We start from the raw sequence: 420898 nt of genomic DNA on the forward strand, positions 1-420898 counted from the left end.
CTCACCTGATGGTAATTGATGATGTAATCCAATATGGAAGCGGGTAACTTGTTAGGAGGAGGATGAAAATCCACACCCCTTTCGGTTTCTACACGACATCGTACTGGAACGCTAAATCGCTTGGCAGCAACGGCCGAAGCCTCCCATCAGCCAAACTAGGTTTTACCTGGTTTGAGTCCTCGGTCGGGCTTTTCTTTCTTCTAGGAAAGTCTGTCTTCAAGGAAGTTATTAATCATTTTCACTTTTTTCAAATTTTAACATTTTAGGTAGGTTCTATATTATTTACACGTATATCCCCCACATTTTCAGAAACTTCTCGCCTGCCTTCAGCCAAAATAGGGTCAGCCTAAAACAAAGTATTGTAAATATTTACAAAACATGAATTTGTATAACTGTGGTTGTATTCACACACAGGATATTCAAATGCGGAAAGCAGTCCGAGTAATCAAAACGATCTGAATAAGAGACAAATCATTGCCTTTATCTCGGCCCATTGAGATTTTGTTAAGGAAACTCATAGAAAACAATGTTCATTAAACGAATACCAAAGCGAGTTGCAGCAATAATTGCTTACCATTTAGATGTAGCATAAACCATTGAATGGGACAATTTGTCGGTGCTCCCTTTACGAGTCGCGTTTAAGAGACGTTTCCAAAGGCCCGCTTAGAATGCCCTGATACCTCGTTAGTTATCTTACCTTGCCTCTAAATAATTGTAGCAAACAACGCAACAATGTAAAATAAACTCTAAAACTGTTACAATAGAGTTAATTTTCATTCATCTGGACTATGTGGTTCTGCTGTTGAAAATGCTGACGTATCCATTTGTGATAGAATCGAAAATGGAAGCGAGGGATATTTTTTTTATTTCAGTGTGTAACTTTATCGATTTTTTATCTTAGTGTGATGGAATTAAGGTTGTAAATTATTTTTAAAAGGTGGTGAGAAGCCTTAATATGCCGCGTGGCACGGAAGCAGAGTAATTTAGCTGTCTGCAATCTTTATTTATCGGTACTGAGAGATAAATGTACAAACAAATGTGGTATACATTTTTTAGTTTTATTGCGGCTGGGCTAGCAATTTTTGCTTATTAACCAAGACAAGACAAAGTGATTCCTTATAACTGCCTCGATGAACCAATGGTTAGAGTAAGCAGCTACACGGAGTCCTCGGTTCAAGTATTGTTTGAGCTACGAAATGTTGAGCTTTTCTTCCATTTTAGAAGATGGTAGTGTTACCTGAGCCTGGATGAGTACCTATCAGCTTGTTCTGGTGACAGTAGTCGTTACAAAGTCAAAATTATCACCTTAAGCCTGCCAATCCACATTGGAGCAGTATGGTGAGCCTGAACATGGATTGTTATAGTTTAGTCATGATGACAATTAAATTTTATTCATTAGAAAATTTCTAGGAATGGTAGTTAGTATTGATCAATAATATAGGTTTAAATACTTCTATACTTAATATACTTAAATATGCTTAAACAATACACATTCACTATCTAGCCCCAAAGTAAGCATACAGAGTAGCTTGTGTTATGGGTACTAAGATAGTTGATATTATAATTTTCATATACGTTTATATTTATATTTTATATACTACATATAAATACTTATATAGTGTATTAATACAGACATACACTGGAAAACACCCATGCTCAACACACAAATATTTTCCAGTTGTGGGAATCGAACCCACGGCTGTGGATGCAGAAAGCAGGGTCACTACCCACTGCGCCACGCGGCCGTCAGATATCTCGTTCTATAAGCATTGTTGAATAGATAGTTTATAACTGTAAGGTCCTGACTTTGATATTCAGCTCTGCATGAAGAATTTATATTTTCTAAATTGTTAAGATAGTATTTAAGATAGATTTCTCAAGTTTGTTGTTCTTTAACAAAAAGGGGGTGGAAATTGTTAATCAATGATTTAACGTTGGCGTACGATCCAAGTATTAGAGATTTCTCTAATTTTGACATGATATATTAGGTATATTTCTGTTTTAGATTCTACAAAGAGAAACAATATTAGAATATATACAGATAATAGTTAATAGAACATTTCAACTCTTAAAAGAGCCATAAATCGTAATCAATATCTAAGACGTTAATGGTACCAATTAAATTACCGTAAAATACATCCGTAATTTTGTGTATAAAATATTTTGTAAGTCAGCTACGTAATTTATTGCCGACCAGCACATTATTCTTTCAACGGAAAAACATGGCCCTTCTTTGAATCGTTAAACGGCGTACTTTGATATTGTGATACGGACTTTTGTTAAAGTGTTGATGATTATGTAAATTTGTGTATTGTCTACGAAGTTTATCTAAAAATCACTATACACTTTATTCGAATTGACTTTTATTAGTTCTTTTGGATCGTTAAGGTTGAGTCTTTTGATAATAAATCTAAAGCCAGTTTTGAATTTTGGATCTCCGTGCTTTATCTTGTCGTAGGCAATTTGCATTTGAGCTGTCTTGTCCTGTCCATTTACAGGAGTTCTAAGATCTTCTATAGAACATATTTATTAAATTTGGAACTAAGACTTCCCATCATCATCATCATCTTCATTTTCAGCCGAAGGTCATCCACTGGTGGACATAGGCCTCTTGCATGGACTTCCAAGCACATCGGTCTCAAACCGTTAGCATCCAACGGCTTCCCGAAACCCGCTTGTTTGTTTCGGTCCACCTATTGGGTGGTTGACCAACACTGCGTTTTCCAGTCACCTTCCTTGGGACCCCAATGTCCGTTGGCTCTTCGAACTATGTGGCCTGCCCATTGCCACTTCAGCTTCGTGACTTGCTGCGCTATATCAGTGACTTTAATTCGTCTGCGGATCTCCTCATTTTTGACTTCCCATTCTAATAAATTATTGATTAATAATGACTGCTGATGTTCAAAACGCAATTTAACTATGACAAAATGTAGAACCAAGATCAAATATTTAAAAAAAAACTACATACGGTTCAAGGTTCTACTTATAGCAACATAATGGCTTCTTAAGGCTATACTAAGACTGGCAGAATCCCGCGTTTTCACGCATGTAGTCCTAATCCCGTAAAGATACGGAAATAAAATATGCAACAATGGCGAAAGAATAGTTAAAATCTATCGAATAGATTTGAGTTAAAATTGTAACAAAAATAAACAGAAAAGGGGAAATCTTACCTCTTCATAATATTAGTTTAGATCAGCACTGGTAAATTGCCGACGTTAACGAAATATAATAATAATGCAATTAACAACTAAATAATACTTATATAAAGTTTTAACATTGTTGCAGACGGAATGCGAAAACCATGGCACCGCATACCGTCAGACACTTATAAACAATCACATACAAATGACACTGCATGCTCCAAACACCTTTTTACTATAAAAACCACGAGTGTAGATTAACTTTTATAGGAACTATGCTCTGAATTTTCCATTAACGTCATATATACGTGGGGCGCGGACTAAACGAGCAGATATCACCACAAGATCTTGTAAACGCACGGGAGTCTTTTTAATGAGGATTTTTTACTTGAACAAGTCCTAGAGGAGGAAAAAGCCTCTTTGCCGGTATGCCATTGAGCTCTATGGGGTCACGATGCAAGCGATAAGAGTTAAGCGATTTTTGTATTTCAAAACCCATCAATATAAGATCATTATTATTATCTGAATATTTTAATGAGCTACTGCAGGGCTAGGGCCCTTTTATGCCAAAAGAGGGGCATTTGGAAAGATCCTCCATACTACTTAAGTACTGGCAGGATTAGAGTAATATATTTTGACTTGTTCGATTCTTTAGCAGTCACTACCAGAAGTTATTGGTAATATACCACGTTGACGTCTTAAAGTCCGTTTATATCTACAGACTGATTTGAGGTTATATTTTATATTATATTTAAAGATTATCTTAGATGAGAGCAATATCCCCACTACGACGACGGACTAAATCCTTGTTCTTATTTGTTCATACTGATTTATATGACTTTAACATCACCATTGTCACAACTACTATTGATGTCTGCCCATTGAGAGACAGTCTTATATAACCAAAAGCAAACATCACAGTCCTGGACCGCCTGCTTCGATTCCCGATGGATGCTCTTCTTCAACCTTGGGAGACGATGCACCTAGTGGAGGATCGACCAACACTGCGCTTTCCGGTGCGATATTTAAAGAACATCATCATTTTTATCAACCCATATTCGGCTCACTGCTGAGCTCGAGTCTCCTCTCAGAATGAGAGGGGTTAAGCCATTAGTCACAACCACGCTGGCCCAATTGGCAGACTTCACACACGCAGATAATTAAGAAAATTCTCCGATGTGCAGTTTTCCTCACGATGTTTTTCCTTCACCGTTTGAGACACGTGATATTTAATTTCTTAAAATGCACACAACTGAAAAATTAGAGATGCATGCCCCGGACCGGATTCGAACTCACACCCTCCGGAAACGAAGGCAGAGGCCATATCCACTGGGCTATCACGGCTCTATATTTAAAGATAGTCGTCTGTAACTTGGCCCACGACAATAATTCAATATACACAGACACGTCTACTGTGTAAAATGTCCCTAAGAACAAAGTGGTGTGAAGTATTTTCATTCACATAAAATTACACTGATATGTCAATTTGTTGTGTTTCACTTGGAGATTATAAACGATCGATTGACATCAACTATGTGGCTTATAAGTTTCGCTTGTTATTGTGGAGATGATGGAATCTTTATGGTATATTTTTTATGATAATAGTAATTGAAAGCTGGTTATAAAAAATATTACTTTACTTTTATGTTATTTTACAACAAATTAGCACTTATATGCGATCTCACTTGATATTTAATGATGATACAACTTAAAATGGAAGCAAGCTAACTTGCCAGGTATTTAAAGACTTAATTTAAAAATTATAAGTTTTTAAATTAATTTCAACTGGGTATCGAGCAAAAGCAACCACAAAAATATTTAAAAAGGCAGTCGCCACGCGGTTTCTTCCACGAAATTCCTGTTTCCGTAGGAAAAGGATAAAAATAATATAGCATATAGCGCCCGGGGATAGTGTTGCTTACTTATAGTGAAAGAGTTCAGTAGTTTTGGAGCCTATTCAAAACAAAAAAACAAACAATCAAATCTTTCCTCTTTGTAGTATTAGTATAGAAATTTTAGTAATAATAATAATAATTGGAAAACCATCAACTACAAACTGAGCAACACTTCAAAACATGCAAAGAATACTTACAGTAAAGTGCCGCCCTGTTTCTATCTACTTGAGACGTTAAAAATTTAACCATGCCCTTCAGGCCTGAACACAGTAACGCTTTCATTCCATTGAATTTTCATTATTATTACGTACAAATGCATTCTATTCATCTAGTGAAAATATTTAATAAAAAAATACAACCGACTTCAAAATCACAAAAATGTTTCTACTAAAATAAAAAGTGAAAAATAACATCGTATGTGCTACCTTCTGATCAGTATGAAGACGGTACCAAGTTAGTGCTGTGTTAATTAAAGCCGTTCCTGAAAATCCTAAATCCTTATGGTTTAAAAGGCTTAAATTTAAAGATTAATCACTCCACACTGTCCTACATTAGTATCTACATAGCACCTGTGCGAAGCCAGGGCGGGTCGCTAGTTTAGTATACAACATTTTTAAAACCTCAAATTAGGCCATCAGTATTGGAATTTATACCAATATTATAAAGCTGAAGAGTATGTTTGTTTGTTTGATTGAAAGCGCTAATCTCAGGAACTACTGGTCCGATTTGAAAAATTCTTTCAGTGTTATATAGCCCATTCATCGAGTAAGGCTAGGTTTTATTTTATCTCCGTATTCCTACAAAAAGGAAACCACACGGGTGAAACCGCGTGGCGTCTACTAGTATACAATAATTATGTACCTTTATAAATATACTAATGTAGTATACTATAAATAAATTACAATATCCGCAGGCTTTAATCAATTTAACTTCATCTATATAGAATTAATTTTGCTGTCTCATTATGTCTGTGGAATGATTGGGTGCGCGTGTGTCGTGAGTGCCCGAGGCTTTGATTATCAAAATACGTGATTTTGTTTTAGATGAGCCTCTGAGCTATACAAAATTGATGTGTAAAGTGTCAAGTGTATTTAAATAATCGTGGAAATATATTTAAAAAAACCGAAGCCGTAATATAATTAATGCTTCAACATTTTACATCAGACTATTTGCAAGACGTATCTACATCGTATGTTTTAGACATATATCGGTTTATGATTACCATAATTATTGAATTTTACCTACACATACAATTACATATGGTATCGTTAATAAAACATAAATTACAATATTTAAAAAGATATTTTTATAAATAAGCTTTATAAAGGTACATAATTATACATTATCTAGAAAAAACAATATTTTTATTATTACTTGAATGTCCGTACATATTTGACGCCCCGAAGTTTCACCTACGTAGTTCCCGTTCCCGAGAGGATATGGAAATAAAATATAACGAATGACACTCACAAAAAACGTGGCTTTCAAGTGGTAAAAGAGTTAAAATCGATTTAGTTTTACTTAGTACCAGTAGAATACCACAAACTTTACTTTCTACACAAACTTTCAATATTATTAGTATTGAGTTTAGATATAGACAAGTAGTAGCTAGTACCACAATGAAACAAAAAATTTAAATTCGTAAGGGGAACGTGACGTAGTACAAATTTAACTTCCAAGATTTGATTTTCAGGTGCCCATGACCTGTAAAGTTACAAGGTAACATTAATAAAAGCCTGTAAAAAACAAAAGATACACACACGAGCATAAATAATACTCTTTCAAAAATTATGATTGTGTCTGTACGTAATAGAAGCAGGTGTTTGTAAAATCCATTAGACCTACTCCAATATAACCCACCGTGAGATAGGTCAGGCGGCGTCGCACGAGGCCATTTGCGTCCAATTAAAGGCGAATAAATTGGCACCTCCCATGTGGATATCAATAATACCGCGCCCGTGAGATCAATTTGTGCGTACGATCAGGGTTGAGTCATAGAATATGTAATTATAACAGAGGTTTCGCAAAAATAGGTAACTTTGCAATTAAATATGACCAATATTCCTGTGTTCCCCTCCATTTAATCGGAAACATTGTGTTAGGAGTGGGTATGATAATAATCCCCAGTGCAGGAATCGATTCCATAACCTCTGTAATGAGTCCGATCCCGTTACTGAGGAGCTATTGAGGATTTGTGAAATCATTGTTAGTATAATTTGTCCAAAGAGGATGAATGAAATTCGTTGTAAATTTAATAATATTGTCGCAAATACATCCAACGCAGCCTTTTTATTAACATTAATATTACAACATAACATTTACATTTTGTAAAAAAAACTTATTTTAACTTTTAAAAAGTTAATTTATTTTAACATTTAAAGGAATTAGGCAGGAAGGTAGTTCATAGTTAGTAGACGTCTGCTAAGGACGGATTTTGCGAGAGAGCCGGATGAAGGAGATCTAAAGGCAGTCTTAAGTATAAAACTGAAATGCTGTTTTACTATTGCTTAACTCTATACAAAATAATCAATTTAAATAATTTATTGTTTTGTTTATTTATTTTTGTTAGTGTCAGATAATTTTAGGAAAAAAATATATATAGGTACAAATAAAGTCAAACATACAGCTTATCATAGAACCTCTACCATTTTGGAAATGGCTTTTCTGATAGGTGAAGTGTGTTACTTATTTATTTATTTATTTGGAAATGTCTGTAATGAAGAACTCGAACCCGCGGCTTGCGCGGCACATTTGATTGTTCTATTTTTCCGGATTGTTAACATTTTGTCACAAGTACAGCGTGATAAGCTTGTAAATAACTTTATTAGAAACACATCACAAATATGTCTGTATAACCCTTTCACATATAAATCACATTATTGTCCATGTTTGCACAAAGTTTTAATTCAAAATATTACGTAAAACTAATATTACTTATATATTTAAACGGAGTTGATGTTTACATGGCTGCAGCGCCATCTTTGTTACTTACAACTGAAAATGTTATATATATAGCTTGGCAAGCTCGTTGGTGACACTCTCATGATATGGAAAGGACTGCGCGAGTGTGAAGTCGTGCGCGCGGGGCATCTCTACCCCCCTCCTGGCCCGCGCGGACCATCGGAAGTGATACGAACGAATTTTCTAAGCTATAGCACATCTGTTTCCGAATGTTAATCTCTGACACAAATAATTTATGAGCTAAGAAATAGCTTCTGTTATTACACAGGCTAATAACACTAGCCGCTTCCCGCGACGCCGCACGCATTACGGTCCCGCACGCCCCCGGATATTTGCGCGACTTTTTACTTTGTACTTGTTTTACTTGTTACAAGAGCGTAGGTATGTAATTAGGTATTCCTTTATTCATTTTGCTGGTATTATCGAGCAAGCGACTTTAGGCGCTATTCCTTTGTGATAGATGCGGATCGCATTATTAAATAGACCATCTACGCTTAAAATGGAATATTTATTTTTGTTGTTCACAAATAGATAATTAATCGCGCTTACTCGTATATATCTTAGTGGAATATAATCGCTTAACACATAAATATCACCTTGCAGGGTCCAGTTTATGTTTTACAATGAGTACCCGGCAGCGCCGGATCTAGCGGGGGGCAAGCCGGGGCCTATGCCCCGGGCGGCAAGTTCAGGGGGCGGCCAAATTCACACTTTACCGACTAATGGACAACTCATCATTTACTTAACATGCCCACGGAGTAAATAATAGCACAAGTACAGATATTTCATGACCAAAAACACGACGGATACCCAAAGTGCGGAGTAAGACGTGCTACCCGAACATTACAGACACTTCGCGAGGCGCGTAGGCATGGTTATTGCATGCATTGCATGGCATTGGTTGGCATAGGCAAATAAAAGAAAGTTTCATTGGTTTCATAGAAGTTGCTGGAAAGACGGGAGAGGACATTTGTCAACAGATTTTAGAAAAATTGGCGGTAGATGATTTAGAAGTTGGACAATGTCAAGGCAAATTTTATGAAAATCGGCCAGCATTCATGAAGGAGTACAAGCCAGGATTGCAGAAAGGAATGAGCTGAGTTCGTACCGTGTTTAGCTCACTCCTTAAACCTTGTAGGTGTTCATTCTGCCTCATCATGCCAGGAAGATATTAACCTATTTGGACTAATTCAAAAAGTATAATTATTGCTGTTTTGTTGGCTCCAAAACTAGGTGGGACATTATAAATAAAATACGTTAAAACAAATTTAAAAGGAAGTAGTCAGACGAGGTGGTCTGCGAAACATGTTGCAGTGAATGCCCTATTAAATAATTTGCCAGAAATAGCGAAAGCCTTAGAAGAAGTTAAGCAAACTTCTCGTGCTCCAGAAGCTAAAGGATTTTAAATTTATTCTTAATTTAATTCTTGGGGGAATATTCTTCGCAAAATAAATCGAGTGAATATAGAAATTCAGGAAGCGGATATTATTCTTGTCCGTTCCGTTGCACTAATGGATGCATGAAAGAACATGAGACAAAATCCAATGGAATATTGGATAAAAGAGGCTGGAGAAGTTGCTGAAAAAAGTGCTGTTGACCCTGTTTTGCAAAACAAACGCATTCCAAAACGTAAAAAACATTTCGATGAGATGTGTAACGTCGAATTACAAACACTCCAAGTTGTTCAACTATTTTCTAAGGAAATAATGATGGTATTTGATAGAATCATATCAGAAATTAAAAAGAAATTAAAATTGTTTTTTATTTGTACATTCAAAAATTAAAAAAAATACCTTACCATTGGTTTCTCAAGCTCCGGTTCTTTCGCTCTGTTTTCCTTGGTTGAAAATAATGAATTATATCGAGGTGAAGCAATATCGCCAGTTTCACGATTGCTATTCGACTTTCATGGAAGAAAAGCTATTATTTAAAAAGTGACGTAACCTAAGAATCGATCCCCATATTGTCATATCTGAAAAGCCAAACTAGCTATGAGTTGTGTCCGTCTTTTATAAAAAAAGGGTCTATGTCAAAAAGGATCTATCTAAATATTAATTCTGTGAAGATAATATCCCTAAAATTGTTCCATAAAATGTAGTTATGTGTAACAAGGTGCTAATGTATGCAAAAAACAGGATAAAAATTATCTCAAGCAATAAAACATGTTGTATTGAAATTAGTCCTGTCAGATTTATCTTCCAATTTATTTATATAAGACTCTTCCAACACGGTTAGTACAATAATTTTCAAAGATAGTAAGCGTATGTTTACTTTGTCTTACGGCAAATTATCGGATGAGTGAAACAAATTCACGTAGCGCGAATTCCGTAAAACCACTACTTCTTCGTATGAAATATATATTGATAGTGCTTTTATGGACGTGTTTTGTTTTCTTTTCCTAACCTTTCCCAAAACCAATGGACATTAAACTGGTAGCGGTATTGTCACAATATTGATTCTGCACATCGGATTTTTTTTAAAATCTCCAAGTCAGTTTATTTTTTTTATATTCCACTTGATAAATATATTTCCGAGAGGAAACTCGAGCTCAGCAGTGTGACGAATATGGGTTGATAATGATGACTTGATAAAGCAATGAGATAGACCAACAGATTTTCAATGCTGCTTTAAGTGTATTGATCGGTGTAGTGTCTTTTTACAATACGTTAAATAATGCCGTGTCATTCAAAAACACACTCTTCGCACCAACAGCGATGCTAGCGCCAAAAATAAATAAGGCGGTAAAACTTACCAGGGGGAGCTTTTATGCTTGAAACTTAAAAGAAACTGTGATAACTGGCAGTTCTTGCATAACATAATTAATGAAATCATCAGGATGAGATTTATTGATATTATGAGTAATTACACATTTATTGAAAAATGAAGAGGTTTGTACTATACGAAAGACATCTACCAAAACCATTGTTATGTATAACCAGGCTATGATTTTCATACGGTGTTTATGGGTAGATTAAGCAAAGTGGGGCAAACATTAAATTAACTAGGTACTTTATTTATTATATTTTATTAATTTATTTTGAATAACCTTTTCTGACACCACAAATTAACGTCATTTTTGACGTATGCCGCAACAATGCGAACAGTGGGCTATGTAACACGGTGGAGCAGTGCAGTAAATTGAAATCCGATATAGTTATAAATATGCGACCCTACGTGACGACAACCGCCCGGTTTTACACGGCGGGTATTATTTATTGCTGTTTTAATTAGAGAATGTTACGCGAGCGGATCAGTGACATCTATCTGCGATCGGGGTTTTATGAGATAAAGATGATAAACTAACTCAAAACGCTGAACACGGGCATGTCTTGTTGACAATTCCAAGTTGACTGAAACTGCAACTGCCTTCCGCCGCCATTGGCTTATGTGCCTTCGGATTACAAGGTATTGCATTTGAGTCTTTGACTAACATTATAGCACATAATATGGCCTATCTTAGTTTATATAATCGGTAGGTATATCACCTTGCAGTGTCCACTTTCTGTTCTGCAATGAGTTACTATGTACCCGGAATCCTGGGGTATAACTGTATGTATAAGTCAACATAAAATTGTAAATACCGTTAGATTATGTTAAATTAATGTTATTTCCTTTTATTTTATTTTTATAATAAGTTTAGCCTGACTAAAAAAAAAAGTTAGATTATAATCTATCTCGCGAGATTGGATAGTTGTTCATAGTTATTATAGTATTTTTACTTCTAAGAAAATTTCAGTACAAATTTCAAGACCGGAGGGGAACTTGGGCCTCGGAGAGCACGCTATGTTTCCAGACTCAGTATATGTATGTATATATTATATCAGTGATACTTCAAGAATTTAACCAGACTTGCATGACATGACAGTCTGCTAATCCGCATTGGGCCAGCGTGGTGGACTATTGGCCTAATTCCTCTCATTCTGTGAGGAGACTCGAGCTCAGCAGTGAGCCGAATATAGGTTTATATGATGATGAGCCAACTTACCCTTAAGCTCTACCCGCCTTGGAGCGTGATAGGTCGAAGCTCCCAGTCCTCCCACCTACACGGAGGCCTGAACCTGTAGTAATTCAATAACATGGTTCTCTTACCGAATTCTAAGAGCTTTGAAATATTAGGTTTTTCTGCCTTCTTAGAAATTCGTAGTAGAAATCCAAAGAGAGCAGCTGGTGATGACGCAACATCATCACACTAAATTCTCCAAATGGAGCATGGATAATGCATTGGAGATGATGATCATGGTTATATTAACTGTTATAGTGTACAGCAACAATGTTGCTGTGAGGTATCATCATCATCTATTCAGCCGATGGACGTCCACTGCTGGACATAGACTTCCAAACAATACCGTCGTGAGCCGATAGCATCCAGCGGCTCCCTGTAACCCACATTTGATGTCAGGGGTCACCCAACACTGCGCTTACAGTTACGGGGTCGCCATTCTAGCATCTTGGGACACCAACGTCCAACGTTCGGATTAAACATAAAAATTATCTTATTAAAACGCACGTGTTTAAATCATGACATCATATAATGGCTTATAAGAGGCGTGTAAGATTAATTATGAAGAATTCCTGCATCTTGTCATTTTCCCAAAACGAAATTACAATGGCACTACAACATTTTAAACACTTGTTATCATGTTTAAGGCTGCTCGCACATTCACTATTTTATTATTTGGCTGAGTTTGTTGAGGGCAATTCAAATTAATATTCAAATTGATTTTATTAAACAGAAAATTCATTTGGTTCATGATTGTAAAGCCGTGATAGCCCTGTGGATATAACCTCTTCCTCCGATTCCGAAGGGTATGGGTTCGAACCCGGTCCGGAGTATGCACCTCCAACTTTTCAGTTGTGAACATTTTAAGAAATTAAATATCACGTGTCCTGCATACCAGAGAATTATCTTAATTCTCTGCGTGTGTGAAGTCTGTCAATCTGGATTGGGCCAGCGTGATGGACTATTGGCCGTTCCCCTCTCATTCTGAGAGGAGACTCGAACTCAGCAGTGAGCCGTATATGGGTTGATAACGACGACTGTACTTAGTTTATTTTATCTTTACAAAGTATTATTTATTTTTACAAAGTATTTTTTTTTTGCCATGATTTAATTTTAAATTTAGTTAAAAATGTAGGTAGTTTTGACACAAATTCAAGAGGAGAAATTACAATGGCACTACAACATTTTAAACACTTGTTATCATGTTTAAGGCTGCTCGCACATTCACTATTTTATTATTTGGCTGAGTTTGTTGAGGGCAATTCAAATTAATATTCAAATTGATTTTATTAAACAGAAAATTCATTTGGTTCATGATTGTAAAGCCGTGATAGCCCTGTGGATATAACCTCTTCCTCCGATTCCGAAGGGTATGGGTTCGAACCCGGTCCGGAGTATGCACCTCCAACTTTTCAGTTGTGAACATTTTAAGAAATTAAATATCACGTGTCCTGCATACCAGAGAATTATCTTAATTCTCTGCGTGTGTGAAGTCTGTCAATCTGGATTGGGCCAGCGTGATGGACTATTGGCCGTTCCCCTCTCATTCTGAGAGGAGACTCGAACTCAGCAGTGAGCCGTATATGGGTTGATAACGACGACTGTACTTAGTTTATTTTATCTTTACAAAGTATTATTTATTTTTACAAAGTATTTTTTTTTTGCCATGATTTAATTTTAAATTTAGTTAAAAATGTAGGTAGTTTTGACACAAATTCAAGAGGAGACTCTATAAGGATAAAAGCTGTTAGCTTTTTTTAGGAAAAATTTGGATGGAATGGCAATTTAAATGAACCGTAATTTTTTATGAAAATCTTTTGGACAGCCTTAAAACTATCAACTAAAAATGTTGCTAACTTAATAAATAATTCATAAATTATAATTGCGGGGAAGCGAAACGACGAAATTCTCACAGTTTTTAACACTGAAACGGCTCTTTAATCAAAATGTTTTGAGGCGGCACCTTATTGAGATAATTATAGGCAAATTGGTGAAGATGCTTTAACAAGGTATGAGGACATATTTTTAAATTAAAATCCTTTCGGGAACTTATGTCACACCGATAGACAAGGTATATTTTTTCTATATTAATTTGTACAAAACTTAGCAAACAGATTTAAATATTTCATCATCATCATTATTATCATATGAGCCGATGGACGTCCACTGCAGGACATAGGCCTTTTGTAGGGACTTCCAAACATTACGATACTGACCCACCTGCATTCAGCGAATCTCTGCGTCCCTTTAAATATTTACTAATAAAATAAAGTTTCCTGAATTGTTACATGAAATATCATTCTAAAATTTCTTTCAATGAAACACAAACTTTCTGAAAGTAACTAAATCTTATTGATAACTACTATTAACAGCTTTAATTAGTTTGAATGTACATATTTACCTTATATCCAGTTTATCTCACACTAGCTGACGACACGTGGTTTCACCCACGTGGTACCTGTTCTCGTAGGAATACGGAGATAATATATTATAGTCTAGAAGCTTTCTCGGTAAATGGGTTATCTAACACTGAAAGAATTTTTCAAATCGGACTAGTAGTTCATGAGATTAGCGCGTTCAAACAAACAAACTCTTCAGCTCTATAATATTAGTATAGATTATATTATTCTGAATGAATAAACGATTAAGCAAAAGTGTTACAGTACGGTGTAAAAGAGGCCCATACAAATTTGACCCTTAACATTCCGCTTGGTGTTAAAAATCGTAAGATATGCCGAATTGCTGATAACATGCAAAATTTAATGATATTTTCATCGTTAATAAACATGCATTAACAATTGGCTGATACTTAATTACAAAAATTAATAAAAATGAATTTACTACGGCATTAAAAGTCTCAATAAAAAATAAGATTTTGTTGATCAATGTAAACAAAGGAATTGCATTTTATATTAAAGACTGAGGCTACTTAAAGTCTTATTTTTTGTTTCACACGCAAACGCCAAGTGGTTCCATCCGTGTAGTTCCCGTTCTTAGGGAATATGGGGGGTAAGTATAGTCTGTAACACTCGCGAATAACGTGACTTTCTATTGGTAAAAGAATTTTTAAAATCGGTTTAGTAGATCCAGACATTAATTATTGCTACAATCTTTACTCATTACAATATCTGTTCTTTTTAATATAACCAATAATGCTTGAGTTTCTTGCTGGTTTTTTTTCAGTAGAATCTGATTTCCGAACCAGTGGTGGAGTCTACAAATAGACAAACTTAACATTTCAAAAGTGTTTTTTAAAAAAACCTACTGCCTGAAATAAACAATTTTTAAATTTAGAATGTTGAATTTAAGTTTCGTTTTTTTGGTAGGAAGGAAAATCAATATTTTATTATTGTAATTAATTTATTATATTAGTGCAAATACATTGGATGACTGGATTTTTAGATAATTTATTTTTGTTCTTTACAAGTTAACCCTTGACTACAGGCTCACCTGATGGTAAGTGATGATGCAATCTGAGATGGAAGCGGGCTAACTTATTAGGAGGAGGATGAAAATCCACACCACTCTTCGGTTTCTACACGATATCGTACCGGAACGCTAAATTGCTTGGCGGTACGCCTTTGTCGGTAGGGTGGTAGGCCACGGCCGAAGCCCCCCACCAGCCAGACCTGAACCAATTAAGAAAACCTAAATCAGCGCAGCCGGGAATCGAAACCAGGACCTCCTTGTGAATCCACCGCGCAATTTAAGTTTCACGATATTATGAGGGTAGATATTCTATGTTCAGCATGACTTCCAACCATCAGATTGCAGTGCAGCGTATCATTATTACACCAAGCACTCTCATTATTCCCTCTGAGCCCCACTTAGCGTAATTAACGACTGCGCGTACCCAAATTGTGGGGCAAAATAATAAATTTCCCCAGAACCATTATGACACTTAATTGAAAATTCGGTTATCGAGATCTCATGTAAGTACTTTCGTAGAAAAACTGTGTTTTATATGTCTAGGGCTGTCAACTTCAGTACAATTCCAATTATAAAAATGATTTCTTTCAATAAATTTTTAGTCATTAAGGTAAACAGCTGTCAAATTCACAGACACCTCTAGTAATTTGTAGGTATATTTTGGTAAATTATTATTTTTTTTTGTATTAAAAACATAACAATTATTAAGGTAAGGTAAGGTCGTATAAATGTAAATGGCAGTTTCACAGGAAACGGCTATAGAGAGGAGTTTCGTCCACTATGTTCTTCTAACTCTATGGCTCTACTCTAATACAAATGTTGCCCTCTGTTATGCAGATGCTGTAGCAAATACTATAAAAGTAGAGAAGCGTCCACACAACTTATTGTTTATTTATTTTTTTATGGGACGCGACTTGCGTAGATACCCTTGCGCCTTCACATCTTCTGGCACGATGGGCTGTGCGGGCGCTGCTGCTGCATCATCAGAGACCCTCAAGCGGCGCAAATATAGCAATCTCGTCGGAGATTACATATTTGAGCCGTTTGCGGTCGAAACACTAGGACTTTGGGGTCCGAGTACACGCTTTCTTTACAAAGAAATTGCAAAGCGTTTAATCGACACCTCCCGTGACCAGAAGGCGGGCCTATATTTAGGCAAAAGAATTAGTATTGCCATACAACGTATCAATACTGCCAGCCTTCTGGGCACTTTACCTATGATCGTCGATTCGGACGAACTCTACGACGCCTGAGCCTTTAGATATAATTTAAATTTAGAATATTTTCTTTTTAATTTTTATAATATGTAGTTATAGATATTTAGGTACGTAGTTTTAATATTATTGTAAAACTTTATTAAAATGCTTTCTTACACCTTTTTTAAAATAATAATAGATACACGTACTTCTAAGATTATTTGAATTAAATTTTCATGGTTTAAATTTAATTCAAAAACTTAATATTACCGATAGTGAACATTTAAACAAGTATAAATGATGTTAAGTGATTAAGTTAACTTTAAGTCTATGAGGCTTCTGAAAAAAATCAAGTAAACAAAGTGGTAACCCTATTCTACATTCCGTCGTCTAAGTTATGGGTAGTCAATACCTGCTTTTAACAACAAGAATAAATAAGAAAATTGATTTTGAAAAAGCCCCTTCAAGAACCAAGATTTCGGTTTTATGAGTTCAAGGAAATATTAACTGTCTGCTGATATGAAAAATCCAAGAATTGTTTTACTATTATGTAGGTCCACATTATTTCAGTACGGCCATAATAAGTGTCGGATTAGATCTTGATGCCTGTAGACCCCCTATCCTTATGTAAACTACATTATTAACGAATTAAAAAATATAGTAATACCTAAGTACCACAGGTAGAATATGTACAATGTCAATTAAAAGGTTCGGATTTTGAAATTGATTTATCTTTCTTATGCTTCTTTTTTCTTCAGTTGTGTCTGACATTGACGAGATGCCCTAAGCAATTGCTAAAATAACTCATATGCTAACCCAGAAAGTTTCTACATCCACAAAGTTTAACCCCTATTTGTTAAATAGGGTATCTTTGTATTTTTTAACATGTTTTATATATTTAACTTATGAAAGAAATTAAATTTTAGATGACTTCTTAATCTATTCAATTTCATTATATTTTTAGTCTATTCATTTAGGAGAGGAATTTTAAAAAATATTGATTAATAGCGGATCCGGCCAAGCTTCGCTTTGACTTATGCGCCTTTCTTCCCTACCCTACGTTACCTTACTCCTACCCCTACCGTGCTCCTAACCCTTCCCTTATTCTACCTTACACTACCTTACCCTATCCCTACCCTATGCTTATATTTTTTTTCCTTTTTCACCCCCATTATTAAGATGAAATAAATAATAGTTTAAACTTCATGTTGGTATTATATCAATGGTGTATACTGAATAATTTGAGACATAATATGGTTTGGAAATAAAAAAAACAACAATAATGACGGTCCACCGTGTCGACGCGACGATGTAATTACTATCAGTGGGTAATTCATTGGAATACGAACTTCGTACGCAATATCATATCACGCTGCTCCAGATTAAAAATCGCGAAATTGATGCGACCGAGTTGATAGGCTCGGGATACACTGATGTTTTAAAAAATATTTCAAAATATTAAAAATCGTTTACTTATTTTAAATCACCGTGATCAACGATTTTTTATACTATATTAGATATGTTACGTGCCTACAAAATCACCGCAAAAAGTGTTCCGAATTTAGCTTCTCCACTGAGCGCGCACATGCACAATTTTGTGTTTACTTACATTATATATTTATGTATATATAGTTTTTAAACTACCCAAATATACAATTCGACATTGTAGACAATATTTAGGTATTATTTTTTACAATAACTTTCGTTTTTTATTGAGCGACTAAATGAAATTAAGACAATTATGCACATTTGTCCGCCTTAGTTTTGATGCGCTTGTGCCATATTACTAGTATTAAACATTATTGGTCGCAATACTTTACTTTGTTTTGTTTTTTTTTTACATTTATAAATAGGTTACGGTGGTAAACACAGTCAACATTATTTTATAATTAAAGTTACGGGGTTCAAACGCTCCTCGGTTCTGGAGAGCCCACTACAAACTGGAATAATTATTATCACCATTTCACAATATAGGTTTTGAACTAAGTACCTACCCAGTGCATAATTCATTTTCACTTTTAATTTGGTCATACATATTATATTGGTCATAATATATTACTAGCCCAGGCTGTGGTTTACTTGGCCCATATTTATTACAAGTATTTTATTCTTTTCTTTTCTTTTAATTTTTTAATAAATCGCTATTGTGGGTTGGTATCTGCACTTTATTAAAAAAACAGCATAGCAGCAGTTGCTATTAAGATAATTATTTTATACATATTTTCATTTTCTGTTTTAACTATTTTGAGGTTAGGTATATGATATTTGTATATTCAGCCTTTACAGGGTAGTGGTGTTAGAATTTAGAGGATCACTCCCAACCCATCCATCGCCATTCGCTAACTCAACAAACTCCTCCTAATAAATGCTGTTCCTTTACCCTTTGGATGTTTGATGTTATAACACTGTCTTAGAATGCATCGTCGCATTACAGATGAAACGCAGTCAAGGGCTAACTTACTGTTTTTTAAAATCACGTTCGTATGTAACCAGCTTTACACAAGTGATTAAAACACAATAACAAAAAACCTTTGTATGTGTGTGTGTGCCTTAACTGCATTCAAAAATAATACAGCATTGCATCAAGTAATTACTTTACAATTACATTCGATTTTATTTAAACTACCGTGGTGGTCGACGTCTTGATTATTTATGAGTTTGTTCACATCGAAAACTGAATTAAAAATCGTAAAAACGTTATTATGTTCTTTAATTCGTTTTATTTTGACCTAAATATAATCTAAACTACAAATTTGCCGTACCTCTGAGGGTATTCGACCGATTTTAGTAGGTAGTTTATACTATTACTTTAATTTGTGTATGTACTTAAAATATGTAAATATTATTACACTTATCTTGATTTTAACTATTAATTTATTAATTGCGTTGTATTAATTAAATATAATAATTTACGTACCACTATAGCTAGTGGCTCAACGAGTAGCAAAGTTGAAGACGTAATGGGTGCGGCCAAAGATTTTCTACTATTAGATATGTTACGTGCCTACAAAATCACCGCAATAAGTGGTCCGAATCTAGCTACTCCACTGACAATGCATAATTTTACGTAGACAATATTTAGGTATTATTTGTTTAAACAACAAACAACACACATTGTATACAATACTACGAAATGAAATTAAGACAAATAGCCACATTTGATCGCCTCAGTTTAATCACGCACTAGTGACATATCTATAGTATAAAATCTTTGGGTGTGGCACATACTCGTAGTACGAATGCCGGTGAACGTTATTAGATTCTCAAGCGCTGGAATAGCGACCGTGCTCCGGAAAGCTCAATGTTGGTGGATTTTTTTTTTATTCTTTTACAAGATAGCCCTCAACTACAATCTCACCTGGTGCTAAGTGAATTACTATACTTAATTAGTATACTTAATTTATTAAAATGCACACAACTGAAAAGTTGGAGGTGCATGCCCCAGACCGGATTCGATCCCCCACCCTCCGGAATCTGAGGCAGAGGTCATATCCAATGGGCTATCACGGCTCTCAAGAACGTTAAATCCATACAACTATATCGCATAATCAAAGAGTAAGCTTCTCCAAATCACCATCTTAATTTAACAAGAGTCAATCAGAGTGAAATCACAATAAATAAAATAAAAATGATCAAACAAAAACGATTAGCTTCTGTTCATCAAAGATCAATTATCCCATCGATTTTTAATAACTCGATTAAAATAATCAACTCCGATACCGATATCTTTATTTTCGCATTCGAACCCGTGGGGCATTTTTCGATTTAGAAAATCGATCGTGACCAATCGATATCTCGAATTCTTGCCGGATTTATGAATAATTCGACGGTAAAAGAGCACAGACCGATCGTAACAAACCGGGACCCAATTCGATTCCACTATCGAGTAATCCACAAATTCACGATTTGATTTTTCTCACGGACCAAATAAGACAACGTTTGAACAAGTGTTATAAAACATCGATTCTAATTTGAATGGTCTAAATGAACCCATTCGTATGTAATTGCAAAACTTTTAACATGCTGATAAAAATGTTCAAGTTAGTGAAAACTTTTGACGAGCATAGTACTTTAGAATTTAGAAATAAGCGCCTGAGACTCTTGTCTGTGTGAAATTCTGTGTATCACAAATCCCATGGGAAACATGATCCGGGATAAAAAGTGACCTATATGTTAATCCAGGTTATAATCTATTTCCGTTCCAAATTTCAGCTAATCCGGATCAGTAGTCGAGGCGTGAAAGAGTAACAAATATTCATATCATCAAAATCATCAGTTTTGCAAATCTCGGGAAACCATGGATTTTTTCGGAAAAAAGGTAGCTTATGTGTAAATCCAGAGTTAAAATTATTTTCATTCCAAATTTCAGCCAAATCGCTTCAATAGTAACGGCTTTAAAGACTAACAAACATCCAAAAATCCATACTAACTTTCACGTTTATAATATGAGTAGGATATTAAACAAAATTGTGGAGAGAATAGGAATATTTCAGAATGATTAACGTGTTTTTATAGATGTTCAACGCCTGAACGGATCTAGAGAAAATTTGGCACAGGAAGTCTGGGTTATGCACATGAATGGAATGGGATGGGGATTTTTAGTTAGCCCTTGACTACAATCTCACCTGATGGTAAGTGATGATGTAGTCTTAGATGGAAGCGGGCTAACTTGTAAGGAGGAGGATGAAAATCCACACCCCTTTCGGTTTCTACACGGCATCGTACCGGAACGCTAAATCGCTTGGCGGTACGTCTTTGCCGGTAGGGTGGTAACTAGCCACGGCCGAAGCCTCCCACCAGCCAAAATAAATGCTATGGGATATGAAACAGCGGGGCACAACTAGTCTACACTAAATACAGACGAGTGGAAGAATAGTAAGAGAAGCCAATAAAAAATAAGTAAACAGTTAGTATTTCTATCTAACTCAAATCTCCCAAATCACAAGCTAGATTTAATCCAATTTATAAACTTTTTTCATCCAGACCGGTATAAAAAGCTATCTGCCAAAAACAAAATTGTTCCTTGACGAAGTCGCAGGCATAATGTTGTATTTAAAAGTAATAAATATTAAAGAAGTAGTCTACATAATAAACGTAAGCACAATTGACCTCTGGCAAGCTATTTGTTTAATCTGCCCCTTAAATTTCTGCCAATGACCATATTTAATGCTGTACAGAACAAGCGTGTCTTCCCAGAACGAAATTTCTCTTGTTTATTGACCATAACATTATTATAATAAGCTACAAGACTATAAAGAAAGATGAAAACTATTATATAAATATTAACAATAATGCTACACGGGTAACGACGTCACTTAAAAGCGAGGAAGGATTAAGAAGACATCGTATAAAGTACCGGTTTAAAAAAAATGTTATAGCTTCATTTCGGAAAAAAAGCGCAGAAGCGAATACAATTAATTATTTCCGAATCTTAACATGAACACGTTTTAAAGAAGTCTTATGTTATTTAAGAGACTATTGAAAAGGCTATAGGATCATATTTCGATTCGTAACGATCAAATTATGGACTTTCGACCTCAAGGGACGGGCTATCTGCGATCAACCTGAGAAATATTCATAAATACTTGTTAAGTGGGCCGCACACGATCCGGTTACAAATCAGAACAAATATTTATTCAGATCTTTAGAAAAATTTTTGTTCCTTTTCAGTTAACAACGAAATTTTCATAACAATAAAACCCAAAATTTAATATTGCCAAATCTTAAAACGTGATAGCCTAGTGGATATGACCTCTGCCTCCGATTCTAGAGGGTGTGGGTTCGAATCCGGCCCGGGGCATGCACCTCCAACTTTTCAGTTGTGTGCATTTTAAGAAATTAATTATCACGACGTGTCTCAAACGGTGAAGGTATTAGGTAAACATCGTGAGGAAACCTGCATTCCAGAGAATTTTCTTAATTTTCTGCGTGTGTGAAGTCTGCCAATCAGCATTGGGCCAGCGTGGCGGTCGGTAACCCCTCTTATTCTGAGAGGAGACTTGAGCTCAGCAGTGAGCCGAATATGGGTTGATAGCGAAATCTTAAAACTTGGCCATACTCTTATTTGTTTTATATCTTAGTGAAAAGATTGTACTAGTAGTGACTACGACAATATTCCAACATGTACATATTTAAGATTTCAACCTTCTTATTAATACCTTCAATTACATAAAATGTATTAATTTTCAACACATTTGAATGTAACCTAAAAGCTGATAGCTATTAATGTCCTGAATAAGGTCTTAGTATAAAATTATTTTTTTCAAGTAAAAGCTAGTTAGTTATGCCTACCTTAATTACTTTTAGGGTGACGAAAAAGCCCTAAACTCGACCATCGAAGTATTTTACAAAGTTTTCACTTCGGACGTGCACTGAGATGATTATTTCATCACCGTTCCGGTTTCATCAGACCGGGATCTGTAGGAGCGAGCTAATTGGAGCTCAAAATGAGACCGACAAGATGATGGGCCCTTTAAGAGAGTTATGCTCTCGCCTTGTTGACTTGTTCGACTTTTTGGTGCCACTCGCATTGTATAATTTGTTTTTATTATGCACACTGCCATAACGGCCGATTATCGCTGCAATTTATTTCGGTATTATTTTAAGTAATGAGCTATTTCGTTTGAGTCACCTACGAGACTTATGTGAGTCCACGGTAGTTGAGTTTGCATGGAATCTACTGGAATTACATTGGTATTTGTGTAATAGTTAACCGTATTTTAAGGTTAAGTATTTAATATTATAATTTACTTCTATGGCAAAGATACACGAAGGTACCTAATGGGTATGATTTCCATTTTGGAACTATAATTAACTGTATCGTTGATCTAGTGGTTAGCCTATATGGATTCGGGTTACAAGTACTTGCGTTCGATTCCTGGATCGGGCTTTGAAATACCGAGCTTTTCTGCCAGGAATTAATCGTCAGTAAAAAATTTCAGACTGGGGTTGGAAAACCCTGTGTTTTGGAGAGCACGTAAAAGCTGTTCGTGAATCATAAACATCTGATAGTTATCGTTACATAGTCAAATATTATCACCCGCCAACCCGCACTAATCCAACGTAGTGGGTCTAAGCTCCCCTCTTCAATAAGGCAGGTCTGCCCTTTAGTGAGCCTATAAAATATGCTGACAATGTTGATGATTGTAAAGCAATAAAGTTGAATTATAAACAAACATAAAATCTATAAAACACTCTTTGAAGTCGGTTTTAAACGTTGAAATAGTTAACCTAACTAACTTATATTAATGTCAATTGATTGTATATTGAAAAGGAAACTGTAAAGCTTACAAACAACATTCAAGTAACATGTCGGTTAAGAGTTGTGGTTAATTGTTCCTTAGCCAATAAAAGCCTTATGGGGCTATAATCGGGCCATTAAAAGTACCTTATTAGTTGGCTAGAATTTGTTTCGCTAGATCTATGAGGTTGGTGTTATATACAGGATCTTTAACTCACTTTGTTGTGGGTTTGTTCTTGGAAGGGACCCTCGTAGCTTAATAATTTTTAAGTTTTAAAAAGACCAAATTATAAACTTATTTAGCTAATGAGAGACGTCAGAATAATAGCCTGCTATAGGTTTCAAGACTGAAAGTTTGACTTATAATTTTTTTCACCCAGAAATGCTAAAATGGTAATTTACTAGGCGGCAGAAATATAAAGATAAAGATAATAAAACAAGGTATCGTGTTTTAAAGTGTTACGTTTGTTCCATTTCATTAGGTACGAGTACAAAAGGCCTATGTCCTGCAGTGGACGTCCATCGGCTGATGATGATGATGATACTGAAAAAGGCTTGCTGTCGATAGCTGCAAAGCATTTGAGGGTTTAAGAAAAATGCTTAAAATCTTTAATGCTAAAGTTCGAAAGAGCTAAGTGTAAACGTAGTTGTAATGAAAAAGAAAGTAGCATTTATCGGGCATCTACAAATAGGTTCCGACTACAACGCCTTGCACCTTGGGGACAGCGAAGGAAATAGATGGATGATGTCAAGGAATGGTTCAAGCTTAACAACAGACACCATAAACAGTGCCGTAGTGTGCTGGAGGGGCCCTGTATCAAAATTTGTTGAATGGGGGGGGGGGTTTGGCAGGGTAAGGATTTCTCACAAAAGACACAAAAAAGCTTGCTTAATATAAATATGACAGTGACTTAACCTATGTAGGATGTTTGCGTTTTTAGACTGTTCGCTGCACACCCGGGATTTTGTAATTTCTAAAGTGAAACTCTTGCTACGCTACGCCTCTTAAAACTATTTCACAAGACCGAAAAAGTTTTCTCCAGCAACTTCAATTTGAGGAAAGCACCCGATGATGATGATGATGATGAGAAATAAGGATGGATGTACTTATCCGGTGTCTATCGCAAAAAGCTCATAAAAGACTCGCGCTCTAAAAAAACTATCCTGAACTTACTTATGGTAACTGCATCTATTCACTATATACGTTATACATGTATATCAACACTCAGTTTAAAAACAAAACCCTCCCGTGCACCATTAACACCTAGTACGTCAATCACACGGCCCAAGTGCTCGGATTCCTCCACTTTTGTGTCAATCTCCAGGCGTTACTATCAGGCGCTAAGTGGTCTAAATCTTAGATTGTATCACGTCTTCAATGGGATAGGAAGGGCGCGAAGTCCTTAGTTGTTCACTTCGGCAAAGATGTTTGGTATTGTCATTTATACCTCACTATGGTATCATTCGTGATAGCCCAGTGGATATGACCTCTGCTTCCGATTCTGGAGGGTGTGTCCGCAATTTTTTGAGATGTAGACGAAATAGAAGTTGTTTTAGAAAGTCTACATCAAATCGAATTTAATCGAGTCTAGTCGATCTTCAAATGCTTAACGGTTTCAAGAGAATACACATTACATATTTTGTAAAAAACTTGAAAAGACTCGACCGATTTTAAATAATTGTTTTTGTATATTATTTGGTTGGTAGGTATGAAAATAAATCGAAAAATATTTTCCACACTCCAACACCCACCTCCCATTTTTGTATGAAAGAAATTAAATGAAAACTACCTTTGCTGAATTCTAAAGTTGACAACAAAACTGCCACGTTAATTAGTAGGTACTCTACATCGAATAGGATCATGATATCCTGAGCGCAAAGTGGGTCGGGCTATAAATTATTAGTCATTATTGTAAATTCATTATGTCATCATTAAAAATCCATATATTTGTTTTTTTTTTGTTAGAACAGATATGAGGCAAATAGTCTTTAGAATTGATTGTTTCAGTTATATTTGTTTAGTTTAATATATTTTTATTGCAAAAAAAAAAACAAACATATGAAACACAAAATCTTAAAACTAACGGATAAAACGTGATAAAAGGCGTCTTTTTCACTAATAGAAATCTCTTCCAGGCTAATTTGAATGAGTATACATAATGCATAAATAGTAATTAGTATATTTCTTTATTCATGCAAATTATAAAATCCGCTTGGGTGGGACTTCAAAGTTCATCGAAAATAATATTAGTCAAATACATTATTGCGTTCTCAAAAATCGAGTAAGAAAATTTACCGGAGCACCGATTTACAACAATGCCCTTAAAACCTTATGATTTCGAATCTCCAAATAACCGATGGACATATATTCAGTATACAACAAAAGAAACGACATTGACTACTTTTGGAGCACAATTGCATTGCCACTAATTTTAACAACTACATCCCTATATTCATAACATTAAAGTTCAAAATGATGATTGTGTGGTAAATTGAGGTGCATTGCTAAAGTTGTGTCACTATATTTATAGGTCCTTATGCCCGTATCGAGTGCTCGAAAATACTCAATGCATATAAGTTATTTTGTTTCAGATAAAAAAGGATCATATGCATGACGCTTTTGTTTCATTAACCGTATAGGGAGTGGCTGATTTACCCGCTTGCAACTCGTTTACAAGCTTTATAGCACTACTTAAATGTACTGTGACTAATTCAGATATTGATAAATTGTAATATCTACGAATTTTTAACCCCATGTGTGCAATGAATTTATGCTCGGAGTTATCTGCATGATTAACTCCGAGCATCTGCATGATTCCTGGGCGGCCTGCAAAGCTTCTGGAGCGAGCTCGGTTGGCTGGAGTGACTCCGGCGGGGACCAGCACCGAAGGGACCTACGTACAACGGCCAAACCTTAGTGGCCAAGTGCGGATAAGGCCCAGGAAGAAAAGAAGAAGAAGAAGATCTGCATGATTGAATCAGAAATGAGGATATCTATAAAAGATCCAAAGATACCAACGTAGCATAACAAATCGCAAAAGTATAGTAGCAATAGACAGGGCAAAAAAGTTCTGGACGGGGCTAGTAGTTCAAAGAGCTGATGGACGTTGGAGTCCTAAGGATTAATAATTCCAATTATAGGCACTACTTTCTTCTTCACATCAGGTAGGCTGCTTGTTCCACCAACTATTACAATAAATAATGACAAACACAATTCAACACAATAAGCTGCTGCAACGTATAATTTGAACACCTTCAAGGCAAGAGTGAATAGGCATCTTTTATGCAAACACTTTTCATGTTAGACCTCATCAATTTTGATTATTGCTTGCCATCAGGCATGATAGCAGCCAAGCGCAAACCTATACAACATGAAAAATATTCCACCAAATTAAAAAGCTACTCTGTGTTATGGTCTACATTGTAATCGATTTTATAAGAAGAATTAAAAGTTTTATCCACGTTCTCATAAATGGTAAGTATAGAAGATTGCTTACCTGCTTAGACAATACCTAATCACTCTCTTGTTTTAAACATACCAAGTTGTAGGAATTTTGAAAAACAGGAGGTCTGTTTTTCAAAATTCCTTTCCTTGTTTCTTCTATTTCCATCAAGCTTTTCACACGAGTTCTTCGGTTTGGGGTACTCTTGACTTAATCTTTTTTGAGGATGTCTTGAATTTGACACTGGAACGTCTTTGCCTCCCCGTGTTACATTTTCAGTCACCCTTGCTTGATAAATAGCCTTTTGTTGGATGAATGAAAGGTCATTCATCCATGCTATGATTGTAAGATTATCTGAACACTGTATTTAATATGATAATATTATATATCTTAAAATATCCATAACCTTTTGCTTAACATATTTATAAAACACAGCCGTCAAACCCACGAACTAGATTGTACTTTCAGAGCAGTTTATTTCGCCAGCCTATATAAACTATGTTGCGCTCGTAATATATAGTTATCAAGTCCCGATATAATTCTCCGAAAATTCCTCACTTGTCGCTGACAGCTGTCATTAAGAGCGCCGCCATCTTAGGCCGCCATTACGGTTTACGAATTTCACTTAACTTCTTTATAATTTTGATGCGATTTCGGAACGTGATCTCAACACCTACCGTGTACGTGGTTGCGACCAGCTATACAGAGTGCTCCATTTTTATGCTGAGTATAAATAATAAATAAATAAATATATTCAAAAATATAAGCAAAACACACATCGCCATTTAACCCTAAAGTAGACTTAAAATATATTTAGATAAGTTACTAAGATAGCTTGATGATTCTTCATCTATACTAATATTATAAAGTAATATTTTTTGTGGTGTTGTAGGCAGTAATTTTTGGATCTACTGAACCGATTGTGAAAATTTTCCTACCACTAGAAAGCCACAGCCGTTATTTGTATAGGCTATATTTTATCCTCGTACTCTTACGGTAACGGGAACTACGTGGTTGAAGCCGTCGCTTAGTATTTTATTTATATAAACCACCCCGACACTGGAAAAAACTCATGATCATCTCACAAATATGTTCCAGTTGTGGGAAACGAACCCAGGGCTTTGGATGCGGAATTATAGAAAGCAGGGACACAATCCACTACGCCACTTGGCCGTCGAGGTATTACCTAAATAAATTAGGAAACAAGGTTATAATTTAAAAAAAATAAAATAATCTGCCTGCCTAATCTGCTCTACCTAGTCTTGCTTATTTAGTATGCGATTAATAAATAACGTTTTACATTTAGTAAATTGTAGGTTTTTTTTTAAGTATAGCCATAATATATTATTTTGAAATTCTCTTGAGGAGCTCTTTAATTTGATACCCATATCGTAATATTTACAAAAAAAAAAATACCTCGAGTCTATAGCGTCTCAAAGTCGTGTTGGTTTTTTTAACTTCTCTTAACTGAGAACACTTGGGTTAATAAGACAAATCTAACGATATCTTAATTACGATAATCTGTTCAGCGGTTTGGAAGATGTGATGTAATAAAGAATATTACATACATACATAAAATACATACAAGATACGCGCGAAAAATATAACCCTTCTTGCATTCGGGTAAAAAGTGTAAAAGTAAAAGTGTTGGTTTGTGCCTATGCGTGTACCTATTGGAGTAAATATTATATTTGTTGTGAGTTTTTGGGTTTTAGTGTAACTATTATTTAATAAAAAACTATTTTAGTTACAAACTTTACATACCGTACCTAATTGAAATTAAAAAGCTGACCGACACATAATGAGCGATGCAAAATCGCGCGCCTTTTATAAAATCGCGTCATAATTTTATGAATTATACGATCGATACAGATTCCTGTGGCAAATGGCGGCGTGTGGGGAAAGGTGACTGGTGCTTTCTACTTGTGACCTCAGATATTTATTTATTAAAAAATCTTTTAATAAATAAATAAAAAACTACGTTTAAAGGGGTCTAAGAAGAACGAAATTATTTTTTTGCTTCTTAGTTACGATTTAACTCAAAAACTACACGACCGATTTCAAAACTTCTTTGACCATTAGACAGCTATATTTTCACCGAGTAACACAGGGTATATTGTATCCCCTCGTTTCCACGATAACGGGAACAATGCGGGTGAGACCGCGGTGCATCTGCTAGTTTTTTAATAAACAAAAACTAATCGTTTTGTACATACGTATTAACATAATGCCTCATTCCGATAGAGGTAGGTAGCTAGAGACCACGTCCTTCCAATGGAACGATCCTAGCTTCATACATTCTCATCCTTTATATAAATCCAATACTTTTATACAAGTTCGTCGATTTAAAAGAAAGAAGGACAAAAAGTTTGTTCATTTGACACACACTTGCACTTCTGTGTATTGTTCACAGAAGACACCAAAAAAAGATATAGGGTACTCTTAGCATGGCCGTTTAAAAACGGGTACAAATACACAAAGCGTAAGCGGAAAATAGCAAATTGACCGTCTCTGTGGGACGGTCATCAAGACTCATTAAGGTTAATATCGAGTTTTGAGCGAAAATCGATTTAAATGTATCGACGAAGTTCCGATTACGATACATTACATCGCACTCCGCGGGCTATGTTTATGGACGTTTAATTTATGGGTTATAAGTTTTTAAAAACCGATTCGCGTTGCTCTGATTGCACGTTGTTTTGTGTAAAAGGCCAATGTGCCGTTGCAAGGAAGTAAGGAGGTTATAATGCCTGAAAAAATATCTGTAATAAGCTGTGTAAAAAAATCAAAATTCGTTCATTTCAAGTAAGCTTACTTTACAAGCACTTTTTAAACGTTTAGTTTACCTATTCATAACGACTCTAGCAAAGGTCTGGAAGGCAGATTCTGCTGATAAGAGCCGACAATAAACTCAATAGTTAATCTAAAGGCGTGATAGCCCAGTGAATATGACCTCTGCCTCCGAATTAGAATGAATTCTGCCTCAGAATTTTCTTAATTCTCTGCGTGTGTAAAGTCTGCTAATCCGCATTGGGCCAGCGTGGTGGACTATTGGCCTAGCCCCTCTCATTCTGAGAGGAGACCCGAGCTCAGCAGTGAGCCGAATATGAGTTGATAACGACGAACACTAATGTCATTATATTTTATTTGATAAAAAAAAACTTTATGGGATATGAAGTCAAAGTCGGTCAAAGTCTCAAAAGTAGAAGATGTATTTTTGTTTAATATTACGAATTAATAACTTATTTTTTTTTTTACTTGTAGAACACACACATCGCTACTCAGTAAATGAATTGTGACCTAACAATGAATACATTTTCAGTTGTGTCAAATGGAATGTGTCTCTCCTACTTACAAAAAACTTAACAGTTTTTGATTGAGTTCATACAAGTTATTGTAACACGATCGCCCTTTACACGATTCGCAAACAAATCATACTATTAGTACAAGATCCGGCGTAAGAAGTATATATACTATATTAATTAATAGGGTTAATAAGAAATAAAATACGATAGAAAATATTACATTGAAACATTATAACTAAACCTTTTAAATTGCGGTCGGATATTAATAAGTGACTAAATTTTCAATAATATTTTATTAATGTACTTCTGACATTGGTAAATTAAAAAAAAAAAACGTGTTATCATCTAGCTAAGAGAACAGAATAGAAAATGTAAAGGTTGCCTGGTTCACCACTGCAACTGTGGGATTGCCCACCGTTGAATGAATGTCATTTATATACCCTCATCCAATGATATTATAAAAGTGCTTGTAAACTAAGCCTAATTGAAATAAATTAATTTTGAGTTAAGATTTTTGTTATTGTTCCTTCATCAGTTACCTATACGTCAAATGAAAGCTTATTTTATGCTTGATTTAACTATATTAAATTATTTTTGATCTATTTCAAGGTTGCCTAAATTTTCTATGAAAAATGTATCAGACCGCAATTTAACTGAGCAACCTATTTGTAATGTAACAATGTGAAAATTATGTATCATTTATTTTTTATCACTAATAAATAACAGATGAGGGTATATATTTCTAATGTCGGATCTTAGACTATAGATCCCGTTCGTATGGGCTCGTATCCGCTAGATATCATCTGCTATGAATGTATCGGTTAATTTAATGGCGAACTTCATGCTAATGCCTTCCGTTTGGTGTTGAATAAATCCTGCGATAATACGCCGCTTATGATCGAACGGAGTGCAATATGAGAATTAATCTTAAAATGATTTTCTATTAGCATACGCTCGCGACTTAGTCCGTTTGAAAATCGATTTAACTTTCAATGCCTATTTCACCCCTTACATTTACATTTCGCATAACTTTTAGATAGCAAACAGTCCACTAATCCACGAAGTCCACTTTCAAACTTTCATCAAAGTTTTCATAAAATGTGGTATGTCTGACTATCGCAGACCTTCCAGTTCTTCCAGGATACAAAGCATGTAATAACACTAAATAGGGCAAACATTACAAGGCTTTATACTTCTTTTAATACCCAGTAAATAAACCTAGTATAATTTATAACACTAATCGAGCCGATCTAACCATTAGAAGCGTTTAATTAAAATTTAATTATCGGCCCCGCATAATTCCATGTAGATTGGTAATTTATTATAGCTTTTAAGCTAATCAATATTACACATTAGCTCCAGATCGAATAAGCCAGTGTAATGGACTAAGTTACTCCGTATTAATAATATGCAAATGGAAGCAACTATGTATTTACTTACTTAGTGAATAGCATAAGATATTCACCTACTTTATTTTAACTTTACCACAGAGGGAAAGTTACAATGGAGTAACTATTGTTTATTTTAAAGTAAATTAAACAAGTTCCTCCTTTGCGCTGCGGCTACTAAAGCGATTTGGCTGAAATTTGGAATAGATTTTACTCTGGATTACTTTTCATCCCAGAAAAATGCATGTTTCCCGCGGGATTTGTGAAAAACTGAATACACACGGGCGTCCGGTTAGTAAGAAATAAAATTATTTTTTCTCATTTTCTCAAAGAGGGTAGGGGGGTACTACAAAGTGCCGCCTATGTCCATCACTATAGAGGTGTCTAATGCCCCGGTAAGCGCAGCTTAAGTGCTTTATGTTCTGTGGTATAGCCTCATCTGCCTCTAATAACAAAAATTCAAAATTCAAAATTCATTTATTTCAAGTAGGCTCAGTTTACTAGCACTTTTGACACGTCCGTTGACTATTTGTTTAGGTTTTACCACCAGCTCGGAAGGCAGGTTCTGCTGAGAAGATACCGGCAAGAAACTCAACAGTTGCTCTTTTGAAATGAAAAAGTCATACAATATTAAAATTTACAATTGATAACAATTACAATTTCTTACACACACATGGCCTTCAAAGAAAATAGCAATGTTTGAAAAATGGTCGGACTCCTTTCATAGAAGAATGAAAAGCTCAGTATGTCACAACTCGATCCAAGACTCGAACCCTAGACCTCGTGATCCTAAGTCACACAAGCTAACCACTGGACCAACGAGGCAATCGTTACCAAATCACTTGCTGTTAAAAATATCGGCTGCCACCAAATTATAAGAAATTCAATTAAAACAAAGGTGATGGATAACCCATGGCAAATGTGTAAGAGGTGCTTCCGTAACGCTCCATATACAAGTAATGATTGATCGCTCCGAACGAATTCATGATAAATGATTCCCGAATGAAAGCAATTAAGAGGATGTATGGTTCATTTATTTTTATTAATTTAAATCAGTCCCCCCAATAGTAGACCGAGTGACTCAACTGTTCGAATGTGAATTAGAATCGTCAACTGGAATTAGAAAAGGTTATAATTTGTATGGTACTGTACTGTAAATTTGCTTAAAACGCCTTTGCTCTTAAAGTATCGCTTATTTCACCAATTTCAATATCGTAATGTATCTCATTACGCACATGTGCGGTAAAGTAAAATTCACATGTATGTAATGTAATATAAAACCTTTATCATCCGTCTAAAAACGAACGGTACTTTATTAAATCTTGGCAAAGAGTTTTTATGCCAGAAAAGTGCTCAACATTTTGTGAATAAAATTTACTTTGTGAGATAAAATATAATAAAAAAACATTTAATTCTTTAATTTAAATAATTTTGTAAATAAATATCAACCATTTATCGGTATCAGAAACACAGAAATATTAATTTACTTTATTAGTTATACTGGCTGTTTTTTGTGCATTTGTCTTAAAAAAACAAACGCTGGTGTGCGCACTTCGTAATCTGTGCAAAAATGATTTTTTTTTAGTTTATGGAAAACAGGCAAAGATACAAATTAATTTTCAGAAAGTGTGTAAAAAGTGTGTTTCCCAGCAAATGTGTTATAAAACGTCGTATGATATACGAGCGCTTTGATAATTACAGTCTCTGCTTCCTTACTATAGCTCTCGCGAAGGCTCGAGCTGCAATATCGCCTCGGCTGTAATTTTCAACTTACCGCACTTATATCATAATGTACTATTATGTGTTTGTATGAATGTGTGTTTGCTGATTTCTGCCAAAACCAAACAATTAATTTGAGAACCATACCAACCTTGTATAACTTGTCTCCAATCGATTGTACGGCAGGGTTTGTGACTTAAAACAGTTCTTCTTGATAGTACATAGGATTGTTTTTTTTTTCTATATAAGTTGTGGTGTTTAGGCACCTTGTTTAGTTTAAGTTTAGCATGGCATAGGTTCCAGTAATGTACGTTGGACGTCGGTCCATTGTCAAATCGACCATGACATTGGATGACAATTGACAAAAAGTTATGACTCAATTTTTTCTAAAACTACCTTCAAGTAATGGCAATATCCAACACTTAGTTTAATGTCAAGTTCAACTTAAAGCCCACTAACACTTGACCTGATAATGATGATCGTCGTGCTCTAACACCGAACGATCATCCATTAGGTTTGTTGAAAAAGACGTCAATTTAAGTAAAACTAATGTCGTGCCTAGACCGACCTCAGTCGCTCGTGATCCCGCCGTTACAGTTGGGGTATTGTCACAGTATTAGCGGGGAAATATTTTGTTATGGTGCTTTCTTGTGATGGTTAGATTGAAGGGTAAAATATAAGACCTATCGTGTTGTATGTGTCAGAATGTTCGGCGGTGAAAGGGACGGATAGTAGAAGAATGCGCATGCTGTGGATTTCTGGTGTGATGTGATGGATAAAATACGGAGTGACTATTTATGAGAAACTAAAAAGTTGGAATTGTATGCTCCGGACCGGATTCGAACCTACGCTTTCTGAATTGAAGGCAGAGGTCGAATCCACTGGGCTTTCATGGCTTTCAACGTATCTTTACACCTTAACATTATCTAAAACGAAAATTTGATACAACTCTTTCAGTCTGTACCCGCTCGCTGTTTGCATGAAGGCTGTGTAAATAAATCAGCGGATGGACGTCCGAAGTATCGGATGATGATCATAAGCGCGCAGATAGGGCGGCGTGATCTCCCTAAACTGGATGCGCCAGTTGTCTGTTCCCACGGAGACAACGATGTTAGAAACTAAACTACGAACTAGACTTTTTACTTGAAAATTTTCAGCCGCTAAATCTTTTGCTAAAACCTCAGAATACAGAAAACCACCAGAAGCCACGTTTAGATGTCATTCTATAGTGCGCAGTGTGTCCAAAAGTTGTACACAACAGCCTGCACTCGTCGCACTTCTCACCCGCGTAATGTTGCTAGTACATGAGGCTGTTAAATTTTTCCCTAACTATGTTAACTTGTATGGTAAATAATAAAAACAGTGGGACCGGTTTTGTAGTGATTGCTAAGAGTCAGCAAGAAAATAAACTCTAAAAAATTTAAGACAAGGACAAATAAATAATAGATATAATATGACGGTTATTATAAAACTTATCAACTAACAAACTAAAGAAATACATATTTACAATAATAATTTTATATACTCCATATAATTATATTATATTATTATTATTATTATAAATATGTATTTCAATCGCGTGCACAGTTATTATTATCTCGTCTTATTTCTCTAATTTTTATGTCTCTTAAAATTCAAGTATAAATAAGGCCATTTAATTGGTTTAATATCTTTTCAGAATGTTTTTTGAAGATAAAAATATTTAATTTAATCCTCTTGCTCAAACAAACAAGCAAACAAGTAGGTACACAAACAAACAAAAGACCAAACAAGCACACGAAAACAAACAAATGTGCAAACAAACACACAAACAGACAAGAACGAACGAATTTATTATAATATAGCACGCCATTGTTATTTGTAAAATTTTAAAGCTTTAAGATTATTTTACACTTTCTTTATCTGCGCTGATTACCACAATTTTATTTCAACTTACTTGCCGGAACCTATGCCTACCTATTTAGTTGATTAATATTTTACATAAATAATAAATCCTTGAATTGAAATTAAAAGTAGGGAAAATCAAAACAATTACATTGGCAACACTTACAAAATGAAGGCATCGGTTTCTATGACAACTAAATTCACGTAAAAATTATTCATTATTATATCATAAGAATATTTATTTGTGCTACTTACACGTGAAATGTGATCCTATTCAGTTTCTTTTTTTTACCAACGGCATTTTTACACGAAGGAATAGCACAAGACGGCTTAATTTAATTAAATTTGTCACCTGTATAGCACGTCAAACAACACGACAAACACAGAGTGAGTAATCGTAAAATGTGTAGTTTAAATGGCTTCACTTCTTTGCGCTATCACTCCTTCTGGTGGTTTTCTGTATTCTGAGGCTAAAACGTTCGTTAATTAGTTTTTTGAAATATCTGTTTGGTTTAATTTGTTATAATGTCGATGATACTTTGTAAATGGCAAAATTTAAATTTATAATATAAATTACAATACATTTTATTTAATTCAAACCTGCCTCTGCTCTTTATTGACTTGATAAAGTCAAATACTATGAGCTTCAAGTCAAGTAGGTACTTTCGAAACGCCAATGGTGAAAATAATTAGTCGAAAACTTAAAATTAAAGTAACGAGGGTACAAACGCAAAGTCGTGCGATCTATAAAGATTTTTGTGTTCTACAGCTTTATTTTTACCGGCTCATATTATTTTTAAAAATTTAAAAAAAGGTTTTTATTCGACCTGTAAATGCTCTGTAATAAATTCTGTATTTGACCTGTAAAAAATAGTTTGGTTCCTTATTCCTTCTACGCACTGCAAAATACCTTTAGGTAACGCCCTTCCAGTTTGTCAGCTGACACTCAGTTACCTCTTTTATTAATAATACCTTTTTATTAATAATAATTTTATATACTCCATATAATTATATTATATTATTATTATTATTATAAATATGTATTTCAATCGCGTGCACAGTTATTATTATCTCGTCTTATTTCTCTAATTTTTATGTCTCTTAAAATTCAAGTATAAATAAGGCCATTTAATTGGTTTAATATCTTTTAAGAATGTTTTTTGAAGATAAAAATATTTAATTTAATCCTCTTGCTCAAACAAACAAGCAAACAAGTAGGTACACAAACAAACAAAAGACCAAACAAGCACACGAAAACAAACAAATGTGCAAACAAACACACAAACAGACAAGAACGAACGAATTTATTATAATATAGCACGCCATTGTTATTTGTAAAATTTTAAAGCTTTAAGATTATTTTACACTTTCTTTATCTGCGCTGATTACCACAATTTTATTTCAACTTACTTGCCGGAACCTATGCCTACCTATTTAGTTGATTAATATTTTACATAAATAATAAATCCTTGAATTGAAATTAAAAGTAGGGAAAATCAAAACAATTACATTGGCAACACTTACAAAATGAAGGCATCGGTTTCTATGACAACTAAATTCACGTAAAAATTATTCATTATTATATCATAAGAATATTTATTTGTGCTACTTACACGTGAAATGTGATCCTATTCAGTTTCTTTTTTTTACCAACGGCATTTTTACACGAAGGAATAGCACAAGACGGCTTAATTTAATTAAATTTGTCACCTGTATAGCACGTCAAACAACACGACAAACACAGAGTGAGTAATCGTAAAATGTGTAGTTTAAATGGCTTCACTTCTTTGCGCTATCACTCCTTCTGGTGGTTTTCTGTATTCTGAGGCTAAAACGTTCGTTAATTAGTTTTTTGAAATATCTGTTTGGTTTAATTTGTTATAATGTCGATGATACTTTGTAAATGGCAAAATTTAAATTTATAATATAAATTACAATACATTTTATTTAATTCAAACCTGCCTCTGCTCTTTATTGACTTGATAAAGTCAAATACTATGAGCTTCAAGTCAAGTAGGTACTTTCGAAACGCCAATGGTGAAAATAATTAGTCGAAAACTTAAAATTAAAGTAACGAGGGTACAAACGCAAAGTCGTGCGATCTATAAAGATTTTTGTGTTCTACAGCTTTATTTTTACCGGCTCATATTATTTTTAAAAATTTAAAAAAAGGTTTTTATTCGACCTGTAAATGCTCTGTAATAAATTCTGTATTTGACCTGTAAAAAATAGTTTGGTTCCTTATTCCTTCTACGCACTGCAAAATACCTTTAGGTAACGCCCTTCCAGTTTGTCAGCTGACACTCAGTTACCTCTTTTATTATACTAGTAGTATTCATTTTCTAAGCCTTTATTGTAGACTGGCTGATACCATACGGTTTCATCCGTAATATCTCATTCCCATGAAAATACGGAGATGAAATATATGCCAGAGTATGTTACTCTCTAATAATGTAGCATTCCACTGGTAAAAATTTCTGAAAGTTTCGTAAGTTTCATAAGGTTCGGTAAGTTTCGGAGCTTACTCGTAACAAACGAACAAAAAATCAAATCTTACCTCCTTAACTAGTTAGTTTTGTATTAAGATTAGATTTAAATTTATTGAATGAAACGTTTATAGTGCCGCATCCAAAATGAGATAAGTTTTCGCTGATCGCGTCGTGACCGCCGGAATATACATTTTAAATCGCTGCGAGGTTAATGTCAAAAGCTCTATTTATTGTCCGCTTACCTGACCCATATCCCAGAGATCGCAAAAACACGACACACCCGACTTTTTTTAAAAAAACTATCATGAGGTTTGTAAACAACAATAAATATATTCAAAATTACACAGACGACTGCATTTGTTTTTTTTTTCATTTTCATCAATCATCATGTCAGTCGATGGACGTCCACTGCAGGACGTAAGCCTTTTGCAGGGACTTCCAAACATCACATCAGGATCTCCTCATTTCTGATTCGATTACTCCGAGCATGGCTCGTTCCATCGCCCGCTGTGTGACTCTAAGCCTTCATAAGAGGCCCATAGTTAGCGACCAAATCTCGGAACCATAGATCATCACTGGCAACACGCACTGTTCGAAGACTTTTGTCTTCAGGCACTGAGGACTGTTTTTTTTAATTTTTTAATATTATTATATTCGTGACTATTTATTTATTTACCTACGAGTAGTTATATGGCCATACATTATGTAATCATCACCATCATTATCAACCCATATTTGGTTCATTGCTGAGTTCGAGTCTCCTCTCAGAATGAGAGGGGTTAAGCCAATAATCCACCACGCTGGCCCAATGCAGATTGGCAGACTTCACACACGCAGAGAATCAAGAAAATTCTCTGGTATGCAGGTTTCCTCACGCTGTTTTCCTTGACCGTTAGAGACACGTGATATTAAATTTCTTAAAATGCACACAACTGAAAAGTTAAACGTACATGACCCGGACCGGAGTCGAACTCACACCCTCCGGAATCGGAGTCAGAGGTCATATCCACTGGGCTATCACGATTTATGCTATTGTGATATCTACTAATAATTACTCTGATAAATTTAGTTTGTAAGGTTCATTACTATGGTAATGAAAAGGGCCATTTGAAAATAAAATGCTATTATAATTTAATAACTTTTAAAAATGAATAACATGTTATGGCAATCACAGCACATAAACGAATTTGAAGGAACCTCTTATCTTTAATATTGGAATAAAAGGTAAATTCAGGTCCAATAGCTTCATCAAGAGTGAAATGGTTATTTCACAATATTGTAATGTCTACTTTAAACGGTGCGAGAGGAGTTAACGTTTTAACTTTTATGGCAGTTAATTTGGTTAAGCATACGCGATCCTTCGGTAGCATGTTAATATCGAGTAACTACGCGGGCTTGGGGCTGTATGGTGTATGGTCTAAGATTTATTTCAAAGAACTTGTCAACACTCATGTTGACCGCTCGTGGAGTCTTTTCCGCCTTAGCCCATTGAAATGTTACATTTTTTAGGCCTTACCCTGCGTTTTTTAGAGGATACAATTTTATTGTTTTGGTGAGTAAGGGGGTCAGTGGAAAGCTAAAGCTTCTACGACAAAAAATTACAAGACCAAAGTCAAAAATAATCGGTAACATAAAATGTTACCGATTATTTTTGATCAGACAAATAGTTTAAGAGATATATCGTAAAAACCATTTCAACCCCTATTTTCAAGATGCCGGCCGTGGGACAAGGGTGGCGACCTCACAAACTTGGTTTTAGCTTTCCACCGACCTATACATCAAAAAAATAAAATTGCGTCCTCTAAAAAACGCAACCCCAAATGTAACTTTTTTAATTGGACTACTTAGATACTACCTAAGAATAAAGACACATTCATAAAGATCCGAAAATATAATCGATTGAATTGAACTGACCACTACAGGTATGTTTTCTATCGTTGAGGTATTTGTTCGTTTGCAAACAAACGTTCTCATTGGTCATTAGATTACGGCGCGAATGTTTTATCAGCGAATGAGATGAGAGCTGTCACTTCCATTTTACATAGATCGAAGAATCATTTCGAACGCCGTTCACAGAACAAAACTGCAACACCCAAAAATTATGACAGTCAAGTAAGTAAGCTTTTTTTTCTCGAAAAGAAAACATCCCTACGTCTTGCACTATAATAACTCCCAGAGTTGCCCGGTTAGCACGGAAGTGCTTGGCATTTGTTCATGCTGAATTTTCGTACCTACATATTCCTCTCTTTCCTTTTTTGCGGCCCGTTCTCTTTTCTCTCTTCTTATCATAATTGCTCTTAGCGTCTCTGAGTACTTTCTCCAGTCCTCTTTTAAAAGCATGCGTGTAATGAGGTTTTGCACATAACTTATCTCTTGGTCCCAACTAAGGGCCACTGTTCTTAGTTCAACGCCAGTGACTGATAATGGTTACAGAAACAACAGAAATATGTTGAAAAACGTAAAAACCTCGACACGTACAACCTATAGGCTATAGGTTATAGGTAACACTCCTGATGTACCACGGGGGTCGGGGGGCTAAGAATGAAAAAACCACAATTGCACGTCACTTCTCGGCACGCACGATTTCATACCCGCGTAGTTTTTCCCCCTGTCGCCCGCATATCACGAGAGTGTTATCAATGAACTTCCCAAACTATAGTTTAGGTTAAATTATAAGTAGGTACCTATCATACCACTCGTATCTGTCCTTCGGCAATCGGGTAAATCGGTATGCAATAGATGGATTCCACAATCCGTTCGTAGCCTAACACTCGTAACTTACGGCACTCACGCAGCAAAATATAAAATTTTATGTCCTCTTCGCGAGGAGATCGAATTGACCGTCTCAGTAAAAGTAAGTGTTATTGCTTAATTTGAGCATAACCGTATCAGTTTGTGATTTTTATCCGACACTCAGAAATAAGTGTGTTTAAAGGCAATGAAGTTAACGATGTCAAGTGTGCAGTGTCCTCCCAATTTGGGCTTGTTATGAGGATCTTAAATATTAACGTAATTATTACTGCCCTGTTGATCAGATCTTTTTTTATTTGAGAAGAGTTAGAGTTTTGAACTTACCGTAATGTTAGGCTAGTCGTTCTAAAATGATGTGATAATTAACAACTCGCTTACGGGTCAAAACCCAGATCTTCGTGTTGCATGTAACTTAAATAATTTTGTATTTTTTTTTAATCGTCGCTCTTAGTTACTTTTCACCGATAGCGAGAGATTGTTTTGTGTGAGTGTTGAGGAAGTGAATGGTGTCTATTAATCGTAGGCTATCAATATCAGGATTTTATGCTTCAGGTTAAATTATATATTAAAGAAAAAGAGAAATGTATGTGCCAAATCTAATTCAAATATGTTCAGCCATTTTCGCATAACTGTGTGTCAAATGCTTGCCGTGACAATGAGCGTTAATTTTAAAATTCTACCCATTATCTTAAATTCTATTAGATTTTGTGTTTATTAAATTATTGTTATATTTATCTTTTATTTAGACATCCTTTTAAGTTTACTTTAGATCGAGGCAGTACACACAATCAGTTATCGATAAACATGTATGAATGGTCACAAAAAAATCAATTTTATTATCCGAATTTTTAATTATGTGATTTCAGCACATAAATCGGCCCATAACGAATCGATACCGCAAGAGAAACCGAATGATGCCTTGATTGTGAAATGTTATACGGGGTATAACTCCCGAAAAATCGGCTATAACAATAATTTTTATTTATTTTTGATTAAAACCCATAAAGATGCAATGGCGGTAATCGATTTAAATTGATTTTGCAAATAATTGATAATTAATTCTTATACCCGACGCCGATGGTCTGTCGATACAATTTATTGTGTACACGTATGTGATTTCTTATTTATGTTTTGTAAAATAATATTATGTTCGGCCCTTTTCATATGACATCAGAAACACCGCTTATTGTGAAATTATTATCCATTCATACGAGAAAAGTCAAGAGCAAATGCTAGGAGTTTTGTCCTTGAGTTATTACGTGTGTGTTTCTCACTATTTCAATTTATATTATTTATTTTTAACCGACTTCAAAAATGGAGGAGCTCAATTCGTCGGAATCTTGCTCTCTCGTCAATTCAAGCCGTTAAAATTATAAAGATTTAGGATTTTCAGACAGTTCTATCAGAAACTGCTTTAATTAACACACTACTACCTACTACCACTACCTTGGTACCACCTTCAAACTGATCGCAATGAGCAATCTGAGAAGGTAGTTATACGATGTTATTTTTGCTTTTTAGTTTAGTAAAAACATTTTTATAATTTTGAAGTCGGTTGTATTTTTTTATTAACATTTTGTAACTGTATCTTTCAATTTTCTCCTAGTGTAGGTAAGAACTACCTCTTAATAACTCTACTCTTTACTGCTCTACTTAGTCCAGTCCAAATTCAAAATCATTTATTGCCCGAATGTGGTAATGTAGGTGCAAATATAAAATTACATGCTTTTTTAGCGTCCCGGTACGATGTTGGGTAGAAACCGAAAGGGAAAAATGTCTTCTAACACTCATTCATAAACACTAGACAGGCATTAAAATCTCGAGCTTTAATGTATTCTAAGTTCTATAATCTATAAAATTTAGCACCCACTTAGATATCATTTCTTTTGTTGACAAAATAGATAACGACATAAATTTTGTTATATTAAATTTGGCTCCCATTTTCTCATTTATGTTTTGATAGGATATTATTTTCAACAACAGCAGCTAATCAACTAAATAATTCCACTAAAATCACATGGAATATTCCACGGATAGCGCCGTATAGTTTACAGTTCTCATAAAATGGCTATACAACGTTAACAGTAAACAAAAGTCTATTCAGTAAAGTATAAAATACTCTGTCAATTTCATTCATTCGCTGGTTGGTACGTGGAACAAAAAATCTTTGTTCCGCCAATTCTGTGGGTATTAGTTAAAAACCGTGACATGGCAACATCGGTATAATGCTGTGGTCTCACGGTGTGTGGAATGACGAACCCTATAACTAATAGTAGTTTTTGTAACAAAGTTCGTTTGGGGAAATTTTACTGCCATGTTTATTTGTGTAACCAAGCAGCATTTCTGCCAGAGGCGTGCTCTTCACATTTGCAAAAATTCACTGCCTACTCTGAGAACTCATTGCGACCTTGTATTGGAGAGAGAGTTTTCCCCTTTATAAATAATTTGTTTGTAGTGCGTGCCGCAGATTGCTGTGTTCTGGTCTGATTGCCGTTGATATTATAGGCTCATGAGGCTTAACCCCTACGTCGCATTAGTAGGCAAATTTGATGTAAAAATATATGGTTGCCTTATTATTTGCCTCCCATGCTTCCTAGAGACAATAAGCATGGAAACAAGAAAAAAACTCATACAATCATTAACTAAACTTTAACTTCTTTACTTATTTCCAAAAAATATATTTGTAGATAAGTATAAAGAACAAACTAAACTCATTTCCCGATAATTTAATTACCCTTAAAAAAACATCTTTTATAATCTCATGTAACACTAGTAGACACCCGTGACTCCGTTCACAAATTCCACGGGAACGATTAAGCTGGAATCAAAATCAGTCTATGTTTTAATTCAGGGTACATTCTATTTTTTCAAATTCTTACAAATTTCAATCAGTTTAGTAGTTGGGGCGTGATAGAGAAACAAACATACTCACACATTAGTGTGATGATTATAAGACCAAATTATGGCTCGTATTTTATAAGCCCGTGAGAACTCAGCATACGAACAGGCTCATTGAAAACGTTTTGTTCCAAAGTATCACAAGTGCAATTCAAATCTTGTTCATTGTGCTCCACATATTTTTATTAAGAATTTTATAACTAGTTGTGGCCCATGGTTACACTCTGCGGTAGAATGTCGGGATAAAATGTAGCCTTTTTTTTATTCTCTACAAGTTAGCTCTTGACTACAATCTCACCTTATGGTAAATGATAAAGCAACCTAAGATGGATACGGGCTAACTTGTTAGGAGTAGGATGAAATCCACACTCCTTTCGGTGTCTACACGACATCGTACCGGAACGCTAAATCGCTTGGCGGTACGTCTTTGCCTATGTGTCCCAAACTAATATTTTTGCGTGTTACAATAGATGATCAAACGAACTTCTAAGCGAAGTTCGATCATTATTATATGAGTTGCATCCTTCGAATATATGACTAAGTAGTACTCTTCCTAGTTACATGGTAACACCGCACAGTTTTTAGAGAATTTTAAAACAGGTAACACAGATAATGTGCTACTGGTCTAACGCGTAGTGGTAACTCCATCTTGTATGACGCTCATTCTTTAAGAGACTGTATTGTAACTTGTACAAACTTTCTAGTATTTGGGAGAGCATCTGGGAGGGTGGGTGATCATATATTCGAAGGATGCAACTCATATAATAATGATCGAACTTCGCTTAGAAGTTCGTTTGATCATCTATTTTATTTCCTTGCATCCTTCTTCATATATGACTAAGTAGATGTTAAGAGCAGAAAGTTTTTTTTTTTTTTTAAATAAAAGCATAAATTAGTATAATTATGATTTTTATTACTTATAATCAAGTTACAATTCTCAAACAATCATATAAAATACAATAAATCAAAAGTTCGACAATATTAGGTTCTTAAGAATATTGATCTGGCGAATTCCGTTTCGTCCATGACCATTCTGTTATAGAATCGGGCGAAAGAGAGGGACGATCTTGACCAACCCGCAGTCTTTCGAATGGTTTCGATACTAACACCAGCGGCGCTCGCGGCTGAAGTAGAGGCGTGGCGGGTGCTGTGCGCACCGAATGCACTGATATCCACGCCACTCTCTGACAGTACTTGCTTAATCCATCTACTGATGGTCTGCGTTGTAGCCGCTGTATGGGGACGCTTGTACGTTATTAATAATCTACCAGTTCCCTCAGATCTTAAATCTCTAGTTTTAGAGATATAATCTGAGAGAACGGTAGCTGGGCATATGTTTAAGTTTTCTGAGAAGTATGGCAAAAATAGTACAGGCTGATCTCTCCCCGGAGCAGATGTTTTAATGATGTCTGTTATTATTATTTTGACACCGTTCTCTGAGAACGATATGTTATTTAATCTGATTAAGGATAGCGTCTGAACCCTGTGGGCGGTACAGAGTGCCAAAGAAATAGCAAGTTTTTTTTGTAATTTTTTCCAGGGAGAGATCAGTATTAGGAAACCATGTAGCAATTAGATTTAAAACCACTTGAGGGTCCCAGGTACTAGAATATTTTGGTCTAATGGGCCTTGATCTATATGCCCCTTTAAGAAGGCGTTTCACGCATTCGTCGGAACCAACATTATTGCCTATAAATGCTGATAAGGCTGACCGGTGAGAATTTAGACTGCCATACGCACAACCACTGTTAAATTGTGTTGTAAGGAAGCTAAGTATGGAAGTTTTAGGGGGGTCAAAAACATCAATTTTACGTACATTACAATATTGCCACCATAGCTTCAATGAAGTGTTATATTGTTTAATAGTACTGCCAGAGAGCGAGGCCAACATCAGTCTAGATGATTCCGTACAGGCGCCTTTCCGGATGAACGACAGCCGCAGAGCCTCGCGGCAGCCAGGGTAAGACTCTTGTGTAAGGGATGATGGTGTCTGAAATAGGAATGCAGAAGATTTTTATCTGGACTTAAGTAATAAACGTTTGATACTATCAAGGTTTGAAGTAGTGGAAACCAGGGTTGTGAAGGCCAGTGAGGATACACTAATATGCCATCGGCTTTGTCATCAATAATTTTTCTAAGGCATTTCAGTACTAAAGAAAATGGTGGGAATGCATAAAAATATTCTGTTTGCCAGTTTATTGTAAACGCATCTATGGACACCGCATCAGGATCCTGTTTCCATGAAACGAATCTGGAACATTTCGCATTATCCCGCGATGCGAATAAATCAATATCTGGTTGTCCAAAACACTGTGTAATGTCAAGAAAAGCTTTATCGGAAAGGGACCACTCAGTGTCTGGATTTACTATTCTAGAAGCAGCATCAGCGTGATTTTCCTTGGTATTCACATATGAAGCAAATACCCAAAGTTCGCGTTGCTCACACCATTTCCAAAGTAATCTAGATAAATCAGTGAGATGAGGATATTGTACGCCCCCCATACGGTTAATATGACTGATTGCAGTTGTGTTGTCTATGCGTAATAATATTTGTTAAATTGTTTAAGCAATTGGTTAAATTGTTAGCGAACGACTTAAGGCCTAAAATAGCTGCCATTAATTCCAAATAATTTATATGATTTGTTTTTTCTGTAGATTTCCATTTACCATGAATTTGCTCATTACCACAGACAGTTCCCCAGCCTATACTAGACGCGTCGGAATATATTTCGAGTTGAAATTTTGGTTGTCTCATGAAATTGTATGTGTTATCAATATTCGAAGACCACCAATGAAGATCATCTAATATGGTATGCGATAATTTAATTTTAATTTCGTAATTATCGTGATTAAGCAAGGCCAAGTATTTTTGTCGTTCTAAAGCCTTGGTGTACATCCACGAGTACTGTGCTGCTGGGCAGGCGGCGACTAAAGTTCCGATGAGTTGAGCAAACTCGCGAACGGAACATATTGGCAGTGTAATGAACTTTTTAACCAATTCTGCAATTTTACGACGCTTCTCAGAGGGCAGACAAATACTTAGTTTTTTGGAATCATATATGAATCCTAGGAACTTGCAGGACTGTCTCGCGTTAGATTACTTTTGTCGTAATTGACCACGAAACCCAAGCAATGTAGCAACTTTAAAGTTTCGTTAACATTATTAAGGCACTGTTCGTATGTGTCGCTAATACATAGAATGTCATCTAAATAACATACTGACTGAAAACCGCGGTATCTTAGATATGTCATAACTTCTTTCATTACTTTAGTAAATACCCGCGGTGCCACACATAAACCGAATGGAAGGCCATTAAAACCATAAGTAAATATCTTGCTGGAGTTAGGAGGCTGAAAATGAAATCTTAAATATTTACGATCAGAAGGTCGAACGGGAATTAGAAAATATGCATCTTTTAGGTCGATGGTCGCTAAGTATCCATCGCGTGGTATTAGTTTACAAGCCGTTCGGTAATCTTCCATTTTGAAATGATCATTAATAATAAATTTATTTAGGGACTTTAAATTTAGTATGAAACGTTTGTCACCATTTGGTTTTGGGGTGAGAAATATTTTAGATATGAATTGTCCCTTTGTCTCATTGCATTTAGATATTGACCCTAAGGAAATTAATTTATTAATAACTTGGAACATTTCTATGCTTTCAGTACGCGAAAAAGTATTGTGAGGTACTGAAGGCTGAATGATATTATCACGAAATGGTATAGTGTAGCCATGTTTGATCCAATCAAGTACAACGTTATTGTTAGTAATTTTTAACCAGCAATTATAAAAGTGGGTAAGTCTACCCGTATGAAGTACCTGTGCTAGTGGCGACTCTGCGCTAGGACACGAGGCTTGTCCAGGGCCGCAGTTCGCTGTGGCGGCTGCGCTGGTGTTGTGTAAGGGCGGCGAGCTGATAAGACCGTTGGTCTCCTGTATACTCCGCGCCCCCCCCTGTTCGCCTGGTAGCGGGGTGGCGCATGCCAGTTTCCCTGGTAGGAAGTTGAAGGCCGGTCGGTCCTAGATGTCTGGGCACGGGCAGTTAATTTAGGTGATTTAGCACGTTTTTTGATAGAAAGACCTTGCTTCTCGATAGCTTTAGCTGCCTTAATCTTTTCCGACAAGGTTGTGCCGAATAATGTCTCGTCTCGCTCTGACTCGTTTACTATTTGTAAAATAGATTTATCAAGACTAGAACTTAGCAATTTTATTCTACTTTGAGATGATCCATGATGCGAGTCGCACAGCAGCTGGCAAGCGTCGCTCAAATGTTTTAGGTCCTTCACTTTGTCGTCACTTTGTAGGAGCGACTGCATGCCCATATTGATGGCCGTGATACCCGAACCCAGCTGTTGCTGCGACATAAAGAGGATTTTATCACGAGATCGCACCATGTCCGGTACAGCAGCGGAAATCTCCGCATTCAGCTTGGGCGCTTGCAAGAGTATACAGTTGTCTGGAGCTAGGTAGTCTTTTAACAATTTGTCTTTAATGTCTTTGTGAATGCCTTTCTTTAACAAAGGAAGCCACAACTTCGCTAAATTGTCATGAATATTTTCACCGTAATCGGGAGCGTCGGACGTGGAGTCTCCGAGAGCAGCTATTATTTCCGGGTCCAAATCAGGCGTGGCATTAGCGGCGGCGACCTCTCGCAAGCTAGGTGCATCTAAATCTTGATTTTGATTGGGGTTGGCAGGTACCAGCCGCGCTTCTTGTATATAGCCTGATGTAATTTCTGGCGATTTCGAGTTTGAATCACGGCAGGATTGGTTCGGTCCGGTATCTAAAAATAAAATGCAATTTTATTATGGAAAATAAAATTTTGAGGGTAGATTTTTTATTTTTTGTCTTTATGGAACGTTTCATCTAATTTAGATCGTACGTATTTTGTGCTCAGGTAATCGTTGAGAACTCGCAGTAAACCCCGATACCTTCTTGCACATAAGTATATAATATATCGTTGGAGACTCGCAGTCAACTCCGATACATTTTTATGTATTCCTTTTGGAATATTAGCGCAAAGTTACTAACTCGCAGTTAATCCCAATGCATTTCCAACACCATAATTCACTTCACCGTGACTAAATTAATAATAATAACACTTCACTAACCATCTTCGTCGGACGACGAATCTATTGGAGATATGATTCTTCGCCGCACTTTTTCTTGACTTTCAATTTTCCGTATCTTGCTCTTGTATTTTGGCATTATGCTGAGCGCGCGTGCGACTGTTACCACGCACAAGAAAAGAATGAGCGTCATACAAGATGGAGTTACCACTACGCGTTAGACCAGTAGCACATTATCTGTGTTACCTGTTTTAAAATTCTCTAAAAACTGTGCGGTGTTACCATGTAACTAGGAAGAGTACTACTTAGTCATATATGAAGAAGGATGCAAGGAAATATAATAAGATTCATTCAACAGTCCTGACATTATAACCTCATCATCATCATTAGCAACCCATATTCGGCTGACTTTTGAGCACGAACACGAGTCTCCTCTCAGAATGAGAGGAGTTAGGCCTATAGTCTACCACGCTGGCCCTATGCAGATTGGCAAACTTCACCTCACGATGTTTTTCTTTACCGTTTGAGACACGTACATTTTAATTTCTTAAAATGCACATAACTGAAAAGTTGGAGGTGCATGCCCCGGACCGGATTAAAACCTACGCCCTCCATATCGAGAGAAACCCACTGGGCTATCACGGCTCATTATGACCTAACTTTGTTATAATAACGACTCTTACATGTATGCTGTTGGCTGATAATTGTTTTTTCATTACTTTATCAAATCGGCTCCAAACTTAATGTTTACACAAGAAAATTGCACGGAAATCGGAAATTACAAAATACAACTTGTAAATAGGACTACCATATAGGTCGTCGTCATCAACCCATATTCGGCTCACTGCTGAGCTCGAGTCTCCTCTCATACTGAGAGGGGTTAGGCCAATAGTCCACCACGCTGGCCCCATGCGGATTGGCAGACTTCACACACGCAGAGAATTAAGATAATTCTCTGGTATGCAGGTTTCCTCACGATGTTTTCCTTCACCGTTTGAGATACGTGAAATTTAAAATCCACACAACTGAAAAATTGGAGGTGCATCCCCGGACCGGATTCGAACCCACACCCTCCGGAATCAGAGGTCATATCCACTGGGCTATCACGGCTCTATATTATAGTGCCATATAGGTACTATATTATAAAAGTGCTACTACGGTAAGAAAACATTTATTATATAAACCAGTCGTTTCTCTCTGAGATTTTTATAAAAAGTTAATGGTGTATAATAATAATAATATTAATAAACAATGTCATCATAAATACGCGGATGACAGTCGCGCGATGACGCGACAACACGAAACACGAGTTAAAATTAACTTTAATCTTACACGCGTGTCGTCCCATAACTTTTGCATTATTTCATTTCCAACTGTTACGTTAATTCAGTTGAGGAGTACTAAAAAGTTATGACAGACCAACTTATGTTGGTCTTTTTTTGGGTAAAATGTCAACACTTCTGTCTTTACAGTTTGACCAGAGAAATTAAAACCTGGATTGGGGGCGCCACATGTATTAGCCACTTAGGAGTATATTTGCCGTCTGTGCTCAGTAATGTAATATTTATATAATAATTATAAAAAAAAATTGTTCGTTTTTTCCACAACAGGACGAGATTTTTTATTTTTTTGATCATATATACAAATAAGAAAGATTTTTTTAAACACATCTAGTAAAAACAAACAATAAAAAACCAAACAAGAACAAATTGTCAAAATTAGATCACCTCAATCTTTTGTCTACAACTAAAAAATGTAAATTGTTCGTTGTTATCAATGAATATATCGCCTCAATAGCTTAAAGTTTAAAGGAAAATTCAAAAGTCGTAGGTTTCGCTTCGTCGTCTCATCTAAGACTTGTATAGCTTGCATAGCTACCATGGTCCTTTGACGATGACCACAAAAACTGTAATGGTTTCTACCATTACCAGAAATCACTATATAAAATAATTATTTTAATTGTAATAATGTTTTACAAAAAAAAACGTTGCTTTATTTCTTTTAAAAAATCAAACACGCTTGATATATAAAAATATCAAGAAAACTATCGGTAGCCAACGTAAGAAGACCCGTTATAGTTAAACTTAAATTGTTTTTTGGACGAGATGCGGCAGTGAGATAACTCACAGGGAAACGGGTCACAATCGAGCTCTTAAATCGAATTACCCATACAAAAACGAAGCCGCCGTCGGGTGGTAACGTATGTACAATTATGTTCGCGTAATTTTTACGAGAAGATTCACTCATTCACAGGTTCGGGGAAACTGCAAAATACCATTTCTGTGTTCCAATAAAGAGGCAATATGTTAAACAATTTTTGTTCCTTTTTCGGAGGTTTTCACGCCGTTTTTGGTGTTTTGGGTTAATTTCAAACTATGACACTTTCTGATGAAGATCCATATAAGTAAGAGGTATGCATAATTTTAAAAAGTTGTACCTAGTATTACTACTAGTATAGATTACTAGTTGTTTTTCGTTTTATAAATTAACTATGTAGACAAAGAATATATATCCCACTTTATCTTCAACAAAAAAAATCATCGCTTGCAATCGAATATATTCACAGAAAACGCAATAGGCAGTCAGTTTATATATATGCGTATTGCGTATACACTGCACTGCTTATGCAGTGTAGTGCTCTTATCAAGTGCATCAGATAATAATTTTGTATGATTTTTTTTAAAAGAGCAATTGTTGAGTTCTCAACCGGTTCGGTTGAGAACTCAACAATTGCTCTTCAAACCAGTGGCAGAATCTTTACAAATAGTCAACTGACGTATCAACAGTGCTTGTAAACCGAGCCTACTTGAAATAAATTAATTTTTGAATCTATTTTATTTATGACAAAGACTAAGAATTGAACTTGGAGCGTTTAAAAATTAATTTCTATTTCTATTTGAACCTAAAGACAACAAAGGCGGGTACGTTGGCATTACGATTTTTTATAATTAAAAATGAACTGTTGTCCGTTACTCGCCAAAACTCAAAAACAGATTGACTGTTTTATCAATTTTTTTTTTCTGTATTTACAAGAAAATAAAATAAGAAACCCCATAGAAACAGCTAAAACCTTTTCAATTTTATATAAATCTAGTACGAAATCTGTCAAAGAAGAAAGTAAATAATATTTAAAAATTTTTAAAACGGATTCACGGTAACAATTCTTGTATAAAATGAAATAATCGTATTTCCTTTAAGTGAAGTCAGCCGAACAGTACGAAGCAGCAGTTTGAAATATACCCTCATTTACATGCAGGAGACGAGGTGCCGAGAGTTATGGCGCTGACCCGGTGACCGATGCACTTGCAGCTTTAGAACACTGCCACATTTTACCTACACACAAAATATCGTAAGATTCCTTATTTAAATACAAAACTATTACATAAAAATATCTGTATTTTGACGACCTCCGTGGCACAGTGGTATGCGCGGTGGATTTACTGGAGGTCCTGGGTTCGATTCCCGGCTGAGCCGATTGAGGTTTTCTTAATTGGTCCAGGTCTGGCTGGTGGGAGGCCTACCGACAAAGACGTACCGCCAAAGTTATTTAGCGTTCCGGTAAGATGTCATGTAGAAACCGAAAGTGGTGTGGATTTTCATCCTCCTCCTAACAAGTTAGTCCGCTTCCATCTTAGATTACGTCATCACTTACCATCAGGTGAGATTGTAGTCAAAAGCTAACATGTAAAGAATATAAAAATCTAGAATTAGATCTGCAATGTCCACACTTATTACATTATAAAAAGATTAGAAGTTTGTCAGCTCGTGCTCCAAACATAGGTAACCGTTTTGGACCTTGTTGGATTTGGGAGGTATCAAGTATTAAGAGTCCAGATCCACAATTGTCATAGTGAAGTTAGACACGTAAATCTTAAAAAAGAATTAAATTCAAATTGAACCGATTGAACTATTTGACAGAAAGTTATGGATATTTTTTTTGTCCCTATATCTTGAATTAAGTGTGTGCGTGCGTATCATTTTGTTTATTATTATTTTTTTATACAACGAAGTGCCCATATGTACAAAGTGTGATATCATTACCCCAAATGATTATGTGCCATTGAGTACAGATAGCTTTTTAAACGTGGGATATTAATCATCCTATGATTAATATCCCACGTTTTTTAACAAAAATTTTAATAAAATTATATAGTAAGGTTAGTGCAACATTTGGTAGACCACCTACCAAATGTTGCACTAACCTTACTATATAATTTTATTAAAATTTTTGTTTTAATTAAATTAATAATTAATTTTTGTTTTAATTTTTTTTTTGTTGGGTTAAAATATTAATCATCCCATGACTACCAACCAAATGTTGCACTACCTTTACGATAGAATTTTGTGTAATACTTTTGTATTGAAAATACGTATTTCTCTGAATGCTAAATATACACAACCGTGACACACAGTCGCTGTTCTATAATAGTATGCGAAACGTATTTCAAAAACAAAATCCTATATTTTTATTTTGTTTCTTTTTAATTTTCAATCCTATGTATAACGTAAGTTCAGTTAAGTAGTTTCTTGTCAAGAATCAATCCCTACTTACTATATATAATAGCTATTTACTGCGACTTTGTTATATTTGATTACTAGCGGACGCCCGCGATTTCGTTCGCGTGGAATTTAGTTTTTTACAAATCCCGCGGGAACAATGGATTTTTTCGGGTTGAAAAGCCTATGTGTTAATCTAGAGTAAAAATTTCAATCCAAATTTGTGTCCAAATCGGTGTAAATTGCGACGTTAAAGAGTATACAAACATCCATACAATCTTTCGCGTTTATAATATTATCAGTAGTAGGATTCCCTATTTGTGAAAGCTGCTTGTAAATCCATAACCCGTCAAGTCATCTTGCCCTATCTTCGAATACCCAGAGAGCTCCGTGGAATCGAGTAAGCTGGTTACATCAACGCATCGTTCTCCAAGCCAGTGGCGTTTTTAATATTGTATGTGGCACTACCTAAAAATAAAGATATTTCTTTCTTTTTTTTTTCACTCCATCAAAGTAAATCTATAAAAGTACGGAAAACCAACAACTTTCAGTGGTATACACATAATTTTACTTTAGCATTTTTTACAATGCTAAGTATGGAACAAGTACCTGATAATTAAAAAGTTGTAAAAGTAGTTCACTACTGTTACAAAACACAGAAATTCGTATGCAATATTCCGTGGTTAAAATAAGTTATTTTTAACCCGCCATCGGTGACGTCAATTTGACTTACACCAACGGTGACGTCGGTCTCACGCACCGGGTCTTTCAATGGATATTTTTTCAGAATGTTTTATATATTGCCCATTTATTTTTATTATTATCTATGTTATTAACTATCAAACAGATATATTAATTTAATCATAGCTCGTTTATTGAAATTCTACTACTATTGATAAACAAATTCGCTTATCACGGTAAGAAATACTAGGATTTTACATATAACATTAAAAAAATTAATCACACAAAAACAAATATATTTCTGGAATTACTTGAAACTTGTCGTTAATAAGTAACAGGTTCTTAAATAAAATGAACAAAAAATGTCATCTTACTAACAAAAAATATCATAAGTGAATAATCCATACTACAACTATTTACTTACGTAAACGGTGAACTTACTTACGTAACTACCAAAATTTACTTACCTAACTCTATAACTTGCGCCTACTTTGACTTTTCAGGTTAAGTAGATGATGGGGAAAGAGTAATGCGGCAGCTACTCGAAATCACAACGAAAATCGTTTTCGGTAGCAAAATTATACGAATTTTTAAAATCTCTTGGTCTCTTAGACCTATGCGTCACCGTTGGCGGGTTAATTACAAACAACTTTAATTACTCCAACGTTTAGATCACTTACTCCGATCATACTCCTAATGAGCTGCAAGTAAGACACCGCTTCTCTTAACAAGGAGACTTAATATGCTAACAAGCAACTTCCTACGTTTAATACAATTAAGGGGATTAAAGCAAAGTTCTAATCATAGAAAATATATGAAATAGCCTTCGTTATGAAAGTTATTAGTTAGATTCCGCACCATTCCTCGCAGTTCATTAGTAGTGTTCAGCGAGTTTTCACGTAGCGGATCACTGCTGTGGCTTGAAAAGTTTTTGTACCGCTCCGTTTTATCAACGACTTGTGGGTAGAGGAGAAAAAAATGAATGATGTTAAAGTCACACCAGACGACCGTCGTTTAAACCGCTTGCATTTTAGTTTTAGAAACTTTTAATTTACAAAACATTTATGCTACCCGTGGATCTGGTCAAGTTGCGTTTGACATAATCAACTTGACAACTTCACCCCATTGGCTAGTAAAACTATGCAAGCAATCAATAAGCTATCGGCGACAAATAGAAACTTTAGCTTTAGTTTTTAAGTTCCACGGGCCAGTTTTATATGCTATTTACAAGTTTACGGGTCTAGTTTTCAGCACTTCTTACTATCATTAGCTACAGTCGCGTGCATTTCATACCTGAATTCAATTACTGTCATAAAAAATAATGCTTATCAAATAAATATATTCTCAGTTTGGCTAATTTTCCTTACTAGTGCTTACCCCTGACATAAAGTCTGCGCACGACTTTTATTACATTATACATTTTTTGAACTTTTAACTGCGTTCTCACTGTATATTTACTGTTCTCTAGCTGTATGCAGTTTGCTTATCATTTGTGCTTTAGTTTCAATTTCTTACTAGGAATTAATGATTAAATGTATTGCAAACAGTGTTTCCTGTTTACACATTCATTGCATTTAGCGGTAATTATTATTTATTTGTGCTTTAACATGGAAACGGTAGGTACAGCTTATTTAAATTAATACCTACTTCGATCTATTTTCTTAATGTAGCATCGTATACAAAACTAAACCACATATAGGTAGACACGGCCGAAACTCACCCCTAGACAGCAGAAGTCGACGAAAGTTCACTTTTTTAGGTTTAACTTTTATTCTTATCTTCAATATCAATTAAACAAATCTTTAATCCTGCTTTAAATTTAACAAAATCTAACAAAATAATCATGAGGTTTGCAAATTAAACAGTCTAAGTAGAGTTTAAGCGTCTGGATGTTTTAAAAATATTAACAATGTGTCTGTTTTCGCGATCCTTTACTTTCCAAATAAGACGCAGGTGTCTCCAATGGATTTAAGTAGGTATTCTGAATAACCAGTGGGCTCCACATACCCGAGTGTAAGCTGCCCAATTTCCGACCGGAATGCGTAAAAGCAGTCCAGCTACTATCCTATGACTATTTTTTTTACAGACAAAATAATTTAAGTTTGTAATTTAAAGCGGCAATATGTAGGTAAACTTCTAAGGTTGTAAAAATTCCAAGTCTCACAAAAAAAACGACCATATCACTAATGATGTGAAACATTCTTTACCGCGTGGTGGCATGAAGATGACCCGTAACGCCGTTTCGACGTAATTGCAATCGATACAGATATTTTTTTATCAATTAAACCCCTTCTCAGAACCCTTAGAAAGCCAGTTTGTGCTTCTAACAAGCATTGTGGAGTCTTGAAGCGATAATTGTAGGTTGCATTCTGGTGACATAGCTGGATGCCTTTGCACCAGGGATGTGAGCTGTACTCATGATTGCTTAATTTTCGTAACATAGCATGCATTAACATCTGCAGTTGATCGTACAATGTAATTTGTTTCTCTTATTTATATGTCATTCTTTTATTCTTTGCAAGTTATCCCTTGACTATAATCTCACCTGATGGTAAATGATGATGCAATCTAAGATGTAGTCGGGCTAACGTTTTAGGAGTAGGAAATTCACATCCCTTTCGGTTTCTACACGACAGTACCGGAACGCTAAATAGCTTGGCGGTACGTCTTTGCCTAATGGATGGTAACTCCCACCAGCCAGACCTGGACCAATTAAGAAAACCACAATCGGTCAAGCCAGATTTTTCATTATCATCCTACGCTCTCCTTGCATTGCCTGCATTTGACCTGCATTTTAGTGGCTAGGTGAATTCAAGCCCCGAATCCCCTGTAAGAAGATAAACCAGGCACTGTGGTGAAATAAAACAACAATGATGAAGATATTAATTAACTTTATCAATAATAATAAATTTGGATTTTTTATCATCTATATCACTGCCTGTCTGTGTATCTGTCTGTTGAAATTGACCACGTTGAAATTGATGTAAAATACTCAGGTTTGTAATCCATAACAGCTGGGGAAAAATCAAACTTCTAAAACAACGCAGTTCTAAGGCACGGCAATTTTTACAATAAGCAAGAACTTAATCACCAGAAAATTAACCAATAGGTTATTAAGTTAGGTTAAAACTAACTAACTGCTTGATAAAAGTATATGTTATCAAGCAGTATAACCAAATAATCCAAAAATATTAATACCAATAGTTTAGTACTTGTACTAGAAAATTTGCAAGTATATGAAATAAGTAAGTGAAATAAGTTCTCTCTGTCACTGTTTCTTTGTTTAGACAACCCTAGTGGAAAAAACAGTTTTCAAGGCTTTTTCTAGGCAGCGAAAGTGCGTCAAGAAAATTTAAGTTATTTTTATATTATCTTAAGTAGAGGCACGCGACTTCATTACGGAATAAAATTAAAAGAAATATTTTTGAAAAATGTAAGCGGCTATTTTCTTGTCGGATCATCTAGCTAGCAACAGCATTCCGAACCATCATTCATTATCTACTATGTACCTATGCTTAGTGACATAAACACCATTTTGAAATATTAAAATTAAATTTTTAGCGCTATTTAACAAAGGTTTTGGAACTTAGTTAAATGCAGTATTTCTAAATTTAAATTAACTTAAACATTTAACAAACCAACAGGTGTTGTAATATTATGTAAAGAGCCACTAGATCTCTATAGATCTTTCAATCGTCCAATCATACAATTTTATTTCTTTAACACAACCTGGTTACCAATACCAAATCCTGGCATGGCATTTTACTCATTTATTCATTCGATCATTCTGTTCATCATTCGATTTTTCCATTTAAGAGTAGGTACTACCGCAGACGAACCAAAGTCACTGACATAGCTCAGCGAGTCGCGAAGCTGAAGTGGCAATGGGCGGGCCACATAGTTCGAAGAGCCGATGGACGTTGGGGTCCCAAGGTGCTGGAATGGCGACCCCGCACCGAAAGCGCAGTGTTGGGCGACCCCCCACTTTGTGGACCGAGGATATCAAGCGGGTTGCAGGGAGCCGCTGGATGCTGGTGGCTCGAGATCGTTGTGCTTGGAGGTCCATGCAAGAGGCCTATGTCCAGCAGTAGACGTCTATCGGCTGATAAGGTAAGGTAAGGACTACCGGAAGTTAAAATTAATTCAAATTAAATTAGTTTCTTTCAAATACTTTGATTACTAGTTTTAAAGTCTGAATCAATTTGCTAATTTCATCATCAACGAATACAACAAAGATTTTGTTGTAAATATTAGGCGAAAGGTATTTCTTTGTAGATTGAGAGGCTCTACTGCAAGGTTTTGCCGGATTTACTAAGAAAATTACTGACTAAAAAAAATAATACTTATTCAACTCGGGCAAAGCCAAAGCAGACTGCTAAAGTATATATTACAGAGATGCAATAATACTTCATGTACATACTCTCAGAGAAAGCCCTGTACTGATTTTTAACCTGTACCCGAAATGAGTTATGGCGATCAGCCGCAGTAAAACATAAAATTAAGTATCATCAATTTAAGCCCAATCATTCAGAGTAATCTGGTTCTGATACAAAGGAATCAATTGAGCTGCTTGCGAAAGTGGCGGACTTTTAACCGACTTCATCAAACGAGGATACAAAATATATATAAAACTTAAAGGTGACTGACTGACATAGTGATATATTAACGCATAGCCCAAACCAATGGACGGATCGGGCTGAATTTTGGCATGCAGGTAGATGTTATGACGTAGGCATCCGCTAATAAAGGATTTTGACCAATTCTACCCCGAAGGGGATAAAATAGGGGTTGAAAGTTTACATCGATTTCCATGCTGACGACGAAGATAAACCTGAAATAAATGAATTTTTATTTAATTTTGGATTTTTGGTTATCATTTAACTAAGGGAGGTCTGGCCCTTTGTTAAGAGGGTCAGGCCTCCCTTCTAAAAGGAGTGGATTTGAAGCCTAAACACACCATGTTGCTCAAAAGCGGGTTAGCGGGATTAGGTTGACAGGTTTTGACTCTTTAAGAATCATTATCAAATTTTATAGACATCGATTGGCAGGTTAATTCACCAAATTGGGATTATAAGCAACAAATTGTCATCTGGCGCCTACTGACAACCCTTCGTGGATATTATACAGTAGGCAGTGATGTTTATTGTAATAAGTTGTTATTATAGACCAAATTAGTGAATAGGCCAGCAGGACTGCGTAACGTGACACGAGACTGTAACACCACCTTTCCTTTCCTTTGGATGAATGAAAGTTCAATATTTTTAATCCAACCCTACTTAATACAACCTTAATCTTAGCCCCTGTAATCGTATGCTACAGCGATACACACACACACACAACAACTAAATAAACGAGATCATATTTAAAAATTGTAGTTAGTGAAGCCACTGCCTTATACCATCTTGTTCATTGACAACGAATTGTGTGATAATTTTGGACTTTAAATATTATTATGAGAAATAAATTAGTACTTTCATCTAGATGACCTATATGGCCCATTTTATTTTATGTAAAGCGAGTGCAGGAACTTCACGATCGTCAGCTTGACGCTATATTAGGCCGCGACTTGGGTAGCGACCGAAAAAGTAAGAAGAAACACTTTTTAGTATAAACATACTAACATTGTAAATGCGACAGTGAGTTAATTTGTTTGTTACACTTTGCATTTTTTAATAATGACCTGACCTTCCAGTAGTAACTTGGAAAAGCGTTGGATAGTCTTTTTTGGATCTCACTCAAAGTTTGCAATATTAAAGATTCAATTCGAGATGTACATATGTATATACGACCTTATATATCACTAGAAATAAAAAGACTTAAAGAAGCGGGAAAAGGAAAGAAAATATGCAATGGAGTCTTACCTTTTTTTTATCACAATTTCGTACCACCACATGCGACCATTGGCATAATATCTGTCTTCTATCTGAATAGAATTAGATAAATTAATATCAACCCATAGCGGGGCAGCCGCTATCTCTTTCATTACATTGGGACGAAAAGGATGAGACGACTCCACCGACATTGGTCCAAATTTATCTATTTCTTTTCACCATATCATTGGTTGTATGCTAGGCCTACAGAACGCGATATATTAATAAATTGTCTTTACTAATAGGATACCTAGCTACAAACAAAGCGTACCGACAACTATAAATAGACAAAAATTCATTTCTGATCGCTGTTATGTATGTCGCGAGTGAGGTCTTGCCCTAACGTAGCCCCGACCGTGATTCCTATCGGTAGTTTCGAGAAGGCATACAATTTCAGATTACTGATTTCGCGTCTGCGGCGTCTCGGAATTTATTGCATCAGTTATAGTTTACACAGGGCGGAGAAATTACACTTTAAATAAGCTTTCTTTTCATTTTTCCATTGACATCGGCAAACTTGTGCCTGACTCTTGAACTGCGTTCATCTATACCTATTATAGAACTGAGATTTTTGTCGCTGGTTATGGGCTTTATAAGGAGCTCAAGTCACTCAGCAGGTGATGAGCGAGCTATGCGTGATCGAATCTGCAGAAAAACCAAACCGACTATAAGCCTATTGCTTGGACTTCCAAGCACATCGGTCTGGAGTCGCCAGCATCCAGCGGCTCCCTGCAACCCGCTTGATGTCTTCGGTCCACCAAGGGATCGACCAACAATGCGGTTACGCGCGCGCGATAATGACATAGTGTATTTTTTATTCTTTACAAGTTAGCCCTTGACTACAATCTCACCTGATGGTTAATGATGTTGCATCTCAAGACGGAAGCAGGTTAACTTGTTGACGTTGAGTTCCCAAGGTGCTAGAAGGGCAACTACTTATATGCACCGGAAAACATGACATAAGCTTCCAAAACTACATATTACATACTCCAGAATTAGCTACCGTACCTACTTTCCTATGGTAGGAGCATGGTGCTGACAATATTTCAGCCTTCGTTAAATGAGGTATGTCTAACTGTCTCAGAAACATATTTAAAATCGAATCGAATTTTTCAGTTACAACACTTATTTCATACTTTAGTCATCTACTAAAGTAATTGTCAACCTGGCACAAAAACGCTACTCAGTGGCAAAAAATAAAATGAAAACTTTAAAACCCGTAAAAGTTCTTTTATCTTTAATTCACTGAGAATGAAAATGTTGGTTCTGAATGCTGTCCAAGGAATCATCGACAAACGTCTCCAACACCACATCTCCAGTGCGCCGATCTTGCGACGGTTTTGTAGACGCAAAGACCACGTTTCCTCATCGTAGAGAAAGATTGGAAAGACAAGACACTTCATAAGTAGAACTTTGGTGGTTTTCGTGATTCTCCTATCTTTCCAAATCTTGTTAATTTTGTCCACTGCCGATCTAGTAATGAAACAACGTTTCCGGATTTCAATTTCACAAACCCCAGTATTAGAAATAGTAGAACTCAGATAGATGAAGGTTGGAACAACCTCACAGTTCGCTATATGTCAATATCTGGTCTGTTCTGATTAGCGCGGTCCACGATCATTATTTTAGTCTTATCTATGTCAATGAAAAGTCCAAATTCAAGGCTAATGACTTCTAGACGGGTCTTCTATATGCTCTTTAGTTAGTGCAAAAAGCGCTTTACAACAGTTGATGATAAATACAATAATTACAATTTACCGTGGTGCAAAGTGGTGAAATCACATACTTCATCAAAAATAATGGAAGCATAATGCGATGATACCAAAAGAGATTCAATATTAATACAAAAACATTTATTTAAGTCGAAGATCGTTCCAGTGAACATTTTCTTTCACCTCAATAACCTTAATGCAAAAAGTTCAGGTCGAAAGTTATGACTTGCAAATAAGAATAGATGCACTGGCTAACGACATGAAAGTTAGGTAATTGCCGATTTATTTTAGGTCGAATACGCCCTTGTATTTCTGTTATACCTGAAAAAAAAAATTACATTTTACAACATTCTACAAAAATGTTTTATTTTAATTAAAACATACTTCGTACATTTCTTGCAGTTAATCATAAGAGTTTCTTATAAAAATAATATATATACGGATGTTTTTATGTTACTTCATTTGTAAAGTTCTCAGAAAAAGTGTTTTATACAAAAAATCACCTTTGACCATCCTGCCATCCACGTATGCCTGTCGTCTGACATATGTTTGGCCAAAATCTACATGGACAAGAAGCCACGAGGATAATTTGGTTAAGAATAAAAACTACCTTACCTGTTCTTTATGATAACAGAATGTATAAGTCTTCTGAATCGGATTTATGTGGAAATAAAATATATCTGATATTGTATTACTAATAAATACAAAACCACTACTTCAAGTTAAAGAACATATCGTTGAACTTACAAGTAAAATTACGTCCGTCTATTTATAGAACGTCTTAGCATAAGTGCCTATGAGATATATTTCAAAAATTATGAACATTTCCTCGTAATTTCAGCAAAACGTGGTAATCAAAGGGAGCCGATCGCGTGCCACGTTCACTGTCATTTGCCACAACTCCTTATTAAAGAGGCCATTTATAATGTGCGGTTTGCGAAAACTGCACTCCCGGATATATTAATCATCGAAAGGTTACTTGTATCGCTACATATAAATGACCCAAAAATTATGATAGCTTTTCGTAATCAAGTTGCTGTTAATAAGTACGTATCTAGAATTGATCAACTTGAAAACTGGACCACGGCTTCATCATTCAGCATTTCATCAAACTATTTTATATTGGTCACAAGGCTTAGCCTCACTTCTTAGGATATAGGGCCTTGAAAACAATCTCACCACACAGCTAATATGTGGGTTAGCGGGCATAAGGTGATAACAATGGGGTAGTTGACTCATATCAAATTTAATTTAAGCAATTTTAATTTCGTATAAGGATAAGGATCCGAAATGTATTGATATTAGTTAGTAAAAGTTAAGAATTTCGTAAAAAATGTAGTAACGTCTCAAAAAATTACAATATTTTTTTTCATTTAGTAGAACAATAATAAACAATTTAAGACCATTTAAAGAAGTTTTAACTATCCTATTGTCTCTATAACTATTACTAGCAAATATTAATGATTACGGTCTTGCTCGACAACTATAACGTGCTCTCCAGAGCACGTCTGACACCACCAACTTTCAACTCCGGGCTGAGTAATTTCACTAAAAATTTTTTAGATGACAGAAAAGCACAGTGTTATATATAGCATGGCCCAGGATTCGAACCCAAGACCTCGTGATACAAAGCCAAGCGAACCACTACAAATGTTGTGTTTTAAATTGGTAGTTTACATCTCTTGCCTCGGTGAGCAAACTAAGCCGTCGGTCCCGCTCATTATATTAAACTGAGAGGTATTGATAGTTACAAATTCTAACATTGTCACACTAAGCTCGTAAACCCTCATAAGCAGTAGTTGCTTAAACCTACTAAGTACTACTAGAATAGAAGGTAGACGCGTGGTGGATCTAAGCTTCCCTCTTCAATAGGGAGAAAGGCCTGTGATAGGCCATTAAAATAGGCTGATAATTATAGTACCTGAATGTATTAATCATGGAAAGGTCACTAGCGTCCACATAAGAAGCACTTTTATAAAGAGCCGTCCCCAATTGTTCTTGCGATATATATCGTTTGGCTGAACGCATTTTTCAGCATCGAAATAAGGTTATTATCTCGCAAGGGAGTTGGGACCCGGCTTAAGTGAATTTATCTGTTCATTCAATAATAAAGTAACTTGAGTTTTTTCTTATTTCGCCCGCTAATATACTGTACGTCGGTTTGTAAGTGTATCGGCGTGGAATTATGGAAGATGGAAGCGTTCTCAAATTTAAAAAATACAGAGTAAAAAATGCAGAGCTTATAGCGATTGAATCGGTATTACTCTGTCTAGTGAAAATGGCTGGTGCATATAGTTTAAAGAGCCGATGGACGTGGGGATCCCAAGGCGCTGATATGATGACCCCGCACCGCAAATAGCGACCTCGACCTCCCCCAGGTGGATAGACTTCAAACGTGTCTCAGGAAGTCGCTAGATGCAGGCGAGTCACGAACGCGGTGTTTAGATATATCTACCAAAGTTCTGTTTTCTGTAAACGTCCATCAGATGATGATGATGTGAAATGATGTGAGGATCATGAATTGAAGACTATCATCACATCGCTCAGTCGCTCAACAGTAAACGGGCCGGTCTCATTACCGCCAGGTTCAATCCCCGCCTGCAGCACTATTGTCTAAAAAAACTCAGAAAATGACTGATTTTTTGTTACTGAGAATTTCTTGGAAAAAAGAAAAGCTTAATGATTCACAGACCGACCCAAAGTTCAAAAGTCATGTAGTAATACACTGAGCTGAGGTTGCCATTTTCTAGGTTATGGTACCGCAGGGTATTGTCCTGGGAAATGTTATGGGAGATATTGTGATGCTTGCTAACGTCTGAGATCTCATCTAACGCTTGAGTTTCTTGCTGGTTTTTTCTTAGCAGAACCAGCCTTCCGAACCGATGGTAGAATTTTTACAAATAGTCAACTGACGTTTCAAAAGTGCTTGTAAACTGAGCCTACTTGAAATAAATGAATTTTGAATTTTTTAAATTCTGTATCAACGTTCCAGTAACAATCTACATCCGCGGTAATCTGGTCCGCATTATGCAACATATCTCGATCATATTTACGACGCGCCGCGAGGGCCCGCCGGTACGCTTCTGCGAATAATTGTATCTTGTTAAGATTTCTATTTATTTGGCCACTGGCCGACCGACAGGCGTTGGCTTGCCACAGACTGTATTCCATGTAGACCGCATTTTATGTAAAAAAAAATTAAAATTTAAACAACGTACAACTAGCTGTTTTAGTAAAATAGACGATATTCGAAATTACCAATCCACGTTTAAGTTTTGTGGTGTTGCATAAAATTGGCCGATGGGTTCTTAGTTCTTAGTTTTATGGTTCATAGCGATGGTTTACCAAAATCAGCTTAACTGCTTACAAAATATGGGGGATGTAAGTGGGGATTAAAATTCAAAGATTTTTAATTAGGTATATCCGAGTGGGGTATAAAATGAAAGACCGTAAGAGGGTAATCAAGTATTTAAGCATTCTACAATCGGTTAAATTCTTCAACTGATGAGAGAGGTGAACTACTAGTAGTAAAACATAAAAAAAAACTCTTTTCCCCTACTTATTTACCATAAGGACCACTCAGTAATGTTTTTATACCTATGCAATACTATACCATTTAATCATAATGATGGAAAGAACATCTGACATAAAAGTCGTTATTCTAGCTAAAAAAAAATAACTTGTTGAAATATAATACCGAACTAATAAGGCAGCAGATATCTGTTATAATAAGATCGAAACCTAAGTAGCGTTGATAAATAAATAAGCCCCTTAAATCGGATTTAAGCTAGCAATATTTTAAACTTGGTCTAAAGCGATTGTGGTCAAATAAAATATAAGATACCATCCTGCGTATAACTTAATCCACTGAACGAACAAACCAAAATGAACTTTATTCCAACGGAAGAAGGGTGACGCGCGAAACCCTTAACATTAATCAACGTTGAAGTAAACAGGTAATCTATTAGTTTTACAGGATTTGCGAATATACTTTAATATTATGAGTATATTCTATACTGTATAGTATGAGATACGATGTCATAAACACGGGCTTAGTTAAGGCAATACTACACATCCATATAATAATAATAAAAAGCCTTTATTCAGAGTTCGTATATACATTCTGTTTGTCCCCTAGGACAAAGGCCTCCTCCAAACTTTTCCACAACTCCCTATCCCTTGCAGATTTTGCCCAGTTGCCTCCTGCCACCTGTCTTATTTCGTCCGCCCATCTCTGTTTTGGTCTTCCTCTTCGCCTTTGCATATGACCTGTGTACCATTGCATGACCGTTTTGCTCCATTTTTCTTTGCCTCTGATTGTGTGGCTTGCCCACTTCCATTTAAGTCTTTTGATTGCAATAGCTACTTCCTTTGTTTTTGTATGTTTTCTTATTTTGGATAATTTTACTTTATCTGAGAGTTTTATACCCATCATACTTCTGTTAATAGAGTTTTGGCATCCATATATATAAATATATATACATATAGATAAACATACGATTTTGAGTCTTAGGCCAATTACCATAAGGCCTGCCTTGCTAGACGTTACCCCTTCTTGGCGCAGTGGTATGCGTGCTGGATATACAAGTCGGAGGTCCTGGGTTCGATCCCGGCTGGGCCAAGGTTTTCTTAATTAAATTTCAACAAAAGCCTCTCATCGTACATTTTAACCTGAATCGAGTGCATCATCAGGTGAACTTCATTGGCCTATTTTAATGACCCATGTCAGGTTTCCCCCTTCGTTGGCTTGGAAATTTGAACCAATGGCTTGAAACGCTCTCCCAGGCATGGGTATGTAACACCATCGAGTACTGGCTGACCCAGTTGCTACTTAGGATTTATTGGAAGATAAGCTCAACATTTCATAGCCCGATCTTAATTCGAACCTGGATCCTGTGATCTGAATATAGGCGAATTAGTATACCAAGTTGCAATGTAGAGATAGAGATAGATACCTAGTATTTTCTCAGATGTGACTTGTTCAAGTACCTTTGCAATTGCAAAGTAAAATTATTCATTGTTCATAGAGAACTCTTCCACATACTCCTGTTTCTAATAAATAATAATTTACTTACTGCAATTATCACTAATAATATCTATTTTGTGCTTTATGTTAGTATAATTAAAGTTTTAATTTGTATACACAACACATTGTTTGTTACCATGTCTAAGTTCACCTTATTTTCTCTAAACTAAACACGGTTTTCTGCTGGTGACGGTAAAATTATCGTAAAATGCACTAAGAATGGTCGTAGAACACATTCTAACGCTGAACGTCTCCATTGACGAACGCCAGGCGGCAATTTGCTTTGACCTCCCGGTTTGACGCCAATGACATGGAATTCACAAAATGGTAGCCGCAATGGATTACGTGTTTGTTTCCATTGCACCGATCTACTTTAGTGTGCCGGATGAAGTATATATGAGGACTGATTGAGAGAAAATGGTTTTCTTTTTAACTGCTTCATTTTGTAGTTGCTTCTTTCAGTGTTCACCATTCATCATTAACAACCCATATTCGGCTCAAAATTAAGCACGAGTCTCCTTAGAATGAGAGGGGTTAGGCCTTAATTCACCACTGGTCAAATGCAGATTGGCAGACTTCACACACTAGAGAATTAAGAAATTTCTGAAATATGCAGGTTTCCTCACGTTTTTCCTTCAACGTGAGGCACGTGATATTTAATTTCTTATATAAACATAACTGAAAAGTTTGAGGTGCATGCCTCGGACCGGATTCGCACCTACGCCCTCCGAATCGAAGGCACTGGTCTATCAGGTCTCTATAGATGAGTATAGTTTGGTAGCTTTGGAAGATAGCAGATTTTTTTCAATAGAACTTTAAGGGTTTCTAGCAAAGATTTGCGACAAAGCTAAATGTCATGATATTCCGAAGCAAATATCCAAAAATTGCGTTCTATACTAGGTTAAATTTATCTAGAAGTCACATTGTTTATATAGAACTTTTACGAAATTAAAATGTTCCCAAAATCAAAATGCAATGTGAAGTGGTATAAAGCGAACAGGTACAAACTCGATGTGTTCGAACGAACGAATCGATTCTACGTGTGACATAAACAACATTACCCGCTGTTGCGGCAGAGCGACCGTGAGAAACGATTCTAGAACCGATTCTGGAACAACTACCACGTTGGGATCGTTTAGCCATTGTTGAGGTAAGAGGTGCGGTACTGTTATGATGTTCTGTGCTAATCCACAGGTGCCTGGTACCAGTAGAATCAATGCAATTACTAAAAAAACTACATATATGAAGATAATATCCGAAATATATTTCGGGGAATGTGAACAGGAGCTATTTGAGCTTGTAACACCGTCGTTCTTACCATCGTACTGCAAGACAGCGGGTAGGTTTCCACCAATCATAAGTCATTGACATCCCTAGAATTCCTACGAAGCGATTTGCTTCTTCGTTTCTTGTACGCATGGTCAGGGCATGGAACTCTCTTCCGAAGTCAATTCACTCCTTTCACTCTCATCTTATAGATGCTCAGATCTTTAAGATGAGAGTGAATAGGTATCTTCTAGGCAAGCGCGTTTCACTTTAGACTACATCTACACTTACCAATGCTATCATCCATATTGCATTTATTTTACGTAATATATTCTTCTCCTGCCATTCCCAACTTTCACTTATTCAGAGTTGGCACTAATATTATTAAATTACTGTAACTAGGCAGCGTTTTGTAATCGTCTCTAGAGAAAAACTCTAGAAAGCATAAGCTTTCTAGTGTTTTTCTAATTTTTTTTAAGTTTTTGTTTTAAATATACATACTACGTTGAAAGTTCCAGTTTTCGTCGACCTTAGTTCTGTCAACGCGACCCACCTTCTGACGAGCGTCGACAAATGATTGAGGCCGTCGCTCGCCTCATCAGATATGGATCTGATCTTTATCAATTCAGATGTTTGACATCTAGTGAGCTCAAACTAAAACATATTGGTTATGGTTCTCGAAGGCTCCCACATAGATTTGAATTTTGATTTCCAACTTGTTTACGATCTGGTTCAATTTAAGTTACAAGAGTTTGTATGTTGTAGGAAATACCTGAATTTCGATAACATATTTTTATATAAATATATGATCAAAATAAGTAAGCGAAGTTTCATCAATAAGATATGACTTGCTTCATTCGTAGATACAAGGTATGTTTGGACAACCGAGTTAGGGTCGGTGATTTATTAGACCGTGATTTTATAATTTATTGGGAAATTATTTAACTTAAATAATTATTGAAGCGAAGTTTTTTGTACCTGCAAAAGTAACATATATAACTAATGAAGTGAAGTTTTTTTGATATGCGAAATACAAATTGCTCCTTATTTGTAAAAGAGTTACATTACTCTAGACTATTTGGTGTTTGATTTTGTTTTCTGTATCAAAATAGATACTATTCTTTAACTTTTGTTTTTCTAAAAATTTTTAAGTAAGTTTTTTTATCTTATTCATGTTTACAAAAAAAGGGATTTGAAGAAAACTCAAACGGACAGCTGAAAAATCCCAATAATTATACCAGGCATTTTTTCATGCAATATGCTATCGAATCACTTCCAATACATGGCGTTAGGTGGTTCTAAGTTCGCCGGGTCAACTAGTACTAATAAAATAATATAATATTTTAGTATGTAGCAATGTAATTAGTAGAATAATTTATCTAGCATATGAGATATAATATGAATAAAGGCCTAATATAACATTGACATTTACATTCCCTTTACCCAAGTTAACCGTTAAGCTATTAGGCTAAATAATTTATGCCACAGACGAAATTAATTTTGCTTAGAAAATTATTTATTACGTATCTTTTCTGCGCAGTAAAACGATTAGGCGCTGCGAGCGATCGCAGATCTTCCAATTAGTCATGAAGGTACAGTGGACTCGGGATGCCATGGGTCCTTGATGTATTTATGGCCAATATTTCATATGAGGGTAGGTGAGGCAGTGATTGATTGATGGAGTGTTTCTTTTGATAGCATAAGGACTTCTTCACCATCTAATAAAGAATAGAAAACATTTCCTACTAATATTATAAACCCGAAAGTTAAAGAGCAACAAACATCCATACAGGATGTTTGTTGCTCTTTAACGCCGCAACTACCAAACTGATTTGGCTGAAATTTGGAATGGAAATAGGTTATACTTTGGATTTATCTATAGGCTACTTTCATTTCAGAAAATCCATAGTTCCGGAGGGATTTGTGAAAAACTTAATTCCACGCAGACGAGGTAGCGAGCGTCCGCGAGTATTTTTATAAAGCTATTGTCATTTTCCTAGTACTTTTAAGACTGAACTTCCTTGTTAATCCAACTACCTCAACAAAAGTTAGCCTATGAAGATTTGCATCACGAGGGTTCTGTCTGGGTCAGACTGAGATCCTGAGTTTTTCCTGCGGTTTGATGGGTTTATGGAGATCTTTAATTGAATCAACTATTACTATGAAACATGTCGAAACTATAACAGTTCCTTGTGGGCTACGGAACCCTAAAAAGTATGTATAATAATACATACGTATTCAAGTCACATTTAATTGGCATTTCTCCTGTATTCAATAAAGAATTGATTCATTAAATTGCAAGTTATACTTAAGGTGTTAAAAAAATCAACTTTTTAACTTAGTTCCGTGGCAGTTCAATCTGCAAAACTGATTATAGTCACCTTTTTATATGAAAGCGATTTCAATTTTTTTAGGCTTACCAGTAGTTTATTTTAACTACGTTTTCACAGCATATGAAAGACAATTAGTTAATTTATTGTTAACAATGTGTGTCACTTAAACACCAGCAAAAAATCATTAACAGTTAAGTTTGATATCGCATATAAGTCAATTAAGAATTTACAAGTTAGTGCTTTACCACAATTTATAATTTTAATTAATAAAAAAATCAAGTACCTCATTGTATGGTAGGTTTATAATAATGAAGCAAAAATATACGTAAAACATGGTAACCCTAAACACCTCTCCTAGCGGAATATAATATAAATAACACAATAAAGCCGCCCTGTAACAACCAACACCGGTAGCGGGAGGCACGTTAATCTTGGATTACTAGTAGCTCCTTGCGGTATTGTACTGGACCTCCACTATACGTCATAGATTAAGCTATGGCAATAATGGAAGACAGTTTACATGTGGACGCATTACTACATTTTACTCTCTGAGTCTTGGAATAAATTATAATTTGATTTTGTTTGATCTTTATTGAATTAGTTTGGTCAGATTTGGTTGAAATTAACAGCTTCAATATAAGATAGAACTCTTAATCGAATCTAATAAGATAAGTTCAAAAGTTAAATCTGGGACTATAATAATGTAATAATCAGTATAGTTCAAAAACCGATAGACGTTAGGGTCTCAAAGTGCTGAAATGGCGACCCCGCAGTAAAAAGCGTAGTGTTGGTCGAGCCCCCACCAGTTGGACTGACGACATCAATAAGCCACAAGGATTCGCTGGATGCAGGCGGCTCGTAATCGTGATGTGTAGAAATCCCTACAAAAGTCCTATGCCCTGTAGTAGACGTCCATCGACTGATATGATAATGGTCACTCTTAAAAAAAAAATGTTGCGGTAAGTTTGATATTCTTTGTTAAAGGCTCTGTAATTTAATAACTAAAAATACTATGACTTCTCAGATTAGGACTTTACTATAAAACTACTAGAAAACTGTCACATAATTAAAAAATAATATTAAAATGCTCATGTAACATCAAGTTAGCAAATATTTTGTAAAAAGTAAATAGATTAATACTTTAAACTCTCACGAATAAAATCTAATAAGGAACAAAACAGAAAATAAAGAGGTCTGATTTAAGTAGGTATAATTCAAATGACGCGTCTAAGAATTTCCTCCAGGGTGAAATACTCTTTGACCATTATAATACTAATAATATATGAGATGATTCGTCATAACCGAATAACTGGCGTGCAATAAGTCAGCCGCTTTGTGCTTTACACTGGGAGCCTGGGCCACTTCCGGTCGTAATGCGCGTTATACTTTACCGGCCGACTGAGATATATTACCGTTGACTTATGGGCCTCTTTATGGTGGGCATTCAATATTTCACTCCAGAGGAATAAGTTATTTCGGAATATGTTTGACCTTTCCACAGGGCAACATACCTTTACATGTGAATATATTTTGGTTTATGAAGTCCGATTCGCGTTTTTAGTTTTTGGGAGGTTTATTTTTGGGGGGCAAATATTTGGGCATTTAATTTGTCAGTTTAGTGGAATAGGTTGTTCTGATAATATGTTTCACGTATTAAAGTAGCATGTGAATTTTATATTACAGCACATGTTTTTATAGCATTTTTGGGATTTTTTTTTATATTAATTTGATTTTATGGTGGGTAACCAATATTTCACTTCAGTTGTAGGTAGGTGTATTTTCAGAATATGCTTAAAACTTTCTTCAGGGCAATAAATACCTTCACATGTATGTAATTTAAAATTATTATTATTATTAGTTCTGTTCTTGTTATTTTAATCAAAGATATGGCAACCTTCAAAATAGCAGTACAAAAAAAAATAATTTTATTAATTATAGGAAAATAAATGTTTTCCTATAATTTTATTAATTATAGGAAAATAAATGTTTTCAATTGATAATTAGAGTATATGAAATCGTTAATATATTTCCTAACCACTGATCTGACCATACAGATATTCGATGCAATTTATAAAATAAAATTATTACAAAATTTCAATTAAAAATATCGTGTACAATGTTGCCATAAACAAAATAAATGACCTAAACTTTCCCATACGGATATCCCACAGACAATTTGGACCAAATCTAATTTAATACATTCCACACACTTCACGATTCACGTTGAAATGTATAATTGATTCAACCAAACCGTTAATTAGTTCAAACATAATTAATAATAACAGCTATATAATTAAAATCAGTACTCTAGGAGCAAGTGACTTTGTGCTGCCGCTGCTTCTGCAATTTTACACGTGACACACATCATTAGCATCATCATCATCATCTCAGAAAGAGAGGAGACTTGAGTCCACCACGCTGGCTGGCCAATATTCCACCACGCTGGCTGGCCAATAGTCCACCACGCTGGCTGGCCAATAGTTTACCAAGCTGGCCCAATGCGGATTGGCAGACTTCACACACGCAGAAAATTAAAAAAAATCTCTGATATGCAGGTTTCCTCACGATGTTTTTCCTGCACCGTTTGAGACACGTGATATTTAATTTCTTAAAATGCACACAACTGAAAAGTTGGAGGTGCATGCCCCGGATCGGATTAGAACCCACACCCTCCGGAATCGGAGGCAGAGGTCATATCCACTGGGCTCATATCACCGCTCGACACACACACTCGACGACACATATCTTGTAAAAAATATTTTATTCATTATTACTGATCATTCATTCATACTGAATTCCGCTACTTTTACTGATCATTCATTTTTACTCTCACGCTACTTTTACAGCCCAAATTTGGTGTCAAAGCTTATCGTTTGTGCCAAATATGCACCAGTTCTTGTGACTTCCTATTATTTGTTTATAATGACACCAAACCACAAAAAAAAACCACCAAAAAAAAAATACTTAGCCACACCTCCTAAGTCAACAATAAATCTCTACTGTAAACACTAGACAGATAGGTCGTAAGCTCTCAGACTATAATAATAACAGATGTATAATTAAAAGCAATGGGAATGTTCTCACGTTAACTACTATGGTAATTAATCTATATTTTGACATGTTTGTTACATTATTAGAATTGTTCGTTCAACCAAATTCAGTGCGACTTTGAAACTTTTAAAAATCTCGTTTGACTATCTTTGTGGTTGTACTCCTCTGAAACGGATCAACCGATTTTGATGAATTCTTTTGTATACCTACTTGGTTGGTATTAAAACAGATTATAAATTATTTTCACACTCTTACCCAAACCCCCTTTTGTATTTTAATATAAAAGTTAAGTTGTCAGAACAACGTTTGCCAAGTCTAGCTAGTTTGTCAAATATGACCAATATTCTCACTGCCTTCCAGCTAGTCGGAAAAGACTGCGTTAGGAGTGGGTACGACAATAGACCAGCCGCGGGCGGGGTTTGCAGGTCTCGGCGATGAGTCCGACCTTTTTACTGTTGAGCTATTGACCCTGTAAATATTGTAAATTATAACAATATTATGACATCATTATAGTAAGTGACGTGGTAGCCCAGTAAATGTGATCTCTGCCTGCGATTCGTCGACCTCCAAATTTTCAGTTAGGTGCATTTTAATAAAATTAAATATCACGTGTCTCAAACGGTGAAGGAAAACATCGTGAGGAAACCTGCATACCTCAGAAATTTTATAATTCTCTGCGTGTGTGAATTCTGCCAATCCGCATAAAAAGCGTGGTGGAATAAGGCCTAGCCCCTGTCATCCTGAGAGGAGACTCGTGCTAAACGCCGAACCAAATATGGGTTCTGATGATGATGATGAATGAATGATGACAGCGATGTGTAAATGTGTTAAATTAAAATTATGACAGGCAGTCAATATGCGAACAGGTACCTAGCATTAATTTAATAGCCATGGCCCATGACAGATCATTATTATGAACGTATAATGCAATGTATAAAAATTATAATGTCGATACGAATACAAATTTATTATTATAATTTGTGTCATTAAATGTCAAGCAGATGTTTATTGGAAAGTGATTAAAATGATAATAAACAATTAGGGGTCGTCATGTTGATGACAGATTGGTCATTTTTAAGATACCCTTTAGCCATGTTACGGATCAAGTTCGGAAAGTGTACAAAGCTCAAACTGTCCAGCATTAGCGTTAGCATAGCGCAAAGCGATGTAAAAATGCTCGAAATAAGTTTTAATTTTAGTATTTGTAGTACCTAGCCAACAATGTTGACTAGAACAAGATTAAATTTTCTTGTTTAAGTTTGATACGACACAGTTAATCAGTACAGCTTGACTTGACTCAACTCGAAAAAAATATACATTATTTAAAAAAAAGTCTTATTGGAGAAATGCATAATAGGTACGTGACAAAAGACATATTTGGAAGCGTCACAGTTACAAACTTTTATTGATATTTGTTTTGTCTTAATAAACGTAGTTTAAATTCAGGTTTGATTTTGATTTTATTAAAATATGTCTATCAAAGTAGTTATTCTCTAATCAGCAACAGCTCAAACACTTTCACAAAAAAGTACAGTAACTATAATATGCAAAAATAACAAAGCCAGATTAGTACAGAATATTATTTCATTGTTAACTGCCGGTTAAGGCTTACTTCGCGCAATTTTGATATTTTTCCGTAACAACCATATTTTTTTTTCATCGAAGACATATCGGTGCAATTAAATTAAGCGAATGAATTTTGCATAGAGGTCACGATACCAAATAAAGTATAGATAAACAATACTCTATATTCCGAGGCGGTACTAAGATATAAATCAATGGCGGAGCGTAGGTGGTCGGGCGCAATTACCAATTAAACGCCTCGTATCCGCATTCGAAATTCAAAATTCAAATTCATTTCACCGTCGCCCGCCAAATGAGATGCACGTCCAAAATGGTAGCGTGAAATTGGCGATGAATTTGTAATTGATTAAAATTGATAAAATCACTTTCGCATACCCGCCTACAATTGTAATCCAGAAAGTGATGATGGAATTTTTATTAATTTTAAAGAAATACTTGGTTAATAATTATGCACTTACAAGCAAGGCAATTTCTGGTTTGTTTACATCAAGAGCTGAGATATTTGAGAACCAAGACATTCCGATTACACACCAATTCAGAGCAGTTCAATTTGTCTATTTTTCTATTTGATAGGATACCTTAGCTCCTTCTTTGATGAAGAAGTTATGACTTGGAAGACCTGGAACTTGAATAGCATGTTTTGTTTGACTGACTAATCTCCAAAATCTACAAAAGACGGACGTGCTTTTGCTTTAAATATTAAAGTATTTTTTTTTCTAATTAATAGATTTGTTTCCTTGAGATAGGACTTCAGGGGCTTCATAAATCAAGGGTGGCTTGTCACATTAATAAAACAAAATGGTTTATCATTTTATTAAAATTTAATTCTTTTCTTCAAATTATTTCCCATATTTCGCTAATTAGTTATTGTACACTTTTGTTAGAGCCGACATTTTTTCATTTGTATACATCAAAGGTTAACGGTATTTATTTAATACTTATAATGTAAAGGTAATTACTATGAGATTCTCATTGCAACTAAGGTGTACTCGTAAGAACCGCAACCAACGTAACATAAAGCCGGAATCACATTCTTGCCAAACCTTTTTTTTGACCAATATTCCCATATCCCTCCAGAATACCTACATTCGCACGAGAGTTTTTTAACGGACGTTAAAAAAGTGTTCAAATACAATACTTTCAAGTATATGTTCACACAACAGCGTTTTTAAAAAACGGCGCTTTTTTCGAGCAGTGTTGCATTTTCACTATTGAATGTTGGAAATAGACCTTCATTTAACTTCATACTATATTTGGACGGTTTTTTAACATCTGTCAAAAAAAACTCTTGTGCGAATGAGGGTTGGTGGACGATGACATTTATTTTCTAAAATCAAGCCAAACTCTTGTATAGTGGTTTAGAGTTTAGGGCAAGTGCACACCATGTGGTTTCGGCATGATAAATAAATTGTCGAAACAGAAATGTTTCAGCAATTTAATCGCAAACATTTACGAGGATTGATATTTGCTGCTCCTGATACAGTCATCTTAACTTCTTAATTAAAGATATATGTACCTAACTTTACTATAATAATATTATTTCATAATATTATATTTTATTACAATAATGAGCAAATATTGATTACATTAACAATACAAAACATTAATATAATCGAAGAAAAATAAAAACGTTTACTTAAATAGTAATAAATAAAATAAAACCTAATAAAATATTTCCAACTAATTAAAAATTACAACAGATTAATCACCTAAAGTATTGTTTTTCATAGGCCTTTTATCTAAGAACACGTGATAGAAGTAAGTTATGAATTAAATAATTCTTAATGTTACTGTTAATAAATGCAAATTATTACGAGAATTATCGCCATGCGATTATTATAGCTCCAATAAATAATATTTAAATTTATTATTATTTAATAATCTTACAAAATATTAGAATTCTCTAAAAATATTTACAATATTTAATAATTACAAGTTATTTAAAAAAATAAAGTGGGTTTTAGATACTATAAATTTAAATAAAATAACCTTATTTAAAAATAATAGAGAGTTTATCATGTTACCTAGTAAAGTGTGTTATACACATACGCGGATTGACAAGAGTGAAAAAGTAACTTATAAAATCATAATTTATTAAAATAACTATACAGGATGCTCGGCAGTATTTCCCATAACTTCAAGGTCGACGAGTCCACTTAAAGGAGCCGAACTGTATACTAATTTTTTTTAACTGAAAAAAATTTTAATAAAAAAAATACAACCGACTTCAAAACCTAAAAACGTACCCACTAAACTAAAAAGTGAAAAATAACATCATAATATGTTCTACCTGATGATCAGTATGAAGGCGGTGCTCCTATGTTATATGACCTCTGCCTCCGATTCCGGAGGGTGTGGGTTCGAATCCAATCCCGGGCATGCACCTCCAACTTTTCAGTTGTGGGCATTTGAAGAAATTAAATATCACGTGTCTCAAATATAGATAGATAACGATACAAAGAAATTCAAATAATTCCGACTATCCATGTAACACACGCCTTTATCTATCCTTGCATTTTAAAATACGTCAAATTTGGCTATGTCATAATTATAAGGATGCGTATATTGGACACATTTTAAGATCTATTTACAAAAGAAATATTATTTACTCCGAAAATATTAATTTTAGACATGTTCTTTAAACAGTAAAGAATATAACCCCCTAGTTATGGAACAGACTCCCGAGCAACCTGTATAAAATGAAATATTTTTTGGTTCTTAAATATTTTTGTTAACTCGCTGGTTATTAAGGTTTACGCTATTTTATTTTCTAAACCACATGCTCCAGTCGCTTTATTATAAACTTAATATTTAACTTAACAAGGTTTAGAAAAAAATATGTCATTTGAGTTCTAGCAACACTAACGAACTGTAATTCTTTTTGTATACTTATAAAAGGCAAGCGAACATCCGCGACTAGGCTTGCCAGAAATCTTGTTTCCACAAATCCTGCAGGAACCAAGGATTTATCCGAAATAAAAAGTAGCCTATGTTCGACTCTAAGGTTCCATTTATCATTATACATAAAAAAATCATCTTAATCGGTTCAGTCGTTTAATCGTGAATCGTTTATATCTTTAGAGAAATACGTACGATTTTCCAAATACAATTGTTTTTCTCACTAAACTTATTACGTGAACAACTTGGGTCTGTTTATCGGAGGCAGAAGTATAAAGCCTCATAATTATTATAATGTAATAAATATAACAAATATGGAATTTTTGTTGATGGCCTAATTTAAACACGAACAACTCCGCCGAATTTAGCAATGGGAAGAGTTATAGCATTACTTCAAATGGCACCACTTAACCAAACATATTTTCTACTCATAGACTGATTTAATATAATATTACTCATAAATAATAATACCCATAAGATATATCAACCATAAAGTTACATGGTAAAAGTTTTAAAAATCTTTAAAAAAATTTTTTTGTTGATTTTAGTTCAGTGTTCCTTTAGGATGAGGTTGATGTACTTAATTATAATTTAAAATGTACCTAGTTGTTATGAATTAACAAATATTTGAAACTAATTATAGTTAGGCGTTTTTACGAAGTACGTGATGAGGGTCCCCTTGCCCTTCACATACGTAGGCCCTCTGCATTCACACGTGTATCCAGCATTCATCAGTACTCTGAAACAAAATAGTTTAACTTCTATATGTATGTTTATAAAACAGTTTCATCAGAAATAAGACGAAAATAATAGGTAACACTGAAAATTGGAAGACTCAAATGGAAATGGGCTGGTCATATGATACGAGGTCATGAGAAATGGAGTAGGAGAGTGTCAGGATGGTATCCCGAAGATGGTAAACGGGGAAGAGACAGACCGCAGAAGAGATGGGAGGAAGACATCAGGGAAGTAGCTGGAGTAACGTGGAACAGAGTGGCTCACGATAGAATGATAACTGAATGAAAACGGTTGGAGGAGGCTTTTGCCGATTGGCAACCAGATTATCAAAAATTGAACAAACTACAAATACTAGAATAAGCTAATACGAATCATATAATGTGTAAGAATAAGTTTTAAATATTAAGTTTGCTTTGAAATATTGATAATAGGCTAAGTTTTTAACTGAATAAAGGCAATTCTTATTATATTATTATTATTATATTTATGTAAGAAATTTGCAGCAATTACGCTTTGTAACTCTTTTGCTTTTAATTTTTGCAAGGACTTAAATCCACCTACGATAGAAAAATGTTTATGAGAAACGAAAAATTTTGAAAAGATGTAGGTAATAGAATATATCGACCAAGTACGTGTTGGGCCATGTGCAGAGTTGGGTTCTGTAGTACATCGATACTGAAAACTTTTTAGGTGATCCTGTCCTTAGTCCTAACAGATACTTCAGACTTCAGTCTTCAGTTAAAATACTAGCTTCCCTTTTTCCTCCATATAATAAGTCAAACATACTTAGCTGTATCCTCTGTGACGTGTATCCGCCCCATGAGGCCCGTGGAATCCATCCGTGAGGCAACATTCACGGTGTTCCCCCAGATGTCGTACTGAGGCTTTTGAGCACCCACCACTCCTGCTATTACCGGCCCGTGGCTCAAACCTATAACATAAATCAAATTCAAATTCGTTATTTAAAAACGGAATTGCTAATATTTTAATTGCTTTCATTGAGAATTAAGGCTTTACAACAAGGCTTAAAAATGTTGTCAAGAAAGATTGACATAATTTGCCGACCCCACATAATTGCGATAAGGGAAACGAGATGATGATAAAGTAATACATTCCCAGATCCACTGCTTGACATGGGCCTCCTGTAAGGACTTCCTGACATCGTGGTCTAGAGCCGCATGTATCAAGCAGCTTCCTGTTACCCATTTGTTGTCATCGGTTAAACTAATAGGGTGTCGACAAACACCGCGCTATCCGGAGAAGGTTGAAGGTTGCTCCAGCACCTTGATACCCCAAGGTCCATCGAGTCTTCGAATTATAATATGTCCCGCCCATTGAAACTTTGGCTTCGCAATTCATTGAGCTATGTCGATGACTTTGGTTCTTTTGCATTTCTGATCCGATCAGGCAGGAAAACTCTGAACATACGAGTAGCTCACTCAATCTCCCGCTGTGAGACTGAGCCTTCTTATGAGGCCCAATAGTTAGCGACCATGTCTCGGATCCTTAGGTCATCATTGGCACCATGTACTAATACATTTAATTTAATTTTCTGCAATAAGGAATTTATTACATAAAAAGTTCTTACCTATCCTCAATTTGAACCTCTGGAATGACTCCCTGTTGATCTGATCTAGTATAGTCATGAGAGCGATGGCGAACTCTACTAATATAGCCACTGTGTGCTCTTCTTTGCTGTTACCGTCCTGAAATTTAGAAACAATCAAAAAACTATCAGCTTAAAAGCGTCCATTAACCGTAGAGCATTGGCTTCGAAACTTCACAGCAGTATTAAAGGAGGCACATTACAGTAGGTTTCATTATAACTTTAGCCAAGTTTGGGTTCCTCGAGCCTTCGCTACAGCTATTAGGAAGGAACCGTCAACCGACTATCTCGTTCTATCATCCAAATAAATCGTATAGGTAACTTTTGAGGTATGACAACACAGTTCAATAGGTTTAAAATGAAGGAAAAACCATTGCTGTTGATGCTAAGTTCTTATAAAAAGCTGCTGAGGATATCTGATCTTTAACAAAGATATATTTTTTAGGTTTCATTGTAATCATTCGACAGACATCGCAATAGTGGTAGGAAAAAAATGGCGTTTAACGAAAGTTAAATAGTAAAATTGCTTACAATTTGTTCCTCTTTCCCAGGCCTTAAACCTGAAGCGATCATGTAAGTGCTGCCGATAGTTTTGATTTTCTCTATACCACTGAACTTTGGTTTCAATAATAGCTGCAAACAATATTATTTTATACGTGAATGCTGTTAACTTCTATAGATTTCCATATTAAGACATGTACTTTATAAAAAACCAAGACCTGTAACATTTTCATTTCATACTTCGCACATTCTAAACTTAACAATCTTACAAAAGTATTACTTATTATTACAATAGTTACCTTATCAAAGTCGCAAATAATCTCATTGAGCAATCGAAGGCACTCGAGGCCTTGCTTGTTGACGTCAGTCTCGTCATAGAACTCCTTGTAGTTGGGAATTGAAGCAAACATCACAGCGATGCTTGAATACCTCTCATGGTACAATTCTTCCTAGAAAAGATGTGACTTAATGACATGTTATAGATAAGGAGAATTTTAAGCACTAATAGAAAGGCATTTGAAGAAGAACAAGAAGATTCAATAAACAGGTAATTATGTTTAAGAGATTCTCCAATCCAATACCTATTTGGAGAATACACAAATACATCTCAAATATAATAGTATTGAAGTCTGACCTAGTATGAGTTATACTAGTCTGAACCAGAGAGAAAGTAAATAAGATTTGAGGAAGAAACAAGATTTGCGGAATAAATAAATTACCTTTGACGCAACTAAAGTCAAAAAATGTTGAGCCACGTGCGCAGGAAGGATGTTTTCGAGAAGAATCTGAAATAAATGCAAATAACAAACTGATAAGAGAATCAATAAACATATAAATACAAAGAAAAGATGTGTAAGATACTTATCCTAATTTAGCAATAAATTGATTTACTATAAAAGCTCCTTCTTAAGTATTTTTAAATTACATGCTGTGATTAGTAATTGCCAATAAATCAAAAATATTGCACACATTTTAACACACTTTTTCCATAGGGCTATGAAGATTAAAAATCATTCATCAGCACTTTCCCCACTAAAAAGATAAAGTGAATATTAAACAATATTGAAAAATTCCTTACTTTATTAATTCCCCTCATGGTCTCAACTTCCTCTTGCTCGAACTTCAGTTTATCTTTCCACAAGAAATCTGTTCTTGACGTGAATTCTATCTGTCTATCGAGAATGTGAAGTAAAGCCGCCAAAAACACCAAAACCAAACCAGCTTTAGCAGCGTACGGTAACATTGAGTACCTGAAAGCAGAAGTCAGCGAAATTACTAAAATTATAATAAATATAATGGAATAAATAAACACAAGAAATTGTTAATCAATATCTAACGTCTTAAGCCTCCGCTCTCATACAATGAATGGTATTAAGGTGAAAATGTAGGTTACAATAATTGAAATCAGACTGTAGTAATTTTAGGATCAGAAATTAGTTTGCCTAAAGACTTCAATTTTTTCGTTTTTCGTAAATTTTAAACATAGGATGTTTGCGGCACACTTTCGAGAAAAGTTACAGCATTTTCAAAAGTACAAAATAAAATACTAGGATTAACATGGTTTAGGATTTTGGCTGGTGGGAGGTTTCGGCCGTGGCTAGTTATCACCCTACCGGCAAAGACGTACCGCCAAGCGATTTAGCGTTCCGTTACGATGCCGTGTAGAAACCGAAAGGGGTATGGATTTTCATCGTCCTCCTTACAAGTTAGCCCGCTTCCATCCAAGACTACATCATCACTTACCATCAGATGAGATTGTAGTCAAGGGCTAACTTGTAAACAATAAAAAAAAACATGCTTTTAACCAAAACACATCAAAGCTGCTCAACGACGGAAATAGAAAGATGCTAGTTCAGTCACAAATAATGATTTAAAAAACTCGTAGAACTCTCTTAGAATTCCTATTTAGGTATATAAGTTCTAGATATTTGTTAGTTGAACTTACTCAGTACTGGAATCCTGTATCTGGAACCGGCTGAAGAGGTCAGCAGTTGCGAACAGCGATATGTGCAGGATCAGTGTGAGCAGCATCATTACTAGCTTCAGCACGAAGCTCATTTGCAGGAACACGGATATTGAGGCCAGGGTCAGCACTGAACTGTACAGGTAACTCTGAAATTATGCATGACAAATAATGGACTAACGGTCTGTCATGGACAGAGTTTCCACATTTTATAAAAGCTGAAATTTTGTCACCCATGCTTCTACTATACTCGTATTTATGTATGATCGGAAACTAAGAAGTGTGAAGCGTGGTGTCTTTGCAAGATTTTAAGAGACTTAATTGACTTATCAAACAAATTTTTTATCCCATTTTCATAGGATCAGTGCCTGTCGAACTTTTAGGATTAGGAACATCTGGCTATAACAAGATTTCGTTCTGTAACTGATTAAGCTACTTTTGGCTTGAATACGTTTATTTCGTATTGCAGGTATTGTCCTGAGGGTATATTGAAGATATTATGACTTTTTTATTTCCTTTATTTTTATTTCATCATCACTCTACATTATCTGCCGATTGACGTCCGCTACTACATTTAATATGACAATTGTAAAGAATTCCCACTAACATGGTCTTGAACCGCATTCATTAAGAGCTTGATCCCTAAGACCCGCTTGATATATTCCATCCACCAAATGGGAAGCCATTCCAGCATACTGGTCTTCTTATGAAGCCCATAGTTATCGCGGCACTTTGTAGGATGTGCTTACTTACCGGAGCATAATCCACGTCAATATGAATGGATGTTAACGAGATGATATCTGTATCGTTCCAACTGATGTTGCTACTTGCTCCGGCTGGTACGTCTTCGATCATGTAGGTTTGAAACTGGAATCATATTTAACTTTCATGAAAACTCCCACTTATCTAAACAGATAATTCTTGTGTGTTATTGGTGTATTCACCAAACTTATGTGGCTTCGGATCATGAAGTCCTGTGTTCGACTTTTGCAGGGCTATTCTGTAACAATGTTTGTATAACTCGCAAGTGCTAATTTCGAACTCACCGATATCTTTCCCTTTCTATAGTATCGTGTTAGTTACTCACATTTTCAAGAAAAAAACATTTTTACAGAATAGGGCTATGGAAACTTTTCTTTATTTTAACATGTTCTCAGATTTCACATCCCCGTGTCTTGTAAGTATATTTCCTATATTATTGTAGCCTTTTCTATAAACTTACCAAATTAATGATCGCACAAGCACTTATTAAGATGGCGGAGATCACGAACATTGTCAACCTGATATAGCAGTTGCTTGCTACAACCTGTAACACAAATTTTACACAATTAGGCACAAGTCTCTAACTGTCTCGTTAAAATGATCAATAACCTACCTACTTATTTCTTAGCGATTTTATTAATAGTTGAATAGGAAGAATAACGATTCAATTCGCTTTAACGATATGTTCATATCTATTCAGTTATAAGTATAACGTTAAATTTCTAGTTTATAGAGGAATGATATATTTATTCCCAACATAAACTTTTCTGTAAATGTATCCCTACTTCCCTTGGTTAAGTTTATGTTAACTCTACGATTAAGTCGCACTTAAGTTATGGCAAAAGATCTAACAATGCGTTATGAATTTTATGCCTGCTAAAAATTCATAGCAATGTATTTGTTGTGAACATTTACTTAATTTAGAATCATTGTTTGTTAAGGCAACATTATCAGTGCCTCCAATAATAAAGGGTAACATTAATCGAGTGATTAACTAATCCTTTGTTTTCTTAAGTGTTGTGGCCACAAAACTTTAAAATATGTATTATCCGAAATACACCTGTCCGGGCTTGGTGCAGTTGTCCGCGTAGAACTCCGGCACGTCAGACAGCATTGCCCCGGACTGTCCGTCCGACCAGGACAAGTACACGAACACCAGTAGAGTGACCAATGTCGGCCCAAACGACGCGTAGATTACAATGCCTCTGAAATGACACAAGTAACAAATTATGAAGACTATACAGGTTCGTACCGTTACTCCTGTGGTTAACGTACGTGGTTGCATGGACGTCCACTGTAGGACATAGGTCTTTTGTAGAAACTTTCAAAAATCACGATCTTGAGCCGCCTGCATCCAGCGAATCCCTGCGACTCGCTTGATGTCGTCAGTCCACCTGGTGGGGGTCAAGCAAACTGCGTTTATTAGTGCGGGCTCTTCATTCTATCACCTTGGAACCCCAACGGCCATCGGATCTTCGAAATATGTGCCCCGCCCATTGCCACTTCTGCTTGCTTGTGTTTGAGATTAGTCCTTCCAAGAATTTTTTCATTATGTGTGATCATGACAGGGTCAAATTTAACCCGCATGAGAGCAGTGTGTTGGTTCCGAGCTCTAAATCCCTATTCTTCTAAAAAGATCCTTAATTTCCTTTAATGATCGTTTAAACAGGCTGATAATTATGACCAAACAGCAAACTTCCATCGTGTTTTGGTCGCGATTTTTGCTTCAAGTCTAACCGTCATGCACATCGCGAACCAAACACGATAAGTTATACCCGATGTCATGCCAGCAGCGCCGCATGGATGTGGGTATATCAAGCCGTGGGTAGCTAGTATAAAGAGGCGCGAGGCCGTCAACAATTGCCAACATTTCCAAAGATTAAGGCCGCCTCTGGTTAACTGTTATTATAGTAGCTTCAGGATTGAAAATATGACGATAATCATTATCATCAACATTTTAGCCGATGGACAATTACTCTCATGTAAAGACTTCCACGTTTTAAACCGCAACATTCAGCAGCTTAAAACGCTTGATGCCCCGCTATTATCCACATGATATCGGTCTACCTAGGGGGTCGACCAACATTGCGCTTTTCATGCGGGGTCACCAGCAGAGATGCCCACTGAGAGACTCTGCTTATGAGGCCTACAGTTAGCGACCAAGCATCGGATCGTTAGCTAATCATTGGGCATGTAAAATATGACGATATTCAAAATCAAGTCTATCAATCAAACTAACTTGGGAACGGTCAGCAGTTGTATAGCGGCCAGGAGTAAGAACAGCGCGGTAGCACAAGCGACGTAGTACTTGAACTGCACGTCGGGTTGGTTGCGGTACTGCTTCTCTTGAGTGCCGTTCTTGAAGACTAACGTGATGCGATGTAGCCCTTCGGAGTTACTGCTGAAATTTCAAATTTTACAATGTTAATATGGATGTAAAATATGTTCCCAAATGTTATTTCATCATCATCATATCAACTCATATTTGGCTCACTGCTCCTCCTCTGTCTTTGTCCTCGGTTGTCTGTTGTTTTGTTGTATTAAAGGGGCCGGACTCCCAAAGATTACCAAAAGGTTGTGGTTTGATCTCAGCTCTCTGGACTATTCCTAACACTAGCCACTCCTTGTCACAGTCTTTTTCAAGTAATTGGAGGGGAATGGGATATAACAATTTTTTTTTTCAGATATTGTTAGTAATATTAATACTTGCTCTAAGATTAATATACAAATGTTGTTAAATTTACCTGCAATCACAACACGTTCGTTGTGGCAGAAGGTGTTGCTCAATCATTGCCAAACTCTGAAAAATTAAGTGATAACATAATTGCTAAAAATTCTAAATTTGAATGGTTAAAGAAAGAAAATCTATTAGTTGCATTTATCATAGTCATTAAATATCTATTTGAATAATTCAAATTCTATTGGGCTTAATAGTTAAATTATTAAAGTAGGTTTTAAAGCGACAATTGTGCTAAGATCTGAGATTTTCTGTAACTATTGCTAGAGCCTTATCTGAGCGAAGATTTTAGTTCAAATTAATAGCTATTGGTGTAAATTTAACTAATATCCACACAACCTTCTTCCAAGCTTTGTCCTTCCTACTCGTTTTTCTCGCCTAATGAAAATATTGTTTTTATTTTCATTACATTATGTAGCAATGTAATTTAAAAAAGTAAGGTAGGTAAGATATTAAAGCTTTAACGTCTAAAAATCTTTAGATTATTTACTTTGGCCAAACTAAATTATTTGATCAATAACGGAAAGTATCACTTACAGAAATGCCGATATTTTTAGCGAGGGTCGAATCAGTAATGTTTGCGAAAGGCTTATCCGCACCCCAACACTCCACGTATTTTGTCATCTTGCTTGAAGGACGCGATCTCGACGGTACTCCAGGAGTCGCTAAAAATATATAAAGAAATATTATCAAGAAAGTAAGAAGTCTAGGAAAATAAAATCACAAATAGAATCGACAATCGACAATTAAATTATAGAAATAACATGTTTGGAGCCAATCGTAGTAAAAGTAAAATCAAATATATAGAGGCTTATTTGGGACAGTTTATAAAGTTGTTGATAAGAATTTTTGAAATTCAAATTTTACCTTTTGACTTTCTCGTCTTCATTTTTCAGGGCTAGTATTCCAATACAAATAAACTTTGTCATAAATTGTTGAATCCGTTAATTGGTTTGGTAAATTTTGGTAAACTAAGCATCAGATCTGAGCTTGGCGAGCTTGTTGGTCTCGTAAGCTCGTAAGTTATAATGATACAGTAAGTGTATACATAAAAACTCTTACTGAAGGTAATGATAAAGTGCAAAATAACATGCTTAAATAAGGAATTTATTTCAGAATGTCTTGCAATGTGGACTACTCTAAAGTTAACTCACACTTACATAACACGTAGATAAAACTTGGACTAACAAACATTGTTATTAAGTATATGCATAAATTGTAATACGAGAGCTTGAAACTGTTAGGGGGACTCAAGTCTTTAGCTCAGGGATAAATAGGTTTCAAAAAATAAGGGAACTTAACCTAAATCTTTTTCATCTTTAGAGATTACATTTCTGATTTCAATTTAAATTTATTTAAACTTAATTCACAAAGAATAGTTGTATTTATAGCAAACACAGTTGGTAAAAATAGCAGGAATGAATTATCAACAAAGAAAAAAAATTGATTGACAATAATTTGGATCAATCAGCACAATATAAAATAGCATTCAACTATAGTTAGCATTAACAGAATAATAATGATAATATTAATAAACCTTTGCCATGGAAATCTAATCTATCTTGAATCCCAGGTGGTCATGCTGGTTTGAGAGGATTTAATTAGAACTAACTTAGGGATTCCACAGACATAGTACTTAACATTCGATGAAAAAATGTTGGTTGAAGATCCCGTAGCACGGGCGGTGATTCTGAATCACTTTCTGAAGAGACAATGCCGTAGGTATAGTGGTTTATTGATGGTTCACAAAATAATAAATTGTATAGATATTATCAGTAAAATAAGAAGTAATTGTTATGGTACATCAAAACATAGTCCTGAAATGAAAAATCTATACACATAAAAATAAAACCGATCCCTTAGTAACATCATAAGAAGGATTTGAGATTTTTTTTTAATACTTAGAAAAACGTTAAAACGGAATGAAATATTAAAAGAGTTGTGCGCAAATTGGAAATATTAGAAAACTTAACGACGTTTTTTTCAGTTACTCAATTATGTCTCAATGGGTAAACGGAACAGGATTAAATTTGAAATGGATAATAGGCTACTTTTGATTCCGATATTCCAACTTGGGATAAAATCTACGAGAGTGACCTGTGAGACACAAATACTACTTTATAAAGACAAAAATAATACCTCTCGTTAACTAAACTAATAAATTGAACTTATAAGTCATTTATTTAAAATAAAAATGTTTTGTTTTTGGAAATAAATGATTATTCGGCCGTAACGACATGGTCTAGGTCCACCAATTTCTATTTTCTCACCTGTGCCCATAATTGGACTAATGGCTCCAATGATGGATCCACTTCGACTCTTCGGCTTACTAACAACAGTTCCGTTACCCAGTGCTTCAGCAGGACTGGTAGCGTTGTTGTTCTCAAACGCAACCACCTTTACTGATGCCCGTCTACTGAGATCTGGAATTAAAAATAAAATCCCTGCTATTGATCCTCGGTAATATTTATTAATTATTAAGGTAGATGCTTTTTAACTAGACATTTAAGTCATTATCATCATCATTACCATGTGATGTCCACTATCGACTGATGATGTACCTACTCCCAAAGGCTTTTACAAGTCTTTCCAAATACCACAGTCCAGTGTCCTACGTTAAAGTAAAATTGTTGTGCAACTTTTTGGTGTCAGCAAATATTTCGATGAAGATTATAATAAAATATAAATATTTTATTTCATGACTTTGTCGGCATTTTAAAATGTGCATAATGATAATAATGAGGCCCTTTTAATTTTAATGTACTGTTGAGGGAAGGTAGTCGGAGAAAATGTGTTCGGCTAATTAACATAGCTTAGTTCTAGACTTATATTATGGCTATTTGCTAATCATGGAAAATATAATTCTAGAGGTAGTGATTCATCCTACTAATAATAAAAACGCGAAAGTTTGTATGGATATTTGTATGGATTTTGTATGGATGTGTATTTGGATGTTTGTTACTCTTTAATGCCGCTACTGCTGAACTGATTTGGCTGAAATTTGGAATGGAAATAGATTTTACTCTGTATAACACATGGACTACTTTCATCCCGGAAAAACCCATGATTCCCGAGTGATTTGTAAAAAACTAAATTTCACGCGGCCGAAGTCTATTCCGCTAGTAAAAATATACATTAACGTCGGACCCACCTCCGCCGTGTCGCATAGATTCAGCTCGAGTGATTTTAGGCATTTCAGGCTCAACAAAACTGTGCTGGGACGGCGCTGGGCTGATCTCCTTCTTCGTAGGCGATATGTCCTGGTACATTGAAGACACAATGCTCGCCTTGCGGTCCACTGTGCACACTGATAGCCGACCGTTTTCTGGTATGCCTGGTTTCTGAAAAGAGTACAAAAAATATGCTCAAATAAATAAATCAGTAAAAAATACGCACATCACTACTTGGCCCAAAAGTAAGCCAGTGCTATAGTTACTTATTACTATCACCATTATCACTGAACTCAAATCTCCGAATGAGAGGGCCAATTAGGCCAATAGTCCACCATGCTGGCCCAATGCGAGTTGGCAGACTTCACACACGCAAAGAATTGAAAGAAAAAATCTCTGGTATGCTGGTTTCCTCACGATGTTTCTCCTTCACGTTTGAGTGATAATTGATTTCTTAAAATGCACACAACTGAAAAGTTGGAGGTGCATGCCCCGAATCGGATTTGAACCACACCCTCCGGAATCGAAGGCACAGGTCATATTCACTGGTTTGAGTCTTGATAGCCCAGTGAATATGACCTTTTACTACTATACACTGTGTTATTATAGCAGATTTTATGATAAATATTTATAAACATCATATAGGCTGCTTTTAGATTGTTTCTACTTCACACAAAAGTAGCTGAAGTACAGACTGTTCGAGGTAAGTTTACCCCATTTTGATCCGAGATCCCACTGCTTTCTTTCGTTCATAGAGAACATGATGAAAATATTTTTTGAATTTGGTTGTAAAGTGACGATATGTATTGGCAGGATCGCTAGGTATTTTTAATAAATTAAAAAAACTCAGATCCTTAGTCAAAATTATTCTAAGAGATGAAAATCAAATGAAAAATTGTCTACAACTTCTTAGTTAGCAAAAAATACAAGCACGTAATTTCTTAGAGATTGTGAACTTTTCAACTTTTGAAGGGTAAAATTAACAAGACGACCAAAACAAATCTTGTTTTAAGAGTTCAAAAGCTTAATTACAATTTGTATTTTCGTCGGAATTTGATAAAAGCACTGTAATTAACGCCTCCAATAACCCTGTTTGAGTGTAGCCTTTGATATTTTATTTTCTGATAAAAAACCTTTGTGATGACGAAGCTCTTGCCCGTGGCGTTTTCCGGATAACAAAATGTGATAATGAATAATTATTATTTTCAAAAGATAACTCTATCAGAGTCAAAATTTTGCCAAAGCCCGAAATTACTTCCGTTCTGGATTATTATTTTTCATTTAATTTTTTTGTTCGGTTTCAATGAAATATACAGGATGTCCCGTAAATAGTACGACATCTCTACACTGTAGAGTATGTCTTACAAATAAAAGTTTAACTTTTTCTACTGCAAACACTTTTATGTGAAGTCTGCCAATCCGCATCGGGCCAGTGTGTTGGATTATTAGCCTAACCCCTTTCATTCTGAGAGAAGACTCGTGATCAACAGTGAGCCGAATATGGGTTGTTAATGATGATGATGATGATACATTTATTACTCGGTGGGTCCGACAACCCGCATTCGAGTAGCGTGGTGAATTGGTGAATTTAAGTTCCATATTGCTATACTGATGATAGGTCCAAATATTCTGAGAGATAAGCCAAAAGCGTTCGCTTTTAACCGACTTCCAAAACGGTAGAGGATATGCACCGCCTTCAAATCTATCAGTAAATAGCACTTACTCGTAGGTAAGACGGCATGTGCATTTTTACAGTAGCATAAATAGTTGTGATATGAATTCGCTTGAATAATTTGTTTTTTTATTATCGAACCCTGTTTGCAACTAGGTCATAATACGCGTCTCTGCTTCATCACAAAATGCGCATCCCTATAAAGGGATTAAAAAGCATTACCTCCATGTTTAATTATGCAAATGCTCTTAGGTTTAATGATATTGCAATATTGATGAAATTTGTCACATATTTCGAGACCTTAATATCTAGATATACTCTTTGATAAAAGATTAGAAACTGAGTCTTGTTTACGTTTATTTTGGAAACTATTCAACGAAATTTCAATATTTCAATGCATCAAAAACAATACTACTGCCGTTTCAATGACAAGGGGCCCCTCACGTGTGAAAGTAAAAAATAGTAAAAGGTAATCCACAATCTTAATTAATCTGGTGCTCCCTGGAAAATAAAACAAAAAAACTGCAGAGTTTTTCACTTCAGAAATTTCAAAAATATATTTTTTTCCTTGTCCTTGTGTTAAGTCACTGTCATACTCGTATTTATTGTTGAAACACAAGAAAAACAAACAACTCCTATTTCACATTTATGTTTTGTTTTTATTTTCATACTTATACTGCTACAATACTAGCAGTTTCACGCGGTTTCACCCGCAATTTTCCCGTTCCCGTAGAAATATCAGTAGTTCTGATTTACCTGTATAAAATGTTAGTCTAGATTTGGCTACACTTAACAAATAGAATAGCAAAAAGACTTATGGTGGGAAAATGTAGCAGAGGAACGCTTGTTAAAGCCAATCTTAGAGTAAGAATTATTATTATTCTAAGATTGGCTGTAATAAGCGTTTGGAGCATAAGTATCAAACTTAGTTATTTAGTGTTTTTATTGGGTTGGTACTTATATCACAATATACCTAAGTTATTGTGTTCTACATTGTCGCATGATTGATGAGTCGACGTCATTGAACAATGATGCTTTTAGCGTGACGTGACAAATGATGGCTACCCTGATGTTACAATAAAGTAATTGTTTAACATTGGGCCCGGATTATTATATCACCTTTGACCTGACCTTTCTGTTTAAGTACATATCACAATTTACTTGAATACTAGCGGACGATGACGTGTTCGTCCGATTGGTATTCTACAATTACGCGGGTTTCCAATCTCGATCCCGAAGAAATGCCGTGACAAAAAGTAGCATTTATATTGCTTAGTAAGCACTTCTATTTTATAGTGAATGTTCCATTAAAATTGGTTCAAATGTTTTGGGATTATCCCAGTTAGACCGACAGACAAATTTTCAAGTACCTATATAAGAAAACACAGACAAACAATTCAATTTATATTATGTACAAGATGATGTAGGTATTGATTTGGTACAATTATCTTAATCAACCCATATTCGGCTCACTGCTGAGCTCGAGTCTCCTCTTAGAATGAGAGGGGTTAGGCCAATAATCCACCACGCTGGCCCAATGAACTGACTGATGACTGAAGTAAAACTTCTTCTTCGCACTCTCAACGTCCGTTCTTGTCGCCCGATTATAATTTTCGTAACGCGTTCACCAGTTCCCAAGTCGTGCATAATAAAGTTCAACGTCTCACTAACCTTTGGCGGTACAATCAGGTAAGTTTCCACTTTGTGGTCAGCGAGGTACCCCTCCCTGGAGGCGCCGTCTCCTGGCTCAACCTCGAACTTGCCTCCCAGCTGCAGCATCGTGGCTTTTGTGATGTGCACCCGACTGAAATATAAAAGTTTTTTTTTTTTTTACTTTTTATAAAAAAAACGTTGGTCAACTTTTCTTTGACTTTGATCAATTCTTTTTTTTCTTTTCCAATTAGGTACTCATAGTTGCAAGTATTTGACCTTGATCCATTTTTTTTTTTTCTAATCAGTTTCAAAAGCGCTGGTGCGTGCGCGTTGCTAATTTGTGAAATAATAAAAAATATTCTGCGCGCTTTTCCTTTTCATTGTATTGTTTTTATTTGAAAATGGTACTGATTAATTTATAAATTCAACACCGCCAGAAGTCCCAGTCCTCTTGCCCAATAAATCAGTCGATAGATAGTTACAAGAGTACAAAAATATCGTCATAAGGAAAGCAAGCCAAAATGCATATTAATTATCAGAAAGTGTGTTTAAAGTATAGTTTCCTCGCCAATAAGTTATAAAACGCCGTATGACATACGTGCGTTTTGTTAATTACAGCCTCTGTTTTCTTGTAACCCTCGCCTACGGCTCGGGCGAGCAATATAACCGTATTTGAATAAAGAGAAATTAAATAGCATTTTATAACTTTGTGAAAGTTGTAAAAGATCCTAAGATGCTGGAACCTCGCAATGGAAAATGCAGTGTTGGTCGACCTCCCACTAGGTGGACCGACCGAGGACATCAAGCGGGTTGCAGGAAGCCGTTGGATGCTGGCGGCTCGAGACCGATTAGTTTGGAAATCTATGCAAGAGGCCTATGTCCAGCATTGGACGTTCATCGGCTGTAAATGATGATGATGAACTTTGTGAAGGTTGTCAAGATATTATAAAACTAGCGGACGCCCGCGACTTCGTCCGCGAGGAATTCAGTTATTCATGAATCCAGCGGGAACCATGGATTTTTCCGGGATAAAAAGTAGCCTATGTGTTAATCCAGAGTAAAATCTGTTTCCATTCAAAATTTCAGCAAAATCGCTTCAGTGGCCGCAGCGTAAAAGAGGAACAAACATACTTACACACTTACACACTTTCACACTTACGCACATACACACAAACTTTCGCATTTATAATATTAGTGTGATTAGTGTGATAAAACTACTATTTCCACTAATTCCTTCTAAAATAAAACGTCGGCTCGACGCGTTCACTAAACTTGATATCTATAGGTGCATAGGTATGTAAGGCATGATTTAAAGTAAACATTTCCACAGCTATCGATATATCGTGAATGTATACATTTTAAAATTGCTATTTGTCCATACAAACATGTTATTTGCTTAGTATTTAAAGTAACTGCGCTGCTTATGTAGGTATACGCAAATACTTCAAACTAAGCAAACACGGGCATTTTAGGCTCTAAGGAGAGAAAGCGTTTTAACACATACCATAGGTAAGTAATGAGAGAAAACTTAGTATTTTTGTTTGCTTCGCTGATCTGGTTTACTTGTTCGATTTAAGACTGAAAAGTTCAAGGTTCGAGTTCCGAGACAAAAAAGCTATTGCATTTTTTATCAAGAAACTCTCTGAGTAACTGACAAGAGTTAGTTATTTTTATTTTGTATTTTTGGCACCGTCTTCAAACATACGCGTCGAATTCTGAACCTGCTTTTCTTGGAGTCGGTTAAAAAACGAAATAAACTAAAATAAGCGAAAATCTTTTAATAACTTGTTCAATCGACTATGTCATGGCATAGCAATACCGTGCCATCAATTACCCATGGCAATCCAACAAGCCACTTACCCCGCAATCCCCCCGGACTCCATGTGGTTGGCCAGTGTGACGTCATCGCTCCACACATCAAACTGCCATTTCCGCAAACCGAGCACACCGCATAGTACATTTCCCGTGTGGATCCCAATCCGCATGTCCACGTTGAACCCGGTCGCCTCACGAACGAACCTATGAATAATATAACACAAAGCATAAATGATAACAATGTGTTAATAGTTATTTGTTATGCTATGCAGCAAAATTGATTTTTACAACGAATTTTGAATGCAAGCGAAGGATTCTAAGATTCCTGATTCTAATGAAGATATATATTATATAGATTGTAAAGAATTCTGAGTGTCGCGCAGTTTCAAGGATACGCGAGGTAAATAAATTTGCTGCCGTGCGCAATACCAAATTTTTCATCAAAAGTGTTTTCATGTAGCATGGGTACAGTGACAGTCACCTATATGACGTTCTTAATACGTAGTATTATCATGAATCGTGGCAAACTTTCAAGAGTGAAACGAACTGTCACCTGCACCATCCTACATGAAATAAACTGTAACTACAGCGAATGCTAAGTATAAGATATCTTAATTTAACGATACATACCCTGTAGATGTAATTTTTTTTTTATTTCAAGTACATTGGGTCAATCACAAAAATACAAAGAAGTAGAATTTATGTCACATGCTGCGTGCTAATTATTTTTTTTTATGCTGTATGAATATTACAGGCAAAGGTTTGTGACCATACAGCCTGTTCCTGTAAAACAACTCAAAGTAGTAAAATAATTGTACTATCAACTGCGCTGCAGAGGTGTGCAAAGGCGGTCTTATCTCTACGTGAAGATCACCTTATGGCATCGATCATCTGCAGGCCCATGTTGACACAGTTGTAGGCATGGTTGGGCCGCGACACCGGCAGGCCTGACACGCAGTAGTAGCAATCCCCAAGGATCTTGATCCTCATGCATTGGTTTTCCTAGGGACAGAGTATAAAAATATTTAGAATATTAGGTACTACAACAAATTCCAGGTGGAAGGCTTCAGCCATGGCTAGTTACCGTCCTACCGGCAAGTGATTAAGCGTTCCGGTACGATGTCGTGTAGAAACCGGAAGGGGTGAGGATTTTCATCTTCCTCCTAACAAGTTAGCCCGCTTCTATCTTAGATTGCATCATCACTTACCATCAGATGAGATTGTAGTCAAGGGCTAATATGTAAAGATTAAAAAAAAACTAGTTGATAATTTACCAAAGTATCAAATTTAAAATAGACTTAAACAAAACTGAATTTTTTTAAGAAATTTAATAATTTTAATTTTTTTTTTTTGAACTCTGAAACACTATCTGTTTAAATATAATGATTAATAGCGGACGCCCGTGACTCCGTCCGCGTGAAATTCAGTTTTTTCACAAATCGCTCAGGAACCATGGATTTTTTCCAGCCTATGTGTTAATCTAGAGTAAAATCTATTTCCATTCCAAATTTCAAAGAAATTTGTTCAGTAGTTGCGGCGTTAATGAGTAACAAACATCCATACAAAGTTGCACGTTTATAATATTAGTAATATTTAATATGATTCTATATATTTCAGTCCTTGAGCTTTTAAAATCTAGATTTTGTGATTTTTGATTGTCTGTTCTTTTAAAGGGATATGAAGCTGGAATATATCGAAAGAAATAGTTATGGTTTCGATATTATATTTTATCTCATCCCCAAACGCACTGTATACTTGATACTACCTTTATTATATATATTTTATATGTATATTATTTATAGTTTTTTTAACTTAATTTTAAATATAAATTGTTTATCAATCTGCATCATTGAAAATGGAAAGACACTACCTCCTGTAACACAGTATAATTAGTACAAGAGGCAGGGCTTCATCTTAATTTTTTATATGAAGTTTTCGTAAATAAAGATTTTGAAGATTTATAGTACCTATACATGACCGTGTGTGGCAGTCGTAAGGACGAAGGCCAATAATGTAAAAGTAATGGTAAGGAAAATGAACGCAAGTGGAAATGAATCCACTCCACGAATTGAGTCCTTTATGTTGGACACGCTACCTTAATCAATGGTGCGGCGTTTTCAGAAGGCACTTTTCAGATGTCCTTTTAAAATCACATTAAGCCGGCCATGTCGGTTCATGGGCTCGTAAAATCAGATATGAGATGAGAAGAAAAGATTATAATCTAATATATGTTTAAACAGGCAATTTATTTTGTGTATCATGTGAAATGTTTGACGATGTAAATCAAATTTTGTATTTAGGCACGATTTTCTTTTTAAATTTATTTTACACTAGCGGACGCCTGTGACTTCGTCTGCGTAGAATACAGTTTTTCACAAATCCCGCGGGATCCATGGATTTTTCCGGAATGAAAAGTAGCCAGTAGTAGTTAATCCAGAGTAAAATCTATTTCCATTCCAAATTTCAGCCAGCGTATAAGAGGAACAAACATACTTACACGCTACACGCAAGTGTAATACGTAATGATAGGATACAAAAAGATGAACTTTCAGTATTTTCTTTCTGTTTTTTACCTTTTTAGAAGATATATAATTGTATACACGAGACACTACGGTAAATTCCAAGTTCATCAATACGATGAACTTGGAATTTACTCTCCCAAATATTACAATGCAATATCATCATCATCAGCCTTCGTTTTGCTAACTTAAGCAGGGCTTTAAAGCTCGCCCAAGTCACACTGATACAGTATCTGATTAAGAAGTCACAGCAGGAAAACAATCAAAAAAACAGATTCACTCTTATCAAATCATTTATACACGCCACACATCACAGCAATTGGTGGATACTCTTTACGAATAAATAACATTACCCTAGAACTAATAATGGGTAAAACGTTCTTACTCAAATCACCTGATAAAAATTGGAAAAGCCTCCATCAACAGAAAGTGGCCTGTGTTCAAAGATAGACGAACAAAAGGGCATTGTGTGGGAAATGGAAATAGATGGCCGATACGCGATTCATTAGGCCTCGCTTTTAATTGAGACCAAATTTCTATTTGTATTGATGTAATTGCCTTTTAGTGGAAACAGGCCCAAAATAAGACAAAAGATCTTTATATTGTAATACTAAAAGAACCTCTCGGTTTGACCCTCGTAATTGCCATTCCCTTGGGAGTATGGAGATAAAATTTACTCTATGTTATTCCCTGATAATATATGTAGTATAATAATGTAGCTTTCAATTGGTGAAAGAATTTTCTAAATCTATCTAGTAGTTTTCGTTAGTGAAAAATACAAATATTTCCTCTTTTTAATATTAGTGTAAATATCAAGTCACTATCAATAACTGAAGTCGTGTATGTGTTTTATATCAAGAATACCTTATTACGTATCTAATGATTGAAGATGACAACACCAATTACATGAAATGTACCACCGTCTGTTGAAGAAATCACAGCGATCTTCTAAAAAATTGTGATAAAAGTGAAGATTGCAACTCAACAGCAAACTAGGTATAACCAATGATTATTTTATCCTACACATAATATGTTACGAGACGACAAAATCACCGAAAAAAGTGATCCGAATTTAGCGACGCCCCTTAGCACACACATGCAGAATTTTGTGTTTACTTACATTATATATTTATGTATATATACATATAATATAGTTTAACACTTCCAAAACACACAACTCGACACTGTAGACAATATTTAGGTGTGTTGTTGTATGTATGTCTTTAAATAACTTTCGATGTTTACTATGCGACTAACTTCACATATGTCAGCCTCAGTTTTGATGCGTTAGAGCTTATCTTTAGTATAAAATATCATTAGGTATAACTATATCTAATTAATTGAACAAATATAAAAACCCGACTGCATAAAGTATAAAAAAACTGAAAAGAAAAAAACAAGCTCAGTCCAGAAGTCCAGAAGCAATTAGAAAACAGTCGGGACCTATTAAATAATGTAGAAGAAAATCATTCTATCCAATATTTAAGGTCCCGACTGTTTTCTAATTGCTTTCTACACTTCTGGACTGAGGTTAAGCAAATATTGAAAAAATTCTACGGAACGCTCGGTGGGCGAATCCGACTCACACTTAGCCGATTTTTATAATCAATATATTTAATTTAGTCTATTTTATAACTTCACTTCCCAAACCTGCTCGCACCTATAGTCATCCGCCTCGCGTATTTTGTACTTATAGACAACTAATAAATAACGTTTTTCTAGTTGTAGTTTTTTTTAAACATGGCCATGTTATACCATTTTAGAATCCTCACAAAAAGTTCTTGAATTTAATACCCATATTGCAATATTAGAAAAAATAAAATTTTCACCTCGATTCTATAGCGTCTCACAGTCATCTTGTTACTTTTTTTAGTTCTATCTAAGAACACTTGGGTTATTGAGACAAATGTAACGATATCATAATTACGTAAATCCGTTCAGTGAATTAGAATGGTAATAAAGAATATTACATACATACATACATACAAGATACGCGCGAAAAAAAAAAACATAACCCTTCTTGCAGTCGGGTAAAAAGGAATTGCGTGGAATTTATAACTTCCGTGTTGAAGTGTAATTAAATAAACGAATATTAGCCGACTACAACACCAATTTTTTACAGTTCAATAAACATTGTTACGTTGTTTATATACCAACAGCACGACACAGTCGTTGAACTAATACTTTATTTGAGCTCACGCTATTTATGTTTTTGTAACCGTTGTGTTTGCCCCTGACATCGAGCTGTAATACCAATACGATGGCAAAAATACATGCACGATGTCACGTGTCATTATTATCAGCTCTTTATAATGAACCACTACACTACAGGATCAGGTCTCTCCTCTTATAGATGGGAGGGGATTGGGAGTGATTGTACATCATAGCATTGCATAGTACATCAATCACTCCTAGTGTTGTCAGGTGTCCGGAAAAAGCCGGACATAGTTAGGTTTTCTATTCCGCGTCCGGCTAAAATAAACAGTATCCGGCTTTTGTTAGGCTTTACGTTTAGCAAACGAGCGAATGGCTAGTGTGTGTGGGAACAAAATTTACGGTAATAATCATGAATGCTTGATTTTACATTAAAAAAAATTGTTGTACCTATGTACTGATGTACACAAAATCCTCAATAATGTAGGTTGTCTGGGCTTTTTACCCTAATGTCAGGCCAAACTGATTGGAGTGTCCGGCTTTTAGTTTCGGCGATCTGGCAACCCTAATCACTCCGAAGGTCTAATATAAGTTGACGAGTTTAGGGTAGTAATGATTGGCTCTGGATTGGTGCAACCAGCTGAATTATTCGGCAACTTTGGTCTATTAGCAACCCAATATAATTGACATCAAATCAATAACAATAGCATTTTGCATACTCCATAAAGCCATTACATTGTTAACGAAAATAATAATATAAAACAAGCCGGTTACTAATATTGATTAGTTGACAATAGATTAATATCGAATACGAAATGACGTGACTATAAATAAAGTAATGGTCATTTTCGTGTACATCCACCGCAGATACTACAAGTTAGCAGCTCGTTCAAAGTCTTCAAAAATAAAAAGTTTACGCTAACAGTTCGTCAATCACCAGTGCATACCTGAGCGATCTGATCGAATCGTCCAAACAGCTCGTTCAAAGTCTTCACCAGGTCGGACGCGCTGAGCCGCTCTGATAGCGGCGTGAAGTTGACAATGTCTGCATACAGGATACTGACGTTGTTGTGTCTCTGCACGTGCATCTCATGGAAGCGCGTCTGCTTTGAGCTGTCAGCACACGCGGACGCCATCTTGAGCATTATCGAACGCTTTACCTGAAACAATGGAAATATTTGGTTTAACTTATTAGAGTTTTTTGTGACAATGTTTGTCCATATGAGTATTACCGTCTTGCTTATTTTTTCAAGAGCTGCTGGTGAAATTAAAGGTACAGGATACTGGTCATGTGCCTCAGGTTAGAGACACTAGGCAGCACATTTTAGACTGTGTGCCTTGTATGCTATCCCTAAATTGACATCAAGTGTACCATCTGCTTGTTCTTTAACTTAACTTTACATTAATTCAGCTGATAGGTCTCAAAAATATTATCTACTTAATATGAATATGTAACGAACGTCAACCGGTGCCTACTGACAACCGTTTGTGGATATCATATAGTAGATAGATGACATTTCTCAGTTGATTTGATGTTTATTTTAATAGGTTGGTAATAAAGACCAAATTAGTGAACAGATCAGCTGATACTGAATACACTGAATTTGTAGCTTTCTGCTCTGGTGGTAAATTTTATGAAGGTAGGTGGAAAAGATGTCTTTGAAATGGGACTCAGCCGGAAAATAATAATTAATTACCAGCTTATTTCAGCCGCCAACACATTGCTGTGTTTCTGTTTTAATATAGAGTGAAGGGTTGTCAAGTTGAAAAGCGCAGAGTAGCGTATATTCCCAAAGCTTTCCATTTAAAATTAGATGAAACATTTGTTCTGTCAACTGGTATTATAAAACAAGGTTCATTAAGTAAAAAAAAATGATACATAAGGTTATAGTTATTCAAGTTTATTTTAACAAAGATATCATGCTACATTCTTAAAGGTTCTTTTCATTCGATGAATATTCAACAAAAATATTGAGTTAAATCAAGACAAATTGAAACAAAAGATGGCATCAGTTTATTACATTTTGTCCCCGAGATAGAAGTTTCGTCTCAAATGATTAAAACATAATCCACTGAACCGCACAATTTCGGAGTTCATGAAACTTTATTGCCCAATAATAATTTAAAATTTTCTTATTGACGCCACAAGTTATTTGAAATAAATATAGAATTATTAACATATTTTAGACAATTTTATTGTCCATAACAATCATGTCCAATTTAGGTCTTAGCTAGAATCAGTCCCCTGGTATTAAAGTTATAGCAATTATTTCAATTGGTAAAAAATACTGTCGCTGTTCTTCGGACTTGACTTTACTAGAAAACTAAAACCATTGTGTTGCATACAAAACTCTTGTTTTTCAACTGATGTAACGCATTATATTCACACAATCATTTTAATGTAAATACTTCTAAGTCAATGTCTGTCTTATTCTGGTGAAACCTACAAAGTCATAAATAAGAAATCCAAATAAATTCTCGCAATTATTACTTGAATGTTGGATTATTACAAAATCCGATTATTACTTAATCCTATTATTGACTTGTTAGTAAATTCTCGCGACTTTGTTCTATTATTAGAGTTCAATTGGTTTTGGAAATCTATTTATTTATGCCTGTTTTTTTAAACTTTTCCTTAATTTATTATTCAGTCTATATGAAAGTCTTCAGTCTATATGTCCAGTATTATATTTATGCATAAGCAAAACTGCATAAACATAAATTCAATAGTTTTGAAAATTACCAAGACCAGAGTATTAGGGTTGATGTACAAATAACAGGATCATGATTATTATTGGCATTGTTTTTAATATAAGCATCAGCACAAATAAAAATCGATCGACGATTGACAAAATTTAAACTGTTATGTTGTGTTCTACTGCTTTCTATTGTGTTACTCAGTCGTTTGGTAATTTCATTTTAATGTCCAAATATGTAGTCAGTTTTTCATATATTTAGATGACAGTACTTAAAATAATGCTTTATCATCAGATTGTTACTTTAAGTGTACATAAAATCGTGTAACATCTACCGGTACGTCCCACTTCTGATAAAGAACCAGCCATGCCTCATTACGCAAATAAACATTGCCACAAGGAACAAGTTGGTAAATCATGACGCAATAAACATGATTCAAGATCTGCGGAGAATCTTTGTCATGAATCAAGATTATTTAAGGTTAATAATCTTATAATTATATTTGCGAGCTTTGTATCGAGGCTGCGTGACTTGAGATCTGAATGACTTCCTTAACTACCCTTCAAACCATTCTCGTTGTCATCAATATAACTCGTTGATAAATTATTGTCAATAAATAGCGATTAAAATATCTACTTTAAAATATATAATCGATCGAGACTATTAATTTTTATTTATCTGATTTGAAAAGTTTTAATTTTATAGTATTAATTCTGTAAGAATTTTAAACAACTAGCAGACGCCCCTCGGTTTTACTCGCGTAGAGCCCGTTCCTGTTGAAATATAAAAAAATATAACCTATGACACTTACAAACCCAGAGATTACCTTCTACAACCGCACAAACTTTACCTCTTAATAATAGTAGTATATAATCTATATTATAGAGGATTACTGAAATCTATTGTTATTATTGATAAAATCTATATGATTTTCTTTTGATTTCCTAGTTTCCAATTTAAATCTAATATTTTTACTAAATAACAAATTTAGAAAAACTAAATTCATAAATCTGAAGCCCAAACCACGCTAACCTACGCTACAGGTTGAGGGGAATGTTTGAATTTGTAACGATCACTTATTACTTACAGATGTTACTGACAATTACCGATACCGAAGGCTACAAATCACTAAAGGAGTGTAGCTCCAGGTTTTTGTGAGAATTTCCCGGAAGAAAGAAAATCCAAAGTTATAGCCAGATTATGGACTTAATCATAATCCGTATCCACTAAACCAACGTGACGGAAAGCTAGCTCATAAATATCTTGAATTAAATGATTCGTGATTGGTACAAACCGGTGCGTTGACAATGACCTACATATGCACTGACTGACTGCGCACTGCGCTCACAAGATACATTGTATTGTATGTTTAACTACGTTTTAACGAAATCGATCTGTTATTTATATCCTACTTCAAATCCGGTATAAATTTATACTAATAATTTTCATCTATACTATAATACATATCTACAAAATGTAAATACACCACTAAGAAATTTTAATGTGGATATTAAAATAAAGGAGGATATAATTTTCACTAATAATATAAGTGATCATATAAATGTGAAAACATTCGTTACGTTATCATGCCAAAATAACTCAAAAATCATTAATTTTAAAACTTGCATGATTATGAGTTATGATAGAGTGATATTTGCCTTTTTATCCGATGTTGATGATTGTGACCAGGAACTACGGTTTAATGTGATACTAAAGGCAACAATCAGTTGCCTAACTTTACTAAGAAATATTTGGAAAACCAAATATTTCTAAGCTTGACCCAAGAATTGGCAGGAGAACATAATACGCGCAAACTAGTGGCTGAATCAACGAAATGTCTAAGTAAATATAAATAAGAGCTAAATTAAACATAAAGAAAATAAAAAACCGAATATAAAAACATAAAAACAAAGCTTTAAAAGTTTCCTTATTATCAAATTAATGTTAATAAGAGCGATCGTTGAGTTGTCCCTAATATAAAGATTGTTATCAGTAGGTACCTACATATTATGATAACAATAAGTATACACGTACTGTGACATACAATATACAGCGGTGACCCGGTTATCGGTATTTATTTTCAAGATTGCAACCTTTTTCGGTATTTAAGCAAGTTATAACGATAATAAACTTGACAAATACTTTGGTTTTATTCTTTATCTACATCTTTACTGATATTATATTAGGTATATGCGAATATAGTTACTTATGTTTGTATATCATCACGCCTAGGATAACAGAAATATTGTTATTTTTTCTATTTTAGTACACAGGTTGAGCGTTTAACTGAAAACGCCAACAACAATCCTACTACAACCATTTTTTTGAGACATGTATTTCAGGATGTCTGTGTCCGGTAAATAAAACTTAACTATTTTTCTGTTAAATGAAAAAATACATATTTTATTGTTAAAGTGAAACTTGAAGTGACAAGAAATTGCTCGAGAATAGTATTCAACTCGGACAAAGTCGTAGACGACGATTGCCAATAATACTTATCTTTAGGTAGGTATATCTTATTTTAATTGTTTAATCTGTCTAATTGTTATTATCTACGTCTTAGGACTTTCATTTTGTTTCATATGAATTAGCATAACATGACAAACTAAACAAATGGTAACTTGGGGATCTATGCTAAGCAAGTAGAGACAGTGATAATAAAGAAAATACAGAACTGGATATTTTTCTAATTGCTGTACTATAAGAACATAGAGATAGCGTTTTAGCAATCTGTACCTATCACCCTATGCGTGCCCTATTACGTTATCGGCTAATCATTGTTAATGTTGATAAATTGATAACACTTCTAGAGCACTTAGACGATCGATAAAGTGTAATAAAACTACAAAGGTACATTTTACAATACAATAAAGCAATTTATTATTATTAATGCGCAGATACACAAATCGTCTGCGCATTTGCAAGTAGGAAGAATAGAGATAATACAGACTTTAATTGATATTATGTAGTGATTTCAGTTATTCGTTTATTACGTAAGCTCTTTGACTTCAATGACTTTTGTACGTCACCAAGATTATTTTCTTTTACTGTATTTACATTATAACAGAATGTTCTGGAAAATCTATGTTTTTAAATGAAATAGGCTCACATGATTTCATTTCTCAAAAAATGACACTTTCTCTCTGTGAGTGAAGATGCGGACTTAGGTGAAACGCGTTTGACTAGAAGATTTAATTTGTCTTACCCAAGTTTTAAAAATTAAGAAAAATATTTCGAGTGGGAATTCCGCCAGCAAAACATTTAACAATTATTGATTCCCTGGATCCTATAAATTTAAAGATTTATGTTATGTTTACAACAATCTATGAACTGAAAAGGACCTAATGAGAGATTGTCGGTTCAACCTCAGGTCCACAGTTAAGGAGATGGATTCAACACAGAGAGGTCATAGGTTCAATTATTGTGCTCAGACATCCAAGAACATGGTATTCTGTCATATCTGTTAACGCTACAAATGTATATATATATGATTCTTTTAAATCATATTTTTTAGCTTTTAGCTAAATATTTTTAATTTAAATTACCACATAATTCACTTTATTTTAACAGCATATGTCTTATATATATTAAGTGGCTCCAACCACATTAATAATATATTCTTTACACTTATTCAGAAAATAAACAAATGTTTTTCCTCATTAAAATACCTAGCTAATATTGTTTTATCAAATGGATACCGACACTGAAGATTAGCTTCTTGTTTTTTTAACGTATCGATTATTGAATTTCTAAAAAAATATTTGTGTTAGACAAGCCAGAAAGTTTACCCATACCATGTACAAGTACTGTAACTGAAGCAGCTTTAGATAAAGGGACAACACTCTCCACTTCAGTAACACATGTGATTCATCTATATGCCGGCAATCGGCCTCGCGTACAGCAAACTGCAACCACAAAGTTACAACGCGTCGGCGCTGGCGCACGTGTATATTATAAACTGTACCGGCGCATAGAGTCCGAGTTACTCCTTGCGGCACTCCGCAACACTTTTTCTTTTTCTCGTTATTATGACATTCTGCGTTTCAACAGTGAGTGTTTCGAGTGATAACAGTTCGTTGTGCTACATTGTCGAGTTACAATAATTGTCGGTGAATTGTTTGTTGTATGTGTTAGTTATTGTGAGTTTTGATATAGAAAACATCATGTTTCCACGTATTCAAGGCCTGGTGAGTGTATTATAAATATATTATGCTACGCAACGTTTATTGATACGAAATGTATACGAATCCCATATTATTAAAATATACAAGTATTTACTTACCGGAACAAAACTTTTTCTACGAGTATTATCAAGGTAAATAAATAAGCATTTAAGATTGCTTAGTAGCTAGTAGAGTTGGAATTAGGCTTAGAGATTAACGTCACGGAAAACCATCATTCGTCGTAGGTTAGTTACACACAAGGCTTGACTAACGGCTTTGCCTTGCAACTCAAAGGTTTGTTATGATTTTCATTTGGCTTTGATTTAGTAAAAAGTTTGAATGGAAAGTCCTTCATTGTTCAAGTTATATTGTAAGTTATATTATATACTACCAGAAAAATACTAAAAATAATGTCGTTCAAGATTTTTCAAAATTATATCCCCAAAGAGTTAAAATCGTTCATGATTTAAGTTATATTTTTCTAAAATGATTGATATGAATGATGATATTTTATATAAAACAAGCTAAAATATAAATAGGGGTTGAAAAATTTTATCGATTTCCACGCAGACAAATTCGCGGACGTCCGTTAGTCTCTTTATACGAGTATATCTTAAAGAATAGAGTTATCATAAGGAATTATGACTCCAGCTGCCATTCTCTTCTCAATCCGAACTCTATAGTTTGCTACTGTACTTACGTTAGCCACACACCATCCGATCCCACAAGGGATGTCGCGATCTCACACAATAGGTACACGATCAGTTTTATCGGATGTCAATCCGTTAGCGCTGCAGGCATGTAAGCCTGGTGGGTGGCTAGGCATTGCTTTTATGGTAAGAGCATGGGTCATTCATAAAAAGTATGTGTGGCTATCACATGTTCTTGTTCTATAATATCACAATTATATCGAGTATTGATAAATTTGACACAAGTTACTTTCGAAACATCGGCAAAAGCCAGCAAGGCAAACGAGTCGACTCGATTAATGCAACAAGTTATAAGTCAGTTAGTGTAGTTTAGTTACGCGCTAATTTTCACGTTTTACATAATTATGTAACACATATACATTGAAACTTTATAGACCATACTGTAATATCTACTGATATTATGAAGAGGTAATAATTGTGAGGTTGTAGGAGGTAATCTCTGGAGCTAATGAACCGATTTTGAAAATTCTTTTACTAATAGAAAGGCAGGTTAATTGTAAGTATCATAGGTTATATTTCATCTCATCATGCGTTTAAGAAATTAAATATCACGTGTCTCAAAAGATATATTTTAATTCTCTACGTGCGTGAAGTCTGCCAAACCGCTTTGGGTTAGCGGGCTAGACTATTGGCCTAAGTCCTCTCATTCGGAGAGGAGACTCGTGCTCAACAGTGAGCCGAACATGGGTTGCTAATGATGATGATAAATTACTTACTAGCAAACTTCGATAACTCATTTGTCACAAGTGAACAACCTGCGGATGAATGGCCTCATTCAACGCTTTGAGTGAGGTACCGAGGTGTGAGGTGTGAGGTGAGGTGTGAGGTATGAGGTCAGATATTGTGAGGTATGAGGTGAGGTGCGTATTGTTACCCACTGCGGTTAGGTGTAAGTTTACTATTTCCCACCTTAAATGAGATCTATATAACTATTGCCTTCATCAACTTAATTAATATCAAAGGTGTCGGTTACAAACCTATCTTTTAGACTAAAGTTAAACTAGTATTAGAAATGCTAAAGTGTTTTGTATATTGGTTGGACTCAACGGCTTAACGAATATAGAAGAAATAGAATTGTTCATATATGGTTACAAAGATAGATTATATCTGGAAGCATGTAGAGTAGGCATTTTCAAATAATTTATATGAAGTATACCATGATTGATAATGATAAATAATAATCTAACATTACTGACATACTAAAAGGAGTTAGGAACCGAATCCAGGACTTCCCGATTATAAATCAATGCACGCAGAGCTACGTCTTAAAATTTACATAAAAGATTGTATAAACATACATACATCCAGTAACTAACGTTTTATTAGATGCAAACACAATAATTAAAGTAGATTTAATTATAATAATATTAAAATTAGTATCTACCTAATTAAAACTGTGGCTTTTCAATGTAACGAATTAGTTTATTTTTATATACGTACACTAAAAGTAATTAAGTCTGAGTATGTTTTTCTTTAAGTACAACAGCATTGTTGTACTTAATTCATAACTAACCCTTTCTTAGAACCTTTGTAACTTTAATTTTAAGTTTTCGACTGATTACTATCAGCATTATCATGTATTATTATTACCTGACGTTTCGAAAGTGATTGTAAACTACGCCTAATTAAAAATAAATGTATATTGAATATTTAATATTAAACAATAATACATCATTACTGTAAATTACTTGTTTTTGTACTCAGTAAAAGTAAACATACAAAACTGAGCTTTGAAATTCAAATGATCAGTACCGCAGATTTGTTTACTACTTGTAGTCTTCGTGGCAAATCTTTGCTAGAGATCTATCTAGAGAACAATTAAAATTCTCTAGAACAGTGTTTTACAAAACAAAATCAAAACTTATTTTGAAAACTACTACTACAAAAAAGTAGCCAACGTACGTCAAAGTCAGTGAATGCGTCTGCAGTTTTTTTATTATTTACAAGTTAGCCTTTGACTACAATCTCATCTGATGGTAAGTGATGATGCAATTTAAGATGGAAGCCGGCTTACATGTTAGGAGAAGGAGGAAAATCCTTTAGGGTGGTAACTATCAACTAGACCAAGTAAGAAAACCTCAATTGGCTCAGCCAGAAATCGAACCCAGGACCTCCGTCTTGTAAGGCCACTGAACCACGGTAGCCTTCGAGGTCGGTTCTTGAGGATTACTGAAATATAGGTACTAGGTAAATGTCCACTTATATACATCAATGTTTGTGAATTGGCCTGCTGCTCCCTTGAAATCCACCACCTGTTTTGTTTTACGCCACTTGCTAATGTCCTTAAGTTTTCCTAAACCGAAAATTGCCTGGAAGAAATCGCTACTTAGCGATAAGGGCGCCTTTGTATGCTGATCTCTTCTTAATATGTTTTTATTTCACTTGTATTTGTCTTTGTGGTGTGCAAATAAAGTATATCTATCTATATAATCTGCGACCTGCCATCACAGTCCAATCGTATGTATGACCTAATTAATATAATAAAGGTCAATATAGGGATAATTGTGACCTTTCTATTATCATTGTCATCATTTCACAGTTTCCTCAAACTCTGTAGTTAGGTAAGTTTAAAGGCGTAGATATTATTCATTCGTTTAAGTGAATGACACATTATTCACGCCATTTCAGCTAAAGCTAAAACAAAGATTTTAGGCTAGTTGGAAGGTTTCATTTACCTTACCTAAATGTCTTGGTAATACTTTGTAGTATTTTTTAATTACTACTACTACTATTTTTAACCTACATTCAACTTCAAACTATCATAAATTATTTACGAGAAAGTAAGGTTCCGATGTTTCTTTGATTGTTACGTTTTCACACCTTTTCTGTAGGTTCCAGTACACAGAGTATGTTGCATCGTTAATAGTTATTTCGTTTTTAATGGCCGGTCAGCTATGCTTCTATATACATATCATAAAAACTATAAAAACAATACATAGAAATAGTCATAATGACATGTTTAGAATTTAGATACAACGGCTATATTGCGATAAACGCCATGTTTGCCGTAATAATTTGCTTAACTCGCCGTCTGGCTATGCAATTTAATGCTGGTTTATGAAAGAATATCTGATTTTAACGCGCTTTAGGTAAAAACAGATTAACGACATGATACAAAAATTTAAATAGTTTTTAAAAAAATAAACTGTTAAATAAAATTAATTTCCCGACAGATTTCAGATAAATTACTGTTTTCAAAACCTAGACTCAAATAAAATTATTTCGTTCGCAATAATTTTATTTGAGTCTAGGTAAATAAAATAGATAATCTAATATGCAATTTAATTGCAAATAAGTAAATTAAGACTACATTGTTAAAGTAGTTTAGAATGACTATCAAGTATCTTGTTATTCCAGTTTCAAAATCATGACATCTGTCTTCTATTATCTGGAATCTGTAACAAAATAATTATTTGTATTGTCACGGAAAATTACATTGAGATACTATCGATCTGACATTGCGACAGAAATGATAAATAGGTGTCAAGACAAAATGTTTTATAAACAAAATGTCTTTACTGTACTTTTACATTTTCGTAATAGTCTTGTTAGCTATTTCCTCTGCTTTGAACGGTGGTTTACAACTAATTTGTACATTCCTCTAACGCTTCTCGGTATCGGCTTTTGCAATTTTCTTGGAACCATGATCTCTGCTCTGAATGAGTGAAACCATGAGTCATTATATTAACAGCATTATCAGTTAACGTGGGTGTGTAAAGAGTAACGGTCACTAATTTAGCAGAACTAAGGGAATTTTGTTTGACAATATTACTCGTATCTGTAGCAAGAATTTTAATGATCCGATTTTTATACGTGTAACCTATTTATGTCTGATTAAGTTACTCATCATTTTTAGCATTACAATGCATTGAATATTGTGATTAATGATATTAAATACTGTAAGATGTGTTACTAGCGCATGAAAAATGAGGCGCTCAAAAGAGAAAATTTATACACAGCTCAATATTAGTTGTGGTCAACAACGAACGTTATTTAAACGAATAATACCAAAAAATCGTCTACAATGTCGAGTTGTGTGTTCAGGAAGTTTTAAAACTATATATACGTAAATATATAATGGAATTAAAAACGATATTGTGCATGTGTGTGCTTTCTTTTTACGGTTATTTTGTAGGGACGTAAAAGTTATAATTTATTGTGATCTGCAAAGTCTAAGTTACTTTTTTTTATCTTGCCTGGCGTAGTTCATTTTAATTAAACAAAGAATCTATAGATTTATTTACTCGAAATAGTTTGTCTTGTACTACTTCCTTATTGTAGATTTAGGTTTGCCCTGAGCACCATTATGATCGTAACACTATGTTTTTGATTATTATGCAAGAGATTTCATATTATAAAATATTTATTCGGACTAAAATTAAACTCCAGAAAAATTTTGATGTTTACTCTACGAGGCAAAAACGCCCGCAGTGTACGCTACAAGTTTATTGTAATGTAAATTGTAAATTGTATGAATTAATAAATAATATAAAAATAATATCATTCAAAAATCAAATTATATTTTAATGAACAGGTTTTAAGGTTTTAGGTAACAGCACTCTGCTTTAAAAATGAATTTAAAATTCAAAATGGCGAAAAAATTGCTGAAATATTCATAACAATAAAAATGTACTCGTGTTAAAGTTCTTCATAATAATTCATTTATTGTAATTAATTAACCAATTTTAATATTATATGTACAATAAATATCTTGGCACCTTTTAGATAAAGCGAAAATTCGAGAATTATTTTCCGCATTTAGAAATTACTCAACGTTACTAAAAACATTACAATTATGCTTCTAAGTCTTTATAGCTCATTCAATAAAAGTATAAAATGACATGGAATAGGTACTCATAAGTCATAACCACTAAAGATATGCTGAAATTAGAAATTTTACTGTTTTATGGTTGACTGTTTTTAAGTGTTTAATTTTTTGTTTATATGTATAATACTACAAAGTACAAGAATAGATCGTAGATATTGTAACTTTATCGAGTTTAGTATAATTATTGCGAAAGAATTGATAACATTTTAAATAATTTATATATATATTTTTCAACCTATCTGTATTTTAGATTAAGTATCCTAATAGTTTAGTATAGTTGTTTAAGGTATAGAAATTAAATTGTATTAAATTAGTAAATTGTGTATTTCCGCACCAGTCATGATTTAAAATATTAATATTGTAAATAAATTTTAAACTTTAGTTTTAGACAGTTGCATGCGGTGTTTACCTATAAATAGATTTGCATCTTTCTGCTCCTTGCATTTATGTTTAATAATTGTATTATTTGTATGTCTGTTTGTAGACCAAATAAAGAGAAAAAAAAACATTAATCTATGTAGCGTGATGTCCACAGTGAGTTAGTGATTATCCATTGTCTAATGAGTCTTAGCTGCAGGCTAATTCACTATCTTTAACGTAGGTTTTAGGTTTAGGCAGTTTATGCTAGTTGACATGTATGAAATAGAGATTCTATGTAACAAATGTCATCCGGTGCCTACTGATAAATATCATACAGTAGGTAGATGACATTTCTCAATTAATTTTATGTTTATTAATAGGTTGGCAAATAAAGACTAGTAAATAGACCAGCTGTTCTATAGGCTATAGATCATCATTGACAACCCATATTCGGCACGAGTCGAGCACGAGTCTCATCTCAGAATGAGAGGGGTTAGGCCTTAGTCCACCACGCTGGCCCAATGCGGAATATCAGACTTCACACACCTAGAGAATTGAGAAAATTCTCAGGTTCGCAGGTTTCCTCACCTTCACATTTTGAGACACTTGATATTCAATTTCATAAAATGCACATAACTAAAAGTGCATGCCCCTAAGTGGATTCGAACCTACGCCCTCCGAATCGAAGGTCATATCCACTAAGCTATCATGTCTCTCACGGGCCATAGGTAAAAAGATATAAGTTTCGATAATAACGTGTCTGTTTTTAGCATTAATTGTTTGTTTATTTCGAGGTTTTCCTTATTCGGAAATAAAATTTTCCAGTTCACCTTTATGGTAAATCAAAAAAAAAAAGCAGACGTCGTGCAGTCTCGATAAACTAAAATTTAAATAATTAGTACCTATGTTAGTAACTTTGGTAAGGTATATTTATTTGTGTAGATATAAAAAAAATAAAAAATAACCACTTATTTTTTCAAATAAAAGTTTAATGTCGTAGTGATTTAGCTGACTCACATCTTTATTATGTACCTATACCGAATAAAATTCATCTACGTTTGTGTGGCAGAGAACTCTAAACAGTAGAGCTAAGTTAAGTTTCGAAATTATCTTTCTCTTTTTAACACGATACTATAGATAGAGGGCGAACTATGCTTGGAGTTTCTCTGCGTGATTAAATCAGAAATGAATCCACAGAAAAACCAAAGTCTCTGATATAGCTTAGCGAGTCGCGAAGCTGAAGTGGTAATGGGTGGGGCAAGTGCTGAAATGTCGACCCCGCACCGGAAAGCGCAGTGTTGGTCGACCGAGGAAATCAAACAGGTTGCAGGGAGCCGCTTGATGCTGGCGAATCGAGACCGTTTTGTGTAGAAGTACATGCAAGAGGCCTATGTCCAACAGTGGACGTCCATCGGCAGTTAATGATAATGAAGATAGATAGATAGAGAGATATATACAAGTATGAAACTTTTACCGTCTAGTTATGAAAACATGGTTACAAATAGCGCTAGAGATCCCAGGAACTTGTGTCGGTGACAGTGTAAAGGTCCTTTGACTCACTTGATTAGCACTCGTGTTGTTCTCCCTTAGCCAAATTTGGTAGGAGTCTACTACAGCAGCTTTTGCAATTTCGTTCGTAACTCTCCCGATGGACCGCGCGGGCCGGGGGGCGTGTAGCGATGAATGACAAACCCATGACTGATGCACCTCACTTCCCCGCAAGCACACCTGCGCAGACTTTCTCACTGTCGCCCGCATATCATGGGAGTGTTATCAATGAATTTCGCACACTATAATATAGTGTTTGCTTGCTAGGCTGTATTTATTTGTAAACAAATCGACATAAAAAGAACCTAACGATAAAAAGGCATTGCACTCTCACGGCCTTACACTTACATCACTCCACTCGTGTGTACCAAACACTCGTTACGCGCTTTTGCCTCAAGTGATAAGATTACTTTGTTAAAGAAACATAAATAATTTATGTTTACTCATAAAGGATAATAAACAAGTTTTGAGAATTAGGCATTTTATTTACAATACAATGAAATAACGAATGTTTTGCAATTTTCCACTAAATCCTGTGAAATACATCTACGAGTAGGTATATTTAGTGGCCTCGCTGAAATAATATAGTCATATTCTTCAAACTGAAATACACTGCTTGGTGAGAAAAGTATCTTATGATTCATGGCAAAAGTACTATTTGGTGGCAAAAGTACTGCATGGTGACAAAAGTACTGCATGGTGGCAAAGCAAAAGTAGGTACTGCATGGTAGCTAAAGCACTGCATGGTGGCAAAAGTAGCGCTGGGTGGCAAAAGTACTGCATGGTGGTAAAAGTAGCGCTGGATGGCAAAAGTACTGCATGGTGGCTAAAATACTGCATGGTGGCAAAGGCAGGCATGGCGATTAAACTTTCCCAGACGAGCTTTAACTCTGTCAGGAAGGTCTCTTATAATAGTAGAAGAGCCATTTGAGCCATAGCTCATCCATTTCTGCCGCCAAGCAAAGATGCTGCAATCAGATCTGAAGGGTATGTTTGCTAGTGTAAGTACAGACACCAACCAATCGCTCTGGATAAGGCGTGTTTGGATTGTTCGTAACTTTAATATATACTTACTGCATAACTTTTTGAATATAAGTAATAGGTACTTAATAAAACAACACCAAATGACAATACAAATATCAGACGTTCTAAATGATTAAAGAAATTTTGACTATAAAACAATATCAATACTCGTATAATCCGACCATGTTTTGCAATTTTGCGTTCTGTAAGACCCAATTTTCCACTTAACATTAGGTGGGTTATCAGCTTTCTCCGTCAAGTATTACTACAAAATATCTATAAAAGTATTGCTTATTAATAAAGGTATCTATCTTTAATGTTTACGACAGCCTAAAGCGCTGATTACTTCATAGCCACAGTCACAAACAGGATTAGCAGCACACGATAAGTACGAGTATATAGCACCTAGATTACATCAGTGTTACTAAACGCGTAATAGTTAAGCCGATTTGATCTGTTTAACATTCATTCAGTAAAAAAGTAGGTGTGGCATTAAGTGTAATACATACTAGTTTGTACGGGCGACTCGGTCTGTTAATTTATTAACTCGAACAAACTTTTCTTATTAAATAAACCTATTTTTAAATTAAACTTAAATATAACTACCAGGATAGTACTAACGCAACAGTATATTTTTTTATATAAAGTATGTTATTTATAACCAATACTCCATTCCCCCCTTCAATTAATCGGAAATACTATGCTAGGAGTCCTTAGTCCACTAGGTGGGGATCAAGCCTAAAGTCTCAGGCCTACCGTCAGGCAGGCATCAAGCCTAGAATTTAAGTCCATCTTTGATTGATCATTCTTCTTGTCTTCTTTTTATCTTTACACATTTTCACTTTTTTATTATTATTTACAAGTTAGACTACAATCAACCTTGACTACAATCTCACATGATGGTAAGTGATGATGCAATCTAAGATGGAAGCGGGCCAACTTGTTAGGAGGAAGATGAAAATCCACACCACTTTCGGTTTCTGTACACGACATCATACCGGAACACTTAACTAACTAGGCTGCTAACTAGCAACAGCCGAAGCCTTCCACCAGCCAAACTGACTTTACTTGAGGCTAAACACTAATTCATCAGACTTAGAGGCGTAGGATAGCGCATTGTAGAGCATATTCTTACCGATCGTGTCTTGCGTAGTCTTTATTTTTCTCTAGTTATTCCATCAAGTAACAAAATCAAATAAAAGATCTTCAAAGACATAGAAACATCAAATTACAAACAAAAAAGCAGGTACAATAGTCTCCATTTAGTAACATCTACCTGTTTTCAAATAACGTTAACAGGAAATTGGAGTCCACAAGCTCAAAAAAGCCACTATCAACCACAGACAGTTACACAAACAAAATATACACATTAATTATATTTACACACATAAACTTAATTAAGTATATACTTATTTTGTTAAAGTTTCTACGTCAAGCGTGGCTTACGTCAAAAACACGGAATGCGTGTGTAAAAAATTACACAACATATTCTCTTAATTTAAATATCTGAATTATAAAAACATATCAGATTTATCTTGGTTAGTTAATATTAACTTATGAAGTTCTCGTAAAGTAACACATGAAATACAGCTCTATAGCTTGGCAAGTTCGTTCGTAACACTCCCGATGGTCCGCGCGCACTACTTCATACCTCGCAGTCCTTCCCTCTGCCCCGTCGCCCGCAAGTCATGAACGAAGTTGCCAAGCTACTATATACTATACTAAACGTATAGTGCATTTGTCGGTGTGTCTTTCATATTAGGCGTATTCAAGCTTTGATTGTTGGATCAAGATTCAAGGATTGAATACGGAAGACAGTGAAAGACAGCACGGAGTAAGCAGAAAGGAGGTATTAGATATATTTTGTATTCTATAAGCATTGTTAAAAATTAAAAAAATTAATGAATGTAAAAAAAAATTGGTAGTAGGTTTTGTTTGTGGCCAGTTACATCTTACTGATGTTTGTATCTTAATGATCCTTATAGTTTGAGCCATTTTAGTAGTAAGTTCTAATATTTTTAGGCTACCGTAACCTTTATAAGATAAAAGCGTAATTGTTAAAAGATATCTTTTTTTATTTGTACGGAATCCTCGGTGCACATTTCCGACTCGTATTTGGCCAGTTTTTAATCGTCATTGAACATTTTGTTACAAGGTGAACACAAAATTGTACACAGACCACTTAGTTGTTTTACACAAATTCAAATGAACAATAAATAGTAAAACAAAACGTGAACAAAGAACAATCAGAATAGAGTAGTTTTAAAAATGCTAATCAACTAAAGGCACGTGCTTCATTACCGTCTTTTTTATCTATATAATTACAGAGGCAAAGTTTGTGTGGTTGTACGATAATCTCTGGATCTACTGAACCGATTTTAAAAATTATTTTACCAATAGAAAGCCACGTTACTTGCATGTTTCACAGGCTATGTTTTATTTTCGTATTTCCATGGGAACGGGAAACATGGATGAAATAATGGCGCGTCTACTAGTATTTTAAACGAAGGAAAAATATTACTAAATATTTTTTTAGATTAGAAGACTATTCTTTGAGTATTGTAAAATTGCTGTTTTTTTAAGAATTAATTAACGAAATACCATTAAATAGTTTAAAAATTCCAATCTAGATAATTATATCAAAATGAATTTGCCATATTATAAATAGTCTCCACAAACAGCCACATGCACCAACCAAAAAATATAAAAGGCATAGTAAGAGATAATTCCTATTATTCATTTATCTACTTTTAAATTCGAGTAGACATATCTATACTAATAATAAAAAGCTGAAGAGTTTGTTTGTTTGTTTGCCTGAACGCGCTAACCTCAGGAACTACTGGTCCGATTTGAAAAACACTTTCAGTGTTAAATAGCGCATTTATCGAAGAAGAATATAGGCTATAAATTATCCCCATATTCCTACAGTAACCACGTGAAACCGCGCGGCGTCAGATTATTAGATTTAAATACGCATATGTCATTAAAGGAGTTAAGTAAAACGAGAATTAAGGAAATTGTCATGGCTTTCTATTGGTATAAGAATTTTCAAAATTGGATCCAGAGATTACCCCCTACGACCTTACAAACTTTACCTATTTATAATACTATTAAAAGTATAATAATATTATACTCTTAGATAGATATTAATTTATATGATCGAAGTACTAATCCCCATTGCCTGGGCTGGCCGATAGAATGTTGAGTCTAATTAGCCTAGACAGACAATAGACAGGCTTGCAGCCTTGCATAAAGGATTAGCGTGGCTATTATTGAGGGAATCCTGCCCAGTTTATTACGAATATATGCCGTACATTTTGATAGAGTATTGCCGTACCTACACCTAATAATATCAACTAATTCTAGTAGAACGGGAACATTCGTCATTTTTAAAAAAATAAATGTATGATTTTTTACATTTTTGCAAGTTTATATTTAACTTGCCCTTTTTGTGTATGTAGTTTAAGATTTTGGAACTAAAATAACTAAACTACTTCCTAAAGTACGTTTGAACTCAAAATTGATATACTTTATTATGGTTTTTCGTTTTTTCGTACCGCCAAGTGATGTAGTAAGCCCTCTACTGTAACTGTATCGTCACTTAACATTAGGTAAGGTCGCAGTCAAAGGCTACCTTACCTTCATTATTATCAACCCACATTCGGGTCATGCTGAGCTCGAGTCTCCTCTCAGAATGAGAGGGCTAACCCCTCTCATTAGTCCACGCTACCACGGTGGCCCAATGCGGATTGGCAGACTACACACACGCAGAGAATTGAGAAAATTCTATGGTATGTAGGTTTTCTCACGATGTTTGTCCTTCACCGTTTGAGGCACGTGATATTAATTTCTTAAAATGCACACAACTGCAAAGTTGGAGGCGCATGCTCCGGACCGGATTCGAACTCATACCCTCTGGAATCGGAGGCAGAGGTCATATCCACTGGGCTATCATGGCTCACCTTACCTTATCATACAATACGGAATACTCGATGACAATACGAAAATATGTTACTTTGAAGCTGGTCTGATGATAGAGTCAGAAAGTAAGGTTTCTATATAAAATTATTAACTTTTAAAGATAAGCCCAATTTGACTTTTGGTTTGTTTTTGGTGGCCCAAAGAGCACACAGTAGAGCATTTTTTTTGGCTAATGGCAGGCTTCGGCCGTAGCTAGTTACTACCCTACCGACAAAGACGTACCGCCAAGCGTTTTAGCGTTCCGGTATGATGTCGTAAAGAAACCGAAAGGGGTGTGGATTTTTATCCTCCTCGTAACAAGTTAGCCCGCTTCCATCTTAGATTGCATTATCACTTACCATCAGGTGAGATTGTAGTCAAGGGCTAACTTGTAAAGAATAAAAAATAATAATAATAATAATAAAATTATATTCAAAATATTATATAAACTAGCCGACGCCCGCGACTTCGTCCGCGTGTAACTCGATGTAAACTTTCAACTACCCCTATCCTACCCCTACCCTACCCCTAGCCTACCCCTAGCCTACCCCTACCCCTACCCTACTTTTCTGGTTGATTTTTTACACCTTGTGTCCGAAAAACCCAAATATCTTACGGAACCCTACTTTTTTCCAAAATAAAATTTAGCCTATGTTACTTGTGGATAATGTAGCTTTCAAATGGTGAAAGAATTTTTTAAATCGGTCCAGTAGTTTTTGAGCCTATTCATTACAATCAAACAAACAAACAAACAAACATACAAACAAAGTTTTCCTCTTTATAATATTAGTATAGATAAATTATTACATTAATATTTACCTATCTTTAATCTAATACATCTAAAGTAAATTCTTAAGTAATTACAAGTATGCAACATAACATTTTGAAATAAGTAAATATGTTTTATACGATATAATATGATTTTTTTAAGTGGAGCAAAACAGAAACACCAATTAAATATGCCTAGATACACAGTTGAAGGCTTTATTCTTCATATTAAAGCATAAATAATATCATTATTTGTTCCGATGAAACTCGTTTTTACATGATTCCACAAAAATATACACGTGTATTTTTTTGTTAATTTTATTTCCCAAATCCGGAATTCGGAAGTGAATAAAACATATGACAGCCTATGATTATCTGCCTCCATGGCCAAATACGTCGTATTAACTAAGTATTTATTCACCAGTCTTTAGTTTTTTAGCGATTTATTTTGGGCCTGGTTTGTGACATATGACGTAATTACGCAAAAAGTGACGTACATGTATTGACATACATTTATCAAAAAGATCAGCTTGTTATTTGTGTGTCTACACGATCTTTGACACCACACTCACAACGACGTAGTGTGCAAATAAAGTTACTCAGAAAACAATTTGGATGTTCTCACAAATGACGCTATTTGTTCCGATCTAATATTGGATTTGTTCTATTATTGTATTGATTATTATTTTATTAGGTACTGTTTTTTTAAAACTAAGAGCTTTATTTCTCAATTTTTAACCAGGCAAGGCAAAAGAAAGACTTATTTTTGTTCTCATTTTCTAGTTTGCATAATTGTGTAAACCTATTTTTTATATATAAACTAGCTATAACCCGTGTTTGTCCTCGTCAAAAAATAAATTGTTTTTTTTTGAATTTCATTTGGTGAAAAGCTGTAAATTTTAAATTAAAAGTAGGTAGTATCAGAATTCTTTGAAGGGTTATCGCACGAGCAAAGTCTCGGTCGTCTGGTAGTATATTATTATGGAGATCTGAAACGACATAAGGATCTCTGAAAAGTTCAAACATGTCTCTACAGACCAAGTTGCCGAAGACAAAGTTATTAGATCTTTTTTTTTCAATCATTTTGCCCACGACTTCGGAATATTGTACGTGACCAACATTTCGTATCAAATTATTGTTCGTAAATAACTTTGTTCGAGATAACTTATTTAATACTTTGCTAAGCAGTGGATAAGTACAATACAAAATACAATGTTCCTTATAATTTACTAACGGACGGATTTCAGCTTTTCACAAATCCCGCGGGAACCATGGATGTTATTCTACACATAAACCTTCCTCTTTAATCACTCTATCTATTAAAAAAACCGCATCAAAGTTGCGTAGTTTTAAAGATTTAAGTATGCATAGGGATAGAGAATCCGACATTGTTTTATAATACGTAGTGAAGAGCCGAGACTCGAATATTACTTTACTACATACAAACCAGTTGATGACTCAAAGTCAAATATTTCTTTTAATTAGTGAGAACTTTTGTTAATTTTTGTCATCATGTCACTTATTATTTTATTGTTTTTTGAAATTATAATTAAAATATGGTGATAAGTCAATGCGCAAACTAAAGTCAACTTTTTTTACGTGGTTTTTGATTGAAGAACTATTGTTGTAACTATAATTGACTAGACTAAGAACCTATGGTTTGAACTCCATTGTTGTCTACTATACGTACCTATGGTATGGACTATAGACTGTCAAATGTTCAGATATAAACAATGATTAAGGTCTGTCTGACCATTGTGGGGATTTAAATCTTTGGCATTAGTTGAACTAGGATACCATTACAGTTAGTCTTCATCAATTGCCACTATTCTTTGAAAATAGTAAAAAAATTGTTAGGGTAATGGGTCCCAGAATAGAAGTCATAAACTGTAACGCGAGACATGCAGCCTAATTCACTTGACAGCGACACAGCCTCTACAAAGGCAACACTAATAGGTACGCTTCCTCTAACCTACGGAATATTCCTCTATGCTATAAAGGCTTTGATTTTGACCGGACAGGAAAGATAAATTTTACCGTAAATTAATTACGATGTTATTAACTTGAATAAGGCAAATACATAGGCAAGGCAATATCAGGGCTAATTAAATATGGCTAACTAATTTATTATATGATTTTTGTACCTATAATATGTGAATGTGTATAAAAATTGGTATTGATAAAGGCTGCACAATTTACCGCTGTATTAAAAGTTTTGTTTTGACGGCCTTTGTGGCGCAGTGGAACGCGTGGTGGATTTACAAGACTGAGGTCCTGGGTTCGATCCCTGGATTGGCCGATTTTATTAGATAAATTTTGTGACGTAGATTAAAAATGAGGGTATAAATCACTAGTCATTTGGCACCTAATTATAATTATAATTAACTTGATCCTAAATTAATGAAAATAAATTTGATTAATAAGCTTAGAACAATTAGATAATAAAATATTTTACGTAACATTTTATAAACAAACCATACATAATTTATAATAAATAAGTTATGAAATGACATGCGTTTTCTACCTTCATTTCTATTTTCTTATGTAGGTAAACAGTACTCATAAAGAAAGGCTGTAGTATAGAGATTTTAATTTTCATATTTCAAAGTACCTATTAGGTTTTTAGTTTCTGTTTGTCTTCCATACTCCATTTAAGTATTATATTTATCTTAATTATGTACCAATAGTCCGACTATATCAAGTAACAAAGTGCTTAAAAAAAAAATGATTTTGAATGAGAGGAATTCTCATCTATACTAATATTATAAAGCTGAACAGTTTGTTTGGTTGAACGCGCTAATCTCAGGAACTACTGGTCCGATTTGAAAAATTATTTTAGTGTTAGATAGCCCATTTATCGAGGAAGGCTATAAGCTATATATCATCCCCGTACTCTTACGGGAACGAGAACCACGCGGGTGCAACCGCGCGGCGTCCACTAGTACAAACATAAAAATGGATTACTATTCCCATTTAAAAAAGTCTTATTAAAAATACATCCTTTCGTAATAAACCAAAACCCGATTCTGTGACATAGAAAGGAAGTGTGACCGCTTCCTCAGAACACTTTCCTATAAAACTTGTTCGGGTAAGTTCTCACAAGTTTAAAATTTCAATGAGAAATATCATATTCTACTTCCGAGACCGGTATAGGGCGATTTTCAATTAAAGTTTTAAATATTTACGTGAGTTATGAGTTGCTTAACTGTCAAACTTCTGAAGTTAAAATTGAAAGTCTGTTTTTTTTAGTAAGTAAGTACCTACATGCAAAGTGAAAAACATAATTTACTTGATAAATAAATAATTAAATTAAATAAAAGTTATTTAACAAATAATAACAATAGATTAAGATAACACGTGGCAAAAACAATTTTAACTGTGGTAATTTAGTAAACTAGTTTTATCGTAAATTAGAGTAAAACCTTCATCACCTCACGTCAATATATTTTTTTGTCTTATTTCAAAATAAATAAGTACATATTTACCGTGATATAGCCCAGTACCGTGACAGTCCAGTGGATATGACCCCTGCCTTCAATTCGGAGGACGTAGGTTCGAATATTTGTATTTGTATATTTGTAATTTTTTAACTGTAGTGATTAGGTCTACTTTCAGGTTTAAATCTTAATCCATGTTTATGAATATGGTTATTGGTAATCGAACCAACAACCATTGAGATTGAGATTATCTTAAGCGGCGATTAAAAGTTTTATACACAAACAATAAAATCGATACCATTATCCGCATAAACCTTCAACGAGTTCCGTTTTATCGTAAAATAAAATTGCTTTCGAAGCATTTAGTTTTTATACTTCTTCTACTTATAACAATAAGAAGTTGTAATACGTCCTTAAAAAGTTGCTGTTCTCGAAATAAGGGTACAATAAATATCTTACAGTAGACTTGTAGCCTGCGATGATCACACATGCCTCTTATTGAAAGTTGCTCAGAATATTTTCTCTTACTATAGGTAAGTATAGTAAGTAGTAAGTATAGCAGCCAATAGTTGGGGCTGTTGTTTTTTTGGAAGTTAACAGATTTAAATAAATAAGGATGACTTTTTGTATCCTACTTTTTTCCTCTCCTATTTTTTGTTAAACTCTTTGTTTTCTTGTGGCGTGGTGTATAAATAGTGTATAAATAAATACTATGAGAAATAGTCCTCAGTCGCCAATCACTTAGCTTAGCGACAACCCTTGGAAAAACATAGTTAAATTTTAAAGGTCTATCTTCTTCTTCGTGATACCTCATAGAAAATATCAATCAAGTACGTTTTATACCGGGACAATTGAGAATCTGGAATCCTGACACCTGCTACTTTACAAACCACGGTCCAAGCTTCCGTAATTGAAAACCATACGTTTATCATATAGCACTTGTATAATAGGAGAATTCTTAAAATGAGGCATGTCTGTCTCGCTCTACTGGATTGCGATGACGACAGATGTTCGATATGTTTGCTACAAAACCTAATGAATTTAAAATATAAGAAAAAGTTCTTGAACTGTGTACATCATTATAGACAATAAAAATTCTACAAAGTTGCTTTGCCGTAATTTAATTTAGTTAGGAATTTTAATATAAAACTAAATACAGCGTGAATCTGTCTATGACATCTTAACTCACAAATGGATGGATGGATTATTAGGAGTTGATTTATATTCTTAACATAACTTATAATTATCTGCAATACCGCTATTTCCTATAATAAGTTTTATTGGAATTTCAACTTTATTTCTATGGGATGCCAAAATTATATGTTATAGATACACTAATACGAACTTTCCATGGAAAACACCGATGCCACAGCGCTGTAACGAGGCTAATGACATTAATCAACAATATTCTTTTACTTGTTACGTGGTCGGGATTTTATAAGTTGAATTTTATATTGTAAGTAAATCAATAAATAAATAAATAGTACGTAGGATACGTAAACCGTTTTATGTGTCCCGAAATGGGAGCCCATGACGCATCGCTACGCTACGATATATACGCTTGTGTGCGTGTCGGCGAGTGTAATTAGCTTAGGTCTTACGCTCACATAGTCACAAAAGTGGCTTACGTTTGGAGCAAAAAAAATGTTAGGTGTTGCAGGTCTATAAGTTATTAGTCTAAAGCTAATTCCCTTTTTTGTCTTTAAAACAATCATTTATAACTATTTTCTCGTACATTATCTAAAACTAAGTAAATGAAGTACCTACCTAAACATGCAATATAAATAAAAAAAAACAAAGGAAGTATAAAATAATAACTAAAGTCTTAGGCATCGTAGAATTCATCCGAATCTATGGTCATTGGGAGAGTGCCCAGACGGCTGGCAGTATTGTCACTTTGTACTCATCTTTTATATGTTTATCGCAACACTTTTACAATCTGGATCACTTTAAATCCCTTTTCAACTAGAGATTCAACATTCATAGCTATAACACTTTCATCTCCCGGTCCACAAAAATAAACAAAGCCGCAGCAGCCTTATTAATGCAGTTTTTTAGTCCGAGGCATATGTGAGCCGCGCGCGGTCGACTGGAAGCCAATTATAACATCCTGTGGGAGTGACCAGGTGCAGCGCTTATGATGTGTAAAAACTTGTAATTGAAACACCAACTTCGTCTACATACCTTTTATTATATGTGGAATGTAACTGGCTGTAGTTTGGAACTGCTGTTGTTTTAGTTTTTAAATTAACGGATTTTCTTCAGCTTTATAATCTATACTAATATTATAAAGCTGAAGAGTTTGATTGAACGCGCTAATCTCAGGAACTACTAGTCCGATTTAAAAAATTCTTTCAATGTAAGATAGCCGGTGTATTCCTACGAGAACGGGAACCACGTGGGTGAAACCGCGCGGCGTCAGCTAGTAACTCATATAGTTAAACAGAGCAACGACGGCTATTCTGGAACAATTTAATTAATTGGACAAAAATAAGAGTCTCGAATTTCGTCTCTAACACTGTCTGTCCAACACAATTCTATAAAAGAGAGAGTTAGATATTGAATTAGAGTCTCTAATTGTCAAATTATAAAAACATTGCAACAGTGCAGCACATTTTATGCTATGTTTCAGTCTTTAATGCCGATGAAATTTCTGAGACTAGAGGTTAACATTTTGCCTTTATTTTGGTATCTGACGTATGGTTTGCAAGGTTTTATATATACACAGCAGTTCTAAACCCCCTCGTTTAAGACGAAGGTTAAAAATATTGCCAAATTTCGAACAAGTTTCCAATTTGTTCATTAAATAATATTCCAAAAAATAACCGATGAGACAAAAAACTGTCGACAGTAATGGCGTGCGACACGTAACGCTGAGTAAGCGTTTTTTATATCGGCTGCCATCAGTGTTTTTGCTGATTAAAACAATCGCTAAAATACAAAAGAAGTCCCTTGCTTGAGTTACCTTGGCGAACTTTCGATTTAAGAATGAAAATATATATATATATATAAAACCAACCGGTTTTATTATTAAATTTTTACAAAATACATATTGAAATTTTCACAAAAATTAAATTAAAATAAATAAAGATTATGAATAAAACAATACCTAATTAAAAAGAAAATCTAAATTTATGGAACCATTATAAATAGTACCTACAGGTTAATTATGTTAGTCCAGGGACTGGCTTACGAATCTGAGTATTTCATATTATTCAGGTTTTGAGTTTTTAATGCGCTTGTGCCCCTCGTGAACTTAGTTTTCAACTTTACTTATCACCATAGTCCATATTATCCTAACAGGACGTGTTAAAATGCTAGTAAACTTTTGACGGTCGCGTCAAAGTACTAGGGTAACAAATCTATCATTATACCTATATATACCTACAATTACTATAATGATTATTTTAGGAAAAGGCAAATTAAACACACACACAAAATCTCAAAGTACTGCAAAGTGTTATTAAGGTAGTCTAGGTTTGTCACGAAACAGAAGTCACGGGCGTTTTTTAGTTTATGTATACACACGGCGAAGATAATGAATTTATCATTAAAATATACTATAGATAAACTAACAACTATTTCCAGTATCTAGGGTTGCCAAATCGCCAAATCTAATAACCGGACAGCCTAGCCAGGTTGAGGATTTTGTGTATCAGTTATTACGCTACAGGGTTGAGGATTTTGTGTATCAGTTATTACGAGAAAAAGTTGTATGTAAAATCAAGTATTTTGATTATTAGCACAAATATTGTTAAAAATTAATGAAATATAGATAAAATCGAATGCCAAATCAATCTACATATTATTAATTAGTCAAATAAAGTCATCAGTCCAATTTAAATTCTAAATGAATATTTATCAACCTTTTTGCGTTTGAGAAATGAAAAAAATGCCCAATAATTTGTTTATTTTGGCCGGACACGTAATCGCAAAGCCTATGTCCGGCTTTATCCGGACGCCTGGTAACCCTACCAGTATCTATGCGTTATGAAATGACTCATATTGTAAACAGAACAAGTTTAGACTGTAATAAACAGACGGAAACTGAAGGAAGTTGTATATAGATAAAGCTATCTTCGGCAACAGACAGACAGACGATATTTCGGGAGCGGCTGACTCACACGTGTCTCATGTTTACAACATAATAAACAGTTTGGTGCGTGCATTCCGATCGACTGTCGTGTTAAACTTAACTACTGGTTCAACCCGCATGCTGATGTTAACTTGTATTCATATTTTACAAGTTCCTGCGTGCCTCATATGTCATTTCTTCATATTCTTCACAAGTTACCCCTAGACTACAATCTCACCTAATGGTTAGTGATTTATACTAGCTAATATCCGTGTGGGTTTAGAATTTTTACTCCAGTCAAATTAGGATTTTACGTCTGTATGGGAGATTATGAACAATAAACTTCGATTTTACATTTTTTTTAATCTCGTGTCTACGCCGTACGTTATTTAAGGTCACAAAAATCTGTGTTTTTGCGAGTTTCTGTAAATTAGCTCAGTGTTTTCTGCTCTGTGTTCTATAACTTTATTTATTTAAAAAAAAAATGTTTAGTATAAAATTGGCGACGTATTCTGTGATAAAATATTCGTACCGTTTTCGAGATAGAGCCTGCAGTCATCCATACTCATTGCAATTAAACCTAAATAGTGTATTAAGTAATTCTAGCAGTGATAGTGTTAGGTAATTGGTGGAAGGCCGAATGGCAGGTACACCAGAGTTTTAAAGGTAGGAGTGCGGCACTATCCTAACTGGGTGTCCATGAGGATTTTCCGCTCTACAGAAAAAAAAACATCATGGACTTTAAATACTACGGTCTTGAGTCTCCAGCATCCAGCGGCTCCTTGCAACCCGCTTGTCCTCTTTCTACCTAACCTCGCATTACTGGCCGACCGCGCAGTGTTGGTTGACCCCCCACTAGGTGGTCATAGGACATAGTTGTTTTTGCCTCCTAAAATTCATTTGAATGAACTTTTTTGAAATATGCTAAGAAGATCCATGTTTTCCTGGCTGGATAGTACATACAGAGGGTGTCAGCCTTATGCAGGACATATGCCTTTTTTAGGGACTTCCAATCATCACGATCCTGACCCGCCTGCATTTGTAAATATTCTTCACCGAAAATTAATTAAAAATGTTCAAACAACATGTGTGTGGTAAATAACATTTCTTTTGTAAATAGATCTAAAAATGTGTCCCTTATACGCATCTTTATAAATATGACGCAGCAAAATTTTACGTATTTTAAAATGCAAGGAAAGTAAAAGGATTGTGTGAATATTCGGAATTATTTGAATTACTTCGTATGAAAACTTAAAAAGTTTTTCGGTTATTTAAAAAAAATATTAGTTATTCAGTTCGGCTCCTTTATGTGAACTCGTCAACACCTGGAAGTTATGGGAAATACTACCGAGCATCCTGTATATAAACTTCATATTTACATAATATAATTAAAGTCATACTTTTCTTTGTTCTCTTACCACCCTACCGGCAAAGACGTACCGCCAAGCGATTTAGCGTTCCGGTACGATGCCGTGTAGAAACCGAAAGGGGTGTGGATTTTCATCCTCCTCCTAACAAGTTAACCCGCTTCCATCTTAGACTGCATCATCACTTACCATCAGGTGAGATTGTAGTCAAGGGCTAACTTGTAAAGAATAGAAAAAAAAAAAAAAAAAACTATACATCCACACATGTAGAGACGCACGTAAGCTGCGCGTGCACGAGCACGTAAGCACGTAAGCACGCCTGATTTCCACCGCGTGGGGTGATGATGTGCCGCGTGAAGTGCCATGTGCGCCGGCCACAAAACCTTCACTACTACATGATCTTTCAACCACACAAACCGCAATTGTATTTAACAAAGTCTGTTATCTAATTTCATTTGCAATATAATAACTAGAACAACTCAAATGTCGGTATCAGTAGGTATGGTATAGTCTTACTCGTACCATGAATTAATTACCTATACAGCTACAGAATTTCTTGATGAGTACTGTTTACCAATAAACAAATTAAAAAATCAGTTGTCTGTAAAGTCGGTTTACTGACGATAGTTGAACGTGACAACGTCATAAGTAAATAAATATGGAATGGTTGCATTTTTCAAAAGAACACGTGTGTTTTTCTAAAATACTGTTAAATAATCTTCATAGACCAGAATATACTTTATTTCTTGTAAAAAAAAGTTGGCAACCCTAGAGCGAGGGAACGACGCATGACGTCATCTGTTTTCGAGTGTGCAGCCGGCTCCATCGAATTATAAGACGTTGCCACGTCAAAATGAGGTTGTACATCGATAGTTATTTCAAACCTAATAATAATTATAACTAACTTGTTCTTAAATTAGTGAAAATAAATTTGATTAATAAGCATAGAACAATAATTAGATATGGTTAATATATTTTATAACATTTTACAAACAAAGCATATAGTTTTCTACCTTCATTTCTAATTTCTTTATTGGTAAACAGTACTCATCAGAAAAGCTGTAGAATAGACAGCTTCGTCAGGTGCCATTTTTGAAGTGTAGGTACTCTTCTTAGCCCTCATTCGCACGAGAGTTTTTTTTAACGGACGTTAAAAAAGCGTTCAAATATAGTATAAAGATAAAGGAAGGTCTATTTCCAACGCCCAAAATTGAATATGCAGCACCGCTGGAAAAAAGGCGTCGTGATTAAAAAACGCTGTCGTGTGATTTACTGTTTTAAATGTGATGTACTTGGGAAAGCATTTGTTGTATTTGAACTCTTTTTTAACATCCGTTTAAAAACTCTCGTGCGATTGAGGGCTCGGCGTTGTGCACTTTTTTGGGATGGGTAAAAAATGTTACCTGATGGTAAGTGATGACGACCCGTGATCCGTATTATACTAAATGGTTGTTTTTTTAATATTGTGTGTGTGTGTATTTAATAATAGTGCAACCCGTTCTATTTTTTAAAAGATTACTTCATGAAAATAGTAAATATATCTAACTTAGTTTTAAATATAAAAAATAATATTTTTGTAGTTTTATGTCTACAATATTTGCTTATTCGAAATATTAGACCAGCGGACGTCCGCGGTTTCACCCGCGTATTTCTTGTTCCCGTGAGAGTTATTACAGGGATGAATTATTACTTTATTACTTGTTGATAATGTAATAATAATAATAATAATAATAAAATCCTTTATTCAGCTAAAAAATACAAATTAAAAAAGAAGAAGAAATTACAAACTAATACTAACAGAGCTTACAAACTACTTAAAGATACCTACTTAAATTACAAAGTTCCTCTGTCTGTACTTACTTATGTAGCTTTCTATTGATAATAAAACTTTTGAAATCGGTTCAAAGCTTGAAATGGTACTACAGAACATTCGCATTTACATTATGAGTAGTTAAGATTACTAAATGACCTGATGAACTTCGTAAGACCTAATAATGAATTATGTAGATAATAATTATTTTAATTACATTATCTGACGCACTTGTAAGCCTTGATATACAAGTTTGTATGGATGTCTGGCTGTTTGTTTGGATGTTTGTTACTCTTTAACGCTGCTATTACTAAAGCGATTTGGCTGAAAATTGAAATGTAAATAGATTTAACTTTGGATTAACACAAAGGCTACTTTATTCCGAAAAAATCCATGGTTTCTCGAGACTTGCGAAAACTAATAATTTTGATGATATGAATGTTTGTTACTCTTTCACGCCTCGACTACTGAACCGAATTAGCTGAAATTTGGTATTGAGATATATTATAGCATGGATTAACACATAGGCTACTTTTATCCCGGAAAAATCTATGGTACCCGAGGGATTTGTGAAAAACTAAATTCCAATCGGACGAAGTTGCGAGCGTCCGCTAGTAAAAAATAAATGATAATTTATATAAATTTCCTACAATATTTTGCGAGCAAATTTTAAACATATTAACAAAACGAGTTTTAATATAAATATGATAAAAGCAGTTATATCATCAAATAAGCAACAAACCTATTAATTCGCATAGTGATCAAAATTACAATGATACAATTTAATACCAATTAGAGCGGAAACTAACAGTAATTAAATGCAGACGTAATTATAGCTGTTATGAAAATATTCCACAAATCAGTTCATATTTATTCATATTGTGTAGAAATATAGGATTTTTCTAAAGTAACTGTTTAATCTTGGAAATAGTAAGAATTAATTAAAGTACTAAATGGAAAAATTTACGAACATACATCCCATCATCATCAGATCTTGACATGATGACAATGGGACCAAATGGCCGTATACCCTTTAAAACAAATAAAGAATTTTTGAAATCGGTCCAGGCGTCTTCGAGTAATCGGTACATACATAAAAAAATACCGAATAAATTGAGAACCTCCTCCTTTTTGAAGTCGGTTAAAAAATTAAATCACATTTATTTCAAGGAGGCTTAAAGTTCAACCGAGGAATCGAAAGTTGGACGTAGCGATTTTTATCCGAAATCCACGCGGAAAAGTATTAATCGTCCGCTAGTGATTTACTTACACCATTTTTTATATAATTTTCGTATGTTTTCAAGTTTCCGCATTTCCATCTTTAGACTACAAGATTAATTACCATCAAGTGAGTCAAAATTTTCTTAATTCTCTGCGTGTCTGAACTCTGCCAATCCGCATTGGGCCAGCGTGGTGGACTATTGGCCTAACCCTTCTCATTCTAAAAGGAGACTCGAGCTCAGCAGTAAGCCAAATATGGGTTGATAACGAGTCAAAATATCAATTTGTTATCAAAAAAAGAATATTGATATTTATCAATGCAGTCGAGTCGTTCGCCTTGATTGTATTACGAAACTTTATTACAAAAGAAAGGAAAGGTCGGCGATATCTTGAGTTCAATCTTTACCTATATAATAGAGTAGGAGACGCACGCGACTCTGACTGTCTATTTCTAATTGATAACCTTCGTCTTGACATAGGTATTATGATCTTGTTAAATATATTTTGTCCAATTTTGTCCAATCTTCGCTTTATCCAGCGCGTGAAAAGTAGTTCAAAAGATTAACTCAATCAGAATCAGAATCAGACAATTAAAACAGACGGAATAGTTTTATTTTGTTTCAATTGTAACTATGGTAAGCTACCCAAACCCCTTAGTTACCTATGGTACCTATGGTACTTAGGTAATTATCAAAAATCAAAATCAAAATCAAAAAGGACAGGAGCATATTGTAAAGAACTTTCAGTGTTTAACCCGGCATGTATGAGGTGAAAATAGTTACACCAGTTAGGTGGGTATGGAATACCCACATAAAGATTTGTCATTTTTTCAATTCACAGTGAGATTCCCGGCCTCACTCACGACGGGTTAAAAATGACGAAAAATGGCTCTTAGCCCTTAGAAGTAAAATAGTCTGTCGAATTAATACTATCTCGTATCTCGATCTCGAACCAAGGATCTCATTATCCTAAACTGAAGGTTAACGAGGTTAGCCCTTGACTACAATCTCACCTGACGGTAAGTGACGATGCAATCTAAGATTGAAGCGGGCTAAGTTTTTATAAGGAGGGTGAAAATCCACACCCCTTTCGGTTTCTAATTCACTTAGCAGTACGTCTTTGCCGGTAGGGTAACTGGCCACGGCCGAAGCGTCCCACCAGCCAGACCTGGACCAATTAAGAATCGCAGTCGGCACAGCTAGCGATCGAACCCAGGACCTCCGTGTTGTAAATCCACCGCGTACACTACTGCGCCACGGAGGCCGTCATATTTTAGTTATTTTTGTAAAAACATAAATTACGTTTACAAAAATAACAAAAATTACATAACCATCAAGAGGAAGTTTTATTTGAGACAAACTATTACATTCAAGGTCGAAGCTATATAGCCAAACATTTAACCAAACACATACACTTAAACCTAATTACTGTCATTAAGTGGTAATGAAGCCTTGCTGTCAAATATTATAAACTTGCTATTATTAGCTCTTCGATAACAAACACGTAAATAAAATTGGTTATTTTCCAGAAACAAGTTAGCGAGGTATTCGGTTAATTATCATCAAATACTTGATGACGATTTTGAACCAGCCAAACCGCACGTTTGTTTTAAAATTGTGAGAGAAAAAATTATTTATTTATACTTGTGAGATAGAATATATAAACGTATAGACCAAACCAAGACACGTTTCCAGAACCTCATCAATCGTACTCAAAAAAATTAACCACAAAAACCAAGGTAGAAAAACGACTATACTATACTAGCAGATGACCGACTTCGAAGACCTCCTTAATCCGGCCCTGTCGCAAATTCCGTTCTAACTGGATGTCTACTAACTATAAATTACCTACGTTCAAGCGGTTTTCGAGATTTTGTGATGAGTACCGACCTTTCGCTTTTATATGTTTAGATGAAAGAAAGAATCTTATCTATCAGCAATACAGAAACCTTAACAGCTCCACGGTAAAGACGCCGGACTTAACACTGAGACCCGAGAGGTACTAGGTTCGATCCCCACCCACTCGACTATTGTCGTATTTATTCCCAACACAATATATCCGACAAATTAGACTGGAGAAAAACGAGAACATTGGTCATAATTAAGAATATTTAAAAAAAAAAAAGTGTGTCAGCTCCGACACAGGAATGGACTTTACTAAATAGATTACTAAACCTAAGAATACACTATGTACGTCTCAATACCTACGCCTGAAAAGTGAATGGTGCGCAGAATAGGTTGCGTACAAAAAACGCAATGTCATTCGTTCATCGAATTTTACTGCATATATTTCTTTCATACCGGGGGCTATATATGAAAAATCGAATCTTAAGGAGTAAACTCCAAAAAGCAATCGACGTCTATTTTCTACTTGGAGTAAAACCAATACTCAATAGACAGAACCACTCGTTTTAACTGTAAATTGTCCGCAAACTCCCATTAAGCCGTATCAGCCTTCTACTGAATGGCAGACATTATCCACTTCAGTGTTATTAAGGAAATGCGCAGTATAATTTGCTATTGATAAAGATTTTAAGCCCAGAGAAATTGTAAGGAAATATATTATTCAAAATCTTTATTTTTCAATAATAATAAAAATATTGGGCTGTGTATGTCAATGGCAACGGCATGCAAGACTGGAGAAGCGTGGTGGGTTTAAGCTCCATATTCAAACTCCTGTAGTGAGATGATGATTCAAAATGTCGGCTCTACTTCTCTACCGGGCGTAATGCGTTTCAGTTCTGACTCAAAGTTGTAACTTTGAGTCAGGATAAAGTATAGGACAGGATTCTTCTTTAATCTTCTGTTTCAATGAGATGAGAAAAAATTGTCCCCTGTTATCAATACTTTACCGAATTGCCTCCAATTATGAAAGTTATTGTATTTTTTTTTTATTTAAGCAATGCCTTTCTTTCGTATTTCATTTTTTTTTTTTGTTTAGGAGAGTGTATATTTTGTTTTGTCTATTTATTATGTTATCCAACTTAAAAAAATATTATGCCTAGAGTTAGTGTATTTTGAATTTTTTTTTTTAATGTCCTACATTATTTTCATGAACGATGTTTTTTAATACAAGCTAAAGAGATATCTTGTAAATTCCATAAAGATTTTGTTACTGTACGAGCTAAACAGTTGTATTAAATTTGTTATTGAGAATAAAATATTATATTAACATATTTCCAAGAAAAAAACTTATATTATAAGTACCAAATTCATTTCGACCATTTAAGCCTCGGGTACCAAAAAAAGCAAATACGAATATAATAAATCCTCCAATATTTGAGCACACAAATAAATCTAATATTGAAATAAGCAGCAAGAAACTATAATATAGTTTATTACGTAATAAGATTAAAGCAAATAATATAATATTTATTTTTCCACTATCTTAATAGCAATATTATGTGATGTGCTGCGTACACAGGGAGATACGACCTAAATATTGAACTTAGATAAAATGAAGATGAATTATTATTATTTATTTTATACGTAAGTAATATTTTCAGTCAGTTCTTGAGATCATTATATCATCTACATTCTACATTCTTAAAGTACATTTTTTTTTTCTTTATTCTTTCCCGTAGGGAAAAGGCAAAGGTATCTTAAAGTACAAGTTAAAAGATACGTTGTTTTTTTTTATTTTTCTGGCGGCACTGTATTCCTTGCATGCTCTGTAAAGTTTTACTATGTTTATACGATGGTATTTCACTTAAAAAATTTGGTCCGTAAATAAAAAAAATTCCATCTGCGTCAAAGACGACAAATATGATATTTATGGTCTACTGTTCACTTTGTACCTACTTATTATGTGTTCATACATATTTATGTCTCTATTTTACGGGAAACGTAACGCGGATGTACGAGTATGTAGTGTCTGTACTACAACTCATTGACAACCGAAGTACGTACAAAGTATAGTGCAAACAAAGTCAGTTCATTGTCTCGGTAATACATTGTCTTTGTGTATAAGGGCACGTTTATAGTGACAATTTTGAAATACTTTCCGTAAAACCAATTAAAGGAATTAATTTAGGGGATGAAAATTGGTATAAAAGTTTACGAAAACTTAACAAACAACGAGCAATTATATAAACGAAATAAAAATTCATTAAAGTAGGTAATTATTGCTAGTTTTAATAGCAGTTTGTTACGTCGTTTTTTTATCACAGAATTAAAAATATTCACTGTTCATTAATACAGACACTGCTACGTGTTGTAATTAATTATGTTGTTTTATAGTCCTGTTCATATAAACAGCGTAGATATGTAATAAAACTCTACAATTTGTACTGTTTATGACGTCAACCGTTAATTTATAATATTAATTATCGTTTGCTAAAATTCCACGTCCTTATAGTGAATAATTTATTTTAATCTTAAATAATATAAGATATCTTATATAATACCCTCCCATAATGCGCAAAGATTGTTTGAATTTAAAAAAGAGACATACGAGATTTAAATGTCCAATATTTGGTAATTATGATCAAAAATATTAATTTAAATTAAAATTTTACAAAATGAATATGATTTATAAAGATCATAATTAATGTTTTTAAAAGAATATAAAACATAAATTAATTAAAAAGTTGTCAGCATAAATTATAAAATCAATACAATACAATATATGTATTACATTAGAAGTATTATTATTTTAATACAATGTAATTTATTTAATTAAAATTTGGTGTCTATTAGGTAATTAACATTAGATAAATTTATATGAATGAATATAATGATAATTCATTAATAGATAATGTTTATCATTACTTAAACATTTACGTTTAAGTAATGACAGTGAACGTTGATGACAGATTAAATGATAGGTTTTTTATCGCATTTTTACCATGGTGTGGACCCACCTTAATGTATTTATAGTAACTATTGTAAAATCTTTGATTCATTTCAGTTTACTATTAGTTTACTTTGGTGTCAGGTATCGTTTGGTCGTGCTGTGAAATAGTTAAAAGTCAAATTCGCGAACAAATCGTTTTTTTTTGGATCGTTTTTGTGCGTTTTCGAAACTTTTGATCGTTTCAAAGTCGATTGTTGTGCGTTTTTTGTTAAATTTTGTTTTCACTTGTGACCTCTAGATTGTGATCTGTGAGAGGTTCAATTGAGTTTGTGTGTTTGTTTTTTTAACTTATTAATCTGCTCGTCTGTTATAATTAGAGTAGTTTTATAATAGCTAATACTTTAAGAGTATTCCTGAATTTTATTGCAGTGACCATAGTAATTTTATGTTTAAAATCCCCTTTACACAAGCCTACTTGGCTTGGGTCAATTCAGACAAAATATAAAAATACCCGAACATCCTATTGGTCGCGATTCGCATTGGTTTACGTAATTACGGCCAAAAGGATACTCTAGCTTATTGTATTGAACCCATTCTAATAAAACTTCTTCCATTAAAAAACAAGTTTCTAGTTCTGTTTAATTTTTGATTTTCTATTTGTTAAACTTCTTTTTTATTATTGTAAATCAATAGAAAAAATATATAATTATTCATTATATGAGCAAAGTAATGTCTGTTTTTTTTATTAAACAGACATTACTTTGACAATTTTATTTATTTATCAGACGTTTACATATTTTATTCATTTATTGACTAGACACACAATGGCATAGTGTTTTTATTGAGTTTTTGCTTATAGTTCTATTGTCTCTCCTGTCGGTTAATTAGTATGCGTAGACACGTAATTTACAACCACATACACGGGTCGGACGAGGAAGAATGTTGTAACGCTCCGAGAGACTACAACAGCCTGAGGAGGGAATCCAAAATGCTATTGTTCAGAAGACCGGTAAGGTTTTTAACTGTACCATCTTTTGAATACATCTATAACTAGCCAACGCCCCGCTGTGAGGATACGAGGATATTATTTAGCATAAGACACTTTAAAACAATGGCCTTCTAGTGGTAAATGAATTTCCAAAATCGGTTCAGTAGATCCAGAGATAAAAAATAATTATTAACTTTGTCTCTAAACTCTAAAAGGACTCTTAACAACAAAAATACTGTGGTAATAAAACGATGTTACAAAATATAATTTATACATAAATAAACTGCGAACCGTGATAGCCCAGTGGATTTGACCTCTGCCTCCGATACCGGAGGGTGTGGGTTCGAATCCGGTCCGGGGCATGCACCTCCAACTTTTCAGTTGTGTGCATTTTATGAAATTAAAATATCACGTTACTCAAACGGTGAAGGAAAACATTGTGAGGAACCTGCTTAACAGAGAATTTTCTTAATTCTCTGCGTGTGTGAAGTCTGCCAATCCGCATTGGGCCAGCGTGGTGGACTATTGGCCTTACCCTTCTTATTCTGAGAGGAGCTCAGCAGTGAGCCGAATATGAGTTGATAACGGTATAAACTGCTAAAATCATAACCCTCTTTTTGTTAACGCTTTATTCACTTTCAATGAGAAGCAACAGTAGTAATTGCATAATCTTTCCTGACAAAAATATATCACGTTATATAATTTTGAAAAACAGTGCACTAACTTTTAGTTAGAATCGCAAAAACTACAATAAGAATAGAACAAGAGCATCTAGAAGTTTTAGGTCGCTCGTGATAACGAGTTACTTTTTACAGATTTTTATGCACGGATGGTCAAAATCTTCTCTTCCAACTAAATATATCAAAAAAATGCTATAATAATGAAAGAAAAAGGGTAACATTTTATCCTTTTTAAAAGATATATAATATAAATGACAAATACTTATTTATCACTCTCATTCTAATAGTAGGGGAGCCCGGGATGCTAAATTTGCAGTTACTCGAGCGTCATTGAGATCGATTACATTTGGTAGATTAAATTATAGGAAGAATAAATGGTTATTTACTTTTTCCGCTTTTAGCGGTGGAAAAAAACCACAGACTTTAAAAACAATTTTTATTACTTTGGCTTACTGAAATTGTAAGAAAATTATAGCGATTAGATTATTTCCTTAAAAATAAGTAAAAAATTAATCGCACTCGTACCTCGAGCACTAAAATATAAGGGTTTAATTTTGTAACTTTGAAACCCTCCCAGGGTTTCAAAGTTACAAAATTCCATTACGTTACGCTCAAATCGTCAGATTTTCGAAATGTACAGTTTTTAGCTATCAACTCACCTACCTTATCTTAATCTGACGTGCTGGTTGAGTATTTATGAAGTTAGTTTTTTTTTTGGTTGCCCTAAACGTACCCACCAATATTAAGGGCTCATACTCGGTGGAGGTACTCGACAAAGTGTAAGGTATAGTCCCTTATGTTTATCTACCGCGCTCGAGTAACTGCAAAAATCCCCTCTTCGGCTCCTCTACTATAATGAAAGATGACACTCGGTTTCTTTCCTTCACCATTTATTATGATATTAGAGGGTCTATTAATGCATTGCCTCAAATTTGTGATAGTTATTACCCTAATTAGACCCAAAGTACGCTAAGTATTAAAGACCACGCGATGGCTTCTCAATTAGCTAATGATACAACGCATCAACGTGTCAAAATTGGTGATATTCGCTATAAGCTCTAATGAAATGGCCTATTACCATCTATTATCAAATACTTACATGTGTTGTCATTATCTGACTAAAATAATAACACATAATTAAGCACTTAGTTCTTTATCTAATTTCTTAAACAATCTTTGCAGAACAAAGATGACAAAGTACCTATGAGCAGTTATCGTTGATTTTATTCCACTCCTATAAAGGTAGAAATATACATAGTTGAAATTAATTCAAAGTTCTTACATTTTTTTATTCTTTACAAGTTAGCCCACAATCTCACCTGATGGTATTGATATTTAAACAGATATAAAATTATAACAATAAAATTACGATTTGCATTCAACACACAAAATTTTATTTTACCCAAAAAAATTAAATAAATAAATCAACCCTAAAAATTTAAATTCAAAAGACCACCTTTTATTAATTACGATTAATTAATTATCTTTAAAATACGACGTCTGAGTGTAATCTTTATAATTTCAAGTTAGAATTAAATACAAGTATTATGTTACTAATTCAGTAATATTAACCAAGACACCTTTGTCTCGGGATAACTTCCAGACATATATAAATGACCCAATTTGCCAGCACGAGGGTACCTCGTGTTACGAGTGTCTAAATACAAAGTTCACAAACGTTATTAGACGCTAATGTTAAATTCACACATCCTAAATATCCAAATTACATGACGCACGTACATAATAACACCGAAACTGGAGAAAATCGGTACATTGCCTTACAAAGTGATGGATTATTCCAAAGTATCAAGGTAAATAACTTAATGCTAATTTACTAAGGGCCTGTAGCAGTCAGACCTTCGTTTTTTTATTCTTTAGAAGTTAGATGGTAAGTGTTGATGCAATCTAAGATGGAAGCGAGCTAACTTGTTAGGTGTAGTATGAAAATCCACATCCCTTTCCGTACCAAAACACTAAATCGCTAGGCGGTACGTCTTTGCTGTTAGGGTTGTAACTAGCCACGGTCGAAGCAAATCCATTCAGGGGTCAATCCAATCAGACCTGAACAAATTAAGAAAACCTTAATCGGTCCTGCCAAGGATCCCGGACCTCCGCCTTGTAAATCCACCATGTATACCACTGCGCCACGGAGGCAATAGCGTTCCGGTTCGATGTCGTGTAGAAACCGAAAGGGGTGCAGTTTTTTACCATATTCCTTATAAGTTAGCCCGCTTCCATCTTAGATTGCATCATCACTTACCATTAAGTGAGATTGTAGTCAAGGCAACTTGAAAAATTGGTTACCGTACTTTAACGTACCGTATCACGAAGGTCTTGCGGTCACAGGCTAAATCTATTAATACTAAGAAGGAATACAGTCTGCCAATTTAAGGCTTAAGTCACGCTCTTTCGATTCAGTATCTACACAGATGCGAGGCCAGTGCCATTTGTGTTTGGTGTTCGCATTTTATGTTAAAAACCTGTTTACATAGACAAAAACCTTAAGAAACTACATATTTCTACATAAATAAACTTAAAGTGTTTTAAAATTACGTGTTTAAATACTTTGCAGCGGTAAGTTTAGTGTTTATATAGTCTCCGTTTATCATGTGCTAGTCAAAAAGCAGTAGTTGTAATTTTTGATTGACTTTAATGTTTTGTATGTATTTTATAACAGACTAACTGACGCCGCGCTGTTTCACCTGCGTGATTCCCGCTCCCGTAGGAATACGGGGATAAAATATAGCCTATAGTCTTCCTCGATAAATGGATAGTCCATTTATCGAGGAAGACTATAGGCTTACACTGACAGAATGTTTCAAATCGGACCAGTAGTTTCTGAGATTAGCGCGTTCAATCAAACAAACAAACAAACAAACTCTTCAGCTTTATAATATTAGTATACATTGAACAGAACACGCCAACTTTAACTGACATTGAACTGTAGGTATTGTGTTATATTTTATTCACAAGGCTTACGCCTATTTGTCGTAATTGCCCTAATATATTTCCTGAAACTAACCTGTAGTTAAAGACATTTACATTTTTTTAAATAACAATTCTTGATTTACCCTATGTTGAGTTATCTTTTATGTTTTCTTTTCATTTGATATCCATATCATGGGGGTGGATTTCAAACAGCCAGTCCGCCTTCTTGGGGAGGCCGCCATATTGGATTTGTAATGACGTTTCTTAGCTTGTCATGTATTGTCATCAGAACTCAGAGCGTGTGCAAAATTTCATCCTATTCGAAGACCGGGAAGTAGGGCAAATTAAGATTCCAAGATTTTCTTACATACATAGTTACAACATACATAGTTACGAAACTGTTTCTATTTTTCTGATGAGAATCATATTTTGTAGTCAAACGAATTTGGTGATTTTCATTTTCTGAAAGCGACTAAAGTCAGAAAATAGGTTGCACCTGGTTGTTTTGTCAACCATTATTATAAAATATGAACCAACCATTTTGAAGCTCTACGTAGAGTTTAACGAACTTCAGTACAGTACACTCGAGGTTAGCGCGCTTTTATTTTATCTACAGTTTTTTATAGATACCAGTATCATAAGTATAAACTGTCATCGAATAAACAAGAAGAATTTTGTGACCTTGAAATTTGATTAAAATTTACTTAAAATTTTACCTAAAACGGAAATCGGTGGAGTAGACTTTTTACCTATTTATAATATTAGTATAGAAGTATGAAGGTTTCACGTGAAAACGGTACACACAAATACACACACACGGTAAACACGAAATATCACGTGTCTCAATCGGTGAATGAAAACATCGTGAGGAAACCTGCATACCAGAGAATTTCATAATTCTCTGCGTGTGTGAAGTTTGCCAATCCGCATTGGGCCAGCGTGTTGGACTATTGGGCTAACCCCTCTCATTCTGAGAGGAGACTCCAGCTCAGCAGTGAGCCGTATATGGGTTGATAACGACGACGACGATGAAGGTTTCGCCTGTGTGTAAATTCAAACTAACCATGTTAACACGAAATCAAATATAAAAGTTTAATTCAATGTTATTTTTTCCGCATTTTACTGGACAAAATGACCATGGTACGTTTCATGGTCAAGTCACATTGTTCGGTTGACTGGTTTTGATTAAACAAACTATATCGGGATTAGAAGGTTTAAGATTATTATGGTTTTCGAGGACGGTGATTCGATAATATTTGTATAGTTTTGAGATACTTATTTAATTAATTTAGTACCTAACACAAGCGTTGTGACTCATGTTATCCGGGAGAAAAACACATCTTTTTTCGCAGGCATTTAAAATTTATGCCTCCGGAGGTCAGAAGATAGCTGGGAGATAATATAATGGCTATAATCAGCCATCTTTAAAATATAGATAGGTATTTACCATCGAGGACTTTTTGTAGATCTACAAAAAAAAATATTCTACCACTAGCTGACGACTCGCGGTTTTATCGGCGTGGTTCCTGTTCCCGTAGGAATACAGGGATAATATATAGCCTATAGCCTTCCTCGATAAATGGGCTATTTAACACCGAAAGAATTTTTCAAATCGGAACAGTTGTTCCTAAGATTAGCGCGTTCAATCAAACAAACAAACAAACAAACAAACTCTTCAGCTTTATAATATTAGTATAGATTCATCGCATCAATTTAAATAGATTAGCCATTTCTATCAAATCTATTGACTTTTCCCGAAACTTCCAACAAATATACTCAGAGGCACAATTATCCGCCCACATCATATACCCACATCATACTCGCGTCATATTGAACTGGGGGGATAATTGTGCCTCTGAGTATATATTTCAATAAAAAAAACACAAAATAAACCTTCCATATATCTTCCATATAGATCACTATCTATTTAAAAAACCGCATGAAAATCCATTCAGTCGTCATCGAATTTATTAACAGACAGATGCTGTAGAAGACTTTGTTTTATAATATTATAACTAATTTCTTATTCTCTTTGTTCACAGTTTCAGTCCGTAACGGACAAGCGATCTCAGAACAACGACTGCGGAGAGAACAGCATGACCATCGTCACAGAGAAGAAGATAGAAGATGACGCGTCGGAGTCTTCTAGCGGAGAAAACGTAGATATAGAAGGTATGATCTTAAACTTTAGCTCACATTTTGCATGAATTAGCTCATGACTATGTCCGACTAATTTCGAACGCATGCTGTACCCTTACAGCATGCGTTCGAAACTAGTCGGACATAGTCCGACAATAATCAGTGAGTTTCAGTCCTGTTTAATATTTAATTAGCGGTCGCCTGCGACTTTCATAGCGTGACCCAAGACTCGAATCCAGGACTTCATGATCACATTTTAACCTTTTATTATTATTGTTATTATTAACGACAACAGTGCAACAACCTTATGAATGTCAGTAAACTGACCAAATAAAGGTAATACGAGGTAAAGATTTTTGTCATTTCCGGAAGGCCTGATGATTGAGATATTTAAATAGTAAGTGAATAAAAATGAGATTTTCTATTCAAGTTTTTTGATACTCTATACAAATACTATGTAATTGGCAGTATAATGTTTCAATCTGCTTATGAATCAAACACCAATGGGGTGGCACAAATAGTTTAACTAGAGTAGGCATTATTCGTACAAATTGTACAAAATCGAAAATTCCTTCTCCAAGGTTCATAATGTCTCCTCAGGGAACGCATTATAGCATCTATGAAGTGCATGCTGTCAATCACACTATGTCAAGTATTATGCGCCACAAACACACGCACGATGCATCTCAATAGACAGAATTACTCATAGATAACGCAGTTCAGCAGTGTTGCGGCAGGAGCATTTAATTATGCATCTGGCACTCATTCCTAGAATACTAAAGTGTTGAGTGTGCCTCTAGCATTAGCTATTTGAGCGAATATGGACTACAAGACTGCATGGCCAGATATACCTTACTTTTTGATGGCTTAAAATTGACCCCGACGTTAATCGGCTCTTCGAATGCCCCGCCTATTGCCACTTCACCTTCGCGACTCGTTGAGCGATATCGGTTGGTTCTCCTGCAGATCTCCTCATTTCTGATTCAATTACGCAGAGATTGAGAACGAGCTATGCTCGGAAGCTCGTTCCATCGCCCGCTGTGTGACTCTGAGCCTTCTTATGAAGCCCAGAGTTAGCGACGAGTCTCGGTACATCGGTCATCACTCGCAACACGCACTGTTCGAAGACTTCTGAAGACATGCACTGAGAAATTTTGGACGAAAAGATAACGTGAAGTTTCTCAAATGCTGCCCAGCCGAATTCGATTTAGCGATTCACCTCTTTCTCGAAATTGGGCCTACTTAACTGGACTCTATGTCCTGAATATATGTATTCGTCTACAATTTCAAGTGCAGCGTTCTCAACTATATCCTACAGAAAATATTGAAAAATTAGATTTTAAAGGCAATTGAGGATTTTATAGGAAACCTGCTATCTTCCAAAGTTACCACTTATGACATACTGACATACTTACCTATGGTAGCTTAGGCTGACAATTTTACAGCCCTCATAAAATGAGGAGGTGAGGTGTATCTGGCTATCATAGGCTCTCGCTGTTACAAATTAACAGCTATAAGCTCCCGTCGAGTCTGTCACGCTGTCAGTTAACTTGTTTGTCTCCGACATTAAATATGCGAATATGCTACCGCGTAGTACTATGTACTTAATTGTAATTAATACATTATTTTAGTAGTAGGTACTCCTACTTATATGTAATATTATAAATGTGTTTGTTCATTTGTTACACTTTACTAATTCTATTAATTATTTAATTTCAACGATTAACTAATTCGGTTAAAAAAATCTTTTATCATTGGAAAACTACATAATAGGCGAGTAACGAGGATTCGAAGCTGAAGCAAAATATTATATACTAGCGGACGCCGCGCGGCTTCACCCGCGTGGTTCCCGTTCCCGTAGGAATATGGGAATACTATATAGCCTATAGCCTTCCTCGCTATATGGGCTATCTAACACTGAAAGAATTTTTCAAATCGGACCTGTAGTTCCTGAGATTAGCGCGTTCAATCAAACAAACTCTTTAGCTTTATAATATTAGTATAGATTTTTATTTTTATAAATAACCTTATCCAAAAGTTTCGCATTACAAAAAATAAACAAGCAAAGCTTGGACACACTCATATAACTATTAACTAACTTTTATTTATGTCTCTTTGTTAGATTAGCATATCTCAGTAAATATTGGACATGGCAGTTATTAATAATAATAATTAATTATTCTATTAATCTGTATTACAATTTAGTTTATCTTATCTCCATTTTTTGTAAATAAATGTTGGATTGTTTAGGCAGGTTTATTTTTTGTTAGAATTATTTAAATTAATAAAAAAAATAAATAGGTGTCATACGAGTAGTAGAGCCATATGCCATATGTATAATCCGCGTAAATAATTTGATAAGACATGCTATAAACATAAACAAAATACTTGATTGACTGGCTAATAAAGACTACCGCATCGATACAGGAAGCATATTATGGACCTAATCTTGTACCGAAGAAGGTCAATGATATTTATGTTTATGCAATAGTAACTTGATTTACATAGAATACCAAAATATACAGGAGGTTATCAATTCTACTACATATTTTTTTATTTAGTTCAAATGCATTTCATGATTGATATAAGCTATTCAATATTCAAAATTCGTTTCGTTCGTTCGTTCGTTATCAACTCATATTACATACATACTCCTATAGCCCCTTTCGTTCTGAGAGGAGACTCGAGCTCAGCAGTGAGCCGTATATGGGTTGATAATGATGATGAATGATGACTCCATTAGCCCGCAATTTTTTTTCTTTGATTCTCTACTAAATGGTAAGCGACGATGCAATAGAAGCAGGCTAACCTGTCAGGAGTAGGTTGAAAATCCACATTCCTTTTGGTTTCTACACGACATCGTACCGGAACGCTAAATCGCTTGGCGATACTTTTTTGCCGATAGGGTGATAACTAGCCACGGCTGAAGTATCCCACCAGCCAGATCTGGACCAACTATCTATATAACTGTGTTCTTCATCTTTTCTTGTTATATTTTGGGCGCCAAGCATAACATATTATGACGTACAATATGCATAGTGACAATGAATCATTGTCGTAGCGAAAAAAAAAACAATGTCACACTTCCTAAAATGGTAATGATGAGTTACGTTTTCACTTTTCCTCTAACCCAAATAGATAGAATTTATACCTCATAGCGTGAGTTTAAATATGAATAATAAATATTATCACCATCAATTGTAACTTTGAAACTGTTAGTTAGTTCGTTGGCCTTCTAAAGTCCGTTATCCTTATGTGTCCATCACAACTACGAGTACTTCTTCGACTACAAATATGTGAGTGTAGGCTACGTCAGACTTTCGCCCTATAGTTTAATATTCAGTTCGAGCCTCAATACATCGATGAATGAAAGGCCGGATCCAAACCAAGAGTGGCCTAGGATTCGGTCCCTGGCAGTTAGAATATTGGTGAAGAACGCAAATATAGGCAAATGCCATTTTAACGATCTTCTGGCTTTTCCTTTCAGATATTTCTAATTGTCTTCCCCTATCCATTTCTATAAAATAAACAAAGAAATCATTTAAACTATTTTCCATTTTAATTCGTGATGTTTACGTAGATGCTATACTTGTATAGTTTTTATTTATATTCGGGATCCAATAATTCTTCGAATGGACGCAAATCAAGTGATTATTAGGTTTGGTTCCAGGCCGTGGTACTATCTATAGTCCTACCCACTTATAAAACAGACATTTTTGCCTTGGAATGAAAGGGAAATATTGGTCATATTTCAAGATACGGCAAACACCAAATTACTATAAATAACACGAAAGTAATTGCCAAAACAACATTATTTGCATTTAACCGATTTTCCAGCTTTTTCTTTGATATTTCTAATTTTCTTCTCTTCTTATCTACCCCAATATTTTCCATTTTAAACTATACTTTGACGGCCTCTGTGACGCAGTAGTATGCGCGGTGGATTTACAAGGCGGAGGTCCTGGGTTTGATTCCCGGCCGGGTCGATTGTGGTTTTCTTAATTGGTCCAGGCTGGTGGGAGGCTTCGGCCGTGACTAGTTACCACCCTATCAACAAAGAAGTACCACCAAGCGATTTAGCTTTCCGGTAGGATGTCGTGTAGAAACCGAAAGGAGTGTGGATTTCATCCTACTCCTAACAAGTTAGCCCGCTTACATCAGGTGAGATTGTAGTCAAGGGCTGACTTGTAGAGAATTAAAAAAAATAACCTAGATACTTATTAAGATTTAATATAAAGGATAAGAATATACAAGAATCAAATCAATAAATAGATAAATAATAGTTTCGCGGTATGACGTAAATATTGTTACGGTAAAACATGAGTAAGGCCGGATTCGAATGAATACCGTGATGCATCGGTCTAGAACCGTCGCCTCCATACCAATTGTATGAAGGCGTATTGTACGTACCCGTCATCACTTCGTCACAGACAACGAGGATTTCTATAGGATTTAGGTATAAAACATACCTTAGATATTTATTTATTTTTGTTATGAGCGAACGCCTATTAATATATATTACTAGAACCTCGCGGTTTTACCCGCATAGTTCCCGTTCCGGTGAGAATATAGACATAAAATATAGCCTATGACATTCACTAATAACAGGGCTTTTTAGAAATAAAATAATTTTCAAAATTGGTCCCCTAAAATACTACAAACTTCACATCTTTAAACTATTAAGTACAAGTATATATTACTAGCAGAACCTCGCGGAACCCGCGCAGTTTTCATTTATATGGAAACGCGGAGATAAAGTATAGCCTATGCGACTCCCAGACAATGTAGCTATCTATTGGTGAAAGAATTTTTCAAATCGGTCCAAGCAGTCTTTGAGTTTATTTGTTACACAAAAATAAAAGTTTTTAAAATATCAGTGTAGATCAAACAATAATGCAGAGTAGGGTGATATGTGTGAGTTTTGCTTTGGTGAAAATAGTGTGGTGGCAAACGGAAGCTGATGGGGTATTCCATATCTTTGCAGTGCGTATAAGGAAAGAGGAAATAACCTTATTTGTAGGTACGCGTCATAATATTTTTTTTTTATTCTTTACAAGTTAGCCCTTGACTACAATCTCACCTGATGGTAAGTGACGATGCAGTCTAAGATGAAAGCAGGCTAACTTGTAAGGAGGAAGATGAAAATCCACACTCCTTTTCGGTTTCTACACGACATCGTACCGGAGCGCTAAATCGTTTGGCGGTACGTCTTTGGCGGTAGAGTGATAACTAGCCACGGCCGAAGCCTCCCACCAGCCAGACCTAAACCAATTAAGAAAATCTCAATTTGTAGAAATCACGTTAAACGAAGCGTAGAATGTTTTAACAATATAAAGAAGTTTGTACCTGAATAGTAGCTGACCCGGTAAGCATTATACTGTCAAAAAAAACTAAAGGGCTGTTCGGATACATAATTACCGAAATCGATTTCAACAATAGAAAGCTCATCGTCAGGAAGTTACACAGGCTATATTTTATCCCCGTGTTCCCACGGGCACGTGAATTATAGGCTACGTACGTCTGCTACGACGTGTATACGTATAGTAGTAGTAATTAATATTGTCCGAATTGGTGGTAGACTCTCTACAAATAGTCAAACTTAATGTTTCAAAAGTGCTTGTAGACTAAGCCCCCATTAGCGCTAGAGTTTTTTTAATGGATTTTAATAAAGCATTCAAATTAAACGAAGGTCTATTTCCAACGCCCAAAATTGAAAATGCTCGAAAAACAGCGTCGTATTTTAAAAACGCTGTCATGTGAACATGTACTTGGAAAAGCTCAACGGTAAGAGCGATCAGACTCATCACCGAGGGGTGGTGGTTCGATTCCCGCCCCGTTGGTCTATTGTCGTACTCACCCCTAGCACAATCTTTCCCGACTAGTTGGAGGGGAATGGGAATATTGGTCATATTTAAAAAAGATATGGCAAATATTCTTTAAAAAAAAATGCGTTGGTTGTATTTAAACGCTTTTTTAACGTCCGTTAAAAAAGTGTTAAGCCTTAAGATACATGAATTTTGAATTTACTTTATATTTCATAAGCACTTAACAAAGTATCACACTAATATTATAAAGGCGAAAGTTTGTGTGTGTGAAAGTGTGTATGTATGTTTGTTCCTGCTTCACGCTGCGGCTACTGAAGCGATTTGGCTAAAATGTGGAATGGTGGATTATTACATAGGCTACTTTTCATCACAGAAAAAGCCATGGTTCCGCGGGAATTTTGAAAAACTGAATTCCACGCGAATGAAGTCGCGGGCATTCGCTAGTAAGTGATAAAATAGATAATACACTGATATGAGTAGGATTTCGACGATTTATCTATAGTGACCTACATAGCTTATCAAATCTATCGGCGGGTTGTTTGTTTATATCGATATTTTTAGATCTATTTAAATGCCAACTTTACTTTTATGATAAAAATAAATTACTCGTTTAACCGTGATATACAAAGCACTTAGTTTTAACGATACCTACTATTTTTCTTTTACTACCTCGGAAATAGTTTCCTCATTTAAAACAACACGAAAAGCGGGTCTTTGTTGTCCACCCAGAAAGCTGTAAAATCTAAACTATAAATACGAAATTAAGTTTATCTGTCTGACTGTCTGTTACCTTTTCACGGGAAACGGCTGAACCGATCAAGATGAATTTTGGTATAATGGCAAATGGGACCTTGGAGCAAAACATAAAGTAATATTTGACCATAAAAGGAAAAGAAGAAGGGGGTGAAATAGGGATTGAAAGTTTGTACGAAAAGTCCTTCATTTTTAGAGTTACAGTTTCAAAAAATTGTTCTAAAAAAATACGAAATAGAATGTGATTCAAGATTTTTTTAAATCATATTATAAGTGGTAAAATAGGGGTAGAAAGTTTACATTGATTTTCACGCGGACGAAGTCGCGGGCCTCCGCTAGTAATGCAATAAAATATTTTTTTTATTATTTATTCAAATTCTAATTATTAAATGTTAAACATCAATAACTTATTTCAATATTTTATTTCTTACATCATAATATTATGTATTCCAATGAGCATTGTGTAATTGGGACAAACTATAATTTAAATTAATAATAATTTAATTTTTGGAGGTTAAATTTTGATTGATTTCAAATCAACCATTATTCTTTCCATTATAATTCTTTTAAGTTTAATCCGATTCTTTTTAGTTTTAAATTTCAACTATGAAGCAACGTTGTATTTAAAGTAATTTCCGTGATCACGACAAACGTCACAGAATGTCGAAAGCGCATTTCAACGATTTACCACATTTTCTATTTTTTGCCACATCTGCAGTTTCCGTTTTGCGAATGACAGTTTTTGAAATTCGAATGAAATTTATTCTACATTTGAAAACTTGGAAAATCATGGTTTTCCTTTTTACAAACGTACTTTCATTAGCTCTTTTTAAAATGGACTTGCATAGAACTTCGAAGTTATTCAGTAGTAGTAGAGTTCTTTATTTGTGTATCCAAAGCAGTGGCATGAACAGAGTTTTTAATTAGGGTAGGTACTATACGTACAATTGTGATGGAGTCAGGGTAGGCAGTGTATTTTCGCATCTATAAAGTGCACGCTTATCTTAGGTAATAGCAATGCTTATTTCTGATGCTGCCAAACAGCATTGCTGTGTTCCTGATGATGTAATTAAATCAACTGCCTCGTTGGCCCTAGGGTCTATGAGGCTTAAGATCACGAGGTCCTGGGTTCGAATCCTTGGTCGGGTCATACCTACTGAGCTTTTCTTTCTTCCCGTTCCCGTGGGAATACGAGGATAAAATATAGCCTATGACAATCACAAATAACGAGGCTATTTATTAGTAATATTTTCAAGCAGTAAGTCCAAAGATAACCTCATACAACCTTACAATTTTTGCCTTTTGTAATATTAATATAGATATTATAGATAACAAAATTAAATTATTAGGTAAGTAGCAATTTCTTTGTCTCAATTGAATGTCTGTAGATAACACACTAATTAATTAATCCCGTACATGTACCCGACAATAACAATTAATCATTATAATATAATTAAATTAATATTACTCTTAATTATTTAGTTTTTATCATGAATAGTACATTTATTTATATTCCAATTGACACATCATGTAAGTAGTATAAAGTTGCACCAAATAAGCCTTTATAAAACTGCATCATCACGTAGCATCATCACGTAGCATCAGGTGAGACTGCAATCAAGGGCTAAGTTTTCATTGTATGAGAAATATTCCATATTATTTACTAGTATAATATTATTTATTAGTAACAAATACATTGTATTAATAGGTTTACAGCCATTTTGAGACATTTCTTGCAAGTTCTAATCGATACAAAAAATACCAAACTTTCGAAAGTATGGCCGTATTGACAGCCTTTTAATGACTGTAGAAAATGTAACTTCACAAAAAAACTAGACAAAGTAGTGTTAAACAAAAACCCGTAATTACCGGCTGAAATAATAATAAGCTTCCAGTTAAATACCGTGACAGCATGACGTGAATGCTACGAAAACAAAATGGAACAATTAAAAATGGAGGCAAGGACGTCCTCGGACTCGGGTATCGTATTTTCTTTAAATTAAGGGTATGCCTTTTTAGTAGCCTAAAGTTAAAACAATTTTATATGTAAATTGTTGTAGGTAGGCATTTTTTTTTTTAAAGAAACAATTTTTGAAATATTATGGAGTCACTTGTTTGTTCTCTACAATTTTTGACTTTATTGCCATATTTGAAAATCTCGTATTTAATCATTTTTGGCATAGTGATTTTTCCTGGAGTGCCTTAAATATTCAATTCTCTGCTGCCGTTTTGGAAGACAGAGTCTATTAGCAGAACCGATAACAAATTCAGCAGCTCTAGTTTTAAAAATTCATCATTTTCAATGATTTGCAACATTTGTGTTATACTTCTTGTGTGAAGGCGACATCGATTGAGTCGAACCATTTTGTCTTATTATAACCATAAGCATAGTTAGGATGATCTAAAGTTGTAGCATAGTTCATTCTTGATTATATCTTATTATTTATCATAGATGATGAGATAAGATTTGACGGCCTCCGTGGCGCAGTGGTAAGCGTGGTGGATTTACAAGATGGAGGTCCTGGGTTCGATTATCGGCTGGGCCGATTAAGGTTTTCTTAATTGGTCCAGGTCTGGCTGATGGGAGGCTTTGGCCGTGGCTAGTTACCACCCTACCGACAAAGACGTACCGCCAAGCGATTTAGCGTTCCGGTACGATGTCGTGTAGAAACCGAAAGGGGTGTGGATTTTCTTCCTCCTCTTAACAAGTTAGCCCGCTTCCAACTTAGATTGCATCGTCACTTACCATCAGGTGAGATTGCAGTCAAGGGCTAACTTGTAAAAAAGAAAAAAAAAGAAAAGATGACAACACTGTTTGATTGACTTATTACATAATCAAAGAAAATATAATCTTAATTCTAAATTGTTTATTTTTAAAACATAAAATTACTGTTAAAGCCAGTCATAATATCCACTAATTTTAATAGTATTCCTTAATGACGAAGTATCTCGAGTTCAAAACTAAATGACCTGTAAAACGTTTAACGACGTTTCTGACAATTCCATTGCACAATGTCTTGGTTTAAGCCGCGACATAATTATTATTTGATTTTGTAATGAATTGAACTTGTTACACAGTTTATTGTTTTTCCTTGTTTAATGAATTTTTCGTTAGCACTAAATCTATAATAAACTTCTACACTGTGGACTGCTATTATACTACGCTACCAATAGCCTCTGAAGTTAATTGATAAAATACCTTAAAAATCAACGTAGTTAATTATTTTATAAATAAGTGTACCTACCTACTAAATTTTCCCAAAATGGTCAGTTTATAATATTTTATTTTTAATCATCATCAAAATGAATCATTTCAGGGCAATGGCCAGAAAATGAATGACCACAAATTTCCAACGTAAACACTCAACATTGTAGTTTGTATGTAAAATATACATAATATGATATGATGAGAAATTATGAGTTACAATTTATAAAATAATAGGCTTAACCTACGCCTGTAACTTTCTTAAATTCAGCATATAAGTTTTTGGTGTTTTTTAGAGAAAAAGGTGTTTTTTTTTTGACATTTGGACGTTTTACATTGCGTTATATTGAGTGTTTAATAATTAATTTTAATATTATAAATTAGAAATAATGTTATGTTTTTTGTAAGAATATTCCATTACCAAGTTAAATATAGTAAAACGAGTTAAAAAGCGATTACTTTAAAGTGTGGTCTTTCATTAGAAATCAATCGAATTAACTAATAGCTCAACAAGTATTATAATCAAGGTCTAAGTTTTCGTTCGAAAATAATCAAATTTAACCTCCATTACAGTTCTTTCTTCCATGGTGGGAGTTTTATATGTTATTCTTGTTGCCGTATATTCTGTTTATTTATACAACATTCAAAAGTAAACATGTTACAAAAGACAAACCCGGCGCGAAGTCACTGAACCCATTATTTCTTTGTTATCTTTTTGTTATCTTTGCGTAATTAATATTATACTGTGACGGCGATTGGCCTTGTTTCTTTTTATCTAGTTCATTGGCACAGTTCACTTTTTTGCTGAAAACACAAAAAACTAGTTAATTTAACTCGTACTTTTAGATATATTTACGTAATACTTTGTACACGTGGATAATTTGGTATAGCTACATTATAAAGAGTATAAAGAGAAAGTATTTTTATTTTGTACTAGCGGACGCCCGCGACTTCATCCACGTGGGATTCAGTTTTTCACAAATCCCGCGGGAACCATGGATTTTCGGTGATAGATAGATATTCTTTATTTGCACACCGCAAAGACAAATACAAGTGAAATAAAAACATATTAAGAATAGCATACAAATGTGGTGATGAAAAGTAGCCTATGTGTTAATCCAGAGTAAAATCTATTTCCATTCCAAATTTCAGCCAAATCACTTCAATAGCCGTTGCACAAAGGAGAAACAAACATACACACTTACACACAAATTTTTGCATTTATATATGTGATAGTGTGATGAAGTGTGATGTAACGAATAAACTCCTAAATACTGCACCAATTTGAAAAATTCTTTCACCGATAGAATGCTTAGTTATTAGAGAGTAAAATAGACTACATTTTATCTTCGTATTTCCATGGGAATGAAATGGAAAAATAAAATGTTTCCGCAAGTGAAACTACACGAGTGAAACCGCGAGGTTCTGCTAATCTATAAATCATAGGTCTTTCTTCATTTGATGGCCACGTGGTGCATCGGGTATCACGGACCAATATTCCCTTTCAGGAATAACTGTGTTAGGGGTGGATACGAAAATAGTCTAGCGGGAGGGGTTGCTATGCTATTGAGATTTTAGTACAATGAGCCTATAATAGCTTAGTCAGGCTTAGTGTAAAGAAAGGTAGAACGAAAGAAGGAAAAACAATAGCAAAAACTTAAAGAATGCCGTAGTTGCATGTTCAGTTAATAACTCATTAAAACGAATGCCATGGGAAACCCCAAGAAGGTTAAAAATCAATATTTTTCTTAATTTATGCGCATGTAACACGCACATAATAAAAAAACGGTCAAGTGCGAATTCGACTTCCACAGCGTGGGTTCCGTACACAATTATTCTTATCATCAGCATATATTATTGACCTAATACCAAATTTACAATCTACCTATTGTTAGTAATTATTAAGTCACGTGCAATCGTATTCACTATTTATTTAAAACTAACTGCACAAAATTGAGATTATAGGTAAAAATATCATCCGGTACCTATTTCGTGGATATCATAGAGTAGGTAAATGTCATTGCCCATTTGACATTGTCAGTTTTGTGGAATGGGCTTTATGGAATAAGAAAAATGTGGTTGTTATTGTTAATTTAGCTCACCTATACATCACATATGTCAAAGTTAGTATATTGACCAGCCGGTGTAATCGCAGTCAAGGGCTTGTCATTGAATAAAAAAATGAAGATGTAAAAGACTCGTCTATGACAACGCAGACTCTGCCGTGATGATATTACACTGTATCTTGAGATATATTTTGTGGTAACATTTATATTAGAGGTCCTTGTACATGATTATATCATCATCATCATCATAATCATCATAGGCCTCTTGCAAAAACTCCCTAAAAATTAATTTATAAACACTGTTTCTAACAAAAATTGCAATTCCTCAAAATTGTATATCTTACAGTGTTTTGTCACGGTACGGCAGCTGTCTAAGATGTTAGCGCAGTTATCATAATGCCATAAAACTTCCACAAGTATCAAAATACCGATGGTAAGAACAGGTTACTCGCAACCTCGAAACCTTTCTCTCGGCGCAGCTGTTATGTAATACTTACATTACGAACGGTTGCGACATTGAAGTTTGTCATATACACGCATTTGTTAGTAGCACAGTGAAAAATCCTTACATTTAATTTATATTAAATGGACTTACGAAAGGGATGTGGATTTCCATCCTCCTCCTTTTAAGTTTGCTCTTAACATCACAGGTACTTACAGGTGAGCTGATAAGGGGCTAACTTATAAAGAATAAAAAAAAATACTCCCCTGATAGTAGGTGCAGATGTGACCAAAGATGTCGCGCTTGCCTAGAGTATGCCTATTTACTCTCATCATAAAGATGCCTAGGTTTAAAGAGATAGGAAACACTAACTTCGGAAGAGATTTCCATACCCTAGCTATTAGCTTTGCGTATAAGAAACAAAGAAAGTAAAACGCTTAGTACGAGTTCTAGGAATATCGGTGACATACGGATCGAAAATTTACCAGGTGTCTTGTAGTGCGATAGTAAGCTTAGAATTTAATCTACGTAGGCATAATTTGTATAACTACGAGTATTAGGCTAAGGATAGCTTAAGTTTCTTATTTTCTTGTAAAAATTCAACTGAAAAATATTATTATAAAAACAATAACCCCGACTGCTTTATTATAGGTTATATAAACATAATATAATATATATATTTTTTTTAAATTGTCCTTTCACGACCTTTCATTTGATACCCATATTAGGGTAAAGTAAAGAAAACTTACCAACTCACCTTTTTTTATTTACGGGCGCCATTTTGAAAAATTATATAGCCTATGTCACTATCACAACTCTAACGAACTCAATGACACCTCACATATCAAAATCCGTCCAGCCGTTTGGGATGTAGAGCGTGCCAAAGAAATGGACATACATACACACATATCCACATACACACTCGACAAACATTACCCTAGAAAGGGAAAAATCTGGAAAATCCGAATTACTTATAAACAGTACGCAAAACCCTCTTGGCTCTTGCATTCGTCGGATTTGATGAACAATAACAAATCAAATCATTCATTGCCCTTAAAGAACTTTCAAGATAACACGTGCAATTCAATCAAATCTAATTTTCAAAATGTATCTTACAGATAAGTCTCTACCGATAGTGGAGCCAGCACTCGAGTCATCAGAAGTCGGCCACGCCGCGCAGTGTTCCTGCCCGAACTGTGATGAAATACTCTCCAGGTTCTCTGAATGCAGCATATGCTTGGAGCCCTTACAGGTGAATTAAGTAGATACTTTATATTAAAAAAACGATATTTGAGCTTGACCTTCTGATAAAGCACCTCTAGTTATTTTACATATAGCGGACGCCCGCGACACTGTTCGTTCACAAATCCCGCGAGAATCGTGGATTGTTCCGAGATCAATATGTGATAGGTCCAGAGAATATTCTCTAGGAACACTATATTTATATACACTTAGGAATAAAAATGTTAAGACAATGCCATATCTGCTCAAAATTTCTGTAATGTATATTTTCAATTAAATCTGAATCAAAAAGCGTTATAACTTAAATGACATGTAATGAAGTCTGTTCAACTTTAATAACGACAAACGTTTGGGTTCTTTAAATTAACTTTGTCAGTTTTTTTTCTACAAAAGGATAATATAGTTTGTACGTAGTACTACCTACGCCGTATTAGACAAGTATCAAGATAATTATAATAACAGAAACATCTAGATATAAACTGTTCATTATAAAGTTTATGTGTCTGTTCTTGCGTATTAAATATTCATAAAGCAGTCAAAGGTTTAATGCAAATAATATTCACAGGCGGTGCAAATCCTTTGTGCTATGGCGGTTTTCACCAAAGCTATAGGTAGCTTGGCTTAGCTTGTTCCTGTAAAACGTTAATTCTACACATTAGTCGAATGAATTGTTTTATTTTACTAGTGTAAGCTAAAAACGACGAATCCAAAGACAGCGAAAGTCAAGCTCGACAACTACAACAATAGACGTAAGACATAAGACGATAATCTACTTTTATTTATTCAGAGCCTTTTTCGGTACGTAACCAAAGCCATGTGGCTCGTCAATTCTCTTTCTACAAACGCTAACGCTTCCAAAACAAACAAAAATGTATATGAATGACAGTTCCGATATCTTGATCACGGGATCACGTGATAGCAAATGTCATTCCCATAGATTTTTAAATTTCGAAGCGTCTGCGATTTTAAAAAGAGAATCGACGTGCCACATGGCTAAAAGCCTAGGTGATTGGCCGTTGTACGTAAAATTATGAAAACTATATCTTTGCTGTACTGCAGGATATATTCAAAGCGAAAGCACTCATCACCAAATCTCAAAAACCGCTCGACATACAAAGTTTAATTTCGGCAGGAGTTTATAGTTAATAGACTATCGCTATCAACGGATTTGCGAAATGGCCAGATTAAGGAAAACCTTATTGGGCGGACGAAGTCGCGGGCTTCCGCTGGTTCTCAATATTTTCACAATAATTATTTTCGTGGTGGAATATTTGAACAAGTGGACGACCTTAATAATTTTTTTAACCCTTAAGTATACATATGTGGGGTTGAACAAATCCCAGTGACATAATATAAATCCTTGGAAATCCTTAAAATTATTGTGATGTTGTTAAAGATATTGTTTTTTATAATAATTATGATGATGAATGACGAAAATAAAATTTATTTTTTTGTTTATGACGTTCAAGATAATTTAATTATTTTGTTGTTGATTATGCTTACCCTACTTCCTACTAATTTTATAAACGCGAAAGTTTGTATGGATGTTTGGATGTATGTTTGGATTTTTGTCACTCTTTAACGCCGCTACTACTAAAGCGATTTGGTAAAATTTAGAATGAAAATGGATTTTATTCTGGATTAACACATAGGCTACTTTTTATCCCGAAAAAATCCATGGTTTCCCGAGATTTGCGAAAACTGATGATTTTGATGATGATGATTGAATGATATGAATGTTTGCACTCTTTCACGCCTCGACTACTTAACCGAATTAGCTGAAATTTGGTATTGAGATATATTATAGCATGGATTAACACATAGGCTACTTTTTATGCCAGAAAAATCCATGGTTCCCGAGGGATTTGTAAAAAACTCAATTCCGTCCGCTAGTGATATTATATTGTTCATAATTCATAATTCTTTATTTGCAAATTGTTAAATACAGATCTTGATATAATAAATGTTGGCATACAATTTGCTACAAAATAGCATGCAAATTTTAAAAATAATCTTATAACTAAATTTCATTGTCAATACACTATAATCATTGAGATTTACTTAATGACTATGGCGTTAAAATTATTAATTTATTATTATGTCCGTTATACGTTAATTATTATTGTTTGTCAGTTAAATAGTCTTTGATAGTGTAATAACGTTTTTTTAACAATAGTTCTTTGATTTTAATTTTAAATAAAGCAACACTTAAATTTCTATCAGCTAATTTTGCTGGTAATTTGATGTAAATTGTATTCGTTGTTGTCCTTGTTGTTGTTGTTGTTGTTGTTGTTGTTGTTGTTGTTGTTGTTGTTGGTGATAATAATAATGCTAATGAATTCCCCAGTGCTGTGGCCCCTGCGTGTGCCCGTGGTGCGGCGGCGTGTGGTGCGCGCGCTGCTCGCGCCGCATGTCGCGCTGCGCGTGGTGTCGCGGCAGCTTGCGCGCGCCCGCCGCGCCCTGCCTCGCGCTGCAGCGGCTCATCAACGACCTCTTGCTGCCATGTCGGAACTATAGGTGACTGTTGTTTCTTTATTTTACACCGTCCTGACGCAGGGTAGCTACCGACTCTACCAGCGTGGGACAAACCAGAAAATACCACATCATTTATCACAGGAAAGCGAAATACGCAGTCCGTGCAGAGGCACAGAACAACATAAACTTAACTTAACGGCCAAGGAAACAGAACCTCGACCCTCATCAACTTACTCGGGAGGAAATGACCCAGTTCAGTCCTTGACCGCAAACTCATCTCTTAAACGACGATGCAGTCTAAGTTGGTCGCGGGCTTACTTGGAAGATGTAAAATTTTATTCTACACTAGCTGACGCAGCCACGCGACCCCGCGGAACCACGCGGGTGAAACCGCTTTCACCCGCGTGGTTCCCGTTTCCGTAGGAATACATAGATAATAATATTATATAGCCTACAGCCTTCCTCGAAAAATGGGCTATCTAACACTGAAATAATTTTTCAAATCGGACCAGTAGTTCAAGAGATTAGCGCGGACAATCAAACAAACAAACAAACTCTTCAGCTTTATAGTAAAGTTAAATACGCTGGATACAGGAAACTCATATACATTGTGTATGGCAATCTATACTTATAATAAGCTTATGTCCAGCAGCTTATGTCCAAAATGTCCATCCGCTATTAATTATAATACCTAATATACCCTAACGTAATTATTAATATCCTTAATTGTTAATTTTGAAGAATATCAATGTAGGTCACATTATTCACGCGCATAATAACTCATATTTACTAATGATTCACTTACGGGAAAAGATGAATAAAACTTATACAGGGAGGGAAAATAAAAAGGAAAATATTTGTAAATATGCACAGACGTGTTCTGAATGATACAACACTGATAACAGTACCTCGTAACCTACAGTGACTTGGTCAATCTTATCTGATCTAAAATACTCGAATAACCATAATAAAAATACAAAATATCTAATCTATTAACATATGTACCCAAATAGATTTCTATTTATATTATCAGATAAGATCAAAAAGTGGCTTACTCAATATATAAAGCGATATCGATGCATTTTATAGCTAACCCTCCCAAACCTCTATAATTGAAATTTCTCTAATTGACCCTTTGACCTTCTTGACCCAAACATTTAGAAGCACAATGTACAATTAATAATTTTGCGATTTCAACCTTTACTGCTTCGTAAATCTAACCTAGGTGTTACATTATTAACGTTAGCTCTAGGCCTCGAAATCTATTAAAATTTTCATAACACTGAAATACGTTTTCAAACTCTTTAACTTATTTTGTTGTTATTAATAGTTCCCGATAAAACTAAGTTAAATCTTTGACATCTGTCACAGTCGAAAGCAATAAACCCTCCTTTAGATCTAGAGCCTGCGATATTCAGATATACCTCATTTGAAAATGACTGAAAGACTGCTTATGTTCTTAATGGAATTGCGTGGAATTTAGTTTCTCACAAATCCCTCGAAAACCATGGATTTTTCCGGGATAAAAAGTAGCCTATGTGTTAATCTAGGCTATAATATATCTTAATACCAAAAAGTAAAAAAGTAACGTTACAGTTGACGTTCGCACGTTTGACACTTGCACTTGACAAAGTAAATTTCGGGCTGATTTTACGACCATAGATTATTTTAAAATTTCTATGTTGCTGCTGTCAACATGTTCTTCACACTTCTCCGACAATAGAGGATTCTTGATAGAATTCTAATTCTTAATCACTTTTTGTCTGGGACCACACACGTTTTTTTTTTATTTTCTATTGGATATCATGAGGATTCACTAAACCATTAGCTTCAAGGCAACACTTTGCTAGATATCCTTAAATAAGGAGGCGTCTGGGGGCAGTATTTCTCATATTATGTCGAAGATAATATTAAAAAATTATTATACTTAGATGGTTGATGGTCAGGACCCTTGAAACCTGCTTCCTTCCAGCCACAGCCAATACACAGTCTAAAGTCCATAAAATGCTACAAATATCTTATCTATGCTACGAGTAGGAAAGTAGACAGTCAAAGTTTCAGTATTCCTAAAACTAACTACCTCATTGGTCCCGTGGTAACTGGTTTGGCTACGGAAAATGAGGTCCAGTGTTCGGATCCTGGGACAGAGCAACAAAAAATAACAGCCTGGAGTTGGGAAGTTGGCGGTATTGGTACACCCCCTTGACTCGGAGAGCACGTAAAGCCGTCGGCCCTGCGCCTGATCTCTCAGAGCCTCCGCTCACTTACAACTTTTAGTTGGCCGACTTAGTCGATTATAGAACAGGTATAGCGATGACAGCCTGCACATCTGTCCAACTAAATCACACACAATTAAAAAGTCGGCCAACTAAAAATTGACAGTGAGCGGCCACCCTCACCAGTCGTGTCGGTCTGCCGTCCCATCGGACTATTAGAGTGAGGGAATAGAGAATGGACCTGTGCTTGCGCATACACTACTGCATTATAATATCTCCTATGTTTATTTCAACATGAGATTGGTCGAAAAAAATAAATCTGTCGGGAGCATATTATTATTCCTAAAATGAGGTCTGGCTACGCAAGCTCTTGGTCACAACATAAAATATCCCAATTTAATTTCTCAATGTGACGATAAAGTTTTATTGGGCCATATCCGAATTTCGTTGGAGAAAATTAATTCAAGGCCAAGGTTTTAGTTGGGGCTCATAAAATTTTTACTTCTACACTATTGGTTTCGAGTAAATAAGTCGTAAAGGCGCAATAAAGTCCTTGTTAAACGGTTTTACGCTTTCGGCTTCATTTGTTGAGATAATGAAGAGAGTAATAGACATTGGTTTGTGACTATCTATCATCATCATCATTATGAACCCATATTCGACTCACTGTTGAGCTCGAGTCTCCTCTCAGAATGAGAGGGGTTAGGCCAATAGTCCACCACGCTGGCCCAATGCGGATTGGCAGTCTTCACACACTCAGAGAATTAAGAAAATTCTCTGGTGTGCAGGTTTCCTTACAATGTTTTCCTTCACCGTTTGAGACACGTGATATTTTAGACTGAATGACAAGTTACCCCTTGACTACTTGTTAAATGACGATGCAGTCTAAGATGGAAGCGGGCTTACTTGAAAGAGGTCCAAATTTATGACTGACAATTAAAGCTAAATCGCTTGGGGGCTGTACCTTGCCGGTAGGGTGACTAGCAGTGGCGTGCATAAGGTTTTTAACTAGGGTATGCACTATACTATGTAAAATTGGAATCCTTGTCCAACTATGTATTCTGTGGTGGTGTGGCACAAACCTATGTTGGTGTGTATTGCATCTTCAGGGTAGGCAGTGCATTTTTGCATCTATGAAGTACACGTCACTGGTCTAGCTACGACCGATGCCTACTACCAGACTCCCAGCTAATTTAAAAAATATATAATTGGCTTAGGTCATATATAATCATATGATCTTAAATTGATCCAAGCATGGAATCGAACCCTGAACCTCATTGTTGAGAACCACCAACTGCGCCATAGACGTCGTCAGATCTGGATTTCATGTCACTGCTCTCTCCAATATTGGTTCCAACAAAAATATAAAGTTAAAACAATATACGAAATAACAAATCCCTTTATGGTCATTGGCTTCGATTCCAATTTATATCCAAATTGTTAAGAGCTATGTTTTGGTTTTCCTTTATAATCTTCTTTTCTTCTTTATTCTTATTTAATTTATATTCTTTGTGACTTTTTAGGTATTTATATTATTGCATTTTTCGATTAATTTTTAACCCCTGTAAGAAACAGGAGTTTAAATGTTTAATGTGAATGTGTGTTTGTGTCTCGGTAACATCGTAGCTTCTAAAGTAATGGAGCGATTGTGATGCAGTTTTATTTTTATGGAAACCAATCCGAATATTTTAATTATGACGGCTAAAATTTCTGCCCAAAAAGTATTCTACCTATTATAGTCGCATTATAGTCGGGGATTTTGAAAATTTCATTTTTAACCGACTTCTAAAAAGGAGGGGGTTCTACGTTCGGCTGTATGTATGTTTTTTTTTTAAACTTTTTCTTAACATCAGATACGTTGATAAAATAGTATTCTGCTCAATAAAATATTAATCCATAATACTTCCGACTTTACTCCGACTACTTTTGACTACGTGGCGCAGTGGTATGCGCGGTGGATTTACAAAACCGAGGTCCTGGGTTCGATCCCCGGTTGGGCAGATTGAGATTTTCTTAACTGGTCCAAGTCTGGCTGGTGGGAAGCTTCGGCCGTGGCTAGTTATCACCCTACCGGCAAAGACGTGCCGCCAGGCGATTTAGCGTTCCGGTATGATGTCGTGTAGAAACCGAAAGGAGTGTGGATTTTCATCCTCCTTCTAACAAGTTAGCCCGTTTCCATCTTAGACTGCATCATCACTTACCATCAGGTGAGATTGTAGTCAAGGGCTAACTTTTAAAGAATAATAAAAAAAACTTCCATTATGAAACACAAAGTACGGGTTTCATTAATTAACAAGTAATTCTATTTTTTGTTACTACCTCTTTAATGTGAGGATGAAAACGTATGTATTGTGTGTGATGCATGTGTGTGAAAAAGTACGTAATGTGGGAAAATTTATTTCTACATTTTAAGTCCTCTTCGTTGAACATTAGATAATTTTAGGAATACCTACGTATCTTCATCTTTTATATCTCGGGGATCACATTAACTACATTTTTATAGGTTTTGTTTATGTGAGATCTTATACAGACCTCTGTTACGCTAATAAACTAGTTTTAGTCTCTCTTGTGCTGGTTTGTGACAAAAACAGCCCGTGTAGCCAAGTGGCAAGTCGATTCTCTTTCTACGATCGCAAACGCTTCGAAAATTAGAAAAATGTATGGGAATGACAGATCTTGATCACGTGACCTGTCGATAGCAAATGTCATTCCCATACATTTTTCTAGTTTTCGAAGCGTTAGCGATCGTAGAAAGAGAATCGCCGTACCACTTGGCTACAAGGACAGCAGTTAGTTGATATTAAAAAAATATATTTTTGACTTACAGATTATAAAACGAAAACTTTGTTCTTCAGAAAATGAAGTTTTTTTTTAATTTTTAAGCTTTATTTTAAGAGATTTTTCGGTGAGTGAATATGACTCTATTATGATTCTTCCAATATAAACTTTATACAATTACTATACACTTATTCTTATAGAGGTTATAGATCAGATATTAGTATTTGTTTTCAAATATTCGGCTCAGAGTATTAGTCTTCAATGCGTTTTAAAGTTAAACGTATTTTCGCAATTCAGCTTTTGCAATCCCCGCAACAGACGATAGTGGAAGAGAAACTACGACTACTTACAACAAAACTAAACCCGAGGTCATTACTGTCATAACTTACTCTATTAGAACAAGAGCTTGCAGTACCCAGACATCCCTTATTTCATGAAAGCTGAGAGTTTTTCAGCACATGTTCCTATTTAGCCTGTAAACTAATAATTATAAGTTTGTGGTATTGCAGGGGATAATCTCTGGAACAAATCTAATAATAATCTCTGGATTTTATAAATTATTTTACTCTTAAAGTTCTATTTAAATTTAAAAAAAGCAGGCTAGATAACTGCCAATATATATTTTTTCTAAGAATATATTGGATAACTGCAAATATATTCTTAGAAAAACATTGCTTTAACAATGCACAGTCATGAGCATGTCGGTGACGCAAACCCATAGATTTTCCTTTACCAAAAAGTGCCCAATGTGGCCAAAGAAGTTTTCGCTTTAAAAAATATTAAAGGTGTTTTTGGAAGGTTGGGCTGGTTAGAATTCATGTACCTAATCGTACATGAATTCTTACATTGTGCTGAAGAAAAATTAAAACAAAAGCTTTATACTCTGATGGTTGAGTATTTGGAACCTGTTAACATTCAAAGCCACCACAGTCTAAAGTCCATAATTGGCTACCGTATTTACCTATAGCTAAGGTCCTACATATGGCCCATAGGTTGACAAACTTTCACCCTTCCCAAAACGAGGTAAGTCTGGCTATAGCAGACTTTCTGTCTATAACTTACTCTATCGGTCGATCCCTTGAGAATAGCGAGTGTGTCTGCCGTTTCAAAGTGAATGGTTCCGACGTGACGGTTGCAATCGGTCTAACGGCGTGACTTTCGTGCCCCGGGGAGTCTGTTGTGGGATATCTAGGCTGGCACGATTTTACTTCATATATTATTCGTTACTGACCCAATTTCATTACCAACTGTTGCCACTTTTCGCTGTAAATGAATCATTTACCTATTCGGATTGTTCCTTAATGTGTTCTTTTAAATGTTTGAGTTTGTTTGTTTTAATTAATTTTTAACAAATGAACTGTCCATTGTTAAGAACCTTGGACCATCATTATAATTATCAACCATGGACGTCCACTGCTGGACATAGGCCTCTTGTAAGTCCGTTGTGCTTAAAAGTCCATGCAAAAGGCCTAGAACCTTGGATATGATCAAACTTTTCGTCAATGTTAATGGTCTGTATTTTTTAGAGCAAGGGCAAGATTATTTGTTTTCTAGTTTTTCTATGATCTCGTTGACACGTACCAAATGTATAAAGATACATCGCCTACTCTGACATATTAGCCGTGAACGTGTGATTAATTCACTTAGATAACTGTATAAGGGGTCACCGACAGTGAACCTTAATAATAAACCTACCTCACCTTAATAACTCTAGTCTAAAATATCAAGAACTTCTAACTCTCGTTTTCACTAATAAACTATTATCAAAGTTCTGGAAACTAAACTGCGTCTGAATTCATAACTGTGTTGACAAATCTGAGAAGGGTTTTCATTTCAGTGATGATTTCAAAGTAAATTTTTATCAAGTTTTTAGTGTAATCATAAATAATCGTGGAAAAGTAAAAAAAAATATTCATTTAAAATTATTTGTCCACAGACGAGGATGCACAGAACTGTTGACAGCGACCATCAGAGCCAAACACGAAGAAGAATGCAAATATGACACAATGATTTGCCCAATCACACCAAACTGCTGCTCCGTACCCTTCGAGGAACTATCAGGTCACCTCCAGTCAAACCACAACATAATAGCCGTCTACTCACAGAAGATCAAGATATTAATAGAAAACTTCCAAACGAAACTAAAGAAAACTGCCTGCTGTAGAACCAAATACAAAATCGTATTGCTCTACCAAAAAAGCGCTTTCATAATCAAAGTTTGCATATACAACTATCACGTTAAAGTTGAAGTCATGAGACGGAAGCTAGGTTACATCGCTGATGTGAAATCAGAGTCAAAGAAAAGTGACTACTGTGCACTGATCGAGTTTCAAAGTAAGGCATTGTGCACTAAATCAGCAATACTTATTGAAAATGAAGCATATAGTAAAAAAGCTGAAGTGCAATGGAACGATGTTATTCTTAAATCGGAAAACGATGAAGCTATTACCATTCATGTTAATATTGGTAAAACTGATTCTGAACCTGTTAGGAAAGATCTACCTGAATCATGATAAGATCGAGGACAACATGTATTGAGTGTACACGGTGAACTAAAAGGCATGTGATAAGAGGACGCTTGCTTTTGAAGATGTTTTAAACTGGATAAATTTAAAACAATCTTCAAATATTAATAAGAGGCCAAAAGAACTTAATGGTTTAACAAAACCAGAGCTTGTATTATATTAACTCTTATGAAATCAACGATGAACTTAAAATAATTTTAAAATTGTTTACGAGGTGAACAGGAATTCCGTTTTATTCCTTTTCAATACGAGGCTTTTGTAAAGTTGATATTTTAAGAGTGTTCCTTAACATTACAGATATTTTCAAATATTTTAGATTATACATTCCAAATGTTTTTGGATCATATTTTTTGTGATTTTAATGTAAGATAGATAAATATGTGGATAGTCAGTTTTCAAGTTAGCTATACAATGACTGATATAGGCATACGAGTAAATTTTAGATATGTACTTACATATTAGGTACGATTGTATTTAAATATAAGATTTTAAATAAATAGTTTGAATTCCTATGTCTTTGTTTATTTTCACTTATATCTAGAACTTTACTGCAAATAATTTAGATAAACCAACTTATATACAATGACTTTTGGTAAGTCCGTATATAAGAAATGTTAATTGTCATAGACAAAATATCCGAAAGTATAGTCCGAGAAATATTACCATTATGCTTATTACTTTCGCCAATTAGCAACCTTTTACAAGGGTATTTATGGTTACCCTAGTACCTAATATCATCATCAATACATATAAATTAAATAAAAGTGCCTGTCTGTGACTGCAAGATAACTATGTTTTCTCAAGTGGATATTTTACACATTACCAACATACAAGTGTTTTTTAAATTTGTTGGCCAGGTCAATCTTTGGAACGGCTGAGCCGACTTTAACTGGAAGATAAGGAGCTTATGGAACAACTAAAAGGCTACTTTTTATCTAAAGTTTAAAGGATGTATGTAAAATCATTATAGGGCAATTTCCTATTACATCAAGGACTTTATAATACATTCTGCTATGGTATGTAACCATGCTATTTACCTGTAATGTGATATTTTTCTATTATAGGAGCTGGTTACCTACATACTCATTACTTATACTATAAGGACGTAGGATCATTAAATGGGCCACCAGTGTGAGTCAAAAGTAATTTTGACTAATTTTCAGTATTCCATATATACTTCTCAAAAATCTAGCCTAAAACATAAAACTGTTAAAATAAACAATTGTCTCTATATATTAATAGAGGTAATTAAAAATGTTCATACCACTGAGCTTTTCTATCGTGGATTTTCAGGAAATTCAACTTGTAACAGGATAAAATAAAAGAAAACTCGGCGTATGTCAGGGTTTTTTTTTAGACTGAAATATGCTCGGAACTTCGTATCTTTACAATTATGAAATAAATTTATCATAGTTATTTTAAAGGAAGTAGAGATAATTTTGTTTTAGTAGGTTTTTTAAGTAACCTTTTTACTTTATTTTAGCATTTTTATTGCAATTACAATTGATTATAAAAAAGCTACAACCACTGCAATATGATTTTGGTTTTGATCTTCTCTAAATCAAACTGGTGATAGAAGGGCTGGCTCATTTTTAGCGCTAAGGATCAGCCTGGCTGGCTGCCACTATTCTTGCCACTATTCCACGTGGGCATGATTTGTATAGTTATTAAGGACTAGCAGGTGCCCGCGAATTAGTCCGCGTGAAAATCGATGTACAATTTCAACCCCTTCACCCCTTCTGTTTATATTTTCACATGTTTCATGACAGGCCAGTGTAACACCGAGCCGTTATTTGCTTTGCTAAAGTGCCCAGCCGAAGCCACGGCCGTTTCAGAGGCCCTATCACTAGCCCAAAGGTCGGTGTACATATGAGTGCGCGGCCGGAGGAGCCGGAGTCTCAATAAAAAAAAACTCAGTCAAAGAAATTTAAATCCACGGAACCGTTTTATTATATGAATAGGATTTATCCGCATGATAATTAGATAAGTAAGTAGTTTAATTTTGAAATAAAGCTATTTCTAAGAGAATAAAATAGATAAATAAATAAGCCGTTTATTCCATATTTACATTTACATTTATAAATTACATTTCAAAAGTTGTTAGTAGTTTGTTAGCAAGTTTTCTTAAATTATGTTAGTAATATTAGTTAGTAAGTTCTTATTAAATATGGACCCCTGAAAGGGTAAAGGCCTCCTCCATCTTCTTCCACAACTCCCTGTCTTTGCCAGATTTCATCCATTCGTTTCCATTTCTAAGAGAATAAGGATAGTTTACTCATTTAGGAAAGTATTAATTTACCGTCACCATTGAACGTGATATCCTTGCTCTAAACCACTAAGGTCCACGCGTTGATACAATATGTCACGCATGTATCGTGTTAGAATATTAATTAGAGAGAAATGGGTTGAAAGTCGCTAAGGCAGCGCCGGCGAAGTAGATTGATGGCTCCTTTGAACTTCGGACGTGGCTTTGATCAATGATACGTGTTATTACATTAATATACTCGTATTAGGAGCCCTTAAGGTAGTGTTTCCGGTAAGAAAATTATACTACTATATGCATCGATATAAATCGTTAGATGGGATCCATACTAAAGAACGCACAATTTGATGTCATTACCCAAAGACGTGCACGCACATCTTTTCTTAGTACGCAACAAGCGCATGCGGTGAGTGGACGTGGACTTAAAAAAATATTGACTGTTTTTTTTTATTAAATCCCTTAATTATGCCTTCGTGTTCATTTTGGAAGTAGTAGTGTAAAAACACAAGCCTCAACATGAATAAAGATAAATGTGTTACGAGTGATGACGTACTCAATGTGCGAAACCAATAACAATTCCACGACGCTTTGAGGCCCATCTAACGATCTACGATCGATGACTATACGTAAACTTAAGTGACAGCTAGTTCAGTCGTTAGCCTTTGTAGTTTCGAATCACGAAGTCCTTCGTTTGAGGATAGTCGGTGTATGAAATACTGAGGTTTTCTTAGTTTTCTACCCTAGAAATTCTGATTTCCGGAGTTGAGAAGATTATGGTGTTACAACTCGCTGTTACCGTGATAGCCCAGTGGATATAACCTCTGCCTCCGTTTCCGGAGGGTGTTGGTTCGAAACCGGGGCATGCACTTCTAACTTTTCAGTTGTGTGCATTTTAAGAAATTAAGTATCATGTGTCTCAAACGGTGAAGAAAAAACATCGTGAGGAAACCTGCATACCAGAGAATTTTCTTAATTCTCTGCGTGTGTAATGTCGGCCTATCCGCATTGGGCCAGCGTGATGGACTATTGGCCTAACCCCTCTCATTCTGAGAGGAGACTCGAGCTCAGCAGTAAGCCGAATATGGGTTGATAATGATGATGATAAACTCGCTACCTCGGAGTGTACGTTAAGCTAAGTTAAGTCGTGCTCATGGTCATATCACTCCCAGTGATTGCTACAAAAATTAAACATTATCACTCTATAGACCCCCCACTAGGTGGACCGATGATATGAAGTGGGTTGCAGGGAGCCGCTGGATGCTAGCAGCTCGAGATCGTTGTGCTGGGAGGTCCATGCAAGAGGCCTATGTCCAGGAGTGGACGTCTTAAGGTAAGGTAAGGTACTCTATAGACCTGACAATTGTCATAAAAGCAACGTGGTTGTCTAAGCTCCGTAGCTAGTATCGTAAGGAGGGAGCCTGGTCGTTTTTAAAATAGTTTGATAATGATGATGATTATTTTGAAAAGGTAATAAGGTATTCTCTTTTGTTAAATCTCTACAATTTACGTAAAATAATTTCATTTATAAAACAAAAATAAAATGTACGTAAAAACGTTTAATTAGTCATTGTACACACGAGCCTGATAATTTATTTATCCCTCCGGAGCAAGTAACGGACCCAATTAGTGGATACAGAATGTTACATCGTCTATCTCTATGACAAAGGCAATATACTAGTCCGCTTTATCTAGATCTGGATAAAAACCAAGGCCTATGAGGATTTGGATCACGAGATTTTAGGTTTGAATCCTCGGTTGGGTCAAGGAATTCCTATTGAAATTTTCACTAGCTGACTCCGCGCGGTTTCACCCGCGTGGTTCCCGTTCCCGTAGGAATACGGAGATAATATATATCCTATAGCCTTCCTCGGTGAATGGGCTATCTAACACTGAGAGGATTTTGTATTATTTGCCAGTAACGCACTTTATCTAAAGTTATATTTCTTAGGCTAGGTACTATAGATATACTATAGCCATACAAAGCATTGCAATCATGCATACTGTACAAGTAACATCCCATTACGTCAAAGTGCAGTCTAGCGTAAAATCTTGACCTAGGTTCACGCATCATGGTTTAATACTTACTAATGTACCTATTACTATACTATATTACTATTTACTAGCGGACGTCCGCGATTTCGTCCGCGTGGAATTCACAAATCCCGCGGGAGCCATGGATTTTTCCGGGATGAAAAATAACCTATGTGTTAAAACAGGATATTATCTATTTTCGTTTTAAATTTCAGCCAAATCGGTTAAGTAGTTGAGATGTTAAAGATTAACAAACATCCATACAAACTTTCGCGTTTATAATATTAGTAGGATTATAGCGCCTCGTTGATCCACTGGTTAGACTATTTATGTGGCTTTAGATACTCGAGCTCGAGTTCAAGTCCTGGATGGGGCTAAAAAATATTGAGCTTGTATTCTTTACTAGTTGACGCTGCGCGGTTTCATCCGCGTGGTTCCCGTTCCCTTAGGAATATGGGAATAAAATATAGCCCATAGTCTTCCTTGATAAATGGGCTATCTAAGCTTGAAAGAATTTTTCAAATCGGACCAGTAGTTCCTGAGATTAGCGCGTTCAATCAAACAAACAAACTCTTCAGCTTTTTAGTACTAGTATTCCAAGAAATTCTCAGAAAAAATTCTCAACTCAGATTTAGGAAGTTAGTGGTGTCCACTGTACCTCGGAGAAAACGTTAGTGGTAGGCCACTGGTCCGCATCGTACGTATCGGACGCATCGCATCAAATATTTTTAATTGTACGGTATATAAAATCCGTACGATGCAATCCGTACGATACTGATCCGTATGAAATCCGTATGATTTTCTATACAAAGAATACTAAAATCCGTCTGATGCAACGCGTCCGATACGGACGATGCGGATCTATGGAAGTCCTTGTCATTGACATTACTCATTAGCTTCTGACATCTTGGAACTCAAAAGTGACGTCATCCATTCAAAACTAAATTCACAACTTTCAACTATTAATAATCATCAATATCCGCTTCCATCCGTTCAAAATATACACGGGATTCTAAGCCTTAGTTATATACAAAACAAGGCGCATTTTATGATATTTTTATAACTTTTACTATTATGGACTAATAGTTTTACTAAACAGAGTATATGGAGTAGGTCAGTAAGCAATAAATGGTCAGAAACTCAGAAATAACTTGACAGTAACGGTCAGCTGATTAGCATTCTTTGCGTTGCCTTGAACTTGTTTCCATTGGCTACTTATTTTCTACGGTACATCATTCCATTATGTACGATATTTCTACTAACTTTTCTACTAACTTTAAAAGTTGCAATAATTCAAGTAGAAAAATGAAAAAATAACTATTGGTAAGTAAATACTCATACAGGCACTTATAAAAAACACAGCTGCAGTATCTTTATATAAATGTAAAAAATTGAGAAGTCTTGGTAACATTATTTTTTACGGCCTCCGTGGTGCAGTGGTATGCGCGGTGGATTTACAAGACGGAGGTCCTGGGTTCGATCCCCATCTGGGCCGATTGAGGTTTTCTTAATTGGTCCAGGTCTGGCTGGTGGGAGGCTTTGGCCGTGGCTTGTTACCACCCTACCGATAAAGCCGTACCGCCAAGCGATTTAGCGTTCCGGTACGATGTCGTGTAGAAACCAAAAGGAGTGTGGATTTCATCATCTTAACAAGTTAGCCCGCTTCCATCTTAGATTGCATCATCACTTACCACCAGGTGGGATTGTAGTCAAGGGCTAACTTATAGAGAATAATAAAAAAAAAATTTGGACAGATCTCACAAATAATATTTAAAGTGAAGTACCTACCTTAACAAACAAACACAAAAAGATTACCTATACATATTTTTATGTCTATTACTATTTTTTTAAATTACTTCTGCTTATTCAATAAACTTTAACAAAGATACGTTTATTCAGGTATTACGCAATCCTGCGTTAACGACAATTTAACGTCTCGTAGAAGACAATGGGAAGGATTCCAAGATTAGTATTCACAAAAGTGAGTAGTAACCATTATATTTCACTCAAAACGGATAATCGCTTTTCATTTAACAAGGACGCTTTTCACAGGAAAATGAGGTGAAAATTTAGGTCAAATCAATGATTTCTTCTCATTGTTTCACTCTGTTTTTAATCGTTTTAAGAAAAGTTGTACTCTTGAATATAATCACGCCTCAGACAAAAGATTCAGCCAAGCGAAACCAATTTTTAATCTATGGATCTAGTTCACGTATTATAAATCGAGTAGGTATGTAGCATTAGATTATTATTTACTAACGACTTAACAAAGGGATCAATATCTTAGCATTCCTTGGATTCACAGGGCAGGTGCCGGGTCCTTCGCGTGGCAGAGAGAAAACTCCGAGCAGAGCCCTGGATTTATGACAGATAGGATAAGGAGGTCCTTGACAGTTAACTAACACTCCCTTTCTTCGCTCGTGTTGTTCTCCCTGACTAGCTTATATAGTAATATTCTACTATAGCAGCTTTGGATACCCATTCTAATATAGAACATAGGTACTGCAGTTTTATTGAAGCCAAGGTCTTAAAGCAAGTTATAGAGAGATTTGATTGGTAATCCTCTTGCATCTACTTCGCTTTTCGCTTCGGTGTTCTGTGATGAGTAGGCGTATTTTTATCAAAGTAGTAATGATTGAATATTATTAACATTTTTATGTTTTAATAGGACACAATATTAAAACTATTTAAATTAACTATTAAAAGTGTTTAATGCCAATGCCTCAATAACTCAACGGTAAGAGCGGTCGGACTCAGCACCAAAGGGTGGTGGTTCTATCCCCGCCCCGTTGGTCTATTGTCGTATCCACTCCTAATACAGTCTTTCCCGACTAGTTGGGCGGGAATAGGAATATTGGACATATTTAAAAGAAATGTTAAACAAAATAACCGTTTCAAAAATTCATTCAACGCAAGTATATTAGCAGAAACAAATCCGACTTGCAATGAATCACTGCCATTACCAAGCTAGTGTGTAAAAGCCATCGGAGTGAAGTCAAACAAAGGCCCGTTACGAGAAAAACATCCACTATCAGTCCTGGTCACCCACTTTGCGCAGTAAACACCAGACTGCACGATAATTTGACACTCACGTACCGTGACATTGTGTTGTATTTGTGCGCTTTTATAACATCCGATACGATCTCGATGGCTATGCGACAACGATCCGATGGGCGTCCAATCTATTCTATCAAAGACAAGTTAGTTGTACACAAAGTTATAGTGATAAGGTAAAGATAAATTATGAAACTTATTTCACCTTCGCTAATAGCTCCTCAGTCTAATTGTCCTATGAGTTTATTTTTATTATTGTTCATGTACTTAGTAAATTTATTACAGCATTGTCAACGGCGCAGGGTGCGCAGAAAAACTTTAATAAGTTTATGTATGTTCATTGTATTTGATTATTTTATTAAATTAAATAAATTTTAAAAAAAACTAGAGAGCACATAAGTTCGATTCCTGTCCACAAAACTATATCATACCCAATTCTAGCATTTTTATGATTAATTTAAAATAAAACAAACAAATAGTCATGTAAAAAAAAATTATCAAAAATGATCACAGAAATCAAATAGTACAACAAGACATGGCTAACAAAAATAAACTTATACGAAATGAGCCAAAAAACACCAGTAAAATGAAGTTCCTTAACTGTATGAATTTGGTTATGAATAACGAACTCTCTGTGTGTGTACCACTAAAATCTGTTTCTCTAGATATCCTATAAAATTAAAGACTAATGAGTAAATGACAAAAAATAGATAATGTTAAAACTATTTATCTCGATATTGTTACTTTGTTTGTAAAATATTGAATTGCTCACAGAGAGACAAACCATAATAATAATTATTTATGTCTATATTCTTTTGTCGACTAAGCTTATAATAACAGCGCTCAAAAAAAATCTTAGCTATTTGAAATAGTTAAAGGGTTTTTCAGATAGCATGGGCACAGTGCCAGTCGCCTGTACGACGTAGTATTATCGTGAATCGCGGCAAACTTTCAAGAGTAAAACGAACTGTAGTTAAAATAAAGAAGTCGACAAGACATCCTAACGATATCTGATCGGATGTAATAAAAACGTCGCAAACATTTCAGCGATGGTATGGTTCGTTTACTTTACGTGACCTGGATAGCAACTTATCATCTTTCCTTATCTTTGTGAAATCGTTGATTCCTCAATCCTAAGTAGCTTTGTTGAGCACTGCAACTTGTATTTGCCTCGAAACCTAATTTACACAACGAGATTCCTTTGTTACAGAATGTTTAAGTACCTACATAAAAAATATAATTATGATAAAACATTCATACTCGTAGGTATTAAAAAACTTTCTCTTTAATCCAAAGCCACGGTAAAAGGGGCGGACTTAACAACGACTAATGGATTCGATTCCCGCCCGCTGAACTAATTGTCGTACCTTCTCCTAACACAGTCATCATCATTATCAACCCATATTAGGCTCACTGCTGAGCTCGAATCTCCTCTCAGAATAAGTGGGGTTAGGCCAATAGTCCACCACGCTGGCCCATTGCGGATTGACAGACTACTACACACACGCAGAGAATTAATAAAATTCTCTGATACGCAGGTTTCCTCACGATGTTTTCCTTCACCGTTTGAGACACGTGATATTTAATTTCTTAAAATGCACACAACTGAAAAGTTGGAGGTGCATGCCCCGGACCGGATTCAAACCTAGGCCCTCCAGAATCGGAGGCGGAGGTCATATGCACTGGGCTATCACGGTTCTCCTAACATAGTATCTTTGACTACCTGACTAAATCGCTTGGCGGTACGTTTTGTCGGTAGGGTTATAGGGTAAATGTGGTCCCTATTATATAGAACAAGCGTACACAAATACTATAAATTAAATATAAATGAACGCCGACCGCAGCAGAGCGTAGGTACTCGTGCGGACTGTCAGCCGGGCGGCGGGCGATCGCCCGCGCGTACCGCTCGCGGCTTGCGCGTGTGTGTGTCGCCTCGTACATGACTACGCACACTAATGCCGCGCGCTAATATTTTAAATATTACATAATATAATATGATATGGGCGAGAGTAGCCCACATCACTCCCTCCCAAGAGACCTAGTTAAGGTCGATGATTGTAGGTACATGTAAATTGTGTACTTATACAACTATTTTTTTTAATAACAACCATATTTAATTATTTTAAATCATTTCGGTGTTGTGATTTTACCTTATAGTTAAGGCAGCAGTGTTATCGTAAAATGATAATTAATTAGCTATTATTAATACCTAATAACAAACGAAATCTAATATACCTAATATAAAATTTTAACTAAGTATAACAAAACCAATAAATTAAAACACAAATAATAACAATATAATAAAATCAAAACGAACTATATATTAATTAATTTGGAAAACGTAAATCTTTCGCGATGTAATAATGTAATAAAGTAGTTAATTACCTAAAGTTCGCTAAAACGTCGATGCAGCGAGCTACGTGCGACGCCTTATCGCTAAACCGGTTTCCCGGTGTAGTAGGTCTTTGATTCGGCTGCGTATTTCCGAAGTACGTTTTGATTTTATTTGATTACTAGTTTAAGTCGGTCGATAAAAATCGGGAAAACGAACTATACGGCCTGAACGAGACTTTTTGACAGTTTCCTGATTTGTGGTGTTATTTTGTTGTATTTGATGTTGTGTTATTTGATGTGGTTTAGCTATGGGAGGCTTAGGAGGGGGAGGTAGGGTATGAATGGGTATGGAAAAAGTGTCAGTCTGTGTGTATGCTGGTTTGAGACGATTGATGGAGACTGTGACAGATTTACCTTTTAATAAAAGTGTAAATGTTTTATCTCCTCGTGAGATAACTTTATGAGGGCCACTGTAAGCTGGCTGGAGAGGCGAACGCGAGGCGTCCTCACGAAGGAAGACGTATTCCGCGGTCGCGAGCTCTTTAAATACAAAAATATTATTTTTGCTGTGCCGTGAAGCGGGGACAGGTTTTAACTTACCGACGAAAGATCTGAGGCGCGCTGTGAAATCAGACATATCTGTTGTACAGGGCGTGCAAGGGTCAAAAAACTCACCTGGAAGCCTGAGGGGTTCGCCATATAGCAACTCGGCAGAAGAGGTTTGTAAGTCCTCTTTGAACGCGCTGCGAATGCCAAGTAGCACCAAAGGCAAGACTTCTGTCCAGTTGTGATCAGCATGGCAGGTGATGGACGCCTTAAGCTGTCTGTGGAAGCGTTCTATAATTCCATTACAAGCTGGATTATAGCTGGTGGTGCGCTTGTGACGGAATCCAACCATTTTAGCTAGGTACTGGAACAGAGCTGACTGGAATTGCCCACCTCGATCTGTCAGGATGCTCTCCATGACGCCAAAACGGGAAATCCATCCGGAGATCAAAGCTTTTGCCACGGTTTCTGCAGTGATGTCGGGGATAGGTATCACCTCAGGCCATCGGGTGAATCGGTCAATGGCAGTAAGACAATACTTATTTCCCTGCGACACCGCGAGAGGGCCGATTAGGTCAATATGCACGGATTGGAAACGTGCACGGGGAAGGTCAAATGTTCCAATTGGAGAAGAAACATGTCGAGAGACCTTTGACCTTTGGCATGCTAAACAAGTTTTGCTCCACTCGCGACAGTTCTTTCTTACACCAGGCCATACAAATCTCTCGGCTACCAACTTGGCGGTTGCAGAGGCTCCGGGGTGACTTAGTGAGTGTAAACTTTGGAAGACTCGCTTACGGAAGTCTTTTGTGACAAATGGCCTGGTCGTCGTTGTACTGACATCACAGTACAGAGGTACGCGACAGCCAGGTATATTCATCTTTTTCAGACGAAGAGAAGATTCTTCGCTGTTGAGGTACTGAGTCAGTTCTGGGTCTTTATCTTGAGCCATGGCTAAGTCAGTCAAAGAGATTGGAGATGCCAGTTCATCGACGCGAGATAAGGTGTCAGCGACAACGTTGTCTTTCCCTGATATATGCCTTATGTCCGTCGTGAACTGCGAAATAAAATCTAAATGACGAAACTGTCTAGGGGAACAATTCTTCTTCCTTTCGTGGAAGGCGAAACATATTGGTCTGTGATCTGTATAGACCGTAAAATGCCTAGCTTCGACCATGTGCTGAAAATACTTGATACTTTCATAAATCGCGAGGAGCTCACGGTCGTATGGTGAGTACTTCTGCTGGGATGGGCTTAATTTCCGGGAAAAGAAAGCAAGGGGTTGCCACACATCATCATGTTGCTGCTGTAAGACCGCCCCTATAGCCAAGTCTGAAGCATCAGTGACTAATGCTAATTTAGCTCTGCAGTCCGGATGTGCAAGGAGGGCTGCATTTGAGAGGCTGTCTTTTGTAGCTTCGAATGACCTTAATGTCTCACCTGTAAGGTGGATGGGGGTGGAACCTTTGCTCGTTCCCGTAAGGAGAGCATTGAGAGGTGCTTGGATCAGAGCCGCGTTTGGCAAGAAGCGTCTATAAAAATTGGCCATGCCTAGAAAGCGCCTCAGTGCTTTAACGTCCCTAGGTGGAGGGAAGTCTCGTATGGCTTGTATCTTCGTTTCTAATGGCTTAGTCCCGCTCTTGGAAATTTTATAACCCAAAAAAGTTACTTCGGGAACTCCAAATACGCATTTAGACACGTTGATTGTCATTCCATATTGGCGAAGACGATTAAATACCTGACGTAGGTGGTCATCGTGCTCGGCTGCATTCCTGCTAAAAATTAGGAAGTCGTCGAGATAACAGTAGACGAAGTCCAGTCCGCGCATCATTTCGTCGACGAACCTTTGAAAGGTTTGGCCTGCGTTACGAAGCCCGAAGGACATGAAGGGGAACTCGAACATACCTACCGGACTTGAAATTGAAGTTTTAGGTATGTCTTCCTCGCAGACAGGTATCTGGTTGTAAGCTTTTGCCAGATCGATGGTGCTGAAGATCTGGCAGCCAGCGATGCTGTGGGCAAAGTCATGTATGTGCCGGATTGGATACCTATCTGGGATAGTCCTTGCGTTCAGCCTCCGGTAGTCCCCACAGAGCCGCCAACCGTTGTCCTTCTTCGGGGCCAGGTGAAGCGGGGACGACCAAGGGCTGTCCGAAGGTCTCGCTGTACCATTGGCGAGCATTGCCTCGAACTCAGCCTTCGCTATTTTCAATTTATCGGGAGCTAAACGTCTAGGTGAACAAGTTACTGGTGGGCCGGGTGTAGTGCGAATATGATGTTTGGTGTTATGCGGTATTGTGCGATGTGTACCTGCTGGGCGTGTAATGTCTGGGTAATCACGTGACAGAATTAAATGGTACGGCGATTCCCCAGTGAGTACCTTAACAGATAAAACATCACAATTCATAGCTGTACGTCCTGCAGAGGTAAGAGATGTTAAATTATCATGCAACATTTTATTCTTACAGTCTACGATAATACTATAATGAATTAAAAAATCTACGCCTATAATTGGTTTAGTTACGTCCGCCACTATAAAACGCCACGGATAAGTTCGACGAAGTCCCAGGTCCAAGTTTAGGTGTGTGTACCCATATGTGTTTATGGTGGAACCATTCGCTGCAACCAGTGTGTAACCCGCCGGTGCTCGGCGCTCCTTGAGATTCGACCGGGGGAAAACGCAGAGGTCACTTCCAGTGTCCACGAGAAACTGTGCTTTCGTCGCGCGATCGGTAACAAAGAGGCGACCAGAGGTGGTAGGGCAATCATCTGTCGCCATTAGTGATTGCCCGTGGCATTTCCCGAACGCTGATAGTCGCAGGGCTTCTGGCATTTCTTTGCGTCTTGACCAAACTTCGCATGGTACCAGCATACCGGGTATCTTCTGTAGCTGGAAGCTGAGCGCGATCCACTACGTGACGACGCTCGATGGTTAGTTCCTCTTCGCGTTGAAGTTCTCGATCTGTCGCTGCGTTCCTCCAGTTTTGCAGATAGTCGCTCGACCATTTTCCGAAGTTCTGCGATCTCGGCGTGCACACTTGGTGAGTTGGTCTGCGACGTGGTAGTAGCTGCTACGTCTTTCGCTGCGGTTATCTCGTGCACGCGGTCCGCAAGGTCCAAAAGTTGGTCCAACGACTGTGATGGCTGCGTAGCCAGAACTGTCTGCACGTGTTTCGGAAGCCGGCTACACCAAATTGTTTTCAAAAACTCCTCCGGAATGTTCGAACCAGCCAGGTCTTGGAGGTGCCGTGCAAACTGTGATGGTTTTCTGTCTCCTAACTCTTCGTGCATTAGGAGTTGCCTGACTCTTACTTCGTGTGAGGCGGATAGTCTTTTTATTAATTCGGTCTTGACTTTTTCGTATCGGTTAAGAGAGGGCGGATTTATAATAATATCTTTCACAATTTTAGCGAAAGTGATATCTAAATTATTTGTTACGTGTGCAAACCTTGTTTGATCATCGGTGATACCGGCGCTGTCCAGTTGCCCTTCTAGTAAGGCGAACCATAACTCTGGATCCTCCGATGAAAACATCGGCACTTTGATACGTTTGCCGCCGTCATCCGATGAAACGCCCACTTTTTTCTTCGCCCGCTTTGTAACGTGGCCGTCGGATCGCTTTGTGTTCGTCGAATCTGCACTGCTATCACTCATTTTCTGTCCTTTTAGGGGTCACCAGTATAGGGTAAATGTGGTCCCTATTATATAGAACAAGCGTACACAAATACTATAAATTAAATATAAATGAACGCCGACCGCAGCAGAGCGTAGGTACTCGTGCGGACTGTCAGCCGGGCGGCGGGCGATCGCCCGCGCGTACCGCTCGCGGCTTGCGCGTGTGTGTGTCGCCTCGTACATGACTACGCACACTAATGCCGCGCGCTAATATTTTAAATATTACATAATATAATATGATATGGGCGAGAGTAGCCCACAGGGTGGTACTAGTCACGGCCGAAGCCTCCCACCAATTTAGAAAACCTAATCGGCCCAGCTGGGGATTGAACCCAGGAACTCCGTCTTGTAAATCCACCGCGCATACCACTGCGCCACGGAGGCTTCCGGCTCAAAGGCGCCTCATTAAAATCAATAGCAATATAACAGATTTAAATGATTGCTAGCTTTTAAAAACAACTTTAACTTTCTGTTTGTTTGAGTCTTATCAAGATCTTCATTCAATCAAGTCTCGACGGCTGCGTGGTGCATTGACTTTTCATTCTGACACTGGATAATGATGAATGAATGGGTTCGATTCCCACAACTGGAAATTATAATTATGTGTGATGAGCATGGATGTTTTAAAATCTAAGTATCTACCCATAATGTATTGTTTAAGTAAGTATATTTATTTATTTAAATAACTTTAAATAGTTTAAAAAACACGCTTTTAACACACACTAAAAATTACAAATATTGGATTTAAGTCACGTGACTATTTTTTTCGTATTCCTGACAGCAAACTCTTTTATTTTATATCCATATCATAGGGTTGCATTTCAAACAGCCTGTCCGACATCTCGGGGAGGCCGCCATATTGGATTTAAGTATAAAACGTTTCTTGTCATTTATTATCATCAGAACTCAGAGCGTGTGCAAAATTTCATCCTAATCGAAGACCGGGAATTGGGTCAAATTAAGATTCCAAGATTTTCTTACATACATAGTTACAAGTGAAGCTAATATATGCGTGTTAAAAAAACGTTACCAGGATTCTAATCGATTATTTTCCCAAGTAGAGAAACAATGTCATTTAAATACTTTCGGAAATAATTCCGTAGGTTGAAATTATTTCCATATTTCATGTCTATTGATAGAATTGCAATTCGCAATCGGCAGATTCAGTTATACTGATATTTTCCGACAGTCACATTACTTTATGATAATAAACGAATATTGAACATTATCACTTACAATAGTAAAAAATATATCCGAAGTTAGTTACAATAGTAAAAAAAATATCTCTGAGGGCATCAGAATGAAAAAATTGGATAATTAACAAACTTACCTGAAGAAACTATTCGTATAATTATGATAATATACGAATAGTTTCTTTCGAAGGTATCTTTTTCAAGGTAGCAAATAATCTAAATATTATAAAGAACACTTTCGAAAGAAACTAATATATAACTATTATTTTGTATAGAGTTTTGTCTTCGATTATAGTTTACTTTGTCACAAAATAAAACATTTTTTTAATTTCACATAATAAAGAAGTAATGATAAATTTCATGAGACAAAACTTAGCAAATCAGCCGAATTAGAGAATTATTTACCTATGTGCAGAGAGACAGAAGAAAGTGCCAAAGATAAAAATGAACTTTAACTTAAATTATAAATTGTTTAAAAAGTGCAAGATAAAGAATTTCTTCGTTGTAATGAAAAAATAACTTGTACAATGAATTTTAATTTAAGCCGTTAGGGTTAAGTTCCATGTAATCGCGGTTATTTTTATAGGTGGGTAGTAAAACTTTTCAAATCAAGAAAACTTTTCTGTTACACTAAGCACTGGCAAGATGCAAGCGTTGTAACTTTCACTGAAGTAAGAAATGTAGATAAAAGAAGAAGTTAAACTAATGTGCACTTTTATTACGGGTTCACTGTCTGTTTTTCTTCACAAGTTCATAAGGTAAAATTAAAAATATAGATACCTATACTACGGCCTCTCTTGATGAGTACTGTGTACCAACAAACAAATTGCAAATGAAGGTAGAAAACGCAAGTCATTTCGTAACTTATTTATTTTATAATATGTATGGTTTGTTTATAAAATGTTGTATAAAATATATTAACCATATCTAAGTGTTCTAAGTTTATAAATCAAATTTATTTTCATTGATTTAAGAACAGGGTAATTATAATTATTATTAGGATTGAAATGACTAGTAATTTATACCCTCATTTTTAATTTGCTTGTTGGTAAACTCATCTAGAACGGCTGTAGTATAGCAATATATTAGGAAAGGATATTGTTTGTTGATCCTCCACTAGGTGGATTTTTTAATCCATTATCATTAAACGTGGAAACTACGTTGCAGGCGGTTCAGTTTAGGACCTTTGTGTTTTTGAAATCCCTACAAAAGAGAAGCCTATGGAAATCTCTACAAATAATTTCTATATAGGCTGATTCTGATGCTGATGAATGGTTAAAAATCAAGTGACACGATTCATCACTACATCCCTGGATAGGGCCAGATTGAGTAATCGAGCGAGTGATATAACTGGTGCTGCTATCACCAGGGTCGTATCAGCCGTGCCAATGATACGGGGCCCCGGACTACAAGGGCCCCTTACGTGTGAATCCACAATCTCACTTAATCTGGTGCTTCCCAGAAAAAAAATCATAAAAACTGTCTATAGAGTTTCATTTCAGAAATGACGAAAGACAAAAACAAGCAATCTATTTTTTTTCAGGTAAAACGTACGCCTAAAAGTTGGAAATATCCTACATAGGTGAAGTCATTGTCATATTTATTTTGAGCAAGCATTTTTGTTTCTTCTGTGGGAAACTTTTACCCTTCATTTGGGCCCTCCAACTAATTTTGATACAGAGCCCTTCTAAGGCACACTACGCCACTGGCTCCCACGTTTTCTGACTAGTACAGACTTACCTCAGCAGCAATATACGCAGGTATGACAGAGAGGAGTAGGCTCTCTTGTTGCTCTCTCTCACACTCGAGCTTGACGCGCTGTTCGAGGCACGTCCTGGTTCCAGCGAACGTGTTCCGGTGAGCACGCTCTGTCAGAGCACGGTAGTAGAGCCCGATGCCACTTGCCGAGAGGAGCAAGGAGAGCTCGCAAGTCAACTGTTGACAATAAGTTTAGCTAAATACACATCCAGTAATAAAATGTGGTTGTAGTATCACCTATAGATGCCCATTCCCGTAAGTAAGTCGTATGCTAAATATATAATCTATCTTTGTGCCTAAACCGGACTATAATCCATCTTTGTGCCTTTCATCCAGATACGTTCAGCTTAGCTGTGATTGATCCTTAAAATAGTCATTAAGTTTTCTTTGCACAAATTTCTAATTTTTTTTATGTCATAAAAACCTATTCCGACAATTATATAATGATTTATTTATTTTGCTATCATCCGCGAAAAGTCGACGAACCCATGCGACTACGTCACCCAGGTCCGACAAAATACTCTCGACGTACGTTTCACCCCGAAACCGGAGCATCCTCAGGAGATGTTGACTCTACAACGTGCAATTGCAAAGTCTTTGCAATTGCACGTTGTAGAGAAAAAATAAAAATCATTATAAATCATTATAAAATCATGATGAACTTCCGCAAAGTAACGCCTGCTTCTATCCAATATTCCGACAATAAAAAAAAATATTTAGCGAAATCCGTTTTGCCGTTCAATTACTCCAAATTGAAAATCTTTCTACAATTTATAATAAGGGCAAGCAGCGCATTTCGCATCTATGAAGTGCACGCTATTAGTCATACATTAAGCGCAGCTTTAGTGCTTTATGTTCACTGGTTATAAAGGTAGGTACACAACATAATTGTAAACATTTTATATCCTTTTTAAATTACGAAAAGTCTGTGTTTGTGTGTTAAGTTAGAAATAACTTCGTAAAAAAATATCATGGAAAAGTTAAGTAAAGCAATGCACATTGTGAAAACAACTTCCTGTGCAGTGTTTCAGTTTTAATTAGGAGTTATTTATGACACTAAAATAAAATCCCTCTGGAGACCGATGTTCTCATTAGCAGCGATAAGTAATGTTTTTAAATTACATCTAAAGAGGTCTAGATATGATTTTTTTTTTAATTTAAAAATTTACAGCAACGGCAACTACACGGAAGAAACCACGGGATTCGTTAAATTACGCTTTCGAAGGTAAATTACTTAACTGATTTTGAAAACTGTTTCACCAATGGAAAGCATAATTTTCAGATAGTCATATTTTTATCCACATATTCCCATGGGAACGGCAATTACGCGGGTAAATCCTTTGGACGTCGGCCAGTAGGTAGCATCTATGTAGGCTTAACTTTATAATGATTAAGGGACTCACATTATGAGAAGTTGGGTTGAATTGCCCAACCTTCATACCGCATCAAAGTAAGGGACGGGCAGTTGGACATTAAGTTTTGAGCCTAAACCGACACGTTTAACACAAGTGTCATTAAGGCAGATATTGACCAAGGACTCGGTGTCGTGTTTATAATGACCTTAAGGTCCCGTAACATTACAAGCACTGTTTAGAACTATACTGTTCATTAAGAACTATATTGTTAATTTTAAATCAAAATCTCTTAATTAAATAAAAAAAAACTCATCACACCAACCGATGGACGCATACTGTTTTTTTTTACAAGTTAGCCCTTGACTACAATCTCACCTTGTCATCAATTGTAAAATATAATATTGCATGATTCTTTTTAAAAGAGCAACTGTTCAGTTATTTGCCGGTTTCTTCTCAGCAGAACCTGCCATCCGAACCGGTGGTAGAATCTTTACAAATAGTCAACTGACGTATCAAAAGTGCTTGTAAAGTGAGCGTACTTGAAATAAATGAATTTTTCACTATTCTTGCTCAAAAACACTTTACCTACGTAGGTAAAGTGGAGAAAACAACAACGAATTATCTCCCACGTTTACCTCAAAACTCATTATTCATCTTTACAATAGTCGGAAATTATGTTACCGGGTAAAAGCATCTCCCATAATATCCAAGATTGTAGACTTTGTACATTTAATTTTCAAATAAAATAAATCATTGAATATTGTACTAAACTATTATATTTTCTCGCAATCGTAGTGAAAAGTAGAGTGTAAGACGTGGGGCTAAACCCATTATAAACTCGGTTTCTATTTAAACTAAAAATACCTCGTATATAATGGGTCTTTTTAACCCCTTGTATAACAATCTACTATTGAATTTTAAAGTTAGCTTAAGTTCCAAATTGTATTATTTCTCAATAAAAAAGCAATATTTTGTGTAATTTACCTGTTGATAGAATTGTCCCTCCTGAGCCTGAGGTCCGAGGCCTATCGCGAGGCCCATGTATGCGAGAGTCAAGGCGGCGGACATGCCCAGCGCTATCGGCCGCGCTATGGGCATCATTGTATGTACCATCTGAAAAAAAAATACATCTTGCACTATTTCTTATATGGAATAGTTATGTATTTTAAACCGACTTGAAAAATTGAGGTATGTATATTATACTCGATTATCTTAAAACTGAACTGATTTTAAATATTTTTAACTATTCTATTGCATTTGTAATAGAATAGCCTGACCTCACGGATGTAAGTCTGACCTCTAAGCTATTGAGGTTTCATGCAATTGGTGTCTGTATACATTGTAATACTTTAAGCCACCCGTGCCAGGTAAGAGCACGATTCGTATAAGCAAAACGTCCAGGGTATCTATGTGTTGCATGCTATAATCTATGCCTTGCATGTGGTTCCTTGCATGTTATAATATCTACCTTCATTTATATGATTATGATTAGGTATACGAGTAGTTACTTCTAGCATTGCATGGAAAATCGATACGGACAGAGAGGGTATAGGGAACCTTGAGAACTGTATTCTCAATGTTTTGAACATGCTATGGTAAGAAATATACGTCCACGTGAAAACTATTTTTTCTCGAATCCCGCCCGATTCATAAATTTTCCCGGGATAAAAATTAGCCTTTATGTTGCTCTTTTATCTCATCTATCTGCCAGTGAAAGTTTTATTAAAATCCGCTCAGCCCTTCCTAAGGTGAAAAAGTCTGGACAAACAGAAAAACAAGACAAAAATAAAAAGCTTGATTAATATGTATAAGTATTTGAATAAAACATTTGTAGCGAAAAAATTTAACCGATTTCAAAATCACAAAAATATACTAAAAACCGAAAAATAACATCGTAACCATATTATAAATAACCCATAACCTTCTGATCAGTTTGAAGGCGGTTACAAGCTAGTGACGTATTAATTAAAGTCGTTTCTGAAAGAACCATGGGAAAGAAATGTCTTTAAATACTAAAACTTTATGATTTAATCGGATTTAGTTAATGCATCACTGTGTTAGCACTGTCCTCAAAGTGATCAGAAGGAAGCACATACGATGTTATTTTTCGCTTCTTATAATTTTTTGTGATTTTGAAGTCGGTTAAATTTTTTTGTTTAAATGATTTTATTTTTCTGTTTTAATGTGTCCTAGCATAGTAAACGAAAGCGCCACAGTACGGGCAATTTCGTTATTTTGACTTTAATTTTCATGAAAATTAAATAGAACCAATTTGGAAGACATGTAAAATTAAATAGGACTCTTTCAAACAACAAAAAAATCAAAATTGGTTAAGAAATGACGAAGTTATGAAGTAACAAACATTGAAAAAAAAACAAACGCATCATTGAGACTGTACTACTGTATTGATTATGTCATAAAATATAAGGTACTTATTATAAACAAAATTTACATAAGAGTGTGTAACAATTTAGATCCGTGTATTAATCCAGTTATTTCGGTAAATCGGTAGGTACGCATACAAAATATAAAAACATACAAGCTGAATTAGGAGCTTTTGAAATGAATTAAAAACACTACATTTCTTGTTAATTACTTCAGGAAATAAAAAACAAAAATGCAGCCAACTAACCGAGGCGGCTGCAGCTTAAACTGTCATTTATTTCGCATAAACTTTTGTCAATGTTCCCTTGTTTACCGAGCGATGCGATTTAATGAACGGAAAGTTCTTCCACGCTATCGGTATTTTATAAATGGCAGCTTATCTGATTGTTATTTTATAGGAAACTAGCTGACGCTGCGCGGTTTCACCCGCGTGGTTCCCGTTCCCGTAGGAATACGGGATAATATATAGCCTATAGCCTTCCTTGATAAATGGGCTATCTAACCTTAACCAAATCGGACTAGTAGTTCCTATTATATTATAATATTAGTATAGATATCTTTAAAATCTACTTTTATAAGATTTTTACACCACGAGATATCCCCGATGGGAATCCATTCCAAATATCATTGATGTAGATGTTTGAAATATGAGGTAAAAAGGCAAAATTCTTTCAGTTTCGTCATTGACATCTATGGAGCTCACAAAGTAGCAGCGTGGGATAAGCCTTAGCTCTCCTATAACGAGGGAAGCCTGGAGTGAGTGGGAAGTTAAAATATGCTGTTAATTAATGACTTACTAGAAGTTTCAAATTGTTCCAAAGATTGCTATAGGTGACTAATATTAAATACATTTTGCCAACTGCGATACATAAATTATTTCCAAAACAATTTCAGTCCATTAACTTCGTCTATCACAAAAGATACCTGGTACCTACTTCGTTATTGTATTTTGATCTATTCAATTTTATATTCGAAAAGAAATTCCCGTTTTTAAAATCTATTAGAAAATCTCCAAAATAAACCATGACATTTAAAAAATTTCCATTAAAAATTTTCTCAAGTATTCTTTGCCATCAACAATTACAAGTTCCCACTGCATTTCTAAATCTCTTTAATCGCTTTAATCTGGACCCATTCGAGGCGCTCCCGAGTTATGACACTTTAATGCAATTCCGTGATAATTCTTCCGTCCAGAGTTCCCGTTGGAAATCTCGGAAATCTTCCCACTAATGCACTTAGTTTGAATTTCATAAGTTCTAGTGGAATGCTCCATTATACATTGTAGCACTATGTTGGGGCGATTTGAGACTTCAACCTTCAACCGTTTAATTTCCTGTTTTATGAACTTTTTAGAAGTAAATAAAAGTTCATCCGTTTTAAAATTACAAAACATTTTGCAATATAGGCAATTGAGTATGGACTTTATCGACTAAATAACAAAAAGAGGGAGCCCGGTCAAAAAATTTATATTACCTTTGAACGTGAGAGGATAAAGGAGGATAATGCAAATTGTACCAAATTATGCACGGTCAGGTCCCAAAGTAAACAGTCTGTTTTAATACAAACTAGCTGACGCCGCACGATTTCACCCGCGTGGTTCCCGTTCCCGTAAGAATACAGGGATAATATACCTATAGCCTTCCTCGATAAATGAGCTATCTAACACTGAAAGAATTTTTTAAATCGGACTAGTAGTTCCTGAGATTAGCGCGTTCAAACAAACTCTTCAGCTTTATAATATTAGTATAGACAATCCTTAATGTTCTTATTTCAATATGTAAATAGCAGGTTTTCATTGTTATTTTGGAAAAGCTATTCGCTCGCACTAAAACTTTCAGCAGAAACTATACAAATATGTAAGTTGATGTTTCAAAATGAAACAGAGGACCTAGTGGCAGTTTGATACTGTTACTATCGCGTTACAGTAAACGCGAATTTCTAAGGAATTGATACAGCGCCATCTAGTGGCACTACTGTACAACTGTTTCAATTCCATATAAATTCGCGTTTACGTTAATGCGATAGTAACAGTATGAAAACATTGAAAACTCCAGGCAAAGGTAAAGGCAAAGGCACACAGAGCAAGTCTAAACAAATACGCATGTAAGTATTTAAAACTTAAAGTTACGTCTTTGTGAAAAAAAATTATGTCAGATCGCTTTGGGGTCTTACTCTAAACGTTTTGTAAGCTAAGCCTAATTGAAATGAACTTTTTTTTGAAAACACGAAATATATGATATTTGAATTAGATTATTTTTTAATCAATCAATCCATAAACCTTCTGATCAGTTTGAAGGCGGTGCCAATCCAGTGTCATGTTTTAATTAAAGCCGTTTCTGAAAGAACCCTAGAAATTTTGTAATTTAAACGGCTTGAATTAAAACATCACTGGCTTGGCACCGCCTTCAAACTGATCAGAAGGTAGCACATAGGTAAGATGTTATTTTTTGCTTTTTAGTTTAGGTTAATTTTTGTGTTGGAAGTCGGTTGTTTTTTTTTTATTATGGTCTTTATTATCAACCTATTAAAATAAACATCAAATCAATTGACAAAATGTCATCTACGTCCTATATGATATCCACCAGTAACCACCGGATGACATTTGTTCCATAGAATCTCAATTTCGTATACGTCAACTAGCATTCGTCAATGATAGTGAATAAGCCTGCTATTAATATTAATATTTTTATGAGAGATGTGCTCAACTATTATACCTACTATATATTTGAATAGAGATTTGTTTACAAGCTTAATGGATTGGTAATTAAAAGCGATTAAAGGATTTATACTCATAGTTTAGAGTGGTTGAACTTTCAAAGAATACTTATTGCTAAATTCAGCTAAATTACACAGTCTGCAAAGTCTGACGTCTTGAGCAAGTTTTATTCAACTATAGTAAGGAGTATTCTCATTCCCATAGGTAAAGCATTAAGCAGAGACGCTGCGAAGTCCTCGGCAACTACTAGTTTATGAATACAAGACACTGGCACAGTTAAGTTTTAACCACATCCATTTGACTGTGAAAGCATCGCCTGCCGACGGCGGTACATTAATAAAGACTGAAAGGAATACAAATTACTTTTAAACCAATTTTTAAACACGATAGTCGGTGTTTTATTTTTACGTCAGTTAAAAATGCAGGGAAGTTTAAATTTTATTTGTAAATACGAGTATATATATATTGATAAACAAGACAGTTTTAATTTAAGTTGAATTAATATTAGGAAAGCCAAATATCACACTAATCACACTTAACACTAATATTATAAGGGCAAAAGTTTGTGTGTAAGTGTGTAAGTATGTTTGTTCCTCTATTACGCTGCGGCTACTGAAGTTTGGCTGAAATTTGAAATAGATTTTACTCTGGATTAACACTTAGGCTACTTTTCATCCCGGAAAACTCAATGGTTCCCGCGGGATTTGTGAAAAACTCAATTCCGCGCAAAAAGACGCGGACGTCCGCTACTTAATAAATGAAGGTACAATAAAATTGTAAACTTTTTGAAGTCGGTTAAAAATGGTATGAAACCCTAGTGAGCCACATCGTGTCGGAATGCAAAATCACTACGCAACTTCGTATCTATATTTTTAGCAAAATAGTATTAAAAATCGATTTTTAAAATACATAATCGAGTACCCTTTAACTTAAGCATTATTCGAGATAACAAATAATATGGTTGATCTTTGTGGTCATTTGTCTTCTTCAGCTGTCGTCAACTTTAGATCTGTTTGTCTAACAGAGGTCAGTTATTGGTTTGAAACTCAAACATTGTTATTAACTGCTACGGAATTTGAATATTTGTGACCAGTATTTACGGGTGAACTGAACTGGTCATCACAATTTTGTCTACAAAAAAATAACTTTAATAAGTCACAAAAGTATCTAGTATCTAGTATCTTCATGGTTTTTGGCCGCACGCAATTTTGTCTACAAAAAGTAACTGAAAGTTAAAAAATTTAAAAAGTTGTATTTTTATTATATATTATTAGTATTCTAAGAACACTCGCACATAAGTCACCTTTAATACAAAAAAAATACCGTTCGGGAGCTATGTTGCCACCGACAGACTGACAGACAAACACGTCAAACTTACAAAACCCCTCTTATTGCGTCGGAGGTCGAAAAGAAAATCTTGTAATATTTCCCTCGACTTCAATGTTTCAGTGGCGTTAACATGCGACAAACTAAACAATCCAGTGGAGAGAAATAGACAAAATTCAACCAATAGCGGTGCAACCTGAAATAAAGCTATCTCTTTCATTGCGTTGGTATGTAAGAGATGGATCTGGGACAGCTTTTTTTTTTTTATTCTTTTACGAGTTAGCCCTTGACTACAATCTCACCTGATGGTAAGTGATGATGCAGTCTAAGATGGAAGCGGGCTAACTTATTAGGAGGAGGATGAAAATCCACACTCCTTTCGGTTTCTACACGGCATCGTACTGGAACGCTAAATCGCTTGGCGGTACGTCTTTGCCGGTAGGGTGGTAACTAGCCACGGCCGAAGCCTCCCACCAGCCAGACCTGGAATCTCAATCGGCCCAGCCGGGGATCGAACCCAGAACCTCCGTCTTGTATATCCACCGCGCATACCATTGCGCCACGGAGTTCTGCGGCTATTGGACGACATTTTGTCCATTTTCTCGTCACTGGTCTTATGTTAGCGTCACAGGGCTCGAACCTTTTACCTAAGCCACATAGAGTAACCAGAAGACTAACTAGATAGTAACATACATACCAGGATCAGCGCAAACAGCGGCAGCGGCGCATGGTGAGTGACCATCAAAGTGCCGGCGCCGAGACTGACCGTGACCAGCACGGAGCCCGACAGCGCCAGCGCCTCCCACTCCGCGGCCGCTGGCAGCAGCGCCATCGCCAGCACGATGGTCAGTATGAATATCATCACTGATAACACTGATATGGCCGTTACTTGAGACGATAGGTCCTGGAACAAAGAAATATTTAGTTTATATTAGGTAGATTCATCATTATCAACTCATAAGTCTATATAGAGAAATAGTGAGAGTCTCCTCTCAGAATGAGAGGGGGCCAATAGTCCACCACGCTGGCCCAAAGTGGATTGGCAGATTTCACACACGTAGAGAATTAAGAAAATTCTCTGGTATGCAGGTTTTCTCACGATGTTTTCCTTCACGGTTTGAGACAAGAACCAAGAACTTTTGTTGCAGACCTCCAAAAACTTATCTAACTTTTTTATTTCGTTAACATAACTTTGACGTCATAATGTGTAACCTTTTTATCCGATTTGAAGCCCAAAGGTCCGACCAACAAAATGTCAAATAAATCAAGTGGAAGAATCGTTCACCAGATTTACGCATTGTACCTTGAACATAATAGAATATCGAAAGCATCTGGGGAAATTTTAGGCAGGCGAAGATATTTCATCTATATTCAAGTAGAAAGGACAAAATATAAAACGACAATAAATTGGAAAACATGGTCACTGACTGGTGGCATGTTTGTTCAGGTAAGAATATTTTTGAAATAGTTTAAAAAAAATCACATTATTTTAAACGGATTTTAAAGAAATTCGCACGTGATATATTAAAGAAAACAGCAAATTAAAAATATTATTATCATTTTCATCATTAACGACCTATTTTAAAGGCTGTCTACATAGCCGGGTTTCCCCTGTATGTGTATAGGAAAGGTGATATAGAGCTTAGACTCACCACGCTACACCCATTTGGGTTGGCAGGCTTAGGGTGATAGTGTTTTGAGAATTTAACGATCACTACCAGATGTTAATGATAATACATCAATGTCTACTACCAGATTAGAAGCGTGTCAAACAAGGAATTATAAATTTTGGAAATTGAACTCGGGATCTTCACAGATTAAAGCATACACATTGTGTGAGACAGATCGTTAAATAGTGGGTTCTTAAAACATTATAAATACCTCTCTCTATATTTTTCTATATTTTTTCAATCTCCTTGTTATGAGGTCAACATTTTGTTACTGGCGCAAATTTTTGCCACACGTCCAATAGAGCGAAGTCTATTGTGTTCTAGAGCCGTCATAAGTTATAGCTTGTATAGGTTTTTTCTTGAATTCTATCTTCGGCGCCCGCTTAGTGGCTTTCAATTTATAAAAGCAATTGGATTTAGTTTTATCTATATATTAATAAAGAGGTAAAGTTTGTGGTATTTCAGGGGTGTTCTCTGGATCTACTGAATCGAATTAAAAATTCTTATACTACTAGAAAGCAAGGTTATTTATGAGTGGCATCCTACTAATATTATAAACGCGAAAGTTTGTATGGATGTTTGGATGTTTGTTACTCTTTAACGCTGCTACTACTAAAGCGATTTGGCTTGAAATTTGGAATGGAAATAGATTTTACTCTGGATTGGAAAAAATCCATGGTATCCCGAGATTTGCGAAAACTGATGATTTTGATGATAAGAATGTTTGTTACTCTTTCCCTCGACTACTGAACCGAATTAGCTGAACTTTGATATTAAGATATAGCCTGGACACATAGGCTACTTCTTATCCCGGAAAATCCATGGTTCCCGAGGGATTTGTGAAAAAGTAAATTCCACGCGGACGAAGTCGCAGGCGTCCGCTAGTAAGCTATATTTTATCTCCGTATCCTCACAGAAACGGGAACTACGCGAGTGAAACCACAGGACGTTGGTTAGTATATTATAACGCGACCTGTGACCTTGGGTATTAAAGGCGTCTCGGAAGTCTATGCAAGAAGTTTAAGTCGAGCAGTGGATGTCCATCGGTTGTTAATAATTATTGATGATTTTAAAATGAAGTGGCATTGGGCAGGCCACATAGTTCGAAGAGCCAATGGACGTTGGGGTCCCAAAATGCTGGAATGGCGACCCGCACTAGTAAGCGCAGTGTTGGTCGACCCCGCACTAGGTGGACCGAGGATATCGAGCGGATTACAGAGAGCCGCTAGATGCTGGCGGCTCGAGACCGTTGTGCTTAGAGGTACATGCAAGAGAGCTATGTCCAGCAGTGGACGTCTAACGGCTGATAAGGTAAGGTAAAGACTACATAATAGCTATATGCTATCGACATACTAGAGGACACCCTTCGTCCACCCTGACCCTGAAATCCATTCTGAGCGGACGCCTACTAACTATAAACCTTAGCTATAAACTACCTCCCTGGCAAATTTCAAGTTATTTTCGAGATTTCGTGAATAATTTTTCGCTTTTATTGATTTGATTTTATTACCGGTTTTTATGCGGTTTTGGCAAATAGATAGAATCGACGATAGTTTTATTTGGGGCCATATACATGACCAAGATGTTTAATTGAGATTATAGGTACTGTAACCGAGAATAATTTTGTATTTAAAGAGCATGATTAGGTAGATACTTAGCTATTATATCATTATGTTGCCCTTTCATGCTTGAATATTACGCATAGCTGAAATACCATTGCATTTAATAAAGCAGGTCTACACTACACAGAATAGAAATATCAACAATTATTATTACTTATCTCACCAGACCATCAACTTGAGGCAAAAATACCTTCTGAAATAAATCAAAAAAATCAAAATCATTTATTTCAAGTAGACTCAGTTTACAAGCACTTTTGACACGTCAGTTGACTATTTGTAAAGATTCTACCACCGGTTCGAAAGGCAGGTTCTGCTGAGAAGATACCGGCAAGAAACTCAACAGTTGCTCTTTTGAAAAAGTCATACAGTATTATAATTTACAATTGATAACAATTACTGTTTACATTTCTTATAGTTTTACTTCCTGTGTGAAGGTGGAAGCTGATCCAACGGCCTCCAAGCATCTTTATCATTAAGGAACTCATCAATGTTGTAGTAACCTCGACTAAGTAAATGTTTTTTAACACATTGCTTAAAGCTGCATTGGCAGGTCCATCACAGTCTTGGGGGTCTTGTTATAGAAGAGTACACCCAAACCTACAAAAGATTTTTTTACTCTTTGGAGACGATATGCAGAAATAACTAACTTATGCCCGTGTCTGGTAAGACGTGGGTTTAAATCTCCTTTTCGTTTGTACAAATTAATATTTTGTTTTACATAGACTATACTGTTATATATATATTGACAGGCTACTGTTAGTATACCTATTTCTTTAAACTTTTGACGAAGGGACTCGCGTGATTTTAATTGATATATTGCTCGAATTGCTCTTTATTGAAGTACAAATATAAAAAAAATCATTACGACTTATTGTATAGTTTACAATAAGTCGTAATGATTAGTACTTTGACGATAACAATAAAACTCAGAAGTAGATTAAGGACAAAAACAAAGTATCGATTAATTGAGAATTGATTATGAAACACGGCTAAAACTCACGTGATATAAGGTCGGAGTATGCCCGACTAGTATCAAACCCATACATTTAAATTCTAAAAAGTATCGATTATCGTTGAATTTAAGACTTCGCTGATTTGACCAATTTTCATGTTGTGGAAATTATTGGGCTAAAAATGATATTGTTAGTTTAGTTTTGTAGATACCAATATATTCTTAACTACACTATGCTCGTAGTCTACGCTTAACAGTATTCGCACATCACATACGTATAAGTAGATTAGGTGCTATCAACCGTTAATGTATATAAGCAATTAGGTGTTCCAGTCCGCTTGGAGAGACTAAATACACGGGTGATTGAATCGTAACCGAATATAGAGCTTATATCCAACATGCTGTTTAATTTTTTTGTCGACTTACATCGCTAGCTGTGTTCAAGCGGCAAAACCGGCTAAAATATATGTAGATACTTACATTATAAGATTCCAATCCGGTTTTGCCGCTTGAAACTGAAAAGTTGGAAATGCTTGCCCCAGACCGAATTCAAACCTACGCCCTCTGAATCGAAGGCAGAGACGACCAAGTATACTAACCCTAAAATAGTAGCAATGAATACCTGATGCATACAAGATGACATTAGACGCGAAGCTAACTCGATCCGGCTCACTAGATTATAGGCCGGCGTTAGGTGCACTTTACTTGATACTGCCGTGTTTACGACTAAGTACCTTAAGCCGAAGAGCATCATATAGTAAATCGAAACTACTGGTAGGTATGTATACACTTATACAAGTAGCTCTAAATGTATTGGTAGCTCAAAAATGTAAAGCACATAGCATACATTAGCAAATTTAGATAGATTTTGCGAAAGATTGAGGTAAATCACAACTGACAAAGTACATAGAACATCATCATTATCAACCCATATTCGTCTCACTGCTGAGCTCGAGTCTCCTCTCAGAATGAGAGGGGTAAGGCCAATAGTCCACCACGCTGGCCCAATGCGGATTGGTAGATTTTACACACGCATAAAATTAATTAGGAATATTCTCAGGTATGCAGGTTTTCTCACAGTGTTTTTTCTTCACCGTTTGTGACACGTGATGTTTAATTTCTTAAAATGCACATGATTGAAAAGTTAAAGGTGCATGCCCCGGACCGGATTCGAACTCACACTCTCCAGAATCGGAGGCATAGATCATATCCACTGTCTGCTATCACGGCTAAAACATATTACCTAAATATTTTTTTACATACAACCGACTTCAAAAACACAAACGTACGCTGGAAACTAAAAAGCGAAAAATAACATTCTAATATTTTCTACCTACTGATCAGTTTGAAGACCAAGCCGGTGATATATAAATTCGTGGCATATCAAAAGATATCGGTTCCTCGGACAATGTTCTCGGCGCGGGGTTTGCCATAAAGATACCCTTTTGTATAGATTAATCATAATATTAGTACCTAAATAGCACCCGTGCGAAGCCAGGGCGGGTAGCTAGTATATTATAATACTTACATCGGAGTGTAGGACGCACACCGCGCATAGCAGCGCCACGCTACAGAGTAATGTGACGCACAGAGCTGACATGAACAGCGCATGCTTGAGCCGCACGCAGTACCGCCGGTACAGCGCCTCCAGCTCCAGCTCTGTGCCCTCCTCCTCTGTGGACAAAATTTCACATTAAAACGAAGCTAAACTAGTACACAAAGCGGTAAAGCTAATTTATAGCAACGTGTTCTTAACATTCTCATGATATACCATTTTAAAAGGAACACTTTAATTTGATACCCATATTGTAGTATTCAAAATAATATTTTTTTCACCTAGAGTTTATAAGTCGTCGTGTTAGTTTTTTTAAGTCACCTATCTAAGAACACTTGGGTTATCAAGACGATATCTTAAATACGTCAATCCGTTCAGCGGTTTAAAAGATATGAGGTATTAAAGAATATTACATACATACATACAAGATACGCGCGAAAAACATAAGCCTTCTTGGCAATGTACCTATTTATATTGTATATTACATTACATTTTTACAGTTCCTGAATACATGACTCGACACTGTATATAATATTTAGGTATTATTTGTTTAAATAAATTTTGTCGTTTACTATGCCACTCAATGAAATGAAGACAATTAGCCGCTTTTTTGCCTTAGTTTTGACGCGATAGCAACATATCTATACTAATATATGAAGCTGAAGAGTTTGTTTGATTGAACGCGCTAATCTCAGGAACTACTGCTCCGATTTGAAAAATTCTTTCAGTGTTAGATAGCCCATTTATCGAGGACGGCTATTGGCTAAATTATCCCCGTTTTCCTACGGGAACGGAAACCGCGAGGCGTCATCTATTCTCTATTATAAAATCTATGAGCTATAGAAACACAAAACTAAGTCAACTACATAGTTTCAATGCACAACAATGTACCTTTTGTGTGTATTTCGGCTTGTCTCTGTAACTAGCTCAGTTGTTGCAAACTTTGACTAGTTCGAGTTTGATCTAACATTGTCACCAGAAGCGCGCTAAGCGGATTTCACAGTACAAACTATAGTACAACATGCCAATGACAATAACGAATGAGTCAACGTAAACACGTCAAAGACATATTCAAAGAATCTGAAAGTTTCTTTTTCCATCTATAACAGTCAATTTTTCTCTATAATATCGAGGGTATAATAATATTATAGATTATTACAAATGAAGATAAACAATCACTGCTTCGGTGCTACAGACAAATCTACGACCATAGACTTGTAAAATAGGCAGACTTTATCTTACTGCTAGTCAAAAATCTGAAGCACTATAATATGGCAGACTTGGGGTGCGTCACTTTTTAGTTCAGAAGACGGTGTCTAGTCTTTTTATTAAGTAATGGTCAAGCAACCAAGAGCCGTAATAGCCCAATGGATATGACCTCTGCCTCCGATTCAGGAGGAACCTGCATACCAGAGAATTTTCTTAATTATCTGCGTGTGTGAAGTCGGCCAATCCGCATTGGACCAGCGTGGTGGACTATTGGCCTAACCCCTCTGATTCTGAGAGGAGACTCGAGCTCAGCAGTGAGCCAAATATGGGTTGATAATGAATACTGCAAGTTTTGAAGATGTATATTGTTAATATTTAGTGAACTTTTAATGAAATTGAAAATCCAAATGAGCATGTTTCATACATGCTCATGCATTTTTTAAGTTACATCGACTTTCACGCGAACGAAGTCGCGGGCATCCACTAGTATAAAATAATAACGTCGTGGCGTTTGCCGCTGCCCCCTTTTGTATGGGTTTATTCCCCGTGGTCCCTGCGAGACATATAATACTGCCGAATTAAAAATATGTTGTGATCAATGTTATACTCGATTTTTAATAATAAGTCGGGAATACTTTTAATGTAATCGGGAATACTTTTGTCGTATTTTTATTGCAGAGGGAGCCCGGGGTAACCACTCTTATTACATCGTAGTACAAATCTGACACTTTATTCTAAAATGGATTAGCGAACTCATTTAAATTGAAACTAAATGAAAGGATTCACTTTAAATGAGAAGTTCCCCTAATAAACGTAATTGCTAATGAATTTATAAAGGTAAGTTCCAGTAAAGGGGTAACATTTAATCGGATAAGCGTTTATTTTATTAGTTTTAACGTTAGACAAGATAGCGAACTGATGTTAAACTAAATTACGTTATAGTTTAGAGAAATAAAAAGCTAATTATAAGAAATATACCATACCTCCGAAGGTTGCCACGCGACATCGTACCGGAACGTTGAACCGCACGGCGGTACGTCTTTGGGATAGAAAAGCTTTTGCTAGGAGTAGTTATGACACAATGACGAGAATTGAACCTCGGACCTTTGTGATTTCATTCAACCCTTAATTATTTGAGCATCTGAAGTTTTTTTTAAATTTTAGCAATAGAATTGGACAATTGGTTTTTACAGATATTTTAAATGCGTAAACTTGTATTTGAATAATATATTTTACTAGCTGATGCCGCGCGGTTTCACTCGCGTGGTTTCCGTTCCCGTAGGAATTTGGGGATAATATATAGCCTATATATAGCCTTCCTCGACAAATGAAAAGAATTTTTCAAATCGGACCAGTAGTTCCTTAAATTAGCGCGTTCAATCAATTAAACAAACAAACAAACGAACTCTTCAGCTTTATAATATTAGTATAGATTAGATTTTGGAGAATACACACAGCTTAATAACTACGTAGCTTGTGTTGTAGGTTCTAAGATGTCTGATCAATATATCTACATAAAGTTTATAGTATAATACAGACTTGTAATATTTATTAAGAAACCATTCAGACACTGGAAAACAACCATGCACTTCTCACAAAATTTTTTTTAGTTAAGGGAATCGATCCCACCACCTGACCGTGGATAGTGACTCTTCCTTCTGTATTTAACAGAAGCCAGAGTCATTTTCCACTGTTCCGTTCGGCTGGCCATTAAATAAGTCTAAAATTATTTTCTCGTATAAGTAATTAATCCATTAAAAACCCTTTTTGCCTTATTTTTAACATTTTGGGTAAGCCACAAAATCCTATCTGATAGGTATGACACTGAGGTAGGGGCTTATCAAACATTTTGCATTAGGGTTAAATTTTGTCCACAAATATTTTGGACCTTTGCCAAACAGTGTGGGGTAAAGTGGAATATTTTGAGAATTTTTAGGCCGATGCTCGCATACAGAAATTGTTTATTCTAATAATAAATTTTTGTTTATGTTTCGTGAATTTATTGACGGTATGACGTAACATATTTGAGCAGTTATTATATTTCCTCTATAATATTTTCATCATAAAATTCATCATCGTCATCATCATCATCATCATTATCACCGGATGGACGTCCACTGCTGGACAGCCAAGCCTCCTGTATTTTTTTTTCTTTACAAGTTATCCCTTGACTACAATCTCACCTGATGGTAAGTGATGATGCAGTCTAAGATGGAACCTGGCTAACTTGTTAGGTGGAGGATAAAAATCCACACCCCTTTTGGTTTCTACCCGGCATCGTACCGGAACGCTAAATCGCTTGGTGGTACGTCGTTGCCACGACCGAAGCCTCCCATCAGCCAGTCCTGGACCAATTAAGAAAATCTCAATCTGCCCAGCGGGGGATCGAACCCCGGACCTCCGTTTTGTAAATCCACCGCGCATTACCTCCTTTGAGGACTCAAACATCACGGTCTCGAGCCGCCAGCATCCAACGGCTCTCTGTAATGCGTTGGATGTCATCAGTCTACTGCGACCAGGGGTCGACCAACTTTTTCCAGTGCGGGGTCAGCATTCCAGCACCTTGGGAGTCCAACGTATATCCAGTCCATATATGTCGGTGACTCAGAATCATCAAACCGCAGAAAAAGTCCTAATTAGTGAGCGTACGGCACTAAAACAATAAAAAAAAACAAAACCAGCCAAGTTGGGTCACATGCAGTGTAGGGTTCTGTAGATTAATAAAAAAATAATTTTTTCGATTTTATTTTACGACTTTGTTGACATTTTTATTAATGTTCATGCTCATCCTAAATTACAGCTTTCTTCTAGTAATATCTAGTCTCTGCGCTAATCCGCAGACAGACGAACGGACAGACAGACGGATATGGCGAAACTTTATTCAAAATTAAAAAAAAACAAAATTTATTTCAAGTAGGCTCTTTACAAGCACTTTTTATATGTCAGTTGACTATTTGTAAAGATTCTACCACCGCTTCGGAAGACAGATTCTGCTGAGAAGAAACCGGCAAGAAACTTAACAGTTGCTCTTTTAAAAAAATCATACAATAATATTCATACAATAATATTTACAATTGATGACAACATTACAATTATGGGTTCCTTGTTGGCTACGGAACCCTAAAAAGAGAAGAACCAACTTCGAATCTTTCATATTGCTTTCGGAAATAGCAATTGCAATTTTGGTCCGGCGTCAAATTATCAAACCAATTTTGGCTATATTACATATTCCGCTGCGAGCAAGGAGTGTCGCACGACACTGACGTGACCACTCCTCTAATACTGCACGGTTACCTTTTACGACTTAGAAACACATTAAGGCGATTGAAATCGCTGTCCAAGGCACGATGTTGGTTTTTTAAACCTTTTTACATACTTACTTTTTTATTAACCGACTTGAAAGGAAGAGGCTGGTTACCAATTTGATGCGTATTTTTAAGTTTGTGAAAAACTCGATTACTCACAATTGAAGCGAGTCAAAGAAGAGCCGTGATAGTCCAGTGGATATGACCTCTGCCTCCGATTGCGGAGCGTGTGAGTTCCAATCCAACTTTTCAGTTGTGTGCATTTTATGAAATTAAATATCACGCGTCTCAAACGGTGAAGGAAAAACATCCTGAGGAAACCTGCATACCAGAAAATTGATGCGCTGCGATGGAGCGAGCTATGCTTGGAGTTTTTCTGCGTGATCGAATCAGAAATTAGGAGATCCTCAGACGAACTAAAGTAACTGACATAGATCAGCGAGTGAAAGGAAAGCGCAGTGTTGGTCAACCCCCCACTAGGTGGACCGAAGACATCAAGCGGGTTGCTGGGAGCCGCTGTATGCTGGCGACTCGAGACCGTTTTGTTTGGAAGTCCATGCCAGAGGCCTATGTCCAGCAGTAGACGTCCATCGGCTGATAATGATGATGATGATAAATGATCATTAGAAAGAAAGAAACATTTATTTCAAAAATTGTGCCACACTTAACCACTTAATATAATAATTGTAGTGCCTAATACTCAAACCGCTTAGTCTAAGCATCAGAATACCACTATTTCATTTGGCACAACCTTGAAAAAGGTTCCAGCTCAACATTGTGCTGCATGTACCAAGGAAATATTGGACATACAGCGCTGATTTTCATTAAAGAAACATTATCACGCTAATTCCGCCAAACCGCATTGGAGCAGCATTGTAAGTCTCAACTCTATTTTCTCTCTCCTATAAGAAGAGAGGCCCGGTGCATTACTGGACCGGGCCTCCCTTCCATTAGTTTAATCGGGAAGGGGGGCCCGGTCCGGTAATGGACCAGGCCTCCCTTCCCGATTAAAATATGCTGATACTGATGATGCCTATGTATGACAAAACTGCTTACGTATGAGCTACTTTGACTAATCCAGTACCAGTAGTGGTATTGTTTTAAAGAGTTTTATCTTGTTATGTTGCTTTATCCAGCACTCAATACCCATTAGCCGGTCCATTCGGCCCACTGTGTGCGAACAGTTCGTTAGCGAACTCGACTTTTTCATTCGCCCGGTTTAATTGCTTGCGAGTGTCAATTAACAGTGTTAAAGAATGTAGTGTTGTCGGTACATACGCTACTAGAGCTCCTCTAGGAATCAATTTCCATTTATTTAGTAGCATATCTACTCGTTTAATACTCTTAAATAAAGGATACTCGTATTACACAGAAGCAGAGTTCCTTAATGACAAATATTTTTATGTCAATAAAATGTAAATGAATACCTAATGTTTTGTATTTTTATTCATTGACTTTAAATTATGAAATGACATTGAATTATTTGATGATTGTAATATTCATCATCATCATTAACAGGATGTCCACTGCTGGACATAGGCCTCTTGCATGAACTTCCAAACATAACGGTCTCGAGGCGCCAGCATCCAGCGACTCCCTGCAACCCGCTTGATATCTTTGGTCCACTTAGTGAGGGGTCGACCAACTGGTACTGGTAGTAACTAGCTACGGCCGAATCCTCCCAACAATCAGACCTTGACCAATTAAGAAAACCAACCGAGGATTAAATCCAGAAACTCCGTTTTGTTATTCCACCACGCATACCACTGTGCCACGGAGGCCGTCAAATATGAAGAAATTATGTTTTACATACTAGGAAAATTGAGGGTACCCTTGAAAACTAAAATCTCAACAAAGCCACCGTGGTATAAGCTCCATAGACTCATACAAAGATAACAACATAATATCCTTGCTTCAGAGTCCATGCGGTTACCTATCATACTTGTAGTGACAAACTTTTAGCTTTATGTCAAAGATCTAGCCATCACAGGCACTTACGTTTATTGTGATTTATAATATGAGTAAAATCCACCTTCCATTCTAAGAAAGCAACCATCATCTCGTGATGTGAAAATTAACTCTATCTTCATCTTTTTCTTCGGAGCCATAGACAACACTATAAGAATATCACCATCTTCTTCAACATTGTCGATGTCGCGGTCGCTGACATCGGAAGCCAGAGGTCGCCCCGCGACAGCGACAATGGTCGCGTAGTCAAATGGTCGTAGTTGCGCGTCGCGAATGCCACCTTTAAGGTAGCATACGGTTCTTGGCGTTTTAGTATGAATTTATACGGATTGGAGCACTAAACAAATCCCGAGACCGCATCGCGCGACCGATGGTCGTGGAGTAGTGGGTCGTGCGACCCGGCCCCTTACAGTTCCAGTGATCGCAGCTAAGCGGTTGCTTATATTCCAAAAAAAATCCAGGTTAAAATATTCTAGAATCAGTCTGCAAACTCAAAAAATGTTCATTATCATCTAATATGAGTCACCCAACCATTTGCCTGTGCACTCAACACGTTACATTGACTCTTTGGATTGACACTGCAATTGTCTCCCAAGGTGAAAACAGTTAATGAACATAACAAACGACTTTAGCAAATAACAAACATAAATTGCGGTTAATTTGATAAAAATGATCTTTAATTCAAAGGATTAAAGTCGCAATTTGCATTGAAGTATGTTTTACAATAATTTGTGTGCTAGCTAATCGTTGCATTGTTTAGGTCTGTTGGCTACGATTAATTGTTTATGATATAACGTTTGTTTCCTCGTACCATTTATAGGGAGGTGGGAGTATTACTCATAAATAAGTTTTAATATTGCTACTAAATCTGTAAAAGGTCGAGGTTTGAGGTAAAGTAAATACTATAAAGTATTAAAATTGCATTAAAATAATAATTTGGATGTAATATTTTTTTATTATATTTTTTATGTTGAGTGGTTAACCAATGTGTCCGACTCCTGCTGCAGGCAAGAAAATTTTAAGCTTTTCCTTCTTACAAATTTTCAGCATGCCTGGAGTAATGAAGTTATGAAGTGGTGTGACACCCTCGGAAAGTTCGTTAAGCCGTGCGTGAAAATGAATTTTATTAAGCCAAACAATACTCTAATCCTACCACCCTTACTCCAATCTAGCCTCAATATATCAGTGGTAAGGGGGTCGGCCTCATCACCGAGAGGTGATGGTTCATAGACCGACTAATAAAAAAAAAAAAATTAAAAGATATGGCAAATATTCTTTAAATAAAACCCTATAGGTTATAGGAATGGAATGGGAATAATATGTATTTTAAATTAAAACCTAAATAAACGTTTGATCATGCCGCAGTTATTAAATAATATTATGAAGAAGATATAGGTAATATAAGTTATCTATTAGAACAGATAACAGTTTATGTGGTCCATATAACATCTGGTTGATATTTACTTCATATTATGACTAGCAGCCATGATAGCCCAGTGGGTATGACCTCTGCTTCCGATTCCGGTGGGTGTGGGTTCGAATCCGGTCCGGAGCATGCACCTCCAACTTTTCAGTTGTGTGCATTTTAAGAAATTAAATATCACGTGTCTCAAACGGTGAAGGAAAAACATCGTGAGGAAACCTGCATACCAGAGAATTTTCTTAATTCTCTCGCATGCAGGCGATCCATCAAGGACTACCATTTCGGGGCACATGAAACGGCTTATGAACTACACACTATATGTGTGTTATAAATCTATAACATACACCCTTTTTACAATAGCGAGTTTAGTAAGTTTTCAACAAATACTAGGAAGCTACGGAAATTACAGCAGATAATGGATGCCATTTCTGCCGCCACAGCATTACTGCGTTCTGGTTTGATCAGATAAACTTACTCAAAAAAAAAGCCTTATAGGTACGTGTAGTATAATAAAAAAAAATCATGGTCCAGGGTTTCCAAGCGGACGAAGACGCGGACATCCGCTAGTATATATGAATTGTTTTAGTAATTTGACGGTAATCGCATGATGGAAATCCAATATCAATACAACTGAATTCATGAAAGTTTAAATGAACTCATTTATACTTGTAGCTTAAATTTCCAGCGTGTTAATTTTAAATTAATTTCTGCGCAGTTCTACATTTGAAATTGATAACGACCGCAACTTCATTGACAGAAATATCTATCTTTCGAAATAATGTTACTCGTAAGCTAGAAGATTAAGTATAAATCCTTAAATTTCATCTATCGTTAGATCCATAATAATTCTTTTTAACAAAAAAATTTAACCGACTTCAAAGACGTATTTCACTTATTTTGATTTTAAGACAAACCGATTTTCATGAAAACCAAATGGGACCAATCTAGAAGTACACTCTTTCAAACAAAAAAATTGAAGTTATGAGTTATAAAAAATAAAAAAACACAGACGCGTCGACTTAAGGATATCCTCTTTTTTTTTGAAGTCGGTTAAAAATATTCCCAACTACGCTAAAGTGAGTGCTTATAGACTAAATTTTTTTTTACCTGACTGGGAACCGAAATGAAATTCGTATTTTATTTGTATGTATTCGACCTCCGAGAATAAATTAATATATTTTAGGATTCTTATTTTTTCTTGAAAAAAATATTTATTAATTAATTAAAGTGCTCTGTGAGGCACGTGGGTGTAACAACTTCCAGTCTTCAGACACCGGCAAATTGTTTATTTTGTGGAGAAAGGAAATCTTTATATTGAAGTGATAACTTCTTATGGGATGATAGACCGCTACGTAACGTAACGCGTTACGGCGGCATTCTTTTTTATGCAATATAGGCTAGCGCTTGACTACAATTCAGCCTGATGGTAAGCATTAATGCGGTCTAAGTTGGAGCGCGCTTACCTAGAAGATGCCTATTCACTCTTGCTTTGAAGGTGTTTAAATTATAAGTGTCAGGAAACACAAACGCCGGAAGGGCATTCCAAATTGTTGCTGTTCGAACTAGAAATGTGGATGCAAATCGTTTCGTACGAGTTGATTGGACATCCACAATATATGGATGCCACCGTTCGCGACGTCTTGCTGTTCTGTGGTAGAAAGGAGAAGGAGGAACTAGATAGTGAAGTTCCTGAGCACACTCACCAAAGTATATCCGGTAAAAAACCGACAGACAAGCTACATTGTTACGATGTCGCAAAGTCTGCAATTTCGCCTGTGTCAACACCTGTATGCATCAGAAAAAGAGTAGCGGAAAGAACAGACCCCTGAGGTATACCAGCATTGATGTCGAATAAGTCAGATGAGCAGCCATCAATCTCTACTTAAAAAGAGCGTTCCCTCGGGAAATCAGATATCCAGCAGCAGAGATCAACGGGAATCCCGTACGCAGGGAGTTTACTGAGAAGACTGACGTGCCAAACCCGGTCAAAAGCCTTTGTGATGTCTAGGGATACTCTGGCTTCCCATTCTTTTACGCATACAGCAGCAGGTTTAAGTTATCACTTGTGTCGAGTGTTCCGAACTTTGTACCTACTCGTAAATCTATGCCCGAAACGCACACGTATCTTATTTTTTATAATATAGAATTCAATAAATGTCTCCTTCATAAATATACACGATACGAGTTCGTCGCAGGTATTATTAGCATTATGTTAAACCTTTACGTCATAAGTAAAATGTCAGTATATATTTAAAATGCAGCCTTGTAACGTACGTAGGGTAGGTCAGGTACACGCGTACACCGCATTAAACTTTGACCTCTACGGAACTGCTACGGCGTAGCACTACCTCTACGAGTACATGAAATCTGATAGCACTTTGTCTAATACTCCAATTATTGCGTTGTAGGTAATAAAATATTTTTCATGACCTGTTTAGCACATTTATATACCTAGGATATAATAGGAAGGTTTTGCATAGACGTGATTTTTTTATTGATAACTAGCGGACGCCCGCGACTTCGTCCGCGTGAAAGTCGTTGTAAACTTTCAACTACCCCTATCCTACCCTACCCTAACCTACCTCTACCCTACCCCTACCCTACCCTATCCCAACCCTACGACTACCCTACCACTACCATACCCCTACCCTACCCTACCCTACTCTACCCTACCTACCCCTACCCTACTCATTAAGGCTGCACTTCTTTATTTATACGCCTATTTTTTCCTCCCACAGCGAGTCGCGTCGAGCGCGGCAGCCGTTACACAAAAATAATCCTAAAAGCATGAATTAGTATTCACGCGCGTATGGCTTAGCGTATTTCATGTATAACTTTGGTGTTTCTTTACTGATTTTTATAATTCTTTTTTTTATTGAATAGGTAATAATGTTAACTTATTTATTAGGGATGAGTGATGAGTGTTATAAACATAAGAGTAGACAAATATAATTATAAAGCTCCGAACTGCTAAGCTATCGGGAGTTACACGTGTTATTGTGAGTCAACCATAAAAGATAGACATATATATGCTATTGTGTTTTTTTAAATAATTTTAAGGAGAACATTTATGTCATACATGATTTCTATGTAGCTTTAACCATTAAGGCTGTACACGCGACGGAAGCTTAAAAAATGGAGTAACTTCTCCCGTTTTCTCAACATTTCTCTTCACTGCTCTGCTCCTATTGATGGTAGCGTAATGAAAAGTATACTATAACCTGCCCAGGAGTATGTTGAATAATTGTACCAAGTTTCATTTAAATCCGTCCAGTAGTTTTTGTTTCTATAAAGAACATACAGACAGACAGACAGACAGACAGACAAAAATTTTACTGATTGCATTATTGGCATCAGTATCGATCACTAATCACCCCCTGATAGTTATTTTGGAAATATATTTCATGTACAGAATTGACCTCTCTACAGATTTATTATAAGTATAGATATAGATTTAAGAAATTATAACTTATGATGATTATGTAAGCCTTACCTTTCCAACAAATGCTTTTATTCGTTAAAAAATACTGAAAATTTAGAATACTATAAATAATAATCAGTACAATTTTTTTTTTAATTCCCCAAAATCCAAACAGTTTAATTAGGACGTCGCATAAATAATTATCTGAAACACGAATCTCAAGTACAAGGATTTATTAAAGCTGACCCCAATGAAAATCTTAAACGCAATCTTACATTTTAATTAAAACCGTTAATTTACCTTCGATGCTATCTTCGGTTTCCATTTCGGCCATTTTTTCCATTTGAACAAATGAACGATTAATTTAAAATCACACTCATTTTTTAATTAAATAAAAACAGTTCTATTTTTTATTTTAAGAAACTTTTCAATCGCGATGTTTTGGGGGGAAATTGCACCAGACCACACAACCGTCCCCGTATACGACCCGAAGCATACTGAGTTTCGTGTTTATGGGAAACTTGATTCCAATGGGAAATGCCACTGGGGAAATGGTCGTACAATAAAGATACGGTGACGCTGAAAGTACTGAGAACTGTTTACGGAAATACGTTACAAGCTTTTCACACACATCAATCATTGTTACAGTATATAGTTTATATTTATATTAGTGTATTATTATAGAATTTTATTATTATAGAATTTTATAGTGCCTTTTTGCGGTGCAAAAAGGGATCCGAATTTAGCGACTCCATTGAGCGCACACATGCATAATTTTGTGTTTACTTGGGTACATTAAATATTTATGTATATGACGGGGGAGCAGACTGAATTCCACTTCTGATAACGCATCAATCATCAAATCTTTTTGGACGCAATGCTATTGGACGAGAGACACGTTATCAATCTTTTACAGTCTAATTTATTTAAACAGTAAATAATTAAATCCAAATTCTATGAAAACCTGATTCTAATATTATCACAATAATTAACGTAGATTTTGCTAACCGATCAAATAACTCACTCGCCGACATATATATAGTTTTTATTCTTCCTAAACACACAACTCGACATTGTAGACAATATGATGTGGTTAAATAACGTTGTTTAATGAGCGACTAAATAAAATTAAGACAATTATGCACATTTGTCAGTCTCAGTTAATAGTGTCCTATCTCTAGTATAAAATATCGTTGGAACTGTAGACAAGTTCCTTTCAAACGCTGCGAATTATTGTGTAATAGGCGAGAAACTCCTACACTTTTCTTTCCCTCTTTTAGTACTATAAATAAAATGAGAATGCTAAACATTTGCTTACTACAGATTGAATATCGATTCAGACATATTGTACCTTTGCCTTTGATCTACTGTTTGATAGAATGCAGTACTATTGTAAAATAGTATTAGGTTTTCTTACATGAGAATGTAAAGCGCTGATAGAATATAAGCACCTACTTCTTGTTAAGGATTTCAATGTATTTGAATACATTTTTGAATACAATTGAACCCTTTGTAAGATAAACTGCACTTCAGATCTAAACTGCGAGCTTACATAGAATTATTTTATCAGATTTTATTTTATTATTTGACGGCCTCCGTGGCGCAGTGGTTTGCGCGGTGGATTTACAACGCAGAGGTCCTGGGTCGATCCCCAGCTGGGCCGGTTGAGGTTTTTTTAATTGGTCCAGGTCTGGCTAGTGGGAGGCTTCGACCGTAGCTAGTTACCACCCTACCGACAAAAAAGTACCGCCAAGCGATTTAGCTCGCTTCCATCTTAGATTGCATCATCATTTACCATCAGGTGAGATTGAAAAAAAAACCAGCAAACTAATATCTTTATACTATAAAATATTAAGCTATTGCAAAACATATAACTATTGTTGTATTGTATATTAAGTTGTGTATTTTTGAGTTTTTATATTAGAGAAAGGAAACAACTACTCTACCCTAGTTAAAAACCTACTGAACGCCACTGATACTTAAATCATTAAACGACATTTTCAAAAACCCTTATTGTACAACAATGTCGTAACCTTTAAAATAATAAATATAAAATTACTAATTGCGTATTTTTATCTCCAAAATCCATTAAAACTTATTTGAAATCCTTTCAAAATTCTATTTAACACTAATATAATAAAGGCGAAAGTTTGTAAGTCTGTGTGTAAGTATGTTTGTTCCTCCTTTACGCTGCGTCTACAGAAGCGATTTGGCAATGAAATTTGGAATGGAAATAAATTTTACTCTGGATTAACACACGGGCTACTTTTCATCCCGGAAAAATCCATGGTTCCCGCGGGATTTGTGAAAAACTAAATTTCACGCGGACGAAGTCGCGCGCGTCCGCTAGTGTTCAAATAGATAAAAGCGTTGAACCGAGCGCCGGCAACTGTTAGCGGACGACAATATTATACTCAAATTAGCACATAAATGACTCGAGCCAGTCTTGAGCGAAATCTCTATCGACGCGATGTCTATTTTTGTTTGATTGTCGGCCGCAGATGTTGGAAAAATACGTGCGGATAAATCTGTTGAATGATATTACCTGTAATCGTTTATGACATTTACGAGAACGAAATATAATGGAACTAGTCTTAGTTTTCTGTCACTGGCGCCGTTTTTAGGGTTCCGTAGTCAAAGAAAAACCCTTATACTTTCGCCGTGTCCGAATGTCTGTCTGTCTGTGGCTTAGCGTAGAGACTATTATTACTAGAAAGCTGTAATTTTGCATGAGTATGTAAAGTTCATCCTCAATATGAACAACCAACATCAAAGACCTCATCACTTACACATAATATAGCCAATAAACCAACCAACGATGCAGATATTGAATTTTCGTACAAGTAATGTCTACTCATTCCATTACTATTTCGAAGCATATCTTGGAATTCATTTTCTTAGGAATTCATTATATTAGTGATCTTCATTTTAATTATCCTGTAATTCAATCTTATGGACTTCCTTTCCTTCTTATAATAAAATTCCTTTCAATGACAAGCTTTTAGAAAAAGATACTTCAAAGAAACGCCATTTTTCTCTACAGCCTTTTTACAGTGGTATTTTTTGCATCGTGTAGGTGTTGAAGTCTTAGTCGTCATTCGCACGAGAGTTTTTATAACGGTCGTTAAAAAGCGTTCAAATAGAACAAGTGCGTTCCAAGTATATGTTCACATGACAGCGTTTTTAAAACGCGACGCTTTTTTTTTGAACAGTGTTGCATTTTCAATTTCTCTTCTTCTTTGTCGTTACACTCTTGACCGTGGTCGTTATTTGGGTGCGTTGCCAAGCCTCACTATCCGTCGCCATTCCTCCCGCAGTGTGGCTCTCCTAGAACATTCGTGGAGCGATCCATGGAGAGCGGTTTTTACTTGGTCAGTCCAGCGCATTGGTGACCTGCCACGTGCTCTTGTGCCTTCCACCTTTCCTTGCACCACAAGTATGGACGTATCATCTTTTTAACCGACTTCCAAAAAGAAGGAGGTTCTACGTTCGGCTGTTTGTATGTTTTTTTTATTCATGACCAAAGAAAGTCAAATTTTCAATTTAGGGCACTGGAAATAGACCTTCATTTAACTTCATACTATATTTGATCGAGAATCTGATTTAAATATATTTATAAATTGATTTGATATTCTTAAGATGAATTTTTTATGAAAAAAATTAATCATACATAGCTGTAATAGAGCTTATTGTAACAGAGCTAGTCAATTAAGCATTGCATATAGTAAAGCAATCGTCGCATGGTACTATTTATTTATTTTTATTTATTTATTATTCTACAAAAAAAAACACATTTCAATTAAGCCTAACCGTAGTGCAACACAAACCCCAGTTGGTTTTACTGTGCACTGGAAGGGTAGTTGACTCATATCAAATACAAACATTATTATTTTGGATAGTACATGGAATAGTTTTTATGTGTTCCTGTCTCAAAAAATATTCGTCGTCGTCATCAACCCATATTCGACTCACTGCTGAGCTCGAGTCTCCTCTCAGAATGAGAGGGGTTAGGCCAATTAGTCCACCACGCTAGCCCAATGCGGATTGGCAGACTTCACACACGCAGAGAATTAAGATGATTCTCTGGTATGCAGGTTTCCTCACGATGTTTTCCTTAACGATAATATTATTATCTTTCATTCTAGTAGAACGATAATGAACCATTTGTTGAGACGGATCTTAACCTTTTAAAAACTCTCAACTAGCATTACAAACTAACCACCTTGCCATTATTAGTAAGTTCATTAGTTCTTTTGTTTTCACAAAGAGCTAGTCGTTGTAGTTAAAATAAATAGATAGATAAATAATAGTCTTCATTGTTCCACAAGGTGCAATACAAAGCAAACAAAAACAAAGACAGATAAATGAAAGTCAACTGCTCAAAGGCAGTCGCTAGCAGCGATGTCATCTAGACAACCCTTTTTCATTTAATTAGACGAAGTGTTGTAGAAGAAAATCCACAAAAGACCTATGTTCGTTAGTTGACAAGATAACGACCATAATAAAGGCTTAAAGAGGGCCAACAAATTTCAGTAGAACCATAAACACAGATTACTTAGGATGGACTTGCCTGACGGTAATGTCCTTAGGGAGAGGCATTACATGTCGAATTACGTGTCACCTTTATGAAATAGAAGTGGCAAAAATCCTTGCACTTGTCAGATTTACGAGTATGTTATAGCGAAAGCCCGCTAAATTCAATTTCAATTTAAAACTAGTTAGTTGCCTTGGCTGGTGCCAAAGGGTTCATTTTTAGCGCAAAGGATCAGCCATGCTGTTCAGCGCGGAAATGCAGCCAGTATTCTTGCCACCATTCCACGTGGGCACTGTATAGAAATAAAGTATCTGATATACTCTCATTTATTTATTACTTCTTTTTTTTAAATTTTTAACAATATAAGTATAAAATACAAAACATTATTAAAAATTTACAAAAAAAAATTCACCCTCCCGCTGCGGGACATTTGAGTGCCCAAGCAACCGGTGGTCAGGGCTCCAGAGTGAGGAACCTCCTCACAATACGCGCCGTCTCAAGAATCACTGCCTTTTGTATCCGACTCTTGATCCAACAGTTAAGCGAAAGCTTCTTAAGGTGTTGGTCGAAGCTTTTCGCTATAAGACCATTGACTGAAACAACTATCGGAACAATAATAGTTGACTCAACATTCCACATGGCGGTAATCTCGTGAGCAAGGTCCAAGTATTTTGATACTTTTTCCTTTTCGGCTTTAACCAGATTATCGTCATGTGGAACAGTAATATCAACAATTATTGCACGACGCACTGACCGATCGACTAGCACTATATCAGGTCTATTGGCTACAATATACCTGTCAGTGATAATCGTTCGGTCCCAGTAGAGCAATGCACTGCTATTTTCAAGAACTGACGCTGGGTCGTACCTATAGTAAGGCATCTCAAAATCGATAAGGCCATATTGAAGAGCAAGTTGTTGGTGGATTATCTTGGCTACTTGATTATGTCTGTGCAAGTATTCGCCGTTAGCAAGGTGAGAACACCCGGACACAATATGCCTGAGGGACTCCCCAGGACGATGACACGCTCGACAGATGTCTAGAGTGCCATCTTTCATAATGTGTTTCCGGTAGTTTCTCGTCTTTATAACTTCGTCCATAATTGCACAGACAAAACCCTCGGTTTCCCCAAAGAGGTCACCGAATTGCAACCAAGATACAGATGTTATTTGATCTACATCCGGCCCATATATATCTCTGATATATATCAGTATAGTCTGTTTCTTAATAGTTATTAAAGATAAGTTAGCTTAAGTTCCATAGTGTATTCTTTGTCAATAAAAAAAGAAAACAAAATAACCTTATGAATTTTCCATGACATATGTAACTTTAGTAGCAACTTCCAGTAAGCCAATAGTCCGCCACGCTGGCCCAATGCGGATTGGCAGACTTCACTCAGAGAATTAAGAAAACTCTCTGGTGTGCAGGTTTTCTCACGATGTTTTCCTTCACCGTTTGAGACACGTGATATTTAATTTCTTAAAATGCACACAACTGAAAAGTTGAAGGTGCATGCCCAGAATCGGATTCGAACCCACACCCTCCGGAATTGGAGGCAGAGGTCCAATGAGCTATCACGGCTCTTGAGTCTATGTATGTATGCGCTAATGTTCCACCGTAGCGCCTAAATTACTGAGAAAAAAAGTTAAGTAAATTTTACAATAAATTGAAATACGAATTGGTAAGATATAGGTAGATGTAATTCATGAAGAGACAGAAAATTTCTCTTCACTTTTTACAAGCGAGTGTAACTTACGAGTATATCGGCTTAGTCACGAATATGACATAGTCACATAGTTTCGTGTGGTTCGCCAAACTACGCCAATTCAAAGGCATACCGTGCGCAAATATTCAACGTTTACTAGTTAAGTCTTAAATTGTGTAACAAATAACAATACCCTAAAGTTTTACACTTTGATAGTAGGTAATAGTTTGAATACCGAACATTATCAGCTTGATTTTGTCAGATACAGTAAAAGCTCCTTATTCACGCTTCCTTTATTCACGTTTTCACTACTCGCAGATTAAAAAATTGCGTTCCAATTCCTATATTTGCCGTTAAATATTTCTTTATTCGCGGATCTGACTGACGAAACTGACGTAAAATCTGCAAATTTAAACTTTAACTTGCAAATACCTATTGCCGAAATTGCGAATGGATGCTTTAAGAATGCCACTGCTTAAAATCACTCTGAATAGAAGCTTGTAAAAAGCTTTTAAAAAAAGTCAAGCAAGAAAATTTTCAAAATTCTTCAAACTATTGTCAAGTTAATTGTATCCCTGCGATTCGCTTGATGTCGTCAGTCCACCTGGTGGGGGGTCGGCCAACACTGCGCTTACTAGTGCGGGGTCGCCATTCCAGCACTTTGGGACCCCAACGTCCATCGGCTCTTCGAACTATGCGCCCCACCCATTGCCACTTCAGCTTCGCAACTCGTTGAGCTATGTCGGTAAATTTGGTTCTTCTGCGGATCTCCTCATTTCTTGCGCTGTGAGCTAGCTCGCGCCGTAGGCGACTCCAAGAGTGTTCGCGTAGCTGCAAATATGGACACAATGTCCGGAAGTAAACTGACTACGCGCACCTGTGTACGCGCTATTCGTACCCACATTCAAACAGTGCCGTAAATAGCCTTTTCCGCGCCCTGTGCGAGCTTCTTTAACTGCGCCCTATTTAACTAGACCCTTTGCCTATTTTACCACCCACTGTAACTCACTCACATATATTTAATAACAAGTATTTAGTTATCTATAAATTAGGAAAAAGAGTTCTCAACAAAAAAAAAGTATACATAATTATATTGCAGGTATTTTTTATTTGTATCATTAACTTTGTTTTTCATCGTTATGTTTAAGTTTTCTGTGTTTTTATTATAATCAATGTACCTACCTAGTTAGTTTTAATTAGTTCTTAATAATTGTCTTTAATAGTTTACATAAAATGTTGAACTGTGTTGTGTGCGTGGCGGCACCTGAACTGGGTCCTAACTGAAAATCAGTGCTGCATCCTTTTTTTATTGAAAGTATGCGGCAAAATGCTGAGTTGGGGCCTTTTTCTAGGTTATGCCACATATTACAGGGCATTCTTTAGTGCTCCACTGTTTGAGTGGACAGTTAAGCCATAATATGTTATAATTTAGATTCAATGTGATATGTGGCATTACTTAAAAATAATGATCTTTCTTTCTTTTCTTCTTTCTTTCTTCTCACTATAACTCAAGCGCAGGTTCACTACTGCAAATGCGTTGCCCATTTCTATCTATTCTTGCGCCCCTAAGAGTCAACGCCTTGTGCCCGAGCACCGGTGGCACCGCCCTATTTACGCCACTGCCTTCAATTCTTTGCCTCTGACCCACAAACAGAGCAAGATAAATAAAAACTTGTGAAAAACGGCATCGCAGACTAAGTGAAGTAACAAAGCCAGCAAGAAAACCACTTTTCAAGTAATAACTCGCCTATTGAACACTAGAAAGGCATTATCTAGACTCCAGGAAATGCTTCGCTGGCTATTCCTTGAAAGTGAACTATAAATTAGATGAAATTAGTTAGAATGGAAATGCAATTTATTCCATCTTCAGTAAAAGCGTTAGTCACTTCCTAGACTTAGATTTGTTTTGCCTAGTTGAGTCCAGTGATTAGCCTATGCGGATAGTGAATTTACAAGACGGAGGTCCTGGGTTCGATCTCCGGCAATTATAGTAATTTATTTTGTAACATTTAACAAAAATCAGATCTTTAAAATCCTAATTACAGCAGCTACAGCATTGAAAAACGTTTAGATCGTGCCGCGATGCAGGAACCAGCTCATGACTATGGGTCCCGTATGGGTTCGAAACTAGTCGGGCATACTCCGACCTAACATCACGTGAGTTTTAGCCGTGTTTCATAATCAATTAATATGAATAACACTCACGATAGTTTAAGCATTGAAAAAACTGATTCAAGATAGAAAAATTTGAAAAATCGGAAAAAAATATATAACTTGGTCACTTCAAAAATAAAGCGTGTATTAGCTTGTACCTCAATTTGTGATGTTTTTTAGATAATAAATATTAAGTGCATGTTTTTTATACTTAATATGATAAGTTAGTTTATAGGTTCCTTATTGTATTCTTTCTGAAATAAAAAAAATTAAAAAGGGCAAAGTAAGCTATTAAAAGCGTTTGCAAACATAAACAAAAATAATTTCTTTTTATTCCTTCTTGCTGTCTGCAAGGAAAGTTTCCATCTATAGCGACATCCGGTAATCAACAAAACCAATTAAAAACTAATAACGGATATGAGTTCATATAACTGCCACACCTTTAATAAACTCAATGACCATTTATATTATTAGAAACCGTCTTCATTAATTAATTGTACCATATAATACAGAACTTCTAGTAAGTAGTAAGTATTACCTACTACTATTTTTTGAAGCATCGAAGAAAGCATCGACGAAATTTTAAATTGTCATCATCACAAACCAAAAATATAGTTTAATAACTTTTGCCGCTAAGAATATATGATGACGTCACTGAAATAAGTTAACGAAATAGTTCCTATGCATTTGTCTACTGATTTTCCGGCTATCTCTTAAACTATAAACTGACATCTGGCGCTCACATTCAAGGCCGAAGTACTCAATAACAGCCGGGTTCCGTACATCAAACGGGGATACATAAATAGTTCGTCCTATAACGTACTATTTGAGACACGTTGACATCAGAGTATTATGACTTTAATTTCTGAATTAAGGTACTACAATATAGAAAATTCATTTATTTCAAGTTTAGACGTGCTTTTGAAACGTCAAATTAGACTATTTGTAATGATTCTACCACCGGTACCGTACGTACCACAAATTTTATGGCAAACCACAAAATATCTAATACGAAGATAACCCATTTATTTCATTGGGACGTAATAATTAACCTAAAATTGAAAATTTTGAAAAACACCCGAAGGTCATGGAACTATTAATTATACTCTCGATCAAGTCAATAATATTCTCTTTCAGTGCACTTTCATTTGTGACCCGACTCGAGTATATTTGCAGACATTCGTTTATTCTTCCCCACTTTCACCCCCCCCCCCCCACAACTTTTAAAGCAAAGCGATTTTAATTACGTTTTTATTGTATGAAAGATGATTTATGGGTGAGTGTTCTTAGACACGTTTGACGAAAATCGGTTGAGCCGTTTAAAAGATCTGGGGGTTGAAATTAGGAAGGAAAATTTGCAAATCTACACTAATATTATAAAGAGGTAAAGTTTGTAAGTTTGTAACAATTTTTTGAAATGGGGTAATCTTCGGAACTACTGGACCGATTTTAAAAATTCTTTCACCAGTAGAATGCTACGTTATCGGGGAGTGCTATAGGCTATATTTTATATTTCTATCATATATAACTATTGAGATATCGCGGGTTTTCTCTTACAGGTCAGACCGAAATACTTACTTATTCGCATGCGCTGCCTCAACCATTGCGCATAACTGAAATAAATGTATGGAGGCTTTTTGAACCTTTAAAAGTTCTACAAAAAAGTCCGCGACACCATTTATCTATCTTTTATATTTTAGCAGATATAGTACCTTTAGTACTTTAATAAATTATTTAAATTTTAAACTAAGGTTTACGTCATTATTTACACAACTAAACTTAAATCCTTATCAAAATAAATGATTTAATAATCACAAGGATATTATAGAGATAAGATTTGCCCTTTACAGTATGTTAATTAGTTATATAGTTTCGGAGATAATACAAAATTTCTAAAAGTCGAAGAAATGGCGCTATATGACGCCCCGCGGTTTCAATTACGTGGTTCCCGTTCCCGTATGAATATGAGGACCAAACATAGCCTATGACACTCGCAAATAATGTAGCTTTCTATTAGTAAAAGAATTTTCCAAATCGGTCCAGTAGATCCAGAGATTACCCCCGACAACCACACAAACTTTACCTCTTTATAGTATTAGCATAGAAGTCGCTCGGGAAATTATAGTCTTTTGGTCATTGCACCACGCACAAAAGGCTGGACCAATTTTGCTGAGGGTAGGGATAGGATAGAGGTAGGGAAGGGGTAGGATAGAGGTAGGGTAGGGGTAATTTAGGGAAAGTGTAGGGTAGGGTAGGGTAGGGTACGGATAAGGTAGGGGTAGTGTAGGGTAGGGGCGAGTTAGAGGTAGGGGAAGGATATGGAACGTATAGGGTAGGGGAGGAGTAGGATAGGGGTAGGGTACGGGTAGGGTAGGGTTAGGGTAGGGATAAGGTAGGGGTAGGGAAGGGTTAGGGTTAGCGGTAGGGTCGGAGTAAGGTAGGGGTAGGGTAGGGGTAGATTAGGGGTAGGGTAGGATAGGGTATGGATAGGATACGGGTAGGGTTAGGGTAGGGTAAGGTGGGGGGAAGGAAGGGTAAGCATTAGCGGTAGGGTAGGAGTAAGGTAGGGGTAGGGTAGGGTTGGGTAGGTTTACGAGCAGGGTAAGGTAGAGGTAGAGAAGTTTACATCAATTTTTACGCGGACGAAGTCGCGGGCGTCCGCTAGTATTATATATTAGCGAGCGGGATCACAAATTAAAGAGAATATTGATGACTTGATCGAGTGCGTAATTAATAATTTCATGACCTTCAGGGGTTTTCAAAATTTTCAATTTAATGTTATTATTTCTGAGATAAGTCGTCCTATTTCCACTCTGTATATATTTTTGTGCCTTTCCGTTTATGATTATCAAATCCAATGCAGGTAACGCATCCGTCGTGAAATATCATTGGTAGGTACTTACGAATCTCATCAAAATAGCGATGCGAACGTATCATGCGTAATACCGGATATATAGTTTTAGACTTGTGGTTGATATCATATTTATTTTATTGACTACCGCATCAAATACATGGATCGTTCATCAAACCAAGATGGCGGTGCTTCCGGCCATTAAATCTGATCGTAATTACAAGAGGCGACCTGAGTGACGCATTTATTCTGACGTCATGAAAATTATTTTCAAATATCTTCATGGCTCTTTACAAGTTTATAATATAAAAAAAACCTCTTAAACTATCTTAATACTACCGTACCTACTTTAGAATACCGAATCAGTTCCTTACAAATTTTCAACTATAAAAATCATCTAAAAGAAATACTCATTATCCCTTAATAGGTCTATATAGGTATAAATATAATCTTATTTATAACTATACGTACACATATAAAATATACGTAAATCTTGAACTTTAATAAAAATCTATAACTATCCTTTAAAGAAATAATTGCAATTATTAATATGTTTAAACAGTTTGCTTAATAATTTTAAGATAACCGACAACTACTTCACGAAACAACTAATCATTTACGATTATTTACCTACAGTGTACATATATGTATATAGCATTAAAGCAATATCCTATTAGACCTTAGTATACTGCATTAAGCATTATGCTAAATGATTTTAACAAAACTGAAAACTAATGTATTTTACGGTAAGTTTATGGTTTGATTATATACGGTATAAAAAACAGTTTATTTGCAAATCTCGAGTACTTATTTACAAAAACAAGTAATATTTATTTATATTAGTATAGAGAAGATCCCAGATGTCTGTTAGAAGGCACTCCACGGACTCTCATTATGTCGGCGCGAGTTTTCAACAAGTGGCCAATAAAACTAAACGACTAATAAAAGCTCCGAGAGCTTCGTGCTCTTTACAAGCGATTTCAGACCATCAGCTCTTAGACTATTTTATATCTATTTATTTAAAAAAGATTTACTTCATTATTTATCTAACTTTTTAAGTGACTATCATACTAATATTAAAAACTCGAAATTTTGTATGGATTAATCTTTTCATTATTATCAACCCATATTCGGCTCACTGCTGAGCTCGAGTTTCCTCCTCAGAGAGGTTAGCCAATAATCCACTACGCTGGCTCAATGTCGATTGGCAGACTTCACACACGCAGAGAATTAAGAAAACTCTCTGGTATGCAGGTTTCCTCAAGATGTTTGTCCTTCACCGTTTGAGACACGTGATATTTAATTTCTTAAAATGCACACAACTGAAAAGTTGGAGGAGAATGCCCCGGACCGGATTCGAACCCACATCGGTATCGGAGGCAGAGGTCATATCCACTGGGCTATCACGGCTCGCTATATATATTATTTGTTTTTTGGAAATACTCTTTTACGGTTAACTAATTTTATTGATTATGTATTGTTATACTACAATAAATTGAAATTATCCTCCAGATGTATTGTATGATTTAGTATAATTATGTTGGTGGTATTACATCTCCGTGCCTCGGTGAGCACGTTAAACAGTCGGTCGGTCATTATAATTAACTTCTGATAGCGTTCGTTAATAAGCGTAACATTATCACCCTAAGCCCGCCAACCCGCATTACAGCAGCGTGGTGGGTCTAAGCTCCATATAAGCTCCAGGAGAGACGCCTGGCCACGTAATTGGTTGATGGTGATAATAGTAAATTGTGAACAATTTATTTTGCTATTCTCAAGCGGAAACGTCACTTAAACCCGACAAAATTCCTTTACGTACGCTTAACTCTGAAACCGGAAAAACCTCGGAAAATGTCGATTAAGCTGTAGCGCTATTCTGTACCTAAGTATGATTTTACACCTCGAGAGTATGAGTTTCGAATTCATCTCTATCTTACACTATAGATATAGATAGAGACAGAAGAGACTAATTCGAAACACATTGTCGCCGGCGAGTTATAAAAACATTAAACAATAGCTGTTCAACTGTAAAAATATTCCTGAAAACAAAATTTTTCATTCCGCAGTCAGCATAATCCCACCGTTTCTTGTACCTATTCCTTTATAGCCGGTGCGAAGACAATAAAGCTGTCAGACACACAGCTGTTGAGAAATTACTGTACAATGTACATTCGCGCACACAACTGCTGCATTGAGACATAGTTGCTTTAGGCTGTGTTTCCACTGTAAGCGAAGCGTTTGAACAACGGGAGAATAAAATTGTAGTAAAAATTCAAAATTCATTTATTTATAGTACTTTAATTTTTAAATACTTTTGTAACGTCAAGTCATTTGTAGTGATTACTGAGTTCAGCAATCATACCCGAGTGGGATATTGAATGAAAGTGATTGATTTGTTATAGTAATTCATTTACTTTGTCAGAACTCACATAGTGCAACATCATTTAAACATTTTGTATTATGATGGAAAGAACTTGTAACCTTAAGGTTACTGTTACACATGCTCATTTTAAGCATGTGTATCGCAACATTGCTAATAATGAGTATGCTTATTTCGAGCTTGCTCAAGAATCAACAGTCGTGCGATTTATGAGCATACCACTTGCTGCGCAGGTGGAAAGGGGCGTGCTTTTAGCACGTCTGAACAGGTTTGCTTATTGAGTATGCTAGTCGATCAGCATTGTTGTTTGTTATCTCTTCACCTTTATCTCTCCCTGTCTAACACGATACTATAGGCAAAGAGCGATAGATACAAATTAGCATGTGTAATTGGAATGTTCTCTTGAGCATGCTTATTCAGGAGCATACTTAAAAATAGCATGCTTATTTCTAGCAAATGTTAACTGATGATAAGCATGCTCGTATGGAGCATACTTAATAGCACGTTTTTAGCATGCTATTTTAGAGCATGTGTAACAGTACCTTAACTTCACTTTTTTTTTTATTTATTTGTTGCATATTGCGCAGCCTCGTTGTTTCGAGATTATTATAAAAACTTTAGCAATCGCAATCGCAAGTCTCGTTAAGTGGACTTCTAGCTTTCGTTAGCGTTACTTTTGACAATATTGTTATGATAAATAGCAAGATAAAAGTCAGGCGTAAAGAATGATTCTGATAGTAAAATATTTTTATTGTCCTTTATATGTTAGCATAGTTGATGTAAATACGACGTCTGTAATGATTGGTGTAATGGGTTATTTCTAACGAATGACGCTTGTTCTACATTTAAATCGCTATAATATAATATTATAAAATAGTAGATAAGTAGTCCCTTGTGAAGTTGTGACAGTAGATAAAAGTACCTACTACAGAAATATCACAGGAAGGTTCCCGATAGTTTGTAACTTGTCGGGCAAACTCCGACAATAATCCGGTTTTCATAGTAATAAATATCACACATGATGGTAAGCCGAATTGAACACTTGTGATATGTATTAATAATAATTAGTGTTTATTTCAATATAAACTACGAGTTACATAAAATGTCCAGATCAACTGTGACTCAAAAAGAACATGCAACAAAATGTATATATCACAAGTCAGAACTATTATAAAACTGCATCGTTTATCTCGTTTATTGCTTTAACAGATATAAATTTTAAAATAATTTTTCACGTCTGGCATCTGATCTCAGCCTCAAAAGCATTTTGGAAATAAACAAAGTACCTAACGGCTCATTATAAGAACCAGGTTTAGATAGAAATATAAATTATTAGAAGATTTATCGTGCCATGCACAGATTAAATAGATAGGGGGCACGGAACACGAAGGTGTCGTAGCCGCTCTAAATACAAAATCCAAAAACGAATACATTCTCGAGTCAGTACGACACGAAGCGTCTTTTTGTTTTTCCTTAAGCGATGTTTGACAAAGAAGAATCAAAGTCACCGACATAACTCAACGAAATGCGACGCTTAAGGCAATGGGCGAGGCACATGGTTCGAAGAGTTGATAGACATTGACATCCCAAGGTGCTAGAATGGCGACCCTGCACTAGAAAGTGCAGCATTGGTTAATCCCCCAACGGATGGACTGATGACACCAAGCGAGTCGCAGGGATTCGCTGGATGCAGGCGACTCAGGATCGTGATGTTATGGAAGTCCTTAAAATGGCCTATGTCCTGCAGTGGACGTCCATCGGCTGATATGATGATGATGTTTGACAAGCGCTTTAAACTATCAAACATGTTTGACAAACTTGCTTGTCAAACTGAACGTTTTTATTAACAAACGCTTGGATGATTACATTATTTGACAGACACGTTTGATTCGATAAAAAGCTTGATCATCAACGGGCTCGCTGAGAAATGTTCCTTGCTCAATTTATAGATTATGGTTGTCCACTTACATACAGATGGTTATGGTGGTTTAGTCTGTCAATTATTTTTACAAACATGAATCTATCTAAGACTTTTTTAAGCGGACGATGGACAGACGTCTTAACTTTAAAAACGTTGTAGTGACGCGATGATTTAACATTACACTATAATATTTTGTGTGTGATGTTAGTTTGGTTTGTAAAAAATAAACATGTCATTAGTTTTCCAGAAAACCACCTGCTCGTGGTAAATTTAAGGGCCATCTCGTAAAAATCAATCAAACTGAGTTATTAAGAGCTTGCGTACAGTTGTATAAACAAACTTAGCCTTAATAGCTCAGTGCTACCTAAATTCTGATAGGTGTTAGGTTCATATCCCATTTGTTGTTGGCTTTTTCTTTTTTTTTTGGAGGAGGACGTTTAGGGCGAGAGGTTCTTTGTGTGCAAATTTATGTTACCATTTAACTCCAGAACGGTTTGAGTGTTTTACTTATAGACGCTGTATATTTGATGTTAATTTGCGATGGTACTTGTATATATATTTTTTTAAAGAATATTTATCATATCTTATATAATACGACCAATATTCCCATTCCCCTCCAATTAGTCGGGAAAGACTGTGCTAGGAGTGGGTACGACAATAGACCAACGGGGCGGATCGAACCATCACCCCTCGGTGATAAGTCCAACCGCTCTTACCGTTGAGCTATCGAGGCTTCTCTATAGTTAGTTGTTGGTGGTAGTCCGCCAGCGGGAATTACAAACAAATTTTTCCATTTTCCTCTGTTACAGTAGAAAATTTATGCTTATTTAGATGGAGGATATATACACAGGGTTTCGCTATAAATATGTACCTTCGTACACACTTATAACTAAAGAAAAAAACACGGCTAGTTTAATCCACAGAAAAATATTAAACACATTTAATTTTTTGGAAAGCGCTAATTCATAGTCAAGTCAAGCCGAATTCATGATCCGAAGCCACCTAGACTAAGCATTCGACCTACAAATCAGTTCAATCATAGTTATTTAGTCAGCTATTTTTTGATATAGGTAGGTATGTACTCGTAAATATTCGCCAATCATTTATTTACTCATCCAACATGTGGTTTGTTCAGATATTTCCATTCACACTCGTATCGCGAAAACAGGTCAATCGTGGAATGAAATTGAATGGTGTCGCGTCAAAGCTTCCGCCGATTGTGACGTCACTGAATGCATAAACAAAAATATGACGTTTGCTACGAGTAATACTCTACGTATAGAGTATAGATAATATAATTAAATATCGACCTTAAAAATCTCGTCGTTTTATCGTGGTATGTACCCGTTTAAATAATATAGATAATATAGTCTGCCAACTCCTGTTAATATTGACTAATGTAGTCCCCAATACAGTCTTTTCTGAGTAATTGGAAGGGAGTGGGAATTTAACTTAACAGGTATATATAACTTAACAGTTAACAGATAACTTAATTTAACAGGTAACAGGTATATAACTTAATTTAACAGGTAAAATTCTGTACATTGAAGATATTTTGAAATTTTTATTTGGAAGGCATATATTACCTAGATACTGAAGCAATTTTTTTAGTCTGTTTGTCTGTCTGTTTGAAAGTACAGAATGAATTTAAATGCGACTTGGCACAATTTGAGACCATAATACGAGCACGTAGAGGTTATAAAATACTTTTAGTTGCGAAACTTAAATCAGAAGTGGTGAAAAAGGTGTTGAAAGTTTCTATGGAAAGTCCTTCATTTTTCAAGGTACATTTCTAAAAATTGGTATTTAAATTACCAATAAAATACTAAAAACAATGTCATTCAAGATTTTTCAAAATTCTACCCCTAAATGGTTGAATTTTTTTATGTTTTTTTTTTTGAGTTACAGTTTTGTAAAATGATTAGTAGACTATTATGTATAAAACATTCAAAAATATAAATAGAAAAGAATGAATGCGCACGAAGTCACGGGCGTGTGCTAGTATAGGCTGTGGTACCTCAAAGTTAGCAATCTTAATTGCATCTGTAGGTAGTCATAGTGGGTTAGTGGTAGTCTCTATAGAATGGTCATAAAACTACGATAATATATTCATATGTACAACAGCTCTATTGTTCTGTGACGTGTACAGAACTAGACACTAATGTAGTCTGTATGACTTGGAAACAGGTCATGTGACGAATATTAGAGCGATTGCCTCCAGTGATTGTGACGTCACAGACAACGTCACATACAATACATGGGACTGTTGTTAAACTGTTTCGTTTGTTGGGTCATCGTTTCGGATCATGAGGTCGTTGGTTTGACTCCTGCGTTGAGTTTTTCTTTTTTCCAAAATTCTCAGTAAAAAATGTCAAGCCGGAGTTAGGAAGTTTTTTTTTTACAAATTAGCCGTTGACTGCAATCTCACCTGATGGTAAGTGATGATTAATCTAAGATGGAAGCGAGCTAACTTGTTAGACGTAGGATGAAAATCCCCACCCATTTCGGTCTCTACACGACATCGTACTGGAACGGTAAATCGCTTGGTGGTACGTCTTTGCCGGTTGGGTGGTAACTAGCCACGGCTGAAGCCTCCCACCAGCCAGACCTGGCTCAATCGATTCGAACGCAAGACATCCGTATTGAAAAATCCACCGCGCATACCACTGCGCCACGGAGGCTTCTCTACGTGTGTGAAATCGGCCAATCCACATTGGGTAAGCTTGGTGGCTTATTAGCATTATCTCATACCGAGAAGAGATTTGTGCTAAACAATAAGCCGTATGTGAGTTGTTAAATGAATGATAATTTGTACTACCTTAGTCAAAAACTTTATGCACGTCTTTAGTTGTGCGTGTTAACAGCTCATGGTACGCATTCTAGGCGTACTGCGTATGTCAATACCCTCAAGCATAATATTTCCCATAGTACTGCTCAGTGGCTTGATCATAGATGCATATAAGCAATGCATACCATGATGATTCATAACGACATATTATTAGAGGAGGAATTTTCCATTTTGTACAATTTTTACGTTTGAGCCGTGATAGCCCAGTGTATATGAGCTCTACCTCCGATTTCGGAGGGTTTGGGATCGAATCCGGTCCGGGGCATGCACCTCCAACTTTTCAGTTGTGTGTATTTTAAGAAATTAAATATCACGTGTCTCAAACGGTGAAGAATAAACATCGTGAGGAAACCTGCATACCAGAAAAATTTCTTAATTATCTGCATGTGTGAAGTCTGCCAATCCGCATTGGGCCAGCGAGATGGACTATTGACCTTACTCCTCTCATTCTGAGAGGAGACTCGAGCTCAGCAGTGAGCCGAGTATGGGCTGATAATGACGATAATGACAATTTTCAACGTATAGTGCCTACCCTATTTATTTCAGTCCCCATGAAATACGCGAAAGCATACTGACGGAGTGGGAGAAAGTTTGGTCGGGACCAGGGAAGGGAAGTTGGACCCGCGAACTGATCCCCGATCTAAAATTGTGGCTCCAAAGGAAGCATGGGGAGGTAGACCGCTGGATTACACAAGCGCTCAGTGGACACGGGGTATTTAACACCTACCTCTTTGCCATTGGAAAGGCTCCCCATGAAAAATGTTACTTCTGCGGAGAGGAGGATAGTCCAAGGCACGCTTTATTTGAATGCCTGGGATGTGCGGATTTCAGAGCAGAGACCCAGGGAGCGGACGAGTTGAGTGCGCAAATACTTGTTGCTCGCATGTTAGCGAGCGAAGACGAGTGGAACAAATACGCGAACATGCTCCGCAAAATAATGGTACGGAGAGAAGCAAGAGAAAGGCAGGAGAAGGGAGAGTATGAGAAACAATACCTGATCGGTCAGCACGAAGTAATGCTAGGCGGTTCCGTGCTGATCGAGGAGTTGGGGAGGTTATTTTAGTCCGTGTAAGTCGGACATGCCCTGCCTTCCGGCAGATATCCGAAGGGATTTTTTCCTCCCAGGAAAAAAAAAAAAAAATGTGCCTACCCTAGTTAAAAGCCTTGTGCACGCCACTGGTACCGCTACAGTGGCCTTCTTTCCCCGGCAGTTACTCGACATTCATACTCGAGCAATAAAACGCGTCATGAAACAATTTCACGGCGTGTTATCGCGCTAACTGCCAAACTGGCGAACGGTAGCTGACTACGGCTGTTGCCACGATAGCGTTTACACCGATTTAGCCTTGTTAGATGTTGTCGTAGCATATTTTTAGTATATACCTATAACTTTTGCTTTTTATTGGCAATTTTTTTGCCTTTTGATGTGAAGACCTCATCTCATCCCTTTTTGAAGAAATTTCTTCTAGCAACTATTTTAATCAATTCAAAAATTTTAAAAAATTACGAAATATAATGGAAATCAAAACTTTTTAAAATTCAAACTCAGAAGTGGTGAAATAGGGCTTAAAAGTTTACATTGATTTCCACGCATGCTAATAGTAAAGCAATTTTCTAAAAGTGACAGGATATCTGCGATTATTACTTTCGGAGGTACAGGGATTTGTAGGGTCAGATTTGCGGCACTGCCTCAAATCCCTGAAAAACGCCCCATACAAAATGGTACGGTTTTTGAGGACATAATGATCGTTAGATTTGTATGGGGGTTCAAACAAAATTACCAATATCTCTGTTATTTGTGCGTTTATATTTATAGTTCAAATATTAAAAAAATGTCATATTTAATGTAAGGAAGCTGTATGAATTTTCATCTAATTATGATAAAAGTTTTTTAATAGATTCGAAATTTTATAATCTTATTTATTTTGCAAATATCCAGACAATCTTTGCTTTTTATGTATAAATTAATTAACATTGACCTTATTTACCCGAATGTATCATAAAAATCAATGTAATCAAACCTAGTCACCATCCTCATTGAGCATAAGCCTAAAAAAACTGAATCATAGATGCAGGCAAATTAAATCGCAATTGGACCGCGTCGGCTGCAATTCAAATCACATGAGCGTCCCCTATTACCGTCTCGTGTGGGACATTATGTTTACGAGGTAATGTAATAAATGAGGCGATCATGCGTAACGCGCTGATGAATTTACAACCGAAATAGAATTAATTTATTACTTTAACCAACTTTTGCGAATGCGCTAAATTGGCGTGATTTTCACGTTTAATATCTGTACTTGTACAGAACTCTACATAAAATGAATCTATTACATTCGTCATCATCATCATAAAATCATCACCATCATCATAATATAAGCCGATGGACGTCCACTGTATAACATAGTCTCATGTAGGGACTTCCAAACATCACGAACCTGAGCCGCGTTATCATTCATCATTATCAACCCATATTCGGCTTGCTGCTGAGCTCTTGACTCTCCTCTTAGAATGAAAGGGGTTAGGCCAATAGTCCACCACGCTGGCTCAATGCGAATTGGCAGACTTCACACATGCAGAGAATTAAGAAAATTCTCTGGTATGCAGGTTTCCTCACGATGTTTTTCCTTCACCATTTGAGACACGTGATATTTTATTTCTTTAAATAAAATACACACAACTGAAAAGTTAGAGGTGCATGCCCCGGACCGCATTCGGACCCACAACCTCCGGAATCGGAGGCAAAGGTCATATCCACTGGGCTATCAGCCGCCTGCATCTAGGGAATTCCTGCGACTCGCTTGATGTCGTCAGTCCACCTAGAGAGGAGTCAACCAACAGTGTGCTTTCTAATGCGAGGTTGCCAGCACCTTGGGACCCCAACGTCCATCGGCTTTTTGAACTATGTGTCCCGCTCACTACCACATCAACTTCGCGACTTGTTGAGCTATGTCGGTCACTTTGGTTCATTTACGGATTTCAGATTCGATAACGCAGAGATACTGTGAGCACAGTTCGTTCTCATTAATTTTTTAGTTCCGAACGTACGTTGTACACAAACGGAACCCTTATAATCTCACTTGCGCATATTTTAAGGTCTGTCTGTTTTATTCAGTCATTACAGTTCTCGTTCATTGCTCGCTGTGTGACTATATCATTCAATTCACTTTAATTTGCTGGGCGGGATATCTTAATGAGAATTAGATTAAAAAGTTTGTTTATTTAAAGCGATATACTCGAGTTTTAATACGACTGAAATCTAATAAAACCAATGAACTTGATACTAACTGGCGGGCCGATGTTACCGCGCCGCCACTGGCCGCCAGCCAAATGACATATCCCGATTAAATCCAATGTTATTTCTGTAACACACACTCCGTTGTATCGCGCGTGCAATGTCACCGTGGGATGAAAAACTTTAATCTTCACTAAAATGAAGGGGCTGAGAGCTTGCGACCCATACTTCTCTCTGGAGGAAGAAGGAAGAAGAAGAAACTCCTGGGTAGATACTAGTATATTGTCTAGCTATCGTACATCGATAGTATCGTATCGTGGCGTGCACAAGGTTTTTAACTAGGGTAAGCTCTATACGTACAAATTGTACATAATGGTAAGTTCCTCCTCCAATACAGTCGACCTAATGAATCATAATGGTATGCATTGCGTGTATGCATTTATGATGTGCACGCCACTGATGTTCTATTCCAGACTATATACATTAATTGCTTTGCTAAAGTTCATCCAAATCAGTTCAGCCATTCTAATATAAATGGTGTAAGTAACCAAGTAACCCATTTTTCGTATTTTTCGTATGTACAGACAAATACTTTCTAGTCTATGTTCCGGCCTAGGAACCGATTCCACGACCTTTGATGCCAAAGCCACAATAAATAGACAACAGTGGACCAAGGCAGGCGAAGCATTAGTATTAAAACGTTTTCTCCATCTTGAATAGCAACAGACAACGCAATGTAAAGGTTATAGACTTGAGCATTCACTTGTAACAGAACATCGAGCATTCGCCGTTTTTATATTTGTCGAACTGAACAACGAGCCGAGCCAAGCATAGAGCCAGATATTGCTACGAACATCTTGGGAATTCTAGCGAACGCTCTATTCGATGCAGGGGCGTAGCTACCGCCGTATCGGCCGTATCAATGGTAAACAAAAAAAACCTTGGCTGAGTTTGTTGTGGGCTCTTCTCGGACCAAAGCGTGTTTGGAACCCTCGTAACTTTAGTTTTAAGTTTTCGACTATTATTACCACCATTAGATTAAATTAAATTATGACATAATCTTCACCTTTCAAAAGTACTTGTAAACTAAGCCTAATTGAAATAAATGAATTTTGACTTTGAATGATACGGGGCACCCGAACTGCAGGGGCCCCTTGCGTGTGAAAGCAAAAATTAGCAAAGTGTAATCCATAATCTCACTTAATCTGATGCTTCCCGAAAAAAAATTGCCTATAGAGTTTCGTTTTATAAATGTAAAGTCAAAAAAAAATCTCTATATTTCCCGGATTAAGCGTGTGATTTGTTTCTTTTGTGAGAAATCTTTACATTTCAAGGGCTTCCAACTAATTTTGATACAAGGCCCCACCAAAGCCACTGATTTGATGTTTCTTCGAAGCAAATCTGCTCGCGAGAATGCTTACCAGAACGCTCGATAGAATGCGCGCCAAAATGTTCTCGTATTTTTCTGTGGTGTAACATTCGCACGAATGCTCATTACAAGTGAATGCTCTAGTCTATCAGCACCTTTAAACCCGTCACGGGTGAGTGAAGGCCCATAAATCTGGTAATTGACCGATTTCCTCCCGACCAATGTCAAGTTTACGGGCGCGGACTAAATCTGTCCGATCCAGACGTCTGTGTTGCTCTTATCAGAACATCCGCACGTACGGGCTGCTTGTTTAGAAAATTCCTATTAGTTAAAGGAATATTTATAGTTCATAAACGGTGGTAGTCTTTTTAAATAGTCAATCATGACGTTTCAAAACTTCTTGCTAACTAAGTCTACTTGTAATAAATTAAATTTGAAAGTAACTAAACAACAAACAAAGCTAGTTAGGATCTGGGATTGTTAAAAAAATATTCTATAAAATATAGGCTGTTGCCGATCACAAAAAGTCATAGCATGATAGGAGGGCTATACCTACATCATTATTTCATTCATTCTGCATCATTCATCTATTATTTCAGATCAAAGAACTAAACTTGAACTTACACGTTAACTCTAATGATAGAAGCCTTAAATAATAAAGTATACCAACCGCTATATAATATTTTTATATAATTTATAGTCTACTTACTTTACTTACTAACTCATTCATTTCATACGAAAATACAAAATTCATGTCTTCTCAAATAAACATTACATTGTTTCATGTTTTCTTGTCGGTAAAGCCAATATTGCCTAATACACGGGCAATCATAAATAGCAATAAGTGATTGCACCTTAAGCGGTTGTAACTCTTTAGGACATTTCTAAACGAACACGATATAAAGTCACAGACAAAATGTATCAGAAGCAGACGTTTGTATATACTCAACGGTAGCACAAACACGTGGATGCACTGAACATGTCAACGAAGCTCTTTGATGTTGCGAAGTGTTTGCGATCACTGTTCAAAGCTCACGTCAAACTTTTTCGCTTGACGACGTGATTCGGTGTGAATTTATTTGTAGTACAACACCTGTTTTTGTCCGACTTTGATAGGTTTTGACGGCCTCCGTGGTGCAGTGGTGTGCGCGGTGGATTTACAAGACTGAGGTCCTGGGTTCGATCCCCAGACCGATTGAAGTTTTCTTAATAATTGGTCGAGATCTGGCTGCTGGGAGGCCTCGGCTGTGGCTAGTTACCCTACCGGTAAAGACGTACCGCCAAGCGATTAGCTTAGCGATTGCTTCCATCTTAGATTGTACCATCAGTTATTATCAGGTGAGATTGTAGTCAAGGGCTAACTTGTATGACTAACTTGTAGAAAATAAAAAAAGGTTATTAAATCGACTTGAGGAGGTTTATGAAAAAAAATATAGATTTTGCTTAAGCATCAACCTATTTTTAATGGTTCTCTAAAGGGCACAATTCTTCTGTTTGACAGTACATCGTCTCCGGGGAGTTTGGAAGAAAGCAAAAGCATTGTGTCTAGCATGTTCAAGATTGGGACTTTAGCTTAGAACAAAGATAAAATGTCGTTGGCTTAGAATGATGATTATGACCGTGATAGGGTCCTTTTTAACTCTGACCAAAATATATGTTTCCAACTAGTCTAAAAAATCTGTGTAAGGCGCGGTTACGACAACAATCCACCAACCAAGACCAATTAGTGATAAGTCCGTCCTGACCGTGGCTTTTTACTACTCTTTTATTTTTGTTGCTGGGAAATACAAGTGTCCTGTGCTGGCTAAGAGGCAGCCACCCACTAAAACCCAGCAGAGCTCCGTGCGTCCTATTTGGGACATCAAAGATTTCTAAAACCTTTATTTTTACGTCTAGATGGTTGGGTATTGTAGTGAAGGTTTATCGATCTTTTAACGATACATACCTTGATGCCTGGTAATTTAATTATAAATTGTATTATACATACAAGTAAGCAATATCTGCTTGCTTGTTAAACGCAATTGTGAGTCAGTTCAGCACGATTCACGACGGCCTAACAAGCGGCAATTTCTAAGGGGAACAAAATTTATAGCTTCACGACCACGTGAGAGTTGAATGCGGTCTTGCGAACTGTTACATCATTGCAGATCAAGGTTAGAACGGTCTGAGTCGTTACATATTGTTATAGATTATCTGGTTGATTAACTCGAGACCATCTCTGATTCAACTGTGTACACATTCTAACTTATCCACGAGTGTAGATACTCGTACGGTCTCGCATGTAGAGGTTAGAGTCCCCCCGCAGTTTTACCCATGTAATTCCCGTTCCCGCGGGAATACGGGCATAAAATAATACATATGTTGCTCGCTGACAATGTAGCTTACTTTTGGTAAAAGAATATTTAATATCGGTCTTCTAGTTTCTAATCTTATTCATAACACACAAACAAACAAAATAACAAATCTTACCTCTTTACAATCTTAGTTAAAGTATGATAAAGTAGCCTTGATAAATTGACGTACATCACAAGCTACTAAAGTCTTTCAAATATGGATATAGGTTTTAATCCAGTCAAATAAGACTTTGAAGGTGACATTAATGCGCATTTTTCACAAAAAAAAGTGTAGATACATTTTTTATAGAGAATCGGATGATCTACAATTTTTGATGTAAAACTCACAGTTTAGCTGAAAAACGCGAAAAACCTATTTTTGAAAGAAAGAAAAGAAACAAAAAAGCTTTATTAGAGAATTTTGCAAACTATCACCATCAATGATTTTTTTGCACAAGGGGGATTGATGGGGAATTTCACAATTTATTTATAATAGTGTTCTGAACATTCATACCAATTTTTAGCTCTATGAGAATTATTGTTACCTTACTTCTATTTTAAGGATTAATTTGACTGGACTAGTTATATTACACAGTACGAGTAGGTTAGGGAAGAGTATTGGAAATCACAACTTTGCGAACGGCGACTCTTTAAGGACATTGTTGTTCTTCTTAGATAGAAACTTGAAAATTGTAATTTGAGTTTTAGTACTCGTGCATACTTTAAACAACTTAATCTGATATTCGCATTATATCACGTGTTTTGTATGTTCTGTGAATTTTATGGCAAAAAGGGCCTACCAAATTCTTAACAAAGGGAACCTTTCATTTAATAATGTAAAAAGTTTAGTTCTTTCATTGTTTGACTTGAGTAAATTCCTATTCCTTAACGCTTAAGTAGATTTCCTTTTAATAAATATTTGGCCGCTTTGTCACTTAATCATTCTTCTCATATTGTATTCGTATAGAAGATTCCCTGACGCATACATTCCTTAGTGGAATTACGTTATATTGGAAATGCCATTACATTGAAAACAATTGGCAATAGATTTAGACTATGCGCACACATTCCTATAGAATCATGGAGTTTCTGGCCTTGACTGTTATACTAACCTCAGTGGGTAACTTCTTGAAGTCTTGGGTTCCAGTCCTGTCAGGATATAAAATGTATACTGCTTTTCTTCCAAGAATTTTGTATAAAAATTCACATAATTGGATTAAATAATTGGACACGTATTATGAATATTAGATCTACGACGCTGATTTTATTCGTGTTACCAGGTTTAGGGAAATTACATCTGAATCTTTATCGAAGTGTCTATGATTATGACTGTGATCGATGGCGATAGGTAAACGTGCTACAACGTTCCACCTCTGGGATGAGATACTTACAGACCTTAGAAGCAAGAAAAGATAAGTATTTCATCGACATATCATCAGCATAACATGACATGATTCATAGAGTAAATAAGATTCATATTCAGTTTAAGGGTAAGGATATTTTCGAACGGTGAATAGCCGTCTTCTAGTTCTAGGCAAGTGTATTTCACCAAAGGTTCAACCGTGATTGCAGTCAAGCGCTTGCTTATTTGACAAAAAACTTATTTTTTTCAAAAATATGTTGCTTATTAACATTATAACATTTAACTATAGATATACATTTACAACATTGGCAGTCGGCCCATATTGGCGTGTGGATACATTCATCTTACACTAGTAAGTATTGCAATAAATCGATCAGATAATAATATCGAATATGAATTATTCTTGTAATCTATTTTCAATGTAAACTTTTTGAATTTCTATACATTTGAGATACCTAACGTACCACACATTTGAAGTATTACATTTTGTAGAATAACTGCGTATAATGTAATTTCATAGGCAACTGTATAATCCAGGATCTGGGGAGTATTTTTAACTGATTCATCATCATCATTATCAACCCATATTGGACTCCCTGCTGAGCTCAAGTCTCCTCTCAGAATGAGAGGGGTTAGGCCAATAATCCACCACGCTGGCCCATTGCGTATTGGCAGACTTAATACACACAAAGAAATAAGAAAATTCTCTGGTATGCAGGTTTCTCAAACGGTGAAGGAAAAACAATTTATTACTATCAATTTAATTTTCCGTTAGTAGCTTCATCTTGATAATACACTCAATATAACTATATAATTATAAAAATTCTTAATTCTGATAGCTATTATTTAATTTTTAAGCGTAGGAACGAGATAACGTACTACGCATGTTGTAAGACAATGTGGCTGATGAGTTGTATAACTATTTATTTAAGCAACAGTAAAAAGTACAGGGGAGGAGGGAGTGGGAGGATTCGGTCGTAATTAGTTACCACCCTACTGACAAAGACGTACCGCCAAGCGATTTAGCGTTCCGGTACGATGTCGTGTAGAAACCGAAAGGGGTGTGGTGGGATTTTCAACCTCCTCCTAACAAGTTAGTCCGCTTCCATCTTAGATTGCATCGTCACTTACCATCAGGTAAGATTGTAGTTGTAAAAGAATAAGAAAAAAATTAATGACATCGTTATTGATACAATTTGAGAGGAGGGGAGTTCATTGAAAATTATTTCATAAAACATTTTTGTTTGTTAAATCAGAAAATTATGTCATATAATGTAGGTAAATTGTGTTGGAAGTTTAACGTCCAAACTTCACATGTTCATGCAAAAGAAGAATTCGCCTAATAGTCCTATGGCACGTGAAAATGTACCACAAGGACGTGCGCTGTAATATCTGAGGTTTCGTGCCTGGTATGATTTACTAATAGGGTTGTTGCTAGGCTATACAACATGTAACGAAAACCTTGTGGTCTCATATTAGTATGACATAAACATGCCACCGCCTTCGAACTAATCAGAGGGTAGCACATACGACGATTTTTTTTTCTAAAAACTTTTTAAAAACTTTCAATTTAAATAAACTTTAAAGGACATATCCCAATTTTGTATGGAGGCTGGGCCTTTATTCCGAGTGTCAACTAAGCAGAACAAATTATTTTTATCTGGAACATAAAATATAAGGCTTAAAACCCAAAATAAAAAAAATTTGGAACCGGCATTTTTTTAAATTAATTAAATAAAATGTATTAGCTAGCAACTTTAATTAAGAATTTTAAACATGGTAACATGCTTGTAGCTCACACCCTGACAGATTGTCAGTGATCTTTGCGTAGTAATTTAAGGATTTTTTTTTGTTTAACTCTTCTCTGTCTACGATATAATGTTTCTTTTTATCTTGTTTCATATTGACATTTGACAATATTACATGACATTGACAGCTTACACCGGATATGAATTAAATTCCAGACGTTTTTATTGGCTGTTTTGAACACTTTTACTGTATTGTCTATGTTTAATTTGTAGACAAAAGAGCGAAACAAAAAAAATATTTATCTAATTCATGCGGGTTTCAAAAATTATGAAAATTTTTTTCTTAACAGAAATTTGTATCCGTAAAAATAGGTCAACCTGCTTAAAAAATATAAATAATATAGGCCCATTTTAGGACATGTCTTTTGATTTTTAGTTTCTGTTCTTGTTTCAGCCACTCATGCATCTTTGTCATAACCTATTAAATACAATTATCCAAGTCGGAGTCTCATACGGGCAATTCGCCAGCATTGCCACTATCCGAGGCGTGTACACACAAAATCTGTCGTCAGCTGATTTGCATAGCTTTACCTCGTTTTACAGAAATTAACAAAATTAAATACAGAATTTGTCAGCTTGTAAACAAATGAGAGTAATTTATAATTTAATTTTCCAGCGGATTTGCAATAACGTGAACGATTTATTACATTTAATAGCATGCTTCATTTGTGATTTGATCATATATATCATATATTTATAATGATTTTATACTACGAGTATATACATACATACATAAGTGTATGTTACTAATGCGTCGGAACTAATACGAACAAATGTGGCTAATTGTCCTCATTTAATTTAGTCGCATTGTAAACAACGATAGTAGATTGTTATACAAGGAGCTAAAAAGACCCATTATATACGAGGTATTTTTATATACGAGCCGAAAGGCGAGGGTCGCTAAATAGAAACCGAGTGTGTAATGGGTTTAGCCCCGCGTGATATACTCTGCTTCTCTACTACGAAATCAAGTGTGAATTGTTCACGCCAAATGTTTTTTAAATTCTCACTTTTTTATTTTTCTATATACTTTCACATGAGGAAAAGGCAAAGGTATTACACCGTATAGCAGTGTCTTCATACAAAAACAAAGAACAAAACTAAACAGTTGACTAGGTTAATAGTTAGTAGGATTACTAGCAGCACTAATCAACAGTTGTTGTCAGTTGACTATAATAACACGGAACACCATGTTATATGTCATGTACTCGTAGCTTACATCATATAGAAGTAGGTATATACCTACTATCAAGATTAATTAGCTATGATAATTCCTAGAAGTAATACAATGGTTGAACGCAAATTGGTGCGAAGTTATTGTGATTGACCTATTACTTGAACTGAGGAAAATAAATAAACCCGAGTCTTTCATAGAACTGTTTGTTTTTATTGTCTTTACTAGAGGACTGCTCCGACTTCGAGTATATGTGCAATGTTTACCTACCTAATAAATTATATGAGCCGTGTTAGCTAAGTGGATGTGAACTCTGCCTCCGATCGGAAGGCGTAGGTTTGGATCCGGTCCGGTCCGACACCTCCCAGTTTTCAGTTCATGTCTCAAACGGTGAAGGAGGAAACCTGCATACGTGACAATTTTCTTACTTCTCTGCGTGTGTGAAGTCGAAGAAGGATTTATACTTTAGCCTAACCTCTCTCTTTCTGAGAGGAGACTTATGCTCAATATTGAGCCGAATATGGGTTGTTAATGATTTGTTGCTCTGCTTTGTTTTTAGGCGATTGTTACCACTTACCATCAAGTGGGGGCGTAAAGGTATTCTTTGGATCTACTGAAAATTGTTTTATCAATATTATAAAGCCACGTTATTAGTGAGTATTTGTGCTATATTTTATCCTTGTATTCCCGTTATTATCTGCACCTATTTGTCTACTAGTGCTAATAAATAATATATTAATAGTCTATTTATAGCTAAAGATCATAATATAGCTCTTAGACTTAATTTAAATAGTCTGTTCAAAAATAGTCAGAAATTGATCTGTCTTTTTAAAATAACGAAAAAATTGATAAACGAACGAATACTTATCAGTTTATTCATTTTAGACTATATGCAAATTTCATGATAATACATCAGATACTATCAGGTACTAGGTCATTTGTTTTAGGTTGCCCTAACTTAATTTGATTAAAAATTAGTTTATTAATTAATTATAAATTCCCACAAAAATATTTATATCATGTACAACATATTTTTTGTATCTTGTAATAATTGCACCTACATACATTCTTACTTGCATAATTAATTAATTATATGAACTTTTGTTACGAACAGTCATTCACCCTGCGCCTTTCGGCGTTTTTTCTGCCATATTTTGTGATCATCATCATAATTTATATGGACAGCCACTGCAGGACAAAAGCCTTTTGTAGGGATTTCAAAAAAACATAAACCTGCGTCGCCTGCATCCAGCGGACGACCAACACTGTGTTTTCCAGTCTGTTTTCTCCAACACCTTGGGAGCCCAACGTCCATCGGCTCTTCGAACTATGTGCCCGCTTCTGCTTCTTCAATTCAGCTTCGCAACTCGTTGAGCTATGTCGGTAACTTTAGTTCATCTACGCATCCCTCATTTCTTATTATATCTCGCAGAGACAGCCCGAACATAGCTCGTTCTCTGTGTGTCTCTGAGGCCCATAGTTAGCGACATAGTCTCGGAACCATAGATCATCACTGGCAAAATGCACAGTTCGAGAATATTTCAAAAACTTGACTAACATTCTACTCATACTTTTCCCTACAACTAATCCAAAGCTTATGCTATGAGAGGATAACCCTAGATAATATTTAGGATTTAAGATTGAGAGCTATTGAGCTTCGTCACCTACCTAGATTTTGACCGCGGTTTTTGTGTACTAATATTCTGTGATGGCCAGACTAACGTCATGCTATAAAAGCTGCCAGTTGCCAGCTCATGCCGGTAGAGAACGATGGTGGTAGCTTTGTATAAATGGATAAACTAGGTTTTTTTTATTATTTCAATATGGCTTTACAATAACATTTAGCCAGTTGTCAAGTAATAATCTTTATCAAATAATTTGTTCTATTGAGACGAAAATGGATATTCATGGATATTTGTCCGTCGTTGACAGTCAGTCAGTCCTATAGTCATGTTTATTAAGTTTATCCAATGAATGATTTGCTTCATTTTAACAGAAGAACCTCGACTTCACTTGTGCAGCTTTACAGAACTATAGGTATAGCCATACCCAACATACTTATATTATAAAGGCGAAAGTTTGTGTGTAAGTGTGTATGTTTGTTCCTCGTTTATTTACTGAAGCGATTTTGCTGAAATTTGGAATGAAAATAGAGTTTACTCTGAATTAACACAGTATACTTTCATCCCGGAATAATCCATGGTTTCCGCGGGATTTGTGAAAAACTGAATTCCACGCAGACAAAGTCGCGGGCGTCCGCTAGTATTAGATAAAGTGTATACTCTATGCATTAAAAAAATACAGCATCACTGAAAATAATACGAGAGTTACATGTGATTACTACGATTTTCTGGAGGGAAAATCCATCCATATCATAAACTAGGTTACAAAATTGAAATATTTTCAAGTTTTTTTTTATTAGCGCATAGTCTTACATTTAATAAGTATACAAACCTGGCAATTCCCCTCCGGTGGTTTCGATGTCAGCCATTTTTATCATACTCATAACTCACTAACTATCTAAAACTAAAATGAACTAAAATCGCCGATAGTTTTATGTCACCCGATTTAAATTGCCCCTAAATTGACCTTGCATAACTTGTCACTAACATGCATATTCAAATCACAATTATATTCAAAACAAACCAATAAACAAACACAAAATTTAAAGGAGCACAAACTAAACACGACAAGAACTTAAAGCTTCTAAAAAGCACTCATAATAAAAAAATAAAATATAATCTATGAAAACTTTCGCGCCAACACGCGTTTTTTTTTCTAGACGTTGGTCGCACGTCTTGATACCGGCGGCGTTAGTCACAAACTGTTCTATTTTTGTTCAGTAAAATTAAAAAGATTTTATATTCATGGTCTTTAATTTTGTTGTTATTTATTGTTTACGTTTTGTGAGATTAATTGGAACCAAAATTTTAAATAGGTATATTGGTTGGCTTCGGTTTACGATGGTCCTGGGTTCATATCCTATGTCAGAAATTGAAATATGAAACTGAGAAATTCTTGCTAAAAATTCTCACGCGCGATTTATAAAATAGGTGGTGTGACATCTTACGGAGCTGACTTGGAGAGCATGTTAAACCGTCTGTACCGGTCATTATTATTATTTAACATCGTGATGGTGATCGTTGAAGAGTGAAAGCTATCTGACCGCTGCCTTCGATTCGGAGGGCGAGGTTCGAATCCGGTCCGGGGCATGCACCCTAAACTTTTTAAGTAATGTGCATTTTAAGAAATTAAATATCACGTATCTCAGACGGTAAAGGAAAATCATCGTGAGGAAACCTGCACACCTGAGAATTTTCTTAATTCACTAAGTGTGTGAAGTCTGCCTGTGGATATGACCTCTGCCTCCGATTCCGGAGGGTGTGGGTTCGAATCCGGTCCGGGCATGCACCTCCAACTTTTCAGTTGTGTGCATTTTAAGAAATAAAATATCACGTGTTTCAAACGGTGAAGGAAAACATCGTGAGGAAACCTGCATACCAGAGAATCTCCTTAATTCTCTGCGTGTGTGAAGTCTGCCAATCCGCATTGGGCCAGCGTGGTGGACTATTGGCCTAACCCCTCTCATTCTGAGAGGAGACTCAAGCTCAGCAGTGAGCCGAATATGGGTTGATAACGTAACGTGAAGTCTGCCAATCCGCATTAGGCCAGCGTGGTGGACTAGACCTATCCCCTCTCAGTCTGAGTGGAGACTCGTACTCAACAGTGGGCCGAAAATAGGTTGCTAATGATGAAGGTTTATTTAATATTCAATTGCACTACAGAAAGCTGAAATACAGTATTCTACTTGAATACACCATAATTAATAAAGTTTAGAAACTACTGGCATAATTCCCATTTCCTGTGTAGACCTTTATTGTTAGAGACGAACTAATATGCCGGAAGAAAATTAATTAATCGTCACTTATTAATTAATTTAGTACAAAGGAAAAGTTTATTAATGCAAGTTACCTAACCGAACTCTATAAAAACTTTATGATTTTAAACGGCTAAGGTTAATGCATCACAGTGTTGGCACCGCCTTCAAAGTGATCAGAAGGTAGCACATACGATGTTATTTTTCGCTTTTTAGTTTATTAGATTAGTTTTTTAGTTTATAAGAAACTAGCGGACGCCCGCGACTTCGTCCGCGTAAAATTAGTTTTTTTAGAAATCCCTCAGAAACCATGGATTTTTCCGGGATGAAAAGTAGCCTATGTGTTAATCCAGAATAAAATCTATTTCCATTTAAATTTCATCCAAATCGCTTTAGCAGCCGCAGTGTAAAGGAGGAACAAACATACACACACACACAAACTTTCGTCTTTAAAATATTAGTGTGATAGCGGTCATGCTTTCGCTTTCGTTTTTACTTATGTACACATCTTCCCTACCCCTACCTTACCCTACTCCCTACCTAAACCTACCCAACCCTACTGTGCCCCTACTTTTCCCTTACCCTACCGCTAACCCTAACCCTACCCTACCCCTGCCTTACCTCTACCCTACCCTTACCCTACCCCTACCTTACCCGTACCCTACCCGTACTCTACCCTACCTGTGCCATACCCTACACGTACCCTACCCCTTCCCTACCCTACCTCTATCCTACCCTTCCCTATCGTACCCCTACCTCTACCCTACCCCTACACTACCCCTACCCTACCCTAACCTACTCGTACCCTACACCTTCCCTACCTTACCCCTACCCTTCCCCTACCTTTAGCAAAATCGGTCCTGCCCTTTGAGCGTGATGCGATGACCAAAGGACTATTTTCCAAGAAACTAAAGTGGGGTAATCTCTGGATCTACTGGACCGATTTAGAAAATTCTTTTACCAGTAGTAAGCTACGTTATTTGCGAGTGTCATAGGCTATGTTTGATACCCATATTCACAAGGAAACGGGAACTACGTAATTGAAAGCGCGGGGCGTCATGTAGCGAAATTTCTGTGTCTTTTAGAAATTTTGTATTGTCTCCGAAACTATTTAACTAATTAACATACTATAAAGGGCAAATCTTATCTCCATAATATCTTTGTGATTATTAAATAATTTATTTTGATAAGGATTTAAGTTAAGTAGCATAAATAATGACGCAAACCTAAGTATATAAAATTAATAATTTTTAAAACACAAAAGATACTATATCTGCTAATATATAGAAGATAGATATATGGCGTCGCGGACTTTTTTGTAGAACTTTAAAAGATACATAAAGCCTCCATACATTAATTTCAATTTTACACAATGGTTAAGGCAGCGCATGCGAATAAGTCTGCTTAAGAGGATTTTCGGTCCGACCTGTATGACAAAAACTGTGTTAACTCGGCGAATATATATCATACTAATATAAAATATAGCCTATAGCACTCCCCGATAATGTAGCATTCTACTGGTGAAAGAATTTTTGAAATCGGACCAGCAGTTCCGAAGATTACCCCATTTAAAAAATGTGACAAACTTACAAACTTACAAACTTTACCTCTTTATAATATTAGTATAGATATAGATTAGTATAGATTAAGAAATTACCAATACGAAGTAATGAGATAACGAACATTAAAAAATAATAGGTATACGCGTCGCATTGTCGTCGTCGAAACCTCCTCCTTTTGTTTTGAAGTCGGTTAATAAAAAATACTAAAAATATGTCTTTCTGCCAATTATTTTCCTTTCACACTTCACACCTTAGATACATAGATAATAGCTTCACACATTAAAATTGAGAATAAAAAATGGGGATGGGATAGGAGACTGAAAAATACTTTACGACCTATTCTCATTTATCAAATTACAAACCAAAAATCATTAAAATCAGTCGAGTCGTTTAAGAAATTTAAAGTTGTACGACCACACGAGTGACGATAGTAAAAAGAGAAATATCAAAAAAGAAAAAACATGCACGAACCGCGCAATTCGCAATTCGTGTCGATTTTTGAATACTGCCGCTGTTTCGTCCAACATCGAATTTAGTTTAGAAAATAAAAAATTGTAATTTATAGTTTATTAACATTTACAATATAATTTATATATGAAAACGTATTTGCATTTAATAATAACAAAAATATTTGGCTGATAGGCAATTTCAAAGACTTTTTTCTAACACTGTTTACAAACGCAAACCAACTGTCAGCTATGTTGCAAATAAGCTGTCATTACTCATTTCTGACAATGTCAAAGTCAGTCAAATTATAAACGTCATAATCTTAAACGAAAGTTGTTTATTTGGGATTATTTCCAATTAATTCTTAAAGTTGTGTAAAACTTCCACTACAAAACTTACAAACATATCTAAGTTTGATGTTAATTTATTCGGTTAAAGTTATTTGTGTGTACAATGGAAGAAAATGAGGAAAATGTGCATCGTTTAGAAGGCACGTCTTCTGATGCTCCTGGCGGCTTAATCATCAAGAAAAAGGATAAACCAGCAGATTTTCAGTTCGCACGACCTTCTTTACTCGGTCTAGATAAGTTGGCTGCTGCTAAAAGGAAGCAGAATCGTCTAATTTCGTTTCAAAATGAGGAAAATGATTGCGAAGATGCAATTGAGCAAGATAGTACTTTGGCGGCAAAGGATAGAAAGTACAGACGGCATAATGAAGAGACACCAACATATACTGGTGGATTGTCAGAACAAGCTCGAGAGAGAATGCTAGAACGCTTGCAAAAGTGAGTTTTTTTATTTGATTTCCTTGGTCCTTACACTTTGTTAGTCAAACTAAAATTATAAACAAGGCAAGATTAGTTAAGTTTGTTACGGACTTCAACACTTCTGTTACTTAATCTATATTGGTTTCTTATTATTGGCTTTCATTAAAACTGAATAGAAAAGGAGGTTCTTATTGTATTGCTTGCACCCTGATTTGTCAGATCTTCAGGGAAAAGATACTTAAGATTATTATTCTTATTTAAGTTATATTAAAAAGATGTACATTACAAACAAAAACAAGTTATTTGATGCAAAATTAATAATCATTAGGAATTCATTTTCTAGATAGAATTCAAAGATTTTTTATGTTGAAGTTTACCATGCATTGGTACTTTTAATGCATTCATACTTTTGTTAACTTATTAAGGCTAAAAAAGGCACTAAGCCACTCAGTGTTGAACATGCTATGCTCAGAGTATCTCTGAGTAAAACAGTGATAACAGCCCTACTATAGTCAGATCGGGTAGGTATTTTAAACAATGTAAATAAACAAAAACAGCTGACTCAGGAGTGCTCAACATTTTACTACAGCATTATTTACGAATATTGTCATGAAATAAAACTTCCTTTGATAACCAATATTTTTTTTATTCTATATTCCTATATCCTGTTATTTATCTAACAGATAATGTTTCACTTATATTCAGGGTTCCGTAGTCAATAAAGAACCCTTATAGTTTTGTTTTTTATTATGTATAAGCAAGCATAAGGTATCCTCGACATATTTAAACACATTAATCAAAACGGTTTTCTCGGAGGACGATAAGGGTGATAGCTTCGTACGTTTCTTTTTTGGTGACGGAAACGATAGCAATGCGGAATAACTGCTCCGGCTAGTACCAGGCTCCGCTTCACTCATTTTCGTACTAAACTAAATAAAATTAATAAATTAATTAATTAAACAAATAAAAAGCCCGACTGCCTATATGATACAAAAACTGAAAAGAAAAAAAACAAGCTCAGTCCAGAAGTGTAGAAAAAAATTAGAAAACAGTCGGGACCTATTATATTGAATATAATGATTTACGTCTACATTTTTTAATAGGTCCCCACTTTAGTTTAATCAGTTTTTGTATCATTTATGCAGTCGGGTTATTTGTTTATTTAATTATTTTATTTCATAATTTTTAGTTAGATAGATGGTGAATTTCGGATTTATTTGTTACGTTTGTTACAAAGTACGATAGTGTATACCTACGTCCAACCGAGGATAAGTAAATATTCAAAAAAATCTACGGAACCCTCGGTGGGCGAATCCGACTCGCACATGTCGAGTTTTAAGGTATTTTATAACTACACTTCATAAACCTTATAGTCGTCCGCCTCGCGTATTATGTATATACAATTAATAAATAACGTTTTTCTAATTGTAGTTTTTTTGTTGGCCATTATATACCATTTTGAAATTCTCACAAAAAGCCCTTGAATTTGATTCCCTTGTTGCAATATTTAAAAAAAAATCACCTCGATTCTATAGCATCTCACAGTCGTCTTGTTGGTTTTTTTTTAATTTCACCTATCTAAGAACACTTGGGTTATTAAAACAAATCTAAGGATATCTGAATTACGTAAATCCGTTCAGCGGTTTCGAAGATATGAGGTAATAAATGATACATACAAGATACGCGCGAAAAACAAACAACAAATAAACAATAATTAACAACAACAACGAAACAAGAACAAAACGAAATAATAAAAATTACAAAGGAAGAAAATACGCACAACAGTCTGGATTTAGTTAACGAATACTGTGAGGTAGGAGTATTAGTCACAGACAACAAATAAAGTAGTGTTTTGTGCTGTGAAGTGTGTGTGTGTGAAATGTCAAATCTTCTTTCACTTAATAACACAAAATCAAAAAATTAATCATAGTATAGGGTATTTCTGCAATAAATGAAAGGTAAAATTCACATTAAAATAAAAGAAAACATCTTCTTTTGATATGAAAATACGACATTTATAAAAATTATTAAAGTTATTAATTAATTTTATAAATGCACATTTAATACCCATAAAACTCAATATCTTTATTTTTCATAATGGTTTGTGACTCATGTCTGCTTGGGTTCTTTTTATGTCGTTTGTATTGTTTTTGTGCAAACTCTATATATTTAACATAGAGGAATTAGAAATGGAAATGCATCGCACCCAAATGCAGCAACAAAATTGTCTGTCGTTTTTTGAAAGGGACGAGGTAAACTCAGTCATCGAAAATATTTAACAAGAATAAATAATAAAATATTTAACAAGAATAATATAATCTGTACACAGAACGTTAAATTAATGGATCGATGTTCTGTTCGTTCGTTTTTCTTTTAGATATTGTTTTTATTACAAATTTATTATAAATTATAATTATGTTTTTGACGACCTCCGTGGCGCACTGGTACGCGCGGTGGATTTACAAGACGGAGGACCTAGGTTCGATCCCCGGCTGGGCCGATTGAGAATTTCTTAATTGTGCCAGGTCTGGCTGGTTACCACCCTACCTACAAAACGTACCGCTAAGCGATTTAGCGTTCCGGTATGATGTCGTGTAGAAATCATACCGTCCATCTTAGATTGCATCATCACTTACCATCAGGTGAGACTGAAATCAAGGGCTAACATGTAAAGAATAACAAAAATAAAATAGAAATATTTTCAAATTGAACGTCACGTCATCTTTTACTGAATTAGAAGTTGTTGGCCGTTTTTCATGCCATTGAACTACTTACTACACAAACCGGAATATTTAGGGAGTTTTTTAGACGACGAAAACGATTACAACAATGAAACATCGATACAATCGAACAATCTAACGCGTTTGTTAGTTTTTTTACACGCGTTAGCCGCTCAACTATCCCAGTCGATTTTACAAACACTTCTAAATGCCCCGCTCTATATAGATAGATCGTTGATTCTTTGACAGAGAGGTAACGTCTTGCGAGGTAGGTCCTTCTATTATTGGTCCGAGATAATTAATTTATTGTTTGTGAATCCGGGCTCAAAAGGGCTAGAACCCAGAGCCGTAAAGCTTATTATTAAAAATACAATGTATGTGAATCGAAACGAAAAGTGTCGCCCTAAAAGAACCTTTTTGAGAAGTGATATTGTTGTGTAAAAAGCCTAAAGTTGTGGACTATAGGTGGACTGATGACATCACACAGGTTGTAGGGAGCCACTAGTTTCAAGTGACTCAAGCCTTTGGGAGCCTTTACAAGCTGCCTATGTCCTGCAGTGAATGTTGATTAGCTAATGATATTTACTTATTTGATATATTTTTTGACTATTTTACAGGAAAGACAAAGAGTCCAGAGAAAAAGGTGTACACTACTCCACTCAAGAAGAAAAAGAAACGCGCTCCAAGAATGACAGTGATGACCTGTTCTACCGCCATCCTTATGATAGGCGAGATCGCAGCAAGGACAAGAAACGTGATGACAGGAGAGACAGAGACACACGCAGGGATAGAGATAGTAGAGACAGGGATAGAGGTAGAAGTGATAGAGACAGAAGGAGGGATTCAGAAAGGAGAGACAAGGATAAAAGGGATCGCAATACCGATAGAGACAGTTCTAGAAGGAGTTACTATGAACCACGATTTAAAGATGAGCCAAAAACGCCAAGGTAAGTTATTAAACAAGTAAATTAAAACTGTACCTCTATAATAAAACATATTTTGTAAACACTCCTGTGTAGTATTAGATAGAAGCAGGCGTTACTTTGCGAAAGTCTACAACATCTACAATGTTGTATAGTTAACATCTCCTGAGGATGCTCCACTTTCAGGGTGAAACATACATAGAGAGTATTTTGTCAGACCTAGGTGACATTGTTGCACGGTTCGTCGGCCTTTAGCGGATCATAGCAAAATAAATAAATTATTATAAATTCCTGTGAAGCACTTAAGATATAAATAAAATAGTTGATTTTTGCTACTCTATCATGATTTCATTATTTTAATTTATGCAATAGAAACCTTTAATAGTTATATATTGTAATTATTTCATCCAGGAACCAAATGTTTTGGTTTATTCTTTCTTATTTGATCAACTAATGTATATCCTACCATTGTCTGAGCTTCCTGCCCCCTTTTTATTTTAACGGCTATAGCACAAGACTAACAGGTAATGAATAGGATTATTATAGTCGAGGCAAGCTTATTTATATATATATAAATGAATTGCTGTCTTGCTAAAACTCGAGAATGGATGAACAGATTTATCTTATCTTGGTCTTGAAATGTTCGTGGAGGTATTAAAAAGTTCAAAAGTTAAAGAGAAAAATTAAAATAATTTCTGGGAAAACCATACAATCCATTTCTATTTCCCATACAAACATTTAAGAATCAAGGGGTAGGGGTAGGGTAGGAGTAGGGTAGTGTAGGGTAAGGATATGGAAGAAGTGCACATAAGTCAAAGCGAAGCTTGACCAGATATGCTAGTCTACTATAAAAAAAAATAATAATTTACAATCTTCTTGTAGCATTAAAGCTCTCAAGCCAACAGACAAGACAGCTTGGGACGACGACGATGATGATCCAAAAGCAGTCAGGAAGTCAAGTTGGGATTTCCCTACTCCCTTACCCAAGGATGACAGACCTGACAGGTCGAGTCGAAGTGAACGACGTCCTATGAAGGACTATAAAGGCAGGCCTTATGACGATACACCCAGAGCCACACCTCATAAGTAAGTACATTGTGTAGATTACTTTTTCTACAACAAATTAAAAATAAGAGTATAAATCGCTAGTCATTTCACTCCTATTAATAATTTTAATTAACTTGTTATTAAGTTAATGCAAATAAATTTGATTATTAAGCTTAGAACAAAACATGATTTAAATTTAATATGTTCTAAAATGGGAACAACAACAACTTGTGGCCCTTTTGCTTTGACTATCAATTATTATTACTATAAAACTTAACACAAAAAATGTTATTTTTTAGGTGGGTAAGCTCTCGACGTGGTGTGGATATAGAAGATCCCGATTGGCAAGAGGCTGAAAAGAAATTGGACAGAGCTTGGTATAATATGGGTGAAGGTGAGAACACATCATAATAATAATTTTATTTATTTATTTATTTATTCATCAGAAAGCAGGTTTACAAAGATTACTTAAATATAATAAGACCCTGATACTCTCTACCATAATAATTTGGCGTATGAAAAATTTAAATAGACTGTATAATCCTAATTGAAAAGCAAACAAATAAAAAAGAAAACATATGTAATAGCTTATACAATTTAACATTTTAAGATTTAATGATTATGACAAATGTAACTCAAAACTACTGTGACAGATAAAATAAAATAATAGTCATAATATATGTCAAAATTATTAAACCATGTTAAATTTAGTGCAAAGTCAAGTAATTATTACCAGTTCAATGTTAAAATGTCAATTAAAATTATGTCAAACACACATGTCAATTAAAATTGTCAAAATATTTATCATACGTCAAAAAAAAAGAAGAATATCATTAAAATTTGTAATTTAAATACTCATTTAAGTTATAGAAACATTTATCCATCAGCATTTTAGAAACCTTACTCTTAAAACTATTTACATTGTCAATCTTATAGATATCTGGTAGTTTATTATATATTGAAATTGCACTACAATGTACACTCTTAGCGAACATGTCAAGCCTTTTTGGTGGCATTATTAGCTTATCTTTTCTTCAAACTACTACTTATATACTTACTTACTATACAAACAAGGCAGAGGGAGAACATTAAACCTTTTAAACAAAGGTCTACATGAGTCAAGCGTGTGCAAGCCACATAAGGCCCTCAAACAAGCCTTTTGCTTAACGAACACAGTGTTTATAAGTACGGAGTTTCCCCATAAGATGCCAATGCCATATATTTTGCCAATGCAAAGATACCCCTTGTAGCTTTCCTACTTGTAATATAGTATCTTTACTAAAGACTGTGGTTATCTGTGGCACTGAATAATTAAAATATTGGAACAGCCTGACAAATCTCATAAGTCTTGCTTTGTATCTTAAGTGCATTCTAAGTATTAAATGAAATTCAATTAACAATATTAATAACAATATGTGACAAAAACATGTTTAAACGATTATTCAGGAGTGTAGTCCTGAATAATTCTATACCTATTTCCCATTTACTTAGTAAACAGTTGATTCCACAAGCTAAGAATCTTGTAGGCAATCCACGATATTTGCCAACCAGTATGTATGTAAATCTTATTAATTTGAAAATCTTGAAATCTGATGGCCGACCTTTTCCTGGCTTATCCTCCACGCTATCACCTGATTTAATACAGGTAAACCACGCCATACACTGACATGCTGATTGTTCCTTTGCCAAAAAGTTTCTTGGGATTGTGTAATTACTTTGTTGCTCTCCAGCTGCTTTTACATGTCTTTTATTCTAAGTGGTAATGTATAATATCGCAAATATGACTGATTTTCGACACACACTTTTCCTAAACAATAAATAAGATTTTTTAAAACAAAAATAATAAAAAAAATGTTAAAACCATTGTGTGTGTAACGAAAAGGAACATCAACACAGCAGAAATGCATTATTAAATTATTTAGTAATACAGAGAGAGAAATATGATATTGAAAACCATATATCCAAACATCTTTGCTTAGCAACAACTTATAGGCAGATATGATATGTATAATGTATTCCAAGGTTAGTCTCTAGAGTTTAACCCCAACATACAACAGAGCGACACACAAAACATTGTACAAAAATACAGACAAAAACATTGTAAAACCACGCATGATTTTACAATTAACCGATGTTCACAGGTGAAACTGACGAATCGGATCCCTTCGCTGGCACAAGCGCGGAGTACGTGGCGAAGAAGGAGGAGCAGATAGAGAAGAGACGCAACCGCAAGGTGTCCGCCGCGCGCCAGCAGATCGACAAAGACAACGAGCTCTGGGAGCGGAACAGGATGTTGACCAGCGGCGTCGTGCACGCTATCAACGTCAACAATGATTTGGACGAGGTACGTACTAAGTGGAATTCAAAGACGTTGTAGGGGCACCCCCAGGGGATCATTCAGCCGCTGAGTGTCGAATTTAACCTCTATTTGTTTGAGAATTTGACACTCAGCGGGGGGTGCCCCTACAACATTATAAATTCCACTGTAAGAGCAGATGGATAACATATGTGACCGTGACCAGACCGCAAGGGGACTGGAACAGGATGCTGACCAGTATGCCAAGCGACATCTATCGTACAGAGAAATAAGCAAAATGTCATCCAATGGCGGCGGAGTATTCCCAGCCCCATCTCTTTCGTTCCAACGCAACGATAGAGGCGATATTTCTGGTTGTGCTACTACATTAGTTGACATTTGTCCATTTCTTCGTGTTCGTTTCTACGAGATATCAGGTGAAGACAAAAAGACATATTATTGACCAATTGTGGCGAATCGAAAACATTGCTCTCTTTTAAATCCCAACGATAGAGTACGATATTTACGATATCCTTAACATTGACAATAATAAACCGTTAGAGAGTTCGTTATTATTCCAAGTCCACCAACCCGCGTTCGATCATAGTAGGTCTTGGACCTAATAAGCTCCAAGCCTTCTCTCATTTGTAAAGAAAATTTGGCCTTGGAATAATGGTTGGTTGAAAATCAGCTGATGATAGACTTCAATAAGAGTGTAAGCAAATTATTTTACATAAGTTCTTGCTTTTGACATTTTCGTTGTAAGTTTGCTTCCATATTTTTGGTAAGAGGTATGAGCAGTGTTTCACTCTTTTCACAGGAAAGCGTGGATCGCGTACATCTACTAATTCACAACATCGTGCCGCCGTTCCTCGATGGAAGGATTGTCTTCACTAAACAACCCGAGCCTGTTATACCGGTAGGATTTATATTCTACAGAATAATATTTTATTATTTGTCATAAATATTTGCTAATACAATTAGGTTGTTACACCCATTTTTTAAAGGTATCTCAAGTTCTATCAATTTGATCCTGAGGTTAATACACAAACTAACTACAAAACTTGTTAAGAAAAGCTTTGCTCAAAACAACTCAACTCAATGCAATTGATAAATACTATTAAAATAATTTAAGTCTCAAATGTGGTGGTTTTTGTGTTATTTTTTGTTAAAAAATTATATAAAATATGATAAATAGAGCTAATTTTAATAAAATAAAGACAAGGAAGTCTTGATTAATTGTGTCAATTTTAAATTCACTTAACAAAAGATAAATAACACAAGGCTTTAAAAAAAGTAAAAAGTTCAATTAGATATGATTTACAGCATTACAAGCTATCGATAAAACAATTAGAGGTAGATTAGAGGTAGGGTGGGAGTAGGGTAAGGTAGAGGTCTGTAGAGGTAGATGAAGTCTAAAATAATAGTAAATATTTACACTTACTTACAAACTAACGTTTTTCATTTACACACAGGTAAAAGATCCCACTTCTGATATGGCGTTGAACGCTCGAAAAGGATCCGCCCTAGTCAAAGCGTTCAGAGAGCAGAAGGAAAGAAGGAAAGCTCAGAAGAAACATTGGAAGTTAGAAGGCACTAAAATAGGTATGACAGGAATTCTTTTATTACTTTCTTATCCCGCTGGCAATGTTGCTTAATAACCTCGTAAAATCTACTAGTGAAAGTCCTATTTAAATTGCTTCAGGCATTCCAGAGATTATTATTAGCCCGGAAAACTAGACAGAGAAACGAAAATGTTAATAAACTTTGTTTGTGTTTTAGTATTGTGTAAATAATTATAAGCACTTGAGAAAACATAGTTATTTTGAAATTACAGACAAATCAATTGTATTTGTTATTAATGTATTGATTCGTGTTTTCAAGGTAACATAATGGGTATCCAGAAACAAGAAGAAGAAATGGAAGAAGGACCAACAAAAGAAGCCTACAAATATGCTGAGCACTTGGATAAGAAAGGTGAGCCTGCTCGGTCATGTCTACCATGAATGTTTAATGTGTATGTGTAGGTCCCGTTTCACCTGCAGAGTTTCCATTTCTGTGGGAACAAGGGGATATAGGCTAAGCCACTCACAAATAAAATAACTTTCTATTGGTAAAAGAATTTTCGAAATCGGTTGAGTAGATCCAGAGATTACCCTCTACAACGCCTTACAAATGATTTTCTATTGGTAAAAGAATTTTCGAAATTGGTTAAGTAGATCCAGAGATTACCCTCTACACCACCTTACAAATAACTTTCTATTGGTAAACGAATTTTCGAAATCGGTTGAGTAGATCCAGAATTACCCTCTACAACTTCTTACAAATACCTTTCTATTGGTAAAAGAATTTTCGAAATCGGTTGAGTAGATCCAGAGATTACCCTCTACAACGCCTTACAAATAGCTTTCAATTGGTAAAATCATTTTAGAAATCGATTGTGTAGATCCAGAGATTACCCTCTACAACGCCTTACAAATAACTTTCTATTGCTAAAAGAATTTTCGAAATCGGTTTAGTAGATCCATACCTCTATAATATTACTTAAGTTAATTAAATTCACAAAAATTGCTCTTCTTTTTCTTAACCCAAAATATAATACACGCGAAAATATTCTGTTTTAATGTACAACATTATTCTCGAAATCTTTTACCCTTTCTGAGCTTGTTCCAGACAATCTTTTAGACTTTTGCTATGTGATCAGCACAAGTAGTACTTTGTAAACCTGTGGTTTTACAGGCATTTTAATTTAATCAATTTGTAAAATCAGTAAAACTAAAGTACAGTTTGCAAATGATTTTACTATTTCAGAGGCTCAAGAACCAGAGTCAAAGTCAGATTTTGTGAAAAAGAAGTCAATATCGGAACAACGACAGTTTCTGCCAGTGTTCGCTGTACGAGAGGAGCTGATGCAAGTTATCAGGGAGAATAACGTTATCATTATTGTTGGTAAGTGTTCAGTATATTTTAACTGTCTAGTGGTCCAGTGGTAAGGCTGTATCATCGTTTCGGATCATTAAGTCCTGGCTTCGAATCCGGGGTTAGATTTAAAAATATTGAACCTTTTCTTGTTTCCAAGACATTCTTAGTATAAAGTTTTCCCCTGACTTGAGAATTCGATAGCGTTGATTGACCCCCGTGCCTTGATCAATGTTGTTAACATCTGAAAGTGGTTGTTAAAAAATACAAATGGTATGGTATATGGATCCGTCAACCCGAATTAGAGCAATGATGTGGGTCTAATCTCAAATTTATTACATGAGGACTAGTACCGCACCCAAATACACTAGAGGTAAAAAATATGATTATCTTGTTCTAGAAAATGTTGACCATTTTGAACTACACAAGAAGGTATTTTCACGGAGCCGACGAACACGATTATAACTATAAAATATCGATTCTATCTAATCGCTAGTTTTTACAATCGCATTAGATCGTTGATCATATACTTTGACAGAAAAGTAACGTCTAGCAAGGCAGGTACTTATGTAATTAGTCCGTGGGGTCTAATCCCCATATTTCTTTTCCTATCTAAAAGGAGACAGCCTTGTAGTAGGCTATTAAAAACTAAACAAAATATTGAATCAGGCAGTAATTTGAGACATTACTAGTTAAAAAAAACTAGCGTTTACAATAAAAAATGTAGATCTTAAAAGTGAATTAATTATGTAAACTCAACAACTCAAGGTTAAAATTAGACTCTCCACCATATGCCTCAAGCGTATTTTAGAGTACTTCGGACACATTGCCAGGAAAGACGGAGATAATCTGGAAAAATTAGTAATTACTGGCAAGGTGGAAGGAAAAAGATCGCGGGGGCGCAGCCCGATGCGTTGGTCCGACCAGGTCCGCACTACACTCGAGTCCACAGTTTACGATGCTCTTCACGTAGCCGGAGATAGGAAAGAATGGCATACCATCCTAAAGACAAGGATTAGAGATGGAGGTGGTCACGACCCTCACACATGAGGAATACGACTCACGGAGGAGGAATTATGTAAATGTTATTCAATCAATCGACGTAGCTTTTCGTTATTCCAATTTCGTTTTGAATTCCAGGTGAAACGGGTAGCGGCAAAACAACCCAACTGACCCAGTATCTTCACGAGGAGGGTTACAGCAGACTCGGCATGATCGGCTGCACCCAGCCCCGGCGTGTGGCCGCCATGTCTGTCGCCAAGCGAGTCTCCGACGAAATGGGGGTTAAATTGGGTGAGTAAATACATAACTTTACTTTCAAATATTTATACGTCTTTGTGGTACTAAAATTGTCACTTTCGCATGAGAATCTACTTTATTCTTTGATTTCCTCTCTGACCCTTTCGACCCTCGCTATTCCCCCGATGTTTCTCAGTCAGGACTTCTTTGTATGACCAAGGACAACTTTAAACATCAAGATGAGTACGAGTTCGATTCCCGTACCGCGTGCGATAAGTATCTTTTCTCATCATAAAGATCTGAAGTTCGCACGGAAGCGCGAACTAACCAGAAGGTTGACTCGTCGTATATACTAAGGGCTTTGTAATTCCAGTTATGACCAAATATGTTTGAATGTCCACATTTTGAATGCTTATGAATGTTTCCTGATATCCTCTCTTTTATTGTCAAAGTTTTATATTCCATAAAGTATGTGTCAATACATGAGAATTATATCTGATATTAATTTTTATGAAGAGCTTTTCTCATTAAAGTTAGTTTTTTAATCCGGTAGTAAAACACTAAAAATTTAATTAAAATATGCAAAACAGAGCCATTTCGAAGTTTATACTAAAGATATTACTATTCCAGGTGAAGACGTAGGATACGCGATCCGTTTCGAAGACTGCACGTCACCGCGAACAGTGATCAAGTACATGACGGACGGTATCTTACTCCGAGAAGGACTACGGGAGCCCGACCTGGACCAGTACTGCGCAGTGATCATGGACGAGGCCCACGAGCGGTCCCTCTCCACTGACATGCTGTTCGGGCTGCTGAGAGAGGTTAGTGATGACTTATAGCGATACATGACGGACGGTATCTTACTCCGAGAAGGACTGCAGAAGCCTGACCTGGACCAGTACTGTGCAGTAATCATGGACGAGGCCCACGAGCAGTCCCTCTCCACTGACATGCTGTTCGGGCTGCTGAGAGAGGTAAGTGATGACTTATAGCGATACATGACAGACGGTATCTTACTCCGAGAAGAACTGCAGGAGCTTGACCTGGACCAGTACTGCACAGTGATCATAGACGAGGACGAGGCCCACGAGGGGTCCCTCTCCACTGACATGCTGTTCGGGCTCCTGAGAGAGGTTAGTGATGACTTATAGCGATACATGACGGACGGTATCTTACTGCAAGAAGAACTGTAGGAGCCTGACCTGGACTTGGATGGAATATTGAACTTTTATGGATAGATACGTGTTTGCGCTCCTTTTCGCAAAATAAATGACGGGTAATTTCCTGTCGTCGCAAGCAAATCTATATTCATCTCTTTCAATGTTATAAAATGTATGACATATAATCCATTTTCTTTCTCTTTCATCTGATATGTAAGCCTATACACGTTTCCACATAGATAGCAATCTCTATCTAATAATCTAATAAATACGGCAAACATACATTTATTAGTAAAATGTTTTAGCGCTTAAGATCTCCATAAAGGACATAAGTGGTTGCTTCTATTGACATGCTGTTCAGGTTGCTAAGAGAGGCAAGTGATGGGGTACATGACGGATGGTATTTCCTTTTGCGAGAATTTCTTTGTGTGAAAATTTTCGAACTTACCTATTAGATACTAACTACTATTTCAGAGTCATTATGGATGAGCCGCATATCGGACGAATAAATGGACTTTTTATCTTATTGTAAAACTCCGCTTGTGCGGTAATAAAGCTATCACTCATATATTAAGTGGCTCATGACCGATTTACGATTCTAATCATTACCAGTTTTACGAATAAAGGAGTGCCCAAGAGGTCAAGATGTGTCTTGTCTTGTCACTGTCTTGCATTTAGGGATTGCTAAGAAAAAATATCCTTACTAATAGCCTTTTTAGATGGTTGGTATTGATCTCAAATCCTTCATGCTAGAAATAATTACAATTATTTACATGATGTGCCTTTATGCATAGCCAAAAATAAATTTTGATTCATCAAATTTTTGAGATACCTACTTACTGAATTTTAGAATATTTTACTTGCATACGTAACCAAGATTTTTCAGCTTGATTGAGAAAGATAATGATAATAGGTGTACAGAAAGAAATAGCGTACATTTCATTTTTTTCAACTAAAGTATGTACTTTTCCAGAAGGAAGAGCTTGGTTTGTCTTTCGAATTTAATTTGGTTCATAAAATCTAGATGAATGCTTAGAAAAGCTCGTAACTGTCAAATTAATGTTATTAATACGCAAGTCTTGATGGATGGATGGATGGATGGATAGAACGGATCTAGATGAAATATGGCACAGAAATAGATACTAGTAGGTCTGAAACTCCGACAGAAATAGGATTTATATTGCAAGGGTCATAGTAATGAAATAAAATAAATCTGCTTCTGTTTAAAACTTTATTTATAAAAAAATGCTTCATAAATAAAACATTAACTTGCTCGATTAACTCTCAAACAGTCTAACGCATTTCGTATAAACATTCTCATTAGATCGTTATACATTATAAATATGAATACTTAACAATACTCATCAATGCGTAACTACGAAAAACCGTGTAACTACAATTTCCATAAATTATAGTTAAGTGTGACTAAAAGCTTCTTACTATTAAACATTTATGTATATTCAGAAAAAAACATGAAATGTAGTAGTAGTACCGCCTGTCCAAAAAGATTCAGAATGAGTAAAACCATAGACAGAAGGAAACGTATTTTTATCTGTAGACAACTATCCACAGATAAATTATATCAATTGAAAGGTTAAGTACAAAATGCCAACTGTAAATTTATTTAGAAGTATAGTAAATGTTTTATATTTATTTAAATGGAATAAATGTTAAAAGTGTTTTTTTTTTAAATTTTTCTACACTTTATTATTTTTTGCTTAGCATTTATCAGAAGCATAATGAGCGTTCACAGGTTTTTCGTAGTTTCAATTAAATAACGATTTCAAAAATCAAAAACAGTCTTATTAAATCAAAAATTCTTAATTCTTAATATACAATAAACAACAAAAACTCTTCGTACAATTATCCTCACACACGTAAACAATACGGCGGATAATACAATTTTATTAAACATATTGTACATTAGTTAATTTATTAATATTACGCGGGGCGCGTCTTTTCTTATTTCAGGAATGTTACTTTTACTTCAAATTAAACCAAATTCTAAAGAAAATTAAAGCTTTTTTTAATCCCTCACATTATAAACATTTTTGGACTTAGAATGCCAGAGAGTAGGGAAATTTTATTATTTCAATAATAGAACCAAAGAAAAATAAATAAAATTGTTACCCCATAACTCACAAAACAATTCATTTACAAAAGTATCCCTTAAATATTCACAATGCAATAATATTTTCAAATTTTATCAACCATTCATAAATAACATGTTAGACGGACCTCATCCTTAAATATAATGCGAGAGATTCCGTTATTTGTATTCTTTTTACTTTAGTACATTTCCCTTACCCGAGCTACCATAGACAAAAATTTAATATTCTAACATATTTATACTGAGAATCTCTTTATAACCACAGACTAAAGAACTAAGAACCAACCAGTTCTATATTTAAATAACCTCGCACATTAATATTTCAGAGGATCCAGTCTTTATTTTCTTTAGTCTGTGTTTTTATTCTAGTTATATTTTTTTTAATTTACGAAAATGGAATGATAGAGAACCTGCGGTTCGAAATTCAAACGAAGTCTATGTTCCCGGGCGTGGGTTGCCAGAAGCAAGCATAACATGTGCCGGCGCTGCTGTGGCCGGCCTGCAATACTCAGACGGATTTAGCCTTGGCGCGGCCATTGGTTTGACTTACGAGCATGACGCCCATACTCATGCCAATGTTGCCCCACTTTAGCGACTCGCTTATCTGCAACAAAGAAAATTATGGAGGATTATTTAGTGTAATTTATTAGGTCAAAATCCTACTTTTTTTTTCAAGCTGTTGTCTATGGCATTGGCAAAGATAGATCGGCATACAGCCGCATAATGAATTTTTTTTATTTGTGTATGTAATATTTTGCTAACTTACTTAATAAAAAAAATTATTAATGCTATTTTTTACTTTTAATTAGAATTTTTGATTATTTTGACTAAAACTATTGTTGAAAAAATTGTAAGCAATATCAGAATTTCATGAAAATAATTAAAAATTCAAAGTACGATTTGAAATAACTAGCTATCGCTTTGAAATAAACTATTATTGATGTATTATTTTTGAGACTGATTTAAAACACAGCAAAAAATGTTAATAAAAATGAGTCACAAGTATCTTTTACACACAGTTAGTGAGTGATAAAATAAAACAGTTGACACGTGGCGCGACCTCAAGCGCAATTAACCTAAATTATTAATGATCTATATTAGTCTATGGTCATCTTACTCAAGTTACATTTGCAAGCAACCTTGCCACAGATAAGATTTCATTGAAATTAATTTGTTACTCATGTATACGGTAAACATGGATATTTGATGACGGTATGCGCGGTGGATTTACAAGACGGTCCTGGATTCGATTCCCCGGCTGGGCTAATTGAGGTTTTCTTGATTGGCCCAGGCCTGGCTGCAACCTTACCGGCAAAGACATACCAAGCGATTTAGCGTTCCCAAACTATGTTGTGTAGAAATCGAAAGGGGTGTGGATTTTCATCCTGCTCCTACCAAGTTAGCACGCTTCCATCTTAGATTACACCATCACTTACCATCAGGTCAGTGTTACTAACTTGTAAAGAATAAAAAAATATATACTAGACTACTGAAAATAGGGATATTCTAAAAAGATTTAAATATTAAACAATCATCATCATCACATCAGCATATGCCCACTGCAGGACATAGGACTTTTGTAGGGAATTCCAAACATCACGATCCTGAGCCGCCTGCTTCCAGTGACTATCGACTTCGCTAAACAATAAACCTACCTAATTAATAATGAATGCTAACAATGTTCAATATTTATCGAAATTGAACTCTAAATTTAATATTAACGCTTGAGTATCTATATAACTGTCGAAATGTATCAATTTTCTAATATAAATAAATAATATATGAATTGAAAAATATACAGGTTTACATACTTTCATGACTAATAAGTAAATGACGGCATAATTTTATGTTAGGAGTGTAAGTATACTATTTTACAAATAAAGATAATGTATCTATAGTTTTTCTTTTGAAAATTCTCAAAGTATTCTAAATAGTATAGAGTCTAAGAATCGGCTACTCCACCTACTGAGAAGTATCGGATGGTCTAAGCACATGTTTTCTTTCTTACTTTATGTCAAATGACGAAGATAAAATTTGTGAAGAAGTTGGCCGATATACTTATCAAAAGGCGTTCATGCCAACAGGTTTTCATGATACGAGCACGTTCTATGGAGTTTACTTCCCTATTAAAATCATATAGATTTAATGTTATTACAGCTGTTGAAGTCTAGTATTTATTCAGTTTTATTTCATTTGATTAACTTTCAAATCATCCCGCTGTTACCACTGGCAACAATCGTTAATTGTATTAATGTCTTGTTATTCGGCATATGAACTCATTGTGTAAATATAGGACTCGGCAGTTGTTTGTATCCTCTTTGACTTTCGTGTACGCGATAAGAAGTCTGTTATCTATGCCTCTGGAAATTTTGGCTCAGCAAATGTTTGTTGATGAATACTTTGTAATATTTTGATGACCTATCTTCGACTTTTGTGTATAGAATCAACACATAGAATGGTTTTTGAACCTTCCAATCGTTGGGTTTATTTAGGAATTTATGTTTTATTAATTGGCTTTAACGAGCATGAATGATTGTTGTCACTACTCTATACGCAAATAAAATCAAAGACATTCGTAGAATCTCTTGCAATGCTCAGGATTCTGTTTCATTCACTTGCTCGGTAGCTTGCAGCTAAAAAACAACTATTTTCAAAAGTCAATGAGTTTTGACGTAAGGAACAATTTCTCCTAGAAACAGCTAAAACCAGACTGACAAAGTCGCGGGCATAATTTGCTTTTCCATAAGAGGTATGTTTAAAACACAAACGAATACTCGAAGAATGCACAACAATTAGAAACTTATTCGGTATTGAACAATACGTAATGTAAAACTAAATTTGTCATAGTGGAATTTGCACATATACAATTATACATATATTTGCACATTGTCTATTAAAGGCATAATTATTTGTCTTGTTAAAAGTATCTCGAAGCTGAACTGCACATAAATTATGTATTTATGAGCGAACTCATGAATAGTAAATTATTCTAAGCGCAATCCTGATAAAATAGCTAAACAAAATTCTATAAATATATAACATGACTTCGTCTGCGTTAATTTCAGTTTTTCAAATCCCCAGGGAACCATGGAATTCTCTGGGATTACCTATTTGTTTCTCGATAACCTCCTATATCTTCCAGTGAGAATGCTCATTGGTGCTAAATTTAGACAAAACTTTGTTTGTGTATCATGTAAACCGCATAAGCACATAAAAGCACTTGAGAAAACTATTTTGAAATCACAGACACTTCAATTTTATTTATATATATTCAATAATAATTAATCGATCATATCTGTTAGTTGATATGCTTAAATTACATACAGCTGAAGGTGTGAAAGACTAATATTGTGTCAATAACCTCTGTCAATGTGTATTAATATGTGGTAGAACGTTGCCAACTTTAGAAAAAAATATTGAAGTTTCTAAACATTTAAACATTTTTTTAATATCCTGTGCCGTCGAATGTATGTCAATATCTGCATCAATTTGAAAATTTAAATTACTTCAGATGAATATGGATAATAAACGTAATAAACAAGTAGATTTAGTCTCTTATTTATATCTCTATATAGTATAGAATATTTTTTAATTAATTACTTCTTATAATCAAATTTATTTTGAATTTAAATGCATCAAATTTAAAAAAAATTATGCGAATTTAACTTACACAAAGACCGCTACATACGTCGATGTTTTTTTTTTATTATTCCGAAAGTAGTTATGAACGGACCAGTCTTTCTGGTCGTCCCACACATATAAACGACAGTCATACCTGTATACTCGTAATATCTTGAGTGACTAATAATACAATGTAACTAACAGCCAACTGAAGGGATATTTTCTATGTATAGATGTTTTTTTTATTCTATACAAGTTAGCCCTTTACTACAATCTTACCTGATGGTAAACGATGATGTAATCTAAGATGGAAGCGAGCTAACTTGTTAGGAGTAGAGTGAAAATCCACACTCCTTTCGGTTTCTACACGATACTTTACTATCTACTACAATAGGATGGTTGATGTTAAGTTGAGTATAATAATTATTACATCGGTAACCATTACCTTCAGATCGCAGTTGTTTCACTGCAGATATAAAAGTATCATAAAAAATTCTATTAATCCCTAGAAATATTAAAAAAAACCTACATTATTTGTATATAAATTAGTTGCTTTAATCTCGGAACGATCTTAAATATAATAATTTATTTGTGGTTGAAAAATAAAAAAAAATACGGAAAACTAATTTTTAGCTATATATCTTTAGTCAATAGTCACTACACAACACTAGCTAGCTTTTGAGCAGGCAAGGCCTGAAATTGGTTAGACCCGACACGTAACTTTGAATACATCAATGCCAAAGTGGCTGTTTAATTAAGCTATCATAGTTATGTGGACTTATTTAACAGTGAGAAGCAATAATTGAAAAAAAAACCATTAATTGACAAAAACTATTTGGCTAACATTAGACTTTATACCTACGCGATAATTTGTGTCAAATTTTAACTGTTTATATAAGTAACATAAACAGTCTATGTGCACGAGATTTTATAATACAGTACCTATAGTACCAGTAAATAAAACTGGTTTTGATAAATGCAATCCAGAAAAACACGCAAAAAATGGCATTTACGACAGACCGTTAAATTCCTTGATGATTTCAAATCGAACATAAAAAATAAAATAGTATTAATTATAATTTGCATACTAGTTTTCCTTGCTCGTGTGTATTAGATACAACTTAACCGGACTTATACAAGAAAAAGTGGTTTCCCACGATATATTATGATTCAAGATTTTCTAAAATAATATTAAATTATATATTTTGCGTAAAATTGCTACTGATTTCTAACTCACATCTTAACGTTGCGTTTTTTGAATAAGTTCAAAAATAGCCGGCCCTATTCCTACGGCTAGCTTGATTTTTACTATACAGATATTATGCCACAAAGCCTTTTAAACTGATACAATAAAGTTCCGTCGACACCTCATCGTCACCATCTAATGAGCAGTGAAACTAGAGCTAGTCTTAAAAATAGAGATTAACGCTAAATTTAAAATTCTACGCTAAAAATAAATAAAAACGCTAAAGGTCTTTACTATAGTAATAACAAAAAATAAGAAGTTCTAAAAGCGTTAACATACTAAAGAAAAAAGTAACACAGCATAAGGATGTATCACACAATAGAACAAGAGTTAATAGTTTACACACAGGGCACATTGAATTCCGGTACATTACCGAATTAACATTATTTTCTTTTTTTTTTTTAATATAAAGAACCTCACCGGTATAGTTATGTCGCCAGCCGTTAGTCCAAATCGCCTCAAAGAAAACCATCAAAAGATGATAATCATAGGTGTTTTCGACGTCGTTAAGCTGATCTGTAACAAAATGGCTACTTTGTGCGTTTCTCGTTTTTTTTTTAATCGTCCCATAAAAAACCCATAAGCCCCATGCTTTTTCGGTGGTGAATCTTCTGATGTGCCCAGTTTTCAATGTCCTCTCAATGGAATTTGTGAAAGCGCTAATGCGACCGTCTATATCGATTGTTCGACATGACAAACAAGCATTGATACTAAGCGAAATTAAATGTTATAGAAATGATGGTTAAAATAAAATTATCTGAATTTAATATTCATACAACTTAAAGAATCGCTTTTTAAATAGATACTACTTCCCACACAAACATTAGAAAAATTGTGACATATTATTCACCTATTTAAAATGAGCCCATTTAATACAAGCGTTTACATAGCTCACCTTATTTCATCTATGTTGTGATGTTAAAAACAAGTCTTTAAGGCGTGTTTCCAAACCCATAAATGATGGTAAAGAAAAAACAAATTGAAAATAACGTTCACATTAAAGCGGATAGTATAATGAAAAAAAAACACAGACAAAAACATTGTAAAGACAAACTCGTAACATGCATTGGAAAAAAAAACAAAATACAGAAGCTCTAGAACCTTGAATAAAATAAAACGACGAGCACAACAAGACAGCCGATCGAACGATAACGGCGTTTGAAAACATAATTATAAAAATAGATATTGTAATACTTTACTTTATTCTAGATAATTCTTACACGTGTTACAGTTTGTTTACATTGAATTTTATTTAAGGCGAAATTAAACGGTTCTTTGTTAAAGATGGTAATAAATTAAAATGCTTAAATGTTTTAATTTATTTTTCCTGCTCCATATTAACAGTTTATTCTTCATGCTTAAACTGAACCGTTTAATTCCATCTTACAGCTCTTGTATTGCTCTAAATGTTTTCCAGTTTTCATATTTACTAACTATCCTGTTATAAAAATTTACCTGTCTCATGCGAGCTTCTTGCGGAGTTTCCCCATATCGGCACCAGTGCACGAAATGCAGTGTATTATGCCAGTTTCTTTCGAATCTGGATTTTGTTGCCATCTCGAGCTGCAATCAGTAGAAGCTCCTTAGTAGGTGTCCCCACTGTTCACTTTCCGAAAAACGAAAGCCCCGTTGAGGCTATCTGAAATGAGAGGTTTCCAATTCTGACGTCTATCCTACATAGGAAATGAAGAATTCAAAGTGGAACAAAAACCTTTTAAGGTCAAGTGGAACAAGATTTAATTGAAAATAGGCCCAAATAAAGAGCTAATTTGTTATGCTAAAGATGTAATGCAATAAGAGAATGTAAAAGACTGCGTCGTTCAAACAAAAATTAAGATGTTATTTTATAAAAAAGAAAGAGATAAATTTTGACAAGTTTTACAAATGTTCACAAAACTATAATATCTATCTGGGTTATGACTTTATTGGCAATCTTTCGCAAAACCGTAATGCATGTAGCGTGTCAAAACATTGTTAGAAGGCCGTGTTATGCAATTGCTATTGAAACATTTGACGTCGATAAATTATACGTACGATTTACTTACAACACTATCTCGTCTACTACGCTCGTAATCTTTAGTTAATTCATTCTTTGCATTACTTCCTGATCAAGATTTAGATAAGGCAATGATTTATCCAACAACTATATCAGGGATATGTGCGAATTGGAAACTTGTGCCTCGTGCTTTGGTTTTTGGATGTACCTTTGCTCTGATGTCCTTTTCGCTGTTAGGGGTTTCCTGCTTGTCGTCTACGTTGTTGATTCGTATGACGGAGTCTTTCTTCCAGAAGGCACTCAAGGTTGTCTTGATGATACGTTTGCGCACACCCTTTTGCTGGACCGTGTACACCTCTATCTGTTCCGGGTTTTTTGTTTTTTCTGCAACGCGAAACACATGTTGTTATGTTCGTTGGAAACACGAATGCAAAACGTATTAGGAAGTCGAATGAACGACGCTCGAGAATTCAGGAAACCATTTATACTAATGCTGTCGCATTCATAAATATTAATTCGTATGAAAACTTTTAGCTATGTCAACACGAAAATACTCGCAGTATTTACTGGGGACTATTTATAGCGAAGAAAGTTGCCTTGTTTTAAACACGGCAAGGCCAAACTATTTATATTTAATTTGCAGATAAGAAGTATCTTAATAACCTAGGCATCTATTTATAGCTCAATCACAATTCATTGCTATGAGCGATGTCTCGTAAGTAGTAACACTTCAATTCAACACGTACAATATGGTTGATTTTGTGGCCAATTTGTTCAAAGTTAACATAGACGTCATAGAGGATATCGCAATTAATTTATTATTCATAAGTACACAGTGACGCGGATGAGCATGCTTTACGGTGTGTTTAATAAATTATTTACAAATCAAATCTTGTCGTTCTCGTTACGATGCCGCACGACCGCTACCAAAGTTATTCACAATCACATTCGCTTCAGTGCTACACCACGCCTCCGTGCGTACTAACGTCATCGACCATCGCCTATTTCTCGATGCAACGAATACGATACCTCAAGGTTATATTTAATTGAAATACCATTCGAGTTTAACATACCTTTACCCTTCTTCCACATGGCAATGGCGTACATATGGTAGTCAGGGGACAACGTCGAGTCCGGCGGCAGGGGGTCCTCCGCCCTAACCTCCAAAACGAATCCGGTCTCGAGGACGGCGCACAAAATATTCTGCTCATCATGCTTAAACCACTTCGACTCCCTCAACTTGTGTATGGCTACAGTGGAGCCGAATCGTGGCTTCTTCGGCGCGAACAAAGCTTGAGCCTGGCTTCCGAAGCGAGACAGCAGCCCCTTCACCGTCGGCGGCGGTGCTAAACTCTTCTCGGGCGGCTTGATCTGCTGGAAACTCCGGCAAGTCACAAACCTGGCTTCCATTGAACTCTGTCTTGAGCACGCGAGAGAATTCACAGCACTTGTTTGAGTTTAGGTTTGTACGGGCTCGGTTTACTCTCACTACCGAGAAATCGTTGCGATCGCACTTTCACAATCGGGGCCCGCGTGGCTTGGCGTCTGTACGAGCACAGAGCTACACGGCGGCTTCGGAGCGTAAGACGCGGCGCGCGTGGTGCACGATGTTTTATACGACCGCGGGGAGGCGCGGGCCGCGGGGGCCGGTGCCCGCTCTGCGCATCCAGTGAGGAGTCACGTACGATATTATTAAACTATCGATAACGTAAGAATTTCAGCCGACCCGGAAAAAATGTAGCGTATTTATTTTCTGTATCGTTGTGATAATAAGTGGATTAATATTTGGTTTTTCTCGTTCTTGAACAGTTTATCTTTCTAATCTCCAGTTTTGTTAGCTTCCTTGTTTAAAGAACGTTTGTTAATGGTTGTAGATTTCATTGTCATTAAGTTTCCAATATTGATTCAATAATGTGACTTCCATTTATGTATGAAATTTCCGTGACTTCCATTTGTTTATGAAATTTCTATTCCTGGATTATACGATTAGCACAATTTATCAGTCTATACTTTGTTTATGTTAATATTTATTTATGTTAATATTGAATACTAATCCGAATTGAAAAATATTATCAATCTATACATATGATTTTAAATTAAACCATCGTTTGTAACTACTGTACATTTTGATTGGCATGAATTTTTCTAACTGCTTCAACTATTGTCTTAGCCACATACTCAAAACCCTGTATTAGGTACTTGGTTAAGTTATTATATTGCCTCACAGTGGATAAACGCAGATTCTAAAAATAATGCTAGTTATCTATGGAAATACATATAGTAGTTTTAGTCACTCTCCAAAGCACGTCCGGTACTGCTAAATTATTACAATCACTCAGCAGATGATTTTCAAAGTTATAGTTACTTACCTTAATAAATTAATAGCACATTAGGATTAAAATCTACGACTCAAGCGTGGAAAAGGCTATAAAAGATGACTAAAAGAAAACAAAAGAAATATAATTTCTCAAGTGCTAGTCGGACTCGCCAACCGAGGTCTCCATACATAGATAAATAGTTCAGGAATCAAGATGCGCAGATTTTGCCGAGCTTTTCCTGAATTTAAGCCCCCTGTTTTGTAGATTTAATGACAAATTTTATAGTTTTGAGATTATTTTCTTGTACTAGTGGTCAATCATATTCCAATATAAGTTTTGATTTCCTTGAGTGTCGAAATATGCGTTTATTGCTGAGTAAAATATATATTTTTACGTACATTTAGAAGTTTTTTTTCCACAACTTCATGTGACCGTAGACCTAAATATACGAGATAAATTTCAACTTGATACCTCCACGTATTCCCGAAATAAAGGGCTTTGGCAAACAGGCAGATATAACAAAGTAATATTTGTTTTTACCTTTTGTTGTACGAAATCCTGAAAAGGCAAGACAATGCCGTGTTTCCTAAATCCAGCCTTATAAGTATCTCTACATGAGTGACGATAACATCGATATCGATATCGATGTAGCGCGCAACAAAGCACCGAGTGACCTCAGCCACAACTCGCAGCGCCGCGTCCCTCGGGCCGGCGCCAACCGGCAGGTATGTTGGCCTCACAGCAAAAAACCGTAACTTGTAATTGAACATTACTCGCACTAACTACAAACTTTGGCGTTGCTCGCTTTCAACCAATTACAAAAAAGGGTGTTCACTTTTTAATTTTATTTCATCACATAAGCTCGCCAACCCGCATTGCAGTGCGGTGGGTCTAAGCTCCATACACCGTCTCCTGTGTGCAGTGGCGTGCACTTCATATATGCAAGAATGCACTGCCTACCCTGCGGCGTCCTTACAAAACTGTGTATAAGAAGGGATTTTTCCATTTTGTGCAATCTATATTTTTTGTATAATGCTTACCCTAGTTAAAATCGTTAAAATAGGCTGATGATGATGATGATGACATAATATAGAAAATCTTTTCTGATGATTAATGACGATGCTATCTGATGATAGCAGATTAACTTGACAGAAGTACAGTTCATTTTACGTGATAAGCTAGGAACATTAAATGCTTCGATCACGTTTATTTCTTTGTTAATGAGCTTGTCCGCGAAAGTACGTAGGTATAACCAGACAACATCGATTTAAAAATAATCTGCCTACGAGTATTTCAAGCCATGGTGTTAGTAAAAAAAATATCATGACTTAGAATCATTCTATGTTATTGCAATAAAAAAACTTTGACCTTGCTCGCGAGATTGCTCTCGAGAATACGCCATGTGGATTCTTCGAGCAATTGTTATTCGTTAAAGTCGTTTCAGCCAGTTTCAGTGGTCTTATAACGAAAAGCTTCGATCAGAAGTTTTCGCTTTTGAATGTTGGATCAAGGGTAGGATACAGGAGGCAGTGATTTTTGATTTTATTATACCTTACCTTACCTTACCTTATCAGCCGGTAGACGTCCACTGCTGGACATAGGCCTCTTGCATGGACCTCCAAGCACAACGATCTCGAGCCGCCAGAATCCAGCGGCTCCCTGCAACCCGCTTGATATCCTCGGTCCACCTAGTGACCATAGTTCGGAGAGTCCACCATAGTTCGGAGAGCCGATGGACGTTGGGGTCCCAAGGTGCTGGAATGGCGACCCCGCACCGGAAAGCGCAGTGTTGGGCGACCCCCCACTAGGTGGACCGAGGAGTTTATTATATTTCATATTATTTTAATTATTTAATTATATATCTGCCTCTACATACAAATGCTCTGGGCACACACATATGTATGTGTGTGTATTTAGTGTCTAAATGTGGGGCGTTTTGGTGTGATGATTTTTTGCTCTCTATACGTGTCGACGCATGCGTGATGGGTCTAAGCTCCAAAATCCTAATTCTGTCTCCTATATGGAGGGAGGTATGAATAAGCTATGTAATGAAGTCGCGGTCATCGGCTAGTCTATACTAATATTATATAGAGGTAAATGTGGTGTTGTAGGGGGTAATCTCTGGATCTACTGAACCGATTTTTAATATTCTTTCACCAATAGTAAGCCACGTTATTTGTGAATGTCATGGGCTGTGACTACCATATTCCCACGTTAATCGGAACAACGCGGGTGAAACCGCGAGATTCTGGTAGTAGAGTATAAAATGTGAAACATCTTGCGGTGTACACATAGGTACCTAACCAGTTTGACTTGGCAGTTATAGAGATAAAATGCCAAGCGAGAAATTCTTACCGGTCTGTCGTACCCCGTATTGATTAAAAGCGTAAATGGTGATATAATACTATGGGTAAACAGTTGTGTCACGCTCGTTTAATGTTTATCGTCTAGCGGTTATTTCTCTTTCACAGTTTATTTTTTTTTTTTATTTACAAGGAGAAATAGTATTAAATGGATAATTTTTGCTCCAGTTTTGTGACAGGCTCTTTATAATTAGTATTCATCTATGACAGGCTTTGGGAAGGTTTTGGGAAGTGGCAGGTTTCAGTCCAGCCAAATTATCGTGTAAAAAGCCATTGTCCAAACATCATGGTTGCCTACCGGGGTTAACTATAGTACACTAATTACACTAATTGCACTATTATGTATTATTTACCTAAGCAATGGGCTGACATACCTAAATCACAGGTTTTTTGACCATTATTTGACTTTGAAATAATCCAACTCTATTTACAACTCTTATCATTTTAATTAATATTAACACACGCCATTTTTTAACCCCTGAAGCAAAAAAATTGGTGTTATAGGTTTGACGTCTGTCTGTCTATCTGTCACAATGTCTATGACACCATAGCTCCCGAATGGATCAAGCGATTTCAATTTAGTTAGTTTTGTATGGAAGGCGACTTAAGTGCGAGTGTTCTTGGACATACAATACAAGTTCTGGGGGGGAAAAAAGGGGAAAGAATAACCGAATGTCTGAAAATGGATATACTCGAGTTGTCTCAAATGAAAGCGCACAGAAAGAGAATATTGATGACTTGATCGAGAGTGTTATTTCATGACCTTCGGGATTTTAGAGTTTTCAATTATGTTATGTTATTAAATGTTATTAATAACCAATATCCCTCAAATAAGTGTTCTCAATGAAGACTATGTTTTGTCCGTTTGCCTTTTTGTGAACCTTTATTTAAAGTATTCTGTATTTAGGCAAAAAGTGGCACGCCAAGTTTTACCTACTTACCTAATTATAGACAATACCTATACTAGTGTTATATTTACTTTACGCGAAGCAGCACGTATTGTGCATACTACGGTATGTGCAAAGTCCAGTTCACGTGACGAAAGACCACGTTCACACGCTAGTAGCCGCTAGTAGGCAGGTAGCTAGGTAGGTATGTAGTACGTACATCATAGATGCAACGTCAGTCGTAAACTGAACGCCCACAGCGCCTTTTCAGTGAAAAGGTCGGGATAAATACGAGTATAGCTGACGTAACCTATGTGGTCTACTTTTAGCTGATGAAATATGCAGGTGGTCACTTCAAAATCACTAAAATAAACTGAAAAGCGAAAAATAACGTCGTATGTGCTACCTTCTGATCACTTTGAAGGTGGTGGTTTTCAAAACTTATTTCAGTTATTCTGATTTTAACACAATATGACTAAATTTTCATGAAAATGAAATGGGACCAATCTGGCTTGTATACAGGCTACTCTTTCAGACAGAAAAAGTATTTTCGAAAATGTTTAATAAATGTCGAAGTTATGAGGCAATAAACATTTAAAATAAACATACGCATCGAATTAAGAAACTCCTCATTTTTTTGAAGTCGGTAAAAAAAGAAATAGAAAAATATGTCGCATCTGTGGTTGCAAAACAAGCCGATGTCTCACCTATAGCACAGAAAACATATATACAAGTATGAAGGCCTACGAGTATTATACGCGGTACAATATTTTCGTGATGAAAGAGACATTGTGGTCTAATAACAGCGAAATCTAAAATATCGGTTTCTCATTTCCGATGCAATAGGATGAAAAGGAGAGCGATATTTTCGGTTCCTCCGCTATTTGTCGACAATATTGCCTTTTTATTACAAAATTATCTTAATAACGGATTTATGAGGGGAAAAGTTGAGAACCGTTTTTAAAGTCGGTTAAAAAAATTGTACGCAGACATAGTCGCCGATATTAGCTTGTAAATTAAAAAAAGAAACACGAAATAAACTTAGCAGTAAGTACCAGTACGCTACCATTCAATTTACTTTATCTTTTTTTTTAATCGATAGCTATTAGTTTACTTCCGATTTCCACGGAAGCAAGCCTTGTGTGACCTTCGATTTGTTTCTACGTTGTTCTGTGCTTACCAACGATGATTTATATGGTAGGCGTCCGCATATCGTACGTATCGGACACATCGCATCAAAGGGATTTTACGGTAGAAAAATCAGTTCGATGCGATCTGTACGATGAGAGAAACACCTACCATTAATGACTTTCTATACAAAGAATACTAGAATTTATTTGATGAAATGCGCCCGATGCGTACGATGCTGATCTGTGGACGCATGCCATTATATGGCACTTTTTTGTAGTATGCCCTGTGGCAAGTAGTTATTTATATATCTACATTAAATAAACTTCCATATCCTTATTCATACATCAACGTTCTGAATAAATAACCAAAGGCTAAACTTGAATTTTATACGCAACGGCGTATTGAAAAATCTACAGACTTCTAGCACAAAAATGAACCTGACCACTAAACTAAGAAGCGAAAAATAACATCGTACGTTCTACCTTCTGTGCTTCTGATCAGCACGACTATTCTCTGAAGATGTTTTGTATAACTCGCAAGTGCGAGTTTCGAATTCACCGCTATCTTTCTCATTCTATCATCATTCTCAACCCATATTCGGCTCACTGCTGAGTTCGAGTCTCCTCTCAGACTGAGAGGGGTTAGGCCAATAGTCCACCACACTGGCCCAATGCGGATTGGCAGACGTCACACATTCGGGGAATTAAGAAAATTCTCTGGTATGCCGGTTTCCTCACGATGTTTTCCTTCACCGTTTTTGAGATACGTGATATTTAATTTCTTAAAATGCACACAACTGAAAAGTTGGAGGTGCATGCCCCGGACCGGATTCGAACCCACGCCCTCCGGAATCGGAGGCAGAGGTCATATCCACTGGGCTATCACGGCACTTCTATCTCATTCCATAGTATCGTGTTAAACAGAGAGAGATAGAGGTGAAACCGAAACTCGCACTTGCGAGTTATAAAAATATCGTTACAGAATACCTAGCAGGTTGAAGTTAGGGATGGCGGGGCGTATTAGGCCTCATGGGTCTGTAATTACACCGGTGTTCTAACGTTTCCATTGACCTTTAGATATTTCACGATATGCATATTAAAAAGACGTTGTTTTTTTCTATATAATGGTTTAATAATCAAGTTATCGGTGTGTTGTGAAGTACTCGTAGGTTCCAGAACAATACGTGTCACGATTTGAGTCACGTCTCTTTAGCATCTTTATCATGTCAGTGATAACTGGGCCATTGAAATCCTACGCACGAAATGCAGGTATTTTTCTTCTGCATATTTTGTTTTTTCTTTTTGGTTCTATTCATTCACTATTCGCTCACTCTGGGCCCATAACTGGATGGAACGAGCTATGCTTGGAGTATCTCTGTGTGATCTAATCAGAAATGAGGAGATCCGCTTAAGAACCAAAGTCTACGAGTCGCGAAACTAAAGTGGCAATGGGTGGGGCACATAGTTCGAAAAACCGATGGACGTTGGGGTCCCAAGACCCAGCACTAGAAAACACAAAGTTGGTCGACCACCCACCAGGTAGACTGACGACATCAAGCGAATCACAGGTATTCGCTGGATACAGGCGGCTCAGGATCGTGATGTTTGGAAGTCCCTACAAAAGGCCTATGTTCTGCAGTGGACGTCCATTGGCTGATATGATGATGATGATCTCTTAATAATTACACCGACAACCGAGTTTCAGCAATGCTGCCGGGCGGCAGCAATAAGTAGTAGTACTTCCTTGAACGAGCTCTGTCACAAGCTCGGAGTATGTGATAAAAGAAGTAGGTAAAGAAATATCAGAATAGGCGCAGCGAAGTACATAACATGTCACCAACTCTATCTATTTATTAATTAATTATTATTATTACTAGCTGTCAAAGTCCAGCTAGTTATTACGAGTAGGTATTTTCATGGGATTTCAGAAGTACTATTCTAACTGGCAGATAAAGAAAAGGAATTAATTAAAAACGCCCTTTTTCAAAGCAAAAGCATTACAAACATACAGATTCCAATAAATGAATTCCCTAAATGGACAAACCAGCACTAGACGACCGCTTCCTCAACTAATTATGTATTTACACGGACAGTGATCGATACAGTAATGTACTAACCGTAGGTTTACATGTGTGAGTTCAAACATGCGTGTGGGTTCGTAGCACGTTTACTAACACGTGAGGCACATGTGGTTCATACGAGATATGAATTGCAAGAGTAATATGAATGGAGCTTTTAACGAACTTATTGTCAGTTAACGATCTCTAACCAATGATTTTGTAGCGCTGTTCTTATTACCCAATAGTGTGAGTATCGTAATTGACTCTGTCTTTTTCTACCAATACTATAAAGAGAGACGGAGGCGAATTTGGAACTCACACTGTCTTGATAAGTAAAATTTTAATGATGGTACAACCTAAACAGGTACAAAATACTGTACTTTTGATAACGTTCTTCTAAACAGGTTTTATTTCAAACTAGCTGACGCCGCGCGGTTTCACTCGCGAGGTTCCTGATCCGGTAGAAATATGGGGATAATATATAGCCTATAGCCTTCCTCGATAAATGAGCTATCTAACACTGAAAGAATTTTTCAAATCGGACCAGGATTTCCTGAGATTAGCGCGTTCAATCAAACAAACAAATAGACTCTTCAGCTTTATAATATTAGTATAGATTCATTTTGTACATTTTCAAATGGAGTTATACATAGTCGATATGAAAAATAATTTGCGCTACAATCTGTCACAGGTAGCCGAATTTTTAAGAATATTAGCGCTCTGCCGTGATAGCCCAGTGGATATGACCTCTGCCTCCGATTCCGGAGAGTCTGGGTTCGAATCCGGTCCGAGGCATGCACCTCCAACTTTTTAGTTGTGTGCATTTTAAGAAATTTATAATCACGCGTCTCAAACGGTGAAAGAAACACATCGTGAGGAAACCTGCGTACCAGAGAATTTTCTTGATTCTCTGCGTGTGTGACGTCTGCCAACCCGCATTGGGCCAGCGTGGTGGACTTTTGGCCTAACCCTTCATACGGATTGAAGACTCGAGCTCAGCTGTGATCCGAATATGGGGTGATAATGATGAAAGTCTAAGCGTCCGGAGACAATACCCGAGTCCTGACTCACTAGTATTTATTACCGCCAAGCCGTCCCGTATGGAAAAGTGTACTGCAGCACTGAATACGTAATGGTAAAAATCAAGTGTTTAATAAAAAAGCAAAAAGTACAAAGTACAAAAAAAGCTTGGAAGACATACATACATTCGTCAACAGTAATAGATGAAGCTCTAAAACGCGTCAAATGTATGGCGTCATATTAAATATCTTTTTTGGTAAAAGGATTACCTACACAGTAAAAATAATAATCGCTTAAGGTATTCGTACTACAAAACATAATTTTACGAACCAATGTACAATTTCAATAAACTGACTGAATGTTGTATAATCGTCAAGTATTTCCAGCAGGTAAAAGGCATCAAAAGTATACACAAACTTTTGAAATTATATAAAATCTATTGTCAGTAGATATAACAGATATATAGAGACTAGACTTACAGATAAGTCGTTCTTAAATATTTTACTTCCGGTCACAGATTTGTTACAAAGATAATTAATTATATCATAAGTCTAGTCGTATTGTACAAAAAAATAATTTTAGTATCACTAAAACTAGTTGTATTTGCTCTACCAGATAGCGGGGTTGTGTAATAAGATGAAAATATGAAAATTTTACAATAAATCTTTGAAAATTTTAAAATTTTAAAATTGCAAATGGTGATCTTGTCGGACTTATAGTTTGAAATGCTTATTTTCTGTTTGGTTTCTTATTCCTTATTGGAAACAGCAGTGTCATCGGAAGGTATGAGCGAGTGCAGAAGCTCAGAGTCTATCTCTTGGGTTAGAAGACAAAACGGAACTTCTCTGTATGGGCCTCTCTTGTAAGACATGATTTTCTGTAGATGATAGTTAGAGTTGAAAGTGTTACGGGTTGTGTGAGATGAGTCTTAACACCCTCATTCTCGTGGTTAATAATTTACACAGTTTATTTTTTCTCTATAAAATGCGCTGTATAAGGCGTTAGACGTTTCTTGTAAGCCTACTACTTAAAATTAGGAAACATGTTTGTTTTGTAATAATATATTTTATGTAATAGGCTATTTACTTTATTACAGGCTCTTACTTTGTATTCTGTAATGATTAATGATTGTCAGCCACAAGAAAGTTGTTTATCATACTCTAATAAATTGCAGTTTTCTTTTTTTGGTCTTATACATTAACTAGCAACAATCTAATGTTTGCCTCGATTTGCACTGTTATGAGTACATATGTTATTTAAAACATATTATTACTACCAAATCAAACTATTTATGTAACTATTTGATAAGTCACTGTAGGTGTTATATTCTATTCGTAATCATGCAGTATTATTGGCTGAATTGTCGTAATAAGCTTCTTTATCTGCCGCGGTGTCTTTTTTTTGGCTGTTGGCTGCGTTGTGGTACATTGACATAATACAAAAAAACCAAAGCCAAAAAAGGCTGTATCATTTGAGACTATTAAAAATCAGAAACTTAAAAATAGAGGTTAAATTACCTCTATTTTTTATTATTAAAAGACTAAGAGAACAGCTAACTAACAGAGATAATTTAGAAAGACTGAGAGAATATCTAACTAACAGTGATAATTTTAAAAGACTAAGAAAAAAGCTAACTAATAGAGATAATTTAAAAAGACTAATAGAACAGCTAACTAACAGAGATAATTTTAAAAGACTAAGAAAACAGCTAACTAATAGAGATAATTTAAAAAGACTAATAGAACAGCTAACTAACAGAAATATATTAAAAAGACTAAGCGAACAGCTAACTCAGAAATAATTTGAAAATACTAAAAAAAAATCCCAATTAAAATTATAAACACAGTAATTTTATTATTGAAGATTTATTAGACACCAACATACTTTCAATACCCACTCATTTCTTTTATTTTTTTGTTCAGCTAAGCTTCTTTACTGTGTCAGGGTTTCTCCTGAATAATTTATTCCCTCTGATTAATTACATACAGGCTAAATAATTCGCTATCTAATATTGATGGTCCCAATGACGAACGTTGCGTTGTGTGTCTGGTATAGATAAATTATCCTAACTATAAAAATCCTATCGTAAAACCAAATAAGTTTACCATAGTTATTTCGAATGATTAATTAGTATATCATGTCCAATTTCGGTTCTTAAATGTTACTAGGACTTGTACGTACCACTTCCCACTGAAAAACTTCAATAAAAGATTTCAAAGTTAAAGTCAAGTTTATTCAAATAATTTCGCATCAGAATTGTTATGAGTAATTAATTTTTAACATTATGATAAAGTAATACTTATCAGTAAAGTCGCAAACTTAAGATTAAAGCCAAAAAATTTGCCTATATAAACTATTGTCGTTTACTTAAGATTTTTGCCTAATACTTGTCTTAAAAATTTAATATAAAAAAGGCCGTGCTAAAAGAAAATAAATTCACTTATACCAAACTAGCAGACGAGGTTTCACCCGCGTAGTTCCGTTCCCGTGGGAATACGGGGATAAAACAGCCTATGACAAATAACGTGGCATTCTATTAGTAAAAGAGATGACCCCCTACAACACCACCAACTTTACCCCTATATAATATTAGTATAGATATGTGATAGTCAGGCTCTATCCTTTCATTAAATAATATTTATTAAGTATAAACCCTGGTTGCTAAAACCGTTTGTCTTTAGTATTCTTCTCAAGTTCATTATTATAAACTACGTTTTCGCAAAAGAACGTGTATAAACTCAGTATGAGGTTCGCGGCCATAAATTTGTAAGCAACGACCTTTTAATGGCAGGTGTTCACATACCATACAACGAAGGAAAAACCAACGTTCTACCAGCCCATAACCACGAGAATACTCACCACATACATACTAACATTGTGAATTCAATTTCAAACGGCCTGCATCTTTGTCGACGTGTTCCTAACGCTTGGAGTCAACAATATTTTGTTTTACCGACAAACCACAATATTTAACGTATGTCCAATGATTAAAATTAATAAAAGAAGATGTGACTGTGTTATATATTGACATTAGTACCAAAAATATAATGAACTTGTTGCAAATAGCCCTAGGCTCGAAAGATACTGTTAGATATTATAACGCGTCGAAACTGAGGACGAACAAAGGTGGTTAATTGTCTTAATTTTGCAGTGATTTTGTAGGCGTGTAATATATCGTTGACTAGGCTGAAAAGCAATTAATGATATTTATTTTAAGGGTAGTTTCACACATTTTAATATCAAACTATCCAATGAAATCACTGCCATGTAACTCAAATCTCAAATCAAATCAAACTAGCTGACGCCGCGCGATTTCACCCGCGATACGGGAACGGGAACCATCCCGTTCCCATAAGAATACGGGAATGATATAAAGCCTTCCTCGATAAATGGTCTATCGAACACTAAAAGAATTTTTAAATTCGGACCAGTAGTTCCTGAGACTGACGTATTCAAGCAAGCAAACAAACAAACGAACAAACAAACAAACTCTTTGGCTTTATAATATTATTATAAATCAGCTTTATAATATATTAGTATAGAATTTGACATAAAATTAACCTGTATAATTTACATTTGTCAACATTATCTTTTACTAAAACTCAAAGGGTATTTTAAGATACCTTATGAGATTTAGAAACTGCTATATTAGTGACTTGTAATTAGAGTTTAATATTGGTGATCAATCATCATTTATCTCCACGATATGCCATAAAGATTATGATAGTTTTATAATGAGCTTGGAAAATAGACTGATAACTTTGGAAATATTTTAAGTATAGGAAAATTACAGAAGATTAGCTATCTACAAATAAAACTTCAATACAATACATCAAACGTGATAAAGGTGTCAAAATAACGACCGAAAATGAGTATTGAAACAGTATTTTGGGGAAAACGTGCACTCTCGGGTTTTATAGGTGCATAATAATATCGGCGGAACGGACTAAATACTGCTGCTGATAACGGAGAAGCCGTAGCCTCAGAGCAGGTTCTAAACTTCACGTGTCAAGGATGGCAGATACACAAAGTAACACTATCAATCATCACCGAATCGATCACTTTACTTACAACTACAGGTCTACCCTCTAATTACACTTGATCAAGTATTGCGCTGATACTATCAGATGTAAACCAGGATTAACTATCGTATGGCAAGGAGTCAGCACGAGCGACGTCGCGGGCTGGTAACCGCTAGAAGCTGGATTATCTATATTTATGTCATCAATATATTTTTGGGCTTCTTTAACCTTTGAGACGGTAGTAAGTCAAATGTAGTCGAGCGCTATATTTTTGAGCCTATATTATACACAACACAACGCAAAGCATTTGGAGTTGTGCTCTTCCGACAAATTAAAAAAAGGCAAATTTAAAAATGCTATTCGCATTTGATGGTCAGAAAGTAGAATATACTTTTCTTTCGATGACATTGTATACTAAATAATCATTGCTTTTCTTTTGTACAATGCATTATCAATACCAATATATGATATGTACTTCCTCCTACTAGTTTTACCATTTTTTTTTTGCGTACGTGTGAGCACAAGAGTGCGCCCTAATGTGTCACACCTATGACCAAGTATAATGACAATATCTATCTATATATATAAAAATGAAATGTTGTTCGTTAGTCTCGCTAAAACTCGAGAACGGCTGAACGGATTTATCTTATCTTGGTCTTGAAATGTTGGTGGAGGTATAGAGAAGGTTTAAAAGGTGAGAAAAATTAGAATAATTGCCGGGAAAACCATAAAAACAAACGTTTTCTATTTTCCATACAAATGTTTAAGGGTAGAGGTAGAGTAGGGATAGGGAAGAAGTGCACATAAGTCAAAGCGAAGCTTGACCGGGTCCACTAATATTCAATAATTTTAAATGTTTCCTGTTTACAATTCCATTGCAATGAAATTGTCAATAAAATTATTCATCATTTTTGTATCGGAACTACATTCTACGAGTATGCGCTTTTCCTCTAATACCATGATTCAAACGTATTGACGTTCATATTTGGTCATAATTATAATGAATGTAGATTGTAGGATTTCTAGTTGTATCTGTACAGGCAACGTGCAGTGCAATTATATTGATGTGAATCATTAGAAGTTCGTATCTTATTAGTAGAGATTATTTCTCGAGTTCCTTTCGTTTTCGACATCTTTACTTTATATTTTTACTCTATTTCTATTTCTATTAGTATTCTTAAAAGTTATATAATTACTAGCTTTTTCTCGCGGCTTGACTTGCTTCTTCAAGATTTCGTCAATCTATTTAGTGTTGGCCATCAAGTATGATGCTGAAAGTATTTATGTTATACTGAAAACATTTTTAATCCTTTTCAGAATCCCGAAGAAACTTTTTCGTAGTAGTCAACTATAATTGTAGACTCATACTCAAACTTTTATAAATAAAACTCTATAAATAAATAGAGGTTTTTCATACAAAATTTGGTATGTTATTTAAGTTAACGTAAAACTGTCAAAAGTCTGGTTTTTAGGCAATAACAAAATATTTTATTATATAATTTACATATTCATTTCAATATTCAAATGTCACTACCACTTTTCCCACTTCCGACAAACACTTGTTCTGATGACGTCAACCATACCCCGGCGGCCATTTTTATCACTTGATTTATCTTATCAATATGACATGAGACTCATATTCGGGCGACTTTCTCTGGTACCATTTTTTGTTATCAATTTGTCATTGTTATCTCAAGTGAATCTAGATCAAGGCGCACTGCATATTAGTAATGATTATGCATTTTTTTATGATTACCCACTGATTGAAATGAGGTCTCAGGGCTGTGTTGATTTTATTTGCATTTTATCCGTTAATTCATGCAATATCTGAGGCATTTCTACAGTTTTATTCTGGGCCCGATTTATGCAAATTGTGACCCAGATTCGAAAATCAGCCTCTGTCTCGAAACTTGTTTTACTAATTTATTGTACTTAATCAATAAAAAAGTCATTAAAAGAAACTCTATCAAAGAATTCTTACACACAACTACTTCTAATTCTATTTAATTCTTACACACTACAACTGTTCCGGGGCATGCACCTCCAAGGTGGAGGTGCATGCCCCGGAACAGTTGTGTGCATTTTAAGAAATTAAATATCACGTGTCTCAGACGGTGAAGGAAAACATCGTAAGGAAACCTGCATACCTGAGAATTTTCTTAATTCTCTGCGTGTGTGAATTCTGCCAATCCGCATTGGGCCAGCGTGGTGGACTATAGGCCTAACCTCTCTCATTCTGAGAGGAAATTAGAGCTCAGCAGTGAGCCGAATATGGGTTGATAACAAATAACCCAGTCATACGGTACCCAGAAAACAGGTTATAATAAGTATAATTATATCGTAAAAGCTTCATATAAGGTGTTCAAACCATTAGTTAGAATGACCTTACTTATACTTACAAGTATATTTAATCGTGATACCAAGACCTACCTCTCGTTTGTTAAGTTTCCCATTTGAATAATACAAGTTTAAACTGATTCGAGATACACGATTCAATATGAAGGTTATAGAGCTAGAGCCTGCAATGCCCAGACATACCTTATCTATACTAAAATTAATATTCTAAAGAGGAAATATATCATTGTATGTTTGTTTGTTTGCATTGAATAGACTCTGAAAATACTGAACCAATTTGAAAAATTCTTTCACTGTTAGGAAGCTACACTATCCCCGAGTACCTACTATATGCTATACCTTAACCCCTACTTTAGCCCCGTATTCCTGCGGGAACGGGAACCACGCGGGTGAAACCGCGTGGCGTCTGCTTATACTTAGATGGTCTGGACCCTTGAAGTACCGTCCAAAGTCATCACATTCCAAACTCCATGTTTTTTTTATTGGCTTCCGCTTGACTACAATAATTATAAGCCTGGTGGAAAGTATTAATGCGATCTAACTTTGAGCACGCTTACCTAGAAGATGCCTATTCACTCTCGCTTAGAAGATGTTCAAATTATACGTGCCAGGCAACACAAACGCCGGAAGGTATTCCAAATTTTCGCTGTGAGAATTAGACGGGTAAGGGGTAGGTAAAGGAAAGCGCAACGAAGCTTGACCGGGTCCGCTAGTATTGTATATAACTAGCGGACGCCCGCGATTTCGTGCGCGTGGAATTCAGATTTTTACGAACCATGTATTTTTCCGGGATGAAAATGCCTATGTGTTAATCCAGAGTAAAATCTATTTACATTCTAAATTTCAGCCAAATCGCTATAATAGCCTCAGCGCATAGAAAGAATAAATATACACACTTACACTTCCGCCTTTATAATATTAGTATGATGTATGATTAGTGATTGGCTATCGTACTTACTTATGGTAGTAGCATGGGCTGACAAATTTTCATGCATGTAAAATGAGGCTTGTCTGGCCATCGCAATTTCTTACTCCCTTATATAAAAAGGGCCGCAGGGCCATAGGTATATTTTAACCTACGTGCAATAATGTTGTTTACAATCTGTTATTATACGCTCGAAAAACAAAACCTTGTGTCTAATTCCGAAATTCTCTTTTGACAGATTCCACTTCCGTTCTGTAGATATAAGATTATTTAGAGAAAATTGGCCCTTAATGCGTATCAAATAAGAACCATCTGCTCTAGTTCCCATCGTGAGCAGTATTTCGTGCTATTAGTCACGTAAGCTTTACATTCTCTATCCCTTCTGCAAAGACTTCGCGAATAGCGACCTTAAGGTGTATGTTATTAGAATTGCTTTTCCAATGACAGTATAAAATCGTGATTGTAAAGTAAAAGCAAAGATGAGCAGATTAAAGTTGTTTATTGAAACATTAACAAATAGACGTGATCGATAATTGTGTCTTATGCTAACCTCTCACCATCCAATAAGTTCACGTGCCTGCAGCTCTACTTGGACACACGATCAGTTAACTTACATTAAGTTGTTATATGTATCCGAATATGTTGTAATAGTACGTACACGAACTTTAGTTGTGTGCATTTTAAGAAATTAAATATAAAGTGTCTCAAACGGTGAAGGAAAAACATCGTGAGGAAACCGGCATACCAGAGAATTTTCTCAATTCTCTGCGTGTGTGAAGTCTGCCAATCCGCATTGGGCCAGCGTGGTGGATTATTGGCCTAACCTAACCCCTCTCATTCTGAGAGGAGACTCGAGCTCAGCAGTGAGCCAAATATGGATTGAGGTATATATATAAATTGTTATAACCCAGAGTTCTCAGTTCGATTGCGAAGACGGACATCTTCATGCCTGACTTCGCAATTGAAGTTTGTAGAGTCAACAAATTATGAGGACGCAAAGTATAGAGGTAGGAGGAGAACGTCGTGATAGCACAGTGGATATGAATTCTGCCTTCGATTCGGAGGGCGTAGGTTCGAATCCGGTCCGGGGCGTGCACTTTTTTCTTAAAATTAATGCACACAACTGAAAAGTTGTGTGCAATAATACGGCTCAACCGATTTTCAGAAAACGTGTCTAAGAACACTCGTCCATGAGTCACCTTTAATACAAAAAAAAACTAAATTGAAATCGCTTTATCCGTTCGGGAGCTATGATGCCACAGACAGACAGACACATTAAACTAACACCCCTCATTTTGCATCGGGGGTTAATAATTTAAATTCGAGTATATTAGTAGGTAAGTGACTACGTGACAAATCGCGTGTCGCCTACCTATTTCTAGTGGTCGGAGACCGCTGAAGGGGACTCTCGACCTATTTTCAGTTACCTGACCCAGTTGTATAGGTGCTATAAAATTTAATAATGGTATTAGTAGAAAACGCTGTTCTTGCATAAGACTTTTTTTTTTATTCTTGACAAGCTAGCCCTTGACTACAATCTCACCTGTGGTAAGTGATGATGCAGTGTAAGGTGGAAGCGGGATAACTTGTCAGGAGGAGGATGAAAATCCACACTTCTTTCGGTTTCTACACGACATCGTACCGGAACGCTAAATCGCTTGGCGGTACGTCTTTGCCGGTAGGATGGTAACTAGCCACGGCCGAAGCCTCCCACCAGTCAGACCTGGACCAATTAAGAAAATCTCAATCTGCCCAGCCGGGGATCGAACCCAGGACCTCCGTTTTAAAAAACCACCGCGCATACCACTGCGCCACGGAGGCCGTCAAAACATGACGTAGTTTATTATTTTATTATTAAGCCGGATTTATATTTGTCTGACGTGTCGTGTCGTAACGCACCAGAGGGCCTAGTGGCAGTTTGATACCGTTACTATCGCGTTAGCGTAAACGCGAATTTCTAAGGAATTGAAACAGCGCCATCTAGTGGCACTACTGCACAATTGTTTCAATTCCATAAAAATTCGCGTTTACGTCAACGCGATAGTAACCGTATGAAAATATTGAAACTCCCACTAGGCACACTGAACAGACTCGGTATCATACATTTTTGTATGCGACACATAAGAAGCTATCACGACATGTCACAACATATAAGTGTATACGTCTAATTACGTGCGTAAAACCGATTCTGTTCTGATCCGTCACGACACGACACGTCAGACAAATATAAATCCGGCTTTATTATCAATCCATATTCGGCTCACTGCTGAAGTCGAGTCTCCTCTAGAGAATAGAGTAAGAGAGGTTAGGCCAATAGTCCACCATGCAGACCCGATGCGAATTAGCAGACTACACACACGCAGAGAATGGAGAAAATTCACGATTCAACACGAGATCGAGCGACGTTATATTCGTCTCAGACTACTATTTTCTACATCATATTATCCCCTATCTCATTGATTCCCAAAGTGGTCCAGATGGACCCTCTGGGGTCCACGGAGACTCCTTGGGTGTCTACGTCGGCGTTCACAAGACATGGGGGTCTACAATTCCTGAGCGGGGGTCCACGAAAATTAATCTGGTTTTATAGTGGTTTCATACCAAGTGAAAAGTTTTCTAAGTAAAATACATAAGTATGGAATGATTGGTTTCTTGTACTGTATCTAAGTAGACATCAAAAAGTAAAGTTGGCTGGAATCACTTTTTTGATTGGCAAACTTAACTTTTTTTTAATTAATAAAGCATTTTGAAACATCAGGTCTGTCCATTTATACTGACTCTAGCACCGGTTCAGAAAGCAAGATTTTATGTAGAAATGTAGCAGGGGTCCACCGGAACCAGCAAAATTTTGAAAGTGGTCTATGATAAAAAAGAGTTTGGGAACCTCTGCCCTATACAAAAGAATGGGATAGCGATGTATTGTGCAGTATTCGTGAGCCAGACTGAGATTTGAGAATCGATTCCCGCCAGACTGGTGCCATCATACAGCAATTTAATACCTATAATTATGTGACGTCACTAAGATTAAGTCCACATTAATCCCTCGATCAGGCTTCATTATCACGAATAGGTGCGATAAAATTGGCGCGTGCGAAGATTATTATGGGTTTTTTATTAATTACTCGAACGTCATTGGAATGGCATGTATTAAAGTACTGTGTCAATGAATTAGAGATTTGCCGACTATTACTTTGGCCGACTAGTCTACTACTAGGTATCTACTAGTATTTGTTAAAATTAACTAACAAGTTATTTTATAACTTGAAAACATTTAACAACGTACAAATTCAGATAGTTTAAATAAAATTCAATCGCAATAATTTACGCAACGGAGTAAAAGTCAATTTGTTAGACTTAAAATTCTACTTTAAATTATAATAAGGTAAACTTTGTGAGATTGTAGAGGGTAATCTCTGGATCTACTGAACCGATTTTGAAAATTCTTTTACCAATAGAAAGCCACGTTATTCGTGGGTATCATGAGCTATGTTATCCCCATGTCCCCATGGGAATGGGAACTAAACGGAAGAAACCCGAGGGGTCTGCTAGTTTTCAATAAAGCCGACTTTACTGCTTGACTCCGCATTTCTACAGACTTTTATCAACCTTTCCAGTAAATATTTAATATTGTCAAGATATCTGATAAGCATGACAATATCATAGTTATCGTGTTTGATAACAAAGTTCGCTGAATCATCAATTCGGTTTGATCGCACAAATCTGATACAAGCGAAATTATATTGAACAGTATCACGTGTTTTTTCAAAAGCATGTTATGTTAGCTCATGATGTTAAATGTGTATTTACTCAAGCGTAGCGGGTACCAATAAGATTTGGTAGATTAAATGTAATGTAATCTAACGAAAGACAAATAATTACCCTTATACTATTTTCGCTTTCTGACTGTAAAGACAATATGCATTATCTCGGCTTGCCGAATTCGTCAGAATATTATCTTCTTGTTATCCATTTCCAATAATTGAAATAAGGATATTCCCTAAAAATGAAAAAATATCATATCCCAACAGAAATACAAGGGCTTTATTTTGCAAACTTTTAACCATCCTATTATTTTTTGACGTGTGTATGCGCGGTGGATTTACAAAACGGAGGTCCTGGGTTCAAACCCCGGCTGGTAAGATTGAGATTTTCTTAATTGGTCCAGGTCTGGCTGGTGGGAGGCTTCGGCTGTGGCTAGTTACCACCCTATCGGCAAAGACGTACCGCCTAGCGATTTATCGTTACGGTACGATGCCGAGTAGAAACCGAAAGGGGTGTAGATTTTCATCCTCCTCCTAACAAGTTAGCCCGCTTCCATCTTAGACTGCATCATCACTTACCATCAGGTGAAATTGACATCAAGGACTAACTAGTTAAGAATAAATAAATGAATAATATTCTCTTAAGTTACGCCCAAAAATCTTGTCTTCGGCTCCCCTTGTAATGAAAATTTAATCTCTATAAAATACCTACTAGATAAAGTAGATGTCATAAAAAATGCAGACTCCAAGATCCGACGAATGTAATAAAAGGAATTTCGGGGAGCACCGACCTGTCTCCTCCGTCTTTTTATCGACGCCCTTTTATTTTTGCAACATTTTCCTTTGTGAGCCCTCATTCTTCGTCTAATCTTCCGGTCGTTGCCCTTTGTAAGTGATATCCATGCCTATTCTTGGATTTTCTATGGCTTTCCTCAAGGGAATCTCGGCTGGAGACGACGGCGGCTGGTCAAGGATAATGCTAATGCTACAATGTTATTAGTAAACCCTACATGTGAATCTAGACCCTATGCGGCATTTTTATAAAGATGTTTTTGGATTAAACGCTTCCTTGTTTACCAAAATGGTAAGACTTAATATTCTTGGCGACGTAGAAAGTAGGGTAAAACAAAATCTATTGCCTATACTATAATGGAACCCACTTGGATCGATGTTTTGGGTATTTGTATAAAGCCTACAATATAATCTATACTAATATTATAAAGCGGAAGAGTTTGTTTGTTTGTTTGAACGCGCTAATTTCAAGACCTACTGGTCCGATTTGAAAAATTCTTTCAGTGTTAGATAGTCCATTTATCGAGGAAGGCGATAGGTTATATATTGTCTCCGTTTTCCTACGGGAACAGGAACTACGCGGGTGAAACCGCGCGGCGTCAGCTAGTATTATATATTAAATACTTGCATTTGGCTTTGCACTAATAATATTGGGACTATGGCACAAAATACATAATACATTTTGGTATCTGTCACGCTGACGAAGCATACTTTAGAAATACTTCGTATGTTGCTCTAGAAAGATAAATCTACATGAATAAAATATGTTAAAGTGCCCTATAAATTTTGATTTCCTTGAGTGTCGTTTTTTGCGTCATAAACGGGTCATAAACATTTTTAAGTTGACTAATTAACTTGAAAGTTTGAGTATTTCACAGCTTCCATGGACTGTTAAAACTGAGTACAGTAAAACCCGTTTAATACGATTTCGCAGGGACCCAACTAAAAACACGTCTTAGACGGGCAAGCGTATACGGGATGTGGGTGGGGGATAGTGAAATATATACCGACTAATGTACACAGACACATAGTTATAAAAATTAGTGTATTTGTCAAATAATAATATCACTTATTACTTTTTGATGCATTTTACAATTACGAAATTTTTAATTAAATTTTCGTCTTCAAATTTTTCAGTTTAGAATCGCATCATGTCAAGGATCGTTTGCTGTCAGGGTCTTTCAATTCTTTAAGATATCATGTATTTATTAGTCTTGTTCGCAACCTTGTTTAAGGACATTTATGATGTCCTGATCTATCTGTTATTACACGCGTTATTACAGACATTAGAAATTACACGCGTGTGACATACAGGCGTATTTAACGGAATGACGAATCGTATTAAGCGTTAGGTAATGTGTGAAAACATGTCTCAAGTTGTTTTAAGCGTGATCGTCTTAAGCGGGCTCTACTGTATATGATTTCAATTTTAACTCCATACCATCACGCGTCCCCGAGATATACCTAAGGTCTTGTCAGGCAGACAGACGGAGCCGGTCAGACGGACAACATAGTGATCCTTTATGGTTTCCGTTTTTGTCTTATGAGGTTTTTTGTTTTTTTTTTTGTACAAGTTACCCCTTGACTACAATCTCACCTGATGTTAAGTGATGATGCAATCTAAGATGGAAGCGGGCTAACTTGTTAGGCGTAAGATGAAAATCCACACCCAGAATTTCGAACTGTTTAGTTAAATTGTCCGTGTGTAGCGTCCTTCAATTATAACTGTACAGTTAAAACTGCGCAGTTAAAACTTAAGGTTTGTAACCCCTCTTGTACGCAATTACTTGTATAGGATAAATTTTAACACCAAAATCAGTACAATGATAATAATAATTGTTGCCCTCATTAGCAGTGGAAACGTTAACAATTCTACAGCTATCAGTTATGTTCAGTGGCGTGCACAAGGAATTTGACTAGGTTATGCACTATATTATGTTAAATACAAAATGGAAAATTCCTTCCTCAATCAATTTTGACGGCCTCCGTGGCGCAGTGGTATGCGCAGTGGACTTACAAGACGGAGGTCCTGGGTTCGTTCCCTGGCTGGACTGATTGAGGTTTTCTTAATTGGGCCAGGTCTGGCTGGTGGGAGGCTTTAGCCGTGGCTAGTTACCACCCTACCAACAAAGACGTACCGCCAAGCGATTTAGCGTTCCGATGATGATGACGACGATGTCGTGTAGAAACCGAAATTTAACTAAACAGTTCGAAATTCTGGGTGTAGATTTTCATCCTCCGCCTCACAAGTTAGCTCGCTTCCATCTTAGATTGCATCATCACTTACCATCAGGTGAGATTGTAGTCAAGGGCTAACTTGTAAAGAATTAAAAAAAAATCAAGGTTCGTAATGAGTCCATAGGATAGGCAGTGCATTTATGCATCTATGAAGTGCACGCCACTGGTTGTGTTAATATCAATTATTTGAAGCACCCATTTAGACGTGTTTAGCTCACTTTGTTATGTAGTTGTATGATAACCTTTACAGTGTCGATTTATTTATAGACTTGAGTCGGCCTTTCTGTTCGACATAAATACGGATCAACGGAGTTTTACAGTCCATTGATAACTTTTTTGTTTACGGGGTTTTTCCGCTTTTCTTTACGGGGATTATGCCTGTGATACTGCTGACGTGTCAAAAGTGCTTGTAAACTGAGCCTGCTTAAAATAAATGATTTTTGATTTTTTGATTTTTTTGATTTTGATTTTACTACCATCCTTTGATGTTCTTTGATCACATGGGTAGAAGTCAGGGCTCAATAGGGTAGTTGACTCATATCAAATTTAATATAAAAAATATAAATTTCGTGTAGTACATGGAAATAGGGTCCTAAATATATCGATATCAATTAATAAAAGTTAAGAATTTCTTTTAAAACTTAATTGAAATATAACGTATTTTTGCAAATTTTCCAAACGTCAGAAACGATGTCGTCCATTTTGTGACGTCACTAACACCCTTGATGTACTAAACATCGAACTAATTGTTAACTAATATTTTTGTCAAACGATCCATTTGTATGGGATTTATTATAGTGACGTCATGAAACAGTTGAAATATAGACTGTCATGGTTGACAGACGTTTTGGCTCGTATCGTCAAAAACATATTTAAAAACTAAAATTATCATATCATGTAAACATGTCTCGAAAAAATATGATTTTTTTTTTAGTCTAGTAGAACGATAATGAACTATTTATGACCATTTAAAAAAATGTGTCAATTACTAATGTGGTAATTACTCGGACAACCATAATAATTACAGAAAAAAAATCAAAATAGCAACACAATCATCATCATCCATGGCCCAATGTTCCCATAAAGCAGCCAATCGTCAAAAGTGGAGGAACATTGCAGAGAAAAGAGAGGTACTAGTAAACACTAGAGGTAAATTTTGTGGTAAGGTAGGGACATTGCAACAAATTTTAATATCAGTATAGATTATATCCTATAAACATGACCTTTTAACATGATCCTTTACCATCAAAGTAACTACAAAAGTCTAATCTAGTGATAGTTTAATTACAAAAACTTCCTTTTTAATCGTACATTCTGAATCTCAGATATTTCTTTTCCTTAATGAGGAACACGAGGTAGATAGCACGCGACGATTTGATTGATTGGTGTCAGTTGTTGATTTCATCACGTAATTAACACATGACGAGTGTATGACATCATGAATGAAAAATGCAGTAAAAGATAACATAGTTATGATGATTGATATTCCTTATTAGTTTCATCACATCTTTGTTATCACACTCGTACAAAAGACTCGCAAAAAACGGATTGGTAGGTACTTCGATTCTCTTTCTACAATAGAAAACGCTTCGAAAATTAAAAAATTGTATGGGAATTACATTTTTTAGAAATTAAACCTTATGCACGCCACTGTATACATATAAGACCTGTTACCGTACCATAATTATCAGAAATCCCAATTTTACAGAAGACGTCCTTAAAAAGACATTTCACCCTTTACATCAATTTAGCGCTAGGTCTGGCAGAAGTTCTGTGTGGTTTCTAACTTTACAGTAAACACACAAACAAAAAGTGTTCACACGTCCGTCTGTCCGTCTTTCCTGGCACGTAAGATTTAAGTGAATAGTTTCTTTAGAATCTTAAATCTTAGTTTAAGCGCGCTCCATCTTGGCTTGTTCAATATTTTTATGGACTTAAGTCCCTTAAATTATGTTATTTTTATTAAAAAGGAAATAATTAATTACGGACTTTGCTAATTTTATGATAAAGCAGTTTATCAGCAAAACGTTTTATTCTCGTTCATGTAAAATTAGCATTTCAAAGTTATGGAAAACGAGACGCGTACTTTAAGTAAGGCCACAGTTCACAGCAGATCGTATCGCGAATAATTACTTCTATTGTGGATGACAATATTAACTATGATTTATACATAACAGCAATCTAGTGCGTTATATCATTTTGTACACATGTGTTTTCTTGGCCGATTTCTTTGTATTTATAATACCTTTCACATGATATAATGGACAAAAGTTCCAGTTCAAATTGTTGTCTTCCTTTGAAAGAAGACTCAAAGTCACGCGGGCGATGGAATGAGCTATGCTCGGAGTATCTCTGCGTGATAAAATCAGAAATGAGAAGATCTGCAGAAGAACCAAAGTCACCGACATAGCTCAACGAGTCGCGAAGCTGAAGTGGCAATGTGCGGGACACATAGTTCGAAGAGCTGATGGACTTTGACCTCGCACTAGAAAGCGCAGTGTTGTTCAACCCAGGAGGACTGACGACATCAAGCGACTCGCAGGGATTCGCTGGTTGCAGGCAGCAAAGAATCGTGAAGTTTAGAAGTCGCTACAAAAGCCTATGTCCTGCAATGGACGTCCATCGGCTGATATGATGATGATCATGATGATGAATTTACCTATTTATTTTGACTAAACTCGAAAAATTCCCTTTATGAAAATTATAATATTAATTTTATAATTTAATATAGGTGATATTAATATCAATTTTATAAATTTAATAGTATGAGATTATTGTTAGATTATTCATGTTTTATCACCCAGATTAACAATTAATTAACGTACTTATAATGTAAATTGAATTTTACTTCCTGCATTAAAATTTTTGACATTTTAATTAAATCATTATCAATGATAATAAATAAATTAAGCATATTTAAAAGATTAAGTGCAATGAAGCTTTTTGTATTTATTTTAATTACTTATGATTTTAGTTGAACACTACGCAAAGTATATTAAAATGAAAATATTGGTTTAAACAAAAAAAATAAAGATAATATTTTTTTACATTAAAAGTAGGTAATGGTATATTTAACAACGCAAGTGTCATGGCACTTAATTTAAGTGTTTTGATTAAACCTTTATTGTAATTATACTGGATATTGGTTAATTGTATCTGTTATCAAATACTTTACAATGTATTTATAATTACATTTATGTATTTTAACATACACCTAACGGTTATTAACAGGCAACCAATTAATTAAGAATCAATTTGGTGTAAAGTTAATCGATCCTTGATAATCATGTAAATCCTCACGCAAAGGATACACGGGCAACAAACACTAGTAAAACAAACTTATACTAAATTATAAAGATAGAAATCTCTGGCTTCATTTAGTGTCGCCGCACACGAGCTACACGCAACAGCCACAAACGCCGCTACAAGAAGCAAGAAGGGGCCACCAAACTAGCAGAAGCGGCCGTGGTCTTGGACTTATGGCCGGTGGTCGACACTTGTGGTCGGTGGCTGCTACTTTTTTACCCATACATACAGTATCATAATCGCGTGAGTGGCGTGTGGCGGCGTTTAGTGGCCGGTGCGGGCCACAAGAAGCGACCAGCGACGCTTGTAGCGTGTGGCGACCACCGGCGTCAACCGTGTGCGGCGAGTCCATATAAATTGTATGAAAACTACGGGACATATGCTGGTAGCGGCGTTTTGTGGTTGTGGCCCGTGTGTGGGATCCCTTAAATATTCTGTTACTACTAGAAAGTTATTTGTGAGTGTCTAGTTATTTGTGTAGGCTTTATTTTATCCCCCGTATTCTCATGGAAACTGGAACTACGCGGAAATATAATTTTTGAATGTATGAACGCGATGTTTTGCCGTTTGGTTAATAGTCAAATATGACTATGTGTGGTGTACACAAACACAAACACATAGCCGCGGGCGTAGGTACAGTTACTACTATATTCATTGTCTCCTAAAACATTAATAATTATAATTTTGTCAAGGCCGTTCTGTACCCATTTCAATTATGACGTATTAAAAGAGGAGTGTCTATTTGACGCACTTTTTATACACACCATTAGGAGTTCATATTTTTTTAAATAAATAATAAAACTTCTAATTGACTTATGATATACATGATAAAGGTTCTGTACCAAAATGAGCACATAATATGTAACTCTTATATTACGTGTATGAAACTCTTATTTTCTACTAGCGGACGTCCCAACCCGTACCCTACCCGTCCCTACCCTATCCTACCCTTCCCCTACCCCTATCTTACCCTATCCCCTACAGTAACCCTACCCTACCCTACTTCTACCCTACCCTTACCCAACCACGCGACGGAAGTTTAAAAAATGGAGTAACTTCTTCCGTTTTCCCAACATTTCCCTTCACTGCTCTGCTCCTATCGATCGTAGCGTGATGAAAAATATACTATAACCTGCCCAGGAGTATGAAGAATAATTGTACCAAGTTTCGAGTAGTTTAGAAATTCCATCGAATAGTTTTTGTTTCTATAACGAACATACAAACAGACAGACAATAATTTTACTGATTGCATTTTTGGCATCAGTGTCGATCACTAATCACACCCTGATAGTTTTGAAATATATTTTATGTACAGAATTGACCTCTCTACAGATTTATTAAAAGTATAGATTAGGTACTTATATTCTAGAAAAATGTGTCTCGCAAACAGTTGCTATTATTATATTGAAACACAGGTATTCGCAGGGTAATAAATGTCACATAAAATCACATTAATTATCGTCACTAGTGAGTACCTGGCATATTGTTTGGCCGATTGGAAATTGCGCCGTAATATTATTAAAATAGTCAATTACGATATAACACTCAAGTATAGAAGTCCTACTTATGAGTACATTCGATAAGATTATTGCTCCGGGTATTTTGTTTAATCTATTTACTTGGATTATGATTCATTTTTGTCAACAGGAATAGTCATTCTTTACATGTTAGCCCTTGACTACAATCTCATCTGGTTTTAAGCGATGATGCAATCTAAGATAGAATTCTTTAAGATGAGAGTGAATAGGCATCTTCTAGGCAAGCGCGTATCACCTTAGGCCACATCTACACTTACCATCAGGTGAGATCGTGGTCAAGCGCGAGCTTATTCCGAATAAAAATAAAAGAAGCGGGCTAACTTTTTAGGAGGAGGATCCATCACCTCTTTCGGAACGCAAAATCGCTTGGCGGTACGTAATTCCACAGCGCATACCACTGCGCCACGAAGGCCGTCAGAAAATGAGAATCGTTTTTCTTTCTTCTATGAAATTTTTAGTTCCTCGTGCCTCGTATAGCACGTTAAGCCGTCGATAGGCAATAAAACTCCCATCTGTTTAAAATTCCGTATTTCATCAAGTAGGTACAATACCTATACTTCTCCAATATGTAAGCAACGATAATTGTAAGCATGTACAAAGTTTAATAAATATTTTATTGCACCGGCGACCTCAATGATAAAGTTCTAATACGCGTCACTACTCGTGTATACGTAAATATCAATATAGGGGCGTCTTACATAATGTTACATAGTTCAAATAGTCTAGGATCCGGCATTAAAAATATAAACCCTCATCTGTTATTTATTAATGACTAGCTGATGCCGCGCGGTTTCACCCGCGTGGTTCCCATTCCCGTAGGAATACGATGATAATATATGTATAGCCTTCCTCGATAAATGAGATTTCTAACACTAAAAGAATTTTTCAAATCAGACCAGTAGTTCATGAAAGTAGCGTGTTCAACCAAAAAATAAAAAAACCAACTCTTCAGCTTTATAATATTAGTATAAGTATAAGAAAGAAATGATAGATAATATTCACAGTGACACATTGCAAATAAGTTGCTTAGTTAAATTGCAGTCAAACACATTTTTCACACAAAATAAGCTTTCATTTGACATATTAAACGACTAAATAACTGATGAGGGTATTTATATAAGTTTAACTGTTTACATCTGGCAACCCCACAGTTGTAGTGTGAAAGTAGGCAACTTTTAAGCTTTAAATTCTGTTGGGTATATAATTTTAACTAGTTTAATTAGTTTATTAATTAAGCAAATAATAGTAGATTAAATAAATGAAACAAAAAAAATATTTATTTAATACTCACCGGGTGCAATTTAACTAGGCAACCTATTTGCAATGTGTCAATGTGAATATTTTCTATCATTTATTTCTTGTCCTAAATAAATAATAGATGAGGGTATATATTCCTTATACCGGCTCTTGTATTAAAAACGTAACATTTACAATCTGTCATATACTCTACGTAAGGTTCACACCTCCGTGTTACAAGTAAGAGGTTTTATGCCACTAAAACCTCTTACTAATGCTAGATTCTCCCGTGTTACATGAAGGTATGACTCGCTAAACCCACGATTCTGACGATGCCATAACAACAAAACCAGTGGCGTGCAGAAAGCTTTTAACTATGGTACAAATTATACCAAATAGAAAATTACATCTCCAATAATACAAGTTCCTAATGACTCTTCAGGGTAAGCAGTGTACTTTTGCATGTATGAAGTGCAAATCGAACATATCGTGCCGAGTGTCGAAGGACCAGCAGAGGCAGAAGTTTTAAAAGATCTTTTCGTGCTTCTCGAACAAAATAAAAATAATAATCTTTTTAACATACAAATGGAACCGACTTCAAAGACGTATATCAGTTATTTTCGTGAAAATTAAATAGGACCAATCTGGAAGTTTCAAAAAAAAGAATTTTTTAAATTGTATTAATTTCTAATAAATGACGAAGTTATGAGGTAACGAACTCCTCCTGATCCAAGCCATGATGATGATGATGATCTGTTCTCTACTGTCACAACGAGACGAAAAATTACTCCCCGTGGTGAAATCTATACTAATGTTATAAAGCTGAAGAGAACGCGCTAATCTCAGGAACTACTGGTCCGATTTGAAATATTCTTTCAGTGTTATATAGCCTATTTATCAAGGAAGGTTATAGACTATATTTTCTCACCATTTTCCCACGGGAACGGTAACTACGCGGGTGAAACCGCGAGGCGTCTGCTAGTTTCTCAATAATATTAAGCATAGATGACGTAGAACTAGTGTCGCAATATACTAGCATGGTGCAGTCTATTATTACGAGTATGTCTATGTGTCAACGTAGATAAGTAGATGTAATCAAGGTTTGTTTATAAACGATTGCCAAATAAATGTTATTTTTACATCATTAGATTATGTAGCTGGGTTTGAATCAACACTGGATATCTGTACTGATAACACACATTATCGGGCAGACGAAGTCAACTTCAGGATTGATATTAAACAAATTGGACGATATTGGCTTCATAAATAGCATTAAAAGTCAACCAATGTTACAAACTTGTATTTATCATGTTAATTTGAACTAAATCAAGCACGTGCAACCTTAAAATGCGTAGGTCAAACGATGCGTAACTTTCTATCTAAAAGTAGTTTTGTTATTCGAATACCTAATGCGAAGATCGGCATATTAATCCGCGTAGTCATCGAAATTTCGTGTTACTTTCGAAATATATTTCCAGTAGTATACTGATAGTATTAGCCCGCCAATCCGCGTTGGAACAGTCTGGTGAATTTTAAGGTAATTCTAATCTATACTAATATTATTTAAAGTAGTGTTTGTGAACTACTGGACCGATTTTAAAATCCTGTTACCACTAGAAAGGCACGTTATTTTTGAGTGTATAATATAGGCTATATTTTATTATCGTGGGTACGGGAACTACGCTGATGAAACCGCGGGGTGTCTGGTAGTAAAGTAAAGACTTAAAGCAAAAAACAAATAGAAACTTTTATATTTTTATTTAAATAAGCTTAATGAAAACCTAAATCCTAAAACGGCAATGAACAGGACACATGATACGGGAAAAGGGGCGAGAAATGGACAAAAAGGATTTCAGAATGGTATCCTAGGGACGGTAAGAGGAATAAAGGAAGGCAGGTGAAACGTTGGGAGGATGATTTTAAAAAGTTCGTCGGTCTTGAATGGATGAGAATGGCGAGGGACAGAGAAAAGTGGAGATCTTTAGGGGAGGCCTATGTCGAAGGACAAGCTGCTGATGAATAATGTATGTACTTGAAAATGTAAATGTAACTAACCAGCAGTAATAAAGGCTTATTTGATTATATTTTATAATGAAAACCAAATAGTTCCACTGTTAGGTACTGCATTAACCCAAGTGTTACCAGACAAGGTGCGCGGTTAAACCTTGATCTAAAAACACAATAGGTATTCCAAGTTCCATGTTGTAGATAAGTTCTACCATTATCTATATGGTTGTAGTACAGATATTTTATGATAAGTAATTACAATAAATAAAACAAAAAGCAGTTAATCGCGTATGTATACAAAAAATGCAGTTAAGAAAATGTTTATCTCAGAATTAAAAAGGACTCTGGTTTCATGATTAATGTTACCAGAACAGTACAGACATGAGATCGGATATAACTTTCTATACGTGTATTGCAAGAAACCTCCCGAGATATTCATCGATAGCTAGCTGATGCCGCGCAGTTTCGCCCGCCGGGTTCCCGTTCCTGTAGGAATACGGGGATAAAATATAGCATATAACCTTCCTCGATAATTGGGCTATCTAACATTGAAAGAATTTTTCAAATCGGACCAGTAGTTCCTGAGATTAGCGCGTTCATTTAAACAAACAAACAAACTCTTCAGCTTTATAATATTACGAGTAAGTATATACTTAGTATACATTGCGCTTTATAACAACAAATATTATTTATTATTTATACATTAATATTTATCAATCTTACATAACTATTTGAAACGTAAGTAAACGTTTCAAACAGTTATTATAGGCTGCGTAATACAATAATATCTACAGAAGTTAAACAATATTTTTAGAGCGTCTATGTTATCAAGAATCGTTAACTAAAAATAGCTTCATCGAGATATTTACTCCATTAAAAACTAATTATTATTCATTATATTTTACATAACCTATATGTGAAGATAACCTCTCCTTTTCTTAACCGCTATAACACATCTGTTTATATAAAAATGAATCCAAATATCCCTTGATCACGCCATCACGCGTGAATGGCTGGACCGATTTCAATATTTTTGATGTGTTATTGTCAGGAGAAGGTTCTTATGACAGAAAAAAATTAAAAAAGGGTAGGGGTAGTTGAAAGTTTACATCGAGTTTCATGCGAACTAAGTCGCGGGCGGTTAATTTAACAACACTTCTCACTCACACTTTGTCTTAATTTAACATCTCTTCTCACTTCTACTTCTCACTTTCACTTCTCATTCTCATCTTTATCACATTATGTGCTCGTATTTATGTTCCTCGGCTTTATGTTCCTTTTCTAATCTTGCTTGTTTACTCTTGACATTGTTTTTGTACTTGATATTACTATTTATATTGCTCATTTAGCGATAACTTTCTAAAGTAGAACTGCGTATTTTATTTTACGATTGTATAATAAATTGTTTAATCAACTGGCGAAGTATGTTAGTAGGTACTTTTATCATTATTTTAAATGTATCCATTTATTGTATTTTTATATTATCTGTCTTAATGCTGTCTAGTCTTTTATCTGGTGACTGTTATTGAATTACATTAGCACCATAAACAAGTGGCCATTTATGGCATTAGTACTTTAAAGTCTTGCCTTGCACCCGGCCTTCTACGGCATTACGTACTACATGTTTGCGAGCTATTGCTATTTTTAGTTTCATTAGCATTCTCATTTAATCTTGCTCACGTTTGTGGGTTTTAACTGTTTTTGGTGTAGTGAAAGGTATCCCACTTCTGAAACCGTATTAGATGTCCTGATGATGTAATTAAAGATGTCTAGGAATTTTACGTACATTAGGTAGACCACAGATTTCCTGTACACAGTGTGTATGGATTTTTTAACTCAATGGTTTTACATGTCCTGTATCATTGTTTCCATTATGATAGGGGAGTGTTAGTATTCAGATCCGGTTTTAATTACTTCTATAGAACAACAATATAAATATTACATAAGAGTTATCTGCCACATACGTAACTAGAACAGAATGTATAATTTATAACCACCACGACATACGAGTATCTCAGACGCTAAAAAAATGTCGACTAACAGCGGCATAACCAGAAACATCGCTCTCTCTTTCGTTGCGTTGATGCGAAAGAGACAGCGATGTTTCAACTCCGCTGCTATTGGTTGACAATATGTTTTTTTGTCTTCACGGGATATGTTATAGATGCAAGCTAGGTATACTGAATATAGATATTCTTTCGTATAAGTAATCGAGGAAATGTGCTTGTGACATGTTTAGTAAGAGCCTACTTGTACTTTGTTTCTATCGCTGACAACGCTACCTCGAACTGTAGCCTTCAACTTCTTTTGCGATCGTAGAACGACTTGGAATGTAGCAAAAATACACGTTTATGGTACAGTGGTAGCCAGTGTCTATTGTCTGTGGATATTATTTATTCAACCTGTCACTCTCGCACATTCAATTGTCATTATCTGTCATTCCCTGTTCTTTTCAAGTGATCTGCTATTCACTATTCTTCTACTATATAAAAATAAGTCGGGTTTTCCTTCCTGACGCTATAACTCCAGAACGCACGAACCGATTTCCACGGTTTTGCATTCGTTGGAAAGGTCTCGGGCTCCGTGAGGTTTATAGCAAAAAAAATCAGCAAAAATTTCAACGTAGGGTAGGGGTAAGGTAGGGTAGAGGTAGGGTAGGGGTAGGGTAGGGGTAAGGTAGGGTAGAGGTAGGGTAAGGGTAGGGTAGGGGTAGGGTAAAGGTAGGGTAGGGGTAGGGTAGAGGTAGTTGAAAGTTTACATCGAGGTTCACGCGGACGAAGTCGCGGGCGTCCGCTAGTCTACTATATAAAAATAAGTCGGGTTTTCCTTCCTGACGCTATAACTCCAGAACGCACGAACCGATTTCCACGGTTTTGCATTCGTTGGAAAGGTCTCGGGCTCCGTGAGGTTTATAGCAAAGAACATTAAGAAAAAATTTCAACTTAGGGTAGGGGTAGGGTAGGGGTATGGTAGAGGTAGTTGAAAGTTTACATCGAGTATAACGCGGACGAAGTCGCGGGCGTCCGCTAGTATTTTACTAAACAATAAATGGAACAGTCGAGTAGTGCTTAATGTGTTTTTCTTTTACCTGCGAGCTTCATATACTAAGAAACGACAACGTGGCTACATGCTACAGGCCCTAGTTATCCAACCAGCTAATTTCAGCTAGTTGCTAGTTATCTTCTCTCTATGCTCGTATAGATGTTTCAGTAGAAATGTCTAGAATGGGTTCTCATTTTTTTGGACGATTGTTAGATCAGGTATTGTGTGTATTTTTGCCGGCAGCCATACGGAGTCCCGGAGCCGTGGCAGCGCGCCAAAATGCCTCAAAACGCACGTGATTATTTACCTTTATACGTACTTTATTGAGTCCTATTGTTAGATAATCAACTTTTTGAGTTCTTATGTAGCTCAAAAGTTCAGAGTTCGTTCACCCTCCTTTTTGCAATTGATATAAGAGGTGATTTTTCTTAACTTCTTAACTAATATTATAAAAAGGTAATAATTAGATTTTTTTGATTTAACTCTAAAACTACTCAACCGATTTTAAAAATTCTTTAACTATTAGAAAGCTAAACCTTCACCAAGTAACTTTTACTATATTTGTCCCTGTACTCCCACGGGAACGGGAACAAGGCGTGTTAAACCACTGGATGTCTACTACTTTGTAATATTTAAGTGGAAAACATTCGCACTAACACTTCGTAGGTAAGTATTAACTTTTACAACTAACTGACCTGTGTTTTTCGACTTCGCTGATAGGTAAAGTTATTACTATTTATCTGCATTATTCTTACTCTGATCACAAAACGTAAGCATGCCATATCCACTACGATCCCTAATTACGTCGTCCCTGCTGAGCCATTGAAACCCCGCCCAAACTGAGAATGCTTAGAGTTCCTGCGTTCTACGCTATTGTAATGTCAGCCACTGACGATCAAATAATCTCACATGCCTGCAGCACTAACGGCTTGACGTCTGATAAAACTGATCGTATATCGGTCGCGATGAGCATGACATGCCGACTTGATCGTCAGTGGCTGACATAATTTACAAGCACTATCAAATGTTACACGATCGATTAATCTCATATGCCTGCAGCGCTAACGGCTTGACGTCTGATAAAACTGATCGTGTGTTGGTCGCGATGTGAATGACATCATGCCGACTTGATCGTCAGTGGCTGACATAATTTACAAGCACTATCAAATGTTATACGATCGATTAATCTCATGTGCCCACAGCGTTAACGGCTTGCGTCCTATAAAACTGATCGTGTGTTGGTCGCGATCTTAATGACATCATGCCGACTTTACCGTCAGTGGCTGATATAATTTTCAAGCATTATCAAATGTTATACGACCAAGTAATCTCACATACCTCATATCGCTAGAGGCTTGCCGTCAGATAAAACTAATCTTGTTTTGGTCGCGATGAGCATGACAAGACGACTTGATCGTCACTAGCTGACATAATTTACAAGCACTACAAATGTTATATACGATCGATTAATCTCATATGCCTGCAGCGCTAACGGCTTGCCGTCCTATAAAACTGATAGTGTGTTGGTCGCGTTGTGAATGACATCATGCCGATTTGATCGTCAGTGGCTGACATAATTTACAAACACTAACAAATGTTATACGATCGAGTAATTTCACATGCTTGCAGCGCTAGCAGCTTGCCGTCCTATAAAACTGATAGTGTGTTGGTCGCGATGTAAATGACATCATGCCGACTTGATCGTCAGTGGCTGACATAATTTACAAGCACTATTAACTGTTATACAATGTAAGCAAACATCTAATTTAGCCACAATAGAACGCAGTAATCTTGATTGATATTGAGAAAGGTTTCCACACATTAATAGCTTAATACCAGACTGTTAATCCTTGACTCAGGTCCAGGAAATCTGTTGACATCGTCTATTCTATGTCGTAAAATTAATGTATCGATAACAGACCTTATTCTGCATACACAAAGTCTAAAATCCCATACACCTACGAACATGTTCTGATGTTTAATTGCTTTTATACATAACGATTTTCGACAACAGCTATGAAAACGGAAACAATAAATCTGAATTAGGTACACAAGCTGAGTCTAGCAGCGTTTTATGCCTGTCCAAATAAATACATAAATAAGATTTTGCAGCCTTATAGGAAACTAGCAGACGCCGCGCAGTTTCACCCGCGTGGTTCCCGTTTCCGTAGGAATACGGAGATAAAATATAGTTTATAGCATTCGGGGATAGTGTAGCTTCCTACCAATGAAAGAATTTTTCAAATCGGTTCAGAAGTTTCAGAGCATATTCAATGCAAACAAACTAACAAACAATCAACGTTTTCCTCTTTATAATGTTAGTTTAGATGAAAATAACAGGTAAAACTTAATGAAAAACGTATGCAAGAATGTGGCTTCAAGTAGTCGTGAAATCTCGAAAACAATAGTCACAATTTGCAAGAATCTAATGACAACTCATAAAATTATGTGAAAAATTGTCAAGCAGTTAAAGCTGCAGAACATGCCAAAGTTAGGTATAATTCATAAACGTATGTATTCTGTGCTCAAAGCTCGAATAATGGCTTCGGCAGTCGGGTACAACAAACTTATGGAAAATCTTTAATTACTAAAGATGGATTCGGATGTTTTTAATTGCATCGAATAACGGCTGACTCACCAAGACTGCACGTAGAAGGGTCAATGTGCCAAAAACTTGAAGTGAATCAAACGGCAAATAATTTTGCAGTTTGAATATAGCTTTTATTATGACAGCATTGGATATGAACGAACAAGTATTTGGCAAATGCATGCAATATGAGCTTGAAGATATTATTTACGTGTTGACTGACATTCAATTTTTCACAAATCCCTAGTCAACCAACCGGGATAAAAAGTATCCTTTATGTTGCTCAATAACCTCCTCTATCTTCCAATGAAAGTTTCATTAAAATAGGTTGCTATTCTGTGCTACGATCCTTATACGTACGAGTACCTACGTACCTAATCGCGGTTGTCGCGTTGCGATTTCGTTTGAAATATCGTTGAGTGCAAAGTCATTAAGTGTTTATGAAATGAGATTTTATTATGACGTGCTCTCGTTGTTTGTTTACATATTAACAGGTATTTGGCTCAGTTGTGTGTGATGACAAATTAATCTTAGTCGATTAAGATACTTGTCACCTTTATTTGACACTGTATGTGTAATAGTAGGGGAGGCCGGGATGCTGAATTTGCAGTTACTATAGCGTCATGGGGACAGATTAGATTAGGTAGATTAAATAATAGAAAAAATAAATGTTTAAATACTTTTTTCGTTTACAACGGTGGGGAAAAAAACTAAAGACTTTGAAGACAAATTTTATTACTTCGGAAATCGTCAGAAAATATTATTTGGGGAATTTTTTTTTTTCAAAATAGAAGAAACTTCAGAATAGCTCGTGGCTCGAGAACTGAAATACAAGGGTTTTATTTTGTAACTTAGGAACCTTCTCATCCCCCAACGTTACACTCAAATCGATAGATTTTCGAAATGCTTTAACCTTTTAGCTATTAACTATTCCTTATCCTTATCTGACGTGCTGAGTATTTCTGAAGTTAGTTTTATTTTTGGTTGCCCTAAACTTACTCACCAATGTTGAGGGCATACTTGGTGGTTGGAAAAACGATGTAGTGACTGATTACTTGAATGGTACACCGAGTTACATAATAACCCTGCAGGACATTTCTGTATTCACCAAGTCAACAAAAATTAGCTTTGCTATGTAGCACCTATAACTTTTCAATTATGTGCATTCTATGAAATTAAATATCACGTGTCTCAAACGGTGAAGGAAAACATCGTGATGATACCTGCATGCTTGAGAATTGTCTTAATTGTCCCCCTAACCCCTCTTATTCTGAGAAGAGACTCGTGCTCAATATTGAGTCGAATATGGGTTACTAATGAATGAATGATGATGATTAACCAAGTTTTGTCACACAAAAGGTCTACTTACTCTTTAAAAACCCAGAATAATAATATGCGTAGTAAATATAGATTTGAGTGCATCCTGCGCATTATCGCAACGCTATCGTCTGCATAATACCTACTTTTGTTTGTACAACCCATTTTCTAGAGCCAACAGTATTTTGTTCGTCGTATTTATCAAATTGTCACGTACAACTTATATAGTTGTGAACTAGATAGAGTTGCAGGTACTTTTGTTTTATCTCTTTTGTATTTTAGGTGTTTCATTAATTTGTATATTTTATTTACTAGCGATCACTTTATTGCTATATCTTTTGTGCTTCCATTGTGGTAGGCGTCCACAGATCCGCATCGGATGCATTGCATCAAACGGATTTTACATATAAACGCCTCCACTGATCCACACCGTACGGATCGCATCGAAAGGATTTTACTCCTATCTACAGTAAAATTAAATATCCGTTTGATGCGATACGTCATCATCATCATCATCATCATCGAAGTTTGGCGTTCAGACGGAGAAATCTTTTTCGATCACTAGAGATTTTTCAGCTGGCTGTAATTACTCTTGGTCCACTCCCCACCCATTTACGTCGATATCGTCCTCGTGCCCTTGTATGCGGATAAGTAGATGCCTACTTTTAATCGTCGGTATCGTAAGTAAATCTATTTGACTGAATCTCATGATGATCTTTCTGCACTATTTTCTTTTTTAGAACGATATTTAGTCTTATTTGTTTAATTTGTAGAATACTTAAGCGAAATTAAAGTAGTAAGGAAATATATGACTGTTAATTAAATATTTTCATCGGCGAAATCAAATAATACTTGATAACCTCAGCAAGTCTAAGATTATCTTCAAGAGTTATAATTGCTTATTTTGCTTTTGAGAGCTTATTGTTCCTGAAAATCATTTGTAAAAAAACATTAACTCCCGAATCTCCCGAAATGTAAACAAAGCTTATATGAGCAAATATATATATTCCGGTCTGACATAAACATAATGAGCCGTATATCTGCGAGGACATCCGCCCGCCGCGGTATATTTACTCGTATCGTTGTATTGGAGCATATAAATAACATACACAATAACATACTGTTCTGTTTACGACCGCATTCTGTAGAACAGAGGAATCGTAACTTCTTTAGCACTCAGGAACGTTGTTCTTGGACGTTGTTCAGCCGGCCAATTCACTAACGTTGTCGTATGTTAGCCACCTAATATAATTAGCATCAAATTAATAACAATCGCACTTTTCGTATTCCGTAAAGCCCATTGTTAACAGAAATCACAATGTCAACTGAGCAATATCCATATAACTACTCTATGATAAATATGAAGGTAAGCACCGGATGAATATTTTTTTTAATTAACTACTCTTACTAGGCTCACTGTTGAACTGAGACTCTTGTATCAGAACGAGAGGGGGGAAATTGGCAGACATTACACATGTAGAGAATTAAGAAAATTCTCAGGTTTTCCGGTTTCCTTACGATGTTTTTCCTTCACCATGTGAGACATAATTATGTTTCAAAGTTCAAGCCTACGCTATCCGAATCGTAGGCAGAGGAGGATCCGTTGGACTATCACAGCTTACCCTGAACAGTAAATACAAAATCACGTGACTTAAGAATTACCAACTATAGCTAATTGGTAAATTTCGTATATGTCCAATAAAGTCCGGCCGCTCAGAGATTGCGTATCTGACACCTGCCATGCCATGTCACCTACTTGTTAATTAATAATTGTAACCCAAAATGAATACGTTTATTGTAAGTTGGCATAATTATTCAATTTTTGACATTATCTTTCTCATTGACATTGACAGGTGTCAAAAACGCAATTTCTGAGAGGCCGGACTTTAACATACATCAAAGTTAGTGAATTGACCTGTAGGTATGTTTGGTAGCTTTAGTTGTTTCAGAATTAATACCAAATCTAATTGACTGACTACAATGTTTTTTATAAACACGTCGATAAATCTATTAATTAATGATAGTTTTGTTTATTGGACCGTATCGTTCTATAAGCTGCCAATGTGTCAGGAAAGTTTATTTTGTTAGTGTAATTAATAGATGCCAGTTATAACTCGAATGACTTATTATCATGTTCGTCTTATACTTCGCCGCATATTTTTTTTTTTCATTTATTTATATTATTTACTAGTGGACGCCGCGACTTCGTACGCGTGAAATTCTGTTAAAGTCAGAAATCCCACGGGAAACATGTACAAGTCAATAGAAATGACTGCATTAGTTTTAGGCAAAGAGGCAAACACTTTAATACAATTTGAAGAAAGAAGCTAATTGATTATGAAACACGGCTAAAACTCACGTGATATAAGGTCGGAGTCTGCCCGACTAGTTGCTTAAAAAAGTTGTTTATGTGCGCATTTTAAATTTTTTTCCTTATATTAAAAAGTCAGCACCTCCCCCATACATTTTTTACAGCAACTTTGTTACTACATAGAGTAGACGTTGTTTTATACTAATATACAAACCTCGAAGTATATAGTTTTTTTAAAATCAAGGCACACTTCAGTTTCGTAAGTTTTTTTACTCCACATTTTTTTAAACCGGGTCATCTTATTGAAAGAAAAATAATTACTGCACTCAAAGCTTCTTCTACAAAACAAATATGAAATGAGTATTAAAAATTGTATCATAATACATTGGTAATTTGATCCGTAATGTTTAACAAAATCATATCTTTAAAATCTTAAAACTGATACAAAATAGAATAAAAATTAAATCTGAAAAAAAATATCACTTGTTCACAGAATTTGTACAATAAATACTATGATGATCCGCTTGATGTGATACTTACGATGCTGATGTGTGGACGCCTACCATTGCAGACATGCAGTTTAGAGTTGTTGTTGACTTATAATGTAGCATGTTTCTACTTTGATAAAGTTGTTGAAGTTCCTAACACATAAAAGTGTTTTTCAGATATCATGGGTACGGTGAGTCGCCTGTATGACGTTCATAACGTACTACCGTGAATCGCAGCAAACTTTCAAGAGTGAAACGAACTGTTACCCGCACCATCCTACATGAAACGAACTGTAGCAATAACTTTACTTCCATCTCTTGAAACTATGATGGACTAAACTTTAATAATGGATGCAGAACGATCGCGTTGTCGTGAAGTTCCCTAGAGATGTAATTACATAAGTCTAGAGGTAAGTTGAGCCGTGATAGCCTAGTGGATATGACCTCTGCCTCCGATTCCGGTGGGCGTAGGTTCGAATCCGGTACGGGGCATGCACCTCCAACTTTTCTGTTGTGTGCATTTTAAGAAATTAAATATCACGTGTCTGAAACGGTGAAGGAAAACATCGTGAGGAAACCTGCACACCAGAGAATTAAGAAAATTCTCTGCGTGTGTGAAGTCTGCCAATCCGCATTGGGCCAGCGTGGTGGACTATTGGCCTAACCCCTTTCATTCGGGGAGGAGACTCGAGCTCAGCAGTGAGCCGAATATAGGTTGATAATGAGAGGTAATTTATGTATGTCTTGATTAACTTGAGATTTATTATATCAGAGAAATCTTAAACATAGTTATTAGTATAATTGATACACTTACGTTATTAACAATACTAATTGTTATATGTTTATACTTCTCATCTGACCTCCGTTCGTAGTCATATAATAGAGCCGAGTTCGTGTATGGAATATTAATAAGTGCAATCACATGCATGAATAGTTTGAATGCTATTTATAGATACGTTAGTTACTGCAGCAAAGGGACATACTGTACTCTAACGAGTACATCTCACTAACTGACGCCGCGCGGTTTCACCCGCGTGGCTACCGTTTCCGTACGAATACGGGATAATATATAGCATATAGTCTTCTTCGATAAATGGGCTATTTAACACTGAAAGAATTTTTCAAATCAGACCAGTAATTTCTGAGATTAGGGCGTACAAGCAAATAAACAGTGAAACTCTTCAGCTTTATAATAATATAAGAATAGTTATAAGCTAATTAAAGATTTTTAAAATCGGTTCACTCACAATCCAAAGATTACCCCTATTATACCACGAACTTTACCGCGTTATAATATAAGTATTATCTACTCACAGAATACATATTATGTACAAGTAACTAACGTGTATTGATGATTGTACATTAAAATCTATACTAATATTATAAAGCTAAAGAGTTTGTTTGTTTGATTGAACGCGCTAATCTCAGGAACTACTGGTCCGATTTGAAAAATTCTTTTAGTGTTAGATAGCCCATTTATCGAGGAAGGCTATAGGCTATATATTATCCCCTTATTCTTACGGGAACGGGAACCACGCGGGTGAAACTGCGCGACGTCAGCTAGTTATTGTATAAGTTAGTTTCTACATTAACTTCTACACGTTTCTGCATGCGTAGTCGAAAGTTCGACAACACTTCCAAGTTTCCTGAACCCATTTGTTTAGGAGGTTAGCAAGAGATTTGGATATACCTATATCTTGGAACCAAATTTTGGTGCCAGCCTTGCCAGTCCTATATTATAAGTCAAGATACGGCAAGATACATATACTTGGCTTGCCTTTTCGGTTTATCAATACACCTACACTGATAAACCAGGTTGGTGGACTGACGACATGAAGCGAGTCGCAGGGATTCGCTGGATGCGGCGGCTCAGTATCGTGATGTTTGGAAGTCCCTACAAAAGGCCTATGTCCTGCAGTGGACGTCCATCGGCTGATATGATGATGATGATGATGACACTGATAAAAATAAGCTACAGTGTCTGGTTTGCTACGTTGCCAGGAATTTTCCTCAATTTCTTGAGATTTTTTTACATATTGAAAACCCGATTTAAAATACAATGACTACTAGAATTTAATAATATGAATACAAATGACACTTTTATATTACCATTGACGTCATGGAATTTGTTGCACGTCAAATACAGTCAATCGGCTACTTGAGTTTACTTTATCGATATCGATGGTATAAAAACCTGATTAACATTATCATAGTGTCTGTGATGCTCCACTAATATATGTATCACTTTGTTACTTTATTGTTGTTAAAGGCTGAATATACAAACGAATATAAATTAATATATATTTTAGTATATTCATGCGATGCGATGCGATCACGTTTTTGTTTACGTCGCTCATTATTTATGCAACGCATTTGTATCGATTACAAACGGCGCACTGAAACGGAAGAACGCTGCGGTTACGTATTTATATCACCGCGAGTATCGGTTACTCATAGGGGAGATTGGGGTAAATGGGAATCCTAACTAATATATTTACCTATAAAATTAAAGACTTTATAATTTTATATTGAGGGCGATCGGGCGATATAAGGTGCTCGCCGTACGGTCGGCTTCAGTGGTCTCGTGGCGTTCGACCCATTCTGCCACATATTTTGTTGGACAATCCTTCATGGATTAATTTGGGATAGGCGGGGAGAACGACTTGAGCAGTGAAGGTATGTATTGATTAATCCAAAGGGTACCTACTCATAAATATGTACCCAGAGTCACAAGGCCCGGGGACTGCTCAACGTTACTCTCTGTCATTCAATTATTAGTTTGTGTTATTTCCTGTAATGAAAAAAAGGATCTTGTACGACAACCGTAATCGTTCATCTTAGCAGTGGCGGATTTACAAATTTGCCGCCAGTAGGCTATTGAATTATTGTTGAAACCCCTACTGAACTCTGAAATTCGATAGGTATGGAATCAATACAATTACCATATATTGAGTCAATAAAATTACAAGTTTTAATATTTTAGTAGGACTGTAGAAAACTTACAGGACGTAGTTATCAACCCATATTCGGCTCACTGCTGAGGTTGAGTCTCCTCTCTGAATGAGAAGGCTTAGGCCAATAGTCCACCATTCTGGCTCAATGCGGATTGGCAGACTTCACACAGGCATAGAATTAAGAAAATTTTCTTGTATGCAGGTTTCCTCACGATGTTTTCCTTCACCGTTGAGACACGTGATTTTTATTTTATTAAAATGCACACAACTGAAAAGCAAGAGGTGCATGCCCCGGGCCGGATTCGAACACACACATATTTCTGTAGAAGATAAAGTTTTTTGGGTCCAATTTGCCGCCCTCTAAAATCTGCAGCCTACTTAGCCTACTGGTATATCCACCACTGCATCTCAGTGGGTGGACCCGGATACTGCACCTAATCAGGACGTTAAAAAAGGATACTCACAGAAAGATGTTGGTGACTGTCTGGTGGACTATGCCGCACTTAATCACAGTTTCTTACCGAATGTAAGTGACGACAGATGTTATGTATGTATTACCAAGAATTGCAATTAACGATGGACAAACTCGCAAGCGAACCCAGGACCTTGTGATCCAAAACCACATAGGTAGACTAATAACTGAACCAAAAACCAACCATCATAACAAAGGAAGTAGAAATACTGAGGCGCCAGCGTTGACGTATCACTCGTGTCGTATACAACATCTGGCGTCTCGACGCGACGCCGCCTTAGTTATTCGTTTTGTAACTTAATTTTAGTAGGCATAAAATATGTATGAAATGCTTTGGACTTGTATTGATCTATGAACTAGAAAATAGTTCTGAATTGAAGATAAAATGTAAATAGAACAATACTTTGCAATAATTTCAAGAAGGTACACGTCCTGCCGTGATAGTTCGAATCCGGTCCGGGGTATGCACCTCCAACTTTTCAGTTGTGTGCATTTTAAGAAATTAAATACCGCGTATCTCAAACGGTGAAGGAAAACATAGTGAGGTAATCTGCATACCAGAGAATTTTCTTAATTCTCTGCGTGTGTGAAGTCTGCCAATCCGCATTGGGCCAGCGTGGTGGACTGTTGGCCTAATCCCTCTCATTCTGAGAGGAGACTTGAGCTGAACAGTGAGCCGAATATGGGTTAATAATGACAAGTATGTTGTATGTTAACTTATTATGAGTACGTAAAAAACGCAAAAGAGATTGCTAATAGAAATATTTATTTTGTGATATGGTTACAGTTAAAATGCAAAACTTAATCTAGATAAAATCTTAGTTAAGTCCTCGGAGATCTCGAAATATACTCGAAGGTAGGTACCACTGACCTCTTGGTTTTTTAATAGGAGATCGGTGGTACACATGTGTACGAAAATTGCTAGTTTAAATATTATGTCCAAATAAATTATATTGTTATTCATAACCCTTTCCTTAGCTGAAGTAGTTAGTGTAGAAGGAAACGTAAAAGTTTATAAAGTAAATAAATAAGATTACTGATTGTTATGTAAATGAACTGCTTTCTCCAAGGAAGTGGTGGGCTTGCTCTAGGCTAAAGGCAATAGGTAGGTACTTACTAACTTGACTTGCGTTTTGACCGCGACTTACGATTACATACAAGTACAAGTAATATACTCGTACTATTTTTGATTCTCCAAGTTTAAGGCCCATCATCATCATTAACAACCCATATTCGGCTCACGGTTGAGCACGCGTCTCCTTCCAGAATGAGAGGAACTAGACCTTAGTCGACTATGCTGGCCCAATGCAAATTGGCAAACTTAACGTCGAGAATTAAGAAAATTGTGGTGGTGGACTAAGGCCTAACCTCTCTCATTCTGAGAGGAGACTTCTGCTCATCAGTGAGCAGAAGTTGTTGGGTTGTAAAAGATTCTCACGGGAACGAGCACTACGCGAGAAAAATCTAAAATAGAGACCCCTAAAGTTTTATCTCAAATTGTGTTTTTCATCTACGTTGTAACTAGTAACCTACAGCAACTTTGGAACGTCCTTCCAGAGTCTTCCTGAGAGAGAGAGAGAGTTTCCTGACATTACGACTACGAGAATAGTATATACTATACTGTAGATAACAGTAAACAAATAGCCCTTCATCCTCGTCGAATGCCTATAACAAATCTTTTTTTTGTGATTACCCTAAATATGGCGTCAGACATTCGGCTCCTTTTTCATATTAAAGTCATTAAAATTGTAATTTACTTAGAGATACGAGTACCTCTTGTCCTTCGACAAAGTATTTATATGTTTACCAGTTTACTTGCACTTTCAAACCAAATATACACCTGTCGCCATATATTGTTTTATACAAGTCATTCTACGTCACTGTACATTGTCGCCTGTGCCGGCGCGGTTCATCATTGACCTATATAGACCTCAATGAACTCACTGACAGGGCTATTTATTATGTACTGCTATGCAGCGCATAATTAGAAACTTTATCTCAGAATGCATATTTATAACTTTTATCTTAACGACTTCTATGGTAGTATTTTTATGTTTGGCTTTTGTCACAGAATGCATAATAGCACAAGATTTATACATGCTTTTGTCTACATCAAAAAACGTAAGGAGAAAATAATCTTTTTTTTCTCTGCCTTTGTGTATTTTATCTCATTTTGTCATATATATTTTTTTTTAATTTTAGGCAAGCGCTTACCATCAAACTTAATTGCAATCAAGTGCGAGCGTACATTTTGCTTAAATTACTAAAGGGATTTTCGTGGAACTTTATTGAGCCCAATCCGTAAGTAATAAATTCGACATCAACAAAATACTTTTCATCCCAAAAAATCCATGGTTCCTGCAGGATACGTGACAAACTTCCACGAACAAAAAAAAATCCGCGCGAACGAATTCGCGAGCGTCCTCTAGTATCTATACTAATATTATAAAGCTGAAGAGTTTGTTTGTTTGTTTGATTGATTGAACGCGCTCAGGAATCTCAGGAACTACCGGTCCGATTTGAAAAATTCTTTCAGTGTTAGATAGCCCATTTATCGAGAAAGGCTATATATTTTCCCCGTATTCCTACGAGAACGGGAACCACGCGGGTGAAACCGCGTGGCGTCAGCAGTGTTTAATAAATCCCGAAATTATGAGGTAACGTAAAAACACTATTGAATCGAGAACCACCTCCCTTTTTTGAAATCGGTTAAAAAGCAGTTCGAGTTGATCGTCCGAGGCTTATCAACGAATGTAATCGGTCAATCGATCCAGATAGCGGCTAAATAGAAAAATGGACATCTGCTACCGAACAGCTGTTATCCAATTCAGTTCGTTTCAGAGGTTGAGGTTTTTTCCACTGCGCCGTATCCCGGCTGTGATATACATGCCGGTTATTTGATTAACATCTAAATTTGTTTTTTCCTTCTATTCAACGTTATTACTTTGATAAATAATTTGATTTAGTCTGTCGAACGCATGACATTGAAACATCATTTCATTTTGAATCCCCGACGCAAAAAGGGTGGTATAAGTTTGACGTCGATGTCTGTCTGTGTGTGTGTCTGTCTGTGGCATCGTAACTCTCAATGGAATGGACCGATTTCGATACGGGTTTTTTCATTTGAAAGCCAGTAAATAAATAGTTTTCTTCGTTCCATCTCACATATAGCATTCAAACTTTTCTGTTATGAAATATATTGGCCCCGATCTGGTCTGACACTCCTTTCAAAATATGGCGATAACTTGGGCTGCATCGTCACATTAGAGTGCCTAGTTGCAGTTTTCAATGTTTTCATACTTGACTATCGCGTAACCGTAAACGCAAATTTCTAAGGTATTGAAACAGCACCATCAAGTGGCACTACTAAACAACTGTTTCAATTGCTTAGAAATTCGCGTTTACGGTTACGCGATAGTCACAGTATGAAAACATTAAGTACACTGATGTATTAAAAAGTTAGTCAGTTGACCAAAATTAAATTTTATCGTATTAAAAACACGCAACACTAAAATGGGGGCGTGGTCGCGAATTATAAACGATAAAGTGACGTAAATCTTTTATTTCCCACAGCTGTTCTTGACTTTGATTTAACATCTACTTACTGATTGTTTATTAGATTATTACGTCTGATAATGTCCTCTAACCCTTAGTACAGTAATCTGTAGAGTATCGATACCGTCCAAACGTAAAACGTAAAACTTTAATGGCTCCACGGAAGATCTGCGCGTTGTCCTCGAGGATACAGGAATATGCTGATTGGAGACCCTTTTAGGATCACATCATGCTAGTTGTAAACTATTTTAATTATTGAATTATTGTTTTTAATTTTTTTCTTTCCTTTGTGTGATGTCTAGTTCTATACTACTACTACTACTACTACTACAAGCCTTCATACTAAACTAAATCATCTTAAAATATAAATCAAAGCAGCTAATTGACCAACGGAGTCAAGTTGTTCCACTTTCTTCGTAACTTTGAACAGTAAACCATCGTAAAAAGTAAATTAGTAGGTAGCTAAAGCTGAATGAATGGTCGTCGAATACTGAAGTGCCAACAACTAGTTTTGATGGCGCCAGAGGCAAGCTGCATCACTTTTGCTTTTTATGTATTTTTCTTTAAGTAATTTATTCATAAAAATTAACTTAAAATTATCAAATATAGTAACCTTATTTTTTGGCCAAAAATTTGACGTCAGACTAAGTTTTTTATTTTTATTTTAAGCACTTTTTAATTTAAATACATTTAAAAAGGTTCAATTCGCACCAATTTTACACAGTTATGTTGTGGTTATGTTTTTTAAGAAACACACTTGTATTTTTATAATAACTCAAGCTCAAGCTCAAGTTTGGGTTAGCTATGAAATGAAAATATTTCAATGCGTATTATTTCTTATATTCTAGAGTCTCGATACTCGAAAACGACTTACTACTTACTATTGTGATCGCACAAACCCCGTACTAAGGGTAAGTATGTTAGTGATATTTATAGAAGAGGCATATTGATGTAACCGTCTTTTCTTATACAGTGCGCATGACGCAAACAATATAACAGCATGGGAGATACATTTTTATTCATTGCAACCGTTGATAATAATAATAAAATAAATCTAACATTCTGCATTTCGATCATAAAGAGGTAAAGTCTGTGAGGTTGTAAAAGGTAGTCTTTGGAAACTTTGGAAAGTACTGACCCGATTTCGAAAATTATTTTTCTATAAAAGCAACGTTATTTATAAGTGTCATAGGCTATATTTTATCCGCGTATTCCAACGGAAACGGGAACTATGCGGGTGAAACCGTGGAACGTCTGCGAGTACTTAATAAAGTGATGGTGATGTGTGAAGTGACGTCATTCAAAATCCAGTATGGTAGCCCGACACTCAAAGTTGACATACCATATTTTTATGCGCCCCTATTATGCGGGTATCAAATAATAGTCTTTGTTAAAATCCCTTTCAGAAATAAAATTATATCTTCTTTATACAAAAAAAAATTAATATATTAATGTATGCGAAAGTTGATATAATTAAAAAAATGGTAATATCCGTAGCTGTTACCATATTGAAATGTTATAAATTAGGTTTGGATAGCCTTATTCGGTCTGAGATTGCTCAACGGACCAAAAACACAAAGTCAGTATTGAATAGTTTAAACTAACGTCAACGGATGTTCTTATGACGTCTTGTTCTAGTTCGTGGCCTAAGTTGGCACAAAATGATGTTACCATGATGTCATAAATCTCAAATTGGTGAAGATGTCTGTTTATGATCATTTCAATTGTATATTTTATGGTGAAACATTTGTCAACTACTTTCTTAAAGATGGAGAATATTATTTCGACGATTCGGGACTTTTTTATGGCTGTGACTTTATGTATCACATCGATTTCTCCATTTAGAGTGCCTTATACTAATGGTGTGAATCAGTATTATTATCATTATAATAAAAACAATCCCTGGCTTAGTTTGTTTTGGGATTTCCAGGCTAAAATATAATTTATGAGCTAAAAAGCTTGAAAGCTTAACAAATGAGACAGGTTTTCACTGCTGCGGTTTTGATTATTTTTTAACAAAGAATGCACAGATTTTTTTTAAGAAAGAAGAAATAGATCTTGACTTGATATCAAGTTATGATCTACGTCTGTTGTTGATCTAAGTCAAGGTTAAGGTATAATGTACGCTTCAAAATATATTTAGCAGTTACGGAGATTAGCGTTACCATATAAGAACTTTTTTAAGTTTTCATTTTTATTCTCCCCACAATTTTGTGACCAAAGAATGTACAGAATTTTCAAAAGAAAGAAGAAAAAGATCTTGACCTAATATATTATCAAGTCAGTATCTATATCTCTTGTTGACCTAAGTTAAGTTAAGGTAATGTACTTACCGTTACCGTCCAGAAAACTTCAAAATAATTTTAGTAAATAAAATAGACCATAAATAAAAATATTTGATAACTTTTAGAAACTTCACCCCTCAATTTTGATGTTAAAAATTAAATGCAATTCGATCCGCCTCGCTTGTACCTACTCGTAATACACGTTGGTTCATACAAAAGCGATACATCCGTCACAATTTGCGTCAACCACATGGATGGTGTTTCACATTTCATTTCGGTCGCAAAAATTCGATATATTTTCGCCATGCGTCATTGTACTTTGGTAAAAAATATATAAATTGGCAGAGGCCTTGGCCGCTATTTTTAGGAGACACTGACAAAAGAATGAAGCAATTATGTGAATGGGAGGAATCTAATTAGATTTAGTATTCAATTCAAATTGAAATTGAGAATAGTTTTTTCTTTTCAACAATTAGATTTTCACAAAGAGCTTTTGTTTTGTTGGTTCCTTACAATTAAACCATAGCCTTCCTTACCAGTGGTCAAGTATAGGCTTGACTTTCAAAACTGCTTGTAACGTATGCCTACTTGAAATAACCGATTTTGATTTTATAGACAAGGCTCGTGAAAGCTCATCGTCAGCTTAATCAGCTTCTTAACTGGACACACGCCTTCCCCTCAAAAACTAATATTCAGATTTAAGATTAAGTTCTAAAAATTAAACACGATTATTCAGACTTATTTAATGTTCTTTGATCAAAACATGACAACAATCGAGTTAAAGAATAAGAAACCATTCTTTGTTGAAATTACAATACCAGTTTAATTATTTTAAAGTACAATTATGCAAATCAAAAAAACAGTCAAAACATAATGGAGGACCACCCGGGCAGTCTTTACATTCATAAGTGGTATTCACCCTTCTCTTATTCCTATAACAGTTTTTGCAATCTTTTCTGGCCGTGGCATTTACTGTTCTGCCAGTATTTAGTGCTCGTTGCGTGGCTTTTGCGATTTTAGTCAGTTTGTGTTGAGATTTGTTGATTTGTGTGTTTTGTGGTTCAGGTGCTAATTCTGGCAAGAAAGATTCTATAATTTTTTCTCTAAATTCGTACAACGACATCTTCCTTTGATTCGAATATTTATTATACAACACGCTTGCATTTATCAAGCTTATCATGAGAGTATGTACAAACATTTTCACATACCACTGCAGTGTTTTCCTTTCACAAGGATAATAACTCATCATTTGTTCTTGAAAATCTGCTACAGATGTATTTTTGTTGTAATTTACAATAGCTGCAGGGTTTATTACTACGATGCCGCGTTTGTTTTTTACTTCTTGCATTTCTTCAGCAAATTCAGTACTTATATAGTTTACATCTCTCTTGTTTTTCCATTTCCCTATATGCACACCGTTGCGGAAACACGATATATTTTCTCCTTCTTTTATTTTATAATACAATACAGATGTTGGGTTGTTCTTCTTATTCTTGTTTAGCATGCCGGTACAGTATGTGTTTTTGTTTAATAATTTGAGAGCTAAATCATAGCTATTATATAACTTTGGCATATAAAGTGCATGGCCAACATTAAATTTTCCCTGCATTAATTTTTCTACAATTTTTTCTGCATGTGCCTTACCGGCAGTTTCATGTAATGAGCTAATAAAAACATGAACTTTCAGAATTATCCCATTTGATTCAGTCAGTGTATACAATTTTATACCTTTTTTGTAGTGTTTTTGAAAAACAAGCAGGCCTCGCCATAATACGATCGATTCGTCTAAAAATAAATTTTTACCGGGATAATAAATATAATCCATAGTGTTATTGAAGTTATCTACTATCAAACTGCATTTACTCATGTGGTCGAAAGAATTATCACATTCAGCAAAGTAAAGACATCTTAAAATTATTTGAAATCTATTTCTGGACATATATCGGGGGAAAACTGTTTTGTATAAACGATGAACTTTCCAGTAGTCAACGAGGCGATTCATTTTTACTGTACCTGTATGTAATAGTAATCCGATAAATGTCTTCAATTCTTTAATAGAGAGTGGCTTCCATTGGGAAATTCGGGACTTGTCGTAATGTGATAAATTTTTCAAGTTCTCTGCGTATTTATTTGAGCAATCGACGATTGTTTTCAGATAATTCTCATTGAGAAATAAATCAAAAAAATCTCTCGGATCATTCGGCGCAGAAACCAATAGACGATTTGTCCGGGAAAATGGAATTTCTCTCATTGAACTATAGTCCAATTCGTCCAGTCCAATTCGCAGTTGATGTTGTATCTGACGGTTGTTCGGCTTCTTCTGATTCTGAACTATCACTGTCATTCAAACTGTAGTCAAATTCTTCTTCGTCACTCCCAGCACTGTCGTTGTCTGACCTATCTGTATCTATATATTCTTCGTCTTCACTTTTAACAATCCCAGCATAGTCGTTATCTGACCTATCTACATATTCTTCATCTTCACTTTTAACCCGTTTATTGATATGATTTAAAACATCACTAGATCTTTTCGTAGATGTTTCTGGAGTATCACACATACTGAGAAGCTCGAGTAGTTAAACTGACTTTGCTAACGCACAACAAACGAATAATAATGCAAGCTTACTACAGGTTTATCTTCGTCCGAGTTGCCAAAGAGAATAACACGCGGCACTCCTCTGTGGCCATTGTGCGATCGATACAAACTTGTTAGGTGAGGTCTTGCACGCAATGTCGCGTGATTGGCCGCATGGCCAATAAAGAGATGTCGTGATATCGCGTGATTGGCAATCAAAGTTTTCTTCTAAAATAGTATTTTATTATTCTTGTGATTGTAAATATTAAAAGATTATATTGTAGGATACTCTTTAACGAAAGCAATTCTTCTAAAACATACCTGGTTCTCAGATTTCCTCAACTAGACACTTTCCTTTATGCTTCGAGTATATCCTTTACTTGCCTATGGTCCGTCCCCCTTATTGGAATTTCCTGCTTCACCTGCCGTGACTCTTACTGCAATCTCGCTTCCACTGTCATTTCAACTTACGTCGTTTTGACTATGCCAATAACCTTATATCTCTTGTCGGTAGGGTAGTAACTAGCCACGGCCGAAGCCTCCCACCAGACAATGCTTACCTACTTCTATCATAGCTCGCTGAACGATAAATTACAGTATTATATCGTCATCATCACTTTTAGAGTCCTCCTTGAAGTAGAACGAAATTGCTTCGTCCAAATTTAATTAATTTGTCTTTCTTTTCCAAACTTGACGCCATACCTTATCTTTACGACACAGCGTCGCGACGTCCCCAACTGTCTACTGTCTAGACACCAGATCATCTGACCAAAGGGTCACCAACGATTGAACACAAATCGCTTTTCGTAATTTGTATTCAAGACCGCAACACGAATTAGTTTTCATAATTTGCAATCAGGATTCGCAGTTTGTCTCGTCGTTATCAACCCATAGTTTATTAGAGTTTTTCTACTAGACATTAAAAGTGAAAAACTGTTTTAGGAAACCTCTATTTTCACGTATTTTTTTGTGATGCTTATTTTCAGTAACTCTGAATGAACTGCAGTTCAATTGAGTTCGTAAGCTTTTTTGTATAAACTCAGCTATTAACTGATCTCATTCTTGATACTGAGATTAGATATGAATATCAGTATACACAGTGTGTTTATTACTGTACTGTTAATACTAGCAAAAAACTACACTGTTTATGGAAATCTCAATAAACATTGTAAAGCTTGATTAGAGATGTAAATGTCTATCCATATATGAACAACGGTAACGGTTTAGTTAAGGCAAATATTCTAAAAAACCGAGTCATCAAATCCCCATCCTATATCCAACGATCGTTAATAACTTTCATATCACATATAGCACGCGAAGCGTAATTTAATTGCTATTGGAAAAGAGACCCAATTATTTGGACCATTGGGTATCTATTGGTTTGGGATAAACGTCGCGTGCTTCGTGCAGATAACGTCGTGTTTCACGTGAACCGTAATGATGCTGTGTCATCTGTTATTAATCAGAACTTTAGCTTTTACCGTGATATTGATGTTAACAGAACGTTTGTAGGCGAAGTAACTGTATTCTACGTATTATTGTCTATTGTTTGTTTGTTGTAGTGAATGATGTTGTAGAATGCAAGTTTTAAATCACCTGTCACTACTCGTAATGAAGTACTATCCTTCCTATTTATCTCTCGTTAGGTATTTACATTGCGAACACACCACATCTGATTCCGATGTAGTGTGTGTGTAGAAATTTTACATTTTATATTTTAAGTTATGTGGAAAATAGTGAAATCACTACAAAACCTTCCCTACTTACTTCATCATTTGGCTTTCAGAACTTTAGGTAGCTATAAAAAATGAAAGCTACATATTTCTGTATAGAAGGCATCTAGTGGTTCAATAAACTTTACTCCTTTTGCCCTGAATGCCCGAATTAAATTTTATTTATAATACAAAAACAACATGAACAATAACAAATTCCATTTAAAGGACAAAGCTTAAGGTATATACATAAAAGAAAAAGTCAATATTGTAATGACTAAAACTTAGTAGCTAAGTAAAAAGTAAAGTATAATCTACGTGGGTGACTAAAATGTCTGACAAATACTGCAATTTGAACAAAGAAACCTACCATTGTGCTGTATAAAACAATTTTTTGTGAGTTCCATTATAAATGCACGTAATGTAAAAAGTTGAATCAATTTATATTGAAGGCAACTTTACTTCTAAAATTATTTCTCTACTAGTCGACGCCCCGCAGTTTCACGCGCATAGTTCTCGTTCCCGTGATAATACGGGTATAAAATATACCCTATGACACTCACAAATAACATGACTTTCTATTTTGTAAAAGGATTTTCAAAATCAGTTCAGTAGATCTACTTATTACCAATGGCGTGTTCCTCGTATCAGAGGCGTATCTACCGCCGTATCTACCGTATCAATGATATGGGGCCCAAAAATAATCAACAATATTACTTATTGGGTGCTTCCTGGGGTAAAAAAAAAACAGCAGAAATTACAAAAAAAAAAAAAATTTTTTTGGGATTTGCCGCTCGTCTATTGGGCCTCCCAAATAATTTTGATATGCCCCTCTAAGGCATGCTACGACACTGCCACGTATTAAATAACTGTCTGCCATATAAATTCATGGAATGTAATGAAATGACTACAGTGTCTTCAAGGATGAATGGGTTATATTGGAAATGTATCGGAGCGGCAAACAATCCAATCCTCCACACAGCTGACAGCTGGAACGTTCAATACGCATGAGATGAAAAGCTTTTCATTGTCCAATGGAAATTTGCGTAATCGTACCCAGATAGCGAACACGTATCTCTTTTATATCTCAATGTTTAAATTAGGATCCACTTATCATTTTAATCGCATAATATACAGTAGGATGCCGCGTAACACGCGCTAAGATTAAGTAGCTTTAGGTTGTTGCTATGCAAATAACTCGTGCTAGACCTGCAGTTTTAACTGTACAGTTTTGTTAAACAAACTACTAAGTCTACTACAAACGATGTTTTACTGACGAACGTACAACAAAACTTAACCGTGACAATTTGTAGAATACATCCGTAACCATATTTCATACCTACTGTATTTTTTTCCGACTACTCTCGATAAATCCTACTAATATTATAAACGCGAATGTTTGTATTGATTTTTGTTACTCTAACGCCGCTACTACTGAAGCGATTTGGCTGAAATTTGGAATGGATAAATAGATTTTACTCTGGATTAACACATAGGCTTGACTTGTTATCCCGAAAAAATCCAATTCCCGAGATTTGCAAAAATCTGATGATTTTGAGAGTATGAATGTTTGTATACTCTTTCAAGCCTCGGCTACTGAACCGAAACACCTGAAATTTGAAGTAGAGACAGATTTTAGTCTAGATACATAGGCTACTTTTCATCCCGGAAAATTTCCCGCGGGATTTGTGAAATCCTGAATTCCACGCGGACGGAGTCTTGGGCGTCCGCTAGTTCTAAATAAATTCTAATTTCCGTATTACATTAATACATTACATAATTACTACACATAGATAAACTAGAAGCTTAATTTATTTGTAAATTAAACCTTGATATAAATGATTTTTCATTGATTAACACACAAAGTTATCTTACCACCCCACAAGTCTCATTAGATTAATAGAAGAAAATGCACAAGTACTTACTATGAGCCCATATTGGACTCACAGACTCGTGAGGAGAAACTGGCGTGAGCCCGCGTTGCCTCACACTTACTGTACTGTGAACGTGTTAAGTTATAGTGATTTTTTTTTATTCTCCAGGTGGTAGCGCGTCGTTCAGACCTGAAGCTCATAGTGACGTCGGCGACGATGGACTCGTCCAAGTTCTCCACATTCTTCGGCAACGTGCCCACCTTCACCATCCCCGGGCGGACCTTCCCCGTCGAGACATTCTTCGCTAAGAACGTCTGCGAGGACTATGTAGATGGCGCTGTCAAACAAGTAAGTCGAAACTCAAACTTTGAGAACTGTCAATAGTTTCTCCATTTCCATTTAACCAAAGACACCGTAAGCTGTAGCATCCCTGTGTGGTTGATATTGATTGAATGTCTTACCGGATATAACATTTTTCATGTACGTTTCTTTATTATTGGAAGTGACTTTATCTTTTTATTAACAAGTAAAAGACAGCTTCCGCTGCGCACCTTGTAGCTTGAGGCTCAAGTCTCGAGAACTTCACAATGCGGCCCAATGCGGATTGGCAGACTTCACACACGTAGAGAATTAAGAAAAATGCAGGTTTCCTCACGATGTTTTTCCTTCACCATTTAAGACTCGTGATAATTAATTTCTTAAAATGTACATAACTGCAAAGTTGGAGCATCCCCGGACCGGATTCGAACCTATGCCCTCCGGAATCTCAACAGAATCCATAATCAAAACAGATATTTACAAAGAAAAATTGGGAACACAAGTTGTTATACAACTTGCTATACCCTATTTTCTCTGCTACTCCGCAGTTTATAAATGTCGCATAAACTGCATAAAAACAAATAAAACACCAATAACGTTAGTCACGTTGCATTACATCCAAGATACGAGATCTAACGCCTCTAAATATAACCGCAATTAAATGCAAATCTATAACTGACCGAGTCTTGTCCCACGTAAGCTCACTTTGAAGTCCTTGGATCTAAATGTCATAGAAATAAGTGCGATAATTGCATATCATAAATAGATAATGTAGTACAAGAACTTATGGAGGGAATAAGTGATGCGTAAATGCATTCTACGAATCACAGATCGATAACCTTGTAGACAAACCATCCGTATCTAATTGTTTCTGTTTTGCTCATATTTTTTTATTTTGCTATAAAAATAAAAAAAAGTTTGCTAGTCAGTTTCTTTAATTTAAGATTAAATCCTTAGATTTACGTCACTCAGTCCTTAATTTCTGAAGCACTGTTCTCCTAGTTCTTGGTATCATATTTTTTCCCTTTAAGTCGTCCTTATTAGGTTTACAGTATTGACGTTTAGTTGATAATTGTTAAAATATTGATTTAACACCTACCTACAGATAGAGCTAATAGTCTTACCTTACCTGTGGTGCTAACATGCTACCAGTGAAGAGAAATATAGACTAAACGTCCAATGAAAGATACATTCGCTTATAACTTATACAATATGCTGTGGTAACCAAACAGTGAAAGACGTATAATCAAATTCCAAAGATCGAAGGTTATCGCGTAAGTTTTGTCACTTTCTTACTTTATGTCAAGTGACAAGGAAAACATTTGACATATCTGACACTTATTAGAAGGTGATTGAGCCGTGATAGCCCAATGGATATGACCTCTGCCTCCGATTCCGGAGGGTGTGGGCTCGAATCCGGTCCGGGGCATGCACCTCCAAATTTTCAGATGCCTTAAACGGTGAAGGAAAACATCGTGAGGAAACCTGCATATCAGAGAATTTCCTTAATTCTCTGCGTGTGTGGGCCAGCGTGGTGGACTATTTATTGGCTTAACCCCTCTCATTCTGAGAGGAGACTCGAGCTCAGCAGTGAGCCGAATATGGGTTGATAACGACGATTAGAAAATGGTGGCAAAACCGGCCTTCAATCTCTTAGACTATCAGGAATGTAGACAGTGCATTTTGCAAGTCTAGCCCGCAGTGTCAATGAACTGCTGGCCCGAGGCGGTTCGCACTTTCATAATGCTTTACAAGTTTTGCTGGCTGTAGAGTGGGCTGACCGCTGCGATGTATTATAACGTAACTAATTAATATTTCTTGTATATGATGCAAACTAGCATATGTTTTCTGTGGTACAAGATGAAATTATATAAAACTAAAGAACGAAGAAAAGGCTAAAGGAGGCCTATGCCAACAGGCATTCAGAAGTAATATAATATAATATTATCATAATAATATAAGAAACCTAAATACGTAACTTAACGTAATTTTTTTTCACTAATAGACTTTGAGAAATTGCGTGATTCATGAGGAACATTTAAGTATATAATACTTATCAAAGTTTTCTGTAAATTGGTTAAAATATGACAATAATTTCTTGGAGTGCCGGTACAAAACTAGAAGCCTGGGATTTATTTTGATGATGCTGCCTAAAATGTTTGAGATGTAGTAAAACATGGACGAATATTCCGCTTTTATATAGGGCTCCACGCGGGCCTCGTTTTCCTCGTTTACAAGAAATCATGTCTCCAGTCACCAATTAGGTACTTACCTTCGGACCTTTAAAAACATTCTTCTTCTTCTCAGAGTGCCTCTCCATTACTGAAGGTCAGCGGTCAGCTTTCTAAACTGTTCCTTGTCTATGGCTAGGCGGAAAAGTTCTTCGTCTGTCTTTATGCCAGTCCACTCCGTTATGTTTCGCAGCCAGGACTTCTTCCTACTCCTCTTTTGCCTACTCCTCTTTTGCCTGCAATCTTGCCCATCATAATAGATTGAAGCAAACGGTATCTATCGTGTCGCAAAATATGCCCTAGGTACGAAATCTTCTGCTGCTTAATTTTACATTAAACACTTTACTGTAGTTCAAACTTTTCTAGTTTCTAGCGTTTTTTTAGTTTCTAGCTTAGTGTTGCCACAAAACTAACTCTCTTGCGCCAGGGGAGACGAATATCTTAGCATTCTATGGATTCCTGACAGAGCGAAAACTCCCAGCAGAGCCGTGGACTTGTGACCAATGGACGTAGGATTAAGGAATTCCCGTAGACAATATATGAAAATGCGTTTATACTAGTACAGTTGAGGATCCCTTAGAACTTGCTATCTCCCACGTTCCAAACCCCATAATTGACTTCCATACTTACCTATGGTAAGTTATGATGGATGAGCGTAGCGAATGATTTGGCTTTTCTAAAATAATGATAATTTTGCCATCACAGACTGACTTTTTATTTTGCTTTATTTTTAGTTTTTCTGTGTGATCTGCTTTTTTAATAAATTTTCTTCTTTTCATTATGGAAACCAATAAAGTACTTCACTACTTGAAAATGAAGACGTATATTTGCAAATAACATTGTATCATGCAATTCACTAATGGATCCAATGTTGAAAACATTGCCATTTACTTTATTACTTCGCTGGACTGTTGTGTTTTATATGTCTAGTGTATCTGTGTTAATTGTTTAATTTAATTACTGTTCTATTGGTATATACATTTACTCTACAGGGAGGTATAAATTATACTTAATTATAAAAATGTCATCCGGTGGTTATGATACAGTAGCTAGATGACATTTCTCAATTGATTTGATGTTTATTGTAATAGGTTTATAATAAAGACCTAAATAATGAATAGGCCAGCTAGCCCTAAAGTAGGCCGTCAAAATAGTCGACAACGATTATTATTAGGTATATACAAATATACAGTACGATAATCTCATCACACATACGCGCATACGTCAGACAATTATAAACAAACACACATTTCCTATTTACCTTAAACTCATTGAGTACACAATCATAACAGTTATCTCTTACTCTATTTGTGATGTTAAAAACGTGATACAGTAAAACATAAAGCCTCGAGCACACTGATGCTTTCTTGTATGCATTGAGGCTTGTGTTTTGAGTCTGACCAATTACGGAACGAGTTGAATAACCAAGTGTGTAATTGGTAGAATACTTATTATCCTATTTAATGACCTGCTTTAGTGTTTCTGCCAGTCCTCACTCCTTGTAGGTGAGGTAATTTAGAGCCCATTCAGCTGCTCCAACGCTGGTTTGCGGGCTTAGCTTAGGATGATAATGTTTTACTTTGTAACAATAATTATTACATGTTAATGATATAGCTGAAGTGGCAATGGGCAGGCCACATAGTTCGACGAGCCGATGGACGTTGGGGTCCCAACATTAGGTGGGCCGAGGACATCAAGCGGGTTGCAGGGAGTCGCTGGATGCTCGCGGCTCGAGACCGTTGTGTTTGGAAGTCCATGCAATAGGCCTATGTCCAGCAGTGGACGTCCATCGGCTGCTAATGATGATAATGATGATGAATGATATAATGACCTGGGCTGACTGCTTAACGTTACTCTCAGAGGCACTGGGGTGTAGAACCATCAACACCCCTACAGCTGCTAGTGAATCAATATCTGGAGAAAAGAAAAATTTTATATTTCTCAAAGCTACCCAGGCTTCGAAACTAGAACCTTATGACTAAAACCGCACAGTAGATAATAGAAAACTCAACACATTAGTGTGTAAAAGACTTACTTACTCAATATTTGCTTTTAGTCAATCATATTTAATATAAATGGAATATTTTCTGTATATAAGTAGACATTATGTTCCATAAGTAGATACTAGAAGCTAAAATAAACATTTGTTTATTATTTTAGTTAAGTGCCTCATAATAATATGTAATCATAAAATTATAGTGCACTGTTCAATGACGTAATACACTACACTTGCGAAAGTGTTTACAGACATTAATTAGAAATGATAACACACAAAGAACAAAATTAATTGATCAGTTATCACTCTTGAGTCTGGCTATGACTTATGATATGATAAAATGAGGCCCAAGGCCTAAGGTCTAGGCCTAATACTGACGGACACAGAGCGGCATTTTTGGTCGTGTTCGTTGCATGCCCTGTGAAGTGTTGCCTTGTTATGATTTTCCACTTACAATCAGGTGGGCTATCTGTTAGGTCGGTCTTTTATTACTATAAAAAATCTTCCCTTTGCACGAACATTACTTACATACTTCCCTTCTTTTTTTCTACTCTACTCATCGACCTCCTATTAAAAGTGGATGCACAATAAGCGACCAAAAAACTTCCCCACTCAATGAGTGCTAAACACAACATCTTGGCACTCAATTTTAAACTCAATCCTTAAGGTTGATATTGCTCTGAATTTAGGATTGTATTAAATATTGGACTGTATTTAAAAGTCTTTAGGTTTAATTTTTATACCAATAATTCTAAACTGTCAAAGCAAAATTGGCCAGTTTTTAAGTGAAATTTTCTACATAATTGTTTGTCCTTTTATTATAAGAGGTCAATAGGAACTCTATAATATATTATGTATGTTTTCAGGCACTTCAAATACATCTGCAACCCGACGAAGGCGATATTCTCATATTCATGCCCGGTCAAGAAGACATTGAAGTAACTTGTGAAGTAAGTTTAACCTTTATTATAGTTTAGTTATAGTTACGTATATTTGTAAGTTCAGGATTTGTCTAAATAAAACCAAACCAAATTAAAAATGGTCAGATATTTTTATATTAATTTGCATGACGCATGCTAGCCATGCTTGTGTTATGGCAGCTAACTCGTCATTAAATAAATAATCCCTCAGGTCCTCACAGAACGTCTGGCAGACCTGGACGCCGCGCCGCCTCTGACCGTGCTGCCGATCTACTCGCAGCTGCCGGCCGACCTGCAGGCGAAGATATTCCAGCGCGCGCCGCCGGGACAGAGGAAGTGCATCGTCGCCACCAACATTGCGGGTGAGATGTTAGGGTCGCTGCATACGCGTGAGCGTCCATTCATAGCCCTGTGAGGTAGAGCCAGAGGCACAAACGGTGTGGGGGCTCTGGTTGTTTATAATCTGTGACCCTGGGAAGAGATGTATAGCAGCTTACAATGACACAAGCTGCTATCATCATAAACAACTTGTATTCCACCCACTGTTAAGCATGGGTCTCAGAATGAGAGGAGTTTAGCTAATAGTTCACCACGCTGGTCCAATGCAGCTTAGCAGACATCACACACTTAGAGAATTTAAAAAATTCTCAGGTTTCCTTACGATGTTTGTTCTTCAACGTTTGAGACACGTGATATTCATATTAAAATTCGGATTCGATTCTACGTCCTCGTAATCTAAGGCAGATATCATATCCACTGAGCTAACAAGCTGTGCGTGAAATTAAAAGAATGCTTCTTCTTACCTTAGGGTGAGACAATGGTGGAGAAAGGGGTAATTATCTAGGCCTCTAGACAATTACCCCCTTAGACTATAAACCGCGAGAGCAAATAATTATGTTATGTTATTCTTTCAGAAACGTCACTGACTGTGGACGGTATAATGTACGTGATAGACTGCGGCTACTGCAAACTGAAGGTGTACAATCCGAGGATCGGTATGGATGCTTTACAGGTAAGCAATAGTTGACACTTTTTTTTAAATGGTCTTAAATTGATCATTATCGTTACATAGATTGAAAAAAATATCATATTTTTTGTGACGTGATTACATGAAGATTTCAATTTTTAAATATTTATTTGACAATGCGAGCCTAAACGCTGTCGGTCATGATGGTCTATATTTCAACTGTTTCATGACATTACGTTAACTATTCCTTTACCAAATGAAGCGTTGGACGAAACTATTAGTTAATAATTAGTTTTGACGTCACAAAATGAACGACGGTGTTTTTGACGTTTGGTAAATTTGAAATAATACATGATTTTTAAATTAAGGTTTGTAAGAAATCTTTAACATATTAATGGAAATCGATATATTTCGGACCCATATGTACTATTCGAAATATTAATATTGTTTTTATTAAGTTTGATATTAGGGAGGTCAATTACATTATTGTTGATATCAACTGTGCCCCGTAGTTTCTCACGCGTATGTCATATTCTTACTAACTTGGTCGCTAATTACATGTCTCATAAGAAGGCTCCGAGCTACTCAGCGCGTGATGGAGGGAGCTATGCTCGGAGTGATCGAATCCGAAATCAGGAAGAATCCGTATCAGTCACTGACGTAGATCAACGAGTCTCACAACTGAAGTGGCAATGGGCGGCGTACATTAACGAATTTCGCCCATTACATGACAGTGGCATAAATAACTACTGTCAATGTACTAATCACAGAGTAAAGCCATAAAAAAACAAACTTAAAACAAACGCCACGCGTCTCCTTGACATCCGCATACACAAACTTTTTACATAATTTGTATTTAAAAATTTTACACTTTAATTACTTAAATTAATACAATAATCAATAATTACCAATATAAAATACTCCATCTTGAATAATATTGAAAGTTCTCGAGAATGTATTCGTTTTTGAATTTCGAAGCGCTACGACACCATCGTGTTTCAGGCCTTTTCTCCTTCTTAATCTGTGGTAATAATACAAAAACTTCATTTCAAGATCTACCCAGTGAGTCAGGCCAACGCGCGCCAGCGGGCGGGGCGCGCGGGCAGGACGGGCCCCGGCAAGGCCTTCTGCCTCTACACGCAGCGGCAGTTCCAGCAGGAGCTGCTGGCGGCCACCGTGCCGGAGATACAGCGCACCAACCTCGCCAACACGGTGCTGCTGCTCAAGTCGCTGGGGGTCGAGGATCTGCTGGCCTTCCACTTCATGGATCCACCCCCACAGGTTCATTCATACATTATCATTGTCAACCCATATTCAGCTTACTGCTGAGCTCGTCTCCTCTCAGAATGAGAGGGGTTAGGCCAATAGTCCACCACGCTGGTCCAATGCGGATTGGCAGACTTCACACACGCACAGAATTAAGGAAATTCTCTGGTATGCAAGTTTCCTCACGATGTTTTCCTTCACGGTTTGAGACGCATGATAATTAATTTCTTAAAATGCACACAACTGAAAAGTTGCCTTATAGAGCGCCCTTTGTTAGTATCCTTTCAGTCATCTCTGTAAATTCAAATTCTGTTTCTTATATTTTAAGTGCGTTAAGTTAAAAGACGTCACGTTTGTCTTTTAAATGACAATTCGGAAGGCAGTTTCCGTTTACTGAGAAGAATTGACAGAAAACTCAGCAGTTGGACCTTAAAAAGCACATGATATTATCAAAAACAAATCATATTTCATATCACCTTAAATATTTCTGTAATGATATTCATAGAACGAATACGGAATGGAACAAAAGGATCACAGGAATTCGAAAGATTTCAGATAAAATTGTTAATAACTTATCATAACCTAGATAAATCGTATTTTTTTAAAGAAATATTGACTTATGATTATGAGTACGTGATTCGTTCGTTTAATTAACGGCATTATTTGTGATGAAAAAATAAACTCCTTCAATTATCGTCCAATATATGCCTCAGGTTGACTCAACTAATATGCGCTTCAAGGTGATGATCTGACCGATGGTTATCCTTTTAAGATCAGCTTCTTGTTCAACCACCAAAAATCCAAGGAAAATCACTGTTTGTTTAGGACACAATCCTGAACTCGATGTACCAGCTGTGGATCCTGGGAGCGCTGGACGGCACGGGAGCCCTGACGCCCCTGGGCAGGCAGATGGCGGAGTTCCCTCTCGACCCCCCGCAGTGTCACATGCTCATCGTCTCCGCCGAAATGGGATGCAGTGCTGAAGTTCTTATTATTGGTAAGTTTTCGTATATCGATGAAGCATTTTTACATTAAACGGATAAAAGAGAAGAGCGTTAAAAAGAGCGTTAGCGTTTTAGAATAGAATAGAATAGAATATCTTTATTTGTCCACACACAAGTAATAAAATAAAATAAACAAACAGAGCATACAAAAATCTGATCGTGGACAAAAAAGGTATCCATCTCAGCACGATGCCACAGCGAGCTGTGGCGCTGGTTTTCAGGTGAAGCCTTGTTTTCTGTTCTGTGATCCATTGATTGAAGGTTAAATCACTCACACATGGTAATTTATTTTGCATTTTCTTCGATGCGTCTACCTAACTTTTTTGATGTAATTCCGTGCAAAATACAAATATAAAACAACTTTTAAAAACATTAGACATCTCTTTAAATATGACTTATCATCATTCCCCTTTCATCTCATCCGAACGAGCGAAAAGCATACCAATGTACAACAAAAGTCAAAGGACAGAAATCAAACTATTGATCTCTCGGATTTCAATGGGCTCTGGGAGATACATATACCTATTAACTTGTCTTAGGTAAAACAAATATCTCTTTGTAATTAGGTACAAAAAGGATATATGAACAGTTAGACTTATGTTGCAAGAGAAAAATGTGCAGAAAGTTATGCTTGCCAGTAAAATTAACCGCACTGTGAAGCACTCTGATTGACTAGTGTAACGTATAACGTATTGCATCCTAAAAAACGTGCCTTGCAAATTGATGCTGAATGCGTTGTATTTATTTTTGCAGTATCAATGTTATCGGTGCCTTCGGTGTTCTACCGACCTCAGGGTCGCGAGGAAGAGGCGGACGCCGTCAAAGAGAAGTTCCAGGTGCCGGAGTCAGACCACCTCACACTGTTACATTTGTACAATATGTGGAAGTCTAACAAGTACGTTTATCCATATTTGATATTAAAAATGCGAAAGCAAGTCTGTCAGTTACATCTAAACATTGGTACATAACGTGGTACCGATTTAGATAAAATTTGGTACGGAGATGACATTTTGGTCAGAGGCCTTGGGAAAAAAAGAAGCTACTTTTTGAGGCGAAATTCCACCCTAGAGTGGTTAAAAAGGGGACGCCAGTGGTGGACAGAATTTTTCGCGTATAGCTTTTATGTAAGAAACTTAATTTGACTTTGCTTTCTTATGACATGGGTAGTGGTAAATTCCGACCGCCATATTGGGATAGAGCAAGCATATTTTAAATCTCCTGTATGTTAAATTAAACAAGTCAGTTGTCAAACAACAAAAATAACACAAATATAAATTAAAAATGCATTATATTATGCAAAATAAAAATTATTGTTAGCCGCGATGCGAGCGTTGTACGAGAAAAAGAAAGTTTTGAGACGAGCGAAGTTGGTGATTACAAGTTTGACATGTCTGTCTGTCTGTCAGTCTATCTGTAGCACTATAGCTCCCGGACGGATGATGATGCTATTTCAATTTTTTTGTATGAAAGGTGACCTACGGGCGAATGTTCTTAGACATAATTGATGAAAATCGGTTGAGCCGTTTAGAAGTACTGGAAATTGAAAGTGGGAAAGAATGTCTGCAAATATACTCAAGTGGGGTCTCAAATGAAAGCGCACTGAAAGATAATATTGATGACTTGATCAAGAGTGTAATTAATAATTTCATGACCTACGGGAGTTTTCCAAAATTTTCAATTTTTTATTAATAGAATCCTGTGGGTAGCGAAAAATTCGACGGTGCGACTCAATACTTCGATATATTACCTGACGTTTCAAAAGTGCAAAAAGAATGTAACCTTTGACTTTGTTTGCAGCTACTCTAGCGCGTGGTGCACGGAACACTTCGTGCACGCAAAGGCCATGCGTAAGGTTCGCGAAGTTCGTCAGCAACTGCGTGACATTCTCACGGCACAGCGCCTGCCGCTCGTGTCGTGCGGCACCGACTGGGACACCGTGCGGAAATGTATCTGCTCTGGTAAGAAAACTTACGGTGTATACTAGAACCTACATGATTTTTTTTTAGAATTTAAACTATCGTGAGTGTTATTCATATTAATTGATTATGAAACACGGCTAAAACTCACGTGATATTAGGTCGGAGTATGCCGTTTTGATAAGGTTTGTGTATTGTCAAGGGAAAAGATGATGTCTCGTAAGATACGAGAAGCAATAGAAAATAGCCGTCACCCGAATTTTAATCGGGATCATGGATGATGGTTGTATGGATGGTTGCTGCCGACAGCATGAAAACCGCTATTTCTTTCATTGTCACAAATAACAAACTTGGAATAAGATAATGTTAGTTCAGTTTGCTTACAAGAAGACGAGTCTAATGAAGATGACATTAATGAACCGTCGGAGAGTGTAATAGAACCTTCACTCCCCACCACTCAACCCCTCTCCCAGCGCGCGTTGGAGTTTGGATTATGCCACGTTGCAAGAACCAGCTCATGACTAAGGGCCCCGTATGGGTACCAAACTTGTCGGGCATCACATCATCATCATGAGTTTTAGCCGTGTTTCATAATCAACCTACATAATACTAAAAATAAAGGTATTTGTTATGACAAACTACAAATTAATATTATTGATTACCATGAATGTGATTTGAACTATTCTGAATGAATAATTCTAAAATTGAACCAGAAATGCAGCGAGGGAGTCTACAATTGAAACACGAGCGCAGTAAGGGATTCTAAAATTGAATTACAAGCACAGCTAGGGATTCGTATTCTATTGAACCACGAGCCCAGCAAAGAAATCAAATATCACGTATCTCAAACGGTGGTGGAATAACATCGTGAGGAATCCTGCATACCTGAGAATTTTATTAAATCTATATGTATTGAGTCTGCCAATCCACATTGGGCCAGTATGGTGGACTATTAGGCTAAAGCTAAACCTTCTCATTCTGAGATGAGACTCGTTTTCAACAGCGTGTTAATAATGATGATGATGATGAAACTAAATCTATTTGAAATAAGCTAATTTTGATCTGATTTAAAATATATTCCAGCGTACTTCCAACAAGCGGCTCGTCTCAAAGGCATAGGGGAGTACGTGAACTGCCGGACAGGCATGCCGTGCCACCTGCACCCCACGTCGGCGCTGTTCGGGCTGGGCAACTCGCCCGACTACGTGGTGTACCACGAGCTGATGATGACCACCAAGGAGTACATGCACTGCGTCACCGCTGTGGACGGCCGGTGGCTCGCTGAGCTTGGACCCATGTTCTTCTCTGTCAAGGAGACTGGAAAGTGAGTATTTACAATTTATTGTAACAATGTTTGCGATTCTTTTGAATAACTCCAATATTCTCCGTTCTCCGTTCTCCTCAATTTTGTCCAAAAAAGACTGAGTTAAGAAAGGGTAAGACAGAGTCCTCTAAGCTATACTAGAGATCTTGTGCTAGCCACCCACCATCCAATAAGTTCACACGCTTGCAGCGCTAACTGAATGATGAAGCTTGCTGTGTGACTTAAATGTGTGGATAAGGCCAACCATCAGTGACCACGTTTCCGGTCCATACAAATACGTAGCCAAAAACTGACGCTTGAGATGGTAGCTCTCCATCGCCCGGGGATTCTTATTACGATCACGACCGCTGACGGGAACTGGGGCCTCGTGTGTTGACGCTTCTCATAGGAAGAATTGCCCATATTGACCACGCTGTGCAGGCGGGTTGGTCATCGCAGTGTCAGGCCTTTTACACAACTGTCGCTGCTGTCCGACAACGGCCTATAGCATTTACCTCAGCCTGGTTTTAGATTGGCTATACTGCCAGTTGCCGGTCGTCAGAGCCTGGTGTGTTAATCAGCAGTACCGCGGGCAAATCTGACCAGGTTAACAGTTGGAGTGCTGAGGTGGAGGTGCACTCCCTTATCCCTCCAATGTACTAAGTGAATAATACCACCAGGCATATTTGAGCTTTAAAGAGTTATTCACAGATAAAAATACAGGCATATGGGATTTAACACTATAGATTGTAGACAAAGGTCTTTCACTTAAAATCAAGTGGGTTTTCTTCTTTACTTATATTATAGACCAATAGATGCCTTAAACGGTAGCATTTCTGTGTGGGTGACATCCATTCAGGACCTTCTTATGGTAAGTAGATGCTCATGGGGGCTATTCAGACTTCCTTGAAGCCCTGCTTCCTAGTGCTTTTAGGGGAAAGACAGAACTGCATTGATGGTCGACATGCACCAAACGTTTTTATCGACTTTCCTGACCAGGTCAGCTAATCTTAAAGCTAAATATCCTTACTAATTAACCGATTTCTTGTATGTCAACTGTCCAACTTTGGAGATCCGTTTGCAACATTAATGTTTAAACTTTATGCTTCAGTAATTTTTTTTAAGCAATTTGCCACGTACAAAATACGCCCACACAGCACGGCACAGCCCGGCCTTTTTTTGTTTTTTTTTTGTTGGAAATGCATTTACGCATCTCTATCCGAAAGGGTATGTGGGACTCGCCTAGACTTTGGAATACCCACCCAGCGGATCCGGCTTCATTTTTTGGTGACATCACAGGAACACCCAACATATTTCTGTGTCCCGACGAGGCACAGCCCGGCCTAAAATAAATCATCCCTAACTTTCTATTAAGGTCTAACTTTCCGAAAAGTCATTCGAATTAATAGAATGTTTATTGATTTGTTGATGATTGACAATCCAAAAATAATTATTTTAGGTCCAATCGCGACAAACGCAAAGAAGCCGCAGTACACCTCCAGCGCATGGAAGAAGAGATGAAGCAAGCAGAACAGAAGATGGCAGAAGAGAAGAAGAAGAAAGAACAAGAAGTGCCTGTGAAGCAGGAGATTGCTACTCCCGGCCTTAACACTCCGAGACGCACTCCGCATAAATTAGGGTTATAGACAAAAAGGCTCAATTCTTCTAATATTTCTAAGGATTTTAAACTTCTAAATGTCAAGGTCGGCAACTTAGGTGCGCGTAGAAATCGATTTTTATAAGAAGGTTCCAAATTCAAGGTCCTTTTAGATTTAAATGAAAGTCCAAGCTCCAATCTTAGTTTAATCTAATGATTTTAAACTTATTTCGTGGTTGTTCATTACGAATATTATTTTAGTTCAATCTACCTGCAAAAACGCATGAAAATCGATGAATTACTTTTGAACAAACAATAAATAGATGAAAAAATTTAATATCCCTTTTTTTTCAGTTTGTATTAATTAATTTTATTTTAAATGAATATTAGAAAGATTAGCTTGCATTAAACGTAGTCTGTGTGGGCAGATTTTGTCTTTATACTCTATTTCAATAATTAATTTTGTGTCGTCTCGTCGTTTGGAATAGAATTTGATTAGAATGTTTATGGAAATATTTAGACAATATTTAGCGACCAGTCGTAGGCCCTTAGTAAATGGGCTTTATAAGAAGGCTCAAAGTCTATCAACGGGCGATTGAACTATGCTCAGTGTATCTCTGCGTGATCGAATCTGAGGAGTTCTGCAGAATAACCAAATTCACTGAAAAAACTCAACAAATGGCATAACTGAAGTGGCATAGTTCGAAACTTAACATTGGGCTCCCAAGATGTTGGAATGGCGACAATGTATTCACAGTGCCAAACAAAATAATAAAAAAAATATTACGACTTTTCACGCATAATAGGTAGTCTGAGAGCTGGTAGACATTATTAAGTAGATGTTTGAGGCATCGTGAAAACTTTGATACTTAATAAATACAATTTGGTAGTCGTAAGCTATTTTGTGACAGGTCATTCGAGGAAATACTACACCATTTCTGCCGCCAAAGAGCATCGCTTTGTTTCTGTCGGTATGGTGGTAATGGGGATGATGACTATGTCTAAATATATTGATTCTTATGATACACTAGCTGACTCCGCGCGGTTTCATCCGCGTGGTTCCCATTATCGTATGAATACGGGGATAATATATAGCCTATAGCCTTCCTCGATAAATAGGCTATCTAATACTACAAGAATTTTACAAATCGGAATAGTAGTTCCTGAGATTAGCGCGTTCAAACAAACAAACAAAGAAACTCTTTAGCTTTATAATATTACTATAGATTCGGGTAAATAAGGTCAATATCAACTAATTAATATGTAAAAACCAAAGAATGTCTGGATGTTTGCAAAATAAGATTGTAAGATTTCAAAATTACTAAAATTCTTTTATCGTAATTAGATGAAAATTCATACACTTTTAGATTCCTTACATTAAACGTAACAATTTTCCAAAAATAAAGTATAAATATAAACGCACAAATAACAAAGATATTAGTAATTTTATTTGAACGCCCATACAAATCTAAGGATCAACGACGTCATCAATTCGTACCATTTTGTATGGAGCGTTTTTCAGGGATCCGCGGCAGCGCCGCAAATCTGACCCTTTAAATCGCTGTAGCTCCGAAAGTAATGATCGCAGATACCCTGTTACATTTACAAAATTGCTTTACTATTAGCATACTCCTAATTTATAAACAATTTGAGAAACCGTCATCATCCCTATTACAGGCACTTAGTGTTTTTCAGATATCATGGGTAAGGTGACAGTCGCCTGTATGACGTTCATAACGTACTACCGGGAATCGCGGCAAACTTTCAAGAGTGAAACGAACTGTCACCCGCACCATCCTACATGAAACGAACTGTAGCAATAACTTTACTTCCATCTCTTGAAACTATGATAGACTAAACTTTAATAACGGATACGATACCTTATAGTCTAAGATAAGAAGAAACGTCCTTCACCTATTTGTTTAATGGATGCAAAATGTTTTATATCAAACTAACCGATTCACCCGCGTAGTTCACGTTCCCGTAAAATACGGGGATAAAATATAGCCTATGACACTCACAACTGACGTGGGATTTTTAGTGATCTAGATGTTACCACAATACCACAAACTTTACCTCTTTATAATATTAGTATAGATTTATTTATTTCAATATCTTTATTGCTGATGATAAAACGCAGTGCATGAGGCGACCTCACTAATAGTGATCTTTTTCAGGCTACCTAACACGAAGGATTTATTACATTAAAAATATATTGCGTGTAGGTTGCCTAACTATTATTACTAAACTATCATATTAATATGATTTGAGACGTGATAGCCCAGTGGATTTATGACCTCTGCCTTCGATTCGGAGGGCATAGGTTCGAATCCAGTCAGGGGCATGCTATGCACCTCCAAGATATGTGCATTTTAAGAAATTAAATATCACGTGTCCCAAACGGTGAAGGAAAAACATCGTGAGGAAGCCTGCGTACCAGAAGATCTTAATTCTCTGCGTGTGAGAAGTCTGCTAATCCGCATTGGGCCAGCGTGGTGGACTATTGGCCTAACCCCTCTCACTCTGAGAGGAGACTCGTGCTCTACAGTGAGCTGAAAATGGGTTGTTATTCAGTGGCGTAGCTTGCATTGGAGGGGAGGGGACATCTAAATTTGTATTTGCTACCCTGTTGTTGTTTTTGATGATGATGATAAATGAGTTTGGCCAGTTTTAAACACCCTACTCGCAAAATATTTTTTAGCATCCTAATTTTTGTATGAAACACTTTTAATCCATTAAATAGATAGGCGAAGTTTCTAATCTTCCAAGTTGACGGATATAGGATAGATTGAAGGATTTGTTTCTAGTGTGCCTTACGAGGTAGTTATGTTATAGGCGATGGTTATGATATAGATATAATATATATATGGTTATGATATAGATATACACATGGTTATGATATAAATATACTTATGATCATGGACCATCGGCTTATTCCGTCCCTGCCTCATTATAAACGTTTTAAATCAGTGAAATTTGTTTGCATAAAATATATCGACAGTTGTTTATCTGATTATACATTTTGAGATTTTAATTCATTAAAATTTTACAAGATAATAATAAAATCAGATAATAATTGCTCAATCGCCAATAACTTTGTAAGTTAAATCATATTTTTTTAAAAATCATATTGAAATATATTTGAGATGATTTGTAAATAAATAAGAAAACAAAAAATGGCTAGTTAATTTAGAAAAGTATTATAAATAGCTTTATAATAAAATATACTTCAAACTTAAAAAACAAATTTTCAATTACAAACAGATTTTTTTAGTGTACCAAAAAAATTTTACTGATTGAAAAATTTATAGCGCAGGTCAAATCGTTGTATTTTATGAGGGTAGTTTAATATTACGATTGTAAACCTTTTTGACTTTGTAGTTCGTACTGTAAAGTGAAATATTTTGTGTCAAAAATAAAATCAACTCTTTTTCGAAACAATTTACTTTTATTTCATAATCATAATAATTCCAAACTTTAATTCTATATACACAAGTACATGCGACGAAGTTGTTATGCAATCGTATGGCTATTGCAGTCTAGGCTTGGAAGGTAATTACGTGTTTCAGTCTCAGACGAATTAATTACCTTCTATAGAACCTGCCTCGCTAAGGGTTACCCCTCTGTCGAAACTATATGATCATGATCAAATGTATCCATACAAACTGCGTGTATAGAATCTATGTTACATCGTGTTAAAATTACACGTGTGTATTACGATTTAAAATTATATAGTTTGTGTGAGTGTACACAGCATAAATTTATAGGTGTTAAACATTTTCAATGTGTGAGTTTACCTCGTCCCCCTCAAAAAACTGGAAGGTCTGAGGATTCAGGATTTCAGTATACAATTTAAAACATGAGCCACCACTATATTAATCGCAATGATTTCTCGTTATTGCAGTCTTCTAACGATTGGCTATTACAACGAAATTACGTTAATTGAAATTATTTCGTTGAAACACCGTTAACAACTTGCTACGAGAGATAACTATTTTAGATGAATAATAGAAGCTAATGGAAGAAATTAACCACTTAATTAAGAATAGGTAATATGATGGTTCATCATGAGGGATCACCCGCGAAAAATCACTCCCTCTTCAGGTAGGCTCGCATATTGAATTATCTACCGATATACATAATTATCCTGTTGTCCCTGAATTGGACCTTTAAAATTGATGATGGAGGATTAAATATCCACTAAGCGATCACAACGATCACATTTTAATTTTTCCACTTGCTTGCGAGCATTGCCATTATAAAATCAAGTGGAATGGAGAGGAAATAATAGAAGCTCTTTAGATGGGTTGTTGTGAGCCTTTCGGTCAGACCAATTACCTTCTATAGGACCTACCTCGCTAGAGGTTGCCCCTCTGTCAAAACTGTTTGATCATGATCAAACGTGTTCATACAAACTCCGTCTATAGAATCGATGTTTCATTGTGTTAAAATTACACGTGTGTGTATAACGATTTAAAATAGTTGTGTGTAGTGCAAGAACTCAGGTCAAGTCCAATAAAAGCTAATTGGTCTGAGGCTTTTCGTGAGCATAATTAATGACGTCATCAATGACGTTTTCGCCGGGACCACGTGGTCGTCATGTGGAACAGTTGCATTATTTTGGACGTTCTAATCGTTTAGTGGAATGTATCCATAATATTCTAAGATTACAAACTAACTTCGTCGCATAATATTTACGCTGGAAGCCATAGGGCAGTATTTGCATCTAAATATATTGCTGTAGAATATTATCAATTAACAAAAAAATCGATGACTTCGTTAACTATTCACTATATTTTACTAATTTATACATCACTATATATTTTATATAACTATTTATTATATTTGTGTAAAAATATAACATTTCATTACGTTTATTACGTAATTTTTCCCCTAAAAGTGATTATAAAATTGTTATGTTACCGGCAAAGTGGATAAGCGAATAACCGATTTATTTTTTAAATAACAATAATAATTAATGACGGCCTCCATGGCGCAGTAGTGTACGCGGTGGATTTACGAGACGGAAGTCCTGGGTTCGATCCCCGGCTAGGTTGATTGAGGTCCTCTACCAACAAAGAGGTACCGCTAAGTGATTTAGCGTTCCAGTACGATGTCGTGTAGAAACCGTAAGGGGTGCGGATTTTCATCCTCTTCCAAGTCAGCCCGCTTCAATCTCATTGCATCATCACTTACCATCAGGTGAGATTATCAAGGACTAACTTGCAGAGAATAAAAAAAAAACACCACATATTCTCTTTCCATAAAGAGTCCACGTGATGAATGTGAAATGTAAATTAGTTTATTTTTTTCTCTGTCTACGGAATGTGTTACAGTACCAATTAAAAATAAAAGAAATAAACTTTTACATTGTTTCAAAGTAAATTTTGCATTTGAACTTTGCCAGTAACACGATATCCGTACATATTCAAAGCAAAATATTATTTAGTTAATATACAAAACGTTATTCACAAGTTTTTCGAACTATACTAGTATCGATTCTTAAACAAAACATTACAGTATAAAGGATTTTTCAATTTCAAAACTGCCCTAAACGAACAACAGTGTGTTGTGATGAATCTTTTGAATGAGATCTAATTACTAATTACAAGATAAATTAATTGATTAATAAGCACTAAAGTAAACAAAAAAAAAATCTCAAATCAAAAAGAAAACTTAAAAAATCCCAGTTTTATATAAAGCATTTCACTGCTAAAAATATATATTTACGTACATCGAAAAATATAATATTGAATATTTAAAAAAATAGTCAAGTGCGAGTTGGAATCGCAAACAGTTGGTTCCGTTCAAGGTATGTACCTCCATTGTTTATCCATACTGACAATTCAGTATGAAAGTACGTTCAATTTAATGTCTAGTCCACACAATAGTAGACACGATTTTTATTTCTCGAGACTTTGTTTCTCCAAAATAAATCTCTAAAACCAAAAAGTTATAGTTTAGCACCGAACATCACACAAGATAAACTTTATTGAAGATAAAGATAATTCTACAAAAAAAAAATTGGGATACGGAACCCTAAAAAGAGTTATAGCTTAGCAAGTTTATTGCTGACACTCCCATGATATGCGAGCGGGGAGGGAACGACTCTGCGGGTGTGAAGTCGTGCGCGCGGGGCAGAGACTGGAAATCAGTTGTGAGTTTATCTGTCTGTTACAAACGAATTTGCCAAGTTATAATTACGACCCAAGTGAGACGTGCACTTCAAACATACCGTTATCATATTTGCACAATGCCTACCCAATCCAAAATAATGTGCACGCCACTGTTATCCTAATACTTTCTTAACTCTCGCGGCGTTAATATAAACGACTCTATTATAGAAATCACCCTAAAATAGCACTATCTACTGGGTGTAAACTAATAATTAAAACATTTCAAAAACATGAATTACCTGTAATTATGAAACTTGCTCGATGAGCCCTTTTCCTCTAAAGGTTTTTTTTAAATCTGCTAGAGGCAGCACTGGGAGAGGGGGAGGGGGGTTAAAATGTGTTGAATTTTTTTATTGAAATATATGAAATACTCTTGAAAATGAAAATGTCACTTGTACTAAAATTGGCACAATATTGACTTAAATTGATAAAAGTATCGCTTACTACAATTTCACGGTCATATGTCGATTTGTACCTACTCCCGATACAGCCCTAGGGGATTTTTAGACCTTTAGAAGAAAAGGGCTCATTTGAAGCTATTACCTGAAGTTTCTAATAATAAAACTTCGGTGAAAAAAAAAACCTAAACAAACGTTTTTATAACTATATACAACATCGAATGGTAAGTGAACACATCATTTTTAATAAGAACCAGCCTAAATTATATGAATTACATCTCTTTTCTTGTGAATTTCACAAGCAACACGCCATTACGAAATAGTGAAATGGAAAACATATTTCTTATGTATTTTCTATGATACTAATAAGGTCATTATTTGTCTGAAAATTTTTGTCACACGATCTTAATAATTTATAAAAAATATATGTCTGTAAATAAGTAAACAGTTTTAAGCGCCAATCACAATATTGTAATTTCAAATTAACTTTCATACTTTTAAAATCGTCACAAATTTTCATTTGTAATAGCTGAATTATACGTAGTACAAAGTATATTCTATAATCATTGATATATGTTTAGGGCTCAGACTAAATACATAAGGACTAGTATCGCTCCCAAATTCACGAACAAAATTTTCTGCCATTTTCTAAGGAAAACGAGCTTAGATTTCATACATATCTTATACTAAACTAGCAGTTTTTGTTCGTTTTTTACACCATTTAACTACATGAAAAGGTATTTTTACGGAGGTTTTTAATCGACGGACACGATTGTAAACTATGAAACATCGATTCTATAGAGACAGTGTTTATAATCGCATAGGACCGTTGATCATATACTTTGACAGAAAAATAATGTCTTGCGAGGCTGGTCTTTATCTAATTAGTCTGAGGTTTAGGGTCTATTCAAACATATCTGGTCAAGGCCAAAGCTTCTACCCACTTGGTTCCTGACAATGGTGAAATAATACATTTGAGTCTGTTATCAGACTATATTGGCTCCTTTCCTGTAATAAGGCCCAGGGAGGCCTATGTTTATGAGGACTTTTAGTGGCATCCTGACTTGATATATCTAAACAAATCTTTAAGATCAAAACCTATTTTTCGATAGTAAAAGGATTGAGGCCACATTAAAAAAAATTAAAAAATTGATTAAATTAAATCAATTTTTTTTAAAGTTATTGAAGACTTCAATCAAAACAAAATATTTAAAGAAACCTTATTTAAGAACACTAACATTATGTACCAATTGTGGCACATTAAGGTCGCTCCATACGGAATGCGCTCTGGTGACAACATTTCATACAAAATACATACAGAATTGTATGTATTTTGTATGTTTGTATTTCCAAAACTTCATCATCCCGTCCCATCCGAGATAAAACATGTTACGTATGCAATCGATGCACGTTACGTTATTTGCGAGATACTTTTAAATAAACAGCTAGACTGGATAACTTTACATACATGTATTTATTGCTTGACGTTTGTTCTCGTAATTAGATTTTGTTTTTGACAACTATACAATACAATGGTGTATCCACACTGAGGTTACTTTTTGTTGAGCAATAACAATTTTTGGAACATTAAAAAACTTTCAATAACTTTATGTGACTTTGCACAACCTTTAAATATATATTAAAGTGATAACTTATAATGGAAGGGAAAAACCGTTACGTAACGTAACGCGTTACTACACCACTTAGTCTGGCTTCCGAGACGCACAAGTTACTTTTTTTACTGTTCAGCGCAATCTACAAATGTTGCTCTATGTCTAGCAACATCGATAAACATTACGAAAAATAACTTCAGTGTAAACGTACCATTACGTCCAGCCATTTTAATATACCAGTTTAGTCATTCAAGATTCGTTTCAATCAATCAAAATTCAAGGCACTGATGACTTAACTAAGGGTCACCACTCATTTGGCGAGGTAAAGCAAATTGAACATTAACAAATTTTATAACAAATCACACTAATACGATTACATGATACCAAGTCTATCAATTATTTAAAAAAAAAACGGATGATTACTCAGTCTATTTATAAGACTTAGGCCATTTAAAGTTTACTTTGTTTTCTTTTTCAAAGTAGTAGCTAATTTTTTTAAATATGGACAATATTTCTGTTCCCCTTCATTTAGCCGGAAGACTTTATTTAGATTTTAGACGGAAGAAGAAAACCATGACCTTCGATATTGATACGAGCCTTTTACCATCGAGCTATTGTAGCTAAACTATTCATTTTGAACTATAACAATGAGAGCAATGTTATATATATTTTAAGTCAAAAATAGTAACTAATACGACGCAAAAACGTGATTATATCCATGCTAAAGGCACTCAAGTAAGGTTATCTGACAATACCCGATAACGATCATCTAATGGTCATAGCTCATTAGAGTCACACGGCACCCAACCGGCGCCGCCTCGCTTTCTTTACTTTACGCTCACTACCAGGGGCGTAGCTACCGCCGTATCAGACGTATCAATGATACGGGGCCTGTCTACAGGAGCCCCTTACGTGTGAAAGCAAAATTTTGTAAAAAGTAATCTAAAATATTACTTAATCTGGTGGTGATTTCCAGGAAATATAAACATAAAAAACTGCAGAAATGACATAAGTAAAAAAAGCAGTATTTAATGAAAGAGTTAGTTTAAAGTATATCAAAAATTAAAGAGATTTTTCAGGACTTGCCGCTCGTATATTGGGCCTCCAACTAATTTTGATACAGGCCTGAGGTAAACTACGCTATTGCTCACTACATCAGCTCCGTAATATCAACGAATGAATAACGCAAGGACATCGTCATGCAATTTCAATCACTGACAGAAATTGTAAAGGACATCTTTAATATTTATAATTTACAAGTGGGTAGATAGTATTTTTTTATGGATAGACGACGCAAATTGTTATTAAGAAAATAATTTTCATAATTTGTCGAACCACCATTAATTTTTTTTTTTTGTTTTGCATCCTTCTCCTTCAAATGACAAAGAAAATACCACATAAACCTTTTCAACGATATTCGATCTAGTTTTTGTCGTACCTATAGACAACGAGTGGACGCCGAATGATGTTTGTCGGGTGCAGAATGGCTCTAATGAGCTATGGCCCTAAGTAGGTATATTAAAATGGCTGTCCGATATGACATTAACCTTAGGGCTAGTACACACTGAGCGTTGTATCGCAGCAGCCAAGACACGGTCTTGTACCAAAACGATCGGTGTGCGTCGCTTTTTACACTTTTAAAACACTGACGTATATTATACAGGGTGATTAGTATCTATAATAATTTAAAAATGGTGTTTGTTGTTTGTTTAAAGCTCTAATATCTGGTGTTTAAAATTGGCTGGCGGACAGCTATCTTGTTAAGCCACTACAGTGGTCGAAATACGACCTTAATTCGTTAGAGTTTAATTTTTTTACAAGAATAATATTAAATATTAGTTACTAGTATTGCTTACTGAATGTCAATTGAAAAGTAATACAGGACATTTTCTTAAATTCAATAGGAAAGCTACAATTGATATAAAAATTTATATTAAATCTATAAGAATTATTTTTGAACAGAAGTTGTCTGTCCAAATTCAATACCATTATGTAAGGTAGACAGTTTTTATTCGTTAAAACTATTAGAGCCCGCATAAACAACACGTTCTGAGTTCAGTGTTTTGCATTTTGAGTAATCTGTCATAGCACCAAGCAAACAACACACACAGCAGTTTTTTTAATATGAGTAATATTTCCGTTCCCTTCCAATTACTCTGAAAACTGTTAGGAGTGGGTACGACAATAGTCCATGGGAGGGAATCGAACCACGACCTCTGTGATGTCTGTAATAAGTCCAGCCCTTTTCCCACTGAGCTATTCCGGCTTCAAAGTTTAACTGTCTGCTATCTGCTCGGTAGCATCTAAAGTTGCAAACGTTATACAGAAAGCAGATCTCTGAACACCTAAACGCTTTGTCTGTGGGGGCCCTTATAGTTCGTTTTACATAACTTTAGATGTATATATACAGATATTTTTCAAATTACATAGTTATATAATATATAATTGTATATGCATTTTGAGCTAAAATATCCAAAACGTACATAATTTTGAATATTAGTAGTTGTGGACCTAGTTAGAACTAGTTAAAAAGTTGACTAGTATATTTATACATACCTACTGATACTATACATATATATTGATAATATTTAATTTATTATATTACAATATTAAAACCCTTTACAATTTTAGAGATGTGGTAAAAATATTGCTTTTTCGGTAGTAGGACCAGTATAACAAACGTCAGTGCAAAAAAAAATATCAGACTACCCTCAGAGTAATAACAATTTCCAAAAAAACAATCACTATCAACAGGTTATTTTCAACCCGTGTTTTTCTATATACCTCTGCCTGGCTTCCGCTATCATCTGCGCTTTCCTCTCCTGGAAACTCATTTGCCTCTCTTTGGCGGACTTGGGAAAGGTCCCCGTCGGCGCGGGGGTCACGTACTTGGGCGGGGCCTGTGACGTGCTGGGCTGGGGGTCACTCACTGACTCGGCCTCCGGCCTGTACGGGACGAGGCCTTCCAGGAAGTTCGTTATCGTTACGTCGACGCTGCGTGTTTTTTCTGAAACACAAAAGTACATATTTTTATTTTTAATCAATTAATCAATGATTAATTAGCTAGTTAATAGATAAATGCTGTAAATTATAAAAAACACATATATGATTGAATTTAATTATAATGAAACACCATCAGAATTAAAAGCACGAGTGTCTAACATAGTAATTCCTCAAATGTCTTTCTACTAAGAAATTTGTGGTAAAACTCTTAGCCCAGAATTGGAAGTGAATGGTTTTATTGGCCGTGCCTGTTAGAGCATAATTATTGTAGAATAGCCAAACAACATTGAGTGGGTCTAATGCCTGCTTTCACGTTGACCAGCACTTTCGCTAGTATGCTGGTCAATTTGTTGGTTAGTATCCTATTATATAGTGCTGGGAGCTTGTTGGGTATGGAGCATGGAGATTTAAGGTCAGTTTATATCTAAAGACATTCTTCTATACAGTTTTTTTTAACATACTTAAATATATCGTAATGCGACCGCGAAGACGTTGACAGGCACGGGCCGCGCCCGGCCAGTATTCGCGGAAAGAATATTTTGTCTGTGCGGTTCATGTCTGTAGAGTACTTTACATAAACCTGTGTGTGAAGTAAAATTGACAGCGCCTTAGACAAATGACAATAAGATCGCCATTACCAAATGACAAAGGACTTCACGTGTCTCTAGCTACCTGCTGGGCAGTGTGAATAAAATATGTGAATAGTGTCTGCCACGCTACTTGTCTGTGACCCACTGTGTCTGTAGATATAAACGGACCTTTACACGGGTTGTTTTCCATTGTTTCCCAAGTAACAAATGAATAATTGAACTACTAACGATTTTGATTCAGACAATCTCTTATAAGGAGGGAGGCCCTGAAATGGGCCGTTACTAAGTTGGTAGCACTAGTGTCTCACCGAGCTCCCTCACGATGTCCTTCAGCGGCACGAGCGGCAGCACCTCCTTGACGTGTCGCGCGCGGCGCAGCATCTCGGCCTGCGCAGCAGCGCGGCGCCGCACGCGCGGCCCGCGGCACAGCTCCTCCCAGCTGAACTCCGTCAGCGGCACCTGCGGGACGCGGCCACGTTACAGCACGACCACGGCCACACGGCGCTAGGTCGGTGGTCACTGGCCACAAAGCTACACTGCCGCTAAACTCCGTCAGCGGCACCTGCGTGACATGGCCACTCAGACCAATTATTGTATTGGACCTGCCTCGCTAGACGTTACTACGATCTAATGCGATTACAAAAACTGTCTCTATAGAATCGATGTTAAATAGTTGTAATTGTGTTCGTCGATTAAAGAGCTCCTTCAAAATGTTTTTGTGAAGTTGAAGGAGGTGTAAAAAACGGGCAAAAACTTCTAGTTTAGTATAAGATATATACCAAATCGAAGCTCGTTTTCCTCAGAAAATGACAGACAATTTTGCTTGTGACTATGAGTGTGATACAGGTCCTTCTATAATTGGTCTGAGCACGGCCACATCAGAGCACGACCACGGCCACACAACCTTTAGACAAATTATACACCGTGATAGTTTCACCAGTTTCACCGTGATAGTTTTCGTGTTGCCAGTGACAACCTACGGATCCGAGACTTGCTAACTGTCGGCCTTATCAGAAGGCTCAAAGTCACTCAGCGGGCGATGGAACGAGCTATGCTTGGAGTTTCTCTGCGTGATCGAATCAGAATTGAGGAGATCCGCAGACGAATCAATGTCAAAAGTTTTTTTGATATATTATTATTGACATATTTAATCTATACTAATATTATAAAGCTGAAGATGTTGCTTAAAGCCGAAGTTTGTTTGTTTGATTGAACGCGCTAATCTCAAGAACTACTGGTCCGCTTTAATAAATTATTCCAGTACTAGATAGTTCATTTATCGAGGAAGGCTGCAGGCTATATTTTATTCCCGTATTCCTACGGGAATGGGCACCACGCGGGTGAAACCGCGCGGCGTCTACTTGTTTGACATAAAATACTTTTAATCTTATAATCAGCTCGGTTAAGGTAGTCTTATATACTTGATCTTAGACTACTGTCGAACGAAGGCAGCGCGCGTAGCGTATACACGGCGTCCATAGGAACCGCACAGCGCACCACAGAACACGTCCGACTGGTCGCTCGGCGGGTGGTCACTGGTCGTTCAGTCACTGGTCACTGGTCACTGGTCACTAACCTGCAGAGCGTCGGCGAGGGCGCGCCTCACGCGCTCGGCGAACGCCTGGTCGCTGTCGTCACAGCGCTCGAGGGCGGGCAGCGCGCGCAGCGTGTACACGGAGCACGGCGTCCACAGGAACCACAGCGCGTCCCACCACGGGAACACGTCCGCCTTGTCGCTCGCCCGGTGGACTGTCACCTTTGTGAACGGTCGCTCCACAGCTGGAACATCATTATCAACCCATATTCGGCTCACTGCTGAGCTCAAGACTCCTCTCAGAATGAGAGGGATAAGACCAATAGTCCACCATCCTGGTCCAATGCGAATTGGCACAAAATGGACACAACAGAAAAGTTGGAGGTGCATGCCCAAGACCAGATTCGAACACCTCCGGAATCAAAGGCAGAGGTCATATCCACTGGGTTATCACAGCTATGGAATAATGTACAACATCATAGTTATCATCAACAACTTGGGACTAAATTTAATTTATGAAAGAGATTCTCGACATCTGAAGTGTGCAAAACACATAATTCCCATCAAGAATGTAACCTATACACCACTGAGGGGCAGAGAATTTATTTGAGCAGTGCCCAAGGCTTGGAAGGGCTTAAAAGGGATTCATTGATGACATTCTTCCAACACTCCCTGCCCATCCCAAAATTTTTCATGAAGGATTACACAAGAAGACATGTGGACAGATTGAATGCCACAATAAGAATAAACGAGCGCATCTTATATCGCCATTACTCGGCAGACAGAATGACTGACCTATAATATAGAAATTAAAAATAATTGAAAGTAAGTAAACTTACTGATAGCAACAGGCTGGACTCTATTACCGATGGGGAAGGACCAATCTGTGAATTTTAGCATGCCCGTGCCATTTGTGGGACCACCTTCCGGCTGAAGTAGCACAGGTTTACTTGGATTCTCTGTGAAGTGTTCTCTGCAACAATTTGTTTGTATGGCGTGAGATACCTGACGCTAGCTAAAGCTATAGTATCATACTAAATTTATTTTACTTTTGGTAACTTACTTTCTCACAAATTGAGCAGCATTTTTGATTCCAAGTGTTGAGGCAAAAAATGGCGGAACCTTCCATTTTCGTAACTGTAACCAAATAGTTCTTTTATTATTTATCAGCAAAAATACATACTTATTCCAGCTGCCATGAGGTAGCAATTTGTATATTTATTTGCCCTTACATATGTATTGTAAATAAATAAAGCCTGCACTTGTCAGAAACGTCTGAATATGTGTATATTCAGACAGCGTGTCTAGGTAGGTAGTAGGTAGGTATAAGTAATTGGCGACCAGCAGTGGCCAAGTACCACCGCCAGGCTCTTCATATATACAAAAATGCTCTGCCTACCTTGAGAAATCATTACAAAACTTTATTATAAAAGGAATTTCGATTTTGTACAATTTTGTTCTGGTAATGCCTCAACTTCATACACGTAACTGGCGACCAGCATGTCGCGGCTGCCTTTCACCTTCACGTTCTGAGGAATGTCAAAATGTGTAAAGACTTGACGAGCTTGCACTGTCGGTACCGTGTGTGCGACACGTAGTTGGCGACCAGCACGCCGCAGCGCGGATCGCGGCTGCCCTTCACCTGCACGCCTACAGTAGCTACAGTTGTGAGTAGTGTCCGAGTGTGTACACATGACGAGCTTACACTGATGGTGCCGAGCGTGTGCGCGGCGGCCAGCGAGTCCAGGCACGACACGTAGTTGGCGACCAGCACGCTGCAGCGCGGGTCGCGGCTGCCTTCACCTGCACGCCTACAGTAGCTACAGTTGTGAGGAGTGTCCGAGTGTGTACACATGACGAGCTTACACTGATGGTGCCGAGCGTGTGCGCGGCGGCCAGCGAGTCCAGGCACGACACTTAGTTGGCAACCAGCACGCTGCAGCGCGGGTCGCCGCTGCCTTCACCTGCACGCCTACAGTAGCTACAGTTGTGAGGAGTGTCCGAGTGTGTACACATGACGAGCTTACACTGATGGTGCCGAGCGTGTGCGCGGCGGCCAGCGAGTCCAGGCACGACACGTAGTTGGCGACCAGCACGCTGCAGCGCGGGTCGCGGCTGCCCTTCACCTTCACGTACACGCCTGCAAATGTAGCGAGCAGTGTGTCAGCTCTTGTCATGTCAACTCTTCGTCAAACAACTATTTATGAAACACAACCATGTTTCAGAGTTAAGGCTCACCTCAACTTTATATCAAACCTGTAGAGGCCATTATGTTTTGTGCTTGGCATAGATTAATCACCTTGCCCAGTGACCCACTTTATATTTGTTTACAATAAAAAATAACTGTACATTTTAATAAGTCATTGCCATCTGACCTCTTCTATATTTTTTCATAGTAGGAAATCAAAGAAAGGCACCTGCAGCATTGGGCATTTCAAAAAGTGACTTTGGGTGTGTCAACAAAAACTACTCCTTAAATAGTACCAGGTCTAGTTGTCGGGGTTGGCAGCGGAATCTCCCCCGGCGTTTCTTGACACCCTTTGCCCCACTGTTACCACAACTGCTGGTCAACCCCCCACTAGGTGTACCGGGCATCTCAAGCGGGTTGCAGGGAGCGTCGGCTGGTGGCTTAAGTGTTGTGTTTGGAAGTCCATGCAAGAGGTCCATGTCCAGCAGTGGGCGTCCATTAGCTGGTAATGATGATGATGACTCCTTATGTATTTAGTCTGAGCTCTAAGCTCACTTATTCATATTCTTTCTTCTTTCTTTTCATTCTTTACAAATTAGCCCTTGACTACAATCCCACCAACAATGCAATGGTAGGTGATGAAGCAATCTAAGATGGAAACGGGCTAACTTGTTATTAGGAGGATGAAAATCCACACTCGTTTCGGTTTCTACAGGACATTGCACCAGAAAGCTAAATCGCTTAGCAGCACGTCTTAGTCGGTAGAGTGGTAACTAACCACGTCTATAGCCTCCCGTAGTCTTATAAAGCCACTACACACCATCAATATTAGAACAATGTAGTAGACATAAACACCTTACTTAAGAGGAAAGATACCTCACCGAGTGAGCTGTTAAAATAGATTGTTTAATGATGTTTTCACATCCCACATACCAAAAGTCTGAACAGAATTAATTGTCGCCACTATACTATAAAAACATCTAAAAATAAACTCATTAACGATCAATTGACCTTAGACTTTGCCTTGCAAAAATCAATTATAAATAAGTATAGTTTAGTAGTAATTTGTAACTATAAAGTGGGAATACTAATTACAATTTTTTTAACATTTTCATAAAACACTTATTCTTTAAACATGAATATTTGTATGGATGATTTTTACTCTATTACACCAAAACTATTGCACTGATTAGGCTGAAATTTGGAATAGAGATATAATATACCCTGAATTAACAGATATTCCTTTTTATCTTGAAAAAAACATAGTTTCCACTAGATTTGTGTAAAACTAAATTTCATACAGACAATGAGATGCAGGGTGGGACGTTCACTTATAAACTACTTTGGTAATAATTTTTATAAAATCCCTTTGTTAGTTTATAAAGTGCAATAGAGTTTTGACCATTTTATAATGTGCATTTGAATTTCAATCCAAATCACTACTGATAAAGGAATCAGTTTGTAAAATTAGCTATTGTTCTATTTTTTATTTCAATATGACCTTACCAAATGTCCAACAAGCTAGAGTAGACAATAACTGTCTCACGGCGGACTTATTTGGCAGTATGATCGACGCAATCCATAATACAAGCGCCAGGGCTATGCGTAAGGCCGTGAGAACCAAACCCAGAGGGAGATATAGCAAAAACTGTAGTACATTATCACCATTAAACCTGCAATACAAATAGATCACGATCAATGTATACACATTGTTTATAACAAGTTCAGGCAGAATTTTGTAACATTTTACATTGTAAGCAAACTTTCTCTTAGCACAACATACAACAATAACAGCTGACTGTACTTGTACTTGCCTTTCGTCATTGGTGAGTTTGTCCAATGTCAAAGCCATGGCTTCATTTATATTTTTTGGACACTAGTGGCTATTCTAATAAATTTTGCACCAAGATCCAGTGGGTGTAAGGATATTTTTATTAAGAAAAATCATAAAAATTTATAAATACGAATACGACACCAATTACAGATACACAAATTTTTAAGATAGATTTGACATTTGACTTGACATTTCGTGTCATACATAGACAACCTCCAGTTTTTATATTGGCATTAATCTGTGGCTAAGTTACTTCGGTTACTTCTTTAGCGCAGACGAAATATATAAGGATTTGCCTATAAAATAAACTTACTGCATTTGCAGTGAGAAAAATAAGACAGTTTACTGATGTTGATACAGCTAGGATTGTTTATTTTGCGTACTTCCATAGTGTCTTACGGTATTTTGTTGTGGGGCAAGGCTGCTGATATACATTCTATATTTGGACTTCAAAAAAGAGGAATTCGAGCAATATTTAAATTAAAATCACTCAAGTCGCTTCGTCAAAAGTTTAAAGAAATAGGTATACTAACAGTAGCCTGTCAATATACATACAACAGTATAGTCTATGTAAGACAAAATATTAATTTGTACAAACGAAAAGGAGATTTAAAACCACGTTATTTCTGAATGTCGTCTCCAAAGAATAAAAAAATCTTTTGTAGGTCTGGGTGTACTCTTCTTTATCAAGATCCTCAAGACTATGATGGACCTGCTAATGCATAACTTTAAGAAATGTAATAAAAAAAATACAAACTTAGTCGAGGTTACTACACTATTCATGAGTTCCTTAAAAATAAAGACGCTTGGAGGCCATTGAATCAGCTTCCACATTCACACAGGAAGTAAAACTATAAGAATTTATAATGTTGTCTATAATTTTATGTAAATTTATAATTTGTAATTATAAATTATAATACTTACTGTATGATTTTTTAAAAAAAGGAGCAAATGTTGAGTTTCTTGCTGGTTTCTTCTCAGCAGAACCAGCATTCCGTACCGGTGGTAGAATCTTTACAAATAGTCAACTGACGTGTCAAAAGTGCTTGTAAAATGAAATGAATTTTAAATTTGAATTTGAATTCGAACTTATAAACTAGAAACTAGTTGTTGACCGTATTTTATGCCACTTAACTACACAAACCGACATTTTTAGGTAGCCTTTACACTACAAAAACGATTACAAATTAAATTAATGGAACATTAAATTCTAAAACAGTTTTTATAAACGAGATAAATCGTTGATTCTTGAACTTTGCCAAAGCGGTAACATCTAGCAAACGTAAAAGGTTATGGGAGCGCGCGTGTGGTGTATGAATTAAACTCCCATAATTAATATAAAAAGGTATATTTAATATTTGTACACGGAATAGAACTAAAAATAGAATGTACAAACTAAATAACAAAGATGAATCGAATGCGTATGTAACGCATTTATGACGTTGAAATGAGAGCCGCGATTTAGCCGTAAGCGTGGTATGTAGCCGGTTAAGCCGTTTAACGTACTCTACCCTAGTGGGGCCAAGATTAAGTATTTATAATACTTTACGAACAAAGGATTATTGTATCCCGAAATATAACGGCTCTCATTGGAGAATCGAACTGGCGCCTATACGTCGAAACTCCTGTCGGATTGTTATTGGCTAAGTGTGAGCACTTAACAAGGGTTGACATTCCATCGGCGTTACGTAATTCTAACACAAAGGAATGTTGCGTGGTTTTTGTACAATGCAGCTTAAAGAGTTATAAATAACTTACAATTATTATATAACCTAAATATTAATGCATCGCCACATCAGCCCCCCGGGAGACCGTTAGGTCGTAAGCTTCGCTGGAAATTTTACGCGTCTGCCAGAGCGAGTAGTTATTGCCGTTGGCGTAATGACAGGCGATGTAGGAACTGCGGGCACGAGAGATTCGTTAATGACGTATGCCGGCTTTAAACGATCGATTGAAACCGTAACAATTTTACCAGCGATATCGATTTTAAAAGTTTTCTCTGACCTTTCAACGATTTTATATGGGCCAGAGTATGGATGTTGGAGCGGTTTACGTACTGCATCTTGCCTTAGAAAAACAGCAACGGCGGACGATAGATCCTTACTAACGAATGTTTTCGAATCTCCGTGTCGAACGACCGGTGTAGGTTTTAAAGCGCGTATATGTTTGCGAAGCCGAGATAGAAAATCGTTGTAATCCGTGACTTCCGACGTGGAAGGTAGAAACAGATCACCAGGCAAACGTAAGCTTTCACCATACAATAACTCAGCGGAGGTTGATGCTATATCTTCCTTCCAGGCGCAACGAATACCGAGTAAAACAAGAGGCAAAACTTCATACCAATTTTCATTGTTTTGGCACATGATAGCGGCCTTCAATTGTCGGTGGAATCGTTCGACTAAACCATTTGCAGCGGGATGATATGCGGTGGTAGTAAGGTGCTGTGCTCCCGTGAGCGTAGCAAGCTCTTTAAACAAATGCGACTCGAATTGACGACCACGATCGGTCGTAATCCGTTGCGGGCATCCAAAACGTGCGATCCATCCACTAATGAAAGCGCGCGCTACTCTTTCGGCGGTGATATCTTCGAGCGGTATCACTTCGGGCCAACGCGAAAAACGGTCCACCGCGGTTAAGCAATAGCGATAACCGTGTGATATCACTAGTGGTCCGATTATATCAACGTGAATATAAGAGAAACGTGCAGATGGAGGAGTAAAACTATGAATTGGAGCTCTAGTGTGTCGTGAAACTTTCGATCTTTGACAAGCGAGACAGGCTTTAGTCCAGGCTCTGCAATTTTTACGTATATTAGGCCAAACGTATCTCTCTGTCATCAGTCGAATGGTGGGCGTAGCACCAGGATGACTTAAACCATGGACTAAATCGAAAGCCTGTTTACGGAATTCAGGTGTGAGATAAATGCGCGGTCTCGGTCCTGAAATATCGCAAAAAACTTTACATTCGCTCGAATCAGAAATTTTAATTTTCTGTAAGTCTAACGAAGTAGGGTTGTGCAATAGATGTCGAAGTTCGGAGTCTGTCTCTTGGGCTATGGCGAGTTGTTGCAAATTAATGTCGTTAGAAATCGTTTCTATTCTTGACAGTGCATCAGCTACGATATTGTCGTCTCCGGATATGTGTCGTACGTCGGTCGTAAATTGCGAAACGAAATCGAAATACCGGAATTGACGTGGAGAACAGTTTTCCGATGCCTTGCGAAAAGCGGCGACAATTGGTTTGTGATCGGTCCAAATCGAAAACGTTTTAATTTCAATCATGAAGCGAAAGTATTTCACAGCTTCGTAAATTGCTAATAGCTCGCGGTCGAAAGGGCTGTACTTGCGTTGGGCTGTATTGAGTTTTTTGGAGAAGAAAGCAAGGGGTTGAATATTACCTTCAACTTTCTGTTGCAAAACGCTGCCTATCGCGACGTCGGAAGCATCACAAACTAACATTAGCTGTGCAGTCGGGTCGGGGTGAGCTAGCATGGTAGCGTCTACAAGACTCTGTTTACTTATATTGAACGCCTGCTCTAATTCATCGGTCCAGATTACGGGTGTGTTTGCCTTAACGTTTTGACCACTAAGAAGTCGATTCAATGGTGTTTGAGTTTTTGCAGCGTTAGGTAGGTACCTTCTGTAGAAGTTAATCATACCCAAAAATCTCCGAAGTTCTTTTAGAGTTTTCGGCTGCGTGAAGTTTTGGATAGCACTGACTTTATTAGGCGTAGGCCTCGTGCCATTCGCTGTAATCTGATAACCTAAAAATTCTACTTCTGAAGCACCGAATACGCTTTTTGCAGAATTTATAACGGCGCCGTGTTCACGTAAGCGTTCTAATACAAGCGCGAGGTGACATTCGTGTTCGTCGTGGTCCCGTGACGCGATCAAAATGTCGTCTATGTACGGAAAAGCAAAGTCGAGGTCTCTTAACATTTCGTCCATAAACCTTTGAAACGTTTGTGCGGCGTTTCGGAGGCCGAAAGATAAAAAAGGGAACTCGAATAAGCCAAAAACACTTGTAATCGCTGTTTTAGGTATATCAGCGGGGTTCACAGGAATTAAATGATAAGCACGCACTAAATCGATTTTGCTGAAGACAGTACACCCATGCAGGTTATGCGAGAAGTCCGCGATATGACGCACTGGATAACGGTCCGGTATTGTACGCGCATTCAAACCTCTATAATCTCCGCAAGGACGGTCCGTACCGTCTTTTTTTGGTACGAGATGCAGCGGAGCAGCCCACGGACTATCAGATCTACGTGCGATTCCGGCTCTAACCATGACTTCGAACTCGCGTTTAGCGCGAAGCAAGCGGTCCGGTGCTAATCTGCGTGGTCGGCTGTATACGGGAGGACCGGGCGTAGTACGAATATAGTGTACCGTTTTATGTTTAACCTCTCGTATCGTAGGCTCGCCAGAAGGTCGCGTGACCTCAGGATACCGTTTTAATAACGTGTGGTAACGCGAGGTACCTGTAACCGTTTTAATTTCGCAAACGGGGTGGTTGACGGGCTGTGCATTTACAATTAAAGATGTATGCTTATCAACTAAACAGCGGTTTCTTACATCTACAAGCAAATTATAAAAACACAAAAAATCGATTCCTATAATAGGTTTGGTTACGTCGGCTATCACAAATCGCCAGTGAAAATCCCGACGCAACCCTAAATTAAGCGTTAAACTAATCGTACCGTACGTGTTTATTTCGGTACCATTAGCGGCAAACAGTTTATAATCGCATTTCTTAACTAAAGACTTATTGTTATAACTTATTCTACTTAGCGGATAAACACATAAATCAGCACCAGTGTCTATTAAAAATTGAGCCTTAGTGTTCTTATCTGTAACAATAACGCGACTGGGTGAAACGGGACAGCCATTGTCAGTCGCATTCATTGACTGCCCGATTCGTTTCCCGTAACACTATTACGCGAGAAGAAACACGGTTCGCGGCACTTAGTAGATTTTTCTCGAAACTTTCTATGGTACCAACACAGTGTATCAGCTGCAGGGATGTAGGCGGGGCTTCGGGAACGGTGGCGCCAGCCGTGTCGCTCGTGCGGGCGAGAACGGGCACGCGATAGCTGCGCGTGCGGAGGTGACGACAGGGCAGCCACTTGACGTGTCAACTCGTCGACAGCTCGCTTGAGTTCGCATACCTCATTGTTTGCGGTAGGTGCGGCCAACTCGTGCACTTGCTGTGTTCCGATGACGTCACTTACGGTGTCCGCTAGCTTTGCGAGTTCCTCTAACGTGCTCTTTTGCTGCGAAGCGAGGATCACTTGAATGTGAGTCGGCAGGCGACTTGACCACAGGGAACGGACAAAGTCGTCTGGAACGTTTGGGCCTGCGAGATTTTGTAAATGTCTCAAAAATTGAGACGGTTTACGATCCCCGATGTCTTCGTGGGTCAAAAGTTGACGGACCCTTTGCTCTTGACTCACAGATAACCGAGCAATTAACTCCGCCTTCACTTTTTCGTACTTGTCAGCGGCCGGCGGGTTTTTTATGATGTCCTTTATTTCAGTGATATATTTTATGTCCAAGTTCGCGATAACGTAATTATATTTGGTCGCGTCGACGGTTATGTTCGCGAGCGCAAATTGACCCTCGAGTTGTGCGAACCATAAAGCCGGTTCGTTGGGCCAAAAGGGTGGCACTTTAACGCGCACAGCTTGAACCGATTGTTCTTCGCGTTCGGACATTGTCTATTTATTAATTACTGACTATTCGAAAGCACTTTATGACTATGTTTGGGGTCACCACTTTATGACTGTTGTCGGGGTCACCACTTTATGACTGTTGTCGGGGTCACCACTTTATGACTGTTGTCGGGGTCACCACTTTATGGGAGCGCGCGTGTGGTGTATGAATTAAACTCCCATAATTAATATAAAAAGGTATATTTAATATTTGTACACGGAATAGAACTAAAAATAGAATGTACAAACTAAATAACAAAGATGAATCGAATGCGTATGTGACGCATTTATGACGTTGAAATGAGAGCCGCGATTTAGCCGTAAGCGTGGTATGTAGCCGGTTAAGCCGTTTAACGTACTCTACCCTAGTGGGGCCAAGATTAAGTATTTATAATACTTTACGAACAAAGGATTATTGTATCCCGAAATATAACAGCTCTCATTGGAGAATCGAACTGGCGCCTATACGTCGAAACTCCTGTCGGATTGTTATTGGCTAAGTGTGAGCACTTAACAAGGGTTGACATTCCATCGGCGTTACGTAATTCTAACACAAAGGAATGTTGCGTGGTTTTTGTACAATGCAGCTTAAAGAGTTATAAATAACTTACAATTATTATATAACCTAAATATTAATGCATCGCCACAAGGTCTTGTCTGAGTTGGTTAATACTAATATACACCACAACAAAGAATATATTACGCTCGCCACTACTCTCCCAACAAATTAAAATAGCTTAAGTTTTCAAAATTTACCTTTAAAATTGTTGGTGAATTTGGGTGTAATGCGTTTCCATAAGTAATTCCTCTATGCAAACGGCCAACTAAAGAAATAGTAGCGTTAATTAATGGTCTGAGGATGAGAAACAAAGAGGATTCGTCTGAGGTGAAAAAGTATCTTATTAATCTGTGAGGACAACAGTTATTCCAAATCCACAGAGTACTTTTTTATAATCCAATTTCAAATATATTCTGTGTCTAAAATGCAAACAAAACAAATCCTGTAATTTTTTAATTTCTCTGTGAACGAACGAGAATTTGTTTTTATTTTGTGAATTTTATTTTGTTTCTTAAACAAACAATAACTTCGTGTTTATCATCAATAGTTAGTTTATACTCAGTAAACTATTGGTAACGTATAGGTAACAATAAGGCTGTCTGTGTGGGTTTGTTTCAACGGAAGTTTTAGCGACATTTTCCTTTTCCAAGTAAGTGATTTTTTAAAAGTTTTTCGACTAACCTTTTTGGTTGTTGTTTCTAATATTCATAAATAATATAATATAGGGTGACCGCTCCATCGTGGTGCAGCGACTCCGGACTCCAGACAGAACTTGAGACTAAAATTCTTTGAAAAAATGAAACAAGTTTGCTTACAAATACTCTTTTGAATTTCAGAAGCCCTTTTGATTTCGCTCTCCTTATCAGTCATGAATGACAGCGATTGGTTCACATGTCCCTACAACTCCGCGCACCGCGTGCCCAAGTTGCGCTTTCAGCGACACCTCGTGAAGTGTGAGAAGCAGTACCCACCGCTGGCTATATGCCCCTACGACGCGCGCCACCGCATGCCCAACGACCAGCTATTGGTGCATGTAGAGGACTGCCCCACGCGCTTGGCGCTGACTTTACCATATGGTGGGCAGAAGGAATTTAGTTCGTGGTAAGCTAAGCACTGATAAGTATATGTGTCTTCAACACTAAGCTGGACATAGGCCTTTCCAAGAGTGTGGTGCTACACACAAGGAAGGAAAATATTAGTTATCATTTTGGATATTATCTACACATAAAGATGACTGTCCTATGTGCCTGGAGCTGGCTTAACCAAAGCACCATTCCGTGGGCAGAAGGGATTTAGTTCATGGTAAGCTCAAAACTGATCTTTTCACCACATATCATTGGTGTCAAAAGCGATAAGCCACAGTGAAGAGTGAGCTGTTGGTGGATTATCCGCCAGAATAATCAAATAGCCATACTTGTTTATCTCTGTGTTCATTAGATGAGAATACTGAGACACCAGTGGCAAAGGGTTCATGCAAGCCAATTCTCACTGGGTTACCTTTAAAAATTCATACATATTTACGTTGTTCTATATCTAAATATTTGAAAAAGTTTGCATCACGCTATATGAATTTCCTTTTCTTCGGAGTGACTTCATCTAAATTCCATCCTTCACCAATGCCAGACACATTTTACCTGAGGGGATCCCCAGGAAAATTACACACTCAACATAAAATATGTCTAAAGTGCCATCTTTCATAATAATTTATCTTATTATTGATGACCCTAGGGCCAAAAGACAGCTGACAGCTGATACCACAAACATACCGAGCAAGCTTACCCAGCGACCGTGCGACCGAAGTGAGCAACCGTGCTTCGACGAGGATGAATGGGACTAGACTATACTAAAGCCAAACCTGATGTGGACACACAAATTTAAAATGTAGGTATAAATCGCTACTTATTTTACACTGAATAATAATTAATTTAATACTGAATAAATAAATTAACTTATTCCTAAATTAATGACAGTTTTGATAAATAAGAATATATAGTACTTACTTGAGATAAGGGTCCAAAATATACAAATTTTATTAAAAAAATAGCACAAGAATTCTTTACATACTTAAGTTAATAATTGCGTAATTTTATCTATTTTCCAAACGCCAAAAATAATCAGCCATTTTGTGTCTTCATAGACTCATAGTCCTAGTAAACAATATACAGTCTGGAAATACATAAAGTAAATTTTTATTATTTAATTGTTTTCTGTTATAAGAAAACCATAAAACTTGAAACAAATAATATTAGCTAGAAAACACGGTGTTTTTGTGTTAAAGTATAAAATCTAGTACTATGTTATGGTAATAATCATGTTAGAAAATATAAATAGAATAAATAGAAGGGTGAAAGTTTACTTTGACTTTTACTAGTTAAAAATAAATTAGGTATGAAATTAAATGCATTTTCTATCTTCATTTTAAAATTTGTTGATAAATACTCTACCTCCAGCTTGGCTAGTACCTTACTAATTATTATATATTAAAGTGGTTATAGTAATTACAAGTAGGTACCTATTGATTGTTAATATAGCATTAAAAAGAGAGTGTGTGATAGCAACACTCATTATAAAGTAGCGAAAGTTTATCAGCTTCTACCATAGGCAAATATAGCATCTGTACTGTATGTATGATATTCGACTTGAGGGTATGTGCAAAATCTTTTAGTGTTTTTTTTTTATTTTATTAACAAGGTACGCGAACATCGCTTCGCGTTGAATCTAGTAGTAAGTTTTTTTTTATTTGAAGACAACCCTAGTCCCTAACGTTGTTTGAGTAGATGTAATAAAGATAAGAGCTGTAGGTAAATAAAACGGCTCGATAATAATTTTGTTTTGAACTGAATTGCGCCGTATTGTGTCGTAACGAGAGTCGCTATTTATTTTAATGACGTTGCGGAGTGAATCTTCTGTACTTGTACAAATGTTGTCTGTGGTATGGCCTTAGTAGTACTTATGTTATTTACTTCATTTTTCTTATCAAGGCAAGTTAAGGTATTTTTCTGGTCATGTTGTAAATGATGGTGATTAATCAAAATTAAACACTACTAAAGACTGGCGGCTTATTGCGTTTCTGAGTTTCTGACACCTGTCAATGAGAGAGATAAATACCTTTTACCATTAACGAGTATTAACATTAAAATTTAAATAATTTTGACAACGTACAATCAACGTTTTCGTTTTGGGCTAAAGTTATGAACAATAAGATATAGAAAATTTACAATGACAGGTGTCAGAAACACGATTTCTGAGCGGCTGGACTTTACTTACATAAATTATTTAATAATACATTGTGTTATAGTAAGTGGACAATTACCTTGGAAATATACACAATTGAATTAATGGCTCAGATCAACATTACTTCAATGTTATATTTTAAGCTCATTACTAAGTAGACAGTGTCTATTAAATGTTACCAAATAAATGATTTTAATATGAATAGTATAATTTTTATTCTACTTATTTACCTTGAGACTTTGCGAGAAATACATTAAAAAAAATCACATTTCAATTTATCTCTGCCAACATTCCATAGGAAACGTTCCATAAAGCAAACGTTCATATAAATAAAAATTATGATTTTATCGAATAAAATAAGTTAACGATGCGTAGCGTAGTGTGTAGTGACCCTTTTTTCTGCATCCACGGTCATGGGTTCGATTCCCACAACTGGAAAATATTTGTGTGAGTAGCGTGAGTGTTTCAGTGTCTGGGTATGTATGTAAAGGTAAGCATTTTTAGTACAGAAATGTCAGTAAGTATAGTACATAAATTTACGATTCGGTACAAGTACCTATATAATTCTATGGTATAGGTAGTACCTCCGCATATCTTAGGTTACGTTGTAGTTTCTACACTTAGGGGAGCTTAAGGGCTACAACAAATATTTTATACTATTCGATATTATTTATTTATTATTATTAATTATTAGCACGGATAAATCCAGTTACATTACTAGCGCGTCGAAACTGAGACGGACAAAAGTGGCTAATTGTTTTAATTTCATTATGTCGCGTTGTATTTCAAGAAATAATACCTAATTTTGTCTACAAAGTCGAGTTGTGTGTTCCAAGTGTAAAAACGATCTATTGGAAGTAAACACAAAATTGTACAAATTCGGATCACTTTTTGCGGCGATTTTGTATATACGTAACATAACTGTAATAGAAAATGTTTGGGCTACAATACCCATAGTGTTTGAGTATTTATTTATTGGTCTATTTACTTCTCTGTCTATTGACAGAGTGCAATATTTCATTTGATCTTCGTGACCGTGTCAACCTTCATTTGTGGTCTGTGGTGTCAACTGTCAACGGTGTCAGGAACTAACTGTCACTGTCAGTGTGTGCCTGTCAGTTGTCGAAAAAGCTGTCGTCGGGTCGAACTCGAAAGACGAAATCGAAATTCGAAACTGGCAAACAACAAAGGAAAATGCGGAAAAACATGTAATTGGTTTTGTTTTTATATTTTTAATTATTCCAGTTCAGTAAATCCGCTTCCTGTTCCTCAACTGAGGGTTTTTAAAGTTATAATCCTTCCAACCCTCAACTAGAGCAGTGACTGAATACGTAAAACTAAAAGACATGACGACTTCAGAGGGCCACCAAGATTTGGAAGACGGGCCTAAGGAGGAAAGAAGTAATGCATCAAATCAGAATACCTCCCAGGATCACACGTCGTGGTCGGCGCCAAATTCTTCAACACTTTCTCAAGTCGAAGAGAAAATGCGACGTAAACTTCAGTTCTTCTTCATGAACCCAATCGAAAAATGGCGAGCCAAACGTAAGTTTCCTTACAAATTCGTCGTTCAGCTGATAAAAATTGTGCTGGTCACCCTGCAACTGTGCCTGTTCGCGCATAACAGATACAACCACGTCAATTACACTTGGGATAACAGGATTACTTTTTCTCATTTGTTTTTATTGGGCTGGGACTCCACTCGGGAAATTAACGCCTATCCGCCGGGCGCTGGACCTTTGGCTGTTTACAAAGTTGACGAGTTTTACAATAGCTTGGATTATGCTTACGCTGGTTACTCCAACTTGACTAACGCTATTGGACCATATTCCTACAATGATGAAAGCAATATAAAACCTGAACCAGAATTCTGTCAATATTATTATAAGAAAGGAATCATCCACGGCTTCAATGAGAGCTATGAGTTCAATGCAGAAATTGAAAGCAGTTGCATTAACTTTACAAACGTTGAAACTAAGCTTTTTAAATCCCAACAATATTTACAAGATGCTGGTATAAAAGTGGACTTTGCAGCCCTAGTTAGGGCGGAATTGCGATTTTCTTTGAAAACGATTAATTTCAGGGCAGCAGGTCCTATTACGCCGCCGGATTGCTTTAGATTTGATGTAAAAGTTGTATTTGATAATGAAGACCATGATGGTCAGATGTCTTTGTCTTTAGAAGCTGAACCGCACAAGTTAACTTGTAAAGGTGACAAGACGTACATCACAGATAATAAAATTGACCAGATTCTGAGGAGCATTTTAAATATATTGGTGATTCTAATATGTACGGCTTCTCTTCTGCTATGTAGCAGGGCTATTTATAGAGCACAGTTGTTGAAAGGACTCACCTGTGCATTCTTCAGAAGAGCATATAATGCTGAACTAAGTTTAGATGGTCGATTGGAATTCCTCAACATTTGGTACATAATGATTATTGTCAATGATATTTTGATCATAATGGGTTCAGCGATGAAGGAACAAATTGAACGCAACCAGTTTACTTATGATGAGTGGAACGTCTGTTCTTTGTTTCTGGGTGTGGGAAATCTGTTAGTCTGGTTTGGTGTTCTACGATACCTCGGCTTCTTTAAGACATACAATGTTGTTATATTAACACTGAAGAAGGCAGCGCCAAAGATATTTAGATTCTCGTGCTGCGCTCTATTACTCTATGCTGGGTTTACTTTCTGCGGATGGCTTGTGCTTGGGCCATACCATATGAAGTTCAGATCTTTGGCTACAACCTCTGAATGTCTATTTTCTCTTATAAATGGTGATGATATGTTTGCTACGTTTTCAATTATGTCCAAGAAATCACCAATGCTCTGGTGGTTTAGCAGAGTATATCTATACTCTTTTATAAGTTTATACATTTATGTTGTTTTAAGTTTGTTCATCTCAGTTATTATGGATGCTTATGATACTATTAAGCAATATTATAAAGAGGGATTCCCTAAAAATGATCTGCAGCAGTTCATTGGTGAAACTACTGTGGAGGAGGTCTCCTCAGGGTTGTACAGAACACAGAGTTCCTCATCTCTTAACACAGTTATGAATTCTCTTTTCTGTTGTAATTTTTATAGAAGAGCTTACTCAAAAATTGGAGGAGGCAGGTCAACTGTGAACTTATTATAATATTGATAATTTAGTTCTGCAACTTTCTACTGTCAATATATTTCTACTATACTATCTAACTTACTACTAACTATTAACTAACATTAATGAAGCATAGATCTTTCTTTGTTAGTTTAGCAATGTCACTTCTAGACTTTTCCTGCTGTTTGTTATTTATTCACACTTCCATTTATCTTATCTCTTCTATTTATACAAAATGCTAATTACCAGTGTAATTTACAGGGTTGTTGCACCGCTACAGCCAAGCTAGGCAAAGAGAACAAAGTGATTAGGCATAATACTAGTAATTCATTTATTTATTTCAAAAATTAAAAAAATATCGGATGTCCCTGCTAATGTTATAGTCTATTTGAATAGTTTTTACTTGGTAGCAGGCAACTATTGTATTTAATATGATAATATTATTATAATTGTGTACATATTTACCATGTTTGTAAAGACTAGGTAGGATATACTTATGTTTATATTAGATGTTAGATGTACATGTCTCAAATAATAATTATCATTAAGTTTTAATAAAATTTAGTTACCAAAGAGGATATATCAAAGTAAAGTCATTCAGCTAGCCTCTGAATGTTACACCTTAATTTGATATTTATGTAAATTTGGCGCGTGATATTTTTATGAATATTTATTGTTCTTCCATTTAGGAACGATACATAGGTATTATTTTTTACATTACTTTTGAAATCTTACATAATAAATTATTTATCAATAAAAGTAATTAAGATATGATGCATGTGTTTACAATAAACTGTTGATGATTAAAGTAATCTGTAATTAACTTTTATTCCCCTCCTATCAGCTAGGTACCTATCTCTTTGTTAAACCATAATATCTAATAGACAGAGCCTGCAATAGTTAGACATACCACATTTTACCATAGCTGAATGATTGTTAGCCTAAGGTCCTACATAGATTAAATTATGGAGTATGGACTTTGGAAGGTAGCAGGTTCAATGGTACACTCAACCATCCAAGTCTAAAAGTATTTTTATGACATCAAATCATTATATGAGAGATCACATCCCCAATCGCCAATCACTTGAGCTTCGTGGCAACCCTTCGAAAAACGTCTTATTTTCTCAAGAGAATGCCACAATGAGTGGTCTAGCGATTGAAGTAATGATTCCTCATCGCAAAATCCCAGAGAAATAATTAAAAACGTTGCCTTTTATACTTGAACAAGGATGTATGCCCTGAGCCCTAACTGAAAATCAGTGCTGCATACTTCTCTTTATAGGATGTAGATATGTGGCAAAACGAAAACGCTGAATTGGGGCCTTTTTCTAGGTTAAGCCACTAGCAAGCCACACTCTTATATCTCCACTGTTTTGTGTGGACAGGGCCATAATTTATTAATTTATGTTTTACAATTTAATAATGTGATGACTGGCATTACTTAAAAATAAAGATCTTTTCTTTCTATAGCCTAAACGTTCTTAAACCTACAGTAGAATCATATGTTGACAAACTTTCAACTTTCCTAATATGAGGTAGGTCTGGCTACCGCCGGATCCCGGTCCGTAAATATTGTGTTGCAATGGAATTTGATATGAAATTCGAGGACACCCGATCCTAATACGACTTATCAGTACAGATATTGTAGAAGCAAATAATACAATTATTGATGTATTGTAGTCAGAAAATGCAAGGTTACTCCGTGGAATGGTAAGTTATTCGTTTGTGGGATAGTAAATTCGATTCCCGGCGCTATGATTACTTTTGTATCATTAAATTGCAAACTGCTCATTGTTTTTCAAAAATTTTTTCTTTCAAATCCGAATTCGATAAAAAGCACCATAGGTAGGTACATACTTCGTTTCATCATTAGCAGCTTGTTTTAAAGGCCTCTTTATAGGACCTCTCCTATATATATGGAGCTTAAACCCACCACGCTGCTCAAATGCGGATTGGGGGCGGTGAAAATGTTGATTAAAAATTTCATTACAAATGTTAACTCAGACGAATTACAGATGATAATAACCGGGACCGACGGCTAATTCCAGACCTAAAACTTCAAACTAAAAATGTTGGATTTTTATATCTTCCACTTTCAATCAATCAATAGGACTTCTGAGTTGTGAAATCGGTCCTAAAACACTTCCGTATCTCAGAGAGCAAATTAGCCTGTTTAATGTCCACTAGTGACTCGCCCCGGCTTCGGGTGCTATGTAGATGCTTATAATTATTATGATTAGGTGGTCTATACTACAGGATATCATTACAGCGCGCTGGTGGGTCCACCTGCGTTCATCTTCATATACGAAGGAATCGTGGTCGAATCATAAATGAGGAGATCCGCAGAATAACCAATTTCACTGAAATAGCTCAGCGAGTCGCGAAGCTGAAGTGGCAATGGGCAGGGCATATAGTTTGAAAAGCAATGGACGTTGAGGTCCCAAGGTGTTGGAATGGCGACCCCGCACCGGAAAGCGTAGTGTTAAGCCGCTGGACGCTGGCGGCTCGAAACCTATTTAGAAGTCCATGCAAGAGGCCTATGTCCAGCTGTGGAAGTCCATCCGACTGTTAATGATGATGTAGGAATAGGAAAGGGTCTTAAAGGATAATAATTAATACAAGCGTTTTGCTAGTTCAGTGGGTACAGTACACAGTAGTGACGTAGTTGGGGTTGCCTTTATTCAAGACTAGCGGATGCCCGCGACTTCGCGTGGAATTCAGTTTTTCACAAATACCACGGGAACCATGGATTTTTCCGGGACGTAAAGTAGCCTATGTGTTAATCCAGAGTGAAATCTATTTCCATTCCAAATTGCTTCAGTAGCCGCGCCGTAAACGAGGAACAAACATACTTGCAACATATAATATTAGTGTGATAGTGTAATTTAAACACAGATTAATCAATAATACTTTGTAGATTTAGACAAGATTCTTATTTCGATTACTAGAACGATACCCCTATATACATTCTACTCTATGAACGATACTTTGCCGTAAAATTTCGTCAGGGGTTAGCTATAGTAAACCTACCTTTTCCTAACAAATAGGTGATATTATTTAAAAAAAATACCATTGAAATTAAAAAATTACATTTATTATACTATTAAAACTTATTCTAATAACAATATTATTTATACAATGAACTCTACAAAATGACAAAATGTGTGAATCTTATTATTATGTGAAAAATTACAACTTTGCCAGATAAAAATAAATTGTCTACACTAGCACACTAAAAAGAATAGGCATTTAATTTTACTATTTACTTTTATTTCAATAAAATCTGTGTATTATTAATTATTCACCTACAAGCAAGTGATATGATTGTTATTTCTGAACGATTCAGTGTTGCCAATATGAAATAAATTTCATTTGCTTAGACATATTACTGTCTGTATTCTTGGACCTTCGTTTTTATATTCAAAAAACATATTGAACATATTTTTGTAATAAATGCATAAAAGTAAATAATTAAAATATTACTACCTACATAATTAAAAACTGGTTTTTGTTGCTACAAATTAAATTAACATTTACTTGGAACACTTATTTATTATAAAACACTCACAACTAACAACAGCCTTATTTTAACTATACATGTTCAATAAATATGGCAATATATTATCTGGACTTTGTACACCCAAGTATATTTGTCTAGATAAATAAAATATTTATAACAATCACATAAAATAACTATTTATTAGATAAATTATTATGAACAAACTACAAGACTTATATTATAGCAATATCATTATTTCATTTTCTTAGATTGGACATGTCATACTTTTAAAAAATAAATAAAATTAGCTGCCATGAGCTTCTGGTTGAATTGTATAATTGGGCCAGTAGATTAGGTGAAGAAGTAGAATATATTTAATACATGATCATGTTTTTACATTTCTTGCATGCCAGATTAAATCCAATATACAAAAAGAACAAAATCTAAAAATAGTGTCATCTTTTTCTATAGGTACCTATTTATATCAGTTGATAGATAGTTTGGTTTTAAATCACCTTGACGCGTTTACGAAAGCTACTGTCATATTTTTTTATCATGATTTTGTCTCGTTAGCCTTGTATGTAATACGAAAAATAAAAAGATGACATCTAGCTGCTTTTTTTATTAAAGTCCTTTTCTTATTACCTTAAATTTCCAAAAGCCAAAGGTTCCAAAAAGTCCATATGAGCATGGTCTGAGAATAACCTTTCAGCTTATAGAAAACGTTGAAGGTCTGGCCAACATAGTCCTTTCTAACCAGAAAGTTTTTCTAAAAATAGGAACAACATTCCTCTCCTCTAAACTATGCAATATTAGTGATTTCAACGCCGTGGCTCATACCAAGTGCCATTACACAATTTTCTAAATAAATTAGCACTAAAACGTCGACAAATCAACAAATCCAGACGATAAAATCTTTGGTAAAGGAACAGTAACAATGTGTTCGCTAAGCATGCTGTGACACCAAAGATAACTCGATAGAACCAACTATAGACGAATCTACCCGCCAGATTTCGCTGCAGAATGACCTATAAATTACTAAAAAAAAATGCTATCGATTTTGTTTTAATTGACATTATTTTTATGGATTTCAAATAATTGTCGCAGAAAAAATATTCTAAATGGACAAGTTGAATATTTGAACACACGTTTCATTAAAGGCAGTTTTTAAGATAGAGAACACCATTGTGCTAGACATAACCATCTGTCTGGTATCCATTCTGCAGCGAAATCAATTCATCTAGCTATTTGATAAGACATTAAAAGTCTTTATTAAAAAAAATACTCCATCAGTCTCCAAAATTTACATCTTTTCACTTGTATTTGTTACTGCCTGTGGTTCCGCGCCCAACATGAGCTGAATTTCGTCAACGCTCTTGCCTTTTGTCTCAGGCACGACGAAGAATATAAACACGAAACCAACCAACATTATTCCTGCGAATATCCAGAACACTTGACCGGAACCTATGAGGGTATTCAAAAAATTGAACGTACTCGTAACAGTGAAGCTGAGCAACCAATTAAAAGTGCCAGCCGTGGAACCAACGAAAGCTTTGATGTCAATTAAACACAACTCTCCTGCCATCATCCAAGGGATAGGTCCGAAACCGAGGGAAAACGCAACAATAAATAGAGACAGAGAGAGCAAAGGCAGCCACGATATAGCTTCCACTATGGAGGAATCTTTTCCATGGGTATCCTGCAAGAAGAAGAAAACTCCCAAAGCGGTGGAACACAAGCACATGACGAGGGCTGAGAATAGTAAAAGAACTCTTCTACCCAATCTATCGACTACCAAACTTGATGTTAAAGTTGCGATGACTTGAATGACTCCAATTATAATGGTGGCAACAGCAGCCGGTATAGTGGCGCCTGCGCTGTCGAAAATCGAAGATGTGTTGAAAATCACCGCGTTGATACCAGACAGCTGTTGGAACAACATCAAAGCGTAGCAAATCAAGAGAGCCTTCAAAGCTGTCTTCTTAGTAATCGCCGACACAAAAGATACCGGTTGACTTTTTGCTAAATCAGCTTTCATTTGGAGAGTCTGCAATTCGCTGTCCACATCGTAGGTCCTTCCGCGTAATCTGATCAAAGCGTCCTTCGCTTCATCGGATCTACCCTTCACTACTAAAAAGCTAGGACTTTCGGGCATAAAGAAGAAGACCAAGCCAAATATAATTGGGATCAGCGTACACAGAATGTTGAAAACGAAAACGGATGTATAACTACCTACAGCGTATGCGAAAAGTATACCGACGGTTATCATCAATTGGAAGAAACTCCCCAATGTTCCTCGTATAGAGTCTTGAGCGATTTCACTGTTGTACGCTGGGGCAGTGACGCAAAAAGCACCGCCGGCTACGCCAGTAATGAACCGTCCGGCCATCAGCATTCCAACACTTGTGGCGAAAGTGATAAGTAACCAGCCTAAAGTGAACGGTAAGACGAGCAAAAGCATGGTTTTCTTCCGTCCAATGGCATCCATGATGAGGCCTATAGGGAAGCAAACTGCGGCCGCTCCCAAATTGATGAGGGACGAAACCCAGTCGCCCTGGCCTGATGAGACATCGAAATCGTATTCGTTGGTTTCGTTATGAGTTATTTTGAAGATGACGGGCGAAGACCATCCCAACATGGCGCCTGCTGCCAACGCTCCGAGGGTAGCTGAAAAAAGTAAAAAATAATCAATTAATAATCAAAATCGCCATATAATTATAAAAAACACTCTAACAAAAAAAATTAACCGACTTCATATCACAAAAATAAACTAAAAAGCCAGAAATAACATTGTACGTGCTACCTTCTTATCACTTTGAAGGCGGTGCCAACACAGTGATTCATTTACTCAAAGTTTTAGGAATTTCAGACAATGCCCGTGGTTCTTTCAGAAACGGCTTTAATTAATACGCCACTGGCTTGGCACCGCCTTTTTATTTTTTTTTGTGGTGTGAATTTGGTTGATTTTTTTATTTTTCTATTTTCTACAAAAGTTTTTTTAGTGTGTTTTAGCATAGTGAACGAAAGAGTTACAGTACCTACGTGTAATTTTTTTTTTCAACAAAATTACTGAACCGATTTTCAAGAAAATTAAATGGGACCAATCTGGAAGTCTCATTCATACTTATAAAGAATTTTCAAAATTGGTTAAGAAATGACAAAGACATGAGGTAACAAAGATTAAAAAAAAACATTTATAAAAAAGGAAGGATCACACGAAACGTCGGAAACCGCTTGACGTAAAACAATGAAATTTGGCACAGAGGTAGTTTTTTTATCTCACCTGATGCTAAATGATGATGCAATCTAAGATGGAAGCGGGCTAACTTGTTAGGAGAAGGATAAAAATCCACACACCGTACGGTTTCTACACGGCATCGTAATCGGTAGGGTGGTAACTAGCCAAGGCCGAAGCCTCCCACCAGCCAGACCTGGACCTATTAAGAAAACCTCAATCGGCCCATCCGGAGACCTCTGTCTTGTAAATTCACAGCACTATAGAAGCCGACTAATAATATCAAAAAACAAAAAATATATGAGTAAGTACCTGATAAAGCTGCAATGTACTGCGGCAGCTTCCTCCCTGTGTCCTCTCTCGGCTCCACCAGCGTTGCCTGTGACACTCCCACCTCCGCCATCGCACCGTTGCCGTCTGCTTGCTGGAAATAAAAGATATTACCATTAATCTTCATTATCAGCCTATTTTAACAGGCCACTACAGGGCCGGTCCTCCTTTTTATAAGGGATAACAGAAGTCGCGCGGTTTCACCCACTTTCTCTTTCTCTCATTTCGCTCTACCCAGGATTTAGACCCAAAAGCTCATGATCAAAAACCACAATGGCTAACCACTGGACCAACAAGGCAGTTAGTTGCCTTTGTTGTAATCTTCTTTGGCCTTCTAAGCCTCATTATAATGCTCCTGATCCAAGTGGTTTTCTTTTTTTGGCCACAGCGATCGATATAATTTTGAGATTATGCATTGTACTCAGGAGATATTATAGTGCGCAAGCACAGGTGCACTCACTATTCCCTCACTCTCATAGTCTCATGGGACGGCAAACCAACACAACCATTGAAAGATCAGGTGATCAGGACCACCAAGGCAATTTAAATAGACGAACAATGCTCTAGAAGGTTGAGTAAAGATAAAGATGCAGATATGAATATTCATCATCATCATCATTCAGTTTGGTTTTAAAGAAAATTAGCCATAGACGAAATTCTAAAAATACAGCTGAAGCTACATAAATTAGTAAATTAACATAACTTGGGATTCAAACCCAGGACCTCTCATTTAGAACAAAACAACTATTAATAATCATCATCATCAACCACCGATGGACATCCATTGCTGGAGATAGGCCTCTTGGATGGACTTTCAAACAACAGCTGAGTTGAGCCTCCAGCATCCAACCGATTACTGCAACCCGCTTGATGTCCTCAGTCCACCTATTGGAGGGAGACCAACGCTGCGCTTTCCAGTGCAGGGTAACCATTAAACTGTTAGGAACCCAACGTCCATTGGCTCTTCAAACTATGTATTCTGCCCATTGCCACTTCAGCTTTGCGACTTACCAAGCAATGTCAGCCCAACTACTTGTCCTTATACATATGTATAATAATAGTCAAATATTATCTAAATGAGTGAATACAATGAGTACAGTATTCATTTCTCTATAATGAATCTGTTTCTATTAAACACAAAAGCTTTATATTGAAGTTGCTACAAGCATTACAAGACTATTTGCTTTTTGGACCTTTTTGTTTTCTTTTCTGTTTTTAGGATACTTTGTAACAATCTATGTTGCTTAGATTTCCTGTCTGCTATATTAAAATGTTCAACAGTAAGGTCTGTTTTTCAAATTAAACAAAGAAAGGTATTCATACTTAAAACATTCAACATTTGCCTTGTTTTTTTTATCAAGGAAATTAAAGATAGCATTCTAATATTATTATTGACGTCATTATCTCAAAATCTATCAGCATTCTCTAGCATTTATTATTATTGCGATGTAAGCTATCTAGGTATTTACAAGTGGATAAATTGATTTTGTTTTTAACATATTTCAAGGTACAAACCATTTCATTTTGACTCGGGCCAGGAATCGCGGGAAGCAAAGGTTCCGTTTCCGTTTCTGAACTGTCATAGCGTTGACGACGATATAATGAAGAACGCATTATGGAGGATATACTTAATCAACCAAACACACAGCTACACAGTAATTAACTATCATAACATTGGCTTTGTTTGAACAATTTGCATATTATTGTGAAGTGCGAAATACAAAAAATGTTAAACTATCACAACGTATTTACATGAGCTGTCAATGTCAAATTTGACTTTGACGTTGTTAATGTGATTGTCAGATTGAAGTTTACATTATCGTTCAAAAACAACCAAAAGTAACAATATGTTGTACAAATCTTATCTGTTTATTGCAATATATAACAGTCTAAAATGATAAAAAGAGATTAGATTTATAAGCGGAAATGATAAACTATATATTTAAAACACACGTAAAGCGTATTTGCAAAAAAATAAATTAAAACGCCTTTCATGATTCTCGCAGCAAACCACAACACAAGAGTACCTAACTAATTTTCAATCAGGCTTTAATAAACTTAGTAATTTACTTTTTAATCACAAGCTTGAACTTTATTACACTCATTTGTTCCTAGGTAACTAATGAATAATGACATTTTTTTCTTTAGAACTTAGGATTCAGTGGATTTTAGTTTTCATAAAGTTTTATTTAATTTTTATACATAAGTAATACGTAATACGAGTATAGTCTTCTCGGAATCATTTAGAGCAGGTATCTTGTAAAAGTAGACTTATATCTTCCGTATTTTTTTTTTATTTTACGTCAATTTCGTGCAACGAAACATAATCTTAATCGGAAAGATAATTATGAAAGCTGAAAAACACGTCGGTAGGAAAGTAGACCACACATAAGTAGGGTACCTACCTATAACTAACTATAACTATATATTTTATCTTGTCGAAAATAATTAACATAACAATCGACTATAGGTACTGTAAATACGAAGTTAATGTTTATTTTGTCTTAAAATAATAATCGTGTTATATTTGGAAATAATGTAAAATTATATGATAACTAGCGAAAACCCGCCACTTTACTTATGTTTTCGTCCCTTTGTTAACAACCAACAAGTATAAAAAATCAATATACCTATTTCCATATGGTTTTAAATTTTATATATAAATGAGCATAGCTGAAAACGAAAAAGTCTATTATTAAACGTACAAGTTATTTTTACTTAAAAAAAATATACCTACTAAAATTAGACTAACGATCGGTGATGGATGTCCATACAAATAACCATACTATTTGTATGGACTACAAAATAATAACCGTAGAAATGACAACATTTATCACTTCTATGTGTTTTCGGCCTTGACTTTGACTTGTCTACCATCATTCGACCGCATCAGAACATGTAACTACTTATTGTACTGTAACTCTAGTGTAGACAATATTGAACCATAATACAATACAATAAGAGGTATATTCGTAATCTTGTGTGGACACGTGAGTGATTTACCATTATTACTTGAACGTTACAGTAAACCGCTGAATAGAAACCTACGTAGTTAACTGTGGTAGCATTACTTAATAGATAGATTAGAAATATATTGCTTTTCAGGGAAAAACGAACGACGAAGGACGAAGTAGCGGTGCTGATACTTGTAGAAAACAAATAATTGGAACTTATTTATTATTTTATTTGGAACCCCGTGCCTCGAAGAGCACGTTAATGGTACTTAGTAGGCATCCACAGAACTCCATCGACTCCGCGCCACGAAAGAAGTCCCGCGGCTAAAAACTTAATTAAAATTGACAGCGCCTTACACAAATTACAATAAAAGACCGCCATTACCAAATTACAATGAGCGCCATTAAAACATTTGCCGCGTCTACGGGACCTGTTTCGTGGAGTATAGAATCCGTTTGATGTGATGCGTCCATAACGTACGATGCGAATCTGTGGACGCCTACGTTAAGCCGTCGGCCCCGGTCATTATCATTACTTTACCGTGTGTAATAGTCTTCGTTACGTAGTTGAGAACATTATCACCCTAACCCCGCCAATCCGTATTGGAACAGCGTAGTGGGTCTAAGCTCCATAACCCTTCTCCAATAAGGAGGGAGGCCTGTAGAGAGATAAGCTGATAATGTATTTTTTTGTAAGTATAAGCAAGCGCTTAGCTGCAATCACGCCTGATGGTAAACGATCATGCAGCCTATGGTGGAACGTGCTTGCCCAGAGGATGCCTATTTACTCTTGACTTGAAGATACCCATATTGTAGGTGGTGGAGAAAACGGAAGCTCGAAGAGCATTCCACATCATAAAATTTCAAGTTTCAAGTTTCAAAGCCTTTATTATTCCTTACATTTCTATAATTTAACAATGTTTACAACTAAGAAAAGTAACACTTTCAAATTGTTTTTAGTAGGTTAGTCTTATTTCTAATTGATTAATTAAATATATTTAACTATGCAGTAAGGACCCCTCATTGGGTATAGGCCTCCTCCAGCCGATACCATTTAGTTCTATTATTTGCGACTGTGAGCCAATTTCTGCCTGCTAACCCGACAATGTCGTCGGACCAGCGCGACTTTGGTCTGCCTACTTTTCTTTTACCCGGTGGGCCAGGCCACGCGGTAGTTTTTAACGTCCATCGATCGTCTATTAGTCTTGAGACGTGTCCTGCCCACTTAAACTTAAGTTTCAAGGCATATTTCAATGCGTCAGTCAGTTTCGTCTTCCGTCTTATGTCTTCACTTTTTACTTTATATATTTTTCTCAGATTAAGTATGCTCCTCTCCATTGCCCTCTGGCATGTTACAATTTTCATATTTATATTTTTGGTGTGAACCCACGTTTGGCTGGCGTAGGTTAGACAAGGGAGGATGCATGTATCAAATACTGTTTTTTTAAGTTTGAGTGGATAGGATCCTTTCATGATTTCTTTGTGCGCCCAGTATTTGTTCCAACTAGAAGTAATTCGTCTCTCTACTTCTTCTTCTGCACTTGTTACACTAAATGAAATTTGTTTTCCGAGGTATATGTAAGAATCAACGTATTGCACTACTGTATTGTTCAACATAATTATATTTTTTGAAGTATTGGTCATTATTTTGGTTTTGTTTAGATTCATTTCTAGTCCAACTTTCCTACTCTCTGTGTCCAAAGTGTTGATCATTTTTGCGAGCTTATCACTGTGTTCTGCAAAAAGTGCAATGTCATCAGCAAATCGGAGGTGACTCAGATATTTTCCAGATATGTTGATACCTTCATTTGCCCAGTCTAATTGGTCGAAAACATTTGCTAAAACTGCGACAAATAGTTTTGGGGATATAGGATCGCCTTGCCTTACCTTACTCTACCTTGCTCTACGAATATATATTTCTTCTCCGCATTGTTCTAACTTTATTCTGCTTTTACTATTAATGTAAACATTTTTTAAGATGTCAATGTACTGTTTGTTTATCTTGCAATTGTTTAGGGCTTTCCAAATCGAATGGTGAGATATACTATCGAATGCTTTTGTATAGTCTATGAAGGCAATATATAGCGGTTGGTTGAATTCTCTATATTTCTCAATAAGTTGTTCCATTACATGTATATGGTCAATTGTGCTAAATCCAGTTCTAGTTCTATTGGGCCAGACAACATCCAAAATGAAATTATAAAAACTGCAGCGCTCTTACTAACTGCTCCATTAACATTACTATTTAATATATTTATAGATACTGGACAAGTACCATATCAATGGACCACTTCGGAAATCATTCTTTTGTATAAAAAAGGCGACCCTCTACAAATTTCAAACTATCGACCTATAAGTCTTCTCTCAAGCATTTATAAATTATTTACATCAATACTTTTAAGTAGAATCGGACCACAAATTGATAGTTTTCAACCTGTTGAACAGGCAGGGTTTAGAACTGGATTTAGCACAATTGACCATATACATCATAAAATTACTAAGACATAAATAAACTACCACAACCATGAGATGAGTAGTTAAGTAAGTATAAAAAGCAAGTTTAATGGTTTTTTCATCTTCACGCCGACGAACATAAGAAAAAACATACTTAGTAACATTGCGAAATAATTACATTTACTATTTAAGTTAAATTTTCCGACCATGTCTGAAATCTGAATAACTACATTTGGATAAAAATAAAATTCATTTTGAATGGAATTTGTTGATACATGAGCAAAGGAATGTTTTACCGTTGGATTGCGAATATTTTGCGGAATTACGTAATACCTATGAATATGCTGCCGTAAATAATCATTATTTCGCTTTAAACAACTATGCCCACATAGCTTTGCGTTTTAAGATACTAACACAGACTACAGAATAGTAACCAAACTAACGTTCCAGCTCAGGTTTTAATAACAAAGGAAGTTTTGTTTTGAAACATTTACAACGATAGACGATAGTACAATGAGAACTTTACTTGTAAATACATAACGCATTTCAATGTGTGAGAAAGATTCCCAAAATTTATTTTCTGTAAACAGAAGTTTATAATGTTTAGGTACGTAATAGTAAAAATTTTAATTAACTTCTGTGTTCTTTCAGGCTTCGAAAGTTCCAGTTACGAATCAGTCAATGAATTAGTGACATTATCTTTCTTCCGAGAAATTCTCAATAGTAGCCAGGAGTAGGAGAGATGGTAGTGTTTCACATAGAATTTCGGTTCGTAGAAAACCAAAGTATCTAACATCTCAATGGTCAACGAGTCACACATAGCTCGAAGAGCCGATGGACGTTGGGGTCCCAAGATGCTAAAATAGCGACTTGCACCGGAAAGCGCGGAGTTGGTAGACCCCCGAATAGGTGGACCAATGACATCAAATGGGTTGTATTAATCCGCTGGCTGACTCATGTCCAACAATGTTCATCGGCTGATGATAATAATCTAGTCATCTATATATTCTACGAAGTGCATTAAAGGATAAAGGATCTAGGTGTCTCTTTATAATACTACAATTCTACCTTGATGTTTATTGTCCATTCTAAACAAGGTAAGTAATTAGGTATTGTGTTTTCATCAGATGAGATCACGATGAGTAATTGTGACGTAAGTAAAACCCATGAAAAGCGTAAAATAGTATCTTAATTTTCTTTCAATTAATATAGTTAACTTCAGACTAGGGTTGGTGCGGTTATCAACAAGATTCTATTCCCAGTTCAGATCAATTTAGAATTTAATTTAAAGAATTTTTTTATATTAGCTTAGGTCTGGTCTGGTAGGTAAAGGCCGTGGTTACCATGGTTACTGGTAAATGAAATAAACGTGTGCCTCTTTTAAGTTATCCCGCAAACATCTAGACTGCATGGTCACTTAAAATCAGGTAAAACCAATCAGTCTGGTAACATTTAATTAACGTCAAATGAAATCTGTCAGGTAACATTTATTTGAATAAAAAAGTTAGGGAAAAAAATAAAACCGTAAACTGATACCTACCATGTTATAGCCGCGTAGACTTAACGGTGGTGGTCGGAAGGTTGAGGTCGTGGCCATAGAGTTGGGTATACTCATGAACAGATCCGCGGTCAGAAGACCGGCGGCGAGCGACGGGCTGACCGGAAACACGCCTATCGCCACACCCGTGTTTATCCGAGAGGGAAACATGGCTCATAACGAATGGAATCACTCAAAACAAGAACCTATACCTACGTGATAATTTTACTCCATTATTCATAACAAGTAGATGGCTCTTTGCCTGCAAATCCCCGACCTAGGTTTGCCAACCTTAAAATATACGATTCTTAGTATTATGCTGTATTTCAGGTCCTTTTTAATTTTTGACTGATTCAATAGAGTGTATTAGCATATCCGAACTTATTATGAAATTCGAACTCTCATTGAGTTTCAAACGTTTTATAGGAATAAATAAAAAAGATCTTTTTCTTTCATTAATTTAAAAATGTACCTAATGTCAAAAAAAAAACTATAAAAAGTATAGTTTTTATACTACAAATAAAAAATGTACATAAGAAGGTAAGTAAGAAATATTATATTATCGTCTTAATTTTTTTCATTTTCCATGAAATACATTATTTTCTATTTTTGACAACCCTACCCCGACACTTATCCTATTCAGACTTTTATTTTATTCCGACGACGTTAAAATGTTATTTTCAAAATTAAGATATCAAAGTTATTCCAAGGAGTTTACAGTTTATCAAGCACTTTTACTCGTTTTATCTAACCTTGTATATCAAGTGTTATAGATATTATGAAAAATCACATTCGTTTATTCAAACCATGGGCATTCGTTGTTAGGCCTTGTTCTCTAGTAGGGACTTCCCAGAATACTAAATAAATAAATAAATATTTATGAATAATGGTGTAAAGTAATACCGCAAAATAACACTATAGGGCAAGTTTTGATTGCAACACACACGATATATTCGAAAAGACAGGTACTTGATAACTGTCTAAAGATCTGCGAAAATTTCGAAATCTTTACAAAAATGTCACGTTTTATCAAATGCAACTCAAGATATCCAATCAGATAAATCTTTTTGGATAGCACTCGACATTTTTACCTAAAGAATATACTAAACACCATATATTATTAGTTTTCGCAATAAATTCAGAGATAATCAGGAATATACGAATATCATGTATATTCCGAAGTCTTATGAACATTTAGAAAAAAAATAATAGTTAATTATGGTTTTAGTAAAAATTAAAAGACCTAGACACGTACAAAATGGTATATTTAAACGTTCGTTGCGATATCGTGCGGTTAAGAATAACAGACTTCTCGATCGTGCGAAGGAAGAAAAGGAAGTACGTACTCGTATAACTTCAACTTAGTTCAGTATTGAAGGGAGGGAAAGAGGGAAGGAGTAACCATCGGTTACGTGGTATATCCATTCACTCTGACTAAGTATCGCATTAAAGTTACGTGTAAATTACGGGGTCAAAAGACCCCGGGTATGTAACAGACACCTGCAGTAGTAAACATTTATCACTCTAATCGATTAAATTAAAGCGTTAAAACCCCCACGGACATAAACAGGCTGTTTTATATCGATTGCAATCTATTTTATCTATTTCAATTATGCCGATAGAAGCTTCATTACGCCTAATCCCTCCCAAGAGCATTATAGTAAGTAATAAACACTTCATTGTATATCTACCATACTGTAATGAGTTACTAGTTTTCCACCCTTCAATTTTCCAGGAAAGAAGTAATTTTATTATTAAACAAAAACAAACGGAAGTCGACGTTTGTTTAACGGCAGGCGTCCACAGATTCGCATCGCATCAAACGGATTTTAGTATTCTTTGTATAGAAAGTCATTCAAGTGCGTCCACTGATCCGCATCGAACGGATTTTATCTAACGTAAAATTAAAATCCGTTTGATGCGATGCGTCCGATACGTCGCACTGTTTCGTTACTGCCTCATCAGTACGACGCTTTATACTTGGTCAGCTGAAGGTCTGAACCCTTAAAACCTGCTATCTTCCAAAGCTACTAAAGTATATTCTCCATAATGCTAGGAATTCTATATTGTAGAAGGAATTTCCTAATAGCTAAAAACCTTGTGTCTGACAAAATTTTGCCTTCATAAAATGAGGTATGGCTTGTCCATAACTTCATCATCATCATCATTATCAACCCATATTCGGCTCACTGCTGAGCTTGAGTCTCCTCTCAGAATGAGAGGAGTTAGGCCAAATATTTCACCACGCTGATTGCTGACCTGACACAAGATGTTTCTCCTGCACCGTTCCACGACACGTGATATTTAAAGTTGGAGGTGTATGCCCCGTACCTAATTCGAACCTACACCCTCCGGAATCGGAAGCAGAGGTCATATCCACTATCACGGCTTTACTAGTCCTTAACTCGCGTTGTCAAAATTAGGTACTGTCCCTCCATAGAAGTATTTAAGAATTGAGATAATAATTTATAAGTAGTAACAGTTTTTTTACAGTTTTCATCGTTATCTCTTTATTATATTGCCCACTCAATGGTGACAATAACAGATAAATAGCATTCGCTAACACTGTCATCTTCGGATTAAGATTAGGAGTGCTTGTTATGTAATACCAAAGAATATAAAGTGTGTTTCTTTAGAACCACTTCAAGAATTTGCACAAGTAGATAAATAAACACTTATGCCTGTTAGATTAAAGTGTGGAATTATTGTTTCTTGTTTAGGTATTTTTTTTAAAAAACTTCAGTTCTGAATATTTTAAAATCCTTAAAATTTTAAGGTTTTTAAAAAGTCGTAAATTCGGAATCTCTTGTTTTTTCTAAGGTTTGTAAAAGACGGTTAAGTCATCATTCATCATCATTATCAAACCATATTCGGCCCACTGATGAGCACGAGTCTCCTCTCAGTATGAGAGGGGTGAGGCCAACAGTCCACACACTGGCCCAATACGGATTGGCAGACCTCACTCACGTAGAGAATCGAGAAACTCCTCAGGTCTGCAGGCCTCCTCATCATGCCCTTCCCTCACCGTTTGAGACACGTGATATTTAATTTCTTAAAATGCACATAACTAAAAAGTTGGAGGTGCATGCCACTGGGCTATCATAGACTTAGGAAACATATGGAATTGTCAATTCAAATCAATTGTTTGGTAAACTAAAATGTACTAACAATCTAAAATGTACAATTGCCTAGATATTGCCCCCAAATCCACCACTATTCTAACTGTACCTACTTTCATGGATAAAGTATTATGAATGAAAACATTTATACAAGCATTCAGTTTTTCATTTATTATATCTATACATCCGTGAGCATCGAAGTAAGTACGTGATCTTATAAATAAATAAATAGAAACCCTGGTTTTTTGCCTTAGAAATGGCGGAAATCAATGTATAGCAAAAACATGGTACGGAGTTTATTTAAAAACAAATCAATGTTTAACGGGAAAATGGGATCAGATGGCCCACATAGAGTGTATTACCATCCTAAGCCGTTTTATAAAAGCTAATCGATACTAATATTTTAAAGAGGTAAAGTTTGTAGTTCTGTAGGTGGTAATATCTGGATCTAGAGAAACGATTTTGAAAATTTTCTACCACTAGAAAGCCACGTTATTTGTGAGTGTCATAGGCTATATTTCATCCCCGTATTCTTACGGAAACTGGAACTACGAGTACGAGGGTGAAACCGCGGGGTGTCTGCTAGTAGTTTATCAGTCAATGGCCCGTGTCATGGTAAACCATTGGTTTGTTTTGTTTCCCGGGCAACACAATCACAAGCAACACAGCATCTTCGCCGGCGAAGACGAGGTCCCCGATATCTAACGTCATCCGGACGTGGGTTTTCTAACTCACGATCTCGGGGGCGTCCGGACTGATTCACTCAGGTCACGGTTACACCTTCCCGAATGGCCCTCTAAGCCGTCTCATAGGAGACGCCCTTAGAAAGTCGTTTTGTCCTCTATCTTTATTTCAGCCTTCGGGTCTCATCAGGCGATGCTTCTGCGCTCACCCAAACCCCCCGGTGACGCCGTAGTGTTCCCACATGGAGCCATCGGCACTTACTCAAAACGAAAAAAAATATTGATTTGTTTTGTTTGGACTAGGTATTATTGGCATACAAACAACTATTATTGGCATAGGTACTGATTCTTTATAGACTTATTGCTTATTTGTAGCACATAAATGACTATTGGTATTGTTTATAGACATGCACAATATTATTTTACTTTCAAAAAACATAACTAGGACCCTGGCACAACCTGGGGCACAACTCTGTTCTCCATATTTGATCTGAAACAAGGCTTCACCTGAAAATTTGCGCCACAGATAGCTGTGGCATTGTGAGTATATATATTTTTCTTTTGTACGCGATCATACACTCTGGTATATTCTATGAGTTGCTTCTTGTACTGGTGTTGTTTGTAAACAAATAAATAAAATAAATAAATAAATATACTTAAACAATACACATCACTATCTAGCCCCAAAGTAAGCATACAGAGTCGCTTGTGTTATGGGTGCTAAGATAGTTGATATTATAATATTAATATACAATTATATACTACATATAAATACTTATATAATGTGTAAATACACACAGACACTGGAAAACACCCATGCTCATCACACAAATATTTTCCAGTTGTGGGAATCGAACCCACGGCCGTGGATGCAGAAAGCAGGGTCACTACCCACTGCGCCACGCGGCCGTCAAATAAGTATTCTTCTATTATATTAGATAAATTCTATTCTATAATGTTACCTACGCTTCGGCTGCTTGCAGCAAAATGAATAGATTAGATACCATTACATCTGTTTTCCTTCACCGACACAACAAACATCGTGAGGAAACCTGCATACCAGAGAATTATCTTCATTCTCTGCGTGTGTGAAGTCTGCCAATCCGCATTGGGCCAGCGTGGTGGACTATTGGCCTAACCCCTCTCATTCGGAGAGGAGACTCGAGCTCAGCAGTGAGCCGAATATGGGTTGATGACGACGACATCTGTTTTACAATAAAGTAGGGTTTATAACAAAGTTAGGTACACCATTTATAAGAAAATAACGGCTGAACGGGTTTTTTTGTATTCTTTACAAGTTAGCCCTTGACCACAATCTCACCTGATGGTAAGTAATGATGCTACTAAGATGGAAGCGGGCTAACTTGTTAGGAGTAGGATGATAATCCATACCCCTTTTCGGTTTATACACGACATCGTACCGGAACGTTATATCGCTTGGCGGTACGTCTTTGCCGGTAGGGTGGTAACTAACTACCCACGGCCAACCACCAGCCAGACCTCGACCAATTAAGAAAATATCAATCGAAACAGCCGGAGATCGAACCCAGGACCTCCGTCTTGTAAATACACCGCGCATACCACTGCGCTAAAATCACAGAGCACACCTAGTCAATTAAAAAGTTAAAATGTTTTCTTTCACAACAGCCACGATAACGTGGACTGGAGGTTTATTATTTATGGATTCAAACAAACAATCCGAACAATGACTGTGCGAGGAAAATAATTGCGATTTTATAATCGCTCTTTGTTATCAATATTACAGTTTTACATGACGAGTTACTTGTTTCAGGATTAGATAAAGATAACAACGGTACTAAATACGGTACGATAGTGTAAATTAAAGCCTCCTACGAGTACGAGTAGATAAAGGAGCCGGCATCGACACGGCGAGGTTTTGGGTTCGATTCCCGCTAGCTCGATTACCTTCGCACATACTCCTAAGTTCCAACACAACACAGATTTTCCCATTCCGGTATAAACTGGAATACTGCTAGCCCTTTCACTAACTTACCTAACCTAATTAGAATTCAATTTATTTATTCCGTAAAAGCCAGAGTAAAGTCAATAATACAAACATGACATAAGAATAACTCACAATAGCTAGTTAGTAAATTTCGTGTAGGTATATCCATTAACCTGAAATGTAGCATAATTTTAAGTGCTTACTTTCATGTTGTCAATAAATGATTCTGAATGTGGAGTAGAATATTTTTTTAGATGATGATGTTAATTGGAATCCCATTACTTATTGAATATTCGCGAGGATGTCTGTCTGACAACCTAAAGCTAAGCATGAGGCTGAGGCATAGTTGCCCGTGTAATTACATGCACATGAAACTGAGCTTTATGGACAGGGCGGCACCTTGTAGGACGAATTCCTAGAGTTCCCTGTGAAGTGTTGTTCTTTTAATAGGCGAAAATTTTCTGCTAAACATTAGCTTGGCCCAACAACTGCCAAAACCTATGAACTCTCGAAAATCTCCATGCCCGAACTGTTATTACTTCGATACTATCAAGTAAATTATTCGTTATCAACCCACATTCGGCTCACTGCTGAGCTCGAGTCTCCTCTCAGAATGAGAGGGGTTAGGCCAATAGTCCACCACGCTGGCCCAATGCGGATTGACAGACTACACACACGCAGAGAATTAAGAAAATTCTCTGGTCTGCAGGTTTCCTCACGATGTTTTCCTTCACAGTTTGAGACACGTGATATTTAATTTCTTAAAATGCACACAATTGAAAAGTTGGAGGTGCACGCCCCGGACCGGATTCGAATCCACACCCTCCGAAATCGGAGGCAGAGGTCATATCAACTGGGCTATCACGACTCTTAAGTAAATTACCTATTTTTTTAAGCAAGTAAATTATACTTACTGGAAATTATATACCTACATATAATTTTCTAAAAAAACAGGTAAAATTACTCAAAAGCAATAATATTCGCATGCTGAATTCCATCACCAATTTTCATTATCCACTTGACGAAATTGCTTTACCTTTTTTGGCGGCAAATTATAGGACACAGGGTTCTTCGAAATTTTTAGTGATTACGTGATGTCGATGAAAAAATATATCGATATACCTACCTAGTAGATTCCAGTATGATACTGATTGATAAATACATAAAAAACCTTAGTAGTTTAATTTTCATAAATTCTATCTTCTACTATTCATTATACTAATTGCTTGTATGTTTGCATTGAATAGGCTCTAAAACAACTGAACCGATTTGAAAAATCCTTTCACAGTTATTAAGCTAACAAGCTTCTTCATCATTCTTCTTTCATAGTGTTTTTATTTAGCCCTAAGTTGTTTAGTATGGGTTGATATGATAGTCAGACAGTTATCCATATAAACTAATTTTAAAGGTAATATGTATTATAAATACAAATGCAAATAATGCTTTAAGTAGTTCCTTAGGTATATTGATTAGAAATAATAAAAATAATATTATTATACAAATAAATCTAAGACATTAAGCAGCACATATTTGTACGCAGTTTATTGTTTTCAAACTACAAATAAATAACTTTTCCCCATCGAATTTTATCAATACAAAGCCGGTAAAGTATAAGATAAAGTCAGGCAAAGGGTTTGAAATTTTTTTTTAACTAGGTATCTTGAAAAGTTTAATCATAATTATTGCAAATATTTGGAAATTCTTTTATCCTATCCTACTTTATATTATAAACGCGAAAGTTTGTATGGATGTTTGGATGTTTGTTATTCTATAACGCCGCTACTACTGAAGCGATTTAGCTGAAATTTGGAATGGAAATAGATTTTACTATATATTTTACTAAATATTTTGAACAAATAGGCTAAAAACTGATGATTTTCATGATATGAATGTTTATTACTCTTTCATGCCTCAACTAATGAACCGAATTAGCTGAAATTGGTATTAAGATATAATATAGCCTGAATTAACACATAGGTAGACTACTTTTTATCCCGGAAAAATCCTTGGTTCCCGAGGGATTTGTGAAAAACTAAATTCCACGCGGACGAAGTCGTGGACGTTCGCTAGTAATATATACATTTAGAATGAATTAATAAGCTTAAGAGATTAATTTTCAAAAAGTAAGAATTCTGTTTGTCATTAAAATTGTTGGTTAAAAAGTTGGACGTTTTCAGTTTAAACTAAGGACATGTATACGAAACGCTAAAAAAACAAATTCATTGACATAACTCATTATTATTAAAGCGTGTACTAACACTAAGATAATAATTATCATTGATTGATATGAAATTATAGATTTTAAGCATTAAGATTGTAGCTATGGTATACGAGCTGTGTGCTTGTTAACAAAATAATTCTTCTGCTATTTAAGGTTTTAAATCATTAATTAATTCGGAGAATTCGGAGCCTAATTGGTACCATGAAAACAAAGTGTAGATACTAGATACTTGTGGCCTGAGGTCTAGGATTTATGGTCAAGAACAGTGCCCATAAGCTATATCAACGATTTAGTTGTGAAATAGGGAAGTATAATGCGCAGATAATTGCGGTTAATAAGCAATAATGAGAATCGCAATTTAATAAAGGTATAATAAATCATTATGTTGCAAAGTGCAACTGTGTTTATAGAAAAAGATAATTAACATTTTAATATGTAAATTAATGCATTAGAAACTTTACCGAGATATTATTAAAGTTAATCTGTTACAAAAAAACTTCAGAAGAGGGTAGTTTTGATTTTAATTGTTAAAAACTAATTAAATTGTTCTAATATTTGGAATCTATAAAGCATTGTGATTTATAATTAATCGACTCTTATGTTGTACTTATTAGTATAAAAATTAGCGAATATTAGTTAGGTCCTAATATCATACTAGGATCTAAAACAAGCGACAAATAATGCTCGGAAACCAAAACTGGCGTAATAATATTTCTAAACAACAAGAACATTTTTGGCAATTTAATAAAGGTTATCAACTTATCACTAATTTCCAAACATTGCGTAACAAAATTAAAAAAAAAACAATAATTCCCAGACACTCACCAAAACTATAAGAACTCCAAATTTAAAATTGAGATCACGATCGAACAGCACAGATATTCAAATATATTACAATATGAAATATATTGAAAATATGGTTCAATTAATTTTAAACACACGCAAAAAGTATCGAACTATTTCACCACGGATAAATTTCGATATTTTTTTTTCACGCTTGTAAAGCCAACGGCCTATTTTTCTCGAACACGCATCAACACTGGCCGCTAGTGCGGGACTCGGTTCTTCGGCATCGATAACGAGATTATAAAGGTGCATACAGGAAATACAACGTGGTTGACATAAGACGCATGCGTTGTATCTGTAGGCCTAGTTTGCACTTATTTTTTTTATATTTTAAGATATAGTGAAGAAGATTTGCGAAACAGTTATGAATAATTATTAACCGCTTTTGATCAATCAGTTTTCCAATTACATTATTATGTATTTAAATGCAAAACACACATATTTATTGTATTATTTAGTTATTTATTAATATAATGTTGCTAAGAATAGCTTTGGTTAGTACAAAACACTCTTTAATTTGTGAGGTTCAAAATAATTTCGTTAGTCATAACATCACATTAACTAGGTAAAGAATTTATTTTTAACATCAGTATTTTCCTAAGAAAATGAAAATTTCCGGCATATAAAACACTTATTATCACTAAAAATAGAATAGAATAGTAGATGTTACGTAAACTCAACTAAAACATGATATATTTAATTACTGTTTATATATATGTATAGTTAATACCTAAAAGACGGAAAAATATACGTAGGTAGTAATTATCTCCAAATAATAATTTGAGGTATGCGTAAGTGCCTACCACAAAAAAAAATCCAAGCTAATTATGTAATTATGCAAAACATTCACAACAAAAACATTTACTTTAATTAATGACTAATTTGCGATACAACAGTAATCTTTTGATACTTAATAAACAAAAGGGGAATGCCCATCTCCGGCTCAGGCCTATCCTAACCACCCGGCAATTTACTTATACCTAGTTATATCAAAAAGAATATTAATAACTCTACCTTAATAATGAAATCATTACTTTATCCAAAAAAAGTTTGCTACAACGTTTTACCACATTTTTAATTCATCTTTAATTTGTCCACAACGGGGACAAGCTAAGATCATTGACTGAGCTAAGCCTGAGTTTTACAATATTTTTTAAAGACTTTTGATTGGTTTGGTTGTTCGTTTTCTTGTTTTTTTAAGCTCGTTTGTAACAGAAAATAATAAAAAATAATAATACAGCATACGCTTTGGTACAATGGCGAACATTTTTCCCAAGAAGAAAATGTATAAGAAAATGTATTTTTCTTCAAGAAACTTACTTTTATTAAGGCAATTATTTAACCAGGTCCTTATTTATACGTACTATTACTATCATTACTATCACCTTTGTATCACGGTTAAGGGGTTGGACTCAGCATTGAGAGGTTATGCGTTCTATCTTGTTAGTCTATTTTTGTACCCACTCCTAACATTCTTTACTAATAATCAAAGGGGAAGGGGTTTATTCGTTATATATATGACTAATATTCTTTAAATATAAGTCCCGAAACCCACTCAATAAATAAGTTTTTTATGAAGTGAATGTTTCACTTAATTGGTCTTAGCAGAGATACTGTGGTCTTAGTTTCAAGTTACTTTTTTATCGCTATTATCCTCACGTAATTCATATTATAAACGGATTTCATTCGTGATTAAAAAAATAACTTAAATTGAAAATTTTGGAAAACGAAAACTTTTTATCTTCTGTCTAAGAAATTCCTTTCTTAGTAGGTAATGCTTATAGTTTTAGATAGGCCTATCGGATTTTTTACATGCTGAACCTTGTGAAACCTAAAATTAGCTTTCTACTATAAAATCGTATCCATGTCGTGTCTGGTCATCCTTTTAACACTTTTAAGATAAAAAGAACATTCAAGTGAAATTACCTACTTGCAGTGTGAACTCAGCTTACACTGTACTGTGCTGTGCAGTGATCTGTCACCGGTTTCTTATGTAGTTTTTGCGTCCTCACCTTAATGACATGTAAGCGTGTGTTTTGAAAGCGCAAAACATGCGACCACCTTTACGTTACCGCCATTTTAATTGTGTTTGTTGCAATTTTTCTCAGGGAATTTATATTCTATGTGAAGTTGGAATTTTGTTTATATATTGATTATTTTTGGGGTTAAGCAAAATAAAGCGAATATGCCTACTCCACGTGTAATTTCTGTCCATATAGGTATTATCTCTTGTCTTGTACCTCCAACACTGCTCTTTGAGCCTAGCTACGAATAGACCGACCACACTACTTCAATATAAATCAAGAGTCTCACGTATATGTATATTATACTCTATAGTCTGAACCCGCTAACCGACTTCAAGTCCACAATAACTATTAGTCACATAGCTATTTCCTGATATATATAATTTAGAAAATATTTCAGGAAAAGAAACACCTATGGTATCTTGGTATTATGATTAGATCATAGATGTATGACCAATTTCCTTTAAACATTTTTGCACATTGATAACTATTAATCTATTCTATCTAATATTGCAAAGGTCAACGATAAAAGAAGATTATAAAAGCATATGAAATACTTAGGATTATAAAAAGTATGGACACAAAATAATTAAAATTCCCGAGTTACATAGGATTCTTTAAAAAATGGTTAATTAGAATTAGTCGTCATATTTTATTATGAAGATAATAATTTACTTAAATCTAGGTAATATATCTATATATAAACATTAACCTTATTTGTTATTTCTTTTAGTCACGCCTTAACTTGAGAATTACTAAACTAATCATTTATTTAATTTTATTTGTTATTTTTTTTGACCATTTTCAGTAAATGACATCGTGCAGAAATATCGTACTACTATTTAATGACTTTTTTAACCCAGTGGTGATGGAAGGTGCTTATTATACCAATATTCCTACAGAAATGAGGTTTGCACGGGTGAAACCATAGGGAAAGCTAGTTAATAAATAAATTTCTGCACCTTGCAGTGGCTTAAGATTTAAACTTAATGCATGACGTTAAAGTTTGATTAAATCGCAAAAACTGGCTTAAATGGGCAAAACGTTGTTTACGTAAATGCATAAAGATAGCAGCTGCAGCATTCATTTATCATATCAAGAAAGTAAGTAGTAGGTAAATCTTAGTTTTTAATCTAACAAACCACATAAACTCACATTAGGACTAAGATATAGAATAAGAAGTTCTCATTTAAGTATCTAAGTAATTACTTAATAGGTATCTTAGTGCAACCTCCAGCCTCCAGGGGCCCAAAGTATGATTTCAATGAATAAAATTACTACTAAACATAATTTTCATGTGTAGGGCCAAATTCTACTTCAAGGTTAATTGAACGCCAGTAAGCAAGTAATAATTGGTTAAAAAAATAACTTCGTTACAACTACAAAAAGAGGATAAAATGGTAGAATTTTATACAAGTAAAATAAAAGATTATAATGAAAATTCCTGCTATACACAAAAGAAAATCGGATGATTTTTATCTATAACTGCTTATTGTCCATAATAAAATAATATTTATATATCGTTGTGGTTAGATAATAAGGTTTATTAGTATCTGTTATCTTTAGAGATATCAATAAAGATAATATGATTATGTTCGACATTTTACCAAATTGTTTTATATAATTATTAGTACCCACACAACTACACGGGGATTTTGTACAGGTACAATTAGATAGAAACGTAAAGTTACCACATCGATATAACTGATTGAACTCGCCTGGGGAAATGTTAAATGCTATGTTTATCATCAGAGGGTTCGTCGACAAAGTCAATTTTGATTACGTACGTAGGAATCTACGCCACTCTTTTTTTTATTTTAACAACGTCACTCAGCCTATAAACTCTATCGGCAACAATGCCCTAATCTTAGTATCATGGGAGTCGCATTTAGCAAGATGATTCGTCTTCTTTATTCTTCTAGTTTAGTAGACTTGGGGTTTAGACTAGTGGTTTGTGCTCCTATATTACAATATGATAACCCAGTGCACGTATAAATTGTGAATAAATTAAGTATAAAAAAATATAACAAGTATTCTTGTTATTGTACTTTTATCACATTAATAAAATAAATAATTTTATTAATACAAAAAATTTGCTACCTACGTAACGATTCTTTATATAATCAACATAAAAGTTATCATATAAATTACCCATTGCGAATGGTATAATAAAAACACTATGCAAATAGTTACTATTTTATCATAATATTGTTTATCAAGGTAAAAATTGAAATATTAAACTACACATACATGTTATGTCCATATGTAGGTACATTTTTATTGCAATTTTAATGCGTAAAATATTCGAATGAATAAAATTCCAACGATGCGATTTTATGATTTTAAAGTACAATCATCATTTCATAATATAAAGAATATATCGCATTAAATTAATTTCACTTTATCGACATCGATAATATTACTAATAATATTTTTTCTCGTCCCTATAATGAACGAAATGGTAAGAGCAAAAATGGAAAAACGAATGATATAAAATAAGTAGGTGGCACAGTAGGTGGTATATCAGCTTTTACCATAAAATAGGTACCTAAGTTTTACCTAAAATGACAAGAGCAGCTTGGTGGTAGGTACTAAGATTTTGTCTATCAGATGTTAATAAATAAATAAATAAATAATAAATAAATATACTTAAACAATACACATCACTATCTAGCCCCGAAGTAAGCATACAGAGTAGCTTGTGTTATGGGTACTAAGATAGTTGATATTATAATATTCATATACATTTATATACTACATATAAATACTTATATAATGTATAAATACACACAGACACTGGAAAACACCCATACTCATCACACAAATATTTTCCAGTTGTGGGAATCGAACCCACGACCGTGGATGCAGAAAGCAGGGTCACTACCCACTGCGCCACGCGGCCGTCATTTTGTACCTAAACTATCTTTAACTCTTAGGTTAACTTAGCTTATTTAAAGTGTAGGTATTGGAAAGCCAAGATTTTCCTCGTAAGGCTTTACACAGTCAACATCAGTGTATCACGACAACTTGTTATGGGTAATCGGTAAACCCACTTGGGTATTGCATGTTAGACAAAATTAGAGGAAAATCAGATAGCCAAAAATTGTTTTTGTACTCGACAAAAATTATTTATATGTTTTCGCTTAATGGTCTGAATTTAATAAATTAGAAAACAACACAGACTATGTTATTACAAATTAAATTATGAGTTAAATGTTTTTCCGCATTTTCTAAAAATGACAAATATATTTGGAATGAAATACTCACAAATAAAGTGGTTTGATGATGAAAGGTCGTATGACCGTTACCAGTCTTTCTTGGTAAGAAAATTTTCCCGTATATCTAGTGATATTATTAATTATAAATACATTAAATAACATAGAAAAACTCATTTTTTGAGTCATATTTAATCTGTGATGCTTAATAATGATTATTGCTGTGTTCTGAGTTAATTTTTGGGGAATTATTGTCTATGAAAATGAAAAATGACAAGGCATTTTATATTATTATCTAATTGTTAACCTTATAATAAGTAGAGATAGGTTTGGAAAAGGGTAGGTAATATGATATTTGGAATACAGTATTATTAACTCAGGTTGTTTTTTTTTTCTGGTTATTAATTATTAAATTAATATTATTTAAATAATTACTAGATACTGTACCTATTCAAGTAGGAGTCGAACCCGTCCACCGAGGGTTCCGATCCTAGTGGGTATCTATCACTAGGTAGGTATATCTACCTAGTGGGTAGTGGCCGCGAAAATGTCTATAAAATAAATCAGCAAAATCGTTCAGAAAAAATTAAAGTACCTATGTAGGTTAATGAAAATATTTCATTTCTACTTTTCTTGGTTTCTATATAATCGTTAAATATAAAAAAAAACTACAAACCTTATCTCCCAAATCTTTAAAATATTTCAGAGACAATGCCACTACATTTTCTTTCAACATTTTTAAACGAAAGAACAATAGTACACTTCTAAAAAGAACGGTTCGAACGAAAATTGATTTAGTCCTCGAATTTCTAAAAAACACAAAATTCCACCATACTTTTTAAAACTAAAAAAATACTAGCTTCGCACGTCACTTTTTAATTTTAATAATTAATTAAGTAGATATCTGGCAACACTAGGTTTTGTTTATTTTTAAATTTAGAATTCACAAACTATTGAAACTTTACGTTCAACAATGACCTAAGTACAGCTTTTACATTAATTTTTAAAACATAATCGATTAAAGAACTTTAAGAAGGCATCTATCCTTGTTCACGGATCACTAGTCAATACAAAATATCTAGCTCGCTCCGTTATACCTGTTTTTATGTGACAGGGTTTATTTTGAATATTTTCCGCGTATTATTTTCATTCCATAATATATGTAGATATATACTAGTTTTGAGATGTGAATGCTACAAGAAGGTAAAAACCCCAGTGCTTGCCACGTAATACCTGTGTCTATAATGCACACCTGAATAACTATAGAAATATTCAATTAGAATCAATTTTATTTTAGATTACTTTGATAATTATAAAACTACTTTCATTATTAACATAATGAACAAGTTTCTAGAAAGCTTCTTACCATATACTTGTACATAATATTTTTCTGTGTAACTAAAATAATACCACTTAGCGGTACGTCCGTGGTATGATAGGCCGAAACCAGAGATTTGTATAATTTGATTGACTACCCCACAGTACATACAACACTAAAAGCTAACGCTTTGGACTACTCCAACGAAATTGGAGCAGGTTGACATATAGTAATGTTCATTTTAAGGTAATGTTCATTATAACCCTTCTTGACAATAAAGTCAATGACCGTAAATATTGACTTTTAGAGTAGTTAGTTTAACACCACACCACCGTTTCAATTAACTGCTACTGAGAATTTCTAGGAAGAATAAAGGCTGGACGGACATGGACCATCAGTGTTCTTTGACTACTACTCTCAACTCTTAAAACAACAACAACAACTAAGTAAATACAACAAGAACAACTAATTAAATACAACTACAACATCGTATTCATATCGCGCAATTACAAGCCAGTTTTCCGAAATCAAGATTGTATGAGAGGGAACAGGAAAGTCGCGTGATGACGTCACGCCTACGACTCTACGTGAGACGCTAAGCGTAGGGCATATTTTCTTAAGGCTTTATATATTTGGAATAAAGTCCAGAATAACATATGTTTAGAGGTAGATTCAGAGGTAAATAAACTTTCATGTTTTAGGGTAGGTCTTAAAATTATATTGAAAGATATTTTTTTAAAAAAGGACAAATTAATCCTTGATGACTATCTCACGGTATCTAGATATTAAATAGGCATCTTCTAGGCAAGCGCGTTCCACTATAGGCTGCATCATCGCTTACTATCAAGCATGATTGCTGCCAAGCGCTAGCCTATATAATGTAAAAAAAATAGCACAATCAAACCTAAACTAGATTTTCTTGCAATTAATTTCCCGTTTCACAGGATATTTAGATCACAGGTAGGTACTCGTACTCGCTTAGGTTGCCTGGAAAAGATCACTATTGTTCTGATAAGGTTGCCTTTTGCGTGTAAAATCATTGTGTTTGTATTCTTTTAGCAATAAAGTTATTGAATAATGAAAAAAAGAAATTGGCACACAAAAGAAATCAAGTGCAAACTTATTCTTGGGGTACTTATTAAGATGTTCAGTGTTTGGCCTTGCTATTACAAAACCTGTCCTGAAAGGGCTTTAACAGCATTGATAATATTATGTAAAACCGATAATAACTGAAAACAATGCAGTGCGTTTTTACTTATCAAAATGAAATTAATGTCAACGAAGCCTTGAATATGTTTTGTCAATGACTGCTGTCGCATTTCAAGGCACTTAATGTTGAGAAAGATCAATTTTTTCAATCAAAAAGTTACACAATATAGCTTAACTTGCCCATATCATATGATGGGCAAGTTAAGCGATTAGCTATTTATCTTAATAATAATCTTAGAAGAATAGCGATACGACGTCATCATGGAAGGAATAAAAAATAAGAATTAAGTACATGTGCGCGTAAATAAATGATTTATTATTTTTATTCAATTTCCCTTCTGTTTGCTAAAAATAATATTTATAAATGCGGAAGGTCATCACGAAGTCTTGAAAACCGCTTGTCATAGAAAGATGAAATTTAGCAGGTGGTCTTGGTAGAGGTGAATTGTGCGACAGGGCCGGATTAAGGAGGAGGATATAATTGACACTGAAATCAAATATATTTATTTTTCATCTGTCTGTCTGTCTTTTTGTCGACCGCGCATCACGCCAGCTTCGGCATGATGCATGGTCGACTAAATGAATTGAAATGAACCTTGAAACACATTAATCGTGAAAATAAAAACGGAAGGTGGTGAAATAGGGGTTGAAAGTTTGTATATAAAAATTGGTATGTGTACTGCCAGAAAAATTCTAAAGATAATCGTTTAAAGTATTTTTAAAATTCTATCTCTAAAGTGTTTAAAAGTGATTCGTGTTAATGAATCTATTTAATGTAAAACTTCCAAAAATAAAAATAGATATATTTGTAAAAATGGGCGTGTGTATTACCAGAAACTTAAATAGGGAAATAGAGAAAGAAAGCTAACTCTGATTATTACGCGGACGAAGTCGCGGACGTCCGCTAGTACGGGATATTCGCAAGACTTTGTTGTTTGACAAAAAAAATTAAAGAAACGAAATCGAAAAATACACGAAAATGATAATAATCACGATGTCAATATCAATTTACTGATATTAACATAACATATCATAAATTGTGTTGTGTCAAACATTTAATAGTTTTAGTTTTGATCGTAAACTGAAAATAACAAAATAAGTGCTGCGAAGCAGGGTAGGGTAGCCAGTAAAACTTACCTACATAACTTTTCAGTTTGGACAAGGAAAAGTAAATGTTTGTTTTCTCAATGTACAAACACAATCGGCTTACCCAGTTGTTATGACAATGTATCAATATCGTCGAAAGGAAAGTTAGGAGGTAGGTAAACTAATGGATTAAATTCGAACGGGTGTCAAATTGAACGACATAATAAATACCTGCTTACTCTGCTACCAATATTAGGTATTCAATATTAAACCTATTACTCAAAGTCACAATAGCTCTGTCAATGGTTCACAGATATCATGAGAGTTTTATCATAACTGATATAAATTGTTTGGGAAAGCATTCGACATATTCTTAGTTATTCGATTATAGAACTCCATATAATAAAATCTGAAATGACGACTCCATTAACTTTTAAATCACGGTCAAGCCGTTTGATTTGTAGCGAGATTAACATACTCGTAGCAATATTACACATTTCTATGCCCAAATAAGAAGATGTCACTCATTAAAATTCGCAAAACAAAACAACATTGGACCTTGGTATTGGCCACAGAGCATTAGCAATGCTTTAGTAATAGTGGCCTTACGTGACTGGTGTATCTTGACGCCTAACCGCTTAACAATGTTATAGATTTAAATACTTACTAATAAGAGTAATATTTCGATTCTCTTTAATAACTGCGACTGTAAATTTTCAAATTGACAAAAAGTAAATTTTTTACTAAAAGAAAATCTTTTTATGTAGGTACCCTAATAATTATTTAAAATCGTTTGAACTTAAGTGTTATTCTATCTAAATATTATCAAAACTTAATAGCAATATTAATATTCCTATAAGCGTATTAGGATATTGTCTGGTTTAGGCACATACGTTAGAAACTTCAAAGCCACTCTGTGTCTGTCGACCTGTGTTATAGTTTAGTCTAGGCTAGTCATTATTTGCATGTGATTACACCAACCGCCATACTCTTCTGACCGATATGACCAATTTTCCCGTTTCCCTCCTAACTAGTCGGAAAAGACTGTTAGGAGCGGGTTCGACAATATAGTGATGAGTCCGGCCCCTTTACTATTGAGCTATTGAGGCTATATAATTGGTAAGCTAAATACATTATACTCTTTTTGTAAATACATTATAATACAGGCTGATTATGTTAATAATGGTATGCATTTTAGCGTTTGATTTGTAAATAATATCTTCGTAATGTTCAACAGTGAACGTTTTAAAAGGTATTTGTTGCTGCAAGTTCAAGGCCTACCGATGCCTGTTATATTGACCTTTTGTAATGATATTATTTACGATACTTTTATTGTGTTTAATAAAAATATTTCATATGAATCTTTTTCATATGAATTCATAATTTACCCTTTTTAAGCACTTTGAAACGTCAAGTTATGTTATGATTTAATGGTGGCAAGCAAAGTCGAAAACTTAAATTTAAAGTTACGAGGGTTTCAAACGCGTCTTGGTCCGAGAAGAACAATTTGATATGATAAAATTATCGCAACTAATCTTCCCATCGGGCCATTGTCTCTTAAAATAATAGATTTATTTTGGTAAACGATCAGAATAAAGAAGTATTTGGGAAGAAATAAGATACAACGTGTTAAGTCATGATATTGTGAAAATGGTATGATAAATTGCATGATGAATAGGCAAACATCTATCCATTGATCGGTTTGAACTTAAAGGCCAAGCCAATATATATATATAGGACTCTTTAGGTTTTATTTAATCTTTTTTTTTTTGCTCATATTATTTTTATTATTAGGCGTATAAATAATAATAAGTGACTTAAACAATCATATTGAAAGCGGTATATTTAAATAAATGATTTAATTGAATATTTGTATGAATGATTACCACAACTTTAAGCTACAAACTTCAGTTGTAAAAAATATCTTTACAGTTGATCTACATGAATTGCAGACATTTACTTAGTAACATATTTTTTTTTCTGTTAGTAGTACCAAATTATCACTTGCAGAAAATGTGCGCAATTTTAACTCTATTTATAGTTCACCATAACCACAGTAAGTGCCATAACTAACTGCGCAGGCACGCTGTAAATAGTTTTATTGGCATGCGAAAAAGAACTATGTAAGGAACTTATAACACTACAGTTGTGACTTTACAATAATTGTATTTTATTACCATTTATATATAGAAGCTTCAAAATTATTATTAATGATTTTATCTATATCATACTAATTTAGCTTGCACAGATGAAATATATGAAAATAAAAAAAAACTAAAGTAAAATCATCTATCTTCTATATACAATAAAGATCAAGAATACTAAAAGTAACATAAAAATCTCAGTGCGAACAAAGTTATGAGAAATAATACAAAACCTTTATGTTACTCTTACAAGTAAGACGATTCTAATGATGTGTCATAATAACTGATTTATGGTATAAGTCATCAAACAGCTTATGCTGTACAGCGTGCCAAAGAATGAGATATAATATAACATACCCTTAAAAACAATTCTCCTTGGACAGTTGAATAACATATTAATTAAATCTAAATTATGTAAGTGAAAAATATAATATCTAGTGAATCCATAGAACCACAGTAGCGGTGACGTAATCGTTGCTACATAAACATCATTTTCTTATTGCAAAATGTAAAGATGTTGTCCATTTAATGTATCCAGTTATTTTGCATAGAAAATGCGACAACTCTCCACATCTTGTTTTGCTCAAGTGCTGATATTCAAGGTTATTAGGAAAATGTTTTGTGGGAGTGCCTTGAGTAGCTTCGTCCTTGTTGATAGGTTGAAGGTACCAGTGGCAAAGATGCCCAAGCTGATTCCCGCCGGGTTACCTTTTAAATACTCAATACATACATATTCATTGTTGTAATTAATATGTACGAGTATGTATTACGCGGTAGGAATTTCATTTTCTTTGGGTCGGCTTATCTTCATGAAAATTCCATCCTTCGGCACTTTTACGTATCTATAATTATTGTGTTATTGATTACATATAGTAATTTTTCTAGCCAAATTGCATTTTTGTATTATCTAGCGAAAGACCTTCCGTTAATTATATAAATTTACTACCATTTGTCAACTACCAAATACAGAGTAAATACAAATAAATAAATGAGCCTCAATAGCTCAACTATAAAGCGGTCGGATTCATCACAGAGGGGTGGTGGTTCGATCCCTATGACATTAGTCTGTTGTCATACCCACTCCTAATGCAGTCTTTCCCGACTAGTTGGAGGGGCTCAGGAACGGTACGGTATTGAGACCAATAGGTCACATTTAAAAAATTTGGCAAATATTCTTTAAAAAAAATAATAATCCGCTAGAGCGGATGAAATCTACAAACTTTATTTGTAATCTAGCATAATAAGTATACAAAAATATTTTATGCAATCCGGCTGGCAGTTTTAAAAAATGAGCGAGTGTAAACAAACTATTCCGCTATAAACAACAATTGTTTATGTAAATAAATACAATAGAACTATGTACATTGTGCATAGCATAAAATAATCAATTTAATCCACTAATGTGATTACGGTACTACCGGCGCGTTGTTTGCAGACTTGAAAACAAATAAAATCCGAGCGCGAACAAACTGCACTATAAAAATCATTTTACGGCTTACTACAAAATACTGTAGGTACATTGTAAAAGGACAACAACCAATACATTTACTTATTAAAAAAATATTATATGGCTATGGATGGAAAGATATATAATATATCTGGTTCATAGTGCACTCGCACAAGTGAATCGATTTGTCGAAAATCGTTGTTCATAAATTGTAGGAACTATTTAGCTCTTCACAAATTATAGCTATTCATATTAGCAAGTCATAGTTTCGAGGGTTTTAAAGTAACTCTAATGTTTGAAATTGAAAAAAAACATAATTTATAATTTTGTATCGGGCTTTAAATTCCATTTGCATTTGCAAATTCTACTATAAATCTAGTAGAGTAGTTACAATTTAATATATAGATAATAATTATTATTAGTCATATATTGCCATCTACGTCGGTAAATAGACTGACAAATACCTCTCGGTAACGGACAAGTGTGATATTGGCAAAGTAAATAGACCGTATATTTTAGTTAAAACGCATCCTGTGATAGTCACGTACTAACAATACATAGCAAGTATTTTAGATATTTAGACGATAGGAGAATAAAAAATACCTTATAGCCTAGTGGTAGGCTTCGGCCGTTAGCTTAGTTACAAATAAGCTGTAAGTACCTACGACGGTCCATCAGAAACTTATGTTTGAACATTTTTGACACAGTCATATTAGCAGTAGGTAATTAGTTGTAGTAATTTTGCACGTCAATTAATTTATAAGATTTTAAATATATTTTAAATATTAATTATACAAGATTTTATAGTTCATAACTACATAAATATTATGTTAATGATATAAAGAATAGTACATTCATAGACAAAGACAATAATGCATACTGGTAAATATTAAAATTTAAAGTCCTCCTTTCTTCTTCCATCAACCACTTGGAAGAAAAAATCACGAAAGGGCAAAAGAGACTACGAAAGTAATATTAAAATTATAATGGCCGCCACACGCTACAATCGTCGCTGCTGGCTTCTTGTGGCAGCTACCGACCACAAGTGTCGACAAGTAGGTCTCGCGCGATGTAGCTTCATCTACTTTTGTGGCCCCTTCTTGCTTCTTGTAGCGGCACACTAACATTGCGTCATCTATCTAAATATTACCTATTTACTACTAGAATTTCCTATCCGTTATATATACAGTTCCGTATAGAACAACAAGCTTGATACCTACCTATAAAATCAAGGAAATGATAAATAAATAAAATGCCTTTAATGAAACGAGTAGGAAGAAATAAATCATTAAGTTCCATTAATAAAATACTTAAGTACTAGATAGGTAATATGTCAATCAATCTAATTCCGCACAACCACCTTAAAAATGATTGAATCGATAGAATTAGATAGTCAATCATTGAACTGAATACTACTTATTAATACTTTTTGTTTTTCGGCAGTCGGGTAAAAAGAGGATCATTCAAAAATTCTGGAAAATGCACAACGAACCAGACATCATCATCATCATCATATCAGCCGACGGACGTCCACTGCAGAACATAGGCATTTTGTAGGGACTTCCAAACGTCACGATTCTGAGCTGCTTTCATCCAGCGAATCCCTGCGACTCACTTAATGTCGTCAGTCCACCTGGTGGGCGATCGACCAACACTGCGCTTTCTAATGCGGTGTTGCCATTCCAGTATCTTGGGATCACAATGTCCATCAGCTCTTAAGACCATGTGTCCCGCCCATTGCCACTTCAGCTTCGCGACTCGTTAAGCAATGTCAGTGACCTTGATCGTCTGCAGATCTCCTCATTTCTGATTCGATAATATAGAGATACTCCGAGCATAGCTCGTTTTATCGCCCGCTGTGTGTTTTTGAGCTGAGCCTTCTTATGAGGCCAATAGTAAGCGACCAAGTCTCGGAACCATAGTTCTTCACTGGCAATAGGTACGCACTGTTTGAAGACATTTGGACATTTGGATTTCGGACGAAAAGATGTCGCGAAGTTTCCCGAATGCGGGCTACTAATGTCGGTATCATAATAGAATTCCATGTCTTTTTTTATGTCGGGGGCCACGCCCACCCTAGGAAATAATCCTAGATACGCCAGCATCTCCACGGTGGACTGCCAGGCTGACTGATCATTTGCGCAATAAACAGTGTTACTGATAAATATTAATTCCTGTAAAAAAAGTCACCCATGTCGACATTCTTAGAACGTTTGTAACTGAATCTTATAAATGATAACTAAGCTATGTATTTATAAAGTTAATTTATCTTATAAATATATATATAAAGATAACTTTATCGTAATTTGTTTCGCAACTTCTTACGCGTGGATTAATAAAGAATTAACCTATTCATGAAATCAGTTTTATAGGAAACGTAAATAAATACGTAAAGCGCAATTCTATATTTACATATTATTCATTATTTTATGTCGTAGTTACGAAATAAATTAAATAAATACCTCCCTACAACGTAGAGTTATTTTAAAATTGAGTGTGTGTGTGTGCAAATGTGTTATTCTAAATTGTCAATGTGTCCCATAAGGTGATAACAATAAAATTACTACTCTTGGTATGGTGATAACCATATGAATACTCGGTCTTGTACATATGTTTTCTGTGACTCGGTAGACTTTCATGTGAGTTTCTTTTCAAAACCTATTTCTTACAAATGTTGGTAAGCGTTTTTACTTTTTTTTTCTTTTTTGTACTTTTTGTTCTCTGAAACTACAGAACGTTGTACTTGTAGGGACGATTGATGATCCCTCAAATGTTTTAAAAGTAAAATCCATCTATGTATGATTTTTATCTTGACCTTTGTTATTATACATTTAGAAATCAACGTCTCCTTATTACGATCAAGGAAACGCTTAGATATTTTCTTATTTATTTATATAATAAGTATAATGGTTCAAACACAGCTGCCTAGGCACCTAACTAACGATGTTAATTAACTTATTGATACAATCCGTCATGCATGGGAAGCCACGGCTGTATTACGAGGCTGAATCGAGCATGTATGATTTCAATATTCCAGTATTTCTTTATTTAGGACAGTGCTACTGCTGTGTCATCATCTCTGTCCCGAACAAGTCCGGTGATGATTACGGGCCCAAAGCTGCCGTGAAATGTGTTCGATAAAACTGGCTGTGGTTACCTAATTACTACTCTACAGAAAAGAAGTATCGCATAACGATTAATCCGATACGGTGACGTGTGGAAAAGTAGTCCTTTCCTACCTCTACTCTTTCTTTCCTACCAATCGGCAGCACCTTAGACTGTAAAGTCTCCTAATGTCAAATACGATCGGAGGCACTCGATTAATCGGACGCTCAGCTTAAGCTGCTACGTAATACTTTTTTTCACTTCGTACAAGCCCAGTACAAGGATACGTGATAGCCCAGTGGATATGACCTCTGCCTCCGATTTCGAAGGGTGGTGGGTTCGGATCCGGTCTGGGGCATGCACCTCCAACTTTTCAGTTGTGTGCGTTTTAAGATATTAAATATTACGTATCTCAAACGGTGAAGGAAAACATCGTGAGGAAACCTGCATACCAGAAAATTTTCTTAGTTTTCTGCGTGTGTGAAGTCTGCCAATCCGCATTGGGCCAGCGTGGTGGACTATTGGCCTAACCCCTCTCATCCCGAGAGGAGACTCGAGCTCAGCAGTGAGCCGAATATGGGTTCATAACGACAAGCCCAGGTATCACAGAGCAAGTCTCCACAGAAACGCAGGTATTCAAAGCACAAGAGACGCTACTGAAAACCTACCCAACAGGTTTCATATTTGTGAAAATAAGCTGTGTCAGACGGCTCTGGAATCTTACACTATAAAAATCGAATATAAAAAATAATTAAAAATAATAAAATTGTTATTATTTTTCACTATAAATTTCCCAAAATAATTCTAAGGCCGAAGTTCATTGCCCACTGCACAGAAAATCTCTGCCCTCCTTTTCTCGTAAAAGGAGATTAAACAAGCCGATTTTTCCCAATGCGTATAATTTTCCACATTCCACAATGTAGAGATGCAAGTAATCAAGTTTAATTCGCGATTCCTTTGCGGTGAAAAGCAATTCTAAAATAACGATCATAAAAGGTATATATGAGCACAAAAATTTAACATTTAAAAGAAGGAAACGTACCTTTTCCAATATCCAGACATTTTTCTCCGAGAGAACAAAGCCTCCGTTGTCATAGCAACCTTTCTTCTTTTCCATTTTCCACTTGCATAAAATATTATACAAATGTTTCTATTTCCCTTCCTACAAATTGCTATTCTTTAATAATATAATTTACAATAAAAAAAATTAAATCAAATGAAAACTTTTTAAAAGTTTAACTGGAATAAAAAAGAAAATTTTAGTCTATGGTTACTTTCGCGCGTAAAACGACGGCGTAGAACGCGGGAAACCGTCCACTAAGTAACACCGCAGTGAACTGGCGATGGAATGAAGTCTTTGCCCAAATAAATACAGTATTGAACTGCACTAACCAGTAGCCGGAACAATTTTTCACGTGGAACCAAATCTTATACATATTTCATTTTAATAAACCACTTAACTTATTTTGTTAGTCTACGAGAATTTTCCTTGAATATTATGGCAATAAATAATTGTTTATCTGACACGGTTTGTGTTAGTCAATGTGACTTTAGATTACTAAGTCCTAGGTTCAACTTCTGGGTTTGAAATAAGTATACATAATGACCTAGTTTTCATTGAATATTTAATGAAAATTCTTATTCCGGACTTGGGAAGTTGGTATTGTTACAACCCCGTGCCTCGCAGAGCATGATGTGCCGTCGGCGTCGGTGCCAGTCGTTATCATTGATGATCTTTAGAAAAATAAAATATTGGCGTCGTGGGTCTAAGCTCTATGTACCTACAAGGGCAGGCCATTGACCCTGTAATGGGTAGTAAAAATACGCTAATAATGAAGTTATTTTTTTAACCGACTTCAAAAAGGAGGAGGTTCTCAATTCGGTCGGTATTTTTTTTTTTTTATGTATGTACACCGATTACTCAAAGACGCCTGGACCGATTTCAAAAATCCTTTTTTTGTTTTTATTTTTTTTAAGTTAGTAATTACACCTGATGGTGGAGTGATGATGTTATCTAAAATGCAAGCGGGCTAACTTGTTAGGAGGAGGATGAAATCCACACCCCTTTCGGTTTCTACACGACAACGTATCTACCGGAACGCTAAATCGCTCACCACGGCGGAAGCCTCCCACCAGCCAGACCTGGACCAATTTAGAAAATCTCAATCGGCCCAGCCGGGGATCGAACCCATGACTCTCAGGTCTTGTAAATCCACCGCGCACACCACTGTGCCACTGAAGCCGTCAAATGATAATTACGATGAAACTAATTTTATAAGCCAACATTGAGTTCGAATGTACGCAAAGATCGATAATCAAGTAGAACATTGTGGTACTTTAATATGTAGGTAGTAAGTAGGTACCTAGTAAATCGCTAACCGTCACCGACTACAGGTCATTGACGCGAAGAAAATTGTAGCTTGACCAGCTAATAGCATATTCCATAGAGAAATTACAACGCTAAAGTTTTCTTCATAAATGAAATCAAAAATGGAATTAGGTTCAATACCTGCGACGTAAATACTCACACGAATCGGTATTTTTTAGACCAAATCTAACATCTACTTTTTTAGGTTGATAACCAATAAACTCGTTAAATATTTGCTAAGCAAGAAACTGCCGAATAGCTAATCATTCGTAACCAAAAATATACTCAGAGACAATGATGTTAAATACTGCTCAGAGGCACAATTATCCGCCCACTTTATTATACTCGCGTCATATTAATAAGGGTGGATAATGGTGTATATATATAGTTTAGAGCCTTGATAGCCCAGTGAATATGACCTGTGCCTCCGATTCCGGAGGGTGTGAGTTCAAATCCGGTCCGGGACATGGACCTCCAACTTCTTAGTTGTGTGCATTTTGAGAAATAAATTATCACGTGTCTCAAACGGCGAAAGAAAAACATCGTGAGGAAACCTGCGTACCAGAGAATTTTCTTGATTCTCTGTGTGTGTGAAGTCTGCCAAACCGCATTGGGCCAGTGTGGTGGACTATTGGCCTAACCCCTTTCATTCTCGAGGAGACTAGCTCAGCAGTGAGGCGAATATGGGTACCTACTAGTATATTTGAATTTAAGTATTCAACTTCATCCCCACTCTCACATCTCCATGCTTTGTAAACGGCTTAACTAATTGATGAAATGTTTAAGAACCCCAATATAATATCAAATTAAAAAATCGTATCCAAATCCATTTACAGTACAATATTTAAGAGTTACAGTGGCGCAGGCACACGCACAGTCAAAAACAATTGCCTAGTGGGTAGGTCAAACATAGGACACCCCTTTTTGTGTCGTTATTAAAAATAGAATAAATACTCGAGATAAGGGGTTATTTTAATATAACGCATGCATTCTGCATTAGTATGGAAGGATGCATTATGTACATGAATGATGAATAAAATTTTGCATAAGACAACGTGAAATCTCACGTGTTGATATTTTGTTTTAATACATTGCAAAATCATGAAAACTGGGTGCCTGACTCTGTCAAAGGAATCGACTCCATATATGGACATAAGTTAGTTTTATCACCCTATCGCCTTCGTAAAGTAGGTACGTCATTCCTTCGTAGGTCAGGATCCCCAGGTAGTTACGGACCTCAGAGTCCACCAAGTTGTTTATATTTACTCTAAGTTTAAAATACATTTATTAAATCGTAATACTGACTTACTAAACTAAGTAAACCTTCGTAAGATTCTTTATCAAGACCCTCAGGCAGCTACACAAGTTGATTTACTCCAAGGTTAAAATACATTTAAGTCGAATTTAGGTACTTACTAACTTACTAATCTAAACATGTATCCCTAAACTATAAGGATACTTCGAAAAATGTATGCCGACTTCCACCTTCAAGGAATTAGAAGTAATAATTATAATTAATTTGTTCGTAATTTTAAATGTATGATGTAGAAATCTGCACAATTTCAATTCTGACTTTTGGTTAATTTTGGTTTGCTTTTCTGTACCTACTAAGTGTTCCCTTTTAAAATTAACATGATTTTCTGCCGACAAAAACAATTCGACATATTATATATTTTTTTACATATGAAAACGTGTAACTTTTTACTGAGTAGTCCGATTTTTTAATTAGAAAGGGTATATTTCAAATTAGGTCCCATAGGTACAAATTTGGAATAAAAATACCAACCCTAAGGTTAGGAAACAGGATGATTGATTGTATACCCATTAATATTGTAAAGTAAAACCACGCATAACTTTTTATAGTGCACTTACTCCGATTTTGATAACTCTTTTTTTTAGATAGGACTTCAAAAGTAATAAGTTCGAAAAAAGTTTCTACCTTAGGGTAGAAACTTTTTTGGTGGGAAAATAGGGGTAATATATTCAACACTAGCCGACGCATCACATTTTTACCCGCGTATTTCCCGTTTCCGTGAGAATACGAAGATGAAATACCTATAGCTTAATAAATTAACGGGACTTTCTAGTAATAAAAGAATTTTCAATAAAAAAAAGAAAAAATTTAATTTCTAACTTATTTTCATTATTTAAGGTTAATGTGTAAGATGCAATTTTTAAATATTTAATAATATTGTTTAATTGCCCTAATTTACTGTAATTATATTTATTTCCGAAAACGTGACCCCACGTATTTACGAGCAAGTACGTATATAAACGTGACACATGTAGCAAAATATTTATTATCACAAAATAATACCATATACATAAGTGGTTAAGAAATGTAATTTTATGACATGTACATTATGTGTAGAGCAGGAAAATGGGCAAAATATTTAAATTTATTTTAATCCAAATATCCCAAAAATGCTAATAAGAAAAAATAATAAGAGCATTTGTTCAAGAATGTGATCGAATAAAAAAAAATGCACCAGCCAGCAAAGTGCAAAAGTGTCCAAGATCGACAAAAGGTGTAAAAGATCTCGGACCCATTGGAGACCGAGTTCCATAGCATTTTACCTAAATAGTAAATACACAGATTACCTACATGGTATTAAAACACAAAAGGTACAATTTAACTATTAAAATAAGGATAAATTGAAATAAATTGATTAAAACTATAAAATTAAAATAAATGAAAAATACCTAACAAAATTTGCCGCCCTTAGGTATATCAAGGAAATATATTTATTTAACAAATAAATATATTTTAAATACATATATTTAATTTTATTTAATTTTCGTAAAACAAGTACCAACTTATAGTCTAACCGCCCAAATTAACCCGAAAAATGGGGGTACGCTTTTGAAACGATGAATCAATGATATTTGTCTATTAGCCATTTGTATAAACAAAAAATAATTTAGTACATTTGAAATATAAGGGGACTTTTTATAATTTCATGAAATGTAAGCCTAATTTAACGTTCACATGGTGTTTTCAGCTTCTTGGGAATGTATGTTAAGAAAAATTTTAAAGGTTTTTATCGGATAACTTTATTCTATAGCCTAGCGCCGCGCAGTTTCAACTGGGTCATTCCCATTTCCACGGAGTTATAAAACATGCCCATAACACTCGCAAATAACGTGGCTTACTATTGGTAAAAGAATTTTCAAAATCGGTTAAGTAGGTAGATCCAGAGATTACCCCCTACAACCTCTCAAACTATACCTCTTTATATTATTACTATAGATGTAGAAACATAATTACTCGTAACAATAAAGATTAAAATAAGTAAATTAAGTACCTACTAACGGTAATAAGTAAATAATGCATTTACAATTTTACCGAGAAGTAAATATTAATAAATAATTGATGGAGTGTTGACGCGTAGCTAGTAATTTATCTTAGTCGCTGAAACTAGAAAGTAAACTTCGCCATTTGCAATGAAAACCTACCTACAGCTCGTGCGGATTAAATTGACATCTGGCTCGAATGATGTTTGTACTGTGTTTGTTTGGTTGTGTTTGGTAACCAGGTGTCAAGTTAGTGTGCACGAGTTACATATCTAATAGAAATTGTGTCACTACAGAAAGCTGTTTATATTACATACAAGCGGACGCCCGCGACTTCTGCGAAAAATTAGGGTAAGCTTTTATCCCCCTTTTTCCCCATTACATGCTAAATTCAACGTAACAATTACCGTGAACATTACTTGAAAAATTACAGACTTTCTTAAAAGATTTCGACCCTTATGTAAATGGGGCGAAATATATGAAATTCTTGTTTTATTGTTTACTGCTATCATGTAGGATGATCGTCAACAGCTTTCTAAAACTTGGATATTTTTTAGTATCTACAATTTCTGAATTAAAAAAAACTTGTATCACATTCCATTTTACACTTATTTCATGATTTTTTTATAATCATAACTTCAAAAATTAAGGACTTTACGTACAAAATCACACCCCCTTTCCCTAAAAATGGGCATAATAAAAATATTCTAAAAAATATTTTTGGGACAAAAAGCATAATGTTCTTCTCAAAGGTCCCGTTTATATCAAAATTGATATTTATTGGTTCAGCGGTTTAGCCGTGAAAAGGTAACAAACAGATACACACACTTACTTTCGCATTTATAATATTAGATGATATTTCTGATTTTTTTTATTATATTAGAACTCTATTATTGTTTATCTAAGAAAAAAGTTACAAAGCTTGTAAAAATATAAATAATCCGAACTTCGTCGAAGCGAAATATTAAAAAAAAAAAAAAAATGTAAAAGTCTTGTACAAACTACGGACTCAGGGCAACGCACCCCAAAGTGGTATAATATAGGAAACAAGTTTTTACTGACGACGTGTCCTTTTGGCATTGCAGGATTGCACAGCAAGGCCAAGGCTTTTATTGGTTTGAGAGTTTGTTTAAATAATATTAAAATTAATGATTCCGGATGTCCATAAATAAAGTAATTTACACAATCATTCGTCTGCTACTTCGTCTGCTTGTTTAAATGTAAACACACAGTATGTTGAGGGATTGCAAAATTCTTATCTTGCACGATGTCGAATGCCGTCTTCCAACTAGGTATGCCTAAAGAAGTTGGACGGCTGTATAGATATGGGGAGTGCCATGATAGCCCAGATAGTGGATATGACCTCTGTCTCCTCCAACTTTTCAGTTATGTGCATTTTATGAAATTAAATATCACACGTCTCAAAGTCTCAAACGGTGAAGGAAAAACATCGTACCGAAACCTGCGTACCTCAGAATTTTCTTAATTCTCTGGGTGTGTGAAGTCTGCCAATCCGCATCGGGCCAGCATGGTGGACTATTAGCCTACCCCCTCATTCTGAGAGAATACTTTTACTCAGCAGTGAGCCGAATATTGGTTGATAATGGTGATGATGATGATGGATAATATGGTACATGAAAATTCCAAAATCAACTTCAACAAATTCTTGATGACCATAAGGGATATATAGCGACGTCACCAAATATCTCAGATTATCAAGGTAACAAACAAGATAATAAAGGCTACAGCTAAAATCTGCTTGATGTTAAAACTACACTTTATGGTACATTTTCGTACAAAGACTGCGAAAGAAGCTTGGAATGCTTTGTAGGTTATGGGATTAAAATACAGAATATGTAAGTTGCTATCAAGGCTAGTTAGCATGAAGTTGGATAACTTCAAATAATTGTAGGAAGTTACTACATGATTTAGCTGTTAGCAAGATGTGTGTTGTCCTGTGAAGTGAAATGAAAATTCATTCTTTCACCAAGTTTACATTACAGCTTGAGCTGGGACTTTCTATTAAGTACCTACCTTCTAAACCTGTGTAGGTATCAGAAGGCCCTAGCTTGTCTGTTCCTAGCTCAAACAAAATTTAGATAAATTATCCTGTCTAGACTGGATTTCTAGGCCAAGAAAAGCGTGCTTGTTTTATTAACATAGGAACAAGGAAAACACCTGCTATTTAATCAAAGTGCTCAATGAATTTCAATTTATGATATTCAAATTACCGGTATTAAAGGCAGGCTTACATTACCCCTGATCACGGGGAATTCCAGCAGATCAAGCCCAGCAATTGATTATTCGGTCAGATTTACTGTAGAAAAAAGAAAATGTAAAAGAAAATTTATACCTACATATGAGTTGGGTATTTATTATAAAACAAAGTCCACAGCGACTGTCTATTCGCTATGAATTTAAATAATATTGAACGGATTTTCAAACGGTTTTCACCATTAGATAGACTGGGGGAAGGTTTAAGTAAAATTTGACAAGGTTTTGTGTAAATCAGTTGAAATATGACGATAATTGTCAGAAGTTTAAGAAAAAGTAGAGCCACCTGGGAGCTTTCATTGAATCGCTATTTTCGGCCATGGCTAGTTATCACCCTACCAGCAAAGACGTACCGCCAAGCGATTTAGCGTTCCGGTACGATGCCGTGTAAAAACCGAAAGGGGTGTGGATTTTCATTCTCCTCATAACAAGTTAGCCCGCTTCAATCTTAGATTAAATCATTACTTACCATCAGGTGAGATTGTAGTCAAGTGCAAATCCTAATACATGTTGAGATTTTCCTCTTTAAAAAAAAGTTTGGTGGCCATAAATATGTATCTAAAGTAGTGAGCGTTTCGGATATCAATGGACACGTCCTTTTCCATTATCTAAATGTCTAAATCTACGGAGATAGCGGATAGGCTTTTGATCTTTAACTCCGTAGCTACACTGAGAAGAGCATAAAGAACATTTCTGTACGTACAAACGATAAGACTAAATTTATCCAAAGAATGGGCCAGTGATATTCGTGGTTAGTATTAATTTTCTCAGATGATTTGTATCCGGTCGGCCATCTACCTACGCACAAGGAATGCTTATCGTAGACATCGTTCTGTTTATTTCATCTTATCTAATACATAGGGATGTTAAAATAGTCACTATTATTTTTAGTATTATGAAGCTTAGACCCACCATGCTACTCTAATACGGGTTTAAGATGTTACTAACTGTAACGATCATTTAAATCAGAGGTTCGCAAACTTTATTTTCCCATAGACCACTTTTAAAATCTAGCAAATTGTGGTGGACGCCTTGCAGCTGCATTACCATTTCCCAAAATTCGAAAAAAGTATGTATGACTATGGAAACTTCCGTTGCGGTTCCAAACAACAATATTATCAGTTTTCAAAAAAAAAGTGAGAATTAATTGCTGAATTAAATAAATGATTAATTTTGCTGTGACTGGATGTAAAAAGGAAAGTTGGCCAATAAAATAAGTGATTCCATCCAACTTAACTTTTAATTATTTAACTTATACAGCACAAGGATTGCTCCAGAAAAACGCCCAATTCAGCATGAAACTAGATCAAGTTTCGTGGACCCCCGCTTAAAAGCCGTGAACACCCATTTATTTGTCACCCCAACGTAGACCCCTGTTGAGTCTCCTGTGGACCCTTAGGGGTCTACCTGATGGGAATTTGGTTTACGGCGACGATATTGCTAAGCGAGACAAGGGGTGTATTACCATCAACTTTCCAACTCCAAGCTGAGAACATAAAGTTTTTTCTACCAACTTGTATGTATCTGAACTAGCAGACGCCACGCGGTTTCACTCGCGTAGTTTCTGTTCTCGTAAGAATATGGGGATAAAATATAGCCTATAGCACCCGGGGATAATGTAGCTTCCCAACAGTGAAAGAATTTTTCAAATCGGTTCAGTATTTTCGGAGCCTATTCTGTGCAAACATACAAACAAACAAATCTTTCCTCTTTATAATATTAATTTAAATTAAAAAAAGTGAATGGTATGGTATAATAATATGTGTATGATACCAATCACTTCCTAAATATAAGATGAAACAAAGTTTTAAATAAAATGGCGGTCCTTTCAAGGGGTTTGAGGAATTGCGTCACAGAGGCGTAACACCGAAAACCGAAACTGCGTGGGGGCTGAATGACGTCAATCTTTCCAAATCCAATAAAGATACTCGTAGTTACGCAATCATTTCAAGCATTTCAGGAATAAAGCTCATAAAAGGATTTAAATTTTTCATCATCATCTGCAAGTCAGGCTTCTCTCCATATAAGAAACGGGATTTGAAGAATAGACCTACGCTACTTCAATACGCGTGGCGTTTAGAATAATATTTCACCATGTAATGATCACTATCAGGTCCTCTAGCCACGGGACACGTCGATTCTATTTCTACAAACGCTAACGCTTCGAAAACTAACAAAATGTATGACAATGACAGATCCTAACAAAAACTTCATCACGTGACCTGTCGACTTTGAACATTTTTTTAATTTTCGAAGCATTTGTAGGAAGAGAGTCGACGTGCCACATGGCTACAGACCCTCAGATGTTTATAATATCGGAACCTGCAGTGCAGTCTTGGAAGCTCGGAGGTGTAAACACCAATTTCCTAACTTTAGGGTCCTACCGAAATCCAGGGTTGGGCTAGGAACTATTGAACTTTCTTTCTTCCGAGAAGTATGTAGTAATTATTCTTAGCCATCAATTTTATACTATTAGATATGTTTCGTGCCTACAAAATCACTGCAAAAAAGTGATCCGAATATTTCTACTCCACTGAGCACACAAGTTACACAAGTTACAATTTTGTGTTTACACTATAATGTATCTAAAGTTTATACACTGCCCCTGTAGCCAAGTGGCACGACGACTTCGAAAACTAGAAAAATGTATGGGAATGACAGATCTTGTTCACTATCCTAGTTTTCGAAGCGTTTGCGATCGTAGAAAGAGAGCCGTCGTGCCACTTGGCTACAGCTCCAAAACACAACTTAACTCGACATTGTAGCACAGAAAACATATCTACAAGTAGGTAATTGTAGACAATATTTAGGTATTATTTGTTTAAAATAACTTTCGTTGCTGTCGACTACAGTTATTGGACCAGCGTGGTGGGTGGGTGGCCAATCCTCTCACCTTTAAAGAGGGAGGTCTGGCAATACGGAACCTTCTATGTAAGTTTCGGTGTACACTTTTTTTTACTTTTTTTTACCGCGATCTCACCTGATGTTTTAGCAATTAATAATTATGTTCGCTAACAATATTTGCGAATGTGTGTTTGGCAAAAAGTTGATGCATAAAAATCGGAATCACAACTTTTAATTGTTAGTTTTAATTAAATTTCATATAATTTTTCTGATTTTGATAACTCATGAATTGAAGTAATACTTGCACTTATATGTTTTCTGTGGTACTGTTGGAACCGTTCCTAAGTCCTAACACAAGGATATATTAGTCCACAGACTCCTACCTAGTTTGTATATGTCGGTTTTATTTGAACTTAAGTTTGCTGTTACAATTATTATTTAGGTACACTAACTAAATGTATTATAGTCATATTATTTAATTAAGATATGGCTAAAATACCAATCAAATTGAGAACCCCCTCCTTTTTGAAGTCGGTTATGTTGCGAAAATCAAGATAAAATCTACACACTTACTACCTACTTTGTCTTTGTGAAATAGTTAGATAGGTAAATATACCTACATACTTCGTCGTCATCAACCTATATTCGGCTCACTGCTGAGCTCGAGTCTCCTCTCAGAATGAGAGGGGTTAGGCCAATAGTCCACCACGCTGGCCCAATGCGGATTGGCAGACTTCACACACGCAGAGAATGAAGATAATTCTCTGGTATGCAGGTTTCCTCACGATGTTTTCCTTCACCGATTGAGACACGTGATATTTAATTTCTTAAACACCTACCTACATACTTACCATAGATTTAAGAGATGTACTTAGATACTGAATTCCATAAGAATATTAATGCTTAATTAAAGATAATTTATTAAATATACCTGAAGTTTTCCTCCTTAGCTAATTCTCGGTTATCATTACCATCTGATAAAACTACCTACTTACTTAATGTATTTTTTATTCTTTACAAGTTAGCCCTTGACTACAATCTCACCTGATGGTAAGTGGTGATGCAATCTAAGATGGAAGTGGGCTAACTTGTTAGGAAGAGGATGAAAATCCACACTCCTTTCGGTTTCTACACGGCATAGTACCGGATGTATACCTACTAATAATAATCCAATATTTTTTGGTTTTATAGCGAAAAGTTTCGACCAACATCATAAGAAGCTTTCACTCGACTGTTGGATCAAGAGTCGGATACAAAAGACAGTGATTTTTGAGGAGATTCCTAACTCTGGAGCCCTGACCACCGGTTGCTTGGGCACTCGAATGTCCCGCAGTGGGAAGGTTTATTTTTATAATTTTTTTATTAATAGTGTTTTGTATATTAAATAAACATTGTTAAAAATTAAAAAAAAAGATAAATAAATAAATGAGTGATCCAATATTATCACCATTCTAAGCCCGACAATCCACATTGGAACAGCGTGGTGGGTCTGAACTTCATATCACCTCTTCAATAGGAGGCCTGGTCCTGATTGCACCGTTAAAATAGGCTGATGATGATGCCAATTAGCCGAAACATTCAGGGGACATCAAATAAACTAATAGGGCATGCCTAACAAAACAAGAAAAAGTCCTATTTCTATGTCATAGTTCATAGCCCTGTTTACACTTTAGGTACATACAGTAGATATATAATTAATACATTTAATAGGGGAATGGATTTATCACACACCGGTAGAATTTTGAGGTTATAACCATATGACCTTTACAACAACCCCGCAGAATGACCTCTAAATGTCATTACATCACTCAAACACTTACCTTTTTCTCTAGAAGTCCGATCGTCTCTGCGGGGGTTGCCGGTTTTTCCGCCATAATTGCACTTACTCGATAGAACACGGAATAAGTTTACTTAAGAAAAGGGATTTTTGTCCCTGTAGCTCCGACGCGATGTTATTCGTATTTACGACTGTCACCCCAAAGCGACGCATGCGTAAAGCGTCTTTATTATGGACCCTCTGTACTAAGGGTGAGATTTCAGATGGATGCAGTGGTGCAAAAATATGTACTCGCTAGTAGTCGTTCGCGATTTATAGGTAGGTGATTTTTTTTCTAATACAAACTTCGCGATATTGTTGACTTTGTTAAACAGTATTTTAGGCTCCCTGAAATACTGTTTCAAGATTAATCTAACGGTGAAAATCTTTTGGAAGATTAGCTGGAAGGAAAAGACTGTAATAAAAAGTTGATAGGTCATACATTTCACAGAGCAAAGAGCTGCGCATATTATATGTTTGCTTCACATATCCGTGGGTTTATAGGTGGTACGGTACCCCTACGAAATATGAACATTGAAAATCTTCTTTGTTTCTGTTGACTCATCTAGATGTAAAGTTGTTATCAATATAAATTAATCAAGCCCAATTACAACATAGCTCCTGTAAACCGTTGAGGAGCTTCCTTCGTCTGTAACACCCATAATGACAGTCACAACACATCTAGATTTAAAGTTCTCATACTGTAAACCGTTGAGGAGTGCCCTTAATTGTCCCTCGTCTCCATCATCAGATCCTTAATGACAGTCAGAACCCATCTAGGTAGAAAGTTCTTGTCGACACAAATTAATCAAGTCCAAACACAAGGTAACTGTAGTAAACCGTTAAAGAGTTCCTTAGTGCGGTCTGCAACTCCATCAGATCGACTCCAGACCTTCATAAAGTTGTAGTACTTTAAAGTGGTTAATGGAAAAAATATAAAACGCTATAGTTGCCTATACGATTTCTGAAAGTTCCCCTCGATTTCTCCAGGATCCCATCATCAGATCCTGACATGATGACTATGGGACCAACTGGAAAGCATACAAAAAAAGAATTTTTCGGTTCAGGCGTCTTCGAGTAATAAAAAAAATAAGATTCCGACGAAGTGATAACTTCCTCCTTTTTTTGAAATCGGTTCAACGCCACAGAATGGGCAATTTCATAACTTATTTTAGTTATTTTTATTTTAACACAAAATTATTGAACAGATTTTCGTGAAAATTAAATAAAGTCTAATATGAAAGTATACTCTACTCTTTCAACCAAAAAATTAACACGAGGCTTTACAGGTTGTGAAAAGCCGAGCCACATGGCGCGACAAGTAGCAAGCTTGTGTTAGTGGTCACAACCCTCAGTGATGAGGAATACGACGCAAGGAGGAACTGACCATTCCCAAAAAGTCACCCTTTATGTATAGACACGCGTGTATTGTAGAGATGAATAGGAGTTAGGAGACCGCGGGCACGTCTGGACCTCTGTTAATGCTTATCATTCTCTTCTGACGCAACTGCGGACACATAGACGCAACTAAACTTGGCACCGATAATAATTTTATGTTTCAAGTGCATTTAAATGGCCTATCGGCTAATTTAAGTCAATAAAGTACTTAAAATTTATCACAGACTTATGTTTACCTACCTAGGGTAGTTAGTTCGATAGTTCTTAGGCATACACTCTTACCGGTCTAATAAAATTAAAGAATGACTTTTTTATAGAGTTTAAACTATTGTGAGTGTTATTTAGTCAGTTTGGATCGTGCCGCGTTGCAAGAACCAGCACATGACTAAGGGCCCCGTATGGGTTCGAAACTACTCGGGCATACTCTGACCTTGTATCACGTGAGTTTTAGCCGTGTTTCAAAATCAATTAAAGAATGTCATTTAAAAGAAACCTAGTAATTTTATTGTTTAACCCGGCCCAAAGCTCGAACCCAGCCAGCTCATTATGCTTAGTCGAACATGTCAACCATTTTTAACCCCCGGACGCAAAAAGAGGAGTAAGTATAATAAGTTTAACGTCGATGTCTGTCTGTGTGTGTGTGTGTGTGTCATTCTAGCTCTCAACGATTTAGATGCGGTTTTTTTCATTTGAAAGCCACTTTCCTTGCGGTGATTCCTAAATATGTTTGGTTAATATCGGTCCAGCGATGTAAGCATATCAGCTCTTTTCCAAAATGATGTAACTTGTAACTAAGATTGACTACTGCGATGTCTGTTTGTCTGTCTGTCTGTGGTTTCGTTATCAGACGGATGGGCCGATTGCGATGCGGTTTTTTCATTTGAAAGTCAGTAAGTAAATAATATTCTTAAACAAAAATTGAGGTGGACTCACATATTGCCATTTAAACTTTTAAATAAAAAAAATCTTAATAGCAGCCTGAAGTTAGTACACCTCCGTACCTCGGAGAGCACGTAAAGCCCTGCGCCTGATCTACCGCCGGTTTTGTCGGTCTGCCGTCCCATCGGGCTATGAGAGTGAGGAAATAGAGAATGCACCTGTGCTTCCGCACACACTTGTGCACTATATATAAAAAAATCGCAGCGTATAATTATTATAATAAACTAGCGGACGCCCGCAACTTCGTCCGCGTGAAACTCGATGTAAACTTTCAACTACCTCTACCCTACCCGTAAAAAAAAAACGTAAAAAAAGTAAAAATCCTATGTCCTTCTCCTGGCTCTAAACTACCTCCCTGCCAATTTTCAGCTAAATCGGTTCAGCTGTTCTTAAGTTATAAGTGGAGTAACTAACACGACTTTCTTTTATTATAGATGATGTTACCTATCCCGCCTAACCGCATTTTAACGACTTGATGGGTCTAAGCTCCCACTCTTATAAGGAGGTAGGCCTATAGTACTGAGTCGTTACAGTAATATCTCTCGATTGCTCGACATTTGATGCTTCTAGGATTAGCTATCGTATTTATTTCACCAGCAAAGAAAAATTCATGAAAAACATAGTCAGAGAGCTGGTCGATATTTTCACAAGGTCTTGGGTTCAACTTCTGGGTCAGTTGAAATTCTCAGCCTGCAGTTGGGAATATGGTAGAGTACACACCCCGTGCCTCGGAGAGCACGTTGGCCCTCTCCCGGTCATTTATCATGAATCTGATAGTGGCCGTCAATTAATTTATCATTATTGCCATTGGAGTTTGGTGGGTCTAAGCTCCATATGAGGCTCATAGTTAGCGTCCCTAGCTATGGGCCTCATAAGAAGGCTCAGCGGGCGATGGAACGAGCTATGTTAAGAGTATCTCTGCGTGATCGAATCAGAAATGAGGAGATCGTCAGAAGAACCAAAGTTACCGACTTATCTCAACGAGTTGCGAAGCTAGTGGCAATTGACGGGGAACATAGAACGAAGAGCCGATGGACGTTGGGATCCCAAAGTGCTGGAATGGCGACCCCGCACTAGTAAGCGCAGTGTTGGTCGACCCCCCACCAGGTGGACTGACGACATCAAGCGAGTCGCAGGGATTCACTGGATGCTGGCGGCTCAGTATCGTGATGTTTGGAAGTCCCTACAAAAGGCCTATGTCCTGCAGTGGAGGTCCATCGGCTGATATGATGAAGCTCCATATCCCATCTCTTATAAGTAGGTATGGAAGTCCTGGCCCCGCAGTGGGCCATTAATATAGGCTGGTGGACTGGTGGTGAGAAGCAAGTTTTCGATGGCCTCTGTGGCGCGATAGATTTACAAGACTGAGATCCTTGGTTCGATCCCCGGCTGGGCCGATTAAGGTTTCCTAATTGGTCGAAGAGCCGATGGACGTCGGGGTCCCAAGGTGCTGGAATGGCAACTCCGCACCGGAAAGCGCAGTGCTGTTCGACCCCCCACTAGGTGGACCGAGGACATCAAGTGGATCGCAGGAAACCGCTGGATGCTGGCGGCTCGAGACCGTTACTCTT

At 35.9% G+C, this 420898-nt stretch overlaps 10 protein-coding genes across 22 annotated transcripts; 4 read left to right on the forward strand and 6 right to left on the reverse strand.

Moving 5' to 3' along the window:
• Positions 1-44639: 44639 nt before the first annotated feature.
• On the reverse strand, positions 44640-49005 carry LOC112043404 (uncharacterized). The gene is made up of 3 exons (XM_024078804.2): positions 48856-49005; positions 47564-48527; positions 44640-45731 (listed from the first exon to the last, which is right to left on the reverse strand). The coding sequence occupies exons 1-2, from the start codon at positions 48950-48952 to the stop codon at positions 47569-47571; spliced, it is 1056 nt and encodes a 351-aa protein (XP_023934572.1). The 5' UTR covers positions 48953-49005; the 3' UTR covers positions 44640-45731; positions 47564-47568.
• Positions 49006-75635: 26630 nt separating this feature from the next.
• Positions 75636-240290, reverse strand: LOC112043432 (adenylate cyclase type 2-like). 3 transcript variants are annotated; one of them, XM_052885686.1, is made up of 26 exons: positions 239936-240290; positions 196453-196598; positions 191378-191584; positions 185238-185366; positions 182881-183075; positions 99969-100181; positions 95223-95350; positions 94394-94552; positions 92552-92684; positions 89190-89379; positions 88309-88461; positions 87651-87740; positions 86576-86703; positions 86046-86101; positions 85541-85702; positions 84362-84506; positions 83762-83845; positions 83293-83406; positions 82522-82688; positions 81655-81826; positions 81296-81361; positions 80876-81025; positions 80607-80708; positions 80058-80175; positions 79256-79400; positions 75636-78470 (listed from the first exon to the last, which is right to left on the reverse strand). In XM_052885686.1, the coding sequence occupies exons 1-26, from the start codon at positions 239985-239987 to the stop codon at positions 78365-78367; spliced, it is 3510 nt and encodes a 1169-aa protein (XP_052741646.1). In that variant the 5' UTR covers positions 239988-240290; the 3' UTR covers positions 75636-78364. The 3 variants fall into 3 exon arrangements, with proteins under 3 accessions (XP_052741646.1, XP_052741647.1, XP_052741648.1); XM_052885687.1 differs by lacking the exon at positions 239936-240290 and adding an exon at positions 208106-208284; XM_052885688.1 differs by lacking the exon at positions 87651-87740.
• On the forward strand, positions 105617-166556 carry LOC112043433 (probable E3 ubiquitin-protein ligase sinah). 3 transcript variants are annotated; one of them, XM_024078841.2, is made up of 6 exons: positions 135930-136111; positions 136642-136791; positions 142421-142550; positions 155927-156060; positions 158398-158567; positions 165456-166556. In XM_024078841.2, exons 2-6 carry the CDS (start codon positions 136672-136674, stop codon positions 166030-166032), a joined length of 1131 nt encoding a protein of 376 aa, XP_023934609.1. In that variant the 5' UTR covers positions 135930-136111; positions 136642-136671; the 3' UTR covers positions 166033-166556. The 3 variants fall into 3 exon arrangements, with proteins under 3 accessions (XP_023934612.1, XP_023934609.1, XP_023934613.1); XM_024078844.2 differs by lacking the exons at positions 135930-136111; positions 136642-136791 and adding an exon at positions 105617-105905; XM_024078845.2 differs by lacking the exons at positions 135930-136111; positions 136642-136791 and adding an exon at positions 139877-140024.
• Positions 240291-243664: 3374 nt separating the features above from the next.
• On the forward strand, positions 243665-339503 carry LOC112049702 (pre-mRNA-splicing factor ATP-dependent RNA helicase PRP16). Of its 2 annotated transcripts, XM_024087704.2 has the most exons (21): positions 243665-244152; positions 247472-247801; positions 248660-248863; positions 249124-249218; positions 250966-251168; positions 251941-252039; positions 252596-252725; positions 253005-253097; positions 253932-254069; positions 255180-255332; positions 255909-256102; positions 322713-322892; positions 327956-328039; positions 328221-328371; positions 328924-329021; positions 330030-330257; positions 331068-331239; positions 332000-332141; positions 333044-333204; positions 334246-334486; positions 335925-339503. In XM_024087704.2, exons 1-21 carry the CDS (start codon positions 243821-243823, stop codon positions 336109-336111), a joined length of 3615 nt encoding a protein of 1204 aa, XP_023943472.1. In that variant the 5' UTR covers positions 243665-243820; the 3' UTR covers positions 336112-339503. The 2 variants fall into 2 exon arrangements, with proteins under 2 accessions (XP_023943472.1, XP_023943473.1); XM_024087705.2 differs by lacking the exons at positions 243665-244152; positions 247472-247801; positions 248660-248863; ... (6 more) ...; positions 255180-255332; positions 255909-256102 and adding an exon at positions 256109-256255.
• On the reverse strand, positions 257659-267007 carry LOC112049703 (uncharacterized). Of its 2 annotated transcripts, XR_002887104.2 has the most exons (5): positions 266488-267007; positions 265623-265798; positions 264874-264981; positions 263839-263934; positions 257659-259155 (listed from the first exon to the last, which is right to left on the reverse strand). XR_002887104.2 is itself a non-coding variant. In XM_024087706.2 (4 exons), exons 1-4 carry the CDS (start codon positions 266822-266824, stop codon positions 259060-259062), a joined length of 717 nt encoding a protein of 238 aa, XP_023943474.1. In that variant the 5' UTR covers positions 266825-267007; the 3' UTR covers positions 257659-259059. The 2 variants fall into 2 exon arrangements, 1 of the variants encoding a protein (XP_023943474.1); XM_024087706.2 differs by lacking the exon at positions 263839-263934.
• LOC112049708 (lipid droplet-regulating VLDL assembly factor AUP1) lies at positions 339491-353553 on the reverse strand. Of its 2 annotated transcripts, XM_024087714.2 has the most exons (8): positions 353379-353553; positions 353071-353237; positions 351404-351516; positions 350440-350513; positions 350216-350349; positions 349419-349621; positions 348151-348301; positions 339491-347256 (listed from the first exon to the last, which is right to left on the reverse strand). In XM_024087714.2, the coding sequence occupies exons 1-8, from the start codon at positions 353414-353416 to the stop codon at positions 346997-346999; spliced, it is 1140 nt and encodes a 379-aa protein (XP_023943482.1). In that variant the 5' UTR covers positions 353417-353553; the 3' UTR covers positions 339491-346996. The 2 variants fall into 2 exon arrangements, with proteins under 2 accessions (XP_023943482.1, XP_023943481.2); XM_024087713.2 differs by lacking the exons at positions 351404-351516; positions 353071-353237; positions 353379-353553 and adding an exon at positions 351082-351246.
• A 4745-nt stretch (positions 353554-358298) lies between these two features.
• Positions 358299-359111, reverse strand: LOC128198811 (uncharacterized). Its single transcript, XM_052885917.1, has one exon. The coding sequence runs from the start codon at positions 359109-359111 to the stop codon at positions 358299-358301; it is 813 nt and encodes a 270-aa protein (XP_052741877.1).
• Positions 359112-360115: 1004 nt separating this feature from the next.
• Positions 360116-416380, forward strand: LOC112049697 (gametocyte-specific factor 1). 2 transcript variants are annotated; one of them, XM_052885702.1, is made up of 4 exons: positions 360116-360316; positions 360504-360768; positions 361396-361548; positions 416366-416380. In XM_052885702.1, the coding sequence occupies exons 2-3, from the start codon at positions 360536-360538 to the stop codon at positions 361502-361504; spliced, it is 342 nt and encodes a 113-aa protein (XP_052741662.1). In that variant the 5' UTR covers positions 360116-360316; positions 360504-360535; the 3' UTR covers positions 361505-361548; positions 416366-416380. The 2 variants fall into 2 exon arrangements, with proteins under 2 accessions (XP_052741662.1, XP_023943463.1); XM_024087695.2 differs by lacking the exon at positions 416366-416380 and having other exon boundaries at positions 360118-360316; positions 361396-363103.
• Positions 363246-366814, forward strand: LOC112049696 (mucolipin-3). Its single transcript, XM_024087694.2, has one exon. The coding sequence runs from the start codon at positions 364248-364250 to the stop codon at positions 366039-366041; it is 1794 nt and encodes a 597-aa protein (XP_023943462.1). The 5' UTR covers positions 363246-364247; the 3' UTR covers positions 366042-366814.
• LOC112049700 (facilitated trehalose transporter Tret1) lies at positions 369075-417142 on the reverse strand. Of its 5 annotated transcripts, none has more exons than XM_024087701.2 (3): positions 416995-417142; positions 373049-373160; positions 369075-372168 (listed from the first exon to the last, which is right to left on the reverse strand). In XM_024087701.2, the coding sequence occupies exons 1-3, from the start codon at positions 417046-417048 to the stop codon at positions 370805-370807; spliced, it is 1530 nt and encodes a 509-aa protein (XP_023943469.1). In that variant the 5' UTR covers positions 417049-417142; the 3' UTR covers positions 369075-370804. The 5 variants fall into 5 exon arrangements, with proteins under 5 accessions (XP_023943469.1, XP_023943467.1, XP_023943468.1 ...); XM_024087699.2 differs by lacking the exon at positions 416995-417142 and adding an exon at positions 405437-405734; XM_024087700.2 differs by lacking the exon at positions 416995-417142 and adding an exon at positions 394762-395121.
• Positions 417143-420898: the final 3756 nt, after the last annotated feature.

The sequence above is a fragment of the Bicyclus anynana genome, chromosome 15 (genome assembly GCF_947172395.1).
Source record: "Bicyclus anynana chromosome 15, ilBicAnyn1.1, whole genome shotgun sequence".
NCBI classification, from domain to species: Eukaryota; Metazoa; Arthropoda; class Insecta; order Lepidoptera; family Nymphalidae; genus Bicyclus; species Bicyclus anynana.

What these genes read in the sequence shown, in the direction of transcription:
- LOC128198811 (XM_052885917.1), bottom strand. Translation starts at nt 359,111, where the DNA reads ATGTCCGAACGCGAAGAACAATCGGTTCAAGCTGTGCGCGTTAAAGTG.
- LOC112043433 (XM_024078841.2), top strand. Translation starts at nt 136,672, where the DNA reads ATGCGTAGACACGTAATTTACAACCACATACACGGGTCGGACGAGGAA. An exon ending in TGCTATTGTTCAGAAGACCG is followed by an intron (nt 136,792 to 142,420) that starts GTAAGGTTTTTA and finishes CTTTGTTCACAG; the next exon opens with TTTCAGTCCGTAACGGACAA. An exon ending in TATGCTTGGAGCCCTTACAG is followed by an intron (nt 156,061 to 158,397) that starts GTGAATTAAGTA and finishes TGAATTCCCCAG; the next exon opens with TGCTGTGGCCCCTGCGTGTG.
- LOC112049696 (XM_024087694.2), top strand. Translation starts at nt 364,248, where the DNA reads ATGACGACTTCAGAGGGCCACCAAGATTTGGAAGACGGGCCTAAGGAG.
- LOC112049702 (XM_024087704.2), top strand. Translation starts at nt 243,821, where the DNA reads ATGGAAGAAAATGAGGAAAATGTGCATCGTTTAGAAGGCACGTCTTCT. An exon ending in GATGAGCCAAAAACGCCAAG is followed by an intron (nt 247,802 to 248,659) that starts GTAAGTTATTAA and finishes ATCTTCTTGTAG; the next exon opens with CATTAAAGCTCTCAAGCCAA. An exon ending in GTTAGAAGGCACTAAAATAG is followed by an intron (nt 252,726 to 253,004) that starts GTATGACAGGAA and finishes CGTGTTTTCAAG; the next exon opens with GTAACATAATGGGTATCCAG.
- LOC112049697 (XM_052885702.1), top strand. Translation starts at nt 360,536, where the DNA reads ATGAATGACAGCGATTGGTTCACATGTCCCTACAACTCCGCGCACCGC. An exon ending in CAGAAGGAATTTAGTTCGTG is followed by an intron (nt 360,769 to 361,395) that starts GTAAGCTAAGCA and finishes TGATGACCCTAG; the next exon opens with GGCCAAAAGACAGCTGACAG.
- LOC112049708 (XM_024087714.2), bottom strand. Translation starts at nt 353,416, where the DNA reads ATGGCTTTGACATTGGACAAACTCACCAATGACGAAAG. An exon ending in TCTAGCTTGTTGGACATTTG is followed by an intron (nt 351,517 to 353,070) that starts GTAAGGTCATAT and finishes CTACATTTGCAG; the next exon opens with GCGTGTACGTGAAGGTGAAG. An exon ending in GCTGCTCAATTTGTGAGAAA is followed by an intron (nt 350,350 to 350,439) that starts GTAAGTTACCAA and finishes AAATTGTTGCAG; the next exon opens with AGAACACTTCACAGAGAATC.
- LOC112043432 (XM_052885686.1), bottom strand. Translation starts at nt 239,987, where the DNA reads ATGAGTATGATAAAAATGGCTGACATCGAAACCACCGGAGGGGAATTG. An exon ending in TATGTCTGTGGAATCCCTAA is followed by an intron (nt 86,704 to 87,650) that starts GTTAGTTCTAAT and finishes ATATATTTTTAG; the next exon opens with CGACTCCTGGAGTACCGTCG. An exon ending in ACTGCACCAAGCCCGGACAG is followed by an intron (nt 83,846 to 84,361) that starts GTGTATTTCGGA and finishes TTTGTGTTACAG; the next exon opens with GTTGTAGCAAGCAACTGCTA.
- LOC112049700 (XM_024087698.2), bottom strand. Translation starts at nt 374,680, where the DNA reads ATGCGTTCTTCATTATATCGTCGTCAACGCTATGACAGTTCAGAAACG. An exon ending in GCCCGAGTCAAAATGAAATG is followed by an intron (nt 373,161 to 374,581) that starts GTTTGTACCTTG and finishes TTTTATTTCCAG; the next exon opens with CAAGCAGACGGCAACGGTGC. An exon ending in GTACATTGCAGCTTTATCAG is followed by an intron (nt 372,169 to 373,048) that starts GTACTTACTCAT and finishes TACTTTTTTCAG; the next exon opens with CTACCCTCGGAGCGTTGGCA.
- LOC112043404 (XM_024078804.2), bottom strand. Translation starts at nt 48,952, where the DNA reads ATGCCAAAATACAAGAGCAAGATACGGAAAATTGAAAGTCAAGAAAAA. An exon ending in TTCGTCGTCCGACGAAGATG is followed by an intron (nt 48,528 to 48,855) that starts GTTAGTGAAGTG and finishes TTTTATTTTTAG; the next exon opens with ATACCGGACCGAACCAATCC.
- LOC112049703 (XM_024087706.2), bottom strand. Translation starts at nt 266,824, where the DNA reads ATGGAAGCCAGGTTTGTGACTTGCCGGAGTTTCCAGCAGATCAAGCCG. An exon ending in CATGTGGAAGAAGGGTAAAG is followed by an intron (nt 265,799 to 266,487) that starts GTATGTTAAACT and finishes TTCGCGTTGCAG; the next exon opens with AAAAAACAAAAAACCCGGAA. An exon ending in AAAAGGACATCAGAGCAAAG is followed by an intron (nt 264,982 to 265,622) that starts GTACATCCAAAA and finishes TACTGATTGCAG; the next exon opens with CTCGAGATGGCAACAAAATC.